This window comes from Taudactylus pleione, unplaced genomic scaffold, assembly GCF_031769625.1.
Source record: "Taudactylus pleione unplaced genomic scaffold, aTauple2 ptg000777l, whole genome shotgun sequence".
Taxonomy (NCBI): Eukaryota; Metazoa; Chordata; class Amphibia; order Anura; family Myobatrachidae; genus Taudactylus; species Taudactylus pleione.
This window is the reverse complement of record NW_028285179.1, coordinates 1,855,238-2,431,953: the sequence shown is the minus strand read 5'-3', so window position 1 is coordinate 2,431,953 and position 576,716 is coordinate 1,855,238. Positions and strand designations below refer to the sequence as shown.

At 43.4% G+C, this 576,716-nt stretch overlaps 1 protein-coding gene across 1 annotated transcript; it reads right to left on the bottom strand.

Moving 5' to 3' along the window:
* Positions 1-99,081: 99,081 nt before the first annotated feature.
* LOC148475121 (beta-1,4-galactosyltransferase 1-like) lies at positions 99,082-482,492 on the bottom strand. Its single transcript, XM_088457707.1, has 7 exons — positions 482,322-482,492; positions 327,363-327,443; positions 232,398-232,627; positions 175,408-175,595; positions 137,023-137,145; positions 110,861-110,965; positions 99,082-99,601 (listed from the first exon to the last, which is right to left on the bottom strand). The coding sequence occupies exons 1-7, from the start codon at positions 482,458-482,460 to the stop codon at positions 99,460-99,462; spliced, it is 1,008 nt and encodes a 335-aa protein (XP_088313833.1). The 5' UTR covers positions 482,461-482,492; the 3' UTR covers positions 99,082-99,459.
* Between the last annotated feature and the right edge of the window lie 94,224 nt (positions 482,493-576,716).

Sequence of the window (576,716 nt, the reverse complement as noted above, 5' to 3'; positions counted from 1 at the left end):
GGCACTACTTTGTTGATGCACGTGCGGCTACTGCGCACACAATTCACAAACACAGAAAATAATTTTTTTTTGGTTTGGACTGGAGTGTACTTTGGGGGTTACAGCACCCTTTAACAGTCAAGCCAGCCGGCCCTTTACTTATGACACAGGCGCACGCTTGGCACTACTTTGTTGATGCACGTGCGGCTACTGCGCACACAATTCACAAACACAGAAAATAATTTTTTTTTTGGTTTGGACTGGAGTGTACTTTGGGGATTACAGCACCCTTTAATGGTCAAGCCAGCCGGCCCTTTACTTATGACACAGGCGCACGCTTGGCACTACTTTGTTGATGCACGTGCGGCTAAAGCGCACACAATTCACAAACACAGAAAATAATTTTTTTTTTGGTTTGGACTGGAGTGTACTTTCGGGGGTTACAGCACCCTTTAACGGTCAAGCCAACCGGCCCTTTACGTATGACACAGGCGCACGCTTGGCACTACTTTGTTGATGCACGTGCGGCTACTGCGCACTCAATTCACAAACACAGAAAATAATTTTTTTTTGGTTTGGACTGGAGTGTACTTTGGGGGTTACAGCACCCTTTAACGGTCAAGCCAGCCTGCCCTTTACTTATGACACAGGCGCACGCTTGGCACTACTTTGTTGATGCACGTGCGGCTACTGCACACACAATTCACAAACACAGAAAATAATTTTTTTTTTGGTTTGGACTGGAGTGTACTTTCGGGGGTTACAGCACCCTTAACGGTCAAGCCAGCCGGCCTTTTACTTATGACATAGGCGCACGCTTGTCACTACTTTGTTGATGCACGTGCGGCTACTGCGCACACAATTCACAAACACAGAAAATAATTTTTTTTTGGTTTGGACTGGAGTGTACTTTGGGGGTTACAGCACCCTTTAACGGTCAAGCCAGCCGGCCCTTTACTTATGACACAGGCGCACGCTTGGCACTTCTTTGTTGATGCACGTGCGGCTACTGCGCACACAATTCACAAACACAGAAAATTATTTTTTTTTTGGTTTGGACTGGAGTGTACTTTCGGGGGTTACAGCACCCTTAATGGTCAAGCCAGCCGGCCCTTTACTTATGACACAGGCGCAACGCTTGGCACTACTTTGTTGATGCACGTGCGGCTGCTGCGCACACAATTCACAAACACAGAAAATTATTTTTTTTTTGGTTTGGACTGGAGTGTACTTTGGGGGTTACAGCACCCTTAACGGTCAAGCCAGCCATCCCTTTACTTATGACACAGGCGCACGCTTGGCACTACTTTGTTGATGCACGTGCGGCTACTGCGCACACAATTCACAAACACAGAAAATATTTTTTTTTTTTGGTTTGGACTGGAGTGTACTTTGGGGGTTACAGCACCCTTTAACGGTCAAGCCAGCCGGCCCTTTACTTATGACACAGGTACATGCTTGGCACTACTTTGTTGATGCACGTGCGGCTACTGCGCACACAATTCACAAACACAGAAAATAATTTTTTTTTTGGTTTGGACTGGAGTGTACTTTGGGGGTTACAGCACCCTTTAACAGTCAAGCCAGCCGGCCCTTTACTTATGACACAGGCGCACGCTTGGCACTACTTTGTTGATGCACGTGCGGCTACTGCGCACACAATTCACAAACACAGAAAATAATTTTTTTTTTGGTTTGGACTGGAGTGTACTTTGGGGATTACAGCACCCTTTAATGGTCAAGCCAGCCGGCCCCTTTACTTATGACACAGGCGCACGCTTGGCACTACTTTGTTGATGCACGTGCGGCTACAGCGCACACAATTCACAAACACAGAAATAATTTTTTTTTTTGGTTTGGACTGGAGTGTACTTTCGGGGGTTACAGCACCCTTTAACGGTCAAGCCAACCGGCCCTTTACGTATGACACAGGCGCACGCTTGGCACTACTTTGTTGATGCACGTGCGGCTACTGCGCACTCAATTCACAAACACAGAAAATAATTTTTTTTTGGTTTGGACTGGAGTGTACTTTGGGGGTTACAGCACCCTTTAACGGTCAAGCCAGCCTGCCCTTTACTTATGACACAGGCGCACGCTTGGCACTACTTTGTTGATGCACGTGCGGCTACTGCACACACAATTCACAAACACAGAAAATAATTTTTTTTTTGGTTTGGACTGGAGTGTACTTTCGGGGGTTACAGCACCCTTAACGGTCAAGCCAGCCGGCCTTTTACTTATGACATAGGCGCACGCTTGTCACTACTTTGTTGATGCACGTGCGGCTACTGCGCACACAATTCACAAACACAGAAAATAATTTTTTTTTTGGTTTGGACTGGAGTGTACTTTGGGGGTTACAGCACCCTTTAACGGTCAAGCCAGCCGGCCCTTTACTTATGACACAGGCGCACGCTTGGCACTTCTTTGTTGATGCACGTGCGGCTACTGCGCACACAATTCACAAACACAGAAAATTATTTTTTTTTTGGTTTGGACTGGAGTGTACTTTCGGGGGTTACAGCACCCTTAATGGTCAAGCCAGCCGGCCCTTTACTTATGACACAGGCGCACGCTTGGCACTACTTTGTTGATGCACGTGCGGCTGCTGCGCACACAATTCACAAACACAGAAAATTATTTTTTTTTTGGTTTGGACTGGAGTGTACTTTGGGGGTTACAGCACCCTTAACGGTCAAGCCAGCCATCCCTTTACTTATGACACAGGCGCACGCTTGGCACTACTTTGTTGATGCACGTGCGGCTACTGCGCACACAATTCACAAACACAGAAAATAATTTTTTTTTTGGTTTGGACTGGAGTGTACTTTGGGGGTTACAGCACCCTTTAACGGTCAAGCCAGCCGGCCCTTTACTTATGACACAGGTGCACGCTTGGCACTACTTTGTTGATGCACGTGCGGCTACTGCACACACAATTCACAAACACAGAAAAAAAATTTTCTTTTGGTTTGGACTGGAGTGTACTTTGGGGGTTACACCACCCTTTAACAGTCAAGCCAGCCGACCCTTTACTTATGACACAGGCGCACGCTTGGCACTACTTTGTTGATGCAGGTGTGGCAACTACGCACACAATTAACAAACACAGAAAATAATTTTTTTATTGGTTTGTACTGAAGTGTACTTTGGGGGATACAGCACCCTTTAACGGTCAAGCCAGCCGGCCCTTTACTTATGACACAGGCGCACGCTTGGCACTACTTTGTTGATGCACGTGCGGCTACTGCGCACACAATTCACAAACACAGAAAATAATTTTTTTTTTGGTTTGGACTGGAGTGTACTTTGGGGGTTACAGCACCCTTTAACGGTCAAGCCAGCCTGCCCTTTACTTATGACACAGGCGCACGCTTGGCACTACTTTGTTGATGCACGTGCTGCTACTGCACACACAATTCACAAACACAGAAAATATTTTTTTTTTTGGTTTGGACTGGAGTGTACTTTCGGGGGTTACAGCACCCTTAACGGTCAAGCCAGCCGGCCCTTTACTTATGACACAGGTGCACGCTTGGCACAACTTTGTAGATGCACGTGCAGCTACTGCACACACAATTCACAAACACAGAAAATATTTTTTTTTTTGGTTTGGACTGGAGTGTACTTTCGGGGGTTACACCGACTCTTAACGGTCAAGCCAGCCGGCCCTTTACTTATGACACAGGCGAACGCTTGGCACTACTTTGTTGATTCACGTGCGGCTACTGCACACACAATTCACAAACACAGAAAATATTTTTTTTGGGGGTTTGGACTGGAGTGTACTTTGGAGGTTACAGCACCCTTTAACGGTCAAGCCAGCCAGCCCTTTACTTATGACACAGGCGCACGCTTGGCACTACTTTGTTGATGCACGTGCGGCTACTGCACACACAATTCACAAACACAGAAAATTATTTTTCTTTTGGTTTGGACTGGAGTGTACTTTGGGGGTTACAGCACCCTTTAACGGTCAAGCCAGCCGGCCCTTTACTTATGACACAGGCGCACGCTTGGCACTACTTTGTTGATGCAGGTGAGGCAACTATGCACACAATTCACAAACACAGAAAATAATTTTTTTTTTGGTTTGGACTGAAGTGTACTTTGGGGGTTACAGCACCCTTTAACGGTCAAGAAAGCCGGCCCTTTACTTATGACACAGGCGCACGCTTGGCACTACTTTGTTGATGCACGTGCGGCTACTGCGCACACAATTCACAAACAGAGAAAATAATTTTTTTTTTGGTTTGGACTGGAGTGTACTTTGGGGGTTACAGCACCCTTTAACGGTCAAGCCAGCCGGCCCTTTACTTATGACACAGGCGCACGCTTGGCACTACTTTGTTGATGCACGTGCGGCTACTGCGCACACAATTCACAAACACAGAAAATAATTTTTTTTTTGGTTTGGACTGGAGTGTACTTTCGGGGGTTACACCACCCTTAACGCTCAAGCCAGCCGGCCCTTTACTTATGACACAGGCGCACGCTTGGCACTACTTTGTTGATGCACATGCGGCTACTGCGCACACAATTCACAAACACAGAAAATTATTTTTTTTTGGTTTGGACTGGAGTGTACTTTGGGGGTTACAGCACACTTAACGGTCAAGCCAGCCGGCCCTTTACTTATGACAATGGCGCACGCTTGACACTACTTTGTTGATGCACGTGCGGCTACTGCGCACACAATTCACAAACACAGAAAATAATTTTTTTTTTGGTTTGGACTGGAGTGTACTTTTGGGTTTACAGCACCCTTTAACGGTCAAGCCAGCCAGCCCTTTACTTATGACACAGGCGCACGCTTGGCACTACTTTGTTGATGCACATGCGGCTACTGCGCACACAATTCACAAACACAGAAAATTATTTTTTTTTTGGTTTGGACTGGAGTGTACTTTGGGTGTTATAGCACCCTTTAACGGTCAAGCCAGCCGGCCTTTACTTATGACACAGGTGCACGCTTGGCACTACTTTGTTGATGCACGTGCGGCTACTGCGCACACAATTCACAAACACAGAAAATAATTTTTTTTTTGGTTTGGACTGGAGTGTACTTTCGGGGGTTACAGCACCCTTTAACGGTCCAGCCAGCTGGCCCTTTACTTATGACAGAGGCGCACGCTTGGCACTACTTGGTTGATGCACGTGCGGCTACTGCGCACACAATTCACAAACACAGAAAATAATTTTTTTTTTGGTTTGGACTGGAGTGTACTTTGGGGGTTACAGCACCCTTTAACGGTCAAGCCAGCCTGCCCTTTACTTATGACACAGGCGCACGCTTGGCACTACTTTGTTGATGCACGTGCTGCTACTGCACACACAATTCACAAACACAGAAAATATTTTTTTTTTTGGTTTGGACTGGAGTGTACTTTCGGGGGTTACAGCACCCTTAACGGTCAAGCCAGCCGGCCCTTTACTTATGACACAGGTGCACGCTTGGCACTACTTTGTAGATGCACGTGCGGCTACTGCACACACAATTCACAAACACAGAAAATATTTTTTTTTTTGGTTTGGACTGGAGTGTACTTTCGGGGGTTACACCGACTCTTAACGGTCAAGCCAGCCGGCCCTTTACTTATGACACAGGCGAACGCTTGGCACTACTTTGTTGATGCACGTGCGGCTACTGCACACACAATTCACAAACACAGAAAATAATTTTTTTGGGGGTTTGGACTGGAGTGTACTTTGGAGGTTACAGCACCCTTTAACGGTCAAGCCAGCCAGCCCTTTACTTATGACACAGGCGCACGCTTGGCACTACTTTGTTGATGCACGTGCGGCTACTGCACACACAATTCACAAACACAGAAAATTATTTTTCTTTTGGTTTGGACTGGAGTGTACTTTGGGGGTTACAGCACCCTTTAACGGTCAAGCCAGCCGGCCCTTTACTTATGACACAGGCGCACGCTTGGCACTACTTTGTTGATGCAGGTGAGGCAACTACGCACACAATTCACAAACACAGAAAATAATTTTTTTTTTGGTTTGGACTGAAGTGTACTTTGGGGGTTACAGCACCCTTTAACGGTCAAGAAAGCCGGCCCTTTACTTATGACACAGGCGCACGCTTGGCACTACTTTGTTGATGCACGTGCGGCTACTGCGCACACAATTCACAAACAGAGAAAATAATTTTTTTTTTGGTTTGGACTGGAGTGTACTTTGGGGGTTACAGCACCCTTTAACGGTCAAGCCAGCCGGCCCTTTACTTATGACACAGGCGCACGCTTGGCACTACTTTGTTGATGCACGTGCGGCTACTGCGCACACAATTCACAAACACAGAAAATAATTTTTTTTTTGGTTTGGACTGGAGTGTACTTTCGGGGGTTACACCACCCTTAACGGTCAAGCCAGCCGGCCCTTTACTTATGACACAGGCGCACGCTTGGCACTACTTTGTTGATGCACATGCGGCTACTGCGCACACAATTCACAAACACAGAAAATTATTTTTTTTTGGTTTGGACTGGAGTGTACTTTGGGGGTTACAGCACACTTAACGGTCAAGCCAGCCGGCCCTTTACTTATGACAATGGCGCACGCTTGACACTACTTTGTTGATGCACGTGCGGCTACTGCGCACACAATTCACAAACACAGAAAATAATTTTTTTTTTGGTTTGGACTGGAGTGTACTTTTGGGTTTACAGCACCCTTTAACGGTCAAGCCAGCCAGCCCTTTACTTATGACACAGGCGCACGCTTGGCACTACTTTGTTGATGCACATGCGGCTACTGCGCACACAATTCACAAACACAGAAAATTATTTTTTTTTTGTTTTGGACTGGAGTGTACTTTGGGTGTTATAGCACCCTTTAACGGTCAAGCCAGCCGGCCCTTTACTTATGACACAGGTGCACGCTTGGCACTACTTTGTTGATGCACGTGCGGCTACTGCGCACACAATTCACAAACACAGAAAATAATTTTTTTTTTGGTTTGGACTGGAGTGTACTTTCGGGGGTTACAGCACCCTTTAACGGTCCAGCCAGCTGGCCCTTTACTTATGACAGAGGCGCACGCTTGGCACTACTTGGTTGATGCACGTGCGGCTACTGCGCACACAATTCACAAACACAGAAAATAATTTTTTTTTTGGTTTGGACTGGAGTGTACTTTGGGGGTTACAGCACCCTTTAACGGTCAAGCCAGCCGGCCCTTTACTTATGACACAGGCGCACGCTTGGCACTACTTTGTTGATGCACGTGCGGCTACTGCGCACACAATTCACAAACACAGAAAATAATTTTTTTTTTGGTTTGGACTGGAGTGTACTTTCAGGGGTTACAGCACCCTTAACGGTCAAGCCAGCCGGCCCTTTACGTATGACACAGGCGCACGCTTGGCACTACTTTGTTGATGCACGTGCGGCTACTGCGCACTCAATTCACAAACACAGAAAATAATTTTTTTTTTGGTTTGGACTGGAGTGTACTTTGGGGGTTACAGCACCCTTTAACGGTCAAGCCAGCCTGCCCTTTACTTATGACACAGGCGCACGCTTGGCACTACTTTGTTGATGCACGTGCGGCTACTGCGCACACAATTCACAAACACAGAAAATAATTTTTTTTTTGGTTTGGACTGGAGTGTACTTTCGGGGGTTACAGCACCCTTTAACGGTCAAGCCAGCCGGCCCTTTACGTATGACACAGGCGCACGCTTGGCACTACTTTGTTGATGCACGTGCGGCTACTGCGCACTCAATTCACAAACACAGAAAATAATTTTTTTTTTGGTTTGGACTGGAGTGTACTTTGGGGGTTACAGCACCCTTTAACGGTCAAGCCCAGCCTGCCCTTTACTTATGACACAGGCGCACGCTTGGCACTACTTTGTTGATGCACGTGCGGTTACTGCACACACAATTCACAAACACAGAAAATAATTTTTTTTTTGGTTTGGACTGGAGTGTACTTTCAGGGGTTACAGCACCCTTAACGGTCAAGCCAGCCGGCCCTTTACTTATGACATAGGCGCACGCTTGTCACTACTTTGTTGATGCACGTGCGGCTACTGCGCACACAATTCACAAACACAGAAAATAATTTTTTTTTTGGTTTGGACAGGAGTGTACTTTCGGGGGTTACAGCACCCTTTAACGGTCAAGCCAGCCGGCCCATTACTTATGACACAGGCGCACGCTTGGCACTACTTTGTTGATGCACGTGCGGCTACTGCGCACACAATTCACAAACACAGAAAATAATTTTTTTTTGGTTTGGACTGGAGTGTACTTTGGGGGTTACAGCACCCTTTAACGGTCAAGCCAGCCGGCCCTTTACTTATGACACAGGCGCACGCTTGGCACTACTTTGTTGATGCACGTGCGGCTACTGCACACACAATTCACAAACACAGAAAATTATTTTTCTTTTGGTTTGGACTGGAGTGTACTTTGGGGGTTACAGCACCCTTTAACAGTCAAGCCAGCCGGCCCTTTACTTATGACACAGGCACACGCTTGGCACTACTTTGTTGATGCAGGTGCTGCAACTACGCACACAATTAACAAACACAGAAAATAATTTTTTTATTGGTTTGGACTGAAGTGTACTTTGGGGGATACAGCACCCTTTAACGGTCAAGCCAGCCGGCCCTTTACTTATGACACAGGCGCATGCTTGGCACTACTTTGTTGATGCACGTGCGGTTACTGCGCACACAATTCACAAACACAGAAAATAATTTTTTTTTTGGTTTGGACTGGAGTGTACTTTTGGGGGTTACACCACCCTTAACGCTCAAGCCAGCCGGCCCTTTACTTATGACACAGGCGCACGCTTGGCACTACTTTGTTGATGCACGTGCGGCTACTGCGCACACAATACACAAACACAGAAAATAATTTTTTTTTTGGTTTGGACTGGAGTGTACTTTCGGGGTTACAGCACCCTTTAACGGTCAAGAAAGCCGGCCCTTTACTTATGACACAGGCGCACGCTTGGCACTACTTTGTTGATGCACGTGCGGCTACTGCACACACAATTCACAAACACAGAAAATTATTTTTCTTTTGGTTTGGACTGGAGTGTACTTTGGGGGTTACAGCACCCTTTAACGGTCAAGCCAGCCGGCCCTTTACTTATGACACAGGGGCACGCTTGGCACTACTTTGTTGATGCAGGTGCGGCAACTACGCACACAATTAACAAACACAGAAAATAATTTTTTTTTGGGTTTGGACTGAAGTGTACTTTGGGGGTTACAGCACCCTTTAACGGTCAAGCCAGCCGGCCCTTTACTTATGACACAGGTGCACGCTTGGCACTACTTTGTTGATGCACGTGCGGCTACTGCGCACACAATTCACAAACACAGAAAATAATTTTTTTTTTGGTTAGGACTGGAGTGTACTTTGGGGGTTACAGCACCCTTTAACGGTAAAGCCAGACGGCCCTTTACTTATGACACAGGCGCACGCTTGGCACTATTTTGTTGATGCACGTGCTGCTACTGCGCACACAATTCACAAACACAGAAAATAATTTTTTTTTTGGTTTGGACTGGAGTGTACTTTCGGGGGTTACAGCACCCTTAACGGTCAAGCCAGCCGGCCCTTTACTTATGACACAGGCGCACGCTTGGCCCTACTTTGTTGATGCACGTGCGGCTACTGCGCACACAATTCACAAACACAGAAAATTATTTTTTTTTTGGTTTGGACTGGAGTGTACTTTCGGGGGTTACAGCACCCTTAATGGTCAAGCCAGCCGGCCCTTTACTTATGACACAGGCGCACGCTTGGCACTACTTTGTTGATGCACGTGCGGCTGCTGCGCACATAATTCACAAACACAGAAAATTATTTTTTTTTTGGTTTGGACTGGAGTGTACTTTGGGGGTTACAGCACCCTTTAACGGTCAAGCCAGCCGGCCCTTTACTTATGACACAGGCGCACGCTTGGCACTACTTTGTTGATGCACGTGCGGCTACTGCGCACACAATTCACAAACACAGAAAATAATTTTTTTTTTGGTTTGGACTGGAGTGTACTTTGGGGGTTACAGCACCCTTTAATGGTCAAGCCAGCCAGCCCTTTACTTATGACACAGGCGCACGCTTGGCACTACTTTGTTGATGCACGTGCGGCTACTGCGCACACAATTCACAAACACAGAAAATAATTTTTTTTTTGGTTTGGACTGGAGTGTACTTTCGGGGGTTACAGCACCCTTAACGGTCAAGCCAGCCGGCCCTTTACTTATGACACAGGCACACGCTTGGCATTACTTTGTTGATGCACGTGCGGCTACTGCGCACACAATTCACAAACACAGAAAATAATTTTTTTTTTTGGTTTGGACTGGAGTGTACTTTCGGGGGTTACAGCAACCTTTAACGGTCAAGCCAGCCGGCCCTTTACTTATGACACAGGCGCATGCTTGGCACTACTTTGTTGATGCACGTGCGGCTACTGCGCACACAATTCACAAACACAGAAAATAATTTTTTTTTTGGTTTGGACTGGAGTGTACTTTGGGGGTTACAGCACCCTTTAACGGTCAAGCCAGCCGGCCCTTTACTTGTGACACAGGCACACGCTTGGCACTACTTTGTTGATGCACGTGCGGCTACAGCGCACACAATTCACAAACACAGAAAATAATTTTTTTTTTGGTTTGGACTGGAGTGTACTTTGGGGGTTACAGCACCCTTTAACGGTCAAGCCAGCCGGCCCTTTACTTATGACACAGGCACACGCTTGGCACTACTTTGTTGATGCACGTGCGGCTACTGCGCACACAATTCACAAACACAGAAAATAATTTTTTTTTTGGTTTGGACTGGAGTGTACTTTGGGGGTTACAGCACACTTAACGGTCAAGCCAGCCGGCCCTTTACTTATGACACAGGCGCACGCTTGGCACTACTTTGTTGATGCACGTGCGGCTACTGCGCACACAATTCACAAACACAGAAAATAATTTTTTTTTTGGTTTGGACTGGAGTGTACTTTTGGGTTTACAGCACCCTTTAATGGACAAGCCAGCCAGCCCTTTACTTATGACACAGGCGCACGCTTGGCACTACTTTGTTGATGCACATGCGGCTACTGCGCACACAATTCACAAACACAGAAAATTATTTTTTTTTTGGTTTGGACTGGAGTGTACTTTGGGGGTTATAGCACCCTTTAACGGTCAAGCCAGCCGGCCCTTTACTTATGACACAGGCGCACGCTTGGCACTACTTTGTTGATGCACGTGCGGCTACTGCACACACAATTAACAAACACAGAAAATAATTTTTTTTTTGGTTTGGACTGGAGTGTACTTTTGGGGGTTACAGCACCCTTAACGGTCAAGCCAGCCGGCCCTTTACTTATGACACAGGCGCACGCTTGGCACTACTTTTTTGTTGCACGTGCGGCTACTGCGCACACAATTCACAAACATAGAAAATAATTTTTTTTTTGGTTTGGACTGGAGTGTACTTTCGGGGGTTACAGCACCCTTTAACGGTCAAGCCAGCCGGCCCTTTACTTATGACACAGGCGCACGCTTGGCACTACTTGGTTGATGCACGTGCGGCTACTGCGCACACAATTCACAAACACAGAAAATAATTTTTTTTTGGGTTTGGACTGGAGTGTACTTTGGGGGTTACAGCACCCTTTAACGGTCAAGCCAGCCGGCCCTTTACTTATGACACAGGCGCACGCTTGGCACTACTTTGTTGATGCACGTGCGGCTACTGCGCACACAATTCACAAACACAGAAAATAATTTTTTTTTTGGTTTGGACTGGAGTGTACTTTCGGTGGATACAGCACCCTTAACGGTCAAGCCAGCCGGCCCTTTACTTATGACACAGGCGCACGCTTGGCACTACTTTGTTGATGCACGTGCGCTACTGCGCACACAATTCACAAACACAGAAAATAATTTTTTTTTTTGTTTGGACTGGAGTGTACTTTCGGGGGTTACAGCACCCTTTAACGGTCAAGCCAGCCGGCCCTTTACTTATGACACAGGCGCATGCTTGGCACTACTTTGTTGATGCACGTGCGGCTACTGCGCACACAATTCACAAACACAGAAAATAATTTTTTTTTGGTTTGGACTGGAGTGTACTTTGGGGGTTACAGCACCCTTTAACAGTCAAGCCAGCCGGCCCTTTACTTATGACACAGGCGCACGCTTGGCACTACTTTGTTGATGCACGTGCTGCTACTGCGCACACAATTCACAAACACAGAAAATAATTTTTTTTTTGGTTTGGACTGGAGTGTACTTTGGGGATTACAGCACCCTTTAATGGTCAAGCCAGCCGGCCCTTTACTTATGACACAGGCGCACGCTTGGCACTACTTTGTTGATGCACGTGCTGCTACAGCGCACACAATTCACAAACACAGAAAATAATTTTTTTTTTGGTTTGGACTGGAGTGTACTTTCGGGGGTTACAGCACCCTTTAACGGTCAAGCCAGCCGGCCCTTTACGTATGACACAGGCGCACGCTTGGCACTACTTTGTTGATGCACGTGCGGCTACTGCGCACTCAATTCACAAACACAGAAAATAATTTTTTTTTGGTTTGGACTGGAGTGTACTTTGGGGGTTACAGCACCCTTTAACGGTCAAGCCAGCCTGCCCTTTACTTATGACACAGGCGCACGCTTGGCACTACTTTGTTGATGCACGTGCGGCTACTGCACACACAATTCACAAACACAGAAAATAATTTTTTTTTTGGTTTGGACTGGAGTGTACTTTCGGGGGTTACAGCACCCTTAATGGTCAAGCCAGCCGGCCTTTTACTTATGACATAGGCGCACGCTTGTCACTACTTTGTTGATGCACGTGCGGCTACTGCGCACACAATTCATAAACACAGAAAATAATTTTTTTTTTGGTTTGGACTGGAGTGTACTTTGGGGGTTACAGCACCCTTTAACGGTCAAGCCAGCCGGCCCTTTACTTATGACACAGGCGCACGCTTGGCACTTCTTTGTTGATGTACGTGCGGCTACTGCGCACACAATTCACAAACACAGAAAATTATTTTTTTTTTGGTTTGGACTGGAGTGTACTTTCGGGGGTTACAGCACCCTTAATGGTCAAGCCAGCCGGCCCTTTACTTATGACACAGGCGCACGCTTGGCACTACTTTGTTGATGCACGTGCGGCTGCTGCGCACACATTTCACAAACACAGAAAATTATTTTTTTTTTGGTTTGGACTGGAGTGTACTTTGGGGGTTACAGCACCCTTAACGGTCAAGCCAGCCATCCCTTTACTTATGACACAGGCGCACGCTTGGCACTACTTTGTTGATGCACGTGCGGCTACTGCACACACAATTCACAAACACAGAAAAAAAATTTTCTTTTGGTTTGGACTGGAGTGTACTTTGGGGGTTACACCACCCTTTAACAGTCAAGCCAGCCGACCCTTTACTTATGAAACAGGCGCACGCTTGGCACTACTTTGTTGATGCAGGTGCGGCAACTACGCACACAATTAACAAACACAGAAAATAATTTTTTTATTGGTTTGTACTGAAGTGTACTTTGGGGGATACAGCACCCTTTAACGGTCAAGCCAGCCGGCCCTTTACTTATGACACAGGCGCACGCTTGGCACTACTTTGTTGATGCACGTGCGGCTACTGCGCACACAATTCACAAACACAGAAAATAATTTTTTTTTTGGTTTGGACTGGAGTGTACTTTTGGGGGTTACACCACCCTTAACGCTCAAGCCAGCCGGCCCTTTACTTATGACACAGGCGCACGCTTGGCACTACTTTGTTGATGCACGTGCGGCTACTGCGCACACAATTCACAAACACAGAAAATAATTTTTTTTTTGGTTTGGACTGGAGTGTACTTTCGGGGTTACAGCACCCTTTAACGGTCAAGCCAGCCGGCCCTTTACTTATGACACAGGCGCACGCTTGGCACTACTTTGTTGATGCACGTGCGGCTACTGCACACACAATTCACAAACACAGAAAATTATTTTTCTTTTGGTTTGGACTGGAGTGTACTTTGGGGGTTACAGCACCCTTTAACGGTCAAGCCAGCCGGCCCTTTACTTATGACACAGGCGCACGCTTGGCACTACTTTGTTGATGCAGGTGCGGCAACTACGCACACAATTAACAAACACAGAAAATTATTTTTTTTTTGGTTTGGACTGAAGTGTACTTTGGGGGTTACAGCACCCTTTAACGGTCAAGCCAGCCGGCCCTTTACTTATGACACAGGTGCACGCTTGGCACTACTTTGTTGATGCACGTGCGGCTACTGCGCACACAATTCACAAACACAGAAAATTATTTTTTTTTTGGTTAGGACTGGAGTGTACTTTGGGGGTTACAGCACCCTTTAACGGTAAAGCCAGCCGGCCCTTTACTTATGACACAGGCGCACGCTTGGCACTACTTTGTTGATGCACGTGCTGCTACTGCGCACACAATTCACAAACACAGAAAATAATTTTTTTTTTGGTTTGGACTGGAGTGTACTTTCGGGGGTTACAGCACCCTTAACGGTCAAGCCAGCCGGCCCTTTACTTATGACACAGGCGCACGCTTGGCCCTACTTTGTTGATGCACGTGCGGCTACTGCGCACACAATTCACAAACACAGAAAATATTTTTTTTTTTGGTTTGGACTGGAGTGTACTTTGGGGGTTACAGCACCCTTTAACGGTCAAGCCTGCCGGCCCTTTACTTATGACACAGGCGCACGCTTGGCACTTCTTTGTTGATGCATGTGCGGCTACTGCGCACACAATTCACAAACACAGAAAATATTTTTTTTTTTGGTTTGGACTGGAGTGTACTTTGGGGGTTACAGCACCCTTTAATGGTCAAGCCAGCTGGCCCTTTACTTATGACACAGGCGCACGCTTGGCACTACTTTGTTGATGCACGTGCGGCTACTGCGCACACAATTCACAAACACAGAAAATAATTTTTTTTTGGGTTTGGACTGGAGTGTACTTTCGGGGGTTACAGCACCCTTAACGGTCAAGCCAGCCGGCCCTTTACGTATGACACAGGCGCACGCTTGGCACTACTTTGTTGATGCACGTGCGGCTACTGCGCACTCAATTCACAAACACAGAAAATAATTTTTTTTTTGGTTTGGACTGGAGTGTACTTTGGGGGTTACAGCACCCTTTAACGGTCAAGCCAGCCTGCCCTTTACTTATGACACAGGCGCACGCTTGGCACTACTTTGTTGATGCACGTGCGGCTACTGCGCACACAATTCACAAACACAGAAAATAATTTTTTTTTTGGTTTGGACTGGAGTGTACTTTCGGGGGTTACAGCACCCTTTAACGGTCAAGCCAGCCGGCCCTTTACGTATGACACAGGCGCACGCTTGGCACTACTTTGTTGATGCACGTGCGGCTACTGCGCACTCAATTCACAAACACAGAAAATATTTTTTTTTTTGGTTTGGACTGGAGTGTACTTTGGGGGTTACAGCACCCTTTAACGGTCAAGCCAGCCTGCCCTTTACTTATGACACAGGCGCACGCTTGGCACTACTTTGTTGATGCACGTGCGGTTACTGCACACACAATTCACAAACACAGAAAATAATTTTTTTTTTGGTTTGGACTGGAGTGTACTTTCGGGGGTTACAGCACCCTTAACGGTCAAGCCAGCCGGCCCTTTACTTATGACATAGGCGCACGCTTGTCACTACTTTGTTGATGCACGTGCGGCTACTGCGCACACAATTCACAAACACAGAAAATAATTTTTTTTTTGGTTTGGACAGGAGTGTACTTTCGGGGGTTACAGCACCCTTTAACGGTCAAGCCAGCCGGCCCATTACTTATGACACAGGCGCACGCTTGGCACTACTTTGTTGATGCACGTGCGGCTACTGCGCACACAATTCACAAACACAGAAAATAATTTTTTTTTGGTTTGGACTGGAGTGTACTTTGAGGGTTACAGCACCCTTTAACGGTCAAGCCAGCCGGCCCTTTACTTATGACACAGGCGCACGCTTGGCACTACTTTGTTGATGCACGTGCGGCTACTGCACACACAATTCACAAACACAGAAAATTATTTTTCTTTTGGTTTGGACTGGAGTGTACTTTGGGGGTTACAGCACCCTTTAACAGTCAAGCCAGCCGGCCCTTTACTTATGACACAGGCACACGCTTGGCACTACTTTGTTGATGCAGGTGCTGCAACTACGCACACAATTAACAAACACAGAAAATAATTTTTTTATTGGTTTGGACTGAAGTGTACTTTGGGGGATACAGCACCCTTTAACGGTCAAGCCAGCCGGCCCTTTACTTATGACACAGGCGCATGCTTGGCACTACTTTGTTGATGCACGTGCGGTTACTGCGCACACAATTCACAAACACAGAAAATATTTTTTTTTTTGGTTTGGACTGGAGTGTAGTTTTGGGGGTTACACCACCCTTAACGCTCAAGCCAGCCGGCCCTTTACTTATGACACAGGCGCACGCTTGGCACTACTTTGTTGATGCACGTGCGGCTACTGCGCACACAATACACAAACACAGAAAATAATTTTTTTTTTGGTTTGGACTGGAGTGTACTTTCGGGGTTACAGCACCCTTTAACGGTCAAGAAAGCCGGCCCTTTACTTATGACACAGGCGCACGCTTGGCACTACTTTGTTGATGCACGTGCGGCTACTGCACACACAATTCACAAACACAGAAAATTATTTTTCTTTTGGTTTGGACTGGAGTGTACTTTGGGGGTTACAGCACCCTTTAACGGTCAAGCCAGCCGGCCCTTTACTTATGACACAGGGGCACGCTTGGCACTACTTTGTTGATGCAGGTGCGGCAACTACGCACACAATTAACAAACACAGAAAATAATTTTTTTTTGGGTTTGGACTGAAGTGTACTTTGGGGGTTACAGCACCCTTTAACGGTCAAGCCAGCCGGCCCTTTACTTATGACACAGGTGCACGCTTGGCACTACTTTGTTGATGCACGTGCGGCTACTGCGCACACAATTCACAAACACAGAAAATAATTTTTTTTTTGGTTAGGACTGGAGTGTACTTTGGGGGTTACAGCACCCTTTAACGGTAAAGCCAGCCGGCCCTTTACTTATGACACAGGCGCACGCTTGGCACTACTTTGTTGATGCACGTGCTGCTACTGCGCACACAATTCACAAACACAGAAAATAATTTTTTTTTTGGTTTGGACTGGAGTGTACTTTCGGGGGTTACAGCACCCTTAACGGTCAAGCCAGCCGGCCCTTTACTTATGACACAGGCGCACGCTTGGCCCTACTTTGTTGATGCACGTGCGGCTACTGCGCACACAATTCACAAACACAGAAAATTATTTTTTTTTTGGTTTGGACTGGAGTGTACTTTCGGGGGTTACAGCACCCTTAATGGTCAAGCCAGCCGGCCCTTTACTTATGACACAGGCGCACGCTTGGCACTACTTTGTTGATGCACGTGCGGCTGCTGCGCACATAATTCACAAACACAGAAAATTATTTTTTTTTTGGTTTGGACTGGAGTGTACTTTGGGGGTTACAGCACCCTTTAACGGTCAAGCCAGCCGGCCCTTTACTTATGACACAGGCGCACGCTTGGCACTACTTTGTTGATGCACGTGCGGCTACTGCGCACACAATTCACAAACACAGAAAATAATTTTTTTTTTGGTTTGGACTGGAGTGTACTTTGGGGGTTACAGCACCCTTTAATGGTCAAGCCAGCCGGCCCTTTACTTATGACACAGGCGCACGCTTGGCACTACTTTGTTGATGCACGTGCGGCTACTGCGCACACAATTCACAAACACAGAAAATAATTTTTTTTTTGGTTTGGACTGGAGTGTACTTTCGGGGGTTACAGCACCCTTAACGGTCAAGCCAGCCGGCCCTTTACTTATGACACAGGCACACGCTTGGCATTACTTTGTTGATGCACGTGCGGCTACTGCGCACACAATTCACAAACACAGAAAATAATTTTTTTTTTGGTTTGGACTGGAGTGTACTTTCGGGGGTTACAGCACCCTTTAACGGTCAAGCCAGCCGGCCCTTTACTTATGACACAGGTGCACGCTTGGCACTACTTTGTTGATGCACGTGCGGCTACTGCGCACACAATTCACAAACACAGAAAATAATTTTTTTTTGGTTAGGACTGGAGTGTACTTTGGGGGTTACAGCACCCTTTAACGGTAAAGCCAGCCGGCCCTTTACTTATGACACAGGCGCACGCTTGGCACTACTTTGTTGATGCACGTGCGGCTACTGCGCACACAATTCACAAACACAGAAAATAATTTTTTTTTTGGTTTGGACTGGAGTGTACTTTGGGGGTTACAGCACCCTTTAATGGTCAAGCCAGCTGGCCCTTTACTTATGACACAGGCGCATGCTTGGCACTACTTTGTTGATGCACGTGCGGCTTCTGCGCACACAATTCACAAACACAGAAAATAATTTTTTTTTTGGTTTGGACTGGAGTGTACTTTCGGGGGTTACAGCACCCTTTAACGGTCAAGCCAGCCGGCCCTTTACTTATGACACAGGCGCACGCTTGGCACTACTTTGTTGATGCACGTGCGGCTACTGCGCACACAATTCACAAACACAGAAAATAATTTTTTTTTTGGTTTGGACTGGAGTGTACTTTCGGGGGTTACAGCACCCTTTAACGGTCAAGCCAGCCGGCCCTTTACGTATGACACAGGCGCACGCTTGGCACTACTTTGTTGATGCACGTGCGGCTACTGCGCACTCAATTCACAAACACAGAAAATATTTTTTTTTTTGGTTTGGACTGGAGTGTACTTTGGGGGTTACAGCACCCTTTAACGGTCAAGCCAGCCTGCCCTTTACTTATGACACAGGCGCACGCTTGGCACTACTTTGTTGATGCACGTGCGGTTACTGCACACACAATTCACAAACACAGAAAATAATTTTTTTTTTGGTTTGGACTGGAGTGTACTTTCGGGGGTTACAGCACCCTTAACGGTCAAGCCAGCCGGCCCTTTACTTATGACATAGGCGCACGCTTGTCACTACTTTGTTGATGCACGTGCGGCTACTGCGCACACAATTCACAAACACAGAAAATTATTTTTTTTTTGGTTTGGACAGGAGTGTACTTTCGGGGGTTACAGCACCCTTTAACGGTCAAGCCAGCCGGCCCATTACTTATGACACAGGCGCACGCTTGGCACTACTTTGTTGATGCACGTGCGGCTACTGCGCACACAATTCACAAACACAGAAAATAATTTTTTTTTGGTTTGGACTGGGGTGTACTTTGGGGGTTACAGCACCCTTTAACGGTCAAGCCAGCCGGCCCTTTACTTATGACACAGGCGCACGCTTGGCACTACTTTGTTGATGCACGTGCGGCTACTGCACACACAATTCACAAACACAGAAAATTATTTTTCTTTTGGTTTGGACTGGAGTGTACTTTGGGGGTTACAGCACACTTTAACAGTCAAGCCAGCCGGCCCTTTACTTATGACACAGGCGCACGCTTGGCACTACTTTGTTGATGCACGTGCTGCTACTGCGCACACAATTCACAAACACAGAAAATAATTTTTTTTTTGGTTTGGACTGGAGTGTACTTTTGGGGGTTACAGCACCCTTAACGGTCAAGCCAGCCGGCCCTTTACTTATGACACAGGCGCACGCTTGGCCCTACTTTGTTGATGCACGTGCGGCTACTGCGCACACAATTCACAAACACAGAAAATTATTTTTTTTTTGGTTTGGACTGGAGTGTACTTTCGGGGGTTACAGCACCCTTAATGGTCAAGCCAGCCGGCCCTTTACTTATGACACAGGCGCACGCTTGGCACTACTTTGTTGATGCACGTGCGGCTGCTGCGCACATAATTCACAAACACAGAAAATTATTTTTTTTTTGGTTTGGACTGGAGTGTACTTTGGGGGTTACAGCACCCTTTAACGGTCAAGCCAGCCGGCCCTTTACTTATGACACAGGCGCACGCTTGGCACTACTTTGTTGATGCACGTGCGGCTACTGCGCACACAATTCACAAACACAGAAAATAATTTTTTTTTTGGTTTGGACTGGAGTGTACTTTGGGGGTTACAGCACCCTTTAATGGTCAAGCCAGCTGGCCCTTTACTTATGACACAGGCGCACGCTTGGCACTACTTTGTTGATGCACGTGCGGCTACTGCGCACACAATTCACAAACACAGAAAATAATTTTTTTTTTGGTTTGGACTGGAGTGTACTTTCGGGGGTTACAGCACCCTTAACGGTCAAGCCAGCCGGCCCTTTACTTATGACACAGGCACACGCTTGGCATTACTTTGTTGATGCACGTGCGGCTACTGCGCACACAATTCACAAACACAGAAAATAATTTTTTTTTTGGTTTGGACTGGAGTGTACTTTCGGGGGTTACAGCAACCTTTAACGGTCAAGCCAGCCGGCCCTTTACTTATGACACAGGCGCACGCTTGGCACTACTTTGTTGATGCACGTGCGGCTACTGCGCACACAATTCACAAACACAGAAAATAATTTTTTTTTTGGTTTGGACTGGAGTGTACTTTGGGGGTTACAGCACCCTTTAACGGTCAAGCCAGCCGGCCCTTTACTTGTGACACAGGCGCACGCTTGGCACTACTTTGTTGATGCACGTGCGGCTACAGCGCACACAATTCACAAACACAGAAAATAATTTTTTTTTTGGTTTGGACTGAAGTGTACTTTGGGGGTTACAGCACCCTTTAACGGTCAAGCCAGCCGGCCCTTTACTTATGACACAGGTGCACGCTTGGCACTACTTTGTTGATGCACGTGCGGCTACTGCGCACACAATTCACAAACACAGAAAATAATTTTTTTTTGGTTAGGACTGGAGTGTACTTTGGGGGTTACAGCACCCTTTAACGGTAAAGCCAGCCGGCCCTTTACTTATGACACAGGCGCAAGCTTGGCACTACTTTGTTGATGCACGTGCGGCTACTGCGCACACAATTCACAAACACAGAAAATAATTTTTTTTTTGGTTTGGACTGGAGTGTACTTTGGGGGTTACAGCACCCTTTAATGGTCAAGCCAGCTGGCCCTTTACTTATGACACAGGCGCATGCTTGGCACTACTTTGTTGATGCACGTGCGGCATCTGCGCACACAATTCACAAACACAGAAAATAATTTTTTTTTTGGTTTGGACTGGAGTGTACTTTCGGGGGTTACAGCACCCTTTAACGGTCAAGCCAGCCGGCCCTTTACTTATGACACAGGCGCACGCTTGGCACTACTTTGTTGATGCACGTGCGGCTACTGCACACACAATTCACAAACACAGAAAATAATTTTTTTTTTGGTTTGGACTGGAGTGTACTTTGGGGGTTACAGCACCCTTTAACGGTCAAGCCAGCCGGCACTTTACTTGTGACACAGGCGCACGCTTGGCACTACTTTGTTGATGCACGTGCGGCTACTACACACACAATTCACAAACACAGAAAATTATTTTTTTTTTGGTTTGGACTGGAGTGTACTTTCGGGGGTTACAGCACCCTTTAACGGTCAAGCCAGCCCGCCCTTTACGTATGACACAGGCGCACACTTGGCACTACTTTGTTGATGCAGGTGCGGCAACTACGCACACAATTCACAAACACAGAAAATAATTTTTTTTTTGGTTTGGACTGAAGTGTACTTTGGGGGTTACAGCACCCTTTAACAGTCAAGCCAGCCGGCCCTTTACTTATGACACAGGCACACGCTTGGCACTACTTTGTTGATGCACGTGCGGCTACTGCGCACACAATTCACAAACAGAGAAAATAATTTTTTTTTTGGTTTGGACTGGAGTGTACTTTGGGGGTTACAGCACCCTTTAACGGTCAAGCCAGCCGGCCCTTTACTTATGACACAGGCACACGCTTGGCACTACTTTGTTGATGCACGTGCGGCTACTGCGCACACAATTCACAAACACAGAAAATAATTTTTTTTTTGGTTTGGACTGGAGTGTACTTTGGGGGTTACAGCACACTTAACGGTCAAGCCAGCCGGCCCTTTACTTATGACACAGGCGCACGCTTGGCACTACTTTGTTGATGCACGTGCGGCTACTGCGCACACAATTCACAAACACAGAAAATAATTTTTTTTTTGGTTTGGACTGGAGTGTACTTTTGGGTTTACAGCACCCTTTAATGGACAAGCCAGCCAGCCCTTTACTTATGACACAGGCGCACGCTTGGCACTACTTTGTTGATGCACATGCGGCTACTGCGCACACAATTCACAAACACAGAAAATTATTTTTTTTTTGGTTTGGACTGGAGTGTACTTTGGGGGTTATAGCACCCTTTAACGGTCAAGCCAGCCGGCCCTTTACTTATGACACAGGCGCACGCTTGGCACTACTTTGTTGATGCACGTGCGGCTACTGCACACACAATTAACAAACACAGAAAATAATTTTTTTTTTGGTTTGGACTGGAGTGTACTTTTGGGGGTTACAGCACCCTTAACGGTCAAGCCAGCCGGCCCTTTACTTATGACACAGGCGCACGCTTGGCACTACTTTTTTGATGCACGTGCGGCTACTGCGCACACAATTCACAAACACAGAAAATAATTTTTTTTTTGGTTTGGACTGGAGTGTACTTTCGGGGGTTACAGCACCCTTTAACGGTCAAGCCAGCCGGCCCTTTACTTATGACACAGGCGCACGCTTGGCACTACTTGGTTGATGCACGTGCGGCTACTGCGCACACAATTCACAAACACAGAAAATAATTTTTTTTTGGGTTTGGACTGGAGTGTACTTTGGGGGTTACAGCACCCTTTAACGGTCAAGCCAGCCGGCCCTTTACTTATGACACAGGCGCACGCTTGGCACTACTTTGTTGATGCACGTGCGGCTACTGCGCACACAATTCACAAACACAGAAAATAATTTTTTTTTTGGTTTGGACTGGAGTGTACTTTCGGTGGTTACAGCACCCTTAACGGTCAAGCCAGCCGGCCCTTTACTTATGACACAGGCGCACGCTTGGCACTACTTTGTTGATGCACGTGCGCTACTGCGCACACAATTCACAAACACAGAAAATAATTTTTTTTTTTGTTTGGACTGGAGTGTACTTTTGGGGGTTACAGCACCCTTTAACGGTCAAGCCAGCCGGCCCTTTACTTATGACACAGGCGCATGCTTGGCACTACTTTGTTGATGCACGTGCGGCTACTGCGCACACAATTCACAAACACAGAAAATAATTTTTTTTTGGTTTGGACTGGAGTGTACTTTGGGGGTTACAGCACCCTTTAACAGTCAAGCCAGCCGGCCCTTTACTTATGACACAGGCGCACGCTTGGCACTACTTTGTTGATGCACGTGCTGCTACTGCGCACACAATTCACAAACACAGAAAATAATTTTTTTTTTGGTTTGGACTGGAGTGTACTTTGGGGATTACAGCACCCTTTAATGGTCAAGCCAGCCGGCCCTTTACTTATGACACAGGCGCACGCTTGGCACTACTTTGTTGATGCACGTGCGGCTACAGCGCACACAATTCACAAACACAGAAAATAATTTTTTTTTTGGTTTGGACTGGAGTGTACTTTCGGGGGTTACAGCACCCTTTAACGGTCAAGCCAGCCGGCCCTTTACGTATGACACAGGCGCACGCTTGGCACTACTTTGTTGATGCACGTGCGGCTACTGCGCACTCAATTCACAAACACAGAAAATAATTTTTTTTTGGTTTGGACTGGAGTGTACTTTGGGGGTTACAGCACCCTTTAACGGTCAAGCCAGCCTGCCCTTTACTTATGACACAGGCGCACGCTTGGCACTACTTTGTTGATGCACGTGCGGCTACTGCACACACAATTCACAAACACAGAAAATAATTTTTTTTTTGGTTTGGACTGGAGTGTACTTTCGGGGGTTACAGCACCCTTAATGGTCAAGCCAGCCGGCCTTTTACTTATGACATAGGCGCACGCTTGTCACTACTTTGTTGATGCACGTGCTGCTACTGCGCAAACAATTCACAAACACAGAAAATATTTTTTTTTTTGGTTTGGACTGGAGTGTACTTTGGGGGTTACAGCACCCTTTAACGGTCAAGCCAGCCGGCCCTTTACTTATGACACAGGCGCACGCTTGGCACTTCTTTGTTGATGCACGTGCGGCTACTGCGCACACAATTCACAAACACAGAAAATTATTTTTTTTTTGGTTTGGACTGGAGTGTACTTTCGGGGGTTACAGCACCCTTAATGGTCAAGCCAGCCGGCCCTTTACTTATGACACAGGCGCACGCTTGGCACTACTTTGTTGATGCACGTGCGGCTGCTGCGCACACAATTCACAAACACAGAAAATTATTTTTTTTTTGGTTTGGACTGGAGTGTACTTTGGGGGTTACAGCACCCTTAACGGTCAAGCCAGCCATCCCTTTACTTATGACACAGGCGCACGCTTGGCACTACTTTGTTGATGCACGTGCGGCTACTGCGCACACAATTCACAAACACAGAAAATAATTTTTTTTTTGGTTTGGACTGGAGTGTACTTTGGGGGTTACAGCACCCTTTAACGGTCAAGCCAGCCGGCCCTTTACTTATGACACAGGCGCACGCTTGGCACTACTTTGTTGATGCACGTGCGGCTACTGCACACACAATTCACAAACACAGAAAAAATTTTTTCTTTTGGTTTGGACTGGAGTGTACTTTGGGGGTTACACCACCCTTTAACAGTCAAGCCAGCCGACCCTTTACTTATGACACAGGCGCACGCTTGGCACTACTTTGTTGATGCAGGTGCGGCAACTACGCACACAATTAACAAACACAGAAAATAATTTTTTTATTGGTTTGTACTGAAGTGTACTTTGGGGGATACAGCACCCTTTAACGGTCAAGCCAGCCGGCCCTTTACTTATGACACAGGCGCACGCTTGGCACTACTTTGTTGATGCACGTGCGGCTACTGCGCACACAATTCACAAACACAGAAAATAATTTTTTTTTTGGTTTGGACTGGAGTGTACTTTTGGGGGTTACACCACCCTTAACGCTCAAGCCAGCCGGCCCTTTACTTATGACACAGGCGCATGCTTGGCACTACTTTGTTGATGCACGTGCGGCTACTGCGCACACAATTCACAAACACAGAAAATAATTTTTTTTTTGGTTTGGACTGGAGTGTACTTTGGGGGTTACAGCACCCTTTAACGGTCAAGCCAGCCGGCCCTTTACTTATGACACAGGCGCACGCTTGGCACTACTTTGTTGATGCACGTGCGGCTACTGCACACACAATTCACAAACACAGAAAATTATTTTTCTTTTGGTTTGGACTGGAGTGTACTTTGGGGGTTACAGCACCCTTTAACGGTCAAGCCAGCCGGCCCTTTACTTATGACACAGGCGCACGCTTGGCACTACTTTGTTGATGCAGGTGCGGCAACTACGCACACAATTAACAAACACAGAAAATTATTTTTTTTTTGGTTTGGACTGAAGTGTACTTTGGGGGTTACAGCACCCTTTAACGGTCAAGCCAGCCGGCCCTTTACTTATGACACAGGTGCACGCTTGGCACTACTTTGTTGATGCACGTGCGGCTACTGCGCACACAATTCACAAACACAGAAAATAATTTTTTTTTGGTTTGGACTGGAGTGTACTTTGGGGGTTACAGCACCCTTTAACGGTCAAGCCAGCCTGCCCTTTACTTATGACACAGGCGCACGCTTGGCACTACTTTGTTGATGCACGTGCGGCTACTGCACACACAATTCACAAACACAGAAAATAATTTTTTTTTTGGTTTGGACTGGAGTGTACTTTCGGGGGTTACAGCACCCTTAATGGTCAAGCCAGCCGGCCTTTTACTTATGACATAGGCGCACGCTTGTCACTACTTTGTTGATGCACGTGCGGCTACTGCGCACACAATTCACAAACACAGAAAATATTTTTTTTTTTGGTTTGGACTGGAGTGTACTTTGGGGGTTACAGCACCCTTTAACGGTCAAGCCAGCCGGCCCTTTACTTATGACACAGGCGCACGCTTGGCACTTCTTTGTTGATGCACGTGCGGCTACTGCGCACACAATTCACAAACACAGAAAATTATTTTTTTTTTGGTTTGGACTGGAGTGTACTTTCGGGGGTTACAGCACCCTTAATGGTCAAGCCAGCCGGCCCTTTACTTATGACACAGGCGCACGCTTGGCACTACTTTGTTGATGCACGTGCGGCTGCTGCGCACACAATTCACAAACACAGAAAATTATTTTTTTTTTGGTTTGGACTGGAGTGTACTTTGGGGGTTACAGCACCCTTAACGGTCAAGCCAGCCATCCCTTTACTTATGACACAGGCGCACGCTTGGCACTACTTTGTTGATGCACGTGCGGCTACTGCGCACACAATTCACAAACACAGAAAATAATTTTTTTTTTGGTTTGGACTGGAGTGTACTTTGGGGGTTACAGCACCCTTTAACGGTCAAGCCAGCTGGCCCTTTACTTATGACACAGGCGCACGCTTGGCACTACTTTGTTGATGCACGTGCGGCTACTGCACACACAATTCACAAACACAGAAAAAAAATTTTCTTTTGGTTTGGACTGGAGTGTACTTTGGGGGTTACACCACCCTTTAACAGTCAAGCCAGCCGACCCTTTACTTATGACACAGGCGCACGCTTGGCACTACTTTGTTGATGCAGGTGCGGCAACTACGCACACAATTAACAAACACAGAAAATAATTTTTTTATTGGTTTGTACTGAAGTGTACTTTGGGGGATACAGCACCCTTTAACGGTCAAGCCAGCCGGCCCTTTACTTATGACACAGGCGCACGCTTGGCACTACTTTGTTGATGCACGTGCGGCTACTGCGCACACAATTCACAAACACAGAAAATAATTTTTTTTTTGGTTTGGACTGGAGTGTACTTTTGGGGGTTACACCACCCTTAACGCTCAAGCCAGCCGGCCCTTTACTTATGACACAGGCGCATGCTTGGCACTACTTTGTTGATGCACGTGCGGCTACTGCGCACACAATTCACAAACACAGAAAATAATTTTTTTTTTGGTTTGGACTGGAGTGTACTTTGGGGGTTACAGCACCCTTTAACGGTCAAGCCAGCCGGCCCTTTACTTATGACACAGGCGCACGCTTGGCACTACTTTGTTGATGCACGTGCGGCTACTGCACACACAATTCACAAACACAGAAAATTATTTTTCTTTTGGTTTGGACTGGAGTGTACTTTGGGGATTACAGCACCCTTTAACGGTCAAGCCAGCCGGCCCTTTACTTATGACACAGGCGCACGCTTGGCACTACTTTGTTGATGCAGGTGCGGCAACTACGCACACAATTAACAAACACAGAAAATTATTTTTTTTTTGGTTTGGACTGAAGTGTACTTTGGGGGTTACAGCACCCTTTAACGGTCAAGCCAGCCGGCCCTTTACTTATGACACAGGTGCACGCTTGGCACTACTTTGTTGATGCACGTGCGGCTACTGCGCACACAATTCACAAACACAGAAAATTATTTTTTTTTTGGTTAGGACTGGAGTGTACTTTGGGGGTTACAGCACCCTTTAACGGTAAAGCCAGCCGGCCCTTTACTTATGACACAGGCGCACGCTTGGCACTACTTTGTTGATGCACGTGCTGCTACTGCGCACACAATTCACAAACACAGAAAATAATTTTTTTTTTGGTTTGGACTGGAGTGTACTTTCGGGGGTTACAGCACCCTTAACGGTCAAGCCAGCCGGCCCTTTACTTATGACACAGGCGCACGCTTGGCCCTACTTTGTTGATGCACGTGCGGCTACTGCGCACACAATTCACAAACACAGAAAATATTTTTTTTTTTGGTTTGGACTGGAGTGTACTTTGGGGGTTACAGCACCCTTTAACGGTCAAGCCTGCCGGCCCTTTACTTATGACACAGGCGCACGCTTGGCACTACTTTGTTGATGCACGTGCGGCTACTGCGCACACAATTCACAAACACAGAAAATAATTTTTTTTTTGGTTTGGACTGGAGTGTACTTTTGGGTTTACAGCACCCTTTAATGGACAAGCCAGCCAGCCCTTTACTTATGACACAGGCGCACGCTTGGCACTACTTTGTTGATGCACATGCGGCTACTGCGCACACAATTCACAAACACAGAAAATTATTTTTTTTTTGGTTTGGACTGGAGTGTACTTTGGGGGTTATAGCACCCTTTAACGGTCAAGCCAGCCGGCCCTTTACTTATGACACAGGCGCACGCTTGGCACTACTTTGTTGATGCACGTGCGGCAACTGCACACACAATTAACAAACACAGAAAATAATTTTTTTTTTGGTTTGGACTGGAGTGTACTTTTGGGGGTTACAGCACCCTTAACGGTCAAGCCAGCCGGCCCTTTACTTATGACACAGGCGCACGCTTGGCACTACTTTTTTGATGCACGTGCGGCTACTGCGCACACAATTCACAAACACAGAAAATAATTTTTTTTTTGGTTTGGACTGGAGTGTACTTTCGGGGGTTACAGCACCCTTTAACGGTCAAGCCAGCCGGCCCTTTACTTATGACACAGGCGCACGCTTGGCACTACTTGGTTGATGCACGTGCGGCTACTGCGCACACAATTCACAAACACAGAAAATAATTTTTTTTGGGGTTTGGACTGGAGTGTACTTTGGGGGTTACAGCACCCTTTAACGGTCAAGCCAGCCGGCCCTTTACTTATGACACAGGCGCACGCTTGGCACTACTTTGTTGATGCACGTGCGGCTACTGCGCACACAAATCACAAAAACAGAAAATAATTTTTTTTTTGGTTTGGACTGGAGTGTACTTTCGGTGGTTACAGCACCCTTAACGGTCAAGCCAGCCGGCCCTTTACTTATGACACAGGCGCACGCTTGGCACTACTTTGTTGATGCACGTGCGCTACTGCGCACACAATTCACAAACACAGAAAATATTTTTTTTTTTTGTTTGGACTGGAGTGTACTTTCGGGGGTTACAGCACCCTTTAACGGTCAAGCCAGCCGGCCCTTTACTTATGACACAGGCGCATGCTTGGCACTACTTTGTTGATGCACGTGCGGCAACTACGCACACAATTCACAAACACAGAAAATAATTTTTTTTTTGGTTTGGACTGGAGTGTACTTTGGGGATTACAGCACCCTTTAATGGTCAAGCCAGCCGGCCCTTTACTTATGACACAGGCGCACGCTTGGCACTACTTTGTTGATGCACGTGCGGCTACAGCGCACACAATTCACAAACACAGAAAATAATTTTTTTTTTGGTTTGGACTGGAGTGTACTTTCGGGGGTTACAGCACCCTTTAACGGTCAAGCCAGCCGGCCCTTTACGTATGACACAGGCACACGCTTGGCACTACTTTGTTGATGCACGTGCGGCTACTGCGCACTCAATTCACAAACACAGAAAATAATTTTTTTTTGGTTTGGACTGGAGTGTACTTTGGGGGTTACAGCACCCTTTAACGGTCAAGCCAGCCTGCCCTTTACTTATGACACAGGCGCACGCTTTGCACTACTTTGTTGATGCACGTGCGGCTACTGCACACACAATTCACAAACACAGAAAATAATTTTTTTTTTGGTTTGGACTGGAGTGTACTTTCGGGGGTTACAGCACCCTTAATGGTCAAGCCAGCTGGCCTTTTACTTATGACATAGGCGCACGCTTGTCACTACTTTGTTGATGCACGTGCGGCTACTGCGCAGACAATTCACAAACACAGAAAATAATTTTTTTTTTTGTTTGGACTGGAGTGTACTTTGGGGGTTACAGCACCCTTTAACGGTCAAGCCAGCCGGCCCTTTACTTATGACACAGGCGCACGCTTGGCACTTCTTTGTTGATGCACGTGCGGCTACTGCGCACACAATTCACAAACACAGAAAATTATTTTTTTTTTGGTTTGGACTGGAGTGTACTTTCGGGGGTTACAGCACCCTTAATGGTCAAGCCAGCCGGCCCTTTACTTATGACACAGGCGCACGCTTGGCACTACTTTGTTGATGCACGTGCGGCTGCTGCGCACACAATTCACAAACACAGAAAATTATTTTTTTTTTGGTTTGGACTGGAGTGTACTTTGGGGGTTACAGCACCCTTAACGGTCAAGCCAGCCATCCCTTTACTTATGACACAGGCGCACGCTTGGCACTACTTTGTTGATGCACGTGCGGCTACTGCGCACACAATTCACAAACACAGAAAATAATTTTTTTTTTGGTTTGGACTGGAGTGTACTTTGGGGGTTACAGCACCCTTTAACGGTCAAGCCAGCCGGCCCTTTACTTATGACACAGGCGCACGCTTGGCACTACTTTGTTGATGCACGTGCGGCTACTGCACACACAATTCACAAACACAGAAAAAAAATTTTCTTTTGGTTTGGACTGGAGTGTACTTTGGGGGTTACACCACCCTTTAACAGTCAAGCCAGCCGACCCTTTACTTATGACACAGGCGCACGCTTGGCACTACTTTGTTGATGCAGGTGCGGCAACTACGCACACAATTAACAAACACAGAAAATAATTTTTTAATTGGTTTGTACTGAAGTGTACTTTGGGGGATACAGCACCCTTTAACGGTCAAGCCAGCCGGCCCTTTACTTATGACACAGGCGCACGCTTGGCACTACTTTGTTGATGCACGTGCGGCTACTGCGCACACAATTCACAAACACAGAAAATAATTTTTTTTTTGGTTTGGACTGGAGTGTACTTTTGGGGGTTACACCACCCTTAACGCTCAAGCCAGCCGGCCCTTTACTTATGACACAGGCGCACGCTTGGCACTACTTTGTTGATGCACGTGCGGCTACTGCGCACACAATTCACAAACACAGAAAATAATTTTTTTTTTGGTTTGGACTGGAGTGTACTTTCGAGGTTACAGCACCCTTTAACGGTCAAGCCAGCCGGCCCTTTACTTATGACACAGGCGCACGCTTGGCACTACTTTGTTGATGCACGTGCGGCTACTGCACACACAATTCACAAACACAGAAAATTATTTTTCTTTTGGTTTGGACTGGAGTGTACTTTGGGGGTTACAGCACCCTTTAACGGTCAAGCCAGCCGGCCCTTTACTTATGACACAGGCGCACGCTTGGCACTACTTTGTTGATGCAGGTGCGGCAACTACGCACACAATTAACAAACACAGAAAATTATTTTTTTTTTGGTTTGGACTGAAGTGTACTTTGGGGGTTACAGCACCCTTTAACGGTCAAGCCAGCCGGCCCTTTACTTATGACACAGGTGCACGCTTGGCACTACTTTGTTGATGCACGTGCGGCTACTGCGCACACAATTCACAAACACAGAAAATTATTTTTTTTTTGGTTAGGACTGGAGTGTACTTTGGGGGTTACAGCACCCTTTAACGGTAAAGCCAGCCGGCCCTTTACTTATGACACAGGCGCACGCTTGGCACTACTTTGTTGATGCACGTGCTGCTACTGCGCACACAATTCACAAACACAGAAAATAATTTTTTTTTTGGTTTGGACTGGAGTGTACTTTCGGGGGTTACAGCACCCTTAACGGTCAAGCCAGCCGGCCCTTTACTTATGACACAGGCGCACGCTTGGCCCTACTTTGTTGATGCACGTGCGGCTACTGCGCACACAATTCACAAACACAGAAAATATTTTTTTTTTTGGTTTGGACTGGAGTGTACTTTGGGGGTTACAGCACCCTTTAACGGTCAAGCCTGCCGGCCCTTTACTTATGACACAGGCGCACGCTTGGCACTTCTTTGTTGATGCATGTGCGGCTACTGCGCACACAATTCACAAACACAGAAAATTATTTTTTTTTTGGTTTGGACTGGAGTGTACTTTGGGGGTTACAGCACCCTTTAACGGTCAAGCCAGCCGGCCCTTTACTTATGACACAGGCGCACGCTTGGCACTACTTTGTTGATGCAGGTGCGGCAACTACGCACACAATTCACAAACACAGAAAATAATTTTTTTTTTGGTTTGGACTGAAGTGTACTTTCGGGGGTTACAGCACCCTTTAACGGTCAAACCAGCCGGCCCTTTACTTATGACACAGGCACACGCTTGGCACTACTTTGTTGATGCACGTGCGGCTACTGCGCACACAATTCACAAACACAGAAAATAATTTTTTTTTTGATTTGGACTGGAGTGTACTTTCGGGGTTACAGCACCCTTTAATGGTCAAGCCAGCCGGCCCTTTACTTATGACACAGGCGCACGCTTGGCACTACTTTGTTGATGCACGTGCGGCTGCTGCGCACACAATTCACAAACACAGAAAATTATTTTTTTCTTGGTTTGGACTGGAGTGTACTTTGGGGGTTACAGCACCCTTAACGGTCAAGCCAGCCATCCCTTTACTTATGACACAGGCGCACGCTTGGCACTACTTTGTTGATGCACGTGCGGCTACTGCGCACACAATTCACAAACACAGAAAATAATTTTTTTTTTGGTTTGGACTGGAGTGTACTTTGGGGGTTACAGCACCCTTTAACGGTCAAGCCAGCCGGCCCTTTACTTATGACACAGGCGCACGCTTGGCACTACTTTGTTGATGCACGTGCGGCTACTGCACACACAATTCACAAACACAGAAAAAAAATTTTCTTTTGGTTTGGACTGGAGTGTACTTTGGGGGTTACACCACCCTTTAACAGTCAAGCCAGCCGACCCTTTACTTATGACACAGGCGCACGCTTGGCACTACTTTGTTGATGCAGGTGCGGCAACTACGCACACAATTAACAAACACAGAAAATAATTTTTTAATTGGTTTGTACTGAAGTGTACTTTGGGGGATACAGCACCCTTTAACGGTCAAGCCAGCCGGCCCTTTACTTATGACACAGGCGCACGCTTGGCACTACTTTGTTGATGCACGTGCGGCTACTGCGCACACAATTCACAAACACAGAAAATAATTTTTTTTTTGGTTTGGACTGGAGTGTACTTTTGGGGGTTACACCACCCTTAACGCTCAAGCCAGCCGGCCCTTTACTTATGACACAGGCGCACGCTTGGCACTACTTTGTTGATGCACGTGCGGCTACTGCGCACACAATTCACAAACACAGAAAATAATTTTTTTTTTGGTTTGGACTGGAGTGTACTTTCGGGGTTACAGCACCCTTTAACGGTCAAGCCAGCCGGCCCTTTACTTATGACACAGGCGCACGCTTGGCACTACTTTGTTGATGCACGTGCGGCTACTGCACACACAATTCACAAACACAGAAAATTATTTTTCTTTTGGTTTGGACTGGAGTGTACTTTGGGGGTTACAGCACCCTTTAACGGTCAAGCCAGCCGGCCCTTTACTTATGACACAGGCGCACGCTTGGCACTACTTTGTTGATGCAGGTGCGGCAACTACGCACACAATTAACAAACACAGAAAATTATTTTTTTTTTGGTTTGGACTGAAGTGTACTTTGGGGGTTACAGCACCCTTTAACGGTCAAGCCAGCCGGCCCTTTACTTATGACACAGGTGCACGCTTGGCACTACTTTGTTGATGCACGTGCGGCTACTGCGCACACAATTCACAAACACAGAAAATTATTTTTTTTTTGGTTAGGACTGGAGTGTACTTTGGGGGTTACAGCACCCTTTAACGGTAAAGCCAGCCGGCCCTTTACTTATGACACAGGCGCACGCTTGGCACTACTTTGTTGATGCACGTGCTGCTACTGCGCACACAATTCACAAACACAGAAAATAATTTTTTTTTTGGTTTGGACTGGAGTGTACTTTCGGGGGTTACAGCACCCTTAACGGTCAAGCCAGCCGGCCCTTTACTTATGACACAGGCGCACGCTTGGCCCTACTTTGTTGATGCACGTGCGGCTACTGCGCACACAATTCACAAACACAGAAAATATTTTTTTTTTTGGTTTGGACTGGAGTGTACTTTGGGGGTTACAGCACCCTTTAACGGTCAAGCCTGCCGGCCCTTTACTTATGACACAGGCGCACGCTTGGCACTTCTTTGTTGATGCATGTGCGGCTACTGCGCACACAATTCACAAACACAGAAAATTATTTTTTTTTTGGTTTGGACTGGAGTGTACTTTGGGGGTTACAGCACCCTTTAACGGTCAAGCCAGCCGGCCCTTTACTTATGACACAGGCGCACGCTTGGCACTACTTTGTTGATGCAGGTGCGGCAACTACGCACACAATTCACAAACACAGAAAATAATTTTTTTTTTGGTTTGGACTGAAGTGTACTTTCGGGGGTTACAGCACCCTTTAACGGTCAAGCCAGCCGGCCCTTTACTTATGACACAGGCGCACGCTTGGCACTACTTTGTTGATGCACGTGCGGCTACTGCGCACACAATTCACAAACACAGAAAATAATTTTTTTTTTGATTTGGACTGGAGTGTACTTTCGGGGTTACAGCACCCTTTAATGGTCAAGCCAGCCGGCCCTTTACTTATGACACAGGCGCACGCTTGGCACTACTTTGTTGATGCACGTGCGGCTACTGCACACACAATTCACAAACACAGAAAATTATTTTTCTTTTGGCTTGGACTGGAGTGTACTTTGGGGGTTACAGCACCCTTAACGGTCAAGCCAGCCGGCCCTTTACTTATGACACAGGTGCATGTTTTGCACTACTTTGTTGATGCAGGTGCGGCAACTACGCACACAATTAACAAACACAGAAAATAATTTTTTTTTGGGTTTGGACTGAAGTGTACTTTGGGGGTTACAGCACCCTTTAACGGTCAAGCCAGCCGGCCCTTTACTTATGACACAGGTGCACGCTTGGCACTACTTTGTTGATGCACGTGCGGCTACTGCGCACACAATTCACAAACACAGAAAATAATTTTTTTTTTGGTTAGGACTGGAGTGTACTTTGGGGGTTACAGCACCCTTTAACGGTAAAGCCAGCCGGCCCTTTACTTATGACACAGGCGCACGCTTGGCACTACTTTGTTGATGCACGTGCTGCTACTGCGCACACAATTCACAAACACAGAAAATAAATTTTTTTTTGGTTTGGACTGGAGTGTACTTTCGGGGGTTACAGCACCCTTAACGGTCAAGCCAGCCGGCCCTTTACTTATGACACAGGCGCACGCTTGGCCCTACTTTGTTGATGCACGTGCGGCTACTGCGCACACAATTCACAAACACAGAAAATAATTTTTTTTTTGGTTTGGACTGGAGTGTACTTTGGGGGTTACAGCACCCTTTAACGGTCAAGCCAGCCGGCCCTTTACTTATGACACAGGCGCACGCTTGGCACTTCTTTGTTGATGCATGTGCGGCTACTGCGCACACAATTCATAAACACAGAAAATTATTTTTTTTTTGGTTTGGACTGGAGTGTACTTTGGGGGTTACAGCACCCTTTAACGGTCAAGCCAGCCGGCCCTTTACTTATGACACAGGTGCACGCTTGGCACTACTTTGTTGATGCACGTGCGGCTACTGCGCACACAATTCACAAACACAGAAAATTATTTTTTTTTTGGTTTGGACTGGAGTGTACTTTGGGGGTTACAGCACCCTTTAACGGTAAAGCCAGCCGGCCCTTTACTTATGACACAGGCGCACGCTTGGCACTACTTTGTTGATGCACGTGCTGCTACTGCGCACACAATTCACAAACACAGAAAATAATTTTTTTTTTGGTTTGGACTGGAGTGTACTTTCGGGGGTTACAGCACCCTTAACGGTCAAGCCAGCCGGCCCTTTACTTATGACACAGGCGCACGCTTGGCCCTACTTTGTTGATGCACGTGCGGCTACTGCGCACACAATTCACAAACACAGAAAATATTTTTTTTTTTGGTTTGGACTGGAGTGTACTTTGGGGGTTACAGCACCCTTTAACGGTCAAGCCTGCCGGCCCTTTACTTATGACACAGGCGCACGCTTGGCACTTCTTTGTTGATGCATGTGCGGCTACTGCGCACACAATTCACAAACACAGAAAATTATTTTTTTTTTGGTTTGGACTGGAGTGTACTTTGGGGGTTACAGCACCCTTTAACGGTCAAGCCAGCCGGCCCTTTACTTATGACACAGGCGCACGCTTGGCACTACTTTGTTGATGCAGGTGCGGCAACTACGCACACAATTCACAAACACAGAAAATAATTTTTTTTTTGGTTTGGACTGAAGTGTACTTTCGGGGGTTACAGCACCCTTTAACGGTCAAGCCAGCCGGCCCTTTACTTATGACACAGGCGCACGCTTGGCACTACTTTGTTGATGCACGTGCGGCTACTGCGCACACAATTCACAAACACAGAAAATAATTTTTTTTTTGATTTGGACTGGAGTGTACTTTCGGGGTTACAGCACCCTTTAATGGTCAAGCCAGCCGGCCCTTTACTTATGACACAGGCGCACGCTTGGCACTACTTTGTTGATGCACGTGCGGCTACTGCACACACAATTCACAAACACAGAAAATTATTTTTCTTTTGGCTTGGACTGGAGTGTACTTTGGGGGTTACAGCACCCTTAACGGTCAAGCCAGCCGGCCCTTTACTTATGACACAGGTGCACGTTTTGCACTACTTTGTTGATGCAGGTGCGGCAACTACGCACACAATTAACAAACACAGAAAATAATTTTTTTTTGGGTTTGGACTGAAGTGTACTTTGGGGGTTACAGCACCCTTTAACGGTCAAGCCAGCCGGCCCTTTACTTATGACACAGGTGCACGCTTGGCACTACTTTGTTGATGCACGTGCGGCTACTGCGCACACAATTCACAAACACAGAAAATAATTTTTTTTTTGGTTAGGACTGGAGTGTACTTTGGGGGTTACAGCACCCTTTAACGGTAAAGCCAGCCGGCCCTTTACTTATGACACAGGCGCACGCTTGGCACTACTTTGTTGATGCACGTGCTGCTACTGCGCACACAATTCACAAACACAGAAAATAAATTTTTTTTTGGTTTGGACTGGAGTGTACTTTCGGGGGTTACAGCACCCTTAACGGTCAAGCCAGCCGGCCCTTTACTTATGACACAGGCGCACGCTTGGCCCTACTTTGTTGATGCACGTGCGGCTACTGCGCACACAATTCACAAACACAGAAAATAATTTTTTTTTTGGTTTGGACTGGAGTGTACTTTGGGGGTTACAGCACCCTTTAACGGTCAAGCCAGCCGGCCCTTTACTTATGACACAGGCGCACGCTTGGCACTTCTTTGTTGATGCATGTGCGGCTACTGCGCACACAATTCATAAACACAGAAAATTATTTTTTTTTTGGTTTGGACTGGAGTGTACTTTGGGGGTTACAGCACCCTTTAACGGTCAAGCCAGCCGGCCCTTTACTTATGACACAGGTGCACGCTTGGCACTACTTTGTTGATGCACGTGCGGCTACTGCGCACACAATTCACAAACACAGAAAATTATTTTTTTTTTGGTTAGGACTGGAGTGTACTTTGGGGGTTACAGCACCCTTTAACGGTAAAGCCAGCCGTCCCTTTACTTATGACACAGGCGCACGCTTGGCACTACTTTGTTGATGCACGTGCTGCTACTGCGCACACAATTCACAAACACAGAAAATAATTTTTTTTTTGGTTTGGACTGGAGTGTACTTTCGGGGGTTACAGCACCCTTAACGGTCAAGCCAGCCAGCCCTTTACTTATGACACAGGCGCACGCTTGGCCCTACTTTGTTGATGCACGTGCGGCTACTGCGCACACAATTCACAAACACAGAAAATATTTTTTTTTTTGGTTTGGACTGGAGTGTACTTTGGGGGTTACAGCACCCTTTAACGGTCAAGCCTGCCGGCCCTTTACTTATGACACAGGCGCACGCTTGGCACTTCTTTGTTGATGCATGTGCGGCTACTGCGCACACAATTCACAAACACAGAAAATTATTTTTTTTTTGGTTTGGACTGGAGTGTACTTTGGGGGTTACAGCACCCTTTAACGGTCAAGCCAGCCGGCCCTTTACTTATGACACAGGCGCACGCTTGGCACTACTTTGTTGATGCAGGTGCGGCAACTACGCACACAATTCACAAACACAGAAAATAATTTTTTTTTTGGTTTGGACTGAAGTGTACTTTCGGGGGTTACAGCACCCTTTAACGGTCAAGCCAGCCGGCCCTTTACTTATGACACAGGCACACGCTTGGCACTACTTTGTTGATGCACGTGCGGCTACTGCGCACACAATTCACAAACACAGAAAATAATTTTTTTTTTGATTTGGACTGGAGTGTACTTTCGGGGTTACAGCACCCTTTAATGGTCAAGCCAGCCGGCCCTTTACTTATGACACAGGCGCACGCTTGGCACTACTTTGTTGATGCACGTGCGGCTGCTGCGCACACAATTCACAAACACAGAAAATTATTTTTTTTTTGGTTTGGACTGGAGTGTACTTTGGGGGTTACAGCACCCTTAACGGTCAAGCCAGCCATCCCTTTACTTATGACACAGGCGCACGCTTGGCACTACTTTGTTGATGCACGTGTGGCTACTGCGCACACAATTCTCAAACACAGAAAATAATTTTTTTTTTGGTTTGGACTGAAGTGTACTTTGGGGGTTACAGCACCCTTTAACGGTCAAGCCAGCCGGCCCTTTACTTATGACACAGGCGCACGCTTGGCACTACTTTGTTGATGCACGTGCGGCTACTGCACACACAATTCACAAACACAGAAAAAAAATTTTCTTTTGGTTTGGACTGGAGTGTACTTTGGGGGTTACACCACCCTTTAACAGTCAAGCCAGCCAACCCTTTACTTATGACACAGGCGCACGCTTGGCACTACTTTGTTGATGCAGGTGCGGCAACTACGCACACAATTAACAAACACAGAAAATAATTTTTTAATTGGTTTGTACTGAAGTGTACTTTGGGGGATACAGCACCCTTTAACGGTCAAGCCAGCCGGCCCTTTACTTATGACACAGGCGCACGCTTGGCACTACTTTGTTGATGCACGTGCGGCTACTGCGCACACAATTCACAAACACAGAAAATAATTTTTTTTTTGGTTTGGACTGGAGTGTACTTTTGGGGGTTACACCACCCTTAACGCTCAAGCCAGCCGGCCCTTTACTTATGACACAGGCGCACGCTTGGCACTACTTTGTTGATGCACGTGCGGCTACTGCGCACACAATTCACAAACACAGAAAATAATTTTTTTTTTGGTTTGGACTGGAGTGTACTTTCGGGGTTACAGCACCCTTTAACGGTCAAGCCAGCCGGCCCTTTACTTATGACACAGGCGCACGCTTGGCACTACTTTGTTGATGCACGTGCGGCTACTGCACACACAATTCACAAACACAGAAAATTATTTTTCTTTTGGTTTGGACTGGAGTGTACTTTGGGGGTTACAGCACCCTTTAACGGTCAAGCCAGCCGGCCCTTTACTTATGACACAGGCGCACGCTTGGCACTACTTTGTTGATGCAGGTGCGGCAACTACGCACACAATTAACAAACACAGAAAATTATTTTTTTTTTGGTTTGGACTGAAGTGTACTTTGGGGGTTACAGCACCCTTTAACGGTCAAGCCAGCCGGCCCTTTACTTATGACACAGGTGCACGCTTGGCACTACTTTGTTGATGCACGTGCGGCTACTGCGCACACAATTCACAAACACAGAAAATTATTTTTTTTTTGGTTAGGACTGGAGTGTACTTTGGGGGTTACAGCACCCTTTAACGGTAAAGCCAGCCGGCCCTTTACTTATGACACAGGCGCACGCTTGGCACTACTTTGTTGATGCACGTGCTGCTACTGCGCACACAATTCACAAACACAGAAAATAATTTTTTTTTTGGTTTGGACTGGAGTGTACTTTCGGGGGTTACAGCACCCTTAACGGTCAAGCCAGCCGGCCCTTTACTTATGACACAGGCGCACGCTTGGCCCTACTTTGTTGATGCACGTGCGGCTACTGCGCACACAATTCACAAACACAGAAAATATTTTTTTTTTTGGTTTGGACTGGAGTGTACTTTGGGGGTTACAGCACCCTTTAACGGTCAAGCCTGCCGGCCCTTTACTTATGACACAGGCGCACGCTTGGCACTTCTTTGTTGATGCATGTGCGGCTACTGCGCACACAATTCACAAACACAGAAAATTATTTTTTTTTTGGTTTGGACTGGAGTGTACTTTGGGGGTTACAGCACCCTTTAACGGTCAAGCCAGCCGGCCCTTTACTTATGACACAGGCGCACGCTTGGCACTACTTTGTTGATGCAGGTGCGGCAACTACGCACACAATTCACAAACACAGAAAATAATTTTTTTTTTGGTTTGGACTGAAGTGTACTTTCGGGGGTTACAGCACCCTTTAACGGTCAAGCCAGCCGGCCCTTTACTTATGACACAGGTGCACGCTTGGCACTACTTTGTTGATGCACGTGCGGCTACTGCGCACACAATTCACAAACACAGAAAATAATTTTTTTTTTTATTTGGACTGGAGTGTACTTTCGGGGTTACAGCACCCTTTAATGGTCAAGCCAGCCGGCCCTTTACTTATGACACAGGCGCACGCTTGGCACTACTTTGTTGATGCACGTGCGGCTACTGCACACACAATTCACAAACACAGAAAATTATTTTTCTTTTGGCTTGGACTGGAGTGTACTTTGGGGGTTACAGCACCCTTAACGGTCAAGCCAGCCGGCCCTTTACTTATGACACAGGTGCACGTTTTGCACTACTTTGTTGATGCAGGTGCGGCAACTACGCACACAATTAACAAACACAGAAAATAATTTTTTTTTGGGTTTGGACTGAAGTGTACTTTGGGGGTTACAGCACCCTTTAACGGTCAAGCCAGCCGGCCCTTTACTTATGACACAGGTGCACGCTTGGCACTACTTTGTTGATGCACGTGCGGCTACTGCGCACACAATTCACAAACACAGAAAATAATTTTTTTTTTGGTTAGGACTGGAGTGTACTTTGGGGGTTACAGCACCCTTTAACGGTAAAGCCAGCCGGCCCTTTACTTATGACACAGGCGCACGCTTGGCACTACTTTGTTGATGCACGTGCTGCTACTGCGCACACAATTCACAAACACAGAAAATAAATTTTTTTTTGGTTTGGACTGGAGTGTACTTTCGGGGGTTACAGCACCCTTAACGGTCAAGCCAGCCGGCCCTTTACTTATGACACAGGCGCACGCTTGGCCCTACTTTGTTGATGCACGTGCGGCTACTGCGCACACAATTCACAAACACAGAAAATAATTTTTTTTTTGGTTTGGACTGGAGTGTACTTTGGGGGTTACAGCACCCTTTAACGGTCAAGCCAGCCGGCCCTTTACTTATGACACAGGCGCACGCTTGGCACTTCTTTGTTGATGCATGTGCGGCTACTGCGCACACAATTCATAAACACAGAAAATTATTTTTTTTTTGGTTTGGACTGGAGTGTACTTTGGGGGTTACAGCACCCTTTAACGGTCAAGCCAGCCGGCCCTTTACTTATGACACAGGCGCACGCTTGGCACTACTTTGTTGATGCACGTGCGGCTACTGCGCACACAATTCACAAACACAGAAAATAATTTTTTTTTTGGTTAGGACTGGAGTGTACTTTGGGGGTTACAGCACCCTTTAACGGTAAAGCCAGCCGGCCCTTTACTTATGACACAGGCGCACGCTTGGCACTACTTTGTTGATGCACGTGCGGCTACTGCGCACACAATTCACAAACACAGAAAATAATTTTTTTTTTGATTTGGACTGGAGTGTACTTTCGGGGTTACAGCACCCTTTAATGGTCAAGCCAGCCGGCCCTTTACTTATGACACAGGCGCACGCTTGGCACTACTTTGTTGATGCACGTGCGGCTACTGCACACACAATTCACAAACACAGAAAATTATTTTTCTTTTGGTTTGGACTGGAGTGTACTTTGGGGGTTACAGCACCCTTTAACGGTCAAGCCAGCCGGCCCTTTACTTATGACACAGGTGCACGTTTTGCACTACTTTGTTGATGCAGGTGCGGCAACTACGCACACAATTAACAAACACAGAAAATAATTTTTTTTTTTGGTTTGGACTGAAGTGTACTTTGGGGGTTACAGCACCCTTTAACAGTCAAGCCAGCCGGCCCTTTACTTATGACACAGGTGCACGCTTGGCACTACTTTGTTGATGCACGTGCGGCTACTGCGCACACAATTCACAAACACAGAAAATAATTTTTTTTTTGGTTTGGACTGGAGTGTACTTTCGGGGGTTACAGCACCCTTTAACGGTCAAGCCAGCCGGCCCTTTACTTATGACACAGGCGCACGCTAGGTACTACTTTGTTGATGCACGTGCGGCTACTGCGCACACAATTCACAAACACAGAAAATAATTTTTTTTTTGGTTTGGACTGGAGTGTACTTTCGGGGGTTACAGCACCCTTAACGGTCAAGCCAGCCGGCCCTTTACTTATGACACAGGCGCACGCTTGGCACTACTTTGTTGATGCACGTGCGGCTACTGCGCACACAATTCACAAACACAGAAAATTATTTTTTTTTTGGTTTGGACTGAAGTGTACTTTCGGGGGTTACAGCACCCTTTAACGGTCAAGCCAGCCGGCCCTTTACTTATGACACAGGCGCACGCTAGGTACTACTTTGTTGATGCACCTGCGGCTACTGCGCACACAATTCACAAACACAGAAAATAATTTTTTTTTTGGTTTGGACTGAGGTGTACTTTCGGGGGTTACAGCACCCTTTAACGGTCAAGCCAGCCGGCCTTTTACTTATGACATAGGCGCACGCTTGTCACTACTTTGTTGATGCACGTGCGGCTACTGCGCACACAATTCACAAACACAGAAAATAATTTTTTTTTTGGTTTGGACTGGAGTGTACTTTCGGGGGTTACAGCACCCTTAACGGTCAAGCCAGCCGGCCCTTTACTTATGACACAGGCGCACGCTTGGCTCAACTTTGTTGATGCACGTGCGGCTACGGCGCACACAATTCACAAACACAGAAAATAATTTTTTTTTTGGTTTGGACTGGAGTGTACTTTGGGGGTTACAGCACCCTTTAACGGTCAAGCCAGCCGGCCCTTTACTTATGACACAGGCGCACGCTTGGCACTACTTTGTTGATGCACGTGCGGCTACTGCACACACAATTCACAAACACAGAAAATTATTTTTCTTTTGGTTTGGACTGGAGTGTACTTTGGGGGTTACAGCACCCTTTAACAGTCAAGCCAGCCGGCCCTTTACTTATGACACAGGCGCACGCTTGGCACTACTTTGTTGATGCAGGTGCGGCAACTACGCACACAATTTACAAACACAGAAAATAATTTTTTTATTGGTTTGGACTGAAGTGTACTTTGGGGGATACAGCACCCTTTAACGGTCAAGCCAGCCGGCCCTTTACTTATGACACAGGCGCACGCTTGGCACTACTTTGTTGATGCACGTGCGGCTACTGCGCACACAATTCACAAACACAGAAAATAATTATTTTTTTTGGTTTGGACTGGAGTGTACTTTTGGGGGTTACACCACCCTTAACGCTCAAGCCAGCCGGCCCTTTACTTATGACACAGGCGCACGCTTGGCACTACTTTGTTGATGCACGTGCGGCTACTGCGCACACAATTCACAAACACAGAAAATAATTTTTTTTTTGGTTTGGACTGGAGTGTACTTTCGGGGTTACAGCACCCTTTAATGGTCAAGCCAGCCGGCCCTTTACTTATGACACAGGCGCACGCTTGGCACTACTTTGTTGATGCACGTGCGGCTACTGCACACACAATTCACAAACACAGAAAATTATTTTTCTTTTGGTTTGGACTGGAGTGTACTTTGGGGGTTACAGCACCCTTTAACGGTCAAGCCAGCCGGCCCTTTACTTATGACACAGGCGCATGCTTGGCACTACTTTGTTGATGCAGGTGCAGCAACTACGCACACAATTAACAAACACAGAAAATAATTTTTTTTTTGGTTTGGACTGAAGTGTACTTTGGGGGTTACAGCACCCTTTAACGGTCAAGCCAGCCGGCCCTTTACTTATGACACAGGTGCACGCTTGGCACTACTTTGTTGATGCACGTGCGGCTACTGCGCACACAATTCACAAACACAGAAAATAATTTTTTTTTTGGTTAGGACTGGAGTGTACTTTGGGGGTTACAGCACCCTTTAACGGTAAAGCCAGCCGGCCCTTTACTTATGACACAGGCGCATGCTTGTCACTACTTTGTTGATGCACGTGCTGCTACTGCGCACACAATTCACAAACACAGAAAATAATTTTTTTTTTGGTTTGGACTGGAGTGTACTTTCGGGGGTTACAGCACCCTTAATGGTCAAGCCAGCCGGCCCTTTACTTATGACACAGGCGCACGCTTGGCCCTACTTTGTTGATGCACGTGCGGCTACTGCGCACACAATTCACAAACACAGAAAATAATTTTTTTTTTGGTTTGGACTGTAGTGTACTTTGGGGGTTACAGCACCCTTTAACGGTCAAGCCAGCCGGCCCTTTACTTATGACACAGGCGCACGCTTGGCACTTCTTTGTTGATGCACGTGCGGCTACTGCGCACACAATTCACAAACACAGAAAATTATTTTTTTTTTGGTTTGGACTGGAGTGTACTTTGGGGGTTACAGCACTTTTAACGGTCAAGCCAGCCGGCCCTTTACTTATGACACAGGCGCACGCTTGGCACTACTTTGTTGATGCACGTGCGGCTACTGCACACACAATTCACAAACACAGAAAATAATTTTTTCTTTGGTTTGGACTGGAGTGTACTTTCGGGGGTTACAGCACCCTTAATGGTCAAGCCAGCCGGCCCTTTACTTATGACACAGGCGCACGCTTGGCACTTCTTTTTTGATGCACGTGCAGCTACTGCGCACACAATTCACAAACACAGAAAATAATTTTTTTTTTGGTTTGGACTGGAGTGTACTTTCGGGGGTTACAGCACCCTTTAACGGTCAAGCCAGCCGGCCCTTTACTTATGACACAGGCGCACGCTTGGCACTACTTGGTTGATGCACGTGCTGCTACTGCGCACACAATTCACAAACACAGAAAATAATTTTTTTTTGGGTTTGGACTGGAGTGTACTTTGGGGGTTACAGCACCCTTTAACGGTCAAGCCAGCCGGCCCTTTACTTATGACACAGGCGCACGCTTGGCACTACTTTGTTGATGCACGTGCGGCTACTGCGCACACAATTCACAAACACAGAAAATAATTTTTTTTGGGGTTTGGACTGGAGTGTACTTTCGGGGGTTACAGCACCCTTAACGGTCAAGCCAGCCAGCCCTTTACTTATGACACAGGCGCACGCTTGGCACTACTTTGTTGATGCACGTGCGGCTACTGCGCACACAATTCACAAACACAGAAAATAATTTTTTTTTTGGTTTGGACAGGAGTGTACTTTCGTGGGTTTTAGCACCCTTAACGGTCAAGCCAGCCGGTCCTTTACTTATGACACAGGCGCACGCTTGGCACTACTTTGTTGATGCACGTGCGGCTACTGCGCACACAATTCACAAACACAGAAAATTATTTTTTTTTTGGTTGGACTGGAGTGTACTTTCGGGGTTACAGCACCCTTAACGGTCAAGCCAGCCGGACCTTTACTTATGACACAGGCGCACGCTTGGCACTACTTTGTTGATGCACGTGCGGCTACTGCGCACACAATTCACAAACACAGAAAATAATTTTTTTTTTGATTTGGACTGGAGTGTACTTTCAGGGGTTACAGCACCCTTTAACGGTCAAGCCAGCCGGCCCTTTACTTATGACACAGGCGCACGCTTGGCACTACTTGGTTGATGCACGTGCGGCTACTGCGCACACAATTCACAAACACAGAAAATAATTATTTTTTTGGTTTGGACTGGAGTGTACTTTGGGGGTTACAGCACCTTTTAACGTTCAAGCCACCCGGCCCTTTACTTATGACACAGGCGCACGCTTGGCACTACTTTGTTGATGCACGTGCGGCTACTGCGCACACAATTCACAAACACAGAAAATATATTATTTTTTTAGCACTTGATGGGAGCACCCCTGATGGACAGAGCACCCCCTGGACAACACTACAGCACCCCTTTAGGACTGGGACACTGCACAGGACTTTGGAGTGGACACAGCCCCTATGGAGAACTGACTGCACAACACAGTCCAGCCAGCCCCTGTGGACTTTGAAGTAGTGGACACAGCCCCTATTAACAACAGCAGCACAGCACAACACAGCCAGCCCCTATGGACTTTGAAGTAGTGGACAACAGCAGCACTACACTACACTACACTACACAGCCCTAACTCCCACCCTCCCTCTTCACTGTCCACAGCCGAGTGAGAAAATGGCGCTGACGCGGGTACCTTATATAGGATCCAAAACCCGCGAGACTCGGAAGGCGGGATGATGACGTTTTTCCTCGATTTCAGATCCGAGTCAGGCGGGAAAAGTCGAGCCTGACTCGGATCGGACTCGGATCGGGGGGGCTCGGGGGGGTTCGGATTTCAGAAATCCGAACCCGCTCACCCCTAGTATCCACTACCAGATCTGAAACCGACTGCATGATTATGACATTGTAATCGTGCAGTCGTTTGTCAGTTGTGTGATGAGCCTCCACTGAACGAGCAGACGTTCAGTGCAGGGTCATCAACCATCTAGCAACATCTTGAAGCTGACGATATCTTCAGGGTGACCATCATGTTGGAGAGATCATAGATGTCTAAACGACCAGCGGGCACAGGCATCGCTGGTCATTTTAGACATTTTTGCAATAGATTTGTAAATTATTTATAAACAATTTGCAAACGATTGAACGATCAAACTATTGTTATCGTTCAATCGTTCTTAAAAATCGCTAAGTGGATACCCTCCTTTAGAGGGTAAGCAATTTTGCTTGACATCCCTGAGTTTTTCAACAGGTTGACACGAGTATGTCTCTTATACCCCTTTTCCACCAAAATCCCGGGTCTGACCCTGGATTTTGAACACTGGGCCTGATTCTGCAGGGAACGCACACTAGCAGACGCATGCATCCATCCGCTGAGAGATGCATATGCACGGAGACCGCAGCACAAGATGCAGATGCCCAACCCTATATTAAGCTGCCCATCTCCCTTTACTCACAGCCTGATCAGCATGCAAGACAGCATAAACATTGGTAACATCGAGAACCATCGGACCCATATGCACAATAGTGGTTGACCTGACCTGCCGCAGGATTATGTCCCTATATCGGCATTATAATGTCTGAGTTCACCTAACCACTGCCCATCACCACCCACAAACAGCACTTCCTGTCAATCAAAATCGGAAGGGTCTGCATACACACTGCATGTAATCTGCATACCCTAACACTGGCTGGTTCGCACATGCACAGTGTGATGCATACCCATGCACAGTGCAAAACCATTAGTCAAGATCGTGCATTCTCTCCTTTGCATTACTTACTGAATCAGGCCCTCTGTTCCAAACCGAGTATATACTCTGGTAATTTTTCTGGGACCCTTTTCCACTGAGCCGTGACCCTGGTAAATCCAGCAATAACCTGGGTTATTTAAGCAGTGGAAAAGGGGTCTTAGTGAAGCCAGTGATACAGAGAGTAGTCTGTTTGTGAATTATCTGGTGTTGTGTTTTAAATACTGGTGCTGAGGGAGATATACCCACCCAGTGGGCTGTCACAATCATGTAATCTTACATTTGACCACATATCCTACATCGGTATGATGGCATTCTCTAGGCCAAGAACACATTTTTTTTTAACTTCCCAGAACAAAAAAGGAATTGCTATTCTGGTAAAATGGAATCGATATGGTATTTGGTAGCGGGGACACAGGACCTCAATTAACTGTCTAAAACCAGATGCATTGATGGATCTAATGCTAGCATAGCCATTATGGCATCAGTAATTTATTTTTCAACTGGATGGCTGCTTTCAAACTTGCTCTCTTTTGCAAATGATTGTTTCACAGTCAATTGTTGTTTGAAACTGCTAGTCTTCTTGGTCCCCTTCTGTGATAAAAGTTCACCCCCAGCAGCAGCAGCCCTGAGAGTTTTTAGCAGTGAGTTTTAGAAGTGATGTTGCCCATAGCAACCAATCAGATTCTAGCTATTATTTTCTAGAAGGTCCTAGTTAAATGTTAAGTAGAATCTGATTGGTTGCTATGGGCAACATCACTGAAACTCACTTCTAAAAACTCTCACTTTAGTAAATTTACTCCCTAGTGTGCATGGATTCATCTTGGGAATCCTGGACAGGGGAGAACATAGTTAGCATTCACAAAAATGGATGTAGGAGGACTGCCTCTGATTATAAATGATGAGAATGATGATGAATGTTGTTGATGGTGGAGATTGCATGTGTTGGATCTATCCATTTGCTGCTAGTTGATCCTGAACTATTTGTTATTATTTTACAGATTTTTTTTTTAATTTCCTAAATAATTTACATGAATTTGCTGCAAACAATTGTAATAGGTATTCTCTTTCCTTTATTTGTTACAATAGACCTCTCTATATTTCTTTCCCTTTAGTGCCTCCACCCAAGTCTTGGATTTTCTTAGGCTATACCTGGAGTGGACTTGGGAACACCCCTGAATGGTAAGTATTGGTTTTGTGTCATGTTTTACCTTAATTTCAGACTGGTAACCTACCAATGACAATTATAAATATGCAGCAGCAATTATTCACTTCACTATAACATCTATGTTTATACTCAGAATTACACACAAATTAGTTACATAGTTTATTTTACTGCGACTCTCTGTTCTGCTGAAGATGAATTCAGTTAATGAACAATGCAGTAATCATAACATTTTTGGAATAACATTTACACATTTATCAATTAAGCTGAGCATTAGTTCATAATATCTCTCTATACAAATGACATACTGATAATAACCCATTTCCTTTAAAGCTTTAAAGAGATTAGCTCTCTCATATTCTGTTCTTAAACTCCCCTTATTAGTCAATGTGAATGGCCATGCTCGTTGTTGCACATGCTAGTAGATTAATATGCATTTAAATTCTGAAATCCCGGTTTATAGGGAATTCCTAAAATTAGTCGCTTCTCATCCAATGGGCTTTATTAGTGATATGCAACAGTCTGTAGAGTCAGTCCTTATAATCTTCGGTTAGCAATTGTGTATGAATATTGATATAATAGGCAGAAGTCTATGGTGTCTGAGGGCCAGACTTATAATGCTGAGCTGGTGCTGGATGTTAGTATAACTAATTTCTCTATATATAAATATCTGTGGTGTTATCCAATAGTGCTTACTATAATATTCTGAAGTATTGGTGGCCTGAAATAATGTAGTAGAACTTTACTTTGCATGTACTCTTTAAGCTAATGCCCTATTGGACTGATATTAGACTTATCTCTGTCTCCTTCTTTCTCTTCCACAGACACCGCAACGCTGACTAGACTCCTCCTAGGGGCTGGGCTTCAGACCCTCTGGTTGGCTGACTCTCATGTTTTGCCTTCTCAAATTTCAGTTATAGGCAGCACTCTCTCTTGATCCTCCCCCTAATATCTAACTGCGGTCACCTCAGCATCCCTCCTTCAATTAATTCCTGGTTTCCAGCTCTCCAACACCAGGCACAGCCTCCTCTGCTCAGGTAAGCAGCCATCACCCACCGCCAGCTCCAACTATGCCTTTACAAACTGTCAACGGCCCCCTTTCAGTGCCTGGGATACTGCAATAGTCCTACAGTATTATACTCATAACTATCCTCCCCAGTATCACCTTTTTCATTATACGGGAACGCGCATACAGATATAGGTTGATGTCTACTTGTTCTGTTCTTTAAGCGAATACTTTCCTTCTCACTTGGCTGTTGAGTTTCTTTACTGGGTTCAGGTAAATTAATTTCATGGCTGATAGGTAAAAGATGTTGACGATGATATGTCACAATAGGTCCTGATCCATTCTCCAATTTTAACCGATAAACAGGAAGGTCTGGTAATTTTTCAACAATGACATATGGTTCCTCCCTCCATCTGTTCAATAATTTCATCCTTTTAGCCAATCCTAGTTGTCACAGTAGCACTCTGTCCCCAGTTTTTAATGCATACCATTTTTATCATAGTAACTCTTGTTTCTTTCTCCGGATTTCTGTGAAATTTGACTAGCAAGTTGATATGCTTCCTTTAGCTCCCTTCTTAATTGTTGTACATATTTCGTATGGGGTCAAAAAGAAGTGTTATTAGCAGAAAACCCCAGGCTCACATCAATGGGTAGATGAGCCTCACACCCAAACATTAGTACATAAGGGGAGTACCCAGTTGATTCCGTTTTTGTGCAGTTGTACGCATGCACTAGCTGACTCAAGTACCTACTCCACTGATGTTTGGCCTGAGGATCCAGTTTACCAAGCATGTCTAATAGTGTTCTATTAAATCTTTCAGGTTGTGGGTCACCTTGGGGATGGTAAGGAGTTGTATGAGACTTGGTTATCCCACAGCAAGCACAAAGTTCACGGATCAATTGACTTTCAAATTCTTTGCCTTGATCAGTATGTATTCTTGCTGGTATTCCATAATGGATGAAAAACTTGTCCAACAATGTCTTCGCTACAGTAGTGGATTTCTGATTTGGTGTTATATAGGCTTGAGCATAACGAGTAAAATGATCTGTTATGACTAAGATGTGGTACTCTTTACCCGATGGCCCTTCAAAAGTAAGAAAATCTAGGCAGATTAGATCTAAAGGCCCTTGACTAGTAATATTGACCAAAGGGGCTCCATGCTCTGGTAATCTTTTCCTCAATACGCAATTTCCACAATTCTTGCAATACCGATTTACTTCATTATCCATGCATGGCCAAAAGAAGTGATCGGAGATCAACCCAAATGTCTTATCGGCACCTAGATGGCCATGTTTGTCATGAAGAGCCGTCAAAACTAGAGGCCAATATATCTGCGGCAGTATCAATTGGAGATATGCCTGTCAATGGGTTTTTAGTTGTCTTCTGTACATTAACCCTCTTTTTACAATCAACTGCTTTCGCTGCTTTAATAGTATCTTTGACTCTTTAGAAAGGGTACTGGGATCAACTGAAGGATGTTTCTTTTGGATTATCTTTAACACAGGACCAATTGCAGGATCTCTCTGCTGCTCCAATTTAATTTGCTCATAAGATATTTTGGGTAATCCATCCAATTCCATAGTACTAAGCCAACAGTAGACCGGAGGAAGGACTTTTTTGGAGACACCTAAGTAAGTTACTGCTGCTACACTTGTTCCACTGTTACTTTGCACACACTGATAGGTGCTCCTAATTGAAGAGGCAGGAACTTGACTCTGCTGACTGACCTGGGAGACGGGAAAGGTTGTCAGCATCTATATTGCTCACACCTGTGCAATATTTTAAACTGAAATCGTAAATGCTTAAAGCGGCTAACCAGCGATGTCCTGTGGCATCTAACTTGGCACTGGTATGGATGTAAGTCAGAGGGTTATTGTCTGTATGTACTTCCAGCTTAGCACCATACAGATAGTCATGCAATCGATCAACAATTGCCCATTTCAAAGATAAAAACTCAAGTTTATGTACAGGATAATTTCTTTCGCTAGAAGACAATCCTCTACTTATATAGGATACTGGGCGAAGTCCATTCTCATGCTGCTGATATAGTACTCCCCCTAACCCATCAAAGGAAGCATCAACATGTAATATATATGGTAACTTTGGATCAGCATAAGCTAACACAGGAGGCTGTCTTTTAATGCTGCAAAAGATTTCTCACAGGCATCTGTACAACGTTGCCCAAACTCCTCTGATGATCGATAATAAACTTTCGAAGCAACTCGCTCTTTCAGTTTTTTCTGGCTCACAGGAGCATAACCCTTGGTTAGATCGGTGAGGGGCTTAGCAATCTTAGAATATTGGGGTACAAACTTTCTGTAGTATCCACAGAAACCTAAGAAGGATCTGAGTTCTTTCTGTCACGATTGGTGTCTGCGAGTTACCTGTCTCAGGTGGTGATCGGGTTTCAACGGAGGCCGGCATGACTGGAATCACAGATAATGTAGATAGCTCTATTTATAAGACTTGTGTAGCAGTGAAAACTGCCTTTGATGATAAATGACAGGAACTGGAGGTACCGGACTGGGAACGGCAGGAAGGCTTGTTGAATTGAACTGATGAACTAAGAACTTGACTCTGGACTGGAACAACGTGGACTGAACTGATGAGCTTGGAACTTGACTCTGGACTGGAACAATGTGGATAGAACTGATGAGCTTGGAACTTGACTCTGGACTGGAATGTGACAATGGCTGAAGGGAAGTCAGGTAATGCTGAGATGAGGGGGCTAAACAGGGTAATCTGGAAATGCTGTGACGAGGTTGGAACTCAGGTGCAGGCTGGATAGGATAATTGGGAATAACTGGTTTCAGGAAGAAATGGGTAGGTTTGGGAATTTTAGGTTAAGGGAGGGAGTAGGTAGGTAAAAGGGGCAGGAGTTGATCCACAGCAGGAAGCAAGGCAGAGTGAAACGATGCAGGTTTACAGAGTGCCAGGGACCAACCAGGAGTAGGACTAGCAGCAGAGCACAGGCCAGGTATTGCTGTAACAGGACTTCTGGATGCCAGGTATTACTGTAGCAGGTTTTCGGGATGCACCAGGGGCTGCTGTCAGCAGGCTTACTGGATTGCCAGGTTTGGCTGTAACAGGTTTTCTGGAAGCACCGGGGGTTGCTGCTAGCAGATTACTGGATTGCCAGGTACAACTGAAACAGGTTTTCTGGATAGCACCAGGGATTGCTGTAGCAGGGTTAAGGGATATACTTGAATGCAGGAACAGCATGAACCATACACCACAGGAAGATGAGATGTTCAGGCCCTGAATGCTATCAGGAGAGGATATATATACCATGGGTCTGGCAGCAATTGGTGGATACGGACAGGTGGTCTGGTAGTAGCTTTCTGAGTGGTGGAAGGCACAACATGCAGAGGGAGTATTCATCTCTGCAGCTCTGAGAATCAGAACCACACCTGTGATTCCAATCAGGGCTAGCAGTGCTCACAGACAGAGGAGAGGCCAGGTGCAATAATCAGAGCAAATCCTCCAGGCAAATTACACACACAGATCCATGGGGAGCTGACAGGAGTAAGTCCCATGGCAAATAGGTGACAACTAGACAGGGTCGTGACACTTTCAGCTTCTTTGGCCTAGGCCAATTCATTACTGCCTCCACCTTTGATGGGTCGGTGGTAATTCCATCCCTGCTTACTATATGGCCTAGGTACTTGACAGATCTGCATTTATCTAAGGACAACTTAAGTCCTCTGGACCTCAACCGGTCTAACACCTTGATGAGACGTTGGTTATATACCTGTAAAGTGGTTCCAAAAACAATTATATCATCTAAATAAACAATCACTTCACGATAATTCATATCACCAAGTGTTTGCTCCATGGTTCTTTGAAAGGTTGCCGGGGCTCCCTTAATTCCCTGAGGCATCTTGAGGAATTCAAAGAAACCCAATGGGCAGATAAAAGCAGTCTTATTTCTGTCTGATGGATGCATTGGTATCTGGTAGTATCCACTTCTCAAGTCCAACACGGAAAACCAACGGCTGCCTACAAGACAGTCAAGTGCTTCCTCTATCCAGGGGACCGTATATTGGTCAGGAACTGTGCGATTGTTGAGTGTTCTTAAATCTATGCACATTCTTATCTCTCCTGATTTTTTTCTTGCTACAACAATTGGTGAAGCATAAAGACTTTCTGAGTGTGTTATTACATGTGTCTCAATTAAATTCTTCAAATGTTCCCTCACATCCTTCAAGTCAGCTGGAGCCAGTCTCCAAGATCTTTCCCTGAAAGGGGTGCTGTCATTCAATTTGATGCAATCTTCAACCCCTGTGGCTGTCCCAATGTCCCATTCTTCCCATGAAAAAACTTGAGGTCACTGAATGATCTCTTGTAATAGCCAACTCTTATCAGAAGAGGAAATGTCACTACCAGCAAAACAAGTTTCCAATCTGTCAATCTTTGTTGTATCTGCCTCAGTAGGATTCATGTTTGTCATATTTAGACTAAAGGACAATGCATCCATACCAAGGGTTGTGGGGACATCTTTATCCTCTTGCTGACACCAAAGAGCCAGGCGCTTGAATAAATGAGTATTCGTTCCTACAATTATAGACACCTCTCCTTTATCTCCTGGGGAGTCTGGACATACTAAGGCAATCATTATGATTTTCTCCATCATGCTGATTGAATTTTCAATGAACTCGATGTTCACCACTACATATCCTAAATAGGGGTATTTGTGTTTGCTTAGTCCCCAGATGGTAAGACCTTTGAGAGGTAGTATTGGGACATCAGATAAATACTGGCGGTACCAATGCTCAAAGATTACTGACACCTGCGATCCACTATCAAGCAGAACCATGCATCGATTTCCATTCACTACAGCTGGCACTAGTGGTGTAGGTCCCATCAATCCTTCAGGTAGGGTACTGCACCATCGGGCACTCCCCAGATCTTTATGGTTCGGAGGGTTTGTATGGTGTTCCCGGACTCTCCATCATCATTTCCCGAAGCTGCTAAACTTTGTGATGTAACCGTACCAGCGGGTCTTGGTCAGTTCCATAGCTGTACACAATTGGCTGCACGATGTCCTTGTCTCCCACACCTGAAACAACCTCTTATTTGGAAATACTCTCTTCTCCTCACAGTCTCACGTCCACCATTCATCTGATACTGCTGATTGTTGTTCATTAACTTCTCATGCTGTAGAACAATCAATTTGTCCATCTTCTGGTTCTGGTCTTCCATCAATTTAATACACTGCATCTCTGTCTCAGTGGTCTCTGGCCTAGGCATCACAATGGCCTTTTCCCTAGCTTCAATCAGTACCTCTTCTTGCTTGACCTCCTTAATAAGTTCACTTATAGTTGGATTATTTACCCTATGGGCTGAACAACGAATCCTTTGAGCCACTGGGGCAGATGACAGGGCCCCATGGATAATCTGCTTTATTCTTTGCTGATCAGCATCTCTTCTTTGAAATCCTCCTATTCCTAATATTTTAAAAAGCTATTTATCTATTCTATATATATAGGCAGTTAATGTCTCACCAGACTCCTGAAATTCATCCACTTCCTCTATTGTTCCATAGGCATAATCCAGGGCCTCAATATAGTCGTGCACAGTAGAGACTGGATTATTTCGTCTAATAGCCTGTACTATGTCCATAGCTGGACTACGCAAACTTTCCACCACTCTCTGTTTTTTAATGTAGTCTGGACATTGCCATTCTTCAATTTGCTGCATAGTCACCTCCTTCCACACCTCATAAGTTTCTTCCTCTGTAGGAATAGTTATTATTCAAGAGAATATACATAGTCTACAATAACTACCCTGATAATACCACCCTTCTAGTCATGATACTACCTTTTCAGCAAAGTTTCCAAACTGATTTCCAAAGGGGTCATTGTTAGGATTCAAGGTTGTAGTATTATCACAGCTATGGTTAGGGGATGAATTATCATATGATGAAGCATGTTCTTGCGAGTCCATGATTGGTGTTATTACTTGAGGGTAACTCAATGTAGGCTTTTCAGGCCACACCAATTTCCACCGCTTTTCTCGATCATTCTCAGCAACAATTATGGATGGGAGTACTGCAGGTTCTAGCTCTTTCACATTTTCAATGAGTAGGGCACTAATAACCTTATTCTCTCCTAGCCATTGGTCTACTATACATGGCTGTATTATATTATATAATTTCCTCAACACCCCTAATACTTCCTCCGCAGGGGTGTCTGTTAAATTCCCACTCAGTCCAAACCCTTTATTTAACTTTACCTCATACTTTTGACACCAGGTGTACACATCATACCCAGTGATACTCTCTATCTCTGTATTCATGGCAGCCTGTGGGTTAGGACAGAGACCCCTATAATTTGGTTGTTCCCATCTCAGCAGTGCCTCCATTATGTAACAGGTATTCTCTTTCCTTTATTTGGTACAATAGACCTCTCTATATTTCTTTCCCTTTAGTGCCTCCACCCAAGTCTTGGATTTTCTTACGCTATACCTGGAGCGGACTTGGGAACACCCCTGAATGGTAAGTATTGGTTTTGTGTCATGTTATACCTTAATTTCAGACTGGTAACCTACCAATGACAATTATAAATATGCAGCAGCAATTATTCACTTCACTATAACATCTATGTTTATACTCAGAATTACACACAAATTAGTTACATAGTTTATTTTACTGCGACTCTGTTCTGCTGAAGATGAATTCAGTTAATGAACAATGCAGTAATCATAACATTTTTGGAATAACATTTACACATTTATCAATTAAGCTGAGCATTAGTTCATAATATCTCTCTATACAAATGACATACTGATAATAACCCATTTCCTTTAAAGCTTTAAAGAGATTAGCCCTCTCATATTCTGTTCTTAAACTCCCCTTATTAGTCAATGTGAATGGCCATGCTCGTTGGTGCACATGCTAGTAGATTAATATGCATATAAGTTCTGAAATCCCGGTTTATAGGGAATTCCTAAAATTAGTCGCTTCTCATCCAATGGGCTTTAGTAGTGATATGCAACAGTCTGTAGAGTTAGTCCTTATAATCTTCGGTTAGCAACTGTGTATGAATATTGATATAATAGGCAGAAGTCTATGGTGTCTGAGGGCCAGACATAATGCTGAGCTGGTGCTGAATGTTAGTATAACTAATTTCTCTATATATACGTATCTGTGGTGTTATCCAATAGTGCTTACTATAATATTCTGAAGTATTGGTGGCCTGAAATAATGTAGTAGAACTTTACTTTGCATGTACTCTTTAAGCTAATGCCCTATTGGACTGATTTTAGACTTATCTCTGTCTCCTTCTTTCTCTTCCACAGCCACCGCAGCGCTGACTAGACTCCTCCTAGGGGCTGGGCCTCAGACCCTCTGGTTGGCTGACTCTCATGTTTCACCTTCTCAAATCTCAGTAATAGGCAGCTCTCTCTCTTGATCCTCCCCCTAATATCTAACTGCGGTCACCTCAGCGTCCCTCCTTCAATTATTCCTGGTTTCCAGCTCTCAACACCAGGCACAGCCTCTGCTCAGGTAAGCAGCCGTCACCCACTCTGGGAGAACTGCCAAACCGCCAGCTCCAACTGTGCCTTTACAAACTGTCAATGGCCCCCTTTCAGTGCCAGGGATACTGCAATAGTCCACAGTCCTCTGAATAAATTATCCCACTGTTAAACCCCTGCATATACATTACATTACAGTAGCACACTAAACATATTTATAAATTATACACAACTATAAATATACTATTTACATGCTTATAGGTGCCTATTTTAATATTGCAAGGTGTTACACAATGTAACAGGGAGAAGGGTCCTAGATGGTTAACATCCCTACCTCAACTTACTTTGGCATCAAAATAGTACAGATGGCTTGACAAATGTCATGATTTGTGTAAAAATCATTCCACAGAAAAGAGTTGGCTTTTTTGACTGCTGCCACTGGTGGTTGACTTACTTTGACACAAACAACATCCTCCTCCTGAATTTTATCAACTTCATCTTGTCCAGCACATTCTTCATCAACATCCTTTTTTCATCAGATGCACAAATATGCCCCTCATCCTGTTGCACATCCACAGTAGCATCCTCAATTTCTATGTTATCATTACTTTTACTGCTATTCATCCTCACATTTGCACAGGGAGGCAGAAATGGTGGAAGGAGGCTTATCTACAATTACAGTTTCAGAAATGTCAGACTCACACATAGTACTTGTAGACACCCTTATGCTAAGTACACACTTAACGATGTGTATCAAGCACGATGTTATCTGCGGTGGGGTTCCGGCATTGGCAAATGTGTACATACTTCCCAATGCCAGCTGCAATGGAATGACAATGGTCTGGCAGGCCTGATGAATGCTGTTGCTGACAACTCATGGGAATGCACAGTGTCAGCAACATATTGGGTACAAACTGCACGATGTGGACGATATGTCATCTGATCAGCCAGATCAGATGACATATCGTCTAGTGTAGAGATGTGCAATAAGAAGCCCCCCAGATTTTGTAAAGCTACAGTTCCCAGCATGCCTTGCCATGGTTTTGCTATTTGGCCATGCTAAAACTGTTGCAAGGCATGCTGGAGGGCTGCTTATTGCCCACCCCTGGTCTAGTGTGTACATTACTCAGCTTTAGACTCTCCTCATGGATATGTGAAGTTTGTGAACACACAGGGCCTGATTCAGTAAGGATCATTATTCTGCTAATATGCACGCAACGCTATTGCTAGCTGCAATGGAATGACAATGGTCTGGCAGGCCTGATGAATGCTGTTGCTGACAACTCATGGGAATGCACAGTGTCAGCAACATATTGGGTACAAACTGCACGATGTGGACGATATGTCATCTGATCAGCCAGATCAGATGACATATCGTCTAGTGTAGAGATGTGCAATAAGAAGCCCCCCAGATTTTGTAAAGCTACAGTTCCCAGCATGCCTTGCCATGGTTTTGCTATTTGGCCACGCTAAAACTGTTGCAAGGCATGCTGGAGGGCTGCTTATTGCCCACCCCTGGTCTAGTGTGTACATTACTCAGCTTTAGACTCTCCTCATGGATATGTGAAGTTTGCGAACACATAGGGCCTGATTCAGTAAGGATCATTATTCTGCTAATATGCACGCAACGCTATTGCTAATATCAGTGTGATATGCAAATGTTTGCATTCACATTGTGATCACAGCCAGGGGCTGGCTGGCAACTTTTAGCCTGGAGGGCAAATGCATGCAGGTGGCCCTGGCAGATGGGTAGCATGTAGCCAGGGTGCCCGAAGAACATGCGTGCTATGGCGCCCCCCCCTCAAGTGTTTCAGGGAGGAGGCAGGTCCATATGGGATTAATGTAAAGTAAAAATAAAGATTAGGAACAGCCCCGTCATGGTGCCCATATGCAGTGCCCCCCTGTGCCCCATGAGAGGATCCCCTTATGCAGGCCTCCAGTAGTGCCCTCAGTATTGATCCCCCTATGCAGTGCCCCTTATGCAGTGCCCCTTGTGCCCCCAGTAGTAAGCCCCTTATATAGTGCCCCCATTAGAGGTACCCCCTATGCAGTGCTTCTTATATAGTGCCCTCAGTAGCAGTCCACACCCCATGCAGTGCCCCCAATAGTGGTAACCCTTATGCAATGCCCCTTAAATAGTGGCCCCAGTTGTTTTTTCCCCCCTATGCAGTACCCCCAGTATTGCCCTGTTTATAGAGCCCCCAGCAGTGGTCCCTCGATGCAGTGCCCCAGTGGTAGTCCCCTCCCCCCTATGTAGTGCCCCTAGTAGTAGTCCCCTCCCCCCTATGCAGAGCCCCTAGTAGTTGTCCCCTCCCCTTGTACTTCCCCTAGTAGTAGTAGTCCCCCCTTGTAATAGTAGTCCCCCCCTTGTAGTGCCCTCAGTAGTAGGCCCCCCAGTTGTAGTCCCCCCTTGAAGTGCCCCCAGTTATAATCCCCAGTAGAGGTCCCCCCTTGTAGTGCCCCCCCCTGTAGTGCCCCCAGTAGTGATCTCTCCCTTGTAGTACCCCCTGTAGTGGTCTACCTCTTGTAGTGCCCCTAGTAGTAGTCCCTCACTCTTGTAGTGCCCCCAGTCCAGTAGTGGTTCCCCCTTTGTAGTGCCACCAGTAGTCCCCACCTTATAGTGCCCCCAGTAGCAGTAGTCACCCCCCCTTGTATTGCCCCCATTAGTAGTAGTCCCCTCCTTGCAGTGCCTCCAGTAGTGGTCTCCCCCTTGTAGTGCCAGCCTCCCCCCCAGTAGACACACATAGTAAAAAAAAAACCTCTTACCTGAATCCCCGCTCTCGCTGTCGCCATCTGCTCCTCCGTCTGTCCTTCCCGGGCATTATGGGAGAGACGTCATATGATTTCATGACGCCTCTCCCATTGCCCACTGTGGCAGCCGGAAGATGGAGCGGCTCCTGCAGTGGGCGCAGCAGCAGCTAATGAGAGTCTGACAGACTCTCATTGGCTTCTGCTTACAACAAATACACAGCTGCCGGGGCTGATGGCTGTGTGTTTGTCACTTGTGTAGCGCTGACCGAACTCCGTCCGGTCAGAGCTACACATGCGGTTCAGTCTGTGTCACAGTGACAGACTGCCCGTGGCCTATGGTCTGGGGGGCACATGGCACCCTGTCCCCCGGCCCAGCCCGCCACTGATCGCAGCCTAACATAAGGACACCCTCTTCCTCTTACTCACATCCATATACTTTGGCAACATAGCGAGATAATCTGTAACATCAAGTAACATTGGTCCCAAACTCACAGTTAAGGCAAGTTAGACCTCACTCAGGAACTGCTAACTTCAGCGCACGCTATCTGGCCTCAGGCTGCATATGGTATCACAGTGGATCATTTATACACAGCCATTGAAATGCACTGGCACAACTGCATTCGCCCAACCATTCCCCGTCACCACCCACAAATGTCACTTCCTGTCAATCACTCTGCAATGGGTCGGCGTAATCACTGTTATAGCAGTTCTGATGGCAGAAGCTGGTTCGCGCATGTGCAGTGCAAAACAATCAGCCAATTGTGTGTGTTGAGCAACTGTGATCCTTGCTGAATCAGGACCACAGTTTGTCCTTCAGTTTTAATGTTATTTTTGTGCCCTGTTTTGCCAGTTTTGAAAGGTGACATCTCTAGACTAAGAGTGTGAAGGTGTTTTATGCAAGGTTATTGAAGATGCCTGACTTTTGCTATAGGCATTCTATGGCATGTAATAGCAGTACCGGGAACAGCACTCACAAAGGAAGGCCTTGTTCTGAGCCTTTCCTTGCCACTGTGTGTGGTGTATGGCATGACAATTTTACTTTTTGGCAGTAAAATGTTTTTTTATTGTTAGAGATAATGTTTTCTTTACAATTGTGATTTTTTTTTATATTTTAGGTACCCTTTCTTAATCCTTCTTTCCCCTTGACCACCTTTAGTAGATTATAAAGTACTATGACTGGTAGCTGCCACAGCACTAGTACTGGGTTGCTGCTATTGTTCTCATATCAAGTGATCCATGATTGATTTTATTTTTGACACCTGGGGGTATATTTACTAAAGTGAGAATTTTTAGAAGTGGGGATGTTGCCAATAGCAACCAATTAGATTCTAGCTATTATATTCTAAAAGGTGCTAGTTAAATGTTAAGCGTAATTTGATTGGTTGCTATGGGCAACAGCTCCACTTCTAAATACTCTCACTTTAGTAAATATACCCCCAAAACAGGAGTAAAGCTACTGTTTTGCAACTTAATTGCCACCAGACCATGTGAACCTACAACAATTATATTGGGAAAGGAGGGACTATTACCGATGACATTTAGTTTTATTTAAAAAAAATAAATTTTTATTTTGACACCATCCAAAAATGTTTTTTATTCCGCTTAAAAGTTTTGTTTTGGGGTGCAGATGATGTGGGGGGAGACCACCACACAGAGTCGCTTACACTGGAAGTAAAACACCCATCTTTAATAAATATATTTTTTTATACACAAACACAGGCAATTATTTTCATGCACCAGGAGGAACAGGTCTCCTTTGTGAGAATTGTTTTGGGATGCAGATGAAGGGGGTATTACTGCTGCACACAGTCACTTGGAAGGAAAACAAACTATGCAACTTTTAAAAAAGTAATTTATTTTTTTTGCATCAACACTGGCAATTGTTCTTATGAACCAGGGGAAACAAAATTCCTTTACAAAAATTGTTTTGGGGTGCAGATAATGGGGGGATACCACTACATACAGGGCTTGGTTCACTAGCTGAATCGCACACATGTCCTTGAAAGCCTCTTTCTGATTGACAGGCAAAGGCATTTAAGGGGTGGTGGGGGTGCCGACCTACCTGGAAATGGGGTGTGTCCACCCCGTTTTCCTGGAAGTGGCCAACCCAGAGAATGCATGGATGTACACAGCCTTCTGGGCTCGCAAGCTGGCTGGCATTAATAAGCTGAGGCTTACTCAGCTGTCTGGCTACCCGGCACCGTCCACCATTGCGACCATCGAACACCTCCATTGCAGTTCTGGGATCGCAAATGCAGCAGGGGGTGTCATACACCTCCTGCTGCATTTGCATTATTGCAAAGATCGCAATTGCAAAGCTGCCTGTGTGCAGCTTTGCGATTGCGATCCTTGCTGAATCAGACCCACAGAACAGTAATATACACTGGGGTCAATCCAATTATGCGAGATGCACTTGCGGGTGCGAGTCATCGTAACAATGGCCGCGTTTGATGACAGCCTGAATTTGCTCAAAACATTTTGCAGCCCCATAGGGCTGCGTACAAAAATGAGCAAATTCAGCCTAATAGAGGGCCGCGAGGGGTGCGAGATGTGGTGCTGTTGGCTGCATTTGAACGAATGCAGTGGCAATGGCAAAATGCATCCCATTTGCACCCCTCATGGCTAGTTGGAATGACCCCCCTGTGTCACTCATCTTAACACACACTTCTTGAAATGCACAAGAATTTTTAATTGAAGTAGAAAAGACTGCAGGATTTTTTTTAAGACAACAGGGAAAAAATGTTTTTGCAATTTTGTATGTAACAGGAAAACAGACTCAAAACACAGGTCTTTTTGGTGTGCAGCTTAGACACAGCAGAGTATTAATGCTCAGATAAACAATATACTGCAGTGGTAGATGTCCCTGAGAAAATAAAAGGTGCAGGTTCACTTTAACAAACAAGATGAGCACCATACATAGTAGCCTGTTTGTTTACTGCAGTGTGTGCATTGTGTGTGACAAACACTGGGTCTGATTCAGCAAGGATCACAATTTTAATTACGCATGCAGATCTTTGCAGACAGGAAGTGTGCATTTCGGGTGGTTGACAAGGGGTGGTTGGCAAAACGCAGGAATGTCAGTGCGCTTGAATGCTGTTACAGGGGTGTGCATAAATTTGCCACTGCGATTGGTTACGCAGCTTAAGCTCTCATTGCATACCGGAAGGTTACGTGCAATTATGCAAGAGGCTCTGATGGTACTCAATGTTACTGATGGTTTCACAGACTTGCCAGATATTATGGACAGGGCCAGTGCTAGGGTTTGCTGCACCCAGTGCCATCCTGTGTTGCTGGCCCTTCCCTCCTCTGCTCCTCCCCCTGAGCATTTATCATCAAAATAGTGCCTTTTTTCCTGTGCCTGTTGGATCCCATGGTGCTCTGGCTGACAGATTGGCTTGCCCGTGCCTGGAGCTGCTACATGTTACGGATGTGAGTAAGGGGGTGTGGGCGTCCTTATGTTGGGCTGCGATAGTGTAGCTAGTGCAATCATTAGCATATTTTCGCGGCGGGTCTGCTTACATAATCGCACCTGCGATACATAATGAATCAAGCCCACTGCATAGACTGCAGCAAACAAACAGGCTACTCTGAGTGACAATGATGTCAGCAGTCTCCCTTCCCACACTGCATCTACCTACTCCAACAACTACATGTAGTTTACGCATTACAGTACACAGCCCACAGTCTCACACCCTCTCCTTCAACTGGTGTCCTCCTAATGGCATTTTGTACACAGCCCATAGTCCCACACCAAGCTTGTGGTGAAGACCTGAGCTGGGACTCAGATTCACTTAGAATCCCTACATTTGGGTGTGTTTGGTTTCTGGCAAAATCAAACCACTCATCTTTAGTGTCTTTCCTGACCTTTTCTCTTTAAACCCCCTTTTTTGTTTACTTCTCTCTAGGCTTGCCATACTATCCCTTTCAACTGCTAAACTCATGAATTGGTTTTAATCATCCACATTACTGTGTAATTCATGAATGTACCAGTTTAAAGGGATAGTATTGTAAACCCGCACCCCCCTCCCCTTAAATTCTCCTTCACACTCATTCAAAAAAAGGGGGAGGGTGATCCTACTAGTAAAGTATACAAAAAGAGTGGCAAGTAGCTGTTCCAAGAAGTGACCACTGGTGGTGCCTGAGCTCCAGAATTCTAATGAGACATCTCTTGATTGCTTCTGGGCTTATAAATTACATAGAACAAAACAAAAAGAGTAATTTACTGCAAAGTTCTAACTAGGAAATGTAAGCAGTAGACAGATAAAGTAGCCAGAGGGTGTTTGCTGCCTTCTGTGTATCCAGATAGGGGCCACAAAAAGAGTGCAGATACTGAGTTAAAACAGGACCCATGAGCACAAAGCACAGGACAATGGGGTAAATTTACTAAGAATTGAGTTTGGGCGAGATTAAACTCGCCGTGTTTTGCACAAACATGCACGAGTTTTTCCTGATTGATTACATTAATTTACTAAGATGCAAGCTTTGTATTTTCAAGTTTTTCGATGTTGAATATCCAATCATGAGTCCAATCTCGTGTGCAAATGTCCCTTGTTTTAAAGTACCCGTGCGAGACAAAATAGTTTGGAAAACAGAATTGAGTTTGTAAAACTCGCGTGAGATTCCATACATTTTACTCACAAAGTTTTCTGATTGGTTTAACCAGTCACATGTCAAATACACACTGGCCAAGCATATAAAAACGCCCCAAACAGACACACCTTTGAAAGTTTTGGAAGGAGTTTGCTTAGGGACAGTGAGCAGTGTGTCTAGTGGTGTTGGTGTTTTTTGTGCATTTGGATTTGATTGGTGTGTGGAAGTTGTTTTGTGATTATTTGTTGTCTAGTAAGTTATCTGTTTGTCTTGATTTTCAGTCTCCATTGTGTTTTATTTTTGGTCCTGTCAGTGTTTTGTTTGTGTGTGTGTTTGTGTGTGTGAGGGTAGTAGGAGGAGCTTTGTGTTTGTTTTTTATTTTTCTGTGCTCTGTGTTTGTGTAGGGAGGTGTTTGGGATTATGTCCAGGGCAGATGATAGGCAGGGATTGAGTGAGGTGGAGGTTTTTGCTGCTCAAGCAGCCAGAGTAAGTAGTTTAGGCAGCAGTGATGAGGTGGCCAGGCAGAGGGGCAAGACCAAGACAGGGTGCAATGTTAAATTTACGTGGGAGGAAAACATGGCCCTAGCTCAGGAGGTAATGAAACACTGCCACCTGCTGTTTGGCTGTAAGGCTGCAAGCACATTTGCCCATCACAAGAATGCCATCTGGGCATCCCTGGAGAGTGCTATAAATGCTGAGGGAACCACTTGCCGCAATCTGGATTACATTAAAAAATGCTTTTCCGACATAAAATGTCATGTGAAAGAAAAGATGGCGACTGAGGCACAGGCAGCCAGAGAAAGTGTGGGAGGCTCACCCTACCAGGTAGACTACCTTGACTACGAGGAAGTAGTTAAACCCATTATACCACCAGAGGTTGTCAGATGTCTGAATGTCCGGTATACCGATGCCCTGAGGCGCAGTGGTAAGTTTTTTTTTTTATTTTAATGTGCAAAAGTACTTGTTTGTGTTTTTAGTGGGGTTTTGGGGCTGTGTTTCAAATACATTTTGGGTTTGGTCACTATTGACTTTGTCAAGGTTTGGGTTGTTTTGTTTTTTTTGTAGTTGGTCATAGTCTTTTTTTCAAAGTGTCTCATTGTTGTTTTGCTTTTGTTTTTAATTTCCCATTGCAAAGGAGTCATAGCCCAGGGGTGGTTAATATGCATCCCTACAGCTGTTGTGGAACTACAAATACCACCATGGCATGCTACAGTGTTGGCATGCCCTTATATGTAATCTATTGTAGACCATTGTAGGATGTGTAGTGTCATAGCAGCTGGAGGTGGCCTTTTTGAACCACACTTTTTATTTTTGGCGTAATGTTAAATGTGTTTTATTTCAAAAGGGATTTTTTATTATTTATTTTGTGTTTGTTTTGGATAAATTTTAGACCCAGCTTGCAATGTTTTTTTTTTGCAAGGGCAACACATTAACTCAATGTTAAAATGCTAATCACACTCCACTTGCTTTGCCTTTTCACAACCCACTATGGCTTGTTATTACTCAGATCTGGGATTTGGTGGTCTATAGCCTTATGTTAAGGTTATGTGCTTGTGTTGTGTTTATTATTATGTATGCTAGTTAAATCATGTGAATACTGAAAATGTTTGCCAACATACACTTGTTAGCGTAGAATGCTTAATTATATTATTAAATGCTCTATCTATGTGTATGTCGCTTTAAGAGTGATTTTAAAAGTTACATAAGGTTGAAGTTTCAGAAAAACATGTTGTTCACCATACAGTCTGGAGTAGACAAGATAAAGTATTATCAGGGGTGGAGACCCTTGGACAGTCTGAAGATAACAAGATAGAAGATGTGACCAAGATGGCAGGTGAGGATAACAGCAAGAATATGCATCATAATGTCTTATGTTTATCTTATCTATATGTCCAGCCAGTATTAGGGGGCACAAACAAGTTGTTTGTGCCAATGCATAAAGCTGACTCATGGTGACTGACCTTTTCAGACCCCTATAAATAAAGCCAGCACTCGTACTGTTCCCCAGAACGGTCTGCGCAGTGCTATGATGTGTAACTACATTGTTGTCTGTCTGATTTGTTCTCCAACCATGGTTGTCTGTTTGTCTGATTGCTTTGTCTTGAAACATAAGCTACTGCTGATTCCAGATACATCGAAGGAAGTAGTACAGCTCTCAAAACTACGCTCACACACTAAAGTTGCAAACTTACCTATTTTAGACATAGTCAACTATACTAACTACTACTTTTAAAGGAAAAAAAATGTTCTTTATCTTTTCAATTTATGGTGTGCAAATTACAAATTCAACCATGATAAACAGAATCCAAGCACAAACTTAATAATGTTAATTTGCTGTGCATTTTTAAACAGGCAAAAAATCAACATTCAAAAAAAGAAAACTCAGGCAACAGGAGGATACAGATTTGGAAAAGGCCGGTAAATAATTGCATAAAGTATTTCCACTTGTACACAACAGTAAGAAGAAACCTTGTAAAATAGATCATTGTAATTCTTTCAGGCCCATCCAGACAACAGCAACCAACAGCAGGAAGAAGGCTTTGTAGCCAAGTGCGGGCCTCGGACCTGATGCTGCAGGAAATTAATGTCTAACATTGTTTGCTGTACTTTCAACATTTAGAAGTAGCGATGTAAAAAATGAAATGTTTGTCATTAAGCTCCAGTCATGCCACAGCAACCAGCATGGAACAAAAGCCACTCCAGGCAACTTCAAGTTTCGGATTTGGATTATGAAGGCAATTAAATGTAAACATTATTCATCTACCTGCAGACAACATTAAAAAATAAAAGATTAATGTATGGAACATGTTTATTTTAGGCCCCTCTTTGCCTCAAGCACAAATGACCCCCTCAACATACCTACAGTAAGGCACCGGTCCAACAATGTCCTCACTGAATCTGGCTTCTGGTCCAGAATCCCCACTTCTGGAAGGTGAGTCTGTGATTACAGTAAAGAAACAATAACACTGCACACTACAACATTTGTAGTTGTCCCCCAAAGTTTCGTAATTGAGTGCTTCCAGGGATCACATCGTAAGCATTTTTATAATGTATTGTGTTACTTTTTGAGGAGTACTGTTGTGGCAAAATAAGGTACTGTTTATAGGTGAGGGGACACAGACCAGCATGGGCATGAGAATTTCATACATTAAACATCCATTACTTAGATTACCTTAAAACTGCATGATACATTTCCAAACTAAACAACATACATTTAAATCTGTATATTCATTATTTTCCACAAGTTTCAAGTTAACATCCTACATATAATACAGTTAGGTTAAGATTACTGGCTAAAAGTAGATTCAATTTCCAAGGTCAAAGTTGCAATTCCCATTTAAATCCCCTATAAAATAAACAAAGGTAACTTATATGTTAGTATAGTTGCCCTTAAAAACACTAAAGAAAGCAAACCAAAAAACTCAACATCTGGCCTGGTTTCATTGCCAAAAAAAAACCTCCTGCTCTGAATGCCATTTGTAAGTGTTTAGATAACTTAATGAGGTTGTATTAATTGTTTAAAGCATTAGGAACACACAAGATTGATAAATACATTTAGATGCACTTGTTTAAACTTGCTTGCTTCATTTACATAAACAAACAGCAGGAAATAACAAGATGTTTGGCCATGGCTTCACACCCAAAGTGGTTATTTTAATATAGTGTTGCTTTGGAGAAGTGGAGACAGGGCCGTTTCTAGGGGCGGCTGACCAATGCAATTGCACGGGGTGCACCGCCTCCGACCTGTGCTGTAGAAACAGCATGAGAACTTCTGGGCGCTCCCTGAGATTCAGTTACCAGCGGGCACCGGGCACCCGGTCCCATCCCTGCAGAGCAGCCAGAGATGGAGGCTGGAGCTCATGTGTGAGCTCCGGCTTCCGGCTCCCACAGTGTGCACTATGGGAGAGAAATCATGACATATTTCCCATAGTGCAGAGGAGTAGCCAAGCGGACGGCAGAGTGGGGCTTAAGGTAAGTATTAGTGTATTTTTTTTTGAGCAGGCAGCTTTTACTAGGGACAATATTGGGGGAGGCACTACCACTGGGGGCACCCAGGCACTACTACTGGGGACATGACAAGGGGGGCACTTCTACTGGGGGAGACACAACTACAGGGGGCATTACTGTTGTTTGTAATACAACTGGGGACACTACTACAGTTGCACTACTACAGGGACCATTACTATTGGGGGCATTACTACAGGGGCATTACTGATGGGGGCACTACCACAGGGGTCATTACAACAGGTGACATGACTACAGGGGGCACGACTACAGGGGGCACTACAAATGGGAGCATGGCATAGGGGGCACCACTCCTGGGGGCACTGCTCCTGGGTGCACTGCATAAAGGGCACCACTACTGTGGGCTCTGCATAAGTTGAACTACCACTGTAGGCATTGCATATGGGGCATAAATACAGGTGCCACTGCATATGGGGACAACTACAAGGGTCACTGCATAATGGGCACTTTTGCCTGAGAGCCAGTGTGGGAGGGGCTAAGACCTGTCAGGATGGAATGGCAAGGGAGGGGGATGGAATGAAGTGTGTATTATGTGAATCTTGTTTTTTCAATGTGTGTTTTATGTGGTTCTGGATATCAAAATGTATTATATGTGGTTTAGATTTCAAGACCACGCTCCCTTACTGTGATAAAATACCCCCTCACAATGAGGCCACACCTACTCTGCATTATTAGTGCTTATTGGGGTGGGGGGGTGCATTTTGACTGCTTGCACTGGGAGCCTCAGACCCTAGAAACTGCCCTGAGTGGAGATGTTACTCTTATTTTGAAAATCATTTCAAACAGATATCCAGGATACGTAGGACAAACAAGGTCAAAAATAATATTAGCGTTTTTAAAAGTTCAGAAAGCACACCTTAAAAGAACATACACCTTTACACCTCAATCCCAAAGTATGGAAACAGTTTTAAGTTTTATACCATTGACTGTGTTTGGGCACCTAATGCACATGCCGTACGTCTTGATGGTTGTGGAAATATTGCATTAAAGCAAGGTAGATAAGAACATTGCCAGCATGTTGATGGTTTACATGACTTGAAACAAGTAATTATGTTTGGATGTGACAAAATATTCCTTAAAGGCTTGTGTATATTTGCAATATATGTGTGATCCAAACAATACTAACCCTGAACTCTTTTTGAAGGGATAGCATGACACACCTGCGGAACTGGTAGGAGACATCAGCAATTAGGAGCCTGCAGAAGCAGATGATGATCACGTTACTCTAACAATGGTACCGGTGTCTCCATCCATGACAACACAGCACATAGAACATCAGACAACACCATAACTACAGGCAACCCCTACTCCTCCTTTATGTAGAGACTGCTGATAAACGCCTAATTACTCCATGTGTACAATAAGTCAGATATATATATATATATATATATATATATACAAAATGTTCAAAAACAGCCTGTGCCCTCCTTAATTACCGGTTCCTGGTTGGAACATAGGCCCTCATTCAGAGCCGTACGCTCTGAGCAGAGCGCACGCTCTGAATGAGGGCCGTCCTCCATAATTATGGAGCGTCCTCCTGGACGCTCGTATAGCTGTGGGTCACCACCCACAGCCTGTACGAGCGTGCAGGTTGATGGCCGCGATGGTCTTGACCATCGCGACCATCGCCACTGCGAGCCGGAGCCTGCGGTTGAGTTTTTCAACCGCAAGGCCCGGAGTGATTTTGGCTCTATCAGAGCCAAAATCACTCCCACTGACATCACTAGTGATGTCAGTGGGCCGGCTTCTGACGGTAGGCGTTCCCTAGAGAACACCCCCGTCTGGGAGGCCTGACCCCGGCACACCCACCAAAGGGGGCGTGCTGTCAATCAACATCGACACCACGCTCCCTTTGATCAGACACAACGAGCGAAGGAAAGTCCTTCGCTCGTCGCTTCTGGCGCATGCGCACGACGGAGCTCCCTCCATCGTGCGCATGCTCAGTGCAGACCATCGACCCACTTGCGAGTGGACAGCCGCTCACGAATGGGTCTGAATCAGGCCCATAATCCATCTGTAGTGTGATGGAAAGTCAGCACTCCAATGACTAAAAAAAGGTCACTCGTAACTCCCAGTATGTGTCAAAGTTTCAGAACACTTTACTTGGGTTCTTTCGTCATTAGCCACCATTTTGTTTTTCAACATAAAAAGAAAATGCAATATAAAATAATGGGATGTAGTTAATATCCCAGGGGTTGGAATACCAGGGCTCAGAATGCTGGCGCTAGAATCCCGATAGCAGTCAGAATTACAGCACCAGCATCCTGACCATCAGCAAACTGATGGTAAATATTAGGATTAGGGGGAGGGTTAGGCTGCTGGGGGGGGTGTAGTATTAGGGCTAGGCTGAGGGCATGAGGGTTTGGTTTAGGCTGCAGAGGGAAGAGTTAGGTTTAGGCTGCAGGGGGGAGAGTTAGGTTTAGGGTTAGGATACTTACCTGCATGTGTCGGAATTCTCACCTAGTCGGTGTTCTGGTATCGGGATCCTGTGCCCAACCCAAAATAATACATTACAAAACTAAACACTTACCTGGATTTCTGTTTTATGCTTTTTCTCTGCGTTTCTCACACTCTCTCTTGGCTCTTCTATTTCTATTAACTGGGCTATTCTCCATCTCTACTTGTTTCTGCTTCTCTCTTCCCTGCTTGTTTTTCTGTTTCTTGCAAGGTGGTGCAGCCAGGGGCGGACTATCCATAGCCCTGCCTATATGATAGTCTCCTATTGACAGAGGCTCCTATATAGTCGCATAGACCTATACGATAATTAGTAAATTTATTTTGATTTTCAATTTATTTTAATATTAATATGGGAGCCTCCTCTTAAGAATGAGGCTCCCATCAATTGTATTTTTATTATTTTATCTGGGCATGGGCTTGGAAGGGCATTGGGGGCTCTTGATAGCTCTGAGGGGCAGAGGGGCTTCTTGAGTGACATGGCTGCTAGCTGCAGTGCGGCCGTGTCACTAATATATTCATAATAGTTAACTGCTGGCTGGGCCCCCTCCTGCTTGTGGGTGGCTGTGCACTGCCTCAGGCTGTCACTGAGAACAGCTGCTGCACAGCACAAGCAGTCACTCTCCAGTCTCTCCACTGTGATACAGCTCCTATGCATAGCAGTATCACAACCTGGCTGCCATAGCCTTGTAGGACATAAAGTAACTGGAAGCTGCCACTGATCACTGGAATGTGTGGAATGCATCATGCGGCCACAAATGCCGACTTCACAGTGACAGTCGGATCATGGCTGCATCAACCACTGGACCACCAGGGCTTTTTCTGCAGAGGTGGTGGCTCTGGATGCCAAGTGATGGTGCAGCCCAGGGGGCACATGGCACCCTGCCCGCCGGCCCAGCCCGCCCCTGGTTACTACACACAAAAATGGGAAAGCTTACCCTGGAATGCTGATTGATGAGCTGGAGCTTGATCTGCCTCCTACTCTCTGTGCTCAAATTGTCACCAGATACAACAGAGTCCTCTGCTTGCTCACTGTCTTAGACATATTCAGCCAGAAGTGGCTGCTGCAAACACAAATTATGTAGAAGACAGCAGCTGAGCACAATATCCAACACTTTTAAACAAGAATATAACAAAAGGCCACCCATTTTATCGACACCTGAAATGACATTTTAGCAGGCCAAATATACACTCTATCACAGATCAAGTGGACTTATGTGCACCATTATAATTATGCTTAGCAGGAGAATCAGGAAGTGCCAACCAAGTCAGAAGCCAAATAAGACACCCATACACAGCATCACCAAAATGTAAAACAGAGTAAAAAAAATTAATAAAAAAAAAACAGACATCAACAAAAAAGTGACACTGACGAAGTACAGACACAGCAACCAACCCTCCAGTATTTATCCGTCCTCAAAACGTGCATGAAGGGATCAGTGTCGGACTGGGACCTGAAGGGCTCACCAGGGGATTGCAAAAGTAGGGGCCCGCTGAAGTGGTGTAACCATCTGTCAAAGTGGGCGTACCCAGTGAACAGAGACCTGGCAATAATATGTGTAAATAGATAAAGAAGAAGTTAACTAGCGATATACCTAAAAAAAAACAGTGAAAGGGTTGTCCTGATTAATAAATAGACCCCACAGAGTGACATTAATAAAAAAATAATGTGTTTATAGTAGGGGTGAGCGGGTTCGGATTTCTGAAATCCGAACCCCCCCGAGCCCCCCCGATCCGAGTCCGATCCGAGTCAGGCTCGACTTTTCCCGCCTGACTCGGATCTGAAATCGAGGCAAAACGTCATCATCCCGCCTTCCGAGTCTCGCGGGTTTTGGATCCTATATAAGGTACCCGCGTCGGCGCCATTTTCTCACTCGGCTGTGGACAGTGAAGAGGGAGGGTGGGAGTTAGGGCTGTGTAGTGTAGTGTAGTGTAGTGTAGTGTAGTGTAGTGCTGCTGTTGTCCACTACTTCAAAGTCCATAGGGGCTGGCTGGACTGTGTTGTGCAGTCAGTTCTACATAGGGGCTGTGTCCACTCCAAAGTCCTGTGCAGTGTCCCAGACCTAAAGGGGTGCTGTAGTGTTGTCCAGGGGGTGCTCTGTCCATCAGGGGTGCTCCCCCCAAGTGCTAAAAAAATAATATATTTTCTGTGTTTGTGAATTGTGTGCGCAGTAGCCGCACGTGCATTAACAAAGTAGTGCCAAGCGTGCGCCTGTGTCATAAGTAAAGGGCCGGCTGGCTTGACCGTTAAAGGGTGCTGTAACCCCCGAAAGTACACTCCAGTCCAAACCAAAAAAAAATGTATTTTCTGTGTTTGTGAATTGTGTGCGCAGTAGCCGCACGTGCATCAACAAAGTAGTGCCAAGCGTGCGCCTGTGTCATAAGTAAAGGGCCGGCTGGCTTGACCGTTAAGGGTGCTGTAACCCCCGAAAGTACTCTCCAGTCCAAACCAAAAAAAAAATTATTTTCTGTGTTTGTGAATTGTGTGCGCAGTAGCCGCACGTGCATCAACAAAGTAGTGCCAAGCGTGCGCCTGTGTCATAAGTAAAGGGCCGGCTGGCTTGACCGTTAAGGGTGCTGTAACCCCCGAAAGTACACTCCAGTCCAAACCAAAAAAAAAATTATTTTCTGTGTTTGTGAATTGTGTGCGCAGTAGCCGCACGTGCATCAACAAAGTAGTGCCAAGCGTGCGCCTGTGTCATAAGTAAAGGGCCGGCTGGCTTGACCGTTAAGGGTGCTGTAACCCCCGAAAGTACACTCCAGTCCAAACCAAAAAAAAAATTATTTTCTGTGTTTGTGAATTGTGTGCGCAGTAGCCGCACGTGCATCAACAAAGTAGTGCCAAGCGTGCGCCTGTGTCATAAGTAAAGGGCCGGCTGGCTTGACCGTTAAGGGTGCTGTAACCCCCGAAAGTACACTCCAGTCCAAACCAAAAAAAAAATTATTTTCTGTGTTTGTGAATTGTGTGCGCAGTAGCCGCACGTGCATCAACAAAGTAGTGCCAAGCGTGCGCCTGTGTCATAAGTAAAGGGCCGGCTGGCTTGACCGTTAAGGGTGCTGTAACCCCCGAAAGTACACTCCAGTCCAAACCAAAAAAAAAATTATTTTCTGTGTTTGTGAATTGTGTGCGCAGTAGCCGCACGTGCATCAACAAAGTAGTGCCAAGCGTGCACCTGTGTCATAAGTAAAGGGCCGGCTGGCTTGACCGTTAAGGGTGCTGTAACCCCCGAAAGTACACTCCAGTCCAAACCAAAAAAAAAATTATTTTCTGTGTTTGTGAATTGTGTGCGCAGTAGCCGCACGTGCATCAACAAAGTAGTGCCAAGCGTGCGCCTGTGTCATAAGTAAAGGGCCGGCTGGCTTGACCGTTAAAGGGTGCTGTAACCCCCAAAGTACACTCCAGTCCAAACCAAAAAAAAAATTATTTTCTGTGTTTGTGAATTGTGTGCGCAGTAGCCGCACGTGCATCAACAAAGTAGTGCCAAGCGTGCACCTGTGTCATAAGTAAAGGGCCGGCTGGCTTGACCGTTAAGGGTGCTGTAACCCCCGAAAGTACACTCCAGTCCAAACCCAAAAAAAAATTATTTTCTGTGTTTGTGAATTGTGTGCGCAGTAGCCGCACGTGCATCAACAAAGTAGTGCCAAGCGTGCGCCTGTGTCATAAGTAAAGGGCCGGCTGGCTTGATTGTTAAAGCGTGCTGTAACCCCCAAAGTACACTCCAGTCCAAACCAAAAAAAAAATTATTTTCTGTGTTTGTGAATTGTGTGCGCAGTAGCCGCACGTGCATCAACAAAGTAGTGCCAAGCGTGCGCCTGTGTCATAAGTAAAGGTCCGGCTGGCTTGACCGTTAAAGGGTGCTGTAACCCCCGAAAGTACACTCCAGTCCAAACCAAAAAAAAATTATTTTCTGTGTTTGTGAATTGTGTGCGCAGTAGCCGCACGTGCATCAACAAAGTAGTGCCAAGCGTGCGCCTGTGTCTTAAGTAAAGGGCCGGCTGGCTTGACCGTTAAAGGGTGCTGTAACCCCCGAAAGTACACTCCAGTCCAAACCAAAAAAAAATTATTTTCTGTGTTTGTGAATTGTGTGCGCAGTAGCCGCACGTGCATCAACAAAGTAGTGCCAAGCGTGCACCTGTGTCATAAGTAAAGGGCCGGCTGGCTTGAACGTTAAAGGGTGCTGTAACCCCCGAAAGTACACTCCAGTCCAAACTAAAAAAAAATTATTTTCTGTGTTTGTGAATTGTGTGCGCAGTAGCCGCACGTGCATCAACAAAGTAGTGCCAAGCGTGCGCCTGTGTCATAAGTAAAGGGCCGGCTGGCTTGACCGTTAAAGGGTGCTGTAACCCACAAAGTACACTCCAGTCCAAACCAAAAAAAAAATTATTTTCTGTGTTTAGCCGCACGTATATATCAAATCGATATAACATAAATGGAGGACCAAACTTTCTCCGATAAAAATAAAATAGAGAAAGATCAAGAACCACTTCCTCCTAGTGCTGAAGCTGCTGCCACTAGTCATGACATAGACGATAACATGCCATCAACGTCGTCTGCCAAGGCCGATGCCCAATGTCATAGTAGAGGGCACATACAATCCCAAATGGCAAAGTTCAGGAAAATTACCTTGAAAAAGACATTTAAATCAGCTGAAGAGAAACGTAAACTTGCCAATATGCCATTTACGACACGGAGTGGCAAGGAACGGCTAAGGTCGATCCCTAGTATGTTCATGACTAGTGGTTCAGCTTCACATGACGATGGAAGCCCTCCTCCCACTAAAAAAATCAAAAGAGTTAAGCTGGCAAAAGCACAGCGAAGAACTGTGCTTTCTAAGAAGATATCACAAATCCCCAAGGAGAGTCCAAGTGTGGTGGTGGTTGCGATGCCTGACCTTCCCAGCACTGGACGGGAAGAGGTGGCTCTTTCCACCATTTGCACACCCCCTGCAAGTGCTGAAAGGAGCACCCACAGTCCACTTGCTGATATGCAAATTGAAGATGTCACTGTTGAAGTACAACAGGATGAGGATACTGGTGTAGCTGGCGCTGAGGAGGAAGTTGGCGAGGAGGATTCTGATGGTGATGTGGTTTGTTTAAATCAGGCTCCGGGGGAGACAGTTGTTGTCCGTGGGATGAAAAAGCCCATCACGGTCATGCCTGGGCAGAAGACCAAACATTCCACCTCTTTGGTCTGGCAATATTTCTATCCAAATCCGGACAACAACTGTCTTGCCATATGTACCATATGTAAAGGTGAAATAAGTAGGGGTAGGGACGTCAACCACCTAGGAACATCCTCCCTTATACGGCACCTGCAGCGCGTTCATAAAAAGTTACTGTCAAGTTCAGAAACTTTGGCTAAGACCGTAAGCAGTCCAGGGACACCTAAATCCCGTTGTCCTGTTGTATCCAAGCGCCTGCAAACCACACCGTCAACTCCCTCCTCGTCAATTTCCTCCTTAGTCAGGATCGGAAGTAGTCCTGCAGGCCATGTCACTGGCATGACTGACTCTCCTATCCGGGATTCCTCTGGAGGATCCTGCATTGCTACGCCTACTGCTGCCGCTGCTGCTGTTGCTGCTGCTGGGAGTCGTTCATCATCCCAGAGAGGAAGTAGGAACACCACTACTTTTACTATACAATTGACCCTCCAACAGTCCTTAGCGAGGAGGATGAAGTACGACAGCAGTCATCCTGAAGCAAAACGTATAACTGAGGCCTTGACTGCTATGTTGGTGTTAGACGTGCGTCCGGTATCCGCCATTAGTGCAGTGGGATTTAGACAATTGATGGAGGTAGTGTGTCCCCGGTTCCAAATCCCGTCTAGATTCCACTTCACTAGGCAGGCGATACCGAGACTGTACAGAAACGTCAGAAAAAGTGTCCTCAGTGTCCTGAAAAATGCTGTTGTACACAATGTCCACTTAACCACGGACATGTGGACAAGTGGAACAGGGCAGACTAAGGACTATATGACTGTGACAGCCCACTGGGTAGATGTATCACCTTACGCAGCAACAGCAGCAGCGTCACCAGTAGCAGCATCTCAGAAATGCCAGCTCGTTACAAGGCAGGCTACGTTGTGTATCACCGGTTTCAGTAAGAGGCACACCGCCGACAACCTCTTAGAGAAACTGAGGGAAATCATCGCCCAGTGGCTTACCCCACTTAGACTCTCCTGGGGATTTGTGATATCTGACAACGCCACCAATATTGTGCCGGCATTACATCTGGGCAAATTCCAGCACGTCCCATGTTTTGCTCACACAATAAACTTGGTGGTGCAGAATTTTCTGAAAAGCGACAGGGGCGTGCAGGAGACGCTTTGGGTGGCCCGAAAAATTTCTGGCCACTTTCGCCATTCAGCGACTGCGTGCCGAAGACTGGAGCGCCAGCAAACACTCTTGAACCTGCCCCGCCATCACCTGAAGCAAGAGGTTGTGACGCGGTGGAACTCAACCCTCTATATGCTTCAGAGGATGGAGGAGCAGCAAAAGGCCATACAAGCCTATACATCCACCTATGACATAGGCAAAGGAGGGGGTATGCACCTGACTCAAGTGCAGTGGAGAATGATTTCCGTGTTGTGCAAGGTTCTCCAGCCCTTCGAACTTGCCACACGTGAAGTCAGTTCAGACACTGCCAGCTTGAGTCAGGTCATTCCCCTCATCAGGCTTTTGCAGAAGCAGCTGGAGAAAGTGAAGGAGGAGCTAAGACGGAGCGATTCCGCTCGGCATGTGGGACTTGTGGATGAAGCCCTTCATTCGCTTTGCCAGGATTCCAGGGTGGTCAATCTGTTGAAATCAGACCACTACGTTTTGGCCACCGTGCTCGATCCTAGGTTTAAAGCCTATGTGGTGTCTCTCTTTCCGGCCGACACAAGCCTGCAGAGGTGCAAAGACCTGCTGGTGAACACACTGTCAGCTGAAGCGGAACGTGACACGTCAACGGCTCCTTCTTCATTTTCTCCTGCAACTGGGGCTGCCAGGAAAAAACTTAGGTATCCTAAGCAACCCGCTGGCGGTGATGCAGGGCAGGCAGGACCAAGTTTGGACATCTGGTCCGGACTGAAGGACCTGGCAACAATTTCTGACATGTCTACTGTCACTGCATATGATACTGTCACCATTGACAGAATGGTGGAGGATTACATCGGTGACAGCATCCAAGTAGGCATGGCAGACAGTCCATACCTGTACTGGCAGGAAAAAGAGGCAATTTGGAGGCCCCTGTACAAACTGGCTCTATTTTACCTGAGTTGCCCCCCCTCCAGTGTGTACTCCGAAAGAGTGTTTAGTGCAGCCGGGAACTTTGTCAGCGAAAGGCGTAGGAGGTTGCTTCCACAGAATGTGGAGAAGATGATGTTCATCAAAATGAATTATCAGCTCTTCCAGGGAGACCAGCCTCCAGAAGGTACAGAGGGACCTGTGGTGGTGGATTCAAGTGGGGATGAGTTAATACTTTGTGAGGATGAGGATGTACACACTGAAGAGGGTGAGGAATCGGTGGATGAGGAGGATGAGGATGACATCTTGCCTCCATAGAGCCAGTTTGTGCAGGGACACATTAATTGCCAGCTTGTTTTGTGGGGGCCCAAACGAACCAATCATTTCAGCCACAGTTGTGTGGCAGACCCTGGCGCTGAAATGATTGGTTTGTTAAAGTGTGCATGTCCTGTTTATACAACATAAGGGTGGGTGGGAGGGCCCAAGGACAATTCCATCTTGCACCTCTTTTTTTTCTTTGCATTATGTACAGTTTGGGGCCTAGTTTTTCAAACTGCCATCCTGTCTGCCACTGCAGTTTCACGCCTAGATGGGTCACGTGTTTGTGCCGCCCACTCGTGTCGCTTAGCATAGTCATCCAGCTACCTCGGTGCAACGTTTTGGACATAAAAACACTATTGTGAGGTGTGAGGTGTTCAGAATAGACTGGAAATGAGTGGAAATTAAGGTTATTGAGGTTAATAATAGCATAGAAGCAGAAAAACCTACAAATTCTGTGATTTTAGCTGTTTTTATGCTTTTTTAAAAAAAAATACAGATCCAAAACACAAAACCCAGAACCCAAAACACGGAAGGGTGGTTTTGGCAAAACCAATCCAGATCCAAAACACGAAGAAAGATCCAGATCCAAAACCAAAACACAAAACACGAAAAGTGGCCGGTGCACACCCCTAGTTTATAGATATGCCAATCAAGCTTTGAACTTTATGAGGATGATATAAATGTAACTACTGAAAATAATCTAACTACTGGGACTGAGTATTAATCCTGTTTTGAATACATATTATTTTAGGATTATTATTTTTAGTTTAAATGTGTTTGACCATGGAGTTAATGAGGGCTATGGGGTCGATTCAGACCTGGACGCTAAGCTGCGCTCTCTCGCAGCCGTCAGGGGCCGGGTATGCAAATTCCGCGATCGCACATCTGGTGTAAGGACGCCCTCTATGTATTAGAGAGCGACGGCAGAGTGATCGCATGCTGGTGTAATGACGCCCACTTTTCTTTCTTAGCACACGTCATCTCCAGGAAGTGTATGATTAATCAGTTACATCGAGAGCCATCAGAGCTGCACGCTGTGCTTGAGGTAGACCCTACCCCTCCGCAAGCACTGCGATCACTGCAGGCTGAAATACAACCAGGTGACGCGTACAATGATGCCCCCATGCTAATTATGGACACCCATTGAACTCCGTTTTGACGCCCAGACACGCCTGCATTCGCAGCACCACTCTCCTGTTCACAAGCACCTTCCCCTGTTACCACCCACAAACAGCGCTATCTGTCACTCAAAGTAGCGCTCAGTCTGTGTACAACAAGCGCACGATTCACGATCGCAATGACTGGCTTGCGCACGCGCACTGTGATGCATATGCATGCGCAGATGGGCGACAATTGCCCATAGTGAGAGTTGCGGCTTAGTGTACGGGTCTGAATCCGGCCCTATATTCCATAAGATACTTTTTTCAAGCAATTACAGGAATGAACAGAAACAACAAAGTGCAAATGCACAGGGCAAAAAGAAATCCACAAGGATGTAGGCACAGACACCATGATAGATGGCACAAGAAAACCCAGTAGACGGAACCCCTGCAAAGACAGCATGTAGACTCCTCCACAAGCCACTATTATGCCATGAGACCCTTCTGCACAACACTATTATACCATCAGACACCTGAGGGTCATTCCATGGTAACTCACATTAGAGTCACATAGCAAACAATAAGCAACTCCAGTACACAGTCTTCCAAAGCAAGACCCGTCTCACTTTCTTAGCAAACAAAACCAACCTCACACAAACTCCATTAGCTCTTGACAGTCATGCACACACTCGCCACATCACCCTGCAACGTGAGTTACCATGGAATGACCCCTCTGCATGCAACTATTATGTCATCAGACTTCTCCTCCTACCACTATTATGCCATCACACTTCTCCACCTACAACTATTATGCCATCAGACTTCTCCGCCTACCGCTATCATACCATCACACTTCTCCGCCTACCACTATTATGCCATCACACTTCTCCACCTACAACTATTATGCCATCAGACTTCTCCGCCTACCGCTATCATACCATCAGACTTCTCTGCCTACCACTATTATGCCTTCAGACTTCTCCGCCTACCACTATCATGCCATCACACTTCTCTGCATACCACTATTATGCCATCAGACTTCTCCGCCTACAACTATTATGCCATTAGACTTCTCCGCTTACCACTATTATGCCATCAGACTTCTCCGCCTACCACTATCATGCCATCACACTTCTCTGCATACCACTATTATGCCATCAGACTTCTCCGCCTACCACTATTATGCCATCAGACTTCTCCACCTACCACTATTATGCCATCAGACTTCTCCGCCTACCGCTATCATACCATCAGACTTCTCTGCCTACCACTATTATGCCATCAGACTTCTCCGCCTACCACTATTATGCCCTCACACTTCTCTGCCTACCACTATTATGCCATCACACTTCTCCGCCTACAACTATTATGCCATCAGACTTCTCCGCCTACCGCTATCACACCATCAGACTTCTCTGCATACCACTATTATGCCATCAGACTTCTCTGCCTACCACTATCATGCCATCAGACTTCTCCACATTCAGTAACACAGATTAGAATAAAGATGATTAATTTCACACACATTCTCAACTGTTACGCTGGGTACAAACTAGACAATTTGTTGTCCGATCCGGACAGTGTGTACCTGCTATGTCGCTACTGCGCATTGTCAGCGACATTGCCTGTTGTACCTGCATGCAGGTCCGACAGGCGATATCGTCAGTGGAGGCTATGTTGACGAATGCATTATGGCCCCCAATGTAATGCCGTCGCTGCCAGCATTGGCAAATGTGCTTGCCGATGCCAGCATCTCCGCCGGGTCCCACCACAAACGACATTGTGCTAGGTACACATCATTTAGTGTGTACTCAGCTTTACAATATTGCCCTAGCAGGAAAATTTCTATTCTGCCCAGGCTGCCCAAGCCAGGGGCAGCCGTATCCATGTCTGTGTCTTTTGCCACAGTTGTTTCTGACACTGTATGCAAAATGCAAATGGCACTATAAAGCCCTTACATGGTGGACATACATGTGCAAGGACTGAGGTGCCCACTTTCAGGGTCCATAAACGCTGCAATACGTTGCGTCTTTAGATGCACCATTATCGCACCATCGAACTTGCACCAGAACCATTGCAGATGCTGATTATCATTCTGAATCTAGCCTACTATGTGACTGGTTCTGTGTCAATGAATGCAACCACTAACAATGGCATGCCTGCAACACTATCATAACACACAAACTCTACATGCTTCTATTTAGCCACCCACATCTTACCTCCCAGTCACCACCCAGGAATGCCCCACACATTTCTGCTACCGTGTATCTAAATTCATACTGTGGCTCTGCACAAGAAAAATCAGAACACATTTGTGGTGCGGCTCAGGTGCATGTTCAAACAAAATTAATTTCTCCACTGCATCTGATATTGCCATTATATACGACTCAGAATCAGGCCCATAGTGTGGTATAGTACCGTAGTTCAGGATGGCCGTCTCCAAGTGCTGGATGTACTAAAGTGCAAAATGCAGTAAACCCTGAAAATTCAATTTTCGGGGGTTTTAGCGCATTTTCCATATGTACAAAGCTCTGGAATGCATCGTCCTGGTGGGTAACGCCATCGTCAGGTGGTGTTATTCAATAGAAACCTATGGGCTTATTGGGATGTCCCCTGATAAAGATCCAATCGGATCCCTCCCATCTCCCCCCACGGCCTTCTGCGCATGCACAGAAGGACGACAGAGGGACTTTTGGATGTTAAATCCAGAAGTTCCTCTATCCCAGGGGCATCGCTAAGGACAGCTTTAATTGGGCGAGCTGTCCTTTGCGATATTCTAAGTACATACCACTGTACCCAACCGTGGTATGTACCTGATAACCGGCGGGATGTACCGCATTGCAGATACGCTGCTTAGTACATCCCGCTCTAACTATAGAGAAGGTATGTGCCACTGGGAAGGGGCAGCTGTCAAGTCTGACTGACAACCTAAGCAGGGGGCCCCAGGTCTGCCAACAGAAGTTGTGAGGACCAGTACACATTACACTGACAAGGCCCCCTGCTATTTGCTCGCCAACTCCTTGGCCCAGACGTGGTCACTCCACTGCCCATGCAACCCACCCCCATCCAAAAAAGCTATTTCATAAAATGTACTCACATACAGTATGTCTGTATACACACACATTGATATATATATATATATATATATATATAAATATATATATATCAAACAAAAGATACATTTGCGCAAACCAATGCCAATAAATATATAAAACCATCCAGCACCATTTTCACTATAAAGTGCCACTCTCTTCTATATATATAGTTTAGAGCAAAATAGAGAAGGGGCGCTCCATAGTGCAATGAATGTTTTTATTCAATCAAAAAGGTATCACTAAAACAACGCAATGTTATAGATCTGCTTGTACTTTTACAATAACTGTGGGCTGGTTACCATGTGATATTGTAACATATTCCACCAGGCAAACACTGACCACCGTCCAAGGAACCTCCCGGGCTCACACACCCCGCCATATTATTCACCTTGATAAAGGGGTGACACTACCCCAAAACATCGCTGCTATCCCATGTAATGGATTAAATAGATTCTACTTGTTTTAAAGAGACTCCCGGAGTGCTGCTGTTTCTTCTCCCATGATTATATATATATATATATATATATATATATAATGAATTTAAACACACACAATGATATGATGAAAATGAGGGTTACCTTTTCAGAGTGAAATAACATGTATTGTGCATGGAAATCTCCCCCTTTTCCCAGTTACCAAGGCAGCATTTCTACTCTCCTTTAACATCAGCAGCAGCTCCCTGTTGGCTGGCGGGGGCAGAGCTTAGTCTCTGCACGAGGAAGTGGACAGTGAGAGAGGGAAGGGGAAAGTTCACTGGTGCACTGCACGGGGCTGCTGTTGCCTGCAGGCACAGTAAGGGACTGACTGTCATACTCCGACAGTGATATACTCGGAAAGTGAGTGACCCAGGGCCAGACCATGCATAGCAGCATGACCCCACCCCCCGCTCACGGAAAGGGGCGTGGCCACAACACTCCGGGGCCCACCGGGGAATTACCCAATTCCCCGGCAGCCCAGTCCAAGCCTGGAAGGGATGATTGCCTAAGGATGAAGGCATCATGACATGAGCCAGTGTAGCCAACTACAACACTCATGATTTTAATTTTTGCATCACAAACCATCTGCACATTTGTGAAATGTGCATGATGCCTATTGAGGTAAATGTGCACACACCCTCTAGGTGGTCTCAGCTCAATGTGTGTGCAGTCAATAGCACCCAAGACATTTGGCATGCCTGCCATGTTATAAAAAAATACCCTGACTGCATGCCACTGTGTGTCATGGCTAGGGAAGCAGATGCAGGAATCAATTAGTGGTTGGAATGCCACCAGTACCTGGTTGAGGTATCTTGAAAATGTGGACTAGGATATACCGAGAACTCTACCAGTGACAGTAGCCAAAAAGTGCAGCACAGCCAGAAGCTTATGCAGGCCTAAGACAGCTTGTGAATGTGCTATGTCAGCATGTGAATGTGCTATGTCATCTGTATGACTCGGTCATACAGATGGAATATGTTTTTCATGACCAGGGCTCTGTGTGTCCAGGGCCAGTGAGCCTTGCCTGTTCAGATGCTGTGGTGGGATCCCTCTGGAGGTCAGCACTGCATACTTTGGGTCACACAGACACAGAGTTCTGAATGCAGGTGTCAGTTTGGGTCACTTTAGGCAGTGCTGCAGCACGACATGGGTGTCGCCATCTTGGATTTAATCAGGTGACTCATTTCAGCCAATCTAGCCAGAGCATTATCAGGAATCCTAGCAACTATGCACTTTCTTTGGTATTTAAGGGCTGCTGAGCAGACCTTTCTTTGCCAGCGCAATGTTAATCCCAGTACAAGCTGGGTACTAGTTCTCTGTGCTCCCTTATTGTTACCTGTTCCTAGCTACTATCCACAGACCCTGCTTGCTCCAAACTCCAGCTACTCTTCTCAGACCTCTGTGAGACAGCAGTGCTTCTGCAGGCTACCACCCCTAGGGGAACCCCTGCTGACATCTGAACAGTCTGCGCTTCTCTCCTGTCAGCCAGTTACCAGTCAGCAGTATTCAGCATAACTGCCAGGTTTACCTCCATCTGGGCTACCACCTGCCAGCGGGCCACTCATGAATCATACCTCTCCGAAATCTGCATCCTTCCAGTACCAGCAATCTGCCCTAAAGACCTCTCTTAGCTCCACTCCAGGTCCAAGTCTTAATCCCCCCATGACAGTTTGCACTGTCCAAATGGATTCAGCCAGTGGACAGGATCCCAGGACAGATATTCTCCAAGGCATCGTCAGCTGCCTGGAGGGGCTGGAAGCTTTGCAGCAACAGCTGGCCAAATTTTTACAGGAGATGTCCCTCCGCCAAGACAATTTACAGGTTTTGCTGGTCACCATAAACATGCTAACCTCTGCTCATCAGTCAGCTTCCCCGTTAATACCTGCTCCAACTGCTCCATCCCACCTGCACTTTCCAACACCCAACAAGTTTGACAGGAACCCGAAACTATGCAGGGGATTCCTCAACCAGTGTGACTTACACTTCACGCTGCAACCAGTGAACTTCCCTATGGCTAAATCTACATTGCATCTCTTTTGTCTGGGTCCACTCTGGACTGGGTATCTCCTCTCTGGGAAAGATCTGGGAAAGATCTGACCCAATCCTGGACAATTATTCTGAGTTCCTGGCCTCCTTTAGGATGATTTTTGATGAGCCAGGGAGAACAACCTCGGCTGCCACTGAGATTATGCTACTCCATCAAGGCAATTGTCCTGTGAGCCAGTACATTATTCAGTTTCAGACACTGGCATCTGAGTTGGGATGGAACAAGGAAGCTCTGATAGCGGCTTTCTGGTGCAGTCTCTCAGATCGAGTGAAGGATGACTTGGCTACGAGAAACCTTCCTTCTACTCTGGATGGGGTTATTTCCCTTTAGGACTTTAGGACTTTAGATTCAAAGAATGCCAAGTTGAGAAATCTAAAGGGGACCGCTATCGTTTTTGCACAACTAATACCTCCAGTACTTCCATGCCAGAACCAGTTGGAGGCGAGCCTATGCAAATTAGTAATGCTCATTCATCTTCTGAAGAATGACAGAGACGACGCTGAGAGAATCTATGTTTGTATTGTGGTGGAAATGGACATTTGGTGGTGTCCTGCCCTCAGTGTCCGGGAAACTCTTACTCCTTACTGGCATCGAGGACACCAGAGTTATGACGTCATCACCATCCAAGAGAGAATGGACTCTGTCTCTTTCTGTGGAGATGGTATAGGATAGTAAAACTGTGCTTTCTCTCCTTGATTCTGGAGCCACGGGAAATGTCATAACAGCCAAACTTGTCGAGAAGATCCAGATACCTGACGAGACTCTTGACCATGAAATCACCCTGTCAACAGTTGATGGAAGCCATATCCGTAACAGAACCGTGTCTTTAGTTACCTCCCCTTTATGAGTCCACATAGGGGCTCTTCATACTGAGTCCATACATTGATTAGTTATCCCCAAGGCTTCACACGGGATTATATTAGGATACCCCTGGCTATGCCAACATAACCCTAGGATTGACTGGGACTCTATGCACATTTTGTCTTGAGGAGAGACTAGTCAAACATCTTGCTTACCCTGTATTAAACCTATGAGGAAAATACAAGTACTTGAAAATTAATTAATTCCTTGTCAGTATGCTGCATTTAGTGAAGTCTTTTGTAAAACTGGAGCTGATTCCTTGCCACCACATCGGGACTGGGATTGTCCTATTGAATTGATTCCCGGCAAGTCGCTGCCCTGAGGTTGCACATTGTCCTTGCCTGAGACCAAAGCAATGTCTGAATATATCCAGGAAAATTTGCAAAAGGGCTTCATAAGGCCTTCCACCTCTCCAGCTGGGGCAGGATTTTTTTCGTTGCCAAAAAGGACGGAGGCCTATGCTCCTGTATTGACTATCGGGTACTAAACAACATTACTGTAAAGAACCATTACTCCTTGCCTCTTATCACCAAACTTTTTGACAGGTCGAAAGGGCGTTTCCATTTTTACAAATCTAGACTTGACAGGGGCTTATAACCTCATCCAAATATGACCTGGAGATGAATGGAAGACCACATTCAATACTCGGGATGGACATTTTGAATATCTAGTGATACCTTTTGGCCTATGCAATGAACCCGTGGTCTTCCAAGGATTTGTGAATGTAGTCTTAAGAGATCTGCTGTATTCCTCTGTCATGGTCTATCTCGACGATATTTAGATTTTTCTCTTCCTCTGCAGAGGAGCATCAAGAACATGTGAGAGAGGTCCTGTCTCACTTACGAAAGAATCGGTTGTACTGCAGGCTTGAAAAAATGTGTGTTTGGGGTGTCCTCCATTTTATTCTTGGGATACGTTATCTCTGGCTCTGGATTAAAAATGGATCCTCAAAAGGTGCAAGCCATTCTTTTTTGGTCCCATCCTTGCTCTCTAAAGGTGATTCAAAGATTCCTGGGGTTCAATAATTATTATAGGCATTTCATCTAAGGCTTCTCCACCTTAGTAGCACCTATATCTGCTCTAACTCGTAAGGGGGCAATCACCTCTCAATGGCCTCCAGAGGCCGAATCAGCCTTTCAATTATTAAAGCACACCATTATCTCTGCTCCAGTCCTGAGGCAGCCTGACGTGGATAGACCTTTTTTGTTAGTGGTGAATGCTTCTTCTGAGGCCATTGGAGTGGTCCTCTCTCAAATGTTCGAGGATAATCGAGTCCATCCCTGTGGAAATTTCTCCAAGAAACTCCTCCCAGCTGAGAAAAATGACCTTATCAGGGAGCAAGAGTTACTAGCTGTTAAACTTGTCTTTGAGGAATGGCGATATTTACTTGAAGGAGCCATGCACCCTATCACTGTTTTTACAGATGATAGGAATTTGCTCTTCCTAAAAAACTTCCATTGTGTCAATCCTTGTTTAGATTGATGGGTAATTTTCTTCTCCCGGTTCAAATTCTCCTTAACCTTCCACCTGGGTTCTCAAAACCAGAGAGCAAATGCCCTGTTCCGGTACTTCTCATCTGAAAACCCTGCAGAAGATCTAGGGAAGACATCTGTCCTGGAATCCAAGGTGTTTGCTGCCACTAACATTCAACCACCTCTGGGAAAAATCTTTGTGGCCCCAAATCTCAGGAAACAGCTCCTAACCTGTTCTCATAAGTCTCGTTCCCCCAAACTTATGGGTGTTCGTAAGTTTCTAGAATTTCTCCAACATATTTACTGGTGGCCTGACATGAAATGTGAAATCTCTGAATTCATCTCTTCCTGTACCCAATGTGCCCAACATAAGACTCCCCGGCAAGCACTCGCCAGTGAATTGAGACCTCTGTCCATTTGACTCAAACTTGGACCCACTTGTCTAAGGACTTTGTGACCAACCTGCCTTTCTCTAAAGGTAACTCTACTATTTGGGTGGTGATAGATCATTTTTCCAAGATGGTTCACTATGTTCCCCTCAAGAAACTACCTTTCACTCCTGAGCTTACCCAGATTTTCATCTCCCATATATTTCATCTGCATGGACTCCCAGCCGAGATTGTTTCTGACTGGGGGATTCAGTTCATGTCTAAATTTTGGAGAACCTTGTGTTCTGCTCTGCAAGTCAAGTTGAAAATCTCCACAGCCTATCACCCCCAGACCAACGAGTGCACAGAACAGGTGAATCAAGACCTAGAAACATTCTTGAGGATGTTCATGTCTTCTTCACAAGACGACTGGGTGGATTTTTTACCCTGGGCAGAATTTGCAAACAACAGCTTGTATCATTCTTCTACCAGGCAAAGGAGCTCATTTAGACCTGCTCACAAGATGTGGTCGCTCGCTGGCAAAAAGGGGCCGGATATTCAAATTCCTCAATCACATTGCATGGCGTAAGGATGCCCTCTATGTCTTAGAGAGTTACGGTATTGAGTGCTCGCTAGTGTATAAAGATACCCCCTTTCCCCTCGCAACACACATCATCTCCTGGAATGGTTTGATTAATCTGTAACATCAAAAGCTATTGAGGCTGCTCACAGCCCTTGAGGTTGCCTTTCCCTGCCACAAGCACTGCAATCAGTGCTGGCTGAAATACATGCAGGTGACATGTACAATGATGCTACTTTGCTAATTATGCACGCCCATTAAATGGCATTTTGTTGGCCTGACATGCCTGCGTCCGCAACACCACTCCCCTTTCACAAGCACCTTCCCCTGTTACCACCCACAAATGGCACTATCTGTCACTCAAAGTAGCAACCCTGTAGTGGCTTACAAGCAACCAAAATCCGATCGCAAAGACTGGCTTGTGCACGCGCACTGTGAATTATATGCATGTGCAGATGGGCAAAGATCGCTCAAAGCGAGCGAGCGTGACTTAGTGACTGGGTCTGAATCAGGTCCAAACTCTTTTCCTTGTGGTCTATGGTCATCATCCCAGGGTCCCTGAGTTCCAAAGTCTTCCTGCCTCTGATGTTCCAGCTGTATCCACCTCCCTACAAGATTCTTCCCAAATTCGGTTCCTCTCTTCTGAAAACATCCTATCATTACAGATTAGGGGCTGACAGGAGGAGGCGGTTCATTCCCAGTATGAAAGTCGGGGACCAGGTATGGCTTTCCACTCATAATCTTCAACTCCGAGTACCTTCCATGACTACCTTCCATGAAGTTTGCTCAACGGTTCATCTGTCCTTTTACTATCATAGAGGTGATCAATCCTGTGGCCTATAAACTTTGACTTCCTGCATATCTTAAAGTTCCGAACTCCTGCCACATCTCTCTTCTCAAGCCATTGGTTATAAATTGATTCCTTCCAGTTTTGCCTCCATCTCCCAAGGTCCATACCAAGAGACGAGTTTAGTTTGTAATTAAACAGATCCAGGATTCTCGATACGGCTGTGGACAACTCCAATATTTGTTGGACTGGAGGGGGTATGGTCCCGTAGAAATATGTTGGGTAAAGGAGGAAGACATCAATGCCCTCCATCTTCTTTGCAAGTTCCATTCAGAAAATCCTGAAAAATCCAAGAGGTGCCCGGAGGTCACCCATAAAGGAGGGGGTACTGTCATGACCAGGGGTCTGTGTGTCCAGGGCCAGCAAGCTTAACCTGTTCAGATGCTGTGGTGGGATCGCTCTAGCGGGGGCGCAGGCATCTGGAGGTCAGCGCTGCATACTTCGGGGTCACACAGACACAGAGTTCTGAATACAGGTGTCAGTTTTGGTCACTTTAGGCAGTGCTGCAGCATGACATGGGCATCGCCATCTGGGATTTCATCAGGTGACTCATTTCAGCCAATCCAGCCAGAGCATTATCAGGAATCCTAGAAACTATGCACTTCCTTTGGTATTTAAGGGCTGCTGAGCAGTCCTTTCTTTGCCAGTGCAATGTTAATCCCAGTACAAGCTGGGTACTAGTTCTCTGTGCTCCCTTACTGTAACCTGTTCCTAGCTGCTATCCACAGACCCTGCTTGCTCCAGATTCCAGCTACTCTTGTCAGACCTCTGTGAGATAGCAGTGCTTCTCCAGGCTACCACCCCTAGGAGAACCCCTGCTGACATCCAAACAGTCTGTGCTTCTCCCCAGTCAGCCAGTTACCAGTCGGCAGTACTCAGCATAACTGTCGGGTTTACCGCCATCTGGGCTACCACCTGCCAGCGGGCAACTTCTGAATCATACCACTCTGAAACCTACATTCTTCCAGTACCAGTAATCTGCCTGAAGACTTCTCCTAGCTCCACTCCGGGTTCAAGTCCAAATCATCCCGTGACAATGTTGTTACGATTCAGCTGGAACATCTGTATGACCTCAACATCAGCCAATGCGTTCAGGTTCAAACGCCTCCTAAAAAACGTGGCCTGTGCAGCCTTTCTGGTACCTACATTACCTCCTGAGCCTGCTCAGTTTCTTGCTCCTGGTTGTTTTCAGCCTGCTGGTAGAGTCTCTGAAATCCCATCCACATGAATTTGCAAGCAGTGGAACTAAACTCTTTCATTTCTGCTGCACACAAAGAAAGGCACCAATTTGGGAGCCTTTTACATGCATCATCAATGTGTGGCCAGTGATTGTGCAAATGAAACACATGTGAACATTTGCAAACACATCCAAACTCATGCAAACACTCACCTCAGGAGGTTGTCTATTTGAAAAGTGTATTTGGGTGTGAGTTTGAGAATTTCCCGTGCGAGTTTCAAAACTTGAATCTTGTTAAATTTCCGAGTTGTATTAATTTCTATGGGAAGTATTTTGTCGAGTTTTGAAAACTTATGCGAGTTTTTATGTCTGTTTAGTGTGAGTTCACTTGTGTTTGCCCTTAGTAAATTTGCGAGGCGGAAAAACAGGCGAAACTCACGTGAGAATGCAAACTCACCCAAACTTGATTCTTAGTAAAATTTACCCCAATGAGTCACTGCAAGGAGCTCTCCAGAATGGAGCAGTAGCCAAGGAGGCCATGTTTCCCCAAGCAGTGGGGTGCACAAAAGTGGACCGCCAGTGCTGCATGGTGAGTATTAGAAGTAAAAGGATGACAACTGGTGAGGGCTTAGACAGTTCCAGGTAGACTTCAGCATTGACATTTAGATGGCTGGATAGCCTAGGCTGGTGTGCCCTATCTTAGAAGTGCCCGATTTAAAAGTGTCAATTTCATTTTAAATTGATTATTGGCGTTATATCAGCGTTACTAATAATATATACAGCTACTATTGCTTGTGAATTGACGCATCCTTCTCTTTTCTCATCAGCATGTATTTGACTACTGGTCCCAGCATATTCTTGCTGCATTGTAATTGTATGTCCCTGCCTGAGCTGTATTAGATATTTGACTACTGCTCCCAGCATATTCTTGCTGCATTGTAATTGTATGTCCATGCCTGAGCTGTATTAGATATTTGACTATGGTTCCCAGCATATTCTTGCTGCATTGTAATTGTATGTCCCTGCCTGAGCTGTATTAGGTATTTGACTACTGCTTTGAACAATTAACTTAGAAGTAAAGTTAAATTAAGTAGTTTATCACTGCATACTATCTGTAGCTGATGGTTTTGAATATACTTTTTTATGTTTTTTTTTCTTTGTTAGCTTCTAGCTATATAGGCACAGATGTTAGCTTAATGGTATGTGCCATTTGTTTGTTTAAGGTAATTTATTGCTGGCAATATTAGTGGGTGTGTTGTGGGGGTAGTTAGTAATCAGTGGATTCACATGCCAGGCCTCCTATGTAAGGGTCATTAGATGGCTGGATAGCCTAGGCTGGTGTGCCCAATCTTAGAAGTGCCCGATTTAAAAGTGTCAATTACATTTTAAATTGATTGTTGGTGTTATATCAGCGTTAAACAGAAGTGAAATAGATGGAAACTGGCCAATCTACAATCAAACAACAACCCAAACATTAATTGGACAAAGTGGGATGAACAATTGTGAGTTCACATCCTCCATACTACTAGATCCTGTAGACTACATATCCAGGACTTTCATCACTGAACTCCCTGTCTGGTGGCTACATAAACCCATTGCCTCCCTTGCTACTATTGCTGCTGGCTCTGTTCTTTACATATAATACTAATGCATACTTGTCTGTTAATGTCAGTTTTCCTCTATGATAATGTTCTTTTACCTTAGCTCTTTTTCTAAGTCTTAAATTATCTAGCTCCAACCACTGTCTATTTTATTATTTAATTTCTGCTTCCACCAAATCTCCACTTTTATCATACTCCATAATAAGCTTTTGTTTTACAGACACACTTTTCCCACACTGTACTCTAGCTTGCATTTCTATAAATCTGCACTCTCTCTTACATTCTTTCTTCATTCCTACTTTCAACTTTTTCTTCCCCTATTTACATCATCCTTACCATTACCATGTTTTCTTCAACTCCCACCTTCACTCAGTGTCTACCTAATCTTTTGTTCTGCCCCTTGCTTCAACCTTTATCCTTTCCCCCTTGTCTCCTCCACTTCCTCTTCCCCTTATCTCCTCTCCTCTGTTTACCTCCCTCCCCATATTCTCCCATTACTCCACTTTCAATCTCTTATACTCCAACGGGGTCCCTCTACCTCACTACTAATCCCTCCTCCCACCCCCCTCTCCATGTCACTTCACCCCACATCCATCCACATATCATTAAGCTCCCTTCCTGCCTACCTTCTGCTGGCTCTTTTACCCTCTGACACCACTTCTCCTGCAGCTCTCTCCTCTGGGGGCCTCACCTTTTCCTACACCCCGCGACCTGGGGGTCACCATGGTGGTGGTGTTGGGGTCCACCTATCCCCTGGTTACTCATACCAACCCATTCCCTCTGAACAATCCCTTACATTCTCTACATTTGAAGTCCATGCTTTATGCCTATTCCACCCAGTACACCTCTGAGTAGCTGTCATTTGCCGTCCCCCTGGCCCTCCCTCCAAGTTCCTTGACAACTTTGCTTCCTGGCTCCCTCACTTTCTCTCCTCAGACCTTCCCTCTATTATCCTAGGTGACTTCAATATTCCAATTGATATCCCCACAGAATCCTCTGCTTCCAAACTACTCACCCTCACATCTTCACTTGGTCTCTCCCAATGGATCTCCTCACCCTCCAATGTGAGTGGCCATTTGCTTGATCTGGTCTTCACTCACCAATGTGATATTTCTGATCACTCCAATTCCCCTTTCTCACTTTCTGACCATAACCATCTCTCTTTTAACCAGTCCCTCTCTCCTTCCCCTCCTCTACCTCCAAAAGCCACCATAACTAAGCGTAACATTGACGCTATCGACACAGTTTCCTTTTCTTCCCGGCTTGACTCACTTCTCTCCCCTATCCTCTCTCTCTCCTGCCCTGACCAAGCCACTTCCCTATACAACACCTCCCTTACTTCTGCTCTGGACTTTGTTGCTCCGGCAATCACTACTCACACTTGCAGATCTACTCCTCTACCCTGGCATTCCAAATGCACCAGATACCTGCAAAAGTGTTCATGAACCGCCGAGCGACAGTGGAGAAGATCACGCTCTAAGGAAGATTTTCTCCATTTCAAATTTATTTTCTCATCCTATAGTGCTGCTCTCTCCCTCTCTAAACAGTCATATTTCAAGATCCTCATCTCCTCTCAGTCCTCTAATCCCCAGCGTCTCTTCACTACTTTCAACTCCCTCCTTCACCTACCCCCTCCTCGTCTCCCCTCCTTGGTCTCTGCCCTTGACTTTTCTACCTACTTTACATCTAAAATTGATTCAATACATCAGGTTATCATATCCAACCAGTCCCCCAGCTCTCCACCTCCTTATTTCCCAGATCAACCCTCCCAATCAACTTTACCAACTCTAACATCCTTCTTCCCTGTATCTGGAGAAAAAGTCATGGCCCTCATCCGGTCCTCCCCCCCTTCCACTTCCCCCCTTGATCCTATCCCCTCCCACCTCCTCTGCTTCCTCTCTCTTTCTGCCTGCTCCCATCTTGCCCACCTCATTAACCTCTTCCTCTCATCAGGCACTGTTCCTTCTGCATTCAAGCATTCCCTTGTCTCCCCCATTCTTAAAAAACCTACCCTTGATCCTAACCTTCTTTCTAACTACCGACCCATCTCTCTCTTTGCCTCCAAACTCCTTGAGCGGATTGCCTACAAACTCCTTACCACTTTTCTTTCCTCCAACTCCCTCCTTGACCAATTTTAATCTGGCTTCCGTTCTCTCCACTCTACTGAAATTGCCCTCACAAAAGTCAGCAACGACCTCCTTGCTGCCAAATCCAAGGGCAACTACTCTCTTCTTATTCTACTTGATCTCTCTGCTGCTTTTGACACTGTGGACCACCCTCTCCTGCTGCATATCCTTCACTCCCTTGGTCTACGTGACACTGCCCTCTCCTGACTGTCATCCTATCTCTCTGACCGATCTTTCTCAGTTTCCTCTCATGACTCCTCCTCCCCCCACAGCCTCTTACAGTAGGTGTTTCCCAAGGTTCTGTTCTTGGGCCTCTCCTATTCTCCCTCTATACTTCCTCTCTAGGTAAACTCATCAGCTCTTTTGACCTCCATTATCATCTCTATACTGATGATACTCAAATCTACGTTTCCTCCCCTTATCTCACCCCCTCTCTTCTGACTCGTATCTCCAACTGTCTCTCTGCTATCTCTTCCTGGATGTCCCAGCAATTTCTTAAACTTAATATGTCTAAGACAGAGCTGATCATCTTCCCACCCTCCCACATAACCTCACTTCCCACTATTTCTTTATCAATTGATGGAATAACTATCTCATCTAGTCCCAAGGTGTGCTGTCCTGGACTCATCCCTCTCCTTCAAACCACATATCCATAACCTCTCACAGTCCTGTCGTTTCCATCGCAAAATATTTCTAAGATCAGAACCTATCTCACCCAGGATGCTACAAAAACCCTCATACACTCACTGGTCATCTTCAGATTGGACTACTGTAACCTGCTCCTATCTGACCTACCCAAATCCCATCTCTCTCCTGTCCAGTCTATCCTTAATGCTGATGCACAGCTTAACCTCCTCTCCAAAGACTCTAAATCTGCCTCCCCTCGCCTAAAAGACCTGCACTGGCTCCCCTTCCCTTTTAGAACCCAATTTAAGGTTCTCACACTCGCTTACAAAGCCCTCACCCAATCTTCCCCATGTACATCTCTGAACTCATCTCCCTTCAATCTCCTCTCCGCTCTCTTCGTTCAACTAATGCATGCCGCCTTTCATGCCAGCTGATTACTTCCTCCCACTCCCGCCTCCAAGATTTTGCCCGCACTGCTCCCCACCTCTGGAACTCTCTCCCACTCCCCCTCAGACTCTCCACCTCTTTGCCATCCTTCAAAAGAGCTCTCAAGACCTACTACTTCATCAAAGCCTTCCAGCTATCATTCTAACTACCTGATACATGCTCCTTCCTACCCATCTACCCCATCTGTGTCACCCCTGTTTGTCTTCCCCTCCATTTTAGAATGTAAGCTTTTACGAGCAGGGCCCTCTACCCGCTTGTGCTTCTGCCTACTTTAGTTTCATCTACTTCTTACTCACCACTAGGGCACCTAACACTTGGTTGCTTATGCTCTGTTGCTTATCTGGGTGTTATGGTCGCTAATGTAGCAATATATATTATCCATGTCCTGGTCCTGTATTGTATTGTTCTGTAAGTCGCTTGTCTACAACTTGTTTATGTACTTTGTAAGGTGCTGCGGAACATTTGTGGCGCAATATAAATAAATGATAATAATAATTGACAGTATACCAGGGAAGTCAGCAAGTCACCGGAGGCAGCAAGTAAGGAATTATTGAGAGATGTAGGTCAGGAGGTGACCGCCTTGGTCCATCTGGCAGCTTAGGTTACAGGGTGGCAGATTGCCAGGATGGGAGAAATCCAGCCCAGGCTCCACTCAAACAATGACTTCCAATATGGCACAGGTGGTATAAGATGAAAGCTCACAAAGCCAGGAATACACAGCTCTCGGCACGGTAGCATTATCACTGGGAAATTATATGGCAGCATATAGAACCCATTGTCAATCAGAACAACAAAAAGAAGCATCTTGCCATCTTGGCTAGCTAACCAGGCCCCTGCACTGAATGTTATTTTTCCATATTTCTTTATATTTTTTGCAAATGATCTTAAAGCATAGGACACATTATAGTAATGTTTTGGACATCAGGTAATACATTGCAGCTCTTAAAATATTTACTATACAATATATTTTATGGTTAGAATATTGGTCGTAATTTCAGTTGTAATTTGATATAATTGACTTTGGGCCTGATCCATTACAGATCAAAACTGTGATTACTTTAGCGATTACATATGCAGTCTCACTGCACACTGTAATCGCAAATGCTAATACACATGCAATCGGCCAATTGTTGTGTACTGCTCATGTGTATGCATCGTAGTGTGCATGCGCAAACCGGCCACTGAGATCAGGACTGCGATTGCACTGACTACGCAGACCCATCGCAGAGTGATTGACAGGAAGTACCATTTGTGGGTGGTGATGGGGAGGTTGGTAGTCAAAACGCAGGTGTGCCAGTGCTCTTGAAGGCCATTGCATGAGCATGCATAAATTATCCACTGCGATGCATGCGCAGTACGCAACAATCAGCCTATTGCGTGCATAATTGAAGTTGCAAAGTCAGGCCCTTTGTTAGAGAATGAGAACAAGCAAAATGCATCTTATTGAAATAATTATGTACAGATAAAGTTTAATGATACATTTGCTCTATTTGATACATTGTCAGCATAAAAGTCACCCAGTTTTTTTTACTCAATTTTTAATTTCTATTAAAGGATTTTGCAAAAAAGTTAAAAAAAATGTAATGAACATGATGCAAATTGTAAATATGGAGGGTGCAGAGACCATGGATATCAAATAATAGGGGAAATGGGAGAAGACAAAAATCAATTTTGAGTTAAAAATTAATCGAGATAAGTAATGCAAACATAGCGTAGAGACTCTGCGATATGGCAAAGTAGAGCCACAGTTATAGATTTCGTCTGAAGAATCTGCCGGATGCAGAGAAGGGTACTGTGCTTCCCACCTCTCAATGTGTTGTGTCCACTGAATCTACATGGGTATTTGGACAAGCTCTTTACTATATTGCCTACTGATGAAATATTGCTATTCTGGACAAGCACAATAGACACAGCCAGCCAAGAAGAAACCAGCACTTCTCAGAAGACTATAGGCGGCTATGCTCCTAACCACACAGGGAACCACTATTCCAAGAGAGGCGAGGTGAATACTGCACATGTGGCTTATAGACAATTGTTTCCCAGATTATTGTTGTAAACATCTTTCTTCATGGGCAATTTCATATACAGTAAGGAGCACTCAGGAGTGTGCTTGTCTATTTTTTCCTTCTACAGTGAAGGAGTGACTTTCAGATACTGTATTTGTTCCATGCTGTATCAAGAGTCATTAGAAACTTCATAACTGATTAATATATACTTGGAGCACATTGCTTATCTAATAAGAAGTTTACAATTATTATCAGAACAAAGAAATCTATTTACAAGTCTCTTGTCTCTGAACCTGTGACCATTTCTACATCTAAAGTGGTTGGAGGTTTTGGGATACATTGCTTATCAGGATAATATTATAAGGATAATATCCGTGGATACAAACATCTGGGTGAGAAATTCACAAGGGTTGGGTATGGAATCCTAGCACTCGGGATGATGGCTGTAAAAACACTGACAGTGACATCCCGATGCTGAGGATCTCAACAGGGGATAAGTAAGTATGCCATCCCACCCTCCTTTTCGCTACTCTAACCGTAACCCTCCCTAAACCTAACCAGTCCCCCTTAGTGCCTAAACCTAACACTCCCCTTTAGTGCCTAACCCTAACCCCCCAGGTGGTGCCTAACCCTGATCCCTCCTTCCCACAGCCTTACCCTAACTGCCCCCTTCCTGCAGCCTAACTCTAACCCCCCAGGGTGCCTATACCTAACCCACCCCCCTAATGGCTAAAAGTTAAGGGCGTCCGCTGTACTTGCAATTGGGATGCCAGCTGTCATGATCCCGGGGTTGGCACTCATGTCGGGATTCCGATGCCGGTCTACTGTCCACAGTTCAGGATTGCAGTACTGAGATTTCATCAGCCGGCATCCCGATCATAGGTTTTTTTAGCTACATCCACTTCACAAGTGTGTTTTACTTATAATACTTACTGTAACTTTATACTGTTTTATGAAACTAACTATTTTTGAAGGATTCATTGATGGTATTTTTTTAAGAATTGTGCAATAAAATTTATTAAAATTGACCTCTAGTGATAATTACTTTATCTATAGTCATAAATTCTTGTTTTATTGTATTCTTTTCTTTATTCATATTCTCATTCCTCACTTCTTTTTTTTTTACTTAAATATTATTGTACTTCCTACCGAGGACTCCGTCCTCACACCTATTTTATTTCTTGCTGGGTTTCTACTTTTGCTTTAAACCCCTTAATTAAGGATACTTACAGTATTGAAAACAGGAAAATGTACTTAACAAAGTACAGGTTGCTACCAGTGTCCACTGCACCAGATGACTAAAACACTTGTCTGTCCAGGCTCTCACAGATTACTTCTTTTACAGACAATCTATTAACACATAGCAGCAGAAACATTTAGGGCCTGATTCAGAGCCACTCGTAAGCGGCAGCTCGTTCGCTCTGAGCGATGTTTGCCCAACTGCGCATGCGTACGGATCGTTATACGCATGCGCGAACCAGTCAGTGCGGCCGAAATTCATGTGCTCGCAAAATAGCGAATGCCTGCTAATTTGAGTGACAGAAAGAGGCGTATGTGGGTGGTAACAGGGGAAGGTGCTTGAAAACGGGGAGTGGAGATCCGATCGCAGGCGTGCTTAAAGGTCAAAACGGGCGTTTTATGGGTGTGCATATTTAAAACAGCAGCGTCATTGACCACGTCACTGGGTTATTTTATAGCCAGAACTGCTCGCAAAATTGTGGTAGCAAAAACCAACCCCAAGAATAGCGAGCAGTTCATACCCTGTTCGATGTACTCGATTAATCTAATAAATAGCGGACATGACGTAGGATGCGAGCGGCCAGGGGGCGTAGTTTCCCAAAAAAATGACCGCAAGTTTTGTACGCTCGTTCAGACCTAGAGGCGTGAACAGACCGCAAACAGCGAACGGTTCATTTGAATAGCCACCCCTATTTTCTGGACGAGCGAGCGCTAATTGTGTCCGGCTCTGAATCAGACCCCTAGTCCCATAGTTCATTGATGTCCATATTCAAACATTTATATTCCACAAATGCAAAACATACTATGAATAAATTAAGAATTAATATTGTCTATTTAGTTTTCGCTGGAGATCCGATGTCAACTGTTATCTTCGTATAAAGCTGGTGGTCTGTGTATCTGATGATATCATAGTCTAAGGAGCTCAGTCCATCCTTTAGCATGTGCTGGGCAGCCTGTCTTATGAGGTGAAAACTAAACCAAAGGAAAATGAACACATACAGTATTAGTTACATTTATTGTACAAAACATAAATTACAACAAAAGTTATATTTTATATTTATTCAGCTCCAGAAGACATTTTTTTTTGCTACAAGTCTAAATCTATATAACTAATAATAATAATAATAATAATAATAATAATAATAATAAAAAATATATTTATTATTATTATTATTATTATTATTTTTGTTGTCATAAGTGTCTTACAAGAGGTGGACATCTTGCACTGTAGGCTCTTCTCTTCTGAATTCAACATCCTGAATTTACAGCTGTGGCTCCACCCTTGTTGTGTTAATATGGAGGCTGCAGGGAAAATTTATTTTAAGGGTTTTTGCTTCAAACTGCAAAGTCCTGGGGTTAAGTGCTCCAGGTACTGTTTGGGGAGGGTATGTTTTACTGGGGATTTCTCAAGCACCCCATGGTCTGTGGGGGGAAACTTGGGGTGTGTTGCAGGGACCCTGTGTTCAATCTTTCAATCTCTTAGTCTTGATTCAATCTGCCTGTTAAACTGGCTCATTTGCTGTACCCATCAATTGCCTTTATAATTGCTCCTTTTGGGCTCCTTGTCCCAAACCTCTCCTTCTGCCCTGCTGAGCTGCTTCCCTTGTCTGCCTTTTTGTTTGTTTATCTAGCACTTGGGTGTTTTCTGTCCCTATCCTCTGGTTTGGGGACTGAAGGTCATCTCTTGGTCTTATATCCTGGGAACATTAGGAACCCCATAACTGGCTATTGAACATGTTGCAGGTCTTTCATCTGTCATTTCACTTTCTCCTGATGCTTATACTAATATTTTTCTTTATCCAGCTGTACAGAGTCCTCCTGGTGATGATCAGCATGGTGTTGAGATTGTTGGGGATTGTATGGTGCTGCTGGACCTCTGGAGTAGGGCATGGAGTAAAAGGCTTCAGAAGGATAGTGAGCACATAATGTTGTTTTAAAAGGATTGTCAGTAATAATGAGACATCATAAGGATTAGGTGACCATTCTTCTAAGTAGTATAACCTAATACCTACTTAAGGCTGTACTGTGCTAACTTTGAAAATATAATGCCAACAAAAAAAGAAACATAATAATGAAATATATTGTATCTTTTCCAAATGGAGCTTTTTTCCCTAACAAAGGAAAGGTAAGACATTTGCTAATGGGCCTGATTCAGAGATGTATGCTAATACCAAAGTCATAATTAGGGGTAAGTGTTTGGTGTCATCACACAGAGTGCAGGGCTCTGTGTTCGGTGCTCTGGACCCACGACCCTTGCTTCTGGCTAGCATGGTGCCCAGAACAGTACCCAGCAGACAGTAATGCTGCAGCAGTGATGCTAGTAGCGACCTTTGGACATTACAGGCAGGCCCCCTGTTGTGTATATAGCTGTACAGAGCATCTTCTAGATGCTCCATATCAGTGCTTAAAGTGGTCTTAGAAAAGTGGTGGAACTCACTGCTCCCCCCCCCCCCGGTGCTTTTTCAATAAGAGGACAGCACGCGCCAAAGGAGTGCACCAAAAAAGGGCATGGTCTCAAGAGAAAGGGGCGTGGTCACACAATAGTATTTTCAATTCAAATTATGCCACACAATAGCACAATCTTGATTCACATTAGACCACATAGTAGTATCCCTTATTCACGTATGACACATAGCAGGGTCTCTTTTACACAATGCCCATATTTGTGCCCTTTATACACAATACCCACAATAGTAGTGCCCCTTACACATAATGCCCACTGTAGTGGTGCCCCTTATGCAATGCCCACTGTGGTGGTGCCCCTTATTCAGTGCCCTCAGCAGTGGTAGTGCCACTTATGCAGTGCCCACAGTGGTAGTGCCCCTTATGCAGAGCTCACAGTAGTGGTAGTGCCCCTTATGCAGTGCTCTCAGTAGTGGTCTCCTTATGCTGTGCCCCCAATAGTGGTAGTGCCCCTTATGCAGTGGCCACAGTGGTATTGCCCTTAATGCAGTAGTGGTAGTGTTCCTTATACAATACCCCCACTAGTAATCCCCCTGAAATAGTGCCCCCAATAGTAGTGCCCTCAGCAGTGGTGGCCCTTATGCAGTGCCCCCAGTAGTGGTAGTGCCCCTGCAGTGCCCACAGTGATAGTGTCCCTTATGCAGAGCCCACAGTTGTGGTAGTGCCACTTATACAGTGCCCACAGTGGCAGTGCCCCTTATGCACAGCCCACAGTAGTGGTGCCTCTGATGCAGAGCCCCCCGAATGTAGTGCCTCTATGCAATGCCACCATTAGTAATCCTCCTGTAATAGTGCCCCCAATAGTAGTGCTACTAGTAGTAATGCCCCCTGTAGTAATGCCCCCAGTAGTAGTGCCCCCTGAATAATGCCCCTAATAATAATGCCCCCAGCAGTAGTGTCCCCTGAGTAATGTCCCCAGTAGTAGTGCCCCCTGAGTAATGCCCCAATAGAAAAGTCCACTGAGTAATGGCCCCAGTAATAGTGTCCCCAGTAGTAATGCCCCCTATAGTGAAGCTGCTTTAAAAAAACAAAAAAGTATACTTACCTTAAGCCCCATGTTATAGTGTGTATATCAATATCACCATATAATGTAGAATATATTAAAATCAATATATAATAATATTAATTCCTCATACAGCTAAAACCAATATATATATATATATATATATATATATATATATATATATGTAATCACTTACTCAAGAGAGCTCAAAAACAAGTTTATCATGGTCCACACCAGCATATGAATAGAAATAGCCAGCCTCAACACAAAAGACCTAGTTAACACATATATACCACTTCCTGCCTGAGGCCCTACATCACAATAATAAGGTTTGAAATGTCCTCATATCTTGAATGTGCTTTCTTAGCAGCCATCTTGAATATGCTTTCTCAGCAATCATCTCTCTCTGTCTCACTTTTCCTCTCTCTCATCACTGATTTGATTAATACTGTTATATGAGAATTGACTTGATGAATATAAAAATACTTTACTTTATCACATCTTATGTGCATCTCTTTTATTCAACTTAAATGATTCAAATGATTTAAAAGATAAATAATTCTGGTTAACACTTTTGCATGTTCATAGTTCATACACACATATATTACATATAACCTAAGGTTATTTAATGAATAATAGAATATTTGCTTCCAATATATTAGGTTTAAACTGACAATTGGCTTCAGGTACAAAAGCAGAATAAATACACAAGGAGGGAAAAGAAAGCACCCCCTAACATTGGTGCCCTATGACAGATCTGCTTATAATTGTGGTAACTTATCATTGCCACTATTTACAAATATATTTACCACAATTTAAAAACAAAGCAGAGAGAACCCACAATATTTTTGTGTTTGATTTGTTCTGTTGGTACAAAGGATGGCCACTTGTAGAATGGTAATCCAGCGATAGCTGATTTAATTGTAATTCTCACAGTACTAGCAACAAAAACTTGTTTGTTTTCAATTTTGAATGGTTGCACAAGATATTTAACAGTTTTTCTTTCCAAAAAGAGTATTTTATAGGACTGAGGTCAAACTGAACAGCAGGCTCTATTGTTGAAGAAATGGTGGCTCCAGGTACCCTGTGCTAACCATTTCTGTGCTGCCTATATCATATCTACAATAACATACTACATAACCATAAAAAAATAAATACACTCACACTTGGGGCTCTAATTACTACAATCCGCATTTTGAATGCAGATTATAGTCTGATATTACCAACTAAATTTGCATTGCGAATTCAGGCAATATCACAGGGATTTACTAAAAATCCCTTGCAGGGACAGCGCTTGCGCTAAAGCTCTGTCCCTGTGAAGCCCCTCTGCACACTTATCACGGTATTTTCGCAAAAAATACCGTGACAAGTGCCAACTAATGCGCCGACCAACCGTCGATACGTTCTGCCCCAGTCACTAAGCCCTGCCCCCCGTGTTTGCGGATCCCTCCTCCCCCCATGACCCCCCTCCCTTAATTAAACTTACCTGTAGTGATTGGTGCTCCAGTGATGTCCTCTGTGGCTCCGGTCAGCTGACATCCCATCCTGCACTGGGACCCGGTCAGGTGATGACTGGGCACCAGTGCAGGTTGGGAGACCAGCTGACCAGAGGCTGGACATCACCAGAGCCCTGATCTCCGGTCCCTGGACTCAGGTAAGTTATTTTTTTTACTAGTTTTTTTTTAACAGTGTATCAGTCTATTTAGACCACACAGTTGATCACTGGAGCTGGCTTCGGGCTCTGCTCTGTCCATTAGAGCAGAGCAGGAGTCCAGTAACTGGTGAAGACCCTTGATAATGCCACCTCCAGGTGGCATTATTATCACAGGGCTTTCCCCTGTATTTTTTCACAATTTTTTTTAGTAACTTTGGCCAGATCACATTTTTCATTTATGGGAAATGCAATCTTCTTACTAAAAAATTGTGATAAATAGGGCTTGGAGTAGAATTTTACGAATTCTACTCCAACTGCCCTTTAGTAACGTTAGGTGATACTAAAATAATGTGAAAAGGGTGTGAAAAAACTCCTTTTTACTTTATTTTAGAACCCTTTTTACAATAGATCTCTATTCATCATGGCTGCATTGCCATGAGGCCCCACCATCCCTCACACATAACAACACAAATCACACAACCCACACATGCACATATATACACAAATAATAATTTTCTCTGATAGTTTAGAGATAAATTGTGGAAAGTAATCTATTAGTTGGGCCAGAAGCACAGGTGAATAATTAACATTACCTTAAAAAACCTTGCAAAAAATAATGTACAAATACACATCCACTCCTACCTAGATGTGAGTGTATAATATATAACAAAATATTATAAGGGCACAGTCCTGCCCTTCTATTAAGGCTGGATCTAAATCAACGGATTTCTTCATAGAGATTTCTGAAGGGGGGGCAGGGTGTTCAAGGGGCTACACCTCAAAAGTTAGTAGAGGTATGGTTCTGAAATTTGGTATGGCCGGGTAAAACTGTCATTGGGCAAAAGCATAAAATGAGGATTTGGGAGTAATCTAAAGCTCCAACTGTCACATTTTTCTGACATTTTCAATTAGGACCACTTCTCTGCTGTAGTCTATGGGTTTTTTTTGGGAAGGCAAAACTCAGGGTAGGTGGCAAATTTAGACTTGGGGTTTGTTTTGTTAGGTAGCTATTGTGCCAGGGTATGTGATTTTGGGGTTCAGGTAAATTAGAAAGTTACAGTTTTTAAACTATTACATAAAGAATGCACCATTATAACGATAGGACTTTTCAACTTGTTGCGCAACCTCAGTAGGACCATCCAGCAGGTGTCCTCACTGTGGCTTCACTTGGGTGCACAAAGATGGCGTCATTTGTGGGTAATAGCGACGCTGGAAAACACCAAAGGCAGCAGCGGCTAGGATACGGAGGTGGCAGTGTGGACATCAGTGGCTGCGGTGGCATGGGTGTTGGTGGTGGGGCGCGGATGTTGGTGGTCGCGGATGTCGGTGGGATGCAGTAGCAGTAGAGGGTCCGGCAGCGGTGCAGGTGTTGGCAGCAGGCCTGGATCCAAGGGGATCCAGTTTCCGCCAGCCATTCTGCTGTGTACGGCAGCGGCGCCCATTTAAAAAATAGAGCCTCAGTGCCATTTTTGAAATTCAAAGATGGCCGCCATGAGCCAATCTCGGCTTGTGGTGGCCATATTTGAATTTCAAAAATGGTGCTGAGGTGCCATCTTTTGAAATGGGTGCCGCGGCTGCTCTTGGCAGAATGGATGGAGGGGACTGGATGTTCTCGGATCCAGGCCCGCCGGCAAAACCCGAAAAGGTGCCGGTCGCACAGCTGCTGGGTGCTGCCGATGATGATTTTCAAAGATGGCCGCCATGAGCCAATCATGACTTGCGACATCATTGGAGGTGGCGGCACCTGAAGAGGACCGCAGAAGCCCTGGGGAGGTGGCAGCCACCCCCTGGTGAAGACGCCAGAAGCCCTGGTGGGTAGGTGCCCACCAGGTGAAAACGCAGAAGCCCTGGTGGGTTGGTAACCACCAGGCAAAAATGCCAAAGCCCCAGTGGGTGGTGGCCACGTAAAAGAGCTAACACAGGCTGCCGCCCACTAAGCTCAGATGCCAAATTCCTGGTGGGTGGATGCCCGCCAGGTGAAAACGCCGAAGCCTTGGTGGGTGGGCACCCACCAGGCAAAAATGCCGAAGCCCTAGTGGACGGCAGCCATGAATAAGAGATGATACAGGCTGCCACCCACTAGGTGAAGACGTTGAAGCCCTGGCGGGTTGGCGGCCACCAGGTGAAGACGCTGAAGCCCTGGCGGGTTGGCACTTACTTGGCGAAGGTGCCAGAAGTCCTAGTGGGAGGCAGCCATGAAAAAATAGCTAACACAGGCTGCTGCCCACTAGGTGAAGACGTCAAAGCCCTGGTTGGTTGGCACCCGCCAGGCGAAGACACAAGAAGCCCTAGTGGGTGGCAGCTACGTAAAAGAGCTAACACAGGCTGCCACCCACTAGGCAAAGATGCCGAAGCCCTTGCGGTTTGGCGCCCACCTAGTGAAGATATCGGATGTCCTAGAGGGAGGTAGCCACAAAATAGAGCTGACATAGGCTTCCACCCACTAGGTGAAGACATCAGAGCCCTTGCGGGTTGGTGCCTGCCAGGTGAAGACACCAAAGCCCTGGCAGGTTGGCGCCCACCAGGCGAAAATCACCAGAAATCCTAGTGAGAGGCAGCCACGAAAAAGAGCTGACACAGGCTGCTGCCCACTAGGTGAAGACATCAAAGCCCTGGCAGGTTGGTGCCCACCAGGTGAAGATGCCAAAGCCCTGGCGGGTTGGCACCCACCAGGTGAAGACACCAGAAGTCCTAGTGGGAGGCATCCACAAAAAAGAGCTGACACAGGCTGCCGCCCACTGGGTGAAGACATCGAAGCCCCTGCGGCTTGGCGCCCACCAGCCAAAGACGCCAAAGTTCTGGCAGTTGGCGCCCACCATACAAAGACACCATAAGTCGAAGGGGGTGGCTGCCAAGAAAAAGAGCTAACACAGGCTGCCACCCACTAGGCAAAGATGCCAAAGCCCTGTCGGTTTGACGCCCCACCTGGCAAAGACACTGGAAGTCCTACTGGGAAGCAGCCATGAAAAAGAGGTAACACAGGCTGCCACCCACTAGGTGAAGACGTCAAAGCCCTGGCAGGTTGGTGCCCGCCAGGCGAAGACACCAGAAGTCCTAGTGGGAGGCAGCCATGATAAATAGCTGATACAGGCCGCCGTCCACTAGGCAAAGACACCAAAGCCTTTGGAGGGTTGATGCCCTACAGGCAAAGATGCTAGAAGTCCTAGAGGGAGGCAACCACGAAAAATAGCTAACAGGCTTCCACCCACTAAATGAAGAAACTGAAGCCCTGGCGCATTGGCACCTGCCAGGCAACTCCTAGTGAGCGGCGGCCAAGTAAAAGAGATGACACAGGCTGCCACCCACTAGGTGAAGACGCCAACCCGCCAAGTGAACACATTGAAGCCCTGGAAGGTTGGCATCCACCAGGTGAAAACGCCAAAGCCCTGGCAGGTTGGTACTTGCCAGACAAAATTGCCGAAGCCCTGGTGGGTTGGCGCCCACCAGGCGAAGGTGCCTAAGCCCTGGGGTGGTGGAGGCCACATAAAAGAGCTTAAAGGCTGCAGTCCCCCAGGTGAAAACCTGTAAAATAAAATATTACAATATTAAAGTGTGTTGTGTTATTGTAATATTTTTTTTACAGGTGGACTACAGGTGGCAGTGGGCACTAATGCCCAGCATGCTGGTACTTGTGGTTTGTGGTTGGGAACTATAGTTCACCTGCAAAAGAAAATATTCTTTAAAATGCACCACATCACACAATCAACCTGGCACCCACTGCCCAGGGGTGCTGGGGATAGCCCCGGCTATCAGCCTAAGCCCTGGGGTACCCTGAGAAGTGGGACCCCTTTATTGGGGTGGTCCCCATCTCCTCAGGGATCCCCAGCCTGGACTGACTCGTGGTCAGGGTTGATGCTGTGGCTGGGGGACCTGGTGAAAGGGCTCCCCTGGCTATGGCATCAGCCACCCATTATAAATACTCCAGTGATGGTTCTGGAGAATACAGGGGGTCCCTAGTAATTTTTTCCCCTGTATTTCCAGAACCAGGACCGGATCAGAGCACAGTGCTGGTTGCTCTATTTATGGGGGACCCCTACATAATTTGTCCCCTGTATTCTGGTAACCAGGGCTGTTTCTGACTAGCCCGGTGCAGGTTGTGATAAATACGGGGGACCCCTATGTCATTTGTCCCCTGCATTTAAGCACAACCAGGACTGGCTGCCTGTGTTTAAAAAAACTAAAAAAATTGCATAGGCCCCACCCCCAAAAAACAACCAGCCCCGGGCTATGGAGCCCCAGTCCTGGTTGTGCTAAATACAGGGGACAAATGATGTTGGGGTCCCCTGTATGAAGCACAACCAGCACCATGCTTTTCAGAACCAGTCCTGGTTGCCAAAATACGGGGGACAAATCACGTAGGGGTCCCCCGTATTCAGCGCAACCAGCACTGGGCTCTGAGCCAGTCCTGGTTCTGGAAATACAGGGGGGGAAATGCATAGGGCCCCCCTTGTATTTCCCAGAACCAGCATCAGACCCTTTCTAGCGGGGGGTAATGCCACAGCAAGGGAAGTCCTATCACCGGACCCCCAAGCCACAGCATCATCCCTGACTGCTAGTCAACTAGTCAGTGTGTTTATCTCAATGTACCAATTACTTCTATTATCTTGTTATCAATTTGCTCTTACAATTCAAGTAAACTTATTATCATAACATTATTTACTGTATCTACATCATTTAGCTGGGCACATTATACTGTATACTAATTGTCCGGAAGGAAATTGTCCACAAAGGCCGCTAGAGGTTGTAATTAGGAACCCCTGGTAGAAATGATTGGTCTGCCAGGGGGATCCACCAGGGTTTTATGAACCTTGGGGAGGGTGCAGATAACTTGACATTCTGGATGTTCTACCTTCAGGAACAGAGAAATGTCCTCTGTCAGCCACCCAAGGTTCACAGCTCTGTCAACAATTGTTTTAATAATCCTCTTGATTCTAGGTATAGGATCACATCCGCGTACACTCCCATCTGATAGTTGTCATTTGATCTCATGATTTTAGTCAGATGAGTTCTGCAGGACAACTGCCCCACCCTTATCTGCAGGGCATATGACAATAGAGCAGTTGTCCTGCAGTGATTTTAGAAGTTGCTTTTGCTCTGGTGTCAAGTTGCCACATTTTTGCTTAGGCATAAATGTCTGAGCATCCTGTTCTGTCATATGTAAGAAAGTGTGTATACTAGCATTGGACAACTGAGGATAAAATGAGATAGGTTTACGCAATGGCAAGATGGTACAGAACAGACAGTGTAATGGTTAGCATTACTACCTCACAGTACTGAGGTCATGGGTTCTATTCCCACAATGGCCCTAACTGTGTGGAATTTGTATATTCTCCCTGTGCTTGCGTGGGTTTTCCCCAGGTACTCTAGTTTCCTCAAACACTCCAAAACTATACAGGCAGGTAAATTGGCTCCCAACAAAAATTAACCCTAGTGTGTATGTGCATGTACATGTCGTAGGGAATGTAGATTGTAAGCTCTGCTGGGGCAGGGGCTGATGTGAATGGACAAAATATTATCTGTAAAGTGCTAGATCAAAGCTGTCATGTTTAAATGAAGATACAAATGACATACTTAAAGACAATAATGACACTTCATGAGTGGACAACTGATAATCAGATAGATTTGTGCCTCACTCGCCTCGGGTGGAGTCTCCGGGATCTCCTATACTGCCCCCTCAGGCCTGTGCCTAAAAAATACTCAGAGTGAGAGAAACAGAAGTGTCAGAGTCAGACGCGGATTGTGAGGATGCTGACTCCAGTTGTTCAATCTCCCTAGATTGTGGTGCTCTAAAGACTCTCTGTCGACATCCCTTAGATGGTTCGCCCATCAGCCAACAATAGCCAAGGACAGTTCTATCTTGCACCTCTTTTCTTTGCATTATGCGCTGTTTGGGGCATTGTTGACATTTTTATAGTTTATTAAACTGCCATCCTGTGTGCCACTGCTGTGTGACCTTGTTTCATAGATGTCTTTTATTTTTTAAAACTGATATGCTTTTGTGCCGCTGCTCTATCACTTACTTTAGCCAACCAGCTCTCTGTAGACTTTGGCCTATATTGGCGAATAGTAGAGAATACAATATTGAGAGCTGTGAGGTGGCCAAAATTTACTGGAAATGACTGGAAATTAAGGTTATTGAGGTTATAATACTGTAGGAACAAAAACAAGCCCAAATAATGTGATTTTAGCTGATTTTAAAACATTTGGAAACAAAATACAGATCCATAACCAAACATTAGAAGGCGGGTTTGGCAAAACCAAAACCCAAACCCGATGGGCTCATGGAGGAGCGGTAGCAGCATTTTTTGTTTTGCCAAGATTCAGAGATTCTACAACGACCGAAGAGACCATGACCCCTTCATTTTGTGAGTAATAAATTGGTAAACTCTGATTGTGTCGGGGTGTAATTATATAATTAAAAATATTACAATATTTATTCAGTGTCTGAGTCCTGTCTTTTGATTATTTTTTTTCAGGTGCTAGAGAGCCATTAATGTCTGGGCAATCTGGCCCTTTTGGTTCACCAAGTGCCATCATGCCTGTGCAGTCTTGTTGGGACCTATACCTCCACATGTAAAGAACAGTATTAATTAGACTTTATTAATATTAATACATTACAACTGCATTTGGGACAAAGGCAATGTGTTTCAGTAAAATATAGTCAAAGTAGAGGTGTGCATGGACCCTTGTGTTTTGGTTTTGGCAAAACCACCATGAAATAGTATGGTTCTGGTTTTGTTTTCTTTTGTTTTTATTTTGGATTTATTTAAATTGATAAAAACAGTTAAATAATGTAATTTGATCCTGTTTACATGCAATTTAAAACCTGAGATTCAATTTTTAAATCAGAGTTCTGAACTAGCAGCAGACCAAAGCCAGGAATCGGTTCTACTCAGAACCCCAAAAATGATCCGAGCCAGGACTCGATTGACTTGGAACCTCAAAGTTGGGGTGTGTCAGGACTAAACTGCACATCTCTAGTTAAAAGGCAACTGACCTAAACAATTCAAAACACCATAAAGTGCAGGTTATGTTAAGCCTGTGGTTTTCTCTGGATTAGCACAAATTGTAACATTAAAAAGAAAATTAATTAGTTGCCCCTTTTGCCTACCTTTTGCCTGTTTTCTCATTTCCAAAATCTCTTTTATGGGCTATCATTCTGGATCTGGAAATGGTGAAATCTGAACGTTCAATCTTCATTCCTGCAGACACCACTCTGATGGAAAATTCATAAACCAAAATTAGCGCTCAACCCAAAACATACCAGCAAATATTTAATAGAACATCAATATGTTTCATGATAAAATTAAACTCTATGGAAACCTTTTCACTGAATAATTTTTCAGAAACATTTCAAGGATGTTACCTCATGACCTGAACGGTATTCACACTTTGAGATGTGTAAGTTTAAACAGCAAAAGGTTTTTTTATTTCTTAGGATATAAATATAAAATAATAAACCCAAAATAAATGTAATTGACCAGTGTACTTGGATAGACCCATTGTAAAGATTTTTATATACTACTCATGGGAGTGTGACTGCACAGATCAATAAGAAGCCACAAATAAAAAGTTTCCTTTTGGTCTTCCCTTCACAAACATGCCAGCAGCCATTTTAGAACAGTGCTATGCTATATCAGTCATTTTTATGGTGTATACTATATTAATGGAAAAGTCCTTTGAAAAACTGTTTCAGAGGGAAGCTGAAGAAGCAGGTCAGTGAAAATATTCCTACCAAAACAAATGTACATAGCAGAAGCTACTGACCAATCAGATGCATTGTTAATTTTAAGTACTGTAACTGATATTTAGTAGTAGGTATTAGTTACTTTTATACAAAAGGAATATTAGAATTTCCACTACATAGGAATTTAGAGCAGTGTTCCAAAATCAATATACCAGGTGTTATCATTTCAACTTGTCAAACAGCACTGTGTTGGTGGTGCTCCCAGATTTTAAGTACTAAAACTTATATTGTATATGACAAGGAGAAACAAACAACAACAGAAAAATCTCTTTCTGGAGCACACTATTGAAAAATTATAGTATTATGGATGTTTAAAAAATAACTTTTTCATTATTGATATTTTATTTCATTTCTTAGAAATACAATAAAAGAAAAAGAAATAATTCCAGTGTCTCACAATAAAGAGAGAATTCCAGAGCATCACAATATCTCCTATTTTGATATCAATTACATATAGGTACACATTTCTTGATGCAATAATATACTAGTAGATTTATACAATCGTGCTATGCTAGAACTCCTGAGGTGATGCCCATTATCTGATCCACATATATCTCCCAATTACGTAATTTCCATATCAAGGCTTCCGGGTTCTCAAGATTATCTATTGTTTCCATCAAATAACTATAATTTATTTTATTAATTGTCAATGAAATTGGAGGAGGATTTTCTTGCTTCCACTATTGAGCTATCACTGCTTTGGTGGCTATAAAGATATGGCTTAGAATATATCTATAAGATACATAAATATCTAGTTGATATATATGTAGAAGAGCCATCTGAGGAGTTATATTTCTATCACATTCCAAAACTTGATATATTAACCTCTGTACTTCTAACCATAAGGGACGAATTTTCACACAATCCCAAAAGATATGCAAAATATCACCTGTTTCTATTAAACATCTCCAACAAACATTTATCTGAGATGGCCAAATTTTATATACCCTATCTGGAGTTAGATATATATACAACAGAACTTCTATATATAGTTTTCTAAATGGAAACTATGTCTAGACATTTTATATATGGATTTAAACAGCTGAGACTATTCCATCTCATCTAATATTATTTTTAGATCTCTTTCCCATTTGATTTGGGCTATCGTCTAATCTATTGGATTGATTTTTAATGCTATTAAATATCAATGCTAAATTTCCCCTCTTTGGATAGGAGATATCATTTTAGTTACCATATTCTCAGGGAGAGATTTAAAACTACCTACATAAGAAGAAAAATAATACAGCCAATGTTTAATCTACAAGTATTTATAGAATTCAACTGTAGGTATTGCAAACTTTACATCAGCATATTATTCAGATAAAAAATTTTCATTGTGTAAATTCCGTTAGATATCCATAAATCTAAATTTAGATTTGGAATATAATTTGTCAGCACCTGGAGAGATAGATATGCAAAGGGTACTAAGATTTGATCTTCATAACTCATTAATTTATCCCAAGCCTTAAGGGCTACTCTTGCTGATTTTAATGTATTTTTTTACAGTATTCTGTATTTAGGTGGAACCCATATTAAATATTTTATTGGAAATCTACCTATCATCCCATCTTCCAACTCTGCCCAAGGTTTGGTGGTATCTTTTATACACCAATCACTTATCTGATTAATCAGAGTAGAGGTTTGATATAATTCTAGATTAGGGAGTTGAATTCCTCCATGTGACTTATCTAGAGTTAGGTATTTTTTTGCCAATCTAGATTTTTTATTTCCCCATATATACCTATTCATTACAGTATTAAATTTGTATAGCCAGTATTTGGGAAGAAACCTTGGTATAGAACAGAATAGGTATAAGATTTTAGGGAGAAAGCAAAACATTTTAACAGCTTTTATTCTTCCTACCCATATTATATCATAATTCATCAAGTAATTTACATATTTGTTAAATTGATTTAATAAAGGCCATAATTATAGTCTAGAATATAGTCTTCTTTTGCTACCAAATGAATCCCTAAATATTTCAATGACTGGGTTTTCCAGCTAAACTTAAATTTTGTTTTAAGATTTATCAAATCTATAACATCAATATTTATTGGGAGAACTTTGGTTTTATTTTCATTTAAGTTATCTAATTTATAATAGGAGACAAAGATAAATGAAACAGGTTAAAGCAATTGGTGTGTTTATAAAATAATTATAAAAAATTATAATCGGAGACATTTGCATATTGATCTAGGATATCCAAGATTGCGAGAAGAGAGACTTTTGGATTAGTATGAAATAAAACAACATTATCAGCAAATTGAAGAATCCTATGTTGTATATTGTTTATAAGAGGTCCTGTTTTGAATCGTGATTGGTGTATACTCTCTGCTAAGGGTTCTATAGATAGAACAAAAATAAGTGATGTTAATGGGCAGCCTTGTCGGGTCCCATTTGTAATTGAAAATTTAGATGAAATGAAACCATTACAAAAAAACATGAGTTTCAGGTGCTGAATAGCGGGCCATAATTGCATCTAAAAATCTATCGACAATACAGAATTTTGTTAGCACTCCTTTCATATATTCATAATTTAGCCTATTAAAGGCTTTTTCTGTATCTAAAGATATGCTATTAATGGTTCTTCCTTATAAGAGAATTGTTCCAATATATTAATTGCCCTATGTGTATTATTGGGGTTTGTCTGCCTTTTACAAATCCAACCAGATCTGGATTTATTAATTCAGGCAAAACCAGATTCAGGCGATTTGCAATCAACTTGGCATAAATTTTAATGTTGTTATTTAATAATGCAGTAGGTCTATAATTTTGAAGTCATGTTGGATCTTTACCTGATTTAACTATTGTCACTAGACTTGCTTCTAATAGCTCTGCAGGAAAGTTTACCAATACAGTACCACATTCAACCACCTGAAGCTATGTTGAAGCTTTCTGATCTTGAAAATGAATATAGAAGTTGTTGAGTATAAAAGACAAACATATAATGTTTGCAACAGCAAGCACTCAATAATAAAGAGAAAATTATTCTACCTGGTAACAGGTGTGGGTTGAGGTAAAAAAACTAATTAGTGGAGAAATTAGTGTGTGAACTGGACACTGCACAAGGTGTCACAATGTACAGCCTAACATGCACCATATAATCAGGCATATATATCACAAATGTAATTTATTCTACATAAATGGTAGATAGAACACACAATAAAAGTGGATATTTGAAAGACACACTCGGGAAGGGAAGGGTGGACAAGTGAGGACAACTGATAGATGGGGAAGTTGTAAGTAAACTTGAATTGCAAGGATAAAAATGCATATAAAATTAATAGGAGTTGCAAAAAATGATGATAAAAAATTAAGTATTAAAATGTGCAGCTGATCGGACACAGGATCCAAAAGTTGAAATTGTAGCAGTCAATGAAGCCTTAAAAGAAATGGTCCATGTCTTTAGTTAGGGTTATATGTAGCTGTGTGTAGATGAAATAAACCCAAGCTTAGGGTATCACTTGTATTCCAATGGGTGTCATCCAGAGTATAGGTGGTGACCCCCATAACCACGGCTCTGCAGTAGCCGTGGTCCGCACAATACAGCTTCACTGCTATCCAGATAAGACTGGGGGTACCCTGGGGCAAATTAAAGAGCGCCTCACTGGCCCGGAGGAACCGGGTGCCAACAGTGAAGGAGCCCGGCAATCGGGGGGGGGGAACCCTTAGGCCGTGCTGAAACTGCTAGCAAACCCTTGTTTCCTCGTGCTGGTACGATCTGTCTGACCGCAGTCTCACCCTCACTGCCAGTGTCGGAGGAATCTCCACAGCAGCTAGTGGGTTGTGCCGGCCTCAGGTCAGAGGTGCACGGGTCGATGACTCACCCCGGCCGGTTAAGCTGCTCAGGCTGCCGCAGTCTGGGTTTCCTCCATGTAACGTCTTGGAGCTTGTGGCGGTAGGTGTGCGGCGGGTGGATTTTTCCTTTGCGGGTCCCACACGATCCACAATGACAAAAGTTAACAGTGGTTAGTGTCACTATTTTAATACTTCTTTTTTTATCATAATTTTTTGAAACTCTTATTAATTTTATATGCATTTTTCCCCTTGCAATTCAAGTTTACTTACAACTCCCCCATCTATCAGTTGTCCTCACTTGTCCACCCTTCCCTTCAAATATCCATTTTTATTGTGTGTTCTATCTACCATTTATGTAGAATAAATTACATTTGTGATATATATATATATATGCCTGATTCTATGGTGCATGTTAGGCTGTACATTGTGACACCTTGTGCAGTGTCCAGTTCACACACTAATTTCTCCACTAATTAGTTTTTGGGCTTCAACCAACACCTGTTACCAGGTAGAATAATTTACTCTTTAGGATTGAGCGCTTGCTGTTTCAAACATTATATGTTTGTCATTTATACTGTCTATTTCCCGGTTGAGTGGTGAACCTGACAGTTAGCTGCTCCCATTTCAACCCTCATGATTGGTTTTTGGAGCGCATTGCCTATCTTTGTATTTTTTACTATAGAAGTTGTTAATAAATCCGTCTGGTCCTTCTGCCTTATCTCGCTTTAAAGTTTTAATGGCTTCTTTTACTTCTTGCATTGACTATGCCCTCTCAAGGTTATCTAATTGTTGTTTACTTAGCTTTGGTTGCTTTATTTTAGATAAAAAAAATTCCTCTTTAGTAGGTTGAGGAGTATTTAAATAATTTTTTATATTGTACAAAGATTTATAATATTTAGCGAATGCATTGGACATATCAAGTTAATTTAGCACTTACTACATTATATAGTGCCTGAACATAATTTCTTGTTCTTTTCCCTCTATTTTTTCTAGCTAAGACGCGTGATGCTTTATTTCCTTCGGTATAATATTTCTGCTTCATTTTGGTAATATTATTTTTTATATGCTTTAACGTATACTTTTCAACTCTTCTCTTATTTAATTTAATTTCCAAGTTAGGGCCATATCTTTACGGTTGATTTTGTGTTACTTGTCTATCTCTTTTAATTGATTTTATTAGGGGTGAGCGGGTTCGGATTTCTGAAATCCGAACCCCCCCGAGCCCCCCCGATCCAAGGCCGATCCGAGTCAGGCTCGACTTTTCCCGGCTGACTCGGATCTGAAATCGAGGCAAAACGTCATCATCCCGCCTTCCGGGTCTCGCGGGTTTTGGATCCTATATAAGGTACCCGCGTCAGCGCCATTTTCTCACTCGGCTGTGGACAGTGAAGAGGGAGGGTGGGAGTTAGGGCTGGCTGGGCTGTGTAGTGTAGTGTAGTGTTGTAGTGTAGTGTAGTGTTGTGCTGTGCTCTGCTGCGCTGTGCTGCTGTTGTCCATAGGGGCTGTGTCCACTACTTCAAAGTCCATATGGGCTGGCTGGACTGTGTTGTGCAGTCAGTTGTCCATAGGGGCTGTGTCCACTCCAAAGTCCTGTGCAGTGTCCCAGTCCTAAAGGGGTGCTGTAGTGTTGTCCAGGGGGTGCTCTGTCCATCAGGGGTGCTCCCCCCAAGTGCAAAAAAATATATATTTTTTCTGTGTTTGTGAATTGTGTGCACTGTGGCTGCACGTGCATCAACAAAGGAGCAGCACCAAGCGTGCGCCTGTGTCCCACAAGTAAAAGGCCAGCTGGCTTGTCCGTTAAAGGGAGCTGTAACCCCCAAAGGGCACTCCAAACAAAATAAAAAAATATATTTTTTTGTGTTTGTGAATTGTGTGCGCAGTAGCCGCACGTGCATCAACAAAGTAGTGCCAAGCGTGCGCCTGTGTCCCATAAATAAATGGCCGGCTGGATTGACCACTAAAGGGTGCTGTAACCCCCAAAGGGCACTCCAAACAAAATAAAAAAATATATTTTTTTGTGTTTGTGAATTGTGTGCGCAGTAGCCGCACGTGCATCAACAAAGTAGTGCCAAGCGTGCGCCTTTGTCCCATAAATAAATGGCCGGCTGGATTGACCGCTAACGGATGCTGTAACCCCCAAAGAGCACTCCAAACAAAATAAAAAAAAAATTTCTGTGTTTGTGAATTGTGTGCACTGTGGCTGCACGTGCATCAACAAAGGAGCAGCGCCAAGCATGCACCTGTGTCCCTTAAGTAAAGGGCCGGATGGCTCATTTCTTAAAGGGTGGTGTAACCCACAAAGTGCACTACTCTCCAGCAAAAATAAAAAAAATATTTTCTGTGTTTGTGTGCGCCTTAGCCGCACATATATATCAATATAACATAAATGGAGGACCAAAATTCTACGATAAACATAAAATAGGGAAAGATCAAGAACCACTTCCTCCTAGTGCTGCTGTTGCTGCTGCTGGGAGTTGTTCATCATCCCAGAGAGGAAGTAGGAACACCACTAATTTTACTAAACAATTGACCCTCCAACAGTCCCTAGCGAGGAGGATGAATTATGACAGCAGTCATCCTGAAGCAAAACGTATAACTGAGGCCTTGACTGCGATGTTGGTGTTAGACGTGCATCCGGTATCCGCCATTGGTGCAGTGGGATTTAGACAATTGATGGAGGTAGTGTGTCCCCGGTTCCAAATCCCGTCTAGATTCCACCTGCATCCTCAAAGCAGCAGCGACAAGCATGCGTCTGTCTACTAAAGGGTGGTGTAACCCTCAAAGTGTGCTCCACAAACAATAAAAAAATTCTTATTTTTTTTTCCATCTTTGTGAATTGTGTGGGCTGTAGCCTCACCTGCATCCTTAAAGCAGCAGTGACAAGCGTGCTTCTGTCTGTTAAAGGGTGGTGTAACCCCCAAAGTGCACTCCACAAACAATAAAAAAATTCTTCTTTTTTTTCTGTCTTTGTGAATTGTGTGGGCTGTAGCCGCACCTGCATCCTCAAAGCAGCAGTGACAAGCGTGCGTCTGTCTGTTAAAGGATTACATCGGTGACAGCATCCAAGTAGGCATTTCAGACAGTCCATACATGTACTGGCCGGAAAAAGAGGCAATTTGGAGGCCCCTGTACAAACTGGCTCTATTTTACCTGAGTTGCCCCCCCTCCAGTGTGCACTCCGAAATTGTGTTTAGTGCAGCTGGGAACCTTGTCAGCAAAAGGCGTAGGAGGTTGCTTCCACAAAATGTGGAGAAGATGATGTTCATAAAAATGAATTATCAACTGTTCCAGGGAGACCAGCCTCCAGAACGTACAGAGGGACCTGTGGTGGTGGATTCCAGCGGGGATGAGTTAATACTCTGTGAGGATGAGGATGTACACAACACTGAAGAGGGTGAGGAATCGGTGGATGAGGAGGATGAGGATGACATCTTGCCTCCGTAGAGCCAGTTTGTGCAGGGACAGATTAATTGCCAACTTGTTTTGTGGGGCCCCAAACGAACCAATCATTTCAGCCAGTCCCTGGTGCTGAAATGATTGGTTTGTTAAAGTGTGCATGTCCTGTTTATACAACATTTTTCTTTGCATTATGTTCTGTTTGGGGCCTAGTTTTTCAAACTGTCATCCTAGATGGGCCACGTGTTTGTGCCGCCCACTCGTATCGCTTAGCATAGTCATCCAGCTACCTTGGTGCAACCTTTTGGACATAAAAACACTATTGTGAGGTGTGAGTTGTTCAGAATAGACTGGAAATTAGTGGAAATTAAGGTTATTGAGGTTAATAATAGCATAGGAGCAGAAAAACCCACAAATTCTGTGATTTTAGCTGTTTTTATGTTTTTTAAAAAAAAAATACAGATCCAAAACACAAAACCAAGAACCCAAAACACGGAAGGGTGGTTTTGGCAAAACCAATCCAGATCCAAAACACGAAGAAAGATCCAGATCCAAAACCAAAACACAAAAAGTGGCCGGTGCACACCCCTAGATTTTATAAATATTTCAGAGACTTTGCTTCCTGTCTTTTAATTCTTGATGTCATTTGTATAATGGATCCTGTTAATACTGCCTTAAAAGCATACCAAACATTGATAGGGTTAGTTTCCTTAGGGGAATTATGACGTTAAAAAATCTTTTAAAGAGTCTTTAATTGTTTAGTTTATATTGACGCAAAAAGAAAACTTGGAAATATCCATACTCTGGGAAATGATAGTAGACAGTCATCCTCCCACACTATAACAATCTATCAGCATTATCTGACCAAGTTATTGGTAAGTTCTCTGATTTCTTTATTTGCTGAATGGTTTTCTTATCCATAAAGGCTAGGTCTAGTCGTAAATAAGTTCCATGTACATGTGAAAAAAAAGTATGATTTCTTGCTGTTGGGTGTCCTGCCCTCCATATATCATAAATTTCATAATCACTTATAAGGCATTAGAGAGATTTATTACTGAGCTAGTCATTTTTCTATTTACAGGTCCCAATTTATCCAAATATGGATCCAGCACAAGAATAAAATCCCCCAATATGAAGATTGCACCCCTACTAACTCTCTGGTGCTCTTTAAGAAAGATTTTCATAAATTAAATCTGAGAAGAATGTGAGGCATATATGGAAGCTAATGTTCCAACCAAGGTAATGTATCTCTCTTTCTTATTCAAAATATGTGTTAAGGTTAAAGTTACTATTCCAATTAAATAACAATGCTACTCCAGCTTTCTTACTACATTCATTAAAAAAATAGGTATTTTGGAAAATTTAAATAAACAAAGGGAGGAGGGGTAAGCCTTGTAAAATGTGTTTCTTGGATAGCAAAGATATCCTAATGCACTTTTATGGGGAATTTAACCCTTTAGCATTAATTGACAAAATGTTAACCCTCATGTATAGACAGTATATTGTTTTTGTTTTTATAATACTAATAGTCTAGATATTACTCCCCTAACATTAAATTTAATGAAGTACCTTTTAAAAAAACCTTTATTGCTATTAGGACCTGGAAAAAAAGAAAGAAAAAAGAAAAAAGATCATAAAAAAAGCATAAATAGTTCTACCTAGCTAATATGGCCTCTAATCATTGAGGCTTCCATTTAATATATGTGGGGGTGGTTGCTAACTCTTCTATCACCTGTAACTTCCTTTTATATTGATAATATTCATGAAATGAATCTATCTCAATGAAAAAGTTAATCAATGAGTATATTTGTCATCCTAAAAAATTATTCTTTTAACCTAGTTATTATAATGATATCTTTGCTTTCCCTAAGGGCTTCAACTTATATAAAAAATCTCAAACATCTTTTAAATTTGTGCAAAAAACTAAAAAAAAAAGTATGATAATAATACAAATATTAATAATTTATACACCTCTAGTATCATTATATTATAATTTCTTAATCTTTTCATACATTTCCTAGTGATATATTTTGAAGTGACAATAGTAGTGAAAAAATAAATTATCTACATTTATTCATAGGTAAATTTAATATGCACAACCTTCCTTCATCAAGTATGTAATTCCATTATAAGTGTCTAAATAAAAATATATTTCCATGTGTCATTATACAAAACAGAAAAATGTCCTTCTTCTGTAACCAGTGTCTTTGTAATTACTTTATGTATAACAAGTAGTTACACTGGGAAGCCTCATCTATATGGGACATTTGCTTGTCTCAATGCTTTTGTGATTCGAGCAAATATTTGCCTCTTTATTAAAGTTTCTGTAGATAAATTCTTGAATATTTGCATAGATCCCAGGATTGCTGTCCCATTAGTTGCATCTCGGGCTGATCTCAAGATTTGCTCCTTAGTTTGAAAATAATGGATCTTTATAATTGTGTCTCTGGCAGAACCTTCTGGGGCTCTTTTTGCTTTAGGTCAGATGTTCCCAAATGCAGTCCTCAAGGCTCCCCAATAGTACAGGTTTTAGAGATATACATGGTTGAGCACAGATGTTAAATCAAAATGACTGAGGTACTAATTAAGTCACCTGTGCTAAACTATGGATATCTCTAAAACCTCCTGGCTCGTCTCCCTCTGGCTTGTCCGCAGACCATCTCTCTCCTCTTCAGACCAGCAAAACACTGGCAAACATGGCCAAACAGATGCCAGAGACCAACTCAGTCTTAGCAGCAGGCAAGTAGCACACACGCTCACTGTCCAGCCTCCTCACCATGTGGTGCCCAACCCAATCCCCCAAAAATAAATTTTAATATATAATATCCTTAAAAAATGCATCATTATTTGGATACATCCAGAAGATGCTGTTAGGTAATAAATACCCGGCAATAAATGAACATGGCAAATTTTAGACTTTCCCTTATGATCTATTATAATCTTGTGCATATGTATTGCCTTAAAGGATATTAGTAGCTGAAATTTGATGCACATGTTTTCCTGCATCAAATTTTCTGCTCAATTCATATCCAAAACATGAGATATTATAATATGGAATATGAGATTTGTGAAGAATAGTAACAATTTTTTTTCTATGCTATATGGATACACCAGATCTCTATTTTGTATATTTCACCAAACTTGTTTGCAATACGAAATGCAGTTATATGGCCATGTTGGATACGAGATGCCAGCGGTCAGAATCTCAATGCCAGAATCCCAACAGGGTTAGGATCAGTGGTGGCTCCAGGGGTGGGGCTGCAGCGCAGTTTAAAGTTCAAAGAGGGGAGCCACACCAACTGCCAATGAGTACCAGCCATCTATGTTTGGCAGCATTTGAAATGGCAGTTGGTGTGGTTCCCCTATTTGAAATTTGGACTGCGCAGCAGCCACCCCTCTGGAGCCGCCACTGGTTAGGATACCGACATGACGGTAAGTATCCTAACCCTACCCCTATACCTAACCCTCCCTCCCTGCAGCATAAACATAATCCTCTCCTAGTGCCCAACCATAACCCTCTGTTTTTCCAAGGATACCCTGCATAAACCCCTAGAACTCAATGGACAAGATCTTCTGCCACTAACAACCACCTGTTGTTCCCTAAAAACTAGAAACGTTCACCGGTACTAAGGAGGCCATCTGGACTTAAGCACAGAGTAGTATGGGTTTACACAGATCTCCCAGGAGTACCAGAAAAAAATATGACACCAATGAGAGCCAGTAGCTGAGATGTGACTAGTGCAATACTGGTGATATAGATGCAGCTAATGTAGCACTGGTGGTAGAGATGTAGCAATTGCCGCTGAAGTAATGCAGCTGGTACAGTCTGTAAAATTGATGCAGCTAATAGCTGGCACAATTGATGTGGCTGGTATAGCATGTTGAATTGATGCAGCAGGTTGCTGGTAAGATTGATTGGGCTGGTATAGCCTTTTTTTATTGATGCAGCAAGTAGCTGGTAGGATTGATAAGGCTGGTATAGCCTGTTGAATTGGTGCAGCAAGTAGATGGTAGGATTGATAAGGCTGTTATAGCCTGTTGAATTGATGCAGCAAGTAGTTGGTAGGATTGATGTGGCTGGAGGTGTTGCTTGGTTAGCCGTGGTACAGTTACTAGAGCTGGAGGATACAATGCAGCCTGAGGACCGAGGTGTGGCTTGGTTAGACTTGGTGCGACTACTAGAGCCGGAGGATATTATGTAGCCTGGGGACCAAGGTGTGACTTGGTTAGCCATATTGCAACTACTAGAGCCAGAGGATATGATGTGGCCTAAGGACTGAGGTGTGGCTAGGTGAGCTGTATTGCGACTACTAGAGTAGTCGCAATACACTGGCAAACCTTCCTCCAAATGGAGTGCAACTAGGAAACTGGTGCTGGAGATGTAGATCACCTGGTATTGGGTTCAAAGGAATTTGCTCTGTGATGTTGTCCGATTACACAATAGAAAGGCAAAACTGAGGAAGCAGAGTGGCAAGAATTAACAAAAGCAAACTCCGCCAAGGGCAAATGCGTAACCCAATCATTATGATATTTTGAAACAAAACAATGGAGGTACTGTTCCAGAGACTGATTGGTACATTAAGTCTGATTGTTGGACTGCGGGTGATACTCAGAGGAAAGACTAAGGCAAATATCTATTGAGGAACAGAAATTCTTCCAAAATTGGGCAATGAATGGAGTTCCCCGATTGGACACGATATCCAAAAGTAATCCATGCAGACGGAAAATAAGCTTGATAAACAAAATGGAAAGTTCCTTGGCAGTGGGAAGTTTGAGAAGAGGAATAAACTGTGCCATTTTACTAAAGCGATTCACTACAGTCCAAATCACAGAACATTGGGAAGAGGCAGGGAGGTCAACAATGAAGTCCATGGCAATGTGCGTCCAAGGTCTCCTGGGTATGGACAAAGGTAGAAGGAGGCCAGATGGAGCAATGTGGAACAGTCTCAAAAGACTTACTAAAGTCTAGATCAGTGGTTCTCAAACTCACTCCTCAGTCCATATTTTCTAGGTCACCAAGCAGGAGCACAGGTGTATTCATTACTCACTGACACATTTTAAAAGATTCACAGGTGTAGCTAATTATTTCACTTGTGACTCTGTGAGGAGATCTGGAAAACATGCACTGTTTGGGGTCCTGAGGACCGAGTTTGAGAACCTGTGGTCTAGGTAATAGAATTTGACGGCACATAAGATCCACTTGGCCCATCTAGTCTGCCCCATTTTTAAACATATTGTTACCTCAACCCTTAATGATCCTTACTTCTTCTGAAGGATATCCTTATGTCTATCCCATGCATGTTTAAAATGCTCTACTGTCTTAGCCTCTACCACCTCTGATGGGCGGCTATTCCACTTGTCCACTACCCTTTCTGTGAAGTAATTTTTCCTAAAATTTCCCCTGAACCTACCATCCTCCACTTTCAGAACATGTCCTCTTGTTCTAATACTTCTCTTGTCTCCTTCCTATAACTTGTTAAAAACCCTTTATACATTTGAATGTTTCTATAATGTCCCCTCTTTCCCTTCTCTGCTCCAAACTATACATATTAAGATCTTTTAGTCTTTCCTGGTAAGTTTTGTGGTGTAGACCTTGCACCATTTTAGTTGCAACTCACAGAATCTTATTTCAAGCACAGATGTCACAGGCCAGAATTAACTCTTGGACATCTCTTGACAACAAAGGCCACCACACCGAACGAGAAAGTAATTCCATCATCCTGAAAAAACCTGGATGACATATGGCCTTCAGGTAGTGGAAGTCCAGCAGAACTGCATCCCAGAGTCTTTCTGGAATGAACAATAGTCCAGCAGGTTTCCCAAATTAGGTTTCTGACTAACAGGCTTGAAGGGAATCAGCCAAGTTGCGTGCAAGGGCCAGATAGATATGTGAAGCAGGAATAATAGGTTCATCAGAGCCCACAGACTGCTGAGCAGATAGAAAACTCCTGGACAGCGCATCCTCCTTGATATTCTTAGATCCCATATGTAAAGAGATTATATAGTTGAAGTGGGTAAAAAATAATGCCCAGCATGCCTGTCTGGAATTAAGTTGTTTGGCCATTTAAATGTAATTTTTATGATCTGTGACAACAGTGACTGATATTTGGCTCCCTCTAGCTAGTGCCTCCAATCCTCAAAAGCCCATTTTATTGCTAATAATTCACGATTGCACACATCATAATTTCTCTCAGCAGAGGTGAATTTTTAGGAGAAAAAAGTGCATGGGTGCAACTTTTTGTCTTGAGGATCCTTCAGTGACAGTATGGCTCCAGCTCCAACCTCCGAGGCATCCACCTCAACAATGAATGGCAGATCCGGTTATGGGTGATGAAGGATCGAGGCATTAGTGAAAGCAGATTTTAAGTTTTCAAAAGCCTGCACAGCCTCGGAGGACCAGTTAATGGTATTGGCTCCTTTTTTAGTCAACTGAACAAATCGGGGGCCATGATGGAAGAAAAAGAATTGATGAATCTCATATAGTAATTTGTGAATCCGAGGAAACGTTGGATAGCTATAAGTAGTGTGCTGTACCCAGTCCAGAATGGCTTTGACTTTGCTAGCTGCAACATCCAGACTGGAATTGAGAGGCACTGAGAACTACGTCAACTTGGTGATTTCACCGGTCTCCCAGTCAATAACATGATTGTGATCTCTGAGCTAAGGAAGACCCAAGATGATTGGTGCCAAGAAACAATGAATGAGAAGAAAATAAATTTCCTAAGAATGTAACAAACCAACTGACAGACAGATGGATGGTGTTTGAAAAGAGACAACACCCTTAGGAAAGGTTTGACCATCTAACCAACAGATAGAGATGGAATGGTCCAGAAAGCCAGCAGGAATACCAAAGGTCTTAAAGAAGGAAAGATCCATGAAGTTACCAGCAACACCACTATCAAGGAATGCGGAAGTAAAATATTGCTTATTGGAAATTTGAAGGTGCGCAGAACCAAGACCAAGTTTTTTGGGGAAACAGATGTAAGCTCTAAATGTAATTTCTCCTTAGCACTTAGGCCTTCCCTTTTACCGGTTTGTTCAGGCAGTTGTTAACTGAGTATCCTCTGTTACCGCAATACATACAAAGGCCCAAGGAGCTTCTACGATACTTCTCAGGGGGCAGATGAAAAGCTCAATCTGCATAGGCTCTTCAGAATCCGAAGGAGGACCCCAGGAAGAAACCCTAGGCAAATTCCATTCACATCTGCGTTCACGACATGACAATCAATGCAGATAACTAGATGCATAAGGTCATCCATCGACTCTGATATAGGGTGTTGAAACAAAAATTTATTTTATAGGGTCAGAAATCCCCATTCAGGTTTGAATTATTTTTTGAACCGGGGTGGATGCAGGAGAAGAAACTGGAATGGGTTTGCAGTATAGAAATGCAGCCGGTTTAATAGGAGTATTGTAATTCATGAAACGGTGATAGATATATAAACTGCCAAAAATAAACAAGTCCAAGTGATGTGTGGCTGAAAACAAATGTCTGGCAGGAAAATAAAGTCCAATAAAGGCTGCTGGGAACAGGTGTCAGGCAGAAAAAACAAAGTCCAATGGAGGTGTGACTGAGGAACAGAGGTCTGAGGTCCTGGAGTGGGCTGTGAGTCCGGAGAGCATAAGGGGTCACAAACTGTGAGGTGAGTAATGTTGAATAGCAGGGTAGATGCAGATATCCAGGAACAACCTGTGATGGAGATAGAGCAGGAAACGGAGCACTGCTGAGACTGCAATTATCACACTGAGCAAAGGAGCACAGAGAACTCTCACACAGCTTGCGCTGTGTATATGTTGAACTGGCAACAAGAGGGCTTGCTGAACACCCTTAAGTACCATGGGAAAGTGCATGATAGGCTGCTGAGAGTAAACACAAGATTCTCCGACCTGATTGCTCCATTCAGGTCACATGCCCAAAACATGGCAGCACCCAGCAATCCCCAGCGTGGCAGTGCTGCCATTCTCACCTGTCACCACATGGCCTGTACCCCTCAGACATCCATGCGCACCTCACGCCAACCTCCAGACACCCCCTCCGGTAGGACCATGCCAAAACACCCACACAGGCAGAGACCGCGACCCGCCAGGTACTATAACTCTTGTCATGAGAACCCCAAGTGAAACTGGCTACAGAGAGCGGGGCCATTCCAGCCAAAGTCCACTGCCCATCTACGGAACTCCATGCAGTAGTCTTCTGCTGCCCTCAGTCCTTCCTTAATAAATCATAAATTAGCCTCTGCCATTGCGGTCTTATCCGGGTCATCATAAAGGAGACCTAACACTTTAAAAAATGCCTCCATGAAAAGAATGGCACTATGAGTGGCAGGTAACCCAAAAGCCCAGGTCTGAGAATCTCCTTGAAGGAGTGAAATAACTAATCCATCCAACACGTTGTGCCTCAGTTCAAGAGTAAATGGGGCATAGTTTAAAATAGAGCTTACAACTCTCTCAAAAATTGAGAAACCCCATGCGATCACCTGAGTTCCGGTCAGGGAGATGCATTTTGGGTTCCTTGATTCTCATCTGAGCTGAAGTGGAACAAACATCTTCCAATCTGACGGAGAGCTCCTGCACTTTCTGAATCAGGATTTCAATCTGGCCTGCCAGAACCTGAGCTGGATTCTGTGATGGCTCCATGCGTGTCACTACTATTTGGCCAGCTAAATGTAATGGTTTTCCAAGGATAGCATGTGTAAACCCCTAGAATTCAATGGACAAGATCTTCTGCCACTAGCAACCACCCACTGTTCCCTTAGAACTAGAAACATTCACCGGTACTTAGGCGGCTGTCTGGACTTCAGCTCAGAATAGTAGGGGTTTACACAGATCTCCCTGGAGTACCAGAATAAAATATGACACCAATGAGAGCCGGTAGCTGAGATGCGGCTAGTGCAGCACTGGTGGTATAGATGCGGCTAATGAAGCACTGGTGGTATAGATGCGGCTAATGTAGCAATGGTGATATAGATGCAGCAATTGCCGCTGGTGAAGTAATGCAGCTGGTAAAGTCTGTTGAATCGATGCAGCTAGTAGCTGGAAGAATTTATGTGGCTGATATAGCCTGTGGAATTGATGCAGCAAGTAGCTGGAAGAATTGATGTGGCTGGTATAGCCTGCTGAATTGATGCAGCAAGTAGCTGACAGAATTGATGTGTCTGGGATAGCCTGTTGAATTGGTGCAGCAAGTAGCTAGTAGGATTTATGAGGCTGGTATAGTCTGTTGAATTGATGCAGCAAGTAGCTGGTAGGATTGATGTGGCTGGATGCCGAGGTGCGGCTTGGTTAGCCGTTGTGCGACTACTAGAGCCGGAGGATCTGATGTGGCCTAAGGACTGAGGTGCAACTTGGTTATCCGCAGGGGCTGGCTGGCAACTTTTAGTCTGGGGGGCACATGCAATCAAGTGGCCCGGGCGGAGGGCGTAGACCGAGGCCTGGCACCGTAGATGCAGATGGAGGGCCGGGCCCCGGGACGGTCCGGGCCCCATAGCATCTGCAGTTACTGCACCTACAGTAGTTACACCACTGCACACATATACAATAACACACATACATACAGTTACACACATACATACAGACACAATTTGCAGTCACACACTAATACACACATTCATACAGTCACACACTAATACACACCTAGTCACAAATGAATACACACACATAGTCACATACACACATACAGTTATACACATTTATTCACTGTCACACTAATACACACATACAGTTACACACTAATACACACCTACAGTCACAAATTAATACACACACACACACAGTCCACATATAATCACATACACACACACATACATATAGTTGCACACACACATACATACATACATACACACACTGATAAATATAGTCAGAAACACATACCCACAGTCACAGACATACATACACACACTTATACAGTCATACACACAGTTATACATAAACATGCATAAACACACTTAAATATAAACACATACCCAGACATACATACACAGTCAAACACACATACATACAGTTACAGAGACACATATATACACACACATACATGCATACAGTTAGAGACACATACATACACACAGATACATGCATACAGTTACAGAGACACATACATACACACAGATACATGCATACAGTTACAGAGACACATACATACACACAGATACAGTTACAGAGACACATACATACACACAGATACAGTTACAGAGACTCATACTTACACACTTACACACACAGATACATACACAGTCGCAGGATCCCCCCCTCTCTATCACCTTACTGTCAGACAGGATACAGTATACTCACTGTTTATGTACTCTGGGCCTGATTCAGAGCCGCTCGTAAGCGGCCGCTTGTTCGTTCCGAGCGATGTTCGCACATCTGCGCATGCATATGGGTTGTAATGCGCATGCGCCAACCAGTCAGTGCGGTCGGAAATCGTGTGCTCGCAAAATAGCGAATGCCTGCTAATATGAGTGACAGGATGAGGCGTTTGTGGGTGGTAACAGGGGAAGGTGCTTGAAAACGGGGAGTGGAGATCCAAACGCAGGTGTGCCAAACGGTCAAAACGGGCGTTTAATGGGAGTGCATAATTAACAAAGAAGCGTCAATGACCACGTCACTTGTTTGTTTTTTAGCCTGAACTGCTCGCATGATTGCGGTAGGAAAATGCTACCACAAGAATAGCGAGCAGTTCATACGCCATTCGATGTACTCGATTAATCTAATAAATAGTGGAGATGACGTATGATGCGAGCGGCCAAGGGAGGGTTTTTTCAAAATAGCGAGGGCATGTTTTGTTCGCTCGTTCAGACATAGAGGCGTCAACAGACCGCAAAGAGCGAGCACTTAATTTAAATATCCGGCCCCTTTTGCAGAACGACCATCCACAAATAGCGTCAGGCTCTGAATCAGGCCCTCTGTTTCATCCATCTACTCTCATACATGCTGCTGCTGGCCTGGCAGTGACTGCAGTGTAGCCCCGCCCCCTGTCCCGACTCCACCTCCCTGTTAGCCTACTTGGAACTGCACTGCACTGTTACTCTGACTGCAGCTGCAATTAATGGCCTGGGGCCCGCTGCGAGTGAACGGAGAACAGGAGGCGGGGCAAGAGGTAGGAAGTCCGATGGAGCAGAGAGCGTAAGAGGACCAGCCCCAGCCGATGGCCTTCCACAGCCTGCACTGCTATGTATATGCAGAGCACGGCTGCGGGCGGCCCTGGGACACTAAAATGTTACCGACCTGGGGGGAACATGGCACCCTGCCCCCCGGCCCAGCCCGCCACTGGTTATCCGTGTTGCGACTACTAAAGCTGGAGGATATGATGCGGCCTAAGGACAGAGGTGTGGCTAGGTGAGCCATGTTGCAACTACTCGAACCGGTGGATACGATGCAGCCTGGGGACCATGGTATGGCTTATAGAGGTGCAGGAACAGAGACAAGAACCGGAAGGGCACGTACTGAGACACTATAGCCAGCAATGCCGTGAAGATGCCACCGGATATTTAACAGAAGAAGAACCAATCAAAGTAACGGAAGATCATTCTGTGTCCCAGAAACACGTGATGTCGTCCAGTGTCCAGATTGCCTAGCAACAGATGGTGCAGTTCTAGTAGGCAGAAGTAGAATGAGAAACCAAGTGCTGGAGGATAGCAAGTTATTCAGGCGACTTCTAACACCCTCCCCCTAGTGCTTAACCCCATCCCTCCCCCTAACCCCAATACTTACTGTCAGGATGCTGGCACCGGGAGTCTGACTGTTGTCAGAATTCCTGCATCAGCATTCTGGAGCGCTGGCTTCCACACTACTAGGGTTTAAACTACATTCCATATGACCTGTATAGTTGTTTCTTTAAAAAACTGTAGTTTTATATTATTATGCATGGGATGTAGTTATGAGACCGGCGGCTGCATGGCTGCCAGTCTCAATCCCGACATTGGAATCCCAGCAAGGGATTTAACATAGGCATTGAAATACTGACGCCTATTTTAATCCCGATGCCGGCACACCGAGGACGCCAGCCCGAACGAAGGTAAGTCTGGGTGCCCTTAGCGTTAGCCATGGGGGGTATTTTAATCCCTTTCTTTATGCACATTAGTCTCATACAGTAAGAAATGCAGTTATATAGTACTTTGCATATTCACAGAAGAAAAAACACATCACCTGAAATAAAGGTTGCGGTTTTATAATGTCATGCAAAGAACAACATCTCCAGTTCAATAATTAAGTCAGAAAGATCATATTGAGAGAGATTCCTCACAGGAGTATTCCTAAATTCAACAATATATAATACTCCAAACAATTGCACAATTATCCAGAGTAGATGGGTTATATACTCTGTATGGGTGTTCCTGAATATGGAGGCCATTAGGATATGCAGGACGTAATTTAAATCCCTAGGCAGGATCAGTATGTTAGAATCAGTTTGGGCAGTGAGGATTTAAGTTTAGTTGCTAGGTTTGCTAAAGGTTTTAGCCAATAATACTCAGTTCATCATTACTAGGGGTGGGGTATACGCTTTTTTGTGCTGGGTAGGGAGCGATCTGCCTCTTTTGCTGTTCATTCCAGCTGGAATTCGGTCACAGCTCCTGGCATACAGCTAAGTGGTTTTTCTATATCTATTCTTTTCTCTCTTATTATGTCTCAGCCTATTATTCTGCTCTTTCTCTCCTATCTTTTTCTACTACTCCTGCTCTCTTTCCCCTTGTCCTACTCCCTGCATACTTTTCTCTGAGCTATGAGCTGTGGTCTCCCCTATTAGCCTTTATGTCCCACTCCCAGCGTGCCAGGTCTTGTCTAGCTAATAATCTATGGAGCCTGCTTCCCTGGGTGGCTGCAATCTCCTCGGGTTGTGTGCCAGTGGAAGATGACACTGCTTTTGGTACCTCTGGTCTCACTGTGGCGGCCCCAGCACTCCCTGGGTGTCACATGTGGCCATGTTAGAAATGGCACTCAGTGTGAGTTCCGGCAGGGCCTCCGTGAGCCCCTGGGTTCTCCTGAACTGAGGTACTGGTCCCCTTTAGATGCGGTGGTTGCTGCCATGGACCCTCTAGCCATGGTCCTTTCACACTGCTACTTCCACTGTGCTCACCAGCAGGGTTTTAGAAGCCCACCTGGTATTGCTGTGGCTTATACCTCTGATTGGCATCTGTCTCCCTCCAGTGCCAGCCAGCTGTGATGTCCGTCATGGAGAGTCAGGTACTTTCTCCTCCCCAGGCTCCTTGCATCAACCTCTGGGGCATGGAATTGAGTGCTGTGGTTCCAGGGGTCTCCCGACCTCATGCAGATTCTGCGTGGTGTCTGGTGTGTTCGTTTGTGACCAGTTTGTCCCTGGGGTTTCGGTCATCTGTTCCAGGACTGACGGCTTCAGCTGTGAACATTTCAGGTGAGCATTCTTGCACTTTGCATTTTGTGTCTGTCAGTACACTATGATCCACGTCTAGCAGCGAATCAGGTCGCTTGTGGTGTAGCCGTTCCAAAGATTCCCATCGCTGTCACTCTGCAAAGTATTCACATCAGAGATGTCATTGCAGTAGTAGTACGTAGCAGTCTTGAAGCAGGGGCTTCAGCTAGAGACATGCAAACACAGTGGTTTTGTGGATCCTGCACGACAATATGCAAGATCGTTTATGTCATGCACTATGTAGATTTATTTGCCTTGATGTCTAAGACATACAAGGCCTCATTTGCTGCCAAGAAGGAGGGAGGCATTGGTGAGGACTACTACAAGTCCTATGTTAATTGGCTGGATGGGCTCTGTATGTTTGTGGCTTGCTACATCTTGGGGAGGCCATGAATCTCATTTGCTATCTGCATTTGATTCATGGTCTTTGTTGTTCTATGTGTGGGATAGTATGGCACCGCTGTGACGAAGAGTTTAGTTGTAAGCAGTATAGGGTAACCATCATGGACCTGGGCTGTAAGGATGCCAAGGTCTGGTTGGAGGTAACTCAACTGGCTTTGGCGTCCTTGGAGCAAACAGCCCAATGTAAAGGTGTGGCTTCTGCCCTACCGGCTTACTGGCCATCCACTCCTGGTGTGGCTAAAGTGTGCTATTTATCTTTTAATCACTTTTATCAACTCCCATGTCACTAAAGACACAAATTTGTATACTGTGGAGTGCTGAACCCTGCCAAGGAGTGCCCCTGAGGCTCTGGGATCCCTCCTGCTGGCAGGCCCGGAGGTGCAAAGTAAGGCTTCTTCTTGTCTTATAATGCTGGTTGGACTGGTACACATATAAACAGGATGCAACGTTTTTGTGCCAAATTTGTGCAAAAGCTTTTTGTTTGGTTCCCCCTCCCTATCTCAGTCAAAGTGGCCATGGGCACCCCACAGAACCTTAGTTCAGCTATTCAGTTGTCCCATACAATAAAAGTAAAGGTAATGAAAGAGGTTTAGCTGGGGTGCATGGTTTGGCCCTTTGCTCAGCCTGCTCTTAAAGGGATGGTATTTTCTCCAGTAGGGGTAGTCCCCAAGAAGGGACCTTCAGGTATGGGATACCTTTCTGGTGGATTTCTTCTGGTATGGGATACCTTTCTGGTGGATTTCAATGGGGTTGTTAATCTGGACCTCTCCTCCTGCATCAAAATTTTAAGCTGTTTATAGATGCTGCAGTTTCCACAGGTTTTCTTTTCGGCATTCTGGGAGGGTATGAGACTGCTTGGCAGGTGGGCTGGTTCACTTAAGGTCTCACCAGGAACCTCCTGCTTTTGAAACTTTTCCCCATCATTGTCACATTAGAGCTATGGGGGAGCGTATATTATATTTTGGTGTGATAACCTGCAGGTGGTGCACTCTATTAACCAGCAGAGTTGTTCTTTTCTGCCTGTACTGTGTTTGCTTGCCTGCATGGTTCTGCACTGCATTCTTCGGGTTCTCGGTATCAGAAATAAAATCATGTAGTTTAAATCTGATGCTTACAAGCATTATGTATGTAACCTTCCTTTGGTGGTGGTTTCTCTCCAGGTTTTGTTGTTTTAGTTTGTTATTTTAAATTCTTTGATTTTAAGTTGGGAGCTGTGGCCACTCGTCACCGTCCCTGGTGGGAGCATGATTGGCTATTGGTGTCTGGGCAGGTTTTTTAGGTTTAGTCATCCCTTACCTCCACTCTTCCCTGTGTGTGTGACTTTTCTTTCCCTCTTTTTTCTTTCATGGTTTGCTGATTACTGACATTTATTTGTGTTTCAGGCAGTAATTTGGATATTTGCCCTATATGGGTTATCGGACATTCATATGTCTACTAGGCATCTCAGGGGCTAATTCAGCATTTCACATATGTGCTTCTGCAGGACCCGTTTTGGGAATGTGCAGAATGGGTCCTGCAGACCCTTCTATGCATCTGGCTGATTGACAGGCAGAGGCATTTAAGGGGTGGTTCAGGGGGTGGGGACAGCCGTCAGTCTTGGAAATGGGGTGAATCTGCCCCATTGTCCAGAAGTGGCAAGGCCAGGGGCTGCATCCAGGGACACAGTTTCCTGGCTTTTCCAGCTTGTCGAGAGTGATCCCAACCTGTGATCTCGGTTGCAGTGCTTGGATCGCAAGTTCAGCAGGGGTGTCATACACCTCCTGCTGAATTTGCATATTAGCAAGGATGGTATTGCAAAGCTGCATACATGCAGCTTTGCAAATCCTACCTAAGCTGAACCACCCCCTCAGTCCATTATGGATTCAGAGTTGGGAATAGAGAGAGAGATAGCACTTAACTGTGTACCTGGACAAACCATGTTGCAATGCAAGGGGTGTAAATACATAATTTTTTTTGCATGTAGGGTAAATACTGGCTGCTTTTACACGTAGCCCACAAATACTGCACAGCTTTATTATTACTCTACAATTTAGATGTCAGTTTGGACACCTCCCTCCCAAATTTAAATCTCTCTGCACATTTTAAATCTGCCCCAACTGCAGTGAAGCATGGTTTCACCAAGATGATCAGTTGAGAGAGATATCTCTCTCTATTCCCAAGTCTGAATCAGGCCCTCTGTCCCTGGACTATTTGCTGCACTACATTGTATTCGGTGGCTGGGTACTAGGGGTATGCTTTTGGATGCATTCCTTCCATCGCCTTCTGCAGTTGGCTAGTTTGTTCAGTCCCCTGGGTATTCTGGTAGCACATTTGGGGGAGTAATGATCTGAGGGCCTGATTCAGAGCTGCTCGTAAGCGGCCTCTCGCTCACTCCGAGCGATGTTCGCACATCTGCGCATGCGTATGGGTCATAATGCGCATGCACCAACCAGTCATTGCGGTCGGAAATCGTGCACTCGCAAAATAGCGAGGACCTGCTAATTTGAGTGACAGAATGAGGCACTTGTGGGTGGTAACAGGGGAAGGTGCTTGAAAACGGGGAGTGGAGATCCGAATGCAGGCGTGCCAAACAGTCAAAACAGGCGTTTAATGGGTGTGCATAATTAACAAAGCCGCCAGAACTGCTCGCAGTGATTGCGGGAAGTAAAATCTACCACAAGCACTGCGAGCAGTTCAGACGCCTTTCGATGTACTTGATTAATCTAATAAATAGCGGAGATGACATATGATGCGAACGGCCAGGGGACGTCTTTACAAAATAGCGAGGGCATGTTTTGTTCGCTAGTTCAGACATAGAGGCGTCAACAGACCGCAAAGAGCGAGCACTCAATTTAAATAGCTGGCCCATTTTTCTGAACGACCGCTCACAAATAGCATCCGAGTGTGGATAATAACAGGCAGTCTCTGAACACAGTAAGAAGTATACTGGCTGGACTGGATGGAACCGGACTGGATACATAAAGCAGAATTACTTTAAATGCAAAAAGTCCAAGGTAGCAATGCATTGCATAAATAGGTACTGATGGTGTGTGGCAGACATGGTAGATGCTGATAATAAAGTCCAAAAGTAACTGATATGCAGTGATAACCAAGTCCTGGTAAGCTGGTGAAATGCAAATAATACTTACAATGTAATAATAATGTCCTGGGATAGCTTACATAGGGTAGCACATTGGAAAACTTGGGGAGCCATGATGTAAAGCAGCAGACAGTCAGACAGACAATATCTGGGAAACTGGAGCACAGTCATGTTGGTAGACCTGATGGTCTGGCCCTGCTTACAAAACTGGGCAGAGATAAATAGCCAGTTCCTCAGGTGCAGCCCACAGCTGCCTGATTAGGTAATCAGGCTGCAAATCATAGACTAGCCAGGGTGGAATGTGTTAGACAGGCCTCAGCATGATACCAGAGGCAAGGAGGAGGAACTGCTTAGATTTTGACACACATCACCTAACATGTCCGACAAAGTACATTTCCTGCTCAAGAAGGATGCTAATATTGGTTCAGAAATTCCCACAGTAACATTTAGGTCAGCCTTCTATTAGATAATGTTTTTGAATATCATACACATTCAGAAGAATATGTTCTGTGCTAGAAGATGAAAATAATGGGAAGGTAATCATCCTGTATCGATAAAATACCCTCTGATATTGGTTAGTCATACATAGTCACACATTGTTCTATATATTCTATATATTAGAGATGTGCGGGTCGATTCACCAGAAATCCGAATCCACATGAATTTTGTGAATATGGAAAGATCCGAGATGTGGTTCTGATCTCCCGAGGAGATCCACACAGATCTGAGTCATGGTTCTGATCTTCCCACGTCTCCAAATATGGATTTTAAATCTGAATTGCAGGTTTTGGATAGCAAAAATTAAATTTTAGCTGTATTTTAAAACTTTTTATCAATTAAAAAAAAACAGATCCAAAACCAAAACACAAGGATCAGCGCACATCTCTAATATTAGTTACATAAAGCCAGTCACAAGCTTGTTTGGATTTCATGTCCAAATAAAGCTTATTTTAGAAGGCTACTTTTGTTTAGGTATAATACACAAGTGTCTAATGGGGCTCTCATCAATTATACATTTACCATGGGGGTGACAAAGACACCTCTGCGAGGTATTCAGGGAGGAATGACATATAGTGTTTCACTGTAGGTGATGTACTGTTGTTTGTTTAACTAATAATAATAATAATAATAATAATAATAATAATAATAATAATAATAATAAATGTCATTTATTTGACAAGGTGCATAATGATATATTTTTATTAACTTATCAATCAGTTAATCCATTAAGTACTTTATTTATTTATTTCTGTCAGTTTGCCTGGGTGTGTTAAACATTACTAAACATTACTGTCACTGAACACTCCCCATTATAATGCTCAAAAGGTTTACATATAGTTTTATGATTATATTTGAAATAACTTATTGCTCTTTTAATTCACATATTTTATATTTAATGGAATGTTGAAGAGAACAACTGTTTAAGAAATATAGTTTTTTTTGCCTTGACATTCCCATGAAACAAACCTGTTGTACAGTTCATCATCTTCTCCTCCCCATCCCCAAAAACGATTTGAAAATCCATTTACTTTTAAGAACTGCTCCTTTGTGAAAGCCACCACACCTCCAAAAATAGTGTCATAAAGTAGTCTATAGAGAAAAAAAAACATAAATTACATTTGTTGAAAAGGATTTTCTCTCATTTCAGATGTTTTCACAGAAAAACTGCATACAATTCCTCCATTACAGTAAGCTGTCTAATGTGTTGTTGAGTAGTTGTACTTTACCTTATTTTCCTTGTTTATTTACCACTAAATGAATTTGTGATCTGACAAATACCCACACCCAATCCTGTAATCACAATTGTAGAAAGTAACAAGCCTCTATTTTCCTTTTACTCTTTGATATTCTGTAACATAATTCTACAATGTAATTAAGAGAGGGAAATGTAATCCTGGTTTTCCACGTTACCAGCATTGACATAAGTTTTTGAGGCAATATACAGTGCTTTCGGAAAATATTCACAGTGCTTCACTTTTTCCACATATTGTTATATAACAGCATTATTCCAAACTGGAATAAATAAATTTTTGTCCTCACAATTCTGCACACAATACCCCATAATGACAACGTGCAAAAAGTTTTTTTTGAGATTTTTGCAAATTTAATTTAAAAAACAAACACATGTACATAAGTATTCACAGCATATGCAATGAAGCTCAAAATTGAGCTCAGATGCATCCTGTTTCCACTGATCATCCTTGAGATGTTCCTACAGCCTAAATGGAGTCTACCTGATGTAAATTCAGTTGTTTGGACATGGTTTTGAAAGGCATACACCTGTCTATATAAGGTCCCACACTTGACAGTGCATGTCAGAGCACAAACCAAGCATGAAGTCCAAGGAATTTTCTGTAGACCTCCGAGACAGGATTGTCTCGAGGCACAAATTTGGGGAAGGGTACAGAAAAATATCTGCTGCTTTGAAGGTCCCAATGAGCACAGTGGTCTCCATCATCCATAAATGGAAGTAGTTTGGAACCACCAGGACTCTGCCTAGAGTTAGCTGGCCATTTAAACTGAGTGATCATGCGAGAAGGGCCCTAGTCAGGGAGTTGACCAAGAACCCAATAGTCACTCTGTCAGAGCTACAGCATTCCTCTATGGAGAGAGAAGAACCTTCTAGAAGGACAACCATCTCTGCAGCAATCCACCAATCAGGCCTGTATGGTAGAGTGGCCAGATAGAAGCCGCTCCTTAGTAAAAAGCACATGGCAGCCTTCCTGGAGTTTGCAAAATGCAGCTGAAGGACTCTCAGACCAAGAGAAACAAAATTCTCTGGTCTTATGAGCCAAAGATTGCACTCTTTGGTGTGAATGCCAGGCGTTATGTTTGGAGGAAACAAGGCACCGCTCATCACCAGGCCAATACCATCCCTACAGTGAAGCATGGTGGTGGGAGCATCATGCTGTGGGGATATTTTTCAGCAGCAGGAACTGGGAGATTAGTCAGGATAAAGGGAAAGATGAATGTACAGATTAGGGGCATTTTAACAGAGGAAGGGGCCCTGTGCACTCCTCGTGCGGTGCTCCCTCCTCTCTCCCTGGTGGCTGAGTTGACAAAAGGTAATGTAGTAAAATTGATACAGTCTAGGCACAGAATGTAAGGACAGGCCGAAACTAATGTCTGGCAGTGATAAAGAGAACAGTCTCATATAGGCTGAAGTCAAGCTAGGCAGTGGGCAAAAGCAAATTCTAGTAAACAGGTCAAGGTCAAGACAGGCAGTGACAAGTAGTGAAAGCCAGTAAAGAGGCCAAGTTCAAGGGCAGATTACATAAGCAGAGTTCAATACGCAATCCAGGTCACAGCAGAAAGGCACGCAATGATACATGGATGGGTATTGCTGTGTCCACACACTCAAGACAAGTCACTCATGTGTCGGAAGCTTTTTCAGGTATAAGAAATAACTAACCTCAATAGTAAATAGTATCATTTTAGTCTATTAACCCAGCACTAAACCTTTGTGAATGATACAGACCATAGATGCGTAATAAAAATTTCCAATGTTTAGATTTTTACATTTATAAAAAAAATTGTATATCTCACTAGTTTATATACAATAGTATAATAATGTAATAATACAGAGGGTTTGTATACTGCTGAGCAGTCCCTCTGTGTGTTTCTCCCAAAAAAATGCAATTTGGAGCCCCTTGTACAAACTAGCTGTCACGGCCAGGGTTTCTCGGCATGGTGGTCAGCAGGTATTACCTGTGAGGTCACTATGGTGGGGGGTGTCTGGCAGTGGTGCTGGTGTTTGGCGAGGGGTTTTGGCTGCGCGTGGTTCTGTGCGGGCACATTGTCATTCAGGGCTGATAAGAACTGGCGGTGTTTCCATTCCGTTTGGCATGGGTGCCGCCATCTTGCCTTCTAACCATGTGATTCAACTGCCCAGTCCTGGTGAGTCATGTGTTCCCTCCAGCCAGTCATAGCACAGCACAGGGTATTTAGGAAGGTCCAGAGCCTTCCTTCATTGCCAGTGCAACGTGTATCTCAGCCTAGCTGAGAGGGAGTTCTCTGTGCTCACCTCTTGTTACCTGTGTAAATGCTGCCTGCCAGCCTGCTTGTAAACTCCTAAAACTTTCTGGACTACCCTGAATCCTCCACTACCTTTTCCCCTGCCTGAGTGCCTGAGCCTGCTGACACCCTACACCCTGCCTCCATTTCACTCCCAGCTGGACTCATTACCTCTGCCTGTATTTATTTCACTCCCAGCTGGACTCATCACCACTGCCTGTATTTATTTCAGCTCACTAACCTGCATACCGGACTGTTCTTATCTGCCACTATCTGGACATTCTCCCATTATTCTCACTACAGTAATCAAGTGCACTTTAGTCCTAAACCTTGACTTTTTGCTATTGCCATTCCCATGTCTTCTAAGCCACTCATTAAAAATTCTACCTTTTTACTTAAATCTGCTTCTGTGGTTGCTCCTGTCACCACCCCGGGCCCACAACTAAACCAGAACATTACACTAGCATTGGTGTTCTTAAGTTGTCCATCCAATTTCAGATTACCATTAAGGCCACTACTGGACTTTTGAATATAAAACATCCTCTATGCAGTTTTATACTGAGGGGTACCATTATTGCTGCTGCCTGACTTCCAAGTATCTGAAACCCATCCATGTACTGTAGTTACAAGACAAAAACTTTGGTTTTCTTATTATAATATGCTTGCTGTTAGATTTTCAGCTATATGGCAATAGTTTAAGCAGTTTTAACACAATTACTTCTAGCTTCACTTTTACAACAAATACTGCACACCCAGAAACTGATTAGACTATAAACCAAATTTGGTGGATGTTTTCTTCCCATAATTAAAGCACTCCGCGGCCTACTACAAATAAAACGGGGTCCCCTTCTTGCAAGATTTATGTGATAGAAAGCTAGGAGTGACTGGTGCTGTGTTTATACTATTGTTTTTTTTAAACAGACCATCATACTCTGGATGTTTTATAGTTTTTAATAAATATTGTTCACAGTAGTGACAAATGCCACATTTAATAATTACTATATGTATGAACATGTGCATTTGATCTATATGTAATTTCCTTGTGATTTATTATACAATTGTATGAAATTTGGATATACTCCTATTGGATTTATCTCTATTTACAAATAAATATATTTGTTCATACACACTCAGTACCAATCACTCCTATCTTTTTATCACAAATAAACTGAATTTGGAGCACCAATATGGCCACTATCAGGCCTCTAAATATATAAAAGTGAACCAATGTAGCTTCTTAGAAGATCTATTATATCTTCTAAGTATAATGCTGCTATTGTCTGTCTAAGCTGTTACGCCCTCATTGGTGGTCTGGGCACAGCATCTCCAATAGCAAAATGGCAACCCCCCTTCCCACCGGAGGAGAAGGTCTCAACACTGAACTCCCAGAACCCCACAACACCACCCCCCTACACACAGGAGGAGATGGTCTCATCAGGGTCCTCCTAGCACCCCACTCCAACCCCCCTTTACAGAAAGAGTACTTTACAGGGCCTGCGAACAACCCTTTCAAATAACCCATCCTCCAGTGGAGAAGGTCTAAACATGGGCCTCTCAACATTCTACTAACCAAACAGACTGGTTCTTTGCTGCTTTCCCAGAAAGACACCAATAGATCCAGCCCTGTTGGACAGAGGGTAACCAGCAGTGGCCCGGCCACACACAGAGTCTGGTAGTAGTTTCAGGTGCCCATCCTGTCCCCCAGAGGAATCCCAGAGCTGAACAGCTAGCACACAGCAACATCCTCATGGATTCCAGGACTGCAGACTCGCAAGCTCATGCCCCCATAAGAGTCGACAAGTGTGAGTGCTTGTGTTGAGGCTTGTAGGCTGCAGCCATGTTCAGGAAAGTATATACTGTAACATAACTAGTGATACAAATGAAAAATAAATATTTATTTAGAAAGTTTCCCCTGAGCAAGTGGATTTATAAATATATTTAAAATAAATGGCAATATTTTAAGTAAAACTAAAACATTATGTCTGAAACAACCAAACAATTAGGACCTCATTCAGACCCGGACGTAAGTGGCCGTTCGTTCGGCGTACGAGCGAAAATATGTAAAATCAAGTGCTCGCTCGTATGTTCGCTCGCAGCTAATCTTCCGCCCCATAGCCTCCCAACCCCTCCTCTAGCTAGTGAACGTTCAAAATAGCGACCGTCCGTCTCCTCTTTGGTTGCAGGGAACGCTCGCACAAGTCAAATCCGGAAGTGGGCCTGTCATTTTTCGATTGCCTGCTATTTCATTCTGCAAACATACTTGAATCGATTAATAGCAATCAGTATATTCATTAGCTTAATTGGTATTCACATCTTTGCAATCCGTTTTTTTTAACAATGTCAATAAACTTTATTATTGTTCGTGTGTGTCATTCCTTCCGCAGAATACTCACGTTTGTACCAAGGGGATGGTTTTTCCAATTTTAAAGTTTGTTTGAATGCTACTATTGTTTTGCGTTTGTTTATATGCAGATTTTTCATCTTTATTAATAATATTTAAATTAGCTTACGCATGTCACTGCATCAAGCCTATCATAACTCACATTATATTTGTGAGGGTGTAGGTCACATGACTCATACAATAACCAATAGAATGCTTTCTGTTAATTTTCAAAGTACATTAGCCAATCATATTTTTTCTGGGACCTTTATTAAAATTGTTTTGTGTTGAAAAAATCATTGCCATCATGAGAGCCGCAGCATTTTGTCGCCGCGAACTCCTTGTCCTCACAGATGTGATGGACCGGAGAATAACAGAGCATCCGGCCCCCATCACTAACCTCCGCAAGCGGCAAGCCAATGCGGAGGTGCGGCGCAGGCTGCGTACGTTGGGCTACCGCCGCAATATCGGCCAGCTCGAAAGACGATGGTCAGATCTAGGCCACAGTTCCCCACGCCTTTTGGCCAATTTGCGTCAGCAAATTCTGGAACATAAGTGTATTTTTTTTTTACATTTTAAATGTAAGCATACCTGCATGTGCATGTTTTCCGTCTAGCCCTGTTTCTTTATTTTGGACATACCTGCATGTGCATGTTTCCCGTATAGCGCTTTTTTTTTTTGGGTGTGTACATTTTTTAATAAAAATATAAAATATTTAATAAGATAAATTTTTATCTATCATTTAGGGGCTGAGCGCAGACTACGATGTCTACGACGTCAACGACGTCGGGCTCGTCCCCTATCCCCCACTCCCACCCAAACCTCCTCTCCCCAACCTTCCCCAAATTCCCCCTCCACCCCAGACCTGGCAGACCGTGATGCCCCTCCCTCTCATCACATTCCCATCCCTCAAAATTTACCCTCCCCTCCACCCCCCCTCTCTTTTCATCACCCTCCCCTCCACCCACCCCTCTCTTTTCCTCACCCTCAACTTCCAGCCAAATCACCCCTCCTCCATCCGAGCAGCACTGGCCCACCTCTGAGGAGGACGATGTCGGGGCTCCAGGCCCAGTCATCATTATGACCGCTATGTTTCCCTTTTAAACTATGGTTGCTTTTGCATTATTTTGTTTTTGGTTGATGTTGTCCTTTTGCCTGTGCATTTCAAATTTGTTAAGTATTTCTAATGTTTTGGATATATATCTTTGTGAAACAATGTCTAGGATGTTTTCCCCTTACACATATGACACTTGTCCAAACACTCATACTTGTGTCTTTCTTGTTTACGGTTCCAACAAATGTAGTGTTTTTACGTAGTTCTCCCTTTTTTTGTGTTTTTTTTTGTTTTTATTTATTTTATTTTTTTATACAATCTTTGCGTTTGGCATTACTTTGGTGATGTTTTTTTTTTCTTTTTTTAAGTATAGTCTGATTTTTAAGTTGTTTGGTAACATATAAATTAAGGTGTCATTTTAGTAATCCACACATTTTTTTAACCCACAGAGGACCAGAGGCAGAACCAAGAATTGTTTTCCGGCTTGCAGAGCTTGAGGGGCCATGTAGTAGACATGCTAGTGGTCCTGGATCATTTGTTGGTGCTCCAGCACCACTAATTTTTTTTTTTTCACAAAAAAAATGTTAAAAAAAATAAAATATAAGTCTCATTCCTTGTCTGTAAATATTAGATTGTTGAACCTTACATAAGTCGACTATTGTAGCATGATTTTTTAAGTAATGTAAATTAGATTGTAGAAAGCTTAAGTAAGTATGTAAGCTGGCACATTAAACAGCTAACAATACCAATAGGTTTGTAGAAATAACAGCAATTTTTGTTAAAATTTTTTTGTGGGTAATGTAAAAATTAAATCAAACCTGCTTAGGCCTATATTAGAAAGCATACTGATTCACCATAATACCTATGGTGTTTGTTTTTAGCCACAAAGCAGGGTAAAATACTTTACAATTTAACACATTACAGGATTAGCCATTAAGCAAGTTTGCCTTTTTTGGACCAGGTTACACTTGCTTGTAATTTACCAGGGAAATGTTTGTTTTACGTTAAACAAAAATTTAATGCACAAAAATAATAAACACAAAGTGAATTGTCACAATCAATTCACACAGTGAAAACACACTCAAAAATACAACCAAAAAAAAGAACAAAATAACAACAACAGTTTGAAGAAGTAGCATGCCAACATGAATCCACAAATGAGGCGAAGAAATCATTGTTCCAGAAGTTATATCCAATGTGGCCACATGAAGTCAATTTTTTGGATCAGGTAGTAGGCATCGTTTTTTAGGTTAATTTTATGGAATAAAAGACAAAAAAATATAAAACACAAATTAAAATTGGCCATTAAAATCTTACATGTCTACATTGTATCAATTAACTTCATTTTTTAAAATAATTACCTAAAAAATCTGGCCACCACATAATCACGTATGACCCCCCACATACTGACCTCCGACCAACCTCGGGGGGCCATCCTCAGGCAAGGCATCCTCTGGCTGCATTGGGACACCACTCCTTATGGCGATGTTGTGAAATATCCCACACAGGACCACAATTTTCGAAACCATATCCGGCTAATACAAGAGCTTGCCACCAGAGTGGTGGAGGCATCTGAATCGGCCTTTTAAAAGGCCGATACAGCACTCCACCATCTGCCTGGGTGCAGAATTATACTCACTTTGTGTCCCTGGTGTGGGGCGTGCAAGGGTAACCACTGTCTCCTGTGAAAATATAAAAACAAACATCAGAACCATTGTGTAACAAGCTTTGCATTGGTTTCAACAGAAGGTTTCAACTTACCCAGAAGCCACGCATCACCAGCTTGTAGGTTGTTTAATTTGTGCCAAATCCCTGATTGCCGGATGACGAAGGAATCATGTGCACTGCAGGGGAATTTGGCATTCAGGGACAGGATCTGGAGGGAGGCATCACATACCACCATTACATTCAGTGAATGAAAGTGCTTTCGGTTCCTAAAAATAGCCTCCTGCTTTGCTGGAGGCTGAAGTGGTATGTGAGTGCACTTTGATGTGTGGGAAGCCAGCTATTTGGTAAAAATTCACCTTCACCACATTAAGGGTACCCATATCCAATGGCATTTTAATAAAATGATGGAGGTGTTTAAAAAAGGCCTCCATCACTGCCATCAGGATCCTTGAAAAGGAGGATTGGGATATTCCCGCAACTATTCCCACAGTGGTTTGAAAGGATCCTGAGGCACAAAAATGTAACACCGACATTAATTGAATAAATGGTGGTATTGGTGTAGGACTGCCAATTTGCCGTTCAAGATCACTCTCTATTAATGAGAGAGTGTCTATGATGATTTGGGGTGGCAGACGGTATCACCGTAACACCTCATCATCTGACATTCCAAAAAGGGTGACACGTGTTCTATATATCTGGGGCCATGCACGCCTACAAGGCCTATGCCTGGGATGAAGTTGAGGTTGGTCGGGTTCTGGAACCATGGCCAATATAATACGACCAACATCAACCTGAAATGGTAAGCCAGGTAGTTATTGTTTTAGACAAATATGTAATGAAAAATATACTTATCTTTTCTCAGAAATCCAAAGATGCTTACAGGCCTGGGATGTGTCATGTGCAGAACACCCTACATTTCAAAAGTAGAAAATATGTTTAAGATTCATTAAATAAAATATGATTGTAAACAAATTGTTTTCGTGAAAAATTAAAGAAGGGAGCACACATTAGTTCAGAAAATAGTACGCTGCATTTAGTGTTAAGACATGATTTTACACTGAAAATTTAAAAAAACATTAGTTCGCAAAATAGTACGTTACTTTTACAGTTAAATCAAGACACATTAGTTCGCAAAATAGTACACTACTTTTACAGTTAAATCAAGACACATTAGTTCGCAAAATAGTACGCTACTTTTACAGTTAAATCAAGATACATTAGTTCACAAAATAGTACGCTACTTTTACAGTTAAATCAAGACACATTAGTTCGCAAAATAGTACGCTACTTTTACAGTTAAATCAAGACACATTAGTTCGCAAAATAGTACGCTACTTTTACAGTTAAATCAAGACACATTAGTTCGCAAAATAGTATGCTACTTTTACAATTAAAACCACTCAAACATTATTTCGCTAAATAGTACGCTACATTTAGTGGTAAGACATGATTGTTCACAGAAAAAAAACAACATTACTTTGCGAAACATATGCTTAGAACAACAATTTGTAAAATCATGAAAACAAAAACACTTACCAAAAACAGACAAATATCCCAAAGTTCAAAAACTTCACTGGGGCAATGCCAAACTAACTGTAAACAAAAAAAAATATTAAAAACATTTGAAAACTATTTACTATTATTTTTTACGGTGGTTTTTTACAATACTTACTCCAAAAATAAAAAAAAAATAGCCAAAAAATAAAAAAAATAACCAACGGCAAAGAAAGAAGCTAGAAAAAAAACAAAATATCGATCCGAAAATGTCCTCCTTCTACTCACTAAGCCTCAAAACCACTCCAACACCAAACCTCCAACAAACAACATGCCACATCGACTCCAGTCACACCAAGCCATAAATAGTCTTTATTTTCCCGCTCAAATTAAGGACGGACAATAGGAGCGCACAGTCAATGATGTGGCCGAATAATGCTGATGCATGTATAAAACGTCACTGAAAAGCCAAATCGGTCTGCTGTAGTGAGACCTGAAAGTCCAAATTGACTACAGAGCAGCAAAGCATTGGCCAAGAGGCGCCAGGTAAGTATTTCTCTTTTTTGGGAAAAAGGATTCTGTTTAACAATAATTTTGGGAACATTTTACACTATAAATTTTAATCCCATTTTCAAAAAAGGTGTTGAGGATGCCATGGAAGAGGCCTAGTAGGCCAGCTAAACAAAAAAAAAGGCAGCCACAATTCACAAGAAAGGAGATGGAGGTTTTGGTGCAAATGTGCAATGACAACCTGCCACAGGCAGCAAGGAATATGGGTGCAAGCCAGAAATGGAAAATTTGGGATGACATAGCCAGTGGTGTCAATAGGGTGGGTGATTTTGAACGTTCAACCCGGGAGGTCAAAGGCCGGTACGTAAAAAAAAAAATTTTGTAAAAAGTGTTTACATGTCCAAATACTGCCGAATAATGCCAACTTTTTACCCCACAGATGGAGCGACTTCAAATATCGTCTTAAGCAAAAAATGGCTGATAGCGCTAGGCATGCAGGGGGGACAGGTGGGTGTCCCACCCCTGTGTCACTGGAGCTCACAGATTTGGAGGAGATGGCCCAGGGGTGTGTGCAGGATGAGGAGGTGTTTGGCGTGTTGAACATGGATACCGACATGCCAGACTTTGCAGCTCCTCATGTTGCCCCAGGTAAATGTTGTAATGTTAACAACTCAGAAATGTGTTTGGGACAATATCTAGATTTTAATGTTACTCTTTTCTCTTTTTTCTCACAGAGACACAGGCGGATGAGTCTGCTCCAGAGGGGAGCTTTGGCCGCAGAATTTCTGCTGGCTCTGCAGGGAAGGAAGCAGTAGATCCGGCTGGGGACCCTGTGGCAGACAGTCCAGGGCATTCCCCCTCGCAGATCGAGATTCTGCTGAGAATGGACGCCAATCTGCTACGGGTGGCAGACGCCCTGCAGCAAAGTGCTGCTGCCAACTTGACCATTGCTAAGGCCCTGGTGGAAAATACTGGGGCCAACGTGCGAATAGCAAATGCCCTGGAGCAGCTCGTTCGCCAGCACTTTTTGGAGCCGGCCTCCCTTCCTGCTGGAACAACAGGACCCTCCACCTCTGGCACAACAACAGCCATCCCTCCAAATGTGCCTAGGCCTATGCCTAGACCAGAGGCCACAACATCTGCCTCTGGCCAGGCCAGCAGAAGGACATCCCGGACCCGTTCAGGCTCCCTCCCTACCCCAGCCAAACGGGCCAAAAGGCGATGACAGCACTGGCTAATTTTCCCACAATCCTTCTCAGTTTTTGCCCCATATTCCTTTCTTGTGAATTTTTTATTAATTGTGTTTGTTTGTTGATTTCAAATGCCACTTATTTTGTTTGTGTGTTTCTAAAATCATTTGTTATTTGTTTTTACATTATCAAGTTTTTTTTATTTCCCCAAAATTTTTAATAAAAAAAACAACAAAAAATAAAATAAAGTTGAAAATCTGCACAATTCTATTGTTAATTTATTAAAAAACTAGTTAAAAGGTAATCCCGCAAACAACATTACAAACAATACAACGGAAATCTAAACATTATTTTTGAAAAAAAAAAAACAAGGGTTAAAAACAATTTATGAGTTTTAATTAACACTTAGCAAAAAACAAAAGGATGATTGTTTTCTTGGCCCCTACAAAATGAAGAAAAACAACAAACATGCGAACAATATTGTTGCCCTAAAAAAAAAAGAAAACAAATTTTGAAAAAACACGCAAATGTAAAATAAATTTGTAAGCTAATTGATTGTCTAACCCAGAAATTAGCAGCTGAGTAGTTCACCTGCGTAGGTTTTTTTGCTACTAAAAAAAGGCTATTGGCTAAACACCTTACAAGCATTTTTGCAATTCAAAACTGATGGTTTTCTGATTTATCAATTGAGGCCTCAAAAACAATCGGTGAGCCTCGGGAAGAATGAAGAGACCATCGTCATTGCGGTAGAGAATACCAGACCACAAGCTGAGCGAGCAGTTTTAATGGAAATTGGATCAGACAGTGACGTAACACTTGTTCCGTTCACATTGGCCGTTCGCAACAGATAATTTATGTACACCCAAAAAACGCTTGTGTTTTCCCATCTCCACCCCCGTCACAGCCCCAATACGGACAGTTCTGTCAATCACATTTGACATGTCACTTCCTGTTCGCTATTCGACGAACGACTGAAAAAATTATCGCAATCAGCCGTACGCACATGCGCACTGTTACACCGACGCATGCGTGGTTTAACAACATCGGATGACTATGAGCATACGACCGCTTACGAGCGGCTCTGAATGAGGGCCTGAGGGGCCTATTCATCAACACTAAAATAACGTTTTTAAGGACATTTTCCTTAAATAACGTTATTTTGGTATTCATGTAGCCACTTAGCACAGGAGATATCACAGATATCTCCTTGCTAAGTTCCCCTGCGTTAATTTCCACACTCCCCATACATTAGTATGGGGATGTGGAAATTGTGGTATTCATCAAATTCCGAAAATTATAAATTTTCGGAATTTGATGCAGTTACTATTCGCCGCTGTGAGGTGGCGAATAGCAGGTGAAACTTACCTGTATCCGCGTGTGCAGGTCCCCCAACGAGTCCCTCTGGCGCTCTGCTCTGTCCTCAGGCTCCGGAGGCTGGTCGGACATGTGTGCTCCCCAGCAGAGCACAAGAAAGTTTAGACAAAAAAAAAAAGTTTTTTTTTTCTAATCTGTCATGTGGTCTGCAGGGAAACCACATGACAGACCAGCAGGACGGAGCCGGAGGCTGCTGCGCGGACAGGTAAGTCGGGGGGTTCGGGGGGGTGGGGAGGGTCGGGGGGTACACAAACTTAACGCATCTGTAGGCAGTGCTGCGCATGCCCTGGTTTTACAGATGTAACAGCGCATGCGCAGCACTGTTTCCAGATGCGATAAGGTAGTGTAGGCAGGGAAAAGTATCTATTTCCCGAAAAGCTGTCATCGCAAAAATGACAGCTTTTCGGAATAGATACTTATCGAGAGGTGGAATGATGAATTCCACCTATAATTAGCTAGAACTCCATGAGAGTTCTAAAGCTAATTATCTCCAGAGAATGTTTAGGTTTAATGAATAGGCCCCTTAGTTTGTTACTTACCCAACCATAATTATTTATCTTGGATAGGTTGTTTTCTCTTCTTTATTTTTTTAAATGTAAGAGGATTCTTGAGAATAGTGGATTTTGAATAAATGAACTTTGATTTATTTACCATGAAGATATTTAATAGATGATCCTGTTTCAGTTATGTTATGTTTAAATATTCATTCTTTTTGTTTGAGAATATATGAAATATAAGAAATACGAGTTTTAGGAGTAAATTTACTAAAGGTTGATTTTTATTTATTTTGATGAAAATCGATACACATCAATGAGTTTTTGGGGTTAAATCACACATTTACTCCACAGACAATTTTTTTTTTATGTATTGTCCATAAAAGTGTACTATGTCAGACCCTTTTTGGATAACATTTTTTTGGTTACTCTTTTATGAAGTGTGGAAAAGGTGCTTGGAAGGGATCACAGTTTGTATGGATATCAAATATGATTCACAATGCAATAATGTCTCTCACAAACTGATGATATTTTTTCTAAAATAAAATAATATGATTTATCACTATTCTAAGTATACCACCCAGCTGCAGTTAAAAATTGGTTTCTAGTCAATAGACATAAAATAAAAATAGAATAAATATAATCATGCTATAGGTGTATCAAATACATAAATAAATAAAAAATGTGTCATACAAAATACCAGTAAATACATAAAAAATTGTACATTTATTCTGTTAAGATCTACATAAATAAGAAACCTTCAACACAGAAGTAACAAAAAGTTATAGATAATACAATGTTTCAGCTAGTGATAGCAGCGTAGACTGTGGGGCTTATTTAAGTAATCATCTGGCTGTGAGGGATACTTAAGTATGCAACACGCAGCGAGGGAAACTTTACACTGCAGCAATTCATCATTGTACCAGTACGGGACAGCTGCTCTGAAAAGCAGCTGTCTCCGCAGTTAGTAGCTGTGTCACTTACCTCTCCCCCGTTGGCATGGCTATGCATGCATGACCCGAAGACACGCATACACAAAGTCACCATGGAGGTAGTGAGAAGGCGGCAGAGGGATCCGTTCGGATTCCTCTTCATATCCCCGGAACTCCTTCCCAAGATGGCGCTTGTTCTCACAAGCAAACACCAAAAACTTTCAGTTTTCAGAGTTTTCTGAATATCAGGTGAGATTTGGGACCCCTGATGATGAATGGCCCGGTAGCCTAAATATGCGGAAACTAGCACTGGTTACCGGGCCATTTATCATTTGATGAATAGGCCCTTGTGTGTTTTAAAAAACAAAATAGTACGTTGTTTAATGAGCAGCTATAAATCAAAATATTTTTTCAGTAGCACAGGGACAAGTAGAAAAAATTTTATATCTTCATACGAGTGATGCAGGTGCACAAAATGATGTGCTACCAGTGGCATAACTAGGGTAGGGTGAGCGGAGCATGTGCCCTGGGCACCGTGGGACCGGCAGCACGGGGGGGGGCACCGCCGGCCACGGTGCCAGCCCACCCTAGTTGCCCAGTGTAGTGCCGACCACAGTGACTGCGGTCAGCACTACACATTTACACAGGACCGGCGCTAGGATTCCCAGTGCCGGTCCTGTGCTGCATAGCCGAGGCCCTTCCCTCCCCCTGGGCGCTTGCCCAATAGCGCCAGGTGGAGGGTGGGAGGCAAGCTCAGGCTGTGAATTCTAACACACACATCGCTGCCAGTGTGGCGGCGATGTGTGTGTTATACAGCAGCCAATGAGAGTCAGACAGACTCTCATTTACTGCTGCAGTGCCCACTGCAAGAGACAGGTTGGAGCTCACTCATGTGCTCCGCCTTCTATCTCCTGCAGTGGGAAATGGGAGAGACGTCATGATGTCTCTCCCATAATGCAGAGTGGGCCAGCCTGGGAGGGCTGACGTGCGGATGCGGGAACTGGAGCAGGAGCAGAAGCATGGATGCAGGTAAGTTTTTTAATTTAATAAAAAATTTTTGCTGTGTATTTGGGGGGGACACCTCTACTGGGGCACTAATTTGGGGGACTACTACTGGGGGCAGTAATCGGGGGGACTACTACTGGAGGCAGTAATCAGGGGGACTACTACTGGGGGCACTAATTGGGGGGACTACCACTGGTGGTACTCCATCAGGGACCACTACTGGGGAGACTACTACTGGTGGAACTATATAAAGGGCACTGCATAGGGGGGGACTACTACTGGGGGCACTATATAAAGGGCACTGCATAGGGGGGGACTACTACTGGGGGTATTGCATGGGGGTGGGACTGCTACTGGAAGCACTTTATAAGGGGCACTGCATAAGGGGGGTCTACTACTGGGGGCACTATATAAGGGGTTTACTATTGGAGGCACAAGGGACACTGCACTGGGGGCACTAAATAGGGAGGACCACTACAAGGGGCTCTGGATAGTGGTGACCACTACTGGGGCCCTGCATAAGGGGGACCACTACTGGGGGCACTGTATAAGGGGTACTACTGGGGGCCTGCATAGGTGCCACCACTACTGGAGAACATTGGTTACTGGGGGTACTGTACAAGGTGCACTACTGTGTGCCTGCATAAGAGGGACCACTACTGGGGGCACTGCATAGGGCAGACTGTATAAGGAGCACTACAGGTGTTAAGGTGCATATGGAAAGGAATGTTAAGAGTGACGAGAAAGGGGTATATGTGTCCTGTTGACATGCCCCATTTTTAAGTGACCCCGCCCCTTGTGACCATGCCCATTTTTTCACCACACGCGCCTTCGTTGTACGCATACAGGTGGGGCTCCATTTTAAAATTTGCCCTGGGCTCCAAATACCCTAGTTATGCTACTGTGTGCTACTAATGGAAAATATTGCTGATAATATACTTAAAACATAATAGACTGGTATGTTATATCATTTACAACAATAGAAGGTGCCAGATCTTGGGATCCCCTGTTAACAAATGGTTTTTACAGTGCATATATCCTGTGTATCATTCAAAGCACTGTATATTGGGAAAGGGACAAAAGACAAGGTTAGTACCTCATACAGTTGCTGGTGCACACATGTGTAATGCAGCTAATGTTCACAGTGGTCTGTGAACCCGTTGTCAGATCCAGAAGCACTATTACAGTTACTGGTGCACAAATGTTTGCCGCTAATGACCTCGACAATCCATGCACCCGGTGTCTGGTCTGGAAGGGCTTTTGCATTCACCCGAATGTATATAACTTTTTGTGGGCATGTGTAGCAAGCAGTAAACTGCAGCACTGGGCACTGATACAGGGATACATTTAACAGCAGACTGTGAGCGGCAGGTGGCAAGTAAGAGCATAGAATACCAGCTGATAACAAAGTCCAAAAAAGTAACTTCCCTAAGGGATAGTGCACATAAGGGACTTGATTGGTGAGCAATTTTTGTTCTTATTTTGGAGAGATTGACTATCAAAAATTTTTTAGCCGGACACGGCTAATTAAATTATTGCCTCTCATTAAACAACGTACCATTATGGTTTTTTAAACACACAGTCTGTGCTGCTATCACCTGAAACAAAGATTTGTGCAATACTTCAAGAGAAATTTAAAAAAAAATCTGCCACTAGCTGATACATTGTATATTCTTACAAAATGATAGGAAGACCCGCACTAGGTTACATGTAATCAACAAATCAATGAGGGATAATTCTATGGCTATTCATACAGTTCCACTGTATAATTAAACTGTATGTGCTAAATATTACTAGGTGCTACCCATTGATTCAAAACAATGGACATATACATTCAAAGAAAAAAGGGAATCAATTGTATTATGGGGGCACTCCAACCCTCCTTCGAGAATAAAATTATGTTACTTTTATTACGTGTATTAAAGATATTAAGTCAGGTTTATCTAAATACAATATACAGTGTTATTTATTGCTTATTTAAGTAATACAACATTTAATTATCTGTGCTTTATCATAGCTTTAATACTTTTTTCAATATCTATACATAGTTATATTTATACCCATAAATACGGGTTACATGAAACAAAATATTAAAAATATGTTTATTATAATAGATATAATGTGTTAAGAAAAAATGAAAATAAGCAGTGAAAAGAATAAAGTATATTTGAAAACAAGGATGGAACGAAGGTCTAAGTTCTCTCTTTAGTGATTGTAATACGATAGGAAGGTCAAAACACTGGTCAGAAAATGTAATGGAATTAAAAAATCTCTTGTATAAACAAACTAAAACCTATTGGAACAAAACAACTTTTGAAAATTACATTACATTTGAAATGACCCCACGTGGTCTGAGACCTAAATTATTTCCCTCGTTTGAATTGGAAGATTTAAGAAAGAATAGGAACTTGCATTACTATAATGTTCCAAAGAACTTATGATAATATTGGTGAAACATGACACAAAACTTATGCCCACTCGCAAGCGGGCGAACGTACGTTAGGCGTACGTACAAAAATATTTAAATTCAAGGGCTCGCTCGTATTTTCGAACGCATCTAAAAATCCTCCCCAAACTCAGACGACCCCTCCTCTAACTAACGAGCGTGCGAAATAGCGAGCGTACATCCCCGAAATGGCTTGAAGGGAACGCACGCACAAGTATAAACCGGAAGTGGCCTTGTCAGATGTCGATTACCTGCTCCTTTATTCTGCCTACCTCCATCAATCGTATCATGCCAATCAATTAGCTTAATTGTTTTTTTTTTTTCAACACAATGCAAGAAACTTTACACTTGTCCGTGTTTGTGTTTTCCCGCAGAATACGTACGGCTTAAACATTCGCTTTTATTGCTCAAAAAACATGTTACCCACAAATAAACAATTGTTCTATTGCTTTGGATCCCCGCATATTTCCCGGGGTTAATTTCTTTATTTAAATTTGCTTACGCATGTCACTACATCAAGCCTGTCATAACTCTCCAGAGATTTCTGGCCCTGTCGAACACATGTCTCATACACTAACCAATAGAATTGCTCCTGTTAATTTCTCAAATACATTAGCCAATCAGAAATTTTTTGGCCACTTTATCAAAAATGATTTTTAAGAAAAACACCATTGCCATCATGAGAGCCTCCGCATTCACCAGGCGCTAGCTGCTGGTGCTAACGGAGGTGATGGATAGGCGTATCACCAGCCAGCCTCCACCCATCACCAACCAGCAGAAGCGTTCCGCATATGCGGAGGCACGGGCCCGCCTGCGCTCCTTCGGCTCACGTCGCAACATCGGCCAGCTGGAGCGCAGGTGGTCGGACCTGCAACGGCGAACGCCCCGCTTGCTGGCATGCTTTCGCATGCAGATCTCAGAAAGTAAGTTTTATGTATTGTGGTTTTCATGTTTGTCTTTGTGGCCCAAACTGCGTGTGCATGTTTTCATGTCTGTCCTATTTATTCATTCTACTCATATCTGCATAGCCATGTTTTCCCTCTATTTCATAATTATTCATTCTACTCATATTTGCATGGCCATGTTTTCCCTCTATTTCATATTTATTAATTCTCCTCATATTTGCATGTTTTTTGTTGGTGGGGGGTGATTTTAATTTGTTTTTTTGCCAGGATTTGTGCTGAAACTAACCACAATTTGTTTTACATCTTTTAGGGGGACAGCCAAGACTACGCCGTCACCGTCCGGCCAGACGGCAGTCACGCCCACTCTCCCCAACCCCCAGCCAACACTCCACCCCCAATAATTCCCCTATTCCCCACTCCTCCCCTGCCTTCCAAGACCCTCTCCTGGAAATGTCGGGCCTCCTTCCCCTCCGTCCCACTTCCCCCTCTCCTCCAACCACCCCACTTCCAATTACCCCCTCCCCGGAGTCCGTAATAACCCCGCCCCGATCTTTGCGGAATGGAGGCTCCTCCGAGGAGGACGATGATGGGACCTCCGGAGCTGCCGTTTTGTCTACCGGTATGTTTTTCTTTAGCCTTTTTTTTTAACCACAAACTGTTTGTATGTAATCATGTGTCGTTCCTTTATTCGGGGTTTTTGGGTAGACTTTTGGTGATTTAGCAGATTGCCTTTACCTGTTCCTGCTGATTTCAACATACACATATCACACCTGTGGGAATTTGTACATAGGCCTTGTATTTTTTGCAGCCCCCATTTCAGTGTTTTTTTTTTTTTTTTATGTTTTTTTTTTTTTTTTTTTTTTGAGTGATTTTGTTGTGTTTTTGAAATTTTAATGTGGTTTCCCTATTGTTGTATTAATCCACACACTTTTCTCACCCACAGAGGAACAGAGGCGTTGGCAAGAAGTCCAAGACTGTGTGGGCCAGATGCTCCAACATATAATTGGGGTGCTCGTGGCCCTTGACCGTCTGTCTGGCATCCTTTGTCAGTAGTTTTATTTTTGGTTTTTCTTTTTCAAAATAAATTGTTTTTTTCAAACATACGTTCTGGCTCATTAGTTTTTTCAAAACCAAAGATTGTTTACCCTGACATAAGTAGACTGTTCCTGCAAGGATTTCCATTTTTTTAAAGTAAGATTGTGTTTTGTATTTGTATGTAAAACAGCCACAAGAAACACATAACAGTCACAATGTCATTTCCCTTTTTGGGTGTAGTGTCAATTAGATATTTCTACAATTTACAGGTTCCTAGTTGGTGTGCAAGCTGCTTAGGCCAATCTTACAAAGCCAAATGATTGTACAGGCTTACTTTTGGTGTGGGTTTGGAACTGGAAAACATATTTAATTTTAGCTCAACTGGCGTCAGTACTGGATTACCCCTTAGTCAAATGTAACGTGTGTGAACCTGGTTACACTTGCTGGTAACGTCCAAAAAAAGGAAGAACATTTCACTCTACAAACATTTATTCACAACATAACTGATAAATCAAAGTGGTCACTCCCAAAAAAAACACACAGTGATAATCTCAAATACAACACATACCAAACAAAAACAAACCAAAAACAACAAATCAAGAACTGGTTGACGAAGGACCATGCCAACATGATTCCACAAACATGGCGTTGCGATATGGGTTCCAGAATATATTCCCAAAATGTCCAGATCCAGGTTTGGTAAGGGTAGCAGGAAGTAGTGAGCATTGGAGTGCCAAAGATTATGTGAACAAACAGAAGATGGTGCAAAAAACAACAAAAAATTAGATGTTCGCAAACAAACCCAAACACATTAGGTATAAACACTGTTGTTTTGTGAAAACTTACCTAAAAAATCTGGCCACCACATCATCGCGTATGGCCCCCCCACATACTAACCTCCGACCAACCTCGGGGGGGCCATCCTCAGGTAAGGCATCCTCTGGCTGCATTGGGACACCACTCCTTATGGCAATGTTGTGAAATATCCCACACAGGACCACAATTTTCGACACCATATCCGGCAAATACATGAGCTCGCCACCAGAGCGGTGGAGGCATCGGAATCGGCCTTTTAAAAGGCCGATACAGTGCTCCACCACTTGCCTGGTGGCTGTAAGTGCGGAATTATACGCACTTTGTGGGCCTGGTGTGGGAGCCAAATAAGGAGTGAGCAGCCAGGACATGCAAGGATATCCACTGTCTCCTGTGAAAAAGAATAGACAACATCAGGAACACTGTGTATCAAGCTTAACATTGTTATGTACTAAAGGTCTCCACTTACCCAGAAGCCACGCATCACCAGCTTGTAGGTTGTTTAATTTGTGCCATATCCCTGATTGCCAGATGACGAAGGAGTCATGTGCACTTCCTGGTAATTTAGCATTCAGGGACAGGATCTGGAGGGAGGCATCACATACCACCATTACATTCAGGGAGTGATAGTGTTTCCTGTTTCGAAATATGGCCTCCAGCCGTGCTGGAGGCTGAAGTGGTATGTGAGTACCATCCACAACCCCTATGATGTGTGGGAAGCCAGCTATTTGGTAAAAATTGGCCTTGGCCACACTAAGGGCACCCATATCCAAAGGCATTTGAATAAAATGATGGAGGTGCTTGAAAAGTGCCTCCATCACTGCCCTCAGGATCCTGGAAAAGGTTGATTGGGAGATGCCCGCCCACTATTCCCACCGTTGTTTGAAATGATCCTGAGGCACAGAAATGTAACACCGCCATAAATTGCGTAAGTGGTGGTATTGCTGTTGGACTGTCAATTTGCCGCTCAAGATCACTTTCTATTAATGAGAGAGTGTCTATGATGATTTTGGGAGGTAGACGGTAGCGTCTTAAAACCTCATCATCGGGCATTCCAAAAAGGGTGACACGTGTTCGAAATATCTGGGGCCTTGCATGCCTATGATGCCTACGCCTGGGACGAGATTGAGGTTGGTCGGCTTCCGGGAGCATGGCCAGAACAATCCGCCCCAGATCTACCTGAAATTCAAAGATTTCAATGTAAGGCTTTTGACCCACCCCAAAAGTAAATTAAAACAACTTAGCTTGATGATACCATCCATTGCTGCTTACATGCCGGGGTATTGTCATGATACGTCCAAACTGAAATTAATCACAAAAATTATTTGACAAATTTCACTCTGTGCATTTTTGTTTCTAAATTTTGTGCTAGACCAAACTTAAAATATGCGAAACACACATTTGGCAAAACAGCAAAACGACATTGCACACAGTACATCAAAATGGGTTGAAATGTTTGCACAAAAAGCGAAAGGGCAACCTCAAAAAAGTTAAAATGATTAATAAGCATTTAAAATGCGCTAATTAGTTCGCAAATACAAGTCACAATAGTAAGTAGTAAAAATGCGCTAATTAGTTCGCAAATACAAGATAAAAAATGGACTTACCAAGAGCAAATATATAAGAATCCAAATCAAAAGGTCTTTGGGTCCGAAATTAATCAAAAACTAAAATAGATGAAATTATGGATCCAAAATTAAAAAAAAAGAAGAAACACAATGAAACAACAATTGATCAAAAGTTAGACTTCACAAAACTTACCAAATCAAGAAATGAGGTCAAAAAAATATAAACCAACAAAGAGAACGGAAAATAAAAACGCAAATCTACCAAACAAAATAATCTCCAACCGCCAACTCCTTTATACGCAATCAATAAACTCCAGCCAAGGTAACCTCCAACAATCCAAAAACGCCACCTCGACTCGAGACACACCAAACCATAAATAGTGTTTCGTTTCCCGCACAAATTAAGGAGGGATCATAGGAACGCACAATCAATGATGCGGCCGCAAAATAAGGACACATGTATAAATACATCACAAAAACACATTACAATTCTGGTGTATTTCTTGTTTGGACCTCAGACAAGGCGACAGACCAGGGAAGCAATGCCCAAGAGTCAGGCGGTAAGTCTTTCATGCATTTTGTATCAATGATTAATTTGAAACATAAGATTGGGCAAGTTGTGATTTTGTGAAATCTGAATATTTACACAAATAGGTGAGGAGGATGACATGGAAGAGGCTGCTGGGCCCAGTATTCCGGCCAAAGCTGCCAAAAAAAAAAGGCAGCCACATTTCACAAGAAAGGAGATGGAGGTTTTGATACAGAAGTGTGTGGACATCCTGCCACAGGCAGACAGGAATATGAGTCTAAGCCAGAAGGGGAGAATGTGGGAAGAGGTAGCCGTTGCTGTCAATAGGGTGGGTGATTATGTCCGTCTAGCCCGGGATGTCAAACGGCGGTAAGTAAACACTTGCCCCCCCTAAAAACAAACACCATTTTAAACCAAAGGATAATGGCTTCCATTTTTTCCCACAGATGGGGCGACTTCAAATATCGCCTAAAGCAAAAACTCGCGGACAGGGCTAGGCATGCAAGGGGGACAGGTGGGTGTCCCACCCCTGTGTCATTGGAGTTGACGGATTTAGAAGAGCTGGCACAGGGGTGTGTGCAGCCTGTGGAGGTGTTTGGCGTGTCCAACATGGATACGGACATGCCAGACTTTGCGGCTCCTCATGTTGTCCCAGGTAAATCTTTTGATGTCATCAACTCAGAAATGTTATTGTGCCAATATGTAGATTCTAATGTGAGGCTTTTCTCTTTTTTAATAACAGAGACACAGGCGGATGAGTCTGCTCCAGAGGGGAGCCTTGGCCGCCGAATTTCTGTTGGCTCGGCAGGGGAGGAACCAGTACATCCGGCTGAGGACCCTGCAGAAGCCAGTCCAAGGCAATCCCCCTCGCAGGCAGTGTCCCTCCTCACAGAACTCAATTTCAAATTGGATTTCCATACGGAGATTCTGCAGAGGATGGACGCCAGTCTGCTACGGGTGGCTGAGGCCCTGGAGCAAAATGCTGCGGCCAACGTGACCTTTGGTCAGGCCCTGGCGGAAAATACCAGGGCCAACATCCGCATCGCCATTGCCCTGGAGCAGCTCGTTCGCCAGCACATGGTGGAGCCGACCTCCCTTCCTGCCGGAACATAAGGATCCTCCACCTCTGGCACAACATCAGCCAATCCTCCAAATGTGCCTAGCCCTGTGCCTAGTCCAGAGGCCTCAACATCTGCCTCTGGACAGGCCAGCCCGATGACATCCTGGACCCAGTCTGGCGCCCTCCCTCCCCCATCCAAATGGGTGAAAAAACGGTGACAGCAATGGTGACTTTTCCCACAATCCTTCTGTGCTTGGCTCATATTCCTTTCTGGTCAAAACTTCCCTCTCCTTTCTTGTGAAATGTTTTTATTTTTTTGTTGTATGTTTATGTCAACAGTTATGTTGGGCCAATTTGTTTGATTTTGGAACATATCTTTGGCCAAAAAAGATGTCCCCAATAATTTATTTTTTATTTTTTTTGTTTGAGCAATAAATTGAAACAAAAAATCTGACATTGGATTGTGAAATTATTGTACAAATGGTTTACATTTAATCCTGGACCAAAAGGCAAAAACTGGCTCAAAAAAAAAAAAAAAAAAAATGAGCTCTTTAAGGAACGTTTAAAAATTCATATAACGAAGCAAATTCAAGAGGCACAAATAAAATGGTGCGAAAATTAAAACATGATGACATTATTGTTACAATAGGCCCTAACCACCAAATTGAGGGCAAAATAAACCCCCAGAAATGTACGCAAATTGATTGTGTCATCCTGACATTAGCAGCTCTGAGTTCCACCTGCGTACGGTTTTGTGCTATCCCAAAAAACTGATTTCAAAACACATACCAAGCCAGTTCTCAATCCAACACTAATTGCTTTTCTGCCCTCCCGCGATTAATCGCAACAACATCGTGGAGTCCCGGGACGGAGGAGAAGGCCATCGCCAATATGGTCGAGTAATCCAGACCCTAAGCTGTGCGAGCATTTTGAAGTGAAAGAGGATCATCCAGTGACGTATGAGTCGGTCTGAACACATTTTACGCTCGCATCTGCTAATGTATGTACGCCCCAAAAACGCCTCGCCACGCCTGCGTTTTTCCATCTCCACCCCCGTCAACACCCTAAAACGCCCTGTTCTGTCAATCACATTTGACATGTCACTTCCTGTACGCTATTTTAGGAACGAGTCAAAAAAAGCTCGCAATCTGCCGTACGCACATGCGCAGTGTAACACCGACGCATGCGCGGTAAGTCAACATCGGAACGCAACGAGCGTACTGCTGTTAACGAGCGGCTCTGAATGAGGGCCATTATACAGCAGAAATCAATAAAATAGGTGAGAAACTAAAGCCTTTTAAAAAGGAAGATGACTTCCACAAAATGTATAAAAAATACAAAAATGACTTGGATCGTTTTGAAAATGAATTGATGGAAAGAAAAAAACACAAATTTGTAAGAGACAAGAATGATTATATTCATAATACAGTAATAAGATGGAATTTGAGACCTAAAAGGATTAATGTTGAAAATACAACAAATTATAGCTCCTCTGAATTTGAATCATCTGAAGGTGAAGGATCTAATTACATCCCACAAAACAAATGGCAACAAGCACATTTTTTAGATTGAGGTCCAGGAGAACAGGGCCAATTAGATTCAAAAAGATCAGAAGGGGATGGAAGAAACATAAGAAAAAGGAACAAAAGAGACTGGGAAAAATACCCACAGAGAACGAGAAGACCTTATAGGAGACTATAGAGAATGATGATCTGCAAATCATTAATTTAACTAATCGTACCCTCAATTCAACACATATGCAAATACATTCAAAGGGCCTTAGTTTTTCACCTAGCAAAATTATGGATAGATTTGAATTACAAAAAGATCTTCAACTATATGCAAGAAAAATACTTAAAAAAAAAAAAAATTTGATAAAAGAATAGAGAGATACTAGTACAGATGATATTTTAGTCCCTACTTTGTTATTTGACCCAGAGGATATTGAAGCTTTAGAAGCATTAGAAGACCTGGCTACAGAAAACATAAACCAAGATGCAAAGAAATTCTCTCTTCTATAAAAAAAAATTTCCAACATTTTTTTCTAGTATGGTACACAAAATAAATATATAATATATCATATTCATAAGAATAAAGATTATCTAAAGTCAGAGGGAATCTATAATTACATAATATACTATATCTATCACACTTTTTTCCACACTTTTTTTAATACACATTCACTACATTTTGTTTAAATTATAATAATATAATTTATTTTTAACACATGAATATATACAAGAACACATAATTCATTTTCATATACATTGGGTTTCATAAGAACTAATAAATATGATTAATTGCGAATTAAAAGAGTATTACATTGAAAGTATTTCTGTAAAATATGTGGTTCAATAAATATAAATTTAATGATATGGGAATAATACAAACAGTAGGCTTAATTTAAAAGAATATATTCCAGCGAAGTGTGTAGACATTAAAAGAATACCTCTATGATCTGAAGTATTGAGTATTTACAAAAAATATGGTTTTGTGGTTAAGGTAGCTGAAGGCAGCATATGCCTGATGCTACATAAGACTCTGTATATGGGGGTTAGAAAAGCTCATTGGGTGTTTTTCGTGTCAATCTGCCTTATGATTGACAGGTCTAGGCTGGTTAAAAGAGCCTATCACAAGTTCTGGTGGGGAGGGCCTTAGCTCACATACTTAAAAAAGGGGAAGCAGGGTTTACTTCCTCTTTGTGACTTGCAAATTGAAAGTTAAGTGCATTCAGCATCTATCTCTGTCGGCCATCTTGTTTTTCAGACTCTCATTAATTTAATTCTTTATATTCCTGTATTCATCCCTGACTCTCAACACTACAATCATCCTGCTATCACTTCCTTTTTCACAACTTTCTTCCCTGTCAATTCTTTTATTCTATCCATTCCCTCACCATGTCTTTTCCCAGGTGTTCCGCCCCCCCCCCTCTGTCCTGGCTGAACTTTCTCACCCACTTTCATCGTCCCTCCCCCCTCCTTCCCGCATACCAGTTTTGAACAGCGCGGGCTCACGACCCTCCTTTGCCCATTCCTCCGCCGCAGCGATAGCCGCGCTGTCCCCGCGCCGGGCGCCTCCAGTGGTCCGCCGGCTCCCTCTTCCCCCCCCGCCAGCCATGCTGCCGCGCGTGCTGCCGGGCGCTGCACTGACTCCCGACCAGCCTGCCCCTGCTCTCCCGGCTCGCGGGTCACATGACCCCGCCTCAGCCACGCCGGTTCTCGGCGCAGCGTTCAGTGGGCTGCGCCCTCCCCCTCCAGCTCCTATGTTAGGTGCCCAGGCCCGATCGCAGGTCCCCCACACGCTGGCCCCCCTCCCCCCCTCACACCAGGCAGTCTCCACAGACGATGAGGGAGACTGCCTGGCGGCTGTCCCCTATCAGGCCCCCCCACAGCTCAGGCCTGGGGGGGGCAGCTCACATGACTCGCTGCCCCCTACTCCTGATCCGCAGCCCCCCCTGCAGGTGAACATTTTCCCTGCTCTCGCTGGTCTGGCCACGGGGCAGGCTCCTGCACTGTCACAGGTCAGTTATTCTAATACTAGCTTCGCACCAGCTGCAACTTCCGCAATCGCACGCCCAGATTTCGTCCATAACGCTCCCGCATTTTCGCCCGCTGTAGGTGTTGGCCTTAGTGGGTCGGGTGTTCCGCACACTTCACAGGTCACATCCCCATGGATGCATGCACCCATGCCAGCCTCCTTTTTGCACGCACCGCAACACTCAATGTTTCCTTATTGGCCCACATTTTACCAGCCTTTGGCGCAAGGGTCTGCTGCGACAGGGCCTTACCCCTATTGGGCTCCTCCAGGTTGGGGGTCTGCTACGCCGCCAAGTTCTAACCAACCCCCTCTCGTCGGCCTACACCCTGCTTCAGAGGGCGGGTCGTCAAATATGATTGAACAACCGCAATCTGTAGGGACAGTTCCTGTTGCTAATACGACACACGGTGTTGGGCTTGTTGATACTGTTGCTCCTCTTTCTTTTACAGCCCCTTCCGAAAATCCGGAGAACAGAGTGGAGAACTCGCTCGGGACCCCGCAGACCCTACAGACGCAAGCAACAGATAAAGATGGAAGAGCTACGACCGCGGTCGCCGGCGTTGGTGAGGAGGGTTATGATGATATTGTACCTGGCAGTGATAGCTCAAGCACCAGCGCTTCTAGTTCTACCTCGGGTTCGCCTAGGAGGCCGCGCAAGTTCATGCGCATGCTAGAGCGGCATTTTAAAGGAAAGGACGCAGGAGTAGGGGTTAAGCCAGCCAGGGCGCCAGCAGCCTCTGCGGCTTCGGAGGCCGATTTAGTACATTGCTCCAATACGGCTATCACTAGAGGTGTTAGGAAGCGTATTAAGGAGAAGATTAACAAAGGTCACTATGTAGACATCTTTACAATTACGGAGTTAGGCAGGAAAGGCTTAGCATCAGCTAAAGCCGCGGGGGGAATGGGCGAAGAAGCGTACCATTCTTATGACAATTGGATCACTGGCATGCTGGTTTTCGGTGCTTGTTACCTAGAGACAAGGCCGGCGGAGCACATGAATGTACTTAGGTACATTCATCTCATTCATGGCATGCAGGTTAAGGCCCGTGGCACCACCTGGCGTTCCTACGATGAAGATTTTCGTAGGAAGCAGGACGGTAAAACATGGCTTTGGGTTTCAAGGACGTCGAAGTATGGCTCAACATTACGCAGCACCGAAAATTTGTGGGTGACAGCGCCCCAAAGCGTAAGAATCCGGTCACAGGCAAATCGCAGGCCATTCCTTTCATTAAAGGGAAATGTTTTGCCTTTAACAGTGGACAATGCGACAGGGGTGCGAAGTGTCATTTTCGTCACTCCTGTACTAGCTGCAGCGGAAACCACTCCGCCAAAGATTGCACCAAGACAGTCGGGTCTTCAAGCACCCCTCGCGTCGGCAGCGTCCCCGATTCGTTTGCCGGCGTTGAGCAGATGGTTAAGTTTTTACCCGGATAGGGCATCCGCAGAGTTTTTATTTCACGGTTTTTCATTCGGTTTTCGCATCCCGGTTGTAGCACCTGTTACAGCTGTAGCTTCTCGCAACCTGCGCTCGGCCAGAATGTACCCCAACGTGGTCAGAGCAAAAGTGGGTGCAGAGCTGAGATTGGGTCGCATGGTCGGTCCTTTTTCTGAACCTCCCATTCCCAATTTGTGCGTATCGCCACTGGGTGTAGTCCCCAAAAAGGTCACGGGTAAGTTCAGGCTCATACAACACTTGTCATACCCTGTCGGCCAGTCTGTTAACGACGCCATCGAGCCTAACATTTGTAGCGTGAGTTACCAATCTTTTGACGATGCACTATGGCTAGTTAGAAGTTTTGGGCTCGGGGCACTAATGGCGAAGGTGGATATCGAGTCGGCCTTCCGTTTGATGCCATTACACCCCGAATCTTTCCGGCTGCTGGGTTTTAAGTTTGACGGTTCTTATTACGTGGATCGCTGTTTGGCTATGGGCTGCGCAGTCTCGTGCGCGTTCTTCGAGAAGTTTAGTACTTTTCTTCAATGGTGCATTCAGACGGGTTCCGGTCATGCAGGTATTACACATTACCTGGATGACTTTTTAGTTGTGGGACCAGCGGGTCAGACCACGTGCGGCGATGTGCTTTTTTCAGTTAACTCATTGTTCCATACCTTTGAGGTGCCCATCGCGCATGAGAAAACAGAAGGTCCAGCGACGTGCTTATCCTACTTGGGCATACAGATAGACACATCGGCCGGTTGTTGTCGCTTACCTGGGGACAAGGTTCAGCGGTTGAGAGAGCAGATTAGTCATTGCATAGCAGCAAATAAGGTTTTGTTACGGGAAGTGCAATCCTTGTTAGGGTTGTTGCATTTTTCATGCCGTGTGATACCAATTGGGAGAGTTTTTTGTAGGAAGCTGGAGAGGGCCACTTCGGGTATATCTTTACCCCATTACAAATTGCGACTGCCTAGGGAAATCAAGGACGATCTGACTTTGTGGTTGTCGTTCTTGGACAAGTTCAATGGAGTTAGGATTTGGCCCTCCCCGCCCGTCGATAGCAAGTGTCTCCAGCTGTTCACAGATGCGTCCGGGTCATTCGGTTTTGGCGCTTATTTTGATGGCGATTGGTGCGCCGAGCCTTGGCCGGAGGCTTGGCATGCCTCGGGTTTGACGGCTAATATGCTTCTATTGGAGCTTTTTCCAATAATTGTTGCTGTTGAGCTCTGGACCCACAAATTGAGTAATCGGAACATTGTGTTCTGGTGCGACAATTTGGGGGTTGTGCAAGCCATTAATAACCAAAAGTCGTCTTTCATGCCTGCTTTGCGCTTAGTCAGGCATTTGGTCCTCCGTTGTTTAGAGGCGAATATTGGTTTTAGGGCGTGCCACGTCCCGGGGACTGACAACTGTATAGCAGATGCATTGTCACGTTTCCAGTGGTTGAGGTTTAGGGGCTTAGCTCCGAAGGCAAGGTTGCGAGGTTTAATTTGTCCTCCTTCTGTGTGGCAGATTGTCGAGCCGGCATAGAAGGGCTGGTGATCATGGCCTTAGCGCCGTCTACGCGTCGCGCATACCTTGCGGCCTGGAGGGATTGGGAGCACTTCCTCAGGTCAGAGGTTGCTTCAGGTAAGACAGAAGAGCAATGTCTTAGCGCTTTTGTCTGGGGCTGTTATGAAGGAGGCAGATCCAGGCCATCCACTAGCACGGCCCTAGCTGGGATTGCTTATTTTTCAAAATTATATGGCAGAGCAGATCCAACAAAATCCTTTTTAGTTTCTAAAGCCATGAAAGGATGGGCTCGTTGTGACAAGCCCAAGGAGGATAGGAGGCGGCCCATTGACCTTTCGTTGTTGCGTTCGCTAGTTGAAATAGTCCCGACGGTAGCTGCGGATCCACACGAGGCAGCCCTGTTCCAGGTTGCTTTTTCAATGGCTTTTTACGGGGCCTTTAGAATTTGCGAGCTGGTTGCGTCATCCAAAGGATTGTTGGATTCTGGAATGTTAGCGGAGAATGTAGTCCTTAAGGCAGATTCCCTGTTGTGCAAAATTCACCGCTCAAAAACCGATCAGCTGGGCCGGGGACGATGGATCACCCTCAAGGAGCAGCCTCAGTCAACAGCATGCCCCATTTCATTGGCAGTTAAGTTCGCCAGTTTACGCCCCGATGGCTGTTCACACTGGCTGGCGCACACTAATGCCTCTCCCCTCACAAAATTCAAATTTTCAGCTGTATTTAAGCGTTGTTTAATGGCCTTAAAATTGGATACGTCTGCGTACGGCATTCATTCTTTCAGGATAGGGGCTGCCACTTGCGCTGCGGAGGAGGGCATGTCAGTTAGCAGCATTCAGTCGCTTGGCCGCTGGAAATCGTCCACTTACAAGCGGTACATCCGGCCTAACACCAGCAGCTAGGAATGCGCTCCCTGCGGGGTTGACCCAGACTTTTACTCGTCACTATTGTGGGGGTGTGAAGGGATTTGGCCGAAAGTTATTTTTTTTTACCTCGGGGGAAAGAAAGAAAGAAACGAAATATAAATGAATGAATAAAGAAAGAAATTAAACAAAATAAAATGAATGAATAAAGAAAGAAATATATAAAAAAGAGAAAAAACAAACAAACAAAAAAAAAACAAAAAAAAAAAAACACAAAGAAATGACAAAGAATTTATACCCCCGAGGGTTTTTTTAGATGGTTTTACCTTCGCCTGGGTCGCCTGCTCCTTTCCTCATTATCGCGCTACCCCTTCTTTCCTCCCTCCTTTCCCTCGGCTGCCCAATTTTTGTTTCATATTGGTGTTGTTTGTTTGAAATTGTTGTATTGGCCTGTATGTCCTTGTTAATGGATTAGCATTGACTGTTTTGGGATTAATCTGATTACAGATACATCTCAAGACGGCTCGCCTATTTGGTTTATCGGGCATTCCTTCATTTACTGGGCGGGGCAATCTCATTTATTCCCCAGGGCAGCAGGTCTATTGGGCGGTCGGGAGGTTAGGTGGTTAGGTGTCAGGGGGCTTAGATGGGAGGGAATCATTCCACTCGTCACTGAGTCCATTGCAAAATGGGGGACACCCGGGTGCTTGGTTTTGCATGCCGGTGGCAACGATTTGGGGAGAGGGACAGGTATCAGCCTTATACTTCGTATTAAAGCTGATTTAGAAGAGGTGCAGTCTCGGTGGGGTCCCATTAGAATAATATGGTCTGACATCACCCAACGTCAAGTGTGGCGTTGCCCTTACAGCGCAGCGGTCTTAGACCGGACGAGGAAGAAAGTCAATGCTTCTGTTGGTAACTTCGTTACAGCAAGAGGGGGTTCTGTCATTAAACACCCTTATGTCAAATATGATGACCCCAGTTTGTTTCGTTCTGACTGGGTGCACCTTAATGAAGCGGGTATGACTCTGTTTTTGCTTTGCCTTTTCTCCACATTTGGGGTGGAATTGTAGTTTTGGTGACGTGCTGCGGTTCTTTTAGACCTAGCGTTGGCGGAAAAGCATTGCTTCTCAGCGGCCCAACAGGGTGCAAGTGGTAGTTGCGGGGCGCCTGCCTTTCCCAGGGCAAGTTGTCTCTGCCCTTAAGGGGGGACCTGGGCTTCTTCCTAGAGGTGGGGCTCAGTAGTACTAAGCCAAATGAAAGGGGGTGTAGCCTATCGTAACTCAGGTTGCGTCAGAGGCCTTCAGGTAGCCTCATTTATAGTTTATTCGTGGGCTAGAGCTCGGAAAGCAATGCTTTTATTCGCCACCAAAGAGATGTGTATTTTAATAAATATTTGTTACATTTTTGATTCCACTACAGTTGTCTGTGTCTTCATTAAGGTCAATTAAGACAATAACACCTGTGTAAGGATCTAACGCCTCAGGGCATAGAGGGCTTATAGACTTTAATAATAAATAATAAATAAATAAATTGCCAAAATAAATAGTCGCTTTAATAGTATGGTATATTAGTGATATCATTAAACTATTATAAACAGGAGGCGTTTTTAGAAATGTTCTATATATATGTATATATATGTATTTTATTATTTTCTAACATGCAGTTTAATAAATGTGCATTTTAGGCTTTCTATGCAATATAAATGGATTTCTATCTAGAGATACGGAGTAACTTAATGTTTGAGGATAATGAGTATCTGATGTTTTCAATTAATTAAGTAATTATGACCAATGCCTGGAGGTATTTAAGGAAGTGCCACAAACTACTGGCACACAGTCTTGAGAAAGTCCCGGTTTTCACGGGACGAAACACGTTGACGTCATCACCCAGGCACTGGAGGTATCCACAGCACTACACTATTTGCTGCACCTATACATTGGAGGTTCATTTGGAAATTGACGATCCATTATTGGAGACCGCTGCCGGCTGGTGTTCAGACACTGCTCAGTGTGCCGCTTTGGTGTCCCGCTGAGTTCTCAGAGTTCGCCGCCGGCTGGTCTGTAGACGCTGCTCCATGGTCGGTGCTGATCCTCCACTGTTCAATCGGAGTGCACCACCAGCCGCCATCCATTCACTGCTCTGCAAACAGCTCTGTCATCCCGCTGCACGGCAGCTGACCATCATCCAGCCGCAGCTCACACAGCGAGCGGACAAGTCTAACAAGGATACCTATTGAATTGGATACAGCATTCCAAGGGCTGAGGTATTATCATTTCTTTCCCTTATTCCACCTACATATTCAGCGTGACTGTATATCACACTGGGACGCCAGAGTGATCATCCACTAACAGCGGATTACAGCTGATTTTACTGGAAACAAATTGTTACTTTATAGCCACATTGTTGCATTACTATTGGCAGCAATTAGAACATTGTGCTGTGGAACCCCTTTGATATAGTATCAAGTTATTTCCCTATACAGCATAGCAAGAGAGTCATATGATCTCTGCGATTTTATATGTTAATCCATTTATGTGTAATTAGGTTGCAATTTTTTAATTTTTGATGTTTATATGTGGATCCATTTATATGTAATAAATATTTGTTTTAATTTTTAACACATGCCTCATGTTTATTAACAGCTAGCAAACCATATATTGAGATATATATAGATTGCCATCTACTTATAGTGCCTAGCGCAGTAAAGTCTGTTTTCATGTTGTTTTTGCTGTGGAGACTTGTGTCTCTGGGTTTTTGACAAAAACCCCTATTACTTGCAGCAGGCACGTATTTCACCACCTTTTTGATATTGAGCGCCGGGATATTTGCAATTTCTGATTGCAAGTACTTTTTTTCTATTTCTTAATTTATAAGAATAACTAGGAACCTTTAGAGGAGATTAATTTGATGTTATAATAAACCTCTATATTTATGTAAATAATACTAATTTAATAGGGATATAGGAAATAAACTATATTGTGAAATTGCCATTAGAATCAGAGGGACCTATAGGAATATAACATAGAAGAAAATTGAAGTAATTTTAATGCTGATTGGAGGTATCTGTCCTCCCTTTTGATTGGATAAAGAATGCTATTTAAACTCTCAACCCGGCAGGTGACTGCTCTATAAGCCTTGATAAAGCTGACCAAGCAAAATGCGCATCGGCGTCTGCCGTGTGCTGTTCTTATAATGTGACAAACTGTAATAGAAATGTGTTGTTGTATGTATAATAGGAAATTCCATCCTTCTAAAACTGTGTACATATAGATAAGATTTGTCCTAACAGTGAATAAGCATGTGAGTTTGCAGAAGAACCAGAAAGAGAGCAGGTGGCATGTCAGTAATGATCACGGCATCAGACTTGCATTGCACTTAAACTGACAGATACTGCACGTAAACTACCATATAAGCAATTTTATTTGTGAGATACTGCTCATATTCTAGCATATGGTAGTGAAAGCACAAGATCAGACATTGTAAGAAGAATATAACATAAGCTAAATACGGCTACATGTAACAAGTCATTCCACGGGGGTTTGATTGACCGACAGATTTAAGCTGTCATATAATGAGATCAGCTTACAGTTTATGAGAGAAATTCCTAATGAATGATATTGATAACATTTATACTCATAATAATATCAAGTACAGTTTGAATATTCAACATAAAGGAATAATAGCTAGACTTACTGTAAGGAATAGAGAAAAAGGAAATGAACTAGGGAAGTGAATATCTGAATAGATAGCAGCTTTCAGCTGCTGTACAATTAGAACAGTTCAGAGCTCCGAAGATAACAATTACGAGCCTCTATCTTTCATTATAAGTTTCTGGCAATCTTTGCATCTATGTTTAGCTAACTCAGCATATAACTAATACCAAGTGTAGTTTAAATATTCAACACAGAAGAAAGATAAGCCATTATCATTCATTGAAAGGAATTGATAATCTGGTAATGAATTCAGGGAATAAATACCTGAATTATACCCCTTTTACACCGGAGCTAAAACCCCGGGTTATTGCAGGGTTAACCCGGGCAGCTCCTTGAAAAAGGGGTTAGGGTTGGACCGCCGGGTCGAGTGACCCGGCAATCCAACCCAGGTAAATAGCAGGGTTTAACATGGGAGTAACCCGTGAAACCCTGCTGTGTGTATGGCGCACTCCGGGTCTTGATGACCTGCAGTACGCAGCAAGCTGGCCAATTGGTCCAGCTTCAGTGGCGCTTGGAGATGACGTCATCTCCAAGCGTCCACTTTCACGCCAGAAATGCCGGGTCTATGCAGACCCGACTGCGGTGTGAGCGGCGCCGACTCGGGAATATCCTGAGTCGGCACCGGCAAAATTCCTGGTCTGATCCGGATAGGAACCCTGTTCCAACTCCGGGGTCAGACACGGAATTTTGGTGGAAAAGGGGTATTATTAGTAGCAGCTTGAAGCTGCCGTGTAATGAAAGCAGTTCTCAGTCCCTGAGATAAGAATCTCCAGCCTTCTGCTACTATTTAAGATACTAGCAACATTAGTATCCATGTGTAGATAACTCTTGATGCAGCCAATACTTTGTGGAATATAGTCTAATATAAGATACTAGTTAGCTAATACATATCTATATTCTCTATTGACAAAGTAATTAAGTGAACTACATCTACAGTATATCAGATGGATTAAATTACTAAATTCTTTTTGAAATTACTATCTTTAGCTAATAGGACAATACACACAACAGAAGATTAAATTATATATTTACAAATAAAGACAGCACACGACCTTGTTTTTAAATATACTTTATTCTTTACACTGCTTATTTAAATTTTTTCTTATCACATTATATCTATTATAATAAACATATTTTTTATATTTCGCTTCATGTAACCCGTATTTATGGGTATAAATATAACTATGTATAGATATTGAAAAAAAGTATTAAAGCTATGATAAAGCACAGATAATTAAATGTTGTATTAATTAAATAAGTAATAAATAACATTGTATATAGTATTTAGATAACCCCGACTTAATATCTTTAATACACCTAATAAAAGTAAAATAATTTTATTCTCGAAGGAGGGTTGGAGTGCACCCAATTGATTCCCTTGTTTCTTTGTATGTATATGTATATTGTACATTCTATAACTTTTTGTTACGTCTGTGTTTCTTATTTATATAGGGATATTGGCACACGTGTACATTTACTTATATTTAAAAATAATGGTTATTTTTAATTGCAAAACTTTCTGAAGTTTGAATATATATTTATAGCTAAATCAGTCAATATAATTAATATTAAAATCTAATTACAGACAATGCATATATCATTTCTGTGCATTCGATTCAGACACTTAATATTCAACAATTTGCAACAGTAAAGTGGTGCATTATTTCAACATAATATAATTAAAATCAAAATTTTATGCAATAAAAAACAGGTACGTACTCTAGATATGTTTAGGAATAATGATTGTATTCATCTAATGGTTTTTTTGTATTGTGTCTATACTATTTAACATAAATAATAAACGCCCACTTTTATGGAAATTTAGCGCTCATGGGTATTTTTGTGTCAAATACTATTTAACTTCTTTTTGGTGATCCCACACCAGTGTATTTCTTATATGCATCAATGTTTTTCTTTTTAATTATACATTATATGTATTTGGTTCATGGTAATTTATTCATTGATATATCTCTGGGCCACAGCGCTGTAATTTTTTTCTTTTGTTATTCTTTTGGCTGGCTACCTTTAAACAGCAGCGAGGAACACTCATTTATAGTGGTATATATTAGTTATTAATTTTCTAGCTCCTATGCCTATATCCATTTTTAATTTTTGATTTACTTTATGTATTTGATACACATATAGCGCAATTATATTTATTCTATTTTTCTGTTGTGAAGTGTATTTTGTTTTAACTCTGGTAGACACACAGGGTCTTTTTTCCCACCTAGCGAACAGTTGGATAGATACACTCTCTTATACATTCAAAGAGCTGTTTTATTTATATTCAAAGGCAGTATTCTCTTTTTGTATAAACAGCCTAAACCATTGCATTTTCAGTTCAACATCAGTCATCATTTGAAACCCTCAGAACCAGCAGCTTTTTGTCCTAGGGTTTTGAAAGCCTCTGAGGTCAGAAGATGCCTCCATAAAGGTAAGTGCTACATACACTCTATTAGAGAGCAGATGTAAGAAAGAAGGTTGACAACGTTATGTTTTCAGATTAAATGGTGCAATTTCAGAGGTAATATTTAAAGGTAATAGAGGGAATTTGTAGTTTTGTAAAATAAAACATGCCCCTTAAATTTATTTTTATTACATGTAACGTATAACATTTAAAAAAATGTTTAGTTATGTAGAATTCTTTATTATAAACAAGTAAGGATACTTCTATTTTCAGTATTAAAAATTTTTTTTTCACATGCTGGGCATACACTACACATTTATCTGGGCAATCCACCTAATATCACAGGGAAGAAACGGGGAATTGTCTTCTTAGGGGAGGGCCGTAGATATCGGGTGCCATACACTGTGACATATCTCACAATGTATGGCCATGATTTCTGCTGGGTGTCATGTTGCCAGATAAAATACCTGTCAGTCAAACACACATTTAATCTGCCAGTGTATGCCCAGCATTAGCAAAGTCAAAAGAGCATTTTACCAATGTTAATGATATTTTGAAACCTGGGGATCCTATTGTACTAGGACAGAAGGTATTTAATGTTACCAAAGCACATATCCACAGAAGGTATTTAGAGCACATATATATGTAGTATGGAACACTAATTATACATTTGTTTAAAACGGCAATATCAGAATGCCAATTAAACTTCTATTCTGTTGTGCACATGAGACAGAATTTCCAAATACCAAGTACAGCATGTTATTTTCTTTTGTCTTACAACATATAAAGGCAACAATTGGGCACCCTTCGTACCACTCAGGCCAAGGGCAAATGCAGGATTTCTAGATGGGGGTTTCCAAATGCTTGATTTTAAAGCAAGTGTTGACAATCTATGTAGAGGGCGTAATCAGCACTTACCCAGCTATAATATACAGTGCATCATAGGAAGGTATAATTCTGACATATACCGAACCAGCAATCACAGCATGCCATTATACTGTATATGGAAGTAGGGCCACTTTGTCTGAGCTGAATGGTTTTATTTCAGATGTGAGCTCCATTCCAGATCATTTGAGCAAGTTTGGGAATCTGGGGGAGCAGCAAAAGAACTTTGCACTGCCCTGGACATATATGTACAGATTGGTCTCCTCATGCACTAGATAGTGTATTATTATACAGTATTAATAATAGATCCTATAGATGGTCTATATCAGTGCATCCCTAACAGTGCATGTTTTCCAAATCTCCTAGTTGGTGCACAAGTGTATTCATTACTGGCTCACAAAATTTAAAAGATTGACAAATGGTGCTAATTATTTAATTTGTGACACTGCATTTGCCTATGCAGACTGCAATCTTATAAGCCCATTTACTATTCATTATCATAGCCATGCTTTAAACCTGACAGTCCATTTCCCTCTTGATTATAGAAAACTATGGCTGCCCCATGAAAAACATGACTGGTGCTATTAAAGATAGCATTGGAAACCTTCCAGTATTACTGCCTCCACCTCATACAAAATGCTCTGCTCCCACTTAATTTGCAATTATAGGTATCAGTCTTAAAAATCTATACTGATGTTTAAGATAAACACCCTTTCCCTCAATAGATTAAGGGCCTGATTCAGAGATGAATGCAATGGTGATTACGTATGCAGATGGAGTGATTGTTTGCCATCACGCAACCATATAAGCCGCACTGCAAGTGTGCAGCGATCATAGGAATCCATTGCAAAGTGAGTGACAGGTGGACTGTGTTTTGGGGGTGGTAACGAGGGTGGTCAGAAAAAATGGATTCAGTAAACAATAAACTCTCCAGTTATTTCAGTAATAAACAAGATTATATGTGCTTATGTGCGCAATTATTCTTTTCCAGTAGATGTGATGCTTGTGCTTGAAATTATTTACCTGAAATTGAACTTGTCCAAAGAATGTGCCATGTGTTTGGGGTTTTTGGAGCACCTGTACAGATTCCTCTCATCCATAGGAATAATATCCACATCACTGAAGATAAAGCAATTATAATCATAGTCTTTCATTGCTTCTATAAAGCCAACATTCATTAGCTTGGCTCTGTTAAACGTTGTGTTTTCTATCTGTAGAGCAAGAAATTAAATATTATATTGTATTTTATGCTATGTACTAGTTCAAAGTGAAGTTTGTAAAACAAATTTCAGTTTGATGAAGGAATACAACATAAAAGTCAAAATGTAATCACAATTTTTAATTATTGTGAAGTAATAGTAATTTTGTACTTTCATTTAGACAACAAAATGTTATTTGCATATGTGACTATTCAGTAGTAAAGCTGCACAGGTAAAAATTGAGTCATTTATGTGTAAATATTTGCTTCATAAAAAATCTTAAATAACAACTCAAATAGCATCTGCTGCCGAGCTGCTTTTCCCTCCCATGCCTCCCTGCCCACTACATTGTCTTTCACATGCCTACCAATATTTCTACCACATGCTACTCCTATCTGCCAGCTTTTATTCTACATGACAGCCTCTTGTCCGCTATCTTTTCTGTATTATGCTCCCCTGCTTAACAGCTTTTGCTATCACATGCTATTCCCTGTACACCAATGTTTTCCTAACATTCCCTTTGCCCACCAGACATTACTTCACATACAACACAATTCCCACATTCTTTTCTATCACATTCCATCATGTATCCACCAATTTTTCACTAATGTGCCTTTTTGTTCACTATATTTTCTATCTCGTCACCCCCTGCTCATCAGCTTTTACCTCACATACTACCCACTGCTTATAAGCTATTTTCACACATGACTACTTACCAACCACTTTCCTTTGACCAAGGTGCAATGACACTAATGTAGGATTCTAGGTTATGGGGCTGACACAGACATAAAATGGGAGTAAATTATTTTAAAGAGACTTTCTCACAAAACATATTTCAAAACATAAGATACACCGGAGAGGTGTATGCATCCGCATAGGCAGAATATGGGGCTATTTTCTACAAGCCATCATCAACATATACTGTACTCACTCATTCCTATAGCAGGTGCAAAAGATGTGCTTCCCAACATGCACATTTGCTAATATTTGCAGGTCTGCATAGCCCACATAGTAATGAGCATGCCCTAACTGATCATTACCTACATGAGAAAACCTGATCATGGCGCTACCCCCCCAGGATTAAGCATATGTACATTTATACATATGAAAAATGGGGTAAAACTCCCAAAAATTTAATTTTCTGGGGTTTTACAACATTTTTTTCCTTTAGTACATCCAACCCTATGTGTTCAAATTAGGGGTGAGCGGGTTTGGATTTCTGAAATCCGAACCCCCCCGAGCCCCCACGATCCGAGTCCGATCCGAGTCAGGCTTGACTTTTCCCGCCTGACTCGGATTTCCGAGTCTCACGGGTTTTGGATCCTATATAAGGTACCCGCGTCGGCGCCATTTTCTCACTCGGCTGTGGACTGTGAAGAGGGAGGGTGGGAGTTAGGGCTGTGTAGTGTAGTGAAGTGTAGTGCTGCTGTTGTCCACTACTTCAAAGTCCATAGGGGCTGGCTGTGTTGTGCTGTGCTGCTGTTGTTAATAAGGGCTGTGTCCACTACTTCAAAGTCCATAGGGGCTGGCTGGACTGTGTTGTGCAGTCATTTCTCCATAGGGGCTGTGTCCACTCCAAAGTCCTGTGCAGTGTCCCAGTCCTAAAGGGGTGCTGTAGTGTTGTCCAGGGGGTGCTCTGTCCATCAGGGGTGCTCCCCCCAAGTGCTAAAAAAATAATATATTTTCTGTGTTTGTGAATTGTGTGCGCAGTAGCCGCACGTGCATCAACAAAGTAGTGCCAAGCGTGCGCCTGTGTCATAAGTAAAGGGCCGGCTGGCTTGACCATTAATGGGTGCTGTAACCCCCAAAGTACACTCCAGTCCAAACCAAAAAAAATATATTTTCTGTGTTTGTGAATTGTGTGCGCAGTAGCCGCACGTGCATCAACAAAGTAGTGCCAAGCGTGCGCCTGTGTCATAAGTAAAGGGCCGGCTGGCTTGACCGTTAAAGGGTGCTGTAACCCCCAAAAGTACACTCCAGTCCAAACCAAAAAAAAAATTAATTTCTGTGTTTGTGAATTGTGTGCGCAGTAGCCGCACGTGCATCAACAAAAGTAGTGCCAAGCGTGCACCTGTGTCATAAGTAAAGGGCCGGCTGGCTTGACCGTTAAAGGGTGCTGTAACCCCCGAAAGTACACTCCAGTCCAAACCAAAAAAAAAATTAATTTCTGTGTTTGTGAATTGTGTGCGCAGTAGCCGCACGTGCATCAACAAAGTAGTGCCAAGCGTGCGCCTGTGTCATAAGTAAAGGGCCGGCTGGCTTGACCGTTAAAGGGTGCTGTAACCCCCAAAGTAAACACCAGTCCAAACAAAAAATAAAATTATTTTCTGTGTTTGTGAATTGTGTGCGCAGTAGCCGCACGTGCATCAACAAAGTAGTGCCAAGCGTGCGCCTGTGTCATAAGTAAAGGGCCGGCTGGCTTGACCATTAAAGGGTGCTGTAACCCCCAAAGTACACTCCAGTTCAAACCAAAAAAATAATTTTTTTTGTGTGTTTGTGAATTGTGTGCGCAGTAGCCGCACGTGCATCAAAAAGTAGTGCCAAGCGTGCGACTGTGTCATAAGTAAAAGGCCGGCTGTCTTGACCGTTAAAGGGTGCTGTAACCCCCAAAGTACACTCCAGTCCAAACCAAAAAAAAAAATATTTTCTGTGTTTGTGAATTGTGTGCGCAGTAGCCGCACGTGCATCAACAAAGTAGTGCCAAGCGTGCGCCTGTGTCATAAGTAAAGGGCCGGCTGGCTTGACCGTTAAAGGGTGCTGTAACCCCCAAAGTACACTCCAGTCCAAACCAAAAAAAAATTATTTTCTGTGTTTGTGAATTGTGTGCGCTGTAGCCGCACGTGCATCAACAAAGTAGTGCCAAGCGTGCGACTATGTCATAAGTAAAGGGCCGGCTGGCTTGACCGTTAAAGGGTGCTGTAACCCCCAATGTACACTCCAGTCCACACCAAAAAAAAATTTATTTTCTGTGTTTGTGAATTGTGTGCGCAGTAGCCGCACGTGCATCAACAAAGTAGTGCCAAGCGTGCGCCTGTGTCATAAGTAAAGGGCCGGCTGGCTTGACCGTTAAAGGGTGCTGTAACCCCCAAAGTACGCTCCAGTCCAAACCAAAAAAAAAATAATTTTCTGTGTTTGTGAATTGTGTGCGCAGTAGCCGCACGTGCATTAACAAAGTAGTGCCAAGCGTGCGCCTGTGTCATAAGTAAAGGGCCGGCTGGCTTGACCGTTAAAGGATGCTGTAACTCCCAAAGTACACTCCAGTCCAAACCAAAAAAATTGATATTTTCTGTGTTTGTGAATTGTGTGCGCAGTAGCCGCACGTGCATCAACAAAGTAGTGCCAAGCGTGCGCCTGTGTCATAAGTAAAGGGCCGGCTGGCTTGACCGTTAAAGGGTGCTGTTACCCCCAAAGAACACTCCAGTCCAAACCAAAAAAAAAATTATTTTCTGTGTTTGTGAATTGTGTGCGCAGTAGCCGCACGTGCTTCAACAAAGGAGCAGCGCCAAGCGTGCGCCTGTGTCCCATAAGTAAAGAGCCAGCTGGCTCATTTCTTAAAGGCTGGTGTAACCCACAAAGTGCACTACTCTCCAGCAATAATAAAGAAATATTTTCTGTGTTTAGCCGCACGTATATATCAAATCGATATAACATAAATGGAGGACCAAACTTTCTCTGATAAAAAATAAAATAGAGAAAGATCAAGAACCACTTCCTCCTAGGGCTGAAGCTGCTGCCACTAGTCATGACATAGATGATAACATGCCATCAACGTCGTCTGCCAAGGCCGATGCCCAATGTCATAATAGAGGGCACATACAATCCCAAATGACAAAGTTCAGGAAAATGACCTTGAAAAAAACATTTAAATCAGCTGAAGAGAAATGTAAACTTGCCAATATGCCATTTACGACACGGAGTGGCAAGGAACGGCTAAGGTCGATCCCTAGTATGTTCATGACAAGTGGTTCAGCTTCACATGACGATGGAAGCCCTCCTCCCACTAAAAAAATCAAAAGAGTTAAGCTGGCAAAAGCACAGCGAAGAACTGTGCTTTCTAAGAAGATATCACAAATCCCCAAGGAGAGTCCAAGTGTGGTGGTGGTTGCGATGCCTGACCTTCCCAGCACTGGACGGGAAGAGGTGGCTCTTTCCACCATTTGCACGCCCCCTGCAAGTGCTGAATGGAGCACCCACAGTCCACTTGCTGATATGCAAATTGAAGATGTCACTGTTGAAGTACAACAGGATGAGGATACTGGTGTAGCAGGCGCTGAGGAGGAAGTTGGCGAGGAGGATTATGATGGTGATGTGGTTTGTTTAAATCAGGCTCCGGGGGAGACAGTTGTTGTCCGTGGGATGAAAAAGCCCATCACGGTCATGCCTGGGCAGAAGACCAAACATTCCACCTCTTTGGTCTGGCAATATTTCTATCCAAATCCGGACAACAACTGTCTTGCCATATGTACCATATGTAAAGGTGAAATAAGTATGGGTAGGGACGTCAACCACCTAGGAACATCCTCCCTTATACGGCACCTGCAGCGCGTTCATAAAAAGTGACTGTCAAGTTCAGAAACTTTGGCTAAGACCGTAAGAAGTCCAGCGACACCTAAATCCCGTTGTCCTGTTGTATCCAAGCGCCTGCAAACCACACCGTCAACTCCCTCCTCATCAATTTCCTTCTTAGTCAGGATCAGAAGTAGTCCTGCAGGCCATGTCACTGGCATGACTGACTCTCCTATCCGGGATTCCTCCGGAGGATCCTGCATTGCTACGCCTACTGCTGCCGCTGCTGCTGTTGCTGCTGCTGGGAGTCGTTCATCATCCCAGAGAGGAAGTAGGAACACCACTACTTTTACTAAACAATTGATCCTCCAACAGTCCTTAGCGAGGAGGATGAAGTACGACAGCAGTCATCCTGAAGCAAAACGTATAACTGAGGCCTTGACTGCTATGTTGGTGTTAGACGTGCGTCCGGTATCCGCCATTAGTGCAGTGGGATTTAGACAATTGATGGAGGTAGTGTGTCCCCGGTTCCAAATCCCATCTAGATTCCACTTCACTAGGCAGGCGATACCGAGACTGTACAGAAACGTCAGAAAAAGTGTCCTCAGTGTCCTGAAAAATGTGCTTGTACACAATGTCCACTTAACCACAGACATGTGGACAAGTGGAACAGGGCAGACTAAGGACTATATGACTGTGACAGCCCACTGGTAGATGTATCACCTTACGCAGCAACAGCAGCAGCGTCACCAGTAGCAGCATCGCAGAAACGCCAGCTCGTTACAAGGCAGGCTACGCTGTGTATCACCAGTTTCAGTAAGAGGCACACCACCGACAACCTCTTAGAGAAACTGAGGGAAATCATCGCCCAGTGGCTTACCCCACTTAGACTCTCCTGGGGATTTGTGATATCTGACAACGCCACCAATATTGTGCGGGCATTACATCTGGGCAAATTCCAGCACGTCCCATGTTTTGCTCACACAATAAACTTGGTGGTGCAGAATTTTCTGAAAAGCGACAGGGGCGTGCAGGAGTCGCTTTGGGTGGCTCAAAAAATTTCTGGACACTTTCGCCATTCAGAGACTGCGTGCCGAAGACTGGAGTGCCAGCAAACACTCTTGAACCTGCCCCGCCATCACCTGAAGCAAGAGGTTGTGACACAGTGGAACTCAACCCTCTATATGCTTCAGAGGATGGAGGAGCAGCAAAAGGCCATACAAGCCTATACATCCACCTATGACATAGGCAAAGGAGGGGGTATGCACCTGACTCAAGCACAGTGGAGAATGATTTCCGTGTTGTGCAAGGTTCTCCAGCCCTTCGAACTTGCCACACGTGAAGTCAGTTCAGACACTGCCAGCTTGAGTCAGGTCATTCCCCTCATCAGGCTTTTGCAGAAGCAGCTGGAGAAAGTGAAGGAGGAGCTAAGATGGAGCGATTCCGCTCGGCATGTGGGACTTTTGGATGAAGCCCTTCATTTGCTTTTCCAGGATTCCAGGGTGGTCAATCTGTTGAAATCAGACCACTACATTTTGGCCACCGTGCTCGATCCTAGGTTTAAAGCCTATGTGGTGTCTCTCTTTCTGGCCAACACAAGCCTGCAGAGGTGCAAAGACCTGCTGGTGAACATACTGTCAGCTGAAGCGGAACGTGACACGTCAACAGCTCCTTCTTCATTTTCTCCCGCAACTGGGGCTGCCAGGAAAAAACTTAGGTATCCTAAGCAACCCGCTGGCGGTGATGCAGGGCAGGCAGGACCAAGTTTGGACATCTGGTCCGGACTGAAGGACCTGGCAACAATTTCTGACATGTCTACTGTCACTGCATATGATACTGTCACCATTGACAGAATGGTGGAGGATTACATCGGTGACAGCATCCAAGTAGGCATGTCAGACAGTCCATACCTGTACTGGCAGGAAAAAGAAGCAATTTGGAGGCCCCTGTACAAACTGGCTCTATTTTACCTGAGTTGCCCCCCCTCCAGTGTGTACTCCGAAAGAGTGTTTAGTGCAGCCGGGAACCTTGTCAGCGAAAGGCGTAGGAGGTTGCTTCCACAGAATGTGGAGAAGATGATGTTCATCAAAATGAATTATCAGCTCTTCCAGGGAGACCAGCCTCGAGAACGTACAGAGGGACCTGTGGTGGTGGATTCAAGCGGGGACGAGTTAATACTTTGTGAGGATGAGGATGTACACACTGAAGAGGGTGAGGAATCGGTGGATGAGGAGGATGAGGATGACATCTTGCCTCCGTAGAGCCAGTTTGTGCAGGGACACATTAATTTCCAGCTTGTTTTGTGGGGGCCCAAACAAACCAATCATTTCAGCCACAGTTGTGTGGCAGACCCTGGCGCTGAAATGATTGATTTGTTAAAGTGTGCATGTCCTGTTTATACTACATAAGGGTGGGTGGGAGGGCCCAAGGACAATTCCATCTTGCACCTCTTTTTTTTCTTTGCATTATGTACAGTTTGGGGCCTAGTTTTTCAAACTGCCATCCTGTCTGCCACTGCAGTATCACGCCTAGATGGGTCACGTGTTTGTGCCGCCCACTCGTGTCGCTTAGCATAGTCATCCAGCTACCTCGGTGCAACCTTTTGGACATAAAAACACTATTGTGAGGTGTGAGGTGTTCAGAATAGACTGGAAATTAGTGGAAATTAAGGTTATTGAGGTTAATAATAGCATAGGAGCAGAAAAACCTACAAATTCTGTGATTTTAGCTGTTTTTATGCTTTTTTTCAAAAAAATACAGATCAAAACACAAAACCCAGAACCCAAAACACGGAAGGGAGGTTTTGGCAAAACCAATCCAGATCCAAAACACGAAGAAAGATCCAGATCCAAAACCAAAACACAAAACACGAAAAGTGGCCGGTGCACACCCCTAGTTCAAATCATACAGTAAATTTTGTTTTGACATATAGAATAAAAAAAATTCTATTTGGAGCAATTTTTAATTCCCATTCCAATTGTTAAAATAAAGATATGTAGCCATATTAATTACTATTAAAAATAAAGTAATAAAATACTTGTGTTACATAAAGAATAAATCTGGCAATATGTTCATTAAAATAACAACATAGTAAATCAGGTTCCCCAGGTCTAGAATGTTTAAATTCTGTTTACTCCAACAATGAATATGGAAATCTATAAATGTACTGTATGCTTGCTGTATTCATTCTTCCTATACAACTTTAGTAATTTCATTTGTATTCATTACAGTATGTTCACAGAAATAACAATAGGAGCTGATTCTAAATTGGAGGCATCTTTTTACACAGGCGCAAACAGCAAGCTGTAACATGGCTGATTCTGTCAGGCAGGCCAGGTCTGTATCTCTCTTTGCATGAAATGGGTGTTACTACAGTAGGTAGCTCATACAAGAGATCTTTCTCATGGGAATGTTGTGATATGATATGAGTTGTGCGTATGGGTAGAGGAAGCCAGTTTCTGACGGATTTCCTGCAACTAACATGCAACTAGTGCGGGTACACACTTAAACAATATATCTTTCTGACGCAGACTGGAATCATATATCGTACTGATCTTGCAGAGTATTTTAGTTAATAGTTGTCAAAACAGACACAAAACAAAAAGCAACAAAGGTAGAACATATTTTTACCACCTGAATTCAGTGGATCTGTGTTTGTGTGTATATTACATTTGTCCTGGTTTGTGGAGGGTTACTGTCATTCTTCTGGGTGCTCAGTCTCATTAATCTTTTGATAGGTAACTGAAACACATTACTGTAAATAAGCTATAAAAACACTACATGCTGCACTGTTACTCAATAAGTAATGTTTTAAGGCAAAGGTATTTTTAAGCAAAGAAAACAAGTAGTTTTACTTTATGTGTTAACTTGGTTAAATAATAGTATAATACTGTTATTGGTAAAACAATAAGATACTGGATTATTGTTTAAAATTGGTATGTGTAAATAAGAACATGCACAAAAGGTATAAAATATATGTACGATTTCTTCTCAGCATCAGTATGTTTAATAAGCAGAAAGTTTAAAAGATGTGAACTAGGGGTATGTCCAAAAATATTGCTGTATGTAATTATTAACAGTGGGGCACAAAGGGGCATCTATTACTCACAAGCATATATCTGTACATTGGCTGAGCTGTACACAATTCAAGATGCATGCGCCTCCATAGCAGCAAACTGTATGTGCCCGGTTCACTACAAGTCATCATTATCAGTGTGCACTTGCCGCTGGCCCATAGCAGGTGCAAAAGAAACACCTGTCAACAAGCACATATGAGCATAATTGCTGATATGCATAAACCACATTTACATGAACATGCTCTCACTGAATTTTGCCTATGTCAGAAAGCCTCTTCCTGAACCAATCCCATTGGGACTCTTCAGTCAAAAGGTTATAGGCAAGTAAAATACATGTACTGTAGGTCTGCGAAGCACATATGTGGGAATTTACATCGAGGCATGTGTAGTGCATATTCATTAATGGTGAGTGGTTGGGTTTTAAAAAATCCGAACACACCCAAACTTAGGGGTTCTGATTGCATCCAAGTCCTGGATTGTGTCTTTCCACCAAGTGTGAATCCTAGAACAAGGAAACACATAATTTTCACATATTTGTTGGACCTTGCGTGTTTTAGATTGCATATGAGTCCCACCTTCGTGATCAGGCTCACATAGGAGAATGGATGGAGATGGTGTGGGACTGTGGGCTGTGTATATAAAATGTTTAATAATGTCATAAGGAGTGTCGAAACCGAATAATTGGGTAAGACAGAATCTGTTTGGCAATCAGGAAAACCTGCACGACGCCATCTTGTGAATGGCAGCAAGACTCCATTTTAGAAAAGAAAGCTTACACAAGTGCCATTTTGTCAAAAATACATAGTACACAATCCACAGTGCAAAATTGATAAAAGTAGCAATTTTGCTACTCACAACGCAAAGTTGCTAAAAAGTAGCACAAACTGCTTTTTAACAATCTTCCCCTAACACCTACCGACGGTGTTTAGCAGACATAAAATAACTTTTCAACACATTAAAAACACCACAGACTTATATTTGAGCAGTAGCAAAGTAGTGGTGTTTTCCCTGCATTCACATTAACACATACGCGATGTAGCAAAAAGTAGCAAATTAGTGGTGTTTTCCCTGCACTTCATGATAAACATAGGACAACGCAAAATAGCGATTTAGATGCACAGCCAGCTTTTTAGTGACCTTTCCCAAACCCATACTGGCATGCTCACACACATAGATAGAAGCCTTTCCAACTTAGTGCTGGTCACTAAGTGCCCCACAGACCCTCAAACGCACAACGCAATTTAGTGTCATTTCTCCCTGCATGCACATGTGAGTGGGGTCGGCAGTGTAGGGACTGGTCCAGCCCGAAATCCAGTGACCGCTGGACCAACAGGCATCGGCGGTTCGGGCAGCGCGGTGCAGCAGTGGGAGACGGGGCTGGACGAGCTTGCATCTGAAAAGATTCAAACTCGTCCAACCACCAGCGCGGATTTTGAATTTGGTGCCGCCGGCGAGCCAGTAATGGCTCACTGGCGGACAGCCAATCCAAGTCTGGCACGGCGAGCCAATCGTGGCTCGGCGCGTCATGGCTCCGCCCCCTCGCGGCTCCATATATTAGGCGCCGCTGAGCGGGGCGAGTCAGTCCGTCGGCGGAGAGCAAGGCAAGGAGACCGTCCGCGGAGAAGAAGAGTTCCAGAGGCGCCGGAAAACGCCGGAAGACGTCGTGCTCAACCCCTGAAGAAGGAAGCGCTGCTGCTGGAGCCGGAAGACGGCGGCGGGCGGCGGTCAGCGGAGCCGAAGCTGTGGACCGGAGAGCTCTGCAGTGGAGGAAAGTTAAAGAGCTTATCGAAGTTCCCCACTGCAGGCTCTCCCAATGGACAGGGTAGGCGGCCGTGGGCAACCTTTACTTATCTTTAAAATCCAGCAATCTATTTGTTGTCGGGCTTAAGGCCCGTGGGTGCAATCAGGCACTAGGCCTATGGTCACGTAGGAGGGGCACAAGGCCCCGGGGATAGCAGGGGGCATTAGGCCCTGTTTGAGGATTTGTGCTTCACTGCACTACCTTCAGGTAGCCCTGCGTATAAAGTGATCTGGGCATTAGGCCCAGGTCACTGCATGATCTTCAGGTAGCCCTGTGTCTAAAGTGGTCTGGGCATTAGGCCCAGGTCACTTCACGACCCTCAGGCAGCCTCGCATATAAAGTGGGCTGGGCATTTGGCCCAGGTCACTAAAACGACCCTCAGAGGTGGCCCTGCATATAAGGTGGTCTGGGGCATTAGGCCCGGTTCACTAAGAGACCACTAGATTCACCAGAGGTGGCCCAGCTTCAGAGTGATCTGGGCGTTAGGCCTAGATCGCTAGGGATCGGCCGAAGGAAGGTGGGTCTAAAGTGAAAGGCGTCCTGGCAAGAACCGAAGCGATCATTTACAGGTCGGCGGACCTGTGCAGCAGAGTGACCGGCGCTGGAGGTCTGTGTCACTGGGTACAGAGTGCTGGTAGGTGGTTCGAGGAATAAAGTAATCCGAGTAATAGACTTGGATCACCCGCTTTAGCCCCAGCTGGGTGAGGTTGAGTACTGGGCATAGGATATTGAGTAAGCTCTCTCGGGAGTCAGTGCAAGGGGCTGTGCGGCTCCGGTACTGAATCCCCTGCAGGGAGAACTCTGTAGATTTAGCCTAGTAGATCAAGGCAGCGGTGTGTTCATAGGAGGGTACAGACAGGGCCGGCCGGCCGGGAAGAGAAAGGGAGGGACAGCTGAAACGAGAGTGTTTCCGCTAGAGGTGTATTGTTCCCAAGCCTAGTTAATATAATGTGTAAGGTGACGTTTATTTGTTGTTTGCCCTGAATCTTCTCGTTATAGTAGAGAGTTTACGGAGAAAGTTTCTGGAAGAGAAGTTCAAGCTTCCAGACATACAAACAGGTAACCCAATTGGTACAGCACTGTTTGCGTGTTTGTTCGTGAAGGTAGGGGGATTGTTTTGTTTGATTCTCAGGGGCGGCAGACGACTCGTCAAGGTGACAAGGGGTCTAGTGTGAGTATCTCTCAGTGTCTGTCCATCTTTCATTGGAGCATCCAATAGGGGATCTCTCACAACGGTGAGAGATCCAAATATTCTATACTTTCTCTTCTGTCTGTTCTTCCCTTGAACACCGGTTAGGGGATCTCTCACAACGGTGAGAGATCCAAACTACACCTGAGTGTGTGAACACTGTATAGGTGAAAACTGGGTAGCTGAGGCCCCGTGCCAATGATGACGATTCACCCGTCCGGTGAAGGTCGCGTTCATCCCTAGCGGTTATTGTGTCGCCAAGCGTAGGAGGATCATTATTGAATACCCCATTCTCTTACAGCTTCAGGCGGGTTTGAACCTGATACTAAAACGGTGAAGAAGTTCCGGATCGTGGATCAGTTGGCAATTTGGGAACGAAGGCTCTAGGACTCTGCCGCGGAAAAGTGGTGAGTGTTGGCTAATGAGTTATCGCTAGGGCCTCACATTTGGCGTAGTCGGCAGGATGTCAGACGATGAAGAGAATAGGGGGGCAACTGCACGGGTCAACATAGGCCCTGCCCTCGCTCATTTGCCTCGGTACGATGGCCGCAATTTACAGTTGGAGGATTGGAAGTCGCGGCTCGAAGGAATTGCCCTCCTATATAAGGTGTCTCCGGAGTCAAAACTCCAATTGGCCCTGAACTTTCTCGAAGGTTAAGCCCGACCTACTATCCTTTTGAGACCGGAAGAAGATCGCGATACCCTGAAAAAGGTACTGAAGATTCTGGGGGATCTCTATGGGAATACGTCATCGGCTGGTACCCTACAACAACGGTTGTTTGCCCGGTTCCAGAGAGAGGATGAGTCCATTCCTCAGTTTGCTAACGCGCTTCCAGAATTGATGGGCGAGATTAGAAGGCGCGATCCGGATGGGATGGGTGCACTTCCAAATACCAGCCAGATGTTACGAGACCAATTTGCAATGGGGTTGAGGAATGTCCCGCTGCGACAGATTTTGTTAGATAAAATCATGCATGACAAACTGACTTTTCACCAGATACAGATAGACGCCGTGTCCCGGGACCGTGATGCAAATTTTGGTCCATATGCTGTCACTCCACAGTGGGTACATCCAACGTCTGCTCCCGTGATGGGCCGAGAAGCCAACCCTTTGGAATCATGCATTCAAGACCTTAAAGAAGCATTTTCTAAGGCAACCCAGAAAATGAAAGAATAGGTTTCCCGGCTAAGAGAGGAAGTATACCAGCAAAGAGGCCGCAGAGCTGAAGAAGAGTACCGGCCCAGAGAGTCAGACGGATCCAGAGGAAGAGGTGTTGGAGTTAGACAAGGGGGAACTAGGGGCCCCCGATGCTACCGTTGCAATCGGCTAGGACACATTGCCCGGAATTGTACCGAGGCAATTTCTGAGCCTCAGTTAAACTAGAATCCCTCGCGGTAAGGGGACCACCCGTGGGGGAGTTACGTGGAGAGATAGCCATTGTCAACTCGGCTGAATTGGTAGGGGAGTGTCCCATTGTTGTTGGATGTCTAGGGGGAAAAAATCAACAGTGTTTGTTGGATACAGGATCTCAGGTGACCACCATGTCCGAGGACTGTTTCTTGAAACATTATTCTCACCTGAAGGAATCTGTTTTGGAGAGTTGGGTCACTCTCACCGCAGCTAACAACCTCCCCATTCCGGTGGTAGGGGTTGTCTGGATGGAAATAGAAGTTTGTGGCCGAAAGTTGGGGAAGAAATGGATCCTTGTGGTCAGTAGCGCAGGTTTGAGTCATGGACCGGTGATCCTTGGTATGAATGTATTGAAAGACCTGGATCAAATTTTGTTTCAAGAGAATGGTCCTCGGTACTGGAGACATTTGGGGGTCCAACGACTGGTTCAACAAGCCTTTCAACAGGTGGGACAGCGATGTGGGGCCCAGGGAAAAGGAAAGGAGTCTTTGGGCCTCATTAAAACCAGCCATCGGCAACAAATAGATCTACCCCCTCGTCAGGAGATAGTACTCCCCCTGGAGGTGCGTACCCATCAGCGATTGGATGGGTTCGAGGTAATGATAGAACCCACAGGCTTCTTCGGAATAGAGTCCGGAATAGTTCTGGCTAGAACTTTGTCAGTAGTCAAGGAAGGGAAGGTGTTGGTCCGGATATGTAACTTAGGGGAACAAATTCAGCACGTTCCAGCAGGAGCTATAATTGCCCGAGTGGTAGCTATTGATGGTGATGGTGTTCGCAGAGGCCAAAGTATTTTGCTTCAGTCAGAAGCCACTGAATCATGGACCCTGTCAGTGCAGGTCGAGCAAGAGGAAGAACCAAGTATAGAGTGGAATGGAGGGATAATAAGGGAGCAGATGGATGTCTCGCTAGCTGACTGTGACGCCGATACTGTGCGGAAGTTGGACCAGGTGCTGTGGAGACGTTGGAAAGCTTTTTCGAGACATGAGGAAGATTTTTGCTACACGGACGATTTACAACATGAGATTCGCACTGGAGACACTTTACCCATTCGCGAAAGATACCGGCCTATTCCCCCAAAGCTTTATCAGGAGGTCAAAACCATGCTTCGACAGATGCTGGATAACGACGTGATTCAGGAGAGTAAGAGTCCATGGGCCGCCCCCATAGTGTTGGTTAGGAAGAAGGATGGGAGCATCCGTTTTTGTGTGGACTACCGGAGGCTGAACAGTTGCACCATACGGGATGCCTACCCTCTACCTCGGATCGAGGAGTCCCTGGCGGCGTTAGGCGAGGCCAAGTTTTTTTCCACCTTAGACTTGGCCAGCGGATACTGGCAAGTACCGGTTGCCACCCAAGATCAAGAAAAGACTGCGTTCATTATGCCCATGGGACTTTTCGAGTTTTGCTGCATGCCATTCAGGCTCACCAACGCCCCGGCAACGTTTCAGAGGATGATGGAGCGATGTCTAGGAGATTTGAATTTCAAAACCCTCCTGATTTATCTAGATGACATTATTGTGTATTCCGCCACTGTGGATGAACATTTAGCTCGTTTGGAGGTGGTCCTGCAGCGCCTGGAGGGTTATGGGTTGAAGGTCAAACCTCGGAAATATCACCTACTAAAGACTAGTCTGGAGTATTTAGGGCATGTGGTGTCGCGTGATGGGGTGCATCCCACACCAAGTAAAATTGCAGCTGTGCAAGAATGGAAGACACCCCGTACAGTGACCGAGTTGCGAGCATTCCTAGGGTTGGTCGGTTATTACAGACGTTTCGTCAAGGATTTTGCTAAGATTGCTGAGCCACTCCACGCCCTATTGCGAGGGGTGGCCACAACTCAGAAGAATCAAGCGGTGGCGTGGGGCGTATCCCAAGAAGCGGCCTTTGTGTGCTGAAAGCAAGCTCTCACAGAAGCCCCCATATTGGCCTATGCCAATTTTGAGACACCATTTGTTTTGTATACTGATGGGAGCTTGCAAGGCCTAGGGGCCGTACTTGCTCAGGTTCAGGATGGCCAGGAGCGAGTGATTGCCTTCGGGAGTCGTAGTTTGAGAGAGACAGAGAGGAACCCAGACAACTACAGTTCCTTCAAGTTGGAATTATTGGCCGTAGTCTGGGCTGTGACCAAAAAATTTGCTGAATATCTGACAGCCACCGATGTAGATATCTTTACCGATAACAACCCCCTAGCTTATTTGGGGACTGCCAAGCTTGGGGCCCTGGAGCAACGCTGGGTAGCCCAGTTAGCTAAATTTTCCTATACCATTCGTTACCGGCCAGGAAAAAATAACGGAAATGCTGATGCTTTATCTCGGTTTCCTGTAGAAGTCCCTGGGACACAGGGGGATGAAGACTGGGAAGAGGTAGAAGTCCCCGATCTGACACGTGTGAGGAAATCAGGGACAAAGGGTGATCGGAATGTCAAGCAGAGTGCCACGATACTCCGGAATACCGAACTAAACTGGGCACGTGAGCAGCAGGAAGACCCCGGTTTCAGAGCTATTATGCAGTGGAAGGAAGATGGTCACTGGCCCAGAAAATGGGAAAGGAGTAGGCTTACTACTTTTTGTCAGAAGCTGCTGCGTAAGTGGGACCGACTCAAGGTTTGTGCAGGTACTCTCCGGCATCGCACCTACCTTAGTTCGGGGCTCCAGTTTGTAGAGCAGATAGTGGTACCAGAAGCGTTGGTCCGACCACTGATTGAAAATGCACACCAAGAAGGAGCACACTTGGGCAGTGATAAGACCTATCAATGGTTGCGACGTCAGTATTTTGCACCTCAAATGCAGAACATGGTCGTTCGGGTCTGTCGGGAGTGTAGACGCTGTGGAGTTGTCAAACCTTCGGAACAACATGCGCCTATTCAGACCATCTGTACAAATCGACCATTAGAGTTATTAATGATAGATTATGTGCTGATTGGAGAGTCTGTTAGTGGTCATCAATATGCTTTGGTAATGACGGACCACTTCACAAAGTTTACTGTGGTAGTGCCAACCCGTGACCAGACGGCTGAGTCGGCTACAAAAGCGATTGTGGAAAATTTTATACGGCAATATGGGTGTCCCAAAAGGATACATTCAGATCAGGGAGCCTGTTTTCAAGGGCGGCTAATGGAACATCTGTGCCAACTGTACGGGCTACAAAAGTCCCGTACCACTCCTTACCACCCTCAGGGTAATGGGTCCTGTGAGAGGTTCAACCGGACATTACTACAGATGCTCCGAACCCTGGAGGAAACAAAAAAACGGAGGTGGCCTGAACATGTGCAAGAATTGGTTTGGGCCTACAATAATAGGGTTCATAGTACTACCGGGTTTTCTCCTTTCTTTTTGTTGTTCGGTCGGCCGGGCCGGGAAGTTCAGGATTTAGTACTAACCGAGTCCGATGATAGGGAGAGATCGCTTCCTACACGTTGGGTGGAGGAACATCAGCGGCGTCTGAAAATTGCTCATGATTTGACGGAAAAGATGAAAGCCGATCATAGACGTACCCCGGTTGGGGCGCAAGGGGTTGAGCCATTTTCCGTAGGGAAACGGGTCCTGGTCTGTATGACTCGTCCAGGGGGTAAATTATCTGAGCGTTGGGAAGTTTTACCTTATGTGATCAGATGTCGTTTGTCAGCGGAAGTACCGGTTTATCAGGTGGAATCCACTGATGGTCTGGGGCGATTGCGGACTCTTCATCAGGATGTGTTACGTCCCTGCCTTTTCCCAACTTCAGCAGAAAGGGACCTTATACCTGACGTTATTCAGAATCACTCGCGTAATGAGGAGATCACGTTGTTCACTCTGCCCGGAATGGGCAACCTTGAAGAAGAGTGGTGGACCCCCACAGAAATTCCTACTGTGAATGAAGTCGACGATGTTCCAGAGGTGGCGGATGTAACACCATTACCTAGACATTCTCAACGATTCAATCGTGGCGTGCCTGGGCCTCGATATGCTGATCCCGACTTTGTCTGGTCTCAGACCTCCTTTGTAGGGACTACAAAGGACACAGGGGGTGGAAATGTGAGCGGGGTCGGCATTGTAGGGACTGGTCCAGCCCGAAATCCAGTTACCGCTGGACCAACAGGTGTCGGCGGTTTGGGCAGCACGGTGCGGCGGTGGGAGACGGGGCTGGACGAGCTTGCATCTGAAAAGATTCAAGCTCGTCCAACCACCAGCGCGGATTTTGAATTTGGCACAATCCGACAGCCAATCCGAGTCTGGCACGGCGAGCCAATCGTGGCTTGCCGCGTCATGGCTCCGCCCCCTCGCGGCTCCATATATTAGGCGCTGCTGAGCGGGGCGAGTCAGTCCGTCGGCGGAGAGCAAGGCAAGAAGACCGTCCGCGGAGAAGAAGAAGAGTTCCAGAGGCGCCGGAAGATGTCGTGCTCAACCTCTGAAGACGGAAGCGCTGCTGCTGGAGCCGGAAGACGGCGGCGGGCGGCGGTCAGCAGAGCCGAAGCTGAGGACCGGAGAGCTCTGCAGTGGAGGAAAGTTAAAGAGCTTATCGAAGTTCCCCACTGCAGGCTCTCCCAACGGACAGGGTAGGCGGCTGTGGGCCACCTTTAATTATCTTTAAAATCCAGCAATCTATTTGTTGTCGGGCTTAAGGCCCGTGGGTGTAATCAGGCACTAGGCCTGTGGTCACATAGGAGGGGCACAAGGCCCCGGGGATAGCAGGGGGCATTAGGCCCAGTTTGAGGATTTGTGCTTCACTGCACTACCTTCAGGTAGCCCTGCGTATAAAGTGATCTGGGCATTAGGCCCAGGTCACTGCACTACCTTCAGTTAGCCCTGTGTCTAAAGTGGTCTGGGCATTTGGCCCAGGTCACTGCACGACCCTCAGGCAGCCTCGCATATAAAGTGGGCTGGGCATTAGGCCCAGGTCACTAAAACGACCCTCAGAGGTGGCCCTGCATATAAGGTGGTCTGGGGCATTAGGCCCGGTTCACTAAGAGACCACTAGATTCACCAGAGGTGGCCCAGCTTCAGAATGATCTGGGCGTTAGGCCTAGATCCCTAGGGATCGGCAGAAGGAAGGTGGGTCTAAAGTGAAAGGCATCCTGGCAAGAACCGAAGCGATTATTTACAGGTCGGCGGACCTGTGCAGCAGAGTGACCGGTGCTGGAGGTCTGTGTCACTGGGTACAGAGTGCTGGTAGGTGGTTCGAGGAATAAAGTAATCCGAGTAATAGACTTGGATCACCCGCTTTAGCCCCAGCTGGGTGAGGTTGAGTACTGGGCATAGGATATTGAGTAAGCTCTCTCGGGAGTCAGTGCAAGGGGCTGTGCGGCTCCGGTACTGAATCCCCTGCAGGGAGAACTCTGTAGATTTAGCCTAGTAGATCAAGGCAGTGGTGTGTTCATAGGAGGGTACAGACAGGGCCGGCCGGCCAGGAAGAGAAAGGGTGGGACAGCTGAAACGAGAGTGTTTCCGCTAGAGGTGTATTGTTCCCAAGCCTAGTTAATATAATGTGTAAGGTGACGTTTATTTGTTGTTTGCCCTGAATCTTCTCGTTATAGTAGAGAGTTTACGGAGAAAGTTTCTGGATGAGAAGTTCAAGCTTCCAGACATACAAACAGCTAACCCAGTTGGTACAGCACTGTTTGCGTGTTTGTTCATGAAGGTAGGGGGATTGTTTTGTTTGATTCTCAGGGGCGGCGGATGACTCATCAAGGTGACAAGGGGTCTAGTGTGAGTATCTCTCAGTGTCTGTCCATCTTTCATTGGAGCATCCGATAGGGGATCTCTCACAATGGTGAGAGATCCAAATATTCTATACTTTCTCTTCTTCTGTCTGTTCTTCCCTTGAACACCGGTTAGGGGATCTCTCACAACGGTGAGAGATCCAAACTACACCTGAGTGTGTGAACACTGTATAGGTGAAAACTGGGTAGCTGAGGCCCCGTGCCAATGATAACCATTCACCCGTCCGGTGAAGGTCGCGTTCATCCATAGCGGTTATTGTGTTGCCAAGTGTAGGAGGATCATTATTGAATACCCCATTCTCTTACAGCTTCAGGCGGGTTTGAACCTGATACTAAAACGGTGAAGAAGTTCCGGATCGTGGATCAGTTGGCAATTTGGGAACGAAGGCTCTAGGACTCTGCCGCGGAAAAGTGGTGAGTGTTGGCTAACGAGTTATCGCTAGGGCCTCACACACATTTAAAAGCAATGGTCCCGCAGCGCAAAAGGAATGATTATTACTTGGTTTAATCGTAATGTCAGCATATAAAGAATTGAATGATTTCTATGGCTAAGTAAATGACAATTGGACCGTGTTTGGTGCCGTACTGATCTACTCTGTTCCCACAGCATTCCGGTGGCATCGGTGAGAAGATCAGAACATGCGGCTATGAAATATGAATGTTAGAGAGAAAAACTTCTTGATATGTTGTATGCCATAGTTAGATTAGATTCATTATGCATTGGGACGGTGAACACAATCAGGCTGCTAGAGGCTGGGTTGTGTCTTTGCACTGACCTATGAATTGTACCGTAACGGAAGAAGCAAGAAGAGGAACCAATAAGAACCTGCCAACGTATTCTATTCTATTGCTTATCCCAGTACGGGTATATATGTGAGTGCTCTGAAACAAGATGCCAGTCTGCAATGTTCCTGTTATGCTGTTCGACGGAGGTCTCATTATTGATGCCGGTATCTGGTCCCAGAGCGCACACGTATGTATTGACTGTACCTTATGACCTAATGTTTGTACATTTTATTATGCGCTCTTTGTTAGATCATAGCATGGTAACATCTGTACTTTTACCTGAATAATAATCTTTAGCACGTTGGACCGCTATTCAAGTGTCTTAGAGTTTTATTAATGGTATAATTAAACACAGCGCTAATTAGCGACATCTTGTGGTTTTAGAAGGTATAGGCAGGTTTTGTTTTAGAGGTTCTAGGCAGGTGAATCTTAGAGGTTTATAGGCAGGAATGTACTAAAGGTTTATTTACGATTCAACAGGAGTCCTTTAGAATGCCATTAGGATGCCAAATTAAGCAGGTAGAGTTGTACAGTAGTAGGTAGATGCAGTGGGTGGGAAGGGTGACTGCAGGCATCATTGTTAATGTATGTGTGTTTGGCAGACACACACTGGAAACTGCAAACAGGCTACTGTGTGTGGTGCTGCTGCTGCTGCAAAGAAAAGGCTCTTTATTGCTTGTTAAAGTGCACTTGCTCTATTTTTCTCAAGAAAATCCATCTACAGTATATTGTTTGTCACTTGTGTATGAGAGCAGACAGTGTTGATTTCAAGGTTATTTGTTCAAAAAATACTCTGCTATGTCTAAGCTGCACCCCAAAAAACACTTATTTTTCTGTTATGAAAAAAAATTGCAAAAAAAAACATTTTTCCTGTTGTATTACAAAAAAAACCTGCAGTGTTTTTTTAAACATTAAATTTTTATTATTTTAAAAAATTATTGAGGTTGGGTTTGGGATACAGAAAAAAAAGAGGGGTGGGGGTACACAGAAACAGAATAAGGGAATTAGGTACAATGGGCCTGATTCAGACCAACTCGCAAGCGGCTGTCCGCTGATAGAGCCAAAATCACTCTGGGCCTTGCGGTTGAGAAACTCAACCACAGGCTCCGGCTCGCAGTGGCGATGGTCGCGATGGTCAAGACCATCGCGGCCATCAACCTGCACGCTCGTATAGGCTGTGGGTGGTGACCCACAGCTATACGAGCGTACAGGAGGACGCTCCATAATTATGGAGGACGGCCCTCCCTCATTCAGAGCGTGCGCTCTGCTCAGAGCGTCCGGCTCTGAATGAGGGCCAATGTTTGCTTAGAGGAGCTAACATTTAGTATTATAATATTAATACAGTTCGGAACTAACAACTGTTCACGTCCATCAATAAAAGAGTATAATACTTTAATCCAGTAGTCACTGATGGTGGGCCACTAGACCGACGATATATAGACTACTAGGTAGAATAGGGTGATCCAAATGGTCCGGGCTGAGAAAGGGCCAAGAGAACTCTCCGAGTAGTAACCCCTGATCCACTTTAAATCGGGGACCTATCCTCAAATCAAAATTCTAGGATCTTAAGATTTGGATCCCGCGGACCAATAGTCAGACCAATTAAGTCACTGGATCAGCGGGTTTGATGACGCTGAGGAATAATTCACCCCAGCAGTTTCAAACTCATAGTGAGCTTGGACTTTTTTTTACTATTTCTTCCATAGTGGGGATTATAGGGGATCTCCATCATTGAGCTTGCATTATTTTAGTGGCAATAAGGATGTGTCCCATTAAGTAATGATCATTGGGGGTCATATCTACTTTATATAGATGGAAAATAGCAATAACCGGATTTGGAAAGATAGTGATCTTTAACATTTTTGATATTTTCGATATTAAGATGAATACTTCTTTCCATAATGAGGAAATATATGGGCAGGTCCAAAATATGTGGAACAATGAGCCTATATGGCCACAGTTCCGCCAACATAAATTGGAGTCAGATGGTGAGATAACGTGCATTAGTTTAGGCGTAAAATATAGTCGGTGAAGTAATCGGTAGTATTGTTCAATGTGCGACATGCATTTTGAGATCCTATAATTATTTTCAAAAATTATATGGCAGTCTTCCTCGGAGAAGACACACGAAAGGTCCGTTTCCCATTTCATAATCGTTGAGGGTTTATTAAATTCAGTGGGGGTCATTAGTTGAGTATACCACCATAGAATACCTCCTTTGTTATTGAGTTTATTTAATTGGCTAGTTAAAAGTTTTGGTGGATCATAAATGATATATGGGGGTGGGGTTATACTTTGTAACCAATGTCTGATTTGTAAATATTTATAAACTCTCTAAAAGAGATGTGAAATTGGGCATTAATATGAGTGAAAGGCTGAAGAGTGCCAGAAGATGTCATTTCTTTAAGTGATAGAATACCCTGTGATCTCCAGGTCTCAAAACTTAAATTAGGTATTAAAGTGGCCAATCCCGCCAGTGAAAAACCCGTGGAGGGAAGACTAACTTCTGGTGTCTCTTTAATCATTTCTAACCAGGCTTTCCTGGTTGTGGATATTGCTGTACATTTTTCAATCCGCGGGATCTTAACACGAGGTGGTAACCAGAGACAGTCTGTGAGTGGAAAAGGGGAGGCCATAACCCACTCTAACTGGGCCCATGGCATCAATTTCCCATTTGAGAACAAAGAGTTCACTTGTGTTAATATAGACGCTATTTGGTACCGGTGTATGTCTGGGTATCCCAAACCTCCCTCTGTCTTGGGTAAAGACATTGTTGTCCTTGCTTGCCTAGGTTTCTTACCCTTCCAAATATATGAAGAGAAGAGTTTTTGAATCTTAATGAGAATATAATGAGGGATTAGAATTGGCAATGTCCAGAAAGTCTGCCTATCCATGATATATCGATCATCCAATCCTTGAATAATATCGACAATTGTCGTATCAATGGTAGGTAATTAGCTGCTATTAAGCTATTGGTAGCGGCTGTTATGTGAATTCCTAAATATTTAATAGAATGGTCTTGCCAAGCATATGTATAATTTTTTTTAAGGGAATCTAATAAATGTTGTGTGAAATTGATAGGGAGCACCTCAGTTTTGGAGCAGTTCAATTTATAGTAAGAGACCCCAGAGAATTCTTTCAACAAGCTATGAAGTGCAACTAAGGAATTCATCGGATCTGTAAGTGTCAGCAGGATATCGTCTGCGAACAGGCTTCTTTTATATATTTTGCCATAGAGGATGGGGCCTGCAATATTATGGTCATTTCTGATGGCTTCTGCTAATGGTTCGATCGCCATAGCGAACACCAGTGGGGATAAGGGGCATCCCTGTCTCGTACCATTTGTGATCGGGAAAGGGGAAAACAGGATGCCATTAACAAAGACTCTGGCTGAAGGCGATGCATACAATGCAAGAATTGATGTTAGAAAACTACCCTTAATACCCAATTTGACCAATACTGCTTTTAAATATTTCCAATTCAACCTATCGAACACTTTCTCTACGTCTAGTGATAGAAGTAGGAGGGGTTGGTCTAAGTTGGAAAAGGATTCGATTATATTGATCACCTTCCTCGTGTTGTCTGGTCCCTGCCTTCTCGTCACAAATCCTACCTGGTCCTGATGTATTAACGTTGGTAGCAATGGGTTAAGTCTATTCGCTAGAAGTTTAGCGAATATTTTAATATCCGTATTGAGAAGTGCGATTGGCCTGTAGTTAGCCATGGATGTCAAATTCTTACCTGGTTTGGGGAAAGCTACTATTTTTGCCTCTAACATTTCTCTCGGGAAGGAGCCCCAAGAGGAAATATCGCTAAACAATTGCGTTAAAATAGGAGATATAAGTATCTTGAAAACTTTTGAAAAATTTGTTTATATAACCATCTGGACCCGGAGCCTTATCTAAGGGAAGGCATTTAATAACAGATAATACTTCTAATGGACCAGGGAACCATTAGTGCATTCAAAGTGTCGGCATCCAAGGATGGTAGGTTCACTTTACTAAGAAAGTCATCAATCTGGGTTAATGATGGTTGGGGAGTCATAGGGTCATCTTTTAGATTGTAAAGGGAGGAGTAATACTGCGCGAATGATTTGGCTATAGCAAAGGGATCTGTGAGTTTGATACCTCTGATATTGGAAATTATTCTTATGCTGTCCTTCGCTCTTTTCCCTCTTAACTTTCGTGCTAACAAATGACCCACTCTGTCTCCCTGCGTATAGAGTTTTTGGCGTAGTTTGAACATTGTCTGATGGACTTTTTTAAGTGCCAAAGCGTTCCATTCATCTTTGGCTTTCAGCAATTCTTTATAAATTGTATCGTCGTTTGGATTAAGTTTATGTTTAGAATCTAAGGCCCTCATTCAGAGCCGTACGCTCTGAGCAGAGCGCACGCTCTGAATGAGGGCCGCCCTCCATAAAAATGGAGCGTCCTCCTGGACGCTCGTATAGCTGTGGGTCACCACCCACAGCCTATATGAGCGTGCAGTTTGATGGCCGCGATGGTCGTGACCATCGCGACCATCGAAACTGCGAGCCGGAGCCTGCGGTTGAGGTTTTCAACCGCAAGGCCCGGAGTGATTTTGGCTCTATCAGAGCCAAAATCACTCCCACTGACATCACTAGTGATGTCAGTGGGCCGGCTTCTGATGGGAGGCGTTCCCTTGGGAACGCCCCCGTCAGGGAGGCACGGGGCACCGAAGGGGGCGTGCTGTCAATCAACATCGACAGCACGCCCCCTTTGATCAGACACAATGAGCGAAGGACTTTCCTTGGCTCGTCGCGTCTGGTGCATGCGCACGACAGAGCTCCCTCCGTCGTGCGCATGCTCAGTGCAGACCATCGACCCACTTGCGAGTGGACAGCCGCTTGCGAGTGGGTCTGAATCAGGGCCTAAGTCTGCTATTCGACACTCGATATTTGCTTGTTGGAGGATAGATGCATTATGTAGACGGGCTGCAGCTTGAATGGCTGAACCCCTGAGAACAGCTTTTAGTGAGCACCAAAAAATGACTGGGGAGGTGTCCTCTGGTTTATTGGTTTCCAGAAACATGGATAGGCATTTGATATTAATTGTTTAGATTCCATATGAGTCAACAGGTATTCTGCCAAATGCCAGGGGCCAGGAGGAGGTCTCAATCTATTTGTGTCCCATTCAATTGACAGAGCTGCATGGTCTGACCAAGCAACAGGAATAATTAATGAATGTTTAATGTAAGGCAAGGACCATTTATTCGCCAGGGTGAGATCAATGCGGGAATAGGATTTATGCACCTGCGAATAAAAGGTGTAGTCCTTCTCACCTGGGTGTCCCGCCCTCCATACATCATAGAGCTCGTATTCTCTAAGTATTCGTCTAAAGCTCTGAGATTTATCTTGGGAGTTAGTTTTATATGAGGATTTATCCCATACCGGGTCCGGGATGATATTAAAATCTCCTAATAATAGCAAAATCCCTTTTTTGTACTTATGGAGAGCTGTGCAAAATTTCCTAATAAATGATATTTTTTTCGTGTTTGGGGCATAGATTGATGCAATTGTCACTGAGGCATTATCTAACTTACCTATAAGAATAAGGTAATGACCCTCCTTATCCTGTATTTGTTTTTCCAACATAAAGTTACTTGTATTAGAAAAAAGAATTGCCACTCCTGCTTTTTGGTAGGGCCGTTGGAAGTATAGCAGGTAGGAAATTTCAAATTAGAAAATTGAGGGGGGCATATTGTTGAAAGTTGGTCTCTTGAATGGCGATAATGTGAGCTTTACATTTATCAAAATATCTCAGTGCGAGTTTTCTTTTATTGGGAAAGTTGAGTCCCTTAACATTAATAGATAATATCTTAACCATTTGGAAATAGTATCACTTTGCACAGCATTAATTGTTCCGAACCTATACGTATCAAAAATAGGAACTGATTGTCGGGCAAATAAGGTACCTGAGGACTAGTTAAATTGGTAAAAGGAGAAAAAAGATAGGAATACAGATTAAAAGAAAAAAAAGAAAAAAGAAAATAGATCCGTAAAGGAACTATCGGGGACCACCTTCTTAGGTGGTACATTGGGGTGAGTGACCAAAAGAACATTTAACCCCCGTCGCCCGGGGAAAGAATACGTTGCTTTAAACTTGAGTAAACATTGTAGGGTATAGAACACATATATAGCTACCTATATCTATTATTTTAAGCTAGAACATAGAGAGGAGAAGGTCTCAAATGCATGTATATAGGAACACACCCAGGGATCCAAACTGTTAAGTAAACGTTACAAGAACATGATACTCAAAACTGTGACCCAAACAGAAAAGGCAGTTCTATTCCAAATTTTACATCATATTATGCTAATTAAACTAATTATAAAGTGTCACAGAAAAAGGGGTATCCTACAACAAATAGTCAATTATATCTAACATCCCTGGGTGGGTACATTGCTATGATAAAGGATACTGAGACTCTGAGAGCAGTTATGACCAGTCCTGGTTAATTTGCAGGTCACTTGGAAGCTTTTGTGAGATGTCTTCTAGATTCCAAGATACAAGGAGCTGGATATCTGCCGCTGGGTCTGATATGACCGTGGTAGAGCCGTTTCTATTGATTATTAGTTTAGTGGGGAAACCCCATCTATAATTGATGGATGCCTTTTGTAGGGCTCTGGTAACTGGCAGGAATAATCTCCTTGATGCTAGCGTAGCAGCAGAAAGGTCACCAATAATTTGGATTCTTCCCAGGATGGCAGCATCTGCTGACCTTGCTGCACGAAGGATTGCCTCTTTAATATGAAAGAAGTGTACTCGCATCAGGACATCCCTAGGAGCATCTGTAGGAGCATTACGAGCTTTGGGCAGTCTGTGTAGACGGTCCAGCAAAAAGTCCGAAATCTGTGTAGTTGGTAGAAGTTTCGTAAATATTTGCGTTACGTGTTCTGTCAACTCTGAGTTTGGGACTGTCTCTGGAATTCCATGAAGCTTGAGATTATTTTGCTGAGACCTATCTTCTAGATCTGCGGTCTTGATCCTCAGTGATGTAACCTCTGACTGTAACTCTTCAAGAAGCGTGATCAGTTCATTGTGTGATTTAACTACTTCCTCTAACTTGTTCTCCAAATGATCTGTTCGAGACCCCAACTCGTCCACCGAGCGTTGACAAGATTGCAGCGCTGCTTTAAATTCGGATGTAATATCATCCTTAAAGGAAGCTAAGAGCATCTTCATAGAGCCCATTGTGAGTGGGGCATCATCTGCAACTTCCAGTTGGTTGGACGTAGCTTGTGGAGGGCCATCAGGCAAGACATTTATCGCAGACTGATGTTTTCTGCTTTTATTATTTGACGGACCTGCTTTGTCCATTTGTGAAGAAGGAGATGCTTTAAAGAAAGAAACTGGTGGAACAGTTGAGGTCTTTGGGCGTTTAGGTGCCATCATAGAAGAGCCGGAGGCCTGTAGTTATGTTGATGAATATAGAAAGAGGAGACTGTACTGTTACTCATTATATAAACGGGCGACAGAGGGCCAAATTGGGATTAGTGAGAGTGAACCCACATTTCGTAGCAACAAAGGTATGTATTACTTGGAGTGCAGTCTACGGGTGTCGCGGATGCAGCTCTTGCAACAATAGATTGGCATTGGACTGTGTGCCAAATATCCTTAGCAATAGAGAGCCCTTAACTGTACACGGTATCTGCGCTGCTGGAGGTGAAGATGACAGTCAGCATCAACTGGCTGCTAGGAAAGGCCAAAAGTTAATGGTAGACGTGGTTCCCGGACTGGGCCGGGCAGCCTAATAAGTAGTCTACCAGGTATCCAAGCAAGGATACGATGGGATTGAGGCGGCCAGTAGTGGACACCGCTGCTGGTGTCTTCCTCAGTATAGTGGGCTGGATGCTGTGATGGGGCAACAGGAGGTGAGAGGAGAGCTAAGATGGCGGCTGCCTCTCAATAGGGGCCCAGAATCGGGCCTTACCTGTGAGCACAGGAGATGAGCAATGCGCGGGCTAACCTGCCCAACCGGGAGTGCCAGCAGAGCGGGCGGCTCAGGAAAGTGCAGCCGCTCCGCGATGCACACTCGGATCTCGATTCCGGAGCCATCAGGCCGCCAGCCGGCTCCTGTCCCCCTGCGACAGCGAGTGAGCCCCACAGCAGGAGCAGAAGGTAGGAACTGTCCCCGCTAGTCAGCAGTTGCCAGCGGTTTGCCTCCCAGGCCTCTGTAAGTAGCGGCCGAACAGCGGTTGCCTTCAAAATCAAGGCAGCGGCTTGTGGTTGCTGGGAAGGCCTGAAAATGCGCAGGTCCCCCAGTCCGCCCCCAGAGGGGTGATGACTCCCAGGAGCAGAATTACGGTGTGCCCTAGGTTAGGGGCTGCTATTTAGAGTATTTAACTCTTCGATTGTTAACAGGGAAAATAAGGGTAAAACTGCTGAGCTCTCGTATACTGCGACCATTGAGCTCCAAAGTCAGGCCACACCCCCCTTGCAGTGTTTTTTTATTCAATTTAAATTGTATTTTTCAAGAAGTGTGTGTTGACACACAGCTTATATTACTGTTGTTACTGTGTGTGGTGGTATCCCCATCATCTTCACCCCAAAACAATTCTTGCAAAGGAGACCTTTTCTGCTCATGTGGTCTGATTCAGAGTTGGGAATAGAATAAGAAATGGCAAGTAACTGTGCATCTTGGTAAAACCATGCTGCACTGCAGGTGAGGCAGATTTAAAATGTGCAGAGAGATTTTGATTTGGAAGGGGTGTGTCCAAACTGACATCTAAATTGCAATGTAAAAATAAAACTGTCCAGCATTTATATGCTACATTTATTTACTTCAACAACTGGAAAAACAGAAACAAGACATCAAAAACAGAAACAAGACATCAAAAAGTACCTTCGTCCAGCACAGTGGAGATTACTCTACATTTTATGCAAGCTAATGAAACCATTTGAAATTTTAACCAATGAGGTGAGTCAGTCGATTCCCTTAATTAAACTACTGGAAAAACAGCGAGAGATGCTAAAGGAGGAGATGAAACTAAGCAGCTCTGCTATGTATGTTGGACTTGTAGATCAAGTTCTTTATTTGCCTCACTAGGACCAAAGAGTTTGCAAAATCTTATAGTTGAATCACTACATTTTAGCAACCATGCTAGGTTTAAGCTAGGTTTAAGCTAGGTTAAAGCTAGGTTCCCACTGAAACAGATCTTAAGAGATGCAAAGAGCTCCTTGCAAGCAATTTGTCATAAGAAATGGCACATAACATGACAATATCTCCTGCTTCAGTTTCTCCTGAAATGCTGCTGTCAGGAAAAATATGATATTTTCCAAGAGACCCACTTGTGATTATGATGAGTCAACTTGCACAGGAGAGAAAGATTATGACATTTGGCCAGGTTTAAACGAATTGCCCACATTTATTGACACCTTGACTGTGACTCAATCTAATAGAGTAAGCATTAGTGGAATAGTGGAGGATTATTTTAATGACAATGTACAAATTAGAATCTCACACAGTCCTTTTAAATTCTGGGAGGAAAAAATGGTTATTTGGAGCCCCTTGTACAAACTAGCTTTGCTTTACTTAAGCTGCTCACCCTCTAGTATGTACTTGGAAAGAGTGTTTAGCACAGCTGGGAACCTTGTTATAGATAGGTGTAGGAGGCTAAAGTAAAAAAATTGTGGAAACGCTGATGTTCATTAAAATGTACTACAAATTCTATGAAGGAGACCTTTGCTGCCAATTACAACAATGTACAGTACAGAGACTTCTGTAATGGTGGATTCCAGTGGGCATGTGCTAATACTGTGTGATGATATTAACAACAGTGACGAGGGTGATGATGAAGACATCTTACAACTGAGATGAAGATTAACAATGATAAACCACTTTAAACCCATTGGTATCTTGGTTTGTGGGGCCCCAAACAAACCTATAATTTTAGCCACAAAAGTTGCAGTTCCTGTTGCTATAGTGCTTGGGTTGTTAAACTGTGCATGTCCTTTTAATATACAGCACATGGGTGGGTGAGAGGGCCCAAGGTTAATTCCATCATGCACCATTATTATTATTATGGGTTTTGCCAAGATTGTGTGTGTTTGACAATCAGTTTATATTATTGTACTTTACTGAGGCATTCATGTTCTTTTTTATCTTCCAATTCCATCAATCACCAGCTTCTCATCCAAGCTTATAAATCTTGTTTTCTGCAGCTTCTCCACAGATACAGAGTAGTATCAACAAATCATATGATTAATGATTATGTACTTTGACTAGGCTGTTACTCTGCCTAGAAACTTTTGTATACCGGAAAACCTGTGATTTGCTGTTTGGATTAAGTCTCTACTTTAAAAATCCCATTGGCATTTTGTAGGTTTTTATTTAAGTATTTTCTGTGTCTCTAATTTGTTTTTTTTGATAGTTATAGGAATCAGCATGATGTACCACCGGCCACCGACATCGGAAGACCGGCATTGAAGATCCCGACAGGCAAGTATTTTTTCTATTTGCTAACCTAGCCTCCCCCCTAACCGTAACCATCCCTTATGGGTGCCTAACACTAACCTCCCCCCGGGGGTGCCTAACCCTAAACCCCCCTTTCCCTAGCCTAATTCTAACCTCCCAGGGGGGGTGCCTAACCCTAAGTCATCCCCCCGGGATCCCCTAACCTAACCCTCCCCCCCACGGCTGTCCATGCCCGGCGCCCAGCTAACCTTCGATCGGTAAGCCAGGTTTCGGGCTCCGAGCGTAGGTCTAATGGCAGGCATTGGGATTTCGATGCCTGTCATTAGACACTTGCTGGGATTAGACAGTCAGGATGCCGACGGTTGGCATTTAGACCATCGGCATCTCGACTGCATACCTAGTTGTATTGGTACTGTGTAATAAATCAATCATTGATTTGCCTGGCTTCCACTAAATACTCCACGTCAAAGTACCTGTGCTGGCCATGGACTTCTGATCTAGTTCTTGATTAATGAAAACATTCTATAGCATTGTATTGTTTCATAAACTGCCATCCTGTCTGCTACTGCAGTGCCACTTTGTTCATAGATATGCTATATTCTTTTAAACTGCCATGTGTTTGTATCATTGCTCTGTTGCTTACTTTTGCGAGCCACCTTTGGCAAATATGGGTGAAAACAATATTGTAAGCTTTGAGGTGGTAAAAATTGACTAGAAATTTATGTTATTAATGTTAATAATAATGTAAGAACAAAAAAATTATTTTCGAGCAGTGCTCACAGCGTTGCCATGGTAACCAAAGACATCTGTACAGGACCCTGAGTTCACCCCAGTTAACGGGCATATATAAAAAAACAATAATTAGTGTTATTGATGTACAATTTTATTCTCAAAAAACACCTAAATATATTTTATGTGCAAAACCCCAGAATCATTTTAATTAATAAATATGTAAGACACACTAAATAGTTAAGACTATCCAAAATCCATAAAATGGTATCACATAGATCTCTTTCAAAAACATAAAGTCAACATTATTGCTATAGTGGAACTAGGCTTCTACCACTATATTGACACAGACAAGGTTTAAAGTCACGCCAAAGTTATTGCTATGGCAACCTTAACCTATTAATATAAGACTATAGGGACACAATAATGGATAGTGATAAGTGGCATCATATAAATGTCATTTGTGCACAATGTAATCAATAGAACCATAGTACTTATATCCATTAAGGTGCATAGGACTTAGGGCCTGATTCAGAGCCGCTCATAAGCGGCCGCTCGTTCGCTCCTAACGATATTTGCACATCTGCGCATGCGTATGGGTCATAATGCGCATGCGCCAACCAGTCTTTGCGGTCAGAAATCAAGCGCTCGCAAAATAGTGAGTGCCTGCTAATTTGAGTGACAGGATGAGGCGTTTGTGGGTGGTAACAGGGGAAAGTGCTTGAAAACAGGGAGTGGTGATCCAAACGCAGGCGTGCCAAAATGTCAAAACGGGCGTTTTAAGGGTGTGCATAATTAACAAAGCAGCGTCATCGACCACGTCACTTGGTTGTTTCTTAGCCTGAACTGTTCGCATGATTGCGGTTTGGAAAATCCAACCACAAGCACTGCGAGCAGTTCAGACACCTTTCAATGTACTCGATTAATCAAATAAATAGCGGAGATGACGTAGGATGTGAGCGGCCAGGGGGCGTCTTTACAAAATAGTGAGCGCATATTTCGTTCGCTCGCTCAGACATAGAGGTATTAACAGATCGCAAAGAGTGAGCGCTCAATTTAAATAGCCGGCCTCTTTTTCTGAATGAGCAAGCGCAAATAGCGTCTGGCTCTGAATCAGGCCCTTAATTCCTTTTGGTTCATAGGAACCATTTTAATTCAAAGTCTCCATTTAGACCTTGAGGGGCAAGAGTCTTATACTTGTAAATGGCACTCATTTCAGCTTTGCTAATTTTGTGGCTGTATCTTTGCATTAGGTTACCCTTGATATGTCTAATGCCATAAAACCCTGAAATCTCTGAGACTGAACAATTGTGAACACTCCTGAAATGCGACGACAAGGAGTGTGATTCCAATCCCTTCCTCACATTTCTAATGTGTTCACCAATTCTTGTCTTAAGCATTCTTGAGGTGTGTCCTATATAAAATAAATTACATGTGCATTTAATGGCATACAGTTTTTGGTATTGCAGGTTAGAAAATCTCTTATCTCATTCAATTAAGTATTACATTTTCAGGAACATACATATGTAGATTCATGTGTAATGATCACCATTATATTGGGTTTTCATAAGGTGAATTGTTATAGATGGTCAGGGGTTCGATCCCAGGATCCTCCACCAAAATTGGTCATTAAGATAAATCCGTATATTTGTAATGCTGATCGGCTTGAGAATATTTTAGAACAAACATATGAAGATTCATATGTAATGAATACTATTATATTAAAATCTCTTAAGGTGAATCACTATAGAGTTAGGATGATTGCCTAAAGAACAGATGGCCAGGGGTTCAATCCCAGGATCATCCAATAAAATTATTTATTGCCTTATATCCTTAAAATTGTGTATTTATGTTTTTGACCTATTACTAACATTATATTAAAGTGTACTTGTAGGGAATCAATCAAATTGCTTTGTGTGTGTGTATATATTTTTTGGTGAAAATCATAATGTGTATAAGCACTTGCTTACATGATCGTTATTTTTATTTTGACATAAGCTGATGCAAGTTTATATATAGTTAGATTTAAGCATCAAATCAAATGTTAAGGATGAAATAGGTGTGGAAGAAACGCAGCTGATACTACACACCTGAAAATGTAATACTTACTTGAATGACCAATCAGATGCAAGCTCAATCGTTTAAAAAGATGGCTGGTGGATGGGATCAACACTCTTTGAGAAAGCCCCCGCTGTATATAGGGGCGAAACGAATCAGAGGGATCCCCAGCCACATTGTTTCAGTCCAGGTATATCCAGCAGCTATTGACTCGACCGCCCAGGATGCTGGTGTGCCGGCCATGTGATCAACGCTATCGCTACAGTGTTGTCTATACAGCGCGGCCGCTGCTACATTGAAGGACATCTTGTTTGCAGAAGGCAGGCTGGTGCTGATACTAAATTCAAATCTTGTTTCAGCCGGAGCTCAAACATGAAGCCCTGTGGATATTGAGCACACCAGTGGGGTGAGCATAAATCATACTGCTGTTTTAGAACTGGCCAGTTCACAAACTGATTACCATTACGGGACATTTGCAGTGTTCAATCCATTATGTATATATATCATCTGTTTGATTAGCAGGATAAAATCCTCGTTGACATTTCTATTAAATGCTAGAATATGGACGGCATTAGGACATTTCAACCAAGTGATAGTGGCATCCATCAAATTGAGATATAGTTAATGTAATTATTGTATGAGGTGCTGTGCATTATAGCAATTTAAGCAACTGCAATCAACTTTTATGTTATTTCAAGATGGATTTTACTATATGTATTATGTGATATATTTATAATTTTTATTTTTCATTTATTATGTGTATGATTAAATATATTATGTTTTATTGATCGAGTCCTGAACAATCTTTACACAAATACTGGTTGTTGTGGTTTATCTGCCATTTCACATTTTGTGGTTGATTTATATATAGATTTTTCTCTATATATATTAATCTCTTTTCTTGTGTTTCTAATTAGGGTGAGTTTTTTCACAGACCCATCCAAACTCTCTGCAGCTGAGATCTATTTAAGTTCATATATTAATTTTTTATCAAGCATCGGAGTCATTTTTTCTGTTTGTTGGTTCTTAATAAAAAACATACCTTGATATATCTTTACCTATAGTAGCGAGAAGTGAGTTGGGTACGCTAATCCTTTAAAGAAGATTCCCTGTATAAAGATACCTTTTATCACACATATGATGTGAGTGGAGTATGCTATGATACATTACTCTATGATAGTCATCCTACCCTGAATGACAATTTCTCTTTGGTGGCTTCAAATAAGACTAAACATTGTTTTTTTTTAATCTTTTTGATGTCTCCTTTTATTTTACAACCAAGCGGCTGTTAATTCAGGACTCTATCCAGCAGGAAAAAACTCTGGTTGACTCCATTTTACTATAAGACAACATTGCCTACATTAAAGGGATGTATTTTCGACATTCATTATTTCTTTAACACCATGGGTTTTGTTTATTCCGATTCTTTTTTCTCTATTTCTTGGGGAACCTTTGGTGTTTACTGGTAAGATCAGTGATGTTGGCCTCTGTCTCCTTTATACACTCTTTAACTGCATTTTTACAGGCAGATGCCAAGTTTGTAGCATCGTGGACTTTACAGAGAATGGTGTATGAAATGTCAAGGGTAGTAATAAGCAATTTAAAGTCCTAAATTGCCTGGGAGATTTTGGCAGTGTCTTCTCTTTTGATTAAAAATGTATCAATGGGATGCCAGGGATACCAGACTTTGCTGGTGAGAAGGTGAAGACGGCTTAAGCATGACAGTTGCATGATCAGACTAGGAAAGAGGAAATATCTGTACCCCTCTGTGCTGTTGTGTAATTATATGATCTACAAAAAGGTCACCTATATGTGAATGGAGGTCATGTGAGGCAGAATAATAGTTATAAGCTATAGCCACTGGGTAAGAAATTTGTCATGATTCATATAGGTTGTGAAGTTTAAGATGTGCTATAATTCTATGGGAATCCTTATTGTGAGTTGTGTAGAGATATTGTGGCTAAGAACAGTCAGAGGGCCTGATTCATTATGGATCAAAACTGTGAATGCAATAGCTATTACACACGCAGATCAACTGTGTGTGTATGCTAATCCATTGCAATCACTATGCTGTCGCAGCACAACATAAGGATGGTCACTTTACCTTACACACATCCGTAATGTTTAACAAGATTGCAAAACCATCGGTAGTATGATTGCAGCCTCATGCACACTTGCACAAGGTCAGACCTTACTCAGAAATTGCTAACTTCATTGCATGCTACGTGTGCTCAGGCTGTGTATGGCAACACAGTGGGTAATTTATGCACGCCTCTGCAATGGCATTCAAATGCACTGGCACACCTGCATTTCTCCAACTACCTCCCTCAAACAGCACTTCCTGTCAATCACTCTGCGATGGGTTTGCGTAGTCACTGCGATCACAGGCCCTGATACAGAGCCGGATGCTCGCTCTGAATCAGGGCCATCCTAGTTAAATTTGGAGCGGCCTTTTGGACGCTCGCATAGCTGTGGATTACCACTCACAGCTTATGCGAGCATCCATGATGATGGTCGCGATGGTCAAGACCATCACGATCATCAGGCTTGCGACGAGACCCTGTGGTAGGGTCTTGCTTCCGCAAGCCCTGGAGTGATTTTGGCTCTATCAGAGCCAAAATCACTCCAACTGACATCACTAGTGATGTCACTAGTGATGTCAGTGGGGTCGGACCCAGAAGGTAGGCGTTCCCATGGGAACGCCTCCGTCTGGCAGCCATGCCCCCAGCATGCCCACCAAAGGGGGCGTGCTGTCTCTCACCATCGACAGCACGCCCCCTTTGGTGCGAGACCTGGAGCGACAACTTGGCTGTCGCTATCCGGGTCTCGCGCATGCGCATGACGGAGTTCCCTCCATCGTGCGCATGCGCATTTGGGTACCATCAACCCGCTTGCAAGCATCCTGCACTCGCGAACGGGTCTGAATGAGACCCACAGTCCCAGTGCTCAGTTCGTGCAATCGGACTGCGGAAATTGCACAGAATGCAAAAATCATCCGATTGCATGCATATTTGCAGTTGCGATCAACAATGAATCAGGCCTAGAGTTGGATTGATTATGGCATTGAGAGTGCACTACTGAATATAACCATAGACTCCCAAATGTTGTTACAATTTTTGGAAGAACTCTAATGGTGCGTACACATGGTACTATCAGTCAGCGATAACTATATCACTGACTGATCTCCCTGCACCTTCCTGGTGTGCTGGATGATCAAGACTGTGGACCTTATTCAGAGGCAGCCATACGGTCTACGACCGCACGGCCGCCTCGATGTTTTGCCAGTGCGCATGCGCACGAGGGAGACGGCTCCCTTGTGCGCATGCATGAGACCCACTATGACCGACAGCGCTGGTCATAGCAGGTCTCTTTCCAAAGGGGGCGAGCTGTCGATGTTGATTGACAGCTCGCCCCGTTTGGAATGCGGGCCAGGGGGGTGGCAGCCCAAATGGAGGCGTTCCCATGGGAATGCCTGCCATTTGGGGGAGGCCCTACTGACATCACTAGTGATGTCAGTGGAGAGCTTCTGGCTCTTACAGAGCCAGAAGCTCTCCGGGGCTTACGACAAGTGAGACCCTACCCTAGGGTCTCATCATAAGCCCCGATGGTCGCGATGGTCTCTGACCATCGTGACCATCACCCGAGCGGCCATTAGAGCTATGGGTGTTAACTCACAGCCTAACGACCGCAACAGAGGCAGGTGTTCAGGATGCAAGTGGCCGCCCAGTTTCTGAGCGACTGCTTGCATCCTCCGACCGCCTCTGAATGAGGCCCAGTATGTGTAGCACTTTTTATTCGTGGGGGTTAAGTCAAAACTCAGGGTGATGTTCAAGTAGTCTATAGTATGTGGAGTAATAGGTGGGAGGTGAGTCAAAGGAGAGAAATAGTCATATCTATCTAGCTACTGTATGCAATGACATCATGTAACTAACTCTATGCAGTAAATTCAAACAGCAATAATAAACAAAAAAATAATAAGAAAATATACAAAGAGGAATCTAGCAACAGTTTGTAATTGAAACAAGGCAAAATTTGTACCTGTATCTAGTTGAACCACAGTGCACTACAACCCTACTGATGGAGAAAAAAGAGTGAGTGGGTGACAGACTGAGGATGAATGGCCTTAGTTATTAAGTTATAATCTACAGCATCAATATGGAAAATATTGTCCTTCTGAATAAAGTATCCATGAGATATAGAAAATTGTTAAGAGTGTTTAACAGCTGCTCTACCCTAAAAACTTATTATGATTCACAAGCAGCCAGCAGAGACCACATCCATTCCCTCTAGCAGCATGAATGCTGCTGCCTTAATTGCTCCACTGTCTCTATATTTGTGTCTGTTAGGATCTGCGCTTAGCAGATCATTTTTTATTGCCATTGAGACACTGCATCCTGTCTGTGTGCTGATCACGTGTTCAGTAATTAACAGTCTGCCTGTGTGCAGTATCAGCTGCTCACTAATTTATTTGTCAGTGTGCACAGGCCAGCTGCTCACTGGTCTGTCATTAAGGAGGCTTACAAGGCTTCCTCTGATTGGACTTTGTATCTGTTAAATTACAGCCAGCCCTTCACTCCATGCCGGTGATAGAGTTTCTCGTGCTTCCAGTTGTTCGGGTCTCCTGATACTCAGTCGGGTTCCTGTGCCAATTTACTGTGTTTGTTTGCAGCCATTTGTACCATCCAGGCGGCACACTCTGCATTCCACCTGCTCGTGTCGCTTGTGTCATCTAGGTGGCACAGTGTGCTTCCTCCTTCTGATGAACCAGTCTAACCCAGTGGCTTGTGCCAACCCGGTGACATAGGGCCGCACCTCAGCATTCCTAGTGCGCAATCCTGTGCATCGTTGCCAGTGTCATCCCAGCGGCACTGGTAACTACTCAGCGACCCCAGTGCTCAAACCAGCGCACCGTTGCTAGTATCATCCTGGCAGCATTAGTAGCTACTCAGCGTTCTATGTGCATAGACCCGTGCACCATCACCAGTGTCATCCCAGCGACATTGGTAGCAGCGCTATGTCTTTCGTCTAAGACCCATCAGCCCAAAGGCTGCATCTAACCCTGGGGCCCCAGGTCACAATGTGCCATGGCAAACCAGCCCTCAAGGCTGCTCCACCAGCCCAAAGGCTACATCTTGCTCCGGGCCCTCCGGCTACAGCCAGCCAAGGCAAACCAGCCCTCAAGGCTGCTCCACCAGCCCAAAGGCTGCATCTTGCTCCAGGCCCTCAAGCCACTGCCAGTCAAGGCAAACCAGCCCTCAAGGCTGCTTTACCAACCCAAAGGCTGCATCTTGTTCCCAGCCCTGAGGCCGCTACCAGCCCTCAAGGCTGCTTCAACAGCCCATTTATTTGCATCACACCTTTGGTCCATTGGCCGCGACTACCTACATCTAAATCGGCCTTCAAGGCTGCTCCAATGCCCCAAAGTTTGACTCTGACCTCTAGCTTTGCAGCTACCACCAATTCATGCAAAGTAGCCCTCAAGGCTGTTTACACCAGTTAACCCTCAGTCCTTAACAGTGTCAAGGTTGGTGTCTGAGAGTTAGCTGACTCAGGTGTTGAACTGGATTCAGCAGAGACCGGCATGGCTGGAACCATGGATGATGTAAATAGCTCTTTTTGCATATGACTTGTATGGCAGTGATAACTGCCATTGATGATAAATGACAGGAACAGGAAACTTGTAATGTTGGAGTGAAACCAGTAGAAAACTTGGAGGAACCGGACCGGGACCGGCAGGAAGGCTTGCTGAGCTGGACGGGGTACCAGTAGGTAGGCTTGCAGAATTAGATTGAGAACCAGTAGATAACTTGGAGGAATTAGACAGGGATCAGCAAGAAGGCTTGCTGAGCTGGATGGGGTACCAGTAGGTGGCCTTGCAAAATTGGACTGAGAACCAGTAGGATTTCTGGATGCATTACGTATAGCTATTAGCAGGATTACTGAATGAACTGGTCTGGGAACCAGCAGGATTTCTGTATGCGCCAAGTATAGCTATTACCAGGATTATTGAATGAACTGGTCAGGGAACCAGCAGGATTTCTGGATGCACCAGGTATAGCTGCCAGCAGGATTACTGGATGAACTGGTCTGGGAACCAGCAGGATTTCCGGATGTGCCAGGTATAGCTGCCAGCAGGATTACTGGATGATCTGGTCTGGGAACCATCAGGATTTCCAGATGTGCCAGGTATAGCTGCCAGCAGAATTGCTGGATGTACTAGTCTGGGAAACAGCAGGATTCTGGATGTGCCAGGTGCAGCTGCCAGCAGGATTACTGGATGAACTGGTCTGGGAACCAGCAGGATTTCTGGATGCACCAGGTATAGCTGCCAGCAGGATTACTGGATGAACTGGTCTGGGAACCATCAGGATTTCCAGATGTGCCAGGTATAGCTGCCAGCAGAATTGCTGGATGTACTAGTCTGGGAAACAGCAGGATTCTGGATGTGCCAGGTGCAGCTGCCAGCAGGATTACTGGATGAACTGGTCTAGGAACCAGCAGGAGCCTGGGATACTTGTACACAGGGAGACAGAAGTAGCACAATCTGGGCACCATGGAAAGTAACGAGATACTCAGGCCTTGAATGCTATCAGAGGAGAATTGTTATACCCTGTGTATGGCAGGAATTGGTGCATTCACTCAGGTGGTCTGGCAGAAGCACTCTGGACCTCATTCAGAGTCGTTGCGGCCGCACGGTCGTAAGGTAAAAGGGGCCGGATATGCAAATGAAGTGCTCGCAAGTTGCATCGTTAAGATGGGATCGTTAGCTGGATGAGCATGGGGAGGATGCGGCCGTAAGACTAAAAATACACCCCCTTCTCGTTCCCATTACACGTCATCTCCGGGCATGTAAGGATTAATCGAGACCATCGGGAACCATCGGAGCTGGTCGTAGACCTTAAGGTTGACCATACCCTCTCTTAAGCACTACGATCAAGTCAGTGTAAAAACCTCCCATGTCACATGTGCCATAACACTATTTCGTTAATTATGCACTCCCATAAAACGCCGTTTGCATAGTCAGGCACACCTGCGTTCGGATCTTCACTCCCCCGTTCACAAGCACCTTCCCCTGTTACCACTCACAAACGCCTCATCCTGTCACTCAAACTAACCACCTGGCCAAGTTGAAGGAGAGAGAAATTTCTGATTGTATTAGCTAGTTTGCGCATGCGCATTGCGAATTTTACGCATGCGTAGTTTAGCGAACATCGATGGCGTACGACCGTGTGGCCGACACGACCGACTCTGAATGAGGTCCTCTGAGTGGTGGAGGGCACAACATGCAGAGAGCCAATCATATCAGCAGTACTGAGAGTCAGAACTACACCTGCAATTTCAATCGAGGCTAGCAGTGTTCACAGACAGAAAAGGGCTCAGTTGAATAATCACTGTGGAAAGGAGAGCATAGTCCAAATGTATACACAGAAGTGTTGCAGCCAGCAAGATTAGAACAGATCTCCCAGGCGAATTGCACATACAGATAAACGGTACATTTGGCAGGGGTAAATCTCAAGGCAAAAAGGTGAAAAACTAGCCAGGGTCATGACACTTTGGAGGGAACTGCTTTAATTTAGCTTCAGCCATCAACTTCATCTGTTCTGCTGAATTTAACACCAGAGACCAATTAACTCACTGAGCTCTAATTGCAACTCCTCCCCCCAGTTGTGGGTATTCACTACAACCCCCTAGATGGCATAGTGCTTACTGTTCCATTACTCTGTAGTATTGTAATACAGAGGACTTCTATATTCCATGGAGGCTTCTCTTATATGAGACTGATACACTTGTGTGGTGGTAAGCATATTGGAACTGTCTGTTTTTTTTTTTACTTTAACCATACTCCCCTATTACTGACTGTGTCATCCAAGTATTATCTGTCTTCCACTGTGAAATTCTGGATATTACAGTCTCATTAGTTATGATCTATAATTTGCATATTTACTTGTCATGTTCCATTTACTATTGAAAGCTCTGAATGAGATTATCTATTCTCCATATTTTGTGTATGGTCTATGCAGACAGATGAGTTTTTAGTGGTGAATCTATGTGTTTCTTATTTTTACTATATATTTTGTATATTGTGTATTAGTAAATAGTATTTATATCTTTAACTGTCAAGGTTTGGAGTTCTAATTAGCACAATTACTGAGGATTACTTTATTCTATATCATTGTTATTGATATTCTATTTGATCCAGAGGAATATAGCAAAAACCTCAAGGATCTAACTACTGTGGGTGCAGCTGCTCTAGAGCCTGGAGGCTTATGGGACCACCTCCCTTGCACTCAGCATGATACTTCCTACCAGGGACAGATTGGCCAGTGGTTGGATCCAACACTGTATAAATTCGGGGTGGCTGGCCCCTTTCCATAAACTTGCCACCCTATTTGTATGCAGCTGAAGGCTGATCCAATACTCCCCACATGCTCCCAATCTGCTCCCAATACTCCCATTAATGTGCACAAATTCCTGGGAGCACCATTCAGCTTAGTCAGCTCCATATTTCAACCTGTTTGCCAGCTTCAGTAGTCAATACTCCAGCTCTAGATCTTTGGACAAGGGAGACATGGCTCATTGCAACCAGTACCTCAACACAGAAGGAGGTTCAGTGGGTATACCATATTAATGTTTTTTCTTGCATCTGAAACCTGTATCTATGAAACATTATTATACTATATATCATAATATATATTATAGATCAGTGTTACCTTATTTCTATAGGATGGGAATGGTAGTAAATCTGTAATATTGAGATAAAGCGGTAATATTGATATAGTGTTTATAAGGGGTGGTAGTATTGCTGCAGTGTGTGCTTGTTGTGGAAACTCCCCATATTTAGATGAATATTGCAAAATTATTTTTAGCATCAAGTTATTAGAATTATGTTACCGGGACAGTGACTCTAATAAGAGCCAAAGCAAAGATTAAAAAGCAGCAAAGATTAAAAAGCAGAGTGATAGTTTACAAGATTACAGTCACTTTACTGCCAGGTTAAGATAGGGCTTGTCTAATACTTACATGTGAAGTATAACCTCAAGTCGAATTAGCAAAAATTATGCCTTTAAGCTACTATGTGGTGTTAGCTACAAGACCAAGCTCCCTAGCTATTTTGAAGCCGACATGTTTGCTGTCATAAAGAGCTTCAGCTATGGGACAGAAGGTAAGACTGTGCATTGCTTCAATGACTCACAGAGTAGCCTCATCCTAGAGTGAGGAAAAGAAAGTGGAGGTGTGATCAGTGCAAGAAAATATCACAGAAAATTGGTAACGTAAGGGCAGTTTGAATGAGAACATAAAAAGCATTTTGATAATATATAAGGGGAGATTATATAGAGAGCAAAGAACAGAGAGAAGAAAATACATGAAAAATAGGTAAAATATAAAGACAAGGGTTTGATAAAGATAGATAAATAATAAAAAGATGGCATCAAGAGTTGGTGAAAACAGAACAGACATCTGGAGATCACTATTTATTTTATCTGAAGAAAATAAAATGAAGAAATTAAACAAAGAGAGGTGATGAATGCAGCTGTATGAGTGATTACATAGACAAAATTATGTTGTATCTTAGCAACCAACTTCTGTTGGAGTGTAAGTGGATGATCAAGAACATTTGCCCTGTGATTTGAATACAGAGACAACTGCATTACATACAAAAAGTGAAAATCTAAATTCACGTATTACAGTTCTCAGAAGATAGGTCACAAAGTGCAAGCAAAAGAATGTGAATCCTATACAAAGCAAGAACTGCCACGGCAGAGATAAGATAACCACAGAAAAAATTGCTGGTATATTGATTCAGGTGCAACAAAGAATGACAGCTAGTATGAGGAATGGTTCATCAAGTTAAGCAAATGTGACCCTATATCTATCAAAGGAATTGGCAAGCAAGTCCTCACAGCAGCAAATGTTGAGACAAATCTCACTTAAAAATTGAAAGATCAAAAGTCACAGAGATTCAAGATGTGCTTTATGTACCAGAAATGGGAACAAATCTTATCACCATTCCTTATCCTAAAATGAATAGGCCACAGAGATCACTTTACCAAAAGAAAGTGCATTATAAAAAACAGAAAAGTGACTGTTATAGCTACAGATACAAGGTGTTAGTGGTTGTACATCCTTTATACACAGCACTGTTATGCAATGGTGACAATGGAGTCACAGTCATTGGAACTCTGGCATAGAAGATTTTGTCACCTTGGATATGTTCAGAAGCTACAGAGAAGGATGATCACAGGAATGTTGGTGACTAATGCAGAAAAACCCATATGTGAGAGCTGTTTTGTGCGGAAACAAAGTTGTCAATCATTTACAAAAGCTCAACAACAGAGCTAAAAAATCACTTTAAATAGTACAGTCATATGTGTGTGGTTAAATGGAGGTGAAGTCTGAAAGTGTATGTATAAAGATCACTTCACAAGGATGACAGATGCATACTTCAGAGAAAAAATCTGAAGTGGTTTTTTAAAAAATTGCAGATTAGAAGAAGCCTGTAGAAAATCAAACAAGTTATAGACTTAAGATCTTAGATCTGATAATGGTGGAGAATATCTCAATAGAGAGGTTAAACAAATCTTAAGACAAATTGGAGCATCAATTGACCATTGCCTATACTCCTGAGCAAAATGGTGTCAGTGAATGAGAAAACTGTACACAAGTACAGAGAGCAAGATGCATGCTAAAAGATGCAGGCCTATACAAGTAATTTTGGGCGGAAGACGTGTCCATAGCAGTTTACCTCAATAACCATTATCCTACAGTTGCCCTAAAGGACATAACAACTATAGAAATGTGGTAAAAAATAATCAAGTTTAAGACACCTGAGAACTTTTGCATGTATGACCTATGTACATATACCAAAGGAAAAAAGATGAAAGCTGGATTCAAAGTCAGTAAAGTGCATCATGCTTTGCTATTGCCATGAAATCAAAGGCTACAGGATTTGGAATCTAAATACTAGAAAGCTATATATTTAAAGAAACAATGCAAATTGATGAAAAGTTGGAGGCTGATGTGCAGAGCAAGTATGTGTCACTGAACATGCCAGTAGATGAATATATACCTGAGTCAGAGACTGACAGCTTGGTAATTTCACCACAAAAAAGATCTTCTGCAAGGTCAAATATCATGCTACAAATATTAGAAAACAAATTTGCACTGGTACTAATTTTCCTGAAAGTCAATAGTATGCCAATAAAGTCAATATTAGTAAACCCCTCAAATATATCAATGCTAAATTATTGGTGCAAATCAAATCAAAAGATAGGAGGTGCTATCATTGAAATCTAAAAGATAGAATTGTGTTTGTAAAGAAGAAAATTGGTGAAGTAAACTCGTCTAGGCCGCTTGGAGCTCCGATATTGACCTAAATAACCCGGTATTGTTAGTGAAGAATATTATACAGTGGGTTAAATAAGAATTGAACACATCAACATTTTTCTCAACATTTTTCTCAGTAAATATATTTGTATTTACCTTTTTGCTGCTCTCTTTCTTCATGTGTTCAATACTTTTTCCCTGTGTCATTTCACATTATTACACATAACTTAATTTATGACAACTATGGTTTGATTTCTTTGCATGTGTGGACTGCATGGGTTGTTGCTGACATTTGGTGAAAATTTCATTACAATAGCCCCATTACACATATAGTTACTGAGAAATATATTGATGTGTTCAATACTTATTTTACCCACTGTATATCTCTAATGAGCCACAATAAATCATCAATAAAAGTATTGTTTGCAAGATTGATCATATTTGAAATTTTTGTTTGGATTATCACATACTGTAGATATTCTTATCTTTCTCAATATACTACTATGTGTTGGAAACAAAGTATCTCTTACATAGGGAATTCATAATATTGTTTATTTTATAACAGAGTTGCAAAAGAAACATTCCATGATTAGTTACTGTATCAAGATATTTTAGTTGGATAATTCGGTTGAGACACTCACTGTTTATACAAATAAGTCTTTTAGAGAGGTGACATATTCCTTCTCCTCTATTTTATATAGACTTGTGTTTTAGCAGTGAGAAGTAGGACCTTTATCAGAGTGCAAAAATATACCCATCATATCTGCAGAGAGTATTTAACTGATTCATCATCGGTTTATATGCTAAACATTTATAAATGCTTACAGTTATTACAACAGATTGCTTATAATGCCACAGGCTTATCCTGTATCTCCTTGTACAGTGGATCTACTATTCACAGGTTCAGATTTAGGAATGTATTGGCAATTAGTACAGATGTTGCTGATACAATTTTCTTAAAGCAAAACACACCCATGTGTATATATACGTATGTATGTATATATATATATATGTGGACCAAATCAGCAGCACTAGGAGACTTTTGAAAAAGTTTTAATGTAGCACCAACGTTTCGGGGCCCACATGCCCATTTGTCAAGGTAAAAGAATTAAGCATTAAGAACAAGAACAAACCGCTTACCTCATAAATTGGAAAGTCCACCAAAGTGAGTGTCACCTACTGAAGGTGATTTAGTCCAGCACTAACGAGTGCATTGTTGCTCAGTGCATGGATATGGATGAATCTGCATCCTTGGCAGAAGATGCACCAGGGTGCAGAGGGATCTCCATTAACAAAGGAGAAACATACAGTTTTACGGATGACGACGCAGAACGACTACATTTTAAAGAAAAACTTTCCTATGCCGATAAACACCATGGTGCGGAAGATGTCTATCATCAATTACTAAAACTTAAGAAAAAGGAAGTTGATTTTTTATTACATGGAATCTCGCTGTCGGACTATCACAGAGAAAAAATGATCCCCCTGACAGACACATCAGGTGTGACACATGGGATATATAAGGTAAGAGTTTTGACACATTTCTTGTATGTCCTGATGACGGGTTTATAATAAACTCGAAACGTTGACCCAGTGAATGGCTTATGGCTAGTATTCTTTCAAAAGACCGGAGAGTGACACCTTATCCATGCTGAAGTGTGCACCACGGCAAGTATGCCAATTGTTATAGGAGTGCCTGCCTCTGTTGCATATATATATATATATATATATATATATGTACAAAACATATAATGGCCAACGGTGCCCTCTGGAATATTCAAGTTATATAGTCCATGCAAAGCAAACAGCGGCACTCGTTGTAGGTCATCAAGTTGAAAAAAGCTGTATTACATCATAGTAAAGCCGACATTTCGGGGTTCACACACCCCTTTGCCAAGGTGAACTTGGATAAATCAGTAACCTATATAGATGTAAGAAGCCCGCTAGTTGTGCAGCGTGAGCGGTAGACAGCGCAGCCAGTCTGCCTGTCGCGTCCCCTTGCAGTGATATCACAGCGCAAGAGCCATCCCGTCATCAAGGAGATCCATACCCACCCAAACTTAGGGGATCCGAGCCAGATCCGAGCCGGCTTGGGTTTTCCTACCTGACTCAGATCTCAAAACAAGGCAAAACATCATCATCCAGCTGTTGGATTCTCGCAGGTTTTGGATTGTATAAAAGATCCTGTGATCGCCGCCATTTTCATTTCCGCTGTGGAGAGTAAAGAGGAAGGAGGGGGCTGTGCTGTGCTGTGCTTTTGGATATTGCTGATGTTTATTAAAGGTCAGGCTACTGTTGTCAATCAGTGGGGCTGGCTGTTGTCCATATATATGGACTGGCTGTTGTCATTCAGGGGGGCTGGCTGTTGTCCATGAATATGGGCTGGCTGGCTGTTGTCATGTCCACTCCATAGGGGCTGGCTGGTTGTTGTCCATAGGGGCTTGCTGGCTGTAGTCCTGTCCATTGGTGCTGGCTGACTGTTGTCCCTAGCGGCTGGCTGGCTGTGCTGCCGTGTGGTCCAGGGGATTCTCTGTCCATCAGGGGTGCTCTTCACCCCCAGTGTGAAAAAGAATGAAAAAATATTTCTGTGTGTGTATGTGTGCATTAGCCACACTTATCAGCAATGTAGGTGTGCAGGAGGGGTGCTGCCTGTGTCATTTATAAAGGGACCGCTGCCTCGTTCAGGGGTGTATCCTCCCCCTAGTGTGAAAAGAAGAAAAACTATTTTTGCGTGTGAGTGTTAGCCACCCTTATCAGTAACGTAAGTTTGCATGGGTGCTGTGCTGCCTGTGTCACTTATCAAGGGGTTGCTGCCTCTTTCAGGGGTGCTTCCCCGCAGAGTGAATAAAATGAAAACTATTTTTTGTGTGTGCATGTTAGCCACACTTATCAGCAATGTAGTTGTGCAGGGGTGCTGTGCTTCCTGTGTCTCATTTATCAAGGGGCTGCTGCCTCTTTCACAGGTACTTCCCCCCAGTGGGAAAAAAAGAAAAACAATTGTGTGTGTATGTTAGCCACACTTATCAGCAAAGTAGGTGTGCAGGGGTAATGTGCTGCCTGTATCATTTATCAAGGGGCTACTGCCTCTTTCAGGGGAGCTCTTCACCCCCAGTGTGAAAAATATATATTTTTTTCTGTGTGTTGTTATGTGTGTTAGCCGTAACTTAGCTGCGCTATAATTGCTTATTGACAATGCTGTAAGACCGCAGTGAGTATGGAGGACAGTCACTTGCCAGGAGAGCAGGATAAACATACCAGTCTTGTAGCTCCCGGCAGCAGTCATAATGACAATGTAAGACTGTCACGTTCCCTATGAAGGCCGGTGCACCAGGGCTTAAGTCAGGTCATATAAAAAAAATCTCCTTTTATGCTGTAAAAGAAAAAAAATCTAAAGCTAAGTCAGCTTTAGAGAAACAAAAAATTGGCAATATGCCATTCACTACATGAAGTGGCAAGGAAAGGTTAAGGCCTTGAACTTTATTTATGACTGGTGGTTCTAGTGATGATTAAGCACTTCAGCCTGTAGGAGAGGTACAAAAAAATTAAAATTGTTAAGACAAGTAAGACACCAGAACCAACTGTGTGATCTAAATATCACGAATCCTGGAGGAGAGTCCAAGTGGGTCCGTGGTTGCCATGTGTGAGCCTGACCATTCTAATACTGTACTGGAAGAGGATCCCCTTTTCACCATTTGTGTGCCCTCTGCAAATATGTTGATGAGCAGCACAAGTCAACATGCTGACCTAGAAATCTAGGATGCTTCGGTGGAATTGCACCAGGATATTTACGTAGTTGTCAATAACAACAAGGATGATGAGGATGTTGATGATGATGTTGATGATGATGAGGATGTTGCTGCCGAGGAAGTTTGTGTAAAAACTGTAAACCATGGTGGGAAAAATCCCATTGTTGCCATGCCTGGGCAAAGGACCAAACAATCCACTTCCATTGTGTGGAATTATTTCCACCCAAATCCAGACAGTCTTTGCCAAGCCATTTGTAACCATTGCCATGTAACAGTAAGTAGAAGTCAAGACATTAACCATCTAGGAACCTCCTCCCTGTCACATCACATAACCACAGATATGTGGACAAGTGGAACAGGGCAAACTAAAGATTACATGACTGTGACAGCCCACTAGGTAGGTGTATTGCCTCCAACAGTGCACACAGCAGCAGCATCTAACAAATGCCAGCTCATTCAGAGGCAGGCTACTCTGGTTTCAGTAAGAGGCATACCACTGAGAACATCTTAGAAAAACTCAGGGAAATCATTGCAAAATGGTTTACCCCACTTGGACTATCCTCTGGATTTGTGATTTCTGACAATGCCTGCAATATTGTGCAAGCATTACATGTGGGTTAATTTGAACACATCCCATGTTTTTCTCACACAATTAATTTGGTGGTGCAACATTTTTTTTAAAATTACAGGGGCATGTAGGAAATGCTCTCAGTGGACCAAAAGATTTCTGGAAATTTTTGACATTCAGCAACTGCATATCAAAGATTGCAGCACCATCAAGAACTGTTGAATTTGCACTGCCATCAGCTGAAGCAAGAGGTAGTAACTAGGTGGAATTCTACCCTCTATATGCTTCAACAGATGTAGGAGCAGAAAAAGGCCATACAAGGCTGCACTACGGCCTATGACATAGGGAAAGGAGAAGGAATGTACCTTAGTCAAGTGCAGTGGAGAATAATTTCCATGTTGTGCAAGGTTCTCAAGCCCTTTGAACTTGCCACATGTGAAGTTAGTTCAGACACTGACAGCTTGAGTCAGGTCATTCCCCTAATCAGACTTTTGCAAATGCAGCTGAAGAAACTGAAGGAGGAGCTGAAATGGAGTAATTAGGCTAAGTATGTCGGGGTTGTAGATCAAACCCTTCATTCACTTCGATAGGATCCAAGGGTCATCAATCTCTTGAAATCAGATCACTATATTTTGGCGACCATACTTGATTATAGGTTTAAGTCATACCTTGTGTCATTCTTTCCGATGGACATAAAGATGCAAAGAGCTGTTGGTTAAAAAATTGTCAGCTCAAGTGGCACGTGACACGGCAGCATCTCCTCCTTCAGTTTCTGCAGCTGCCAGGAAAAAATGACATGTTCCTAAGAGACCCACTGCTGGTGGTCATGCACATCAGTCAGCAAAACCTAATGACATCTGGTTGGGTCTGAAAGAACTGCCTACAATGAGTGACATGTCTACCATGACTTTGCCTGATACAGTCACAATTCAGAGAATGGTGGATGATTATTTTAGGGATAGCATCCAAATAGGCATGTCACTCAGACTGGTTAACTGCTGGCAGGAAAAAGTCCCTTACACAAACTGGCTTTGCTTTACTTAAGTTGCCCACCCTCTAGTGTGTACTCTGAAAGAGTTTTCAGCGCAGCCGGGAACCTTGTCAGTGATCAGCATAGGAGGTTACTTACCCAATATGTGGAAAAGATTATGTTCTTTAAAATGAATTACAAATTCCACGAGGAAAACCTTTACCAGCAATTAAGTCAAAAAAATACAGAAGTGTCTGGAATGGTGGATTCCATTCCAACTAATATATGCACATACTGATGGGGATGATTACAATGATGACATCTGATCTTATCTATGTTGTAAAGCCAGTTTTTGTATGGGATCATTGCCACCAATGTCCACTTTGCATTGGCAGCTTGTTTTGGGGGCGTCCAAACAAACCAATTATTGTAGCCACAAGTGGCAGTCCATGTCGCTGAAGTGAATAGTTTGTTGAACTGTGAATGTCCTGTTTCATATATACAACATAAGGGTGGGTTGAAGGGCCCAAGGAAAATTCTATCTTACACCGTTTTCCTTTCCATTATGTGCTGTTTGGGGCATTGCTGCCTGACATTTTTAACGTTATGGTTCACGAATGTCCAGAAATTGTAATGACCACAGACAGCATCTACTGCATGCCCCTTTCATTTTTTGTAAAGAAAATTCAGAACCAACTGCTGCTTGCTGTGTCAACCCGGCGGTACAAGTCATGCAACAGTTACATTCAGCCAAGGGTTCTCAGCCCTCAAGGCTGCTACATGGTCCAAAGGCTGCATCCTGCTTCATGGCGCAAAAGACAAACTGTTGTCACTCATTACCAGCCCTCATGGTTGTAACGGCCACAACTTGCCAAGAGTTCCAGGCCTCAAGGCTGTTGCAGGACTGGTTCCTAATCATAGCTCTGTATTCCACTACTACTTAACCTGGAGGCTGCATCAACTATTAACTATCAACTATTAATTCTTCAGCCAGTGGCTGTACCAATTATCAAGTATCAACTCTTCTTACTTCAGCCAGTGGCTGCATCAATTATCAAGTGTCAAGTGTGTGTATATGTGTGGGGAGGGAGATAAGGATTACTGCCATTTGTACACAGGATACTTGTTCATACAAGCAGGCACAGCTAGTCAAGCAGGAAGCAGCTCAAAGTAGCATTGTCCACCACAGAAGCAGATTATATAGCATTGACTGAATCAGCCAAGAAATATGTATATTGAAGTGCCCAAAGTCTTGGTATGTAATGGTAATGCTAGGTGGCATCATGGTACTGTGATGTCTTGAAAAAACCCAGAGCTGGGTCCGTTGTAATCTAACATCTCATGAGTCAGATTAATCACCAGCTAGACTGCTCATTGCATGGCAATGTGAATTATCAAAATTTGAACAGGGTATGATAGTGGGTACCGGACAGATAGGGCTATGAGACATGGGAAATGAGAGCAGAAGACCCACCAGAGTGCCCCTGTTAACACTACAACACTGTTCACAGTGCCTCACCTGGGCTCATGGTCCAATGAGTCATGGTTCCAGTTATTTTGGACTGTTGGTGGGGTTCAGTGTGGTTCCGACCACATGAGGCCATGGACCCCAGTTGTTAACAAGGCACAATGCAGGCTGGGGGTGTTACCATAATTGGTATGTGGTGTGTCTACTTGTTCATCTGAACATGTTATTGACCAGTAATTGCTACATTTCATTGATTGATGACAATTTGCAACCCTTCATGTACTTTTTGAATCCACACAATGATGGAATATCCAGCAGGATAATGCACATGGTTTTCAGTCCCAAGTTGTCCAGAATTGGTGCGAGGAGCATTCTGGAGAGTTCTAACAAATGGTGTGGCCTGTCAGGATTCTGTCTAAGATCAGCTGTTACTTACCGCAGCACCGGCTTACCCTCACTAGAGTTAGCAGTGAGACGTCAGGTGCAGCAGTAGGTGACTTGCTGAGTATTCTACCCTGGGCCCAGGTGACTGTCATGCAATTCTCCATATCGGATATCCTGCAGCGATGGTCATGGGTGCAGCCATTTGGCTGAATCATCTGATAGATCCTTATCCAGTGGTAGCTGTGTTAGTTCTCAGCTAACTTGCTCTTCCAATGGACAGCTACCAGGGGTTATAAACAGGACTCCATGTGAACAGGAAATTACCTGATCAATTTCATTATTCCCAGGTGGTTGCTTTTTGCTTCGTCCAGGCTTCACATACAATCTTCCAGAGACTCTTCCCAGTGGTATTTCTAGTATATGCTCTGTACATCACCTATGTACTGAGTACTAGTGTATTATTTACAAAGTGCCATATCCTTGTGCAGCAGTGTGATAGAATACCTTTCTTTTGTCTGCTATTTATAAGAGCCTTATCCTTGTACAACAGTGCTACAGAACACCTTGCCTGTGTGTGCTAATTCAAGTGCCTTTGCCTGTGTGTGCTATTTACCAGTGTCATATCTTAGTACAGCAGTGCTACAGAACATCCTTGCCTGTGTGTGCTATTTACCAGTGTCATATCTTAGTACAGCAGTGCTACAGAACATCCTTGCCTGTGTGTGCTATTTACCAGTGTCATATCATTGTTCTGCAGTGCTACAGAACATCATTGAATGTGTGCTATTTACCAGTGTCATATCATTGTCCGGCAGTGCTTCAGAACATCCATGCCTGTGTGTGCTATTTACCAATGTCATATCCTTGTGCCTCAGTATACAGACACCACGTTATCCAAACTGGTGCAATCACCACTCCTTCAGTGATTGCAGCATATCCTAACTTCCCTCCAGTGCAAGCTGCACAACCTACTCCTCAGTGGACTCTCTCCCTCTGGTCTGCCACAGCACCTCTTCAGTAAACATCTCTATTGTGCTTCTCTGTACTAGTGGTACAGAGATTATATTTTCCAAAGTGGTGTGTCTGTCTCTATTCCCACTCGCATAGGATCCCTGACCTGGGGACCGAGACCTGCTTGCCGGGTGCAGCTGAAACCCATATCCCACTTGGAGGGGTCACTGGTGATCACCTCCCGGCAGGTTAGACTCCGAACCCTAGGTCAGGTCTCGCCAACATCCGATGCTTGTGGATGAAGAGATTGAACATTCAGGCCCCTCGCTCCTGACTTCTTCATTGACCCAGGACCACAACTTCCAGCCCCTCAGTAGGGGACTCCAGGATGCTAAATGTGACAGTGGCCACCATGTTTGCCCAACATGTACCCTATTGAGCATTTATGGGATGTGGTGGAGTGGTCTATTCGTGCCTAAATGCTGCACCTACAAATATCAGGGAACTGTGGGAAGCTATCCAGGTGAGATGCAGTCAAGCGATTGGCGGCCGCAAGGCAGTGTAATCCCGGTAAGTGATCTAACATAAGTGTTGCAATACCGACACCTATGTTAATCCCGATGCCGGTACCCCAACAGGATGCCGGACCGATAGTCCAATGCCAGGGATAAATATCCACGTAGCTGGTAATGAGGGGGTTAGGTTAAAGGGCCCTCAGGGGGACTTAGGGTAAGGCACCCCACTGGGGAGGGTTAGGGTTAGGCTAAGGGAAGGAAGGGTTAGGGTTAGGCACCCCCGATGGGAGGTTAGGGTTAGGCACCCCCAAGGGAGGGTTAGGTTTAGGCAGTCCTGGGGGGAGGTTAGGGTTAGACACTAGGGGGGAGTTAAAAGTTAGATACCCCTAAAGGAGGGTTAGGGTTAGTGGGGAGAAGGGAGGGTAGGTACTTTACTTACCTCCATTGGGATCTGCTCTGTTCAGTCTACCGGCATCAGAATTTCGACCACCAGGCTCTTGTCCACCGTTCATTCACACATATTCCATCCAGATGGCATAGGTCAACATCTATCCCATCACTTTTGCCAATAAAGTTTTATATTATATATATATATATATATATATATATATATATACTGTTGCACTGATCCCCTTAAGGAATCAAAAAATTAAGTCAGCACACCAGACCATAGTTTCATCCAAAAAAAATTTTGTATTTGCAGCATAGCCATATTAAATTGGGTAACTATAAAGTGCATGTCACAACTGCAATGCAGTATGGATACTTATCAATGCCTGTTGACCTTACGCCATATGTACAGTCAAAAGCCTGACAGCCATTTCAGTGGTCCAACCACCTTCATCAAGAGCATAGCACTAATGCCTCAACATGGTATATAAATAGGGAAAATGGGCGCTTAATCGGACAAGCCTAAATGGATCTCACCTACCACTGCCGGGGGACTCAGCTCCACGCTGTGCCACTCATACCTGAAGCGGCATCACGGCACACACCACGTGTTTACTGGTCACATGGTCAACTGTAAAAAAACACGACCATACAGAGAAGAGCACTGCAAAAAACTCCATGCCAGCACAACGGGGCAGACTGCACACGATGTCAAAACATCACATGTCTAAGCTAGTTCAAGTGCCGGTATAACGTGACATAACTGTGTTACGTGTAGCGGGGAAACCAATAATCATCATCCAAGTGGTTACCAAGGTAACCCGTAAATACACCCCAGTGATGTCCAATAAAACCCTTATCTGACAGGCGCCCCTGTTACCACAACTCAGATGACATGCAAGAATCCAAATGCAAATACACATTATCCACTCAGGGATGATCATATATAAATGTAAATCTATATAGAAAGCATAAATCATGATACATACTGTGAAAGAAGAGGAAAAAAGGAAATAGCAAAAAAAAGACTACTCTATTAGAGATATATCATGTATATATCTAAACATCCAAAATAAAAAATAGAAAAAATATATACACTGTATTACTGTATATGTGTGTATCTATCTATCTATCGATCGATCTATCTATCTATCTATCTATCTATCTATCTATCTATCTATCTATCTATCTATCTATCTATCTATCTTCTTTTCCATATTGGATATATTTACATACTCAAATATCTATACATAATTTATTTTTATTTTTATATTTACTATATTATTCATGATCTTAGAAACTATTTCATCTGTTTTTTCTGTGATATATCAATTAGAAAGTTTAACTAATTAATGAAAATGTCTATATACCTAGGAACATGTCCGTACTGCCCATCTGGCAATGGCCAGATGGGCCAGACCAGTGTCAAACCCTGGCCGAGCAGCTCCGCCTCCCTGTGCTCTGCTCAGCTTGGTTACTGAAAGATGGGGAGTCCCACGAGGCCAGGCCCCCGTGACTCGCAGCACACCCCCGTGTGGTGAGGCCACGCCCCTTTTGTATGCAGGGGGACTGCCAGGGCTGCTCAGCAGCCCCAGTCTGTCCCTGCCTAAGAATTATATCTATAATTGGGTTATAAACCTTTAATATTGTTTATATTTCTAATATTTTCTTTTTTCAGTTTTATATTATAAGTGCTTGATAATAATTTTTTGGGACATATTTATTGCTATTTTTGTGAACTACCATATTTTTACTCAGCGTTAGTCTTAGGAAGTGTGATAGACCTAATAATAGGATGCACCCAGATGAAGTGGCACCCTCTGTGAAATTGCCTTGGGCAAAGAAATGCTTTAGGGTTTCTTGCCACCTACAACACCAGGGACTTGCCAGTATAATGCACACTCTTTTTGTTGATGTGAGTGTACCTGCTAAGTGAAATTTATATTGGAGAATTCCAATAGTGTCGGCCGCAGCTCATCACACAGAGGTCTACTCATAGACTGCGGCTCATCACATGGAACTTTTATGTGGATTTCTTTCCCCATATACTGTACATTGGGCCTGATTCACTATGGATCACAACTGCGATAGCGGCTGTGATTATGCACGCAATATGACTGCGATGCTATGCTAATCCATTGCGAACGCTATGCAGTTGCAGCACTACATAGGGATGCCCACCTTACCTTACACACATCTGTAATGTTTAGCAAGACTGCAAAACCATCGCTAACATTGAGTACAATTAGAGCCTCATGCACACTTACACAAGGTCAGACCTTACTCAGAAATTGCTAACCTCATAGCAAGCACTGAGTACTCAAGCTGTGTACGGCATTGCAGTGATAAATTTATGCATGCCCCTGTTATGGCGTTCAAATGCCATGGCACACCTGTGTTTCGCCGACCACCATCCCTTCACCTCCCACAAATGGCACTTCCTGTCAATCACTCTGCAATGGGTCTGTGTAGTCACTGTGATCGCAGTGGCAAGTTCGCACATGCGCACTGTGATGCATACACATGCACAGATCACAACAATCAACCGATTGTGTGCATAATCGCAGTTGCAATCCTTGCTGAATCAGGCCCATTTTCCTTACTCACATTGAACATTTCTTTACAAGTGCATACTAAGGGGTCTATTTACTAAGCTGTGTTAGGAGATAAAGTGAATGGTGATAAGGTACCAGCCAATCAGCTCCTAACTGCCATGTCACAGGCTGTTTGAAAAATGGCAGTTAGGAGCTGATTGGCTGGTGCCTTATCACCGTTCACTTTATCTCCTAACACAGCTTAGTAAATAGACCCCTAAATATTTTATTACCCACACATTATTTTTGGGACTGATTTTTCTACATTTAACATATTTTATTGCTACAAGTTTACTGCACCATATTTGTATAATTTACAAATTAAAAAATAGTGTTGGCTTTTTAAACTGAATATGTCACATCTTTACTAAGTGCATATTTAATTTTATATTTGTGTATTTTAGATCTATTTTAGATTAAATTATCTTTTAATTCCTAAAACTTAAGTTTATATTTGTCATATTTTGAGCAAGTGCTGCTGTATACATTCTTTTCTGTTAAAGTGAGATAAGACATTACTTCTTTTGTGAAGTTATGGAAAAGAGATTTGTTGATGTAGTTCACATCGCCAGCGAGGAAAATCCTGCAGATGTGATAAGGTCAGCCAGAACGAGGTGTATATTTATCATTTATGGTGCGTACACACGCAAAGATTTTCTGTCCAACCATCCAACTAGTTGATTGGTTGGAATGAATATCTGGTAACGTATGGGAGTAACTGATGATCAGCAATTTGCTCCTAAATGCCAGAATACAGATGAAAATGGTCGTCAGACAAGTTTGTTAAATGTTTGATCTAAACAATTTATTCAAACAACAGTTTTTGTCCATTTTCCGGCATTTGAGAGCAAATTGCTGATTATCATTTGTTTTCATACCTTACCAGATTTTCATTCCAACCAATCAACTAGTTGGGTGGATGGACAGAAAATCTTTACTTGTGTATGCACTTTTAGACTTACGTTAAGTGCTAATATTGTAAAACTTGAAATGTATGTCACAAAAATTTCTTCCTGATGGAAAAAATCTTAATGCATATTCGATTTCAGCATGAAAAATACATTTATATTCTGTTTATTTTTGTAGACCAGTGTAACTGGAGCCAACCACTAAAGTGTGCCTGGAGATTATTTTAAACAGTTGGCAACTATGTTATAAATCAAATATTTCCTTCAATCAATTCAGATATGAAATATAAACTATTGTTACCTGTTCCACCACATATATTCCATAGTCTCCCTGCTGCTTTTGTAGAAATGGATGCATATGGTGCAACCATATTTTAAGATGTGGTTCACGATTACGGAAAGGAATTATTATGGCGATTTTTTGCTGTGCTGTACAGGTTTGAGGTTTACTTCGTCCATTTTGCACTTCTGGATTTTCTAAAGTAATACTCAAAAGAGATATATTCTTCTTTATGTCAATAGCTTTGGGACCTGTTATTAGAAACAGAAAAAAAACCTGAGTAATATAATAAAGATTTATTATAAAAATATAATTACATCTTACTTTAATTGATCCTGGTTTAGTCATGCCTCTAAGACGATATTGATCAACCTGCAGTTTAATCAAGGTACCGGGTTTGAATCCATGTTCGCAGTTGTCCATTTCAGTTTTATTAGATATTATATACAAATTATATCCATAGTGCTACTCACAGTTCAAAAATATGACATTAATTTTGACTGAATTAAGATGTAATAACAAAGTGTGGATTATAACGCTGAGCTGGTTGGTGCCTAGCATTTCTGCTGCAGAAGGTGTTAAGTGAAATGACACTTACTGTATCTTACTCATGTCTATATTACTAGTATACTGCAAATTTGTCTTATGTTTCCAGTTTAACCCCAACCACACTACATAGCAGAATTAATTATCTTCATTGCAGCTTTAATCATAGGCTAAAAGGAAGAGTGAAGCGCTGTTGAGAATTCAGCAATTTTATTATACAATAAAAATAAATCACCACATTAGTTCTTAGGTAATCATAAGAAAAAGTGCATCCGATTACACACAATGAAATGAATAGTGCACACTAAAGAGCACCATTCAGTCTAATAACAAACAGTACATGAATAACGGTAATATTATAATTGTAAATTTAAATAATTATAAATATATAATTATATATGTCCTTTCATTAAAAATAAACATCTCCACATATATTTTTTCTATATAATATCAGATTTAAAAAGAAAATTGTGTCCAATAAATTTGCAAAAATTATATTCAGCGATGTTGTGTTGGAAATAATGTTGTAAGTAACCACACCCGTTTAAACAGTCCGCAGGTATAATAACAGTATTAAGTGTGGAGAGAGTATCAAGGATAATGGTTTCAAAGTTCCAATCTCGATAGTTTCAAGACAATGGTATCAGTAAATCGAGGAGCTCATCCATTTCACGGTGGTAATAGGCAGTAAATGATATTCTCAATTATGAAGCAGTTTAGTGCAATCTACTTAGTGGTTGTTTGTTTGGGAGAACCATATAACCAAGTTGCAATGAAAGGACATATTTTGCTACATTACTAATATTACCATTATTTATGTACTGTTTGCTATCGGACTGAGTAGTGCTTTATAGTGTGCAATATTCATTTCATTGTGTGTAATCGGATGCACTTTTTCTTATGTGTAATAAATTTGCTGAATTCTCAACGGCGCTCCACTCTTCCTTTTATTCTCTATAATTATTTAGTGGGGAGCAGAACCCATTATGAGAGCTGCCGCTCTGAATTTGGGGTGCCCATAGCTACGAATCAGCGCACCTTCCCTTGTTCACACACGCCAGGTTTTGCAGACCAGCATAAAAACGTCCAAAGCCAGCCATTTTTTTCCGGCAATCAGTTCCTTGGTTTCACATGCAACGGCTTTGAGACATTTTTAAAGTTGTGGTTAGTTATCTTAATGTACAGTAGTAGGAATGCACAGCAGCAGCAGCAGCAGCAGATGGAGTTGTGAGCAGGTACATGCTCTGAAATGCCGATGTGTGTGAAAGGAAACATTGGAATTTGTGCTTTACTAAATTGCAGTGACGGCACGGACACGGCACAGTAGACGATCTTGTCAGTGGAAATTCCCAGCTGTAACACGCGACCATGCCATATCTGAGCCATCTGAAATTGCCCATCCTTTAACATATTTAATTAAATTACTACCTGCTGTTTTTTTGCTGGCCACTGAAAACCGGCATGTGCGAAATAGCCCATAGGCTATTAATTTAGCTAAGTGCAATTTTACAGATATATTTTGCCATTTCATGTAAAAGTGGAACTCTAAGGTTGTATTGCTAACATTTATATACAGTTGTATCAGGAACACTATAGATACTTAGGGCCTGGCTTGAAAAAAATGTGTTTTGTTCTATTTAGAGTTTAAGGTATCTTACATTTGTGGCTCCTTATGTCTGGAGAATTAGGACCTCATTCAGAGTCGGTCGTGAGCACTGATGCGCTCGTAACTGACTCAATGGTTTGGCATGCGCACACGCAGCGGCCGCACTGAGCGTGCGTAAGCCCCGGAGCGACAGAGAAACTCTGTCGCTCCGGAGCTCGTTACCAAAGGGGTAGCTGTCGATGTTGATCGACAGCTGCCCCCGTTTGGTAGGCGGGCAGGGTGGGTGGTTTCCAAAATGGAGGTGTTCCTTTACGAATGCCTACTGTTTTGTGGTCATCCGCACTGACAACATCAGTGAAGTCAGTTGGGAACTTCCTGCCCCATCAGAGCAGAAAGCTCCCTAGGGCTTCCGAGTGCCCAGACCCAATATTAGGGTCTGGTCGTAAGCCCCGATGGTCGCGATGGTGATCACCATCGCCACCATCAACCTGGTCGGTCGTTAAGCTGTGGGTGGTAACCCACAGCTTAACGATCGACAAGGAGGCGGCCGTTCAGGATGCAAGCGACCGCCCTGATTCACGGCGACCGTTTGCAACTAACGACTGCCTCTGAATGAGGTCCATAGTCCAGACCCATGACAATGCCAGTTGAATACAGTAGCAAGCCCCCTGAATATGTGGTCTTATTAGACTTGACCATATCTCCAGTTATTTTTCTTTGGAGGAGCCTCTTTTGCTGATGTAAAGACATGTGCTAATGGTGTCATCTATTAGGAGAGTGTCCTGCATTGCCTTTCCATCTGGGCACTAGCACCCGCAGATTGCCGGAGGCATGACCTACTATCCTTATGCAATGCCACAGACCTCTGCCAGTACCACTACACCAGCACCACTGCATGTTGCCTTTACAGAACCAGCATGCATACTTCTTTGCCACCACTGTATATACAGACACAAGTATGTGCTCCCACTTGTCACACATTACCTGCAATCGCCTATATGTTACTGGCTTGACCTGGTGGACACATCATATATTGTGTTGTATGCTTCTTATATACTGTAGTTGCTGCAATAACTCTGTATCACCCTGTAAACCTGTTCTTTCTGGTTAATAAACCTAAGACCTGATTAAGTGAGCTACCAAGTGGACTAAACTCTATCACACACCCCTGCTACCTATAGCATCCATAGGTTCTGCCAATAGGTTATGGACCCAGGCCACAAGGCACCCGAACAATCAGGGTGTATAGATTAACGACACCAAGAACATGGCTACAGCAACATGGAATCAAAGGATCTGAGAGCACAAAAAAATATTTTATTCACAAGGGTGAAAATGAACAGTGTAGAAGCAAGCATGAACTTTGCCAAATTAGTGGGGTTCAAAGAAATACTCTATATGGAATTTCTTTATGCAGAAGAAGTTAAAGCAGTAAAAATTATGGAAAGTTACTAGTAATCCTTGTGATAATCCCAAAACAGACAATGCAGAAAGAGCCATGGGAACAATAGATTAGATTAATATGTAGTAGATTAATATGTAGTACAGCATGCATATTCCATGAAATGTGGATAGTGACAGCACATGAAATGTGGATAGCATTGTATATGTCTTATGAAGACAAAGGCCTTATAAAATAAATCAATCCAAGGCACACTCTGTACAACACTAATCTAACTGTGTGCAAAAATATGAATGAATGCATAGAAAGGATGCTGTCTATATCTAAGCAATTGTATTCGTAGGTGTCCAAGTAGATTTGAAGGTTGCAATGGAGATGCTGCAAAACCTTACACCAATGTATGATATCCTACTAGCAGTTTTCGAGTCAGGTGCTATGAAGCTATCAACAGTATAGGCCAAACTGCTGTATTGTCATGAGCACATACCTTTCAGACTATTGTTGATAAAGCCATTCTATTGTCAAAGTGGATGAAATAAAACAAGGCCCAAGTACAAATGTCACAACATGGGACATAAGGCCTCCGAATATAAAGCGAGTGAACCAAGTGGTATTCATCATGCAACCATTATAAAAAGAATGAATAAGCATTGAATATAGCAGTCATCATAAATATTGTTGGTACATAGACTTAGGAGCTAAGACACTTCAGCTGTAATGAAAGTTTGTTCAAGTCACTAAAGTCATGTAAACCTGTAAACGTCAGGTGAATAGGAGATGAAATCCTAAATGCCACAAAATTCATGACTGTGTGCTTGAGAATTAAAGGTTTAAGTAATTTTTTACCTTCGAGTTGCAGTCAAATTGGCCTTTAGTAAATTTCCAATTTGCATAATGACATCCAAATCACAAAAATAATAAAAATTTACCACTTAGACTTTATTGTGAAGAGAAATTACTGTCACTACTTAATAAAAGTGCTGATGCTCAATGAGGGGAATATCTCAATTGAGTAACTGTATCAGATGTCAAGCTTTATTGGAGCATTATAATTACATTCTTGTGGGAGTTAGCACATGAGATTTACCCTGTCTGTCCTTACATAGGGAGCCACTGTCACTTGTGTCAGAGAAGGTTAATGCAGATATTTAAAGCAGATGGTCCCACTTCAATTAACTCCACTTTTCATATGAAGACAGTCTGGCAAGATGGATAGGCAAGCTATTGGAGTTACCCTAAGTGTATATAAGGTTACCTTAGGACTCCCACTGTTTTGGTCTTGTTGCTCTTTGGGCCTGATTCAGCAAGAAAGGCGGTTGCTTATACGCACACAATCAGCTGATTTTTGCATTGTATATGTGCGCAAACTAGTCACTGTGATCAGGACTGTGATCGCAGTGGCTATGCAGACCCATGACAGATTGATTGACAGGAAGTGCTGTTAGTGGTGGTTATGGCATGCCAGTGCATTGGGACCGCAGTGCAGGTGCGTGAATGAATTATCCACTGCGATGTCATATGCAGCCTGAGGTCTCATAGCATGCGCTGAAGTAGGCAATTCCTGAGTGAGGTCTGACAAGCCTTAACTGTGCGTATGGGTCCGATGTTACTCGATGTTACCAATTGTTTTGCTATGTTGCCAAAGTATATGGATGTGAGTAAGGGGAGTGGGCATTCTTATGTTAGACTGCAATCACAATGTGAATGCAAACATTAGCGATCCTTGCTGAATTAGGCCCTTTGTCCAGAGGGCAAGTCTTTCAGGGCCAGAGGCTGCCATTTTTACTCACAGCTGCCTAGATGATATATGCTACTGTCACTCAGCTTGCTACACAGACCTGTCACCACTGATGGTCCTATCAACTTTCTTCCTGGAGGCAGCACTGTAAAAACCCTTGCTCGGATATACAAACATGATGAGTTGCTGTCACACTTGCCACTGGAGTATTGAAAGGAGAGGGCTGAGGTTGTGGGGCAAATCAGAGGCAAGGGGTCTGAATATATGATTTCCTCATCCACAGATGAGACCTGATTAAAGGTGCAGAGTCTAACCTGCTGAGAGGTGTTCTCCAGTGACCCCACCAATCGGGATATGGGATTAAGCTGCAACCAGCAGGCAGGTCGCAGTCCTTTAATCAGGTATCCAAGCAAGTGGGAATAGAGACTCACACAGACTGTGGCCCGAGGAATATGCCTCAGAAGCGGCACTGCCGAAGCGAGAGATGATACTTGATGTACCCACAAGTTGAGATGTTTAATACTTTGTTGCACTGGAAGATGATATAATTCACACAGTTGTACTGAGAGATGACACTTGGTGTGGTACACTGGCAGAGGTGTTAGGACGCACAGTTGCAATGAGAGATGGCACTTGTGGATGCACACAGGCAGATGTGGTATGACGCACTGTTGCACTGAGAAGTGGCACAGAGTAGCATACAGGCTGAAGTGGTATGACGCACTGTTGCACAGAAAAGAGGCATGGAGTTGTACACAAGCAGAGGTGATATGATGCACTGTTGCACTGAGAAATGGCACAGAGTTGCACACAGGCAGAGGTGGTATGACGCACTGTTGCACTGAAAAGTGGCATGGCAAAGACTTAAAGGTAGTCACAAGGGAACCTGGAACGAGGACACGAATTGCATACACTAGAAATGACAAATGTTGTTAAGGCAACTTCCTGGTGTTCTGGGGCTCGTTATATACCCTGGGGTAGCAGTTGATTGGAGGACAGAGTCAGCTGACCCAGACCATACTACCATTGGTTGGAGGTATTGTCACGTAAGAAGGACTATCAATGTGGCGCCCATGACGGAAATCCTCCGTCCGTCACCCGCCGCCGCACCTGACATCTGTCCGTGCGAGAAGTCAGGGGAAACTGGCGCAGAGGGGAGCAACAGCCATTCCTAGGCTAAACCCTCACAGTTGCATACAATATCTGCACGTTCATAGGATCTGTGCATGCGTAGGATGCACAGGATCTGTACTGTGCATGTGCAGATCTCCTTCTGTGAGCTCGCTCTCAGTGCCCTGACGCTGCAGCTTGCTTAAAAGTAGGGGTGTGCACCGGCCACTTTTTGTGTTTTGTGTTTTGGTTTTGGATCTGGATCTTTCTTCGTGTTTTGGATCTGAAATGGTTTTGCCAAAACCACCCTTCCGTGTTTTGGGTTCTGGGTTTTGTGTTTTGGATCTGTATTTTTTTTTAAAAAAGCATAAAAACAGCTAAAATCACAGAATTTGTAGGTTTTTCTGCTCCTATGCTATTATTAACCTCAATAACCTTAATTTCCACTCATTTCCAGTCTATTCAGAACACCTCACACCTCACAATAGTGTTTTTATGTCCAAAAGGTTGCACCGAGGTAGCTGGATGACTATGCTAAGCGACACGAGTGGGCGGCACAAACACGTGACCCATCTAGGCGTGAAACTGCAGTGGCAGACAGGATGGCAGTTTGAAAAACTAGGCCCCAAACTGTACATAATGCAAAGAAAAAACAGAGGTGCAAGATGGAATTGTCCTTGGGCCCTCCCACCCACCCTTATGATGTATAAACAGGACATGCACACTTTAACAAACCAATCATTTCAGCGCCAGGGTCTGCCACACAACTGTGGCTGAAATGATTGGTTCGTTTGGGCCCCCACAAAACAAGCTGGCAATTAATCTGTCCCTGCACAAACTGGCTCTACGGAGGCAAGATGTCATCCTCATCCTCCTCATCCACCGATTCCTCACCCTCTTCAGTGTGTACATCCTCATCCTCACAGAGTATTAATTCGTCCCCGCTGGAATCCACAACCACAGGTCCCTCTGTACGTTCTGGAGGCTGGTCTCCCTGGAAGAGTTGATAATTCATTTTTTGAACTTCATCTTCTCCACATTTTGTGGAAGCAACCTCCTACGCCTTTCGCTGACAAGGTTCCCGGCTGCACTAAACACTCTTTCGGAGTACACACTGGAGGGGGGGGGCAACTCAGGTAAAATAGAGCCAGTTTGTACAGGGACCTCCAAATTGCTTCTTTTTCCTGCCAGTACAGGTACGGACTATCTGACATGCCTACTTGGATGCTGTCACCGATGTAATCCTTTAACAGACAGACGCACGCTTGTCGCTGCTGCTTTGAGGATGCAAGTGCGGCTACAGCCCACACAATTCACAAAGACAGAAAAAAAAAGAAGAATATTTTTATTGTTTGTGGAGCGCACTTTGAGGGTTACACCACCCTTTAACAGACAGACGCACGCTTGTCGCTGCTGCTTTGAGGATGCAAGTGTGGCTACAGCCCACACAATTCACAAAGACAGAAAAAAGAAGAAGAATATTTTTATTGTTTGTGTAGCACACTTTGAGGGTGTCACCACCCTTTAACAGACAGACGCACGCTTGTCGCTGCTGCTTTGAGGATGCAAGTGCGGCTACAGCCCACACAATTCACAAAGACTGAAAAAAAAAGAAGAATATTTTTATTGTTTGTGGAGCACACTTTGAGGGTTACACAACCCTTTAACAGACAGACGCACGCTTGTCGCTGCTGCTTTGAGGATGCAAGTGCGGCTACAGCCCACACAATTCACAAAGACTGAAATAAAAAGAAGAATATTTTTATTGTTTGTGTAGCGCACTTTGAGGGTTACACCACACTTTAACAGACAGACGCACGCTTGTCGCTGCTGCTTTGAGGATGCAAGTGCGGCTACAGCCCACACAATTCACAAAGACAGAAAAAAGAAGAAGAATATTTTTATTGTTTGTGTAGCACACTTTGAGGGTGTCACCACCCTTTAACAGACAAACGCACACTTGTCGCTGCTGCTTTGAGGATGCAAGGGCAGCTACAGCCCACACAATTCACAAAGACAGAAAAAAAAAGAAGAATATTTTTATTGTTTGTGTAGCACACTTTGAGGGTGTCACCACCCTTTAACAGACAGATGCACGCTTGTCGCTGCTGCTTTGAGGATGCAAGTGCGGCTACAGCCCACACAATTCAAAAAGACAGAAAAAAGAACAATATTTTTATTGTTTGTGTAGCACACTTTGAGGGTGTCACCACCCTTTAACAGACAGACGCACGCTTGTCGCTGCTGCTTTGAGGATGCAAGTGCGGCTACATCGCACACAAGTCACAAACACATAAAAAAAATAGTTTTTTATTTTTTGGAGCACTTTGAGAGTTACACCACCCTTTAACAGACAGACGCACGCTTGTCGCTGCTGCTTTGAGGATGCAAGTGCGGCTACAGCCCACACAATTCACAAAGACAGAAAAAAAAAGAACAATATTTTTATTGTTTGTGTAGCACACTTTGAGGGTGTCACCACCCTTTAACAGACAGACGCAAGCTTGTCGCTGCTGCTTTAAGGATGCAGGTGCGGCTACAGCCCACACATTTCACAAAGACAGAAAAAAAAAGAACAATATTTTTATTGTTTGTGTAGCACACTTTGAGGGTGTCACCACCCTTTAACAGACAGATGCACGCTTGTCGCTGCTGCTTTAAGGATGCATGTGCGGCTACAGCCCACACATTTCACAAAGACCGAAAAAAAAGAACAATATTTTTATTGTTTGTGTAGCACACTTTGAGGGTGTCACCATCCTTTAACAGACAGACGCACGCTTGTCGCTGCTGCTTTGAGGATGCAGGTGGAATATAGACGGGATTTGGAACCGGGGACACACTACCTCCATCAATTGTCTAAATCCCACTGCACTAATGGCGGATACCGGACGCACGTCTAACACCAACATAGCAGTCAAGGCATCAGTTATACGTTTTGCTTCAGGATGACTGCTGTCGTACTTCGTCCTCATCGCTAGGGACTGTTGGAGGGTCAATTGTTTAGTAAAAGTAGTGATGTTCCTACTTCCTCTCTGGGATGATGAACAACTCCCAGCAGCAGCAACAGCACTAGGAGGAAGTGGTTCTTGATCTTTCCCTATTTTATTTTTATCGGAGAAAGTTTGGTCCTCCATTTATGTTATATTGATATATACGTGCGGCTAAAGCGCATACAAACACAGAAAATATTTTTTTATTTTTGCTGGAGAGTAGTGCACTTTGTGGGTTACACCACCCTTTAAGAAATGAGCCAGCCGGCTCTTTACTTATGGGACACAGGCGCACGCTTTGCGCTGCTCCTTTGTTGATGCACGTGCAGCCACAGTGCACACAAGTCACAAACACAGAAAATATTTTTTTTTTTGGTTGGACTGGAGTGTACTTTGGGGGTTACAGCACCCTTTAACGGTCAAGTCAGCCGGCCCTTTACTTATGATACAGGTGCACGCTTGACACTACTTTGTTGATGCACGTGCGGCTACTGCGCACACAATTCACAAACACAGAAAATATTTTTTTTTTTGGTTTGGACTGGAGTGTACTTTGGGGGTTACAGCACCCTTTAATGGTCAAGCCAGCCGGCCCTTTACTTATGACACAGGCGCAGGCATGGCACTACTTTGTTGATGCACGTGCGGCTACTGCGCACACAATTCACAAACACAGAAAATATTTTTTTTTTTGGTTTGGACTGGAGTGTACTTTGGGGGTTACAGCACCCTTTAATGGTCAAGCCAGCCGGCCCTTTACTTATGACACAGGCGCAGGCTTGGCACTACTTTGTTGATGCACGCGCGGCTACAGCGCACACAATTCACAAACACACAAAAAATATATTTTTTTTAGCACTTGGGGGGAGCACCCCTGATGGACAGAGCACCCCCTGGACAACACTACAGCACCCCTTTAGGACTGGGACACTGCACAGGACTTTGGAGTGGACACAGCCCCTATGGAGAACTGACTGCACAACACAGTCCAGCCAGCCCCTATGGACTTTGAAGTAGTGGACACAGCCCCTATTAACAACAGCAGCACAGCACAACACAACCAGCCCCTATGGACTTTGAAGTAGTGGACAACAGCAGCACAGCGCAGCACAGCACAGCACAACACTACTCTGCACTACACTACACTACACTACACAGCCCAGCCAGCCCTAACTCCCACCCTCCCTCTTCACTGTCCACAGCCGAGTGAGAAAATGGCACTGACGCGGGTACCTTATATAGGTTCCAAAACCCGCGAGACTCGGAAGGGGGGATGATGACGTTTTGCCTCGATTTCAGATCCGAGTCAGGCGGAAAAAGTCGAGCCTGACTCGGATCTGCCTCGGATCGGGGGGGCTCGGGGGGGTTCGGATTTCAGAAATCCGAACCCGCTCACCCCTACTTAAAAGGCTGCGGTCATTTGGGGGCAGGGTGGGGACAGCGTGGGGACAGCGTCAGACAGCATCCCAGAAAATGGAAACATGTCGTCTTTGTATGCAGCGTCACTGGCTGCAGCTGTGTGAAAAAAAACAGCCATCCTCTGTAACCTGAAGCTCACTCAGATGACCGTTGTTCACGCAGAGTGATCTGATGCTGCTTCTTCGGATGCAGCAGCAGATCGCAAAAGATAGCAAGGGGCGTCTATTTACACAAGACGCCTCCTGTGGCATTAGCATGTTATTACACAGCGTATAAAGTTGCAGTGGTTGTGCAATAGCGTTCAACTATAAATCAGGTCCTATGTGTTCAACTTCAGAGTAAATTCCTTATTAAAGTGTCATTGGAACTTTAATGTTTACTAGTATTGGTAAACATCCAGACATCACGCATGCAGTCAGTCATGTCATCAAATTCACTATCAATCCTGGAAAATACCATTGGATTGCTGTTAAACATATTGTAAGATACATATGTCTACAAGCTTTCTGTGATGCCAGTTGGGGATCAGATGAGGATGATAGGTGTTCTTCCAAATCCAGATACCTGCTTACCTTAGCAGGTGCAGCTATGCTAGCAGACTACAATTGCCTTATCTGCTATTGAAGCTGTGTATATGACACTTACAGAATCATAAAGAGGCATCATTACTGAAGGAGGCTTTGGGCCTAATTCAGAAAAGTCGCACTGCTCATGCGTCAATTTTCATTGTTGTTCACATTGACAGTTTATTTGCACAGTGATTGACAGGCAGTGACAATCTGTTGGTGGCAATGGAGGGTGGTAACTCAAATGCAGGCATGTTTCGACCATTTTTGTGTTGTGTCTTAGCCTGTGACTATGATCCTGTTTGCAGTAAAAATGGCTCCGGCATATGCGTTCCTGTGGCCTTTCTGCATGACCAGAAGGTAACTCAGAAGGTCAATTATCGACTGGCCTGTGTCTTTTTACTCAGTTGCTTGGATTTGCTAAGCAGCTGGTGGGCATCTCAGTACAAATCCTGGTGGCTATGACATTTGTATATATTCACACAAACACTGTATACAAATTCCCATCAGCAGTGGGGGCATTAGTGTACATCTCTAACACAGACCGTTTGTGTAAACTGAGGCCCTGATTCAGAGCCGGACGCTCTGACAGAGTGCTCGTTCTGAATCAGGGCCATCCTTCTTAATTTTTAGAGCGGCCTCCTGGCCGCTCGTATAGCTGTGGGTCAAGACCATCGCGACCATCTGGCTTTGCGACGAGACCCTTGTGGTAGGGTCTCATTGCCGCAAGCACTGGAGTGCTATCAGCTCTATCAGAGCTGAGAGCACTCCCACTGACATCACTTGTGATGTCAGTGGGGCCGGCCCCAGACGGTAGGCGTTCCCATGAAAACGCCTCCGTTTCAGCAGCCAAAGTTAATAAACCTAAGACCTGGTTAAGTGATGTGAGTGGACTAATCTCCATCACACACCGCTACCACCTATAGCTTCCATAGGATTTGCCAATATCATCATCATCTCCATGCAGCTCTTTGGTACTGAATTAAAAAATGAATTTCACAAATAACTAAAAACCTATTTCTCCACCCCATTGATATGAGTAACCAGCAATCATTACTGCCAGCTAAAGCAGATGGACTGGCTTCCACTAAAACTGTTGGACAACAATCTTACTGTAGCTTTACCTTGCAAAAGTTATAGCCAGTAATAATCTTTGTGAGTCTGTACTGCTCACACTTGGAACATGGGGTTTTACTTGTCTTAATGTGAAACCAGCCCCATTGAAATAAAGGATATTGGGCCTGATTCATTATGGATGTCAGCTGTGATTTTGCACGCAATCGACTGATTTTTGCATACTGCGCATGAGTATGTATTGCAGTGCACGTGTGTGAACTAGCCACTGCACTCAGGACAGTGATTGACAGGAAGTACCATTTGTGGGAGTTGAAGGGGGGTGGTTGGCCAAATGCAGGAATGCCAATGCGTTAGAATGCCATTGCATAGGCATGCATAAATTATTCACTGTTGCCATAACAGCTCAAGTATGTAGTGCGCACGATAAAGTTAGCAATTTCTGATTAAGGTCAGACCTTGTGCTAGAGTGCATGAGGCTCCAATGGTACTTGATGTTACTGATGGTTTAAAAGTTTTGCTTAACATTACAGATGTGTGTAAGGTAAGGTAGACACCAATAAGTAGTGCTGCAACGGCATGTTGATCGGAATAGATTATCATATCATCCCAGCCAGACTGCGTGTGTAATCGCAGCTGCGATCGAAGATCTGGTTAAGTAGCCTACAGTATCAAGTGGACTAATTTCCATCACACACCTCTGTCATCTATACCATCCATAGGATTACCAATATGATCATCATCTGCATGTACTGTAGCTCTTTGGGTACTGTATTCAAAAACAATTAAACAATTTAATTATTAAAAACCTATTTCTCCAACCCATGCATATGAATAACCAGCACCATTACTGCTGGTAACAAAATGCTCCTAAATCTGTTTCTTGACTATTATGACTGTTCCTTAATCTGTATAACCATAACATTATACATAATTTATCTATAGAAGATTGACTTTGCCTCACCTGTCCACATTATATAGGTATTTGCAAGGTCATGGTGACTGCAGTATACTGTACCAATGTTATGATCTACTACCAGGATTTCTGACAGCCTTAGTAGTTTCTAGGCCTTGTCTGTTGTTAGGCAGCAGGGAAGCTGCCAGTATTGTGGAAGCATTCAGTTGCAGCCACTCTGCAATCTAGCTCTCAGTGTGTATGCAGTTCAGCTGTATTGAAATTAGGAGGATGTGTTATTGTATGGGTATTATCTTTTGAAGGTATAGTCCTGCAACAGCCTTGAGGGCTGGATCACTTGGCTAGCTGTGGCCGTGGAGCAGCCTTGAGGGCTAGAAAGTCTTTGACTTGTCGCGACCCAAGGGTAGTGAGATAAAATGCGGCCTTTGGGCCATGTAGTAGCATTGGCAGGCTGTTGCCTGTGGGCCATAGAAGAAGATACAGTCTTTGGTCCAAGTAGCAGACTTTGCAGGCTGTGGCCTGTGGGCCGTAGAACAAAATGCAGCCTTTGGGACGTGTAGCAGCCTTGGCTGTGATGGTATGAAGAAAGACCTGTGCCGCTGGGTTGACACAGGCGGTGGTATGCAGGATTGCAGCCTGTGCCGCCGGGATGACACAAGCAGTGGTACACTGGATTGCATACTTTGGACACTGGATTACGGTCTGTGCCACTGGGATGACACAAACGGTGGATGCTGGAGTGTGGCCTGTGCCACCGGGTTGACACAAGCAGCTGGATGCTGAACTGTGCACTCTGGACACTGAGTGCTGTCTGTGCTGCCTGGATGACACAAATGGCAGAGCGTGAATATGCGGACTGTGCCACCTAGATGACACAAATGGCAGGTAGTAAATATGTTGACCATGCCTTCTAGACAGCAGGAAACAAAAGTAGACAGAGCAACTGGGTACTCGACTAGATAACAGGCAACAACACCACAACCGGAAACAAGTGAAACACTATCACCGGCATCGGAGCAGCATCCGCACCAGAAAGAAATACTGCAGGAACCAGTCCAGAACAGGGATAATGGACAGTTGATGGGAGGAGTTCAGCAAACAGTCCCCCGGTGTTTGCATGAGTGGCTTATGACAGTACCCACCCTTGATGAGGGGTTAAGAAACCCCTAAACCTGGTTTCACAGGAAAGTGCTCAAAAAACTTGAAGAACACCGGCTTAGGAAGTGAAAAGTGAAATGTATTATTAATCCTGAGTGTCCAGGGTAACTGTAATCGAAATGCAACTGGATTGATTTGTGAAATGATCCTGAATGGGCCAATGAATTTGGTACCCAGTTTTTGTGATCTCTGATGAAGATTAATGTTCCTGGAGGACAGCCACACCAAGGACCTCATTCAGAGTCAGTTGCAAGCACTGATGTGCTCGTAACCGACTCGAAGGTTAGTTCTGTCGCACTGTGCGTACGCAAGCCCCGGAGAGACAGAGAAACTCTGTCACTCCGAAGCTCGCTACCAAACGGGTGGCTGTCGATGTTGGTAGGGAAGCCAGGGGGGTGGTTTCCAAAACAGAGGCGTTCCTTTTGTGGGCAGCCGCACTGACATCATCAGTGATGTCAATGGGGCTCCATCAGGTCATGCTGTACCTTCCTAAAGACTGATCGAAACCATGAGACAGATGAAAATGGTAGAGCTCCAGTTGATGTGATTTCAAAGGAGTTACTTCTAGAATGAGTCCCAAGATTACAGAAAATGGACAAACAGAAGAAGCAGAATGGCAAGAATTGTTGAAAGAAAATTTGGCAAAAGGCAACAGAGGAACCCAGTAATTTTGATATTTTGAGATGAAACAGTGGAGGTACTGCTCCAAGGACTCATTGGCCTGCTCTGTCTGTCCATTGGTTGTGGGTGATAACCTGAGGAAAGACTCAACTTGATACCAAGGGTGGTACAAAAATAACTCCAAAAACGGGCAAAAAATTGAGATCCACGATTCAAGACAATGTCTGATGGAAGGCCATGAAGTCTGAAGACATGCAGTAGAAATAATGCAGACAATTCCTTAGCTGATGGAAATTTGGTAAGATGCACAAAATGAACCATTTTGGAGACTTGGTCAACAATTGTCCATATGACAGAATAGTGGGAAGACAATGGCAGGTCAATGACAAATTCCATAGCAATATGGGTCCAATGCTTAGATGGCATAGGTAAAGGATATAGCAGCCCTGAAGGAGTAGTCCGGAGAGTCTTATTCCTGGAACAGATGTCACACGCCAGGAGAAACTCACAAGTATCCTGAGACATGGACTGCAACCAAACAGAATGAGATAGAAGTTCCAAAGTCTTAGAAGTGCCTGGGTGACCCACAGCTTTTGAAGAGTGAAAGTCCTTTAAGACTATTTTGTGAAACTTCTCGGGGATAAAAAGTGCAGCTGACGGTTTTTCAAGAGGAGCTTCAGACTGACAAGTCCTGAGAGAATCTGCCAAGGTCCTGGTCAAAGCTACATGAATCCTGGAAGTTGGAATAATGGTTTCGTCCAAAGTAATTGAAGGCTGGTTGAAGGAGAAACTTCAGGAAAGGGCGTCCGCCTTTATATTCTTAGACCTGGGCCGGAAGTAGATTATATAATTAAACCAGGTGAAGAACAGAGCCCAACGAGCCTGCCTTGCATTCAAACTCTTGGCCGTTTTGATGTAGGCCAGATTCTTATGGTCCGTGAAAACCATCACCACATGATTAGCCCCCTCTAACCAATGCCTCCAGTCCTCAAATGCCCAATTAATGGCTAGAAGCTTCCAGTTGCCAACATCATAGTTCCTCTCTACAGAGTCAAATTTCCAGGAAAATAATGCACACAGATGAAACTTGCCATCTTTGAGATCCTTCTGAGAGAGGATAGCGCCCACTCCAATCTCTGATGTGTCCACCTAAAAGATGCAGTTCTGGGTTGGGATGCTGAAGAACAGGAGCGGACACAAAAGCTGTCTTAAGTGCTTTGAAGGCTTGAATGGCAGTAGTCAACCAATTAGCGACTTCAGCTCCTTTATTAGTTAATTCTATGATGGGCAGGTCCATAGAGGAGAAGGCTTTAATAAATCTGCGATAGTAATTTGCAAAACCCCCCAAAAATGGAATTCAACGTAGTGGGTTGTTCCCAATCCAAGATGGCCTTCACCTTGCCAGGGTCCATGGGGAAACCTTGCAATGAATTAATGTAGCCCAAGAAAGAGACCTCCTCCACATCAAACTTGCATTTCTCCAGCTTGGCATACAAGTTGTTATCCAATAATCTTTGCAATACCTGCCTCACATGTTGGACCTGCAAGCCCAAGGATCTGGGTTGAAGCTTAAAACAGAGTTTGCAACTCTCCTTGAAATTCAAGAAATCCTTTAGATTCTCTGAAAACCAAATTAAGCTTCGGTTCAAGCACTGCAGGGGCTGGAGTACCTCGAGTCTCCTCAACATAAAGAGAAAGCTCCTGCACTTTTTGAGTTAGTGCCTGAATCTGGGTGGCCAGAATTTGAGCAGGATTTTGTGAGGGATCCATGCTTGATGTACAAAAAAAGAATAACCTAATATGACAAAAAGTCTCTGTTAGGGGCTGGTGATAATGTTAAGGTACGGGTATTATCACTTGAAGGTATAGTCCTGCAAAAGCCTTGAGGGTTGGATCACTTGGCTAGCTGCAGCCATAGAACAGCCTTGAGGACTGGTAAGTATTTGACTAGTCGGGACCCGAGGGCAGTGAGATAAGATGCAGCTTTTGGGCCATGTAGCAGACTTCACAGGCTGTGGCCTGTGGGTCATTGAACAAGATGCAGTCTTTGGGCCATGGAGCAGCCTTGGCAGGCTGTGGCCTGTGGGCTATAGAACAAGATGTGGCCTTTGGGCCGTGTAGTAGCCTTGCCAGGCTGTGGGCAATAGGACAAGATGCAGCCTTTGGACCATGTAGCAGCTTTCGCAGGCTGTGGGCCATGTAGCAGGCTGTGGCCTGTGGGCCATAGAACACGATGCAGCCTTTGGACAATGTAGCAGCTTTCGCAGGCTGTGGGCCATGTAGCAGGCTGTGGCCTGTGGGCCGTAGAACACAATGCAGCCTTTGGGCCGTGTAAAAGCCCTGGCAGGCTGTGGCTTGTGGGCCGCAGAACAAGATGTGGCCTTTGGGCCAAATAGCAGCCTTGGCAGGCTGTGACCTGTCGAGCGTAGAACAAGATGTGGCCTATGGGCCATGTAGCAGCCTGGGTTGACACAGCAGTTGGATGCTGACATGCAGCCTATACGGCCAGGTTGACACAAGCAGCTGGATGCTGAACTGTGCACTCTGGAAACTGAGTGCTGTCTGTGCCACCTAGATGACACAAACGACAAGTAGTAAGTTTGCGGACTGTGACACCTAGATGACACAAATGGCACATAACAAAAGTAGACAGGACAACTGGGTACTCGACTGGATAACAGGAGACAACACAACAATCGCAAACACTTGAAACACTATCACCGACATCAGAGCAGCATTCGTACCAGAAGGAAATAGATGCAGGAACCATTCCAGAATAGAGCAGGGATGATGGACAGTTGATGGGAGGAGTTCAGTGAATGGTCCCCTGGCGTTCACATGAGTGGCTTGTGACAGGGTGGTTGCATTGTTTCCTCTTCCTGTTGTATTGCATTCTCTCCCAGCATTCCCTGCCAGTGATAGCTTATACCTTGTGTTGTTGCCTGGTCTGTTTCATGTGTCTCCTGCTCTGCATATCCCCAGCTATTATATATAAATAGAAAAAGGAATCAAGTTTAGGACGGGTGCACGCAAACCCTCTTTAATGAATAAAATATTTAAAATGTTATTAAATATATTTTAAAATTATTAATCGGGCTTATCAAGATATAATACAAAATGCTATTTATTGCTTATTTTACTTATACATTGCTGCACTAAATCTGTGCTAATCATTGTTCAATAATATTCAATATTTACATATTGTTACCAGTGTTCCCTTGAAATAGGGCTTCATAAAGCGAAATGTTAAAAATTATTTTTACTTGATACAGAGATATGACGTGATAAGAAAATGAAGAATTTTGTGAAAAGAAAAAAGTCTGTTTAAAACCAAGGTTGTGTACTGTCTTTATTTGTAAATATATATTATGATTTTAGAGTGTGTGCGTTGTTGTATTTTCAAACTAAACAATTCCAGATAATAGTTAATCAAGCCAGCAGATATAGGTGTTGTTCACTGAATCTATTCCTAATTGTAGAGCCTAGATGTGTTTTGGCTGCTTACTAATGTCAATTGTATCTTTTATCAGATTTAATATACCAAGTATCTATTGTGTCATTAGTTGGTTAAACAGAGATACAAATGTTGTAAATATCCTTGAATAGAAGTGAAAGGCTGGTTGTTCTTATCTCAGGAGCCGAGAGCTGATCTAATTATACAGCAGCTTGAAGCTGCTATTTATTCAGGGATTTGTTTCCTGGATTTGTTACCGTATTGTCAATTCTTTTAGGTAATAATTCTAGCTTACTTTCAGTCTATACTAAATATTATGGCTATATTTTATAAATCCATATGAAGCCATATATATATAGGGGTATTCAATATGGTATTCAATATGGGAGCGAAAAGTCCGTGCTGGACTTTTCGCTCCATATCGGAGATTTTCCTGGGATAAAGTATCGGGCTTTAAAGTATCGGGCTATTCAATATAAAACCTACGAAAGCGGGAAGCTGCGAAGTGGGATCTGCGTAAAAAAATGAAATTTTCCTGGAATAAAAATTGTAGGGCCCCCCTAAAGTTGTAAAAACATGGGGATCACTATGGGTACCCCCGTTTTCACCTGCAAAATGAATGTCAGGGCAGCAGGTGTTTTTTCCCGACATTGAAGAAGTGTTGCAGAAGAGCACTTAGGTTTTTTTTTTCATTTTTTTAAGTGGTCCCATCAAATTTGGGGTACATGAAAATGGGTATTAGCATATTTTTATGTCCCTAAAGTAAGTTTTCAAAAATTCTGCAACTATGCACCTGCCGCTAATAGCCTATTCTAGAAAACACCTGCCGCATACTTGCAGAATAGAACTGAACCTATTTCCCTATTTTTAAACACATTTTTACCATTTTTTTTCACCCCAATTTTTTCATTAATTTTTTGGGGTGTCCCTATTTTTCTTTTAAACTTTTTTTGACACAGTTATTTTTAAAATGTCATTCCAAGGGGTGCAGGCTATTTTTTTTAAGCCTGCACCCCTAAACCCCAATTCTGCACTTTTTTTTGCCACCTATTCAGTGGTGAAAAGTTATCCCTGTTTTTTTTCAAAGACTTTTCGAACCTGCGAAAAGTCTTTGAAATTGAATACGGTGTAAAACCAAAACCTCCGAAAATGATGCCATTGGTGCGAAAACATCGCAAAGACGGAGTTTTCTCTCCATATTGAATACCCCTATTAGTTGTGTTAGTTATTCACACAATATTTTTATATAATCTCCAAGTGGAAATAATCATTGTGTATCAGCGTTGTTCAGTCCTTCCATATAATCTGCTTTAGAATGCTGCAGTATTTAGCTTATATAGTGCTTGCACTACCATATGCTGGAGTATAAATGATGTTTAATTACCTATATCTCAAAAGCAAGGCGACATATATCTAATATTTCAGTGTCTAACAGTCTTTGTGCAGTGCAATCTGATGCCGGGATCAGCATTACTGACGTGCCGCCTGCACTTTTTCTGATATCCCCGTGGACTCACATGCTTTACAAATTGCTACTAAGACAAGTCTTGTTTGTATTTTAATAATTTCTGGTGGATGGCATTTTCTAGTCTTCACACCACCACATATATATCTATTACAGACCAGCACATGGCACACACCAATGCGCATTTTGCTTAATCAGCTTTGTCAAGGCTTATATTGGAGTTATATTGGAGTATAAAATGGCTAGCTTCAGTTTGAGTTACAGTATACAATGATATCCCCAGCCATGTCTGTTTCCAGTTTACTACCTTTTTGTGGAACTTTAATTATGGTTTTCCCTATGCTGACAGAGTGAGTACCATCTCTGCTATAGTGTTTCTGCAAATAACATTATTTGCCTTGCACAGGTATTTATATATATATATATATATATATATATATATATATATATTTAGAGAGCTGGCCCTAAGCAAAGGCATTCTAAGTAAGTGCCTAGGGGCCGACGGCTCTGCTGCTGCCCCCCATTCCCACCCGGCGAAGCCCTCACTGCCTGCCGCTGCCGCGATTGGAGCTCAGCTCCAATCGGCAGCTCAGCATTTGGCCAGGTCACAATGAGCTTCTGTACAGAATCTCAGGGCTGCAACTAGGAGGGGGGGGAGGCTGGAGGTGCACATGCACTGGGTGCACCTGCCAGCAGTGTCCTCCAGCCCAGTGCTGCAGGGAGACTCCAAGCTGGATGCCTGCTGAGATGTTATTACCAGTGGGTGCCTGGCTCCTTCCCTGCAGCGAAGCGATAGCCGGAGGCTGGAGTTCTCTCCTGAACTCCAGCTTCTGGCTCTCCCCATGCGCATTATGGGAGAGATGTCATGATGTCTCTCCCATAGTTCTATGAGGGTTTCCTATATGATTTTGTGTGATTAAAAGCATTTCTCTATGGTTTATTAATTCATCAGTTTCTTCTGCTTTAAATAAACAAGTCTTATTTGTGGTTCTATTCCTTAAAAAATTCTCCATTAGATTCTAGCAGAAAGTCACAAAAACCTCAGAACATGTTATCTGGAGAAATGCCTATACTCAAGGCCTGTACTTTGATGTTCCCAAAGCAATCAGCGTTCATGACATGAAACCACAGCAGAATTTGTCAATACACAGTCTGGGACATTATTTTGTTATTGTTCTTAATTTACAAAGTATTGTTATGTTCCTAAAACACAAACCTTGAAGAAAGGAATATTAAACAATTCTAGGAGAATGTACTTATGAAGTTTGATCATCTAAAAATTTATGTGATTGGCTAAAATGTGTACCATACCCCTTTTTATTTTTTCAATAAATATAGTTGATTTCTGAATGAGCCCTTAGAAGAAGTTCAGTGCAACTTAAAAACTCACTCGTGTTAAGTGCCTTATCTGCTCTCCAGTCAACTGCCTTACTGTTGTCTTCATTTTCAGATCCTCAAAAAACATGGTAGGTGGTTGATAAAGGTGCTGGGACACCCCAGTACCCCAACATTTTCTGGGAGCTTGTTGGGATACCCCAACAAATTCTACAACTGGCAGAACTGACCACAAAGTGCCCAGGAATAAGCTGAATAAACTCCATATAGTGGGTAAGTTACAGTGTGCATTTGTACCTTCTTACCCTTTTCAGCTCTTCCTAGAGGTATTTAAGGTGTCCAGTTGTTGAGATTTAGCGGTTATCCTAAGAATCCAATGTTTTTGAGGACATAAAAGTGTTATTTTGTTATAAACTTGCAGAGGGAAATTCTATTTGAATAAATTGTAAAGCAGGATTTAGATTGCAGGGAAACTGTCCTAAATGTACACGTAGTATTGTGTTGCAACAACCTAGTGGTATAAAGTCATGTCACATAATTGCAGTGATTGATGTCAGTAGGACTACACACATATTTGATCCAGTGCATAGACAATCTATAACTATTTTAAGTAGTCATTTGAATAAGGATATTTTACTTCAAATGGATGGGCAAGAGTGGTCTAATTGTCTGGCTACCTGGCCAGCTAATCATTACAAACCATTTCATGATTTAATATGTCCATATGTTAAATTCTGTTTGCCTAAACCAAAACCTAACAGTTTGATTGAATACTTGTATTATGGTTTTCAAAATAGCAAACAAGAAAGATGTGTTCTGATGAATTTATAACTATGTGCATTGGCATTGTTATCATCTATGTACTGGTGATGTTTTATTTTGTAAGAACAGGCATACAAGGTATAAAACACATTGTGTAATATAAGCCATCAGGAATAACTACGAATATTTTAATTACATTTACAGATTATTGTAAATCACATTATATATATGTCCATATTCGTAATACTGTTTTTCAGAAGGTATTCAGAAACCATTGAAGACTAATCTTTATATCGGGTGTTAAATACATAAGATCAAATGACAGTATATGATGCAACTGTGATTTGTCTGCGAAGTGTGTTTATAATTATACTTATTGTTATATTATTGAGGTGTTTAAAAACTGGGCTGAAGGGATCAAAAGATTTTGTATAAATGAGTATGTATGATTTCTTAGATTTTAATGATATGCCATTTTCATGTACAAGTTGTCTGGGATGTTTATTGATAACAACTGATAATTCAGATATACCGATTTTTCAAGGTAGTTTGCCCATAATGGCAAAACCAGGTGTGTATTCATCCTCATTGACAGATCCTATAAATAATGCTCATATTGTCTTAGGAACACATTTGCCTGATCCAACTTATCTTGATCCTTATATTGGTTGTCCATGGGCAGTGTTATATTATTGACAGGGATTGGTGACATTGCCTTTTAATACTATTAATGTTATAACCTGTCCAAACAGTGAACAATGGCTGCTGCTACACTTGAGGATTTTACAGTCGTTAGATGCTTTATAGGTGATACATCATTATTAATATCACAGTTTTATCCACTACTTATGGGACGAGGGTAGAAGAGACCATATTGTTCTATAGGAAGGCTGCTTATAAACATTTTGCTAGGCAAAGCATCACAGGGAAACCAGTTGAGTTTCCATTTCCATAAAGGCATCATAATTTCTAGTCAGAATTGTGACCAGAAACCCAGGCATGGGGGCATATTATAGTAAGGATCCCATTCTCCTGGGATCACCCCTAGAGATTATGAAGGAAAGGGAAGGTAGGGAAGCCACTAAAGCAGGGGTCTTCAACCTTTGACCCTCCAGCTGTTGTGGAACTACACATCCCAGCATGCCCTGCCACCATTTTGAAATAACAGCATGCTAAAACTGTGGCAGGGCATCCTGGGATCTGTAGTTATACATCAGCTGGAGGGCCAAAGGTTGAAGACAGCTGCACTAAAGGAATACACCTACAGGATGCTTAGAGGAGAAGGAATGGAAATTGTTGCAAAGCACACATAAAGCATGGATTAAAGATAGAGAAACATAAAAACAATGTAAAGCAAAATAACATAAAGCTACTCCAAAGGTAACAATGTATGTAGCGCAAGAAGCCCTGAACAATCCATTAGGGGCTATCCCAAAAAAAATAACAGACAATACAGTCAGAGAGTACAATTTACTTTTGAACAAATGAGATCATGTGGACTTTGTTTTTTCTGCAAGCAAAAAGGACACATGAAAAGGGACTGCCCTAAACACAAGACTTAGCAGGAAAACAGAGACAAGGAGAAAGAAACTGAATAGAAAGCAGACAATCTAGTGTGCCTACCACTCTCTACTCCAGAAGAAACTGATATCACCAAAGGTATAGTTACTCTGAGCCTACCTTCTGGAGAAAAGTACAATTGTTTAATTGATAGTAAAGCAAGCCGAACAGTTTTAAGAGAAGAGGAGGTACCTGCTAACCTTTTAACCCCTTCAACCCTTACAGCCACATAGTTAATAGGATCCACAACTCCTCTAATGGAAACTACTCTAACAATGGTAAAGATTGGAAATGAGCATATTGAAGTCGCAATAAGGTTTCTTACTTTACCCACTTGTCCATATAATCTGTTGGGAGCAGTTGTCCTGTACAAATTGCAAGCTAAAGTCAAGTATACACCAAATGGAGTCATCATGAGAGCCGGAGGAGACCAAAGACTTAAAACACAAATTGAGGCTGCGGTAAGTTTCCTCAAAGCAGAAAAACTGGGAAGAGCCTGATTTTGCATGGCTTCAGCAAGTCCCAACACAGATCTGGTCTAAAGGGATGAATGATGTGGGACTATTAACTGTCAGGTTGAGTACCTAGTTTAAGCCTCAGTACTACTGTGCTATCAGCATCAAACAATATCCACTGAATACAAGACAAACAGCTGCAATTGACTTACAGATTCAACAATATAAAGATACGGGAGTATTAAAATAATGTAGATCCCCATGGAGTACCCCAAATACTTCTGGCTAAGAAAGGGCCATCCCCGGAGATACACAGGAACATTTTAGGATGGTTCATGACCTCAGAGAAGTCAACAAAAAGGTTGGTGATCAACACACCTATTGCTCCAAACCCCCACACCCTGCTCAATATGATACCATGAATCTCTGAGTAGTTTACGGTCATTGATTTGGCAAATGCATTTTTTCTCCTTACCTATTACAAAAGAAAGTCAACAGATATAGGCCTTCACATATAACAGATGTCAGTATTGCTGAACAAGATTGCCTCAAAGGGGGCGCCTCCAGTCCATCAGAATTCTTAGAAGCCATGAACTTGATATTGCAAGGATGGAGACCTAAGTGAACAACCACACAGTTGATTCAATATGTTGATGACCTGATGCTGGCCACAGAAACTGAAGATCAGTGTAAAGAAGAAAAATTATCTTTATTATCCTTTCTGGCTCTATAGAATTGCAGACTATCCGGAGACAAATTGCAAGTAGTACAAAAGAAAGTTGTATTTTTGGGACACTGTATTGCTCAAGGTACAAGACATATTACAACCAGCAGAATTGAGGCCATACAAAAAGCACCTCTTCCAAAGACTATAAAACAGATGAGAGCTTTTTTGGGACTTATAGGATATTGCAGAGAATGGCTCTGTTCTGCCTCTCTACTTATGCAAGCTTTGTATGATGCCCTCAAGAAGAAACAACAAAATTAACCTATCAATCCACAGGAAGGTAAAGAGACTGTTCAGGTACTTAAACATGCTATTACAAATGCACCGGCATTGGGACTGCCAGACTATAGTAAGCCTTTTAATCTCTTCTGCCATGAAATGAAAGGACCTGCCGTAGGAGTGCTCACTCAGAAACATGAAATAAAGCAAAGACCAGTAGCATATTACTCTGCCCAGCTTGATAGCATTGTTCAGGGAACTCTGGCCTGTGTCAAAGCAGTAGCAGCAGCAGCAATTTTAAAGGATAAAGTCTTAGATATAGTCCTCGATCATCCACTTGTTATTTAAGTACCACATTCAGTAACAGAAATTCTCAATCAAGCCAGAACAAAACACTTGTCAGCAGCAAGTTTGACTAAATATGAAGTGGCACTACTCAGCTCTTCACATGTGACCATCAAGAGATATACTATTCTCAATCCAGCCACTCTCCTCCCTACTGATGATTCAAAAGAGGGGAGTGCACAGGAAAATTTTAATGAATCATCTGACAAGGGTATCACATACCGAAGCATATCTCCTGAAAGAGTAAGCAAAGAGGATGAGGCTGAAGATGTAGATACTGGATATTTGTCTAAGGATGAAGAAAATGTACAGACAAATTTTTTTCCTCATAATTGTCTGGAACTTATGGAGACTGAGATGAGTATGCTATTTAACGTCACAGAAGACTGTCTGCCCAATACTGACCTTACCTTGTTTGTGGATGGGTCAAGATACTATGTGGATGGTTCACCCAGAACAGGATATGCTGTTACCTCTCACCATGAAATACTACTTCAGGAAGCCTTACCAGCTCACTGCTCAGCACAAGAACCTGAACTAAAAGCCCTAACAGCAGCCTGTATTATGGCTGAAGGACAAACAGCAAACATCTATACAGACTCAAGATACATGTGAGGAGTTTCTTATGACTACGGCCCAATATGGAAGAGTAGGAACTTCTTGGGTTCCAATGGAAAACCCATCAAACATGCAGCTCTTACTAGCTATTTTTTTCTGCTTTATAGTTACCTACTAAAGTGGCCATAATCAAAATTCAAGCCCATACCAAGGAACAGATGCCAGAAGTCAAAGGTAATGCTTTTGCAGATGCAGCAGCAAATGAGGCAGCTCTGTGGGAGTTACCTGTCTGTCTGGCCCAGTTGGAAAATACTACAGAACAATCCCCACAAGAAGAATAAAAAGAACATCAGGATACTTTCCAGACTCTGCGCAAGTTTCCAGGATCAAGCTACACAAGCAGAATATAAGACTTGGAATAAAATGGGAGCATAAAAAGAATGATAAACTATTGTGGTGTGTAGGAAGCAAATTGTGTTTACCAACATCCCTATACCCAGCTATGTTGTCACTTAAACATGGTCCCACTCATCTAGCCAAAGAACCTATGACCAATACAGTACACAAGAATTGGATAGTACCAGGATTTAACATGGCAGCTACAAGATACACCACAGCCTGCTGGATATGTGGACTTCATTATCCAGGACAAAAGGTCAAGGTACCTGAAAAACACACTTCAAAGACTACAAATAGACTATATCCAGGTACTAAAATATGGAACATATGAGTATGTGTTTGTGATTACAGACATATTTAGCCAGAAGCTTGGCCAGAAATCAAAGCAATAGCTGAAACAACAGCAAGGAAATTGATCTCTGAAGTGATATGCAGATATGGAGTACCAGAAGCCATAGAGTCAGACAGGGGTACTCATTTTACAGGCAAAATTTTGCAACATATCATGAAAGAAACAGGGAACACCTGGTTAGAATGTCTACCATTATCGTTATTTTCTATTAGAGTTACACCAATTAGGCCTCATAAGTTGTCACCATTTGAAATTTTGTTTGGGAGTCCACCTAAGACAGGATTCTATTTTACTAAGCAATTACAGTATAATTATGGTAGTTTAAATGATTACATGTGTGTTTTATCATAGGTTCTAAGTAAAATGCATGTTCAGGTTTTTTCTTCACTTCCAGATCCAGAGTCTCTTGCAGGAGCTCATATTTTACATCCTGGAGACTTTGTATATTTGAAAAAACATGTACGAAAAACTTTGGAACCCAGATATGACGGTCCTTATCAAGTACTATGGACAACGCCTACAACTGTGAAATGAAGTCGTATATCCTTTTCATGTTGTGTGGTGTCCAGATATCTATTAATTATGCCTGGACACCTGGGGAGCTTTTGCAGCAATTAGAACAAAAAGATGCAAAAAGTGAGAATGAAGGAGTATTAATGTTTATATGGAGCTGGAGGACCATTACGAAGATTAGAAAACAAGGCACATTTCAATGTACTGTAGACAAGGAATGTTTAATAGAAAATGTCACCCTTAGAGGAAGAGTGATGTTTAAAGGACTCAGGACTCCCATTATGAATAATTTGTCATTCTGAAAGTTTGAAGAGAATAATACATTCTCTATAACTGCCTTACCTAACATAATTTGCTGTATACATCCTACAGAGTATCAGGGATATCACACAAATTGGCAAATGATCAAATGGATACAGGGAAGGTTAAATACCACATGTGGGCCCTTAAACCAGTCTAAAAATTATGTCCCACAGGCAGACACCATGCTGCTATATACTAATACCAGTGTGATAACAAACAGATCCATATGGGTTGATGGAATACACTTTCTGCATAACAGACTGACTTAAAAATGACACAATTGTTCCTGTACCGGCCACTTGTACTAAATTAGCAATCAGTGGAAGCAAACAATGAGATACATGTTTAATTTTACCTTTCCCAAAAATCCAGATTGCAGGAGAAACAGAAAAAGAAGAGAATGGCATGATACCTTACTAGGTGCCACAGGTACAAGAGAAGGACTGTTAAACAGTATAGATATAGAAACACTCAGGGAGAAAATAAGCTCAGCAGGTGCAGATTTAGGTAAACTTGTACATATGCAAGCTGATTGGATGTCTACTATATACAAGTCAATGCTACAGCATATACAATTTTCTCATAAATATTTTCAGGTATACAATGCTTCATTGGTTGGACAACTAAACTTAGATATAAATATCATCAAGATGTTTAATTGGATATTGTGTAATATGCAGGTTATGGCACAGGTGAAGCAGAAACAAATTATGCAAACAAATTTTCTAAGTAAGAGAACAGGGTTTTATAAGGTGCTACTAAATACTTCAGGTAATCAGTGGTTAAACTCGGATAGCATGTCAGTACAATGTGATGATTATTCCTGTTCAGGAATTATAGAGGTATATAATATAACCAAAGTTAAAGTTGCATGCAAGTTTTTGATATTGCCTGTCCCATTAAATATCCCTTTAGGAGGAACTAAAATGTGGACACCAACCCTGTTGGAAACACACATAGATCTAGGCACAAATTTAACATGCGATCTATCCCTTTGCATATATACTGTACATCACAAGGGATGGTATGTAATCAGCATCCTACATTTTATGAACCGTGTAAGTTGGATCATCCAACAAGTGCCTGTAATTGGGCCTTGCATAATCCTGAAAAAGATATGTTCATCGAACTAGGTCCTCAATTTGTCTGTCTTTTAGCACAAATCAGTCAGATCTGAACCAATTGGGAAGGCAGGAGCCATTCTCAGGGTGTATGTATAACATTTCATCCCTAGATTGGAGAAGACATACTTACATCTTTTTTAAGATGAAGAAAAAACTGTTCAGCTACAGGGAAGCTACTGGGAGCTACAGCAGTTTCATTTAATTTACAGCCCCTCATTGATGCTATAAACGATACACTGCAATTGGAAGAACATCTTAAGAAAATTAATTATTCAACCAATCATGCCCTAATGACTACAGTACTAGAACAAGGAGAACTGAAACATCTGGCCACTAGACTTAAGGATGGATTAGAATCCAACTGGTGGGACATGTTTGCACATGGCTCACCATCACTGAAAAAAGTTACTAACATATTGATACACCCATTAGTGGTGATTGTAGTCAAATTATTTCCTTTAATTATTTAGAATTGTTATTTGTAATATAGTTTTAAGAAAATGATACAAAGAACAGAACAAAGGATGCCCTTGAATTTCCCCAAAATACGGTATACTCCAGTAATGGGTTTGGACACTAGGGTTTAGACCCTGCCAGAAGTATTCAGAAACCAGCAGTCTGGCTTTTAGTAAAGACAAAGAAACAATAACACTTTGTATTTCTGAACAGGATGATAGAGACTGAGTGGTATGTTTTGAATGACATATTGCTCTTCTCGTATGTGGTCCTTATGATAACATGTGAGGAAAGTAGGCACTAGCAACTATATCCTCTCTATCATGTTTTAATCATAAGAGGGGTTTATGAGGATATTCCTATATGATTTTGTGTGATTGGAAGCATTTCTATATGGTTTATTAATTCATCTGTTTCTTCTGCTTTAAATAAACAATTCTTATTTGTGGTTCTATTCCTTAAGAAATTATGCAATAGATTCTTGCAGAAGGTCACAAAAATCTCGGAACATATTGTCGAAGCCGGATGATTGGCTGAGACCTAAATTGTAAAATTAGAATCTAAACGACAACATTTTATGTTGCCCCTGACGATGCCATCTTGCGTCTTCAGCATGAAACCATTATGTACGATGCTCATATGCTATGAGCATCGTGTGACTACATTGTGCTACCGCATATTGTTTAAAGTCCCACCAAACCCCATATGCACATTAAATCATCCATATAATATACAAGACACACAGTGCACAGTTGCACTGTTTAGCAAAGCACTCTACATATAAAACACAACACGCATAGTAGCGACTGTATGATACCCTGTGTACGACACTGTTATGATTATTAGGGTTGTGCATCTGCCATTGCCCCAGGCTAAAAGTCCTCATTATACTAATACGTACATTTATTACTACATATAATATGAACAACCCTGCAAAGCACATACCATGGTGTACTCCACAAACACGTAGACACACAACGTATACTAGCGTCTTTTCTTAATATCCCCACACTGACGCATTGCATACTTATACAAAAAGTTTCCCTAGCATTAAGGTTAATATTAAAGGTTTTATATGTTATCAAATCTATTGTGAAATGCAGGTATTTTGATATCTAGGGTTTAGTACATGATAAACAGACCGTGTATGGTGCTATTCTAAACCACTGTTTATTTGCAGATTTCCGGTTCCATCGGCAGGAGATCGCAACATGTGTCTGCGAATTATGGATCATAGAGAGATAGGCATTGTAATGTACCCTGTAATATAATGTTTATTAGCCAGTTTAGACTTGTTCATCGGCAGGAAAACAGACACAAAGAGCTGTTGGAGGCTGAACTATTGCAATACAAACTGACCTATGAACTGTATCGTAACAGAAGAACCAGGAAGAAGGACCAATGGGATTATGCCAACTTGTTCTATTATATTCCCTATCTATGCAAGGGTTTATATGCAAGCACCCCGGATCTGGTGGTTAGTCATCTTTCTTTTTTCTATTGATGGAGGTTTCATAGTTGATGCAAGGAAATCTGGATCCAGAGAGCATGCGTATGTATTGACTGTACCTTGTATATTGTATAACCTTTGCACTAACTGCATTATAGATCAAGGCGTATAACTATCTGCTTTTATGTGAATAATAACTTTTGTGCTTTGGAACCACACTCAAAGTCTGGATAGCGATTATTTCATGTGTGTACGCAATGCTAAATAGCGACTTTAAAATATAGAGGTTAAATAGGAATTGATAGTTGGCGGCTCATCGAGTGAAATCATGCTACCACTCACAAGGTAACACACAGTTATCGATCCCTCAGCAAAGGGTGGAGGTGCCATATGCAGGAAAGAACGCATTGCCTTCGAAAACCTGCTACCACTTTATGCTGAGAGACCGCTATCTGTTATTGTGAGTTCAAGGAGCACTGATTAGAATCCAGGGACAAGGAAGGAAAAAGTTTGTTTTCCAGCGTTGATAAAGTTTCATGTTAAAAGGGGAAGTCGCACAGTAGCGTACGCATATTTCCTGTATTGCTGCCATGTGTTCAAACGGCCATTGTATGCATAGCATGATTGCTTGTTAAACCTCTGTATTGTACTGCCATATTAAGGGAAAAGGTTTTATTTTCTGTGCAGAAAAGGTGTATGTAAATTGAAACATGTGATTGTAAAGGCTACTGTCTGTTAAGCCTAAATAGTGGAGGTTACTGTCTGTTAAACCTCAGTATAAACTCATTAGGTGCCTGATGGGGCAGTACAAACTACTGGGCCAGTGTACAAAGCAGGTACATTGTGGTTTAGATTATCAAGAAAAAAAAGGGGTTTCTTGGTCCGGCACCCATTAATCGCAAAGTCAATTGATCAGTTAGGTTCTTTGGGCAATGCGATCGAACCGCATGGTTATATGAAATGTGATTGTGAAGTGGGTTGTCTTGGGAGTGAAACTGCTGGCAAGGTTAGGCATTATTGGAACTTCTAGATGCTACCAGCGGGAGTAAACTCAAAGTAGGAAGCGAGCGACGGAAGCTTGAGTTAATATCGTCGCAAGTAGAATAATTTTCAGTAGGTGGTTATTCTGCTCCTTGTTATACAGGCCGACTAAAGCCAGGCAGGTCTGCTATGTATAACGGGAAGGAGTAAGTGAACGTAGCTCACTAAAAATCATTCACCAATCGAAACCCTCTAGAAATTGCTAAGCGTTTACTCAGATGGGTGCAAGGCAATCTCTAGTAATGGTCAATGATGTGCTGCTGGTGGAAGGGCCGCTAGGATCAGCCAGGTATGTTATGTTTAAAAAATATGGGGTGGTACGCTACTGTGTACTGCGATATATGGGTCAAAATGACCAAGAAATGTAGAACGCCTTTTCCCACGATTGGTAGCTTTGATTCAGAGGTTCTAAACAATCTCAGAAACAGTATATGTTTAGTGAAGTCTTTGAAGAAAAGGGTAACATTTAATGATTGCTTGAAGTTATGGCAGCACGAGGGGAACATATGGCTTAGTGGTGTGCACGCAACGCAAACTAGCATTGTGTGTATGAAGCAAGGGAGCGCGCATGCAAATAGCGTTGCATGCGCATTGCAAAGTAGCACGCATGCACAGCAAGGTAGCATTGCAGAAGGTAATGTTAGTAGCGCACGCACACCACCACCACCCTATGCGGATGAGGGTGAAGGTACAGTCAATCTCAAAAATCATAAAAATTTAACAAGTAACTTGTACCCTCTTCTAAGTAACTATAAGGAACTTGTTTATGATGCAGATGATGAACCTGTTGTGATGTCCGCTCTTTCCCATGTTGCACAAATGTTAAATATACCACCACAGCAAGCACAGGTAGCTGCCTCGCTAGTACCAGAAATGGAGTTAGCCGCACCAGTGCAGGAACTATTCACACCGGCTGAAACAGTAGCGGAGATCACTAATACCATACGTAGTAGCAATAGGCTGAACCCTCAAACAGGCAGTACGGTCAAAGGTAGCAGTGCAGCAGGCATCCATCCCATCTGGACAATAACTGTTCCAAATGGAAATCCGGATGCACATGGTGTAGTGGCCACAAGGGATGTAGCGATGCATTGTCCATGGACAAGAGCAGAACTATGTTCCATAATGACAGATTTCCCCGAACCTAGGAAAGAACTAGCAAAGTGCCAGAGATTTGTAAAGGATTTGGGTAATGCTCATGAGCCAACCAATAAATATTGACGAGTGGTATTACGGGCATGTCTTCCACACAGTACCGACATGAAAAAGTTTATCATGGCCTGTGTATTGGATGGAGATAGTCCCATAACTGATGAAGGTAATCAAGACAATATAACCCGTATTGTTGCCCAATTGGCTGTATTTTTTCCATTAATTGTTAATTGGAGTAAAATCTTCACGATTAAGTAGAAAGAGAGTGAGTCTGCAGCTTATTATTATACCAGAGCACTGCAGACTATTACCCACTACACAGGCATAGAAGATATAAAAGATAAAACCCATCACAGGGAAATTGTCACAATTGGTGCTAGTGAGTTACCTGTATCAGGTGATTAACTGGAATCACTGGAGGCCGGCTGAACTGAAACCATGGGTAACATGAATAGCTCTTTTAATATAAGAAGTGGGTAGCAGTGAGAACTGCCTTTGGTGATGAGTGACTGGAACTGGAAACTTGAGACGTTGGAATGAGACCAGAAGGAACTTGGAGGGACCGGACTGGGACCGGCAGGTAGGCTGACTGAGCTGGTCGGGGTACCAGTAGATGAGCTTGCAGGTGGATGGTAGCACGGAAGCTACTTGGTGCAGCTAATGAGCCGTGAGGGGAGTGGACTTGGAGGAACCGGACTGGGACCGGCAAGAAGGCTGACTGAGCTGGTCGGGTTATAGTAGATGGGCTTGCAGACGGATGGTAGCGTGGAAGCTACTTGTTGTGGCTTGGGAAGCCAAGGTTGATGTTGGTAGCTGGGTGGCTATGTGGAGCGGCTGGATAGCCATGGGTAGACGCTGGTAGCTAGGTGGCTACATGGAGTGGCTGGGGTAGCTACGTGGAGCAGCTGGATAGCCGTGGGTAAATGCTGGTAGCTGGATGGCTATGTGGAGCGGCCGGATAGCCATGGGTAGATGCTGGTAGCTGGGTAGCTACGTGGAGCAACTGGGTAGCTGTGGGTAGACGCTGGTAGCTGGGTGGCTACGTGGAGTGGCCTGGGAGCCATAGGTGAGAGGCTGGTAGCGTGGATAGCTGAATGCAGCCGGCTTACGGATAGCACTGGTCTAGGAACCAGCAGGAGCCTGGGACATACTGGTACTCAGAGGTACAGCTATAGCATAAGTTGTACACCACGGAATGTAACAAGATGTTCAAGCACTGAGTGCTATTAGAGGAGGATCTATATACCTAGAGTCTGGCAGCGATTGGTGGATACAGACAGGTGGTCTGGCAATGGCATTCAGAGTGGAGCAAGGCACAGCATGCAGAGGGAGTATTCATCTCTGCAGCCCTTGAGAATCAGGACCACACCTGTGATTCCAATTAAGACTAGCAATGCTCACAGACAGAGCAGGGTCCTGGTGTTTAATCAGTGTGGGGGGACAGCAGTCTGCACACACAGAGATGTTACAGCCAGCATGATTCAGCCAGAGCAGATGTCCTAGGAGAATTACAAACACAGATCCATGGAGCAGCTTGCAGAGGTTAGTCACAAAAGGTAAAAACTAGCCAGGATTGTGACAGTACCCCCCTCTTCAAGGCTGGACTCCGAACACCCAAATAAATACATAGGAGAACATGAAAAAATGAGACACCCAGGAAACTGAAAAACTTTCTTCCAAACATGACATTACAGGAGCTTCAAACATAGGGACACCATCACTCTAGAAACATCTCTTTAGACATCCTCTTAATTCTTACATTTATTGGGATACCAGGAGTTTAAATTCTTCAAAGGAGATGTTTCAAGACCTTCATCGATTCTTCTTTCTGCTGCAAGAACGTTTTGTGCCAACCAACGGACATGGGATCTCTGGTAACTCCTGTGGAAATACGTGACTGGAAAGGACAGGGACAAATGGCAGATGGTTTTCAGGGAATGGAAAATTATCATATGCAGGATCGAGCTCAGATTCTGAGTCAGTATCTAAAGGTAAAATCGAAGGTTTAGTAGGACTTGAACATTGATAGTACTCCTGGGAGGAACTAAGCGAAATATAACCAATTTTGATGGTGTTTTGGGAGTTACCGCAGTGTGAAGAGGACAAGGAGGTGGGCGCACATCTCATGTTCAGGGAAGTGGAGGACTCAGCAGAGGATGATTCTTTAGTAGGACCGACAGACTGCTTGGACCGATTTTCAGAACTGAGAATTTCACAAGAATTTCGTTTGACAGGTTTAAGACCAAATTTTTTACTAACATCTTCAGTTTTTAGAAACAGTTTTTAGAAACACAGGATCTTTAGACTCGATGAGAGGATTGGCCCAGTCCAACACCTTACCTCTAAAGGAAGAGAGAAGGTGGGAGTGATACCACAAGCTGGATCTGCTTTCATGATTGCAGCATATTGCTCCAGTAATGCAAAGTATTGCGATAAGTCCCCATCAAAATATATGTATCCTGGAGTATCCAATGAAGTTTGTGTGTTCGAGGATTGTGGAGCACATTCAGGTGCAGGGCTGGAAGAGACTTGAGGATGCTCTGATTGCTGAGGAATCAAAACAACTGAAGTTGACAGCTGTTCGGTACTTGGACCAACTAAAGGAACTGGAAGGAGTCCTGAGGAGCCAGAGACAGCAGCTTCAACATTTGAGGCTGAGAACAGGCTACAGAAACTGTCATCCTCTGGAACGATATTTTCTGGAGATGCTGAACAGGAGCCATGATCAGGATTAGTAGTACATGACACTTCTCCCTGGGAACTGGAACCCACTCCTGGGGCATGAGACTTGAGACCACCTCCTGGGGTGCGATACTTGAGGCCCCTTGCTGGGGTGCGAGACTTGAAACCCCCTCTTGGAGTACGAGACTTGTGACCCCTTGCTGGGGTGCAAGACTTGAGACCCCCTCCTGGGGCATGAGACTTGAGACCCCCTTCTGGGGCATGAGCCTTGAGACCCCCTCCTGGGGTGCGAGACCTGAGACCCCCTCCTGGGGTGTGAGACCTGAGACCCCCTCCTGGGGTGCGAGACCTGAGACCCCATCCTGGGGTGCGAGACCTGAGACCCCCTCCTGGGGTGCGAGACTTGAGACCCTCTCCTGGGGTGCGAGACTTGAGACCCCCTCCTGGGGTGCGAGACTCGAAACCCCCTCCTGGGGTGCGAGACTTGAGGCCCTTAGCTGGTGTGAAAGACTGGAGGCCCCTTCCAGGGGTGCGAGACTGGAGGCCCCCTCCTGGGGTGCGAGACCTGAGACCCCCTCCTGGGGTGCGAGACCTGAGACTCCCTCCTGGGATGCGAGACTTGAGACCCTCTCCTGGGGTGCGAGACTTGAGACCCCCTCCTGGGGTGCGAGACTTGAGGCCCCTAGCTGGTGTGCGAGACTGGAGGCCCCTTCCTATGGTGCAAGACTTGAGACCCCCTCCTGGGGCATGATTCTTGTAACCCACTCCTGGGGTGAGAGACTTAAGGTCCCCTCCTGGAGTACAGAACTTGACACTCCCTGTTGGAGTATGGGACCCAAAATCCCCTTCTGGGGAAGCTGACTCGACTTTTCCTTTTGGGGAATGGAACATGAACCCCCCTTTTGGGATGCAAGGACAGAGACTTCCTCCTGGGGTGAGTGACTCAAAACCCCTTCTTGGGTTACGAGACTTGATGACCCTCCTGGGGTTGCCAACTGGAGTCTCCTAATGGAACAGGCAGAATCCAGGTTGGGACCAGAACAGGCAGAATCCGGGCTGGGACCGGAACAGGCAGAATCCGAGCTGGGACCGGAAGTGGCAGAATCCGGACTGGGACCAGAACAGGCAGAATCCGGGCTGGGACCGGAACAGGCAGAATCCGGGCTGGGACCGGAACAGGCAGAATCCGGGCTGGGACCGGAACAGGCAGAATCCGGGCTGGGACCAGAACAGGCAGAATCCGGGCTGGGACCGGACCAGGCAGAATCCGGGACGGGACCTGTTGAAAACTAATTTACATAATTCCATATTTACATATGCTTTATGCTGTATAATGAAGCAGTACATGAGATTTAATAGGGCATTGGTACTTCCATTTTGATTTCCTGTCCAAACTCAGATTTAAATGGAAATTAGTGTGATGCCTTTAAGGCCGCTCCCCAGGGAAACTGTTTATCTAACAAAGGGTACGGGAGCATGCCCATATATATATGCTTGTGCTGAGGAAACTATTCAGACTAAATATGGGATGCAGCATGCCATGAGTATCACTCAAAAGGAATTCAGTTTCGAGTCTGAATGCTAAGGAGGAGTTAGCAAGAACAAGCTTTGTCTATCTATCTGATAATGTTAGTGGGTGTATAAGGGGCGTATTATTTGAATATTGTAATAATGTATAAATATTGTGAGACGATGTCAATCGTGGTTGACTACTGCATTAACCCTGGGAGAATATGTCCCAGTTAAAAGGGCTTGATCTAATTATTTAATTAATTAATAAAATGACAAATTCTTAAGTATACTGGATTGGAGAATATTACTTATTATGGAACAACACCTGGTTAAAGGTAACATAAACAGTTTTGGAGGCACTTGCTTATGACATTTTTCGACATCCATCATCTACCTGTGCACCTGTCAGGTTTCTTCACTACCTCAACAATGGGAGAGGAGTGGCTGTACCTGCTGTCTGGCCAGCAGCTGGGACATCCAATCTCCAAAATCTTCGTGAGTATCAGAATTAATTATATATATACATTATGTGTATATATATATATATATATATATATATATATTTATGTTTCTGTGCTCCAAAGTATTATGTAAGAATGAGAGGAAATGGGTGACTATGTGATGAAGGGGGTGTAGCTAAAGTTGAACTCAGAGATGATTTTATATTGTGTGTTGTTGCATTTAAGTAATATTGCTAAAAATAGAGTTAACTGTATTAAGATGCTTTAGTAATTTTAGACTGTGATCTGATCACTCACAGTACGAGGTTTGTTTAATATTTGTGTAGTGAAGAATGGATGAATTATGAATGTATGAAATGTGGAGATGTACCTGTTTTTCGACAGACAGACGTGTTGCAAGAGGTAATACAAATGTGTTTGTATTTGCTTGGAGAAAAACAGGTGATCATAGAAAGCTTGTTCTGACTATGTGCATTTCTATGGTGAGTGTTAAAATGACAAGAGATGATAAAATGTGTGTTCCAGTGGATGGAGATAAAAAGTGCAGCATAAAGTGTGAATTTGTAATGTTTACATAATAGGTATAAGTAATTCTAAATTAATGCAGAGATCAGCCCGCACGCTTGCGTAATTTATGTCTTTAAACTTTACACTTTCTTAAACAAATGTATGTTGTTGGGAACACAATGGCAGGCTGCAGCTGCTATTGCTATTTCTATAGTTGTGTCAGTAACATTTTAAAATATTCTTAAAATCTTAAAAATAATGTTTAGTATCTGTGAAACAAAACGCAGTCATAGTATCTGAAAAGTACAGGCAGAGTTTACGTTATTGTTTGCCAAGAAATATTTCTTGGAAGTTCAGAATGTCCCAGACAAAAGACAGAGTTTACAAAAGCAAAAGAACTATAAAGGCTTATAAATTTATTACATTATCATTGTTACATAAACCAATAGAGAAAATTTGGAAACAGCTAATTTTTACAGAAATTTGATTTTTGAGATAAATAGTGTTGATGTTATTAATGACCATAAGCCAAATGTTTAATGCTATGTTATACCAGACTAAATAAGAATAAGACAGTTGCTGCTAATCATAAAGGATTCCACATGATTACATGCTTAAGGGACTTTTTAAGGCTAGGTTGAATGATGCATAACATAATAGGGCAGCATTTTAATATCTTGAGTGGGAAGAACTATACTTTAACATAATTGCCAACTTAAAAAGGAGAGGACAGACACAGATCTTGTGCAGAACAGAGATGTTGGGTTGGAAGATATTTTGATATAAGTGAAGAGATGTATGTTGGTTTGGTTAATAGCGTCATTCGCGAGTGTAAGTATTTTAAAGTAAAGTAGGTAGAAGACTGGCAGCCAATAGAGAGACTGACAGAGTAGATTAGCAGACACTGAATGTTTGGTGAGAACAATCAACCACGCAGCTATATTCAATATGCCATAGAGTGGGGAAAACCAATAATGAGACTATTACAATTGTCAATGCTGGAAATAATGACTCCATGTGTTAGATTTGTTGCATTGTCTTGCGTAAGATATGGTCGAATTTTGGATATGTTTTTTTTAGATGTATGCAACAGGATTTAGACACAGATTGAATGTGAGGAGTATAAGACGGTTCAGAATTAAGGATGATAGCTAGGCAGCGAGCTTGTGAAGTGGGGTTGATTGCCGAGTTGTCAAGTTGTCAATAGTTATAGAGGATTATATTGTTTGCATAGGAAGAGAGAGTACTGTTTCTGTGAAGTATTAGGAATGAGATGAGAAGAGTGTAGATACTTCATCTATATTAGAGGGGTCTAATAAACATGATCCTATATACTTCCTATGTTCAGAGCAGGATTGTAATCTTTTGTAATGACAAACTGTTTAACTCGTTCTTTCAATATTTTCAGAGTGAGAAACTGTCCGTCTGTGTAACTAATGCGTCAGTGTGAGTTTCACTCTCTCTCTGTGTACCCCTCCCAGATCGAGAAGCTGCACGGAGGAGGCGAAAAAAAAAGTTTTGTTTCAAGGAAATGCTTTAACTATCTCCGAGCATGAAACTGTGTCTGTATTCTTACATCATAGGTTTCTTTTGTACCTCAGCCAGGGTGCTAATAAAAGAGGGTTATGAAACATGCTAACAAACAATTGTGTTTCTTTTGCAGAAGCAAGTTAAAAGTTTAATGGGACAAAATCCAACTGTATACTGATAATTTTAAATATACAGGAAGTTGTTTTCCACCATCTTGAAGACATTTATATCCTTAAAGGGTGGCATTTATTGTAAAGTTGAATTGCATCTATTGGTTTTACATACTGTTATTCAGATATTTAATAATACTCAACTTAAACATGTTCCTACAGTCAGATTTTCTCAATGGGGGATAATATGTTAAACTCATATCAATCTTATATATGTCATATTGTCAATTGTGCTACATTGATCTTCTTTATCCTCAACAGGGGAGAATATGGTTGATATAGTTAATGGTGAGGAAAAAGGAAGACAATGAACATGTTTGCAATAATGAAATATAAAAATATATGTTTTTTCAGTAAAGTTTCATTAGATAACCAGCCATGACTTAGTTCTTTTTACTGATCATAACTGTTTCAGACAGATACATAATGTTTTTTTTGGTTACAGGGTATGCATTACAGTAACTACCACATTCAACGTAGTTAGCTGAGTGTAATGTACAGTATTGATTATAGCAATTGGAAGCATAGGGGTTACCGCATAGCTTCTGGGAACTACAAATTTTATAAGTACAAACAGTTAAAGAACTAAAAAAAGCAATATGTTTACTAAAAATAAGTTGTAGTAATTAAGTGTAAGGTACAAACTAAAGAGATTGATATTATTCTCATGGGTAACATATTAGCTTACAGGGTAGTATGAAAGGTAATTTTAAGTACATATGATGAGCCAGTTATAGAAACTCAGTTGATGTTGTTTAAGGATATCACATTTGACCAATTAAGACAATATCAGGAAAATACTTCTCACAATAAGGTCAATGTCTGGAAATTAGAGCATTGTTACAAGAGAAGATGATAATGGGTATTTGAGTAGAATTGAAATTATTACAAGCCTTATAGAGATGTTCATGGGTTAGTACATTTAAGAGCAGATAATATGAATCACATTGTACAATCTTACTGGTATGCTCGAGCCAGAGATAAAGTGAAAATGTGAATGCTTATGTAATTCAGATGATAAATAATGAAGGAAAAATGGTACCTACTAGAACATTTCCAAAGTACTATTGATAATTGATATTATTCAGTTACCAATGAAGAAAAAAAGAAGGATTGATGTCGATGAGAAGGATTTGGAGCATGTCGAAAAAGAGGATTAAAGTATGTTCTTATTAAGGTTTCGGGATGTTTTAAAATATAGTGTTAGCATGTTCTTGGAGTTTACTGAATTTATAGCTCCATAATGCTAAGAGAAGAGATTTTGGAGGAATTTCTATGTAAGGTATAGTTTGCTTACTGTAAGTGTTATTGAAAGTTAGAGGGGAAGTTTTTCAAATAAGTGAAATGATGGGAATAAAATGAAAGTTACACACAATGGTGTTATAAAAAACAAATGAGTTAAACTTACAAAAGATACAGGAATGGCATTGTTTGAAGGCCTACATTTGGTGCTTCATAGTAATAGAATCACACCTGAGCCTTATCTCAATCTCTCCTTATTAATTGTGTTTTTTTTTTTAACTACAATCAAAATGTGTTACTAAACCAAAGACTGATTTAAGATTACAACATGATTTGACTGTTCAATATTTTAAACAATTGTCTAAGCAGCTACAACAAGAAGATTTTTGGGAAAGCTCAACAGGATATTCAACTATCATCAGCATTTGATGCAGAAGACAAAATACAGTCTAGAGACTATGATGGTATGATGAGAAGTTTGTTACATTCTGGTTCCCTTACAGATCAAGATAGGATAGTCCTTGGCATAGCAAAGTAATGCTGACAACAGATACAGCTATAAAGGTTGCTGAGAAGGACACCTGGATCCATGGCTCGCATTGAAAAAGGTCAGAGAGAGATCCGAGCTTAAAGGGGACTTATTCTCAGACTCAAGTGCTGATATAAAGACTGTGATATAATCACATATATGAGAACTCTTCAATCAAGATTATAGACTATTGCTCACAATAGACTATGATATAGACTGATGACAAAGGAACCATAATTTTTCTTAGCTGCGTGATGGAAACAATCATGTTTATTGCAACATTGAGATTTATTTTTATTTTGGAGAGAGGGCGAGCAAGGGTTCATGGTCTGGTATGACTACACATCCAGAAGTGTGGATGATGGGGTTATTCTAATAAGTCCTTTCCTTCCTCTTTTCTAAGCAGGGAAAATGATCGGTTTCAGAAATCTGATTTATCATCTATTGAAAAGTGCATTTGCATTTACTGTACTAAACCAGAAGAAAGATGTATACTATGGTGTATGGATATTATTCAAAAGAGTATCCAATTCTACAAAAATATTCATTGATGGGTAAAGTATTAAATGCTACTAATTGTTGAATTTGTGCCAGAACCATTCTTGAGTTGAAAAATACTGAAAATACTAAGATAACTAACATAAAACCATGTGAGAATTGTGAAAAAAGGTTGTAAACAGGAAAAGGGGTTACTGATAACTATAACTTGGCAAAACCACTAATAATTATGTTGTTTTCATATGTAAGTGAACGCATTCCATTTTGTTTTAATAAGAAAGTATTTGAAATAAAGCAGACTACACTTCAGATCTGAATAACTACAGGAATGTTTACAAGTAGAACACAAGTAGAAAATGTTGAGTCAGAATATTGTGATAAAATCTTTACTGTGTACAAACCTTAAATTCCTGGCTATACTGAACAATGTAAGGTAGATTTTAAAAGGACTAAATGCTTATTATGTACAATGTATGTTTACAATGAGGCATTTGATTATACACTGCTAGGGATTAGTTCCAATATTGAGTGTTCCAAATAGTGATACAGATCATATAGTTCAGACATGTTTGTAATGCTAATTACTACCATATTTGTGTTTGATGTTATTTTCTTGTTACCAGATAATCTTTATTACCTATGAGGAAAGTATGCTTACAAATTATTGCCAATTAATTCAGAAGATATTTCCTTTTTAGGCAAACTGATACTACAATTTTATGTTATAACTCATAAAAATTTGTGATAAGTTCTTTTGCAGGATGCCAGTCGTTTTACAAGAGATATTGATCCAGTGAATAAAAATACAATTCTCTGATTGATACTTCAGTGAGACATCATGTTGGAAACAACTTTGCTAAAATCCTTACGTATGATAATTGGGGATATTTGTATAATCAGCATGAAATTATTGAACTGGACAAATTTATTGACAATGATACTGGACTTTATATGATAAGACATTCATATATGTTGGACATTTATTAAAATATTCCGGAATTAACTATTATTACAACACCACCATAATTGACTGCTTAATTGTACAGACTGTAGGATATTATCAAAATTTTTATACAAATCTTGAAATTCAATGTTGAAGTTATTTGACCAATAATACTACAGATGAAGAAACCATTATTATTAATTGCATAAATGAGGCTTATACTATAAAAGAAGAATTTCTATGAATACGTTATGATAAAGACTCTAAAGTGATTTATGATGATCATGATTAGTTACTAATTTTTGATTTTCAGGTTTAGAAATGTTTTTTAACATATTTTATGTACAGACAAAGTTTATTCTTGAAATCTTAATCCTGATTTTTTTTGTAGTTGGCCTATGCTGTATTCAGATGGCTACTTTAAAAAAAATGAAAACATACAAGAGATGGAGATGAGATATAGCACATGTAATTAATGTGCTTATCTAAGGGTGGAGCTGTCGAAGACTAATTTACATAATTCCATATTTACATATGCTTTATTCTGTATAATGAAGCAGTACATGATTTAATAGGGCATTGGTACTTCCATTTTGTTTCTCTGTCCAAACTCAGATTTAAATGGAAATTAGTGTGATGCCTTTAAGGCCGCTCCCCAGGGAAACTGTTTATCTAACAAAGGGTAAGAGAGCATGCCCATATATGTATGCTTGTGCTGAGGAAACTATTCAGACTAAATATGGGATGCAGCACGCCATGAGTATCACTCAAAAGGAATTCAGTTTCGAGTCTGAATGCAAAGGAGGAGTTAGCAAGAACAAGCTTTGTCTATCTATCTGATAATGTTAGTGGGTGTATAAGGGGCGTATTATTTGAATATTGTAATAATGTATAAATATTGTGAGATGATGTCAATCGTGGTTGACTGCTGCATTAACCCTGGGAGAATATGTCCCAGTTAAAAGGGCTTGATATAATTATTTAATTAATTAATAAAATTACAAATTCTTAAGTATACTGGATTGGAGAATATTACTTATTATGGAACAACACCTGGATAAAGGTAACATAAACAGACCGGAACAGGCAGAATCCGGGCTGGGACTGGAACAGGCAGAATCCGGGATGGGACCGGAACAGGCAGAATCCGGGCAGGGACCAGAACAGGCAGAATCCGGGCTGGGACCAGAACAGGCAGAATCCGGGCAGGGACCGGAACAGGCAGAATCCGGGCTGGGACCAGAACAGGCAGAATCCAGGACAGGACCGGAACAGGCATTGAGACCTTGACACATAGTTATACTGCTGTAATTGCAAAGGGGACAGCCTTTGATAAAGTGGTCAGAAGCTCCACAATAGTGACAGAGATGTAAATCTTTACGCCGCTGGCGTTCAGCCACAGAAAGCTTGGAGCGCGGGTATCTTTGACTTTACTTGGCATGGAAGAATCTTTGGTTATTAGAGATTCCAAGACAGAGTTTTTAGTTGAGACAGAGGTAGCTGTAAGAAATTCAGGAATGAGCTGAAAGATTTTGCTGAGTAGAGCCTGTAGCTGTTCCAGCAGTTGATGGAAAGTAGTTAGGGGTTCAGGTAAGATTTGGGTATCATCTAGCCAGTTAGTCAGAATTTGCAGAAGCTGTAGTACTTGATGCTGTACCAACTCCTGTGAATCCAGGCGAGTGATTAGGTTATGGAAAGCACTTGATCCAGGATTAGGTGCTTGATCCGCCACCATCGTTAGGCTTGAACATACAGGTAACTCACTAGCACCAACTGTGACAGTATCGTGATGAACTGGAATCACTGGAGGCCAGCTGGACTGGAACCATGGGTAACATGAATAGCTCTTTTAATATAAGAAGTGGGTAGCAGTGAGAACTGCCTTTGGTGATGAGTGACTGGAACTGGAAACCTGAGATGTTGGAATGAGACCAGAAGGAACTTGGAGGGACCGGACTGGGACTGGCTGGTAGGCTAATTGAGCTGGTTGGGGTACCAGTAGATGAGCTTGCAGGTGGATGGTAGCACGGAAGCTACTTGGTGCAGCTAATGAGCCGTGAGGTGAGTGGACTTGGAGGAACCAGACTGGGACCGGCAGGAAGGCTGACTGAGCTGGTCGGGTTACTAGTAGATGGGCTTGCAGACAGATGGTAGGGTGGAAGATACTTGTTGTGGCTTGGGAAGCCGTGGGTAGACATTGGTAGCTGGGTGGCTACGTGGAGCGGCTGGATAGCCATGGTTAGATGCTGGTAGCTGGGTGGCTATGTGGAGCAGCTGGACAGCTGTGGGCAGACGCTGGTAGCTGGGTGGCTACGTGGAGTGGCCGGATAGCCATGGGTAGATGCTGGTAGCTGGGTGGCTACATGGAGTGGCTGGATAGCCGTGGGTAGACGCTGGTAGCTGGTTAGCTATGTGGAGCGGCTGGATAGCCGTGGGTAGATGCGGGTAGCTTGGTGGCTACATGGAGCGGCCAGATAGCTGTGGGTAGGTGCTGGTAGCTGGGTGGCTACGTGGAGCAGCTGGATAGCCGTGGGTAGATGCTGGTAGCTGGGTGGCTACGTGGAGTGGCTGGATAGCCGTGGGTAGATGCTGGTAGCTGGGTGGCTACGTGGAGCAGCCGGATAGCCGTGGGTAGACGCTGGTAGCTGCATAGCTACGTGGAGCAGCTGGGTATCCGTGGGTAGACGCTGGCAGCTGGGTGGCTACATGGAGCGGCTGGATAGCCGTGGGTAGATGCTGGTAGCTGGGTGGCTACATGGAGCGGCCGAATAGCCGTGAGTAGAAACTGGTAGCTGGGTGGCTACGTGGAGCAGTTGGATAGCCATGGGTAGACGCAGGTAGCTGGGTGGCTACGTGAAGTGGCCTGGGAGTCATGTGGAGAAGCTGGTAGCGTGGAAGCTATTTGGTGCAGCCTGGGAGCCATGTGGAGAAGCTGGTAGCGTGGAAGCTACTTGGAGCGGCCAGGGAGCTGCAGGTAAGAGGCTGGTAGCGTGGATAGCTGAACGCAGCAGGCTTATGGATAGCACTGGTCTAGGAACCAGTACTCAGAGGTACAGCTATAGCATAAGTTGTACACCGTGAAATGTAACAAGATGTTCAAGCACTGAGTGCTATTAGAGGAGGATCTATATACCTTGAGTCTGGCAGCGATTAGTGGATACAGACAGGTGGTCTGGCAGTGGCATTCAGAGTGGAGCAAGGCACAGCATGCAGAGGGAGTATTCATCTCTGCCGCCCTTGAGAATCAGGACCACACCTGTGATTCCAATTAAGACTAGCAATGCTCACAGACAGAGCAGGGTCCAGGTGTTTAATCTGTGTGGGGGGACAGCAGTATGCACACACAGAGATGTTACAGCCAGCATGATTCAGCCAGAGCAGATGTCCCAGGAGAATTACAAACACAGATCCATGGAGCAGCTGGCAGAGGTTAGTCACAAAAGGTAAAAACTAGCCCGGATTGTGACAGAAATTACAATCACAGTGCTTATGGATGGTCTTAAAGACACTCTAAAGGCCAGGGTTCAGACCCCACTTCCTGGTTGGAGGGGAGTTACGGTAGACACATTCAGGGAATCTGCGTTGAATCTGCAGGGAATTGAACATGATAAAAAACATCCTTAGGAAAAGAGAAATGCAGAGCGAGAAACTAATGGCTGTTAGTATTCAAGCTCTGGAAGGAATGCAAATAACACCGCAGCACTCTTATCACACTCAGCCACAATACACTCATCCCACACAACAACAACCTCTCACAACACGTCAACCACAAAGTTGTTTTAGATGTAACAAGGAGGGCCACATAAGTAAGTTCTATAAGGCCAGAAAGTGGGAAACGTCAAACCAGGGAACACCGAGATACCCACAGCAGTCAGGACAATTCCAGCCATCACCTGCTCATGTCACAGCAGTAAATGCTTTGCTGGAAGAAGATAGTCACCTCTATGGGTCAGGTGACACCTGTAGTCTACAGTCAGTCAGGTTAACTGGGGATATTAGAGAAGAACCTGTAATGATAGTTGATGTAGCTGGTAATAAACATTCTTTTCTTGTAGATCTAATTTGCAGGTGACCAGCAAAACAGTACAGGCAATGGGTGTAACGGGTAAAGTGCAACATTATCCTTTAAACAAATCTGCAGAGGTTACTATCAATCCATTGCATACCAGGCATTCCTTTCTCGTGGCAGCAGTGGCCCCTACTAACCTACTGGAAAGGGATTTGTTATATAAAATGGAATATATCATTTATTGTACCCCTGATGGTATTTTTTTAGATATCCCAGAGAGAGTTGCGCACGAGGTGAGGGATATATTGGACACTCCCCAAAGGTTAATATTTCACTCTACTGTTTCAGATTAGAATCCATCTCAGGTAGAGCAGATGTTATCTCAAATACCAAGTTCACTTTGGGCCAAAGATGGACAGGACACTGGATTGACGGCAAATGTAGCTCCCGTAATGGTAAATCTAAATGGTGGTAGGCAAGCTACAAAAATTCCCCAGTACCCGATAAAACAGGAGGTAGAGATAGGGGTTTATCCCATAATTGAGTGGTTATTACAACATGGAATTTTAGTCCGTACAGCGAGTGTAGCCAACAGTCCCATCTTTCCTGTAAAGAAGAGTTGTGGGAGGGGTTATAGGCTAGTACAGAACCTTAGAGGGGTTAATAAGGTAGTAGAGAGCCAATTCCCCGTAGTGCCGAATCCAGCTGTCATTCTAATGCAGATCCCACCAAATGCAACCCATTTTACTGTCATTGATTTGTTTAAGTCATGTTTAAATGATACTAAACTTTTATTACTTCATCTCTCGCAAACAGGACACAAGGTTGCTAAGAGCAAACTACAGTCATGCCAGTCCAGGGTTAAATACTTAGGACACTGTCTAACACAGGGATTACAACATCTGACCAATAACAAATCTGTGCCTTCTTGGGAATGTGTGGAAACTGGAGAATGTGGATCCCAGGTTTTTCTATTTTGGCTTTACCATTACAGGACTTAGGCCCTCATTCAGAGGCGGTCGCTAGGGCGCGAATGATCGTATCATAAAAGAGCGAGAAAATGCAAATCATGCACAAAATCACAGCGCACATCGTAGGCGAGTAAACTCCCATCACAATGAAAACACACCTCCTGAGTCTCGTAAAGGAGCGAGCAAAGACTACAGTCGTAGAAATTTGTCAGTCGCTAGCGCCAAGCTATATGATCATCGTTTTTTGGCAGAGTCAAGTTTCCACATCTGCACTTTCGATGGTTCTTTTGCCTATTTCGATGCGGATGCAAGCAGCATGCAATTGCTTTGTTTTTTTTTGTCTATTCTTCTAATGTAAATTTAGCATGTGCTTTTTGATGTTTGGGTTAAGAAATCTGGCTATGGGCTTTATTATTAAAAAAAAAATCATACTGGGATGTGCAGTATCACAAACCTAAAAAAATATAAAAAAACATCTACAAAAACATGTATTTAGCATTTCAACCAAAAAAAGGATTTATGACTATTAAATGTATTTTAAATGGTTTTGCAAACAAATGTAATATAAATATCACATACCAAGACCAAATAAATGTAATGTCCTTTTAAAAAGAAAAAAAAAACAATTAACACAACCACTTTGCTAATATACATTGCAATGACAAACACCTGTTACTTTGCTAATTGACTCCAGACATCGGCAGAGGCAGAAACCATCACCTGCAGTCGCAGTGCTTGAGGTAGACCCTGGGCTCACTCAAGCACTATGAGAAGTAACATCTTAAAGGCTGCGGTATGACGTGTGCGATGATCCGCTCAGTAATTTATGCACGCCTTGAAATCTCTCTTTTTATGACAGACATGCCTGCGTTCGCTGCGCCACGCCCCCGTTCACATGCACCTTTCCCTGTTACCACCTATAAACTGAACTATCTGTCAATCAGAGCTACGACCAAGTAGTGACTGACAACAGTCTCCATTTAGCTCGCAAGAACTGGCTTGTGCATACGCAATGCCGACTACATGCATGTGCACATGACAAAAAAAAATCGCTCTTTGCGATGTGCCCTAGCGACCGCCTCTGAATGAGGTCCTTAGTCTCTTCCTCAGAGCCCGATCGTGTCGTACACACAGAGGAAACAGAGCAGGCTTTCCTTAATCTTAAGGATAGTCTGACAAGAGCACCTGCATTTGAATACCTGATTATGAAAAACCTTTTGATTTGTATTTTACGGAAGCTGACGGTTGCACAGCAGGTGTCCTCACACAAAAACATGGTGATGCCAGTAGGACACTGTGGCAAGATCACTCCCAATGTGTTTAAGAAGTGTAGCAGCAACTGCTCTATTGGTCAGTAAGAGTAAGGATGTAGTATTAGGCCATGATATGATTGTTTATACACCTCATGCTGTATCTGCTTTGCTGAATTCAGCCCAAACCAGACATGTTTCCTCAGCTAGGTTCACAAAATGGGAACTAGCTCTAATAGCACCTGCAAACATCACCATCAAATGGTGCAGTAAGTTAAGCCCAGCAATGTATTTACCATATGTGCCTCAGGATGCACAAAGGATGGAGAGGTGAGTCACTGGCAAAAGGTGAATTCTGCAGGTATACTAATGCACATGATTGTATGGAATATTTAAATCAGACTTTTACTGCAAGACCTGACATACATGATACACCTTTAGAAAATGTAGATGTGACATTTTACACGGATGGGAGTTGTCATAGACAAACTAACACTGGAGAGTTATGTACAGGGTATGCTGTTGTAAATGACGAAGACATCATAGAAGCTGAACCCCTTGGTCCACCTCACTCGGTCCAAGTGGCGGAGCTGGTGGCACTAAGGAGAGCATGTGAATTAGCAAAAGGCAGATCTGCTAATATCTACATTGACTCTAGGTACGCCTTCGGGGTAGTACATGATTTTGGTGCTCTATGGTGTCTAAGAAATTTTATGACAGCAGCAGGCACACCAGTCGCACACTCAAAACATATAAAAGGACTATTGACAGCTATCCAAATGCCTAAAGCAGTAGCCGTCTTTAAGTGTAAAGCCCATACATATGAAGATGGTCCGGTGTCACTGGGCAATAACAGGGCAGACAAAGCTGCCAAATGGGCAGCAGTGTTAAGAGTAAACACGCCAATTAATCAAATGATGATGGTTTTCCAAATGATTGATATGCAGAAATTAATTGAGATGCAAAATTTGTGTTCCATTCAGGAAAAGGCAGTCTGGAGATCCAAGGGATGTGGGCAAGAGTCATCTGGACTCTAGAGTGATGGACAAGGTAAGCCTGTGCACCCAAGGCATACTACCCGAGCTTGGCTGAGGCAGCACATGGCAGGAAGATTTTAAAAGTAACAACTAGGTTACTGTAAGGTATCTTATAACAATGAGTCAACAGTTGAAGCAGCAACAGCAGAAACTGAAATTGTTGTCACATGATATGCCTGAAACAAACTTTCATGATGTTGAACCTGGAGAATTTGTTATGAACAGGAATTTCTTTCATTCAGGTTGTTTGACAGATCGGTGGGAAGGTCCATATTAAGTGTTGCTGATGAGTACATCTTCCTTGAAAGTGGCAGAGAGAGATACCTGGGTCCATTCCACTCACTGTAAGAAGATCAACCAACCAGTGGAGAGACAAGGCAGAGTCGAGGCAGATAACATAGACCTGTCAATTACTAGTCTGTTCCAGGAGGGTTAAAGGTTACAGTGAGATACCTGAGCTAAAGAAATTTGTAGATCGTTGTTTTCAGCAATGGAGTGGCCTGCTGTGGTTATCTTTGTGTTTTCTCCCAGAGTTTTCATCATCCTGGGTTGTTTCAGGATATCTGGGTTCTGTGATGGAGGACAGATGACGGAGAGGAGAGCTGATGGTGATATTGATGGAGTGGAGTTGGGAGAAGGAGTGCTAAACCAATCGGGGGAGTATCTGACCAAACCCAGTACAGTAATTGTTAAGAGATCTGTTATTTTGGAAACTCGGGGACAGTGTGAAGGTCTGTCATCTGAGGATTATTGTTTGTGTGAGATTTGTGGGTCCCTAGTCGATGAGAGATGCATCCAATGGTGCCAACCTAAGTATAACCCGTATTGGGGTGGGTATCCTTTAGAGGATTATCATACCATGGTGGGCAAAGTTTTAAACCAAACTGACTGTTGGGTAAGCTCTCACGTGCCTCAAGGACAGCATAATGTAGGGTTAGTGCCATTCCCATTGAATGTCTCTGAGGTTTTAGAATTCCAAAGAGAGGATGCACTAGATGGAAAATTTCTTAAGTCCAAACCACTTCATTTTAAACTCCACCAAAACCAAGTAGATAGATAACTTTTATGTTTAAACATCACAAACTTCAATAAACCTGGAAGTTGGTAGGTGATGGGGAATAACCAGATGATGACCTTCTCACTAAGAGCTGATAATTAACCTAGAAATCTTGAACTTTTACGCACAATTAGACTAGGTGGAAGACACTTCCGGTATAAATATACACTAAGTTCCACCAAAGAAATGGTTGGTAGGGTACCAGAAGGATATTGTGTCAAGATATTACAACCAGAAACTTGCATGAGTCAAATTGGAGAACCTGAAATAGGATCACTTTCTAGGGAAATGTGTGGATTAATGATGTTTACTATCCCTTATTTTCTCCCCAATGATGTATATTTTATATGTGGTAGAAAAGCGTATAAGTGTCTGTCTCCGAGTTCTGAAGGTTTGGGTTACCTGGGAAGAGTAGTTCTAGAAGTTATGACCCTTACACATGGTGAAATGCTTGGTATTCATAAAAACACACCATCACCATATCTTCACACACAGTATGAACACTGTGACAAGAGAAACATGATACCTGGTGATGTACATAAAGCCACACAATTGATTAGTGAAACAACTGGCTTTCAAGTTTTGGTAGCATTGGATCCCACCAGGATCGCTCGGGGTACTCTAAATTTCAGATATATTCAAGATATTGCTAAATTAATAGATAATATCACCAAGATGTATGATGACACGTTTAGGTATACAGGTAGGGAGTTGCAAACTTATAAGAAAGAACTTGTGCAACATAGACTAGTGTTAAATTATTTAACAGGTGTCACTGGAGGATATTGTGTAACTTTGGCCACCCAAATTGGTGTAAAGTGTTGCACATACATCACAAACGTTACTAGTGACCCCAAGGAGGTGATAGACTGGAAGATGGATGAGATTCTGCAGTTAAAATGGGAATTTCAGACCATGCTTCAGTGGCTGAAGTAGAGGAAAATGTAGAAAAATGGGTTTCTTGGTTGAACCCAGTAAAAAGTTTCTCTGGTCTAGGAGAATGGGTCCAGGTAATGATTGCTAGTATAGGTAAACTCCTGATCCTCATATTGGTTGTCATCTTAGTAATTGGCTTATGTGTTAGGTGTGTTCCTGCTATGTTGAAATGTGGAAAATGTAAAGCTAAAGTTAATCGAAGGAATGAAATTATGATGGTGGTCAGTAGTAACAATATGAATACTGAGGTAAATGAAGAACTGCATTACAACCCTGAACTAGAATGTACCATCAGGTGATGTATAGATTTAGCCATGCATGAAATGAAATGTATTATGAAATGTTATTTTAAACATCTAAAATAAGGTAAGTCCCTATCCCCTATAAGACTTCCTTTATAGGTTAGGTGCATCCCCACATCTTTACCATGATCTCCCAAGATCTGCTGTGTGCATATAAGGGTAGTTTTATGTCCCTCCCAGAGACACATTATTGATGGTTTAAGAACCACCTTGTACCATCTCATAATATAACATTAAATAATATGTCATAGTGTAAGATTAAAAATAAATTTAAGACCAGAGTGTGATAGTGTATTGTTTGCTATGAAAGGGTGGACTGTCGAAGCCGGATGATTGGCTGAGACCTAAATTGTAAAATTAGAATCTGCACGATGCCATTTTATGTTGCCCCTGATGACGCCATCTTGCGTTGTCAGCATGAAACCATTATGTGCGATGCTCATATACTATTAGTAGTATCGTGCGACTACATTGCTACCGCATATTGCTTAAAGTCCCACCATACCCCATACGCACATTAAATCATACATATAATATACAAGATGCACAGTGCACAGTTGCGCTGTTTAGCAAAGCACTCTACACATAAAACACAAGACGCATAGTAGAGACTGTACGATACCCCATGTATGACGCTGTTATGATTATTAGCATCATGCGTCTGCCACTGCCCCAGGTTAAAAGTCCTCATTATACTAAAACGTACATTTATTACTACATATAATATGAACAACCCCTCAAAGCACGTACCATGGTGTACTCCACAAACACTTAGATGCACAACGCATACTAGTGTCTTTTCTTAATATCCCCACACTGACACATTGCATACTTATACCAAAAGGTTCCACATTAAGGTTCATATTAAAGGTTCTATATGTAACAAATCTATTGTGAAATGCAGGTAATTTGATATCTAGGGTTTAGTACATGATAAACAGACCGCGTTTGGTGCTAATCTAAACCACTGTTTATTTGCAGCTTTCCAGTTCCATTGGCAAGGAGATCGCAACATGAGTCTGTGAATTATGGATCATAGAGAGATAGGCATTGAAATGTACTCTGTAATGTAATGTTTATTAGCCAGTTTAGACTTGTTCTTCGGTGGGAAAACGGACACAAAGAGCTGTTGGAGGCAGAACTATTGCAATACAAACTGACCTATGAACTGTATCATAATAGAAGAACCAGGAAGAAGAACCAATGGGATTATGCCAACTTGTTCTATTGTATTCCCTATCTATGCAAGGGTTTATATGCAAGCACCCTGGATCTGGTAGTTAGTCATCTTTCTTTTTTCTGTTGACGGAGGTTTCATAGTTGATACCGGGAAATCTGGATCCAGAGAGCATGCGTATGTATTGACTGTACCTTGTATATTGTACAACCTTTGCGCTAATTGTATTATAGATCACGGTGTGTAACTATCTGCTTTTATGTGAATAATAACTTTTGTGCTTTGGAACCACACTTAAAGTCTGGATAGCGATTATTTCATGTACGTACGCAACTCTAAATAGCGACTTTATGATATAGAGGTTAAATAGGAATTGATAATGTTATCAGGAGAAATACCTATATTCAAGGCCTGTACTTCTATGTTCCCAAAACAATTAGTGTTCATGACATGAAACCACAGCAGAATTTGTCAAAACACCGTCTGGGACATTATTTTGTTTTTGTTCTTAATTTACCAAGTATTGTTATGTTCCTAAATGACAAACCACACACATGGAAATCCATCCACATTAAACACTCCTTAACATGTACCTCGAAGTACGTTGTATATCTCCTGTCTTGCCAATATGGCTTATGTTACGTGGGAAAGACAGAGAGACTATTCAAGGGACAAATGGCCCAACATAGGGCAGCCATAAGGGCAGCTCATACAAAGGGCAACAGTGAGCAAGCTGTAGCCCATCATTTTGTGGAGGATAACCACACTATGGCTACTCTACGGTATGGGATGATCAGGGGAGGAGATAGATCAAAAACATTTCTCAAAAAAGTTACTGGATCTTTACTTTAAATACAGTGAGCCCTTATTTTTTAAATGAGGCCTTGAATTTGAACAGTTTTTTATAGTCATAAAATAATTGTCACTAAAGGGTCTATGTATTTCATATATTAATAATTCAATAATTTAATAATATAAATATTAATATTCAGATTCTAATTAAAATAGAATATTATTCCTTTTGTATTTATAGTAGTGTAATATTGACATTAACATGTATATTTAAATTAAATGCCATGATGTATATTTATCATTATATCATGTTATAATAGCAAGATCCTGATTCATGGTATATTTCATTGAAAATAATTTTATATAATGGGTGTAGTAATGTCACTATATGCCTTAGTTAGTATATTACACTTATTTCAGTAATATTGTTTATTATTTTAATGTTATTCTCATTTCAGTTAAGTCATACCAATTAAGCAGTTTATATTTTTAAATTTTGGCACTTATTTGTCACATTAGTGTGTTTTAACATTGTCTTCTCTTCATGTTTGAAGATATCTTATGTACACTGTTTATTTCCCTAGCAACGGTGACAGCCCGGGGACCCGGGGGACGTCATTTCCGGTGTGACGCCATAGCTGAAACCAGAAGTAGTACGCCGAATGCCAGGGACACGGGCTGCACGCTGTGGGATCTTGCACCTGTCTGTAAGTATAAATGTTTGCTATTTTTATCAATCTGTTGTGTGTCCTGAAGAAGTGAGTAACCCCAAAATATTGCACAGTAAAAGCAATATTTTTTCCTGAAGTGTTGTCGGTCTGGGAGTGCTTCTTTTTGTTGAATATGGCTATATGGAGGGGCTAATTACCCCAAGGTGAGCACTCCAGAAAGTATTTTCAAGCTCAACTTTTAGTGAGTGCTGGTAAAATATTTATATATATATATATATATATATATATATATATATTAGGGGTGAGCGGGTTCGGATTTCTGAAATCCGAACCCCCCCGAGCCCCCCCGATCCGAGGCAGATCCGAGTCAGGCTCGACTTTTCCCGCCTGACTCGGATCTGAAATCGAGGAGAAACGTCATCATTCCGCCTTCCGAGTCTCGCGGGTTTTGGAACCTATATAAGGTACCCGCGTCGGCGCCATTTTCTCACTCGGCTGTGGACAGTGAAGAGGGAGGGTGGGAGTTAGGGCTGGCTGGGCTGTGTAGTGTAGTGTAGTGCAGAGTAGTGTTGTGCTGTGCTGTGCTGTGCTGCGCTGTGCTGCTGTTGTCCACTACTTCAAAGTCCATAGGGGCTGGCTGTGTTGTGCTGTGCTGCTGTTGTTAATAGGGGCTGTGTTGACTACTTCAAAGTCCATAGGGGCTGGCTGGACTGTGTTGTGCAGTCAGTTCTCCATAGGGGCTGTGTCCACTCCAAAGTCCTGTGCAGTGTCCCTGTCCTAAAGGGGTGCTGTAGTGTTGTCCAGGGGGTGCTCTGTCCATCAGGGGTGCTCCCCCCAAGTGCAAAAAAAAATAATATTTTTTGTGTGTTTGTGAATTGTGTGCGCAGTAGCCGCGCGTGCATCAACAAAGTAGTGCCAAGCGTGCGCCTGTGTCATAAGTAATGGGCCGGCTGGCTTGACCGTTAAAGGGTGCTGTAACCCCCAAAGTACACTACAGTCCAAACCAAAAAAAACAATATTTTCTGTGTTTGTGAATTGTGTGCGCATTAGCCGCACGTGCATCAACAAAGTAGTGCCAAGCGTGCGCCTGTGTCATAAGTAAAGGGCCGGCTGGCTTGACCGTTAAAGGGTGCTGTAACCCCCAAAGTACACTCCAGTCCAAACCAAAAAAAAAATATTTTCTGTGTTTGTGAATTGTGTGCGCAGTAGCCGCACGTGCATCAACAAAGTAGTGCCAAGCGTGCGCCTGTGTAATAAGTAAAGGGCCGGCTGGCTTGACCGTTAAAGGGAGCTGTAACCCCCAAAGTACACTCCAGTCCAAACCAAAAAAAAAATTATTTTCTGTGTTTGTGAATTGTGTGCGCAGTAGCCGCACGTGCAACAACAAAGTAGTGCCAAGCGTGCGCCTGTGTCATAAGTAAAGGGCCGGCTGGCTTGACCATTAAAGGGTGCTGTAACCCCCAAAGTACACTCCAGTCCAAACCAAAAAAATATATATTTTCTGTGTTTGTGAATTGTGTGCGCAGTAGCCGCACGTGCATCAACAAAGTAGTGCCAAGCGTGCGCCTGTGTCTTAAGTAAAGGGCCAGCTGGCTTGACCGTTAAAGGGTGCTGTAACCCCCAAAGTACACTCCAGTCCAAACCAAAAAAAAAATTATTTTCTGTGTTTGTGAATTGTGTGCGCAGTAGCAGCACGTGCATCAACAAAGTAGTGGCAAGCGTCCGCCTGTGTCATAAGTAAAGGGCCGGCTGGCTTGACCGTTAAAGGGTGCTGTAACCCCCAAAGTACACTCCAGTCCAAACCAAAAAAAAAAATTTTTTTCTGTGTTTGTGAATTGTGTGCGCAGTAGCCGCATGTGCATCAACAAAGTAGTGCCAAGCGTGCACCTGTGTCATAAGTAAAGGGCCGGCTGGCTTGACCATTAAAGGGTGCTGTAACCCCCAAAGTACACTCCAGTCCAAAACAAAGAAAAAATATTTTCTGTGTTTGTGAATTGTGTGCGCAGTAGCCGCACGTGCATCAACAAAATAGTGCCAAGCGTGCGCCTGTGTCATAAGTAAAGGGCCGGTTGGCTTGACCGTTAAAGGGTGCTGTAACCCCCAAAGTACACTCCAGTCCAAACCAAAAAAATATATATTTTCTGTGTTTGTGAATTGTGTGCGCAGTAGCTGCACCTGCATCAACAAAGTAGTGCCAAGCGTGCACCTGTGTCATAAGTAAAGGGCCAGCTGGCTTGACCGATAAAGGGTACTGTAACCCCCAAAGTACACTCCAGTCCAAACCAAAAAAAAAATAATTTTCTGTGTTTGTGAATTGTGTGCGCAGTAGCAGCACGTGCATCAAAAAGTAGTGCCAAGCGTGCGCCTATGTCATAAGTAAAGGGCTGGCTGGCTTGACCATTAAAGGGTGCTGTAACCCCCAAAGTACACTCCAGTACAAACCAAAAAAAAAATTATTTTCTGTGTTTGTGAATTGTGTGCGCAGTAGCAGCACGTGCATCAAAAAGTAGTGCCAAGCGTGCGCCTATGTCATAAGTAAAGGGCTGGCTGGCTTGACCATTAAAGGGTGCTGTAACCCCCAAAGTACACTCCAGTCCAAACCAAAAAAAAAAATATTTTCTGTGTTTGTGAATTGTGTGCGCAGTAGCCGCACGTGCATCAACAAAGGAGCAGCGCCAAGCGTGCGCCTGTGTCCCATAAGTAAAGAGCCGGCTGGCTCTTTTCTTAAAGGCTGGTGTAACCCACAAAGTGCACTACTCTCCAGCAAAAATAAAGAAATATTTTCTGTGTTTAGCCGCACGTATATATCAAATCGATATAACATAAATGGAGGACCAAACTTTCTCCGATAAAAATAAAATAGAGAAAGATCAAGAACCACTTCCTCCTAGTGCTGAAGCTGCTGCCACTAGTCATGACATAGACGATAACATGCCGTCAACGTCGTCTGCCAAGGCCGATGCCCAATGTCATAATAGAGGGCACATACAATCCCAAATGACAAAGTTCAGGAAAATGACCTTGAAAAAAACATTTAAATCAGCTGAAGAGAAACGTAAACTTGCCAATATGCCATTTACGACACGGAGTGGTAAGGAACGGCTAAGGTCGATCCCTAGTATGTTCATGACTAGTGGTTCAGCTTCACATGACGATGGAAGCCCTCCTCCCACTAAAAAAATCAAAAGAGTTAAGCTGGCAAAAGCAGAAGAACTGTGCTTTCTATGAAGATATCACAAATCCCCAAGGAGAGTCCAAGTGTGGTGGTGGTTGCGATGCCTGACCTTCCCAGCACTGGACGGGAAGAGGTGGCTCTTTCCACCATTTGCATGCCCCCTGCAAGTGCTGAAAGGAGCACCCACAGTCCACTTGCTGATATCCAAATTGAAGATGTCACTGTTGAAGTACAACAGGATGAGGATACTGGTGTAGCTGGCGCTGAGGAGGAAGCTGGCGAGGAGGATTCTGATGGTGATGTGGTTAGTTTAAATCAGGCTCCGGGGGAGACAGTTGTTGTCCGTGGGATGAAAAAGCCCATCACGGTCATGCCTGGGCAGAAGACCAAACATTCCACCTCTTTGGTCTGGCAATATTTCTATCCAAATCCGGACAACAACTGTCTTGCCATATGTACCTTATGTAAAGGTGGAATAAGTAGGGGTAGGGACGTTAACCACCTAGGAACATCCTCCCTTATACGGCACCTGCAGCGCGTTCATAATAAGTTACTGTCAAGTTCAGAAACTTTGGCTAAGACCGTAAGCAGTCCAGGGACACCTAAATCCCGTTGTCCTATTGTATCCAAGCGCCTGCAAACCACACCGTCAACTCCCTCCTCGTCAATTTCCTCCTTAGTCAGGATCGGAAGTAGTCCTGCAGGCCATGTCACTGGCATGACTGACTCTCCTATCCCAGATTCCTCCGGAGGATCCTGCATTGCTACGCCTCCTGCTGCCGCTGCTGCTGTTGCTGCTGCTGGGAGTCGTTCATCATCCCAGAGAGGAAGTAGGAACACCACTACTTTTACTAAACAATTGACCCTCCAACAGTCCTTAGCGAGGAGGATGAAGTACGACAGCAGTCATCCTGAAGCAAAACGTATAACTGAGGTCTTGACTGCTATGTTGGTGTTAGACGTGCATCCGGTATCCGCCATTAGTGCAGTGGGATTTAGACAATTGATGGAAGTAGTGTGTCCCCGGTTCCAAATCCCGTCTAGATTCCACTTCACTATGCAGGCGATACCGAGACTGTACAGAAACGTCAGAAAAAGTGTCCTCAGTGTCCTGAAAAATGCCGTTCTACCCAATGTCCACTTAACCACGGAAATGTGGACAAGTGGAACAGGGCAGACTAAGGACTATATGACTGTGACAGCCCACTGGGTAGATGTATCACCTACGCAGCAAGAGCAGCAGCGTCACCTGTCGCAGCATCTCTGAAACGACAGCTCGTTCCAAGGCAGGCTACGCTGTGTATCACCGGTTTCAGTAAGAGGCACACCGCCGACAACCTCTTAGAGAAACTGAGGGAAATCATCGCCCAGTGGCTTACCCCACTTAGACTCTCCTGGGGATTTGTGATATCTGACAACACCACCAATATTGTGCGGGCATTACATCTGGGCAAATTCCAGCACGTCCCATGTTTTGCTCACACAATAAACTTTGTGGTGCAGAATTTTCTGAAAAGCGACAGAGGCGTGCAGGAGACGCTTTGGGTGGCCCAAAAAATTTCAGGCCACTTTCGCCATTCAGCGACTGCGTGCCGAAGACTGGAGCGCCAGCAAACACTCTTGAACCTGCCCCGCCATCACCTGAAGCAAGAGGTTATAGAGGGGTGGAACTCAACCCTCTATATGCTTCAGAGGATGGAGGAGCAGCAAAAGGCCATTCAAGCCTATACATCCACCTATGACATAGGCAAAGGAGGGGGTATGCACCTGACTCAAGCGCAGTGGAGAATGATTTCCGTGTTGTGCAAGGTTCTCCAGCCCTTTGAACTTGCCACACATGAAGTCAGTTCAGACACTGCCAGCTTGAGTCAGGTCATTCCCCTCATCAGGCTTTTGCAGAAGCAGCTGGAGAAAGTGAAGGAGGAGCTAAGATGGAGCGATTCCGCTCGGCATGTGGGACTTGTGGATGAAGCCCTTCATTCGCTTTGCCAGGATTCCAGGGTGGTCAATCTGTTGAAATCAGACCACTACATTTTGGCCACCGTGCTCGATCCTAGGTTTAAAGCCTATGTGGTGTCTCTCTTTCCGGCTGACACAAGCCTGCAGAGGTGCAAAGACCTGCTGGTGAACACACTGTCAGCTGAAGCGGAACGTGACACGTCAACAGCTCCTTCTTCATTTTCTCCCGCAACTGGGGCTGCCAGGAAAAAACTTAGGTATCCTAAGCAACCCGCTGGCGGTGATGCAGGGCAGGCAGGACCAAGTTTGGACATCAGGTCCGGACTGAAGGACCTGGCAACAATTTCTGACATGTCTACTGTCACTGCATATGATACTGTCACCATTGACAGAATGGTGGAGGATTACATCGGTGACAGCATCCAAGTAGGCATGTCAGACAGTCCATACCTGTACTGGCAGGAAAAAGAGGCAATTTGAAGGCCCCTGTACAAACTGGCTCTATTTTACCTGAGTTGCCCCCCCTCCAGTGTGTACTCCGAAAGAGTGTTTAGTGCAGCCGGGAACCTTGTCAGCGAAAGGCATAGGAGGTTGCTTCCACAGAATGTGGAGAAGATGATGTTCATCAAAATGAATTATCAGCTCTTCCAGGGAGACCAGCCTCCAGAACGTACAGAGGGACCTGTGGTGGTGGATTCAAGTGGGGACGAGTTAATGCTTTCTGAGGATGAGGATGTACACACTGAAGAGGGTGAGGAATCGGTGGATGAGGAGGATGAGGATGACATCTTGCCTCCGTAGAGCCAGTTTGTGCAAGGACACATTAATTGCCAGCTTGTTTTGTGGGGGCCCAAACGAACCAATCATTTCAGCCACAGTTGTGTGGCAGACCCTGGCGCTGAAATGATTGGTTTGTTAAAGTGTGCATGTCCTGTTTATACAACATAAGGGTGGGTGGGAGGGCCCAAGGACAATTCCATCTTGCACCTCTTTTTTTTCTTTGCATTATGTACAGTTTGGGGCCTAGTTTTTCAAACTGCCATCCTGTCTGCCACTGCAGTATCACGCCTAGATGGGTCACGTGTTTGTGCCGCCCACTCGTGTCGCTTAGCATAGTCATCCAGCTTCCTTGGTGCAAACTTTTTGACATAAAAACACTATTGTGAGGTGTGAGGTGTTCAGAATAGACTGGAAATGAGTGGAAATTAAGGTTATTGAGGTTAATAATAGCATAGGAGCAGAAAAACCTACAAATTCTGTGATTTTAGCTGGTTTTATGCTTTTTTTAAAAAAAATACAGATCCAAAACACAAAACCCAGAACCCAAAACACGGAAGGGTGGTTTTGGCAAAACCAGATCCAAAACACAAAGAAAGATCCAGATCCAAAACCAAAACACAAAACACAAAAAGTGGCCGGTGCACACCCCTAATATATATATATATATATGCTGTGTGGATTATTGTCGCTCTCTTCTAAATCACCTGTTTGCTATTCAGAGTAACTGGCCTGCAATTAACCAAGTGGATGCATATATATATATATATATATATATATATTATATATATTATATCTATATATATATATATATATATATATGTGTGTAAGTGAAGATAAGATGGCACCAATGACAGATTACAACCCTCTCAATATAAGTAAACATTCAAGTATAATATGTGTCGCAGAGACACAGGTGTGAATAAATAAATATCTGTAAAAAAATAGATTGATAACACTGGACAGAACCCTGGGCTGCTCCTTTCCAGCGCAATACCCCACTACCATTATTGTATATCTTTGTAAATAAATGGAGACTGCCCTCAGGGTGTCAGCTGAACAATATAATTAGTAAGGAATACGTGCTATAAGTTAGTGTGTAGATGGGTGTACCATTCAGCGACTGTCAAATTTCTAACAGGTAGGCAAAGAGTGTAATAGCAATTAATTAATGCTTGGATTTTATACAGAACATATACAGAACAATAAAATTACTTTTATTTGTTATATTATCTAAAATCCAAGCATTAATTAGCTGCTAATACACAGTTTGCCTACCTGTTAGAAATTTGACAGTCGCTGAATGGTACACCCATCTACATATATAATTTATTTATTTATTTATTAGGGATGTGTGCTGCCCCTGTGTTTTTGTATTGGATCTGTATCTCCTTCAAGATTTTGGAACTGGATTTAGTTTTGCAAACCACCCTCAAGTGTTTTGGATTTTTAATATAAAAAATTTATAAAAAAGTTTTAAAAACAGCTAAAATCATGTAATTTATGCAATCCAAAACTCAAAATTCGGATTTAAAATTCGAACCACAAAAAGATCAGGAACGCGACCATGATTTACCCGGATCTCCTCAGGAAATTAGAACCGTGACTCAGATTTATAAAAGATTCACGAAATTCGGGTGGATTTGGATTTCTGGGGAATCGGACCGCACATCTCTAATGTATATGTATATATATATATATATATATATATATATATGCTGTGTTGGATCCTGTGCTGCTGCTACAAGTCTTGCTGTGTGGATTATTGTGACTGTCTGCTAATTCACCTGTTTGCTGTTCAGAGTAACTGTGCTAAAATTAACCCTATTGCTGGTTCTAATTCTGCATTTTACCCTGACCCTGTAAAGTATCTGAATCTACTCCAGCCAATATCCTGTGAACTCCCTTGTATTTTATAAGCCCCTACTGCCTGAGCTTAAATCCTGGTGGCCACCTAAGTACCGGTGATTGTATTTAACTCTATGGGAATGGTTGGTTGTTATAGGCAGAAGATCTAAGTAGGAGGCTATAGAGGTCTTATACATAACAGGGGAGTTTCACAACAATCAATAAGCTTTACTGAAAGTGAAAGGGTATAAAAAAATGTCTCTGAGTTATAGTATGTCATCATACCAGTTTTGTTCAAGGTGCAATTTACAGTACAGGTATGTCAAACTTTAAGGATGTAGAGGACAAAACTATACTTAATTCATTCTAATAATAATAATAGTAATAATAATAATAATAATAATAATAATAATAATAATAATAAATAATAGTAAAAACACATAATAGCAATAAAATGTGTTAATGCTATTCTGAAATAAAATGAATGTAAAACTGTGGAAGAGCAAGATTAAGCTGTCTTGGAAACTATTTTCTTTTAGAAGAGAGCACCCTGCCCTAGCTCTCAGTCTGGTCACAAGGGCCCTCGGACTAATCGAGACACATCCTTATGCACTACAACTCATGCCCAGCATGTCCACGAATCTTCAGCTCTGTCGTCCATGCTGAGAGCCCCTGAGAGTCCCCAGACTAGACCCACAATTAGATGGTATTGTGCAGTGGCGTAACTAGGGTATTTGGAGGTCAGGGCAAGTAAAAAAATTGAGCCCCTCCCCTTTTGTGTGCGTGCTTTGAAAAATGGGTGTGGTCACATGCCACAAAGGGAGTGACCACTGAAAAATGGTGTGTGTCAACATTACACACACCCCTTTATTGTCACTCTTGGAACATTCCTTACCATTCCATGTGCACCCTAATGCCCTGAGTAGTAGTACCCCTCTTGCATTGCCCACTGTAGTAGTGCCCCTTATGCAATGTCCCCAGTAGCAGTGCCCCATGTAGTAGTGCCATCCCCGTAGTGCACCCTTATAAAGTGCCCCCAGTTGTGCCCATTTTACAGTGCCTCCAGTAGTGCACCCTTATACAGTGCCCCCTTATGCAGTGCCCCTTATACAGTCCCCCCTATGAAGTTCCCTCTATGCAGTGCCCCCAGTAGTGGTCCCCCTTATACAGTACCCCCAGTAGCGGTACTTCTTATGCATGCCCCCAGTAGTGCCATTTACAAAGTACCCCCAGTATTGGTCTGCCTTATGCAGGCCCCCAGTAGTGCCCCAGTAGCTATCTCCCTTATGCAGTGCCCCCAGTAGTGATCCCCCTATGCTGTGCCCCTTATACAGTGCCCGCAGTAATGGTCCCCCTTTTACAGTGCACCCAGTAGTGATCCCTCATATGCAGTGCCCCCAGTAGAGGTCCCCCCTCTGCAGTTCCCCCAGTAGTGATCCCCCCTATGTTGTGCCACTTATACAGTGCCCCCAGTAGTGGTCCCCTTTATGAAGGCCCCCAAAAGTGATGCCCCTATGAGTTGTCCCTTATACAGTGCCTTTCGTAGTGCATACAACTCACAGACAGATATGCACACACATAACACTGACTTGACTTACCTGAATCCCCACTCCTGCCATGCCCACCACTGTCTGTTCCTCCGTCCTCCTGCTGGGTCCTACTCAGTACTGTGGGAGAGACTTCATGACGTCTTTCCCATCACCCACTGCAGGAGCCGGAAGGCAGAGCTCATGAGTGAGCTCATGAGTGTTAATTTTGCATGCCTCTGAAATGGGGTTAAGACGCTCAGGCACGCCTGCGTTCGCACCTCCACTCCCCCATTTTCTAGTGGCCTGTCCGTGTTACCACCTACAAGCGACTTCTCCTGTCACTCACTCTGCTGTGCTGTCTATGCTTCCCGGGCGACTGCTTCCTGAACCTTTGCACTGGTTTGCGCACACGACAGCTATAAGCAATCGCTTCTTAGCGACTGGGTCTGAATCAGGCCATCACTGCGATCTGCACTACACTGGCTGACTAGGGCAGGCCTATACCGTGGCTGGCGGTACACATCCCCCTACCACCCCCCCATGCGATGCCGGTCCCACGGCACCCAGGGCATGAGCCCCATTGAATCTGCCCTAATTATGCCACTGTAAAGGTGTGTGCTCCTTCCTGTCGCACCCCCCCTGCACTCCCCTGTATGGTCCTGGCATGAGCTGGTGCACACATCATATACTGTTTTGTGTACTTGTTTTACATACCTGCTGCATTAACCCTGTTTCATTCTGGAAACCTGTTCTGTCTGATTAATAAAACTTAGATCTATTTAAGTAATTTACTGAATGGACTAACCTCCATCACACACCTCTACCATCTATATTATTTATAGGTTCTACCAATATTCTCACCAATATTTAGCAATTGGAGAATGTACTTTACCTACCGTATATACTCGAGTATAAGTCGACCCGAATATAAGCCGAGGTACCTACTTTCACCACAAAAGACTGGGAAAACTTATTGACTCGAGTATAAGCCTAGGGTGGGAAATGGCAGCAGCTGGTAGTACCCCCAGTAGTGATTCCCCCTGGTTGTGCCCCCTGTAGTAATCCCTCCTGGTAGTGCCCCCAGTGGTAATACCCCCTTTTAGTGCCCCCTGTAGTAATCCCCCCTGGTAGTACCCCCAGTGGTAATCCCCCCTTTTAGTGCCCCCTGTAGTAATCCCCCCCTGGTAGTACCCCCAGTGGTAATCCCCCCTGGTAGTGCCCCCTGTAGTAATCCCCCCTGTAGTAATCCCCCCCTGGTAGTGCCCCCAGTAGTAATAACCCCTTTTAGTGCCCCCTGTAGTAATTCCCCCCTGGTAGTACCCCCAGTGGTAATCCCCCCTTTTAGTGCCCCCTGTAGTAATCCCCCCCTGGTAGTTCCCCCAGTAGTAATAACCCCTTGTAGTGCCCCCTGTAGTAATCGCCCCCGTAGTCGTCCCCCCCGTAGAGAGAGACATACGGTAATAAGAATAAAAGAAAAAAAAATCACTTACCTGAAACTCCCGCTCCTGTTCCCGCCGCTATCAGCTCCTCTGGCCGCTTTGTATGGGAGAGCCGTCATTACTCATGACGTCTCTCCCATTACCCACTGCGGGAGCCGGAAGATGGCTCCCGCAGTGGGAGCAGCAGCAGCCGCTGAGAGTCTGACAGACTCTCAGTGGCTGCTGATTACTGCAAACACACAGCTTCTGGCTCCGGCGGCTGTGTGTTTATGCTTTGTAGCGCTGACCGAACTCCGTCCGGTCAGCGCTACACTTCACTCGAGTATAAACCAAGGAGGTACTTTTCAGCACAAAAAATGTGCTGAAAAACTCGGCTTATACTCGAGTATATACGGTACTTTATTGTGTGTTTTACAGGTTAATTTCTCTTAAAGGTCACCTGGTGGTTTGCCTATGTTCAGCTTGAATTTTAACATTTCCTTGAAAAAAACTGTCACTTGTAGTTATTAGTGCTTTATATGGCTGAAGAGCACCTGCTATCACCAGAGAACTTGAGGGAAGCAGGAAGCAATCAAGTGAAGAGAATATATCTAATTACAGCAACGCAACACTGAAGCCACACCACATTTGGAACTGGTATTAAAGAGGGTATTCACCTCCTAATGAGTGATTTATGCTTTGACAGTTCCTGTTAGACTGGTTATAGATCACATATTGTTTGGATTGGGTCAAATACTTTCATTGTGGAAGTGTCAGTGGCCTTTGTCAGCATGACCAAAGCAGGGAGCAAATGATCTTGGTCCCTATATCACTGGGAGAAGTTATATGGATCAATGACTAGAGCTCCGCGGGGGGGGGAAGGGTTAGATTGAGGGCTTCCGGGGGGACTTAGGGTTAGGCATACCCACGGGAGTTGGCACAGAAAAGAAGCAGTCAGCGCTCACATGCAAGGGACAGTTATTACCACTAGCTGCTTCTCCGGAAGGTGTCCTAAACTCTCCCAATAGCAGAAAATACAAGAAAGGAAAAAAGCGCTCTATGGTAAGGAGATATGTAGACGTAAGGATGTGCAAAGGATTTGGGGTCTGGGTATTGTGAATGGCTAATGGCTATAGTGAATGGAGAATTTGAGTATTAAAGTGAATATATGTAAATATATACATACACACACATGTGTATACACATATGTATGTACATATGATTATGACTCTATATCAAATCAAATGTATGATGTCAAGTGGGCAATAACTTGAGGCTGGTAGTTGATGAATAATTCGGAATTTTTATCCAATAGTTATTGTGAATGATGTTTTAATAATTAAAGCAATCAGTCTCTCTGCTTCTGACAGGTGGGCAACAACTGTGGGCTGGATGTTGTAAAATGGAAGGTGATACGATGTAATATAGTCCTTATAGAATGCCAGAGAATAGGATCGACTGTCCTTATGTAAATGGTATGTACAACACTGTCAATCTGTCTGGCTATGCAGGTAGACAAAAACTGTAGGCTGGGTGTTGGAATACGAACTCTGTTTTATGGTGAAAACTGTATGCTGTGGATACCACCTCCTCTGTAGTCAACGCCACCTCAAAGATAGAAAACGCAGTATCAGGATGTCTTGTGACACTATATTGCAGTTTTTAGGTAAGTTTAGACCTACTTACCCTGGGTGGATGTCTGCTGGTCTGACTCCTCCTTGCGTCCAGGTGGGCTAGGTGTATGTAATCGAGGGATCCATTTTGGTAGCATACAGATAAGTCAGTGTTTAACTAAAACTCATTTATTGAAATATAGTTGAACAAATTAACCATACACTGTATGGTATTACAATCTTAAAAAGTCAATAAATGTCAGATAATGTCCCAACGCGTTTCATCCATAATTTGGGACTTCTTCAAGGGCAAAAGGTCTTTGGTGTAACCCTACCTTCTATTTATAGAGCAATAATTAAGTAAAAAATGCCAGAATGCGGTGGTGAGCCGCACTTCCGGGTTCTGTGATCTGCGCATTCGCACATCGCGCATGTCCGCACATAGAGCTACTGCTTCAGTAGTAAGATTGTGTCTCCTGGTCTGTAGATAGGCGGAGTCCTCCCATAACATAACCTGGCCCTGTGGTTACACTATTGCAGATTGTCTGCATTTATGACGGCGGCCATCTTTGGTGTGTTCTAAACTTGGAGCCTGATCTGCGCATGTGCACATCGCGCATGTCCGCACATAGAGCTATTGCTTCAGTAGTAAGATTGTGTCTCCTAGTCTGTAAATAGGCGGAGTCCTCCCATAACATAACCTGGCCCTGTGGTTACACTATTGCAGATTGTCTGCATTTATGACGGCGTCCATCTTTGGTGTGTTCTAAACAAATGGAGCCTGATCATATCTATCAGTTGCTGTGTCACTGACCGCGATGATTGGTAAACAAGGAGCGGGGGCGTTGGGGAAGGAGGGGGGGGAAAAGAAGGGAGGATGCCTATATGTATAATTAATACATTAATGGTAAACATAGCAAAAATTGGATCCAAATCTGATTAATAAATAAATAAATAAATAAATAAATGGGATATTGAATAAATTAATGCTTTACCAGAGCCCTACTTTGAACAGGGAAAATAGGGTGTCCGTAAATAATTCTATCAATTAATTACACACCGGTAATTATGGGTTAAATATAATAAAAATAATAAAAAAAATAAATAAAAAAAAAATAATAAAAAAAAAATATATAGTGATGAATTCAATTCTGTATGTGCTCGTAGCTATCATAAGTTTTTATAGTCAGTTTAATGATCAATGAACATATTACATCTAAATAGGTGTACTTGCGGATATGATAGCATGACTGGGGTTGAATAGGTAGAGATAGATGAGACTAGAAGCAGTCACACAGTCGATATAAATAGCTTAATAAAATCATAGTAATATGGTAATATTGATGATGTATGGGTGTGTGTATCAATTAAGTTGATGATTTGATTAATCATCACTAGAAACCACAGGTTCAGTGACACTACACAGGACATCAATACAAAATGTACATTTATCTATGTGTCTTGATCAAGAGATGTATATATGCTGGTGGAAAACACATCTGGTTTTATCGGTTTAAGGGTCTATATTTAAACCTTCAGGATGTAATGTTTGCAGATCATAAATCCACCTACTTTCTAATTTGTCTATTTGTGTTATTTTATTCCCTCCCCTCCAGTTGTAGTTCATCCTGTCGATCCCCCAAAATTTGAGACCTTTGGGGTCGCAATTGTGATTGTTCTTAAAATGTTCAGAGACACTGTGATTATCAAAACCCCTTAAAATATTTCTCACATGTTCATAAATACGGACTTTCAAAGTTCTTGTAGTGCGTCCTATGTATTGTAGTCCGCATGGACATTCCAAAAGATATATTAAGTTGTTGCTGTCACATGATAAGGTTCCTCTGATTTTAAATTCCTTATTATTCTGGTGGGATGTTAGCTTGCAAGTGGGTTTTGTGCTCTTGTAACCCAATCTGGTGCAATTGCCACATCTCCCACAGTGGTAAAAACCCTCTTTGATGTTATCCCCTGCTAAGGTGACCTGTCTACCTCCTTTTTCTACCTTAAGATGATTTCGGACTAGTTTGCTCTTAATATCAGGGGCTTTACGAAAGACTACATCTGGTTTAGCTCGTAGGAAGGTTTTAAGGCTGCTGTCCATGCCCAAAATGTGCCAGTGTCTATTAAGTATCTGCTTGACTTTTTGTGATGCACCGGTATATTGTGTCACAAAATAGACTTTCTCTTGCTCGTTTTTGTTTGACAGAACCTTTTTGGAAGGATCGATCAGTTCTTCTCTTGGTGTAGCTTCCAATTGTTTAAAAGCTCCTTCTACTACCTCCATGTTGTATTTTTTCTCCATGAATTTTTGTTTCAGCTCTAAACCCTGTTCTCTATAGTCAGATATGTTGGTACAATTTCTTCGTAGGCGAGTAAACTGCCCCTTTGGAATCCCCTTTATCCAATTCGGATTTGATTTTTTTTATTAATTTTTTTTATTATTTTTATTATATTTAACCCATAATTATCGGTGTGTAATTAATTGATAGAATTATTTACGGACACCCTATTTTCCCTGTTCAAAGTATGGCTCTGGTAAAGCATTCATTTATTCAATATCTCATTTATTTATTTATTTATTTATTTATTTATTAATCAGATTTGGATCCAATTTTTGCTATGTTTACCATTAATGTATTAATTATACATATAGGCATCCTCCCTTCTCTTCCCCCCCTCCTTCCCCTACGCCCCCGCTCCTTGTTTACCAATCATCGCGGTCAGTGACACAGCAACTGATAGATATGATCAGGCTCCATTTGTTTAGAACACACCAAAGATGGACGCCGTCATAAATGCAGACAATCTGCAATAGTGTAACCACAGGGCCAGGTTATGTTATGGGAGGACTCCGCCTATCTACAGACTAGGAGACACAATCTTACTACTGAAGCAATAGCTCTATGTGCGGACATGCGCGATGTGCGCATGCGCAGATCAGGCTCCAAGTTTAGAACACACCAAAGATGGCCGCCGTCATAATTGCAGACAATCTGCAATAGTGTAACCACAGGGCCAGGTTATGCTATGGGAGGACTCCTCCTATCTACAGACCAGGAGACACAATCTTACTACTGAAGCAGTAGCTCTATGTGCGGACATGCGCGATGTGCGCATGCGCAGATCACAGAACCCGGAAGTGCGGCTCACCACCGCATTCTGGCGTTCTTTACTTAATTATTGCTCTATAAATAGAAGGTAGGGTTACACCAAAGACCTTTTGCCCTTGAAGAAGTCCCAAATTAGGGATGAAACGCGTTGGGACATTATCTGACATTTATTGACTTTTTAAGATTGTAATACCATACAGTGTATGGTTAAATTGTTCAACTATATTTCAATAAATTAGTTTTAGTTAAACACTGACTTATCTGTATGCTACCAAAATGGATCCCTCGATTACATACACCTAGCCCACCTGGACGCAAGGAGGAGTCAGACCAGCAGACATCCACCCAGGGTAAGTAGGTCTAAACTTACCTAAAAACTGCAATATAGTGTCACAAGACATCCTGATACTGCGTTTCCTATCTTTGAGGTGGTGTTGACTACAGAGGAGGTGGTATCCACAGCATACAGTTTTCACCATAAAACAGAGTTCGTATTCCAACACCCAGCCTACAGTTTTTGTCTACCTGCATAGCCAGACAGATTGACAGTGTTGTACATACCATTTACATAAGGACAGTCAATCCTATTCTCTGGCATTCTATAAGGACTATATTACATCGTATCACCTTCCATTTTACAACATCCAGCCCACAGTTGCTGCCCTCCTGTCAGAAGCAGAGAGACTGATTGCTTTAATTATTAAAACATCATTCACAATAACTATTGGACAAAAATTCCGAATTATTCATCAACTACCAGCCTCAAGTTATTGCCCACCTGACATCATACATTTGTTTTGATATAGAGTCATAGTCATATGTACATACATATGTGTATACACATGTGTGTGTATGTATATATTTACATATATTCACTATAATACTCAAATTCTCCATTCACTATAGCCATTAGCCATTCACAATACCCAGACCCCAAATCCTTTGCACATCCTTATGTCTACATATCTCCTTACCATAGAGCGCTTTTTTCCTTTCTTGTATTATCCCCACGGGAGGTTAGGGTTAGGCTAGGTGGAGAGAGGGTTAGGGTTCGGAATCCCCAGGAGGGACTTAGGGTTAGGCACCACCCGGGGGACTTAGGTTTAGGTGTCAGGGAAGGGGGGGTTAGGTTTAGGCACTTAGAGGGGGGATTAGGGTTAGGCACTGGGGGGAAAGGTCAGGGTTAGGCACCCCTAAGGAGGGTTAGGGTTAGGTTAGGTAAGTTTATACTTACCTGGGGACGATCAGGATTTTCAGCCATGTCGGCCTGCCGCTGTCGGGATTTGAACCGCTGCACTTGTATCTGGTGGTAATTCGTATGTATTCCTAGTAGAGTAGAATTTGGTGTGGTAAACTAGCTAGCATTTCCTTTAAATAGTGGTATAATCACTTATTCTGCTGTGTATAATAAAGCATGTCTGTGCTTGTCACAGCCACTGACACTGTTACGTAGCATTTTGCATGCAGATACACCCGCAGTCGCACACAGAATATAAGCGTGCTACATTTCAATCAGCAGAAGCTGCTTGTGTGTCCTAATCACACTGCTCAGTGAGACTCATTCTAAGGTAAAAAAGTCACATGAAAAGATGCTCAGCACTACTGAATCGCATGTTATGTTTAATGCGACTTGTAGTGCATGGAAGTATGATGTATGTGGACTAGGGATGTGCTCCGATCCCCGTGTTTTGGTTTTGGATTTGTATCTCCTTCGTGTTTTGAATCTGGATTTGGTTTTGTCAAAACTGCCCTTGCGTGTTTTGGTTTTGGATCTGTATTTTTTTCCAAAAATTGATAAAAGCTGCTAAATTCACTGTTTTTTTGTTCCTACAGTATTATTAAGCTCAATACATTCATTTCCACTCATTTCCAGTCAATTTTGACCACCTCACACAATATTGTATGCAAAAATATTCCAAACCAACTCACAAGTATGTTCAATAGAAAATAATACAACACATAAATTTACTACAAATCAAGCATGGAATATCCTTGCGCAAAACAATTAGTTGTCGTTAACAAGCAGCAAACAAAAAACCCCTAAACCATGTGTAAATAGCAAAAGCAGACATGAATGCCCCCTACACAAGTGCACAATCTGTATTTTCCTCCTGGGGGTGCTGGGCCACCGATGACTGACCCATGTAAAGCTCTGATCAATCAGCCTTTTTGTTGAGCAGTTCCCCAAAATCTCCCCAACCATTAAAAACACTGCAAGACATAAACAGTGCAGGTTGGATACAGTGCAGCAGGGCCGGCTCCATGTCCTGTAAGTGCGGCTGCACAGGGGCGGAGATAATCCCCGTCCTCCACCCATCTGTCGCAGGTATTATTATAAGGTGAGGGGTTGGACACATGGAAGGAGCGGGCGGAGGGGAAACATGGAATAGCACTGGGCGCAAAGACACCTAGCACCTTGCAGTGCAGGGTACAGTGCGGGTTAGATACAGTGCAGGTCAAATACAGTGCATGTTGGATACAGTGCAGGTTGGATAAAATGTGAGTCAGATACAGTGCGGGTTGGATACAGTGTGGAATACAGTGTGGGTTGAACACAGTGCAGGTCAGATACAGTGTGGGATACAGTGTGGGTCTGATATAGTGCAGGATACAATGTGGGTTGAATACAGTGCAGGGTACAGAGTGAATTGGTTACAGTGCGGGATAGATACAGTGCAGTTTATAGTGCAGGTCGGATACAGTGTGGGTCTAATATAGTGCAGTTTGGATACAATGTGGGTTGAGTACAGTGCAGGTTGGATACAGTGTGTTATACATTGTGGGTTGGATACACCAATAGTGCACTTACTGTGACAGCAGTGTTGACAGTGCAGGGTGCTGGCGGTGTCCTCAATGCGAGAGTGCCAGTGGTGTCCTCAATGTGGGGCTGCCAGCGGTGTTGACAGTGTGACGGTGTTGGCAGGGTGGGGGTGCCGGCAATGTCCTCAGTGCAGGGTGTTGGCAGAGTGGGGATGCCAGCGGTGTCCTCAGTGCAGGGGTGCTGACAGTGTCGGCAGTGCGGCGGTGCCCTCGGTGTGGGAGTGGCGGCAGTGTGGGGTTGTTGTTGGTGTTTTCAGTACCTGGAGCAGCAGTGGGTGGTGCTGGCAGTGTCCTCAGTGCAGGGTGCTGGCAGTGTTGACAGAGCGTGGGTGCCAGTGGTGTCCTCAGTGCACATGTGTCGACAGTGTCAGCAGTGTGGGGGTGCCGATGGTGTCCTCAGTGTGGGGTGCCAGTGGAGTTGCTGACAGTGTCCTCAGTACATGGGGAAGCAGTTCAGGGGTACTGGCAGTAATCTCAGTGCAGGGTGCCAGCATTGTTCTCAGTGTGGGAGTCCTGGTGGTGTGGGCAGTGCATTGTTGCCAGTGGTGTCGGCAGCATGGGTGTTGGCAGTGTGGGATGCCTCCATTGGGGGTCAGCAGCGAGGTGTGCCGGTTGTGTTGGCAGCGGGGGTGACAAATATGTCAGGTAAGGGGGATGGGCGGCATCTTCTAACCTTCCTGAGAGCTGAGAGCCGTGACAGACGGCTCTCTCAGCCAATAAGCATTAATCCCATTCAATTTAATGGAGTATCAATTTAAATGGCTGCTCGAGGCAAAATCTCGAGATCCGACAGTGGGATCGAAAGGTTTTGCCTCTATTAGGGTGGGTCCGGTTCCCAGAGAACCGGTCCCGCTCATCTCTAATGTGGACACATCTGTATAGCCACATTTAAAATGGAATCAGAGGGTGGAAAATCTTACAATTTCAAATTTCAGCCCTTGCCATGCCTTATGTCACTGCTCAAGAAGGTCAACTGTTTTTTAGTTTATTGCCAGCATTCTCTGTTTTATACTCTTCTTCTGTTCCAAGAAGCTTGTTTGCTGTACAAAATTTCTATATTGTAAATCTTTTAGTTTCTTACATAAAATTTAATATCTATCATATGAGATAAACCTAGGTTCATTGCGCTTGTGCAAACTCCACTGCAGAATTGGCATTGCCATACCCCCTTACCTCCAAGCCCCCCTGAGATAGCTGTATTCTTTATCTTCCCCCAGGAAATGCTCTTATACATTTATATTTATTGCTGTGTATCCATGGAACAGTTATATGGGTTTTTTTTAGATTCTAAAAATGCATCCCTAGTGTGAAAGGAACAGTGCTGGAGCTTTCACTGAGTGCACACACACACATGCACACACATCTTATTTTGCCTGTTGCAGCAGCAAGGCCACAGCTATCCTTTTGGAAGTATGGCACAGGGCTGTGACATCATAGCCATGTGTCACACTCCCAGCCCATTAATTAAGATAGAGGAGTAGCAGTCGGCAGCATCACAAGTGAGTAGCTCATAGTTGGTGCTCCTCCATGTCTGCAGTTGGTACCTTCTACAGATGCACCATGGGCAAAGTAAAAACAAATTCCTAGTGGTAAAACTGGGACTGGATCAGTGGCTTACAGACATATTATAGCACTGATTACAAAGATTGTGGCCATAAACAACACCTACCATCAATCATTGTATACCTCCATCTATTAGCAGCAATAAGGAGTGTATATTTCCCATATGACATTTACTACAAACTGCCTATAGCACGGATGGAGTTATATTTATCATAGAATCTAACAGTTTTATGACTACTCTGAAGTAGGGGTGAGCGGGTTTGGATTTCTGACATCCGAACCCCCCCGAGCCCCCCCGATCCGAGGCCAATCCGAGTCAGACTCGACTTTTCCCGCCTGACTCAGATCTGAAATCGAGGCAAAATGTCATCATCCCGCCTTCTGGGTTTCGCAGGTTTTGGATTCTATATAAAGTACCCGCGTCGGCGCCATTTTCTCACTCGGCTGTGGACAGTGAAGAGGGAGGGTGGGAGTTAGGGCTGGCTGGACTGTGTAGTGTAGTGTAGTGTACAGTGGTGGGCTGGGCTGGGGGCCAGGGTGCCATGTGCCCTCCGGGCCGCAGCATCATGCGGGCCGCGGGCCGCGGGTAGTCTGTGTCACTGTGACACAGACTGCACCGCGTGTGTAGCGCTGACCGGACGGAGTTCGGTCAGCACTACACAGCACAAACACACAGCCGCCGGAGCCGGCAGCTGTGTGTTTGATTTAGCAGCTAATGAGAGTCAGACAGACTCTCATCAGCTGCTGCTCCCACTGCCAGAGCCGGACATCTTCCGGCTCCCGCAGTGGGTAATGGGAGTGACGCGTCACTCCCATGATGCGTCACTCCCATAATGCAAAGCGGCGGACGGAAGAGCTGATATCGGCGGCGGGACCAGGAGCGGGTGTCAGGTAAGTGTTTTTTTTTTTTATATTATGTGTGTCTACTGCGGGGGGTCTGGCACTATAAGGAGGAGACCACTACTGGGGGCACTGCAAAGCGGGGGACTACTACTACTTGGGGCGCTACAAGGGGGGGACTACTACTACTGGGGGCACTACAAGGGGGGACTACTACTACTGGGGGCACTACAAGGAGGGGGGCTACTACTACTGGGGGCACTACAAGGGGGGGACTACTACTACTGGAGGCACTACAAGGAGGTTACTACTACAACTGGGAGCACTACAAGGGGGGGACTACTACTGGGGGCACTACAAGGGGGGGACTACTACTACTGGGAGCAATACTATGGGGGACTACTACTACTGGGGGCTCTACAAGGGGGGGACTACTACTGGGGGCACTACAAGGGGGGTACTACTACTGGGGGGACTACTACTAGGGGCACTACAAGTGGACTACTACTAGGGGCATTGCATAGGGGGGAGGGGAATACTACTAGGGGCACTACATAGGGGGGAGGGGACTATCACTGGGGGCACTGCTTCGAGGGACCACTGCTGGGGGCTCCATATAAAGGGCAATAGTGGGGGTACTGCATAGGGGGAAGACTACAACTGGGGTCACTATTTAAGGGGCACTGCATAAGGGTTACCACTACTGGGGGCACTATATAAGGGGCTTACTACTGGGGGCACAAGGGGAACTGCATAAGGGGATCACTACTGGGGGCACTACTCGAGGCCTGCATAAGGGTGTCCTCTCCTGAGGGGGGGGTGGCACCGTAGCACACACATTCTTTCGGGCACCCTGGCTACACGCTACTCCTCTGCCAGAGCCGCCTGCATGCATTTGCCCCCAGGCTAAAAGTTGCCAGCCAGCCCCTGATAGTGTAGTGCAGTGTAGTGTTGTACTGTGCTGTGCTGCGCTGTGCTGCTGTTGTCCATAGGGGCTGTGTCCACTCCTCCAAAGTCCATAGGGGCTGGCTGTGCTGCGCTGTGCTGCTGTTGTCCATAGGGGCTGTGTCCACTCCTCCAAAGTCCATAGGGGCTGGCTGTGTTGTGCTGTGCTGCTGTTGTCCATAGGGGCTGTGTCCACTCCTCCAAAGTCCATAGGGGCTGGCTGTTTTGTGCTGTGCTGCTGTTGTCTATAGGGGATGTGTCCACTCCTCCAAAGTCCATAGGGGCTGGCTGTGTTGTGCTGTGCTACTGTTGTCCATAGAGGATGTGTCCACTCCTCCAAAGTCCATAGGGCTGGCTGTGTTGTGCTGTGCTGCTGTTGTTCATAGGGGCTGTGTTCACTCCTCCAAAGCTCATAGGGGCTGGCTGGACTGTGTTGTGCAGTCATTTGTCCATAGGGGCTGTCCACTCCAAACTCCTGTGCATTGTCCCAGTCCTAACGGGGTGCTGTAGTGTTGTCCAGGGTGTGCTCTGTCCATCAGGGGTGCTCCCCCAAGTGCAAAAAAATTAATATTTTTTCTGTTTGTGAAATGTGTGCGCAGTAGCTGCTCGTGCATCAACAAAGTAGCGCCAAGCGTGCGCCTGTGTCATAAGTAAAGGGCTGGCTGGCTTGACCGTTAAAGGGTGCTGTAACCCCCAAAGTGCACTTCAAACAAAATAACAAATTATTTTCTGTGTTTGTGAATAGTGTGCACTGTGGATGCACGTGCATCAAAAAAGTAGCGCCAAGCATGCGCCTGTGTCATAATTAAAGGGCGCCGGCTGGCTTGACCATTAAAGGGTGCTGTAACCCGCAAAGTGCACTCCAAACAAAATAACAAATAATTTTCTGTTTGTGAATTGTGTGCACTGTGGCCGCACATGCATCAACAAAGTAGCGCCAAGCGTACGCCTGTGTCATAAGTAAAGGGCCGGCTGGCTTGACTGTTAAAGGGTGCTGTAACCCGCAAAGTGCACTACAAACAAAATAACAAATAATTTTCTGTGTTTGTGAATTGTGTGCACTGTGGCTGCATGTGCATCAACAAAGGAGCAGCGCCAAGCGTGCGCCTGTGTCCCATAAGTAAAGGGCCAGCTGGCTTGTCCGTTAAAGGGTGATGTAACCCCCAAACTGCACTACAAATAAAATAAAAAAATATTTTCAGTGTTTGTGAATTGTGTGCACTGTGGCTGCACGTACATCAACAAAGGAGCAGCGCCAAGCGTGCGCCTGTGTCCCATAAGTAAAGGGCTGGCTGGCTTGTCCGTTAAAGGGTGCTGTAACCCCCAAAGTGCGCTCCCCAAAAAATAAAAAATTCTCCTTTTTTTTTCTGTCTTTGTGAATTGTGTGGGCTATAGCCGCACCTGCATCCTCAAAGCAGTAGCGACAAGCGTACATCTGTCTGTTAAAGGGTGGTGTAATCCCCAAAGTGGGCTCCAACCAAAATAAAATAATCTTCTTTTTTCTGGGTTTGTGTGTGAAATGTAAGTGCAGTAGCCGCACCTGCATCCTCAAAGCAGCAGCGCCAAGCGTGCATCTGTCTGTTAAAGGGTGGTGTAACCCCCAAAGTGGGCTCCAACCAAAATAAAATAATCTTCTTTTTTTCTGTGTTTGTGTGTGAATTGTATGCGCAGTAGCCGCACCTGCATCCTCAAAGCAGCAGCGCCAAGCATGCATCTGTCTGTTAAAGGGTGGTGTAACCCTCAAAGTGCGCTCCACAAAGAATAAAAAATTCTTCTTTTTTTTCTGTCTTTGTGAATTGTCTGGGCTATAGCCGCACTTGCATCCTCAAAGCAGCAGCGACAAGCGAGTGTCTGTATGTTAAAGGGTGGTGTAACCCCCAAAGTGCACTCCAGCAAAAATAAAACATTTTCTTCTGTGTTTGTGAATTGTCTGCACTGTACATGCATCCTCAAAGCAGCAGCGCCAGGCGTGCGTCTGTCTGTTAAAGGGTGGTGTAACCCTCAAAGTGCGCTCCACAAAAAATAAAAAATTCTTCTTTTTTTTTCTGTATGTGAATTGTGTGCACTGTAGCTGCACGTGCATCAACAAAAGATCAGCGCCAAGCGTGCGCCTGTGTCCCATAAGTAAAGAGCCGGCTGGTGTAACCCACAAAGTGCACTAGTCTCCATCAAAAATAAAAAAATATTTTCTGTGTTTGTGTGCGCCTTAGCCGCACGTATATATCAATATAACATAAATGGAGGACCAAACTTTCTCCGATAAAAATAAAATAGGGAAAGATCAAGAACCACTTCCTCCTTGTGCTGAAGCTGCTGCCACTAGTCATGACAAAGACGATAACATGCCATCAACATCGTCTGCCAAGGACAATGCCCAATGTCGTAGTAGAGGGCACATACAATCCCAAATGACAAAGTTGAGGAAAATTACCTTAAAAAAAACATTGAAATCATCTGAGGAGAAACGTAAACTTGCCAATATGCCATTTACGACACGGAGTGGCAAGGAATGGCTAAGGTCATTCCCAATGTTCATGACTAGTGGTTCAGCTTCACATGACGATGGAAGCCCTCTTCCCACTAAACAAATCAAACGAGTTAAGCTGGCAAAAGCACAGCAAAGAACTGTGCGTTTGAAGAAGATTTCACAAGTCCCCAAGGAGAGTCCAAGTGTGGTGGCAGTTGCGATGCCTGACCTTCCCAGCACTGGACGGGAAGAGATGGCTCTTTCCACCATTTGCATGCCTCCTGCAAGTGCTGAAAGGAGCACCCACAGTCCACTTGCTGATATGCAAATTGAAGATGTCACTGTTGAAGTACAACAGGATGAGGATACTGGTGTAGCTGGCGCTGAGGAGGAAGTTGGTGAGGAGGATTCTGATGGTGATGTGGTTTGTTTAAATCAGGCTCCGGGTGAGACAGTTGTTGTCCGTGGGATATAAAAGCCCATTACGGTCATGCCTGGGCAGAAGACCAAACATTCCACCTCTTTGGCCTGGTAATATTTCTATCCAAATCTGGACAACAACTGTCTTGCCATATGTACCATATGTAAAGGTGAAATAAGTAGGGGTAGGGACGTTAACCACCTAGGAACATCCTTCCTTATACAGCACCTGCAGCGTGTTCATAAAAGGTTACTGTCAAGTTCAGAACCTTTGGCTAAGACCGTAAGCAGTCCAGGGACACCTAATTCCTGTTGTCCTGTTGTATCCAAGCACCTGCAAACCACACCATCAACTCCCTCCTCATCAATTTGCTCCTTAGTCAGGATCGGAAGTAGTCCTGCAGGCCATGTCACTGGCATGACTGACTCTCCTATCCGGGATTCGTCCAGAGGATCCTGCATTGCTATGCCTACTGCTGCCACTGCTGCTGTTGCTGCTGCTGGGAGTCGTTCATCATCCCAGAGAGGAAGTAGGAACACCACTACTTTTACTAAACAATTGACCCTCCAACAGTTCTTAGCAAGGAGGATGAAGTATGACAGCAGTCATCCTGAAGCAAAACATATAACTGAGGCCTTGACTGCTATGTTGGTGTTAGACGTGCGTCCGGTATCTGCCATTAGTGCAGTGGGATTTAGACAATTGATGGAGGTAGTGTGTCCCTGGATCCAAATCCCATCTAGATTCCACTTCATTAGGCAGGCGATACCGAGACTGTACAGAACCATCAGAAAAAGTGTCCTCAGTGTCCTGAAAAATGTGGTTGTGCCCAATGTCCACTTAACCATGGACATGTGGACTAGTGGAACATGGAAAACTAAGGACTGTATGACTGTGACAGCCCACTGGGAAGATGTATCACCTTACCAAGCAACAACAGCAGCGTCACCAGTAGCAGCATCTCAGAAATGCCAGCTCGTTCCAAGGCAGGCTACGCTGTGTATCACCAGTTTCAGTAAGAGGCACACTGCCGACAACCTCTTAGAGAAACTGAGGGAAATCATTGCCCAGTGGCTTACCCCACTTAGACTCTCCTGGGGATTTGTGATATCTGACAATGCCACCAATATTGTGCGGGCATTACAGCTGGGAAAATTCCACCACGTCCCATGCTTTGCGCACACAATAAACTTGGTGGTGCAGAATTTTCTGAAAAGCGACAGGGGCATGCAGGAGACGCTTTGGGTGGCCCAAAAAATTTCTGGTCACTTTCGCAATTCAGCGACTGCATGCCGAAGACTAGAGCACCAGCAAACACTCTTGAACCTGCCCCGCCATCACCTGAAGCAAGAGTTTGTGATGCGGTGGAACTCAACCCTCTATATGCTTCAGAGGATGGAGGAACAGCAAAAGGCCATTCAAGCCTATACATCCACCTATGACATAGGCAAAGGAGGGGGTATGCACCTGACTCAAGTGCAGTGGAGAATTATTTCCGTGTTGTGCAAGGTTCTCCAGCCCTTCGAACTTGCCACACGTGAAGTCAGTTCAGACACTGCCAGCTTGAGTCAGGTCATTCCCCTCATCAGGCTTTTGCAGAAGCAGCTGGAGAAAGTGAAGGAGGAGCTAAGACAGAGCAATTCCACTCAGCATGTGGGACTTGTGGATGAAACCCTTCATTCACTTTGCCAGGATTCCAGGGTGGTCAATCTGTTGACATCAGACCACTACATTTTAGCCACCATGCTCGATCCTAGGTTTACAGCCTATGTGTTGTCTCTCTTTCCGGCTGACACAAGCCTGCAGACATGCAAAGACCTGCTGGTGAAAACACTGTCAGCAGAAGTGGAACATAACATGTCAACAGCTCCTTCTTCATTTTCTCCCGCAACTGGGGCTGCCAGGAAAAAATGTAGGTATCCTAAGCAACCCGCTGGTGGTGATGCAGGGCAGGCAGGACCAAGTTTGGACATCTGGTCTGGACTGAAGGACCTGGCAACAATTTCTGACTTGTCTACCGTCACTGCATATGATACTGTCACCATTCACAGAATGGTGGAGGATTACATCGGTGACAGCATCCAAGTAGGCATGTCAGACAGTCCGTACCTGTACTGGCAGGAAAAAGAGGCAATTTGGAGGCCCCTGTACAAACTGGCTCTATTTTACCTGAGTTGGCCCCCCTCCAGTGTGTACTCCGAAAGAGTGTTTAGTGCAGCTGGGAACCTTGTAAGCGAAAGGTGTACGAGGTTGCTTCCACAAAATGTGGAGAAGATGATGTTCATAAAAATGAATTTTCAACTCTTCCAGGGAGACCAGCCTCCAAAATGTACAGAGGTACCTGTGGTGGTGGATTCCAGCGGGGACGAATTAATACTCTGTGAGGATGAGGATGTACACAACACTGAAGAGGGTGAGGAATCGGTGGTTGAGGAGGATGAGGACGACATCTTGCCTCCGTAGAGCCAGTTTGTGCAAGGACAGATTCATTGCCAGCTTGTTTTGTGGGGGCCTAAACTAACTAATGATTTCAGCCACAGTCGTGTGGCAGACCCTGGTGCTGAAATGATTGGTTTGTTAAAGTGTGCATGTCCTGTTTATACAAAATAAGGGTGGGTGGGAGGGCCCAAGGACAATTCCATCTTCCACCTCTTTTTTTTCTTTGCATTATGTACTGTTTGGGGCCTAGTTTTTCAAACTGCCATCCTGTCTGCCACTGCAGTGTCACTCCTAGATGGGCCACGTGTTTGTGCCGTCCACTTGTGTCGCTTAGCATAGTCATCCAGCTACCTTGGTGCAACCTTTTGGACATAAAAACACTATTGTGAGGTGTGAGGTGTTCAGAATAGACTGGAAACGAGTGGAAATTAAGGTTATTGAGGTTAATAATAGCATAGGAGCAGAAAAACCCACACATTCTGTGATTTTAGCTGTTTTTATGCTTTTTTAAAAACAAATACAGATCCAAAACACAAAACCCAGAACCCAAAACACGGAAGGGTGGATTTGGCAAAACCAATCCAGATCCAAAACACGAAGAAAGATCCAGATCCAAAACCAAAACACAAAACACGAAAAGTGGCCGGTGCACACCCCTACTCTGAAGTATCTGCCAACATAGTTACCAGATGCATGAGCACTGTGGTTGCTCACATTAGGCCTGATTATTATGGTATTAAATCCGGGTATAGTTGGAGCAGCTACAGGGTCAAACTGTCATGTCAGTAATTGGGAATTGGACTTCAGGCATGTCACATGACTTCCTTTACTACAAACTGCTAGGAAGTCTTAGTCAGTGCGCATCCAAAAAGGACTAGTAGAGGATGTACTGTAAGAGTGAACTTCCACCTATACCTAAGAGCTCCACACGGGCATAGGAGTGGAAGAGAGCTATGAAAAAGGGAATGTGAAGAGAAGCTTGTTTGGAGCAAAGGGGGCATTTGGGGAAATCTTTGTGGACAGAGGGTTCATGTGACTAAATGCAGGTGGAAAAGAGGTAACATAATGTATGAGGAAAAGTTGGTTATCAGAAGCGTATGGGAGAAAAAGCTTGTTAGCAGAGGTGGCATTTGAGGAAAAGTTGTGGAGCAGAGGGAGCATGTTGAGAAAATCTGGTTGGTAGAGAGGGTGTAGGAGGAATAGCTGACAGACAAATGTGTGACATGTGGCAAAAAAGCTGATACAGTATACAGAGAACCATGTGAGAGAAAAGCTGATGTGCAGAGGGGTCATGTGAGGAAAAACTGATGTGCAGAGGGGACATTTTAGAAAAAGCTGGAGGGTAGAGGGGGCAGGTAAAGCTAGTAGGCAAAGGGGTATGTGATGAAAAGCTTGAGAGCAGAGAGGATATATGAGGAATTGTTGACATGCAAAGGTGATGTGAGGAAAAATTAGTGGACAGAGAGGCATAGGAGGGAAAAGCTGATATGCAGAAGGGGCATGTGAGAAAGAGCTAGAAAGCAAAGGGGGTATCTTAGGAAAACTTGTAGGCAGATGATTATGTGAGAAAAAATAAATCTGGTTGGCATTGCACAGTCAAAGGTAAACATAGACAAGGGACTCAAACCAATCACCGCAAAGCAATGTCCATGCTCACTTATTTGAGTAGTGTTTTACATACTGTACAGTATTTTTTTTTTCTTGTTTACTTTGGGCCTGATTCAGAGATGGACTGTTTTGCATAGCTGCAATGAAGTGGCTGTGCATTACTATCCAACTCAAATGCAAATACAGCAGTAGCTGTCTCTAGGAATAGACACAGAGGGCCCGATTCAGACCCGCTCGCCAGGCTGCGTTCGCTTGTAGCTGTCGATGGCTCGCAATGTGTGCATGCAAATGTATCGCAGTGCGCATGCGCGCAAACTAGTCCATGCGATCGGGAAGCATTCACTCGCTGCACATAGATAGCTCTCTAGAGAGTGACAAGACAAACCATTTCTGGGTGGTAACAGGGGTTGGTTGATGGAAACGGGGGAGTGGTGGTGAGAATGCAGGCGTGTCTGAGTGTCTTAATGCCATTTTAGAGGCGTGCATAATTATTACAGAGTGTCAGTGCTTGCGGTCAAGTGCTGCGATCACATCCAATTGTACTCGATATTACCGATAGCTGCATACACTGGTTTTCCACACTTTGAAACAGACACGCTCAGAAGCTCCAGCCCTTTGTACAATATACACAATTTTAACAAGCCCTTTCACCTACAGTATCATGCATAAAGGCACAAGAAGGGGCACTTGCACAAACATATAGGGAATAAGAATGACCCATGTGCTATTATTGCTATGTGCTTGACACTGTTGCTACTGCTTTTTCAACCTGTCTTCATGCTTTTTCGACTGGAGCAGCACTCAAGGAAAAAGTTAAAGACATTGGGCATAATTCAGAGATGTATGCAAACCTGATGGTTTACGTACAGTACATCTCTGATGGTGTGAGTTCTATGCATGTGCAAATCTCATTCTGAGAGATTGCTTGCAGTGCTCTGGATACCGCAGCCTGATTGACAGGCTGCAGCCATTTGGAGACGGAGCAGGAGCAACAGACAGCATTGAAGAAAACAGAGAAGTATAAGCCCCATTTCTTGGGCATGCTGAATCCAGTGGCTGTGTCCTTGGATGCTGTTTAACTGGCTTCAGCATCGTGAATTACTTGGTCACTTTGAGTAGCCTGAGCTACAAATACACAGAGGCTGTCTGATTAGCATACATATCTGAATCAGGTTCATTGCCCTACAACACCAATTTACCTTATATGAACCTTAAGTAGTTGTTTCCTTGCTAACTACAAGTAATTAATGAACATAAACTAATAGATATACAGGTGTTCCAAAAATATGCAAATACATGGAGATAGAAAAGCAAGTTACACATATAGGCCACAGATAGGGGCGTATCTACCCATTGGCCAGGATGGCACTCACCGCCGTCCAGCAGTGCCACCAGCAGACAAGGGGTGGGCTAGTCCCCTGGCCCCACAAGTGTAGGGCAGACCACAGTGAGAGCGGTCTCCTCTACACAGTTTACAAACACTTCGCTGCCAGCGGCGGCTCTGTGTTTGTACTATCAGACAGACTCTCATTTGCTGCTGCATTGTCCACGGAGGGAGCTGGCTGGAGCTCACTCATAAGCTCCGTCTTCTGGCTCCCCCCACAGCATGTGATGAGAGGGACGTCATACGTCATGACATCTCTCCCAGGCAGCAGAGGAGCGAGCCGGGACTCAGAGCGGACATCGGCGATCACATCAGGAGCGGGAATCAGGTAAGTTGTATTTTATTTCTTTGTGTGTGTGCGTGTGTGTGTGTGTGTGTGTAAGCCTGGCACAGCGGGGGGGGCACTGAAATAGGGGTGGCCCCTACTGGGCGCTCTTTATAGGGTGGTGCCCGCTACTGGGGGCACTGAATAGGGGTGGCCACTACTAGGGGCAATTTAGGGGGGTGGCCACTACTGGGGGCACTGTTTAGGAGTGGCCACTACTGGGAGCAATTTAGGGGGAGTGGCCACTACTGGGGGCATTATATAGGGGGGACTACTACTGGGGGCAGTGTATGTGGGGGACTATTACTGAGGGCACTGTATAGGGGGGACTACTACTTGGGTCAATGTAGCATAGTGGGGACTACTACTGGGGGCAATGTATGGGGGGACTACTACTGGGGGCAATGCAGCATAGGGAGATTACTACTGGGGGCACTGTATAGGAGGGATTACTACTGGGGGCAATGCAGCATAGGGGGGATTACTACTGGGGGATTACAACTGGGGCACTGTATAGAGGTGGTGGGGGCGCCAGTCCATTACATTGCTAGGGGCACTTGGATCCCTAGATACACCCCTGGCCACAGACAAGTGGCATTTACCTGGGGAAGGGATGGCACCAAGATGCCGTATCAGAAAAAGGCAAACTGGCAAACAGTGTAATGCTCTGGACAATGTTCTGCTGGAAAACCTTGAGTTCTGGCATTCATGTGAATGTTACATTGTCACAAACCACCTACCTAAACATTGTTCCAGATAAAGTATCCCCCCTTCATTACAATCTGTGTATCCTGATGTAAGTGGTCTCATTCATCAGGATAACGTACCCTGCCACACTGTAAAATTGTTCAGGAATGATTTGAGGAGCATGGCAAAGAGTTTAAGGTTTTGACTTGGCCTCCAAATTCCCCAGATCTCAATCCAATCAAGCACCTGTGGTTTGTGCTGAAAAAACAATTCCGAGCCATGGTCGCCCCACCTCACAACTTATAGGACTTCAATGTCTGCTGCTAACTAGAGAAGAGGGGTTTAGTTTTGTTGAAACCAAACACATCCAAACTTTGGGGTTCCAAGTCTAAACAAGTCCCAGGTTGGATCACTTTGGATTACCGAGTAGAACCATCTTGACTTGGGTCTTTTTGCCAAGTTCAGAACTCGGAAGACAAAAATAAATCTTGCTTATTTTGGATGGCATGCAAGTTCTTCTCTTGTGATTTCAGATGCCATTTCACACAGGAAAGTGTGTGTAGAGAGTGTGGGTTGTAGTTCATGTTGCATTCACCATCAGAGAGAGTTGTAGGTAGATGGAGTTGGTGGGAAGCGTACAAAAGACTGTAGGCATCTTTGTCACTGTGGGGTCTATTTACTAAGCAGTGTTAGGAGACAGAGTGAAAAGTGATAAGTCTGTGATAAGGTGCCAGCCAATCAGCTCCCAATTGTCATTTTTCAAACACAGCCTGTGAGATGACAGTTGGGAGCTGATTGGCTGGCACCTTATCACAGACTTATCACTTTTCACTCTGTCTCCTAACACTGCTTAGTAAATAGACCCCTGTGTGTTTGTTTGTCAAACACAAGCTAGAACCTGCAATCCAGTGCAAACAGACTCTTATGTATGATTGGAATATACGGACCACCCCCTTTACTACTTCGGGAATTAGGTCCAAACAATTTGTGGTTTCTGTTGCCTTGAAAGGAGAAGGACATTCCAGAAATTCTAAACATAACTAAACTCAAACAATGTCGGCACAAGTTGGCCCAATTGAGTACTCATTACCACTTTTTCAAAATAAATAGATTATTGATTATTTGTAGTACTGCATTAATACAAATGTGTCATGATCATCTGGTATAGCATGGGATAAACTGCATAAACTTTGCTGCCCACTTCTTCAAACAGTTTGTGCCAAATGTAATAGGGTGAGAGTTTAAAAAAATTATAAAGTCACAGGACATGCAAACTTGTATGTTTTTCAGACTCAAAAAACTCTCAAGATTTAACCTCTCATCCAGGTGTTTCCTGTTTTGAAAATACAACTTGATCAATGTATTAGTAGTGTGAGAGTTGTACTGCTAAACTCTCACATTTTCTAAACTCTCACCCTATTACATTTGGCCCTTTATACCTATCTTTTTCTGACAGTCCTATTGCTAGAATTATAATGAATATGCTTTTTATCCTTACAGAGTGCCAGCATATAGCTTGTCCTATGCTTGGGATTTTTATCAGAGTGATCACTAAAAATCCCCAACACAGAAAAAGCTAGATGCTGGAACTCTGCAAGGTATAAAATCATGTTCATTCTGATTCACTGGGTATAATGTAATGGGGTCCAAGTTTTGTGTTCGGGACAAACTCAGGGCCTGATTCAGAGCCGAACTAGACTTTTTGGTGCCCTGTGCCAGAAAGAGCATTTCAAAGGGACATAATGCCCCCAAAAAAGGTCCAGGGCTTCATGGGGAAGGGCCAGGGAAGAGATAGGACAGACCAGGAGATGCTGGGGATGAAATAAGAGGAAGCTACAAGCAAGAATGATAATAAACAGAAATTTCACAGGCCCAAACAGCGCCCACTGACCTGTGTGTGCCCTGTGTGATGGCACCGGCCGCACTACCCTAGCTATGGCCCTGGCCTGATTCAGACCCGCTCACAAGTGGGTTGATGGTCCCCCACTGCTCATGTGCCTCCTCCGGCATGCGTATGTGCGAGACCCGTCCAGCGACAGCAGCTCCGTCGCTACACGTCTTGCTGCAAGACGGGGCGGCTGTCGATGTTGATTGACAGCTCACTCCATTTTGCAGGCGGGGAGGGAGGGTGACTGCACAAACGCAGGCATTCCATTAGGAACACCAGGCATTTGTGGGCGGCCCTACTGACATCACTCATGATGTCAGTAGTGGACTTCTTGCTCTACTAGAGCAGGGAGTCCACTCAGGCTTGCAAGAGCTGAGACCCTATCACAGAGTCTCCTCGCAAGCCCGATGGTTGTGATAATCGTGATGGGCTCCAGGCCACTCGCAAAAGCTGTGGCTGGTCATCCACAGCTTAGTGAGCGGCCTGAAGAAAGAAAAAAAAATCCCCGCCCTGATCCAGATCGAGCGCTCGCCAGCAGCGAGCGGCTCTGAATCAGGCCCTCAGACCTTCTCGCACATTTAAAGGTCTCAGTATGTCCAACAACTTGGCAAATATAATAGCCTGCAAACTAGTGAGGTCGAGGATATTACATGAAAACATGGACCTTTGTAATGTGACTTTCATTACAAGATCCAAGTTACACTGAAGTCTTCCCTGATTAGTGAGATCCGTGAAGGTTTCTGTGTTAAAAAAAAATAGTAACCCCCTAAAAGCACAACCAGCTTTTCTGAGCTAGTCCTGATTGTGAAAATACAGGAAAAAAATGTAGGGTTCCCCTGTATTATCAACACCTAGCACCAGGCTCAGTGAGCCAGTCCTGGTTGCAAAAGTACGGGGGTCCAAATCAGTAGGGGCCCCCTGTATTTTTCACAACCAGCACCAGACTCTTTCTAGTGGGAGTGTAATGCCACAGCTGGGGGACCCTTTCACTGTGTCCCTTGGCCAAAGCATTATCACCTGACTGCTATTCAGCCTAGAGTGGGTATCCCTGGGGAGGTGGGGACCACCCTAAAAAGGGGTTCCCCCTCTCCAGGGCACACAAGGCCTGGCTAATAGCCCAGAGCTATCCCCAGCACCCCTGCATGTGTAAAAAATAGATTGAATAATATTGTCTTTTGCAGTAGAAATAGAGGTCCCAGCAAGCCTCCCCCGCATGCTGGTACTTGGAGAACTACAAGTACCAGCATGTAGGGCATTAAGGGCCTGCTGGTACCTCTAGTTCTGCAAAAGAGATATTAAAATACACACACGACATGGACATCAAAGGTTGTAATATTTTATTTCACATGCACTCACTCACAATCACACATATTTACCTACAAACCGTGTAGCCATTCACGTCCTCTTCTACAGGTAGCATCCATGACTCCTGTAAAAAAAATTTCCATACTCACCTATTCCTAGTTTAGATTATGTCCTCTTCATTCCAAGTAGGCATCCAAGGTGTTAATAATGATAAAATACACACCTGATCCAAGGTGGGCATGAGGAAGTGTATGTGCTTACACATACACTCTCTCTGCATGAATGAGCTGGGCCCGGGAGACTCCTGTCATTAGAGGAGCTGGTGGCCAATCAACAGGCACCTCCATAATAGCTGCCTGCTGGTTGGCTATGAGTGGTCAGGCTGTCTGTCAAACTTTCTTTCATAGACTTCAATGGTGGGAAAGCACCATTGAAGTCTGTGGTGGGAACAGCTACATTGCATCCTATGATGGGAACTGCAAGGTTGACCTCTGTTAACCTTGTGGTTCCCATCATAGGATACAATGTAACGGTTCCTACCTCAGACTTTAATGGTGTTTTACAATAATTGAAGTCTATGGGGGAAATTTTGACGGCTCTATAATGCATCCAGAAAGTATTCACAGCGCTTCACTTTTTCCACATTTTGTTATGTTACAGCCTTATTCCAAAATGGAATAAATTAATTTTTATCCTCAAAATTCTACACACAATACCCCACAATGACAACGTGTAAAAAGTTTTTTTGAGACTTTTGCAAAAGTAATAAAAAAAACCCTAAGAATTCACATGTACATGTGATATTCACAGCCTTTGCCATGAAACTCAAAATCGAGCTCAGGTGCATCCTGTTTCCACTGATCATCATTGAGATGTTCCTACAGCTTAATTGGAGTCTACCTGTGGTAAATTCAGCTGTTTGGACATGATTTTGAAAGGCATACAACTGTCTATATTAGGTCCCACACTTGACAGTGCATGTCAGAGCACAAACCAAGCATGAAGTCCAAGATATTGTCTGTAGACCTCAGCGACAGGATTGTCTCGAGGCACAAATCTGGGGAAGGGTACAGAAAAATATCTGCTGCTTTGAAGGTCCCAATGAGCACAGTGGCCTCCACCATCCGTCAATGGAAGAAGTTCGGAACTACCAGATTTCTTCCTAGAGTTGGCCGGCTGTCTAAACTTAGCGACTGTGGGAGAAGGGCGGTGACCAAGAATCCGATGGTCACTCTGTCAGAGCTACAGCATTCCTCTGTGAAGAGAGAAGAACCTTCCAGAAGGACAACCATCTGTGCAGCAATTCAACAATTAGGCCTGTATGGTAGAGTGGCCAGACGTAAGCCACTCCTTAGTAAAAAGCAAATGGCAGCCTGTCTGGAGTTTGCCAACATGCACCTAAAGGACTCTTGGACCATGAGAAACAACAGATTGAACTCTTTGGTGTCAATGCCAGGCGTTATGTTTGGAGGAAACCAGGCACCCCTCATCCCCAGGCCAATACCATCCCTACAGTGGAGCATGGTGGTGGCAGCATCATGCTGTGGGGATGTTTTTCAGTGGCAGGGACTGGGAGACTAGTCAGGATAGAGTGAAAGAGGAATGCAGCAATATACAGAGACATCCTGGATGAAAACCTGCTCCAGAGCACTCTTGACCTTAGACTGGGGCAACGGTTCATCTTTCAGCAGGACAAAAACCCTAAGCACACAGCCAAGATATTAAAAAAGTGGCTTCAGGACAACTCTGTGAATGTCCTTCAGTGGCCCAGCCAGAGCCCAGACTTGAATCCAATTGACCAGCTCTGGAGAAATCTGAAAATGGCTGTGCGCCTACGCTTCCCATCCAACCTTATGGAGCTTGAGAGGTGCTGCAAAGAGGAATGGGCAAAACTGCCCAAAGATAGGTGTGCCAATCTTGTGGCATCATATTCAAAAAGACTTGAGGCTGTAATTGCTGCCAAAGGTGCATCATCAAAGTATTGAGCAAAGGCTGTGAATACTTATGTACATGTGATTTCTTCATTTTTTATTTTTTAATTAAATTTGCAAAAATCTCAAAATAACTTTTTACACTGTGTCATTATGGGGTATTGTGTGTAGAATTTTGAGGACAAAAATTAATATATTCCATTTTGGAATAAGTCTGTAACATAACAAAATGTGGAAAAAGTAAATCTCTGTGAATACTTTCTGGATGCACTGTATATAGTTCTACACTTGCACATTTTCAAAACTTGGATCCTAGTACATTTAGCCCTTCAGGTCTGTGACTGTTTATATAATCTTGGGACTTGTAGTTCCACAAACACTTTTAGTCATAGGAGGTTCTTTCCATTCCATATATGCATTGAAATCATTGGGATCATAGAACATAGAAACATAGAATTTGATGGCAGATTAGAACCACTTGGCCCATCTAGTCTGACCCATTTTTAAACATATTGTCACCTCAACCCTTATTGATACTTTCTTCTTCTGAAGGATATCCGTATGTCTATCCCATGCATGTTTAAATTGCTCTACTGTCTTAGCCTCTACCACCTCTGATGGGAGGCTATTCCACTTGTCCACTACCCTTTCTGTTAAGTAATTTTTTTTCAAATTTCCCCTGAACCTACCTCCCTCCAGTTTCAGAACATGTCCTCTTGTTCTAATACTTTTCTTTCTTTGAAGAATGTCTCCTTCATTTACCTTGTTAAAACCCTTTATATATTTGAATGTTTCTATCATGTCCCCCCTATCCCTTCTTTGCTCCAAACTATACATATTAAGATCTTTCTGTCTTTCCTGGTACGTTTTGTGGTGTAGACCTTGCACCATTTTAGTTGCCCTTATTTGTACAGTCTCTAGTGTATTAATATCCTTCTGGAGATATGGCCTCCTAAACTTAACACAGTATTCGAGATGAGGATGTACCAAGGACCTATACAGTGGTATTATCACTTCTTTCTTTCTACTACTGATTCCTCCCCTATGTAACCAAGCATCTGACTTGCCTTCCTCATTGATTTGTTACACTGTTTGCTTGCCTTTAAGTCACCTGAAATAGTGACTCCTAGATCCCTTTCCTCTTCATAAGTCTCCAGTATAGTGCCATTAATACTATATTTAGCCTTTGGATTTTTAAGACCCAAGTGCATGATCTTGTATTTTTTGGCATTACACTGTAGTTGCCACATTCTTGACCATTCCTCTAGTTTACCTAGATCATCAGTCATTTGTTTTAACCCTCCTGGTGTGTCTACCCTGTTGCATACCTTTGTGTCATCTGCAAAAAGGCATAGTTTCCCTTCAATACCATTTGCAATGTCACAAATAAAGATATTAAAAAGCACTGGTCCAAGTACAGATCCCTGAGGTACTCCACTGGTAACATTTCCCTCTTGAGACTGCACTCTGTTTACTACAACTCTCTGTTTCCTATCCTGCGTCCATGATCTTATCCATTCAACTATCTTTGTATCCAATCCCATGCTTTCCAGTTTATTTAACAGTCTGCGATGTGGAACAGTGTCAAAAGCCTTACTAAAGTCTTGATAAGCTATATCTATGGCCCCTCTTTATCTATTTCCCTAGTGACCAAGAAAAAAGACAATAAGATTTGTTTGACATAATCTCCCCCCAGTAAATCCATGTTATTTGGGATCCTACAAATTGTTGGATTTGAGATATTCTACGACTCTTTCTTTTAAGAGTGTTTACATCAATTTCTCAACTACTGATGTAAGGATCACTGGTCGGTAGTTGCTTAGGATCACTAGTCTGTAGTTGCTTGCCTCTTTCTTGCTTCCACTTTTGTGCAGTGAGACAATGTTTGCTCTTTTCCAGTCCTCTGGAATTACTCCAGTAGCTAGTGACTGGTTGAATAATTATGTTAATGGTGTTACCAGCACCCCTTTAAGCTCTTTTAATATCCTTGGATGTATCCCTTCTGCCCCCATTGATTTATCCACTTTCAGTTTTGAGATTTCTGTTAGGATCTTCTCCTCTGTAAATGTGCTTGTTCCTACCTCATTTTTCTGATTACACCTGCAACTTATCTGTGACCCTTTCCCTCTCTCTCAGTAGTGAATACTGAACAAAAACAATTATTAAGATGATCAGCTATTACATTGTCTCCCTCAACAAGACTCCCTCTTTCTGTCTTTTTATTCCACCTTTTGTTTTTCTCCTTTCGCTAATAAACTTGAAAACATTTCTGCCCCCTTTACCCACTGACTGTGTCATTTTCTCCTCAGCTTTTGCCTTTGCACATCTGATTACTTTCTTAGCCTTCTCCTGCTTTACAAGATACACCTCTTTGTCTTCATTATTTTGTGTCTGCTTGTCTTTCCTAAAGGCCATCTTTTTTGCTTTCACAATACTTGCTACCTCTTTCCCAAACCACGCTGGCTTCCTTTTCCTTATGGGTTTCCTAACCCTTTTGATACAAAGGCCTTTAATATAGCACTTTTTACATTTTCCCACCTCTCCTACACTCCTTTCAAGTTCCTCCACTCTGCCAAAGATTCACTTACACATCTTCCCATCCCTGCAAAATCAGGCTTCCTAAAATCTAACACCTTTGTTTTTGTATGGGGTGAGTCAGTATCTCTCTTTAGTCTGAACCATACTGCTTGATGATCACTGGATCCCAGGTTTTCACCCACTTTTACATCAGATATACTGTCTCCATTTGTAAGTATTAAGTCTAATATTGCATCTTTCTAAGTGGGCTCCCTCACCAATTGCTGGAGGGAGGCTCCCTGCAATGAATTCAGGATGTCCTTACTTCTAGTGGAACTTGCCACAGACACCTCCCAGTTTATATCGGGTAGATTAAAATCTCCCATGAATATAACCTCTCCTTTTAATGCCATTTTAGTGATGTCCTCCAGTAGTTTATTGTCCAGTTCCTCATCATGACCTGGTGGTCTGTAGATCACCCCAATACGAAGAATCACTTTCTCCCCTGTTTCTATAGTCACCCAAAGGGACTCGGTTTTTTTTCAATACTATGTATTAACGTAGTATTTATGCTTTCCTTGATATACATTGCTTCTCCTCCGCCTATTCTTCCCATTCTGTCCTTCCTAAATAAGGTATATCCTGGTATAGCTATGTCCCAGTCATGATTTTCATTGCACCATGACTCCGTAATAGCCACAATATCCAGATCATCCCTTGTCATTATTGCAATTAGTTCATGGATTTTATTTCCTAAGCTCCTAGAATTTGCACACATTGCTCTAATAGTAATGTCTGCAACTACACAAACAGCTAAAATTAAATTATTGATATATATATATATATATATATATATATATGTATATATATATATATATATACACACACACACTATATATATATATATATATATATATATATATATATATATATGTATGTATATATATATATATATATATATTTATTAATTATATTATTTTTTAACTGCGTGGACTATAATTTTTAAGGTATATATTTGACTTGCAATACAGTGATTTTATATTCAACCCTATTAATATTGTATATTTATATCTTGCTTTAAATTTGTATTTTATATTCATTGCTATGTCTTGATCATCACTTATTCTGCCATACCGTTTAATATTTTATTATATGTGTATTCTCTATTGATTAGAGCAGTTTCACTTGTTTGTGTAGGTGGTCAAAAGTGAATGGAAATAATCTTTAATGGTACATTTTTAAGCAAAAACAGTATGTACTGTCCAATGAACCAATGTACAGGTGATATTTTCTAGCATGCAACTTAAATCTTTACTTACCTAAATTAGGGGGCATGTCTGGGCACCAAGTTGTGTTTTCTATTTCCTCATATCGAGTAAGGGTATTTGATACATTTGTCACTGTAAGAAAATTAAAATAAAGTTAAATAAATACACAAAATTTAACTTTTCTGCAGTATAATTTAATTGCTCTCACTTCTAGTGCACAAATTATATTTTCAGTTTATTAAATATGACAATGTAATAAGTTAGCATAACACAGTGGGTTTTGTATAATTACCTGCTGCTCTATATGAGCTAACCCACTTTACAATCTTCTAATCTAACTTGCATATTACCTGCTTCTTGCTCCTTTGTGAACTTTTGTGTTTATGTTTCCTTGTATGCTTCATGTAAGCTAATTATACTTAACATAAGTCATAAATGTTATTATTATTGCCTAGCCACATTCTTATAGGGTGAGACACAGTTTTAAAAGTAACATAGAAATATAGAATTTGATGGAAGATAAGAACTACTTGTCTCACTTGGCCCATCTAGTCTATGGAGGCTGGAGGCGGGTGATGTTCTGGTAAGCCATACCCTCATGGGTAGTGGAGCCAATCAGGCAAAACAGTTTGGATCAGAGATTAGCAAGTACTGTAGCTCAGTAGTACTTTTCTCAGTGGCAGATCGTCCACTGGAGTCTCACAGCCGTACAGCGGTCTGTCCTCATTTACTCTCTAAGGTGACTGGTGACTGTGGAGGGGTTATCTGTGTGTGTATTTTTAATAGTAGTCTTAAATGTGTTTGATATTAATGCTACCTGTAAAGTATATATTGTACATAGGAGTAGATGTACTAAGCATTTGAGAGCGATAAAGTGGACAGAAAAAAGTACCAACCAATCAGCTCCTGTCATTTTTCAAACACAGGGTCATATTTAGCAATGAATGATATTCTTGTTATCACTCGTTAATAATCTTAAATGGTGCTGCAACCAATCAGGTCCTAACTGCCATGTGTTTGGTTGGAGTACTATTTACAATTTGTAAAGAGTGATGGCAAGAATATCACTCTTTATTTAATATGCCCTATAGTCAGTAAAATGACAGTTTTGAGCTGAATAGATGATACTTTATCTATCTCCACTTCATCTCTCTCCAAGACTAAGTACATCTCCCCCATAGTGTGGTTGCAGTTTATATATAGAATTAGTGTGTATGTAATAAAGGCTTACTGTGTGATCTGAGGAACCCATAAAGGAACCAGGGTACTGTGCAAGAGCAATAACCACTGCCTTTCCCAAGACAATAGAGGACAATAGGTGAAAATAATGCACACATGAACCTGGTACCCTCACACCTCCTTATCACATCATGTTATGTTTTCTCATTTCCTTTATATGTTGAAAATCATTCCTACCACTGGATATCATACCACCAACGGAAGTATTATTTATCTTTTTGGACACTTGCAATTGTTCTACTTTTATCTATTTACTGTAGGTAGACATTGGAAATTATAGATTATACATTTAGAATAATAGTGTAGGGGGTACAACCCCACGTCACTGGCCATATCCACTCAGCATTGGTTACAGCTACTCCATTTTTCACAATAGACACTTGATCATTTATAGCTCCAGGCTCATGTGGCCCTTAATCTGGCCCTGAGGATACTGTTACAAGATCAGGGTAGAGGCTCCATCTCATGAGGGTAAATGCAGCACTTCTCATGCAGCAGCCAATCAAAATCACACCAGTCCAGTGCCTCAGTACAGGTAGCCACAACTAGTTTTATTTGGCAGCATATAATAAACAAAATATAAAAATAAATCCTACCCAGTCCAGCTCTAAGGCTGGCCACACACTAGACCAACTTACATCCAACCAGCCAACTAGTTGTTTGGTTGGAATTACAATCTGGTAACATATGGGAGTAAATGATGATCAGCAATTTGCTCCTAAATGCCAGAAAACAGATGAAAATGGTCGTTCAGACAAGTTTGTTAAATGTTTGATCTAAACAATTTGTTCAAACAACAGTTTTTGTCCATTTTCCGGCATTTGGGAGCAAATTGCTGATTGTCATTTGCTTCCATGCCTTACCAGATTTTCATTCCAACCAATCAACAAGTTGGATGGTTGGATGAAAATTGGTCTAGTGTGTGGCCAGCCCTCTCTCTGGGTGAATGGAACTAATGTCCAACTTACAAACAAAACTACTTTTAGCTCAGCACTCATAAACAAAAACATTGTCTCCCAGCAGATTTCCAGACTGTTTTCTAAAGGCAATGAAACACGGACTAACAAAACTGACACACCTTTTATCAGCCTCTCACATGGTCCGGCAATTAGGGTTGCTTATTACAGTGGATTACCACGCAGTAGTTAAGAACTTGGGACACATATACCTCCCATCAATAACCAGTCAATAATCAGTGCCTTTATCACAATAATTTAAAATTAATACACAGTAATAATAGTAGGTTCATATAAAGTATTAATCAAACACACATCATACAGCAATATATAAACCAATAAATTAATGAGCCTCTATCTCTCTCCTCCATCTAGTGCAGGGGTCTTCAACCTTTGGCCCTCCAGCTGCTGTGGATCTACACATACCAGCATGCCCTTCCACCGTTTTAATATAACAGCATGCTAAAACTGTGGCAGGGCATCCTGGGAACTGTAGTTCCACAGCAGCTGGAGGGCCAAAGGTTGAAGACCCTTAATCTAGTGCATCAGTGTCTGTTGCCCACTTTATGCTTTGTCTTATTTTTTCCAGAGTTTCTATCGTTGATTTAGTGTGGAGAGGTAGTATAGTGATGTTTTAGAGTTTAGTTTATCTTATAGAGAGATTGTCAGGATGCGGCCTGGGATCGCCCGCTACTCACCTTCACACCTGCGCCCTTGGGCTTAGGTGTTCAGTAACTGGGAGTGGAGGTGAATGGTGACTGAATATTCTCCCTGTGGTCTGCTAGGGCTTCCGTGCATGCGTCCCGGTTCCCGTGGTGGCGGGCATGGGTGCAGCCATGTTGGTCCATATCACCTGACTATTCTCACTCAATGGTAGTCCTGTAGTCACTCAGCTGATCCTCTGATCCAATGACCAGAAACCCATGGGTATTTAGTCTGACTCCAGGAACAGGAAATTGCTGTTCAACTTCGCTATCCCAGTGACTGTGATGCCAGCATTTGTTCCAGGCTTTAAGTTACTTTCTCAGCATATCCCAAAGCTAGTCTGGAGTTTTATATTCTGTGACTGGATCTACAATACATCAAGTTTACTAACCTGTGTTATTTGTAGCAGCTCTCAATGCTGAATCCTTGTGTTACAGGTTTCAGCTGCTAGGCTGATTACCATTGTGTGAAATTTCTTGCTGATTTCTGGATTGCTGTTCAGCTCTCAGGCTGAGCCCCTGTGTTACCTGTCTCAGCTGTTAAGATGATTACCAATGTTCCAAGTCTCATCTCCCCTGCTGTGTAACAAGTTCATTCACCAGTGTCTGTGTTCCCTGCAGTTATTTGTATCCTGAGACTATCTTCTATGTATCAAGTTCACTTTCCAGTGTCTGAGTTCCCTGCAGTTATTACCCTCTGTGATTGTTTCTTCAGTGTAACAAGTTCACTCACCTGCATCTGTGTTCCCTGCACAGTTACTTATACTCCAAGACTACAGTATCTACAGTTGTGGTAGGAATACAGAATATGGTTGCTGGAAGCCATAGTGTTGTGTGATTTTATAATGTATAAGGCAATGGATATCTGTGTCAGACATTAGGTGGTGTTTTAGCTATATACATCTGTGTTCAGTAGTTTCATTTATGTGTATATATAAGTTGCTGTGTCAGGAATAGGTTAGCAATGCAAAAAGTTACGGTTTAAGTGAAGTAAATAGTGTTTCATTGTTACTAATCCTGAATAAACATGGCATTACCTTCAGTTAAGCCAAGTACACGCCATAAATAGTCAAGTGTTGTTGGGATGTCCAACATTCATAATTGAGGCAACAGTAACCCTACTGTCTATTCTTTCCTCTTTCTTTTACTTAATATTTCCAAATTACCTTTGTACTTGTTAAATGCTTATGCATGAGTTTCTTCCCTATATAAGACGTAACCTGTCAGTATACAGTAGCCTTTTGTCTATGCTTGATGTATGAGATCCCAGCTCCAATGTGTTGGAGGAGAGGATCCTGGGGAATGAAGCCATCTGTGTCTTAAGTATCTAATAAAGCAAGTTAAGTATTCTTCCTTTTACTTTGTAATAAATGTCTTTTTAACATATATTGTTTGTGTGGCTTGATTAACTCTTTGTATCCAAGAATCATATTCTTGTTCCACCGAGAACAACAGTGTATCAAGTACACTCACCAGCATCAGAGTTCCCTGCAGTAACAGTGCTCTGTGTCTGGATCTACAGTGCACCAAGTACACTACCTTGCATCTGGGTCCTCTATACACCCAGTGACTCTCTGTGTCTGGATTCCCAAGCTTCCTTACATTACCCTGCATCCAGTCCTTCCAAGTAACCTAAAGTATTCAGTAACTGTCCTTCTATTATTCCTTGTCACTCCCAAATACTCTGTCCCTGGTCATGCTGTGTCTTTTCCTGGTGTATCCAGCAATGTCTCATAGTACATACCAGTGCATCACTTCTAATCATTACCTCAGTGACTTTTCCTAGTCTCCTAGTATCTAGCCTCATCACTCCCAGGTACCTAACCAGAGGGCCTTGACCTGCTCACTCAGTGTGGCAAAACCCATATCCCAACTGGATGGGTCACTGGTGAAGAAAACCGAGTGGGTTAGACTCTGCGCCTCTGGTTAGGTCTAGCCAACACCTAGGTCTGACCTTTTTGGGGATACTAGCACTGTCACTCCCCTTGCTGCCTCCTAGCCATCCTAAACCCCCTGGCTCCCTGTCTTCTAGAGAGGAATATCTAGCCTTGGATTGTGACAGAGGTCAGTAATATAGTGTATGGTATAGAGGGGTCTGTGATGTGATGTAATGTAGGGTATAGAGAGTACAGTAGTATAGAATATAGATGGGTCCATAATGTAGTGTAGAGGGGTCAGTAATGTAGTGTTGGGTATAGAGAGGTCAGTAATGTAGTGAAGGGTATAGAGGGGTCTGTAATGTAGTGTAGGGTATAGAGGGGTCAGTATTGTAGTGTTGGGTTTATAAGGGTGAATAACGTAGTGTAGGGTATAGATGGGTCAGTAATGTAGTGTATAAAGGGGCCAGTAATGTAGTGTAGGTATGGATTGGTCAAGAATGTAGTGTAAGGTATAGATGGGTCGGTAATGTAGTATATAAAGGGGTCAGTAATGTAGTTTAAGGTATAGATGGGTCAGTAGTGTAGGGTATAAAGGGGTCAGTAATGTAGTGTAAGGTATAGAGGGATCAGTCATGTAGTGTAGGGTATAGAGGGGTCAGTCATTTAGTGTAGGGTATAGATGGGTTGGTAATGTAGTGTATAAAGGGGTCAGTAATGTAGTGAAGGGTATAAAGGGGTCAGTCATGTAGTATAGGGTATAGAGGGGTCAGTAATGTAGTGGCAGGTATAGAGGGGTCAGTAATGTAGCTTATCTTATAGAGGGGTCAGTAATGTAGTGTAGGGCATAGATGGGTCCATATTGCAGTGTAGGGTATAGAGGGGTCACTGATGCAGTGTAGGGTATAGAGGGGTCAGTAAAGTAGTGTAGGGCATAGAGGGGTCCATATTTCAATGTAGGGTACAGAGGGGTCTGATGCAGTGTAGGGTATAGAGGGGTCAGTGATGTAGTGTAGGCCACAGAGGGGTCAGTAATTTAGTGTTGGGTATAGAGGGGTCAGTAGTGTAGTGGCAGCTAAAGAGGGATCAGTAATGTAGCATATCTTATAGAGGGGTCAGTAATGTAGTGTAGGGCATAGAGGGGTCCATATTTCAATGTAGGGTATAGAGGGGTCTGATGCAGTGTAGGATATAGAGGGGTCAGTGATGTAGTGTAGGCCACAGAGGGGTCAGTAATTTAGTTTTTGGGTATAGAGGTGTCAGTAATGTAGTGGCAGGTATAGAGGGATCAGTAATGTAGCTTATCTTATAGAGGGGTCATTAATTAGTGTACGGTAAAGAGGGGCCAGTAATGTAGTGTAGAGTATAGAGGGGTCAGTAAGTAGTGGTGGGTATAGAATGTGGTATAAGGTATAGAGGAGTCTGTAATGTAGTGGTGATTATAGTGGGGTCAATAATGTAGTGTAGGGCATAGAGGATTTAGCAATGTAGTGGTGGTTGTAGAGGGGTCAGTAACAGGGGCATCAGAATGATTCTATGTAGGGGGGCAACATAAAATTGTTCAGGCGTCAAGGTGACTTACAACATTTTATAACCACAATTATTGTAAAGAGACATTTCTCAACAGTTTCCAATGCCACATCCTACTTATGTGCAATAAATAAATTTGCATACCAACCCAGAACTCTGAATGTATAAAGAACAGCCCTTAAACCATTACTATACAATTGTAAAAGCCACAATATGCACTGTACAGTAGGTACTGGTATTATTTAGTAATATTTATGGGTTTTATCTGTGCTGCAATTATAACTACACCAAATGAATCAAGGATGCAAACATGACAATCATATTCCAATATATTATATAAAGATATGATCCTGTTGGTGGTAAATAATGACAACATGTTGGTGGTAAATATGACATAATGACATCAAATATCAAAAGAAAGTCAATCAGGGCATGGCCTAGCTGTTGAACAGGGAGGATGGATGATGCTGCAGTTCCTGCTATATCTGTGTTTGTGGGCACCATTCAGGGCATTCCCCATCCCCAAAGCCACATTCACTGAGTCTGCAGGTTCCATGTAACTGCTAGAATCTGTAGTTAGATCTTTGGATCTGCTCCCATGCCTGCGCAAGATTGGGGCCTATCTTCCTGGCTGAGCTGTGGCCTCAACTTCAGATGGAGGTGTGCTGTGATAGGTACTGGCACAGCCGTGGCTGACACCCCGGTTACAGGCTGATCTACTGCTGCTCTACCCTGGCGAAAATTATTCACTGGTGCCTCGGAGTACTTACTACAAGTTCGACCTACAGAGCCATGGGAGAGCTGTGCAGTGGTGTGGACGCTGTTACATCAGTTGCAGTTTCCTCCATTACCTGCAGGGCTCCAGCGCTGGATGGCCACCATCATGGCCTGCACTCTGCATCTCTTAAGTGTCTGTCTGCTTCCTGTGTCCCTGCTTCTGCTCCAGGACTTCAGTTCATTACTGGGTTTATGTGGTCCCCTTTACAGCTGGATAAATGCTTTGACTGCTCTTTGCATTCCTTTCCACCTTTCCACACCCCACCAGCTATACCTCAGTTTGAAAGTTAGTAAAACTGCCCCTTCTAATAGCTACAAGAACTCTAAAGCAGCTACTTGTGTTGTTGTACTTTGATGTGAATTACATTGCTGTCTTACGGCATCTAAATGACTTGCTACTGATGTCTCCTATCACCTCCTCATAGCCTCATAGTTTGCTGAACTGTGTTTTCTCTGCTGCTACTATTACATTATGGCCCCAAAATGGTCAAGAGTATTCAAATCTTTGTCACAGGTGGCTCTCTTTAAACCCTCACTCCAAGTCTTCAGACCCAAAGTTTTGGGTGCTTTTGATACCCAGAAGAAGGTGAACTCTCCCACTGCCACAACATGGCCTTCTACCTCTACATTTTGTTCATAAACTCATATGGCTGATGGAGGCAAGGCCCTCACAGTGGGCATGATGAAACACCTGTTCTCTCTCTTCAAGGAGGAAGAGATAGTCAAATTCTGAGTCATGCTCCAATTTATTGATGAACTGGGAGGTCACATGGACCACCTGAAGTCCAAAATGGGCGAAGTTATGGGCTCTTAAGTGGACAAAATTATTGACTTGGAAAACAGGTCATGCCACAATAACCTTAATTTGCGCTGAGTTCCTGAGTACAATCCAAGATGCTGATCTTAAGGTCTTTGTCCCAATCTATTACCAGTTGTTCCAACCAATCACCAGTGTTTTTAAGAAATGTGAATACCATGCTTCTGATCAAGTTGTTTGTCACTCACAGTGATGCCATTGCATCCATAACATCACCTGAGGAGGGTGCCAAATTGCTTAATTCATGGAACTTGACTGGGACTTCTCCGTGGAACCATTCTAGCACCATGATCCGGCAGACTGGTCCTCAGTAGGACTGCTGGGATGATCTTTGGCTTTTGCTCTGTCACGCTACTCAGGGCATAGTAATGTTTCACGCTTTAAACACCCTTATTTTGTCACAGGTTTTTGGACTTTAGTATCTTATGTCATTTATGTTCTGTACTAAGAAACCCTTAAGATTTTATTAATAGCGGGGTAAATTTTGTTTCTCATAACATGTCAGTTATATACACTTTTTTTTTCTTTGCCCTTTTTTATTTTCATATATTTTTGCTGTGTTATTGTGTTTTTCCTTGCTATGTCACTGCATTACAGCTTCAATATGCCTTCTTGGACATAGTTTCCATAATTGTATTAATGTGTAGGTCATACAGAGTACAACTTATTGCTGTACATGCCTAACATTTTTTTGTAGTTTTCTTGTGCTGAAGATAAGCCCTACACCCACTTCCCCACCAGTGCTGCCATGGTTAGGTGGGCTTTTCTAGCTTCAGTTCTGTTTTATATGTTTTCTAATATTTGTTTCCCTCTCTATTTTGGTCCACCCCCTCTTTTTTCTCTCTCTGAACTATGGGACACATGGTATTGCCGTCTATATACAGACTCAGGTTTGGTACCTCTTTACCTATATATCCCTTAACATGGTTAGTTTAATATCACTTAATGCTAAAGGATTTAACCCCCACATAAACATAAGCTTGCCTTAACTCAATTTGCTAGATTTACAGGTCACATAGTGGCCATACAGGTGACTCAATTTATACAGTCTGCTCCTCCTCTGTTCACTAGTCCTAAATTCCCTCAGTGTTATATGACTGATTGGCTTAAAAAAATGGGGGTGGCTATACTTCTGGCTCACAATTGCCCCTTTATTTAACCTGCCAACTTGCAGACGTACAGTAAGTGACAATTATCTGATTTTGGTGGGCAGACTGGATGACACCAAGGTAATATTAGTGTCCTTGTATGCCCCAAATACAAGTCAGCTCTCATTCTGTAGAAAATGTTGTATGGTACTTCAAAAGTAATGGGTGGTAACGGGGGAAGGGGGGGGTCAACCGAATGCAGGTGTGTCAATGCCTTTGAATGCCATTGCATGGGCGTGCATAAATTATCCACTACGATACCATACGCAGCCATAGCATGAAGTAGGCAATTCCTGAGTAAGGTTTGAACTGCCTTAAGTGTGTGTATGGGTCCGATGGTACTCTATTGTACCGATGTTTGTGTAAAGTAAAATGGGCTTCCTGATGTAGTGCTGCAGTGGCATTGAGATCATCATAGATTAGAATACTATTGCACTGAACTGCATACATATGCTATATTGCGTACTGTAATGAATAAGGCCCTCAGTTCTAGATAGGTCTCAACGTACCAGTATATTAATTCACCACTCCTCCACTGGATTCCTTTTGGAGTTTTTGTCACCTTTTAATGGAGTATGAGCTGTTTGACATCTAGAGAGCAAAACATCCCATGACTAGGGACTACTCCTTTTCCTAACATGTCCTCTAGGATTGAATTTGCCCTGTCTGACAAATGGACTGTAGAACATACTGTATTAAGAAAATTGACATACTGCATGTCTTGGTCTGGCAACTCCCCCCAATTCCTTAATTCTAGGAAAACTCATCCTAGTCCTAATGTTAACCTATTGACACAAACCCCCAACAGGCTTTTCACAAATCTTTGTCCCTCTCCCTAAAAACTAATAAATGATCTACTTACAATATTTTTTGTTCTCTTAAGGTGGTGGTGCGTGATTCAGCAATACAGACTGTAGCTTGACTTAGAAGAGACCAATTAAAGCACCAGTCTCATCTGGAAGCTAAAAGTTGCTCAGTTAGATGAGGGCCATAAACTTTCCCCACATGATGGTGCCCTTTTGAAAGAAGTAATGCAGGCTTGGGAGGAACTAAATGTATTTGGTCTGAGGTAAGTCCAAAGAAATCTGTTCCGCCTCAATAAAAAGAAAAGTTACATGTGCTTGCTAGTTGCGTTAGTAGGATGCTGTAATGGTAGTTGATGTAAAAGCAGGCTAGAGAACATATTCAAAATCTATTCAGCTCAGTTGGTGATTAGGTATCTAACCCATTGGAGGTGGCAAATGTTTATGATGACTACTACTCCAGGCTATATAATATATAACAGTAACCATAACATAACCATAACAGTCCTCAACCCTCTCCTGAGGGCATTGAAAATTTTTTTGAATGGACTCAAGCTCTGTACACACGGAGCCATCATACAATGATCAGATATCATTGTCTGATCATCCTGCATGTGCTGGATGTTCGATATCGAAAATCCAGCACATTTGCCAACCCCAAAACAACTATAACGACCCGTGATCAATGATTGCGGGTCAGTATAGTAACCAGGCTAGCCTGGTTGAAATCGACCAGGTTGGCCTGAATGCACGGGCAATGGTCGATATCAATATTGACCATCCGTACCCGCCCATAGACCATAGTTTGGGGGTTGGATGGGCCCAAAAACTGGATAATATGAATGATAATGATATGATCAATATCATTATCATTCTTATCGTCCTGTAATATCTGACCGTGTGTATGCAACATTAGTCTGCCTACCCTAGACCTTGAAGTTTGTGGGTTGCTTAATTGTACTTGGTCTGAAGTGTGGGATATCAATTCACTTCCTTTAGATAAAAGTCTGGGACCTGATGGATACATTTCTAATTTTTACAATAAATTTACAAGACATTTAAGGCAGAGTTGGTACCAATTTTGGTGTCTGAGTCCAATGAGGCATCTTCATCAGGCCGATTCCCTCAGAAGATGGTAGAGGCTCAGTTCATTGCCCTTCCCAAACCAGGGAAAAGTCCCACCTCTGTATATAAAATTATCATCTGATTGCCTTGTTTAAGATGGATGGCAAATTGAATGCAAAGTTGGTTGCCAACAGACTATGGACCTCATTCAGACCCGCTCGCAAGCGGGTCGATGTTTAGGCCCTGCGCACATGCAGTGGCCGCACTGCACGTGCGCAAGCCCCGGAGCGAGAGAGAAATTCTCTCGCTCCTGAGCTCACTACAAAAGGGGCGGCTGTTGATGGTAATCGACAGCTCGCCCTGTTTTGTAGGCGTGGCGGGGGGGGTGGTTTCACAAACGGAGGCGTTCCTTAAGGAACACATGCCGTTTTGTGGGCGGCCGCACTGACATCAGCAGTGATGTCAGTGGGGAGCTTCCTGCTCGATCAGAGCAAGAAGCTCCCTGGGGCCTGCAGTTGCCGAGACCCAACCTTAGGGTCTTGTCACAAGCCCCGATGGCCGCGATGGTCTTGACCATCGCGACAATCAACCTGGTCGGTCGCTAAAGCTGTTGGTGGTAACCCACAGCTTAGCTAGTGACCAGGAAGCTGCACTTTAAAAGAGAAGCGGCTGCCACATTCAGAACGAGCGCTCGCATTATGCGAGTGCCTCTGAATGAGGGCCTATGTCCTTTGCTTTCCTCATTGGTTCACCTTGACCAGGTGGGGTTTGTAGACAGGCCCCGGACATACATTGTAATGAAGCACTCAGAGAAGTTGAAAGAGCCTCTGTTATTGATTTCACTCGATGGTGAAAAGGTATTCTATAGGCTTGACTGGGGTTATCTTATACTATTCCCCTTCAATGACAATAATTGCCAATGGTATTCTTCCTTATACATTTAATGGTATTCTTCCTTATACACTGGGGGTCATTCAGACCCGCTCGTGAGCGCAGGACGCTCGCAAGCAGATCGATGTTACCCCATTGCGCATGCGCACGACAGAGGGAGCTCCGTCGTGTGCATGCGCGAGACCCGGACAGTGACAGCCAAGCTGTCGCTCCGGGTCTCGCACCAAAGGGGGCGTGCTGTTGATGGTGACTGAGAGCACGCCCCCTTTGGTGGGCATGGCTGCCAGACGGAGGTGTTCCCATGGGAACGCCTACCATCTGGGTCCGGCCCGACTGACATCACTAGTGATGTCAGTGGCAGTGATTTTGGCTCTGATAGAGCCAAAATCACTCCAGGGCTTGCGGTCACCGAGACCCTACTGCAGGGTCTCGTCGCAAGAACGATGGTCGCAATGGTCTTGACCATCGCGACCATCTTTTTGTCCGCTCACATATGCTGTGGGTGGTCACCCACAGCTATGCGAGTGGCCAGGAGGCCGCTCCATTTTTAGGTAGGAGAGCACTGATTCAGAGCGAGCGCTCTGGTCAGAGCGTCCGGCTCTGAATCAGGCCCACTGTCTGTGGACCTCATATAGGTGGGCTATCTCATAAAATTTGTTTGCAGATGATATTTTGTTGTGTTTCTTGAATCCCAAGACCTCTCTTCCTAAACTGCACTTTTTGTTAGATGGTTATGCTAAGGTATGCTGAAACTGAAGCATTACCTTTTCCATGTACCCTCTCCAGGGTTATCCAACCTCAGGAATACTTATAAATACGTTCGGCAAATAGTTCATCTTGTCTATTTAGGGTTACAAATCTCTTCAAGTGAAAGTGACCTACTTACCTGAAAGTATGATCCCATCATTAAGGTAATCAAGACTCTAACAAAGGATTGGATGTTCCAAGAGGTCTCATGGGTGGGCAGGCTGGCTGCTATAAATATGGTCCTTCTTCCGAAGTTTCTATACTTAATTTTCACCATCCCCAGAAAATGTCCTAATTCCGTGTAATAGGTATAATCTGTGATTTCCAAGTAAGTATGAAAGGTAGCAAGCATAGGCTAGGAAGAAGTACCATGTCCCTACCCAAGTTGGACGTAGGCTTCGTGTTTCCGGACTTAACAAACATGCAATCTGATATTTTGTTAAGTCAGGCCTGGGGTTGGTTTGTGTCAACTACTGCAAAACCTTGGGTGGTCTTAGAGAAGGTATTCTCCCAACCGTTTTCATTCATCTATGGCTCTGATCCTGATTAAATTATAGGATCCATCATTTTTGTGGTGTGTTGAAATGCACCTTACCTGACCACCACATGATGGGTTAGTGCCTCATGTTTCCTGGCCCCTTGGGGTAAACAGAAAGTAGATGATCTCGTTCTCCACAATAGAGGCACAGCTTATTTTTGAACCTTCTTTCTCTCTCCTCAGCAAGAAGGTTAGATTTCTCAACTTGCATAGGTTCCTCCTGCGGAAACACTGGAGCTGTAAAGCAAGGTGCTAAATTGAAGCTGTAGCGATGAAACTGTTCTCTTTTCTGAGCCCTTTTTCCATGGTGGAGGTCAAACTGAATACACAGGGATATCAGATTATCTATGGATAAGGGCAGTTCTCTGGATGTTATTTCATCTTTAATCTGTTCTGAAAGGCTTTGCATGAAAGTGGCAACCATGACTTAATTGTTCCACCTGAGCTCTGAGGCAAGAATTCTGAATTGCACGACATAATGACCCGCGGATTGGGTGCCTTGCATCAGATGAAAAATAGCTGAGGTCAAGCGCCCGGGCTTGTTAAACATCTTCCTGAGGCCTCCAGGAAGCTGGCACAATTATTACAATTATTAACCAAAGTATCATTCTTCTCCAACAATAGAGAAGCCCATGCCTTGCCACTTAGCAAGGAAATGATGTATGCCACTTTCATCCTGTGGGAAAATTTGTGGATTAGACTTCAAACTGAATCAAACATTTATTTAAGAAGCCCCTAACAACTCTTAGGATCCCTGTCAAAGTTTGAGGGATTAGTTATCCTTAATGGGTGTGCAGCTTTCATCGACACAGTGGGAGGTGGTGCAGGTTGTACTGGAGGTGCCTGTACAATATCAACCTGCTGCATTAGTGTCTGTAAACACTGCATAATCTGGGTCTGGTGTTGTTCCTGCTTTTCAGCTCTGGCGAGAAGGTGCTCCAGCAATTTTTTCGGTGATGAATCACCAACAGCATCCATATTGTGGCAAGAGTATTCTGTCACAATTCCCAAAAGAATAATGAATGCTAGCCCATATTTCGGGATTGGCGAGACCTAGTGGTGGCATGGAGTCTAACGTGCTGGCAGTATTCACCAGAGACTACCACAAGAAGGTTTGGTCTAGCTGCATCCGACATGCAGGTTGCAGCCCTCAGACTTGCTTCCTGGTGCTGAGATTAAGCAGTGTTCGAAGAAAGCATAGATGACGAACAAAGCCGAGGTCAGGATGAGCAGTAAATATCACTAGGAATGCTGGAGTATGGTTGAGTACTCTTGCACTGAATTGTGCTCAGAGACCTCTTTATATAAGCTAGAAATTCCAAATCCATGCCAAACGTGATACCTTGTTTGGTGCATCTGCCTCTTTAAATTTTACTGAGGATGGCACATGCATCCCTATAGGAGCCATGACCACATGGTCACTGCAGGAGGAAGAAGGAGAGAGGATGGGACCTATGCTGGCAACAGTGGATGCCGAGGATTGCATAGTCACTGCCTGACATCGGCCGGGTCCCCAGCGGCACCGGACCCAGTAAGCGACGGCTGGTGTCTGGAACACTGCTAAACATTTAAGCATTGTCATTTTCCTGACTGGTATACATGAGCAATGTGCCTTTGCCGCCACAATGGAAACATAGAACCTGATTCAGATCCGCTCGCTAGATGCGATCGCTCGCTCCCAGCGTATTCAAATCCAGCAATTGCACAGCAAGGCATTAGCACGCCCACTGTCTTGGCGACCGATCACTTTCAGTATGCAGATGCCCACCAGCCATTCATAAGACGCCCACTTGCATACATCATCTCCTGGAAGAGCTTGAAAACATTGGTACATCGAGCACCATCGGATGTGCTCGCAGCGCTTTAGGTCTACTATACCTGGCCGCAAGCACTGCGATCACTTCAGTGTGAAATACAACCAGGTGATGTGTACAATGATGCTGCCTGTTAATTATACACGCCTATGAAACGGCATTGAAACACACAGGCATGCCTGCATTCGTACCTCCACTCCCCCGTTTCTAGTGGCCTGCCCCTGTTACCAGCCACGAATAGCCTCTTCTGTCACTCATTCAACTGGGCTGTCTATGCTGGGCGAGCAAGTGCTTCCCGATCTGTCGCAGTGGTTCGCACACGCGCATTGTGATGCATATGCATGTGCAGAATGCAAATATCGGCCAGCTACGAGCGATCGCATCCTAGCGAGCAGGTCTGAATCAGATCCATATGCCTAACAACTGTCTCCTGTGTTTTCCTCCTGCTAGAAGTCTGAACGCTTCAAGCTACATAGACTCTGCTAGTTCCTTCATTGTTACTGGAGAGACAGTGTCGAAGCTGGTTTAGTGGCTGAGACAGAATCAGTGTAAAATTAGCTAGAAGCGATGCCATCTTGCGAATGGCAACCAGACGCCATCTTAAAAATAAGAATCTGCACAACGCCATTTTGTGAATGGCCGTCCAGCGCCATTTTTGAAAAACTCACACATAAGTACATACAGCGATGCTATTATTAGCATCATGCGATCGCATATTTCAACATACCCCATACACACATTAAAAATATGCACATTAGCGAATGCATAATATCCTGCATGCGAATGCTGTTTATTAGCTGCATGCGTACACATCTTCCCCAAGTTAAAAGTCCTCACTACATAAATCTAACTAGCGTCTTTTCCCAAACCCCAAATACTTACACACTGCACACTCACATAAAATATTCCATAGCTTCAAAGTGTAATATTCAAAGTTTCTTCATTTATTATTAACATTGTGAAATAAAGATTATTTAATATCTAAGGTTTAGTATATGATAAGTAAACCGTGTTTGGTGTTGTACTGATCTACTCTGTCTCAACAGCTTTCTGGTGTCATCGATGACAAGATCGCAAGATGCATTCGCAACTTATGGACTGTAGAGCAGCTTATATTTGCATGCAGAGGAAAAAAAGGAGACAAAAGGCTTTTGGAGGCTGACCTGTGTCAATTTGAAGTAGGGGTGAGCGGTTCGGATTTCTGAAATCCGAACCCCCCCGAGCCCCCCTGATCCGAGGCAGATCCGAGTCAGGCTCGACTTTTCCCGCCTGACTCGGATTCTGAAATCGAGGCAAAACGTCATCATCCCGCCTTCCGAGTCTCGCGGGTTTTGGATCCTATATAAGGTACCCACGTCGGCGCCATTTTCTCACTCGGCTGTGGACAGTGAAGAGGGAGGGTGGGAGATAGGGCTGGCTGGGCTGTGTAGTGTAGTGTAGTGCAGAGTAGTGTTGTGCTGTGCTGTGCTGCTCTGTGCTGCTGTTGTCCATAGGGGCTGTGTCCACTACTTCAAAGTCCATAGGGGCTGGCTGTGTTGTGCTGTGCTGCTGTTGTTAATAGGGGCTGTGTCCACTACTTCAAAGTCCATAGGGGCTGGCTGGACTGTGTTGTGCAGTCAGTTGTCCATAGGGGCTGTGTCCACTCCAAAGTCCTGTGCAGTGTCCCAGTCCTAAAGGGGTGCTGTAGTGTTGTCCAGGGGGTGCTCTGACCATCAGGGGTGCTCCCTCTAAGTGCTAAAAAAAATAATATTTTTTCTGTGTTTGTGAATTGTGTGCACAGTAGCCGCACGTGCATCAACAAAGTAGTGCCAAGCGTGTGCCTGTGTCATAAGTAAAAGGCCGGCTGGCTTGACCATTAAAGGGTGCTGTAACCCCCAAAGTATACTCCAAACCAAATAAAAAAATATTTTCTGTGTTTGTGAATTGTGTGCGCAGTAGCCGCACGTGCATCAACAAAGTAGTGCCAAGCGTGCGCCTGTGTCATAAGTAAAGGGCCAGCTGGCTTGACCGTTAAAGGGTGCTGTAACCCCAAAAGTACACTCCAAACCAAATAACAAAATATTTTCTGTGTTTGTGAATTGTGTGCGCAGTAGCCGCACGTGCATCAACAAAGTAGTGCCAAGCGTGCGCCTGTGTCATAAGTAAAGGGCTGGCTGGCTTGACCATTAAAGGGTGCTGTAACCCCCAAAGTACACTCCAGTCCAAACCAAATAAAAAAATATTTTCTGTGTTTGTGAATTGTGTGCGAAGTAGCCGCACGTGCATCAACAAAGTAGTGCCAAGCGTGCGCCTGTGTCATAAGTAAAGGGCCAGCTGGCTTGACCGTTAAAGGGTGCTGCAACCCCCAAAGTACACTCCAAACCATATAACAAAATATTTTCTGTGTTTGTGAATTGTGTGCGCAGTAGCCGCACGTGCATCAACAAAGTAGTGCCAAGCGTGCGCCTGTGTCATAAGTAAAGGGCCGGCTGGCTTGACTGTTAAAGGGTGCTGTAACCCCCGAAAGTACACTCCAGTCCAAACCAAATAAAAAAATATTTTCTGTGTTTGTGAATTGTGTGCGCAGTAGCCACACGTGCATCAACAAAGTAGTGCCAAGCATGCACCTGTGTCATAAGTAAAGGGCCGGCTGGCTTGACCGTTAAAGGGTGCTGTAACCCCCAAAGTACACTCCAGTCCAAACCAAATAAAAAAATATTTTATGTGTTTGTGAATTGTGAGCGCAGTAGCCGCACGTGCATCAACAAAGTAGTGCCAAGCGTGCACCTGTGTCATAAGTAAAGGGCCGGCTGGCTTGACCGTTAAAGGGTGCTGTAACCCCCAAAGTACACTCCAAACCAAATAACAAAATATTTTCTGTGTTTGTGAATTGTGTGCGCAGTAGCCGCACGTGAATCAACAAAGTAGTGCCAAGCCTGCGCCTGTGTCATAAGTAAAGGGCCGGCTGGCTTGACCATTAAAGGGTGCTGTAACCCCCAAAGTACACTCCAGTCCAAACCAAATAAAAAAATATTTTCTGTGTTTGTGAATTGTGTGCGCAGTAGCCGCACATGCATCAACAAAGTAGTGCCAAGCATGCGCCTGTGTCATAAGTCAAGAGCTGGTTTGGACATCTGGTCCGGACTGAAGGACGTGCCATCAATTTCTGACAAGTCTACTGTCACTGCATATGATACTGTCCTCAAAGCAGCAGCGACAAGCGTGCGTCTGTCTGTTAAAGGGTGGTGTAACCCTCAAAGTGCGCTCCACAAACAATAAAAAAATTCTTCTTTTTTTTTCTGTCTTTGTAAAATGTGTGGGCTGTTGCCGCACCTGCATCCTTAAAGCAGCAGCGACAAGTGTGCGTCTGTCTGTTAAAGGATTATATCGGTGACAGCATCCAAGTAGGCATTTCAGACAGTCCGTACCTGTACTGGCAGGAAAAAGAAGCAATTTGGAGGTCCCTGTACAAACTGGCTCTATTTTATCTGAGTTGCCCCCCCTCCAGTGTGTACTCCGAAAGAGTGTTTAGTGCAGCCGGGAACCTTGTCAGCGAAAGGCGTAGGAGGATGCTTCCACAAAATGTGGAGAAGATGATGTTCATAAAATGAATTATCAACTCTTCCAGGAAGACCAGCCTCCAGAACGTACAGAGGGACCTGTGGTTGTGGATTCCAGCAGGGACGAATTAATACTCTGTGAGGATGAGGATGTACACAACACTGAAGAGGGTGAGGAATCGGTGGATGAGGAGGATGAGGACGACATCTTGCCTCCGTAGAGCCAGTTTGTGCAGGGACAGATTAATTGCCAGCTTGTTTTGTGGGGGCCCAAACGAACCAATCATTTCAGCCACAGTCGTGTGGCAGACCCTGGCGCTGAAATGATTGGTTTGTTAAAGTGTGCATGTCCTGTTTATACAACATAAGGGTGGGTGGGAGGGCCCAAGGACAATTCCATCTTGCACCTCTTTTTTTTCTTTGAATTATGTACTGTTTGGGGCCTAGTTTTTTAAACTGCCATCCTGTATGCCACTGCAGTATCACTCCTAGATGGGCCACGTGTTTGTGCTGCCCACTCGTGTCGCTTAGCATAGTCATCCAGCTACCTCGGTGCAACCTTTTTGATATAAAAACACTATTGTGAGGTGTGAGGTGTTCAGAATAGACTGGAAATGAGTGGAAATTAAGGTTATTGAGGTTAATAATAGCATAGGAGCAGAAAAACACACAAATTCTGTGATTTTAGCTGTTTTTATGCTTTTTTTAAAAACAAATACAGATCCAAAACACAAAACCCAGAACCCAAAACACGGAAGGGTGGTTTTGGCAAAACCAATCCAGATCCAAAACACGAAGAAAGATCAAGATCCAAAACCAAAACACAAAACACGAAAAGTGGCCGGTGCACACCCCTAATTTGAAGTGACCTGTTTAGCATTTGTATCAAACTGTTGGGATAGGAGTTTCAAGATGAGGGTTTGGGAGGCCCTTTTCACAGGTGAGGGGAGGAGTATGGCATTCTGAGAACACACATGCTGGCAGACACACTTGGAGCAGGGAATTGAGAGAGAGAGGTCTTCCTATCACAAGACAACCAAAAATGGGACTTTGTACCCCTGGAATATGGCTAAGTATATTGTTGTTAAACTGTATGGTAGTTAGTCTATTTGGGTCTCTGTAGCTAGTTGTGTGTTTTTATCTGTAATGTAGCTTATAAAGATTGTATATAACAAGTTTGTAGTTAAAGGAATTCATAAGTCTGTGTTAGCATACAGTGGATGATATAGCTAGCCTGTAAGATTATCATCTACGCTGCAGTGTACAATTGCTTTTGTAGTGTGTGAAACAGAACTGTGGTATTTGTAATGATCGGTGTTGGTTTTTTGATATAATTGTTTGAGATCCGCTGGTGAGCTGTGTTAGGACCTGGAACTAAGTACTTGATTCATTGGAATGGTGAATTACTAGTAGTTTGATCATGGCTATAAGACTGGCATAGGTTTGGTGTTATTTCAGTGTTATTATAGAATTGTATTCTGTGAGTACTGGTATTTTGGCCACTATATGGTACTTACTATCTGAATAAGTTTGTATAGTATCATGAATGTAATCATAGGCTGGTATCAGTGTTATATCATGGAAGTTTAATTAATAACAGTTTTGAATGGTACAAGTAATAACCGTGTGTAAAGTAGTTAAAGATGGCTGCCAGCAAGTGGGTTAGACAATGGCATTACATGTGATACCCCCCCCCCATTGAAACATGTTCTTGATTTATGGAAGTTGTGAATTAATAGTCTTGTAATTATAGTTATAATTCTACTGAGTTTTGTTGTTGTATAGTACAAATAGGTTGTTGTAGTTATTATAATTGTGATCATTAATAGATATATGATTTAAAGAGTTACAACATTATGAGAGTTTTCAAAATGGAGTTTGTCTAGAGACCATGTGGTTTGGACAATAGGGCATGGGTCATTCCCAACCCCCCCCACACACACACACCCTCACCAGCCATCTTGGACATGTGCATTGTTTGAAGTTTAATCACTGTTTTCTGCATATGTAATAACTGTACCTTGGGTCTGTATAATTTCTTCGCGCTAAATTGTCTTTAGATCACAGTGTGTAACCTACTGTTTTTATATTTGAATAATAACCTTTGTGCATTGGAAACACATCTCAAAGTCTGAAGGCATTTATTTTACTGTATGACTGCGTATGCAATTGCATCAATTCTAGAAGATATAGGCAGGACTTAGAAGGTATAGGTAGGATTGTGCCAAGGTTTAATTATGATATAACAGTTGGGGGCTCATCGAGTGAGGTCACTTACCAATTCACACAATAAACATACGGTTATCGATCTCTCACCAAAGGGTGGAGTGGCCACATGCAGGGTTTACCTGCAACCACTTGATCCTGAGATATCGCTATCCATTATCATGTGAGTCAAGGTACGGTGACTAGAATCCAGGGACAAGAAAGGAAAAAGTTTGTTTTCCTTTGTTGATAGAATTGCATGCTAAAAAGGGTACCGCAGTATTGCATTCATGGCTGGGTCGCATTGTTGCGTATGCAGCAGAGACGCATTTTTGCATATAAAGCGAAGAGTAAGAGTCATACGGTTGTGTAGTAGTCACACTATTGTGTATGCGACTAGTCGTACAATAGCGTATACGTATTTCTGGTTTTGCTGCCACATGTTTTAAACAAAGCCAATGAGATTACTTTATCAATTGTTGCCAATAACTGGGTTAATGTGTATTTTTCTGCACAGGAAAAAAGTGTGTAACAGTGAGTATTTGTTGGCTTAGGGTGTAACACGGGTCCTAAATGTTAAGGATATTGTATGATCCTTAAGGGCTAGGTGCAGGAGTTAGCCAAGCTGCTCGGTAGTAGCTACCATTCTATACACATCAACAGGTGTACATGTTGTCTTTGTTGTAGGGACCAGCTCTCAGTGTGATTGCAGTGTTTAGTAATTAGGTTGGGTTACTTGAGCAATGTAATTGAGCCACACTGGAAACTTGTGATTGTAAACTGATAGATAATAGGTGAGTGGAGGCATCTAGAAATTTCTTCCATAGGTAAGTGGGAGCATCTAGAAATTTCTTTCATAGGTGAGTGGAGGCATCTAGAAATTTCTTCCATAGGTGAGTGGAGGCATCTAGAAATAACTTCCAAAGGTAAGTGAGAGTATCTAGACTGTCTTTCACCAGTTTAAATCTTTATTGAAAAACTTAGGGTTCTCCCAGGATGGGGGCCAAGTAAATGGTAGAGATGTTAGATGATTTGCAGCTGTTGGAAGCGCCGCTTGGGTTGGCAAGACATATTATGCATACTAAGTGTAGTGCCAATGCAACCAGGCATTGTGATTTATGGTTTAATATGACGAAGAAGAATGTTAGACCGTTTCCCAGAATTGGTAGTTTTGATAAGGATGTTTTGAACAATGTCCGAGCTTGCATCTGTTTGGTGCGTTCTCGAGTGAAAAAAGATAAAATATTATGAATGTTTAAAATTGTGGCAGCATGAAGGGGATGCATGGTTTAAGAGTGTGCAAGTGATGCAAACTAGCATTGCAAACGCATTACCAGAAAGTACACCCGCAGCGCTAAATTGCAATACGTGCGAGCCACAAAATGGCATGCACGTGCAGAAATGTAACATTGTGGAAGGTATTGCCAGTGGTTTACATGCACCACCGCCACCTTATGTGGACGGGGGTGCAGGTGCAGTTATTGAAAAAACCCATAAAAATTGTAACAAGTAATTTGTACCCTCTCTTAAGTAACCATAAGGAAAATGTATAAGAACATCTCTAAAAAGAGAGAGACCCAGAGCGAGAAACGAATGACTATCAGTACTTTTTTGCTTTCGCATAGGGGGAGGTGTACACCACACATGGACACGAGTGTCCCATGGGTTCATAGACAACCCCAGTATCTTCTCCCAGGCCTTATACAACTGTTTACAATTTTTTAAACCTGCCAATGGATCTGTTCTGATACAATATGTGGATGATTTATTGTTATGCCCTGTTTCATTTATGCCATGTTTAAATGATACTAAACTGTTGTGCTTCATCTCTCACACAGGACTCAAGGTTGCTAAGGACAAATTGCAGCCCTGCCAGGCTAAGGTCAAGTACTTGGGAAACTGCCCAAACCCAGGGGGTTAGACACTACCTTGAGCAGTAGCTATTAATAACAGGGTTTAATTGTACAGAAGGTTGTATGCAGATACGGTATTCGTAGAGTATATTGATACTCATTTCACAGGTGATGTCTTTAAAAACAAACATGTGTAAGTTGGTGGGTATTAATAATATCAAGATCACCCCAGACTGTCACTTTTTTTTTATCTGTCCCCCTTTGAAATACTGTTTGGTAGACAGCCTCATTTGATTATAAGTCCACAGGAAGATTTGAAAGGTAACAACGAGGTAACTGTAAAGTATCTTATATCAATGATTAAGCAGTTAAAACAGCAACAGCAGAAACTGAAATTGTTGTCACTTGATATGCCAGAAGCAAATTGTCATGATGTCAAACCTGGAGAATTTGTTATGATCCAAAATTTGTTACGCTCAGGTTGTCCGGTAGATAGGTGGGAAGGTCCATATCAGGTGTTGCTGAAGGTGGCCGAGAGAGATACCTGGGTCCATTCCACTCACTGTAGAAAGGTCAACCAACTGGTGGAGATACAGGGCGGAGTCGAGGCAGATAACGTGAACCTGTCAATTGCGAGCCTTTTCCGGGAGGGTTAAAAGGTGCGGTGAGATACCTGAGCTAAAGAAATGTGTAGATCAGTGCTTCCAGCAATGGACTGGTCTGCTGTGGTCATCCTAGTTTTTTTTTTTTTCCAGAGTTTCTGTTCTGTTTGGGGATATCCAGTTTCTGTGATGGAGGACAGAGGACGGAGAGGGAAGCTGATAGTGATGTCAATGAAGTGGAGTCGAGAGGAGGAGTACTATGCCAAATCAGGGGAGTGTCTAACCAATCCTAGTACCATAATTGTTATGTTATTTGGGAAGAATACTTGCAGAAGTTATGACCCTTACACATGGTGAAATGCTTGGTATTCATAAAAACACACCATCACCATATCTTCACACACAGTATGAACACAGAGGCAAAAGAAATATGATACCTGGTGATGTGCATAAAGCCACACAGTTAATTAGTGAGACAACTGGCTTTCAAGTTTTGGTAGCATTGGATCCCACCAGGATCGCTCGGGGTACACTAAATTTTAGATATATCCAAGATCTTGCTAAATTGATAGATAATATCACCGAGATGTATGATGACACCTTCAGGTATACAGGTAGGGAATTGCAAGCATACAAGAAAGAACTGGTGCAACACAGACTAGTGCTAAATTACTTAACAGCTGTCACCGGAGGGTATTGCGTAACTTTGGCCACTCAGTTTGGAGTAAAGTGCTGCACTTATATCACAAACAATACCAGCAACCCAAAGGAGGTAATAGACCACTAGATAGATGAAATCTGCAGTTAAAATGGGAATTTCGGAAGAACCACAATGCTTCAGTGGCTGAAGTAGAGGAGAAGGTAGAAGAGTAGGTTTCATGGTTGAACCCAGCGAAGTGGTTCTCAGGTCTATGGGAGTGGGTCCAGGAAATGATCGCAAGCATAGGTAAACTCCTGATCCTTATACTGGTTGTCATCATAGTAATTGGCATATGTGTCAAGTGTGTTCCTAATGTGTTGAAGTGTGGAAAATTTAAAAATAAGGTAAACCGGAAGAACAAAATTATGATGGTGGTTAGTAGTGACCATATGAATATTGAGGTAAATGTAGAACTGCATTACAACCCTGAACTAGAAAATACCATCATATAATGTATTATATTCAGAAATGCGTAAAATGTATTATTAAAATGAGATTTTTTTTCTCATTTAAACATCTTAAATGATGTAAGTCTCTATACCCCTTCAAAACTTCTTATAAGGACTGGTGCATCCCCACATCTTTGCCATGATCTCCCAAGATCCACGGTGTGTGTATAATTGTAGTTTTATGTTCCCTCCTAGAGACCCATTATAGATGGATTGAAACCACCTTGTGCCATCCCATAAAAATAACGTTAAATAATATCCCATATGCAAGCCTAAAATTTATTTTAAAATCAGAGTATGATAGCATGTTGTTTGCTATCAAAGGGTGGCCTATGGAAGCTGGTTTAGTGGCTGAGACAGAATCAGTGTAAAATTAGCTTGGAGTGATGCCATCTTGCGAATGGCAACCAGACTCCATCTTAAAAATAAGAATCTGCACGAAGCCATTTTGCAAATGGCCGTCCAGCGCCATTTCTGAGAAACTCACACCTAAGTACATACAGCGATGCTATTATTAGCATCATGCGATCGCACATTTCACAATACCCCATACACACATTAAAAATACGCACATTAGCGAATGCATAATATCCTGCATGCAAATGCTGTTTATTAGTTGCATGCGTATGCATCTTCCCCAAGTTAAAAGTCCTCACTACATAAATCTAACTAGCATCTTTTCCCAAACCTCTAATACTTACACACTGCACACTCACATAACAGGTTCCATAGCTTCAAAGTGTAATATTCAATATTTATTCATCTATTATTAACGTTGTGAAATAAAGATTATTTAATATCTAAGGTTTAGTATATGATAAGTAAACCGTGTTTGGTGTTGTACTGATCTAATCTGTCTCCACAGCTTTCCGGTGTCATCGCTGAGAAGATTGCAACATGCGGGGAGGAGTATGGCATTCTGAGAACACACATGCTGGCAGACACACTTGGAGCAGGGAATTGAGAGAGGGAGGTCTTCCTATCACAAGACAAAGAAAAAATTGGACTTTGTACCCCTGGAATATGGCTAAGTATATTGTTGTTAATCTGTATGGTAGTTAGTCTATTTGGGTCTCTGTAGCTAGTTGTGTGTTTTTATCTGTAATGTAGCTTATAAAGATTGTATATAACAAGTTTGTAGTTAAAGGAATTCATAAGTCTGTGTTAGCATACAGTGGATGATATAGCTAGCCTGTAAGATTATCATCCACGCTGCAGTGTACAATTGTTTTTGTAGTGTGTGAAACAGAACTATGGTATTTGTAATGATTGGTGTTGGTTGATATAATTGTTTGAGATCCGCTGGTGAGCTGTGTTAGGACCTGGAACTAAGTACTTGATTCATTGGAATGGTGAATTACTAGTAGTTTGATCATGGCTATAAGACTGGCATAGGTTTGGTGTTATTTCAGTGTTATGATAGAATTGTGTTCTGTGAGTACTGGTATTTTGGCCACTATATGGTACTTACTATCTGAATAAGTTTGTATAGTATCATGAATGTAATCATAGGCTGGTATCAGTGTTATATCATGGAAGTTTAATTAATAACAGCTTTGAATGGTACAAGTAATAACCGTGTGTAAGGTAGTTAAAGATGGCTGTCAGCAAGTGGGTTAGACAATGGCATTACATGTGATACTCCCCTCCCCCCCCATTGAAACATGTGCTTGATTCATGGAAGTTGTGAATTAATAGTCTTGTAATTATAGTTAGATTTCTACTCAGTTTTGTTGTTGTATAGTACAAATAGGTTGTTGTGGTTATTATAATTGTGATCATTAATGATATATGATTTAAAGAGTTACAACATTATGTGAGTTTTCAAAATGGAGTTTGTCTAGAGACCATGCGGTTTGGACAATAGGGCATGGGTCATTCCCAACCCCCCCACACACACACCCCCTCACCAGCAATCTTGAACATGTGCTCTCTCGCTCTCTCTCTCATTGTTTGAAGTTTAATCACTGTTTTATGCATATGTAATATCTGTACCTTGGGTCTGTATAATTTCTTTGCGCTAAATTGTCTTTAGATCACAGCGTGTAACCTACTGTTTTTATATTTGAATAGTAAACTTTGTGCATTGGAAACACATCTCAAAGTCTGAAGGCTTTTATTTTACTGTATGACTGCGTACGCAAATAGCGTCAATTCTAGAACGTATAGGCAGGACTTAGAAGGTATTGGAAGGATTCTGCCAAGGTTTAATTACGACATAACAACAGTCTGGGGTAAAAAATTAACACCATTCTTTTTCCATTCTATGTTTCTTGATCTGTCGATCATTTTTAATGGCAAGCTGCAGGAGCTTGTCCAATGTCTCAGGAAATGGATATTGCACCAAACAGTCTGTAATTTTTTCAGATAACTGGCTATGGAGTGCCAAATTGTTCCATCTGCAGTTAGTGGACCAGTGCCTAAGCTCTGTACAATAAGTCTCTGCAGTGTTATGATCCTTCCTCAGGGTGGGCAGGTGTACCTCTGCTTGTGCAACCCTGTAAAGATCATTATACAGCAGACCCAAAGCAGCATTTTCATTTAAGGTCACCTGAAGTGGTGGAGCTGTCCTAAAATTAATCTCCTGTGTTTTAACATGCACAGACAGATCCTGTACTACCTGAGACAAAACTTGGATATGATTGGCTAACACATAAGCTGGATATTGTGAGGCAGGATACATAAGAAATCTACACCAGGCCGGGGATAATGTAATGAATCTCCCATGTATTTTCATGTCTCCTAGAATCACTCTAGGGAGGACTACTGCTTATAACAACCACCCATTGTTCCCATAGAGCAGGTGTGGCCAACCAGTCGGAGGCAAAGAGCCAAAAGAGATATGTAGTCAATCAAAAAAGCCAATAGCATTTTTCACTGTTGAAGTGAAAGAAAAAGCCACAGCAACAAAGAAAACATTGAAATAGCCACGTTCACATAAAATACATATTGAAATCCAGAACCACATAAGATACATTGAGAATGCCAGTGCTCATTATGCTGTGCCTCCTGTAGTTGTGCCCCATATGCAGTGCCCTACTGTAGTTGTGCCCATTAAACAATGCCCCCAGTAGTTGTGGCCCTTATGCAAAGCCCACTGTAGCTGTGCCCATTAAGCAATACCTCCCAGTAGTTGCGCCCCTTCTGCACTGTCCCCATTAAGCAATGCCCCCTGTAGCTATTCCCCTCCTGCAATGCTCCCTGTAGTCATGCCCCCCAGCACTAGCTCCCCTCCAATGAAGAAACTTACATTCAAGCTGGCACCGCTCCACGACATCAGGGCTCCCGAGTCCCACTGCACCGTCGCTGCTGCTGCTCCCGCTGCCTTCTGGATCTTACTGGATCCAGCAGATGTGCGGGCTAATCACATCACGGTTGACGTCATGACATCACCTGCGCACTGCATTACTGGGAACGTTGGCCTCTGAAGTGATCAGTGGCTTCTTTAGCCTCTGATAGCTTTAGAGACCAGCGTTCTCAGTAACAATGGGGGTCTGCCGAGCCTGGAGCCGCATTAGAAGCTCAGAAGAGCCTCATGCTGCTCGAGAGCCATGGGTTGGACACCCCTGCCATAGAGTATGACACACTTAGGATGTGCCAGGTCTTAACTTCCGGACAGTAGGGGCTTATACAAACAGCAAGAATTTGCAAGGTGAAACTGGAGTAGTAGTACAAAGGTAATATTACCCATGGAGCAGCCTGCAGCCATGGACACAAGCAATATAGAATGCACACTAATAGATAGTAATAGGTAGCATAAAATCAGCAATACTGAGTAATAATATCGCTGGGTAATGACCACACAACAGCATGCACTGCAGACAATAACAATATACGATTGCATATAACCACAACTACATAAAATATTGGCAACCACAAACAACAGATATATTGCAAGATGGTATAGCAATAAACTCAGATACACATGTAGCTGGCAGCATGGAATTGCAGCATAACATAAAATGCATAATGGAATAGCAATATACTAACCAATGTGTGTTTTGCAGAGTATACTAGCAGCAAGAGATACAGTAGGTACATATATTACAGGATGGAATAGCAAGAAAACATAACACCAATTAATTGCAGAGTGGATTTGCAGCACAATGAATGTTCCAGGTACTCTTGCAGGTGCAGGTAACACAAGGCAGAGCTAGGACAGGAACCAGGAGGAGGAATAGGAACCAGATGGCATGACTTCCACAAGAAACCATCTCCAGCAAGGCAGGAATGGGCTGGCTGCCCTATATCTGAAGTTAAAACCAATCCTGTGAGAGCAAACAAGACCAGACTCTGGTAATTACCACTATGAGCAGCTGAGTGCTGCACTGAGGTTTCCTATCTGGGGGCAATCAGCCTGGACCAAACCTCACTGTGGCAGGTTTTGCCTGTTTACCCTTTCAGCTCTGACCAGGAGCTGCAGCAGATATGAGCTGTCACAACAGTTCATAACAGTTTGACTTTCAGGATGATATTGTGACTTTGATCATTAGCGCACGCAGGGGGGTTTCTGAGTCCCCAGAAACCCCCCCTGACAAACTTAATTTTTTTTTTTAGAGACGGAGACAGTCTTTTCTCCATCCAAGGCCCCGTCTGTAATCATGAGCTGCCCCTCCTTTTGAGGGCCGGACCTCTACTGTATGGATGACTTGCACAGTCAGGGACCACCTCTTCATCTGTGACCGGCATCATGTCTGATGCGCAGTGCTGTTCTCTGGAGCACAGACCTCCCGCAGTGCGCCCTGTCAGCCGTGGCTCCCAGCAGCAGCTCCCTCCGGCTTGCAAGGTAAATGGCACAGTCCCCCTCAGTAGTGGCATTCTCTTCTTATAGTGCCCTCCGTGAAATGCTTGATTCCCATCTTCAGCCACTCTTGGTCTCAGCAGGCGGTGATTCTAGTTTCACTGGTGCGCGGGGCTTTTGGAGAGTTTTACCCTCAACTTAACTGCCACCACTGCATGTATAGCTGCTTGAGGGCTCCTGCACTGTCCCCATCTTAAATAAAGAAGTCCACTGACAATAATGATGACATGTACTGTAATTATTCACAATGCCACCAAATACATATAATCCACGGCACAAGAAAATACATACAAATATAATGATACTTTCTAAGCATACACCTGTATACTACAATTTCCTTGTCCACATGTAACAATAGGGGTTACAGTGACATAAGGCCACATCTCATCCCCATAAGTTCCATAAGTTCTATACTTAAAAAATGATGGTGGGGGGGAACCAATGGTCTTTGTGGCACAAGGCACCAAAATTTCTAGTTACGGCTGTGTCTCCATTTCTGCACTAGCCGCAGGCTATCCATGAACAGGGCTGCCTGGCCGCTGCCTGTTCAGCTGTCAGCACTTCTGCGTGTGTATGCTATGTGTGTGTATATTACTGTATGTGTATATATGGTTTGCGTGTGTGTGTACTGTATTATTATTATTATCCTTTATTTATATGGTGCCACAAGTGTTCCGCAGCGCCTTACAAAAGTACATAAACAAATGATTTGACATTGACTTACAGTACAAAATAGGACAAGGACATATATACATTGATACATAACACCTAGATATGCAACAGAGTCTAAGCAACCAAGTATTAGGTGCCCTGGTGGGGGGGTAAGAAGTAGGTGAAAGTAAAGTAAGGAGAAGCACAAGAGGGTAGAGGCCCTGCTCGTAAGAGCTTACATTCCAAAGGGGAGGACAGACAAACAGGTGTGACACAGATGGGGTAAACGGAGAAAGGAGCATATAGCAACAAGTTAGGATGGGAGCTGGAAGGCTTTGATTAAGTAGTTTGAAGGATTATGTAAGTATGCTGTGTGTGTCTCACAAATATACTATATATATATATATATATATATATATATATATATATATATACATACAGTGTTCATATATATATGTATGTATATATATATATATATATATATATGTATATATAAATGGAAACCCCCCCCCTATAAATTCTGCATTTGCCCCTGTTGATTCTGGCTTTACATGGAGACTCATCTACAAAGGTATTCAGCAATGATTTCTGTGTGGCACCTTTAAAACCAAAAATGGTAGAAGGTAGGGGAGTCCACTTTTCCTTTTAATCTTGTTTTCTGGAAATTGAGCCCCTAGCTAAGAAGATTTGTTCTTCCCATAGCTATGCTGGTATTACCTCAATGAAAGGTTTCATAAGCTATGCCTGTTTGTGGACATCATCACTTGTTTGTCTCCAATCTGGAAGCATCATTAATGTTTTTAAATCTCCTGCCTGACCAATATAGAAAGGTCTAAAGGGGTGTAACTTTAATGGGTGCAGGGAGTGCCATTGCTAATGGACCAGGAAGCTTAGGGGTCCAACTTCTGGGGCCCACCACCCTTGCGTCTAGCTCAAAATTGGCATCAGTGCCAAATGGTATGGTAAGAACAGGCCACAGATTATATTTCTACAAGATACATTCTGTAGAGAGTGTAGACAGTGTTGTCTCTGTAGAAGCTTTAGAAACTCATTCCATATGTTGCTATGGGACACCTGCAGGCTTTCAAATATAAACTTAATAATATGAAATTTGAAGCCCTACTGATTAAATATCCCTGGAAAAATTAAACATACCTTGATTTATAAGTTCCATCTTCAATTGATAGCATTTGTTATCCTAACATCCTATCTTTGCATTTGCCAAACTTAATTTGAGATTGAACACACTTATACGGTTCTTGGTTCGGCTGTCTGTATATCTATTGCAATGTACTATAATGAATCTTTGAAAAATTCACAGATTACTCTATGCTTTAATATCTACTTATGTTTGGAAACAGAAACACCAAAAACTTGCATATAAATGGAAGACTGTCAATATTAAGCCAGTTGGATTAGTGCTGGCTTCTTATTAGTGCATCTCTACCTCACTCAGATATATGCAGCCTACCTAGCATCCATTGCTCCCCTCGAGGTAGAAATGGTGGTCTCACCAGAATGAGTGAGCGGGAGCACTGGGACAAGCCACGGAGATACTGGGAGTTGCGACAGCGAGTGACTGGACTGGGACTTTCTAACAAGCGCTGTAAGGGCAAGCAGCCTATACATCACTTAAAGCCAAGCTTTTGTAGGGGTCTCACCAGAGTGAAGGTGTGGTCTACTGGGTGAGATATTACATACCCTCCTGCAAGTTGTTGTGGTCTACTACATTATGCTGGGAATCTGAACAGTGCCCTTTAAAAGTATTATCACTATTAATATTTCCAGATTTTATGGACTTTATCCTAATTGAATGTGAAAGGGAGTGGATAATCTTACCTGGATGTTTTATGCTGTGATATATAAAAATGGATGGGATATTGAATACAGTCCTACAAGATAGACCAAATATTGTATTTAAGAAAGCTAAGAATTTGAAAAGCATACTTGCTCCTAGTCAATTGAAGGTGAAAACACAAAGAAATGTGAATAATTGGGAGACCCAAAGAAAAGGCTTCTTTAAGTGTGGCCACTGCATTACATGTAAATATATTCATCCGAACAATAAGTCCTTCATGAATTTTGATGACTCAAAAAGTTTTCCTATTTATGAGTTTATGAATTATATAACAACATGGATGATTTATATGTTAGAATGTCTGTGTGGATTGAAGTATATTGGCAAAATGAAACGACCCTTAAAAATGCGAATACAGGAACATGTGCGCAGTATTAAAAATAAATTGGACAATCATAGTGTACCCAGGCATTTTAAACAGTTTCACAATTCTGAATTGAATGGTTTTAAATTTAAGGCCATAGAACATGTCAAAATTGGGGACAAGGTGGCAATCTAGATAACAAATTATCTGGACGTGAGATGTTTTGGATATATTCCCTCAACACAATGATTCCTAATGGCTTTAGCAATAATTATGAAATTGCCCCATTTTTAGATTAGGTTACTGATATGTTTTTTAGAGAATTATTAGTATATTTGCTCATAATTTATCACCTTCATTCTCATTATTTCTTTGCTACATTATGGTTTTTTTATGTCCATTATATGCATTCCTCTTTCCCTTATGATAAAGCTTTGTTTTAATGTATTATTTGCACTGATTTATTTTTAAATAGTGACGATTTTATGATCCTTAGAGGGCTTCTATTCTTTTAGTACATCGGGATCATTCTCATTTTTTATATATTTTTTATTGTGATTATTTCATTAGTATTATCCTTCATACTGTATTTTTATTGCCCATTACAATGTATATAGATATTTTTAAGCGATTAGGTGCATGGTCACTTTTTTTCTGTATTACTCTGACCATCCCTATGACTATATTAATATGTAGACTAAGACAAAATGGCGTCAGTCACCACTAGAGTGGGTACTAGAGGATGCTCTACAACAAAATGGCCACCGCCACTAAGAAGCGGAGTCCGCCAGAGTTACACGCGGCTGCTGGAACTGGGGGCACTGTGACCCTATCAGTGTATCCAGCATGCCGGTGAGCTCTGAGCGGGTGATCCGCTTCAAGTAGGGGCCATGCTAAACACTTCAGTGAGTCCAGAAATGGACATTTAGAAATTAACATCCGGTTAAGTGGAACGCATTTCTGGCTTCCTTCGGGGTTCTGGAACACAATTTTGGTTGCGGAATGGTGGTACACATGCCCACTAATTAAGGGTTGTTCAGGGTATTTATAGGTCTCTGTTATGATCTTTTCTTATCCTCTTGATGAAGTCCTGTAAACTGTGATTGGACGAAAAGCTCTGAGGTTATTGCTGGTACTTTCTGCACGGGGCTCCTGTGATGTGACCATTTACAGATAAGCTTGATATAATGCTTTATAATGTACGGGCATTTTTACTTTGTTCTATGTGTGTATTCTTTTATGCTGATCAAATTGTGGATTATTCCACTACATAAGGTACCCCTCCACCACATAGGTGAACAAGGTTGGTGAAGGGTCCTAAGGTCTATATGAGATTGCACTAGGAGGCACTCTTTTTCCTCTTTTTGTTTTATAGGATTCAACTGTTGGAACTATAGTTTTTGGGAGAAGGAGCTGCCACCCTGAAGATCTGGGGAGTGCTTCACTATATCTATAAGACTATAAGTGACATTGCTAAGGACTAGCGCCATATACCACTTTTTGTTGATTGTATATATACATATATTAGGGGTGTGCACTGGCCAAATTTCGTGTTTTGTGTTTTGGTTTTGGATCTGGATTGGTGTTGCCAAAACCACCCTTCCATGTTTTGGGATCTGGGTTTTGTGTTTTGGATCTGCATTTTTTTGAAAAAAAACATAAAAACAGCTAAAATCACAGAATTTGTGTGTTTTTCTGCTCCTATGCTATTATTAACCTCAATAACCTTAATTTCCACTTATTTCCAGTCTATTCTGAATGCCTCACACCTCACAATAGTGTTTTTATGTCCAAAAGGTTGCAGTGGCAGACAGGATGGCAGTTTGAAAAACTAGGCCCCAAACAGTACATAATTCAAAGAAAAAAAAGAGATGCAAGATGGAATTGTCCATGGGCCCTCCCACCCACCCTTATGTTGTATAAACAGGACATGTACACTTTAACAAACCAATCATTTCAGCACCAGGGTCTGCCACACGACTGTGGCTGAAATGATTGGTTAGTTTGGGCCCCCACAAAACAAGCTGGCAATTAATCTGTCCCTGCACAAACTGGCTCTACGGAGGCAAGATGTCATCCTCATCCTCCTCATCCACCGATTCCTCACCCTCTTCAGTGTTGTGTACATCCTCATCCTCACAGAGTATTAATTCGTCCCCGCTGGAATCCACCACCTTCCACCATAGGTCGCTCTGTAAGTACTGGAGACTGGTCTACCTGGAAGAGTTAATAATTCATTTTTATGAACATCATCTTCTCCACATTTTGTGGAAGCAACCTCGTACGCCTTTCGCTGACAAGGTTCCTGGCTGCACTAAACACTCTTTTGGAGTACACACTGGAGGCGGGGCAACTCTGGTAAAATAGAGCTGGTTTGTACAGGGGCCTCCAAATTGCCTCTTGTCTGACATGCCTACTTGGATGCTGTCACCGATGTAATCCTCCACCATTCTGTCAATGGTGACAGTATCATATGCAGTGACAGTAGGCATGTCAGAAATTGTTGCCAGGTCCTTCAGTCCGGACCAGATGTCCAAACTTGGTCCTGCCTGCCCTGCATCACTGCCAGTGGGTTGCTTAGGATACCTAAGTTTTTTCCTGGCAGCCCCAGTTGTGGTAGATAATGAAGAAGGAACTGTTAACATGTCACGTTCCGCTTCAGCTGACAGTGTTTTTACCAGCAGGTCTTTGCACCTCTGCAGGCTTGTGTCAGCTGAAAAGAGAGACACCACATAGGCTTTAAACCTAGGATCGAGCATGGTGGCCAAAATGTAGTGGTCTGATTTCAACAGATTGACCACCCTGGAATCCTGGCAAAGCGAATGAAAGGCTTCATCCACAAGTCCCACATGCCAAGTGGAATCACTTTGTCTTAGCTCCTCCTTCACTTTCTCCAGCTGCTTCTGCAAAAGCCTGATGAGGGGAATGCCCTGACTCAAGCTTGCAGTGTCTGAACTGACTTCACGTGTGGCAAGTTCCAAGGGCTGGAGAACCTTGAACAACACGGAAATAATTCTCCACTGTGCTTGTGTCAGGTGCTTACCCCCTCCTTTGCCTATGTCATAGGTGGATGTATAGGCTTGAATGGCCTTTTGCTGCTCCTCCATCCTCTGAAGCATATAGAGGGTTGAGTTCCACCATGTCACAACCTCTTGCTTCAGGTGATGGCGGGGCAGGTTCAAGAGTGTTTGCTGGCACTCCAGTCTTCGGCACGCAGTCGCTGATTGGTGAAAGTGGCCAGAAATTTTCTGGCCACCCAAAGCATCTCCTGAAATTTCTGCACCACCAAATGTATTGTGTGAGCAAAACATGGAATGTGCTAGAATGTGCCCAGATGTAATGCCCCCACAATATTGGTGGCATTGTCAGATATCGCAAATCCCCAGGAGAGTCTAAGTGGGATAAGCCACTGGGTGATGATTTCCCTCAGTTTCTCTAAGAGGTTGTTGGCGGTGTGCCTCTTACTGAAACTGGTGATACACAGTGTAGGCTGCCTTGGAACTAGTTGGCATTTCTGAGATGCTGCTACTGGTGATGCTGCTGTTGTTTACTGCATACGGTGATACATCTACCCAGTGGGCTGTCACAGTCATATAGTCCTTAGTCTGCCCTGTTCCACTTGTGTACATGTCTGTTGTTAAGTGGACATTGGGTACAGCCACATTTTTCAGGACACTGAGGACACTTTTTTTGACGTTTCTGTACAGTCTCGGTATCGCCTGCCTAGTGAAGTGGAATATAGACAGGATTTGGAACCGGGGACACACTACCTCTATCAATTGTCTAAATCCTACTGCACTAATGGTGGATACTGGATGCACGTCTAACACCAACATAGCAGTCAAGGCCTCAGTTATACGTTTTGCTTCAGGATGACTGCTGTCGTACTTCATCCTCCTCGCTAAGGACTGTTGGAGGGTCAATTGTTCAGTAAAAGTAGTGGTGTTCCTACTTCCTCTCTGGGATGATGGATGACTCCCAGCAGCAGCAGCGGCAGCAGTAGGCGTAGCAATGCAGGATCCTCCGGAGGAATCCCGGATAGGAGAGTCAGTCATGCCAGTGATATGGCCTGCAGGATGTCCGGAGGAATCCCAGATAGGAGAGTCAGTCATGCCAGTGACATGGCCTGCAGGACTACTTTCGATCCTGACTAAGGAGGAAATTGATGAGGAGGGAGTTGACGGTGTGGTTTGCAGGTGCTTGGATACAACAGGACGAAGGGATTTAGGTGTCCCTGGACTGCTTATGGGCTTAGCCAAAGTTTCTGAACTTGACAGTAACTTTTTATGAATGCGCTGCAGGTGACGTATAAGGGAGGATGTTCCTAGGTGGTTAACATCCCGACCCCTACTTATTTCATCTTTACATATGGTACATATGGCAAGACAGTTGTTGTCCGGATTTGGATAGAAATATTGCCAGACCAATGAGGTGGAATGTTTGGTCTTCTGCCCAGGCATGAACATGATGGGCTTTTTCATCCCACAGACAACAACTGTCTCCCCCGGAGCCTGATTTAAACAAACCACATCACCATCAGAATCCTCCTCGCCAACTTAATCCTCAGCGCCAGCTACACCAGTATCCTCATCCTGTTGTACTTCAACAGTGACATCTTCAATTTGCATATCAGCAAGTGGATTGTGGGTGCTCCTTTCAGCACTTGCAGAGGGCGTGCAAATGGTGGAAAGAGCCACCTTTTCCTGTCCAGTGCTGGGAAGGTCAGGCATCACAACCGCCACCACACTTGGACTCTCCTTGGGGATTTGTGATATCTTCTTTGAACACACAGTTCTTCGCTGTGCTTTTGCCAGCTTAACTCATTTGATTTTTTTAGCATGATGAGGGCTTCAATCGTCATGTGAAGCTGAACCACTAGTCATGAACATAGGGAAAGACCTTAGCCGTTCCTTGCCACTCAATGTCGTAAATGGCATATTGGCAAGTTTACGTTTCTCCTCAGATGATTTAAATGTTTTTTTAAGGTAATTTTTCTGAACTTTATCATTTGGGATTGTATATGCCCTCTACTATGACATTGGGCATCGGCCTTGGCAGACGACGTTGATGGCATGTTATCATCTATGTCATGACTAGTGGCAGCAGCTTCAGCACTAGGAAGAAGTGGTTCTTGATCTTTCCTTATTTTATTTTTATCGGAGAAAGTTTGGTCCTCCATTTATGTTATATTGATATATACGTGTGGCTAAGGCGCACACAAACACAGAAAATAATTTTTTATTTTTGTTGAAGACTAGTGCGCTTTGTGGGTTACACCACTCTTTAATAAATGAGCCAGCCGGCTTTTTACTTATGGGACACAGGTGCACGCTTGGCGCTGCGCCTTTGTTGATGCACGTGCAGCTACAGTGCACACAATTCACAAAGACACTTTGAGGGTTACACCACCCTTTAACAGACAGATGCACGCTTGGTGCTACTAGTTTCAGGATGCACGTACAGTGCAGACAATTCACAAACACAGAAGAAAATTTTTTATTTTGTTGGAGTCCACTTTGTGGGTTTACACCACCCTTTAACAGACAGACACACGCTTGGCTCTGCTGCTTTAAGGATGCACGTACAGTGCAGACAATTCACAAACACAGAAGAAAATGGTTTTTTTTGATGGAGTGCACTTTGGGAGTTACACCACCCTTAAACAGACAGATGCATGCTTGGCGCTGTTGCTTTGAGGATGCACGTACAGTGCACACAATTCACAAACACAGTAAAAAAATATTTTTTGGAGTGCACTTTGGGGGTTTCAGCACCCTTTAAAGGACGAGCCAAGTGACCCTTTTCTTATGACACAGGCGTACGCTTGATGCTGCTCCTTTGTTGATGGACGTGCGGCTACAGCGCACACAATTCACAAACACAGAAAATATTTTTTTATTTTTGTTGGAGTGCACTTTGGGGGCTTACACCACCCTTTAAGAGATGAGCCAGCTGGCCCTTTACTTATTGGACACAGGCACACGCTTGGCGCTGCTCCTTTGTTGATGCACGTGCAGCCACAGTACACACAATTCACAAGCACAGAAAATAATTTTTTATTTTGTTTGGAGTGCACTTTGGGGGTTACAGCACCCTTTAATGGTCAAGCCAGCCGGCCCTTTACTTATGACACATGCACACGCTTGACGCTACTTTGTTGATGCACGTGTGGCTACTGTGCACTCAATTCACAAACACAGAAAATAATTTTTTTTTGTTTGGAGTGCACTTTGGGGGTTACACCACCCTTTAACAGATGAGCCAGCTAGCCCTTTACTTATGACACAGGCGCACGCTTGACACTACTTTGTTGATGCACGTGTGGCTACTGTGCACTCAATTCACAAACACAAAAAAATATATATTTTTATTTTTTTTGGAGTGCACTTTGGGGGTTACAGCACCCTTTAACGGACAAGCCAGCCAGCCCTGTACTTATGGGACACAGGCGCACGCTTGGCGCTGCTCCTTTGTTGATGCACGTGCAGCCACAGTACACACAATTCACAAACACAGAAAATAATTTTTTATTTTGTTTGGAGTGCACTTTGGGGGTTACAGCACCCTTTAACGGACAAGCCAGCTGGCCCTTGATTTATGACACAGGCACACGCTTGGCGCTACTTTGTTGATGCACTTGCGGCTACTGTGCACACAATTCACAAACACAGAAAAAAAACAAATTTTTTTTTGAAGTGCACTTTGGGGGAGCACCACTGATGCACAGATCACCCCCTGGACAACACTACAGCACCCCTCTAAGACTACAGCCTTTATAGGACACTGCACAACACAGTCCAGCAAGTCCCTATTAACTTTGGAGTGGACACAGCCCCTATGGACAACTGACTACATAACACAGCCCAGCCAGCCCCATGACAGCAGCACAACACAGCCCAGCCAGCCCGTATGGACAACAGCAGCACAACACAGGCCAGTCAGCCCCTATGGTCTGAGTGGTCACAGCCCCTATGGACAATAGCAGCACAACACAGCCCAGCCAGCCCTAGCCCCCACCCTCCCTCTTCACTGTCCACAGCCGGAGTGATAAATGGTGCCGACGCTGGGACCTTTTATAGAATCCAAAACCCGCGAGATCCAGAAGGCGGGATGATGACCTTTTGCCTCGATTTCAGATCGGGAAAAGTCGAGCCTGACTCGGATACGACTCAGATCGGGGGGTCTCGGGGGGTTCGGATTTCAGAAATCCGAACCCGCTCATCCCTAATATATATATATATATATATATATATATACATATATATATATATATATATGTGTGTATATACAGGGGTGCTGAGAGGGGAGTGGGTACTAATTACCTTGGCCCGGGCTTGCTGGAGGGGCCTGTGTACGACAATGCCCCCCCTCCCCTCGGTGTCAGCTGAGCAGCCCAGCACATGCTGCTGTGTGCTGGGCTGCAAAGGGAGACTGCTTGCTGCTGCAGCAGTCTTCTCTGCCTGTGGGTGGCAGCGATCATCCTGATCTCGCTAAACATTATGAATGTGTGTAAGGTAAAGTGGGCATCCTTATGTAGTGCAGCGCCGGCATAGAGATCACAATGAATTAGCATACTATCGCAGTTGAACTGTGTGCATAGTTGCAGCTGCAGTCGCAATTGCAATCCAAGCTGAATCAGGCCCATAGATTGTAAGCTCCACTGGGTCAGGGACTGATGTGAATGGCCAAATATTCTCTCTAGGGGCACTACTGGTGGCCTGCATAAGGGGGCACTGCATATGGGCACCACTACAAGGGTCTGCCCCATATCTTTATTTTTAATTTACATTAATTCCATATGGAGCTTCCTCCTCCCTGGAACACTTGAGGGGGGGGGGGGACGCCTAAGCATGCACATGCTCCGGGCACCCTGGCTGCACACTACTCCTCTGCCAGGGCCACCTGCATGCATTTGCCCCCCAGGCTAAAAGTTGCAAGCCAGCCCCTACCACAAGTCAGGGTGAGTTGAGATTCCATCTCCAGCATTTCCACTCTGTTACAATGGCAACTCACACCCCCTCATGGCTTATTGAATTGACCACTCAGTGTTGGCAGGTAGGTGCCAGTTTCAGATGTTTTTTTTTCCAGTTGCCTATATAAGATCAATGTTCAAGTGAGCACAACAGACTTTCTGGGTTACTGTAAGGGCTGCACACGTGCACAAGCTCTGACCTTACTCAAAAATTGCTAACAACCAAGCACGATATGAGACCTCAGACTGTGCCCCCCCATCTCCACCCACAAACGGCACTTCCTGTCAATCACTCTGTGATGGGTCTGCGTAGCCTCTGCATTCGCAGTCCCGATCACAGTAGCTAGTTCGCGGACACGCACTGTGAAGCATATGCATGAGCAGAATGCAATAATCAGTTGATTGCATGTGTAATCGCAGTTGCGATCAGTAATGAATCATGCCCTATGTGCTCTATGCTCAATTTAAAGTTTATTTGAAATCTATAAAAGTAATATATGAACTGTAAACTGGTGTTTAGTCTTTTATTTTGCAATTGTACTTGTTTTTACAGTAAGCATCTAACGCAGTATACCGTAGCATCATTTTTGTTCTCTAGTGCAGTGGTTCAAAAACTTTTTTGAAGTATCACCATTTTTTTTAATTGCACCCCTAGGCCAATATCTTCTTATTGATAAATGCAGCAAAAATTATTAACTATTATTAAGTAAATTGTGCTTAAATGTCATCCTTCCATTTAATTAAGTGGTTTTGACAGGGTTGACAGCAGGGGCATATTTATAATGGGTGCAGGGTGTGAGGTGCAGCCATTTATCAGGCATTTTGTGCAGCACTGCTCCAGCAAAGTGGGAGTTCAGAGAGGTAAGTATTAAAAAGTATGGGTGCAGGGTGTGGGCCTCCAGAGAGAGAGGAGAGGGAATGTACTCGGGCCCCCTCCTCCCTTAATATGCCCCTAGTTGACAGGGCAGAAAGGGTTGCAATTCTGTTTGTGATTCTGTTTGTCCACTTATATAATGATTGTCAATCACTTGCACTTGTTTTGACTATGTCATATTAAACATATATAATTTGACTTGGTCCTGAACCAGCAACCCATGGCACCCGTGCAAGTGCCCTGAGGCACCCTAAGGTGCCATGGCACCCAGTTTGGGAACCACTGCTCTAGAGAAAGGAACTAGGTAGATCATTATGTTCTGAATTTGTCCTAAATGTGGAAACCCATCTGACAACCCAATGCAAAAATTCGATGTTTCAGGACAATATATTCTAATGAAGTGTAAAAGGTACATTGAGGGTGACATTCCTGAGGTAGCTGGTGTCCACAGAATCCATAACAGAACTTCCAATGGTGCAGGTGGGGAAGCAGGATGTGTGGTGAGCTGACAATGACAGACTACTCTCCCAAGCCCCACTGCTCTTTTGAGCAAGCATAGGGGGTAACAAATATCCTCCTGTGCATGTATAGGTGCGCAGAAAGCAGCTTTTAAGGATGGTAGAGGAGAAGTACCCGTATCACAGGGTTCCCTCCAAAATGTTTCTATGGGATGCAGTGGTGCTATGACCTGCCTTTTTTGTGCAAAATGTTGTTAGTAGAGATGTGCGGTTCAGTTCTCCAGAAATACGAATCCACACGAATTTCGTGAATCCGGGTAAATCCAAGTCGTGGTTCTAATCTCCTGAGGAGATCTGGGTAAATTCGGGTCGCAGTTCTGATTTTTTTGCTGTTCGGAATTCAGATTTTAAATCCGAATTTTGGGTTTTGGATTGCATAAATTACATGATTTTAGCTGTTTTTAAAACTTTTTATCTATTTTTTATTTATAAAATCCAGATCCAAAACCAAAACACTTGCGGGCAGTTTGCAAAACCAAATCCAGATCCAAAACCTTGAAGGAGATACAGATCCAAAAACAAAACACGGGGGTTGGCGCACATTCCTATTTTTTAGCATTACAAAAGTTATTGATTTGTAGTGCTTGTAATATAAGTAAATACTTTGTTGTAAAACAGGTTTAAAAGCAATTACAGATTACTGTGTGTACAGAGTTCATATTTTATTTTGTTTGCAGTGAAATGCACATTGTGAAAAGTAATTAATAATGTGACCAGAACAGAAATATAATTTTATTTCACTCTTTTCAATAGAACACTAAGCACTTACGATAAAAGCAAACATCAGTTTCCCACAGAAAATGGAAAGTGCCAATCATAAAACAAAAATATTGTTATGTTAGGCTACAGTACTGTATTTCCTAGTAATTTAAAATGTTTACTCAGAAATCACATAACCCTTCTGATGATATCTTGACAATTGGCGTGATGCCTCCTACTGCATTACCATATCAGCACAGACGAAGAAGGCATTTAATTCACTGCCACATGCAAGTTAAATACCTTCCAAATCCTGCAAATCACATTGAATGTGCTAATTGTGGAATGTTGGGCAGTCCCCTCATATTTGTTGGAAAAGCTGAGTTATAAGAGAGTCATTGGAGCTAAGTAGGAGACTTCTGTATCCCACCATGTAATTCAACACAGTACAGACAAGATGACCCCTGCACATGTCCAATAATGAGCTTGGCAGCCATCTTGAGACAGGGTATGAAGCCTCCCTGGAGAACAGGAAGACTGAAGTCTGCATAGTAGTGCGCTTCTCTTTCAACAATATAGGCTCTGTTCTGTCAAAATCCTGGTGACTGCAAGGTATGTGGGTGGAGTTCTCGTTTAAGTCTTTTTCTAGAAACAAGTTGTTGTGTTTATAGTAGGGCCATAACTAGGGTGGTGTGACATGTGACCTGGCACAGGGCACCACAGGGCAGGGGGCACCATTCAGGCCTGTTAATTTTCTGTTTACAACCATTCTCGCTTGTTGCTTCCTCTTTTTTTATTCCCAGCATCTCCTGGCTGCCCTATCTCCTCCCTGGCTGACCCCCCCCCTCCTTTATCTGGCCACCAGTTTTCAGTTACATCGTCTTTTATTTGCACACATATTTCAAACTTCTGTCATACCCGGGACTCTAGCCCATCACCTCTCACATGGCAGTAAGACACCTTTCCACATGGAGCTACAGTATCTGCCCCACAATTTCTGATGGCAGCCCATGATATCACACTCCTTTTTTGGGTGCGTATCTAATGTCCCTATTTGAAAAATGGGGGGCAGGAGGGGGCCCCAATGCTCTTTCTGGGCCAGGGCACCAAAAAGTCTAGTTACAGCTCTGGTTTAAAGTACAGTACACATATAGTACACTAAGGATGTGTGTGTGTGTACAGTAGATAGATCTGAATGAGTACTTACAGCACAGTGTAATATGGTGGTAAATAACTAATATATAATAATATACTAAATTGATGGATACAGTAATATGGAATATATTAAAATAAGTTAGGATTGACTTATCAGGTCAGAGTGATTGCAAAAATGATACTGTATTTTCAGGGAATGAACATGGCCCAAGGCAGGGTATCACTGGTCCCCTCCTTGTACCAATGGGAAGTGGGCACCAGGGTAATTTCTCAAAATAAAGTGCATGCTCTTGTGGCACTAGGTGTCCCACATGCACATATGCACAGTGCATACTTGAACTTGCAGTGAAACAAGAGTGTGTTCTAGAAATGTTGTCCAAATACTAAAATGAATAACTAGTAGTACCCTGTTCTAAAATTATATATATATATATATATATATATATATATATATGTATATATATATATATATATATATTGTGACACAGTCAGGATAGGGGTCCCTCTTCTGGGTATATGGGCTCCCTCCTTCACACACAGCAGCCAGAGAAACAGGACACAATTCTGGGGTTCTTGAACAAGCTGGTTGGAGCCAGTCTTTATTGTACAGGGCACATAAATAAAATAAAACAGAAACAAAAACCTAGCCCGTCTGGGCTCTAACTAGACAGTAGATTCCCTCACTATCAGGAGACTAAGTGCATGTCCACAGTACTTACAGGTTGTATCAAACAGTGTTTCAGAGCAAGCTAGCCTGTGGGCTTGCTCTCCCAGGTATGAGACACTCAGCCACAACTAAACCTAGCTTATCACAGCCATTTCCAGGTGCAATCCCTAATGAGCCTGCTACTAGGCTGAAAGGCCCAACACCCGGAGTGGCCTGTGGATGGAGCCCTCCCTCTCCTCACATCTACACCCCTAGGACCCATTCCGGCTTTTCACCAAAGCCGACAATTCTAGTCTGTTTTCCAAACACAAACAAAGATTGTTATTTTTCAAATAACAAGGAGCGCATATAGATATCAAGATATCAATCAGTTTTTAATATAAAATATATCCATAAACACATCAGAGATATTTTACGGTGTGTTATTTATGTTTATATGCATTTCTGCTTTTTAATAGTATTAATATAAATGTGCTTAAATTATCCTTAGGAGAGATTCTCAAAATAAAAATGGACATTGTCTCCACATACTAATTACCTGATTACAGGTGTACTTAATTAGTGGGACATTTGGATTGGATATGATTACCTTAAATACTCAATAGCAACATTACAGGGATTACATCCCCCCCTTTTTTGCCTTCTGAGGAAACAACTACCCTGAACAGCAGAGAAATGCGTTAAGGAACAGGGACACTCCTCAGAGCAGCCACCTTAGACCATATACTGCACTGCCGGAATATTAGGTCTTTTTTGTCCATCAGCTGGATCAGCGTGATTTCTCACCATACTCCCTCCCATGAAGTGTGCCGTTCTTTCCGCTATCAGCCTGCTTTCTGGAACAGTGAAGCTGATTAAGCAGAGCACTTACTGCTTTTAACAATGGCAGCTTGCACCCTATGGTTCAGTGGAGACTGATCAAGCAGTACCCTCACTGCTTCCGACAGCAGCAGTGGTAAGAAAACAAGCTAGGAGACTGTGATATTTTCTCCTAAGAGACTCACGAGCTTAATACCTCTTGTTATCTATGGACTGCTAACCTGTACTAACTTAAAGTCACTTAATATAAGGAAAGTGGAGTTTTAATTCAGTTGGTGAGATTAATTATTTTCTCTGGAGAGAAGGATAAGACTATTCTTTTAAAGGCAGTTGAACATTATTTGGTCTGAAAGGATACAAACTGGCTGCCCCCAAAATTGGGTTTCTCTCAGGCGGAGTTGATTTATAATTAGCACATATTTTATTAATTATTTCAGAAGATACAAATACTATTTTTCTAAATGTGTAAAAATTTTATTATTGTGCAATTTAATATATATGTTTTTATTTTATGTGTTTATGGATATATTTTATATTAAAAACTGATGTCTTCATATCTATATGCGCTCCTTGTTATTTGAAAAATACCAATCTTTGTCTATGTGTCTAGAGTATTACAGATTTACTCTGTAGGAACAGCAGATAATTAATATTATAGCTAAAATTTCAGAATATCTTTATATATTTTTATAATTGTACTATATATGTGCCTGAATTTTATTTGTTTTATTTGTTTTCCAAACAGACTTCTCCTGGGGGTTTTAAAACACATAGGACAGGAATCTAGGACACACATAGCCATACCAAACTTTTCCAGTGGTTCTATCACATATCCTCCCCTTTGTTTCATCCTGTTGGGTGGATCAACTGCAGCCCCCAAACAATGAACGTGTAACAAAACGTCTGCATTGGCCAGCTGGCTTTCTGGCCTGTGTTCTACTGAAAATGTAAAGTTTTGTAATGCCAAGAACCACCTTGTTATTCTCCCATTGGTCTCCTTGTTCTCTGACATTCACTTCAATGGGGCATGGTCAGTGATCAGCCTGAATTTCCTTCCCACCAAATAGTACCTGAGAATTTCCAATGCCCATTTTATGGGCAACGCTTCCTTCTCAACTGTAGCATAGTTTCTCTCATGTACATTTAATTTCCTGCTTAGGTAAAAAATAGGGTGTTCCTCACCTTCCTTGCTCTGGGACAGGACCGCTCCTATACCTACTTCTGATGCATCAATTTGCACAACAAACTCCCTGTCAAAATCAGGAGTCATCACAACTGGTTGGGAACACAACGCTATTTTCAACTCTGGAAAAACCTTCTCTGCTTCAGGACTCCATTCCACCATGACTTTCTGTTTGCCTTTGGTAAGGTCAGTCAGTGGGACTGCAATGGTGGCAAAATTGGGTATAAACCTTCTATAATACCCAGTAATCCCTAAGAAGGCTCTCACCTGCTTCTTATTAAGGGGTCGTGGCCAATTTTGTACTGCCTCAATCTTATTAAGTTGTGGCTTTATCAAATCTCTGCCAATGGTGTATCCAAGATACTTTACTTCTTCCATCCCTAGACAACACTTTTTTGGGTTAGCTGTCAAACCTGCCTTATAGATGGAGTCCAACACTGCTTGTACTCTGGGCAATTGACACTGCAAATCAGGACTATGAATGACCACATCATCCAGATAAGCAGCAGAGCATACTGTCTATGGAGCCTTAGAATCCTATCCATCATTCTTTGAAAGGTAGCAGGTGCCCCATCTGCAGAAAACGCTGTCTTTTCTTTGGCATTCTCAGTTAACGGCATTTGCCAATACCCTTTGGTTAAGTCAAGAGTGGTTAAATATCTGGCTGTCCCCAGCCTTTCATTTAGTTCATCCACCCTAGGCATTGGGTAGGCATCGAACTTTGACACACTGTTCAATTTCCAGAAGTCATTGCAGAAATGCACACTCCCGTCGGGCTTTGGAATAAGCACAATGGGACTTGACCACTCACTATACAACTCTTCATTTACATCCAACTCTAAATTTTTTTTAATTTCTTTCGATACTCTTTGGGCTTCTGGTAACCTATAGGGCTTTTGGTTAACCTTAACCCCTGGGTCAGTGATTATGTCATGTTTAATGACCGTGGTTTTTCCTGGTATGTCAGAAAACAGTACCCTATTTCTGATCAGAAATTCCTTAACTTCCTGCTGTTGAACCGCTTACAGGGTTTTTGCCACTGTTACTTCGGGAACCAGGGGCCCTGGGTTTACTGGAGGGGCCCTGATGGCTGACAGGGCTGCTCTGTCCTTCCAGGGTTTTATAAGATTTACATGGTATATCTGTTCTGGCTTTCTCTTCCCCGGCTGGTAAACTTTAAAATTAACCTGCCCCACTTTTTCTAAAATTTGAAAGGGCCCTTGCCATTTAGCCAAAAGTTTACTTTCTACTGTGGGAACCAACTCCAATACTCTGTTCCCAGGATCAAAGACACGTAACCGAGCATTGCAGTTGTATACCCTCTACTGTGCCTTTTGGGCCTGTTCCAAGTGCTCTCTCACTATCGGCACCACAGCAGCAATTCTTTCTTGCATTTGGGAAACATGCTCAACAACGGTTTTATACAGACTGGAATGCCCCTCCCATGTCTCTTTGGCAATGTCTAGTAACCCCCTTGGTGTCTCCCATATAACAAATCGAAAGGCGAAAACCTGGTGGAGGATTGAGGAACCTCTCTTATGGCCAACAACAAATACGGCAACAGGTAATCCCAATCTCTACTATCTTTGTCGACTACTTTTCTTAGCATATGTTTTAACATCTTGTTAAACCTCTCCACCAACCCATCGGTTTGGGGGTGATAGACCGAAGTTCTTAACTGTTCAATTTTGAACAGGCGGCATAACTCGTTCATGACTTTTGACATAAATGGGGTACCTTGGTCAGTCAGTATTTTTTTAGGTATCCCCAACCTACTAAAGACATGGACTAACCCTCTAGCAATGGACTTGGTTGACGTATTGTGCAATGGTATCGCTTCCGGGTACCTGGTAGCGTAATCCATTATATCCAGAATATATTGATGGCCCCAGGCAGGTTTCATTAAGGGTCCAACCAAATCCATAGCTATTCTTTCAAGTTGCACCTCAATAATTGGTAATGGGACTAGGGGACTTTTATAATGTGGTCTTGGAGCATGATACTGACATTCAGGGCAGGATGCACAAAAGTCAGATACCTCTTTATGGACCCCGGGCCAGAAAAACCTCTGCAAAATTCGCTCAGTGGTTTTCTCTACCCCCAGGTGGCCTGCCATTATATGACCATGAGCCAGATCTAACACTGTTTTTCTGTATGCTTTGGAAATTATTAATTGTTCCATAATATCTTACCCTTTCTTAGTCACCTGATACAAAATATCCCGACATACTGCCATGTGAGGATATGTGAAAGGACTATCGGGGTCTATGGGTTTACCATTGATTACTTTGACATTCACCCTGGCTTTTTACCAGAGTAGGGTCATTTAACTGCTCCATGGCAAAGACCTCTCTTCTGACCTCTAAATCAGGCAGATGATCAACTGGCTCAATAACACTTCCCACCTCAGTGGGAGGCACATCACTTGGTGAGCCACCATCACACTCTGCATTCTCTAGTTCGCCAATCATACTAGAAAAAGGGAGCATTTCTGACCATGAAGAAACTTCCTCTGCTACTACATCAGTAACCTTCTCAAATGTGTCAGGGATGTTTACCTCTGTAAAAAATTGGCTTTCCCACAACTTCCAGAAGTGAGCAAAGCCTCTCACCAATATTGCATCATACATTAAGCCATGTACCAAACCCACAGAGACTACCATAGAACCAAATGGTGTTTCTAGGGTCACTTTCGCAGTAACATAATAGCGAGTGTCCCTATGTATGCAGGTCACACCAACAGGTTTCCCCTTACACTTCAAGGGCTTCACCAGTTCAGCTTTCATAAGTGTAACAAGGCTACCGAAATCTAACAGAGCCTCTACTTGGTTGCCTTCTATAGTGACTATTACACATTTGCTTTTCTGTCTCAGCCTTTTGGTCAGAAGTACAGGCTGGCTGTGCAAAGAAAGACAGTCTGCGATTGACATAAGTAGTATCACATTGCATAGGTTCAGAGGTGAGTGAACAATTTGTAGCAATATGGCCCAAACCACCACATCAAAAACATATCATATCATTATCAAGTCTTTTACGGGGTAAGAACCTTCCTAGCCTATCTCCAGGTTCCAAACCCACAGTCTTAAGTTAATTCCACCGCCGAGCATGGTTCTCCCCTGGAACAGTATTACCAGTGATCATGGGAGATCGCCGTTGCGGAATTGGGGTGGTGGGGCACACTCAACAGTTCCTCAGCTGCCACATATCTTTCCACCAGTTCAACCAATTGGTCTGCTGTTTTGGGGTCTGCTTGGTTCACCCACTTGTGCATAGTTGCAGGTAGAGATCGCAGATATCGATCCATAACAACCCTTTCCACAATCTGAGGTTCTGTTACAGTCTTTGGCTGCAGCCATTTTGTAGTAAGATGGACGAGGTCATGCATTTGAGAGCATGGAGGCTTTTCTGTTTGGAACTACCAGCAGTGGCCTCATTGGGCACGAACAAATACTGTGACTGCCAATCAAGTTAAGATTTCCTGTTTCAGTTTATCATAGTTTTTCACATCAGTCAAGCACAAGTCATAGTATGCCCTTTGTGGTTCTCCAGACAGGAAGGGTGCCACAGGACTTGTCCATTGCTCTTTAGGCCAATTCTCTCTTTCTGCGGTTCTTTCAAAGGCCGTAAGATATGCTTCCATATCATCATTCTGGGTAATCTTTTGCAGAAAGTGACTGACCCGTATAGAGCGAGTGTTAATTGGAAGATCAGTGGAAGCATCTCCAGACCGGACTACTAGCTGTTGTACCACCTCTCTTAAGGCCTGGTGGTTTTCCTCTATGGCGACTTGTTGTTACCTCTGGGCTGTCTCCAAGGCCATTAGTTGCACATTAGTGGATTCCCGCTGAGTTCGGGTAACTTCCTGCTGAGCCCTGGTAGCTTCTTGCTGAGCAGCCGTAGCCTGGATCAAGGCTTTAACAATGTCCTCCATGTTGTCTTTCGGTGTAGGTTGGAAGCAGAATATGGCTTCTCTAAGCATCTGCCGATGCCACCTTCATGTATCCCATACAACAAGAGTTGACATCCAAAGCAACAAATTGGTATCTGTCCCTTTAAATTTTCCAATGCAAAACTTTTCCTCTTGCTGCAATTTTCCATGTGTGTTGCCCGCATTCTCCAGCACTTGTGATATGATCGGGGTAGGAGGTCCCTCTCCTGGGGTAGATGGACACTTCTTTACACATAGCAGCCAGGAAACAGCACACCAGTCCAGGGTTTTCGTGCAAGCTGGTCAGAACCAGTTTTTATTGTGCCATATAGATAAAATAAACAAAACATAAAAATAAATCCTAGCCCGTCTGGGCACTAACTAAACACAATACTTCGTCTCTCAAAGTGGAAGGGCCTACTGCCTCACCAGCAACACAGCACTTCCAAGTATATCACAGCATCTCTGAACAAACCTCACTGTCTGTTCTCCCCAGATGTATGAGAGAATAAACCAAATCTTGACACAGCTTATATGAAACACTTTCAGGTGCTATTACTACTCAGCCTGCTCTCAGACTGAAAGGCCCAACACCTGGAATGGCCTGCGGATGGAGCCCTCCCTTCTCTTCTCACATCCATACCCCAGGACCAATTATCCGGCTTTTACCAAAAGCCGACACTCTAATCTGTTTGGCAGAACAGACTTTTCCTGGAGGTTTGAAACACATATGATAAGAATCTGGGACACACATATATGCCACCCACAACCTCTCCAGTGCTTCTATCAAAACATATATATATATTCATATATACATTAATGCTGAATTTTAGGAGATGGGACAAGGAGAGCAGGCACCATCGGGCACATTCTCTGCCCAGTGCCTGCATCTGCAGCCTATGTCTGCAGTGTCTCCTCTCCTTGCATCCACAGCCTCTGCCCCTGGTGTCTCCTTTCAATGCATCTGCATTCTCTGTTCCCTTTTTCTACTCTCCATTCCAGCAGCCTCTGTCTGTTCCCATTGTCTCATTTCTGTGCCTGCAGACTCTTTCCCGTGTCTCCTCTCCATTCCTGCAGCCTCTTTCCAGTGTCTCTACTCAGTTCCTGCAGCCTGTGTCCCCGGTGTCTTCTCTATGTGCCCACTGCCTCTGTCCCCAGTGTCTCCTCTCTGTGCCCACCACATCTGTCCCCAGTGTCTCCTCTCCGTGCCTTCCACTGGATGTATTTGGATGAAAACAGAATAGTGGCAATTGGTCTGGGATAGAGTGGTTGGGGTCCCAGTCGGACCTCATGGCAGACTGTGCCAGGAAGAACTTTGACCCAGGTTGCCTGTTCTGGGCCTTCCACTGGATGGATTTGGATGACATCACATAATAAAACTTAAAATATAAAGCCTGGTCAGTACTCAGATGGGAGACTGCTGAGGAAGACCAGGTACTGTAGTCTGTCATGAGATTCGCATTTATATTCCGCCACAGTCCATTACCTTGTAGTTAGATACCACAGGAGCATAGTGGGTCTCTTCAGCCATCAAAATACTACAGCAATCAAGTGGACAGTTTGAAACAATCATCATGGTACTCTGCCGAACTTAATACATTTCTCCAAACTTGCTACTGCCTTTCATTTCTATGTTATGCCACCCAGCTGCATTTTACTATGAACTGCTATAGACATATTATTTTAGACACTATGGGCCATCTATAAGTTATAGTAAAGAAGCCTGGACTAAAGATGCACGGGCAGTTTTTTATATAGAGGGGTCATTTCAGGTTCGATATTCTTAAAGTACTCTGCTTAAGTTTATATATTGCTCCGCACTTTCCTTATAAATTCATCTCCATGTTATGTCATCCCGCTGCATCAGACTCTAAACTGCTATTGACATTGTATTGTACACGTTACTTGGTGTAAAGACACATGCTTCACATGACATACACAACAGGTGTAGCAACTGCTATAGCTGGCTTACATGGGTGAGTGAGAAAGGTGAGTGGTTTCCATAGCCAGTGTCTCAGGTTCGAAGCCCAGAAAGGGAGAATGTAATTTTGTAACTCATTATTTATATTTTAAAATTGAATATACAATACAGGATTAAATAAAGGATTAAGCACCTGATTCATTACAGATCGCTATGGCAATCACAGTTGCAATTACGCACACAGTCTAACTGCAAAAATATTCTAATGATTGCAATCACAATGCCATCTCAGCCAAACACAAGGATTCCCACTTTACCTTACACACATCTGTAATACTTTGCCAGTCTGCATCAGTAACACCTAGTACAATTGGAGCCTCACACACACTTGCACAAGGTCTAACCTTACTTAGGAATTGCTAACCTCATCGCATGCAGTGCAAGCCCAAGCTGCATATGGCATCAAAATGACTAATTTATGCATGCTCCTGTAAAGGCATTCAAACGCACTGGCACATTTGCATTTCACTGACCACCCTCCGCCACCACCCTCAAATGGTCACTTCCTTTCAATCACTCTGCGATGGGACTGCGTAGTCACTTTGATTGCAGTGAAGTCTTTGCAAATGCATACTGCAATGCATATGCATGCACAGAATGCAACAATCAGCCTATTGTGTGTGTAATCACAGTTGCGATCGGTAATGAATCAGGCCCTAAATCATTTGGTGTACGAGTCCTGTGTTTTATAAGAATACATATCTGTGTTAATGTGCAGATGCACTTGCAGCATTTCAGAAAGACAGAGGAATTTGAGTTCAATATTATTAAGGTACTCTGCGGGGGAGGCATCGGGAAGCCGACTGCCTAGATTCCCGACTGTCTTATCCCAGCATGGGTGAAATGCCGGGCGTCTAGATGTAGACGCCCGCATTTCCCCGACGCCGGGAGACCGGCACCTGACATCCCGATCGTAGTGATGCCGGGTGCCGCGAGCGGACAGCCGCGGGGGGGGAGGGTTTGGTTTAGGGCTCCCGGGGGGGACTTAGGGTTAGGCACCCCCCGGGAGGGTTAGGGTTAGGCTAGGGGGAGGGAGGGTTAGGGTTAGGCACCCCCGGGGGGGACTTAGGGTTAGGCACCCCCCCGGGGGACTTAGGTTCAGGCAGCGGGGAAGGGGGTGGTTAGGGTCAGGCACTTAGAGGGGGGATTAGGGTTAGGCACTTGGGGGGGAAGTTAGGGTTAGGCACCCCTAAGGAGGGTTAGGGTTAGGGGGGTTAGGTTAGGTTAGTGGATACTTACCTATCCACGATCGGGATTTCCAGCGCTGTCGGGCTTCTGCTGCGTCGCACTCTGCTCCTGTCGGGCTGCCGCTGATGGGAATCGAACCACCGGCCATGTGGCCGGCGGTATTTCATACCAATTCCCTCTGCGGAACCTAATATATTGCTCCAAACTTGCCACCACCTTTCATTTCTATGCTATGCCACCCTGTTGCATTTTACCACTATAGACATTGTTTTGTACTCATTACAGGCCATCTGTACTGTATACTGTCATTACATGGTGTAAAGACATCTGGTCTAAATACTCATGGATATTTTTTCCTAAAGAGAGATCATGTCAGGTTCAATATTATTAAAGTACTCTGCTCAACTTTATGTATTGCTCCACACTTTCCTCATTCCTTCATCTCTATGTTATGGCACCAAGCTGTATTAGACCGTAAACCACTATAGATAATGTATTGCTGGATGGGTCCCTGCCCCATAACCTAAGCCAGCATGATTCAATCATCAAAAATCACACAGGAGAATGGGGGTATGGAAGCTGCCTACAGTATGAAAATGTTACACACTGCAATTTGTGCCATGTTCATGGTCTTTGCACTTTCGGTGGCCTCCAGGGGTGCTGCTTGAAATTATCACTTTGTGTCAAGACTAAACAACCATATCCATTGTATTGTATCCCATTAGGGAGCAGTCATTTTGGAATCAATATTATTGTACCTTCAAAGCTTTCAATCAAAGCATATCAAATTATGGGCGTGATTCAGCAAGGAATGCAGTTGCTAATACACACACAATTGACCGATTGTTGCATTCTGTGCATGCATATGCATTGCAGTACACATGCGCGAACTAACCACTGCGATTGCAAGGGCTACGCAGACCCATGGCAGTATGATTGACAGGAAGTGCCTTTATTTAACCCTGCATTGTATAATTTTTTTAAAATGCTAATTTAGAAAATGACATTGTCCAATTCCTGGCCTCGAGGTGCTGGCTTTGGAAAGCGCTCACCTTACCCATTCACCCACACAAGCCAGCCATAGCAGCTGTTACACTTATTGTGTATGTCATGTTTAGCATGTGTCTTTACACCAAGTAACATGTACAATACAATGTGAATAGCAGTTCAGAATCTAATGCAGCTGGATGTTATAACATAGAGATGAAGGGATGAGGAAAGTGTGGAGCAATAAATGGTCACCTTTTTTCTGACCACACCAGCAAGTGTGTTATCTGATCTGGATGCAGTATTTCAACCAGTCAGATAAACAGTGTGGGCGGCTGCAGGGAGAAAATCTTCCCGCAGCTGCTGCTCTTAGAGGGACCTTACAATCCCGCTGCTTGCCTGCAACCTCCCCCAATGTCTGCCATGCTGCCAATTACTCCTGATTGGTCAGCACAGCAGGACCCCCCATCCAGCTGCTGTAGAGACTAGGAGCAGCTGGGAAAAAGTAAATGAACCCCCCCTTGCACCCTAAAGTATACCTGGTGCCTGAAGCCACTGTGAAAATTAAAGATGTGATGAGCACAATGTTCCTGATGTTCCGATGGTGCTGATCCAATGTTCCGATGTTTGAAAAATCAAGCTTTTATAATAATTTTTTTAAATAATTTTTAATGAAAACATTTTTGCTAAAAATTGACATTTTCTGAGCAGAATTTTGAAATAAAAATTGTCAGTTAAGTGGTTAAGAGTATTGAATCTGAAATGATCTCTCTTTATGAAAAACTGCCCAAGCATCTTTAGTCCGTGCGTCTTTAAGCCATGAAACGATGGTATACAGTATGGACGGCTCATAATGAGTACAATATAATGTCTACAGCGGTTTAGTCTTGACACAAAGTGATCATTTCAAGCAGCGCCCTTGGAGGAGTGACTGTTCATACTGCCTAAATGTGATTGGCCAGCCTCCCACTGCTCACAGTATTGTATTCAGTACTATAGTTTTCAACCATGGAGCATTTGCCACCCAGACATTAAACTGTGTATTGCATGGCAAATATTCTATCATGGCATACAGTACGCCACTGGTATTGACATGTCGCTGTGGGGAAGTCAATATGCTGCGCTATGAGCAAAGATGTAAGAGGCTAGTTACTTTTCTTTTAGCCAGTGAAGCATCCATCTGCATGTCCAAGATGACATGCGAATAAATGACATGATGGATAAGGAAGGTAAGTGTAACACAAATGGAGGAGTAGGGGGCAGAGTGGGGATGTTGAATGGAGGCTGGTACAGAAGAGGAGCATTGTAGGATGTGTCCAAAACACTAGTTGTTACATCATCAAAAAAGACCATACTTCAAGCACATGGTTGTGGCCAGAGCCGTAACTAGACTTTTTGGTGCCCTGTGCCAGAAAGCACATTGGCCTCCCCCCTATTTTTCAAATGGGAACAAAATGCTCCCGAAAAAGGGGCATGGCCTCATGGGGAAGGGCCAGGGAAAAGATGGGGAGGCCAGGAGATGCTGGGGTTAAAATAAGAGGAAGCTACAAGTGAGAATGATTATAAAACAGAAAATTGGCAGGCTCAAACAGCACCCCTGCCCTGCGGTGCCCTGTGTGGTGGCATTGGTCGCACCACCCTAGAAACGGCCCTGGTTTTGGCCTCATTCTATGCCCAATCTCATTGAGAGATACTCTATAAACTAGGAGAAAATTAAGTTGTGCGGTGCCTCAAGTTGACTTTAGGATTATTCTTCTTTGTACTCCATAAGGGCCTTATTCAGAGGCACTACAAATCTTTAGATGCTGTAATTCTGGCTGGTGGTCTTTCGATGCCACCATCGTTTGCACTATCAAAACTTGCACCAGTGCTATGGCATGTGCCGATTTTCCATCTGAGTATGGCCTCCATAATGAGCGATTGAGCATCTGTGTATGTGACACACCCATGACACGCCCATAGAATGCCTGTAAGATGGACTATCTATGTACATCATTTTGGCCACCTCTCAGTAACTGCCCAGGAATGTCAATCACTTTCCAAGACATTTCTGTTACTGTGCATCTTAGTTGCAACATAGCCTTTGTGTGTACATAATGTGTAAAGCATACTCCATTGGAGTTTTAAGGGATTAAAAGTCAGTAGCAAAACATTGCTCAACACTGACAAATTGTGCATTGCATGAGGCTCTGAATCAGGCCCTATATCTCTATTTCTAACTAAATGTGTATGAAACACACGTTTTGTAGTAATGTAGTTTTTATTTATTTTTCTGAGTAGATCAGAACTCTATATAAAATTAGGAAATTGCTGCTATAAAAACACTATAAAAACCATCTTCTGATTACTCCAATTTTCTACAGCACATTTAATTTATAAAAACCATCTGTTTCCTTATGCTTGGCCAGTCAAACTGTTTAGATCATTTCAGACAAACAAAACATGCTGAGTCTCTGATATAAGATTATTTTTATATATTTAGTATATTTTTAGTTTAATGTATTTATTGATGTTATCCTTTAAATTGCCTTTACTGTTTTGACTCGTATTTGATGTTTGGCTCATAAATCTATAATTTGCTGAATTGAACTGCTTTCATTTTAAATATTGGGATCATGTTGCCTTCCGGCAATCATTTGCTACAATCAGCTGGTGGAAAGAGAGGCCAAAATGGAAGAAATAAGAGTGTGAACACTGTTGATACTATCTGGCCCAGGTACTTTATCAATTGTGTATTATATAACTGAACTTAGTGCTCTTACAAATCCAGAGGCATCATGGTCTCTGATGTGTGCCTTTATGGGGGGCGTCACACACCCATCCTGGTCAAACTGGAGGCATTGTCAGTGCTCCGGAGCTACTGTGGAGCTCCTAGCCTCTCTTAGCAAAGTGTGGATGACAAGCGCATGTGCACGTCATCCATCATCCCGCTGAAGCACTGTTCGTTGACACCAGTGCTATTTTTCAGCTGGATCAAGCTGGAACTCAGTTCCCGAACCTCTCATTAACTATGACGTAATGTCCTGGGCCAAAATGTATTTCCAAAAGATAAGTTTTATTTTGAAGTTCCTTTTGAGTTCCTTTTCTAAATACTCTATATATGTATATAATATACTGTATATATGTAGATAAATATATATAAAATTGTTACATAGCTCCACCCCCAGTAGCTCCACCCACAATTCCTGAACCTATTTTTTTAGCCATTGTTGACATCATCTAAGGGGATGAAACAAAAAGAGCAGAGCAACTTGAATGGTGTTACCCGGTGCGGCCGTACCCCCTAGTGACGCCACTGTATAAATCAGTCTGATGCATAACAATGTGCAGGATTATTACACCATACAATTTATTGTTTCTTTTTTTGTAGGCACATATGATAAACATATTTCATAAGACAGCTTTTCTTCATCTTTAGTCTTCTAGTGACAACATTTTTTTACTTTAAATGTAAGTATATAGAATACCAATTTTACTGAAATTTTTGAGAACCAGAAAGAAAAAAAGTTAGTCATTCCAATATTTGTACACACACTGATTACTAAGCATTTTTATCATAATCACTGTGAACAGCACTGCTAAATATTTTAATAGGACAAGTCATAGACAGTATGAGTAACAACAGTGATTTTAAAATATAATATATTATAATCTGGTAATTTGGTACTTTGCTTGTATGTTAGTCAGTATCTTCCTGATATGAAATCTTTGTACGCTTTGACTTGGAGTCCTTCAGAATAGTGAAAGCCCATTGTAGGTTATTGAAAGAAAACCAGGAGAGCACTAAACTCCCTGCCCCATTGCAACTAGTGCCAATTACTTCAGTGTGTACTTCTATGTCACATAAAGACATGTCCACCCCAAATAATATTTTTAATTACATTCGTTGTGGACACCTTCTTGAACTATATGCAGTATTCAAATTACAGTAAAGTGGGCTATTTTGAAAAAAATACCTTTAAAAATGTTTACTTAATAATGGGGTTACATATATTAATGTAAGATTCATCCTATACTATTCTAAAATGTTTTGAAAATCTTCCTCAAATACTATAGCCCTATAACACTCAGTGCACTCACAAAACTAAAACAATTTATCCAGCTTCCAGTCAGGAATTATTTTACCAGTGCTAACTAGGAGTCTGATACTGGCAATGAAAGTGTTTTTATGAAGAATTGCTTATTTTAATGATGCTTATTAGGGTCCAGGAGTATTATGGGGAATGTACTGTAAAGTAGTTAAAAATGTTGACACTGTAATGTTGACATGAACAAAATTAATGAGAATGGATGTCACACATGAACGGATTAGGCGGCAATTAGGGTAAGGGTTAGGCTTCACTTAAGGTGAGTGTCAGATTGCAGCCAAGGATAAGTTGTTACTCACCTCAGCGCTGGCTTCCCTTGACCACTCGAGCGGTCAGACGCCAGGTGCGGCAGCAGGTGACGCATTGAGGATTTTACCTGGGGTCTACTAGAACATCCATGTACTCGCTCTGTAATTTGGTTCCTGCGGTTACCGTTATGGGCACAGCCATGACAGTCTACATCACCTGATTAGCCCTTTACCCAATGATAGCATTGGTTGCTGTCAGCTGACACCATCATCCAATGGACTGCTAACTTAGGGTATTTAGCAGGGCTCTGGACAACAGGAAGTCTCCTGTACAACATTGTTACTTCCAGTGTATACTAGCTGTTGCAGCGTTCCAGGTTCCTAGCTCCTTTCTTCCAGCGATACTCTCCTAGTGTTTACCTATGGTATGTGTGCATGTGTGTATGTTATCTGAGTACTATCTCTGAAGTATCATCCTCCTGTGACTGTTCTGCATCTGGAACCACAGTGCATGTACTCAGTACATCATCCGAGTACAATCTCCTAGTGTCATCCTCCTGTGCCAGTACGTCACCCGAGTACAATCTCCTAGTGCCATTGTCCTGTGCCTGTTTTGCATCTGGAGCGACAGTTTATGTACTAGTACATCATCCAAGTACAATTTCCTAGTGCCATTTTCCTGTGCCAGTTCTGTGTCTGTAGTCACAGTGCCATTCTCCTGTGCCAGTTCTGCATTTGAAGTCACAGTGGATGTACTTAGTACATCATTCAAGTACAATCTCCTAGTGCCATTCTCTTGTGCTAGCCAGCATCTGGATCAACGGGGAGTGTGTCCAGTACATCACCCAAGTGCAAAGCTTCCAGTATCATTCTCCTATGCTTTCTCTGTGATAGTGTTCTTCCATTTCCCACTTGTGCTGGATACCTGACCAAAGGAGCATGACCCGCTTGCTAAGTGCAGCTTAAACCCAAATCAAGCTTTGGAGGGGTTACTGGTGAACACCTCCCAGTAAGTTAGACTCTGCGCTTTTGGTCAGGTCTAGCCAACATCTGGTATTTGTGGATGAGAAAGGCATATATCCAGGCCCTTGCCTCCAATTCCTTTCTCAATCTGGGTCCACATCTTCTAATTGTTGTGACCTGAGGTATCAACTGAGATGAGAAGGTCCTGCAACAACCTTGAGGGCTGGAATACTTGGCTAGCTGCAGCTGTGGAGAAGCCTAGAGGGCTGGTAAATCTTTGACTTGTTGTGGCCTGTAGGCCATAGATCATGATGCGACCTTTGGGCTGTGTAGCAGCCTTTGCAGGCTGTGGCCTGAGGAGCCGTAGAACTAGATGTGGCCTTTGGGCCAAGTAACAGCCTTGAAAGGCTGTAGCCTGTGGGCTGTAGAGTAAGATGCGGCCTCTGGGCCATGTAGCATCCTTGGCAGGCTGTGGCTTGTTGGCCGTAGAGCAAGATGTGGCCTCTGGGCTATGTAGAAGCCTTGGCAGGCTGTGGCCTGTGGGCTGTAGAGCAAGAAATGGCCCCTGGGCCAAGTAGTAGCCTTGGAAGACTGTGGCCTGTCGGCACTAGAGCAAGAGATGGCCTTTGGGCTGTGTAGCAGCCTTGGTAGACTGGTCTAAAGAAGGACCTGTGCCGCCGGGTTTACACAGGAGGTGATACGCAGGATTGCATACTTTGGACGCTGGATTGCGGCCTGTGCCACCGGGTTGAAACAAGCAAATGGATTCTGGTTTGCGGCCTGTGCCCTGGGTTGACACATGCCGCTGGATGCTGAACAGTGCACTCTGGACACTGAGTGCTGTGTGTGCCACCTGGATGACACAAATGGCAGGTAGTAGATAAGCAGACTGTGCCACCTAGATGACCCAAACAGCAGGTAACAATAGCATACAGGAAGACTGGGTACTCGACTTTATAACAGGAGACAACACCAAAACTGGAAACATGTGAAACGCTATCACCGACACCGAAGCAGCATTCGCACCAGAAGGAAATAGATGCAGGAGCCAATCCAGAATGATCCAAGAATGAAGGACAGGAGGTAGGAGTAGTTTCAGCAAATGCTCGCCCTGTGTTTATCTTATCCTGCATTTGCAGTGCGGTGGCTTGTGACACTCATACTCCTACAGAGAACCACCACAGCCTGAACATGACAGTTTGTACAGGCCCAATGGAAGCCATAGGATCTCAGGATGCAGGGGCATTACAATATCTTGCCTCTCACATTGAGACTCAGGAGGCAGCACAACATCAGATAGTTCAATATCTCCAGGAACTCTCCGGTCAATTACTCTCCATTCAGTTGACTCTGGCCACTATACTAACTCCTCCAGTAGCAGTAACTCAAAAGTCTCTGCTACAATTAACCTCTCCTGAGCACTTTGATGGAAATCCCAGATGCTGCTGGGGCTTCTTTAATCAGTGCAAGATACAGTTCAAGTGCCTACCCCCGAATTTTACCCACTCCCAGGAAAAGGTGGCATACATCATCTCCTTACTGTCTGAACTGCCTTGGATTGGGTCTCTCCATTATAGAAACAAGCTGATCTTCTTGTCTCCAATTACGAAAATTGTATTTGTTCTTTCAAAAGAATCTTTGATGAGCCAGGCTGGACTGCCTCAGACTTCCTCTGATTTCCTACGAGTTCGACAAAGGACACATACTTTGGGCCAGTATGTGGTTCAATTTCAGCTGATCACTTCTGAGTTAAATTGGAATGATGGGGCGCTTAGGGCAATATTTCTTCACGGATTGTCAAGGAGCTTGAAGGATGAGTTAGCTTCTCAAGACTTTTCTGAGTCCTTATCTGATGTAATATTATTATGTATTAAAATTGACTTGCACCACAGAGAATTTCAAGCTAGTAAAGAGCATGAAGATCATTTCAAGAATCAATTTTTGCCAACTGCACTCTTTTCTGCACCAATTAAGCAGGAACCTATGCAGGTCTACAGGTCTCATTTAACTGAGGCTGAACATACCCTCTGATTCCAAGATATGCTTTGCCTCTACTGTGCAGCACCTGATCATATTCTTAAAGTTTGTCCGCTCCTCTTTGGAAATTAGAGACCCTAACTGGTTTTGTGAGTGTCTTGTTGGGGTTGTTAACAAAGCCTTCCTATTCATTGGATAGTCTGCTACCTGTGTCTGTTTGTTTCAAGACTTAAGTTAAAAGTATTAAAGCCTTTGTGGACTCAGGAGCTGACAGAAAATGTATTTCTGAATCTCTGACACATGACTAAAGAATCCCAGTTCTTCCTCTTCCAAGCAAGATGGCACTGTCTGGAGTAGATGGCAATGTTATCATAGGATACGTCATATCTTCAGTGACTCTACCTGTTTCACTTTGGGAAGGATGCTTACATCAAGAAGATTTAAAATTGTTGGTTCTACCTAAAGCTCCCTAAGCTCTAGTCTTAGGTCTACCTTAGCTTAAAACTCACAACCCCACACTGAACTGGTCCACCATGCATATACTGGCTTGGGGATCTGATTGTTTTCACCGGTGTCTTCATCGTGTTGTTCCAGTGCAAACTCAACAAATTTCTACTGAATGTTCCCCAAAGCTTCCTTCATCTGATCTGTCACGACACTGCGCCCCAGCCTGCGCTCAGATACGCCAACCTGATGCAGGTGGGTGGTTGTGATGTGGGTTTTACTCAAGCTGCCACCATGAAGATTATTAGAATAGCACTCTTGCAATTGCCAGACACTTAAATCTTACTTAATATTCCACAAATAACACAAATGTAGCATGGGCCTTTCAAGGCCGTGAATTCATTAGAGCACAGAGATAACGCTGATAAGTGTTTAGGATTCATTGAGAAAATATCCCCAGGGTTAAATTACAAGGAAAAACAGGTGAATAAACAAGACATACAGATAGAAATGCACAGATTGATTTCAAATAAAAGAAAATGATAAAAAGTTAGAATACTAAGTTATCTTACTCTGAGGTCTTAGATCTGTGTGTAGGGAGACCACCAGAGATGCGGATCACTCCTAGCATGAAAAGTGAACCCATTGAAACATGGGTGGCTGGGTTTCATGGTTCCATAACCATCTCCTCCCCAAGCAGCAACCACCCTTTCCAGGCTCAAAAGGACTGGCCCTTTGTTCTTCCAAGGTCCGTGTATATGTAAATTAGCCCAGCTACAGCTTCCAACCCTCATATAACTCTCTTAGCTTTGAAGATATTTTGTTGTAGGAAGACTGATAAGCTAAGGTGGAAAATTACACTTTGGAATCCTGGGTGTCTTTGCACTGGACTTGCACAATGGCCACCTAGGGTGAATAGCAAACACTATTTCTATGAAGCTTTTGTCTATGAAGACTAGATGGCAGCTGACCACTTGGTCCTGAGTAGCTGATGCAACCCAGTTTTGCCAAATTGTACCAATTCATAGCAAGCATACATTCCTGAAATATATATTTTAGGGGAACTATAATAACACACAACACTCTCAAGGTCAGTTTGTTGCTCATAGTACTATGAGCACACTTTATCCAGGGCACACAGAATACATACAGTCATGACATGTGGCTTTGATGAATCGCCATAACCCATGGCAATGGTCACATGATCAATTGACTTCTAAACCAGATTCTTGATTACCAAAACCAAAATCAAGACTCTCTGGGCTTTGAAGATATATTTTTGTTGTAGGAAGACTGATAAGCTAAGGTGGAAAAATGACACTCTGGCATCCTAGGTGTCTGTGCACTGGACTTGTGCAATGGCCATCTAGGGTGAAGAGCAAACACTACTTCCATGAAGCTTTTGTCTTCAAACACTAGATGGTACCTGTCCACTTGTTCCTGAGTAGCTGATGTAACCAAGTTTTAACATGCTGTACCAATTCATAGCAAGCAGACATTCCTGAAATATATATTTTGGTAGAACTATAATAATACACATGACCCTCATGGTCAGGTTGTTGCTCATGGTACCATGAGCACACTTTACCCAGGGCACACAGAATACATACAGTCATGACACATGGCTTTGATGAATTGCCATAACCCATAGTGATGGTCACACCTCCCTCCTAAAAATGGTACAGGGAGATGCCAATCATCCATCACCTACTTCAATGTGCCACTGCATCTACCTCGTCACCTTGCCAGAAAGTCCATCTGCCCCTTTTTTGTGTTGAATGGTGAATGTGTACTGCTGCAGAATAAGACTCCATCTCAGAAATTTACTATTACCCCTGGCAACCTTGTTCAACCAGCTTAGTGGGTTATGATCAGTAATTACAGTGAAGTATCTCCCACAGAGATATGGCTGCAGCTTTTGCAATGCCCATACAATAGCTAAGCATTCCTTCTCAATAGTGGCAAATACCACCTCACGGGGGAGCAGTTTCCAACTCAAGTACAGGACTGGTTGCTCATTTCCCGGCCCATCTACTTGACTGAGGACAGCTCTCAGACAATAATTAGATGCATCAGTCTGCACAATAAATCTGCATTTAAAATCTATGGCTTGCAGCACAGGAAACTGAGCTAAGGCGAACTTTAGAGCTCTGGAGACCTGTTCACAGTCTACCATCCATGGACAAGATTTGGACACTTCTTTTAGGTCAGGTCATTTAGGGGTTTGGCGAGGGCACCATGATTGGGTATGAATTTATGCTAGCACCCTGCAGTTGCCAAGAAAGACCTGACCTGTTTCTTGTCCCGAGTGGTAGGCCATACTGTGATAGCCTCCACTTTTCCAATTTCTGTTCTCAGAATACCTCCCCCTATGTGGTATCCCAGGTACTGCACCTCACTCATGCCAAGCTGGTATTTTCTGGCTTGATAGTCAGATCTGCTCCAGTGATTTTGCTCAATACACTATCAAGGTGCCTCAAGTGTTCCTCCCAGGTCTGGCTGAATACAGCAATGCCATCCATATATGTCACTGCATGTCCCTCCTTGCCTGCCAGCAGGTCATTGACCAGGCACTGGAAGGATGCAGGGGCATTTTTCATCCCAAAGGGCATGACGAAGAACTCGAACAGCCCAAAATGGGGTGATAAATGCAGACCTCTCATGGGCTTCAGGTGACAATGGCATCTGCCAGTACCCTTGTCTGAGATCGATGCTAGAGATGTAGCACTCAAGGGCCAGCTGATCCAGCAAATCATCTATCCAAGGCATTGGGTATGCATCAAACACTGTGGCCTCATTCAACCTCCTGTAATCTACACAGAATAGGGTACACCCACATTTCTTGGGAACATGTACTACTGTGGGACCTTTGAATCACACCTAGCTGCAGCATCTCATCAATCTCCCTTTTCATGGATGCTATTACCTTTGGGGAGGTGCAGAAGGCTACCTGTCACAATGGGGTTTGGGTACCAGTGTTAACATGATGTGTCACTAGGTTTGTCTTGCCAGGCTTCCCTGTAAAATGTGCCTGCTATGGGTATAGTGTGTCGGCTAGTTGACCTAGCTGCACTGCGGACAGTGTCTCACCTTGGCAAATGTCGGTCAGAAACCCTACTTCCTGGGCAACAACTGCCAGGTCTAACAAGGGGTCAGATTTATGTTCATTCCCAGGCAAGCTACACACAACTGAAACACACACTTCCCTGTTGTGATACACCTTAAGCATGTTAATGTGGTATATATTCTGTCTTTTCTGGCCTGTCTCCTGCGCCACTAGATAAACTACATAATTGATCCGCTGTATTATGGAGTAGGGGCCTTGACAGGCAGCCTGCAACTTGTTCTGCAGCAGCAGGTTTAGAACTAGGACCTTCTGCCCTACTTCAATTATGCGCTCTCTCATGTGGCGATCATACCACCTCTTTTGTTTCACCTGCACAGCTTTAAGGTTATCCTGCACCATCCCCATCAGGGATTGCATCTTCTCCCTGAACTGTACTACATAGTGTACCACTGACTGTTTAGAAGTGACCAACTTACACAGCGCCCATATAGGAGTTCAAAGGGTGAGACTCCGGGTAATTTCTGTAACACCGCACAGTATGCAAAGTGGAGGTGCAGCTGAAACCTCTCCCAGTCTCTTCCCTGGGACTCCTCAAAGGTCCGCAACATCTGTTTCAGGGTAATATTGAGTCTTTCCACAAGCCCATTGGTCTTGGGGTGGTATGGGGTCATAATGAGGTGATGCACATGCATCTTTTTACAGAGGCTCTGTAAACAACATTAATTGGGTACCTCGGTCTGTTAACATCATATTTGGGAAGCCCACCTGGGAAAAGATGGCTATAAGGGTGTCAGCAATCTTATCTGCCTGGAAGGATGACAGAGCCACTGCTTTCGGGTTCCAGGTGGCATAATCTACCATGGTCCAAATATATTCCTTCCCAGAGCTACTGGGAATAGCTATGTCTACAGCAACCAGTTCAAAAGGTTCTGAGATGACTGGCAAAGGCAATAAGGGGGCCCATTTCACATCACCAGATTTCCCAACCACCTGGCATGCATGACATGAACGACCATAGTTAGCTATGTCAGTCATTATGCCAGGCCAGTAAAAATTGTGTATTAACCAGGCCTTGGTTCTAGACGCACCTAAATGTCCTGCCAGGGGAATCTCGTGAGCCACTTTCATCAAGCTATCCCTGTAAGACTGTGGCACAATCTGTTGCTTCTCAGTAATTAAAAATATATTGAAAACCAGCACTTAAATGTTTAAATGAATTAAAAGATTATTTACTATCTAGAAAAAGGATGTGAATAAAATTCATAACACATTTTTTAATAGATACATACATACATAAAATAATATTAGTATAAGGGAGCTATTATGATCAGTATTTATCCTGGAAATGGATGGTGACCTTTATATGGGACAGATGGTAATTAGGAATCGCTCCAAATGACACAGTTTATTAACAGCAATATTTACCAAGTGGGTACAGTCCAGAAGGAATTATCACAGTCCTCTTAGCATGGAATTCACATATGTTGGGACTGTAGTTGAATTTCACTTGTAGCTATAATCCATGGTCCATATAGAGCTTTAAAAAAATCCAGAATTCACTTAAATCCACACTGCCAAATGGTCACAATGTAAAATCCATCCAGGTAAGTATGCTGTAGTGATTGCTTAATGCGGTTCACTGGTATAACCTAAATGGTCTCCAATGGCTTCTTTTATACCCCATAGTTAATAATGATCTAAAGCCAGAATGTAAACTCATACAAACAGGGCCCTCTCCCCTCTTGTGCTTCTCCTTACTTTACTTTCATCTACTTCCTACCCCAATTAGGGCACCTAACACTTGGTTGCTTACACTCTGTTGCATATCTAGGTGTTATGGTCACTTATGTAGCAGTGGAAATTATCCATGTCCTTGTCCTGTATTGTATTGTAAGTTGCATGTCAAATTATTTGTTTATGTACTTTGTAAGGTGCTGCAGAACACTTGTGGTGCCATATAAATAAAAGGATAATAATAATAATAATAATAATAATAATAATAATAATAATAATAATAATAATAATAATAATAAAAATAATAATAATAAAACACCTATGTATATTGTTAGATAAAACATCTGTTTCTTTTAAATAAATACATAATTATAATGGAGGCAGTCTTACTCAGTCCTGTCATATATTCTTAGCATCTTTTCTAAAAGTACACATATATATATATATATACACAGTATATACACAATACTAATATCTTTAAAGGAGATAATTCTCCACCATAAAGGTAATCTCTCGATCACATGACTTTTCGTCTGCACATGTGATCTTCTGTAACTAATCCTAACTAATCGGTTGTTGCATAGTAACCGAGTCGGGCGTATTTACGTATATGTCATCATATGATCCTAGTTCCTTACTGCAAGAGTGTTCTCCCAATCATGTGACTTCTACCCCCACACATATCAGAATTTATGAGGACAACTCATCAGTGATTTGAACATGGCTGGAAAGTCTAAATAAGAAACACCTCCAGACTGACTGAGCAAGATACTAACAGACAGGAAGCTTTAATAGATGACAATTCAATACACATAGCCCAAGGAGCTGTATCAGTAGAAGAGGCAAGATGGGGGGATTGTTTTTTAGAACTAGGGACCAGTGTCACACAACAGAAAATATATGCATCAATGAAAAAAAAAAGTTAGACACACTAAAAGAGGATGCAGGGGAGGGCAAAAAAGCAAGATAGAGAGAGAGCTAAGCCCGACACTGAACAACCAATAGCAATTTTTTATTTGAATGAATTGGCAATAATTAAACCTCAAATCACACTACTGAATAAATGCCTTTGATTTGCACCCACAAATAAATTGGACAAGTTAAGTACATATCTAGACATCAAAAATGATACTAGGAAATTATGTTTGAAAAAATATTTTTTATACAAAAATACGAGTATATAGAAAAACTCAGAGCAGGACACATATAAACATACAGAACTATGGCCAAAGTCCACCTTCAACCCAATTCATATGAAAGGATGCTTAATATGAATGTTTGAAAAAGCAGTCCTTAAAGACATAAGAGAAGTAGGATGCAAATGATCCAATCTCTCCAAAGACGAATGGGAAGCATTAAAACATTTAGAGAGGGACAAGGAGTTAGTTGTAAAACCTGCCGACAAAGTCAGCGGGATAGTCATCATGAATAAGGCAGATTACAATAAAGAATCATATAGGATACTGCATAATGAAAGCACCTATCACAAACTAAAAGGGGACCCGACAACCACATTTCAAAAAGAACTCCAAACTCTTCTTAACAAAAGGGAAGAGAGTGGGCGTCCTGAATAAACAAGAGTATAATTTCCTGAACACACTGCATCCAGTTATCCCTGTGTTTTACCATCTGCCAAAAATTCACAAAAGTACTACGCATCTGCCCAGTAGACAATTAACATCAGGCATAGACTCCATCACTTCACCACTGTCACAATACATAGATTTTTTTCTGCAAGGGTATGTTAAGGAATAGAAGGCATACCTCAGAGACACCACCCAAGTACTCGATATCCTGCAAGATATTGAGTGGAATGAGGATTTTTAGCTAATGACAAGCGATATCACCTCACTCTATATCATAATCGATTATCAACAGGGTATTGAGAGTGTGATGTACTTTTTATAACAGGATGAGGAGCTAGAGAAGGATCAGATTGAGTTTATTCTTCAAGGAATAGGTTTCATTTTAATGCAAAAATACTGTGTATGTGGTTTGATGATAATCTCTATCTACAGCAGAAAGGGATAGCAATTGGGACCAAGTTTGCCCCAAGCTACGCAAACCTCTTTATGGGCTATTAGGAGGACATGAACACCTGGTCCGAAGTGGAGCTTAGGGTGAACTTGGTCCTCTAGAAGAGACTTATTGATGATGTACTGTGCATCTGATGGGGGTATGAGACACCTTTAAAAGTATTTTTGAAAAAGATCAATGAGAATGATAAAATTCTGCAATTCACTTCCGCATCAAGTAAAAGTAGAATTCTTAGAATTGGATATTTTCATTGCAGACTCAAGATTATAAACTAAAACACACTACAAACAAGCTGACGTTAAAAGCTATATATTGGCCCACAGTAATCATTATCTTAGTTGGATTAAGAGTATCCCCAAAGGTCAATTTACATGACTAAGATGTAACTCTACCAACCAGTAGGACTATAGAGAACAGGGTGCACATCTCTAGCAACAATTTAAGGAGAAGAATTACAACATACAGAGAGGTGGAGGGGGCATTCAAAGCCTTACAACTAAAACCCAGAGAGACACTATTGGATTATTCCTCTAAACAATCAATGAAAGAGAGTGAGAAGGTGTACTTTACAACCAACTACAGAGGTGCAGCACAAAAGTTAAAAACATCTTAAAGAGACATTGGTACATCCTACAGATGGATGAAAGCCTCATCACCATGTTACATGATAAACCTTGACATAGTCTTCTGTAAGGCACCTGACATATGAAGATATTGGTGCACAATCACCTCAAGACAGAGAGAGGACCCAAACAACTAACGTCAGAGGGATCCACTGTAAAAGAGGAGTTTTTTCACTGTGGAAGATGCCATAACTGTTGAAAACTGGGGTATACAAGCACAAAACCCACATGCACATTTAAATTGAATCAAACCAATAAAAAATACAAAATTAGAGGAACAATTTCCTGTGACAGTGACAATATCTTCTACCTCCTGAAGTGCCTGTGTGGGTCTCAATATATAGGACACACAATCAGGGCCTTAAAAGTCAGGATTAGTGAACACCTTAAAAATATAAAAAGGGGTTTGAGAACCATAGTGTTTTGGAACATTTTAGGACTACACATCAATGTAACCCCAAAGGTTTAAAATTCTTAGCAAATGACAGGATCCAACATAATTGGAGAGGTGGAAATAGGACTGAGATGATAGATCAGATAGAGAGTAGGTGGATATATGATTTACAAACATTACACCTGGATGGTCTTAATATTGACCCATAGACATCTTTAATTAGAGGAAAGCCATAAGAACCCTGAACACTTTAATAGAGAACCATAGTATATTGCAGTCCAAAAAAACTTCATAGGACTTAAGTCTAATAAAGATCAAGACAGTTAATCAGAGACACTGATCACTAATACATATATACGTATAAGTATATATGTATAAGTATACATATTTATACATATCTATTAAGCAACAAGAGTAAGAATAGGTTACCAATATTCTTTATTCATGACCGTTCAGGCAATATGTCCCAATAGGTGACTTACCAAGGCACGCAGTTTAGGACAATATCACTAACATCTGCCATATACTCAATTTGAGATTAACAAGTAAACAATTGTAATTTAACTCTACATATTTCTATTATCATATACTTGGGTAAAAATAAATTTATGAGGGAGAGAAAGGCACCATGCCATGACACAGCTATATCCATTTGTTAACAGGTATAACCAGATAAAATATAGCATAACCTCTGTTCACTCCATAACAACTGGAAGTCATGAACATATGTTCATTTGAATGACAGAGTATGGGGTAATATCATAACCATGTAGGTATGGGTTTTCCATCGTGAGTAATTCAATAGAAGACTCCAGTATTGTCATTTGAATATATCCATTTAGGGGGTGCCCAATTAGTTAAAGTCAGCCAATCAGAATACAACCGGTGGCATACATATATATTATATATATTATACATGATTAAGTATACATATACCCCTCACACAAAGTATGATGCAACAATAAAATGACACATAGAACCATAAATAAACAATTGATTACACAGAAGACCTTAAATTCTGGAGTAATAAGTAATAATACACATAGAGGTATGCCAGGGAATAGACTGTGTATATAAAGGCAGTTACCGGAACAGTAGATAGAGATTACATTCGGGCCCGACCAAAGATGGTTGCTACCATGTGAGGAGCCAATAATACAAACACTAGAGGTATCGTGACAGCAAGACTGATGGGATTATGAAGCACCCAACTGCATCTTTATACAAGAAGCAGAATTTCCAAAGGAAAAGACTGCATATGCACAGTATATACATTCAGGCAGAGAGATCTACCATGCATGCACTGGAAGAGGCTACCCGGAAGGGGATGCAATCGGGAAGCCGGCTGACATTATACCAACAGCAGCTTCCCGACTGTCATATCCCGGCGAGGGTGAAATGCCCAGCATCTAGATGTAGGCGCCGCTCATTTCACCGATGCCGGGAGACCAGCACCCAGCATCCCGATCGAAGGGATGCCGGGCACCGCGAGCGGACAGCTGTGTGGGGGAGGATTAGGTTTAGTACACCCGGGGGGGGACTTAGGGTCGGGCACCAACCCCGGGAGGGTTAGGGGTAGGCTAGGGGGAGGGAGGGTTAGGGTAAGGCATCCCCGGGGGGGACTTAGGGTTAGGCACCTCCCCGGGGGACTTAGGTTTAGGCAAAGGGGAAGATGGGGTTAGGGTTAGGCACTTACAGGGGGGATTAGGGTTAAGCACTTGGGGGGAGGTTAGGGTTAGGCACCCCTAAGGAGGGTTAGGGTTAGGGGGGTTAGGTTAGTCATTACTTACCTTTCAACGATCAGGATTTCCAGCGCTGTTGAGCTGCCACTGCCAGGATCTGTTCCAGTGTGAGGCTGCCGCTGCCAGGGATCGAACCACCGGCCATGCAGCCGGCAGTATTTCATAACGATTCCCCCGGAAGTGGCATGGATGCCTCACACCAGGATGAATTAATGGACTATTTCTCCCCTACTACCATGCAGTTCTACTTACAAGGGTTATTGAATGGAGTAGGTTATCTGATTGAAAGCAGTGGGCTGATATTGAGGCAGCTTCCCTCTCTTCAGCAGATTTAGGTTTTCCTTGGCGAGCAAACTTCCCCCGAGCAAACCATCCCTTACTGGGCCCAATCATCTCCTGTTGGGGCCACCTCCGCTCACACCCTTTTCTTTCCCCTACGCCTCCTCCTTTAACCCCCTTATTTGGTAATCCGGCATTTCCTCCCGGGATTCCAACTAACTCATTTCGATTATGGCGTACACAAGGGATTCTTAAGGTTAACCATTTATTTGAAGGTTTGGAAATTATGAGTTTTCCCTTCGTTCAAGCTAAATGGGGTTTACCTAACAGTGAGATTTGGAAATACCTTCAAATAAAGCACTTTCTCTTAAAGCTCGGCCCTCCTAGTGCATATAGGCGGGGGATACCCCATTTGAAAATATGTGTGTAGCTCGAGAGCCTTCGTCACACCCACTGTCCTCGATTTCTACAATGTTGATTGAATGCTTTTTTTCTGTTAAACCTAAATTTCTTTCTGAATGGGAATCAGATCTACAGGTTTAAACGGAGAGGATGATTGGCCAGAGGTTTTCAGAAATACTTTCTCCACCTCTTCAAATGCATTAGTAATGGAGACACACTACAAAGTTCTCTCACGCTGGTACCGATGTCCTAGTCAGCTCTCTAGAATGTATCCAGCATGTATGTAGCACCGGTTGGAGATGTGGGACAGAAAGGGGAATCTCTCTACATATCTGGTGGGAACGCTCTTCTCTTAGACTTTTTTTGGGACAAAGTAATTGGAACAGCAAGTCTTATTCTCCAGGAAGATTTGCCTTCCTGCCACAGCTTCTGGCTACTGAATCTCATTCGACAACCCCATGCTCATTTCAAAAAGTCTCTATTACATCATATATTGAGTGCTTCCAAAGCCGTGATCTCTGTCCACTGGAAGACCAGGTTGGCTCCCTACATGACGGAATGTTGTAAACATCTTAATCATTATATGTCTATGGATGATTTAATTTTACCCCATACAGATAAGGGCCAATATTTCACTGTGACCTGGTATCCATGGTTGCATTACAAGTATTATAAGATGCTCAGTTGGGATTAAGGAAGATAACAAATAGACTCTGGTAGATATCTTGTAGTTCACTAGAAGCAGATGGTCGGACATTTTGTTTTTGCTATCTGGTTTGAGGCTTTTCTATTTTCTTCACCTTTTTTCAATTTCCCCCCTTTTTATTTTTTTTTTCATTCTGATATAATTTTTTAAGATATAGGTTATGTTGTAAAATGTGATCATATTTGATAATATTTTTATCAAACTGAAAAAAAACAATGTTGATTCTGTTATGCTATTAATTGGAATTTTCTGTATGAGAGATTTGATGTTTGTATTATGTTATGATCTTCAATAAAATCAAAATGCGTAAAAAAGAATTAATGGACTATAAAGCACGGTACAGTGGGACCCACAGCCATTTGCCCTTGTAAAAGTCCCACAACAGGACGAAACGCTTTGGGAGTTTACTTGAACACCAGACTTTTTTTATATTTTATTGATACCCATGCTGGTTGCCAGCACATTTTAACTTTACTCTTTGTTAAAATAAAAAAAAGGTCCCTTTTATCTTTGAGCCTAGTACTCATTATAGATTCACTAGTCAGTCCATTACTTGCATGCCTAACACCAGATGGGATTGCAGAGGAGTGAACGACCAGCAGACACACCATTTGGTTAGTATTGTCTTTCTTACCTAAGAGAACTGCAACATAGTGTCTTCATAAATTCTGATACTGCACCCGTTATCTCTGTGGTATACGCAAGCTGGTACTGAGGAGCATGACTTACAAATAACAGAAAGAAGGGAATTTCATAATTTTACCAACTTACTGCCCACAGTTTTTGCCCACCCAATTTTAATAATATTGAACTGATCCAGAAAAACTATTATTGGACTGATCCTGATAACAACATCCTGCCTACAGTTACTGCCCACCTGAAACACCTGAAACTTAAAGACAAGTCTAAAGTTATTGCCCAAAAGGATTAAATTGACACACACTGGTCTAATATAATTACAAATGTATATCATTATTAATACCATTAGATTTGATAGTGGTTCAGATATTACCCAAAGCAACCATAATACACTGCATATATGACATTAAGTGTATGGTACACACCTGACATATACCGGTTATAATCACATCCCAATTATCATTGAGCGCTACCCTTCAACCCCAAAATAAAAAAGGCTGATGCACTCTCCCAGTCATTCCTGCTTTCGCACAAAGAAGAACAACCTCAAGTTCATCATATTCTAGATTCTCTTATTTTTGCTCAATCTCAGTTGCTGACTCCTCCTCCTGGCAAGATCATTGTGGCGCCTTAGTTGCATAAGAATTTATTAATTTGAGTTCATGATTTCTTGTTTGCTGGCCACTCGGGCATCCTCAAAACTTTTAAGATCTTACAGCACTCCTACTGGTGACCCACTATGAAGGAAGATGTCTGGAATTTCATTGTTTCCTGTGCCAAGTGTGACTAGCATAAATCCACTCACAACAAAGTTATTTGCCCTTTGTGTCCTCTGACTATTCCTGATACTCCTTGGACTCATCTGTTGATGGATTTTATTCCTGAGTTACCACCCTGTAAGAGACAAATAATATCTGGGTGGTAGTACTGTAGATCAATTTTCAAAAATGGCCCATTTTATTCCTTTGATTGGACTTCCTTCAGCTCCAAAGTTGGCCAAAATGTTTATTCGCGACATTTTCCATCTTCATGGATTACCCAAGGAGATAGTGTCGGATCAAGGTGTACAATTTGTGGCCAAATTCAGGAGGGCTTTATGTGTCTCTTGTGGAATTAATCAGGAATAAGAAACATTTCTTAGACTCTTCATATCCTCACTCAAGATGACTTGGTTGATTTATTGCCTTGGGCAGAGTTTGGCCACAATTTTAGGTACCACTCCAATTAAAATTCTACTTCATTATTTGCAGAATATGGTAGACAACCACGTGTTCCAGATTTCTAAGATTTACCTCCCATGGAAGTACCTGCCATCACAAATCTTGTGGAATCATTTTCTGATGTATGGAAAAACATTCATTCCTCCTTGAAAAAAACTTCTAGTAACTACAAAAAGTTTGCTGATCATAAACGTCTTGCCATTCCTCTTCTGAAGATTGGAGATAGGATGTGGCTGTCAACTAAAAACATTTGGCTGAAGGTTCCATTCATGAAATTTGCTCCACACTTCATTGGACCGTATCGTATTCTTAAAATCATCAATCCGGTGGTGTATAAACTGGAGCTACCTCATCAGTTGAAGATTTCCAACACATTTCATGTCTGCACCCAAGACACCTCAAGTCCATACTCAATTGGGAGTCAAATCTGAGATTAACAAAATCCTTAACTCTTGAGACTGGTTGAATCAGCTTCAGTATCTCATTGATTGGAAGGGGTACAGATTTGAAGAAAGAGCATGGATCAAGGACCCAGATGTCCATGTTTCCTAGCTTGTTTCCCAGCTTGTTTGAGCTTTTCATATAAAGTTTTCAGATATGACTTATTTGTGTCAAAATACAAAAAGGAGAGAGAATGAGTTGTTCTGGTGCGAGAATAGCCTGAAGTGTATTTATTATTATACACAAAAGTTTTGTTTAATTCAATTTGTTATTTGTTAAGTATCAGTTTTGTTTCAAACAGCGTTGATTGTATCAGTTTTTAACGATAATGTAGATACTTAGAATGTTGCCTAAAAGGCAGCAGATCAAATCAATGTGTTATATATATTGTAATTCTCAAAACATGTTTTTATAAGTATGATATGATCATATTGATACTGTTGCCAAATTAGTGCCTGTTTCGCTATGGTGATATCTCCAGCACTTCAGCTGGAAATACATGTGTTAGGTTCTTTGTGGGGATCTATTTTCTAAATATATTAGTACTTATTTGTGGGTTTATTGCTGCCCAATAACTATAAATAATATCCCTTAATATACACACACGTTATGCAGAGGATGTAGTTTATTCATCTATGTTGATGGTATTGGATCTATGCATTATATTGATCCCCCTCTGTCTGAGTTCAGTCTCATTCTATGTTAATTACATTCCGTTATAGGCAGGCACAGAAAATGTATGGTTCGTGCCACAGATGTCTTATTGTTTGCCTATTGGGTCTGATTCTATATATTTCCAGCTAGACACGCTATCCAATAATCTAATATAGATGTTAGATGCTTCATTAGATCGCCGCTGATATATTGCAGCTATATTATATATAAGTATTTTACAGCGAGTGTCACAGGAATGTTATGCCTGATAATTAGACAACTCTATCAGCCTCCCACGAGACATGCTGTTCTATGGTGCAGCGGCTTGAGATATTAGAGGAAGCTGAGGTGAGTAAATGGCAATCCTTTCAGGGTGGACTCTGGACACACATAAGGCATGTTTTAGAAAAAATACAAAATTCTGCACAGAAATAGTGATAGTGATTATATTCCTGTTCCCCAGATAAATAAATGTTTTCAAGTTATTCTATATATTTCTTATCTGTATTTATTTACAGGATATTTGCTTTGGGGATGTGGTGCTACCAAACTCATTAAACATATTTTCAAAATACAAAAAGGAGAGAGAATGAGTTGTTCTGGTGCACTCTAGGATATTTTTCACAGTGAAGGTATACCACTAATAAATCCTATGGTATATAAAATTTAACCTTTATTATTTGTATAGTAAAAAAGACATAAGAAATGTCTCAAATGTTTATGGCAAAATATTAAAAATTAAAGAGTGAAGAAAAAATGTATTGAAAAGTGAATAAAAAAATTATTAAATAGTACTTATTCTTTATTCATTGCGTGTGTGTGTTTGTTTTATTATATAAATGCCTTTTATTGGTTGTATATATTCCAATGAGAAGAGCCTGAAGTGTATATATTATTATACACCAAAGTTTTGTTTAATTCAATGTGTTATTTGTTAAGTATCAGTTTTGTTTCAAACAACATTTATTGCATCAGTTTTTAAAGATAATGTAGATACTTAGAATGTTGCCTAAAATGCAGCAGATCAAATCAATGTGTTTTCCATATGGACTCAATGTTGATTTTGAATTGAAGTGGTTTTTATAAATGGTATTTTAAGGGATGGTTTTATGAGTTATAAAGGATTTTTATGTATCTTAAAACCTCTGGTTTATTGTTATATTGGCATTTAATAATCCATTCCAATATAGGAGTTTTTTATTACACCCTTTTAAGAATATTCTCAAGTTCAATTACCCTGCTTTTATTTTACTTAAGTGCACAGTTTTATGATTCTGTATATATTTACAATCATCCATTGTTTTAGGTAACCATGTTTATAAGTACTGAATTTAAGATATTTTGTTGTACATGCATTTATGTGATTGAGGTTTTAGGTATTGTATGATGATGGACCTGTTGTATATTTTCACCATCAACACATTTTACATATATATATATGCAGTAGTTTTAATAATTGTTCACATAAATTTTAATTATTGCTTACATAATTTTAAATTTTAATTTTATTACATGGTTTACCAGCTCAGCACTGAGGATTCATAGTGAGGAGGTGCTGATTACCATTGAAACATACACACTAATTTAAAAATAAACCCCACACCACAAGAGGCGCTAGTACAGCACACCCTTATAAACTGGAATCATACAGGTATGTTGAGCTCCACTAAGAGGGGTCATCATCTGATTGGATGAGACTTCCAAAGGGACAGAGAGCCATACACTACATCCAGTGAGTGGAACGCTACACTACTTCCTGTTCAGAAGAACAGTCACGTGATGCGCTCCGGGATGTGGAACGCATCACGTGGTCTCTCAGCACCCCCGAGCACAGAGACAGCTCCACAAGTAGGTAAGCTAATAGTGTCTGATAATACATAAAGATAGGGATTCACACACAAGCAAGGGGTGGGATCACCCTAACCCTATATAAAAAGAGTCACTCCACTATCACTATACACCTTAGTAAAGACCTGTGATGAGGTTGAAATGCATTGGTGACTTGCTGTATGGTGATTACAACTGTATATATTCAACATTTAGACAAAGTAACACCATGAAATGAGAGTTCAAAAACTACTTATTCAATACAAACACCAGATGTCAGCATTGCCAAGACATTATTCACTGGATTCTGCTTGCTCATTGTAAGAACTTAACATTATACTTGCTAAACTTTGTCCTAACTCTCTGATTACACATACCTCAAAGCCCACTGTATTCTGTACGAATTTCAATTTTCTTCATAGAAATAATGTCTTGTTACCTAAGTCCTATGCCTTGCCACATGTAATCTAGCTTCTAGCAGTCTACTTTCACATTCATTTTCTCCACCCATTAAATCTCCACTTTTACTCCCCTCAATTATAAACTTTTGCTATTGTGTAGACACCTTTTATCCACTGTATTATCACGTGATTTTCTGCAAATCTCCTGCACTGTCACTCACACTCATTTTTTATTCTTGTTTCCAGTTTTCCTCCCCCTAACCATGACCATGTTTCTTCCACTTCCACCCTCTCTCAGTGTCTACCTAATCCTCTGCTTTGCCCCCTTCTTCCAACTTTATCCTTTTCCCCTTGCCTCCTTCACTTTCTCCTTCCCTTATCTCCCCTCCTCTGTCTGCCTTCCTCCCTCTCCTTTCCCACTACTACACTTGCATTCTCTTCTACCCCACTATGGTTCTACTACCCCACTGCTAATCCCTACTCAAACCCTCCTCTCCATGCCATCTCATCCCACCTCCATACACATCTTGATAAGCTCCCTCCCTACTCACCACCTAAAGGTTCCCTTCCCAGCATTGGTGCCCACACAATCTCTCCACTCTATTCATCTCGGTCCCCAAAATCAATCTCACATAATCGTTACAGTAATCCTGAAAATCTCATTAACATCTCTCCCACAAGCACTGTCCCTTTATCCTGTGCCCTCTGGAATGCCAGATCAGTCTGTAATAAACTGGTTTCCACCCATGACCTTTTCATCTCCAACAACTTGCATCTCCTAGCCATTACTGAAACCTGGTTTTCACCTTCTGACACCACTTCTGCTGCAGCTCGCTCTTCTTTGGGCCTCACCTTTTCTCACACCCCTCGGCCTGGGGGTCGCCATGGTGGTGGTGTTGGAGTCCTTCTATCCCCTGGTTACACCTACCAACTTATACCCCCTGAACCATCCCTTACATTCTCTACATTTGAGGTTCATGCTATATGTCTTTTCCAACCAGTACACCTGCAAGTAGCTATCATTTACTGACCCCCTGGCCCTCCCTCCAAATTCCTTGACAACTTTGCTTCCTGGCTACCTCACTTTCTCTCCTCAGACCTGCCGTCCATTATCTTAGGTGACTTCAATATTCCAATTGATATCCCCACTGAATTCTCTGCTTCCAAACTCCTTACTCTCACATCCTCATTTGGTCTCTTCCAATGGACCTCCTCCCCCTCCCATGTGAGTGGGCATTCACTTGATCTGGTCTTTACTCACCATTGATATTTATGATTATTCCAATTCCCCATTCCCCCTCTCTGACCATCACCTTCTCTCTTTTAACTTATCCCTCTCTCCTTCCCCTCCACTACCTCCTTAGGTCACTATCACTAGGCGTAACATTGAGGCTATCGACACTGTATCCTTTTCTTCCCTACTTGACTCGCTTCTCTCTCCTTTGCTCTCTCTTTCCTGCCCTGAACAAGCTGCTTCCCTATACAATGCCTCCCTTACTTCTGCTCTTGACTCTGTTGCTCCGGCTATCACTACTCACCCTTGCAGATCCACACTTCAACCCTAGCATTCCAAATGCACCAGATATCTGCAAAAGTGTTCACGAACCAAAAAGCAACAGTGGAGAAGGTCACGCTCTAAGGCAGATTTTCTCCATTTCAAATTTAGGCTTTGATCCTACAGTGCTGCCCTTTCCCTCTCTAAAGTCATACTTCTAGCACCTCATCTCCTCCCAGTCCTCAAATCTGCAGCATCTCTTCACCACCCTGAACTCCCTCCTCTGCCCATCCCCTCCTCACCTTCCCTTCTTGCTCTCTGCCCTTGACTTTGCTTCATACTTCACATCTAAAATTGACTCCATATGTCAGGATACCATATCCCACCAGTCCCCCAGCACTACACCTCCTCAGCTCCCGGGTCATCCCTCCCCTTCCATTTTATCTACACTGACATCCTTCTCCCCTGTATCTGGAGAGGAAGTCATGGCCCTTAGCCAGTGTTTCCCCCATTCCACCTCCCCCTTGACCCTATCCCTCCATGTCTCCTCTGCTACCTCTCTCCCTGTGCCTATTCCCATCTTGCCCACCTCCTCAATCTCTCCCTCTCATCTGGCACTGTGCCTTCTGCATTCAAACATGCCCTTGTCTCCCCATTCTTAAAAAACCTACTCTTGCTCCTAACACTCTCGTCAATGACTGACCCATCTCTCTCCTCTCTTTTGCATCCAAACTCCTTGAGCATATTGTTTACAACCGACTTATCACCTTTCTTTCCTCCTACTCCCTCCTTGACCCTTTTTAGTCTAGCTTCCATTCTCTCCACTCCACAGAAAATGCCCTCACTAAAGTCAGCAACGACCTCCTTACTACCAAATCCAAAGGCCACTACTCTACTCATTCTCCTTGACCTTTCTGCAGCTTTTGACACTGTGGACCACCCTCTCCTGCTGCACATCCTTCACTCCCTTGGTCTACGTGACACTGCCCTCTCCTGGCTATCCTCCAACCTCTCTGATCAATCCTTCTCTGTCTCCTCTCATGGTTTATCTTCCCCCCACATCCTCTCAACAGTAGGTGTTCCCCAAGGTTCTGTTCTTAGACCACTCCTTTTCTCCCTCTATACATCCTCTTTAGGTGACTCGTCAGCTCTTTTGACTTCCATTATCATCTCTATTCTGATGACACTCAGATCTACCTTTCCTCCCCTGACATCTCTCCCTCTCTCCTCACTCCTATCTCCAACTGTCTCTCTGCTATATCTTTCTGGATGTCCCAGCGATTTCTTAAACTTAATATGTCTAAGACTGAGATGATCATCTTCCCACCCTCCCCCATAACCTCACCCTCCACAATTTATTTATCAATTGATGGCACAACTATCTCCTCTAGCCCCAAAGTGCACTGTCTTGGAGTTATCCTGGACTCCCCCATCTCCTTCAAACCACATATCCAGAACCTCTCACAGTCCTGTCATTTCCATCTTAAAAAATATTTCCAGGATCAGACCCTTTCTCACCCAGGATGCTACTAAGACCTTAATACACTCACTGGTCATCTCCAGATTGGATTACTGTAACCTTCTCCTATCTGGCCTCCCCAACTCCCATCTCTCTCCTCTCCAGTCTGTCCTCAATGCTGCTGCTCGACTCATCTTTCTCTCCAAATGCTCCTCATCTGCCTCCCCTCTCTTACAAGCCCTCCACTGGCTCCCCTTCCCATTCAGAACCCAATTCAAGGTTCTCACACTCGCTTACAAAGCCCTCACACACTCCTCTTCCATTTACATCCCTGACCTCATCTCCCTTCACTCTCCTGTCCACCCTCTTTGTTCAACAAATGCACACCACCTCTCATGCCAACTGATTACTTCCTCCTACTCCTGCCTCCAAAACTTTTCCCCTGCTGCTCCCCACCTTTGGAAGTCTCTCCCTCTCCCCATCAGGCTCTCCATCAAGCAGATCGATGGTGGGGTACTGCGCACGCTCACTACAAAAGGGGCACCTGTCGATGGTGATTGACAGCTTGCTCCATTTTGTAGGCAGTGTGGGGGGTGTGGCTGGCCACATGGAGGCATTTCCGAAGGAATGCCTGCTGTTTGGGGGCGGCCCTACTGACATCACTCGTGATGTCAGTGGTGAGCTTCTGGCTCTATTAGAGCTGAAAGCTCACTGGGGCTTGCAGCAGATGAGACCCTACCACAAGGATCTCGTCACAAGCACCGATGGTCTCGACCATCGCGACCATCGACCTGGTCACTCGCTAAAGCTGTGCATGGTCACCCACAGCTTAGCGAGCGGCCAGGAGCCGGATTAAGAATGTGAAGTGGCCGACCTCATTCAGAATGAGCGTTCACATTTTGTGAGCAGCTCTGAATGAGGTCCCCAGTGCAAAGGAGGAATACTAGAGTATTTGGAGTAACTTTTGGACATATCGAATCAGCATTTGTATTATGCAACATTGTGACTATTTTGTCATCTAGACTGTGTTGATACATAAGACGCAACATTGCTGCATAAAATGCAATATTGCACATCTGGACCTTACGGTTGGTGGTAAACGCTATATTGCTACACACAGCGCAACTTTGTGAGTAATTCATACTGGATTTAGCGTCTGCACGCTAAAATGTCACATACTATGCAATAACGTCACTGCTGTATACTAAGACTTGGTATCTATTAGAGCTGAAAGCTCACTGGGGCTTGCGGCAGATGAGACCCTACCACAAGGATCTCGTCACAAGCGCCGATGGTCTCGACCATCGTGACCATCAACCTGGTCACTCGCTAAAGCTAAAGTCTCTCTCAGCCAACGCATTTCGATACTTGTAGTGTGTATCTTTTTCAAGGCATACTGAGAGACTGTGCTAGATGGGTTTAAATACCCCTCATAACAGTGTACATACAAAACCTAATGCCAGACATGGATCTACTAACTTCTAACACCTAACTTCAAACCCTGACTACTTCCAGTCCATTAAGGGTCAGATCGTAGTTTCCTCTCATTCAACTTTCCTGCTCCTCAGGTGATGTTGCTAATCTTGTTAACCATCTGATTCCGTCTCTCAACAAATGTGTAATTCCGGTGGAACCGGATGTACGTGATGCGGCGCTTAGGTATGACCATTTCCTCCCGGATGTCAAGCGGATGGCCCGGTTACCAACTTCCGGATGAAACTCGGACAATTCCTTCAGATAACATCAGTATGCCTTGAAAAAGATACACACTACAAGTATCGAAACGCGTTGGCTGAGAGAGACTTACCTAAAGAGGATTGGGGCACCTGCACCTGGATTTGAGAGCACACCCGGGACGCCTGGTGGACTTTCTTATATTTGCCTTTTTGTCTACTGTTACATCATTGGTAGACATGGATGCTTGGTGAGAGGCCACCTTTTCTCTACTTTATGTATTTTGTTATTTGTGTTTTTAATTGTTATTAAATGCAGTATTACACTATGGAGATTTTTTCTTCTTAAATTGCATTGATTGCATATGGATCGGGCACATTGAAAGGAAAAAGTGAAAAGAGGGGATTACACCCATACAGAAAAGATTATCCTGATTCATGACTGCTTGTCTACCTTTGTTGTAGACCATCGCATTTGGTACGGGACCCACCTACATAAATAAGATTGTTTTAATTTTGTATTAACTGTATCACACTATGGAATATTTTCCCTTTTTTTTGAGTGCCATTGAAAATTGAAAAAAACCAAAGGGAGATATTTGAGAGAGAAGCATTCGTTAGAGCGCCCTGTGGATCAATTTTGGTGATATTTTTCATATCAGCAGTGCAGAGCTGCTGAAGATAGAAGACTCCAGAAGTCCTAGTAGGTGGTGGCCATTCCAAAGAGCTGACACAGGCTGCCACCCACTAGGTAAAGACAGCGGAAGTCCTGGTAGGTGTCATCCATGTAAAAGAGCTAGCACAGGCTGCCGCCCACTAGGTGAAGAGGTCACAGAAGCCCTAGGGAGGTGGCAGCCTTGCAAAAGAGCTAATTGGCTGCCACCCCCTAGGTGAAGGCATCAAAGCCATAGCGGGTTGGCACCTGCCAGACAGAGACACCAAATTCCAGGCAGGTTTGCACCCACCAGACAAAGACACCAAAGCCCTAGCAGGTTCATGCCTGCCAGGCAAAGACAATGAAGCCCAGGTGGGTTGGTGCCCACCAGACAAAGATGACAAAGTCCTGGGGTGGTGGTGGCCACATAAAAAAGCTTAAAGGCCACTGTCCCCCAGGTGAAGGTGCAGTCAAATAAATTATTTAAAAAAAAAATTGTGTTTATTTTAATATCCAGCCTGGCTTGGTTACCACAGCTACACAAAACACAGCTCATTCTTGGTGGCATTCCCTGTATCCAACAGGTATAGGCTCAGACTTCCTTAGCTGCTTCAATATAACATGTGCAGTTTGAGATTTGCAGTATTCCCTGCCTCCTGCAGGTCTGGACTCAGGACCATAGGCCTGCAATGGCCTCCTGGCACACTGGGCTCTTTATCTGCCATAGTCCTCCTTGGACTGATTCCACATCCAGTATGACTGCAGGTCTGGCTTGTTAGCCCTCACCTAAGCTCTTTCCACAAGGCAGCCCCTAGGTATGGGAAAACATAGTTTTTCTACCCTCTGAGGGTGGATCTCTCCAGCCCCACACAGAATCCATGGCTTACAATCGCTATCTCTGGTGATTCTGTCACATATCCCCCTCCCCAACTCGAAATCATCCCTGGGTTGAGCAACATGGGACCTAATTACTCTCCTCATGAGGGACATCCATCGCATCCATGGTCATACAAACTCTTTTATCGCTGGGGGTCTAATACTCCAGGTTCCAGAGTTTTTTTTCCTCCTCACTTTTTTTCTCACCTTATGGTACCACTTGTACTTCATGCCTTCTATATGAAGCACCTTAGAGTCATTCTTTAATATGTCAGGATTTAAGAATTTGAGGGACATCTTCCCAAAGTACCATACTTCATCAACTTCATTAAAATCCAGCAAGTTATTTTTCTCCAAATCTTCTGGTTCATACAAAGAATGGCTTTTCCTTTGTTTCTTTTTAACCAAATATAGCTTTCTCTTGCTTAAACCTCTAAAAGGCACACCATTTTGTCAAGTCACACCTTTAACCTCCAGCCTTGAAGCACTGTATTGGCTACTGGCATTCTTCCCTTGTAACTCCTCTTCATTCAAGGGGCCAACATTATCCTGAGAGCCACCAGTATCACCAGTTCTGGACCTTGACTTTATGTTAACCAACCATGTACTTACACTGTCACTATCACATTCCGGACTCTAATGTCCTTGTAAGATACTTGAGTGTTTACTCCATTGATCCGCAAATTGTATCTGTATGGCTTTGATGGCTGTCCGTTACTTCAATAAGGCCTATATCTCTTAGAATTTCTTGTGCATCTGCTTTTTGGGACTTGAATATATGACAAACAACTTCCACAAGTTCCAACGGCACAGGTTGAAGCTAACTCTCCACAGAGGTCTTTATTTTCAAATTCTGTTTAACTGAACTACTTGTTTCAAGCTTTGTAATGTGAAACCACTTCACTTCCCCACTGACAAATTTAGCAGCATTGCAAGTTCTACCCTGGTTGCATAAAGGCATTCTGTCACATACATGAGTATTACTCTTCACTAGACTGTCAGTATTAACTTTCTTTAAGGATCTGTTTTCCACAGCAAAATGGTGTAATTGGGTCACATTCACATCACTCTGATCACATGGTGACAACACAGTTTAATTTGTGGTAGCCATCAACATCTCCATATACTTCTGTATATCCTGTACCTTTGCTTTAGGGGGCATACGATCACCATCTGTATATGTCAGTTTTTTATCATCAAATTAAGACACAGTTTGGTTACCTGGACCTATAACTCTTTGGGAAGACTTCACACCTTTAGCTATCACTGTAAGCTGAAAGTCACTGCAAGGAATCTTATCCACTTTTACAAGACATACTTTTAGGGAACTTCCCAACTTTGATACTTATGGCCCTGATTCAGAGCCGGATGCTCTGACATAGCGCTCGATCTGAATCAGGGCCGTCCCTCTTACTTTTTAGAGCGGCATCCTGGCCACTCGCATAGCTGTGGGTGACCACCCACAGCTATAGCGAGCAGCCAAAATGATGGTCACGATGGTCAAGACCATATCGACTATCAGGCTTGCGACAAGACCCTTGCAGTAGGGTCTTATCTGAAAAAACCCCTGTAGTGCTTTTGGCTCTATCAGAGCCAAAAGCACTCCCATTGACATCACTAGTGATGTCAGTGGGGCTGGCCCCAGATGGTAGGTGTTCCCATGGGAACACCTCCATCTGGGCAGCCATGCCCCCGGCACGCCCACCAAAGGGGGCATGCTGTCAATCACCATCGACAGCACTCCCCTATTGGTGCAAGACCCAGAATGACAGCTTGGCGATCGCGAGCTGGTCTGAATCAGGCCCTCTGTCCCTTCTAACACACAGGTATCATTAATGAGGACATCTCTATGTTCTCACTGCTGCCCAGAGATATCATCATTCTGGAACATCTTACTTTGTTTTCACCATTCACTATTTTTCTGCTGTCCATTACACAAGACACTTGGCACTGGAAGCATATCACTCTTCATGCCAGCCTTTTCAGGATCATCCTGTAATAATTGCTGTTTGTGTTTATGTACTTCTGTTACACTGAGTTCAGTAAAGACATTGAAATTGGATTCTGGACCCAAAATGACTTGCAGAGTGTTATTCAAAGTCTTTTCCTCTTCTGATTTTCCCACTAACTCTGAGTTGCAGACAGCTGCTCTTCTAGCTGGGTAATTTTTGCCATGGCACTTGCAAAATTGGTCTCCACAACTTCAAATTCAGCAAGTCTCAATTTTTGTACAGCTATTTCAGTCTCTGCCACATTTAATTTACATTGCAACTCCAACTCTCTGGTATTCCTTTCCATTTGGCCAATTTGCGACTGGTTCTGTGTACTTAGCAGACATTTCTCAAGGTTCTCACTCTGTCCTTGCAATGTAAAAACCACGCCATGTGCCTGGTTAAGTTTTTCCTCCAAAGATTCACCTTGCTCTGCTGCTTTATGCAGACTTTCCCCCAGAAATTAATTTCTTTCCGTCAGACATTTTGAAACTACTTTGGCTACAGCCAAGTTAAGCTGGAGTGTCTGTACTTGTTCCTTAAAGCTTGCCTCAAGACAGACCACCTCCATGTCCTTTGCAACACGCTCTTTCTGCAGCATCAGGAGACATTTCTCCCTTTCTTCCGAACATTCACGGACCTTCTCAGACAGAGAATTTCTTTCTAACTCACAATTTGCAAGTCTTGCTTTTGTGGAGACCAATAGAAAGTCTTTTTCTTCTAACATTAAAGTTTGATATGCCACTTTTCCTTGTGTGTGAGCTGCATCACTCTGGTGTCCCTTCACACATTCTTAATTCTTCCATTTTCTGCTGAAGTACTTTTTGATGCAATTAAACCATGTCTTTATCTAATATTTAATTCTTTGCTAGCAGCACATCAATCTCATACTTTATCATAGACTTTAATGCTTCAGCTTCCTGAAAGCATTCAGTCATAACCACTAATTTGAGGTCTGTCTCTTTAAGAGCTTTAAGACTTTTTATTTCCTCCTGCTCAAACACTATTTTGAAAGAAGACAACTAACTCTGTAGCAACTTTTCAATTTGCGCATGCAAAAGCTAATCTTTCAAAGACTTTTCCTCACTTATCTGGACACAATAGCGTAAAAAATGTTTCACGCCAAACTTCACACAGAGAGTCATTTTTCTATGCTGATATAGTCCTCTCTTGATGGACCTTGCACCATACAATGACCACACACACAATTACATTTTTACTCTGCTTTTTCAATTTAAATGTCTCTTTCTCTGGAACGTTACATGTAGCCCCAGTATTTTGAAAAGAGTTACCATAAAGGATTTCAAACAACTTGAAATCACTTTCATGTAGCACACTTGCTTTACTTTCAGACTGAACACTTCATGTGGCACTACAATGACCTGCATGTACCAAGCACTGTCTCTTTAACAACCTTTCAAAATTAATCTCTACTTTCTCAGTACTACACCTTGATTTAATGAGCAGGTCATAAGCTTGAGCATTTCAGCAGAATAAAATACAAGTTTTCCTTTAACCCTTCCAATTGTGCAACAATTTAAATGCTTTATTTATTTTTTGCTGGAATTTTCAACATTTGTGCACTTTTCTCTTTGCAGACACAATATATATTTCATAGCTGGCAAGTCTCAAACATTTGCATGTCTTATAACGGTTTTCCATATATGCAGACAATTTACAGATAGACAATACTCAAACAACTTATGCTTTTGGGAAACTTTGCATATACCATACGCAGACAAGATTTATCTTCAAAAAACACTTCATAACAGACTTATCTTCACTCACCACCTTGATGAGCATTCTACCATGCAGGTGCAGTGAGCATCCATATTTCTGTTTAGGTAGCTGTAGTCCACCTTTTCTGCGTAGATCAAATTGCCCACATTCTCCACCATATTGTGATATTGTGGGGTAAATAGCTTAGTAGGGTGTCCATGGCACAGTGTTAGGTGGTTGAATAAGGGACCACACATAGCTTTTCAGGTTACAAATAAATAAAAAGTGCTTTACTTTCAGCATAATAGGAAAAATAACAAATGCCTAGCCCCCATTCAGGGCACTGACTCACTTCTTTGCACCTGACTTACCTTGGGCAACTAGTCTGCATCACAAAGTCTTTGCCTGCTTTTCTACAGGTCTATAACAGGCTCCAGCCTGGCTTGGCTGCCACAGCTACACAAAACACAGCTCAGTCTTCCATATCACCTACAAGTATAGGCACTGGCTTCCTTAGCATGCAGTTTAGTTGCTTCAATGTCACATGTACAGTCTGAGTTTTGCAGTCTTCTCTGCCTCCTGCATATCTGGACTCAGGCCCCCAATGGCCTCCAGTCATACTGGACTCTATAGCTGCCACAGTCCTTCTTGGACTGATTCCACATCCAGCCTGACTGCAGGTCTGCCTCATTAGCCCTCACCAGAGCTCTCTCCATGAGGCAGCCCCTGGGTGTGGCAACTTTGTTTTTTTTTCTACCTAGTGTGGGCAGATCCCTCCAGCTGGCATGCAATTGGGAAACCGGCTGTCATAATCCTGACAGCCGGCTTCCCAAGTTCTTATCCCGGCAAAGGTTAAATGACAGGCATCTATATCTAGATGCCTGTCATTTTCCAGATGCCGGGAGACAGGTGCCGGCATCCCGATTGAAGGGATGCCAGGCACCGCGAGCGGACAGCCGCGGGGGGGAGGGTTAGGTTTAGGGCACCCGGGGGGGGACTTAGTGATAGGCACCCCCCTGGGAGGGTTAGGGTTAGGCTTAGGCTATGGGGAGGGGGGATTAGGGTTACGCACTTTCATGGGGGATTAGGTTAAGGAGGATTAGGGGGTTAGGTTAGGTTAGTTTTTACTTACCTACGGACGATCGGGATTTCCAGCGCTGTCGGGCTTCCACTGCCGGGATCTCTGCTTCTGTTGGCCTGCCACGGACGGGATTCGAACTGCCGGCCAGAAGGACGGTGGTATTTCATACTGATTCCCTCTAGCCCCACACAGAATCCATGGCTCACTATCACCATCTCTGGTGATCCTGTCACAATATATATATATATATATATATATATATATATGGAAATAGTAGTTCTTGGATCGCGCACAGTGTATTAACCTGATTGTGACATTAAAGTGCAGGTGTCATACATATGAAAAGTTAATCGACCACTTGAATCCTTCAAATAAGAGGAGGCAGCAGTCCCTTCCGTAGGTCTGTATGGCAATCAGATGAAATAGTGATCTGGAAAATGGGGTGGAAAGGACAAGCGCCAAATAGTGTAATAAATTAAAAAATAATTGTGCCCGTGCTCAAATAATAATGTGCGTACCAAAAGATAAATCTTTAAGGCTTATCTGTAAATCTTGTCAGTCGATTGAGTATACAAAGCTGGACCCGGGTTACTGGTGCCAGATAGGACCTTAGTAGGGAAAGGCTCTTGACAGAGCCAGGTGAAGAAGAAAAATAATATAGTGTAGTAATTTCAGAATACTGAGTCTCGTAATGAATGGTTATGCATACCCGATAGATTCTTGTGTAGATGCATATAGTGTTAACCTTTGGTAACTTTATCCAGGTTTCTTCCTTATTTTTCAGCCCCAAAAGTACCCACATAAAGTGGTGATGGTCTTTAAATGAAATGAATAACCATCATCAGCACTGGTGTACTTAAACAGGGGGACTTTATTACATAAATGGGGTAATAGACAAAGTATAGGACAAGTTAACACAAAAAGTAAAAAAATTAGCTTATCTGTAAGGTGGTGTCAAGGTCTGTCTGAGAGAGGCTGGCAGTGCCCAACGCGTTTCGTCCTTTGGACTTCCTCAGGGGTAGTGGTATAGGTGTAAATGTACAGCCTTATATACCCTATGATGGAGGTAATCAATAAGTTTTGAATTGGCGCTAATCGCCATTTGGTGCATGCGCAGTGCACCGCGGCCATCTTGGTGACATCATCCATGATGTCAGGGGTATCCCAAGATGCCGCGCATGATGCACCACGCATGCGCGACTCGCGGCAAATACATTGCGTCTAGTAATAACAGATTCCGCCTTGTGTGCCGCGTGGGTGAAGTGGGAACACCCGGCGGCAAGTAGACAAGAGGGAATAGTCACTAAAGTGTGGCACAATGCTTCTAGAGGCTAATGTAGGTGGCGGCCATCTTTTTGGTTATCCATAAACAATTTGATAGCTGGCGGCCATTTTGTTGGTTAGTAACAGGCTTCACTGGTGACATGATTTAAACGGTGGCCATTTTGTTGGTTTGAACAGGCACACAGTACTTTAAGGAATAGATTCTCAGCCTAAATGCATAATCCAAACTTATTATACAATTCTAATAGTTATAGTCAATGTCATGTTGACATAATAAATTAATAAATAGACATATAAGTTAGGGTAATACAGACAGATAACCAGATAAATTATGCAATAAAAAATGTGAAGTGTAAAATAAAATAAAATAAAAGTGGGTTTTAGTCCCCATTAATAACACATAAAAGAAAATAAGGCAATAAAAGTGACCTGGTTTTAGCATAAGATAATAATACATATAATGGAGCATAAATAAATGCATAAAATACATACATAAAAACATATATATATATATATACAAATATTTTTTCTAAAACCCTTTCTATATATACATAAAATACCATCGGACATTGTAGTATCACATATGGGGAATGGGAGTAAGAAAGGGAAGACATATACAGAGACAAGTTTAAAACCACTCAAAGAAACGGAGCAATTTCATAATTGTCATTTAAGCCATGAGGTAATAATGTGTTTAGTTCGAAAATCCAGTACATCTCTTGCTGAGACAATTTTGTAGCAAGATCTCCTCCTCTTATGCCTAATTTGACATGCTCAATGCCCCTAAAAGATAGGTGCTCTGGGTTCGCATTATGTTGTATTTTGAAATGTCTGGATATCGAATGGCTTTCAACTTTATTCTTTTTATTTCTTACATGTTCTTGAATTCTTAGTTTAAGATTCCTCTTAGTTTTGCCCACGTACTTTAATCCACAAGGGCATTCTAACAAATAAATTACTGAGCAAGTATTGCAATTGATGAAGTGTTTCATGTTAAACTGTTTAGAGTTGTTAAAATTAAAGAATGCCTTTCTATTAGGATGTAAATATCTGCACATATTGCAATGACAACATTTATAGGCCCCTACACACTTGAGAGCTTGCTTGGTGGATGGGATTTGCTGGAGCATGCTCGGGGCTAAAATATCTTTGAGATTTTTAGCCTTCTTAAAAATAATAGTAGGTTGATTAGGTAAAATATCAGCTAAAATGGGGTCCATTTTAAGTATTCCCCAGTGTTTGTTGAGGACACGCCTAATTCTTTTTTCTTCTTTATTGAATTGCGTTATGAAAGGTACCTGATCTTCTTTTTTGGATCGAGTCTTATATTCCAGAAGTTCTTTTCTATTCAAGTTTTCTGTTTTGGAAATGGCTTGCATAATCAATGTGTCTGGGTAGCCCCTTTCCTTAAACCTGTCAGCATAGACGTTAAGTTGTGTATGGCAGACAGTTACATCACTACAGTTGCGTTTAATGCGGTGAAACTGGGAGTATGGAATATTGTCCTTCCAACTTTTTACATGTCCGCTTTTATAATGTAGATAACTGTTAGTGTCCACTGATTTAATATATGTTCTTGTAGTAATTTCATCATTGGATCCCCTCAATACAATATCTAAAAATTCAATTTCATCTTTTTGTAGATTGGAGGTGAATCTCAAGTTAAAATCATTAATATTGATGAATGTAATAAAATCACTAAAATCCGTAGCACTCCCTTTCCATATAATAATAATATCGTCAATAAGTTTGGATTATGCATTTAGGCTGAGAATTTATTCCTTAAAGTACTGTGTGCCTGTTCAAACCAACAAAATGGCCACCGTTTAAATCATGTCACCAGTGAAGCCTGTTACTAACCAACAAAATGGCCGCCAGCTATCAAATTGTTTATGGATAACCAAAAAGATGGCCGCCGCCTACATTAGCCTCTAGAAGCATTGTGCCACACTTTAGTGACTATTCCCTCTTGTCTACTTGCCGCCGGGTGTTCCCACTTCACCCACGCGGCACACAAGGCGGAATCTGTTATTACTAGACGCGATGTATTTGCCGCGAGTCGCGCATGCACGGTGCATCATGCGCGGCATCTTGGGATACCCCTGACATCATGGATGATGTCACCAAGATGGCCGCGGTGCACTGCGCATGCGCCAAATGGCGATTAGCGCCAATTCAAAACTTATTGATTACCTCCATCATAGGGTATATAAGGCTGTACATTTACACCTATACCACTACCCCTGAGGAAGTCCAAAGGACGAAACGCGTTGGGCACTGCCAGCCTCTCTCAGACAGACCTTGACACCACCTTACAGATAAGCTAATTTTTTTACTTTTTGTGTTAACTTGTCCTATACTTTGTCTATTACACCATTTATGTAATAAAGTCCCCCTGTTTAAGTACACCAGTGCTGATGATGGTTATTCATTTCATTTAAAGACCATCACCACTTTATGTGGGTACTTTTGGGGCTGAAAAATAAGGAAGAAACCTGGATAAAGTTACCAAAGGTTAACACTATATGCATCTACACAAGAATCTATCGGGTACGCATAACCATTCATTACGAGACTCAGTATTCTGAAATTACTACACTATATTATTTTTCTTCTTCACCTGGCTCTGTCAAGAGCCTTTCCCTACTAAGGTCCTATCTGGCACCAGTAACCCGGGTCCAGCTTTGTATACTCAATCGACTGACGAGATTTACAGATAAGCCTTAAAGATTTATCTTTTGGTACGCACATTATTATTTGAGCACAGGCACAATTATTTTTTAATTTATTACACTATTTGGCGCTTGTCCTTTCCACCCCATTTTCCATATATATATATATATATATATATATTCCCGAAGTCAAATAATTGGTTATGATCGTTTGTTATTATTATGTGATGATCTAGTCATTTATGGGCGATAAAGAGTAAAATTGGATGCTACTCTGCGTCGGAAGCAAGCCGATGTGCACAAATGCGTATATATATATTTAAAAATGCAACTTTTAGCCAGTGTATAGGAGACAGGTTCTGTGTATGTCTGTGGCAGGTAATTGAAAAACAAAAACATACTGTGAGGTGCAGACGAGTGTTTCAAATGCAAAATTAGAAACCATTGTCATAAGTCTGAATATCATTGTATGCCTAAAGGAACTAATGTTTACATTCCAAATAGGCAGAGGAGGCCTTTGATTAGCCATCAGACATTGTGACTCCATCAAGTATCTATCTGCTGGTCAACTCTGATCAGAACAATTTCATTGTCTGTCATTTGTTGAATTTAGTTCAGACAGATATAATATAAAAAATACCAGTTACTGGATAAAGCTATATATATACATATATATATGTATATATATATATATATACATATATATATATATATATATATATTAGGGGTGAGCGGGTTCGGATTTCTGAAATCCGAACCCCCCCGAACATCCCCCCATCCGAGGCCAATCCGATTCAGGCTCGATTTTTCCCGCCTGACTCGGATCTGAAATCGAGGCAAAACTTAATCATCCTGCCTTCCGGGTCTCACGGGTTTTGGATTCTATATAAGGTACCCGCGTCGGTGACATTTTCTCACTCGGCTGTGGACAGTGAAGAGGGAGGGTGGGAGTTAGGGCTGGCTGGGCTGTGTAGTGTAGTGTAGTGCAGTGTAGTGTAGTAATGTGCTGTGCTGTGCTGCTGTTGTCCACTCCTCCAGTCCAAAGTCCATAGGGGCTGGCTGGACTGTGTTGTGCAGTCAGTTGTCCATAGGGGCTGTGTCCACTCCAAAGTCCTGTGCAGTGTCCCAGTCCTAAAGGGGTGCTGTAGTGTTGTCCAGGGGGTGCTCTGTCCATCAGGGGTGCTCCCCACATGTGCAAAAAAAATAAATATTTTTTCTGTGTTCGTGAATTGTGTGCGCAGTAGCCGCACGTGCATCAAAAAAGTAGCGCCAAGTGTGCGCCTATGTCATAAGTAAAGGGCCAGCTGGCTTGACCATTAAAGGGTGCTGTAACCCCAAAAGGGCACTCCAAACAAAATAAAAAATATTTTCTGTGTTTGTGAATTGTGTGCACTGTGGCTGCAAGTGCATCAACAAAGGAGCAGCGCCAAGCATGCGCCTGTGTCCCATAAGTAAAGGGCCAGCTGGCTTGTCCGTTAAAGGGTGCTGTAACCCCCAAAGGGCACTCCAAACAAAATAAAAAAATATTTTCTGTGTTTGTGAATTGTGTGCACTGTGGCTGCAAGTGCATCAACAAAGGAGCAGCGCCAAGGTGCGCCTGTGTCCCATAAGTAAAGGGCCAGCTGGCTCATTTCTTAAAGGGTGGTGTAACCCACAAAGTGCACTAGTCTCCCAAAAAAATAAAAAATTATTTTCTGTGTTTGTGTGCACCTTAGCCGCACGTATATATCAATATAACATAAATTGAGGACCAAACTTTCTCTGATAAAAATAAAATAGGGAAAAATCAAGAACCACTTCCTCCAAGTGCTGCTACTGATGCTGGGAGTTGTTCATCATCCCAGAGAGGAAGTAGGAACACCACTACTTTTACTAAACAATTGACCATTCAGCAGTCGTTAGCGAGGAGGATGAAGTACGACAGCAGTCATCCTGAAGCAAAATGTATAACTGAGGCCTTGACTGCTATGTTGGTGTTAGACGTGCGTCCGGTATCGGCCATTAGTGCAGTGGGATTAAGACAATTGATGGAGGTAGTGTGTCCCCGGTTCCAAATCCCGTCTATATTCCACCTGCATCCTCAAAGCAGCAGCGACAAGCGTGCGTCTGTCTGTTAAAGGGTGGTGTAACCCTCAAAGTGTGCTCCACAAACAATAAAAAAATTCTTCTTTTATTTTCTGTCTTTGTGAAATGTGTGGGCTGTAGCCGCACCTGCATCCTCAAAGCAGCAGCGACAAGCATGCGTCTGTCTGTTAAAGGGTGGTGTAACCCTCAAAGTGTGCTCCACAAACAATAAAAAAATTCTTCTTTTATTTTCTGTCTTTGTGAAATGTGTGGGGTGTAGTCGCACCTGCATCCTCAAAGCAGCAGCGACAAGCATGCGTCTGTCTGTTAAAGGGTGGTGTAACCCTCAAAGTGTGCTCCACAAACAATAAAAAAAGTCTTCTTTTTTTTTCTGTCATTGTGAAATGTGTGGGCTGTAGCCAAATCTGCATCCTCAAAGCAGCAGCGACAAGCATGCGTCTGTCTGTTAAAGGGTGGTGTAACCCTCAAAGTACGCTACACAAACAATAAAAAAAATATTCTTTTTTTTTCTGTCTTTGTGAATTGTGTGGGGTGTAGTCGCACCTGCATCCTCAAAGCAGCAGCGACAAGTGTGCGCCTGTCTGTTAAAAGGTGGTGTAACCCTCAAAGTGCGCTCCACAAACAATAAAAAAATTCTTTTTTTTTCTGTGTTTGTGAAATGTGTGGGCTGTAGCCAAATCTGCATCCTCAAAGCAGCAGCGACAAGCATGCGTCTGTCTGTTAAATGGTGGTGTAACCCTCAAAGTACGCTACACAAACAATAAAAAAATTATTCTTTTTTTTTCTGTCTTTGTGAATTGTGTGGGCTGTAGCCGCACCTGCATCCTCAAAGCAGCAGCGACAAGCGTGCGTTTGTCTGTTAAAGGATTACATCGGTGACAGCATCCAAGTAGCCATGTCAGACAGTCCGTACATGTACTGGCAGGAAAAAGAGGCAATTTGGAGGCCCCTGTACAAACTGGCTCTATTTTACCTGAGTTGCCCCCCCTCCAGTGTGTACTCCGAAAGAGTGTTTAGTGCAGCCGGGAACTTTGTCAGCGAAAGGCATAGGAGGTTGCTTCCACAAAATGTGGAGAAGATGATGTTCATAAAAAGTGAATTATCAACTGTTCCAGGGAGACCAGCCTCCATAACGTACAGAGGGACCTGTGGTGGTGGATTCCAGCGGGGACAAATTAATACTCTGTGAGGATGAGGATGCACTGAAGAGGATGATGAATCGGTGAATGAGGAGGATGAGGACGACATCTTGCCTCCAAAACCAAAACACAAAACACAAAAAGTGGCCGGTGCACACCCCTAATATATAAATATATATATATATATATATATATATTAATCTATAACACATATTCAGACACACATTAACGAATAAAATACTTACAGCACATGTTTGCATGATACACGACACATGCATGCAGCGCAGTGTTTGCGCTGTATTCAGACGTACAACACACACTGATGAATTCCTGTAAATATCTCACTAATACTTATGCAAGCACATATAGAAAAGATTCTCTAGCATTAAGCTTAATAATTAAAAGGTTTTGTTAGACAACCATTATGGTATAAAGTGTGCATATATGATATTTAAGGTATAGAACATGGAAGACATGGCATGTTTGGTACTATACTGACACCCTGTTTATTTCCAGATATTCAAATCTATCAGCAAGGGAATCACTACTTGCATTCGATGGTTATGGATTATAGGAAATTATTGTTTAGAATGTAAACTCTGTATGTAGTGTTTTAAACCAGTTAAAGAAAGACAAAGTAATCTCAAGACATAGTTGGAGAATTGCGACATACCCCTAGTGACAACATATGAACTGTCCTATGAACTACAGAGTACTACAAAGACGAATGGAATTATGTTTGTCTGTCTACATTGTTGTTATCATGATCTGTAGGGTATATAACCTGCTCACTGGTCCCAGTCAGTAGCCATTCTTCTTGAATGACCATAGGCTTCTGGAGTGACGACTGTATACTGGGACCGGTGCGCATGTGTATGTATCAAGCTGTACCTTTTGTATTTACTTGCTTCTTCGTGCTAATTATTTAGATCAAAGTGCATATTATTCTTTATGTGAATAATATAACTTTTGTGCTTTGAAAATACAGTTGGGCTGGAAAGCAATTATTTCTTATGCGACTTGGAGCGCTAAAAGCGACTAGCGATTAAGGGGTATTTATAGTTGGGGGCTCATAGTTTGGTGGACAAGCTACCGAGAAATTGCACGATAGCGACCGGATTTCGATTTCGTAACAAAGGGTGGATGAGTGCCATATGCAGGAAAGAACGCACTGTGTTCAAAACCTGCACCATTCAGTGTTGTGAATATCCACTATTGTGTGTGTTTTCAAGGAGCGCTGGCTAGAACCTGGGGCAGGGGAGAAAAGTTTGTTTCTTTCATTGTCTGTCTCGATGCTAAAGTGTGATTCACACAATAGCGTATACGTGTTTCCTGTATTGCTGCCACATGTTCAAACAATTGTTAATGATAGTATTGTCATATGGATAGTGATTACATTGTTTAAAACCTCTGTATCATACTGCCATACTAGTGAAAAATTTATTTTCTGCGCATAAAAGTGTGTGTGAGCAAATGTGTGCTTGTAAAGTGAAAGATAGAGACTGTGGGCCTCATTCAAAGGCGGTCGGAGGATGCAAGCAGTCGCTTAGAAACACCCACAGCTCTAACGACTGCTCGGGTGATGGTCGCGATGGTCAGAGACTATCGCAACCATCGGGGCTTACGACGAGACCCTAGGGTAGGGTCTCACTTGTCGTAAGCCCCGGAGAGCTTCTGGCTCTGTCAGAGCCAGAAGCTCTCCACTGACATCACTAGTGATGTCAGTGGGGCCTCCCCCAAATGGTAGGCATTCCCATGGGAATGCCTCCGTTTGGGCTGCCACCCCCCCGGCCCGCCTTCCAAACGGGGCGAACTGTCAATCAACATCGACAGCTCGCCCCCTTTGGATCGAGACCCGCAACGACCGGCGCTGTCGGTCATAGCAGGTCTCACGCATGCGCACGACGGCGCCGGTGCTGTCGTGTGCATGCTCTGTGGGGGGCCATCGACCCGGTCCAAGCGCATCGGCGCTAACGACCGGGTCTGAATGACCCCCTGTGTCTCAGAACCTATAGACAAGGTACCATGTGTAGAGCCTAAAAGACTCAGTAGGTGTCTGAGGAGGCAGAAAGCTACTGAGTATGTACACATAGCAGGTGTATTGCAGCAAGGACAGGGATTTTGTACCTTGAAGAAAAAAAAGGGGTTTTCAAAAAGCAGCTCCCAATAGGAGTCGCAGGGCCCATTGATCAGTTAGGTTCTCTGGACACTGCGGCTAGACCACACGGTTGGGCAGACTGTGATTATAGCTTGGGGGTAGTGGATGAAATTACTGGAAAGGGTAAGTGTTATTGGAACACTTAAATTCTAACAGGGGAGAGTAGTCAAAAAGGTTGAGCTACTGGACAATGGCTGAAAGGTGTCCGGAAAGACAGTCTAATCATATAAGACGTTATTCTGTACCCTGATTGAACAAGCCACCCATAATGGTAAGCGGGTCGGCTGTGCACAATGAGATAGGAGTGCGTGAATATAGCTCTATTGAATCATTCACCGGTCCACATACTAGCAAAAAGTGCTTAGCATTTTCCCAAGATGGGTGCCAGGCTGATGCTGGGTATGGTGGACGATGTGCTGCTTTTGGAAGAACCGACAGGTTCGGCAAAGCATATAATGTATACAAAGTATGGTGCGCATGTAATGTATGGGTTAAGATGACCAAGGAATATGTGAAACCTTTGCATAAAATTGGCAGTTTTGATATGGAGGTGTTGAATAATGTTGGGGATGGCATCTGTATGGTGAAATCTCTAAAGAAACGTGTAAAGTATAATGACTGTTTAAAATTGTGGCAGCATGAGGGGAACACGGGGTTAACTTGAGTGCTCGCGCCGCTAAGTAGCATCACGAGCACAACTCAATAGAGCGTGCATGCAACGCAAAAGAGCATTGCGCATGCATCACAAGGAGGCGCGCCCATGGTGCTGATTAGCGTAGGGTGTGCGCCTCAAGGGAACGTACATGTACTGCAAGGTAGCAGTGCACAAGGTATAGGCATTAGCACATGCACGCCCCCACCGCCCTATGCGGTGGAAGGCAACGGTACAGCTGATACCAAAAATTATAAAAAAGTAACTATAAAGAAAAAATGTAACTGAAAAAAAAGAAAATGTTTTTTAAATCACCTCTAGGTATTCTAAGTGTGTACAAGCCTTAGTCATTTCACCGGTAGGAAAAAAATCAGGAGTCTTTGTTTACAGTAAATATTGAGATTGAGAACTGAGGCCAGAATAGCTACTCTATGTGTTAGTTTTTCCTTGATCCCTTTGAAAGTCTAGGCAATCTGCAGTGAAATTTAGGCATTCATAATTAATCACAGCAAACCCAAATATGAAGGTTCTCTATGTATAAGTTTGTAAATGCTCCATATGAGAATTTTCTGTCTGTAGTTTTGTATCTGAGCATGTGTTGTACTCTAATTCGTTTTATGTCATGTTTGAATGATACTAAACTGTTGTTGCTTCATCTCTCACACACAGGACACAAGGTAGCAAAGGACAAATTACAGCCATGCCAGGCTAAGGTTAAATACTTGGGACACTGTCTAACCCAGGGGCTATGACACTTGACCACTGCCAGAATACAGGCCATACAGACCATGACACTGCTGCAAAACCAGCAGCAAATCCATACCTTCTTGGGCATGTGTGGATACTGCAGATCATGGATCCCAGGTTTTTCTATTTTGGCTTTACCATTGCAGGATTTGGTGTCATCCTCAAAGCCCGACCATGTCATACATACTGAGGAAACAGAGCAGGCTTTCCTTAACCTTAAGGATAGTCTGACAAGAGCACCTGCCCTGGGAATGCCAGATTATAAAAAACCTTTTCAGTTATATTGTACGGAAGCTGAAGGCTGTGCAGCAGGTGTCCTCACACAAAAACATGGTGATGCTAGCAGGACACTGTGGCAAGATCACTCCCAACGTGTTCAAGAAGTGTAGCAGCGACCGCTCTTCTGGTCGATAAGAGTGAGGACATAATATTAGGTCATGATATGATTGTTTATACACCACATGCTGTGTCTGCACTGCTGAATTCTGCCCAAACTCGACATGTTTCCTCAGCTAGGTTCACGAAATGGGAACTAGCTCTAATGGCACCTGCAAATATTAACATTAAATGGTGTAATACGTTAAATCCAGCAACATACTTGTCATATGTGCCTAGAGATGCACAAATGGTGGAGAGAGGTGAGTTGCTGATTGAAGGTGAGTATTGCAGATATAGTGACACATGATTGTATGGAGTATTTAAATCAGATCTTTACTGCTAGAACAGATATACGTGATACACCACTAGTAAATGCAGATTTGACATTTTACACGGATGGGAGTTGTCATAGACAAACTGACACAGGAGAATTATGAACAGGTTATGCCGTTGTAAATGATTATGATGTTGTAGAAGCCGAACCACTTGGTCCACCTCATTCAGCACAAGTGGCTGAACTGCTGGCACTAAAGAGAGCATGTGAAATGGTAGAAGGTAAGTCAGCTAACATCTACTCTGACTCCAGGTATGCCTTTGGGGTAGTACATGATTTTGGGGCTCTATGGCATCTTAGAAATTTTATGACGGCAGCAGGCACACTAGGTGCACACTCACACTACTTAAAAGGACTGTTGACAGCAATTCAGCTACCAAAAGAAGTAGCCAGCATCAAATGTAAAGCCCATACATGTGAAGAAGACCCCGTATCATTTTGCAATAGCAGGGCAGATGAAGCTCCCAAATGGGCAGCAGGGTTAAGAATTAACATGCCAGTTAGTCAAATGATGGTTTTTAAGGCAATGACATGCAGAAGTTAATTGGAAAAACAATACCAACCAAGCCATCCCACATCCCTCTGACAGATGGACCTTTTCAGGTAATACAAATTGACTTCATCCAATTGCCACCCTGCAGGAACCTTAAATATGTATTAGTTTGTACAGATGTGTTTTCTAATTGGGTTGAGGCGTATCCAGCTACCACTAATACTGCTGTGTTTACTGCTGTAAAGATTGTTCAGGAATTTGTATGCAGGTATAGTATTTCTAGAATCATAGAAAGTGATACGGGTACTCATTTCACAGGTGATGTCTTCCAGAATGAGTGTAAGTTAATGGGTATTAATAGTAGACTTCGCACCCCCTGTCAACTGCAAGCCAGTGCCAAGGTACTATTAAGGATAATCTGAGTAAGATCATGGGAGAAAGTGGACTAGGATGGCCAGAAGCCTCACCGCTAGTCCTTCATAGCATCAGGACAACTCCTAGACCCACTCTTAATTTGTCCCCCTTTTGAGATACTGTTTGGGAGACAACCTCATCTGATTGTAAGTCCACAGGAAGATTTGAATAGTAACAACGAGGTTACTGTAAAGTATCTTATAGTAATGAGTAAACAGTTGAAACAGCAGCAGCATAAACTGAAATTGTTGTCACCTGATATGCCAGAAACAAACTGTCATGATGTTGAACCTGGAGAATTTGTTTTGATCAGAAATTTCTTATTTTCAGGTTGTCTGACAGATCTGTGGGAAGGTCCATATCAAGTGTTGTTGACAAGTACAACATCCTTGAAAGTGGCAGAGAGAGATACCTGGGTCCATTCCACTCACTGCAGAAAAGTCAATCAACCAGTGGAGATACAAGGCGGATTTGAGGCAGATAACATAGACCTGTCAATTGCGAGCTTGTTCCAGGAGAGTTAAAGACTGTAGTGAGATACATGAGCTAGAGAAATTTACAGTCCACTATTCCAGCAATGGCTGGGTGGGTGTTCCTATTTTCTTCCTGAATTCTCATCATCCTTGTTTGGTTTGGGATGTCCTGTTTCTGTAATGGTGGGCAGATGATGGAGGGAGAGGTCGATGGTGATATCGATGGAGTGGAGTCGGGAGGAGGAGCCATACATTCACAAGGGTGGTATCTGACCAAACTCAGTACAGTAATTGCTAAGAGATCTGTTGTCCCAGAAACTCGGAGACAGTGTAAGGGGTTATTGTCTGAGGAATACTGAGTATTGTGGGTCCCTAATCAATGAGAGATGTCAACAACGGTGCCAGCCCAAGTATAACCAGTATTTGGGTGGTTATCCTTTAGGGGACTATCATACCTTGGTGGGCAAAGTCTTAAATCAGACTGAATGTTGGGTATGCTCTCACGTGCCTCAGGGACAACATAATGTAGGACTAGTATTACTCCCGTTAAATGTCTCTGAGGTCCTTGAATTACATAAGGGGAAGACGCTGGATGGAAAATGTATTATGTCCAAGCCTCCAAATATTAAGCTCCATCAGTACCAGCTGGATAGATCCCTGTTATGTTTAAACATCACCAATTCCAATAAACCAGGAAATTGGGAGGTGTCCGGGAACAATCAGACAATGACCTTTTCACACAGAGCTGATAATGAACCAGTAGATGGTGGACTTATACACAACATTACCAGTGGAAGACACTTCCGGTATAAGTATACACTTAGTTCCACCAAGGCAATGGTTGGCAGAGTACCAGAAGGGTACTGTGAAGTTATTGTACAACCTAAAACATGTATTAGTCAAATGGGAAAATCTGGGGTAGGATTATTTGTCAGAGAATTGTGTCCAATGATAATGATGCATTCTATTCCTTATGTACTCCCAGATGATGTGTATATTATATGTGGAAGGAAAACGTATAAGTGGCTCTCTCCGTGTTCCAAAGGTTTATGTTATCTGGGAAGAGTACTTCCAGAGGTTATGACCCCTACACATAGTGAAATGCTTGGTATCCATAAAAACACACCATCTCCATATTTTCATATGCATTATGAACCCCGTGACAAAAGAAACATGATACCTGGTGACATGCATGCAGCTACACAGTTGATTAGTGAAATAACTGGTTTCCAAATTTTGGTAGCACTAGATCCCACCAGGATCGCTCAGGGTACTTTAAGTTTTAGATACATCCAAGATCTTGCTAAATTAATAGATAATATCACCAAGATGTATGATGACACGTTCAGGTATACAGGTAAAGAGTTACAGGCTTATAAGAAAGAAATTGTGCAACATAGGCTAGTGTTAAATTATTTAACAGCTGTCTCTGGAGGATACTGTGTGACTTTAGCCACCCAATTTGGTGTCAAGTGTTGCACGTACATCGCAAATAACACTAGTGACCCCAAGGATGTGATAGACAAGATGATGGATGAAATTTTGCAGCTGAAATGGGAATTTAAAAAAAACCATAATGCTTCACTGGCTGAAGTAGAGGAAAAGATAGAAGAGTGGTTCTCTTGGATGAACCCTCTGAAATGGTTCTCTGGTCTAGGAAAGTGGGTCTAGGAACTGGTTGCTATTGTGGGTAAGATCCTGATCCTCATACTTATTGTCATCTTAGTAATTGGCTTATGTGTCAGATGTGTTTCTAATGTATTGAAGTGTGGAAAATGTACAAGGGCAAACAGAGAAACAGAGATGATGGTGGTAAGCAATGATATTATGGATACCAAGGTCAAGGAAGAACTGGATTACAACCCTGAATTAGAATGTACCATCAGATGATGAAATAAAAATTGTGTGGTCATACATAGATGTATTATTAATGTTATACATAAACATCCTAGATAATGTAGTCTCAAGTCCCCAAACTTCCTTTATAGGTTCGATGAGATCCCACATCCCACCAATGATCCCTATAGATCCGCAGATGGCGTATAAGGGTTGTTCTACCCTCTTGAAAAGCATTATTAACGGTTCAGTGACCTATTTGTGTTGCACCGTTTATAACCTTGAATAATGCATTATTATGCATGACTACAAAAGGTTAAGATCAGTGGGCCTGATTCAGAGTGCTATGCGCTCACGAGCAGGTCGATGCTTGGCCACTGCGCATGAGCACGCCGGAGCCAGCTCTGATGTGCGCATGCGTGAGACCCTGCTAGCGACGTGCACTCTGATGCTCCAGGTCTCACACCAAAAGGGGGCGGCTATCAATTTTGATCGACAGCTCACACTGTTTTGGAGGCGGGCAAGGGGGAGGCTGGACAAATGGAGGCATTCCTGATGGAATGCCTGCCTTTCGGGGGCGGCCCCACTGACATCACTCGTGATGTCTGTGGTGAGCTTCCGGCTCTATTAAGACCCAGAAGATCACTGGGACTTGCAGGAATGAGACCCTACCACAAGGGTCTCGTCGCAAGCCCCAATGGTTGCGATGGTCAAGACCATCGTGACCATCACCTGGCCACTCGCAATAGATGTGGGTGGTCACCCACAGCTTTGCGAGCCGCCCAATGGCCACACCAAAAAAAAAAATTACCTGATTCAGAGTGAGCGCTCTTTCAGAGCGTCCGGCTCTGAATCAGGCCCACAGTGTGATAGCGTATAGTTTGCTATCAAAGGGTGGACTGTCAAAGTCAAATAATTGGTTATGATCGTTTGTAATTATTATGTGATGATCTAGTCGTTTATGGGCTGATAAAGAGTAAAATCGGATGCTACTCTGCGTCGGAAGCAAGCCGATGCGCACAAATACATATATGTATATTTAAAAATGCAACTTTTAGCCAGTGTATAGGAGACAGGTTCTGTGTATGTCTGTGGCAGATAATTGAAAAATACACACATACTGTGAGGTGCAGACGAGTGTTTTAAATGCAAAATTAGAAACCATTGTCATAAGTCTGACTATCATTGTATGCCTAAAGGAGCTAACATTTACATTCCAAATAGGCAGAAGAGGCCTTTGATTAGCCATCAGACATTGTGACTCCATCAATTATCTATCTGCTGGTCATCTCTGATCAGAACAACTTCATTGTCTGTCATTTGTTGAACTTAGGGCCTGATTCAGACCCACTCGCGAGCGGCTGTCCGCTCGCAAGTGGGTCGATGTTATGGACTGAGCATGCGCACGACGGAGGGAGCTCCGTCGTGCGCATGCGCCAGACGCGACGAGCGAAGGAAAGTCCTTCGCTCGTTGTGTCCGATCAAAGGGGGCGTGCTGTCAATGTTGATTGACAGCACGCCCCCTTTGGTGGGCGTGCCGGGGGGCGTGCCTCCCTGACGGGGGCGTTCCCACGGGAACGCCTCCCGTCAAAAGCCGGCCCACTGACATCACTAGTGATGTCAGTGGGAGTGATTTTGGCTCTGATAGAGCCAAAATCACTCCGGAGCTTGCGGTTGAAAACCTCAACCGCAGGCTCCGGCTCGCAATTTCGATGGTCGCGATGGTAACGACCATCGCGGCCATCACAATGCACGCTCGTATAACCTGTGGGTGGTGACCCACAGCTATACGAGCGTCCAGGAGGACGCTCCATGAAAATGGAGCCCGGCCCTCATTCAGAGCGTGCGCTCTGCTCAGAGCGTACGGCTCTGAATGAGGGCCTTAGTTCAGACAGATATAATATCAAAAATACCAGTTACTGGATAAAGCTATATATATATATATATATATATATATATTAATCCATGACACATATTCATACAAACATTAACGAATAAAATACTTACAGCACATGTTTGCAAGATACATGACACATGCATGCAGCGCAGCATTTGCACTGCGTTCAGACACAACACACACTGTTGAATTCCTGTAAATATCTCACTGTTACTTATGCAAGCACATACAGAAAAGTTTCCCTACCATTAAGCTTATAATTAAAAGGTTTTGTTAGACAATCATTATGGTATAAAGTGTGCATATATGATATTTAAGGTATAGAACATGGTAGACATGGCATGTTTGGTACTACACTAACACCCTGTTTATTTCCAGATATTCGAATCTATCAGCGAGGGAGTCGCAACTTGTGTTCGATGATTATGGATTATAGGAAATTATTGGTTAGAATGTATACTCTGCATGTAGTGTATTAAACCAGTTAAAGAAAGACAAAGTAATCTCAAGACATTGTTGAAGAATTGGGACATACTCCTAGTGACAACATATGAACTGTCCTATGAACTACAGCGTACTACAAAGACCAAGAGCAAGAACCAATGGAATTATGTTTGTCTGTCTACATTGTTGTTATCATGATCTGTAGGGTATATAACCTGCTCACCGGTCCCAGTCAGTAGCCGTTCTTCTTGGATGACCACAGGCTTCTGGAGTGACAACTGTATACTGGGACCGGTGCACATGCATATGTATCAAGCTGTACCTTTTGTATTTACTTGCTTCTTCGTGCTAATTGTTTAAATCAATGTGCGTATTATCCTTTATGTGAATAATATAACTTTTGTGCTTTGGAAACACAGTTGGGCTGGAAAGCAATTATTTCTTATGTGACTTGGAGCGCTAAAAGCGACTAGCTATTAAGGGGTATTCATAATATATATATATGATCTGGATGTGTTTTACAAAAAAAAAATTAAAAAGTAAAAAATTAGACAATTGTGCTGAAAGATCTTATTATAAAATGTTTCAATGTGCAGAGGGAGATGAAATCAGCTTGATGGTTGAAACACCTTGCTGTTTCTCCATATGGTATTTATAATGGTGGCTATTCTTTTCCTGCAACCCTCACTTCTTACTGGGACCTCTGATATTTGGATTAAGAGGCTGAGATGCTGCTTTTTCCCAGCACTAGTTCAGCAGTGGAAGGGCAGGACATAATCACTGGTGCCAGCGTACTCCAGATAAAGAACTATATGCTGGATTTTGTCTGGAGCCTATATGCTCAAGTGCATTCCGCTGCTGGTCCCAAGGTAACCAGTGAGCCCCAGGTGAGTGTGCATCATCAACGGGGATGCCAGAGGTGTTTCTCCATGCTTGGTGAGCCAGAAGACACTACACTCATGATACTGTAGATGCTAGCATTTATAAGGTAAGACAGTTTTTATGGTCATGTACAGTATGTTGACTTGAAATAAGGTCAATTATATCCTGAAATGTCGGCTGCTTTTTGCACAAAACATCATTTTTGAAAAGCATCAGGCTCTGAGTGCCGCCTATTTTCTCAAAATCAGCAATATACCAGAGGATGGCACCAGACCAGCATTATTGGACAAAAAAGTTAAGAAAGAACCTGCACTCATGGTTAGATGAACAAAGATAGGTTTCCTGCCCTTCCCAGCACATCCCAGTGGCCAGGCCCCAGCCAGCTGCAGGGCAGCAGCAATGTAGGTTGTGGTGATACTGGCGAGATGTAGGGGGCATGAGTGGGAAGCAGCGGTTTATGTTGAGATGTAGGGGACCGTCGCTTTGGCAAGATGAAACTACTCCAGTGTGAAGGCAGGGCAGGTGATAGTGTCTATCTATCTAACTATCTATCTATCTATCTAGCTATCTATTAGAGATGTGCGCCGACCCTCGTGTTTTGGTTTTGGCTCTGGATCTCCATGGTTTTGGTCCTGAATCTGGTTTTGGATTATTTTCCTTGGTGTTTTGTTTTTCGGTTTCTTAAAATATCATAAAAATTGCTAAAATCACATAAAATGGGCATGTTTTTGTTCCTACAGTATTATTAACCTCAATAACATTTATTTCCAGTCATTTCCAATCAAATTTGACCACCTCACAATATTATTTTATTCATGTAGTTAAGGCCAAAAGGTTGCATCCAGCTAGCTGGCTGACTAAGCTAAGTGACACAGTGGGCAGCATTACCATGTAACAGTTCAGCATCCAATTTCCAACATGGATACAGTGTGTTATACAGTGTACTTTAAATGTGATCTATTGCGCTCTGAAAAAATAAAGTGGATTGATATATAGCAGCACTTCAGAAAGAAAAAAGGGAGGGTCCACCTTTTGAATAAATAATAATGGTAGGTAGAAATGCGCTCAAAATAATCAACCCTGTGACGTGTATCTGTTAATACATTATTAGTCAATAACCTGATTCAGAAGTTTAAAATATAGAATGTTTATTTATAAAAAACAGTTTCAATTACTGAATGGTAGTAGCCTGATGTCAATAATCTCCTTAGTAAATAGGAAGATGCTGTTGGTCTTATAAAAATAGTGCAAGAGTAGTACAACCGATATTTATTATACCAAGTGCATGAATTTTTAACATCCAGTATCCCTATGTCACTGTGGGAGATCAGCCTCTCCTGCAGGGATTGGCTCTCCGTATGTTCTCTGCTTTCTGCTTATAACATACGTACCCCAATAGGGCTGCTATGCAGTCATCAGTGAAAATAAACATTTATAGATATGTATAAATAGATTCAGACGGATAACCCCCTCTAGCTCTGACTCACTGCAGGAGGTCAGCTTCTCCTTTAGGTGTGGTCTCTGCCCTAGGCTTATACCATACATCTCCAAGGAGACTGCTGTGCAGCCGTCAGTGAGTATGGCTATGTAGGTGGGCAGTGAGGTGTAATAATAAAACGGCGCCCCGCACTCTTACCCCACTTCAGTGATGGACCTCTCTGTGATGTCAATGTCCTCTAGTCCTTATACAGAATTTACTCAGAGTCTGTGCACTAAAGTACTCCTGTGTACCTTATGTGCTGAGTGTCCTGGTAATCTAATCCTCTATTTCAGGGAAAACCAGACTGCTGTAGTGACCGCAAAGTCTGTTGATAGAACCCCTGTAGAGAATTCATCCACCTTGCTGTAGTGAGTGCCGGGCCGCCCGCCTGCTGCGGCACGGACTCAGTCCGGGGCTCTGTCTGTGTGGAAGCCGCTCTCTAACTTCCAAGTCGGCTTGCACTGTGGTAACTCGTGCAGCAACTTCCGGGGACGTCAGGTGGAGATACGTCAGTGATGAGTCGTGCAGGGTTCCCAACGCGTATCAGCCTCTGATTGGCCTTCCTCAGGGGAGGTGTGTCTGATAGATCTGTGACAATCCTCACTCTAAATAGTGCAGTCTCTGTTCCTATTGGTTGATGGAAGCGCTATAGAGATAAATAGAATTACCATCTCTTCTCTCATTCCTGTGTGCAACATTGCAAGGCAGTCGTCCATGGAGACTATATTTAGTGCAAAACAAAAAAACCTCCTTATTGAAAATCATCCCTTCTTAAGTAAACATCCTTTATATAATTGGATATCAATATACCGTACTTGATCTTTAATAATATCTCCTCACTACTTAAATTATTAATTAGATTATGTAATGAGAAAATATCTAACTTGTAGAACCAGCTTGTGATCTGGTCCAATTAATAAGGTACACAGGAGTACTTTAGTGCACAGACTCTGAGTAAATCCTGGATAAGGATTAGAGGACATTGACATCACAGAGAGGTCCATCACTGAAGTGGGGTGAGTAAGAGTGCGGGGCGCCGTTTTATTATTACACCTCACTGCCCACCTACAAAGCCATACTCACTGACGGCTGCACAGCGGTCTCCTGGGAGACCTATGGTATTAGCCTAGAGCAGAGACCACACGGAGAGCTCATCCCTAAAGGAGAAGCTGACCTCCTGCAGTGAGTCAGAGCTAGAGGGGATTATCCATCTGAATCTATTTATACATATCTATATATGTTTATTTTCACTGATGACTGCACAGCAGCCCTATTGGGGTACATATGTTATAAGCAGGAAGCAGAGAACATATGGAGAGCAAATCCCTGCAGGAGAGGCTGATCTCCCACAGTGACATAGGGATACTGGATGTTAAACATTCATGCACTTGGCATAATCAATATCGGTTGTACTATTCTTGAGCACTATTTTTATAAGACCAACAGCATCTTCCTATTTACTAAGGAGATTATTGACATCAGGCTACTACCATTCAGTAATTGAAACTGTTTTTTATAAATAAACATTCTATATTTTAAACTTCCGAATCAGGTTGTTGACTAATAATGTATTAACAGATACACGTCACAGGGTTGATTATTTTGAGCGCATTTCAACCTAGCATTATTGTTATACAGTGTAGGTTGGATTCACCAATAGTGCACTTACTGTGACAGCAGTGTCAGCAGAGCCGAGATGTTGATGGTGTCCTCAGTACATGGAACGGCAGTGCTGCGGTGCTGGCAGTGTCCTCAGTTAAGGGTACTTGTGATGTCGGCAGTGCCAGCGGTGTCATTAGTGCAGGTTTGCTGGCTGTGTCAGCAGTGCAGGGGTTGCTGATGGTGTCCTCAGTACATGGAATGGCAGTTCTGTGGTGCTGGCAGTGCAGGGTACCGGTGGTGTCGGCAGAGCGGTGTGTGCCAGGGGCATGCGCAGTGCAGGTTTGCTGACTGTGTTTGCAGTGCAGGGGTTACTGATGGTGTCCTCAGTGCATGGAATGGCAGTTTGGGAGTGCTGGCAGTGTCCTCAGTGCAGGGTTCCGTTGGTGTTCGCAGAGCGGGGGTGCCAGCAGTGTCCTCAGTGCAGATTTGCTGACTGTGTTGGCAGTGCAGGGGTGTTCTCAATGCAGGGTGCTGGCAGTGTCGGCAGCATGGGGGAGCCAGTGGTGTCAGCAGCAGGGCTGCCATCGGTGTCAGCAATGGGGTTGCCGACAGCTGGTGTGTTGGCAGCGGGGGTGCCGGCAGCAGGTGTGTCGGCAGTGGGGGGGTGCCAGCCGTAGGAACCAGTGCCACCTTCTTTTAGTTGTTTTTCCTGCATTCAATGGGCTCAACGCTGATTGGCTGAAAGCCGTGGAAGACGGCTCTGTCAGCCAGTCAGCGCTTTGACCATTGAAGGCAAAAGGATTTTCAAAAATGGCCGCTTGAGGCAAAACCTCAGCAGATCGTGAGGTTTTACCCTGGGGAGAGGGATTCGAGGCAGGCAGGGAGATCTGAGCTTTGCTCGGATCACCCCGGATCACCAAAATTCTAAGAACCAAACCTGCTCATCCCTAATATATATATATTATAGCGCACACATATTCCACAGCGCTTTACAGAGAATATTTGGCCATTCACATCAGTCCCTGCCCCAGTGGAGTTTACAATCTATATTCCCTACCACATGCTCGCACACACATACACACTAGGGGTAATTTTGTTAGGAGCCAATTAACCTACCAGTATATATATAGGGTTATGTATTTACCCCATTGGGTTTTGTTTTACCTCAGGTCTGGTTATCTATGCTTCCTCCCCATCCCTCATCTCCATCCTGTTTTATGTTGTTTGAGTGTGCTATGGCTTTTTTATTAGTTTGCTACTTTTATGCTGGCATTATTTTATGTGTGTTTTAGGTGAATCTGATTGCAAGACGATATGGTTCTTTGGCCATTCCTATTTTTTTCAGGCAGCGCTACGTTTATTAGAATTTAATCATGCAATGCCATAAAAATAATTTTTTTTTAAAAGTAATAAAAAAAATAGCTGAAAAGACTTAGGACCTCCTTCAGACCCACTCGCTAGATGTGATTGCTCGCATCCAGCGTATGCAAATTTGTCAAAGTGATGGTATGGGAAGCGATCACTCACCAAGCAATAAGCAAATCCACTTTGGCTGTGCGAGCGATCGCTCTGTGTATGCATACACCCATTAGCATATGTTGAGACGCCCACTAGCACACGTCATCTCCAGGAAGTGTATTAAAACATTGGTACATCGAGAACCATTGGTAGCGATTGAAACCCTTGTGGTTGCCTTACCGTGCTGCAAGCACTGTGAGGACTTCAGTGTAAAAAACAGGCATGTGATGTGTACTATGACGCTGCCTGTTAATTATGCATGCCTTAAATACAGCGCTGAAACACCGAGGCACGCCTGCATTTGCACCTCCACACCCCTGTTATTAGTTTCCTACCCCTGATACCACCCACAAACAGCCTCTCCTGTCACTCATTTCACTGGGCTGTCTTTGCTGGACGAGCGAGCGGGCTGCGATCACACAGATTAGTTCACGCATGCACAGAATGAAGTGTGCGCCTGCGTGTTCACAAACCATCGGGCCACTTGCGAGCGGACAGCACTAGCGAGCGGGTCTGAATGAGGTCCTTAATGTTTATAGCCTTTTGTGAGGTATTTGCGGTTCTGGTGTGCTTGTAATAAGGATTCCAAAGTTGTGCCTGATTGAGATTGACAATTGGACACTAACTAGCTGTCCCTAGTTCCTACCTTCAGATGTTCCGTCTTCTTCTGCCGGCTGGTTTCCTCTGCACTCGTACACACACTTCCGGTGTGGTGTTTGCCGTACTTCTGGTTCCTGCTTTGATATTGACCAACAAGTTTCATGCTGTCTCAATTTTTTGGTGACTGCACGAAATGCGTTTGTCAGCATCAAAGCGGGATTCTTATTACAAGCATACTGGAACCGCAAATACCTCACAAAAGGATATAAACATTAAGACCCTCATTCAGACCCACTCGCAAGAGCTGTGTGCTTGCAAGCTGGTCAATTGTGAGGGCTTGCACAACGCTCGCAGTATGCTTGAGCAAGCCCGGAGCGAGTGACAAATTCACTTGCTCTTTGGCTCGCTACAAATGGGGCGGCTGTCGATGTTGATTGACCGCTCACCCCGTTTTGTAGGTGGGGTGGGGGGTGGCTGGACAAATGGATGCATTCCACCAGTGATGTCAGTAGGGAGCTTCCTGCTCTGTTAGCTGAGGGTGGCTGCTTTTGTTTTGAAAGACTGCTTCCTGGCCGCTTGATAAGCTGTAGGTTACCACCCACAGCTTTAGCGAGTGACCAGATGATGGTTGCGATGGTTGAGACCATCGGGACCATTGAGGCTTGCGACGAGACCCTTGCGGTAGGGTCTCGTCTACCGCAAGCCCCAGGTAGCTTCCTGCTCTAACAGAAGGTGATGGTATTGCAAGAAGGACGGCCCTGATCAAAGGTGATGTCAGTAGGGCTGCCTACAAACGCAGACATTCCTTCAGGAACGCCTCCGTTTGTCCGGCCTCCCCCCCCCCCGCCTACAAAACTGGGCGAGCTGTTGTTCAACATCGACAGCTGCCCCGTTTGTAGCGAACCCCGGAGCGAGTGAATTTGTCACTCGCTCCAGGGCTTGCACATGCACATGCTCACTGCGAGTGCTGCACATGTGCAGGCCCTCACCATTGACCCACTTGCGAGCACATAGCGCTTGTGAGTGGGTCTGAATGAGGGCCAGAGGCCCTCATTCAGAGCCGCTCGCAAAAAGCGAGCACTCGCTCTGAATGAGGGCAGACGCTTTTGTTTTGAAAGCGGTCTCGTCTACCGCAAGCCCCAGGTAGCTTCCTGCTCTAACAGAGCAGGAAGCTCCCTACTGACATCACTGGTGATTTCAGTAGGGCCACCTACAAATGGCAGGTGTTCCTTCAGGAATGCCTCCATTTATCCGGCCACCCCCCCACCCTGCCTACAAAATGGGGCGAGCTGTCGATCAACATCAAGAGCCACCCCCTTTGTACCGAGCCCCGGAGCGAGTGAATTTGTCACTCGCTCCTGGGCTTGCGCACGCACACTGCGTGTGCTGCTCGTGCACAGGCCCTCACCATTGACCCGCTTGTGGTGGTCACCCACAGCTATGCGAGCGGCCAGGAGGTCGCTCTGAAAAACAAGAAGGACGGCCCTGATTCAGAGCGAGCACTCTGTCAGAGCATCCGGCAGTAAGTCAGGGCCTATTTGTTTTTATTACTTTTATTTTTGCATTTTTATGGTATTGCACGATTAAATTCTAATACACGTAGCACTCTGTTTCTTTACCATATTAATTGTTATATAACTACGGAGCTGCTTTTCGTACACAAGCGCAGTGATCATTTTTACTATTCTCTCTCCACTATTGTGTTTTGTTTGTGTGTGTCTTTGTGTTATATATGTAAGGGGCACTGTATAAGGGGCACTACTGGCTGGGGGCAGTCCATAGGTGGGACCACTACTGGGGGCACTGTATAAGGGGCACTACAGGGGAACCTATATAAGTGGAACTACTGGGGGCACTGTATAATGGCCACTGTATAAGGGGCACTACTGGGGGCACTGCATAGGGAGGACCACTACTGGGAGCACTATATAAGGGGCACTACTAGGGACAATGTATAAGTGTCACTACTGGAACATTGCATAAGGGGGACCACTACTGGGGGCACTGCATAGGGGGCACTGTATAAAGGGCACTACTGGGGGCACTGTATAAGGGTGCACTACTGGGGGCACTGTATAAGGGTGCACTACTGGGGACACTGTATAAGGGGCACTACTGGGGGCACTGCATAGGGGGACCACTACTGGGGGCACTGCATAGGGGGCACTGTATAAAGGGCACAACTGGGGGCTCTGTATAAGGGGCACTACTGGGGGCACTGTATAAGTGGGCACTGCATAAGGGGCACTAATGGGGGCACTACTTGGGCACTGCATAATGTGCACTACAACAGGGGGCATTACACACCCCCATTTTTCAGTGACCACGCCCCTTGTGGCATGTTGATATGCCCTTTTTCGACGTGTGCCTTCGGTGCGCGCACATAGTTGGGGGGCTCCATTTTTTTACTTGCCCTGGACTCCAAATAGCCTAGTTACACCACTGTCAATACAGCTGTGTTTTGCAACTTGTTGGAGAATGGTGGGGTGGTGGTATCGGTTTGATGGTATCTCTTTGTTTCTGGAGGATTCATTTCGGTGGTTAAGAGAGTTTATTTAGAGTAGTTTGTAGTTGTTGGCTTATGCCTCACTTTTGGCTGTAAAGAATGGTAGCTGGCTTGTTTACATTTAGGTTTTAGGTCTCGTGGTTGCTCTCGCCTTGTATGGGGCATACTGTATGTTGTGAGCCATTTTTTCTGTATGGGAAATGGTTGCACCTACTGAAGGGTGGGTTATCTTTACCACCAATGTTTGGTTTATGTGTGTGCATTTTGGTTGTCATGGCTTTTTTTTAGTGCCACCACTATTTAAACATTTAAAATAAATGTAAATACTCAGATTCACTATTATTATTTGTTAATAAAATTTGACAAAAAACATTTTAAAATGCTAGCACTATGTTCATGTCTTTATTCTAAAGCTGGGTGATCACACACTGGGTACACACTAAGGAACTGATTCAGAGTCGATGGTCGGGCAGTGCATACATGCAGCGTGTGCACTGCGCATGCTCGAGCCCCGGAGCCAGTGAGAAATCACTCGCTCTGGTGCTTGCATCCAAAAGGGGCGGCTGTCGATGTTGATTGACAGCTTGCCCCATTTGGTAGGTGGGTCCGGGGGTATGGCTGGCCAAATGGAGGCGTTCCCAAAGGAACGCCTGCCGTTTGGGGGCGGCCCCACTGACATCACGAGTGATGTCAGTGGTGAGCATCCAGCTCTGTTAGACAAGGGTCTTGTCACAAGCCCCGATGGTCGCAATGGTCGTGACCATGCGACTATCACCTGGCCACTCGCTAAAGCTGTGGGTGGTCACCCACAGCTTAACGAGTGGCCAGAAGGCCGGACCAAAAAAATAAAAAAGACATCCTTCAGACCTGCGAGCTGTTTCTGGCAGCGAGTGGTTCTGAATTAGGGCCTAAGTTATCAGACAATTGGATACACTAAGTGATCACACACTGGGTAAACACTAAGTGATCCATTGCATATGCGACATGGATCAGAACGATATATCATACAGATCGCATAGTGGGCCTGATTCAGACCAACTTGCGAGTGCTGAGCGCTCGCAAGTGGGTCGATGGTGCCCTAGAGCGCATGCGCGAGACCCGGGGAGCGACGGGGAAGCCGTCGCTCCAGATCTCGCACCAAAGGGGGCATGCTGTCGATGTTGATTGAGAGCACGCCCCCTTTGGTGGGCGTGGCGGGGGCATGGCTGCCAGATGGAGGTGTTCCCATGGGAACGCCTACCATCTGGGTCTGGCCCCACTGACATCACTAGTGATGTCAGTGGGAGTGATTTTGGCTCTGATAGAGCCAAAATCACTCCAGGGCTTGCGGCCACGAGACCCTACCGCAGGGTCTCGACGCAAGCAACCATCGCGACCATCATCATGGACGCTCGCATATGCTGTGGGTGGTAACCCACAGCTATGCGAGCGTCCAAGAGGCCGCTCCATTTTTATGCAGGAGGGCCCTGATTCAGAGCGAGCGCTCTGGTCAGAGCGTCCGGCTCTGAATCAGGCCCATTGTGTACCCCTGATCGTGTGCGCTCGCAGGTTGTTTATTGCATTGTGTGTATTGCATAGCAGATGGGATGATGCAATGAATGATGCCATGCTGCTAAATGCATCATGAAATGACACATTACGACATCCTCCACTGCATACTTCAATATGTGCAGATGGCGCCCTGTATCGCTCCATCACATTGTCCAATCACTGGGTACACATATTGGGTCTCATTCAGACCCAGTCGCAAGCACCGATGCGCTCGCAACCGGGTCGTTGGTTAGCCCTGCGCAAGTGCAGCGGATGCACTGCGTGTGTGCAAGCCCCAGAGGAGAGAGAGAAACTCTCTTGTTCCGGAGCTCGCTACCAAAGGGGCTGCTGTCAATGTTGATCGACAGCTTGCCCCATTTGGTAGGCGGGTGGGGGGGTGGCTGAACAAATAGAGGCGTTCCTTTCGGAAAGCATGCCATTTGTGGGTGGCCACACTGACATCATCAATGATGTCAGTGGGGAGCTTCCTGCTCGATCAGAGCAGGAAGCTCCCTGGGGATTGCGGTTGACGAGACCCAACCTTAGGGTCTCGTCACAAGCCCTGCTGGTCGCGATGGTCTTGACCATCGTAACCATCACCCTGGTCGCAAGCTAGTTGACTAGAAGGCTGCACTTAAAAAAAAGAAGTGCCCACCCTCATTCAGAGAGAGCGATCGCTTCTTGCGACCGCCTCTTAATGAGGCCCATTGTGTAGTGTGTACCCAGCATTAGTTTTTAAGTTATGTTGGTTGTGATTTAAAAGTTCTATTTGAAGTGTTAGTCAGATTAATAAACTGTTAGTCAGATTAATAGGGTGTCACCTCTATTTAAATGCTGCCACATATGTCTTCATTTTTGTTTGTAATGCTCTGAAGACACATCTTCTTTGGCAGCTGCAATCAGTGACTACATTAGTTAAATTAAGTTTTTTTTCTGTATTTGCATTATCACATATACACTTATTTATTTCCTTGTTAAATACTCACTTTGCCTTACGCCCAGGGCATTGTTTAGTTGTTTTTGTACTCATTGTAGCCTGGCCAGGAAAGTCCCTAAAAGTGCCAAGCTTTTTATCCTATTTGGAGAAAACTTGTGATCCTAACATCAAAAATTATCACAATATACAGTCGGGTGCATAAATATTGGGACATTGACAGAATTTCCATATTTTTTCCTCTATTCACCACCACAATGGCTTTGAAATGAAACAAACAAGATGTGCTTTAACTGCAGACTTTCAGATTTAATTTGAGGATAATTACATCCAAATCAGGTGATCGGTGTAGGAATTATAAGTTTCTATATGTGCCTCCCACTTTTTAAGGGGCCAAAAGTAATGGGACTAACAACTCAAAAGCTATTTCATGGACAGGTGTGGGCTATTCCCTCATTATTTCGTTATCAATTAAGCAGGTAAAAGGTCTGGAGTTGATTCTAGGTGTGACATTTTCATTTGGAATCAGTTGCAGTCGACTCTCAATATGAGAGCCAAAGAGCTGTCACTATCAGTGAAGCAAGTCATCATTAGGCTGACAAATCCAAACAAACCCATCAGAGAGATAGCAAAAACATTAGGTGTGGCCAAATCAACTGTTTGGAACATTCTTAAATAGAAAGAATGCACCGGAGAGCTCAGCAACACGAAAAGACCCGGAAGACCACGGAAAACAAATGTGGTGATTGACAGAAGAATTATTTCCCTGGTGAAGAAAAACCCCTTCACAACAGTTGGCCAAATCAAGAACACTCTCCAGGAGGTATGTGTATATGTGTCAAAGTCAACAATCAAGAGAAGACTTCACAAGAGTGAATATAGAGGGTTCACCACAAGATGTAAACCATTGGTGAGCCACAAAAACAGGAAGACCAGATTAGAGTTTGCCAAACAACATATAAAAAAGCCATTACAGTTCTGGAACAACATCCTATGGACAGATGAGACAAAGATCAACTTATACCAGAGTGATGGGAAGAGAAGAGTATGGAGAAGCAAAGGAACTGCTCATGATCCAAAACATACCACCTCACCAGTGAAGCATGGTGGTGGTAGTGTCACGGCGTGGGCATGTATGGCTGCCAATCGAACTGGTTCCATTGTATTTATTGATGATGTGACTGCTGACAAAAGCAGCAGAATGAATTTTGAAGTGTTTCGGGCAATATTATATGCTCATATTCAGTCAAATGCTTCAGAACTCATTAGACGGCGCTTCACAGTGTAGATGAACAATGACCCGAAGCATACTGCAAAAGTAACCGAAGAGTTTTTTAAGGCTAAAAAGTGGAATGTTATGCAATAGCCAAGTCAATCCCTTGACCTGAATCCGATTGAGCATGCATTTCACTTGATGAAGACAAAACTGAAGGGAAAATGCCCCAAGAACAAGCAGGAACTGAAGACATTTGAAGTAGAGGCCTGGCAGAGCATCACCAGGGATGAAACCCAGAGTCTGGTGATGTCTATACGTTCCAGACTTCAGGCTGCAATTGCCTGCAAAGGATTTGCAACAAAGTATTAAAAAGTGAAAGTTAGATTTAGGATTGTTTAGTTTGTCCCATTACTTTTGGCCCTTTAAAAAGTGGGAGGCACATATAGAAACCATTGTAATTCCTACACCGATCACCTGATTTGGATGTAATTACCTTCAAATTAAATCTGAAAGTCTGCAGTTAAAGCACATCTTGTTTGTTTCATTTCATTGCAAGCGGTTGCTCTGATTCAGGGCGGCCGCTTGCATCCTGAATGACCGCCTCCTTGTTGATCGATAAGCTGTGGGTTAACACCCACAGCTCTAGCGACCAACATGGGTGATGGTCGCGATGGTCAAGACCATCGCAACCATCGGGTCTTACGACCAGACCCTAAGGTTGGGTCTGGGCACGCGTAAACCCCAGGGAGCTTCCTGCTCTGATCCCGCCCCCAAACGGCAAGCGTTCTGGCGGGAACACCTCCATTTGGGCAGACACGTCCCCTGCCCACCTCCCAAACGGGGCAAGCTTTCACTCACCATTGACAGTTCACCCCGTCTGCTGCGAGACCCCTTAGCGACGGAGCATCCGTCGCTAGCCGGGTTTCGCGCAAGCGCAGGCCGGAGTCGGCTCCATCGTGCGCATGCCCAGTGGGGCAACATCGAGTCAGTTGCGACTGCTCAATGCTTGCGAGCGACTCTGAATTACCCCCTATGTCTCTTCAGCATCACCCCTGTGTCTCTCTAGCCTCACCCACCCAGGTCTCTCCAGCCTCATCCCTGCCTGCAACTCTCCAGTACTTTTATCATGCCCTGTGACTGATCTCTTTTTATGTATGTATTTATTGTATGTCCCAGTTACTGCTGTCCCCTATTTTATATATATGTCATCTGAGTCCCAGTGATGCCTGACCTGACCGAACACACCACATCCCACCCTCCATTATTTTTTTTTCCTTTTTTACTAACTTAATGTAATTTTGTACTTCTTCTATCAATGCTGGAGCTGCACCCCAGCAGCACCTTCATCCTCACCACTCATTCACTAATGTCACCCTGGCAGCACTCACAGCTACCCTAATTCACTATTCACTAATAACTTCCCAGCAGCACCCCCACTCATTGGGGTCCTGCCACATGTATGAGAGAAGGAGCAAACAGAAGAAGAAGGGGCTATACATGAATGCCTGTCTGTGCGCTTTGCTCCTTCTGTCTGCAGCGCAGTGGTGGATAGGGGTTCTTCTTATGGTCTGCTCCTTGGTGCACCATGGGAATGAAGCAAACCAGATGTTGCCTCATGATGCATTTCATTTCCAGCCTGCCATTAGAGGGGAAGGAGAGCCAAGTCACTGTAGCGCCACTGCCCAGTACATCAATTGATATGGGCATCACAGCACACAGCTGGGCAGCCTCCTGAAACACAAGGGAGTGGCATCACTGCCTGTACTAGTGTGATCTGCTGAGCAGGTCGATCAAGGTGGGCCAGTTGACGTGGAACATATTCCATCACCAAATACAACAGATGGAATACAGTTCCACCTGTTAGAACCTACTTTAACCCCTGAGTGAAACATATTAGTGGATTAAGCTGATAAAACCAGGTTTTTATTGCTTTGCGGGCAGTCAGTTGTAGAGTCATTTGGTCTGACTACACTGATTGATTGGTTCAATGGTTAACGCAAATATATTGAAAAACAGACCATAATCCACGAAGATTGAAGTTATATGTAAAAGGGAAATTACTTTTGAAATTAAATAAATTGCAAAAACAGTCAGAGAAAAGTGAAAAAGTTAAACATAAAATAAATAAATTGATGATTCCCAGTTGTTCTTCCACTGGAAGAAGAGAATAAATGTTTGGGTATTTTTTTGTAAATTTAAACATTTGCAGAAATAAGAGGATAAAGCACAAGAGGGAAAATAACTAAAGCTTAAAAAAATTAAAAGTGCCAGCCAAACAGAGTATAACTATTATTTCTCCATTGCATCCTAGAAAATGAAAGACATAATCTGATTGGTTGCTATGGGTAACACCGCCGCTTGTCTGTTTAAGAAGCTTTAGTAAATCTACCCCCAAATGTTTTTTTAATGTCTGTAGTAATCTTGAGTGAAAACTATGAGATTGTAATGCATCTCAATGTTATTGCATCCTGCAGATAAGTGCCGTTTTAGTACATCTGCCCCTATGTTTAATATAATTAGACCAGGTGTTCTCATTCACAATACTCAAATCTTGTGGATTTGTGTGTGTGAAGCAGGTGGAATAATTACTGACTCAGCAAAATAGATTAACTCACCGGTGCATGATTAATGAATATTTTAAAACATGACATGTTTGTGGTACATGAGCATCAGGGTTGAGAACACAATACTCAAAATGAACTAATGTCACAAACTGTTGTGTGTGTGGCCATATTCCTGTTCATACAAAAGGAAGATGTTTCTGAAATAGGCAGTGTCAGGTTGGGCCTGGGATCGGCCGCTTCTCACCTATTTTATGTGCTGGCATCTTCGATCTATCCAGCGGTCAGACGCCAGATGCCTGGGGAATAGTGGACTTAGTAATTTCCCCAGGGTTTGCAAGGACTTCCATACTGCGTCTCCGTGTCACAATTGCATTCAAGGAAGCGGCCATGTTGGTCTGTGTCACCTGATCTAGCCCCTCCAATTGTAGTCTTGTGGTCACTCAGCTGATCTCTACATACTATAACCAGCTACCTAAGGGTACTTAAGTTCGGCCTTCGGGAACAGGAAAATACCTGTGCAACTTCGCTTCTCTAGTGATTGTTTTGCTGAGACTGCATCCTAGGCTCCACGCTATACTATAGCGTTCTCTATTAGGCAATCATTCCTTAGTGTTACCCATTGCTATTCAGTGTCTGGATTCCCAGTACATCTACCATCGTTGAACAGTGTCAGGATCTCTGGAAATGTTACCCATAGCTATTCAGCATCTGGATTCCCAGTGCAGCTACCCATCACTATACAATGTCATGATCTCTGGTGCTGTCCCCATCGGTATTCAGGGTCTGGATTCCCAGTGCAGCTATGCATCGCTATACAGCGTCAGGATCTCCAGTGCTGTCCCCATCGCTAATTAGCATCTGATTCAATACAGCTGTTACCCATATCCCTGGATATTCCCTCTGGAGCACCTCCACCACCACTTCTCAATTGTCCCACTGTTTAGCCAGTGCCTGCAACTATATTTTAGTGTCTTGTCTCTTGTCTCCTCGCTTCTCTCAGGTACTTACCCAGAGGGCCGCAACCTGCTCACTTGGTGCAGTGAATCCCATATCCCACTTGGAGGGGTAACTGGTGAATGCCATCAAGTGGACTAGACTCCACGCCTCAGGCTAGGTCTCACCAACTCCTTGGAGTAGCCTATGAGGAAGACTCATATACTGCCAACTCGTTTTGTGCCACCAGCTCTCCCTAGCTGACTGGCCACAAAACACACAACTGAGGACCATCAATACCAGGGCCTGACAGGCAGGCTGCAGGAATGGATTGGTATTGGAGTATTATGAAAGAAATAGTGCCATCTACTTGCAGATATGTACTTAAAAATCAAGCCACACATCTTGTCAATCAATCTTGTATAAGATATGTTTGTCTCACAAGGAAAGCATAAATGTAAATTAATGATGTAGTATAGAGGTAATTCAGCTCAATGTTTACTAGGTAATAGCACTGTCAGTGATGATTTATTTTACTATGTCATAATTATTTAAAAAATACTGCAGCTCATTCGATTGTTGTACAGATGTGGCCGTATTCACCTAACGTTTCTGCACCATATGGCATGAGACACTTGGTTGCTCCACCATGGGTAGCAAGTTATACTTTTCCTGAATTTTGCATCTTACTAGCATCATAACCACATATAAAGTTGTTTACAGTTTACCAGGCACACTAGATTAATACTGTTGTCACAATGAAATTGGCATACAGTTGCAGATTAAGCATAACAATATGTTCTGTGTGTCGCTCGCAAGGGAAGTCTGTCTTTTGTCTTTTTACCCAGATTAGTGACTGAGGGGTCTATTTACTAAGCAGTGTTATGAGACAGAGTGAAAAGTGATAAGTCTGTGATAAGGTACCAGCCAATCAGCTCCCAACTGCCATCTCACAGGCTGTGTTTGAAAAATGACAGTTGGGAGCTAATTGGTTGGCACCTTATCACAGACTTATCACTTTTCACTCTGTCTCCTAATACTGCTTAGTAAATAGACCCCTGAGTCGTACACAGAAGTATAATAAATACCAGCATCAGTATTCAGTGTAGCCTTGCATTACACTTAAGTCACATCAGTGATGTGAATAAAAGGCATATTTTAGATAAACTACCTGGAAGGATACTTGGTGCGGCTACGTCACAAAGTCTGTGGCATGCCAGGTGGAGCTATTTGGTGTATGTGGGCACATATGTATATACTGATTTGCTCACATACATCTGTCCTCCACATAACGTGGAAGCTCAGTGTGACTTGGTAGTGCCAAGCATCTTTTTGACCATTTACCTTATAAATGCATATTATTCGCACAATGATGTGACTCGATAGCACAAGCAGCGTCTACTGATTAAAATGATATGCAGCCACTGTTACACCCGCACTTGCTCACAGAACATAGGCATGCTGCATATCATTTTAATCAGCAGAAGTTGCTTGAGCTATCTAGTCGCCCATCTGTAGTTTGTATTTACTTAAAAATGCTCAATTCAGAAACCTTCCATCTCTTTAGTTGTTATGCATTGTTTATTGTATAAAAGGATTCCTCAAGTTGGTCAGGAAATTGCTATGTAAGCAGAGGAGTATCTAGGAGCCATGGTTCCCGAAGCAAAAGTATGTTTCAGCGCCCCCCTCATCTGTACTGAATAGGGGGCATGGGGTCATTGACACTATGGGACCTATTCATCATTACAAAATTATCACTAGTGATAATTATATTTTAAACTTGCTATGAGTTTAAAAAGTCTTTTGTAGACATTCATCATGCCTCCCTAACAAAAGTATCCCTTCCAAAAAGCTTCTCCTTTTACGCATTCAGCTTTTTGGAGAAGTGATACTTTTCCCCCTTACCACTGAGGTATCCATAAAGGGATGCCGTCAAAATACCGTCGCCGGAATCCCTCCACCTGGCAAAATGTCAGCACCCAAAACCGCCAAACTGCCAAACATAAAGGGTCAGGTATAAATAATCTGCTTTCTGGGGAAGCGGGTGGCTAGTTTTAGGCACACCCCAGGAGTGTTAGGGTTAAGGTGCAGGGAGAGGGGGTTAGGGTTAGGTACAACCGCGGAGAGGTTAGGGTTAGGCACTCCTTTGGGAGACTTAGGTTTAGGGTATGGGGAGGGGGATTAGGGTTAGGGGGGTTAGGGTTAGGCACCACCGGGGGAGGTTAGGGTTAGGCACCACAAAAGTTGGGTAAGGGAGCAGAGGAGAAGTATAGGGGACTTACCTGTTAGCATTGGAATCCTGAACTGTCTGGCTTCTAGTGTCAGGATATGAACCGGCAGCTCTTCAGCCACCGGTATTTCATATCCATTCCTCCATAAGGATTTCCTCACTACCTGTCTCCCCCCACTCATCCAACGCCAGTGTCCAACCTGGGACCCCCTTCCCCCCGCAGCCACTGGTGTCCAACCCCTTTTACCTCTTCTGCCACTGGTGTCCGACCCCCTTTTCCCCTGCTGCCGCCATTGTCCATCCTGGCACCCCCCCAATGCTGCTGTTGGTGTCCTCCCTCCTCTTCATGGTATCTGTCCTGGCCACCCCACCTGTGGGTGTCCATTCTGGCCCAAGCCCCCACCCCACGAGTGTCTATTCTACCCCCCTCCCATGGGTGTCCTTTCCTCCCCCCCTGCAGGTGTCCATTCTGGTACCCTCCCCCCACGTCCATTCCACCCCCGCGAATGTCCATTCCACACCTAAACCCTGCCCCCCTCGCCTGACCCACTCCCTCTTACCTGTGTTCCTTTGTGTTTTCTGCCACCGGTGCCCTGGAGCTCTCAGCTGTCTGTGGTGCACAGTAGCTCTTACTTCCAGGGCTTTGCAGTGCAGATACAGCAGGAAAGAATCTTAATAGGTCCCTCTGCTGGCTGCAGTAGCTGGGCTGCCTTGTAAATCTTCTTAGGCTGCTGTGCAAACAGGAGCCTGCAAAGATTATTTCAACGTGGTGTACAGTTTCTCAGTCAAGTTCTGAAAAAAAAAGCATTTTTGGAACTTGATAATTTTCATAATTTCTACATCCCCATACTAAAGTATTTGGATTGTGGAAATTATCGAGGCACAATTGTAACCAGGAGATACCTGTGATATATCCTGCTCTACAAGCATGATGAATGGGGCTGACACTTACATTATACAAAATTAGGTGAAAAAAGGGATTTTTCACCTGCTTAAGTGATGATGAGTAGACCCCTATAAAACTTACATTTAAAAAAGAAAAAAACTTGATGTCATCAATATTGCATGCTGTAAATCAATAAATTCTGCTATTACTCAGCTACAGTACAATCATGATGTCACAAGGATAAAAATAATGCATAAGTGATGGATAAAGACCTCTCAGTCTAATGATAAATATTGAAATAAAACATAACATGCTACTTAACTACATATGTAAACCTCTATAATTAATACAGTTCTAATTCATCATCATATTTTGTTTTTGGCTTTGGTTTTGCCAAAACCATCCCTCACATGTTTTGGTTTTGGATCTGTATTTTCTCAAAAATTTATAAAAACAGCTAAAATCATGTAATTTGGACCTGTTTTTGTTCCTACAGTACTAGTAACCTCAATAACATTTTCAGTAATTTCCAGTCAATTTTGACACTTCAATGCTCACAATATTGCTAACCAATATTGTCCCAAGGCTGGCTGACTAAACTAAGCAACAGAACACCTGCACAAACACACAGCAATTTAAGTGGCCCCTCCAAATGTATTCATCCTTAAATAGTCCCATATATAAATTGGCGAAGCTTGGTGCAAACCTAGTGCCTTTATATAAAACTCATCTTCAAATATAAAGTAATTGTGCTCCAAAATAAAAGTGATAGCTGTGAGTAAAAAGTGTTTAAGACCCCCTGAAATCTCCACATCCTTATCTAAAAAGTATTCCACTATTTTAGTCCCTTTAATATCAGGTATATGAGTGTACAAAGCTTGTACATCAAGAGATAAAAAGGCATAACCGGGTTTCCACTGGACATCTTTAAGTATATTTAAAAGGTGTGTAGTATCCCGGATGTGGGATTTCAGGGAGATGACAAACTTCTGTAAAAATTAATCAATAAATTGTGACAAATTAGCTGTGAGGGATCCAATACCAGAAATAATAGGGTGTCCAGTGGTTGCTGTGAGGGATTTGTGAATTTTGCATATGTGGTAAAATAAAGGTATAACAAGAAAATCAACATATAAAAAATTTAATTCCTTCTTGGATATAATTCCTCCTCCAAGGGCCTCATTAAGTAGTAGTTTTAGTTTTAATGAGAATTCTAATGTGGGATCTCCTCTTATTTTCCTATAGAAGGTGGTGTCATGTAACTGAGAATATGCCTCTTGTAGATACATATCTCGTGTTAATAAAACAACCCCCCACCCTTGATGGCTATAGAGTGATCTTTTTCTAATTTTTTCAACTCCAAAGACTACCTCTTGGTCAAATTTGACCAATGGGATTTCTTGGTACAATTTTTTTGGAAATCATCCATTGTTTTTTTTTAGTACAAAATGGTGGAAGATTTATGATTTACAGGATAAAATTTTGATTTATTTTTGAAGGATTTTCCATCCCTCAGAGAACCTGTATGATCTTGAATATCAACAATCTTAATTGGTGTATTATCACTAAAACAGTAACAACAAGCATTCCAGTTAGCTAGCTCCTCTATCTCTGCTAGATACAAGCACCTGCCATCCACAACCAACACCTTCATCAAAAATATCCTCAATCATGATCAGAAGTAGTCCTGCATCCAATTTGATAAGGGATAATTGAGTCCTCTCCTATCCAGGATTCCTTAGAAGAATCCTTGAGTACTATGCCTGCTTGTAGGAGTGTATCTTCATCCCCAGAAGGGGACAAAGAAGGCTACTAGTAGTAGTTTATAAAACAATTGACTGTTAAACAATCCTTTGCAAGGGGGAGCAAGTATGACAGCAATCATCCAGTTGCCCAGCAGATCACTGACACCATAAAATCTATGCTGTTATTAGATGTATGTTCAATATCCACCATTAATGCAGTTGGTTTTAGACAATTAATTGAGGTCCTGTTCTCCAATACAAAATCCCATCTAGACTCCACTTTACTTGAAAAGCAATTCCCAGCCTATACAGGGACATTAAGAAAAACTTAATTAGTGGCCTCCAAAATGTACCCACTGTCCACTTAACCACAGATATGTGGTGAAGCAGAACAGGTGGATTGCCTTCAGCAGCACCAACAGCAGCAGCAGCTCATTCAGAGACAAGCTACTCTGTGTATCACAAGTTTCACTAAGAGGTATACCAGTTTCAATCTCTTAGAAAAACTCAGGGAAGTCATTGCAAAATGGCTTACACTGCTTAGACTCTCCTCGGGATTTGTGATTTCTGACAATGCCACCAATATTATGAGAGCATTACAGCTGGGAGAATTCCAACATGTCCCATGTTTTGATCACACAATTAATTCAGTGATGCAAACGTTTTTAAAAATTACAGGGCCGTGCAGGAGATGCTCTCAGTGGCCCGAAAATTTTCAAAACATTTTTGCCATTCAGCAGGTGCATGTAGAAGATAGCAGCACTTGCAAAAACTGTTGAATTTGCCCTGCCACCAGCTGAAACAAGAGGCAGTAACAAGGTGGAACTCCAACCTTTATATGTTAAAGCAGATGCAGGAACAGAAAAAAACATCCAAAGCTACACAATAACCTATGACATGGGAGAGCAGGGGGAATGTACCTTACTCAAGCACAGTGGATAATACTTTCTGTGTTGTGCAAGGTGCTCAAACCCTTTGAAATAGTCACCTGTGAAGTGAGTTCAGACACTGCCAGCTTGAGTCAGGTAATTCCCCTAATTAGACTGTTGGAAAATCAGCTCAAGAACCTAAGGAGGAGCTGAAATGAAGCAATTCCGCTAAGTATGTCAGACTTGTAGATCCAGTCCTTTATTCACTTCACCAGGATGCAAGGGTTGTCAGGATCTTCAAATCGTACCAATACATTTTGGCAACCTTGCTCAATGCTAGGTTTAAGTGATACATCGTGTCTTTCTTCCCAACAGACACAGATTTGAAGAGATGTAAAGAGCTGTTGGTGAGCAAATTGTTAGCTCAAGTGGCATGGAACACAGCGATGGTTCCTCCTTCAGTTGCTCTGGCATGTGCAGCTGCCAGGAAAAAACTCAACTTTCCCAAAAAACTCAATGGTGATGCAGATGAGTCAAAACAACCTTTTGACATCTGTTTGGGTCTTAAAGATTTGCCTACAATTAATGGCACTTTTACAGTGACTCAATCTAATATGGTCACCATTCAAAGAATGGTGAAAGATTACTTTAATGATAGTGTATAAAAAGGCATGTTAGTCAGTCAGAAAGTTTTCAGCACAGCTGGGAACCTTGTCAGTGATCAGCATAGAAGACTACTTCCTCAAAATTTAGAAGAGATGATGTTCATCAAAATGAACTGGAAATTTCACAAGGAAGACCTTTACCACCAATTACTGTATGTCAAAAAAATACAGAGGTACCTTTAATGGTGGATTCCAGTGGGGATAAATTAATATTTTGTGAGAATGATGTACACACTGATGAGGGTGAGGAATCGGATGATGATGGTGACAACATCTTGCCTGTAGAGCCAGTTTGTGTACTTAGAGATCATTGCCAGCAGTGTCAGTTGCCCATTGGTAGCTTGTTTTGTGGGGGCCCAAACAAACCAATCCCTTCATCCACAAGTGGCAGTCCATGTCACTGAAGTGATTGGTTTGTTAAACGGTGCTTGACCTGTTTAATATATACAACAGAAGGGTGGATGGGAGGGCCCAAGGATAATTTCATCTTGCAGCTGTTTTCTTTGCATTATGCACTGTTTGGGGCATTGCTCTCTGACATTTTTAATTTTATAGTTTATTAAACTGCCATCCTGTCTGCCGCTGCTGTGTGGCAAATGTTTCATAGATGCACTATATTTTTTTTAAAACTGCCGTGCATTTGAGCCGCTGCTCTGGTGCTTACTTTTTTTTTCATACTGTTTTTATTTCAACTAAAATCATGAATATGTATACTTGCAAAATACTCATGCCTTTTTCAACCTTGATTTGTAGATATCAACCTGGTGGGCTTGGCTGTCCTTGATCATAACAGCAACGTTTAGTTAGATGCAACTCAAGCACCAAATGGTTTAGTGATGGTATCTGGAGATGTTCTCCCTACACCCTTCCCAGCCTTCCCATACATAATCCTAGAAGCACAATGATGACAGATGTTTAGTACCAGACTTTAATCATCCCTCTGTCCCATTCCTGTTGAGAGCTTTGATTTTGTGTGCCGCCACATTAATAGTTCTTCCACCCATTCAAGAATTGAAATGGGCAGGTGTGACACAAGCATTACACCCATCGGTGGGAGGGTCAAAAGACAATTCCATATTGCACCTCTTTTCTTTGCATTATGCGCTGTTTGGGGCATACCTGAGTGTCTTTTTGTGAAGATGACAAACATTATTTGTTATAGTTTATTAAATTGCCATCCTATCCACCACTGCAGTGCCATTCTCTTTCCTAGTGTACCATGTTGGTAATTGAGCTGCCACAGCCGCTGAAATCTTCAACAAGTGGTTGATGAATGCCAAAAATGTCCAGACATTTTATGGTAACAGACAGCATGCCCCTTTTATTGTTTTAAAAAAAATCAGAACCAACAAAGAGCTCAAATGGGGCAACTACTGATGTGAATGATTAAAATATGTTTTTGTAAATGCCTCCCCTCCTCCCTCATAAATTTGCTTCAGAAACCAAAACTAAAATAAAATTTACTATGGATCAACCCTACCTTTTCCTGCCTTCCACTACATACATACTCTACCTCTCTCAGGCCACTGATACAGTTCTTCATTCATGAAAAGTTACTGCCACTCTTGTTTCCTAGATGTGTCATGTTGGAAGTTGAACTACCACAGCCATTGAAATCTTCATTATGCTGTTGATGAATGCCAAAAATTTCCTGAAGTTTTTTTTGCCACAGACAGCATCTCCTGCATGCTCCTTTCATTTTTTTTTTAAAAATTCAGAACCACCAAAGAGCTCAACTGGGACAAGTACTATAAATGCCTCCTCTCCTCCCTCATAAATTTGCTTCAGAATTCAAAACTTAAATTTAATTTATTATAATTCAATCCTTCCTTTTCCTGCATTGAACTACATATATATTCCATCTCCCTTGGGCATTGTAGTTCAGCTGGAGAGCCACAGGCACCTTTCCTCTCATATAAACAGCAAGTCTTGGTTCCATTATCCCCAACAACATCCCTGAGCACAAAGTAAATGTCTGTTTTCAGCTTGTACTTTTTAGCATCTCCATATTTCTATTAGATGCTTAACAAATAAACAGCGTATATGGGCTAAATCAATATTTAATCAGGATTTGGCAGAAAATTACTGCCCTCACTGTGTGTAAGTAACAGGCGCTCTGCAGATGTCACTTAGGTGATTAGGATTTAGGTGGTTGGTTCACATAGAATTAGAAAAAAGTGGACTTCAGTCAGCCTGCTCCCATATATGCCCCAAGAATCTCTATGCTATGGTGCAGACACTGCATAATATCTTCTGACAAACACTCCACGCTTGAATAGTGAACTTTCTCCAGATCAAAGATGTATTTCAAGAACTAAAGTGCTTGATCAACTACAGTATTCCATAACCATACTCTATCTCCCTCAGGCCTCTGACCTAGTTCTTGATTAACATTCTTGGTTTGTCTATGGGGTTGTATAGTTTATTAAACTGCCATCATGTCTATCACTGCAGTCCCACTCTGTTTCATAGATGTGCCATGTTGGAAGCTTGACTGCCACATGTTTGTGACTCCCACTGCTGTCACTTAGCTTAGTTAGCAAGATAGGTCAGGGCAACCTTTTGGCCTAAACTAGATGAAAACAGTATTGGTCAAAATTGACTGGAAATGAGTGGAAATTAATGTTATTGACATTAATAATACTGTAGGAATGAAAAAAACAAATTATTTGATTTTAGCAGTTTTTATAAATTTTTGAAAAGAAATACAGATCCAAAATCAAAGCAGGTGAGGGTGGTTTTGCAAAACTAAAAACACAAAAATTAATCCAGATCCAAAACCAAAACATGGGGTCGGCGCACCTCTCTAGTTAGAACTTCTTCCACTGGTGCCTCACACAAACAACATCCTTATCATCAACATCCTCATTAGCTCATTCATCAGCTACACAAATATCCCCCTCAGCCTGTTATACTTCCTTAGTAGCATCCTCAATTTCTATGTCAACATCTTTACTTGTGCTGCTCATCCCCACATTGGAAGAGGAACTTTCTCCAGATCAAAGATGTATTTCAAGGACTAAAGCGCTTGATCAACTACAGTACTCCATAACCATACTCTATCTCCCTCAGGCCTCTGACCTAGTTCTTGATTAACATTCTTGGTTTGTCTATGGGGTTGTATAGTTTATTAAACTGCCATCATGTCTATCACTGCAGTCCCACTCTGTTTCATAGATGTGCCATGTTGGAAGCTTGACTGCCACATGTTTGTGACTCCCACTGCTGTCACTTAGCTTAGTTAGCAAGATAGGTCAGGGCAACCTTTTGGCTTAAACTAGATGGAAACAGTATTGGTCAAAATTCACTGGAAATGAGTGGAAATTAATGTTATTGACATTAATAATACTGTAGGAATGAAAAAAACAAATTATTTGATTTTAGCAGTTTTTATCAATTTTTGAAAAGAAATATAGATCCAAAATCAAAGCAGGTGAGGGTGGTTTTGCAAAACTAAAAACACAAAAATTAATCCGGATCCAAAACCAAAACATGGGGTCGGCGCACCTCTCTAGTTAGAACTGCTTCCACTGGTGCCTCACACAAACAACATCCTTATCATCAACATACTCATTAGCACAGACATCAGCTACCCAAATATCCCCCTCAGCCTGTTATACTTCCTTAGTAGCATCCTCAATTTCTATGTCAACATCTTTACTTGTGCTGTTCATCCCCACATTGGAAGAGGGTGAATAAATGATGGAATGAGGCTTCTCTATGAGTACAGTAACTGAAATGTCAGACTCACACATAGCACTCGTGGACATCCTTAGACTCTCCTCAGGGATTTGTGATGTTTCTGAACACAGAGTTTGATTTTCATTCTGAGGGTTTTTTATTCTGCACTGATTTGCCTGTTTTAATTTTGACACCTCTTTTAGGGGTTTATTTACTAAGCAGTGTTAGGAGACAGAGTGAAAAGTGATAAGGTGCCAGACAATCAGCTCCTAATTGCCGTCTCATAGGCTGTGTTTGAAAAATGACAGTTAGGAGCTGACTGGCTGGCACCTTATCACTTTCTTATCACTTTTCACTTTGTCTCCTAACATTCTTAGTAAATAGACCCCTTAGACTGAGTGAAAAGGTGTTGAATCATCACGTGAGGTTACAGAAGAAGATGCATGACTGACAGCAGTTGCAGAACCACCATTCACAAGTAAAGACCAGGGCCTAAGCCTGTACTTGCCACTGCATGTGGTGTATGGCATGTTGGCAATTTTATGTTTCTTCTCAGGAAACTTTTTCTTTTTTCTTTAACAATGTGAAATATTGTTTTCATTTCAGGTGCCCTGACTTAAACCCTCTATGTGTTAAGGTTTTTCCAGGACACCCTGGGTAAACCCCCAAAACTCAAGGATGAGATCTTCTTCCACTAACAGCCACCCATTGTTCCCTTAGAAATAGGTACGTTCACCAGTACTTAGGCGGTCGCCTGGACATAAACTCGACGTAATAGGGATTTACGCAGACCACCCAGGAGTACCAGAATAGAAGATGACACAAATGAGAACAGGTAGCTGAGATGTGACTTGTGCAGCACTGGTGGAAAAGATGAGGCTAATAAGGCACTGGTGGTATAGATGTGGTTAATGCAGCACTGGTGTTACAGACATGGACATTGCCGCTGGTGAAATAAGCAGCTGGAACAGTCTGTGGAATAAATACAGCTTATAGCAGGAGGATAAGAGATGGCTGGTATAACCTGTTGAACTGATGCAGCCAGTAGCTGGTAGAATTAATGTAGCTGCTATGATCTGTATAATTGATGCAGAAAGTAGATGGTAGAATTGACATGGCTGGTATTGCCAGTAGCTGGAAGAATTGATGTGGTTGCATGCCAAGGAGCGGCTTGATTAGCCATGGTGTGGCTTCTAGAGCCAGATGATTGGGTGCGGCCTGATGAATGAGTTTCAGCTTGGTTAGCCAATGTGCGGCTACAAGAGCCGGAGGATATGGTGGTTCCTGATGACCAAGATGCAGCTTGGCTAGCCATGGTGCGGCTATGAGGGCCGGAGGATGTGGAGCGGCCTAAGGACCGAGGTGTGGCTTGGTTATCCATGTTATGGCATCAAGAGCTGGAGGATGTGGTGTGGCCTGATGACCACGATGTGGCTTGGTTAGCTGTGGTGTGGCTATGACAGCTGGAGGATATGGTGCAGCCTGATGACCCAGTTGCTTGGTTAGCCGTGGTGCGGCTACGAGAGCTGGAGGATATGGTGTGGACTGATGACCGAGATGCGGCTTGGTTAGCTGTGGTGCGCTATGAGAGCCAGAGGATATGGTGTGGCCTGATGACAGAGATGTGGCTTGGTTGCTGTGGTGCGGCTACGAGAGCTGGAGGATATGGAGTGGCCTAAAGACCGAGGTACAATTTGGAGAGATCCATGAACAGAGTCCAGAAGTAGGAACTGGAAGGGCACGTATGGAGACACTATATCCGGCAAGGCTGTGAGGATGCCGCCAGACTTTTAAACAGACAAGAAACCAATCAAAGTAACTGAAGATCCTTCAGTGTTCCAGTAACATGTGATGTCATCCGGCATCCAGATCACCCAGCAACAGATGGTGCAATACTCATACAACAGGCGGATGTAGAAGGAGAAACCATCAAAAGGCCAGAAGGTAGCAAGTCATGCCGGCAACTTCTAACACTATGCCCTTATGCACTGGCTTTAGCAGATGTTCAAGGACTAGTATCATCATGAATGATGGTAGCAGGTGCTGAACTAGTACTGGCTGATCGTGATCCATATTAAGTCAACACAACTTCACATTGCGACTCACAGCACTTATGTTATTAACGCTGTGGCATGGCCTGGCCATGTACACACACAAGTTATTTATTTATTTTTTAGATTTTTTTTACACACTGCTGTGAATCACTTTGTTTATATTTAAAGTAATGGTGGCACACACAAAAAACTTTTGTAAGCACCACTATGTGCCAATACAGGTTTAAAGCTGCCCTGTATTAGGAGCTCTGGGCTGCATTGTGGGCAGTGACAAAAAAACAACACCAGTGTGCACCAAGGGTTAATGCCATCCCTGTATTATGAATCAGGAGCTCTAGGCTGCAATGTGGACAGTTAAGTTACAGCCCCAATAAAAGGTTAATGCCAATGAATGCTGCCTGTATATTAGTAAGAGCTCTGGGGGTTGTGTGCACCAGTCAAAAATAAGAAAATAATGCTTCCATGTATAGTGTATATTAGAAGGTGCTCAGGGAGCTTTGTACACCAATAAAAGATATAATGTTGCTTGCTGGCCACATGGAATCTATGGAGGAGCTCTGTGCAGCCATACATTGTGCTCTCCATCTGGCGTCTGCTGTGAAACGGCATCTGAATCACTGCAGGAGGAAAATCCAATACACATGAGATCCGATGCTGGGAAGATGGTGTTTTGCATTGTCTTGGAATCCGAGCCTGGCTCGGATCCACTCATATAAGATGAGTTCTGGTGGGTCATATTTCTAGGAAACAAACCCCACTCAATTTTACTATATATATATATATATATATATATATACACTGTATACATGAAAGCAGGACAGGAAGATGCTCAAAGTGTAGTATAATAGCACCTTACTGTATTTGGTCCTCAAAGATGTATATATTATGAGCAGGGGCGTAGGGAGGGCGGTTCCGACAGAGTGCAAGCTCCAGGCACCAAAAAGGAGACAGGGCACTGCAGCTGGCTTGATTTAAGCCTGATTCCATTCCGGCAGGCAGATCCAAGATCCGCAGACGGAACGCAATAATGCCCGCCGCAAAGCCATGCCCCCTTGCAGTGACGCGGTTAGCTCGTGTCACTACCTCTTCACCTATTAAGCCCTCTGCCTGCCTTCCCAGAGATTAACGTAGTCCGGAGGTGGGGCTTAAGTATGGTGCCATGGGAGGTGGGGCTTGCATTTGGGGCAAAGCTTAATCCCAGAGCACCTGAGTACTGCACACACAGTGCACGCGAATAGACAGAGGAAAGAGGTACGTGCTGACTGCTGTTGCTAAATAATTGTGTATATATATATATATATGTGCATATATGTAAATATATGCATTATATGCATGCACATATATAGTGTATATACATATAGTATGTATACCTGTGTGTATATATATATATATATATATATATATATATATATAGACAACAGGTAAGTAGGCGGCACTCAGATGACTTGTAAAGAATCCACGAAGCCCAGTTCACATATCAACGTTTCAGAACCTTTATCTGTTCTTTCGTCAGGACGAACTGCTATGTGCCAGCAGTATTATTGGTTTATATGAACAAAGACCCAGAGTGCTGCCGCGATCTATACTGACATTATCCATATTGGAAGTCACCCCGGCAACTAAACTCTTTTGCTGCATTAGAATGCCAGTCCATTTTTCACTATATATATATATATATATATATATATATATATATATATATATATAACGTACCAGGAGAAAGCGGCACTAGGAGTCTGTCAAAAAAAAAAAAGGTTTAATTGTGATCCTTCACAATATCACAGCCAACGTTTCGGGGCTTTGTCAAGGTGAAGAAATATATATACAATCTAAATAGAAGTTGCACTCACATCAACATAATCCAAAAGCAGCAGCTGGGGTGTCCACCACAGTATTGGTGTCCACCAATTAAATAGAAAAACTCTCAGAAATTTAGATATGGGTAGACTCTCTTTCATGTCTCAGAATGGCCGAGATTCGATGGTCAAATTTACTTACACATGTAATCCGACACCTCTTAATTTTCTGGATTTAACAATTTCTTTTAATGGATTGTTTCTGGAAACTACACTTTTCCGCAAGGAGACTGACAGGAATTCTTTGCAATTTGCAACCAGTAATCATCCCCCAAGGCTGAAAGAGAATTTACCCATATCTCAATTTCTGAGAGTTTTTTGCAATAATTCCAATTCCCGAAAAACTGAGGAATAATTCATTACAATGAAAGACAGGTTCCGACTTAGGGGCTATTCGAACTCCACGATAGAGGGATGTCTCACCAGGGCTAGAAGACTAAAAATTGATACATAAACAACAAGATAGGATGATCTATGTGTCACAATATGACCAAAAATTTCTAACTGTGTCCAACTCACTGAAGAGACATTGGCCCATCATTACTACTGACCCTACATTGGGTCTAGGTTCAAGAAAACCTCCGATGATGGCTTACGAATGTGGTAAAAATCTGAAGGAACTATTAACGTGCCCACTGAGATCCACTACTGGGTCGGACCACACATGGTTACTAACCCAAAAACCTGGCTGTTTCCGGTGCACCGGATGCACCACCTGTAGGTCTTTGATTCCAGGGTCGTTTTATCCACATCCACATAGTTTAAGGCCTATCAAAATCAAATTACACTGCTTGATGGATTATGTTATTTATCTTTTAACGTGCACTGACAAACCGGTTGCTGGACATTTTCTGTCTTTAAAATATCAAGTCTTGACTCTGAAATGTCGCATCATTGTTTGGGTACCTCCACCGGTCAGAGGGGGAGACCGTTCACTTATGCTTAAAAAACTTGAAGCAAAATGGATTTTTCATCTGGAAACCCTTGTACCCAAGGGTCTGAATGAGAACAACCCACTTAACATTTTTTTTGCATTAATAATAATATGTGTTTTTTTCATATACTGTACAATCTTTTATTTTCTCTTTATTGTTTTTGTTTTCATGCTACCATCCAGTGACACTGTGCTTAATTTAATTATTTATTTATTATTTGTTTTTTATTTAATTTTCATTTGTTGTGTCTATACACGTTTTATGTAGTCCTTATAATTTGATATGTTAGATTTACAAATAATTTGATGTGATAATGTGACACAACGAGGCTCTATGCTAATGGTGCTTTGTACTGCCTCGATTTTTATTTAGATTTCCTTTATAGACAATGTCAATGCTTTTTAAGCTTCCCCTGGCCATGTTAAAGCTCGTAGTAACCCCTTTTTTCACTTTAATCTCTATGACAACTGTCATTGTGCATATATTTATAATGCACTGTTGTACGCCCTCAGCAGGGTTAAGCTTGTTAGCTTTATATATTACATACTATTTGGGATGCGTGACATGGTCATTTTTGTGGCAAGTTTATTTGTTTGTAATATATACTTACTATATTTACACATGACTAGACTGGGTTGCCATAGTAACCTCTCTGTGGGTACTGACAGTGACTGCCTTTGCATTTGTTTCCGAATTGGTAGAAGTCCTACCGCTTCCTGTTTACTTATGTTGCCCTGACTACCACCAGCTTGATGAACGAGGAAGTCCTCCTCAGCTGACCAGATTTTTACGTGGTAGAGGGCCTCCACCTCTATGGTGTTGCCTTCATTAGTTCTCCCTCTTGGTCTGTCCCTTGATGATGGCCTGAACTTGGGGTATGGCTACTGCGATGGCTAGTTTGTCTTCCAATATGCTCTTCATGTCTATATTGTGTTATTTATGTGGCATTCGTAACCGGAAGTGGCATCATGATGATGTAATTTCCATGGGAGGTGGCTATCCACGATTCCCTGGCAATTTATTCATTAGCACCAGGGTATAAGGGGTAAATTTGCTAAAGTGAGAGTTTTTAGAAGTGAGTTTTAAAAGTGATGTTGTCCATAGCAACCAATCGATTCTACTTAACATTTAACTAACACCTTCTAGAAGATAATAGCTAGAATCTGATTGGTTGCTATAGGCAACATCACTTTTAAAACTCACTTCTAAAAACTCTCACTTTAGTAAATTTACCCCTAAGAGGCAGTTTTGTCAAGGTAAGATCTATACCTGTATCCTGCTTGGTGGTTGTTATTACCTTATTATATATGTACATGCTGTGTCTCTTAAAGAAGTTCACGCACTGTGACCGAAATGTCGAGTTATGTTATCATTAGAATAAATATGTACTAATTTCTTCTTTTAAAGCCTGGTGAGTGCCCCTCTCTTATTGCTCTCTCTCTCTCTGACCCACTGCACCTCTCCTCTCTCACCCCCCACCACTTTGCCCTGCCTGCATCCCCCTCTCTCACCCAGTCTATTCTCTCTAAAAGAATCTCCCTGCCAGCCCCTCTCTTTGATTGCCTTTTACCTGCTACAGTGCATCTGGAACATAGCCCGAGGCCTGGGATCATTGGGTCCCTGCTTCATTTTCACTGCAGGATAGCCACCATCGGCAGCCAGCCAATCCCAGCTCGCGGACTGGTTCACTTGCTAAAGAAGGGGAGGATTTTTAATTTTGGTGTCCAGCCATGAGCCAATGAGAAGCTGCCACTTGGCAGCTTCTGATTGGTGGGCGCTCTGTGAGCCATGATTGGCTGGCTGTCAGTTCTGCTGCCGCTGCTTACTGCTGCAGTCTAGCCGAGACCCGAAACTCTGTGACAGCGTCGGCGACGCAGATAGAGGTGTGTCCCCAGCGGGACACATCTTCACATGCTGCTGTTCCAGCGTTGGGATCCCATACTCGATCCCAGTGCTGGTACATCTTCTGCAGCAACATTGAAGTGGCATCGGGAAGTGGCGGTATGTCATACCACCGTATACCACCCCACTTCGACCACTGTATATATATTTATATATATATATATATAAAGAGAGAGAGAGAGAACAAAAAGCACTAATCCATGGCACTCACCATTCCTAGATTTGGGGTGCAACATGATATGTGACCACATTGTTTAAATAGAAATCAAAGGGGTGCTGCACTCACCATAATAACTAACAACAATAATAATAATAAACATAATAAAACAGTGGGGTTTTGGTTCATGAATTGATCAATGCATTTAACTTGCAGCCCGCATCATGGGACCCCACTTTACTGCAAGTCCCAACTCTCAGAATTATAACATGGACATAGCCATCACATTAGTGTTAAACTCAGGGTATGCTATCAAGGTTTAAAGCTCACAGCAACTTTGCTTTTAAATGTGAGACAGTTACCAAGCACACCTGTTTCAAAGCACCTAGGAAAATAGCTGAAACAAGTTAGATTAAACTAGTTAAAAGTAGGGATGTGCGCCTGACCATTTTTGCCGGATTTGGATTTGGTTCTAATTAGGGGTGTGCACCGGCCACTTTTCGTGTTTTGTGTTTTGGTTTTGGATCTGGATCTTTCTTCGTGTTTTGGATCTGGATTGGTTTTGCCAAAACCACCCTTCCGTGTTTTGGGTTCTGGGTTTTGTGTTTTGGATCTGTATTTTTTTTTTAAAAAGCATAAAAACAGCTAAAATCACAGAATTTGTTGGTTTCTCTGCTCCTATGCTATTATTAACCTCAATAACCTTAATTTCCACTCATTTCCAGTCTATTCTGAACACCTCACACCTCACAATAGTGTTTTCATGTCCAAAAGGTTGCACCGAGGTAGCTGGATGACTATGCTAAGCGACACGAGTGGGCGGCACAAACACGTGACCCATCTAGGAGTGACACTGCAGTGGCAGACAGGATGGCAGTTAGAAAAACTAGGCCCCAAACTGTACATAATGCAAAGAAAAAAAAGAAGTGCAAGATGGAATTGTCCTTGGGCCCTCCCACCCACCCTTATGTTGTATAAACAGGACATGCACACTTTAACAAATCAATCATTTCAGCGCCAGGGTCTGCCACACAACTGTGGCTGAAATGATTGGTTCGTTTGGGCCCCCACAAAACAAGCTGGAAATTAATGTGTCCCTGCACAAACTGGCTCTACGGAGGCAAGATGTCATCCTCATCCTCCTCATCCACCGATTCCTCACCCTCTTCAGTGTGTACATCCTCATCCTCACAAAGTATTAACTCGTCCCCACTTGAATCCACCACCACAGGTCCCTCTGTACCTTCTGGAGGCTGGTCTCCCTGGAAGAGCTGATAATTCATTTTGATGAACATCATCTTCTCCACATTCTGTGGAAGCAACCTCCTACGCCTTTCGCTGACAAGGTTCCCGGCTGCACTAAACACTCTTTCGGAGTACACACTGGAGGGGGGGCAACTCAGGTAAAATAGAGCCAGCTTGTACAGGGGCCTCCAAATTGCCTCTTTTTCCTGCCAGTACAGGTATGGACTGTCTGACATGCCTACTTGGATGCTGTCACCGATGTAATCCTCCACCATTCTGTCAATGGTGACAGTATCATATGCAGTGACAGTAGACATGTCAGAAATTGTTGCCAGGTCCTTCAGTCCAGACCAGATGTCCAAACTTGGTCCTGCCTGCCCTGCATCACCGCCAGCGGGTTGCTTAGGATACCTAAGTTTTTTCCTGGCAGCCCCAGTTGCGGGAGAAAATGAAGAAGGAGCCGTTGACGTGTCACGTTCCGCTTCAGCTGACAGTGTGTTCACCAGCAGGTCTTTGCACCTCTGCAGGCTTGTGTCGGCCGGAAAGAGAGACACCACATAGGCTTTAAACCTAGGATCAAGCACGGTGGCCAAAATGTAGTGGTCTGATTTCAACAGATTGACCACCCTGGAATCCTGGCAAAGCGAATGAAGGGCTTCATCCACAAGTCCCACATGCCGAGCGGAATCGCTCCGTCTTAGCTCCTCCTTCACTTTCTCCAGCTGCTTCTGCAAAAGCCTGATGAGGGGAATGACCTGACTCAAGCTGGCTGTGTCTGAACTGACTTCACGTGTGGCAAGTTCGAAGGGCTGGAGAACCTTGCACAACACGGAAATCATTCTCCACTGCGCTTGAGTCAGGTGCATACCCCCTCCTTTGCCTATGTCATAGGTGGATGTATAGGCTTGTATGGCCTTTTGCTGCTCCTCCATCCTCTGAAGCATATAGAGGGTTGAGTTCCACCGCGTCACAACCTCTTGCTTCAGGTGATGGCGGGGCAGGTTCAAGAGTGTTTGCTGGCGCTCCAGTCTTCGGCACGCAGTCGCTGAATGGTGAAAGTGGCCAGAAATTTTTCGGGCCACCCAAAGCGTCTCCTGCACGCCCCTGTCGCTTTTCAGAAAATTCTGCACCACCAAGTTTATTGTGTGAGCAAAACATGGGACGTGCTGGAATTTGCCCAGATGTAATGCCGGCACAATATTGGTGGCGTTGTCAGATATCACAAATCCCCAGGAGAGTCTAAGTGGGGTAAGCCACTGGGCGATGATTTCCCTCAGTTTCTCTAAGAGGTTGTCGGCGGTGTGCCTCTTACTGAAACCGGTGATACACAGCGTAGCCTGCCTTGTAACGAGCTGGCGTTTCTGAGATGCTGCTACTGGTGACGCTGCTGCTGTTGCTGCGTAAGGTGATACATCTACCCAGTGGGCTGTCACAGTCATATAGTCCTTAGTCTGCCCTGTTCCACTTGTCCACATGTCCGTGGTTAAGTGGACATTGTGTACAACGGCATTTTTCAGGACACTGAGGACACTTTTTCTGACGTTTCTGTACAGTCTCGGTATCGCCTGCCTAGTGAAGTGGAATCTAGACGGGATTTGGAACCGGGGACACACTACCTCCATCAATTGTCTAAATCCCACTGCACTAATGGCGGATACCGGACGCACGTCTAACACCAACATAGCAGTCAAGGCCTCAGTTATACGTTTTGCTTCAGGATGACTGCTGTCGTACTTCATCCTCCTCGCTAAGGACTGTTGGAGGGTCAATTGTTTAGTAAAAGTAGTGGTGTTCCTACTTCCTCTCTGGGATGATGAACGACTCCCAGCAGCAGCAACAGCAGCAGCGGCAGCAGTAGGCGTAGCAATGCAGGATCCTCCAGAGGAATCCCGGATAGGAGAGTCAGTCATGCCAGTGACATGGCCTGCAGGACTACTTCCGATCCTGACTAAGGAGGAAATTGACGAGGAGGGAGTTGATGGTGTGGTTTGCAGGCGCTTGGATACAACAGGACAACGGGATTTAGGTGTCCCTGGACTGCTTACGGTCTTAGCCAAAGTTTCTGAACTTGACAGTAACTTTTTATGAACGCGCTGCAGGTGCCGTATAAGGGAGGATGTTCCTAGGTGGTTGACGTCCCTACCCCTACTTATTTCACCTTTACATATGGTACATATGGCAAGACAGTTGTTGTCCGGATTTGGATAGAAATATTGCCAGACCAAAGAGGTGGAATGTTTGGTCTTCTGCCCAGGCATGACCGTGATGGGCTTTTTCATCCCACGGACAACAACTGTCTCCCCCGGAGCCTGATTTAAACAAACCACATCACCATCAGAATCCTCCTCGCCAACTTCCTCCTCAGCGCCAGCTACACCAGTATCCTCATCCTGTTGTACTTCAACAGTGACATCTTCAATTTGCATATCAGCAAGTGGACTGTGGGTGCTCCTTTCAGCACTTGCAGGGGGCGTGCAAATGGTGGAAAGAGCCACCTCTTCCCGTCCAGTGCTGGGAAGGTCAGGCATCGCAACCACCACCACACTTGGACTCTCCTTGGGGATTTGTGATATCTTCTTAGAAAGCACAGTTCTTCGCTGTGCTTTTGCCAGCTTAACTCTTTTGATTTTTTTAGTGGGAGGAGGGCTTCCATCGTCATGTGAAGCTGAACCACTAGTCATGAACATACTAGGGATCGACCTTAGCCGTTCCTTGCCACTCCGTGTCGTAAATGGCATATTGGCAAGTTTACGTTTCTCTTCAGCTGATTTAAATGTCTTTTTCAAGGTCATTTTCCTGAACTTTGCCATTTGGGATTGTATGTGCCCTCTACTATGACATTGGGCATCGGCCTTGGCAGACGACGTTGATGGCATGTTATCGTCTATGTCATGACTAGTGGCAGCAGCTTCAGCACTAGGAGGAAGTGGTTCTTGATCTTTCTCTATTTTATTTTTATCGGAGAAAGTTTGGTCCTCCATTTATGTTATATCGATTTGATATATACGTGCGGCTAAACACAGAAAATAATTTTTTTTTTGGTTTGGACTGGAGTGTACTTTGTGGGTTACAGCACCCTTTAACGGTCAAGCCAGCCGGCCCTTTACTTATGACACAGGCGCACGCTTGGCACTACTTTGTTGATGCACGTGCGGCTACTGCGCACACAATTCACAAACACAGAAAATAATTTTTTTTTGGTTTGGACTGGAGTGTACTTTCGGGGGTTACAGCACCCTTTAACGGTCAAGCCAGCCGGCCCTTTACTTATGACACAGGCGCACGCTTGGCACTACTTTGTTGATGCACGTGCGGCTACTGCGCACACAATTCACAAACACAGAAAATAATTTTTTTTTGGTTTGGACTGGAGTGTACTTTCGGGGGTTACAGCACCCTTTAACGGTCAAGCCAGCCGGCCCTTTACTTATGACACAGGCGCACGCTTGGCACTACTTTGTTGATGCACGTGCGGCTACTGCGCACACAATTCACAAACACAGAAAATAATTTTTTTTTTGGTTTGGACTGGAGTGTACTTTGGGGGTTACAGCACCCTTTAATGGTCAAGCCAGCCGGCCCTTTACTTATGACACAGGCGCACGCTTGGCACTACTTTGTTGATGCACGTGCGGCTACTGCGCACACAATTCACAAACACAGAAAATAATTTTTTTTTTGGTTTGGACTGGAGTGTACTTTCGGGGGTTACAGCACCCTTAACGGTCAAGCCAGCCGGCCCTTTACTTATGACACAGGCGCACGCTTGGCACTACTTTGTTGATGCACGTGCGGCTACTGCGCACACAATTCACAAACACAGAAAATAATTTTTTTTTGGTTTGGACTGGAGTGTACTTTCGGGGGTTACAGCACCCTTTAACGGTCCAGCCAGCCGGCCCTTTATTTATGACACAGGCGCACGCTTGGCACTACTTTGTTGATGCACGTGCGGCTACTGCGCACACAATTCACAAACACAGAAAATAATTTTTTTTTTGGTTTGGACTGGAGTGTACTTTCGGGGGTTACAGCACCCTTAACGGTCAAGCCAGCCGGCCCTTTACTTATGACACAGGTGCACGCTTGGCACTACTTTGTTGATGCACGTGCGGCTACTGCGCACACAATTCACAAACACAGAAAATAATTTTTTTTTTGGTTTGGACTGGAGTGTACTTTCGGGGGTTACAGCACCCTTAACGGTCAAGCCAGCCGGCCCTTTACTTATGACACAGGCGCACGCTTGGCACTACTTTGTTGATGCACGTGCGGCTACTGCGCACACAATTCACAAACACAGAAAATAATTTTTTTTTTGGTTTGGACTGGAGTGTACTTTCGGGGGTTACAGCACCCTTAACAGTCAAGCCAGCCGGCCCTTTACTTATGACACAGGCGCACGCTTGGCACTACTTTGTTGATGCACGTGCGGCTACTGCGCACACAATTCACAAACACAGAAAATAATTTTTTTTTGGTTTGGACTAGAGTGTACTTTCGGGGGTTACAGCACCCTTTAACGGTCAAGCCAGCCGGCCCTTTACTTATGACACAGGCGCACGCTTGGCACTACTTTGTTGATGCACGTGCGGCTACTGCGCACACAATTCACAAACACAGAAAATATATTATTTTTTTAGCACTTGGGGGGAGCACCCCTGATGGACAGAGCACCCCCTGGACAACACTACAGCACTCCTTTAGGACTGGGACACTGCACAGGACTTTGGAGTGGACACAGCCCCTATGGAGAACTGACTGCACAACACAGTCCAGCCAGCCCCTATGGACTTTGAAGTAGTGGACACAGCCCCTATTAACAACAGCAGCACAACACAGCCAGCCCCTATGGACTTTGAAGTAGTGGACAACAGCAGCACTACACTACACTACACTACACAGCCCTAACTCCCACCCTCCCTCTTCACTGTCCACAGCCGAGTGAGAAAATGGCGCCGACGCGGGTACCTTATATAGGATCCAAAACCCGCGAGACTCGGAAGGCGGGATGATGACGTTTTGCCTCGATTTCAGATCCGAGTCAGGCGGGAAAAGTCGAGCCTGACTCGGATCGGACTCGGATCGGGGGGGCTCGGGGGGGTTCGGATTTCAGAAATCCGAACCCGCTCACCCCTAGTTCTAATTCGTCGTCCGGCTTTGGTTTTGGATTTGGATTGCCAAACTGCGGTGACTGGCTTTGGATATGGATTTGGATTTGGATTTGGATTTTATTACAAAAATTAACAAAAAAAAGCTAAAATCACATAAATTGTGCTTTTTTTTCTTCCTAGAGTATTATTAACCTCAAGAGCCTAAATTTCCAGTCATTTATAGTTAATTTAGACCACCTCACAGTTTAAATTATAGTTTTCACCATTACTGGCCAAAGGTTGGAGTGAGCTGACTGGTTACCAAGTGACAAAGCAGCGTCACAGACACCACAGTTTAAAGCACATCAATGACACATTTCCACACAGCAGTGGCTGAAATTAAAAGTAGTGCACCTACCCAGTGGGGTACGGCCAGCAGAATCACAGTATTTGTTTACAAAGTGGGCTACCGCTCTAGGAGTCACAGTGCACAATTTTATTCACGTTGCACCATACATAGTGTCCATGATACACATTACACCATAAAGTAGTGTCTCTTATTTATGTTACGATACACAGTAGTGCCCCTTTTACACAATGCCCACAGTAGTGCCCCTTTTACACAATGCCCACAGTAGTTACCCTTTTACACAATGGCCACAGTAGTGACCCTTTTACACAATGTTCACAGTAGTGACCCTTTTACACAATGCCCACAGTAGTGACCCTTATACACAAAGCCCACAGTAGTAATGCCCCTTATACAATGCCCACAGTAGTAGTGCCACTTATACAATGCCCCCAGCAGTGGTGTCCCTTACACAATGCCCCCAGTAGTGGTGCCCCCTATGCAGTCCCCTTAGTAGTAGGGCCCCCTATGCAGTGCCCCCAGTAGTAGTATGCCCCCCAGTAGTAGTGCCCCCATTAGCATTCCCCCCAGTAGCAGTGCCCCCATTAGCATGCCCCCCAGTAGTATGCCCCCCAGTAGCAGTGCCCCCATTAGCATGCACCCAGTAGTATGCCCCCCAGGGAGCTGGTTGGAGCAGAGTGGATGGCAGCGGGAGCGGGGATTCAGGTAAGTTTTTATTTTTTTATGTGTGTGTGTTTTGAAGGGAGCGCTACTGGGGGGCATGCTAATGGGGGCACTGCTACTGGGGGGCATACTACTGGGGGGCATGCTAATGGGGGCACTGCTACTGGGGGGCATGCTAATGGGGGCACTACTACTGAATTGATCAATGCATTTAAGCTTGCAGCGCACGTCATGGGATCCCACTTTATTGCAAGTCCCTACTCTATTGCTCAGAATTATAACATGAACATAGCCATCACATTAGTGTTAAACTCAGGGTATGCTATCAAGGTTTAAAGCTCACAGCAACTTTGGGAGGTACATATAGAAACAGTTGTAATTCCTGTAATTCCTACACCGTTCACCTGATTTGGATGTAATTACCCTCAAATTAAATGTGAAAGTCTGCAGTTAAAGCACATCTTGTTTGTTTCATTTCAAAGCCATTGTGTTGGTGAATAGAGGCCAAAATATGAAAATTCTGTCAATGTACCAATATTTATGCACCTGACTGTATATATATATGTGTGTGTGTGTGTGTGTGTGTGTGTGTGTGTGTGTGTGTGTGTGTGTGTGTGTGTGTGTGTGTGTGTGTGTGTGTGTGTGTGAGCCGGTGTATGGCGGTATGCAAATTCAGCCAGCAACCCCTGCAACAGCGATGGAAGCAAAAAAAAGAGAAAAGAAACTGCAGTATTATCCAGAGATGTGTCTCTAAGCAAATAAAAAGAATCAATGGCTGTGCCCTTTTCAATTTGGCACCTGTCACTAGTCAAAAATGGCTTGTGGACTGGCATCCATTCAGATTCAGCACGTGGCTGCTTCTGATTGGCTGCTGGTCTGTGCCTCATTTGGTTCACAGCTGGCAAAAAGTCCAAATTGTCACCGCACCCCGGCCCTCCGTCCCAGCACTAATCAAAGCAGTCAGTGTCCCTGCTTGATTATGCTTTACTTGTGAGAGCCCACTGCCAGCCAGGGGACAGGGAGGAGATGCACTGACCCCGGACATGGAAATAGAGGTACAGGGGGTGAGAGAAGGAATAAGGTAGTGTGAGGTGCAGGGAGTGGGAGAGGGAAGTAGGTATTTTTAGGTACAGGATGTAGAAGTGGGGAGTAGGTAGTGTGGGGAGCAGGATTTGGGAGTGGGGAGTAGGTAGTGTGAGGTGCAGGGCATGGGAGAGGATGTAATGCAGTGAGAGGTGCAGGGGTTGAGACAGAAGTAGAGGCTGAATCTTATTAGCAATATCCCTAAAGCTTGAGGGGTTTTCAATTAAAATTTCCATACCCCAACTTCAAAATCCCCACTTCGAGTATATATATACCTCCCAACTGTCCCGCATTCAGCGGGACAGTCACGATTTTCTGCACGAGACCCGAATAATGACGGCCAAGCAGTTGCTATGGGTCTCGCACCAAAGGGGGCGTGCTGTCGATGGTGATTGACAGCACACCCCCTTTGATGGGCATGCCGGGGGCGTGGCTGCCCAGACGGAGGCGTTCCCATGTAAATGCCTACCATGTGGGGCCGGCCCCACTGACATCACTAGTGATGTCAGGGTTTTCAATTAAAATTTCCATACCCCAACTTCAATATTCCCACTTCGAGCACTATATATAAATATATATATATACCTCCCAACTGTCCCACATTCAGCGGGACAGTCTCAATTTTCTGGGACTGTTCCGCTGTCCCACCCATGGGCCGCAGTGTCCCGCGGTGGGGGGGGAATTTGTTGGGAGCACAAGCACATGCACGGCATCTGTTCACTAGAGTAGGGAGTGCCTTGGGGGTGCCCAGCATTTTCGAAGAGTGCTGGGCATACCCCATAGTGATGTAAACAGGGGAACCGTGAGGCTGAGCCCTGTTTTCCTGAGCTCCGCCCCTTTTGCCCGAAGCCCCGCCAGTGAGTGAACTGTCCCTCTTCAGGGAACCTAAATGTTGGGAGGTATGTATATATATATATATATATATTTTATATACTGAATATTTCAGTGATGTCAGTGGGAGTGCTTTTGGCTCTGATAGAGCCAAAAGCACTCCAGGGCTTGCGGCAGAAGAGACCCTACCACAAGGGTCTCATCGCAAGCCTGATGGTCACGATGGTCTTGACCATCGCGACCATCATTTTGGCTGCTCACTATAGCTGTGGGTGGTCACCCACAGCTATGTGAGCGGTCAGGAGGCCGCTCTAAAATTCAGAGGGACGGCCCTGATTCAGAGCGAGCACTCTGTCAGAGCGTCCGGCTCTGAATCAGGGCCTCTGTTGTTAATTTAGTTTCTTGTATCCTTCCAAATGCTCACACGCCCCCACATGTTGGCCATGCCTCCAATTCAGTACAGGTGAGGGGGGCGCCTCAGCATACTCTTGCTCCAGGCACCATGGTTTGTAGCTACACCTCTGATTATGACTACTGTACATTATGGAAAGTCAAATGACCATATCTGATATCTTTCAGTCCAATATAGAGAGAGATCATGCATTTGTTCTACTTATATAAAGTTTTTTCACACATCTGACATCTCAGGCCCCTGAGGAAAATTGGGTGGAGATTGCAATGGCCATCGGGAACAGAATGTGATGTCCTGCTTTATATCTTTTCAATAAAAAACCCTTTGTTTCTACTGATGCTAGTGCTGGTACTTTCTTCTCCTATTGGATTTATTAAGTGTCTCATATATCATTATAAAAGTCTTTATTTGACAAATGCAAATCAATGTATATAGGTACTGTATACAATAATGCAATAAACAAGGTACTAAGGCCTGATTCAGCGGTGCACTGCGGAATGCAGATTCCCGATGGTAGGGAATCTGCTCAGAGGCTTGACCCATACTGCACATGAACGTACGCCAAGCAGCAGCAGACTGTCATTGATTGACAGTCTGCTGCTGTTAACCAAAATGGAGGTGTGTTGCCGCAGTTGGGGGGGTGGGAAGAGGCCAGGATCTCCATCTGCTGCCAGAGATTTCCTGGCCTCTTTTCCTTATCTGCGGTGGCTGGCTTGTGTGACCCTATGGGTCACTTAGCTGGCCGATGTTCCCACAATTTATCCGATGCGGCAATGTACAATGCAGCTCAGATAAGTAATGCAGGAAGGAGACGTGATGCTTCCTGCTACTTTAAAATTTTTGCAAGGATGGAATTGCAAAACTGCTTGCGTGCAGCTTTCCAATTCCATCTGAAACTGAATCAGTCCCTAATTACACTGTTGAAGTTACACTGTTGAATTACACTGTTGAATATTAACTTGTGTGCACCTGTACTCATAATACAAGGAAGTCAGCTAAATATATCAGCAACTTACTTTAGTTAGACAGAATAATATTATCTAAGTCAATTAAAGAAATCACTAACTGATGTATCCGTAACAGTAGTAATTTTTGCTCTCAGAATTATGCCATCATAATGATAGCACTCACCAGGACTTTCTTTGTGAGTGCCTGGGGCATATCTATAATGGGTGCAGGGTGTGCAGCGCACACAGGCTCCCAGGTCCAGGGGGGCCAACACTGCACACCCTGCACCCATACTTTGTAATACTTACCTCTCCGAAGTCCCACGTTGGGTCTCCCAGCACTGTTCAAACGCGGGAAAATGGCCGTTGCAGCCATTTTTCTGGCATTTTGCGCATGCGGCCGTGCCAGTTCCCCGATGATCTGTGAATGTGCAAGAGACCTTGGGCACACTCTAGTGCCCAGAGTCTATTGATTCTGCGATGGCCAGCCAGCCACGTCAGTCAGTGAGAGGAGGGGCCCCGTGACGGGTGATGCACATGGGCCTCCTCCTCTCTAAAGACGCCCCTGGTGAGTGCTGCTGGTTCTCCTTGTCCCAGGGCTTGTGTGGATGTTTATGAGGGGATATGGTGGATAGGAATGGCTGCTGCACACTGACTCATGCTATAAACAACTACAGACTCCAGTCTGTTTATAGCATGAGTCAGTGTGCAGCAGCCATTCCTACCCACCATATCCCCTCATAAATATCCACACAAGCACCGGGACAAGGAGAACCAGCAGGAGCAACATAGCATATGGGGTAAGTACAATCCATTCTTACCTACCTGCATTATAGCGTTTACCAAGATACCTGATACTGTGCTACTGTATTATATTTGAGGTGGAGAGGAGGTAATGGCGATTCTAATACCTTGAAGCATACTGTAAGAACACCCATCCTACAGATATCACAACATATTAATCGCTGGGACTATCTAAGGACATTCCTCTATGAGAGACAGTAGTATTTTCTGACATACTGAATCCCAGTCAGGGATAAGCAACGTACACCATCCTGCCAGTTATTTAACAACGTTTTTTAAGAACGCCCTGCCTACAGTTTTACAGTTCTACAGTTTTAGAGTCGGGACTTTGGAATTTATTTGCGGGACACTGTGCAATTTAATTACCAGCATAGTGGCACTTTCATTCAATTACATCTGCATATCAAATATTGCCCCAGAGCGCACCACTAATATTCATTTAATTATTACTCAGAGAGGGTGGGATACCTCTACTAGTGGCGCAGCTAGGGACAATTCACAGAAAAGACCAAGAGCGCTGTAAATCCCCACTTGAGTATACTGAATTTGTATATGTCTCATAAAAAAATGTTGTTATTTTTTTACTGTTTAGCCCAGAGAATCCAAATGACATATCCCAGCAGCTATGCTCTTGTGGAGACCTGCCCTGTTAGAGATAAAGGTGCCAGTGCTTACTCAGGAATCGCTGCTTTTGTAAGTAGTGTTTAACATTGTACAAACAACTGTATCTGTATCAGGCTCTGTGTTCGCCTTTACCTAATTTATACAGACCTGGCAACTCCTGCCTGGGAACAAGCATCAACCTGACACAACTAGATGATTAAGGACTCATTTATTTTATTAAAGGCAATTATTTGAGTTATGGAAAAGTTGTTCATTTACCATGATTAGCCACCATCAGATTTCACCTTTTCTTAATGAAAGGAAGTATATTAGGGAGATTGTAATTACATTATTTCTCTTTCTATTGCAGTTACTATTACATAGTGTCCTACAAATGCCATAACGGACAATATTTTTTTAGGTAAATAATACTAATATTATAATATTTAATATTCTAGACTGTATTACATATAATTGTTTACATTTTTTAATTATACCTGTGACACAGCGCTTAATTGTAGTAGTGGTGGCAGACAAATCTTTACTCAGAATGATACAGTGCACCCGGAAAGTATTCACAGCAGGTCGTCACTTTTTCCACATTTTGTTATGTTACAGCCTTATTTCAAAATTTAATAAATTCATTTTTGTCCTCAAAATTCTACACACAATACCCCATAATGACAATGTGTAAACAGTTTTTTTTTATTTTTGCAAATTTTATTAAAAAAACACTAAGAAATCACATGTACATAAGTATTAACAGCCTTGCCATGAAGCTCAAAATTGAGCTCAGGTGCATCCTGTTTCCACTGATCATCCTTGAGATGTTCCTACAGCTTAATTGGAGTCCACCTGTGGTAAATTCAGTTGATTGGACATGATTTTGAAAGGCATACACCTGTCTATATAAGGTCCCACACTTGACAGTGCATGTCAGAGCACAAACCAAGCATGAAGTCCAAGGAATTGTCTGTAGACCTCCAAGGCAGGATTGTCTCAAGGCACAAATCTGGGGAAATGTTCAGAAAAATATATGCTGCTTTGAAGGTCCCAATGAACACAGTGGCCTCCATTATCCGTAAATGAAAGAAGTTCTGAACCACCAGGATTCTTCCTAGAGTTGGCTGTCCGTCTAAACTAAGCGATCATGTGAGAAGGGCCCTAGTCAGGGAGGTGACCAAGAACCCGATGGTCACTCTGTCAGAGCTACAGCATTCCTCTGTGGAGAGATGAGAACCTTCCAGAAGGACAACCATCTCTGCAGCAATCCACCAATCAGGCCTGTATGGTAGAGTGGCCAGACGGAACCCACTCCTTAGTAAAAAGCATATGGCAGCCTGCCTGGAGTTTGCCAAAATGCACCTGAAGGACTCTCAGACCATGAGAGACAAAGATTGAATTCTTTGGCGTGAATGACAGGCGTTCTGTTTGGAGGAATCCAGGCACCGCTCATCACCAGGCCAATACCATCCCTACAGTGAAGCATGGTAGTGGCAGCATCATGCTGTGGGGATGTTTTTCAGTGGCAGGAACTTGGAGACTAGTCAGGATAGAAGGAAAGATGAATGCAGCAATGTACAGAGACATCCTGGATGCAAACCTGCTCCAGAGCGCTCTTGACCTCAGACTGGGGCGACGGTTAATCTTTCAGCAGGACAACGAACCTAAGCACACAGCCAAGATATCAAAGGAGTGGCTGTAGGGCAACTCTGTGAATGTCCTTGAGTGGCTCAGCCAGAGCCCAGACTTGAATCTGATTGAACATCTCTGGAGAGATCGGAAAATGGCTGTGCATCGACGCTTCCAATCCAACTTGATGGAGGTTGAGAGGTGCTGCAAAGAGGAATGGGCAAAACTACCCAAAGGTAGGTGTGCCAAGCTTGTGGCATCATATTCAAAAAGACTTGAGGCTGTAATTGCTGCGAAAAGTGCATCAACAAACTATTGAGCAAATCCTGTGAATACTTATGTACATGTGATTTCTTAGGGTTTTTTTTATTATTAAATTAGCAAAAATCTCAAAAAAACTTTTTGCACGTTGTCATTATGGGGTATTGTGTGTAGAATTTCGAAGAGAAAACTGAATTTATTCCATTTTGAAATAAGGCTGTAACATAACAAAATGTGTAAAAAATGACGCGCTGTGAATACTTTCCGGATGCACTGTATATGTAGGTATCAAATCTTTACTCAGAGGGATATATGTAAGTATGAAATATTTACTCAGAAAGATATACAGTATGTAGGTATCAAAACATTACTCAGAAGCAGCGCCCTATCAGGATGGCAGTGCGCCCTGTGCTGCACTGCCACCCCTCCACTCCCCCCCATCCCCTTATCCCCCTGAGCGCTTACCTTTTTCCGCCAGGGGGTGGGTGGAGGGCAGGGATCTTCTTCGGCATTGCAGCACTGCAGGTGGTCTCTCTACAGACCTCTTTTTGCTAATGTCACTGTGCACATTTTCAGTTAGTCCCACAATTTTACAGAATTAGTCACAAACTAATATTACAGGGGCAATTGCCAAGCCTGTGGACATGTACCTATGAATGCAAGAGGCACAATGCACTATATAAAGTACCAACCAATCAGCTCCTAACTGTCACTTTACAGACTGTGTTTGAAAAATGACAGGAGCTGATTGGTTGTTACTTTATCTCTGTCCACTTAATCTCTCTCCACTTAATCTCTTTCCAAGGCTTAGTACATAAACCCCTCTATTACTACATCTCCCTAAGCCTACAAATTCACCGCTGTTTTATATTCATGTTTATTCTTTTATGTAATGTAGCAAAATTAATCCAAAACTGTCTTAATTCAAATAGCATGTGACTCCCAAATCACCATTATACACTACACTATACAGCAACTATTAATTAAAATAAAGACACACAAGAAAGAATAATGTCTTATTAAATACATTTCACTATATATATATATTTACTCTCACAGACATGTGTGCGGCCCTCCAGGCTCCATAAAATCACTCCAAGGCAGCGTTACTGTAAGGTTAACATGTCAATGCCTTTTTAATACAGCATGGTGTGCCGCACAAATCTGTGAGAGTGATCGATTAATATGTAATGACACTCAGACGAGTTTATTAGTAGTAGGGAGTGTCATACCACTGCAACATATATATATATATATATATATATATATATTTCACCAACTGCAAACTGCCAATAGGAATTGTCTAGATACTGCTGCTTATGGTCATAATCACATATACTTACAGCAGCCCTACAGTACTTCTCACCACAGGCATTATTGCATTTATAGATACTGCTGCTGATGGTCATAATAACATATACTTACACCAGCCCTCCAGTACATCTCACCACAGGCATTAATGCATTTATAGATAGTGCTGCTGATGGTCATAATCACACATTGTTACAGCAGCCCTCCAGTACATCTCACCATAGGCATTAATGCATTTATAGATACTGCTGCTGATGGTCATAATCACATATACTTACAGCAGCCCTCCAGTACATCTCACCACAGGCATTAATGCATTTATAGATACTGCTGCCGATGGTCATAATCACATATAGTTACAGCAGCCCTCCAGTACATCTCACCACAGGCATTAATGCATTTATAGATACTGCTGCTGATGGTCATAATCACTTATACATACACCAGCCCTCCAGTACATCTCACCAAAGGCATTAATGCATTTATAGATACTGCTGCTGATGGTCATAATCACTTATACATACACCAGCCCTCCAGTACATCTCACCACAGGCATTAATGCATTTATAGATACTGCTGCTGATGGTCATAATAACATATACTTACACCAGCCCTCCAGTACATCTCACCACAGGCATTAATGCATTTATAGATAGTGCTGCTGATGGTCATAATCACACATTGTTACACCAGCCCTCCAGTACATCTCAACACAGGCATTAATGCATTTATAAATACTCCTGCTGATGGTCATAATCACACATTGTTACAGCAGCCCTCCAGTACATCTCACCATAGGCATTAATGCATTTATAGATACTGCTGCTGATGGTCATAATCACATATACTTACAGCAGCCCTCCAGTACATCTCACCACAGGCATTAATGCATTTATAGATACTGCTGCTGATGGTCATAATCACATATAGTTACAGCAGCCCTCCAGTACATCTCACCACAGGCATTAATGCATTTATAGATACTGCTGCTGATGGTCATAATCACTTATACATACACCAGCCCTCCAGTACATCTCACCAAAGGCATTAATGCATTTATAGATACTGCTGCTGATGGTCATAATCACTTATACATACACCAGCCCTCCAGTACATCTCACCACAGGCATTAATGCATTTATAGATACTGCACTGTTCTGCTCATTTTTACTGGCAATTCCTTGTAGTAATTAAAGGCTAAATGCGACATGAAACAATGCTTTCTATGAAACAAATATACGATCACTGTGTTTTCTGGATAAACTTAATACAAATGATAATATAAGAGACATCAACCCAGTAGAAATCAAACATGTCAAAATGAACTTACCTTGACGTTGAAAATAACTTTTAGATTGTATCCTGGCTAAACTGATCTCCAGCAGCAAGAATTGCTTCACATATAAAAAATAAAAAATAAAAAGAAACAATCCTGCCAAGACATATACTATGCTTTGACTCATATACATGTTAAATAGTAAGCTGTTTCTTCGACACACACATTTGCTTAGTGTCCTGACCTGAAGAAACTGGAATAAAAAAGTTTGATAATAAAATGGAGTTCCGCCCTACTCTGCTATCTCCGTGTACAGTACCTGTGCAAGATCTACTTGTTTGTTTTTGTCCTCAGTGTAACTTGCCACCCACAGTTGTGAGTCAGCATTAGAACACAAACCTAATAAAAACCACAAAACTAAAGATAAATCATTTGCAAGGACAATTCCAAAATACTTGAAATAGTGATACTTAGAAAAGGATGCATTCATAATCCCGGTGTGCAGGATGCCAGCGCTCAGAATACTGGTACCGGCATCCCGAATGTACAGTAAGTAGTGTGATTAGGGGAAGGGTTAGGGCTTAGGGTTAGGCACTAGGGTGAGTGTTAAATTTAGGCTGCGGGGGAGGGAGGATAGGTTTAGGCACTAGGCTAGAGGTTATGTTTAGGGTTTGGAGAGGAAGGGTTAGGGGTAGGGTTAGGATACCTACCAACAGGTATTGGTATCCTAACCTTGTCTGGATGCTGGCGTTGGGATTCTACCTGCTGGGATCCTGAGCGCTGGCATCCTGTACCCAACCCTTTTAGAAGAAAGTTTGATGTAGTAAAAAGTCATCTGCAGTTAATTGTGTGTAAAGGACTCTTAGAGCTATAGGATTATATTAGATATCAGAGTGCTGTAAGAGATGGGAGTGGTCTGGTAAAACAGATGCCCTAACAACAAGCCAATTAAAAAGTCTCCACCAATTAATGCAGTCAAAATATTGGAATTTGACACAAGCTAGTTTCACAACAATAATGTGGTATAGAAAAGATCAAGATGTATATTGAATAAAATATATATAGTATATATATATATATATATATATATATATATATATAAGCAATTATCAGAAGATGCGCTTGAAATAAACTATGCACTGTAGCACAAACATTTAAATCTCAATTGAGATTTAAATGTTTGTGCTACAGTGCATAGTTTATTTCAAGCGCATCATCTGATATATGCTTATGTCTGTTGTTCTTTGAGAGTTCAAACAGAAGATTGCTGCTGTCTTAAACAATACTGTGAAAATAGTGTGTGTTTAATTTTATGTTTAGCTGTGTATTACACCAAAACATATAGTGGGGAGTGTTTTTTATATTACAAAATATGTTTAGAAATAGTGATCTTAGATCTAAAAGATCAAAGGAGTGTATAAGAATTTTTGAGGAAAAAGATATTTATAATAAAGATATAGTTATTGATTCTGATGTCTCACTAGGTGAAGATGACTCAATAAGGAAGCTTGAGAGCTCCACGAGGATTGAGATTGACAAAAAATCCTACATTAGGACATGATAATGAAAAATTCATGAAGGAATGGTGGCGAATTTTAGATGAATGCTCCTTTGAATTGATTAGACTATTGATTTTTGTAAAAAAGAAAATATTAAAAGATGTTGAAAAAGATTTAAGTATGTTGGAAAAAGATATAGTAAGTTACAATTATCAGGAAAAATTAAATAAATGTAAAGATGAGATTGATAGGAAAGTATCCAGTGTGGAAGAAAAAATAATAGCAAAAAAATATAGGAAATTTCAGCGTGACAAAGAGGACTATCAAAAAAATGAAGTTAGAAACTGGCATTTAGCCAGAAGAGAATATATGATTACCCAGAATAATGGCCAGAATAAGAATATAGTAAGATCCAAAAGGGAAGAGAAAAGTTATGATAGACCTAATACATTTGAACAGGATGAAAGATACTCAGGAGTACAGGGTGTACCTCCATATAATGGAAAGAGGCCAAAAATTCATATCCAAGAGAAAAGAAGTTCATATCAGTGGAATCAAGTCCCCTTTAGAACAAATCATAAAATTCCATTTAAAGGAAATAGGAATACAGGTATTATGAAGGGATTCATACATGAGAATAGATATAGTAGACTAAGGTCTGAGAATGAGGATTATGAAAGTGACAATCAGGATTTTCTAGATCACCCAAAAGCCGTAAGACAAATATACAGGGAGAAACCAAATACTCTATATACCCCTCAGAGTCAAAAAAGACGTCTAGAGGACGTAGAGGGAAAGGAACTGCCAAAAAGAGCGCCCAAAAAGAGATTCCTATAAAAGAGACCCTGGAAATAGGTATTTTTAATCTTTCTAAAGTTAGTTTAAAACCAATAGAGAAACAGGTATTACAAAAAGGATTAAATTTTGCCCCTTCATGTCCAATTAATAAAATTAATTTATACATAGATTTAAATCTATATATAAGAAATCTGACACTCAAACTGCATTTTTTAAAGAGAGGAGATGCCCCATTACGAAATTGGGAGCAGAATCAAGCAGGGATTCAAACATCAGGCCTGAAATTAAAATCCACCTATTATCCGATAGAGTCGAAAGGCCCATATGAAATGTTTTCCCAAATGGTTAAAAATGGAATAGATAACATCAATGGAGAAGGTAATTTAGGAAAAAATAATAAAAATAGAAATATGAGTAAAGCTGAATTTGAAGCTTTGAAAGATCTTTCGAATAATAAAAACATAGTTATAAAGAACGCGGACAAGGGAGGAGGCATTGTAATCCTGGACCGGGAGGATTATGTAGAGGAGTCTTATAGGCTATTAAATGATACAGTCTCGTATAAAAGACTGGAGGGTGATCCTACAAGAAAATATTTGGATAATCTAAGAAACCTATTAAAAAAGGGATTGAATAACAAATGCATCTCGACTGAGGAATATAAATATCTGCTAAATGAAACACCAAGAATTGCAACATTCTACCAAATCCCCAAAATTCATAAGAATAATAGTAAGCCTCCAGGACGCCCAATAATCTCTGGGATTGGGTCCCTGACATCAAGGGTCTCAGAATATATAGATACCTATATTAAGAATTATGTTCCTAAGCTTGACTCTTATGTTCAGGATTCAACTCATATACTCCAGATAGTGAATGATCTGGAATGGAAACCAGAATATAAGTGGTGTACAGTAGATGTACAGTCTCTGTACACCTCAATACCTCATGAAAAAGGAATTGAAAGTGTTAGAAACTGTTTGTTAGCTGATAAGGAGGTCTCCTTAGAGTTGGTGGACTTTATTTGTGAAAGTTTGAATTTTGTGTTAAAACACAACTATTTCATGTTCCTGGAGGAGTGGTTTGTGCAGACGTGCGGGACGGCGATGGGCACGATTTGCGCACCAAGTCTAGCAAATCTTTACATGGGTGCCTGGGAAAAACTATTAATAATATACCAGGTTATAACTCAGTAATAACGTTTAAAAGATTTATAGATGATATTCTTATCATCTGGGATGGGGATAGAGAGAGTTTTCAGAGTTTCATGAAAGAATTAAATATCAATGTTTTTAACTTTCACTCATACCTTTAATGAAAAAAAGATTGAATTCCTGGATTTGGTATTTGATACGACTGATTTTGAGAAAACGAAAGAAATTGAGATGTATACATTCTTTAAGAAAGTTTATTCAAATAGTTATTTGGAATTCTCTAGCTGCCATTTTGAGAAATGGAAAACGAATATACCGGTTTCCCAATTTTCACGACTACGTAGAAATTGTAGCACTCTCCAAAAATTTGATCAACAGTCTGAAATATATAATCAACGATTCTTAGAACGTGGATATCTGGTAGAGGTTATCCAACAAGCTAAAAGGAAAGCTAGGGAAAAAGATCGTAAGGACTTGTTGGTCTATAAAAATAAAATCACCTCCCATGAATCAGAAAAAGATCGTTTCTGCCCATTTGTAACTAATTACAATAGTGGGGCAAAGATGATTCAAAAAGTTCAAAAAGAGAATTGGCATATCTTAAAATTGGACCCTGTATTAGGAAAATGTCTCCCCAAAGGTCCAAGTATGGTTTATAAAAAAACAAAAAATATTAAGTCCTATGTGTCCAGAAGTAAATTGGACTCTTTGTATCCCACGTTCAAGTGTGTAAATAATGTTTTAGGAGAAATATCAGGTTTTTACACTTGTGGTAATTGCAAGGTTTGCAAATTAGGAGAACGCGGGGCCAAAAATTTTGTGGGAAAAAATCCAAGTATAGAACATAGGATAAAAATTTTTATAAATTGTAATTCTATGTTTGTAATATATATGGTGACTTGCCCGTGCGGCTTGAGATATATAGGGAAGACAAAAAGGGTTCTAAAAATTCGTATTTTGGAACATATGAGAAAAATAAAAAACAGAGTTACAAATCACAGCCTGCCGAGGCATTTTCAAGAATATCATGGTAGTAACCCCGATGTTTTAAAATTTAAAGGGATTGAGAAAATGAATGTAAGGAATCGGGGTGGTGACCTTGATAAGGACCTGATGAAGAGGGAAACATATTGGATTCTGGCACTGGATACTCTAATACCAAATGGGTTAAATGAAGGGATAGAAATTACACCTTTTTTAAATAATTAATAACTAAGCTATTGAATAATATATGTAATAGTTTAGAATAATTTAACCTGTAGAAATTAACAAGTTTTACATATGTGGTGTAGTAAAGTAAAAATGTGTATTACAGCTATATGTCTATTACAGTAATATGATCATTGGTTCATACACATTTTTATTGATTTGTAAAATATTTTATATATGTATATTGCAGCTTTTGTATTGTGTATAGATGTACATGTTCTTATTGTGGGAACATGCGTGTATTAAGAAATGTCAGTGATATGGATGGCAAAGGAAATTATGTCCGTCTAGCACATATAAATGTTAATGAATGAAGTGAAACTATGACGGTGTAAATGCAGTGATAAACACCCCCCCGCAATGATTGGCTAGGTCAGTCTTTGTATAGAGCCTGGAACATCATGAAGCACCGCCCTCTGACGAAGTCTTTGACGAAACGCGTTAGAGCGGGACTTCAGTGACGTTCACTACACGGACCCCCTGGAGCTCTGTGCCTCTGAAAGGGAACGCACGAGGTCTGACCTGCAGCGGCCTGTCAGCAGTATCCAGCGGCAGGGTGTGTGAGCCCGGCGGACCTCCCAGACAGTGCCCAGAGATATCCGGTGGAGTATTTTTTATCAAACTACGTGGTAACCAGCCCACACTGTTTTTAATGAGGCACGAGCGGTACCATGTGTATGTCATATTAGCAACAGATGCTTTATTAAATCAGCGTTTATTTTGCACTATGGAGCACTCTTCTTTTATTATATATTAACATATATACTGTATATATATATATATATATATATATATATATATATATTCCATAGACAAAAATTCACATGTCCCATTGAGGCTTCTTAGACATGATCTGAATTTTCACAAAACTTACTGAATTTCTTCCACTCAAACTGTAAAAAGGAATGAAATTCCGATCATTAAGGCTGATGCCTTAATGGACATGTTCCTTGCGCAATACAGATATGGTATGCCATCACACCCTAGAGTTAACTGAGGATTCAGCAGTCTCACAGAGTGAGATTGGTTTCACTCACAAAATGGTGGAGCTGCTAATTCACAGAATTGTGTGCTCATTGCAATACACACATGCAGTCTTTGCAACTGAGATCTGTGCAGTTATGTGGCACACCCACTCAGTTCCCACAATCTTCCCATTCGGTCACCACAACAATCCAACTGGGTTGTAACATCCTTCTCACTCCATACATCTATCTCATTTAGAATACACATTCAGCTCCCAAATTGCTAAAACTATTATACTCTGTCTATGCATGTACACTTTCTTCCCCTATATGCCTCCATGCTGCTCTATCTTCCCAAATCCCTACTGCTGTGTGGTCTCCCAACTGTGCTTGTCTGCATTCCCTCATCCGCACCAATCTGTCTTTCCCCATCCACACTGACCGGCTTGTTGTTTTAATGCTGTGGCCCTGGAGATCTGGTGATAGGGTCTCCTAGCTGTGGCATTACATCCCGGTCGGCTTGGGTACGATGATGGTTTTAAATATAGAGGGACCCCTACAATTTTTTCCCCCCTATATTAAAAATCAACACTGGCCCTGCAGCCAGGTGCTGGTTCCTAAAGTATGGGGAGAACCCTACACGTTTTGTTCCCTGTAATTTTAGGAACCGTGACTGGCTGAGCAGTCCAGGGCTGGTTATGTCTTTGGGGGAGGATCCTACGTCATTTTTTTTTAAACATTTAAGTAGCTTTTAAAGGCACAACACACAAGCAGCCTTTACATATCTCACTGATATGTGCAGGATACTTGCTTGGGAGAATTTTGCAGAGAGAAGACACTGGAATCTCAGGTGAGTAATCTCATCTAAACTAGCTACTTGGGGTAGAAATCTCGATCTGCTTCACCATCTGCCAACTCACTTTCAGCTAACCTCACTTCTTAGTAAATTTGAGGGTTTAAAAATAGGAAAATCACCTGAGTTTCGGCCATGCGGAAAACAAACAAACTTGATCAGACTGGAATCTTAGTAATTTTACCCCTACAGTCTTTTCAAGTGCAATAATTTATTGTCTATACCAACATTTCAAGAATAAATGGACAAAACAGCTCACCTAAATAGGTGCAGTGTTCAAAATGTGCAGGCGTATATCCTCATGCGAGTGCCTTCCTGGTGGCATGGGGCATGACATCATCAGATTGCAGCGGCTATTAACAATGCATACTGGGACGGTAACCCTAGTAATAGGTGATGCTCAGAGTCAGCAGCTGTGTAGCTGCATATGGGAATCCGATGGAACCACAACCCCGGCAACCTTGAGGGGAACAGAGAAACAAGTGCAAAATAAGCATTAGGGTTATACATGACAAATGTAACGATAAAGTGCATAAGAATAAAGTGTAAAGTATAATATACCATAAAATACCACAGGAAAGTAAGGAACCATACAGGAAACAACTTACGACTGCTGTATAAAGACAAATAAATGCTTAAAAAGGAGGAACAAGCAAACAAAAGTACATAAGGAAATATATACACGGTCAGGTTATATAAAAGCATTCCATTTGTCATTTAATCCCTTCAAATATACTGTACCCAATTGAAAAATACATTTTGTCTCCATTTGCAACAGTTTTAAAGGGTCATCAGGATACAAGTTCCATTATGCTACAGAATCTACCAGAATTTCCAGATAATGCACTACTATGTATGTTAGATGTAAAAAACCTGTATACAGTTATTCCTCACCAGGAGGGATTTTGTGCAGTTGACAATTCTTTTTTAGAAATAACTAATGTAACCTTGTTTGTAAATCTTCTGCTGAAGTTTCCCAAAATTACTGGAAATGTTCTAGTTGGAGCAGGAGCACTTGCACTAGTAAAGGAGCTGTCTGGGCCTGTATTGTTTGAGGGGGTAAAATTAGCCTTACAATGGATCTATTACCCAGAATATTGGGTGAGAAGGACATTTAAAAGTAGAATAACAAAAATCTACTTCTACTATATATATTAAAGAAGAAGTTTGTTTGTTTGTTTGTTTGTTTGTTTATTGGTGAATATATTCCATAGCTCTCAAGGTAAAGCTGCTAAATCTTACATAGTTATTTATTTTAAAAAAGGAAGATAATAAACCATATAGCAACAATGCGACCAAGCAACAGAGTGACAAATCCTATATATAAAATTCATTGGTCTGTTTGTTTGGCTGTCTGTCCGGTCATGTATTCAGACACCCCTGCAACAATTGGGAAGAAACCAACGTGAGCTGCTCCAGTTGGATCCTGGCCAGGTTTTAGGGAGCTTAGGGTTCTAGTCGGACCTCTCATTGGTGTACGCTGGGAAGAACTTTGACCCAGGGAGCCTGTTCTAAGCCTTCCACTGGATGTATTTGGACAAATACTTCACAGAGTGGTAACATTGGAGTCCAGAAGACATACTAAGGGGTTGAGGTCCAAGTCAGATCCCCCATTGGTATACGCTGGGCAGAACGTTGACCAAGGGAGCCTGTTCTGGGCCTTTCACTAGATGGATTTGGATGAAAATGTAACAGAGGGGTGGCAATTGGACTGGTATGCCTAATAAAGTGGTTGGAGTCCCAGTTGAACCTCAAGGCAGAGTGTGCTGGGCAGAACTTTGACCCAGGGAGCCTATTCTGGGGCTTCCACTGGATGGATTTGGATGACATCATATAATTAAACTTAACAACTTGAAGAAACACATCTGCACCGATTGGGGTGAAACCAATGCAAAGTGGTCCAGTTGGATCCTGGCCAAGTTTTAAAGGATTTATGGTCCCAGTTGAACTTGCTGTTGCTGGACGCTGAACGGAAATTTTACCCAGGGAGTCTGTTGTGAGCCTTCCACTGGATTGATTTAAATGAAAACTTTACAGAGTGGTATTATTGGTTCCCAGAAGACATACTGGGGGGTTGAGGTCCCAGTTGGGAATCGGTATGATTTACCGCCGGACGCACGGCCAGTGGTTCAAATCCCGACAGCAGCATCCTGGCAGCAGTGAAAATCCAGATCGTCCTAAGGTAAGCATTTGCTGTCCTACTCTACCCCCTAACCATCCCTTAGGGGTGCCTAACCCTAACCTACCCCCCAGTGCCTAACCCTAATCCCCCCTTTAAGAGCCTAAACCTAACCCCCCCTTCCCCGCTGCCTAAACTTAAGTCCCCGTGGGGGTGCCTAACCCTAACCTCCCCCCGGGGGTGCCTAACGCTAACCCCCTCTTCTTCTAGTCCAACCCTAACCTCCGGAGGTGCCTAACCCTAAGTCCCCCCCCGGGAACCCTAAACCTACACACAGCTATCCATGCTTGGTGCCCGGCGTCCCTTCGATAGGGATGTCGGGCGTCAGTCTCCCGGCATATGTCTAATGACAGACGTCAGGATTTTGATGCATGTCTTTAGACCCTTGCCAGGACTAGACAGTCGGGAAGCCGGCGGTCGGGACTAGGTCTGCCGGCTTCCCAACTGCCACCCCCCAGTTGGACCTCCTATTGGTGTACACTGGGCAGAACGTTGACCCAGGGAGCCTTCCACTGAATGGATTTGGATGAGAACTTCACAGAGGGGTGGCAATTGGTCTGGGAAGCATATTGGAGTGGTTGGGGTCCCAGTCAGACCTCACAGCAGAGTGCGCTGGCCAGAACTTTGATCCAGGGAGCCTGTACTAGGCCTTTAACTGGATGGATTTGGAATGCATCACATAATAAAACTTAATAACTTGAAGTTACACCCCCGTACCGATTGGGATGAAACCAATGTGAGGTGGTCCAGTTGGATCCTAGCCAGGTTTTAGGGGGGACAGGGCCCAGGTCGGACCTCCTGTTAATGTACACTTAGCTGATCTTTGACCCACAGAGTCTGTTCTGAGCCTTCTACTGGATGAATTTGATAAAAAATTCCACAGAGTGGTAACATTGGTTCCCATAAGACATTCTAGTCATTGTGGTCTCAGTCGGACCTCCTATTCGTGTATGCTGGGCAGAATTTTGGCCTGTTCTGGACCTCTCAACTGGATAGATTTGGATGAAAACTACACAGAGGTGTGGCAATTGGTCTGGGATGCCTAATGGAGAGTTTGGCATCTCGTTCGGACCTCACAGTAGAATTTTGCTGGGCAGAACTTTGATTCAGGGAGCCTTTTCTGGGCCTTACAGTGTATGGATTTGGACGACATCACATAATAAAACTTAATAACTTGAAGTTACACCCCTGCACTGATTGGAATGAAACCAATGCGAGGTGGTCCAGTTGGATCCAGGAAAGGTTTTAAGGGGGTTACTGTCCCAGTTGCATGTCTTGTTAGTATACACTGGGCAGAACTTTAACCCAGAGATCCTGTTCTGAGCCTTCCACTAGATGGATATTGATGAAAACTTCACTGAGTCTTAACATTGGTTCCCAGAAGACATACTAGGGGTTTGAGACCCCAGTCGGACCTCCTATTTGTGTATTCTGGGCAGGCAGAGGCATTTAAGGGGTGGTGCAGGTGCCGGATGCCATTCCTGGAAATGGGGGCGTGTATGCCTCATTTTCCGGGAGTTGCTAGCCCAGGATCTGCGTTCATCAATGCAGTGTACTGTGCTCGCAAACCGGCAAGCCTGAGTAAACTGAGGCCCAGTGCCATCCACCATCACAACCATCGACCACCGATGGTCGCAATGGTGATCCCTGCCTGCGTGCAGCTTTGCAATTGTGATGCTTGCTGAATCAGGCCCTCTGTTTTTACCTTTCATTTTATTTTGTATTTTATAATTTTTTTTCTATTTTTGAATTTCAATCTGTATTAGAAGAATTTTAAATGCCTGTATGTTTATTATTTTGTTACATGACATTTTGTTAGAAGGGGTAAATTTACTAAGATTCGTGTTGGTCCCGAGTTGTTCCGAATATAAACATGAATCATATCGATTAAGGGGATTTTTTGGCTTGTTAAACCGGGAATTTACTAAACACCTGACCTTGTTGGGAGCTTGTTGACCAATGGTGTATGTGTTCGTACTTCTGAAGCATATTGTTCGCCCGAGTTCAGCAACACATTCGTTTTTGTATCACTTCTGTTATTGGTCCATGTTGTTCTAATGTGGTCGCATTAGAAACATTACAGCCGTGTTCGTCATTGGATTTTCATTGGTTGGAAGTGTAACGGTGGGAGTAATATGCCTCAGCCAAATAAAAACTGCCAAAACTGACCGAACCTTGTGGTTTTAGTCAGAGCAGCAGGGAGAGGGCAGTGGTTGGGGTTTTGTGGAGTGTTTTGGTGAGTTTAAGAGAGTGTTAATTGATTTCCAAGTGTTGTAATGTTTTTGAAAGTAGTCTTATCTCTTGTGTAGTGTTGTCATTTATAAGTTTGTCTTAATATTGGATCTCTGTCTTTATTTATTTATGTGTGTGTGTGTGTGGGTGGGTGTGTGTGTGGTGGGGGTGGAGGAGTCTGTTTGTCCTTCTTTATTTTTCAGTGTTAATTGTTAAGTGTGTCATGTCAGGGCCAAAGGGTAGTTAGATGGAGGAGGTGTGTGGACAGGATGTGGAGTCCTCAGAGGCAGAGAGTGTGGTGGAGGACTCTCTTTTGTAGAGAATATGGCCACACTGACAGAGATTATACAGCACCACCAGCTGGTGTTTGGCCGGGAGGCTGCACACGTTAACACCAGGTGCAAAATTGCCATATGGGAGAAGGTGGTGGTGTATGTGAATGCGGAGGGTCCTGGGTGGAGGATGATGAACATCTGCAAAAAGCATCTGTCCGATATTAAAAGGAGGGTGAAGCAGAAGATGTTGGATGAGGCCAAGTCGGCTGGTGGTACAGGCAGTGGCTCCCCACACATAGCCACGTACCTCGAATACGAGGAGCCACTAAAGGCCTTAATTCCACCAGAAGTTGTGCGGAGGATGCATGTGCGGGACACTGATCATCCGAGGCAGCCTGGTAACTATTTCCATTACATCTTTACCCATAAAATACTACTTACTGGGTTTTTTAATAAAAAATGGAAAATATCACTTTATTGTGTAAAATATAATAATGTACTGTATGACTATAAAATGTTCATTGTGCCATAAACATGCAGCTCTGAATTTGGTTTGGATCGTGTCATAATCTTATCTGTTGGAGGTGAGGTTTATGTGCATCTGTCTCAAGATTTATTGCTTTGTAAAATATCTATAAACTGCATTGTGTAAATAATGTACAGTTTAAAACATAAGTACAAATGGCACGATGTAGGAGTTTGTACAGTAATCTCTTGCAAATTACTACACTTCACCTTGCAGTGGCCAGTATTGACATTGGGGAATAAAATATGATTCCTATGTTGATATCTCCAAAATGCATAGCTTTTGTTTGTTCAATGATTTTTTAAAACATGAATAATGTGTAAAATTCATGTCTGTATTTTTTGTGGTAAATATTGTGCTCTACAGTTGCATAGCATGTGTTTCTTTAAAAATGTTAAGTATTTTAAAATTTCATGCAGCCATATGCATAATGTACTGTAGTCTTTCTCTATAAAGAATGGAAAGTGTTGTTATACCTAACAGTCCAGCATTGCCACACACACAGTGAAAAGTATATGCCCAGAACCAAATAAACTGTTCATATAAATGGCATGCATGCTGGCACTTGTTGTTCCACAGCAGCTGAATAGGCACTGATTCTGAAGTAACTTTTTTCAAATGTTTTTTTTTTTTCTAATCCTGCAAACTAAATGCACTATGTTTTTTTTATACTTTTTTTGGGCCTAGGGGCCTATTCATCATACCTAAAATATTGAGGGAGGTAATTAGATTTAGAACTCGCATGGAGTTCTACCTAATTACCGCAGGAATTCATCATTCCTCCTCCCTATAACTATCTATTCCGAAAAGCTGTTATTTTTGCGATGACAGCTTTACGGGAAATAGATAGTTTTCCCTGCCTGCTCTAACTTACCGCAGCTGGAATCTGTGCTGCGCATGCGCTGTTACAATCGTAAACCCAGCGCATGCGCAGCACTACTTACAGCTGCGGTAAGTTTGTGTGCGCCCCTCCGCTCACCTCCAACCGTCCCGCACTTACCTGCCCGCTGCAGCGCCTCCGGCTCCGTCCTGCTGGTCTGAAACGTGGTCTCCCAGCAGTACAAAGTGCAGTTGAGAAATATTTTTTTTTTTTCTAAACTTTATTGTGTTCTGCTGGCAGAACACAATGTCAAAATTGCAGACGGAGCCAGAGGATGCATCAGAGTGCTGGAGGAAGACTCCAGTGGACCTGCACAGCTGGTAGCAGGTTAGTCTGTCCTGCTATTCGACACCTCATAGTGGCGGATAGTAACTCCATTAAATTCCGAAAATACATAATTTTCGGAATTTGATGAATACCATCATTTACATATCCCCATACTAATGTATGGGGAATGTGGAAATTAATGCAGGGGAGCTTAGCAAGGAGATATCAGTGATATCTCCTGTGCTAAGTGGCTTCATGAATACTAAAATAACGTTATTTAAGGAAAATGTCCTTAAAAACGTTATTTTAGTGTTGATGAATAGGCCCCTAGTCCTTTATTGACAGCCATTTTGTATGTGGTCCAGCAGCCTAAGACTTTTTTTTCCAAAGTTTGTAGAGAGAGAAAATTGTGTGAGCTAAAGTGTAAACCAATCTGCTTTGATCTTTTATTTCTAGAAAAAATCAGTTAGGAGATGATTGGTTGTTGCTTTATATTTCAAATTTTAATCTCTCATCAAACTTTGTTAAATACACCCCTGAAACAGTAAATAAATATTTGCTGAAATAAGTAAAGACACAAAATACAATATGTCACCCAAATGTTTACTGGACAGATTATGTTCATCAATCTAGTACCTGCATTATGTTTAAAGAGAAATATAGCATGCAGACATGTTACTGTGTGTAATATGGGAGATAGATAAATAACAACATAAAGGACTAGTTTAACCACAAAATCTTTGTTTATGAACATATTATTATCAAATTATACAAATAAAATCAAATAATAAGCATGTGCATTGTTTTACTGTCATTATTCAAATAAACAAATCTCATTTCAGTAAAAAAAGAAGTCTGCACAGAGGCCTGCTCGTCCACAACAATATGTGGAACAGGGTCAGACTGGGACTAAAAATAGTCCCTTGCATTTAAAGGGAACATAGGCCCACCTCTTGTCAGCATCTGGTTCCTGGCATAGACTCCTCCCCCTTACTATTCCTGACTACTCCCACTTCTTAGTCTATGCTCTTACACATACAAATAATATTAGAACAACATGCAAGTACACATCATTCTATGTATTAAAATACATACAACAGAGCACATCCTGCAGGGAATTCAAACATGTGCCATAGTCAGACATTTGGTATTGTGTTGGTTCTGTTAGGTAAAACTGGCACTTCATTGGTGTAGGTCGCACACAAAGAAAAAATAAGGCATTTTCCCAATTGACCAAGCCGTGACTTGTCAGTTGTAGAGGATTAGATAGTGTGCATTGTAGGATTTTTTTAGGGCTGGGGCACTAAACGCAGAGGATTACACATCTGTGCACACCAAAGTAGAGCTGTAAGTACACATTTTGACAAAAGAGTGTTTGTGCTACCATCCACAAGTGGAGCAGGGAGAGCGCTCGCCAACAAATCCATGTGTGGTCTCGCTGGGAAGGGGAATGACCATATAATAGTATTCCCAATTCAAATTATGCCACACAGTAGTGCCTCTTAGTCACATTATTATTAGTGATGTGCGCTGAACCCCATGCTTTGGATTTGGATCTGTATCTCCTCGCAGGGCCGCAACTAGTGGGGGGCTGGAGGTGCTCGTGCACCGGATGCCGGAATGCAGGGGGTGAAAAAGGACTGACTCACGGTGGCTGCAGATTCAGAAAATGGCTATCCAAAAATGGCCACCGCTAAGGAGGAGACAGATGCTAGAGGTCCTTACTGGACCTCTAGTGTCTGTCTCCTCCTTGGCGGTGGCCATTTTTGGACTGGCCATCCGCATGGACCCTGCTGAAAACGGCCATCCAAAAGTGGCCACCGCCGAGGAGGAGACAGACACTAGAGGTCCTACTGGACCTCTACTGTCTGTTAGGCCAGTGCAAGTGCCGTGAGAAGATGGTGAAAGCTGCATCTTCTCCCTTGAAACCCCCTAGCAACAAGCATGAAACCCCCTGGGAACGAGCTTGAAACTCCTTGGCAATGAGCATAAACCACCTGGCAACGAGCATGGAAACCCTGGTAATGAGCATAACACCCCTGACAATGAGCAGGTAATTTTAAACTAATTGGAAGCCTTACTGTGGGGCATAAAATGGTGTCGGGCAAATATGTACGTGGCACTTTGGTAATAGGCATTACAGTGTGTGGCATAATGTGTAATGGGCATTATGGTGTGTGGAATAATGTAAGTCACTATACCAGGGACATTTGACTAGTGCACTGCCTTATGGAGGAGCAAGAACAAAATCCAGGTACGGGAAGGGAGGGGGGCAAAATTTCGGCCCTGCTCCTCGTGTTCTTGGATCTGGATTTGTTTTTTTACCAAAACCACCACTTGCGTGTTTTGGTTTTAGATCTGAATTTTTTTTTTCAAAAATGACATCATTTGTTTGTTTTTTTTCTTCCTACAGTATTATTAACCTCTATAACATTAATTTCCACTTGTTTCCAGTCAATTTTGACCACCCCACAGATCACAATATTGTTTTCTTCCGGTTTAGGCCCAAAAATTGCACCAGGCTAGCTGGCTGACTAAGCTTAGCAGCAGCAGTGGGCAGCACAAACAAGTGGCAGTTCAACTTCCAACATGGAACATAAGGAAACATATGTTTTCATTAATCAAGAGGCCTGAGGGAGTTGGAGTATGTATGTAGTTGAAGGCAAGGGCAACAAGGGTTGATTGGTTGTAAATTTTATTTCATTTTTTGATTCATAAGCAAATTTATGAGGGAGGAGGGGAGAGCATGGGTGAACAATCTGTCCAATGTTTTGCCCACAAAATCAACTTGGTGGTTCAGAATATTTTTTTAAATTAAAGGGGCATGCAGGAGATGCTGTCTTTGGCCATAAACATTTCTGGATATTTTGGGCAATCAGCAACCGCATGTCAAATATTGCATCAGCAGTGGCAGTTCAACTTCCAACATGGCACAAAAGGAACCAAATGTTTTTATTATTCAAGAGGTCTGAAGGAGTTGGAGTATGTATGTAGTTGAAGGCCGGGAAAGGAATATTTGATTAGTAGTACATTTAATTTCATTTTTTGATTCTAAAGACAATTTATGAGGGAAGAGGGGAGGGGAGAAGGGAAGGCATTTACAAAAAATATTTAAATCATTCACATCAGTCCTTGCCCCAGAAGAATCCTTGAGTGCTATGCCTACTGCTGCTGGGAGTGGATTTTCATCCCAGAAGGAGACCAGGAAGACTAATAGTAGCACTTTAAAAAACAATTGACTGCTAAACAATCATTTGCATGGGGGAGCAAGTATGACAGCAGTCACCCAGTTGAATAATGGATCACTGATGCCAAAACATTGCTGGTATTAGATGTGCATCCAATATCCACCAATAATGCAGTGGGTTTTAGACATTTAGTTGAGGTCCTGTGTCCCTGCTACCAAATCCCATGAAGATTCCACTTCACTAGAAAAACAATTCCCAACCTGTACGGGACATAAAAAAAAACTTAATTAGTGGCCTCCAAAATGCCATTGTACCCACTGTCCACTTATCTACAGATATCTGGACAAGCTGAGCAGAGCAAATGCAAGATTTAAGATGTAAGGTTTAAGGCATACATTGTGTCTTTCTTCCCAATGGACACAGATCTGAAGAGATGCAAAGAGCTGTTGGTAAGCAAATTGTCAGCTCAAGTGGAACATTATGCAGTGATGGCTTCTCCTTTAGATTCTCCAGCAAGTGCATCTGCCAAATAAAAACAAAACTTTCCCAAAAGACCCACTGGTGATACAGATGAGGAAACACAAAACACACAAACTTTTCGGATGGATGCATAGCAGGGAAAAGATAGATAGATGGTTAAGGTTCTTACACTCTACTTACTCTGGTTTTACAAAGGGTACAGAGGACTTGACGATTTTTTGTCCGGATTTGGTTAGAAATAATTCCACACATAAGAAGTGGATTTTTTTGTCTTGTGCCTAGGCATAACATAGGGCTTTTACTTATCATGGGCAATAACTGTTTCTTCCACTGGTGCCTGAATTACACAAACAACATCCTCATCAACAACATCCTTATTAGCATCAGCTACACAAATATCTTGCTCATCCTGGTGCACTTCCAAAGAAGCATCCTCGATTTCTGTGTCAGCATGTTCACTTATGCTTACATCATCATAAGAGGCAGAACCACCAGTCATAAATAAAAGCCAAGGCCTTAGCCTTTCCTTGCCACTTCATGTGCTGGAAGGCATATTGCCAATTTTATGTCTTTCTGCAGCTAACTTTCCCTTTGATGTTTTTTTCTTTACCACATTAAAAGATTGGTTCTTGATTTTAGATGCCCTGACTTAAGCCCTGAATGCCCTTGGGCAGTGGCTTTAGAAGATGATGTAGATGAACTAATATTGTCATGCCTGGTGACACTGGCAGCAGCTTCAGCACTAGTATGTGGTTTCTGATTTCCTCTCAACTGATCATTTTCCATATCAACAAAAACAAATGAAGTGGTGTACAGCACACACATCAATTTGTACCAATTTTAAATATTACACTGCGGTATCAATGACCTACAGTATCACAAGATTTTTATGAATAAGAATAGAAAAATGGACTGCGCTGCCACTTAGTGTCACAAGATTATTTATGAATAAGAATAACACACTGTGATACTACTTACTGTACAGTGTCACAATATTTTTTATGAATAAGAAAAGAATAACACACTGCGCTACCACATACAGTGTCACAAGATTTTTTATGAATAAGAAAAGAATAAAACAGTGCAATATCACATACACTGTCACAAGATTTTTTATGAATAAGAAAATAATAAAACAGTGCAATACCACATACACTGTCACAAGATTTTTTATGAATAAGAAAAGAATAACACACTGCACTGCCACTTACAGTGATGTAATTATGTTTATTATATAATTCATATTATTTAGGACTTTGTTGTGGTCTTGTAGTAGGCGTGTAGACTAATAATTTATTCACGATTGAGGAAAGAAGTGAAAAGTTGAATATCAGACTGCGCTAACACTTACGGTGTCACAAGTTTTTTTATGAGTAAAACACTGCGCTACCACATACAGTGTCACAATATTTTTTATGAATAAGAATAACACACTGCACTATGACTTATAGTGTCACAATACATGGACAATAAACTGTGGTCTGGCCGGCAGTGTCACCAAACAATAATAGTGCAGCTAAGTTGCTAATGCAGACACACAAAAAAAGCACAATTATTTTTTTGGACACTGGGTAGAGCACCCATGAATGAGGCAGCAGCCCCTTGGTGAAAAACACAGACAGCACCCCTTCTTTTCTGGACAACAAAGACCACCTGCAGAGTCACAAATACATGGATGATAAACTGTGGCAGTGTCACCAAACAATAATAACACAGATAAGTTGTTAAAAAAGAAACAGAAAGAAAAAGAGTATTTTTTTTTACACTGGGGGAGAACACCCCTAATTGACAGAGCACTCCCCCTGGGCAACACAGCACCCCTATATGGACTGCAGCCCTAGCCTGATGGACTGAACAACAACACAGCAGCAGCCTCAGTTAATTGACAGAACAAGTGCCACAGCAGCTGCAGCACCCACTGAAGGAAGCCCCCCTTTTTATACTGCAGCCTTCAGCCCCTTTATGGACAACACAGCAGCAGCCTTTAGCCCAAGATCCTAACTGGACACACACACACTGAGTGACTGACAGTGAATGACTAGACAACACATTTGCTTGCTTCTCTTTCCACAGCCAGAGTGAAAATGTTGCAGATCGCACGGACCTTTACATAATCCAAAACCCGCGAGAATCTGACAGCGGGAGGATGACCCGTTTTGGAGTAGTAGTGAACCTTATACTACACAGTAATGCCCCTTATAACACATTATGCCACTTACATGCCACCTGCCTACCCAGATTCCCAATACCCCCATCACCATTGTACTTCTTACACACCATGGCCGCATCCTGCAGGAGCCATTCATTTTTAAAAAGTGAGTCCCTCATTGCCTGTAACATGTAAATATGCGCCATAGCACATATTTTGTGATCACTGTTCTTGCATCATTTGGTGGTTAGATCGTAAACTATATAATGTAACCATATTGCCTGGTCATTTGGTAGTGTGTGCACACTGCACGATCTGAGGGGAATCATTAAGGAGATTGACAGATCTTCCTGCATGAAGAGAAGATCTGAAGATCCGACTGATGACATCATGCATAGTGTGTACACTTGACGATTTGTTCCGATGCATCGGAACAAATGACGAGAGGTTCCGATGCACTTGAGGTACACTTGACGAGAGGTTCCGATGCATCGGAATGGGCCATTAATCATCTGGTGGGTACTTTACATGGCACTAGGTTTTTTTACAATGTCCCCTTAATAGAGCTACTACTTGTAAGTCTTAGACAACAAGTACTCTGGGAAGTTGCAAAGGTCAGTCATAGATACTCTGTCGTACTGTATAACCGAGCAGTCAACCATCTTGTAGTAGCTGGTTCAGAATACATAAATCACTGAAATGATTACATAGGGCAGAGGTTTCCAAACATGGTCCTCAAGACTCCCCAACAGTTCTGGTTTTATAGATATCATGGTTGAGCACTGGTTACTTAATTAGTACCTCAGTCAATTTGATTACCCCCTGTGCTCAACCATGGCTATCTCCAAAACCTTGCCTGTTGGGGAGCATTGGGGACCATGTTTGGGAACCTCTGACATAGGGTTTATATAAGGCAAGGCTCAGGTGACCAAGGAGTTAATGTGAATTATTGTTAGATGGATGCCTTTCGCTAATTTTCCAAGTAGATTTTTTAAAGCAATTCATTACAAGGTACCTGCTGTTACCTGAGGGTGGAGCTAGGGGACAACCACTCTATTAAAATGGATTGATATTTGCTTATCTAGATATTGTACTGCTTAAGCCCAACCATAATGGGAGCCTGCCATAAAAAAGTGCATCAACCAATCTTTATGGATATAGTGATTTGAAAGGGCTGACTAGTGGTAACGGCTCTTGTTGGGGACAGATTGGTAAGGCAACCTCTTGGGTAAAGGAGCTGGACAGACGATGTAAAAGACCTAAACATAAACCCAGTATGCTATAATTTGGTGTCATACAGTAGTAAAACTCTGACCAAACTGTAAACAATACAGCTCCATTGGAAAACCTGAACCAAGAAGCACACTTGACTATACCCCATTATAAATGGCAAAAAAAAACAACTTACCACTATAACAGCCATTTATTACACTGAAATGAGCAATAGCGGAGACTCAACTTCAGGTACAAATTCTATGCATTCAAAGGTGACCTCAAACTGGGAGGGGTTACAGAAGGGGCAGGGATTATTGAGCACCACCATGTTGAGTATCTGAACCTTCGCCATGTTACCAGTGAGGATGCTCCCACACTGCACTGACACTGCTTGAAGCACACAGATGGTTACATCACCCGTACATAGGTACAAGCACGGCAATAGTTACACATGCTGGAACAATAATATGATGATTGTAGCAACAACAAGATCACATTTAGGGGCCAATCCTATATTCTCGAGGTTGCAAGTCATCACAACAATGAATGCGCTTGACGTCAGCCCGGATTCGCTTATAAGTGCTCACAGCCCCATAGGGCTCAGAGCAAAATTAAATGAATTTGAGCTCAGAGCGGCACCTCAAACCCTTCGCATGGAATAGGATTATGTATATAAAAAGCAGCTTGTGAATCAGGGGATGAATACAATTGACAGATTCAATTAATACTTAGGTTTGTTTTTAAAATAAGTTATTTAATTACTAAACAGCAAAATAAAATAACACATAATCAATCACATTAAATAAAAGGCACATATGTCACAAAATGTATACAGTGTAGCACATTTAGATGATAATCCTCTTACTTCAGCGTAATGACCTGCACACCTGATTCTAACAGACAGCAGTCTGATTATTTTATTATGTCCGGTATTAATACCTTTAAAGTTTGATTTATACTTGCCACCAAGGTAAGGATCTTTAAGTAGATATTTCTCCTTGTGATAGGGGGGCTTGATGCACTTGTGATATTTAGGATTGACCACTAAATATACATTTACTAGAAAAAGACAAGTACTATAAACTTGCAAGCTTGGCACTCCTGTCCTGATATTATGGCCGGATCCACCACTGCAGAACACACAGGCACTATATAATGATGGCAGAATATGTAGCTATAAAAATTTATTGTATATAATTAACTATTGTGCTTTGTAGAGAATGCAGACTGTGGAGCACAGGTCAGGGCTGTCAGCAAAGATAGGGGTATATTTAAGTACAGGTTGAGTCTCTCCTATCCAAATATTCCAAATTACGGAATATTCCGAATATACAGAATTTTTTTAGCATGACTGAGATAGTGACACCTTTGCTTTTTGATGGTTCAATTTACACAAATTTTGTTTAAGGCACAGAATTATTTTTTATAAAGTAAAAAATTACCTTCAGGCTGTGTATAGAAGGTGTATATGAAACATAAATGGATTTCATGTAGGTGCACAAACTTTCTTTGAGCCACAAAAGTATTAAAAATATTGTACAAAATTACATGAGTAAATACATAAATACATTCTGTGTTTAGATTTGGGTCCCATTACTAAGGTTTCTCATTATGGTATGGAAATATTCCAAAATACGGAATATTCCAATATAGAAAATACCCCTGGTCCCAAGCATTTATGGATATGGGAGACTCAACCAGTATGTAAAACAAAAATACACTCAAAAAAGTAGTAAATTAGATGCCACCTCCCTAACCCCAGGAACTAGCACTCATCCCATAACAGGGCAGGTGAATAGGAGGTCACCCCAGTATAAGATTACTTATGTCATCAGTATTCATCGGAGACACACAATCATGACAGGCCTCTACAGTTGAAAGGTTGCCGGTTTCCTGCCTCCAGGTATCCCTGCCTGTTACAACACCATGGGAGGCAGGAAGGAGGGGATATCGTTATCGGGTCGGTGGTGATGGTGGTTCTGTGGGCAGCATACATCTGTGGCTCCAGGTGCTTCTTCCCTGGTGGGGTTGGTCCCACGCTCTGTGCTCCAGGTCAGCCACGCCGCATGTCATGACGTCATTACGCAATGATGTGCCGCGCATTACAGTAGTGAAAAAAAACCCCCTGTCTCAGCATGGCCCAGCCGTGGGAGGCTGTGCTGCCAGGTAAGCCTGCGCTCAGCCAGACCAGCCCATCTTGCCATTAGCACTTCTGGCATTTGCCAGAAGTGCCCGATGGCCAGTCTGGCCCTGATGTGGAGGATGAGGAAAGACCTTGTAAGTCGTGCTGCAAACAAATATTGACACCAATGACATACATATTGCATTTGGTAACCTAAATATTATAAATTCTGGTTACAGGCCCTTCTTCTGCACCAAAAGTTCCCTGACCGGCAGCATCAGTGGCACCAGCCAGGGTCCAAGTGCCAATATCCGAAGAAGTAGTGTCTGACCCACTCCACTCCCCGCAGGCTCTTGGTAAGTCTGGTGGATGAATTTTAAAACATTATTTATATTAACACACACATACTAGCAATTTACCACATCTTTCACATTTGCAAAATTCTGCTTTTATCTCAATGCAAAATTTAATTTTATGTCAAACTCATAGAGCAAATATGCACAAAGCTCTATGTTTGTTAATAGTGCCTGTATAAATTTCACTAAAGAGAATTACATTTGGATCATATCAGTTAGTATGCAAAAAACAGTAGAGATGCATATTAATGTATGTGTATTTCATACAATAATGTATATGTTTCAATTTTGCAAAAAAAGTTGTCAATAGCGTTTGTGTCCAGGCTATATCACTAAAGTGCATACAGTTGAAAAACACAAATACATGAACAATACATAATAATCCTCCACTTGATTTTTAGGGCATATTTTATTGTTGGCATGACACAGGACTGATGGTAGCGCTCACATTTCCTTCTCCGGATAAGCATTTTTCCAGATGCCTCAAGCAATCTGAAAGGGGATTCATCAGAGAAATAACTTTAGCCCAGTCCTCAGCAGTCCCAATCCTGTACCTTTTGAAGAAAATCAGTCTGTCCCTGATTATTTCCTGGAGAGAAGTGGCTTCTTTGCTGCCCTTCTTGACACCAGGCCATCCTCCAAAAATCTTTGTCCTGTGTCATGCCAGTAAAGCATACTGAGACCATTCATGTGAGGAGTTGCTTCTCACAATTTTGCCTAAGAACACAGCCATGAATAAATACTAGTACCAAAACATCCTCCAAGAGCAACTTCTCCCAACCATTTAAGAACAGCTTTTCCAGCATGACGGAGCTCCTTGCCATAAGGCAAAAGTGATAACTAAGTGGCTCGGGGAACAAAACATCAAAATTTTGGGTCCACGGCCAGGAAACTCGCCAGACCTTAATACCATTGAGAATTTGTGGTCAATCCTCAAGAAGCAGGTGGGCAAACAAAACCTCACAAATTCTGACAAACTCCAAGAATTAGTTAGGCAAGTATGTTGCCCAGGAGTTGATTGACAGTATGCCAGGGTGAATTGCAGAGGTCTTGAAAAAAAAGGATTAACACTGCAAATATTGACTCTTTTCATAAACATAATGCAATTGTCAATAAAAGCCTTTGACACTTATGAAAAGCTTGTAATATTACTTTAGTATACCATGGTAACATCTGACAAAAAGTTCTAAAAACACTGAAGCAGCAAACTTTGTGAAAACCAATACTGTGTCATTCTCAAAACTTTTGGCCATGGCTGTACATACATTTGCTGGAGACCCATTGCACAAACCAGCACACCCTAATTGTTCTTTTACAATCCCAAAATGCAACATCATGGGTTTTAAACAACACTATTACCCAAATAGGGACGCAAATAATTGCACCCCTCCCTCACCCCACATCCAGTACATCTGGTGGCACAACACATCAAAACTTACCTGTTGTGAGTCCTGAAAGGCAAACACTCTGCAGAAGATCAGATCAAGTCTCACAACCTCAAGCTTCTCGATCCACTAGGGGTCTTCTGTGATATAATTTTTGTGACTTTAAAATTTGGTCAATGATTAATATATGAAAATCCAGATATTATATTTTGTGGTAATGCTTACTTTTTTCAGACATAGCCTGGCCTCACTGAGGACAAAGCCAAAACAAGCGGGGTTTGTTGCTCCATATTTGATGAGGGCTTTTGCCTGGATTCAGAGATGGACGGAATTGTATAGCTGCACACAAATGGATGTGTAACTACATCTAAAATGCACATACAGGAGTAGGTGTCTCTCTAAGGAACAGACCCCTCCTTGCTGCATCTGCAAATCAGCGCTGGGACTGAGGTCACAGCCAGGGATCACCATCATGGCTAAAGGTTGCAATGTTTGCTCCTTTGGCCAGGCTGTGGAGGCTGAAGTTTAACGCAGCAAAGCTGGGTCCTAGTCACTTGTGAGGAAAGAAAATCTGCATCCACCAGTGCAGACCTTGGTCTTGTCCCTCTTGGAAACATGCCTCTGTATCCGAGAACATTGACCATCAATGTCCACACTCCACCTCACAAATGCTGCAGCATGTCAATTATGCTGAGGCTTGGGGGGTCTGCGAGCAAGATCGCAGGACCCGTTGTGCACATGCGCAGGACAGATTCTGTGCATGCGCAGACCCCTAAACATCTAAGATGTATGTTAAGCATTTTGTAGCTTGGTGTGTGCAAAATTGATGTAGGAGATCACATGGTCCAGAAGATGCCTGTTTGTGAAGGAAAGCAAACACTTTCATGATTATACAACCCACTCGTGCCGCCTGTATCAATTCCTGCCCAGTGTTTGTGTCAAGCCTACCTCACCTTGTCATAAGTATGCGCCGAAACCGGCACAGGGCTTTGTGCTTATTCACTTAATCCTACGCTGGGGCACGTAGTACCCCATCTCCCCCTCCCACTGGGACATAAACTACTCACCTGGGTGGTCAGAAAAGTTCAAGTAGGGTATGTTCCAGAGAGAGAGGTGTGCGAGATTCTATGAGCCAGTGTAAGGGGAAGTGCCAAAGTGGGAAACCCTGTGTCGGCTTCTGCACATGCCTATGCCCTTTGTGTCTCTCCAGTCTGCTGCACCCTGTCAATCCAGCCTCCAGTCACTCTAAACTCCTGCCCTGTCACTCCATGCTCCTGCAGTCCCCTGCTCCCTGTTAGTCCATCCTGCCCATCACACCAGCATCCTGTTCCTGACACTGAAGCTTCAGATCACTCTACTGACCCATAACTACACACTCCTGTTGGTGCAGCCTTCTGTGACTCCAGCATCCTTCTTCCTGTCTCATCAACCCCCTTCACCGGCCCCTTTAATCTGCCTCCTCCTTTATTGGACAGCCTGCACCTCTACTTCAGCAGCCCAGCATGATGGGAAGAAGCATCAGTATCGCATGTGTAGAAGACACGTTAGAGGACCCACTTTCGTGGACAGCAACTACATCCTAGTGTAGCATAGACGGGCTGACTACGGCTGCACCCATAGGCCTCAGAGCCATGCCCAATAGCCCTGCCAGGCGGCCCCTTGAGTCACCCCTGATATGAACGGTTATTTACACGACACACAAGGAGCAGCTTTATTTTTTTTTTTATGCAAACGCCATAATCATATGGCGTTCTATCATTACCTACAAGTGTTGTTGCCAGAAAGGGACTATCGTTTGATCCCATTAAAGTGGCCTGCAGGATCCACAATTTCATTTTGATCTATTGCTGCCTTGCAAATTCATTGCAGTAAATCCTAACCTCAAAAGAAACCGCAGTATGGTCTATAGGTAAAATTACATTTATCACGGATGCTATCACATTATGCATGATCACTAGGATGGGTACTATCAGAATGCTAGTCTCAGGGTTTCAAATTTATGCATACAGCAGTCCAAGGGGCCTATTCATCATCAGTTAATTTTTACAAAAGCTGGTGAAAATTAACATTTTCACCTACAATTGTAAAAATTAAGTTTTTGTACCAGTCATCAAGAAGGTAAAGCAGATGATATCACAGATATCTCCTACTTACCTTCCTCTCCAGAATGGCCCGCTGTCCCCATACACTAGTATCACAGATATCTCCTGTTTACCTTTCTCTCCCGGAATGGCCCGCTGTCCCCATACACTAGTATCACAGATATCTCCTACTTACCTTCCTCTCCCGGAATGGCCCGCTGTCCCCATACACTAGTATCACAGATATCTCCTACTTACCGACAATCAGCTCCAGCCTCCCGGGAGGGAGCTGATTGTCAGCTAACAGTGGGGGCGGCCAGTGACGTCACATTGGAGGTGGAGCCGCACGATCATATCCCCGCCCCCTCTTCACAATGCCGTTATTCTCGCCATTGTGAAGCAGGGGAGGGGGCTTGCCTGCCTTTCCGGGGGGCCGTGAGCGGCACCCGAAAATTAGGAGGCTCCCGGCCAAATCGGGAGGGTAGGCAAGCCTGGCTTACCTTCATCTGGCGGAATGGCCCGCTGTCCCCATACACTAGTATGGGACAGAATTCATCAAGCTCCAATGGTGAGTGCTCCCGCTCCGTGCTTGCAACCCGCTTCTTATCTATTGGAAGGAGTCCCGGGTTGCGAAGAGGGATCCTTTCATATCCCTCCGTCCCTGTCTGGCTCCGTCCGCTGGACGTTGGGGCTTTTGTGTGCATGTGTGACCTGTAGGTCACGCATGCGCACTAGAGTCACTGCTCCTTTTGGACTGGAGCAGTGAAGCTGCTTGCGGCGACAGCGTATTTTGAGATCAGCTGTCACCGCACTGGAGCAATGCTGAATTGCTCTGGATTCCACGGCGTTAGATTGTTAATAGTTTGGAGTGCGAACGGACCACAGTAAGTAACATCATGATTAGACCCCTAAGAGTACATATTTGGCGATTCATAGAGGGGGTTACCATGGAGAAGGGTATTCCTTCTCCATGGCGATTCACAGAGGGGGTTAACATGGAGAAGGGTATTCCTTCTCCAGCGGCACCCTTGCTTCGTGTATGAATCTGCTTTCTGTTCCTGTCCGGCGGTATAGATTCGCCGTATGAGGGTGGAGTAATCTGTATTGCAAGCCGAACAGAGCAGGGAAGCTGCATACTTCCCTGCTGTCTGCCAGGCACCCGGCGCTGTCGCCATCCCCTTTTCTCAGCGCCTATTGTAGCTGGTCTGACCTGACCTGCTGCTCAGATCCCGGCACATGCGCAGTGAGAATACAGACATATCGGGCTCCAGATATGTCTGTATTCTCACTACACCCAGGGATTGCAGATAGGCTGGACAGTGCCGAAGACGACGGACAGGTAAGTGTACATGAATAGCTATTAAACATTACTATATATCGCATCGATGTGATGCAATATATAGTGATATTTATCGTGAGCCACTTCATGTTCTTTATGAATAGACCTGATATTATGGAAGGAGTGCAGCAGATATCTCCGGTATCTGCTGCGATTCCTCCAATTCCATCAGCAGCACAACCCTCATAGGTTTTTATGGGGAAGGTGTTGCTGCCAGATTGACCAAATTGGTCCCAGCAGCTAACGCCATCTGAGGGTGGCATTAGCTGCTGGACTACACGTCACGAAAAATACCGGTCACCCAGCAATGGCCCCTGGGCATGCGTAGTCTGTAGACCGTGCAAGCGCTGGAGTCCTGGCACAGGAGTGAAAAGACTGCTGATGTGGTCACCTCACTCCTGGCACTTCACAGGGACGGGCTCCTTTCGGAACCCACATCCCTGCAGGTGCCATATCATAGATCCAGGTGGTATGATCACATACTGCAATGTGACCATTGGCGCTATGATCGTGCCCAAATCGTATTGCAAATGTGACAGAGAGATAACATGATCAATACAATACCAAAAATAAAAGTTCCAGTGTATTTATTTTAGAACTATCATTATAAAAACATACATGACCATTTACAGTATAAACAAACAAAAAAGTTGCTTAGATAAAATAACACCTGCAGTGTAATAATATACATAAATCGAATAATGGGGTAGATGTATGAAGCCCAGAAACGGTATCTGCGCACGTTAAGTGCGCTGATACCGTTTCTCCCCGATGTATGATCGGGGGTCTGGGCGGTAAATGACAGGGGCGCTATGCGCCGACAGCCTGGGCTATGTACGAACGGTCAGATCGTCTGACCGTTCGGCCGGCTGTAGCTGTCGTTATCGACAGCTACAGTCTGGCGATAGCCTATCCCCACAGCAGGGACAGCGCTGTCCCTGCTGTGGCGGCTACCGACTTCAGGGTGCACACGGGGATCTCGCGATACTTGCGAGATCCCGCGCATGCTCATTGGAGCCGGCCGGGCTTGACACACATCGCATCAGCACTAGGCTGATGCGATGTGGTCTGGAGCGGGTAGCGCCGGAGGGGGGAGTTAACGCTCCCCCTCTCCGGCCGGTGAGATGTTCACACATCTCACCGGTAGTGCTTCCTGCTTCGCCTCGGTAAAGAGGCGAAGCAGGAAGCGTTATAGCGGCACTTAACGTGCCACTATAATACATCTACCCCACTGAAAGCTATGAAATAACATACTGACATGACATACATACATGGATGTGAGCAAACAGATATACAAATAATAGCTGCATGCTAGCAATTACATATATATATATATATATTTTTTATATATAAAAAATATATATATATATATATATAGATATATATATATATATATATATATATAGATATATAGATAGATATAACATAGCATGTCAGCAACCCTCAATAAAAATATATTTATTTGTAAGAAAAATATTAAAATAATATTGGCTACATGCTGTTAATTATATACACATACATATAAAATAATATGCATATGGCACAGGCAGACATTTAATTCATATAGCATAATATACAGACATCACTAGACAAAACCTAGATATTAGAAGCAACTGACAAAGGAATGCCTCCTATTTCTGCAGACAAACTAAACAGCAATGTGTAAATTATATCTTTAACCAGATAGTTATGCAGGAGAACAGTCACTGGAATGGGAGTCTTGCTGCTTGCTGCTGTGTACACACGGCCCGGGGGAAGGAAGCAGGGGGAGAGCAGGAGAGGGGGAGGGAGCTACTGAGGCTGAGCACAGACACATCGCATCTGCAGAGAGGGAGACTGCATTACGCCATGTGGAGCTGGCGTTATTATCACACAGCCTCCAGGTGATATTTTTTTACAATTGCAGCTTAGTAAATGTGAGCTGATCACATTTCCCATTACAATTGTGGGAAATGCGATCTGCTCACTAAAAAAATGTGATACTTAGGAATTGGAGTAGAATTTTGAGAATTCTACTCCAATTGCCCTTTAGTACATTCATGTGATACTAAAATAATGTGAAAAGGGAGTGAAAACACCCTTTTTCACTTTATTTTAGTAAAAATAATGTTGATAAATAGAGCCCAATGTATTTTACAGTAAGCAATTAGTAAGTGGAGTTAAGACCTTTAAACCTAATTAGCACTCTATCAGTTATTAGTGTGAAATTTGCATAGTGAGGCCATGATAAAGAGGAAATGGAAAAATAATATGCACTTTGTGAGATGGGTGAAAAGCTCATGCTGGGCTTTAGTGATTTTGACATGGCGAGTGCTTTAATGAGTTTCCGATCCTTCTGACTTATGACATGTGCCTTGTCTTCATTGCATGTCTATAAGGATCAGATCTATTTTACAAAGATTTTAGTTGTCCTTCTCGGTTCACCTTTTTGGAATACCCTCACCATGGCACATTCTTGTATTTGACTTTTAATGGCTTCTATTTCTGTTTTTGTCTCAATATGTTAGTTATTATTTAATGTATATTAGTATTTTTGTTATTAAAATTTTTGTATTTTTTTATTCTCTGTTACCTTTACATTATGTTCCAAGGCAACTGCTTCCATTGGTGCCTCACTTGCACAAAAACATCCTCATTATCAACATCCTCATTGGTGCCTGCATCAGCTACAAAAATACCCCCCTCATCCTGTTGCACTTTTACTGTAGCATCCTCAATGTCTAGACAAATAGTATAGGTGTTAGTACCATCCTCCCCTCCCTTAAAGAATGTAAGCTCTTTCGAGCAGGGCCCTCTACCCTCTTGTGCTTCTCCCTACTGTAATTTAATTTATCTCTTACTCCCCACTAGGGCAACTAACACTTGGCTGTTTATGCGGGCGTTAAGGTCGCTAATATAGCAATGTTTATCCATGTCCTGTATTGTATTGAATTGTATTGTAAGTCAATGGTTACTTTTTTGTCTATGTACTTTGTAAGGCGCTGCGGAACACTTGTGGCGCCATATAAATAAATGATAATAATAATAATAATAATAATAATAATAATAATAATAATAATACCAGTGCTCACTTATGAAAGATTGAACAGAGTAATAAGAGTATATTCAAAATACTCACAATTTATTGGACAAAAATACATATATATAAAATATTATATGTGCAAATAACAATTCAAAATGACATATAGTTCACAGGATGCAATATTCCATATACACTTAAAAAATGCGCAGCTCAGCTGACACTGCATGCAGTCATAAAGCTTATAAGTTCGTGAACAAAATGCACTGGGGGACAGCACACAGACTGAGGGCCTTTGTTTACCTCGCCTTTGTTTACCTTCATGGTTTCTGTGTTTCATGCAAATCTAAACGTCTATATAGGTTGATTCTCCCATATCCAAAATGTTTGGGACCAGGGGTAATTTGGATATCTGAATATTATGTAGTTTGGAATATTTGCATACCATAATGAGATATCCTAGGAATGGGACCCAAATCTAAACACAGAATGTATTTATGTGTTATATACACCAGACTTTTTGCCTGCAGATAATTTTATACAATATTTTCAATAATTTTGTGCATCAAACAAAGTTTGTGTGTGTACATGAAATGCATTTATGTTTCATATATACCTTATACACACAGCCTGAAGGTTATTTTATACTTTATTTTGAATAATTGTGTGCCTTAAACAAAGTTAGCGTACACTGAACCATTAGAAAGCAAATTTGTCACTATCTTAGTCATGCTTAAAAAATTCTGTATTTCGGAATATTCCATATTTTGGAATATTTGGATATGGGAGACTCAACCGGTACTATGTTCAATTTCAATATTTTTTGAAAATCTAAACCTCTGTAGTACGGTACTGTATGTTTATACTATCTGATAAGTGCCTTGAATCATTTTGGAGAAAAACATCATAATGTACTGTATACATACAATGATGATGATGATGATGATAATAATAATAATATGTCAACAAATGAGACACACACCAAGTGTTTCTCATCAGAGTCAAGGTCTTTGTAACAGGGCACACTCCTAATTTATTGACAGAAGAACTCATACAATGTCATAGAAGGGCTGCACTGTAGGGAAAACCTTTGAAAGTGAACATTTCGGTGGTTGAGGAAAAGTTTACCCCTGTCCAATCTGTGGAAATTGGAAACCTAAAAAGGACCATGGGCTTAGAGAATCAAGTGCATCACTCACTTTGACCTGCCCTTAATTGCCCATAGTCCAACAGTACCAAAAACAATAGAAGCAAAGGGATTTGCCTCCATGCACATCCACTGAAGTCACATTCATGCCCACTTCCTGCAATTCTACTCCCATTCCAGCCCAAGTCTCAGCATGTCTCAAGTCAGACAAAAAAAAGATGCAGATTCTGAAATGTGGCACATGCGCAGTGCAAAACAAGGACTAATTATAAAATAAAAGTACTATAAGGGTATTGTGTGGGCATGAAATCACAAATTGAGACTAATATGGTCACTGAAATGTCTCACACAAAGTCTCCTGAAGTGGTCTGAATCAGCTTTGACCCCGAAGTATGACTAGTTGACATTCAGAAGGTTGACTCTTGGAATGTCGAAACCAGAATGTTGACTAGTTCTAAATGTCAACAACAAGATTGTCGATATGCATGTCAGGTCAACAACCACTATGTGTTATGAGGTGTCGTGACAGCTTAATTCTGCTACAGGTTGCAGCCAGAGCTGAGAGGGTTAACAGGCAAAGCCAACCAAAGTGAGATTTGGTCCAGGCTGATTGCTACCAGCTGGGAAGCCTGTGAACATGCAGTACTCAGCTGCTCATAGTGTTAATCACCAGAGGCTGGTCTTGTTTGCTTACCCTTGATTGGCTCTGACTTCTGTTATAGGACAGGCCTATTCTTGGCTTCCCTGAGATAGTTTCTTGTGAAAGTTGTGCTATCCAGTCCTTGTTCCTGTATCTGCTGTTTGGTGTTCCTGGTTCCTGTCCTGGCTCTGCCTTGCATTTCCTGTACCTGTTGCAAGTATACCTGGAACATTCATTGTGCTGCAACTCCACTCTGCAAGCCGTTTGTGTGGTGTACTGTTGTTATTACATCCTACAACAAATGCACATATCTCTTGCTGCTATTATACTCTGCAAAACACAGGCTGGTTAATATATTGGTATTCCATTATGATTTATATGTTATGCTGCTATTCCATACTGCCAGCTGCATGTGTATTTGAGTTTATTGCAAGACCATCATTGCAATATATTTGCTGTTTGTGACTGTGACTGTCACCATTTTATGTAGTTGTGTTTATATGCAATCATATTCTATTATTGTTTGCAGTGTACATCTGTGGTAATTACCCTCCTATATAATTACTTAGTTTTGCTGAAATTCACGCTACCTGTTATTGGTGTGCTTTCTATCTTTCTTGTGTCCACAGATGAAGGCTGCTCCATAATTAATATTACCTTTGTACTACAACTTCAGTTTTACATTGCGAGCTCCAGCTGTTTGTACAGTATAAGCCTCTATTGGCCAGAGGTTAAGACCTGATGGCATCCTAAGTACCGATGAGTCTATTGTACTCTATGGGAACAGTGGGCTGTTGTTATAGGCAGAGAGACTCTAGGTGACTTATGCAAATACAGGCAAGATTCATTACAATATGTCAAGATTGTTAAAATGTTCACATATTCAGAATGATAGAGCAGTGCAGGCTATGCAGGGAGCCTGAACCTGTCAAGGAGCTAGGACAAGCACCAGAGCACAAGTCTAAGGTTCAGGAGCACAGAGAACTCTCTCTCACAGCTGATGCTGTGAACATGTTGCACTGGCAACTACAGGGTGCTCCGAACACCCTTAAGTACCCAGTACTAGCACGTGATAGGCCAGAGAGAGCAGGTGACCCACAGACGATTGGCCTGCTATGTCACATGGCCAAAGATAACATGGTGGCACCCAGACAGCTGTGACGTGGAGATGCGACTAGACATACCCTTGCTAGAATGGCCCAATGCTGGCATACCTCTATGTACATGCAATGCCAGTCTCCACATGCCAGCTCCCCCGCCAGAAGGACCACAAACCTCCATGCCACAAAACCCTGGTCATGACAGTACCCCCCTTCCTTAAGGGTGGCCTCATGTCACCTTCTAGGCTTTTTGGGATGAGCCAAGTGGAATTTGCTGATGAGTTTGGGAGCATGGACCTCCTCAGCTCTGGTCCAACAATGCTCTTCCAGACCATAGCCTCTCCAATCAAGCAGGAATTGCAAATGACCACGACGGATACGGGAATCCAAAATCTGAGACACCTCAAATTCCACCACCTTTTCAGTTTGGATCCCGGGGAGAAGAGGGAGGACACTGAAGAATTTATTGAGAACCAAAGGCTTGAGCAGACATATATGAAATGAATTAGGAATTTTTAAATAAGAAAGGAGCTGAAGACGATAGGAGACTGGAGAGATTATCTCTGTAATAGAGTATGGTCCAATAAACCAGGGAGCGAACTTCATTGACAGTACCCTGAGGCGAAGATTGCTGGTAGAAAGCCATACTTGAACCCCGACCCGCATCTGAGAAACTTTTATTTGCTTCCTATCAGCCTTAACCTTATACCGTAGGGAGGTTTTAACAAAAGCAGCCCACACTTGAGCCCAAACTGAAGCAAAGTTCCATACAGTGGTATCAACAGCTGGTACATCAAAGGTAGGTGAACTTCGGAACTCAGGGACCCTAGGATGAAGACCATACATGATGTAGAAAGGAGTTTGGTTAGTAGAAGAGTGGTATAATGCATTTTGCACAAATTTTGCCCAGTTGTCCTGGGATGAGGACATAAAGATTCTCATGAAAGTCTCAAGGTCCTGGTTCACCCTCTCAGTGGACCCATTACTTTGAGTGTGATAAGCCATGGAAAAAATTATTTCACTCACAGAACAGAGCAGAGGGCCCTCCGGAATTTTGCCACAAATTAGACACCCCAGTCTGAAATGATTTCTGAAGGAAGTCCTTGAAGGCAAAATATATGGTGAACAAATAGGTGAGCCAAATCAGGTACAGTGATTGGGTAGACAATGGAAGATAGACAGGCACTAGATAGACAGGGACTGAAGGTCGACAGGGTCTGAAGGTCAACAGGCAGTAGGTCGACAGGGACTGAAGGTCGACAGGGTCAGAAAGTCGACACACTAAAGGGTGACTTGTAACAAGGTCAACATGTATGAAGGTCGACAGGCAGTAGGACGACAGGGACTGAAGGTTGATGCACTAAAGGTTGACTGGTAACAAGGTCAACAGGTATGAAGGTTGACAGATAGTAAGTCAACAGGGTCAGAAGGTCAATACAATAAAGGTCAACTGGTAACAAGGTCGACAGGTATGAAGTTTGACATGGACTGAAGGTTGATAAGGTCAGAAGGTTGCTATACTAAAGTCGACTGGTAACAAGGTTGACATTTACTGAAGGTCGACATGGTCATTAGGTCAACAGTCATATGGTCGATATGCAAATGGTCGACACATGGTTTGTTTTGTTTTCTTGCCCTATTCTTTACCCTAACCCTCCTCTTGGTGCCTAATCCTAACCATCAGGGTAAGTGCCTAACCCTAACCATCGAGGTAAGTAAATAACCCTAACTATCGGAGTAAGTGCCTAACCCTAACCCAAAAAAAAAAGTGTTGACCATTTGACTATATAAGTGTTGACATACTGCTTGTCGACCTTCATACCTGTCGACCTTGTTACTAGTCGACCCGTCGGAGTAAGTGCCTAACCCTGACACTAACCCTAAAAAAAAAAAATTGTCGACCATTTGACTGAGTGTCAACCTTCTGCCTGTCGACCTTCATACCTGTTGACCTTGTTACCAGTCAACATTTAGTGTATTGACCTTTAGCATGTTGACCTTCTGACCCTGTCGACCTTCAGTCCCTGTCAACCTACTGCCTGTCGACCTTCATACCTGTCAACCTTGTTACCAGTCAACCTTAGTGTGTCAACCTTCTGACCCTGTCGACCTTTAGTCCCTGTTGACCTACTGCCTGTCGACCTTTAGTACCTGTTGACCTATTGCCTGTCGACCTTATGTGCCTGTCGACCTATTGCCTGTCGACCTTCAGTACATGTCAACCTTGTTACCAATCGACCTTTAGTGTGTCAACAATCAGACCCCTTTGACCTTCAGTCCCTGTTTATCTATTACCTGTCTATCTTCCATTGTCTACCCAAACATTGTCTATCTAGACAATGTAGACCTAATGAACCACACCCGCCAAATCAGGTGCCGAGGGTAACTTCTCTAGCGGAATGCAATGGACCATCTTTGAGAAATGATCCACTACAACTCAGATGGTGGTATATCCATTAGAATTTGGCAGGTCTGTCACAAAATCCATGGACAGATGTGTCCACGGATGAGATGGTACGGGAAGAGGCACCAATTCACCAGCTGGAGTCTGTCATGGAGATTTATGCTGGGCACACTGGGTAGAAGATGAGATAAACTCAGTTGACTCGGTTTTCATTAATGGCCACCAGTAGGATCTCTTCAGGAACTCCAAGGTCTTGAGAATGCCTAAATGACCTGCAAAATGAGAAGAATAGGCCCATGTCAGCAACTGTTTCCTCTACTTCAGTGCCACAAATGTCTTTTCAACAGGTGGTTGCAGTTGTATAGTGGCGAAAACCTTTGACTCCAACAAGGGAGTATTTCACAGTGTTTCTGGACCACTATAAGTGGACAGTGACTGTGACAAGACATCGGCCTTCAGATTGAGAGCCCCAGAGCGATACGACAAGGTAAAATGTAAACAGGCAAAAAATATTGCCCATCGGGCCAGACAAGGACTTACACATTGAATATTTTTAAGGAAAAGAAGATTCCTGTGGTCTGTAAAAACAGTGAAAGGGAACTTAGCACTCTCTAGGAGGTACCACCATTCCTTTAAGGCCAGTTTTACAGCTAATAACTCCTGTTCGCCTATGGCATAATTTCTCTCGGCAGCTGAAAATTTAATTGAGGAGCACCCACACGGATGAATGCAGTTATCCTCAAAGTGGTGGGACAAGATAGCTCCCACTGGCTCAGATGAAGCATCCACTTTCAGTAGGAAAGGCCTGTTGACATCCGGTTGTCTCAAAACTGGAGCTGTTGTAAAGGCTAGCTTGAGAAGTTGAAAGGCTGTCTCTGCCTCAGGAGGCCATAGAGCAGGGTTGGCACCTTTATGAATTATGGCTGTGATGGGAGCAATCAAGAAGAAGAATCCCTTAATAAAATTTACAATACAGTTGGTTCTTCCTCAGACGAGACAAGACTTCTTTGACATGATTATGGTGTTCCTCAGGAGAGAATGAAAAAATCAAAATGTCATCTAAATAGACGACAACTGAGACATATAAGAAATCCTTAAAGATCTTGTTAACAAAACCTTGAAAAATGGCAGGTGCATTACGCAGCCAGAATGGCTTGACCAAGTATTCAAAATGACCGTCCCTTGAGTTGAATGCGGTTTTCCACTCATCACCTGCTCGGATACGGATGAGGTTGTATGCACCTCGGAGATCTAACTTACAAAATATAGTGGATCCCTTGACTCTGTCAAGTAATTTGATGATCAATGGTAGAGGGCATCTGTTCTTTACTGTAATATCATTCAGTCCTCTATAATCTATACATGGTCTCAGGCCTCCATCTTTTTTAGGAACAAAGAAAAATCCTGTTCCAGCAGGTGATGAAGATGGTCGGATAAATCCCTTTTTGAAATTCTCTTGGATGTATTCCAGACATGGTGTCAGTTTCTGGTAGGGACAACGGATAGGTCCAACCATGGGGAGGCATCTTTCCAGGTAACAAGTCGATAGTAATACCTTAAGGAATAACAATTTAACAATAATAGCACCAATCGTCTAACCCGGACAAATGAGTTACAAGACAAGTAGATAAAATGTATATTAAAAAGGATTAGTAATCTCATACACAAATACAGATCCTAAATCTATGACATGAATAAAGTGCATGTATTCATATTCCAATGAAGATTCAATTAATACATGGCATTCCACAAAATATCTCTCTGAAATGGTAAACAAATAAGACAGTTGTAATGGGACTATAAATGCAACTATAAACTTGTCATCACTGAACAATTGTGTGTGCACAATTAGCAGATATGATTCTATATGTTCTCTACTAGCTAGAGATATAGTGAACACATACTGTATGTCCATATGGACTAGATGGATTTCAATAGATAAGGAAGTCCAGAACAGCATGCAAGCATCATGGAAAAAAATTATCATAAAATGAATTGTATAGCGTGTCAACCTGAGATAAAATAACAAGCGGGGTGCACCCCGAGTTATGTGAAGTAACTGTGACTATGTTCCTCCCTGAACATAGAATCCAGATGCAATAAACTTAGTGTGGGGAGCGCTCCATAATCTTCTATGGATGAATCTTTAATCTGTACAGTGACAGGTTGGTATATTGTCACAATATCCAGCTGGTATAAGTGGTCGTAAGCTCCATGGTGTATATTGTCCGCTCACCTGATAGAGTGGTACCACCTGGGAATAAGCTCTGTGTTGCCTCCCTCAGTCAGAAGTGTTCCTTGACTGATGCCGATGTGTGCCAGCTGCCCGTGCGAGGATGCCAGACAATAGCTGCTGGAAGCCGGTCCACATGTGCAAACGAGGGCCGATGTTATACACATCTCCTCTCTCAGTCTCTATGGAGGAGGGCGGATACTGGGCAGGCAAATGGAATATAGTAAATCCCGGGGCAGGAATTATGGCAGAATGTAACAAGATGAGTTACAATTGTAGCAGGGAGTTGCTTTTGGTAAAAACAAAGTTGCAAGATGGAGACAGAGACACCTCTAACGCATTTCTTTCTCTGTGAGAATTTCTTCTTCTTCTTATATATCTATGGACACACAATTGTTCAGTGATGACAAGTTTATAGTTGCATTTATATTCCCATTACTACTGTCTTATTTGTTTACCATTTCAGAGAGATATTTTGTGGAATGCCATGTATTAATTGAATATTCATTGGAATATGCATACATGCACTTTATTAATGTCATAGATTTAGGACCTGTATTTCTGTATGAGATTACTACTCTTTTTTAATATACTTATTAAATTACATTTTATCTACTTGCCTTGTATCTCATTGTCTAGGTTAGACAATTGGCGCTATTATTGTTAAACTGTTATTCCAATAAGTCAATAGGACAAATCCATTCTCTATGAGGAGATAAGATGTTAGCTTGTCTTTCAGAGGAAGCATCGGTAAATGATTTATATTCTTTAGGTATAGATGGAACATCTAACATCTGAAATTTTTTCACGGGTCGGATCTTCAGGAGACAAGACCCCTGGCAATCCTCACTCCATGACTGAACCTGCATAGTGTTCCAATCAATTTTGGGGTTGTGCTTATGTAGCCATGGGTATCTGAGTATAATCTCATGGGAAGCTTTGGATATGATTAAGAAGTTGATATGTTCAATATGAAGGGCTCCAATATGAACTAGAGTAGATAGGGTTTTTTTAGACACAGTTCCATTAGAAATAGGTCTACCATCAATAGACATCAAGGAGATAGCATGATCCAAGGTTACACAAGGAATTTGTAATTCATCTGCCAAATGAGAGGACATGAAATTTTCTGCTGCCCCATAATCCAGGAGGGCAGATATGAATACAGGACTAGACTTAATGTCCAGAGCTATGGACAAGATAGAGTCATTCTGCTTTGGGGATGGAAGTATTACTCCTAACTGAGTGTCCCCAGGACTAGTTAGAAATAGACGTTTTCCTACTTGCGGGTACAGGAAGCCACCAGCTGACCCGTGTCACCACAGTATAGACAAAGGTTCTTTTGAATGCATCTCTGTCATTCTTCTTTAGAAGACGGGTATGATTAACCTGCATGGGCTTTTCAGCTGTAAAGGATGGAGGAGAACGGGTAGGAGAAGGTTGAGGATGAGGCCAAAAATGATCAGCTCTATGCTTCTCAGATTGACGCTCTGTAAAGCGTATACATCAACTTTGTTGCAGAGAGAAATGAGATCATTAAGGCTAGAGGGTAAATCTCGAGTGGCTAGATCATCCTTTATATGATCCGATAGTCCGTGCCAGAAGGCCGATGTTAGGACTTCTTCATTCCATCTGAGCTCTGATGCCAATGTCTGGAACTGAATGTCGTACTGACTGACAGGACAGATACCTTGTTTCAGACTCATAATACTGGAAGAAGCAGGAGTGGTTCTTCCGGGCTCATCAAAAATCCTCCTAAATGATGTAAAAAATTCTGGGTAATTATCCAGTAGCGGATCTAATTGTTCCCAGAGCAGAGAAACCCAATCTAAGGCTAAGCCAGACAATAAAGACACAATATAGGCCACTTTGGTTTTAGGAGTAAGGAATTTGGAGGGCTGTATGGTAAAATGTACATCACAATAATTGAGAAATCCACGACACAGTTTAAGATTGCCATCAAACTTGCCAGGTGTAGGTAAATACAAATGAGGAGGAACTCCTAAGGCAGATACACAGAAATGGAGACAGAAGTAATGGCAGGCATACTTGGAGTAGTTAGTGTAGCTTTTAAGGTATCCTGAAAGAGTGCCATTTCTACATACTGGGCTATTTGCTGTTGTATGGTCTCCAATTATTCCAGGTGGGAAGCCATGCTGTGAATTAAATCTGTTCTGGACTTCTGTCCAGTAGCCGAATCCATTTGGCCACTGCAAACTGTTAAAGACTGTGGGCCTGATTCAGACCTGGACGCTATGCTGCGCTTGCTCACTTTGAGCGATTTTACACAATCTGTGCATGCGTATGCATCACAATGAGTCACAATGCACGTGCGTGAACCAGTCATTGCGATGGGAAAGTGCTCACCCGTAGCCCGCAGTCGGGCCGCTGTTTTGAGTGACAGATAGTGCCGTTTGTGGGTGGTAACAGGGGAAGGTGCTTGTAAACGGGGGTGTGGATGTGCAAACGCAGGCATGCCCGACCATCAGAACGGCGTTTAATCGGTGTGCATAATTAGCAAAGTAGCGTCATTACACACGTGACTGGTTTGTATTTTAGCCTGAACTGCTTGCTGGCTCTCGATGTTCCCGATTAATTCTATAACTGCCGGAGATGACGTGTGTTGTTAGTGGCAAAGGGGCGTCTTTATACAGGTGCGAGCACAAAGTGCGGCCACTCGCTATTAGTGGGCAGCTTTATGCGATGCAGTGCGAGAACATGATTTAAATAGCCAGCCCCTTTTAGCCAGCGAGCGGTCGCAAATAGCGTCTGGGTCTGAATCAGGCCCTGTGTTTGTTGTGGACCCAGAGTGGTAACAGGAGTACACACTGGAACAGGTTTAAACTGAAAGGTGGGTTGTTTAATGTTGGTAGACATAAGCAATAAGATAAACCAAAGTCCCATAATAAAAAACGAATATATGTGGCAGGAGGGAACTGTAGTGAGTGGGAATAAATGAATGTCCAGATCAGTGACAGACATGAATGAGGTGAATCCAGATAGACTATAAGGGGTAAATTTACAAAGAATCGAGTCTGGGAGAGTTTGCTTTTTTTTCAACTCGATCAGCTTCACCGAAACGTGATTTGAAGCTCCTGAGACTCGCAAATTTACCAAGAAGGGAGTTTAGCTGAGAGTGAGATGGCCGACGGTGAAGCAGAACGAGATTTCTCTCCCGAGTAGCAGGTTTTGCAGGAGATTTCTTCCCCGAGTAGCAGGTTTTGCAGGAGATGACTCACACAAGATTGCAGTGTGTTCTCTCTGCTAAACTCTCCCGAGCAAGCAGCCTGCACATATCAGTGAGATATGTGTAAGCTGCTTGTATTCTAGCCTGTAAAAAAACAGGATAAAAGAAAAAAAAAATGACATAGCCCCCCCAAAAAAGACTAACCAGCCCCGGACTTGCCAGCCAGTCCTGGTTCTTAAATTTACAGGGAACAAAATGCGTAGGGTTCCACTGTAATTTAAGAACCAGCACCAGGCAGCAGGAACAGTTCTGGTTTTAAATATAGGGATAAAAAAAATTGTGTGAGGTCACCCCTATATTTAAAACCAGCACCAGACCCTTTCTAGCAGGTGACTGATGCCGCAGCCAGGGGTGCCCTTTCACCGTACCCCCCAGATGCAGCATCAGCCCTGACCACTAGTCATCCAAGGCCATGGATCCCTGGGGAGTTGGGGACCCGCCCAATAAAGGGGACCCCCTCTTCAGGGCACCCCTGTCCTAGGCTGATAGCCCGGGGCTATCCCCGCCACCCCTGGGCAGTGGGTGGTGGTTGATAGTGTAGGTGTAGTGTGTAAAAATTTTAATTATTCACATTGTCCTTACAGTTGAACTACAGGTCCCAGAAAGCCTCTCCGCCGCATGCTGGTACTTGGAGAACCACAAGTACTAGCATGAGGAGCATTAAGGACCTGCTGGTCCGTATAGTTCACCTGTAAAGAAATGTGTAAAAAAAAGACACACACACCATGAAAATATAGATTTATTACACCCACACACACTCACACATACTTACCTGCTGCCAGATGTTCACGTCCCCTTCTCAATGTAAAGTATCCATTGGAAGTACCTGAAAAAAAAAATACAATACTCACCTTTTGTCCCACGATGTTCGCCACAGTAATTCAAATAGGGCACCGTTTGGTGGTCTCCCTGTAGAAGTAATCCAAATAGGGCACCGGATACACTATAACTACATGCTCCAGCATGTAGTTACATTATGCTATGCGAGCCAATCTACACCTACACCTATCAACCGCCACCCACCACCCAGGGGTGGCGGTGATAGCCCCGGGCTATCAGCCTAGGACAGGGGTGCCCTGGAAAGGGGGACCCCTTTATTGGGGGGGTCCCCAACTCCCCAGGGATCCCTGGCCTGGGCTGACTAGCGTTCAGGGCTGATGCTGTGGCTGGGGGGCCCAGAGAAAGGGCACCCCTGGCTGTGAACCAGAGGCTGACAAGGAGCTAGGCAAGCACCGGAGCTCAAGTCTAAGATTCAGGAATGCAGAGAACTCTATCTCACAGCTGACGCTGTGAACTCATTGCACTGGCAAATGCAGGGCATTCTAAACACCCTTAAGTACCCAGTACCACAACATGATAGGCCAGAGAGAGCAGGTGACCCACAGACGATTCAGGTTTAAACTGAAATGTGGGTTGTTTATTGTGACTGTTTGTAGACATGAATCAAGATAAACTAAAATCCAGTAATAAACAAACTGATATATGTGGATGAAGGGAGCTGCAGTGAATGGGAGTAACAAATGTCCAGATCAGTGGCAGAGATGAATCCAGATGAACTGGGGGAGTGAAGTGGAAATCCCTTGTTGAATAGTGGCTGAAGGGGATATCCAGTAATGCAGTGATGCTGGCTGAAATGGAGATCCGGAAATGCTGTGATGCGTGAACTGAGGAGACAGGTTCAAGCAAGAGTGGGTTTACTGAGGAGACAGGTTCAGGCTGGAGTGAGTCTGGTGGAAGGCACAGGACTGATCTCAGCAGTGAGCAAGGCTAGGCAGAGGGGTGTAGGCTATGCAGGGAGCCAGAGACCAACAAGGAGCTAGGGCTAGCACCGGAACACAAGGCTTGGTTACAGGAGCGTAGAGAACTCTCTCTCACAGCTATGCTGTGAACACGTTGCACTGGCAACTACAGGGAGCTCCAAACACAATTAAGTACCCAGTAGCAGAACGTGATAGGCTAGTGAGAGCAGGTGACCTACAGATGATTGGCCTGCTATGTCACATGGTCAAAGACAACATGGTGGTGCCCAGACACCTGTGACAAGAGATGCCACAAAGACTTACCCTAGCCAGGATGGTCCAATGCTGGGAGACCTCTGCATACAGCCAATGCCAGTCTCCACATGCCAGCTCCCCCGACAGAAGGACCGTGCCACAGCGCCCTCGCCGGTAAGGACCGCAAACCTCTATGCCACAAAACCCTGGTCGTGACTCCTCCCTGTTATGAACTGAGGTGTCAACTGAGCCATGTAGCAGCCTTGGCAGGCTGTGGCCGAGGTGAGTTAATCCCGCAACAGCATTGAGGACTGGAAGACTTGGCTAGCTGTGCCTGGGGAGCAGCCTTGAGGCTTGGTAAGTCTTTGATTTGTTGAGGTCTATTGGTGAAGAACACGATGTGGCCTTTGGGCCATGTAGCAGCCTTGGCAGGCTGTGGCTTGTGGGCTGTAGATCAAGTTGGAGCCTCTGGGCCATGTAGCAGCCTTGGCAGGCTGTGGTCTGTGGGATGTAGAACACAATGCAGTCTTTGGGCCATGTAGCAATGGCAGGTAACAATATCAGACAGCAGGACTGGGTACTTGTCTGGATAGCAGGAGACAACACCAAAACTGGAAACACATTAAATGCTATCACCAGCACCAGAGCAGTGTTCGCACCAGAAAGAAACAGATGCAGAAGCCAAACCAGAATGATCCCTCAATGAAGGACAGGAGGTAGGAGGAGTTTTAGTGAATGTACCCCCCCTTCATGAGGGGTTAAAGAACCCCTAGACCCTGGTTTGTCAGGAAAGTTCTCAAATAATAATTATTCAGGGTAGGAGCATGCAAAGACCTTTTAGGAATACAAGAGCACTCCTTTGTTCCATACCCTATCCAGTGAACAAGGAACTGAAGACATCATCGAGAAATTCTGGAGTCAAGGATCTTCTCCACAAACTCCTGGCACCCCTGGATGAGCACTGGTGGAGGTCTGACTGAATGCCTAGGAGTAAACCTGGAGGAAGTGAAACTGGTTTCAGGAGAGAAAAATGGAAATTGTTATTGATCCTGAGAGTCTGAGGTAACTTCAGTCGTAAGGCCACAGGATTCACTTGGGAAATAATTCTAAAAGAGCCAATGAACTTGGGACCCAACTTTTGTGATCTCTGGTGCAGGTTAATGTTTCTGGAGGACAGCCAAACCAAGTCTTCCACTTTGAAATTACAGGGTCTATGATGTCTGTCAGCCCAAAGAACGACCAGATGCTTGAAAAGATAAAATGGTGTACTTTCTCCCAAACTGACCATAAACTGGAAACAGATGAAGGAGTTGTGGTTGACGTAGTCTCAAAGGAATTACTCCTAGGCTGAAATCCAACATTGCAGAAAAAAGGAGACACCGACAAAGCAGAATGGCAGGAGTTGTTGTATGCAAATTCAGTGAATGGCAAAAGAGTAACCCAGATGTTTTGGCAGTTGGAGATGAAGCAACGGAGGTACTGCTCAGTTCTGTCTGTCCGTTGGACTGTGGGTGGTAGCCTGATGACAGACTGATATTAATGCCCAGATCAGCACAAAAGCACCTCCAAAACTGAGCAACAAATTGGGTACCACAGTCTGAGACAATGTCTGATTGAATTCCATGAAGTTTAAAAACATGTTGAATAAAGAGTACAGCCAATTCCTTAGCTGAGGGCAATTTGCTGAGGGGAACAAAATGCACCATCTTTGAAAATCAGTCCACAATGGTCCAGATGACCAAACAGCGAGAAGATGATGGCAGATCCACCACGAAAGGTAGTAAATAGGGAACATAACATGCCAGCAGGAGTGTTTTGGAGAGTCTTGTTTCTGGAACAGACATCACAGCTGCCACAAACTCATGAACATCACAAGACATGGACTGCCACCAAACAGAACTTTGGAGAGATTTCTGCCATCCAGACCAATGACTGTGACTGAACTACACAAATGTTCAGTAGTAAGTCCCAATGTTTCAAAGAACATCAGATCCATTAAATTATTCACGGCTCCACTATCAACAAAGGCAAAAACAGAAACTTGAGCATTTGGTGACTTGAGTACTGTGGGGAAGAGGACTGAATTTTCTGGAGAGATGGATGCAAAGCCTAGATGCAACTCTCCACTACCATATAGACCTTGGGCCTGATTCAGACCCACTCGCGAGCGGCTGTACGCTCGCAAGTGGGTCGATGGTCTGCACTGAGCATGCGCACGACGGATGGAGCTCCGTCGTGCGCATGCGCCAGACACGACGAGCGAAGGACTTTCCTTCGCTCGTTGTGTCCGATCAAAGGGGGCGTGCTGTCAATGTTGATTGACAGCACGCCCCCTTTGGTGGGCGTGCCTCCCTGACGGGGGCGTTCCCACGGGAACGCCTCCCGTCAGAAGCCGGCCCACTGACATCACTAGTGATGTCAGTGGGAGTGATTTTGGCTCTGATAGAGCCAAAATCACTACGGAGCTTGCGGTTGAAAACCTCAACCGCAGGCTCCGGCTCGCAATTTCGATGGTCGCGATGGTCACGACCATCGCGGCCATCAAAATGCACGCTCGTATAGCCTGTGGGTGGTGACCCACAGCTATACGAGCGTCCAGGAGGACGCTCCATGAAAAAGGAGCCCGGCCCTCATGCAGAGCGTGCGCTCTGCTCAGAGCGTACGGCTCTGAATGAGGGCCCTTGCCTTTTACCGACTTGATGGGAAAAAGTTGAGCCATATGTCCTTTACCTCCACAATACATACAAAGGCCCAGTGTGCATCTCCTCCATTTCTCTTCTGCAAGGAGACAGAAAGCCCCAAATTGCATTCAGCCAGAGACATCCAAAGAGGAGATTGAGAAGCCAGAGATGGCAGATTTTTCTCCAACCTGTGTTCCTGGAGACGTTGGTCGATGCAAATGGTCAGACTCATCAGATCATCCAGCGTTACTGCAGAAGGATGTTGGACCAAGATGTCCTTTATCTGATCCAAAAGTCCCCACCGGAACTGACACTGAAGAGCTGAGTCGATCCACTCAGAGTCAACAGTCCACTTATGGAATTCCATACAATAGTCCTCCGCTACCCTGCTATTCTGTTTTTAGGACCAGAGGCTAGCCTTGGCCAAGGCTGATTTGTCCGGGTCACCATAGAGTAATCCCAGAGTGGTGAAAAAGGAATCCACAGCCTAAAGTGCAGTTAAGGTGGAAGAAAGGCCGTAGGCCCAGTTTTTGGGTCTCCCTGTAGAAGGGAGATCACAATCCCGACTCGTTGGACCTCGGAACCCGAGCATAGAGGTCTAAGCTTAAAATAAAGTTTACAATTAAAGTTCAAGAAGCCCTTGCGGTTCCCTGAAAACTGGCCCAGCGTATTCAATTTAGGCTTGATTATGGCAGGATGGACAGGAGACCCCCCCCTCCCCCGGAGTCTCTTCCACTCGGAGGGAAAGTTACTGCACTTTCTGGGTCAGAACCTGAATCTTGGCTGCAAGAACTTGCACAGGATTCTGACCAGGGTCCATGACTAAAGAGGAAGACAGATGAATAACCTCAATGTAATGAAAATTTCCCAAAACAATTCTTTCTGGCCAGTGATAATGTTATGAACTAAGGTATCAACTGAGGGGAGTTAGGCCTGCAACAGCCTTGAGGGCTGAAATACTTGGCTAGCTGTGGCCTTTGAGCAGCCTTGAAGGGCTGGTAAGCCTTTGACTTGTGGCCTGTGGGCCGTAGAACACAATGCGGCCTTTGGGCCATGTAGCAGCCTTGGCAGGCTGTGGCCTATGGTCCATAGAGCAAGGTGTAGCCTCTGGGCCATGTAGCAGCCAGGGGAAGGCTTTGGCCTGTGGGCCGATGCAGCCTTTGGGCCATGTAGCAGACTTGGTAGGCTGTGGCCTGAGGGCCATGGAACAAGATGCGGCCTCTGGGCCATGTAGAGGCCTGGCAGGATGTGGTCTGTGGGCCACAGAGCAAGGTGCAGCCTCTGGACCCTGTAGCAGCGGGTTGACACAGGCGGTGGTACACAGGATTGTGTACTTTGGATGCTGGATTGTGGCCTGGGCCACCAGGTTGACATGAGCGATGGTACGCTGGGTTGTGTACTCAGGACGTTAGATTGCGACTGTGCAGCTGGGTTGACACAAGCGGTGGTGCACTGGGTTGCGTACTTTGGATGCTGGATTGTGGCCTGTGCCTCTGGGTTGACACAAGTGGTGGTACGCTGGGTTATGTACTTTGGATGATTGATTGTGGCCTGTGCCACCTCATTGACACAAGCAGCTGGACGCTGAACTGTGCACTCTGGACATTGAGTGCTGTCTGTGCCACCTCGATGACACAAACAGCAGAACGTGGGTATGCGGACCATGCCGCCTAGATGACACGAACAGCAGTTAGTAGATATGCAGACCATGCCACCTACAGATGTGGCCAGCTAGTTTTTTGCTCATAGTGCCTCATTCAGGCCTCTGTGTCACACCATGGAACATGGCTGGACTTCAACAAAAGATATGCTATGGCATGTAATACACCGCTTAAACACTGGGTGGTGAGTGCTCAACTGATGTAATTTGTACTGAATACCATACTGTTAAATTGGATGGATATCACATTGACACAGTGTATTTGCATATTGCATGTTTGCACAACCAATCTTTTTAATACCACATAAGCTCTTAGAATGCGATGCAAATCAGTACACATACATAGCTGTACAGTAGTGTAATTGCCATGTTCTTATGATGGTATAACCGATACTACATACATTAATGACTGTGTATATACTGTCGAAGCTGGATAATTGGCTGAGACAGAATCAGTTAAAAATTAGATTGGAATGATGCCATATTGCAATGGTGACAAGACTCCATCTTAGAAATAGGTCACACAGCACCATTTTGTCAAAACCACATAGTACACAAAACACAACGCAAAATTGCTAAAAAGTAGCACGGCCAGATTTTTAACAATCTTCCCCAAACACATACCGACGGTGTCTGACTTACATAAAAATGACTTTCCAACACATTAAAATCACCACAGACTTAAATATGAACAGCACTAAAAAGTTGCAAATTAGTGGTGTTTTCCCTGCATTCACATTAACACATGCACACGATGTTAAACAGTGCACAACGCAAAATAGCTAATTATTAGCATGTTCAGCTTTTTAACGATCCCTACACAACCAATACCGACTTAGGGAGTCATTCAGACCCGCTCGTGAGCGGCAGTACGCTCGCAAGCGAGTCGATGTCCCCCACTGCGCATGCGCACGACGGATGGAGCTCTGTCGTGCGCATGCGCGAGACCCGGAGAGCGACAGGCTCTCCATCGCTCCGGGTCTCGCACCAAAGGGGGCGTGCTGTTGATGTTGATTGACAGCACGCCCCCTTTGGTGGGCATGCCGGGGGCGTGCCTGCCAGACAGAGGCGTTCCCATGGGAATGCCTACCGTCTCAAGCCGGCCCCACTGACATCACTAGTGATGTCAGTGGGAGTGATTTTGGCTCTGATAGAGCCAAAATTAATCCAGGGCTTGCGGCAGCGAGACCCTACCGCAGGGTCTCCGTCGCAAGCCTATGGTCACGATGGTCAAGACCATCGCGACCATCATTATGGACGCTCGCTATAGTTGTGGGTGGTAACCCACAGCTATGCGAGCGTCCATGAGGACGCTCCAAAAAAAGGTAGGAGGGACCTGATTCAGAGCGAGCGCTCTGGTCAGAGCATTCAGCTCTGAATCAGGCCCTTAGTCCCATACACTCAGAGATACCTTTCCAGCTTAGTGTTGCTCACTAAGTTCCCCACAGACCCCCAGATGCACAACACTATTTAGTGTCGTTCTCCCTTGCATACATACACTTGAAGCAATAGTTCTGTAGTGCAAAAGGGTTATTATTACATGATTCATTCACAATGCAAGCATGTAAACAAATGACTGTTTTCTGCAACTAAGGTTTAGTACATGATAAGCAAACTGTATTTGGTGTTGTACTGATCTACTCTGTCTCAACAGCTTTCCGGTGTCATCGGTGAGAAGATTGCAACATGCATTCTCAACTTATGGACTGTAGAGAGTTAAAACACTAAAATGTTCTTTGTAATATTAACAGCTTAGATTTGCATGCGGCGGGAAAAAGGAGACAAAAGGCTGTCGGGGGCTGATCTGTGTCCATTTGAATGAACCTGTTAAATATCCTGTTACAGATGCACGCGTACTGGAAACCAATGGAACCATGCCACACTCTTCTATTGTGTTGCTTATCCCTGTAAGAGTATAAATGTGCGTACTGACTCCAATATGTAGTCTTCTAGCTGATGCTGTTGATGGAGGTTCCTTATGAATGCCGGTAACTGGTCCCAGTGTGCATGCATATGTATAACTGTACCTTGGGTCTGTATAATTTCTTTGCGCTAAATCGTCTTTAGATCACAGCATGTAACCTACTGTTTTTATGTTGAATATTACACTTTGTGCATTGGAAACATATTTCAATGTCTGAAGGTTTTTATTTTACTGAATGACTGCATACGCAAATAGCGTCAACTTAGAAGGTATAGGCAGGAGCATATAAAGGTTTAGAAGGTATAGGCAGGATTGTTCAGAGGTTTAAAGTCTGTATCGTTAGTTGGGGGCTCATCGTGTGAAGTCACAATACCAATTTATACAATTATTATTATTATCCTTTATTTATATGGCGCCACAAAGGTTCCGCAGCGCCTTACACAGTACATAAATGAGCACACAAGAAAAACAGTTAATAGTAATACACAACAATGCAGGACAAGGTTATAAACTCAGCTGCAAAACACAAGCAGCAGGACATGAGCAACCAGGTGTTAGGTGCCATTGTGGGGAGTTAGGAGTAAATTATACTATAAGTAGAGGGAGGAGAAGCACGTGAGGATGAGCACCCTGCTCGTGAGAGCTTACATTCTAAAGGGGAAGGGCAGACAGACAGGGGCGACACAGAGGGGTAGATAGTGAGGAAGGAGCATGGAGCAGTGGGTTAGGATATGTGCTGCGGAATGTGTGTGTATAAGATGACCTGATGTTATGTAAAAATTAAGTCCTTCATACATCTATCTCTATGATAGAAAATAGATTGTGTTATTTACATGAGAGATGTACAAAGTAAAGTAGAAGCACTTTAATTTGTGTGTTACATTTTAGCATCTATATACAGCCTGACAAGAAATGCAGCTATTATGGGACTGTTCCGCCATTCTAATACAGTAGTGACTACTTTAGTTCCAGCTGCTGGGTGCTATGCCATGCTCCTGTGAGTGGGTGCATCTCACATGCTAGACCCACTCACAAATGGGTGCAGCCATACATGATGTGGTCCCACAGGATGGTGCAGTACCCGGGCCCAGAATTTCTCTATAAATATACGGTTATCAATCTCTCATCAAAGGGTGGAGTGGCCACACGCAGGGTTTACCTGCAACCACTTGATGCTGAGAGATCACTATCCGTTATCGTGTGAGTTAAGGTACGCTGACTAGAATCCACGAACAAGAAAGGAAAAGTTTTGTTTTCCTTTGTTGATAGAATTGCATGCTAAAAGGGGTGCTGCAGTATTGCGTAAACGGATGGGTCGCATTTTTGCGTACGCAGCAGAGACGCATTTTTGCGTATGCAGTTAAGGGTAACAGTCATATGGTTGTGTAGTGGTCGCATTATTGTGTATGTGACTAGTCGCACAATAGCGTATATGTATTTCCGGTCTTGCTGCCACATGTTTTAAAACAAAGCCGTTGAGATTACTTTATCAATTGTTGCCAATAACTGGGTTAACATGTATTTTTCTGCGCAGGAAAATAGTGTGCAACTGTGAGTATTTGTTTAGGGTGTAACACGGGACCTAAATGTTAAGGGCATCATAGGACCCTTAAGTGCTAGGCGCAGGAGTTGGCCTAGTGACTCGGTAGCAGCTTATCATTTACTTCACACAAGGCAGGTGTATGGGTTGTTATTTTTGTTAGGGTTCAGCTCCCAGTGTGATTATAGTATTCAGCAATCAGTGTGTGATAATCTGTTAGGCTTATTTGAACACTATAATTGAACCACATAGTTTTGGCTAAACTGTGATTGTGAACTGGTGAGAGGGTGGCCGAAATCAACTGGAAAACAAGGGTACTTTGCTGCCACCTAGCAGTTGGAAAGTAGTCAAAAAGGATTGCTGCGTGGAAGCTGCCTTCCATAGGTGAGTGAAGGCATCCAGAGGTCTTCCATAGGGTTTGTGGATACACCCTTTTTCCAAGACGTCCACAGGTAAGTGAAAGTATCTTGAGTGTCTTTCACCAGTTTAAATCTTTATTGAAAAACGTAGGAGTTGTTCCAAGATGGGAGCCACGCAAACAATAGAGATGTTAGACAATGATGTGCTGCTAATGGAAGCGCCGCTTGGATCGGCCCATCGTATTATGCATACTAAGTACGGTGCTTATGCAATAAGGTATTGTGACGTATAGGTTTAAGATAATGATGAAGAGTGTTAGACCGTTTCCCAGAATTGGTAGTTTTGAAAAGGATGCAAAATATTACGAATGCTTAAAATTGTGGCAGCATGAAGTGGATGCATGGTTTAAAAATGTGCAAGCGATGCAAACTAGCATTGCAAACGCATTACCAGAAAGTACACCCGCATTGCTAAATTGCAATGCATGCGAGCCACGAAATAGCACGCATGTGCAGCAAGGTAGCATTGTGGAAGGTATTGCCAGTGGTTCACGTGCACCACTGCCACCTTATGTGGATGGGGGTGCACGTAGAGTTATTGAAAAAACCCCATAAAAATGTAACAAGTAATTTGTACCCTCTCTTTAGTAACCATAAGGACAATGTTTATGATGTGGATGATGAGCCTATTGTTATGTCTGCCATGTCCCATGCTGTACACATGTTAGATGCTCCACCACGACAATCACAAGTGGTGCCACCATCTCCATCAGTGATAGTACAGGAAGTGTTAACATCCACTGCACCCGTAGAGGAAGTTGTTAACCCTATACGTAGCAGTAACAGACTAAACCCCCAGCCAGGTAATAAGGTCAAAAATAGCAGTGCGGCCGGTCTGCATCCCATCTGGACAATAACTGTTCCGAGTCGGATGCGAACGGAGTAGTGCCCACAAGGGAAGTGTAATGCAGAGCTAAATTCCATAATGAATGATTTCCCCGATCCCAAAAAGGAATTAGCCAAATGTCAAAGATTTTTGAGAAATTTGGGTAGTTCCCACGAGCCAACAAACAAAGATTGGCAAGTAGTGTTAAGGGCTTGTCTTCCATGCAATATTGACGTGACAAAATTCATCACGGATTGTGTATTGGATGGAGACGTTCCCTTAACAGACCAAATTAATCAAGATAACATTTCCCACATTGTAACTCAACTGGGTATATATTTTCCAGTAGTAGTTAACTGGAACAAAATCTTCACCATAAAACAAAAAGAGTGAATCTGCAGAAGATTATTGTGACCGGGCTCTGCAGGCTATCACCCAGTACACTGGGTTAGAAGATATTAAAGATAGCACTCACCACAGGGGTATGATTCTCACTATACTCATGGATGGTCTTAAAGAGAACCTAAAGACCCTGATTCAGACCTCACAGCCTGGCTGGAGGGGAGTCACAATAGATACCCTCATAGAATCTGCCATAGAACAGGACAAAAACATCTCTAAAAAGAGAGAGACCCAGAGTGAGAAACTAATGGCTGTCAGTATTCAAGCTCTAGAAGGAATGACTGTAACATCACAGCCAACCGACACACCTGCACCAACATCCACACCTGCACCTGAACAGCTATACGCCCTCACTAATCCCACACCACTGCAAACACAGCTCTACCCCACTTATCATACATAGCCACAGATCCCATACTATCCACAAACCCCATATCCCCCACAATATTCTTACCCATACCCACCTCCTTTCTTTCCTGCTCAACCCACACAACAATCCTTTCATCCACTTCACCCACAAAAGTGTTTTAATTGCAACCAGCCAGGACATGTAAGTAAGAACTGTATGGCAAAGAGGGTAGGACCCCCTAACCAGGGAGTACCTGGATATCCCCATAAAGGATATACACAGAGACCAGAAAATATCCAACAGGCACAAGCTCCAATTGTGGCTGTTAATGTTTTATTGGAGAGTGGGAGCCAACACTAGAAGTTGTGTCATAACTGTGGTCTACAGATAGACAGGTTGATGGGAAGTACTAGGGAAAAACTGGTAATGGTAATTGATGTAACTGATACCCAATCTCTGTTCTGCTTTCTTCCCTGTGTCCTAACACCCTGACTGTCAGTATCTTTTTGCTTTCACATAGGGGGAGGTGTACACCACACATGGACACAAGTGTCCCATGGGTTCATAGACAACCCCAGTATCTTCTCCCAGGCCTTATACAACTGTTACAATCTTTTCAACCTGCCAATGGATCTGTGCTCTGATACAATATAAGGACAATTTATTGTTGTGCCCTGTTTCATTTATGCCCTGCTTAAATGATACTAAACTGTTGTGCTTCATCTCTCACACACAGGACACAAGGTTGCTAAGGAAAAATTGCAGCCATGCCAGGCTAAGGTCAAGTACTTGGGAAACTGTCCAAACCCAGGGGCTGAGACACTACCTAGAGCAGTAGCTATTAATAACAGGGTTCAATTGTACAGAAGGTTGCATGCAGATACGGTATCCGTAGAGTATAGGGATACTCATTTCACAGGTGTGGTCATCCAGAAGCATGTGTAAGTTGATGAGTAATAGTAGCACCAGGACCACCCCCAGGCCCCCTCTAAATCTGTCCCCCTTTGAAATACTGTTTGGTAGACAACCTCATTTGATTATAAGTCCGCAGGAAGATTTGAAAGGTAACAACGAGGTAACTGTAAAGTATCTTATATCAATGAGTAAGCAGTTAAAACAGCAGCAGCAGAAACTGAAATTGTTGTCACCTGATATGCCAGAAGCAAATTGTCATGATGTCAAATCTGGAGAATTTGTTATGATCCAAAATTTCTAACGCTCAGGTTGTCTGGTAGATCAGTGGGAAGGTTCATATCAGGTGTTGCTGAAGGTGGCTGAGAGAGATACCTGGGTCCATTCCACTCACTGTAGAAAGGTCAACCAACCGGTGGAGATATGGGGCGGAGTCAAGGCAGATAACGTGAACCTGTCGATTGCGAGCTTGTTCTGGGATGGTTAAAAGGTGCGGTGAGATACCTGAGCTAAAGAAATGTGTAGATCAGTGCTTCCAGCAATAGAGTGGTCTGCTGTGGTCATCCTAGTTCTTTCTTCCAAAGTTTCTGTCATGATGATATGTTTGGGGATATCCAGTTTCTGTGATGGAGGACAGAGGACGGAGAGGGGAGCTGATAGTGATATCAATGAAGTGGAGTCAAGAGGAGGAGTACTATGCCAAATCAGGGGAGTGTCTGACCAATCTTAGTACCGTAATTGTTATGTTATTTGGGAAGAATACTTCCAGAAGTTATGACCCTCACATATGATGAAATGCTTGGTATTCATAAAAACACACCATCACCATATCTTCATACGCAGTATGAACACAGAGGCAAAAGAAATATGACACCTGATGATGTGCATAAAGCCACACAGTTAATGAGTGAGACAACTGGCTTTCAAGTTTTAGTAGCATTGGGTCCCACCAGGATTGCTCAGGGTACACTAAATTTTAGATATATCCAAAATCTTGCTAAATTGATAGACAATTTCACCGAGATATATGATGACACCTTCAGGTATACAGGTAGGGAATTGAAAGCTTACAAAAAAGAACTGATGCAACACGGACTAGTGTTAAACTACTTAATAGCTGTCACTGGGGGGTACTGCGTAACTTTGGCCACCCAATTTGGAGTGAAGTGTTGCACTTATGTCACGAATAATACCAGCGACCCTAAGGAGGTGATAGACCGAAAGATGGATGAAATTCTGCAGCTAAAATGGGAATTTTGAAAGAACCATAATGCTTCAGTTGCTGAAGTAGAGGAGAAGGTAGAGGAATGGGTTTCATGGTTGAACCCAGCAAAATGGTTCTCAGGTCTAGGAGAGTGGGTCCAGGAAATGATCGCAAGCATAGGTAAACTCCTGATCCTCATAAAGGTTGTCATCACAGTAATTGGAATATGTGTCAGGTGTGTTCCTACTCTGTTAAAGTGTGGAAGATGTAAAAATAAGGTAAACCAGAAGAACAAAATTATGATGGTGGTCAGTAATGAGAATATGAATACTGAGGTAAATGTAGAACTGCATTTCAACCCTGAACTAGGAAATACCATCATATAATGTATTATGTTTAGACATGCATAAAATGTATTATTAAAATGTTATCCTAAAACACCTCAAATAATGTAAGTCCTATCTCCCCCACAAGACTTCCTTTATAGGATAGGTGCATTCCCACACCTTTCCCATGATCCTCCAAGATCCACAGTGTGCGTATAAAGGTAGTTTTATGTCCCTTCCTAGAGATACAATATTGATCGATTAAGAACCACCATGTGCCATCCCATACTATAACATTAAAATAATATGTCAAAATGTATGCCTAAAATAAATGTAAAACCAGTGTATGATAGCATACACTGTTGGTTGCTATCAAAGGGTGGACTGTCGAAGCTGGATAATTGGCTGAGACAGAATCAGTTTAAAATTAGATTAGAGTGATGCCATCTTGTGAATGGCGACAAGACTCCATCTTAGAAATAGGTCACACAGCGTCATTTTGTCAAAACCACATAATACACAAAACACAGCACAAAATTGCTAATAAGTAGCATTTACCAGATTTTTAACAATCTTCCCCAAACACATACCAACGGTGTCTGACATACATAAAAATGACTTTCCAACACATTAAAATCACCACAGACTTAAATATGAACAGCACTAAAATGTAGCAAATTAGTGATGTTTTCCCTGCATTCACATTAACACATACACGCGATGTTAAATAGTGCACAACACAAAATAGCGAATCTACACGTTCAGCTTTTTAATGATCCCTACACAACCCATACACTCAGATACCTTTCCAGCTTAGTGTTGCTTGCTAAGTACCACACAGACCCCCAGACGCACAACGCTATTTAGTGTTGTTCTCCCCTTCATACATACACTTTAAAGCAATAGTTCTGTAGCGCAAAAGGGTTATTATTACATGATTCATTCACGATGCCAGCGTGAAAAGAAATGACTGTTTTCTGCAACTAAACTTTAGTACATGATAAGCAAACTGTATTTGGTGTTGTACTGATCTACTCTGTCTCAAAAGCTTTCCGGTGTCATCGGTGAGAAGATTGCAACATGCATTCTCAACTTATGGACTGTAGAGAGTCAAAACACTAAAATGTACTTGGTAATATTAACAGCTTAGATTTGCATGTGGCGGGAAAAAGGAGACAAAAGGCTGTCGGAGGCTGATCTGTGTCCATTTGAATGAACCTGTTAAATATCCTGTTACAGATGCACGCGTACTGGGAACCAATGGAACCATGCCACACTCTTCTATTGTATTGCTTATCCCTGTAAGAGTATAAATGTGTGTACCGACTCCAATCTGTAGTCTTCATGCTGATGTTGTTGATGGAGGTTTCTTATGGATGCTGGTAACTGGTCCTAGTGCGCGTGCATATGTATAACTGTACCTTGGGTCTTTATAATTTCTTTGCGCTAAATTGTCTTTAGAACACATTGTGTAACCTATTGTTTTTATGTTGAATATTACACTTTGTGCATTGGAAACACATTTCAATATCTGAAGGTTTTTATTTTACTGTATGACTGCATACGCAAATAGCGTCAACTTAGAAGGTATAGGCAGGAGCATAGAAAGGTTTAGAAGATATAGGCAGGATTGTTCAGAGGTTTAAAGTCAGTATCGTTAATAGTTAATTCTGTATGAACTAGTATAATATTTTGTAAGGAAGGCACTTTTTTTATTATTAAAAACAGCAGCGGGTGGGTGGAGTGCAGAGGGATGTGCCTGCTGTTGTCATTTTACACATTGTCTGCTTTAATTCTCAGATGTCACATCGCATACACGACAGGTGCAGCTCTTGATAAGGCTGGCGTGTGGCTTAGGGGTTAGGAATTCACCTTGCTACGTTGTTTGTCCCGGGAGTTTGAAACCTGGAAAATTATATATATATATTTTTTTTAATCTTCACTACAGGAAATCACATGGTGGTGTGCGACTTCTGTCATTTATACAGAAATCTGTGTTGACCAAAAAGACACACTCCCAGCATTGCAAAAAGACCAAGCTATTAAAGTTCAGTATTGTTATCCAACCCTTACTGAACTCAATACATTATCCACAATTTCCCACCACCTGTCATTTCTATGCTACTTTATGCCACTGTGTGCTCAAGAAAGAGGTGTACGGTGCTCTAATACAGTTCCCATGTAGCACCCTGCTAGTTGCGCTATGGAGTTTAGAGTTTATTTGTACTGCGCATGCCCAGTGTGTTGGGAGTCACACACTACATCCCAGACTATAGTGATTTCATGACTTTAGAAACTAGTAGTGGACTGTTTTAAAGTGGGATCTCTGTATTACAAACTGACAGTGTGTTTTAATTTGCACACTTGTGGCACTGTCAGCACATCAGTGCTGTGGTGGCTGCCAGCTCTGGGGGTTGCACATGGGATCTCTGGCACTTGCCCAGTGGAGCTGCTCCTTATGCCATGTAGCGCCCTGCTAGTCGCGCTATGCTATGGCGTATGGAGGCTCATGGTACCATCAGGTGGTCCCGAGAGGGGGGAGCAGGTACACTTTACCTGGGCCTGGGCTTCCAGAGGGGTCCTGCGGGGGCCCGGTGTCGCCCCCCTCCCTTCCTCCCACAGCAGCTTAGCACGTGGGTAGACTGCTAGCGGCTGCTAAGCAGAAGCCACAGCAATCTCCTCTGCATGAGGGGGGGAGCAATCACACTGTCACCCCTCTCTGGTTTTGTGCCGTGCTGAGGGGCTCACAGGGCCCCCTCCCCGGAGTGCAGCGCCGCTTCGCGGTGCTGCAAAAATATATATATTTTTTATTCTTCAAGGGGGCGTGGCCATGCCTCCCATGATTAGACCATGCTCCCTCTTTACCGGGGCCCCACTCTCTATGGCCCTGAGTACCGTGCATGCCTACTGGAGCTGGTTGGGAGTCACACACAGTGTATCAGGTCCCTTCCCCCAATGCAAGCAAGAGCCTTTCATTACCATAATAAAGGATGCTTTGTTAGCCATTGAAGCAGTCAGCTCAAGGTCTGCCCTTTTGTCATGAAAAGGTGAGGAATGGTGACCATTGCCAATGACACCATCCCCCATCTGCTAGGACAACTAATGTGCCACTATGAATGTCTCGGTTTCTGTGGCAAGGCAGAATACGCGATGGCATGTTTTAGTAGTTTGTAGTGTTGTCTTAACAGTGGTACATAAAACCATCACTGAACTAGAAGTCAACCCAGAAAGACGTGTCTCTATATTACAAACTGACTGTGCATTGTCCCAGACATATACTGTAGTGAATGCATGTCTTAGAATAGTGAGGTCTGAGTCATAGAGGGGTCCCTGGATTACAGACTAACTGTGCATCTTAACTTGTGGCACCGCCTTGAAGAGTAGGCATCCCAGATTTGAGAACTGGAATGGGATTATTTATTTTTTATTTTTTTATATATATATATATATATATATATATATATTACATTTACAAATATTGTTTTGCTGTGGAACTACAGGTCCCAGCAAGCTTCCCCCAAATGCTGGTACTTGGAGAACCACAAGTACCAGCATGCAGGGCATTACGGGACCGCTGGTACCTGTAGTTTCACAGTAAAATAAATATTAAAATAAACACAAGACACACACACCATAAAAAGCTAAAGTTTTATAAAACATATATGCACACACGGAATGGGTATGAAGTATCCCAATGCCGGCAGCCAGAAGGGAGAAGGTCAGTACCCTACACCTACCCCTCTCACCCCTAACCCTCCCTTAGTGGTGTCTAACCCTCCCTTAGTGGTGTCTAACCCTAACATCCCCCTCTATTGTCTAACCCTAACCTCCCCCCAGAGGTGCCTAAACCTACTATAACCCTAAACCTAACCCTCACAGGGGATGCATAACCCTAACCTACCCCCCGGTGTTCCCAACCTTAACCCTAAACCTCCCCACCCACAGCTAATGCTAAGGGCATCCTGGACTTATCTTATTTGGCCTGGCATCCTTTGGCATCCGGTATTATTTTCATTATTTTGATACCTATCTTAAATCCCATGCAGTCAAGATACAGTATAGACTGGCGGCATCTCGTCCACTGGTCTATTGACTGCATCCCTGCATACACACATGTACACACACTATAAATATATTTATATTTACTGTACAGTATATATTTATATTATAATATATTTATAGAGATAAGGCCAGCACTCAAATTCCAATTAGATCACCAACAATTGAATCCAGTCGTAGCATTCTTAGCGACACTGATATAGACAATAAGCAGCATATCATACATTATAAATATCATAAGCATCAGCGTTATCTGGGGTCCATCTCCCAGTGCCTAATTAGGGATTAGGAATTAGACACTGGGACCCCAGATAATGCTGACGCTTATGATATTTGTAATGTATGATATACTGAAGATGCCCTGCTTATTGTCTATATGTCTACATGTGTGTATGCAGGGATACAGTCAGTTGGAATATGAGTGCTGGTCTCGTCTCTGTTTGAGCCCCTGGTGGATAACTCTGCAAGTGGACGGTTTGGAATATTGATTATATTGGCCTAGCACCTGATATATATATTATTTGGTGTTGTGCGGGTTTCTTTGCATGCTTTATAGTATATTTATTAATAGAAACTTCATGCAAGTACTACATTAATACTAATGAAAAAAATACGCAAAAGTTTCAAAACAATAAAACTTTAATGCAAAAACCAAAAAAATTAAGAAAATTAAATATAATATACAATCAAATAAAAAATTCTAATGACCGCCTTCTGCATCTCAAAGACCAGCCATCTCAGTTGCTCTGTGAGAAGTAAAAAAAGTACAGTTTTAGAACAGTAATAGGGTATAATAGGGTACAGTAAAAGTACAGAATCAAGTATTTCATTAGTACTGTATAGTCATTGACTCTTAATAAAACCTAATATACCTAAATTGGATGTACAGTTCTTCACATGGATCTATCCATACAGCTTATATTGTAAGTAATTTTTCATTGCGCACAACATGGCTGGCTCACCTAGCACTCTCATAATGGCATAAAAAACTACATGGACCTGATTTATGTATTTTGGGACTCTACTCTTAGCAATAAGATGCTGCAAGTACCTACAGTATTTTGTGTCACCTGTTGAATAAAAATTCTTGGACCGTATATTTGTGATAAAGAACATACGGTATACGTTTTATTATAGCAAAACCTCCTCTATTCTGCGTAGAGATTTAAGGAGTCTAGCATAATTAGAAATCAAGAAGAATTCTGGCAGTGTACTAGGAAACTAGGGATTTTATACTGTACACATGGTTACGTTAAGCAACAGAATGGGTATTAACATGTACTGTATATTACAATTAAGATTTTTCATTCGATGATGCACAGACATGGTCAGTGACAATATATAATAATGCAGGCTTAATATACAATATTCCACCCAAGGTACTGTAATCCCACTGTGAGTGGAATGTAGAGTACAGTCAATGGAAGTCAATACCCAAATAGTACTTGATGCCTACTATATTGTTCACTCTAGTTTACTTTTTACTTCTATGTTAGTGTACAGTACCTAATCCACAGTATGCGCTTTGTGTGTTAAGCAGCTTGAGCTCTGCTGGAGGACAGTGCACTACAATACTGTATATAAAATAAAAATTATTATTAATATTTATTATTATTATTATTATTATTATTATGACTGTACAGTACCTGTATTAAGAGGCAGGGGTCTCTGTTCATCCGACATCTGCCTCTGAGTATCTTGGTCTGTTAGAGTAGAAAAAAAAGGTATAGTAAATTACAGAAACAACAACTAAAGTTAGCTAGTTCTACTACAGTAATTCATTTATCCCCATTCTGCTAGTGTGTAGAAGTTCATGAGGGGGCAAAAAACAGTCTTTAACCACCCAAAATAAACAGAAATTATGGAGGGGCAACTGCACCCTCTGCCCAACACTCCTCGGATAGATGTGGAAGGGGGGCAAACTGACACGCACGAGGAAGCAGAGCCAGAGGGGGGGGCAGTAAGCTGAAAGACACAGGGGGCTAGGGAAAGAGGCAGAAAGACATGGGAGGTAAAGCTGAGAGACACAGTCAAGGGTGAGGCTGTACAGATACAGGCTATGGAACCTACAGTACAATACCTATGCACAATGGGTCCCCCAAAGACATACTGTAATTGTATCAGGCCCCTAGATTTCACAACTCATATGCAGCAAGAGTACAAAGTATTTCTGCAGAATTTGTACAGTACTGTATATCAGACATTCACTGTGCTGTACAGGTGATGCAATATAGTACTGTATGTCTGTGAACAACATTGTTTAGAGATATACAGTATACTGTAGCTGGTACAGATGGTACAGACCCACCAAAGTATAATGTTTAGCCAACTTAACTGTCACTACTTTCTTACGTAAAGGAGGCTTCCTGAAATCGTGTGGCAGAGTAACTATAAAATTTTTTTTGGCAGAATAGAGTCAGTTTGATTCTGAAAGAAAAGAACCCTACAGTACTGCATAACAGTACTATTTCTATTACAACAGTAGTATTACTACTGGTATTATTACAGTGCTGTACAGAAAGAATTAGTGTGTAAGGAGAAGAGGTTGGAGATGGGTCTTTGGAGAACAGGAGGGAGAGAGACACTGTGAAAAGGAAAAAAAGTATAGAGATAGAAGACAATGTAGTGTACACTACTTACAAATCCTAAAGGGGGTGCTTGGGCTGGCTATGGCCTCATGGGCCTGGGGCTCCTCTTCTTCCATTTCTGGAACTGTGAAAAGAAAACACAATGTCATTTTGTCATCAAACTATTTGAAAAATACCAATAAATAAAGCCCAATAATATTATTACTGTACTATTATTACATTTTTTTAACAGTATAAGACAGGTCACCAAAACATACTGTGCTGTACAGTACTGAAAAAAACACAAAGTACAGAAATAATTAGTGTGTAAGGATAAGAGGTTGCAGATGGGTCTTTGGAGTACAGGAGGGAGAGAGTGAGACACTGTGAAAAGGAAAAAAAGATAGAGGCCAACAGTAGGATTACTACAGGTATTATTACACTTTATTGACAGTATCCACTTACTGTACAGTATGGCTCATGGACACTAGATGACCTTATTACATTTAGCCCTATGACTTCAAGTTAGTTAAAAGGCAAGGAAGAAAGGCAACAAAGCAATGAGAAAGGAAAGTACTATACTATTAGATACTTTTACAGTATCTCCTGAAGTACACGATAAAGCTGGGACGCAAGGTGAGCAAGGGAGTAATTGTAACAGCTTGTACAGCACACTGGGGATATCGTTGATGACCCAAGGGAGCGAGCATGCATTGTTGGTCATTTAATGGATACAGTAAACACTAGACAATATGAACAATACTGTATACTGTATCATTGAATGATATTGCTATCAATCATCAAAATCATCTAATATGTAAGCCCCTTAAGACAGGTCACCAAAACATGCTGTATAGTACTGAAAAATAAAAAAAACACTCAGACCGAAAGAATTAGTGTGTAAAGAGAAGAGGTTGGAGATGGGTCTTTGGAGTACAGGAGGGAGAGAGACACTGTGAAAATGAAAAAAGTAGAGAGATAGAATACAATGTACAGTAGTGTACAGTAGTTATAAGAACTAGAGGGGCGGCTGGGTCTGGCTGCAGCCTTCTGGCCCTTGGGATCCTCCTCTTCAATTTCTGGAACTGTGAAAAGAAAACAATGTAATTTTGTCAGAAAATAATTTGAGGACTATCAATAGATAGCCTCTCCATAACCAAAAATAACACTACCTTTAGTTTCCCTCTAAACAGTTTAGAAACAAAAAAACCCCTACTGTACAGTACAAATCTTTACCAGAACACCATATACTGTAACACCAGAAACAAAGACAGTATACTGAAAGACTGTACAGGACTTACCTGCTAGGTGGATCTGGCATCGCCGCAGCAACACCTGTCAGTCCTCTCTTTGCCGCTGCAGAATTCCTGTTAACACAAAAAACACTGTAATGTACAGTATTGTACAGTAATTTATAGTAGCCTTATAGACATTATGCAACACTTTACTAGTGTCCTTATAGACATTATGCCACACAGTAGCAGTGCATTTATACACATTATAGTACAGTATGCCACACATGACTGTAATATCCTTAGACACAAGTCACATGAGTAGAGCCCTTATACTATAGTTTTTATTCTAATGTAGTACCCTGCACCTAATCATTGAGGAGGGCATAGTGTACTAAATAAAAAAAGAATTATAGTAAAAATACAGTACAGTAGCTGTTGCGATATATCACATCTACCATTTTTCCTTTCAGAAAAACAATACAGTTATGTCCACATACAGTAACTGATTAGGCCAAGGGTGTCATAATGAACACTCCTGTACTTTAAGGTGTGAAAAAGCATTTTAGGGAGATTGTGAAAGCAACACCTACTATACAGTACAGTATGAGCACAGCGTTAATTTGGATATGTACTGCTACAGTGTATGTGAGAGACATGTCATAATCTATGCATGCAGTAGGAGGAGGTGGGTATGTTTTTTTATAGGTACCCTATGGATTCTACTGTACATGGAGAAGAGGATGTGATGGCTTTAGGAATACATACAGTATTTTACTTTTGTTGAGTATAGTATGTGAGATACAGTAGTGTGTGTACATGTGTATGTGCATATTCTGTACTGTATGTTATAATTAACTTTTACTTTCTACAGTGTGTTTTGTGTTTATTGTAATATTTATTTTGCTGTGGAACTACAGGTACCAGCAGACCTGTAATGCCCACATGCTTGTACTTGCTGTTCTCCAAGTACCAGCATGCCATGAAGGCTTGCTGGGACCTGTAGTTCCACAGCAGGACAATATTTTAAACTCTTTAATATACACCACACTATACATATAGTAATAAACCCAGTACCCACTGCTCCAGAAGTGCCGGCGGTCCCCAGGAATCCCCAGCCTGGGCTGACTAGCAGTTAGGGCATTCCCACCCCCCAGAAAAAGTTTGGTGCTGGTTCTTGTAAACCAGGACTGCATCCCCAAAACCAGGAACTGGCTGTTCTTTTTTGGGGGGGGAGTGGAAGGTGCAAGGTGTTTTTTTTTTAATTAAATAAAAAATTAAAATTTTTACTTCTAAATACAGATTTGGATTGGCTACTGATATAATGAGAGTAATGTGCATACTATACTGTACTGTACTTACTACACTCAAGCTGGGCCCTAAGACACTGCAGCTGCCGGGGACCACTGCATTTGAGATAGCTCCATCTCCTTTGAAGGGAGTGGAGCATTTGGTGCCATCCATATTTATAAAGGATGTCATGGCAGACGTTCATAAACACCCACTGCTCCCTCTAGTTGGCAAGATCCCTGTCCCGCCAACACCCCAAAATGATGAGCTCGCCCATGCTGTATGGCCTGTATCTAGCCACCATATTCTCAGGAATGAGTAGGCATCAGTGCCGGCATGACGCAGTACTTCACTGTAATGTGTATAATACAATGTCTAGTGCATTGCAGTTTCATGTAAAGTACAGCTGAGTGGCATAGAGTAGCATAGAAATGGCAAGTGGTGGGAAGTTGAGGAGAGCCTACTGTACAGTAATTACAGTATAATGTACAGTAAGAAATACAATGCATTACTGTAACATACACTGTACTGTAGGGTGTTGGATAGCTAACAATGACTGACAGTCATTACCTCACACTCACATAACCGACAGACATTTGACTGACAGGGTCATTAGATTGACATGGACTAATGGGCAATACACTATTGGTTGACATGGGGCTTGTTTGCCATGGTCACAGTTACAGTAAATAGGTCAACAAACATTGTTGACATGGTCCAAATTTGTAATACAGTATCTCAACAGAACCCTAACCCTTCCCTTGGTGCCTAACCCTAACTGTCCCTTCTAGTGCCTAACACTAGCCATCCAGCAACCACCTGCTATAACATACTGTAACAAATGTACTGTACTGTACAGTAAACCTAACAAAAGGCAAGGTAACCCACCATACTATATGTGAGGTGATAAAATATTTTGGGGACATTTCATCCATTGCACTGTCTAGAGAGTCTTCAAAATTATAAATGCCAGGGTTTGCCTATGGCATCCAAAGTATGCTAAGGGCAGCAATTCTGGCAGCAGGGTGCTGAACCTGGCAACCTGTAAGACAAAAGCACAGCTCGTGGGGTGGCAACAGTGCCACCCACAGAGCCTCTGTGTGCACCACTTAGGCATTCAGTATCTTCTATAATTATACTGTATATTTTTTTACCATACTGTACCATGTTGGGCCCAATGTCAGCTTCACAGACTAGTTTTTGTACTACAGTATACTGTATTTGGTTGTGTTGCTATTCAGGTAGAGACTTTTCATAGAGTAGGATTTTTGGTATAGTAAAATTGTTTACAATCAATCTTTACTGTACATTACAGTGTTTTGTTTTTCCATAGGATGACAAAGGCACCAATTTCATGAGGCTGTAGCAGCCCTAAGCCGCCCTACCAGGCCTCGTAAGTACTATACACTGTCTTTTGCTATTCAGTATCTCTTTTTTTCCCTTTTCATAATGTCTTTCTCTCTCCTGTTCTCCAAAAGGCTCATACTGTACACACTAGATGATATGCTCTATGAGTGATATCATGTAGTGTTTATCATGCATACACACTGGACGTTCTGAAACCATGTGAATGATAACGATGTCGTTATTGTCAATATCATTTGGGATGCAATTGGGAAACCAGCTGCCTTAATACTGACAGCCGGCTTCCCGACTGTCATATCCCGGGGAGGGTGAAATGCCGGGCGTCTAGATGTAGACGCCTGATATTTTCCTGATGCCGGAAGACAGGCACCCGGGATCCCGATCAAAGGGATGCTGGGCACCGCGAGTGGACAGCCCCTGGGGGGAGGGTTACATTTAGGGCACCCGGGGGGGACTTATGGTTAGGTACCCCCCCGGGAGGTTTAGCGTTAGGCTAGTGGGAGGGAGGGTTAGGGTTAGGCACCCCCCAGGGGACTTAGGTTTAGGCAGCGGGGAATGGGGGGTTAGGTACTTAAATTTTAGAATTTTGGGGTTAGGTTAGTTTATACTTTCCTTAGGGACGATTAGGATTTCCAGCGCTGGCGGGCTTCCGCTGCTGGGAACTCTACTTCTGCGACCAGTGTTATTTCATACCAATTCCTATCGTTCAACTAAAAATTCTACTGTGTACTGTATGCAGCAAAAGACCCATCTCCAACCTTTTCTGTTTACATATGAATTCTTACTGTACAATACTTGTATTTTTTTTCAAGTACAGTGTAATACTATCTTATACTGCCAAAAAAGTGTAATACTGTACAGTAGTATGCTAGGGCTCCATTTATAGATTTGGCATTTTTTTAATTCTTCTGTGTCAAAATGACACACTGTTTTTTTTTCAGAGATCACCACCACCACCACCCTACCAGGCTTCGTAAGTACTGTACACTACTGTACCTTGTCTTCTACAGTATCTCTCTCCTTTTTTTTCCTTTTGACAGTGTCTCTCTCCCTCCTATACTCCAAAGATGCATCTCCAACCTCTTCTCTTAAGGGGCTTACACACTAGAACATTTTGATGAACAATAAAAATATGGTTCAATCGTCTAGTGTGTATGCAGTAAATGATCAATGATGCCCGCGCATGCTCACTTGCTCCCTCAAGTGGTCAACGATATCCCCAGTGGGCTGTACATGCAGACAAATCTGGTAATATTGGTAATGATACCATGCTGGCAAATGCAGCATGGCTACCCCTCCCACCCCCCATCTTTCCTCGCTGCTGGCATCAGCAAGTGTGCATACACTTGATGATGCCAGCACCACTGCCATGCCCATGACTCACACACCTGGTCTAGTGTCCATGAGCCATATTGTACAGTAACACAAGATTGGCCGCCAAGAATACACAAGGTGGTCGCGAGGAGAAGATGGCCGTGGAAGGCTAAGAACAGTATGTAAGATAGATTAAAACACGATATGCAAATAAGCATCTATGGAAGGGACATACTGTAGCAGCACAGAGGTGTGTAATTGAGTCAGAAACAGCAATATTGCGAGAAGATGGCCGCTGGAGGCCAAGGCACTCATTCAGACCTGCTCGCAAGCGCTATGCACTCGCAAGCAGGTCAATGGTGGGGCTCTGCACTGTGAGAAATTCACTTGCTTCGGGGCTCACTACAAACTGGGTGGCTGTCGATGTTGATTGATAGCTTGCCCCATTTTGTAGGGGAGGGGGGGTGGCTGGACAAACGAAGGCGTTCCTGAAGGAACACCTGCTGCTTGTGGGTGGCTCTACTGACATCACTCGTGATGTCAGTAGTGAGCTTTCAGCTCTATTAGAGCAGGAAGCTCACTGGGGCTTGCGGCAGATGAGACCCTACCACAAAGGTCCCGTCATGAGTACAATGGTCATGATGGTCGCAACCACCACCTGGCCGCTTGCAATAGCTGTGGGTGGTCACCCACAGCTGAGCGAGCGGCCAGGAGGCTGGCTAAAATAAAAAAGCGGCCGCCCTCATTCAGAACGAGCACTCGCTTTTTGTGAGCGGCTCTGAATGAGGTCCCAAGTACAATATGTAAGCTAAATTGAAACTCGATACGCAAATAAGCATCTAAATCAGCAAACATAGCAAAATGACCGTGAACCATAGAAAATTAGTACAAGCCAGGCAAAGTTGCAGGAGTAAATCACTGTAATAATCAGTGAAAAAGGTGTTTTAGAAGACAGGTAAAGTTGCAGATAGTATCTCAAGGGTTTGTACTGGTGATACGTGCCGAAGAGATGATCTGAGCAGCAAGTCCGTACAGTTAAGTAGCAGATTCACAGTGTGAATAGCTAGGCTGGTCTGAGAAACTACCTTTTATGTTACCAGAAACAAAAGAAATCCTTGCCACCAAAACTGTTCGCTGAATGGTGTGTTTGAGAATGCACTTCCTTGTCGGCCAATGGCATGGCAGAATTTTGTCGGCAAGGTTTTCTTTGTCTCTGGTAGCATAAAAGAGTATCTTAGATCGGCTTAGCTATCCACTCTGTGAATCTGCTACTTAACTGTATGGACTTGCTGCTCGGATCGTCTCTTCGGCACTTGTCACCAGTACGAACCCTTGAGATACTATGTGCAACTTTGCCTGTCTTCTAAGACACCTTTGTCATTGATTATTACAGTGATCTACCCCTGCAACTTTGCTTGTTGCTGTACCCTGAACATCTACAGCCATTTCCTATAGTATCATCCCTCTGGTACTGTAAGTAATTTGCTATGGTTCATTGGCATTTTGCTGTTTGCTGTTGTAGATGCTTATTTGTGTATCGAGTTTCAATATAGCTCACATATTTTACTTGGCCTCTAGCGGCCATCTTCTTGCAATATTGCTGTGTCTGACTCAATTACTTGCCTCTGTGCTGCTACAGTATGTCCCTTCCGTAGATGCTTATTTGCGTTTTGAGTTTCAGTCAAGCTTACATACTGTTCTTAGCTTCCCAAAGCCATCTTGTCCTCGCGGTCATCTTGTGTACGCTTGGCAGCCAATCTTATTTTGATAGTCACTCACAATATTGCATTGTTTGACTCAATTACTTGCCTCTGTGATGCTATAATTGTCCCCTCCATAGACACATATTTGCATATCAAGTTTCCATCGAGCAGCCCATATTTCACATGTTCCCCCTATTCATCTGCTGGTGTAAATATCCCTATACAGTATGTGTGGTCATTCACAGGACTTAGGGGTCTATTTACTAAGCAGTATTAGGAGACAAAGTGATAGAAGATAAGGTACCAGCCAATTAGCTCACAACTGTCATTTTTCAAACACAGCCTGTGACCTGGCAGTTAGGAGCTGATTGGCTGGTACCTTAGCTCATTTCATTTTGTCTCCAAACACTGCTTAGTAAATAGACCCTATAACTTTTGCATTAGCAGGTATATCATATAATGTAATAATGTGAGGAAATGTAATGTGTACTACTTTTTAGACTTAATTTTTAGCCCTGGTCCATACTGTGTGCCTGTTTTATATATGTTATTCAGACCTAGCCAGATAGGAAGTAACTAAGCAATGTAACCTCTAACAGAAAGAGCACCTCATGGGTTACATTCCACCTCCGCAGTGGACACTCAGGACTTAATCCAATTAATTACACTGTCATTGTTCCTTTGATTTGCTCCCTTGTTCATCTCTGAACTTTGTTAGTTGCCACGGAGCCAAGCCAGCACGTGTTCATCAGGGAAATATTATCTGGGGGAGGTACAGTAGGAGGGAGGGATAGGATAAGGGAACCTAGCTTAATTACAGGGTAATTAGCTAATTACAGGGTAACTAAACTAATTACCCTGTAATTGTTCTATTTGACTCCCTTTATTCATCCCTGTAGACTTTGGTAGTCAGCACGGAGCCAAGACAGCATGTGTTCATCAGGTAAATTATATTGAGCGGTCTATTTATACCCCTTTTATTGCAGGGTTAACCCAGGTAGCTCCTTGGTGTAAAAGGGTAAAGGGTTGGATTGCCGGGTTGAGTGACCTGGCAATCCAACCCAGGTAAGTTGCAGGGTTTAACACTGGAATAACCAGTGAAACCCTGCAGTGTGAATGCCAGGCTTCAGGTCACGATAACCCTGGAGCGTGCTGCATGCCAGCCAATTGGTCCAGCTTCAGTGGCGCTTGGAGATGACGTCATCTCCAAATGTCCACTTCAATCCCGGAAAAGCCGGGTCAATGCAGACCCGGCTCCGGTGTGAACGGCGCCAACTCAGGAATATCCTGGGTCAGCGCCAGGGAAATTCCGGGTCTGATCCGAGTTCCAACTCTGGACCTCATATAGAGCTGCTCGCAAAAAGCGACCAGCCAATCAGCTCACAACTACCATCTCACAGGCTGAGTTTGAAAAATTATAGTTAGGAGCTGATTGGCTGGTACCTTATCTCTTTTCACTCTGTCTCCTAACACTGCTTAGTAAATATATACTGTATATATAATTTTTATTAAATATATATTTACTATATAAAAAAGACACTCAAAACAGCCTTTAAATTAAAACTTACAATATATAAAGTAAAATTTTGGCCTGCCATACTGTAGTTAATGAGTGGTATAGGAACTGAGTTCGTGATAAAAAATAGCCCTGCCCCTTTCATACAGAAAATAGCAAAAAACCCTGTTTTTATCCTGCATTTGAAGCACAGCTTTATTTGATGGTCCCACTTTGTACCGCCTTTTCGCACAGACAATCTAATTACTGGGTATACAGTAGCACTTTTACCCATTGATTTGCAAATCGACACAAGAATTTATTCTGTGTGAAAGGGTCAATCCAGGTTGAAATTACCAGGTCACCGACCATGGTAAAATGTAAGGTCAAAGTGACGCTTTTACACAGTAAAAATCTCGTGTTCATAAGCAAATTACTGTACAATGTACAGTAAAGTGCTTTACCCACTAATTTGCTTTTCTGTGTGAAAGAGGTATTACTGTAGTTGTATGGAGTAGTGCAGTGTGTGCTAACCTTGACACTCCAGCTGTTATGGAACTACATAACCCAGCATGCACTGCTACAGTTTTGCTATTAGGGCATGCTAAAACTGTGGCAGGGCATGCTGGGATATATAGTTCTACAACAGCTGGAGTGTCAAGGTTAGCCAACACTGGAGTAGTGGCACATTCTTGAAAGTACAGTACATACAGTATGAGTACTGTAATTGTTTATAGCGTTGTAATGTGAAAAATGTATATTTCCACTATTTTGCTTAATACTGTATATACAGTGTCTTTATACTTGTGTATTTCAGAGTGCACTGAACAGTGAAAATCGTCAAGAGTAGAGCTTTTTACTAGAGATGTGCACCGACCCTCGTGTTTTGGTTTTGGTTTGGGATCTGGATCTCCCCTGGTTTTGGATCTGGATTGGTTTTGGCAAAACCTCACCTCTGTGTTTTGTTTTTAGGTTTTGGTTTTGGATCTGGATTTTTTCTTAAAAAATCATAAAAACAGCTGAAATAACATAAAATGGGCCTGTTTTTGTTCCTGCAGTATTATTAACCTCAATAACATATATTTCCAGTCATTTCCAATAAATTTTGGGGGTGCCAGCGGTGTCTTCAGTGCGGGTTTGCTGGCTGTGTCGGCAGTGCAGGGGTTGCTGATGGTGTCCACAGTACATGAAATGGCAGTGCTGCGGTGCTGGCAGTGTCCTCAGTGAAGGGTATCGGCGGTGTCGGCAGTGAGGTGGTACCAACTATGTCAGCAGTGCAGGTTTGCTGGCTGTGTCAGCAGTGCAAGGGGTTGCTGATGGTGTCCTTAGTACATGGGATGGCAGTTTGGGAGTGCTGGCAGTGTCCTCAGTGCAAGGTACCGATGGTATCAGCAGAGCTGGGGTGCCAGCAGTGTCCTCAGTGCAGGTCTGCTGACTGTGTCGGCAGTGCTGGGGTGTTCTCAATGCAGGGTGCTGGCAGTGTCAGCAGCATGGGGGAGCCAGTGGTGTCAGCAGTGGGGGGTGCCGACAGCTGGTGTGTCAGCAGTGGGGGGTGCCAGCCAGGGGGGTGTCGGCAATGTGTTGCCGCAGCTAATAATCAATTGTACAATTAAATATACTTTAGTAAAGAATATCAGCATTAGAGACATTGACAGAATTAAAATACGATTAATGATTGAATGTGATTTACACCATAGTGAATAATATATATTTTGAAGCAAGAAGTTTAGAAGATGAGTTACAGAAGTTTATACGAGTATGTATACATATATCAGATACTGTAGGGAATGATTTAAATAATCAAGTTCATATGTTTATATGTCTGATGTACATCAGATGAATCACTGTTAGGAGAGTTTGAACTGTTTTTTCTGCTTATGTCATAAAACAAGGGAATTGTCACAACCAGGGTTTTGCGGCGTGGAGGTTTGCGGTCCTTACCGGTGAGGGCACTGTGGCGCGGTCCTTCTGTCAGGGGGAGCTGGCATGTGGAGACTGGCATTGGCTGTACCCAGAGGTCTGTCAGCATTGGACCATCCTGGCAAGGGTAAGTCTAGTGGCATCTCTGTGTAACAGGTGTCTGGGCACCACCATGTTGTCTTTGGCCATGTGACATAGCAGGCCAATCGTCTATAGGTCAACTGCTCTCTCTGGCTATCAGGTTCCGCTACTGGGTACTTAAGGGTGTTTGGAGCTCCCTGTAGTTGCCAGTGCAACGTGTTCATAGTGTAGCTGTGAGAGTGAGTTCTCTGTGCTCCTGTACCCAGATGTGTTCCTGTGCTAGCCCTAGCTCCTTGTCAGTCTCTGGCTCCCTGCATAGCCTGCACTGTTCTCCCTAGCCTTGCTCACTGCTGAGATCAGTCCTGTGCCTTCCACCAGACTCACTCCTGCCTGAACCTGTCTCCTCAGTTAACCCACTCCTGCCTGAACCTGTCTCCTCAGTTCATACATCACAGCATTTCCGGATCTCCATTTCAGCCAGCATCACAGCATTACTGGATATCCCCTTCAGCCACTATTCAGCAAACCAGGATTTCCACTTCACTCCTGCAGTTCATCTGGATTCATCTCTGCCATTGATCTGGACATGTGTTACTCCCATTCACTGCAGCTCCCTTCAGCCACATCAGTGGCGTAACTAGGGGGGGTCGGGCAGGGTGCGTGCCCTGGGCGCCGTGGGACTGGCGGCGCGGGGGGGGCGCTGCCGGCCACGGTCCGGCCCGCCCTAGTTAGCCACAAGTGTAGCGCCGACCACAGTGATTGCGGTTGGTGCTACACATTTACACAGGACCGGCACTAGGCTTCCAGCGCCGGTCCTGTGCTGCACACCTGAGCCCATTCCCACCCCCTGAGCGCTTGCCCATTAGCGCCAGGAGGCGGGCTCAGGCTGTGCATAACTCACGCATCGCCGCCAGCGCTGCCGGCAATGCGTGTGTTAAACAGCAGCCAATGAGAGTCAGATAGACTCTCATTGACTGCAGCAGTCCGTCCGGCTCCTGCAGTGGGTAATGGGACTGACGTCATGACGTCTGTCCCATAATGCTGAGCGCGCCAGCCCGGGAGGACTGCCAGGCTGCGGCGGGAGCGGCGGCGCGAACAGGAGCAGCAGGTAAGTATGTTTTTATATATATATACATATATATATATTTTTTAACCTATCTGCAGAACGGGGGAGGGGGGTGGCTACTACTGGGAGGACCTCTACTGGGGGTGGGGGTGGGGGCACCATTATTGGGAGGACCTCTACTGGGGGGAGCTACTACTGGGGGCACTTAATCGGGAGGGGGAACCTCTACTGGGGACTACTACTTGGGGGGGAACTACCACTGGGGGCATTATAAATGGGGCCTATTAGTAGAGGCACTGCACTCGGGAGACCACTACTGGGGGCAATAATAGGAAGGGCCACTACAGGGGGCACTGGATAGGGGGGATCACTACTGTGTGCCTGCATAAGGGGACCACTACTGGGAAAACTGCATGGGGGGGACTACTGCTGGGGGTACTATATAAAGAGCACTGCATAGGGGGGGACTACTACTGGGGGCACCATATAAAGGGCACTGCATAAGGGGATACCGCTACTGGGCACACTGCATTGTGGGGACTGCTACTGGGGGCACTGCATAAGGGGGAACACTACATGGGGCACTGCATTTGGGGGGACCACTACTGGGGATACTGTATAAGGGGCACTACTATGGGCCTGCATAAGAGGGACCACAACTCCATACTGGGGGTACTGTATAAGGGGTACTACTGGGGTTAAGGTGCATATGGATAGGAATGTTCAGTGTGAAAATAAAGGGGTGTGTCATGTTGACATGCCCCATTTTTAAGTGACCACGTTCATTTTTCACCCATCGGGGGGGTGGGCTCCCTTTTCAAATTTGCCCTGGGCTCCAAATACTCTAGTTACGCCACTGAGCCACATATATCAGTTTGTTTATTACTGGACTTTAGTTTATCTTTATTCATCTCTACAAACAGTCACATTAAACAACCCACCTTTCAGTTTAAACCTGTGTCTGTTCCTGTTTCCACCCCGGGTCCACAACAAATACAGACTCTGACAGTTTGCACTGGCCAAATGGATTCGGCTACTGGACAGGAGTCCAGAACAGATTTAATTCATGGCATGGCTTCTCGTCTGGAAGGATTGGGAACCATGCAGCAGCAATTAGCACAGTATGTGCAAGAAATGGCATGCCATCAGGATAATTTACAAACTACACTAAATTCTCCAAGTATGCCTGCAGTTACTCCTGCCTTCACTACTGTGGTATCTGCCTCTGGAGCTCCTCCTCATTTGTATATACCTACACCTGGCAAGTTTGATGGCAATCGTAAACTGTGCCATAATCGTAAACCAGTGCGATGTACATTTTACTTTGCAACCCTCCAATTTTCCTACCCCTAAAACCAAAGTGGCTTATATTGTGTCGCTGTTGTCCGGCTCAGCCTTAGATTGGGTTTCCCTGCTCTGGGAGTGAGCAGATCCACTACTGGATAATTATCCAGAATTTTTAACATCATTCAGGAGGATTTTTGATGAGCCTAGAAGAACCACCTCTGCTTCATTCAGTATTAAGCATATGAAACAAGATATCCATCCTGTCAGTCAGTACGTCATTCAGTTCCAGACATTGGCATCAGAGCTCGGATGGAACTAAGATGCCATAACATTGGCTTTCTGGCATGGACTATCGGATTGTATAAAGGATGATCTAGCCACTCGTGATTTACCCTCTAGCCTTAATGATCTCATTTCTCTCTGCAACAATGTGGATATACGCTTTAGAGAGCGCCAAGCTGAGAAGCACAGAGCTGACCGTTTTGGTTCTCCTCCCTTCTTTACAGATGAAGAACCCATGCAGGGTAATAATGTCCATCTTTCTAAAGAAGAACGACACATATGCATTCAAAAGAACCTTTGTTTATACTGTGGAGATACGGGTCACCTGGTGGCTTCCTGTACCCGCAAGCCGGAAAACACCCTTTCTTAACTAGTCCCGAGGACACTCAGTTAGGAGTAATACTTCAGTCCCCAAAGCAAAATGACTCTGTCTTGCCCATAGCTCTAGACATTAAGTCTAGTCATGTATTCGTATCTGCCCTCCTGGATTCTGGGGCAACAGAAAATTTCATGTCCTCTCGTTTAGCAGATAAATTACAAATTCCTTGCATCACCTTGGATCCTACTATCTCCTTGACCTTTATCAATGGTAGGCCTATTTCTAATGTAACTGTGACTAAAAGAACCCAATCTATTCTAGTTCATATTGGAGCCCTTCATGCTGAACATAGCTTCTTAATCATACCCAAGGCTTCCCATGAGATTATACTTGGATACCCATGGCTGCGTAAGCACAATCCCAGACTTGATTGGAAAACTATGCAGGTTCTGTCATGGAGTGAGGAATGCCAGGGGTCTTGTCTTCCGAAGATTCAACCTGTGAGAAAAATTCAGACATCAGAGGCCCCATCTATACCTAAAGAATATCAATCATTTACCGATTTTTTCTCTGATAAACAAGCTAACATCTTACCTCCTCATAGAGAATGGGATTGTCCTATTGACTTTTTGCCTGGGAAGTTGCCTCCCCGTGGTCGGACCTATCCGTTGTCCCTACCTGAAACTGACGCCATGTCGGAAAATATATACAAGAGAATCTAAAAAAGGGATTTATCCAACCATCTACATCACCTGCTGGAGCGGGATTCTTCTTTGTTTCTAAAAAAGATGGAGGCCTGACGCCGTTTATAGATTACAGAGGCCTGAATGATATCACAGTAAAAAACAGATACCCACTAAAATTAACCACTGAATTATTTGACAGGGTCAAGTAATCCACGATATTCTCCAAGTTAGATCTCCGAGGTGCATACAAACTCATCCGTATCCGAGCAGGTGACGAGTGGAAAACAGCATGCAACACACGGGACGGTCATTTGGAATATTTGATCATGCCATTCAGGCTGTTTAATGCACCTGCTGTTTTTCAAGGTTTTGTTAATGAGATCTTTATGGATCTCTTATATGTCCCAGTTGTCATCTATTTAGATGATATTTAGATTTTTTCATCCTCTCCTGAAGAAAATCGCAATAGAACCAACTGTATTGTAAGCTGGAGAAATGTGTGTTCGGTGTACCAAGCATTCCATTTCTTGGATATTGTCACGCCCAGGGTATTTCAGCATGGCGCTAGGCGGGTGTTACCTGTGAGGTCGTTGTGGCGCGGGCTGTCTGGTGGTGGAGCTGGTGTCTGGCGGGGGGCCTTGGCTGCACGCATTGTTGTGCAGGACTGTTGTCACTCTGCACTGGTAAGGCCAGGCGGCATCTCCATTCTGTTTTGCATGGGCGCCATCATTTTGCCTTCTGGCCATGTGATGCAGCTGGCCAATCCTGTTGAGTCACATGTTCCCTCCAGCCAGTAACAGCACGACATGGAGTATTTAGGAAGGGTCAGTGCCTTCCTTCTTTGCCAGTGCAACGTGTATCTCAGCCTAGCTGAGAGGGAGTTCTCTGTGCTTATCCTGTTCCTGTGTAATTTGCCTGTCAGCTCCTAGCTTCCACTGGACTACCCTGCTTCCTCCACCACCCTTGCCCATACCTGAGTGCCTGAGCCTGCCATTCCCAAGGAATATCAGATGTTCACCGACGTGTTCTCTGAGCAGCAAGCAAATATCTTACCTCCTCATAGGAAATGGGACTGTCCAATTGATTTGATACCTGATAAGATACCACCTCATGGTCGTACCTATCTGCTGTCCTTACCTGAGACTTAAGCCATGACCGAGAACATCCAGGACAACCTGGCAAAGGGGTTCAATCACCCCTCTACTTCACCTGCTGGAGCTGGGTTTTTATTCGTTGGCAAGAAGGACGATGGTTTAAGACCATGTATCGATTATCGAGGCCTTAATGACATTACTGTAAAGAATCGATACCCTCTTCCCCTGATTACTGAGTTGTTTGATAGGGTCAAGGGCTCTGTCATTTTTTCTAACTTAGATCGGAGAGGGGCTTACAATCTCATTCGTATTTGAGCTGGCGATGAATGGAAGACAGCTTTTAATACCAGAGATGGACATTTCGAATATATAGTAATGCCTTTTGGATTGTGCAATGCCCCTGCTGTCTTTCAGAGTTTCATTAATGAGATTTTCCGGGACCTGTTATATGTTTCAGTTGTTGTCTATCTGTACGATATACTGATTTTTTCATTCTCTGTAGCTAAACATCATGAACATGTTAAAGAAGTTTTGACCCATTTGAGAGAGAACCACCTTTACTGCAAACTGGAGAAGTATGTCTTTGGAGTGCCCAGTGTACCTTTTCTCAGCAATGTAATTTCTGGTTCCAGTTTGGAAATGGACCCCAAGAAGGTACAAGCAAATCTGGATTGGACCCGACCTTAGACACTGAAAGCCATCCAGAGATTGTTGGGCTTCGCCAATTATTATAGACGCTTCATTAAGGGATTTTCTACATTGCTGGCTCCCATTACAGCCTTGACCCGCAAAGGTGCTAATCCTGCCCAATGGTCACCTGAGGCAGAGTCTGCTTTTCATCTTCTAAAACAGGCCTTTATCTCAGCACCTGTTCTTCGACAACCGGATCTGGACAGGCCTTTTTTGTTGGAAGTAGACGCATCATCTGAAGCTGTATGAGCAGTCCTGTCTCAATGTTATGAGGACAATCAAGTCCATCCTTGTGGGTTCTTTTCTAAGAAATTCTCACCTCCCAAAAGGAACTACGCCATAGGTGAGCAAGAACTACTAGCTGTAAAGTTGGCGTTGAAGGAATGGAGATATTTGCTAGAAGGCGCTAAGTTTCCATTTACTGTATTTACGGACCATAGAAATCTACTATTTCTCAAAAACCTTTAATGTGTGAGTCCTCGTTTGGCCCGCTGGGCAATATTCTTTGCCAGGTTTCAGTTCACCCTGACCTTCCGGTCTGGAGCACTTAATCAGAAGGCTGATGCCCTTTCAAGATCTCTCCTCTGTGATGATCAATCTGAAAATCAAAGCAATACCCCAGTCTTGGAATCAAGAGTTTTTGCTGCATTATAGGTTCAGCCTCCTACAGGAAAATCATTTGTGGCCCTTGAATTAAGGAAGCGGCTTCTCGCTTGGGCACATTCCTCTCGCTTCGCAGTGCACTCAGGCACTCGGAAGACCTTGGAGTTCCTGAAAAGACACTATTGGTGGCCTTCTATGAAGGCAGATATAATGGAGTTCATCTCTTCCTGCTCCTCCTGTGCCCAGCATAAATCATCACGACAAGCTCCAGCTGGGGAATTGCTTCCACTACTCCATCATGTCAATGGATGCATCTCTCCATGGATTTCATCACAGACCTGCCAGTCTCTCAAGGCTTCAATATTATCTGGGTTGTAATAGATCGATTCTCTAAGATGGTCCACTATATACCTTTGACGAAGTTACCTTCTGCTCCTGACCTGGCACAGTTGTTCATTCAACACATATTTCGTCTTCATGGCCTTCCTGCCGAAATTGTCTCTGACTGTGGTGTGCAGTTTACTGCAAAATTCTGGAGGGCATTGTGTTCTGTTCTTCAAGTAAAGTTAATCTTTTCCACGGCCTACCATCCGCAAAGCAATGGCTCCACCAAGAGAGTTAATCAAGATCTAGAGACTTTCTTAAGAATCTTTATGACATCTTCCCAGGACAATTGGGCTGCCTTGCTGCCATGGGCCGAGTTTGCACATAATGCTTCCTACCACTCGTCGATTAACCGAACGCCATTTCAGGTTGTTTATGGCCTTCATCCTCGTGTTCCCGAATTCCGAAGCCTGCCTGTTTTTGATGTTCCAGCCGTGGAGGACACGGTGCAGAATTTTGCTGCCATCTGGACTCAAGTACGGTCTGATTTGCTGAAGGCATCCTCTCGCTATAAGACCCAGGCAGATAAGAAGTGTAGAATAGTTCCACGCATGCAAGTTGGAAGCCAGGTTTGGTTGTCCACCCGGAATCTTCATCTGAGAGTTCCTTCAATGAAATTTGCACCACGGTTCATTGGTTCCTTCACCATAACAGAAGTCATTATTATTATTAGTTATTATGGTGAGTGCAGAGCCCCTGTGATTTCTATTTAAACAATGTGGTCACATACCATGCTGCACCCCAAAACTAGGAATGGTGAGTGCCGTGGATTAGTGCTTTTTGTTTATTATGATTAATTTTTATAATTAATCATTTTTGTGATCACATTTTCTCATGCACCCCAATTAACTAGTTATCTAACTTGTGTCAGCTGTTTTCCTAGGTGCTTTGCAACAGGTGTGCTTGGTGACTGTCTCACATTTAAAAGCAAAGTTGCTGTGAGCTTTAAACCTTGTTAGCATACCCTGAGTTTAACACTAATGTGATGGCTATGTCCATGTTATAATTCTGAGCAATAGAGTAGGGACTTGCAGTAAAGTGGGATCCCGTGACAATGGGCTGCAAGCTTAAAAGCATTGATCAATTCATGAACCAAAACCCCACTGTTTATTATGTTTATTATTATTATTAGTTATTATGGTGAGTGCAGAGCCCCTGTGATTATATATATATATATATATATATATATATATATATATATATATCTATCTATATATATATATATATATATATGATAAAAATGTATGTTAATTTAACTTTTTCTATATTTATATATATGAATATAGTGAACAAATATTATTATTGGCACCCCAGGTATAAATATAAATATAGAATATAGAAATGATTCCTCTACAAATGGGAACCAGCACCATCTTCTTTTTAAAAATTTTTGCTGCATTCAATGGGCTTAATGCTGATAGGCTGAGAGCCATGACAGACGGCACTGTCAGCCAATAAGCACTTTGCCCACTGAAGGCAAAGGGATGTTTAAAAATGACTGCTCAAGGCAAAACCTCGAGATCCGACAGAGGATCACGAGGTTTTGCCTGGATTAGGGATCCGGGGTAGGAGGAGAGATCCGAGGGGTGCTTCACCCTGGATCCCTGAATTTCAGGCGGGGATGGTTCTCATGGAACCTTACCTGCTCATCTCTACTTTTTGCAATGGTGCCTCATCTTGCCCACCTCCACTGACCAAGAGGCTGAGGGCCTGATTCAGACCCGCTCATGAGCGCTGAGTGCTCGCAAGCGGGTCGATGGTGCCCTAGTGCGCATGCGCATGATGGAGGGAGCTCCGTTGTGCACATGCAAGAGACCCACATAGCGACAGCCAGCCGTCGCTATGGGTCTTGCACCAAAGGGGGCGTGCTGTTGATGGTGAGTGACTGCACGCCCCCTTTGGTGGGCGTGCCGGGGGCGTTGCTGCCCAGACGGAGGCGTTCCCATGGGAACGCCTACCGTCTGGGTCTGGCCCCACTGACATCAATAGTGATGTCAGTGGGAGTACTTTTGACTCTGATAGAGCCAAAAGCACTCCTGGGCTTGCGGCAGCGAGACCCTACGGCAGGATCTCGACGCAAGCCCGATGGTCGCGATGGTCTTGACCATCGCGACCATCTTTTTGGCCGTTCTCATAAGCTGTGGGTCGTCACCCACAGCTATGCGAGTGGCCAGGAGGCCGCTCCAATTTTAGGTAGGAGGGCCCTGATTCAGAGCGAGCGCTCTTGTCAGAGCGTCTGGCTCTGAATCAGGCCCTGAGTGCAGTAGTAACGGTCTACAACAAAAAAAGTAAGCAGGGAAGGAAAATTTACATGTACCTGTCAAGGTGAGGAAGAATGCAAAGGAAAAGTGCGTGTCTTTGCTTCAGGACTTAGGAGATAATGGACCAATGAATGTGGAGCAACCAATGAACATAGAGACCCAGGAGGAAAGACCAGTGATCCATGCAACAAATCCACTGAATGAAGAACAGGACATCTTGGAGCCTCTGGTTTGTACACCGGTGAAAGATGCTTCCCATTCACTAACCCATTGAAAACTGTCCTTTGAAGAATAGAATGCATGCACATGTAGCTGTGCTCAGATAGTGAGAGACCTTGTGGGAAAAGTGAGTCATCTGGAAGCAAAATTTGGCACTTTGAAAGAAGGGCTGAAGGACCCAATTGCAGAAGCAATGAAAGTAGCCATCTGGCAAACTAAAGAATGGGAAGAGATTGCTGCCCAGCATACCAGGAACAAACATGACCAGGAAGTACAGTATGATCTGAAAATGGTCAAGCCCAATGAAATTGACCCTGAGGATTACAACAACCCTGAGGATTACAACTTTGAGATGACCCATCAATCCATTTGCTAGACATGGACACTAAAGTGGCATCACAACACTTGGACATTACACCAGTTCCGTCATCCAGCATGCCTCATTTGGAGAATAAACCTGTGGCATCGTATCGCCTGCCCAAACTGTCAGCTGAAGCAATGACAGACAACAATGCAAGCTTACCTGTAGTTTCACCAGGAACACCTGTCATGTCAAGCATCCCAGCACCACAGACTGTATTTGGAACACCCATTCCAGATATACCACTGGCTGTAATCAACATGGAGAAGGACAATGAACTTTACAGAGCTGGCAATGCATCATTATGTCAAGGCAATCTTTCAAGAACATGTGCCCTATGACCTTTACCGCAATTAGACTAAGCGTTTGAACTTTGATGGCAGTAGAAAAAAAGTACCAATCCCCAACAATTTAAAAGAAGACATCCTCTCAAGGTGTCAGACAAGATACAGGATTGGAAAAGAGGAACTGAATTGGACAAAGGACACATTGTGTGGGGTGCTGTGCATGCCAAGGAAACATGCATGGAGGACAGTCACACAGCCACCAAGTCAAGATCATCAATCAACAAACGCGACTTGAGACATGAAGGTGCAGTGATGTGAAGAAGGATCAAAATTTATCTTCAGTCATCCTGAAAAAAGGTAAGAGTTTTGTACTGTGGTGGGTAATACTGTACTGTATAATGTTATTACTGTGTAAAAATTTATATTCTACAGGAAGTCTTAAAGATTGAATAACAGTAATGTTAATATTCATAGAAAAGTCTCTCAAAATCAACAATTACAGTACTGTAATGTTTTCATTATTGTTATTGAATCTACTGAGGACTGCAGAGGACTGCAGGGGTGGGCAGAAAGTAAAAGAGCTAAAGTCCACCCCCATCCCCACAGCCTCTTCCACCATATCAGGTTGGCCCTCTAAGGCCCACTGTACATTAACCCCTACCTAGACCACCAGGTCTGTAGAGAGGAAGAGGCAGCGCCATTGGCCAGGATGTGCCAGTGGCAGAAGAAAAAAGCTGAGGACCAGAGAGGACTATGGGGTTGGAAAGCAAAAGAGCTAGAGAAGTCCCCCCCACAGCCTCTTCCACCATAACAGGTACTATAGGCCCTCTGTGAGGCCTACTGTACATTAACCTCTACCTAGACCACCAGGTCTGAAGAGAGGAAGAGGTGGTGCCGCTGGCCAGGATCTGCAAGTGGCAGAAGAAGAAGCTGAGGACCGGAGATGACTACGGGGGTGGAAAGCAAAAGAGCTAAAGAAGTTCCCCCCACAGCCTCTTCCACCATAATAGGTAGGCCCTCTGTGAGGCCTACTGTACATTAATACTGTAGTTTATTAGACTAGTGAGTTCTCTCTCCTACAGGGACCTGTGTGTGGGATCCAGAGGGACAAAGAGTATCTCGGGTGAGAACCTGTGTGTCTCTGTCTTTTACTGTCTGTTCATCTCTGCCTATCCTCTTTTCTTCAGGGCATACAGTGGACCTTGCACTCCAGTGTGAGGTTGAGTCTGGCCCTCAGGTCACGACTAGTCAAGGCATATCAGCCCTCAAGGCTGCCCTCATAGCCCAAAGGCAGCATCACACACTCAGCCCTCTGGCTACGACTGGTCAATGCAAATCAGCCCTCAAGGCTGTCACCAGACTTTATCTTGCCTGACTAACCCTCCATTCTTAACAGTGATGTGGTTGTGGGCTGAGGAAGGTGATGTGGCTGTGGGCTGAGGAAGGTGATGTGGCACCAAGTTCCAACCCACTGGCCTAGTCTGGACTCTCTGGAGGGAGACACTCACTGGTCTGGACTTTCTGAAGCAACTGGAGGCTGGTCTCCTGCAATTAGTTCTGCAGCTATCTGTGACAGCCTAGCAGGTGAGGTTACTCAGTCTTCTGTAGGTGGCTAGAGGGAATTAATGTTTGTTTCTATTTATCTTCTGGCAGTGGGGGCAATGAATCAGTGTGTTATTTTATTTCCAGTGGTAGCAATCATTGGAGGGGGGCGCCAGTCCCTTAGTTTGCCAGGGGTGCTCGAACCCCTAGATACATCCCTGCACAGATGCATAATACCTTCTTTCAAACAGAGCCCACTACTATTAGTAACCTTTAACCTCTCTCTATTGTAAATTGTGTACTCATTTTCTCCCAGTTTAATACTCTATAAGAATAATCTATATTAGATATTATGTGAACTTTCATAAATTCATGCATCTCGGTATAATCCCATGCAAACCATATATTATACTGTACAGTTTAACTATTTCAATATGGGTCACTTTATAAATGTCCTAACAGAATTGTTTTTTCATGCTTACGTGACCTATACACTTATGAAAATATTTCAGAACACCTTTGACATCAATTAATAAGCTGGGTGACATTATAACTATAAAATATACGATCATAGGTCCACTATGAATCCCAGCCATATATGATTTGTTTTAATTTCAATCCTGATTTTTATTTCCTCTTTTTTGTGTGTTTTGGCTGTAATGGTGTTGTCTTGGAAACAAACTAAACACTGTCCCAGTGGGTGTGATCATGTGACGTATGACACACACCGTGTGTATGCACGGGGAAATGTTTTTGCTCCCTCAAGATACCCGACAAGTGCGGTCACGTGGTTTGTGATGCTCTCTGTCTGGATTGACTGAATCGTTTTACTTTGTAAACAAACTTGGACATTGTCTCAGTGGGTGCAATCAGGTGATCTATGACGCACGCCAAATGTATCAATGGGGGAATGCTCTTGCTCCCTCGCGATATCTGAAAAGTGCGATCACATGATCCATGATGCCCCCTATCTAGATTGGTGGAATCTTGTCCTCTAAAGGGAATCCCTTCTATATGGCTGTTTCTCCCTACACTACACAGCAGGTGCGCTTGCATGGCTGGTGGCGCACATCGCTGTGCCCACGTGATGGGATCGAACATGGGGGCATGTCCCCGATTGCGTGGGTGCAGCGGTGCATTCCATCGGTCACGTGGACGTGCACAGCTGGAGACATACCCATATGGTTGAAAAAAGACCAACTTCATCTTAAAGAATATGAGCCTATCAAGGCATTTAGATTAGTCACGTGATTACTGATGTAGATTAGGGGAGTGTGCTTCCCTATATCACCACACGCTATGGCACAGGTTCTCAAACTCGATCCTCAGGACCCCAAACAGTGCATGTTTTCCATGTCTCCAAACAGGATCACAAGTGAAATAATTATCTCCATCTGTGGATCCTATAAAATGTGTCACTGAGTAATGAATACACCTGTGCACCTGCTTGGTGACCTGGAAAATGAGGACCAAGTTTGAGAACCACTGCGCTATGGGGTACCTATGCGTCACATGATGGTTTATTTACCACATGTGACCAGTAAGTAAACCAGGTTCCTAATTATTATAGGAAACAATATTTCATTTAGACCATAGATTAAATATGAATACAATTCTCATTTCTAATGTTTTGCCTTCTATAGAAATATAAGTTTACATTTTACAAATGTTTATCTAATTATTTTATATTTTTATTGTAAATGGAATGGATTTATCACACAGGTGCTCTGATTAGAAGCCATATTGGTTAGGGTATATAAATCCCACTACAAGGACAGATCATTATCCTTTGAAAAAGCTGTGGGACACAGAGGGAAATGCATCAGCAAGCATCTGTACTTGTTTTTTCTCTGCATTGGGACAACATTTATTGTGAAAACACCTGGACCAAGCCCTGGATTGACTTACACCAACTAGATACCAATACGACAGGTTCCTTTGTCACTTGCTCAGCTATTCCATGCACAAGAAGGTCCATGTCCATCTGGGACTATCAGCATGCAGGAATTTTCTGCTAAAGATCCCCCCACTTGGACCACAGTGGCAACTATACACTGTATTATACATTAAAGTGACTTTTACCCACCAACTCCAGCATCCTAAAAGGCCATAATAGGACTAGGTGTTTTTCCCGTTTCATCACTGTCAACTGTCCCAAATGCATATTATTCATTATTAATGTTTTTATTATGTATATCATGTAAAAAAAATTCTATATTAAATTATGATTATATCCATTAAAACAACCTATATTTAAATCCATTCCATTGCATGTATTTACTTGTTAACTAACAATTTAGCGCTGTTTTTATATCTTTATATGAATTGTTTTCTTGAGGTTGACTAACCTCATTTTTTACAGCAGCTTTAGAAACACCATCCTAAGCAGCGCCTGACAAAGAAATTACTTGTTAATTTTCTTTCTTGCAGAGCCCACTACTAGTTTCTAAAGTCATGAAATCACTATAGTACAGTATCTAAGTTTGTGATGCACTGTTTGTGATTCCAGACCAGCTCTACTGGGCATGCGCAGTACTGTGAGACTCTAAACCCCAATGCGCAACTGACAGGGTGCTACGTGGGTACTGTATGGAGCGCCATACACCACTTTCTTGAGCACACAGTGCATCAAGCAGTACAGTGGCATAAAGTAGCATAGAAATGCCAGGTGGTATGAAATTGTGGATAATGTATTGAGTTCAGTAAGGGTTGGATAACAATACTGAACTTCAATAACTTGATATTTATGCAATGTATCTTTTTGGTCAACACAGATATCTGCATAAATGATAGAACTCACACACCACCAAGTAATTTCTTTTTAATCCTGTAGTGAAGATTTAAAAATATATATATATATTTTCCAGGTCTCGAAAATGCGGGACAAGCACTGTAGCAAGGTGATCACCTAACCACTAGCCCACACAGACCAGCCATATCAAGAGCTGCACCTGTTGTGTATATGATGTGACATCTGCGAATTACAGCAGACACTGTGCACTATGAGCCTCCATACACCATAGCATAGCGCAACTGGCATATGGAGCAGCTCCACTGGGCATGCACCATAGAACCAATTACAACTCCCAGAGCTGGCAGCCACCACAGTGCCAACAATGCCACAAGTGTGTGGATTAAAACCCCACTTTCAAACAGCTCACTGCTAGTTTCAAGTCATGAAATCACTATAGTGTTTGTCTAAGACAGCGCCAATATTGATACAAGTGTGCGGATCAAAACATACAGTCATTTGTAATACAGAGACCCCACTTTTAAACAGGCCACTACTAGTTTTTAAAGTCATGAAATCACTATAGTCTGGGACAGCGCTGACAGTTCTGACATTGACGCAAGGGTGCAGCTGAAAATGCACAGTCAGTGTGTAATAAAGAGCTGTGCGTGCTTGTGAAATATTTTTATAAAAAAGTACAGGACTCACACACTTAATGTAATGGTTTACAACTTTATTAGACATTCTTCTTCAGCTCTGATTCCATGAGGAAAACACTGTACTATAGTGTACCGAATCACTGCTTCTGTCAGTCAAACATCAGGAAGTGATACAGAAATTGCTGTGGAAATCTGACGCATGCACTGTGTAGTTTAGGAAAAGTGACACCTGGTGGACAAAAATTTGTATTACACTTTGTGACTTTTTTTCAGTGCTATGTTACATTCCATTACAAAACATTCTGGGCCTGATTCAGAGCCGGACGCTCTGACAAGAGCGCTCGTTCTGAATCAGGGCCCTCCTACCTAAAATTGGAGCGGCCTCCTGGCCGCTCGCATAGCTGTGGGTGACCACCCACAGCTTATGTGAGCGGCCAAAAAGATGGTCGCGATGGTCAAGACCATCGCGACCATCGGGCTTGCGATGAGACCGTGCCATAGGGACTCGCTTCTGCAAGCCCAGGAGTGCTTTTGGCTCTATCTGAGCCAAAAGTACTCCCACTGACATCTGGGGCCGGCCCCACAGTGATGTCAGTGGGGCCGGCCCCAGATGGTAGGCATTCCCATGGGAAGGCCTCTATCTGGGTAGCAACGCCCCCGGCATGCCCACCAAAGGGGGCGTGCTGTCAATCAACATCGACAGCACGCCCCCTTTGGTGCGAGACCCATAGTAACGGCTTGGCCATCGCTATTTGGGTCTCGCGCATGCGCACGACGGAGCTCCCTCCATCATGCGCATACGCGTGCGCACTAGGGCACCATCGACCCACTTGCGAGTGCTCAGCACTCGCGAGTGGGTCAGAATCAGTCCCTCTGTGCGGCGTGACTCATGAGATGCATGGCTCGCTACATGCCATATGGTGCAAAAAACTAGCTGGGCACATCTGTAGATGACACAAATGGCAGGTAACAATAGCAGACAGGAGGACTGGATACTTGACTGGATAGCAGGAGACAAAACCAAAACCGGAAACACATGAAACACAGCACAGGAGCAGCATTTGCACCAAAAGGAAGTAGATGCAGGAGCCCATCCAGATTGATCCCTGAATGAAGGACTGGAGGTAGGAGTAGTTTCAGCGAATGCTTGCCCTGTGTTTGTCTCATCCTGCATTTGCAGTGTGGCGGCTTGTGACACTCCCTTGTTTTTTTAGGTGCTATTTCACACAGGAGAGTGTATGGAGAGGGTGTGGGCTGTAGATCATGCTGCAATACTACTCTCACCATAAGAGAGAGTTGTAAGTAGAAAAGATAATTTTTTTCCCTGGCAGCAGCATTTGCAGAAGAAACTGAAGCAGCTGACATTGTTGTGTCATATGCATTTGAGCTGACAAGTTGCTGGAAAGGAGCTCTTTGCATCACTTAAGATCTGTTTTTGTTGGAAAGAAAGACATTATGTACGACTTAAACCTATGATCAAGCAAGGTTGACAAAATGTGGTGATTCAATTGCAAGATCTTGACTAACCTTTGGTCCTGACAAAGCGAATAAAGAAGTTGATCTACATGTCCAACCTTTTTAGTGGAATCACTTTGTTTTATGACAAATCTTGAGCAGAGGGCCTGATTCAGACCCGGTCGCAAGCGCTGAGCTCTCGCAACCGGGGCGATGGTGGCCAACAGCGCACGCGCATGATAGAGCCAGCTCCGTCATGCACATACGCGAGACCCGGCTAGCGACGGGCAATCCGTCGCTCCGGGTCTCGCACCAAAGGGGGCGAGCTGTAGATGTTGAGTGACAGCTCAGCCCATTTGGTGGGCGGGCCGGGGGGGTGGCTGCCCAAATGGAGGCGTTCCCGAGGGAACGCTTGCCGTTTGGGGGGTGGCCCCACTGGCATCACAAGTGATGTCAGTGGAGAGCTTCCGGCTCTGTTAGATGCCGAAAGCTCTCTGGGACTTGTGATGAACTAGACCCTACCACAAGGGTTTTGTCACAAGCCCAATGGTCGCGATGGTCTTGACCATCGTGACCATCATCATGGACGCTCGCTATAGCTGTGGGTGGTCACCCAAAACTATGCGAGCGGCTAGGAGGCCGCTCCAAAAAAAAAAAAAAAAATGCCCTTATTCAGAGCGTCCGGCTCTGAATCAGGCCCAGAGATCTAGCAGTGTAAGCCATTTTGCTGTAACATCATGACCTACATGACTGAACTCACAACAAAATCGCAATGCAGTGCACAAAATCTATAGACTACCAAATGAGTGGTGTGTTTTCATGTGCAAATCAATTCAATTAGGACACTCAATTATGATGCTTTTAAAAGGTGACCAAGTCAGCTGCTGTAATGTCTGTGTTTCCAAACAAGTCTTAGCAGGTTTTTCAGTCCTGTGGGCACAGACACAGTTTTCATGTGGATTACACCTGAAACGTCCCAGGAGCAAGAAACAGAACAGAGGTACCAGCGGGTAGGGATGCTCCAGAGTCTACAGCTTAGTTTCTGCTGTTGGTGGTTAAATATCAATGGAGCGTCTGGTGACGTGGTCATCTAGATGTTCCACCTCAACCACAACAACTTAATGCATCTGTATGACCTTGATAAAATATTTAAATTTCAAATATTCACTTTAATATTTTCATTTTCTTTTAGGAGGCTGTGTAAATACTGGCAAATATTTTTTGGAAAAATCTCCCCAAAATTGTGGATTTTTGTATCATAAAATTATGTACGTAAGAGCTATGTGAAACCTGATTAAATATGATTTTTTTGCCAAAAATTTAAAATCACGTTTAAGTAGCTATCATACACATAATGTAATAATTTAAAAAATAAATTACACTTTGGTGAAATTTTTGAAAAATAAACGTTTATACACTAAAATACTTTTGCTAGCAGGGGTGATGGGATATATATGTAGGTGTACTCATATGCTGTGTACTCATATGCTGTGTAGTCATATGCTGACTACGGCAGTTTTCTCCGTGCACTGGTCATGTGCACTGAGCTGTATTTCATCTACCAGAGGCTCAGCTTGACCGCTTGTGACAGCCCTTTATGGCTTCCTTTTTTTACATGGAAGTTGCTATCAGCCAGTGTTGATTTGATGACATTGACCGTTTATGACACAAACAATGTTGTGAAGTATGACAGTTTGTGTCTGCTTTGTTATTGTGATGTAATGTTCTGAGGAAGGTCCGCGGAGGACCGAAACGTTGACATACAACTTGACAATCTACTGTACGTTTCTATTAAGGAAGGCTACTTAAAAGCCTGAATAAAGAGTTATCTGCAATTTATCTCTGGAAAGTGCCCTTGTCTACATACACTATGACAATCTCTATTTTTGTGCGGATTTCATGAATCCTAGTGGCACCCGCAAGTTGACTGACTACAATTGGTGTGAGTTCAAGACACAGGAAGATATATATATATATATATATATATATAATATAGCGTAGGCTCAACACTCTTCCTATGACCTCATATATAGGTGGGTGCCCTCTGTAGTATACAGAACAACAAAGTAGGGTGGCAGCGGCACTCTGTAATAAATACATTACAGCAAGGGTTATAAGAAACCACAAATTGACTCCAACGTTTCAATCAAACGATTTTCATCAGGAAGTATACAGAAATGCATAACAGCACTTACCTAAGTAGCTTCACCACGAGTGTGACACGGCTCGCCTGTCGGTGGTACCGTCTGACATCACCGCAACACGCACATCCAGCGGGCACGATGCCTGATGTCATCCTCACTATGGCAACCAGGTAAACAAAACAAAGTGAACAATACCATCACCAAATACAGAATAACAGGATAAAGACCAATGCATAATCATAATGCTGGTATAGTACAGATATGACTTAATGCCAGATCCAATATAGATGTACAATCTACAAAAAATAAATATGTAACATATGCGAAGTCTATATGAACCCAACAGACATAGGAAAAAGAAAGAAAGAAATGGGAAAAATAAATCGGAGTGACAGAGCAATTAAATAAAGCAAGATAGAGGCAAGGTCTCATTAAGACCATTCGGCTTTACCATGTTCAAACGGTGTATCCACCTCACCTCCATCTGCAGCAGTGTTTTAGCCCTGTCACCACCTCACTGCCTATCAGGTACGTGATCGATCATTTTGTAGCGCAATGTGGCCAAATTGTGTTGATGATCCCTAAAATGACGAGCAACAGGTTGCTCATTTTCTTTGCCACCAAGGGCCGATCTATGTAGTGCCATCCTCTCTCGAAATTGTCAAAGTGGTCTTCCCAATATAAAGGAGACCACAGGGGCACCTAATGTAGTATACTACAAACTGGCTAGTGCATGTCAAAACATGACGTATCATATACCTGCGTCCCGTATGTGGATGAACAAAACTATCACCAGGTTCTAAATAGCTACATGTGGCACTTGTAGTTATCTGGTCTCTTAGTCAGAAAGTGAGTTTTGGGCGGTTTATCGAACCCTGTAATATCATTATGAACCAACGTATGTTCTTGCCACGTTTGTAGCAAGGTAACAAGGTAGTGTTCTTTAAAGATATCAAATTGGGATCAGTGGAAATTAGAGGCCAGTGTTTTTGGCAGTTTTAACAATGACATTACTACTCGTACTATAGTGATTGACCCATACCATCTTATTATCCCATTTATTAGCTTTTACCATGCGTGAGTTATTACTGCTCTTGGGGGTGGCTAATGCTCTTTTCTGGGCATCTGCCAAGGAGTTCAAAGAGTAACCCCTTCTTAAGAAATTGTCGGTCATGAGTTTCATTTGTTTGAGTTCATCGATGGGATCACTGCAAATTCAATGCACTCCAATACTGGGAATAGGGTAACCCTTTTACTAAACTTTTAGGATGATGGCTAGAGGCCATTAAAAGATTGTTGCAATCTGTGGGTTTTTCATCCAATGAAGTGTGTAGCTTTCCATCAGTAAGCAATACTTTAACATCTGAGAAATGTACCTCATCAGGGCTAATATCATAGGTAAACTTGATATCAGGATCAGAAGAATTGATAACATCCATCATAGATAGAAATTCTTCCCTGCTACCCAACCAAACCATAAATATGTCGCCTATGTACCGAATGAAAAAATTTATATGATCAGCAAAAACCTTTCTCTTTAAGAACAATTCTTGTTCCACTCGATACATAAACGCATTGGCGTATGCTGGTGCAGCACAAGAACCCATGGCACAGCCAAGGGTTGAAGAAAAAACATGCCATTGAAAACAAAATAATTTCTAGTAAGATTTAAAGCCAATAGCGATAAAAAAAGGTTAGATTTGGACCCACAAAGATTGAATTATCTGTCCGCAAATGTTCTACCACCAGCAAATCCCTGTTATTAGGGATGCTGGTGTAGAGGCTGACTACATCTATTGTGCACAACCAATGGGTAAATCTCCTAGGTCTTTAAGTTTCTGTAAAAAAGAGGTAGTATCCTTAAGATAGGTATGTTCAGCTTGTATCACAGACTGTAGGTGAAAATCAACAAATCTAGAGACCTCATTATAAAGAGATCCTCTGGCCGCTATAATGGGCCTGCCGGGTGGGTTAACCGGGTCCTTGTGAAGTTTCGGCAGTGTATAGAAAACTGGGACTATAGGAAAATCTGGTAGAAGTACATCCATCACGGACTGGGAAATATTTTGAGCATTCACTGCTGATCGTAGGATAGACACCAGTTCCAGTTGATATGTAGTTGTGTGGTCAGAGTCAAGTCTGCAATAAACGGCACTATCTAATAGTTGCCTTAAAGCTTCTGTACAATATGAAGAGATGTCCTGTATCACTATTCCACCCCCTTTGTCAGCAGGGCGGATAGTGATACTGGTATCAGCCTAAGTTTTTCAAGGCCGATAATTCTCTGCCAGACAGATTGGAATGCGTGTTAGTAGTGCCAGCTAAGTCAGTAATGCAAGACTCCAAGATGTTATTATATCCTTTGATAGCCACATTTTGTGAGAAGGGGTCAAACGAGGAACTAGTTTTGCTAGGAAGGAATATCTGTTCCATGGTACGTAAGTCTATTTTGTCACCAAAGTATTCATTTAACCACAATTGACGGTTTAAACGGTGCAAATCAATTTTTTTTGTAAATTATTACATTGAACTGTTGGTACAAAGCTCAGGCCTTTGTGCAACACACTGAGCTCGTCCAATGTTAGAGTTCTGGACTATAAATTGTACACTATTTCTTTTTCTTGTATACCTGCTTTCCTCTGCCTCTCAGACTGACCCACTCTTCTGGTGTAGAGCCTAATGGACGGACTTTTTTGGCTCTTGTAGTTACCCCTAAAGGGGGTCTCCGTCCTGATATGGAGCCACTTGTGCCAGCACATTTCTGATCACTGGATTGGCCATCGCTAGATGTATCAGTTTCCAAATGAAAAGTCTTGAATCTATTATACACGCCTGCTTGCTGTTGTCTCCTGGGGCCGGCCGGGTTATTAGCCCAAGTATAAACTCTTTTCTCCTCGTAATCTTTGTTGACAATAGATAGTTTGTTCTGTTTAAGTTTGATTAAATTCTGCTTGTATTTGTCAATATGTCCCTGTAGTTTAGCAACCCAGTCACAGGAGGTATCAGCCGTCAATTTGGTAAGATGTAGCGATTCAAAAGACTTGATCTTTTCTCTTATGACACTCAATTCCCTCCCGGACTCCTCAATAACAAGAAGGATTAGATCAAAGGATGCTTTATTAAGGATGGCCGCCCACTTGCGGCAAAATTCAGGATTAAATCTCCCTATAGCGGTGGCCAATCCAGTGATCAGAAATGTGCTGGCACAAGTGGCTCCATATCAGGACGGAGACCCCCTTTAGGGGTAACTACAAGAGCCAAAAAAGTCCATCCATTAGGCTCTACACCAGAAGAGTGGGTCAGTCTGAGAGGCAGAGGAAAGAAGGTATACAAGAAAAAGAAATAGTGTACAATTTATAGTCCAGAAGTCTAACATTGGACGAGCTCAATGTGTTGCACAAAGGCCTGAGCTTTGTACCCACAGTTCAATGTAATCATTTACCAAAAAAATTGATTTGCACCATTTAAACCGTCAATTGCGGTTAAATGAATACTTTGGTGACAAAACAGACTTACGTATCACGGAATAGATATTCCTTCCTAGCAAAACTAGTTCCTCGTTTGACCCCTTCTCACAAAATGTGGCTATCAAAGGATATACTAACATCTTGGAGTCTTGCATTACTGACTTAGCCAGCACTACTAACACGCATTCCAATCTGTCTGGCAGAGAATTATCGGCCTTGAAAAACTTAGGCTCTGATACCAGTGTAACTATCCGCCCTGCTAACAAAGAGGGTGGAATAGTGATACAGGACATCTCTTCATATCGTACAGAAGCTTTAAGGCAACTATTAAATAGATCTGATCCTGATATCAAGTTTACCTATGATAATAGCCCTGATGAGGTACATTTCTTAGATGTTAAAGTATTGATTACTGAAGGAAAACTACACACTTCATTGTATAAAAAACCCACAGATTGCAACAATCCTTTAAAGGCCTCTAGCCATCATCCTAAAAGTTTAGTGAAATGATTACCCTATTCCCAGTATTTATGAGTGCATAGAATTTGCAGTGATCCCATCGATGAACTCAAACAAATGAAACTCATGACTGACAATTTCTTAAGTAGGGGTTACTCTTTGAACTCCTTGGCAGATGCCCAGAAAAGAGCGTTAGCCACCTCCAGGAGCAGTGATAACTCATGCATGGTAAAAGCTAATAAATGGGA

Coding starts and splice junctions, on each gene's coding strand:
- LOC148475121 (XM_088457707.1), bottom strand. CDS start 482,460: ATGTATATGAGTCAAAGCATAGTATATGTCTTGGCAGGATTGTTTCTT. Junction 327,444..482,321: donor AAGTTATTTTCAACGTCAAG/GTAAGTTCATTT, acceptor ATTTTCTTACAG/TGACAAATGTATCAAATACC. Junction 175,596..232,397: donor GAATATATGTGGTGGAACAG/GTAACAATAGTT, acceptor CTTGCTCTACAG/ATAGAAAACACAACGTTTAA.